The sequence below is a fragment of the Schistocerca piceifrons genome, chromosome 2 (genome assembly GCF_021461385.2).
Source record: "Schistocerca piceifrons isolate TAMUIC-IGC-003096 chromosome 2, iqSchPice1.1, whole genome shotgun sequence".
NCBI classification, from domain to species: Eukaryota; Metazoa; Arthropoda; class Insecta; order Orthoptera; family Acrididae; genus Schistocerca; species Schistocerca piceifrons.
Window position 1 is genome coordinate 705,668,459 of NC_060139.1, and position 576,716 is coordinate 706,245,174.

The 576,716-nt window shown below is 42.7% G+C and overlaps 2 protein-coding genes across 2 annotated transcripts in view; one reads left to right on the forward strand and one right to left on the reverse strand.

The window, feature by feature from the left end:
- Positions 1-2,016: 2,016 nt before the first annotated feature.
- LOC124775766 (uncharacterized protein C1683.06c-like) lies at positions 2,017-229,130 on the reverse strand. Its single transcript, XM_047250598.1, has 8 exons — positions 229,108-229,130; positions 180,662-180,754; positions 68,417-68,527; positions 56,924-57,122; positions 42,468-42,651; positions 33,771-33,887; positions 14,943-15,100; positions 2,017-2,361 (listed from the first exon to the last, which is right to left on the reverse strand). Exons 1-8 carry the CDS (start codon positions 229,128-229,130, stop codon positions 2,017-2,019), a joined length of 1,230 nt encoding a protein of 409 aa, XP_047106554.1.
- Positions 229,131-351,686: 122,556 nt separating this feature from the next.
- The window catches only part of LOC124775767 (rho guanine nucleotide exchange factor 12), a 1,141,602-nt gene continuing 916,572 nt past the window's right edge, over positions 351,687-576,716 (forward strand). Inside the window, exons 1-4 of the mRNA XM_047250599.1 lie at positions 351,687-351,980; positions 472,961-473,169; positions 535,056-535,105; positions 550,286-550,343. Of these exons, the coding sequence (XP_047106555.1) occupies positions 351,949-351,980; positions 472,961-473,169; positions 535,056-535,105; positions 550,286-550,343 (349 nt within the window). The 5' untranslated portion in view covers positions 351,687-351,948. The remainder of the gene's footprint in view (positions 351,981-472,960; positions 473,170-535,055; positions 535,106-550,285; positions 550,344-576,716) is intronic.

A 576,716-nucleotide genomic window follows, 5' to 3' on the forward strand; every position in this document is an offset into this window, starting at 1 on the left:
TTACGTAGTGTGTAAACTTAGGGACCAATGACCTCAGCAGTTTGGTCGCATAAGACCTTACTACCACTACCAACTATCTTGATTTCCAAATAGAGAATTTCTTGCTGTCTCAGTTATTTATTTATTTAGTTAGTTAGTTAGTTACGTGTTCCATTGATCAATGGCATGGAAAAACTGTTATGATGAGGAACGTGTCAAATGCACAAGAAATGCGCACAGGTAACAAGGTTTTTTTTTATGTTATAGTGTTATACCTAAACATTTCTATTATCTATCCCATTCCCTTAAGTGGCACAAAATGCATATATTGTATCTCCAGATTTATTTACTCATATTCAAGAGTTCATCTATGGTATAGAAGGAGTTGTCAAGGAGGTATGATTTCAATATATTTTTGAAACTATTACTACTGTCTGTCAGACATGTTATTTCATCCGGTAATTTATCAAAAAAATTTCTAGCAGCACATTTTACCCCTTTCTGTGCCAAAGATGGGTTAAGTAAAAGATAGTGTATGTCTTTCTTTTTTCTGGTATTGTAATCATGAATGTCGGTGTTGATTTTAAACTGGTCCATGTTGCTGAGAAAAAATTTCATTACTGACTAAATGTACTGTGAAGCAGTTGTAAGAATTCATAACCTTTTAAACAGATGCCTACAAGATGTGCGACTATGGACCCCACACATTATTCTAACTACTTTCTTTTGAGCAGTGAATACCTTTTGCCTAATTGTTGAGTTGCCCCAGAATATTATTCTGTATGACATCAAAGAGTGGAAGTATGCAAAGTATGTTAGCTTACTAATTTCTACATCCTCAAAATTGGCAATTATTCTGATTGCAAAAGTTGGTGGACCTAGTCGCTTTAGGAGGTCCAAAATATGAATTTTCCAATTAAGATTCTCATCTATTTGTACACATCAGTCTATCCATTCTTTCAATCAAGTTTTACCATACATTTCGTTTGTTCCCAGTTAGTTCAGAATCTGTTCATTAGTTATCCAATTTATTCATCCAGTCTTCAGCAGTTTTCTGTAGTGTCACATTTCGAAATTTTCTATTCTCTTCTTGTCTGAATGCTTATCGTTTATATTTCATTTCCATTCCAGGCTACACTCTAGAATGATACATTGAGAAGGTCTTGCTAACACATAATTACATCCGCCTGTTAGCAGATTTCCTTTTTGGAACACTTTCCTTGCTATTGCCAGTTTACATTTTACTTCCTCTCTTCTTTGGCCATGGTTTACTTTGCTACCCAAACAGCAGAGAGGGAGATGCATGAAAAGCTACTGCTCTATGCATAACGTTTAAATTTATTACTTTGCCGCTACTAACTCCATTCGCAATAGATTTTGCAGACAGCGTCCACATCTGTCGCTGAATGTTCCTACCAAATTGTATCACATTACGACACATAGTTCAGGAGGTATGATGTCATATACATTAAGCACAAGGCCAGATGCTGCATGGATGGGCATGGATGCACAATTGTTAATAAATACGTAGGCAACACCGGGTTTCTCTTCTCGTGTTTCAGTAAAAATATAATACACTATAATCCTATCTCACTCCTTTCTGAACTACTGCTATCCTTTAATGTGCTTCGACTCTTAGAACTGCGGTTTGGTTTGCATACATTTTATTCAGATAATGCACAGTCTCGGCTTTTCTCTTTATTGAATATTAGTTTCTTGTGAAACACACAGATGTATCTATAAATACAATAAACCTGTAATGCCTTTAAAATAGATTTTTGTAATAAATAATCAATGTGTTAAATCCACCTGTTGCCATATGCAGTCACATCTACTCTGTTTACTGTTTTAAGGTAGTAGTATTCCAGGTTGTTGAGCCTTTACTTTCTTAATACACAATGAAATGCAGCATTACAGCTCATAACCTCACCAGCAATCAACCAGTTTGAAACGCCGACCGTGTTGCAAGTGCCTTCACTGTTTGTTGTCCTCGTATGTAACTTGTCGTTTATGAAAACAGATCGACAGCCGCGGCCGCTACGTGAGAGTTTCAGGCCGAGGTGAGAGTGTCTGCAGGAGCAAGCGCTTGTAGAGGTCGACGTCGAAGCGCTGCACGATGCGCACGTTCCTGGGGCTGAGCTCCCGGCTGTAGTCCACGAAGGCAGCGCCCCTGGCGAGCGCGCCCGACACCTCGACGGCGAGGCGGTAGCGGCCGCTGGCGGTGACGAGCGCCGGCCGCAGCAGCACGGCCGCCGCCACGGGGTCGCCGCTCAGCCACGGCGCCTCGTCCGACGCCTCCGCCGCCAGCTGCGCGCGTTCCGCCCTGTTCAGCAGCGACACGCGCTCACCGCCCACCGCTCCCAGCACACTCTTACGCCAGCCCTGCCAACGACCGAGCAAAATGTTCACTCTGTTACAATAGGGCACCGGGAATAGCTGCAAATTTTTTTAGATTTTTTTTTTCGAGAAAATTGTAGCGCTATTTTTATATGATTACTTCGTAATATGGCACCAGTACTGTACAGGATGCTTAGAAGTCTTTGCATCAGACGTGTGTGGGTGACAGATCACATAAAGGGGAACAACGTTTCCTAGACACTACAGTTGCAAAACTACTGTAGACTATCATAAGTCAGCGTAGACTACGGAAGTTTTCCTAGTAGCTTTTGTCAGTTCAGATCGTAACTGCATTACCTGTACGTTAGGTGTGTTGCATACCTATGGGGCGGTATCTCATTTAGATCACTTTGTCTGCACATGTGGTCAGTGCCCCCAGAAACCAGCAGCAGTGAAACAGTGAGGATATTTAAAGAGCTGCATTATTTAAAGAATATTTTTGTTCTACATAGCTATTCTGCTGTCTGTTCCTTAAAAATAAACAGTTTTTATATCAAAATTGAAACTTTCAGTATTCAATTCTAGTTTTATTCGAAAACTAAAGAAAAATACAGATTTATCTTATAGCACTAGAAAACGCATTTTTTCTTCAAAAGAGGTAGAATAAAAAAAACTGCAAAACAAAAACATATCACACATTTCTTCAGCACTTTGTCGAGCTTATATAAAATGTGTTTCTGTTATTCATAAACAACTTATTATTGTAGGAAACTCCTGCCTTTGATCGCTGATAAAGAACGTTCTATTGTCTTATATGTTTGTGTGTGAAAGCTGTACTTGCATCAACATTGGTAAAATCTCGTCATCTCAGGAGCGACGAATTCAATAAAAGAACGCCTACCGTCGGCAGGAAGTGTCGTGAGCGTTTTGTCTCTATTAGAGTTGCACTCTACCAAAACTACGGTTCGGTATTTTTGGTACAGTTCATAAATGTGGAAGTAAATAGTAGGATTACCTGTACTATTACATAAATTTACGTACTGTTACATAAATGCGTGGAAGTTAGGTGATCAACTAATTTTTATTACTTATAAAAAGCAAATTATATTTTTTAAGAATATAAACTACTCAATCGACTAACACACAACTTTATGCAGTTCTAATTATGTGCAGAACAAACAAACAAACAAAAAAGAAGCCGTCGGCTCCCAGTTTATTCATTTATGTTTTTTTCCCTACCAATACTATACTTAATCCTACCATTTACTTCGTCATTTATGTACGGTATCAAAACTAGTCTAACATAGCAAAACGTTCGCTGACACTTCCTGGCGACGTTCTGGGACGACGAGATTTTACCGAACTAGCAGCGTCTACTAATTAGGTGTACTGCATCTGCCTAGTACATGCTCCAGTAAATTGACAAAGTGATTTTCAACGAGAAAAAATTAAGAATGAGTGTCGCTAAGTGGAGAAAGATATTTTACAAACTCGGTTTGTCCCTTCCGCGCAGGGCAGGTGACTGGATTATGACAACATACACTGCGTAGCACCAATGCAGAATGCCTGCGCCCTGTGCCCTCAGGGGGATCACCAGTTGCAAAAGACATCTAGTGTCAGCGAATATTTTGTCTCTAAAAAAAAATTGTTTCCCATGACATGATCCACCATCCCCAGACTTCTGATGCAAGGACTTCGAGACACCCTCTCTATTCATCACATTTCCTGTTTCCTTTTGTTCTGCTATCAGAAATATCAAACACTTGATTCATTACGTCACAATGCATGTATAATTTTACAAGAAGCATTATAATTTAAATAAATTAGGTAGCAAATCCATTAATTTTCTTCACTTAATACTTGTGTCACGTCCTTGATTCTAAGAGAGAATGACAATTTGGCTGACTGAACCTACACGCAGAGTAATTGTAATCCCTTCGTGTTACGTGGGAATCGAACCTGGCTTCTCTACATGTCAAATACACTGTCATATGTCGGTTTTTATGTGTGGGGATTGGAGGAGCTCACATAGGACCAAACATAGCCAACAGGGTCGCCAGGGAACTACAATTAAAGTGTTACACTGTGAAACACCAATCTCATATTTATATAACTTACTTTGTTAATAATATAAAAGGGTATTAATTAGTGAAACTTTTATTACATTCGGAACTGTTATCCATCATCAGCACCAGTACGATGGGTGATCCCAGGGTGCGGATAATTCTTATATTCAGTAAAAATTAAAAAACAGCCTTGATCATATAACATATTTATTTAAAAATGCCGACCCGCTTCAATTTATTTTATACCAACATCAGACCATACTCCAACCGTGGCAGTCAGAGATGGCGACACAAAGCAGGAACTGCATGTGACACCCATGTTTCGTACATAAGAATCCTCCTCCATATCACGGTCTCCGCCTGCCATGTTTGTAGAATGGTCTAATGAAGGCCTGAAACAGATCACCATTTTTAAATAAATTTATTTATGTGGTGAAGACGGGTTTCTAAGTTTTGTTACATGTTGTTTGTAGATCACGGCTTTTCCATGTATGATTACAAAAATAACTCTTGTATTCGTTACGACATGGAAATAAACAGTCCTTAAATATCATCGTGAAGAATTTCTAACCAGAGAAAAAAACCATAGAAGATTACATTATTTCCGTTAAAGAGAATGGCAGCGTTGTAGAAGACTGTTCATGTATAGCAAATATTTTTAATAATTACTTGCTAAAAATAGGATAGAAAATTGGTGCAATTACCTAGGAAGAAAAAGGAAAGAAGTACGCCGAAGAAGCAGAGCAGAGGACTTTAGTGAAATTAAAATTAATTTCACCTCACCTTCTGAAATGACGAAGATCACCATGACTCCAGAAAGTAAAAGTTCAAAAGGGGTAGATGAAAGCTCCAATGAAACAGAAAACAGTTGTGGCCCTATAATACAGCGACAGAATTATTTATTGCATCACCAATTCTTACTTCATAACTTCGTGTTTGGCGGCTGTTTGCTTCAGGTTACAGCAGTCCACTGTTGTTAAATCATCGGTTACATATTATTGCGTTAATTGTTTCATTTTCTTTCACATCTTTCCAACAATATGCAGCTCCTTGTTGTCACTTACAATGAAGCAGTGTTCATACAGTCATTTTGTGCTGACACATTGAAGTGAAAAGATGGGTGGGGCAGTCGAATTAACGCCAAAGTATTACTTATTTCCATGTATATCAGTTTGTCTCAACACAAGAGAGATATCCTCTAAGATAGGTTTTGGTCAGGTCACAATTTAGAGGGTACTAAAAAATATAGGGCGAAAGGGGATGTTGATCATGAGAAAGGAAGAGGCAGAAGAAGGGCGTCTACAGTCGAACAAGATAGGTTGTTGAAAAGATTTTCTCTAGTGGATCGTCACCTGTCATCAACTGAACGCGTCACCTGTCATCAACTAAACGAAAGCGAGAGTTGGGAGAAATTTATGACGTCTCAGCATCCAACAGAACTGTTAGAAACAGACTGCTGGAAGCCGGATTCGATGCCTGTTTACCTAGAAAGGAGTCTTTACTGAAAAAAGCAATGCGACTACAGCAGCTGAAATGGGCATAACAACATGTGACATGGACGCCTGAGTTGTGGAACAGAGTAATGCCTTCAGATGAGTAAAAACTATAGTCTGGATGTCTCTGATGGCAAAGTGCCCGTGCATCGCAGAGTGGGTGAAGAGCTTTTGCCTTCGTATATAACATAAACAGTCAAACATCCAGCAGGACAGATGTTCTGGGGATGCAGTTCTACCCACGGAGTAGTTCGTTGGACTTCATAAATGGCAGCTTACGACCACAGTAGGAGACCTGTTTGGAGATTTTTCCAGTTGCATTTTCCAGGATTAGACTGCTCCTTGCCACAGAGCTTTGAAGGCAAGATCTGTGAACAACGTTTGTATCAAGCATGAAGCAGATATAGGATGTCAAATTAAACACCTTTCAGCCGTCAATTTTCAGCCTTCTTTTATTTGCCAGCCAGTTTCGACGTTTATTACGCCGTCGTCGCAGGTGATGGTTGATGGTGGAAGTGGCCACTGTAGCAAATATCTACTAATACCAGTATTGCTGGCCCCTGCTTCGGTCACAAGCGATGTAGATTATTCCTACACGTCAATCAGGGCCTGAAGATGCCGTAATAAACGCTGAAACTGGTTGTCAAATAAAAGAAGGCTCAAAACTGACTGCTGAAAGGTGTTTAATTTGACATCCTATATCGACCAGCCGAGTCCCGCAACCATCGCTAAAAAGATGAACATGCAGAAACATGAAGCAGTTATTGTTCCAACTTAATTATTACGCATTTCTACATGTAAGATAAAAACTTTCTATAGACAAAATGGAGTTTTCAATTTTATAATGACCTGGAAATAGCCCCAGCTTCAATCCCATTGAGAACTGTTGGAAAGTTAATAGCAAACACTATCGCTAAAAGGAAGTCTACTGGAAACTCTTGTGCATGTGTGGTTTCATGAACTGAGTTAGGAATACATTAAAAGTTAATTCCCTCTATGCATATATGGTGCAAAGTGGTGATTAAGGCACAAGGAGAATCGACCAAATATTAAATGGCAAAAGTGGATTCAGATGAGGTAACTGTGTGTGTACAACCACTAAGAACTATCAGTATTATGTCGTAAAATTAATATTCAGTGTTTCTTTTGAGATTAACTATCGTAGTTCAGAAGAAGAAACAAATCAGATGATATATGCAGTTTCTTCAGGAAGTGCAAAAACGTAAATAACTACTCATTTTACAGAAATAAATCAAGAGAATAAAATAAAATTTATAGAAATTATTGTGTATACTTGTTTGCTATAGAAACAGAGAGAAATCAAGCCAGTTTAACTAATATATTCAACAATTACAATAAAAGTATTAAGTTGTAGAAATGGATGCAATAAAATATTCTATTGCTGTATGTAATGCTCTTAGACACTTACGTATTACTTCAATGTCATCCGCCCCCGTAACGTTGCGGTAGCGTTACTGCCTACCTCGCAGCATGCCCAGGTTCGATTCCTGGCAGGGGCCTGGGTGTTTTGCGTCCTTAATCAGCATTGACTCGCAAGTCGCAGAAGTGGCGTCCACTAAAAACCCATTGCAATACGGCGGCCGAACTCCCCCGAATGGGGCTTCCCGGCCAACAATGCTATACGATCATTTCCATTACTTCATTGTCATGGTCTTCTACATCTACATCTACATTTATACTCCGCAAGCCACCCAACGGTGTGTGGCGGATGGCATTTTACGTGCCACTGTCATTACCTCCCTTTCCTGCTCCAGCCGTGTATGCTTCGCGGGAAGAACTAATGCCGGAAAGCCTCCATGCGCGCTCGAATCTCTCTAATTTTACATTCGTGATCTCCTCGGGAGGTATAAGTTGAGGGAAGCAATATATTCGGTACCTCATCCAGAAACGCACCCTCTCGAAACCTGGACAGCAAGCTACACCGCGATGCAGAGCGCGTCTCTTGCAGAGTCTGCCACTTGAGTTTGCTAAACATCTCCGTGACGCTATCACGCTTACCAAATAACCCTGTGACGAAACGCGCCGCTCTTCTTTGGATCTTCTCTATCTCCTGTGTCAACCTGACCTGGTACGGATCCCACACTGATGAACAGTACTCAAGTATAGTTCGAACGAGTATTTTGTAAGCCACCTCCTTTGTTGATGGACTACATTTTCTAAGGACTCTCCCAATGAATCTCAACCCGGCACCTGCCTTACCAACAATTAATTTTATATGATCATTCCACTTCAAATCGTTCCGCAAGCATACTCCCAGATATTTTACAGAAGTAACTGCTGCCAGTGTTTGTTCCGCTATCATATAATCATACAATAAAGGATCCTTCTTTCTATGTATTCGCAATACATTACATTTGTCTATGTTAAGGGTCAGTTGCCACTCCCTGCACCAAGTGCCTATCCGCTGCAGATCTTCCTGCATTTCGCTCCAATTTTCTAATGCTGCAACTTCTCTGTATACTACAGCATCATCCGCGAAAAGCCGCATGGAACTTCCGGCACTATCTACTAGGTCATTTACATATATTGCAAAAAGCAATGGTCCCATAACGCTCCCCTGAGGCACGCCAGAGGTTACTTTAACGTCTGTAGACGTCCCTCCATTGACAACAACATGCTGTGTTCTGTTTGCTAAAAACTCTTCAATCCAGCCACACAGCTGGTCAGATATTCCGTAGGTTCTTACTTTGTTTATCAGGCGACAGTGCGGTACTGTATCGAACGCCTTCCGGAGGTCAAGGAAAATGGCGTCTACCTGGGAGCCTGTATCTAATATTTTCTGGGTCTCATGAACAAATAAAGCGAGTTGGGTCTCACACGATCGGTGTTTCCGGAATCCATGTTGATTCCTACAGAGTAGATTCTGGGTTTCCAGAAATGGCATGATACGCTAGCAAAAAACATGTTCTAAAATTCTGCAACAGATTGATGTCAGAGATAGATGCCCATAGTTTTGGGCATTGCTCGACAACCCTTCTTGAAAACTGGAACTACCTGTGCTCTTTTCCAATCATTTGGAACCTTCCGTTCCTCTAGAGACTTGCGGTTCACGTCTGTTAGAAGGGGGCAAGTTCTTTCGAGTACTCTGTGTAGAATCGATTTGGTATCCCAACAGGTCCAGTGGACTTTCCTATGTTGAGCGATTTCAGTTCCTTTTCTATTCCTTGGACACTTATTTCGATGTCAGCCATTTTTTCGTTTGTGCGAGAATTTAGAGAAGGAACTGCAGTGCGGTCTTCCTCTGTGAAACAGCTTTGGAAAAAGGTGTTTAGTATTTCAGCTTTACGCTTGTCAACCTCTGTTTCAATGCCATTAGCATCCCAGAGTGTCTGGATATGCTGTTTCGATCCACTTACTGATTTAACATAAGACCAGAACTTCCTAGGATTTTCTGTCAAGTCGGTACATAGAATTTTACTTTCGAATTCACTGAACGCTTCACGCATAGCCCTCCTTACGCTAACTTGACATCGTTTAGCTTCTGTTTGTCTGAGAGGTTTTGGCTGCGTTTAAATTTGCAGTGAAGCTCTCTTTGCTTTCGCAGTAGTTTCCTAACTTTTTTGTTGAACCAGGGTGGGTTTTTCCCGTCCCTCAGTTTTACTCGGCACGTACCTGTCTAAAACGCATTTTACGATTGCCTTGAACTTTTTCCATAAACACTCAACATTGTCAGTGTCGGAACAGAAATTTTCGTTTTGATCTGTTAGGCAGTCTGAAAGCTGCCTCCTATTACTCTTGCTAAACAGATAAATCTTATCCCTTTTTTTATATTCCTATTTACTTCCATATTCAGGGATGCTGCAACTGATTCCCTGTTCTGCGCTTTCAGAGTCAAAATGTTCGGGTCTGTTTGTTATCAGTAGGTCCAAGATGTTATCTCCACGAGTCGGTTCTCTGTTTAATTGCTCGAGGTAATTTTCGGATAATGCACTTAGTATAATGTCATTCGATGTTCAGTCCCTACCACTCGTCCTAAACATCCGAATGTCCCAGTCTATATCTGGTAAATTGAAATCTCCACCTAAGACTATAACATGCTGAGGAAATTTATGTGAAATGTATTCCAGATTTTCTCTCAGTTGTTCTGCCACTAATGCTGCGGAGTCGGGAGGTCGGTAAAAGGAGCCAATTATTAACCCAGCTCGGTTGTTGAGTATAACCTCCACCCATAATAATTCTAAGGACTATCGACTTCTATTTCACTACAAGATAAACTACTACTAGCAGCGACAAACACGCCACCACCGGTTGCATGCAATCTATCCTTTCTAAACACCGTCTGTGCCTTTGTAAAAATTTCGGCAGAATTTATCTTTGGCTTCAGCCAGCTTTCCGTACCTATAACGATTTCAGCTTCGGTGCTTTCTATCAGCGCTTGAAATTCCGGTACTTTATCAATGCTGCTTCGACAGTTTACAATTACAATACCGATTGCTGCTTGTTCCCCGCAAGTCCTGACTTTGCCCCGCACCCTTTGAGGCTGTTGCCCTTTCTGCACTTGCCCGAGGCCATCTAACCTAAAAAACCGCCCAGTCCACGTCACACAACCCCTGCTACCCGTGTAGCCGCTTGCTGCGTGTAGCGGACTCCTGACCTATCCAGCGGAACCCGAAACCCCACCACCCTATGGCGCAAGTCGAGGAATCTGCAGCCCACACGGTCGCAGAACCGTCTCAGCCTCTGATTCAGACCCTCGACTCGGCTCTGTACCAAAGGTCCGCAGTCAGTCCTGTCGACGATGCTGCAGATGGTGAGCTCTGCTTTCATCCCGCTAGCGAGACTAGCAGTCTCCACCAAATCAGATAGCCGCCGGAAGCTAGAGAGGATTTCCTCCGATGCATAGCGACACACATCATTGGTGCCGACAGATTTAAATGGGCCATTGTTAGGGCTCTGTCTCGATAACTGCCGCCCAATGTCACTCCTTACATCGATTTGTAAACTTTTTGAGAAGGTAATGTGTTCCTGGGTTGTCACGGACCTATTTAGTAATAAGACACTTAGCCAGTTACAATTTCGATGTCAAAAGGGCCACTATACTGAGACAGATATTTGTATAGTTCATTGAGCACACATTAATATCATCAAATAATAAAATAAGACCAGTAGGGATTTCCAGTCACTTTCATTGTATCGATCATAATATCCAATTACAGAAGTTACGTTTTTATGGAAAACGTAGTTCAGCACATGCCTGGTTTAGTTCTTTAAGAAATAGTATTCAGAAAACTGCCTTAGGCTGCTCGGCTTATACAAAAGGGAAAGCCATATCATCTGCATACGGAAAAATTACAGTGAGAGTCCCACAGGGTTAGATCATTGGTTCATTACTGTTCTTTATTACTGAATCTAAAGGTAGAATTAGTCCTCTTTACGTATGGCACAAGCATTATTGTGAAGCTGAGCAAAGAAGCATCAACGGAAAGACTAGTAAATGACGTATGTTATAAAGTTGCTTTCTGCACAAGTGAACTAGCTTTAAACTTTGAAAAAACGCAGCTCATTCGACTTTGTACTGTCAAAAATATCCCACTGCATATTAACCTAGTATAGCAACAAGAAATAAATAAGAGGTAGAAAGTTCTAAGTTCTTAGCTAAGTGCATATTGCTGAGTACTTAAACTGAAAAGACCTACCGAAATAATTGAGATCGACTACCTTTGCCATAAAAGTAATTGTGAACTTTGGGAATATAGAATTAGTAAGTTAACACATTCTGCATATTGTGATTCACTAATGTCTAATCAGATAACATTATGGGGTGTTTCCTCGCTTTGGCGAAAAGTATTCACTGCGTGAAACATAGTAATGAGAGACTTGTGTGAGGTTTTTCACAGGTACTTCTTGAAAGAATAGTTTAAGAAGCTGGGAATATTTCAAACAGTTATATTCACAACACTAGAAGGCAAAATCATCTGTATTACTCTTTAATGAATCCAACTTGGACACAGAAAGAGATGAAACATGCAACCGTAAAGCTATTTGACAATCTATCCATAGAGTAATTCGTGAATAGAAACAATTAGTTGTTAAATGACCAGCATGTAACTATATATATATACCTGTATATATATATGAGTGTGTGTGTGTTCTATATTTGTTGTGTTGGCGCATTCCATGTCATAACATTTATGGTGAATGTTATCTATCGAATATGTAACTAACTGCCTGAAACACACACTGCATATTACTGAAGATACTGACTGAAAGCTGATATGAAAAGATATGTCTTCCCATTGTATCCCAGACATGTTTATATGACATGTGTGTGATAAATCAGGGGTATATCAAGCCAGTCATGGACCTGTGTATTCCCCAAGACGTTTTTGGTGTATATTGCTGTGTGGTCTCTTGCATTATCGTGCTGGAAAATTTTATTTTGTTCCCTGGTCATCATTTGTATGAGTACAGGGTTTACCACGCCTGTCAAATACTTCGAGCATTCGCCACCCTTCAATAATTACCAAATCATTTCTGTTGTAATATCCAAAATCTCCTAATACCAAGATTCTGGGAGTTGGTAAGGCATATATCTGGAGAATCTCTGCTTCTAGTGACTTCCCACCAGGTCATCTATGGACAGGTTGGTTGCTGGTCAGACCACTACAAATAAAATCGAAACTCATTGCTCTCCCAGTTGACTGACTCTACACCAAGCCTGTCTGTGTTTGTGCTACGGTGTCAGTAGTAGAGGATGCATAGCAAATCGAGGTCTCAGTCCTGCTTTCAGTAATCTGCTGCAACTGTGGTACAGATGATCAGCAAGTGCAGTACGATAGTTTAAGAGTTTCGAGTGGTTTCCATTTTTGTATTATATTTAATTTTCACGAATTACTGAAAAACTTGAAGGGAATGTTGAAGTACAGTTGTATTCAACTTGCTGTAGCTATGTGGAAATACGACTTGAATTAGATTTCAGGTGGCGGATGTTGAAATAGTAAACAATAATAAATAAATAATAAATTTGTACCCAACAGTTCGTGTTAACACGCTGCCTGTGACATCTGTCCGGATTTCAGTTGCTGACTTCCGTCAGTTCGTCAGAACCATTCGAACAATCCTACCATGTTCTCGTGGTGTAGCCCTAATGGAACGATCCACGCCTTCTCTTCTTGACACACTATTGTTCTGAGTCCATCTAGCCTCTCCGCAGTCCAGTGCTTACATAAAGAAACTGTATTACTACACAATACTCGTCTTAATCGACTTTTACGTAACGCGTGGCACAAATCATTTTACATAGCTGCCAACAAGAAAATGCACATTGCATTTGTATGGCAGCTGGACCAAAATTGTTGCAAGAATGGCACCTCATAACAATTAAGGCACTCTACAAAATTTGTCCACATTTAGGAGATATTTTCCTGGCCATCAGTCAGTCCTCATATTACGCGTGAGTCTTACATCGTGCGTCGCTAAGCCAGTGTCACTTGTGATGCGAACCGGCTTAACTACGATGTCCAGCGCGCAACAACAGTTCCGGATCACTGAGTGAATTCAGCAGTGGGTGCCGGTGCCATAATGTGCGCATAAGCACTCTGAGACAAAAAAAAAAGACGCACCACGAAGGAGTTATTCGAATGAAACGGAATTCGACAGATGTGACGTACATGTATAGACAAACAAAAAAGTACAGTTTCAGAAAAATAGGATGATATATTCAGGATAAAGAGATGCGCAAACTGAGCAAGTCAATAATGCGCTGGTCCACCTCTAGCCCTTATGTAAGCAGTTATTTAGCATGGCACTGATTGACAGAGCCATTTTTGATGTTCCCCTGAGGGATATCGTACAAATTCTCGCCTTGTATGGGCGGGAATTATCTTGCTGAAATGTAAGCCCAGAGTGGCTTGTCATCAAGGGCAACATAATGGTGCGTAAAATGTCGTCGAGGTGCCGCTGTACTGTAAGGGTGCCGCAGATGACAACCAAAGTAGTTCTGCTATGAAATGAAATTGGAGACGCCCCAGACAGTGGTCGGATCCTAGCCTGAATGTCGCCTGTCATACGGCCCGACAACCAGTAGTGATGGTCTGGGATACCATGCATTTCGTAGCTGAACCACTTTGGTTGCCATCTGCGGCGCCCTTATAGCACAGAAGTATGTCAACGATATTCTACGCTCCGTTTTGTTGACCTTAATGAAAAGCCGTCCTGGACTGATATTTCAGCAAGATAACGCCCGCCCGCACACAGCAAGAGTATCTACTGGTTGTTTTCGTTCTTGCCAAACCCGACCATGGCCATCAGTGTCGCGGAATCTCTCCCCAGATCAGAATTATGCGCAGGCCTATCGAAACATTTCGAGATTTTGACGATCTAATGCACCAGTTGGACAATATGGCACGATATCCCTCAGGTGAAGATTCAACAACTTCATCAGTCGACGCCAAGCCGAGTAACTGCTTGCATAGGGGTCAGAGGTGGACCAACGCATTATTGACTTCTCAGTTTGTGAAGCTCTTTCTCTTGAATAAATCGTCAAATTTTTCTGAAATTGTAATCTTAAGTTTGTCTGTACATGTGCATCACATCTACCGAATTCCGTCCCATTCGGTTAACTCCGCCGTTGTGCGTTGTTATTTTTATTTATTTGTCTTAGAGTGTACCTGGGCTGTCCCAAAGGCGGGATGACCACGCGCTATAGATTCATCCAACTGCGTTTTACACTTCTCTTACAGTTCTTTTATTTTGATTACAATATGAGCAGATACTACCTCGTCCTGATAATGCCAATGAGGAAGCCACAGGTAACAGCAAGTGATATAGGAAAAGATGGTCCATAAAACCCTAACTGGACATTCTTTCTACAATTCTTACTTCTTCTTTTTACAAAATAGATAAAGCTGATATTGCCGTCGTGCACACTGAATACTTGTGCAGTGTACAATACGGTAATCATTTATTTCCATTCCCATAAATAAGGATAACTTCGTTCTGTACATTATATTTTCAGGATATGTTTTTCAACAAATTCATATGATGTTTCCTATTTTGAGGAAGCTTTAACAAAAGTCTGTCGCTCGAAATATCGGCAGGTACTCACCATCGTTATGTGATTTCTGGAAAAAATTGTCTCCCAGGGGACTAACGTTATCGGTTTCTTTTCTGCGCTGGACGTGTTGTAAGTGTCGAAAATGAAACTCGCAGCCTCGGGGTCCATGTAAAAATTAAACTCAACTCCTGGCTTCACATTTCCAATCCCTGAATGAACGAATAAATAAATAAAGGCTAATTATTATATTCAAGGTGTTTAACCTATCAAAACAAACAATAGTAGTCTAGGAATGATATACAGAACCTTAGTGTGAGCATGACAAAACTGAAAACATGTTAGAAAGCTGGAAATCCACACATAACACGTACACCATAAAACTACTAACAATACAGTTCAAATATCTCTCGTCTTTTCACTTACCAATCCGTTCACAGTATTTCTTTGCCCAAGTCATAAGTAGTGAAAGACTGTCTATCAATTTCCCCACAGTTATATTTAATAAGAAATTAAGTATAAAAATTATGTTTCCCTTGCATCTTTCTCACCAAAATTAGTTTAAGTTCTGCAGTTGTACTAAGCAAATTGTTGTATGGTACTTTACCAATTTCTAATGTAAACGTGGTTGTGACACGGTTAAGAAATACACCATTAGTATAGGGCATTTCCAAAAGTTTTATTCAACTATGTAGCACCAGCATTTCACATTATTCAGCAACAACCTTGCGAAGCTGTTATACACTAGGGATAAGTCAAATGAAGTAGCACAGTTTTAAATAGTCTGACCTTTTATTTGGAAAGGCGGAGGTTCTAATCCTCGTCCAGCCATCCTGGTTTAGATTTCCGGGATTTCCCTAAATTACTTCGGGCAAATGCCAGGACGGTTCCTACTTTCAGACCATTGTCGACTATCTGACCGCTCCCTGTCAAACTAGACATGTAAGTATGTCAATCACTGTGTATATGAATTATGTTAGTCCTGTTGTTATTAAACTGTAATATCACTACCTGTCGAATTTCCTCGTAAGAATGATTTACGGATGAATAAACTGCTACTACAATGAAGAGCAAAAGAAACTGGTACACCTGCCTAATATCATGTATGGGCCCCGCGAACACGCAGAAGTGCCGCAACACGACGTGGCATGGACTCGACTAATGTCTGAAGTAGTGCTGTAGGTAATCGACGCCGTGAATCCTGCAGGGCTGTCCCTAAATCAATAAGAGTACGAGGGGATGGAGATCTCTTCTAAACAGCACGTTCCAAGGAATCCCAGATATGCTTAATAATGTCCATGTCTGCAGAGTTTGAAGCCAGCGGAAGTGTTTAAACTCAGAAGAGCTTTCCTGGAGACACTCTGTAGCAATTCTGGATGCGTGGGGTGTCGCATTGTCCTGCTGGAATTGCCCAAGTCCGTCGGAACGCACAATGGACACGAATGGATGCAGGTGATCAGACAGGATACTTACGTACGTGTCACCTTTAAGAGTCGTATCTAGACGTATCAGGGGTCCCATGTCACACCAACTGCACACGCCCCATACCATTACAGAGCCTCCATCAGCTTGAAAAGTCCCCTGCTGACATGCAGGGTCCATGAATTCATGAGGTCGTCACCATACCTGTACACGTCGACCCGCCCGATACAATTCGAAACGAGACAATGTCGGTGTTGACGGGCCCAGGCGAGGCGCAAAACTTTGTGCGTGCAGTCATCAAGGGTACACGAGTGGGCCTTCGGCTCCGAAAGCCCATATCGATGGTGTTTCGTTGAATGATACGCACGCTGGAACTTGTTGATGGTCCAGTACTGAAAGCGGCTGTAATCTGCAGAAGGGTTGCACTTCTGCCACGTTGAACGATTCTCTTCAGCCGTCGTTGATCCCGTTCTTGTAGGATCTTTTTTACGGCGGCAGCGACATCGAAGATTTGATGTTTTACCGGATTCCTGATATTCACGGTACTTTCGTGAAATGGTCGTACGGGAAAATTCCCATTTCATCGCTACCTCGGAGATGCTGTGTCCCATCGTTTGTGCGCCGGCTGTAATACCACGTCCAAACTCACTTAAATATTGATAACCTCCCATTGTCCACCCCCGGTAGCTGAGTGGTCATTGCGACAGAATGTCAATCCTAAGGGCCCGGGTTCGATTTCTGGCTGGGTAGGAGATTTTCTCCGCTCAGAGACTGGGTGTTGTGTTGTCCTAATCATCATCGTTTCATCCCCATCGACGCGCAAGTCACCGAAGTGGTGTAAAATCGAAAGACTTGTACCCGGCGAACGGTCTATCCGACGGGAGGGCCTAGACACGCGACATTTACATTTACCTGCCATTTCAGCAACATCAACCGACCGCAGCGCCGTATTCTGCCTGTTTACATATGTCTGTATTTGAACACGCATGGCTATACCAGTGTCTTTGGTGCTTCAGTGTACTATTACTATGACTAGACTATATTTTCTACATGACTGAAGATAGAACTTGAGGTAAACTGTAACTTACACGCAGTATGCCTCATTTATTTTCAAAAGTGCCTTCCGGATTTGCAGACATGTACATACAACAGCGGAGAGCAAAAACTGTGGGCGTACTACACTCTAAAGTGGTGCGATCACATTTAGTGGGGTTGCAGGTCCACAGTGCTTTAGAGAAAGGTTGAACCATCAGGGGAGTATCAGCAGTGTCAAAGGTTGTCAAGAACGTCACGTTTTCGACTGCGAAGCGTGTGGGAATCGATGCCCCAAGGGAAGGAGTGGTTTCATTCACGCCCTTTATGTGGCCTTTTCGTGTCGATTTTGGGCGACGGTGTGTCTGCAATGTTTTCCTCGGCCACCCATACCAAAACCACGTGATTTCATCACTGGACATCACGGTTCAGACCTCCATCGCAGAGGCGTCGAAGGAAGGGGTGAAATGTGGGTAAGAGGGGGTGTGCTGATCTTCCCATCGTATGACACGTCCACGGTGGCGTTGGACAGAATTGTGGTGAAATTTAGACGCAATTACGGAGCAAGGTTTAGGGCAACATTGAGCAAAACTTCAAACTTTGGTGTCGCAATGGTAAACAGTTAGTGGTTTCGAAAATGTGATCCTTTAATTATGGTGCCCATTGGATATCAGGGTGTCCCAGAAATGTTGCAACAAACTTTGAGGAATTGTAGAAGGTGTCTTGAGGAACAAATCAAGGGTAGAAACCCGTGTCCACAAACGCCATCCGGCGCCACTACAGAGCATCGAAGTTATAGGAGCCAGTGCCTGCCACTAGGTGGTTCCTTTCAAAGGGCACGGCCGACTTCCTCCCCGTCCTTTCCTAATCCGATGAGACCGATGACCTCGCTGTCTGGTCTCCTTCCCCGAAACAACCAACCAACCTGCCACTAGGTCACCCCTATGGCAGCAAATGTGACTTTGTGCTCTGATGGACCGAAGGCGGGAACGTCTCGTAGTGTTGTTTGTTACTCGGTGATTGCCACTGACTGCCACGATCGCTAGTGGAGAAGATGTAGCAAGCTGCTGCGTAGACGGACCTTGTGTCCTACGAATATTGCTTTGGTGGATGATGGCCTTGGATACAGATTTCCACCTGCAGCTCATTTTTCTTCGTATACGGAAAAACAATGGAAATTTTATATGCTTCCAGGAGAAAAATAATCTGCAGAGGGAAACCCGTGTCCAAAACCGTCGTCCACCGAGACAATAGAGCATCACATTCTACGGAGACAAGATCTTTCTACGCAGCAGCTAGCCCCATCTTCTACAGTGGCTACTGTGGCAATCTGTCGCGATCAGAGAACGAGAAACAATATTGCGAGAAGTTCTTCCTACGAAAACTTCACTATACAAGTTACATTTGCTGCCGAAGGGGTGGGCTAGTAGCAAGCACCGGTGCCTCTAAATTCGACTCTCTGTAGCGTCGTTGGATGACATTCCCAGACACGGTTTTCTAGCCTCGATTTCTTCCTCAAGACATCCTCTACAACCCCTAGTAGTTTGTGCAACATCTATGGGACACTCTGTATTGAATATGTTGTCTTGTGAGGAACGTTTTTGAAACTCTCTGTATTTCAAACTACTCTGCTGACGGCAGGCAAGATTAGATGAACTTGTAACGTCCGAATGGGACGGAGCAGTGTAGAAGGCACTGCATTCGAATTCTAGAGGTGCAAGTTTCGGATTCCTGTCTGCCCATACTGATTAATTTTTCTATGATTTCCTCAAACGCTTCGGGCTAATATTGAGATATTTCACTCAACAAAATGACACTAATGACCTAAATGTCAACTGGACATTAATCACAAGACTTTCTTCATTTTCTGTCTGTGATGTCAGGTGCCACTGAGAATACCGAACTGGAGTAAACGTTTATAGCGATGAGGAACTTCAAGTATTGTCTGCAGTCCGAGGAAACCATGCCAAAGAACATCACATGTTCATGTAGAAGCTTAGAAACGTATCTTCAACCAGACTGCCACCTATTCCTAGTGATATCTAGCGAGAGCAGCTGATAGGGCCATCGCCTTGGTTAGGCTCTAGGCTTGTAAAGGTAAAACTTTATTTCGTCTTACGCTGTCTTCTTATGCCACAGATCTAATGATGGGGTAACCCGAAACGCGTCACAAAAAGTTAAAAATAAATAAAAATCTATGGCGTCCAAGAGAAGTGTATAATCACTTGTGAAGCTGCTCATTACCACTTTAACTCGGTTCATTGAGTCTCTGCTTGGCTACATCGAGCCGATAATAGGAACTGGTAAAGTGCAGGTTATCTGTGATCAGTTATCGTTATCTTAGACACAAACAAGGCTCTGAAGGCATTGTACCGGCTCGTGTCTTTGACGAACGGTATTTTGTTGCATCAGCAACTGATTACTGCCATCACACTCAACAGAATAGTTGTCAGATGAAGCTATTGAAATGAAATGTCGTGTGGCTAGGGCCTCTCGTCGGGTAGACCGTTCGCCTGGTGCAGGTCTTTTGAGTTGACGCCACTTCGGCGACCTGCGCGTCGATGGGGATGAAATGATGATGGTTAGGACAACACAACACCCAGTCCCTGAGCGGAGAAAATCTCCGACCCAGCCGGGAATCGAACCCAGGCCCTGAGGATTGACAGTCTGTCACGCTGACCACTCAGCTACCGGGGCGGACAGATGAAGCTATTAAAAGCTGCTTTGGGGACCTTAATAGAATCTGCGAGCTGTGAAAATGACTTTAATTCTGTCCGGTAATCGACCTGTGTGAGATGGAAGGATTTCCAAACTGGTTTGGTTACAGTTCCACATAATTAAAAATTCCCGGCTACGACGTATGTCAGATGAAACGGGTCTGTTGTGTCCCACATACACTAATCACAGATCGTAAGGGGCTGTTGTAACGCCATCGTTGAATAACATGGCAAACACTGGTAATCTTCGTTCATTATGCGATTGATAAACACAATCTAATGACTCTTCCGTTGCGTTTTCACTATTGATTCTTATTTATTTAACCAAAGAAATGTTGTCTTTTTCGCCTATTCAGGCGCTCTGCTTTTAACGTACACATGACCGGTACTGTTTCAAGTCTATATGACCACACTCAATTCATTTGCAAAGGGCGAGGAAACAGTAGTGCTCCATTGCTGCACAGAGATCATCAACATAAAGTATTTGTCTTGTTAAGACATATCCGTCTTCAAGGGTCTCATAACTATTATTTCCACCCTTTTTCTGGTCTTCCTTTACTGCAACCCCTATGGACTTGTAATTATACATTAGTTTTGGCTTCCTATTAATGGATATTCTTTCAACAGTATTTAGCAAATTTATTTGAAGTGCTTCATTTTCTTGCAGTATATCTTTATTTTGGATGTAATCGTCTATTGTGTATCCAAAAATCGAGCGCAGAAACTCCATTCCGCTGCCTGGAATCTTCGTTATAGTTTTTTATGTTAGTGTCCAACACACCGCGCTATAAAGCATTGCAAGCACTGCTATGGTGTAAGTAGGCTGTTTATGTTTTCTTATAGGCAACGTTACGTAGCGCTCTGTAGGAAAATCACTGGCTGTGCTGTGTGCAGTCTGTGGCTAGTTTGCATTGTTGTCTGCCGTTGTAGTGTTGGGCAGCGGCAGCTGGATGTGAACAGCGCGTAGCGTTGCGCAGTTGGAGTTGAGCCGCCAGCAGTGGTGGATTTGGGGAGAGAGATGGCGGAGTTTTGAAATTTGTAAGACTGGATGTCATGAACTGCTATGTATATTATGAGTTTTCAACACTATTAAGGTAAATACATTGTTTGTTCTCTATTAAAATCTTTCATTTGCTAACTATGCCTATCAGTAGTTAGTGCCTTCCGTAGTTTGAATCTTTTATTTAGCTGGCAATAGTGGCGCTCGCTGTATTGCAGTAGTTCGAGTAACGAAGATTTTTGTGAGGTAAGTGATTTGTGAAAGGTATAGGTTAATGTTAGTCAGGGCCATTCTTTTGTAGGGATTATTGAGAGTCAGATTGCGTTGCGCTAAAAATATTGGCTGGTTCAAATGGCTCTGAGCACTATGGGACTTAACATCTGTGGTCATCAGTCCCCTAGAACTTAGAACTACTTAAACCTAACTAACCTAAGGACATCACACACATCCATGCCCGAGGCAGGATTCGAACCTGCGACCTTAGCGGTAACGCGGTTCCAGACTGAAGCGCCTAGAACCGCACGGCCACACCGGCCGGCCTAAAAATATTGTGTGTCAGTTTAAGCACAGCCACGTATATAATTTTTCAAAAGGGGTCGTTTCATATGTCGACCCTTAGCCGAGAATACCTCACTGGAATCTTCTGATTTTTTCTTGTAGTTTGTGTAATTAGTGTAGCTTTTGTTTATTGCTAGCGCGTAATTATAGAGAGAATTTCCTTTGTAGTTGTAGTTTTTCATTGTTGTACAGTAAAACAGTTGTGGCATGCATGTAGATTTGCAGCAAGTATTTCGCAGTGCGCTTGCAATTAACTAGATATTATTTTCATTGCTATGTTAATGTGTGCTCTTATTTTTGTTCTTCAAATTGTGTTTTTCTGTGTTGTCGTGTGAAATATTGTGACAATAATGGCGTGTGAAAAACGTAATACTAGGCTCCAAAGTAAACAGAGAAATGACAGTGAAGACGAAAGCAGTTTGTTAGCGCCGCCGAGTAATGAATTAACTAATGTTCAAAGTAGTAATTTGGTAATTGTGCATAGGGAAATGGAGCGGGCTGCAAATAATGGTGTAGGCAGTGAAACAATTAGTGAACAGGGAAGCATTATCGATCGATCGGTCGGCAATAGCTCGCCTCAGGAATCCGAAATGACAGGACACAATTTTGCAAATACTGCAGATTCAGGTTTTGCGTCCTCACCATTTTCTCAAATAAGTCAAGACACATTTTCTGCTTGTCAAAATGTGAATGTTGCCGGTGCAAATGCACTGCCGAAAAGCGTAGAGGAACAGATTCCAGACACTAATGCATTGTTACTACAGCTAATGCAACAAATGGAACAAAATCAGAGACAAACACAGCAAAAGCTTCAAAAGTTAGACACAATGGAACAACACGAGAGACAAACACAGCAACAGTTAGACGCAATGGAACAAAATCTTCACACCACGCTTGAACAAACACGTGAAGATTTAACTACTGAGTTACATAAAATCGAATCGAAATGTCAAAAAGTCTGTAACGACGTAAAAACACAAATTTGTGAGCATTTTCAACCTATTTTTTCGCGGCATGAAAATGCATTACAGAATCACGAAGCAGCCATAAAAGAACTGCAAATTATTGTTCATGAAAATCATGAGACCTTGCAAGCTAAAATTGACTCAGTTGCATCTACCGATTCGGTTACACAACTTGCAAAAACTCAGGAAAGCTTAAAGGACACAGTAGAAAGACACATGCAGGAAATTAGTTCATTATCAGGGAAAGTAGTTGAACTTTCGGATCAGCTAAATAATTTATCTACGAAGGTAGATGATAATCTGAATGACACAAAACCGGTAGTCTTTAATGACACAGAAGAGTGCGAACAAATTAGGAAATTCAAACAAAATCAGAATCAAATTAATACGCAACACCAAAGAGAAATCCGGGAAGTACAAGATCAGCTGACACAAGTAATACAAAAATTACATATTTCAGAGGACACTCGCGCTCCAACACGGGAAGAGGGACTTAGAAATACGGAACAACCACAAAATAATAACACAGGCCACTTCGGAAATTATGAAAGAAATTGGCAAGGCACACCGAATTTTGAGATGGAACCGCCGAAACGACGTAACAATGACTGACATGTGACACGCCGGCATGATGATTTTGACTATAAGCTGTTCATTACTACACGTAAATTCAAAACATTTAAGAATTCTGGCAACAACATTCATCCACAAGCATGGCTCCATCAATTCTCTCATTGTTTTTTTCCCAACTGGTCATTAGAGCACAGATTAGAATTTATGTGTGGCTACTTAGAGAATGAACCAGCTGTAAGAATGCAATCGGTCATTCACGATTGTCACAGTGAAGGAGAATTTTACCATGCCTTCCTCTCAGCATATTGGTCTCAAGCTACACAAGACCGAGTAAAACATTACATCACAATGATGAAACATTTCGAACAATCTGAATTTTCCAGTCTTGTGAAATATTTTGAAGACATGTTGCACAAGAATCAGTACCTGTCAAACCCATACAGCCCCTTAGAACTCATCCGCATTTGCTTAATCAAATTACCTGAACATTTACGACATATTATTTTGGCAGGACGTTGCAAAGACGACATTGAAGCTTTTCAGGGACTCTTACAAGAATTAGAAATTGACACTGATAATCGCGGAACGTGAAAACAGGAACACAACAATTACAGGTCACATCCGTCGCAATTCCGTGATGAAAGAAATAATAACTGGACACGACAAGGCTATTCTCACAACACAAATCGTGACCAAAACAGACACCACCTGTATGACAACCGTTGGCAGAGTAGTAATAACTACAGGGAAAGATCACCTCTCCGCGGTAATGACTATCACAGAGACAATCAGAGAAACAGACAATATGGGATCCAAAATAAATATTATCAAGGGAAACAGAATAACTTTAGATGCAACGGACCAGCGCGCACTTACGATTCAGGGAGAAGTTCTCCACCACGTGACCGACAAGAAAGAAACTATGGAATCTACCGACATGACGACAGACGATATGATTGTAACGACAGACCTGAATTGCATCAGAACTGGCGGGATTCAAACAGAGCAGGGCCCTCTCGACAAGGTGAATTTGTAGAAATTAGGTCTCCAAATCCCAATAACGACGCGCGCCAACAAAGAGACAATAGGCAATGACTCATACCGCTGGCAGCCACGAAACGTACTTCTGAAACTGACGACGCAGCTGCTGTAGCTAGTAATTACGTAAAAATGGAAGACATTAGGGACATCTTACTCCAGGAACACGACGTAAAACATAACAACATTGCATATCCTGTGATTCACATTATAGTAAATGACGTAAAATTTACGGCAGTACTTGACTCTGGCAGTCCCATTTCAGTAATTAGTGAAACAGCCTTTAGCAAATGTAACAAATCGAACGATTGCCCCACACTTCTGTTATGTAAGATTAAATTACAAGGTGCAATCTTTGGAAAAAGTGTAGATGTACGCCAACAAACCAACTTAGAATTCTTTTGTCAAAGCCACAGCTTCTCTATGAACTTTCTCATTGTTCCATTATTGTCGTCGGAAATTATATTGGGAGTAGACTTTTTGAATGAATACAAAGCAATCTTAAGCTTTCACGATGCTGAAATAAGTTTAGAAAAAGAAGGTAAGTCAGTAGCTTTGAAATTTGAAGACTGGCTCTCAAACCATGACGAAGAAATTAATCGGCTTTACCTCCTGTTAGACAACAGTTCGGAATTTTCGACGGAACTTGACACTAACAATCACTCTGCAAGTACTGACAGGGATGATATCGACGGCGCATTTGATACTAATGAGTTAATTCAGAATAAAATTCAAACAATTGAGAATTGTAATGGCACTGATAGGGAGGACCTTTTTGAGATTTTACTAGCACATTCCACAGTTTTTATTCACAAAACAAGAACAATCAAGGGATTTCAATACCAATATCGTGTTCGTGAGCATACTAAATTTTGTGTTAGACCATACGTAATTCCGGCGCATTATAGGGACCGTGTTAGAACAGAAGTACAATCTATGCTTGACGAGGGCATTATTGAGCCTGCAGTAAGCTCATACAACAATCCATTACATGTTGCTGAGAAGAAAAATGGATCGATCAGGCTTGTCTTAGATTCGAGACAAATCAATACTACCATCATTCCTGAAACAGACAGACCGCAAACGTTGGAAGAACTTCTTCAAAATTTTAATGGTGTAAAAGTGTTGTCTTCCATTGATCTCAGATACAGCTTTTATCAGATCGAACTTCATCCAGAATGTAGAATATACACAGCTTTCCTTTGTTTCGGCGTTTGTTATCAGTTTCGGAAACTTCCTTTTGGTTTGAACATTTCTTCGGCAGCATTCATTCGCGGGCTACATTCCATATTACCTGAGTTCTTAAAACGTCACATCACTTTATATGTGGACGATATTCTAATAGCAGAAGCTTCATAGGAACAACATAATCGCATCCTCAACAGCGTGTTACTTATTTTTGCAGAATCTGGAATTACAGTTAACTTGGAAAAGTCTGAATTCGGTAGGTCAAAGGTGAGGTTTTTGGCACATATTATTTCTTTTGAAGGCATTCAGCCGGATCCTGAAAAGTTAGAAGCAATCAGAGCCATTCCAGTTCCATCCACAAAAAGACAAGTCCGCAGTTTTCTAGGTCTCGTAAATTTTTACCGTCGTTTTCTGAATATGCAAATTCTAGCAACACCAAAACTTTGTTCTCTCACTGGAAAAAATACTATTTGGAACTTGGACGAACAAGCACAGTTGGAATTCAATTCTTTGAAAGAATCGCTACTTAACGCGCCAATACTAGCTCATCCAGATCTGTCACAAGATTTCTGCCTTAGCACGGATTCTTCTAAAGTCGGTCTTGGTGCCCATTTATTTCAAGAAGCCATAGAAAATGACACTACTGTTCAGAAAACCATTGCTTTTGCTAGCCGAGTGCTAACAAAATCTGAAAAAAATTATTCCGTTACTGAATTAGAAGCTTTAGCTATCGTTTGGGCATTTAACAAATTCCGTTTCTTTCTTTCTGGTAAGCACGTAAAAGTATACAGTGATCATCGTGCATTACAATTTCTTATGTCTTCAAAATTAAATCATGACAGGTTAAAACGTTGGGCATTGTTTCTGCAAGAATTCCGCTTCACAATAGTCTACATTCCCGCCAAGGAGAACATTGTTGCGTACGCACTGTCACGCGCACCGGCTGGGCTTGAGAAAAGTAACACAGAAGGCAACCTCGAGAAAAATTTCAGTATTCTTTACATTCAGAAAGTCGCCTTTGAAAACTTCATCACAACATCTTTAAAGGACATTGTTCATGAGCAAGATAAAGATCCGATTTGGAAAGACATCAAGAGCAAATGGCATGAAAAGACACACACACAGATTCGGCATTATTACCTGGTTAGAAACAACATAGTCTTCAAACGCTGCACTGTTGATGACAAGCTATGGGTACTTTGCATTCCAGACGATTTTGTTAATAAGCTCATTTGGTACATTCATTTCAGCTACGCACATTTTGGTCCACGAAAATGTTATCATATTCTTCGAACGACTTGTTATTATAACAATATGGAAAAGAGAATTCGAAGAGTCTTGTGTATTTGTAAACTTTGTCAAAAGGCGAAACCATCTACTGTCTCACATCATGCTCCGTTGTTTCCTATTATTCCTTCTAAATTAAAACGACTTGCTGCTGTTGATCTCTTGGGACCACTTGTCAGAACATCTAATGGATTTTCGTACGTTCTAGTCGCTGTTGAACTTACTTCAAAATTTGTTTCTTTCACTCCGTTACGTAAAGCCACTGGACGGTCTGTATCCAATGCCTTTGTTAAAAATTTCTTACTTGAAGTTGGCCACGTTGCTAAAGTCATTTCAGATAACGGACCACAATTCAGATCTGCTGTTTGGTCACGCGTGCTTCGGAATCATAAAATCAAACCTGTTTTTATTTCATTGTACTCACCACATTGTAACCCGTCTGAACGGATTATGAAAGAAATCAATAAGCTTTGCAGACTTTATTGTCACAGTACGCATCAGCATTGGGACAGATATTTACACTTGTTTCAAAACGTGCTGAATGAAATGCCACACGACTCCACTGCTTTACCACTTACTCTTGTACTAAAGAATGAAGAACCACCGAACAAAATCAGAGAGCTTGTACCTTTCTCGAATACATGTAAACTTCGACACAAAGACATAATTGATTTGGCTATTATAAATATAAAATCTGCAGCAGACAAAAGGAGAAAACTACACGGTAAAGCAAATGCAAAGAAATTATATATTGGTCAGAAAGTTCTCATTAAAGCTCATTCATTGTCACATAAGAAGAAACACTTGAGTCACAAATTCTTTCTAGTTTACAATGGACCTTACAGAATCCGACGTATAACACATGATAATTGCATTGAAGTTGAAACTCTGCATACTAGGAAGAGTAAAGGTTTACACCACATTTCACATGTAAAACCGCTTATTGAAAGATAATCTGCTTTTTAACTTAGTCTTTGCCATAAAACTTTTCACTTCACATTTCTAGTATGCTTTGTCAGACTTAAGAAGCTGTTAACATGCAACAATGTTTGAAGTTAAATATCCAGTCTAGAACCTAGGGAACATTTTTAAACAGAAATTACGAATGCATTGTGATGGTGAACAGACGACACAGTGTTATTGTGTGTGTACATTCTTGCTTGTTAGTTGCACGATTACGTAACGACTATAAGACTTACATACTTAGAACATATACTGGTACTGCTAATGAGATTTTAATGCAACATTTTGGTTTACTTGAAAATACATTCTGGATTTAAAGTACTTTCTGTGAGATACCAGATGACACAGTGGTTAGTTTATGTGACAGCTACACGATTTTATCACGATGCTACTAATGAGTGACAATTTACAATGTTGTTTTTGCGGTGTATCTGTTTTATATCTGCACGGGTTTTCTGAATTCTTCTGGAAAGTAAAACATGTTTTAGTAGTAACTTTTGTGGTACAGCTACAATGAGACAGCCTATTTCGTAGCACAACAATACATTACATTATAGTACTTTCTTCATCACGGCAATAAGCATAATAACTATGATATCTATACGCAAAGCATCTCACTTTTGTTTATGATGAGGTGAGTACATTGACTTCAGCAGAACTTTGCTTACAGAGGACGATAACTACGATTTTTCAACAGAATTATCTTACAGCAAGACGCACATTTAGCGCTACAGGACATGCATTTCAGTGATTAATTTTGTACTTAAAACATTTATTTTTAAAGATTTTTGAATTACAAAGAAAGTTTTCCGTGATACATTTCATTCCATTGCTGTAATCTGTAACACCTGAGGGTATAATTACATTAATCCTCAGGGGGGTACACGCTTACTTCGTGTACCATGTATTTGGCAAGCACAAGGAACCCTAGCTAATATGTTATTTGCTTATACAACTTTACACATCGGTACCATATTTCTCTAACACACAAATTACACAGCTATCTGATCATTTAACCGAGAGATAAACATTTTTTTTACTACATCAGTGACACATGTTTACGCAATTACACAGTTGGGTAACTTCACACTTACGAAATTGTATTTTGTCTGTACTTTGTGAACTGTTCATATTTTTTTGGAACCATTGTGATACTATGAGAGCTTTGAATTATGTATTTGGTAAGGGAGCATTATTTTAAAGTATGTTTGAGGTAGATGACACTATTGAAACGAGCAGAGAATTTTTTTAGGTTTTGACATTATTGCAGAAAGCTATGACGTTTTTAGATTTGACTGAGGTGTTATGATGTTATTTTTACGATGAAGATGTGTATTATGATTTTGAGGTATGTTTATGATCAATAAGATGATGCTACCATATATGAGGAATTTGATTATGCTATGTATTTATTATGATGAAATATTGAAGAAGTGTCGACGAATAATGAGTAGTGGTTAGGGACTTGTGTAAAAGGATGTTGGAAACAAAGAATCGTACTTTAAGAGTTATGAAATGTGTGTAAATGCGCAAATGTATCACAATGCCGGCGAATATTTTTTGGACACTGTTATATTTATAGGATTTTGTTTCTACAGATTTGCAACGCAAATTCTCGAACTGTGAAATTTTTATATGAGACTATCACAGTAGTGCAAACTGGTGTCGTAAATATTTCGGTAAGAAAGCCAAGTGACCTTGACGTCATGCGTCTTGAGCGGCCAGCTGTGTCAGACGCCTGGAGAAAAAGCCATTAGTGTGGGACTTTTCAGAGGCACAGGTGAAAAAAAAAGGGAGGCCATTATCGTCGCTGTTGACATTCCTTTGTAGAAAGCATCGCAAATACGACACGCTCAAACTTGAAAACATATGATTATATGGTGGAGCTCTTAATTTATGATATTTACTAAAATGCCTAATGAAACGATGAGAAACATTTCACGGCTATTGTCTTGCTAGTTGAGAGAAATGCCATATGGCTTGCTTTATGTATTTATTTACTCATTTTGTTTAATATCTAGTTTCCAGCTGCACTGCAGCATTGGTTAAAATAGAATTTTATAGATGTACTAATATCACTATTTTCTGTCTACAGACCCAAGAAAGAATACATTTATGATGTACTTTCTTAGAAAAGAGAGCACAAATAGACATTTCCCTTCACAGGAACTGCATAAATAATTTTTTAAACGATTTGGTAACTTGTCTGCTACAGTAACTTATCGTGATGCATCACTCTAGTATTAAGATGTGACATAGGTATTAGACATGGCCATCTTTAGTGTAATATTTTTTCTGACTGAGCTTTGTCATGTTTAGATATAAGTTATTGCATTTGCTGCTGCTGTTTACCAGGCATAATGTTACTGAATTTGACTTTGTATTACGCTGTTAAGCCAGTTTTACTATGGATTTATTTTTCTTGTTTGCTGCTTAGTGCCTTATATTAGTCATAATATTGCAATTGATTTGCCAATGTGCATTTTTTTGTCATTGCTGTTTGTGTTAATTGTTTCGTGCTGCTGCATTGCCTCGTCCCATAGTTTAGCATCTGAGCTCAGTAGATTTAAGTTAGCTTAAGATGGGGTGGGCCATATAAGAGAACAAGTTGTGATGAATTGGAAGAAATGCATTCAGAAGCTATAAGAAAATGGTTTGGCCAAAACAATATTTTGAAAGAGGATATGAACCAAAAATGTAGGGTTTAGGGACAACAGGTTTAGGTACGATTTTCTTGGAAATAAATGATGAGGTAAGACAATGGAAAATAAATAATGAGGTAAGGAATGTGTAAACATATAAATACAGAAAGCATGCTTGGATCGAATTTTTTTGGTGGAAACAAATGTTGAAATAAGAGGAAAGATATATGGAATGAAGTTTTGGGGTGGACTGCAGTACCAAATGTCACACTGAAAACAAACCCTGTCCTGTATTTTTGTGTTATTACACTATGTGAATTTGTGTTTTTCCTGTCTTAATGTGTTTAGCTAATAAGAGTTATGTTGTAGAATTTTTCTGATAATATGTTATTTTCTTTGTAAAGATGTTTAGACATTGTTTATTCTGTTCTGTTTTGATGCTCATGTGTGAAGTTGATGTTTCAAAAGTTATTCTGATCTTTTATGTATTTACTTATGTCATAATTCCTGTAACACTGATGTATATGTCTATTTCTATTCTTTTGTAAATCCTGTATTACTACAAATGTTATCTGTATTATTATGTTTTTAATGATGTATTTTGTACCTTTGTTATTGTATTCTTATGTTATAAAATTGTAATTGACACCAGTTCACCAAATTAAGTAACTTGTGAATTACATTTCACTGCACACGTTTCTGTTGGTCATAGTATATATGTGAGAAGTAGGGACTGTTAGTGTTTGCACGTGCGTTAATAATTCAGCAAGGGACTGGAAACAGCATTGCTGGTTCTAAGGACAATTTCAAAAACTTTGTGAGTGCACAAGTGGTGGTTTATGGACTTGCTATATTGTCCGCAAGACTCTTCGATGGTGATTGTGCACCTGCACAGTTGCAACACATCGCTGCTGGCCGTCTCTACAAGGACTACAGTGGGTCTGCATCTTTGTTGGCCCACCATTACCATTATTTCTACCAGGACTGCAGTGGGTCTGCACCTCTGGTGGCCCACCAATACCGTAATCTCTACCAGGACTACAGTGGGTCTACTCTGTGATGACCTATGTACCAATATTCTTCAAAACTTCGACTGACTCTGCGGTGGGTTTGCTCTGTTGTGGCCCATTACCTGTCTGCATGTCAAGAGTCAGCACCGTCTTTTCGTTGGAAGGACAACACTACTTCTTCAAGTCTGCATGGAAATCCACTACTTCCGTGTGCATTTTCTTCTACTGCTCAGACTTTGAGAAAAACACTGCTATTTTACTATGATGAACGATCAGGACTGTCTTTATGGACTGTGAGAAAATTTTAGCTTTTGACCAACATTGTATCAATAAGTGTGTGCATTTGATATCTTTGTTATTGTAATTGTGAAAAATTTTATCAAATAATTATTGGCCACTGCCCAAAACAATTTGTAAAATTTTTTGTGGGGAGCATGGGGGCTATGTAAGTAGACTGTTTATGTTTCCTTATTGGCAACATTATGTAGCGCTCTGTAGGAAAATCACTGGCTGTGCTGTGTGATGTCTGTGGCTAGTTTGCATTGTTGTCTGCCATTGTAGTGTTGGGCAGTGGCAGCTGGATGTGAACAGCGCGTAGCGTTGCGCAGTTGGAGGTGAGCCGCCAGCAGTGGTGGATTTGGGGAGAGAGATGGCGGAGTTTTGAAATTTGTAAGACTGGATGTCATGAACTGCTATATATATATTATGAGTTTTCAACACTATTAAGGTAAATACATTGTTTGTTCTCTATGTGAACAGCGCGTAGCGTTGCGCAGTTGGAGGTGAGCCGCCAGCAGTGGTGGATTTGGGGAGAGAGATGGCGGAGTTTTGAAATTTGTAAGACTGGATGTCATGAACTGCTATATATATATTATGAGTTTTCAACACTATTAAGGTAAATACATTGTTTGTTCTCTATTAAAATCTTTCATTTGCTAACTATGCCTATCAGTAGTTAGTGCCTTCCGTAGTTTGAATGTTTTACTTAGCTGGCAGTAGTGGCGCTCGCTGTATTGCAGTAGTTTGCGTAACGAAGATTTTTGTGAGGTAAGTGATTTGTGAAAGGTATAGGTTAATGTTAGTCAGGGCCATTCTTTTGTAGGGATTATTGAAAGTCATATTGCGTTGCGCTAAAAATATTGTGTGTCAGTTTAAGCACAGTCACGTATATAATTTTTCAAAAGGGGACGTTTCAATGGTTCTGGAAAATTTTTTAAATAGCTCTGGCTTCTCCATCTAAGATTGTTTTAATTCTCCCGCATAAACTGGAGAATCATTTAATTTTGAAGCCAATGTCACTGGTTTTGTATAAAGAAAGCATATCTAAGGTATTTGAAAACATTGGCCAGTTCCACAGGTTTGTGTCTTATTATGAGCCAAGTGTTTAACCGTACATGCTAGTATCTTAGTTTTACATACATATTTTTTTTAAGATATCTTATTTTACTATAACTTTTGCACTTAAAGAGAGACACATATAATACCTGCAGTTTGGACCTGATTTAAATTTGATGCTGATGCATAGTGACACAGACACAGTACAACATGCACGGTTGTAAACTGGAGATCGACAGTAGAGAGCATCTTGTTATACTACGAGGAGCATTTAATAAGTACTGCAACACATTTTATACAGGATTGCAATGCACCATGTTATTCCTTACCCATTTGGCTACTAAGGCCAGTTTTTTCAACATAATCTCCGTTGAATACGAGGGCCTTACGCCACCTTACTGGGAAGACCTGTATGCTCGCATGGTACCACTCTACTGGCCGACGTCGGAGTCAACGTCTTGTTGCATCCATAACTTCCACATCATCCACGTACTATTTCCCGTGGAATGCATCCTTCATTGAGCCAAACAGATGGAAGTCGGAAGCTGCGACATCCGAGCTGTAGGGTGGATGAGGGACAAAGCTCAATGAAGTTTTGTGAGAAGCCCTCGGGTGTGTAGACTTGTGTGAGGCCTTCCGTTGTCATGGAGAAGGAGAAGTTCGTTTGTATTTTTGTGATGATGAACACGCTGAAGCTGTCTCTTCAATTTCGTGAGGGTGTGTGCTGCCGACGGCACACGGGAGACAGCATGAGTTTGGGCGACCTTGTTGCGAGGATGACAGGCGCCACGCCTCGCTCAACGACTCACCGTGCTTTTGTTTACTGCCAGGTCTCCTTAGACATTCTGCAAGCGGCTATGAATATCTGCGATGCTCTGCTTTTTCACCAAATGAAGCTCAATGACTACTCTCTGTTTGGAACTCACCTCCGTTACGGACGCTGTTTTCCAGGCTATATAGAGCGCCGCCACTTATCGGAACTTCGTGAAACTACAGGGACTGAAGTGGAATAATCCACAACGTCCCACAGAAAATTCTGCATTTTTTCAACCGATATTTACCGGGACAAAAAAAAAATGTTCTGCATTACCTATTGAACGACCCTCGTATATTTCCTGGAAGTATATCGATACGAGTAGGATGTTTCCTCACCTTCCACACTGCCCCCGAGCACGACGATATGCTTGAGATTGTACAAGAAGTCTGGGTCCTCCTGCACGGCCAGAGCTATGTTAGTCAGCGGGCCCAGGCACAGCAGCGACAGCTTCCCTGCAAACAAAATTAACTTAAAAATACGGCGCTCATGTGATCACGTCTTACGCATAAAAATGAGGGAGGATATTTAAAGAGACACACATGAACGCTGATCAAAATCTTTGGCAAAAATTTTTGGGTCTAAAATGCAAATATCTGCGGAAATTGTGACAACGTCTCAAAGTTAGTTCTCACACATTCTGAAACGGCATAGAGCGATAACAGAGTTGTTACTCGGAGTATATAACACATTTTATAAAGGCAGTGCAGTAAAACACTCATTTATGTACCTGTACGGCACCTTGAGCTAGGAGTGGCATTCGTGTTTCCAGTATTTCTTTATTTAATGATTGTTCATATTCCCCCTGCTTGAAGCGGGCTGGCAGCGACAGAGTTGCCGCTCTGCAGCAGTTACAGTATACAGGGCGGTCAGACGCAGTGTGAAAAGCTTGTAAGGGTGATGCAGGATAATTTGCGCTAAGAAACAATTGTTAAGGGAAAAAAATCGTTACGCTTCGCCGTTTCCGAGTTATCAGCGTTGAAATTAGCCAACCAGGCCATTGCGCGCGCAAATTCAAGCGTCCCCCCAGAGACAGTGTCGCCAAACGTGTTCTTCGAGGACAGCAGAGTCCTCTACCAGCCCAGGAAACTAGTAGAAGTATACGCACTCAGCGTCATGGAAAACTGCGAGTCGACAGAGTATTTATTTGTGCAAAATGAAACAGCTGGTTGATAAGAAAGGACAGCCGCCATTGTAATTGTGTAGTCTGCGAGGCGAAGAGACGTTTCATTGCATCTTTCAATGTATTTTCCTTCTGTTGGCATTTTGTGAGGTGGACGTACTATGACGAAGGTACTGCGATCGCCGAGACGTGCTGTACAAACTCAACAAGTCCTGTCTGTCATTTCGCGAATTTTTAGGAAATGGCAGAAAAAGGAGCAGTCAGAAATGCAGGGAAAAATATTTCTTTTTGTGAATGTAAAATGATGATACCAAGTATGCTTTATTTTTATGATATTCTTTTATTGACGGATGACTATTATGAGGGCATAGGCCATATAATGGAACAGAAAATTACCGATTCCTTCAAAATGCAACTCTCCAACATATGAAGTTTTACGAAAAATAAATAGCACTTCATTGGCGGAATTGAAAACAAACTTGTATGTCCCTTGATAGAACTTGGTTTACCTAATAGCCTCCCTAAATATTTTTCCAGAAGGTACTGATTCCGTTCTGTAGGAAAATAAATTGATATAAAGGCAAATAAAAATTAAAATCTATTGTGATAGACGTAATTTACAGGAAAGAACTTAAGAAAGTGTTGAATTTGTGCTGGATATCGTTCCATACATTCTGTAGTTTTTGGTTTATTCGAAAATTCCTACCAGAATATGAGAGCGGCAAGAGTAAGGTCTATCTTGCTAAAGAAGCACATGTATTATTCACAGTGTAAGATGTCGTGGTCTCCTGACCTTCATTGCTTACATATTCCGCCCTCACAATCATATTCCGCACATCAAGACGCTTCATTCGAACCCAAACTCGATAAGATAAAGTCAATGTTGTATGAATTCATGTAAACGATATGCAAGTAACAAGCAAGCGCACCGTGGTTGAAATTCTCGAGTCTGGTGTACACACATACATTCCAGACATGACGGTCACAAAAGCTTTTAGTTCGGGAGAGAAACTGCACAACGGGACGCCGGTCCCTTCAGAGGACGACCCAACCTATGTCGGCCAGTGACTGCCTGTGTAGCTGACAGCGTGGGCCCGAGTGAAAGGGGGGAACAACCCCATATTCAGCTTAAAAGCAAATTCCGCTACATTATGTGGGAGCGGCCAGCCTACACATTCTTTACACATAGCACGCAGTTTCAGAGATTTTCACAGGGAGACAGCAAACGCCAAACGCCAATGCTACAGGTTTCCGGATTGGTCGCCTTAAACGAAACGTCATTCTCCCGTTTTAGAAGAGCAATGCTGATTGGCAGACAATATTTCTGACGCCTTGAGGAAGGAATAATGGAAGAGGCTGAAAGATATACCCCTTCACGTCTGGCGTGGAGAGGCGCCATTCCGTTGTCACTCTTGGAGCGAGGAACAAGTCTCTCCTCAGTACTTCACTGGGAGAGCACCTCTGTCGAGAGCGAATCGAAGTGCTACTCTGTATTGAGTCCCTGCAATTAAGCGTTGTTCACTGTGTTGGCCGACACACTTATTGTGCGGTGTGAATGGACAGAGTTATAGTTAAACGCCTGCAAGCGAATTTTTGAGCGGCATCGCGGTGGACTGGTTATCTGCTGGTGTACCACGCCAATAGTTAGACTGGGGGCGAATAGGAATCCCTGACTTCATTAAGGCATAGGGAGAGTTCGATTGGCGAAGGTCAATCCAGGTAGAACGAGAGTTATCTTATTTGTCAGCAGCAAGCGGCGCAGACAGCAGTCATTGCAGCTTACAGTATTGTGCACTACAGCTATTGCGAGCCCCATATTTCCTCCACTACAGTACACTTCACTGCATTTCACACTTGACAGCCTCGACCGTACCTAGCAACATTCTAAAGGATAATCATTCAAGTTGAGTAGGCGCACCTCTCAGCCATTCTGCCAAGTCAACAACCACCTTAAACTTCGTATAGAAATTTTATTAGCGAATCCTATCCTTGAGAGGTAACTTCACATTCCGAAAAGAACCAGGATATAACTTGTTCAATTCATAACTAAAAGTGCCATTGTGATTTTTCAGAATTTTTGCAAATAAGTAATAACTTTCGTTAGTTTCATGTATTTCTTACACTAACTAGCACTACTCCAGTACCCAAGTATCCCCCTAGTTACGTAAGAAATTTTGTGAATTTTTATGTCATTTCCTTACAGCAGACGACTCCAGAAGATATTTGTTGCTGAAAGTTTTTCATGCGTTTCTCTTTAGAGCGTTAGGAGCGTCTGTCTGACTTCTGTAGTAGTGTGGGGGTGGAAATTGCATCTTGCAGGAGCCACAGGGTAAAGGGTACATCTCAGATTAATCCGTTGCGCAAAATAACAGATCAACCCCACACCTCAGAACAGTTCATTGAACGTTTTAAACAGTGTATTTCGCAGCCATATAAAATAGATGTTCAAGGAAAAAATTGATGCGATGTAATGTAACAGGGTAACGAACTTTCGCCGCAGTCACTGCTTACCGAATATGCGTAATTCGGTAACCGAAACCAGAATGAAATTGTCAATCCCTACGTGGCCATTCATTTAAAAAAGTTAGAAAAGTTGTTTTCGTTCTGTTTACAGCACTTTGCACTTCATGTCTCTAACGGAATGACCATAACTCAAATGCAAAAGCAAAAGAGGAGACAACATTAACTGCAACTAAAGTTATCGCTAACAAATTACGCCGCGCCCACCGTATTAGAATAAAAATATATGCAATTTTCTGCTCCCTTTTTTTACCATGGTTGTTGGTGTATAGAGACGATCCCAACAAGCGCTAGAAGTGCACATTTCGCCAACATGGAGCACATTATAGACGCAGTTTAACATGGCTGAACAGGGAAAGCTGTTGATTCTTTGATGAAACAACCAGCTCGAAATTTATCTCAGAAGATTTGTTGAAAACACCGGGAACCTATATCGAAATTGTCCGACTACAGTTTGGGACCGGCTCCTGTGGACTCCACTGCAGTTGTTACAAATGTCCAAGTTGGAAAAAAACTGGTTAGTAATTTCGTAGAGAACACATTTAAAAAATATGCTGCCTTTCGCCTGCAGTAACACTGTCCAATAGCTCTAAACCAAGATAGTAGCATACAGCATCATCGCGGTTAGTTCCCCGAATTGCAGTAATCTTCCTGCAGACTTCAGTACGTTGTATCCATCCTCCGGCTGTTCTATGTTTTTAATGCGAGTCTCAGAACAATGGTCTTGTTATGTCAGCAGTGTGGCCGTTGTGACTTAAGCTTCAGTGTCGCTCACGGCAGTTCGGTGTACTGGCCATATGCTTTAGAAGAAGAGGCTGTCAGTAAAGCCATCAAGCGAGCTAATGAGTTCTTCACCAGTGACGGCTTAGTATAGCGCCATTAATAGGCGCAAAGATATTTCCGGGAAGCATCAGTACATATCCCGGCAGCAGTTAGTACTTGTGAGTGTATCTATGAATGATACAGCTGCTATACAACGTCGTGGTATGACTGTGGACGGAATGACAAACACAGTGGACGGCCACACACCTAAGTGCCGCTCATTAGGACCTGTTTAGCATCCTGCAACTGACTATTGCAAAACTGCTGTGCATTAAAAAAATTATAGGTGGCGACAATAGCTGCTACTGAATTTCGCATAGCAAATAGCCAACCTCCATCAGCAGCAGCAGCCGGAGAGGAGGGTATAATCTTGCCTCCTTTAGGATTACAACCCGATGTAACAACAGTGTGCGAGAGCCAAACCTTCCCAAACCACACAGACTTATTAAAAAATTCTCGAGAAAATCGATTTCGAAGTTCCCCGAGGGACTTGAATTCACAGTTTCCGGAGCTGTGTGGCTCTTTTGGTAGCGCTCGAGACTGGTAACCGCTGGTTCGAGTAACGCAGACAACAAGTGGAGTTAACATTGTCTGTAGAGACGCGCTCTGTCGTACCGCATTTCTGGTCAACACACATGCTATTTTCATAAAAACTTATGATTAGATACGTGTTAATTACCACAGATTAGATGACGTAGGTATCCGAAATGAACGAAAATCTAACGATTACCAGATTCGAGGGCTACCGGCGGAGCCTTGCCACAGTGGTAACACTGGTTCTCGTCATATTACTAAAGTTAATCACTCTCGGGATTGGCTAGCACTTACATGGGTCACCCTCCAGGTCTGCCGAGCGCTGCTGGAAAGCGGGTTGTACCCAGCACTAGTGAGGCCAATCGAGGAGCTACCTGATTGAGAAATAGCAGAGAAGGTCACGAAAGCTGACAACGGCCGGCAGAGCGGCGTGCTGACCACATGTCCCTCCATATCAGCTTCCAGTGACGCCTATCGGCTGTGGATGACACGGGGAGCGGTGGTGAGCCAGACTCAGTGAGCAGAGATTACCCTATGGGGTTTTATTGTTCAGATTTGCAGGATTTGTTTGGACCTTTCGAAGCCTATTCGGGTGGAGTATTGAGAGTTAGTGAATTAAAGTCGCTCGAGGAACTTCTCAGTCGATTTTCTACAGAACTTTTGAAAATTGCATGGAACGGCTTTCTATCACTGATATTTGAGTCCCGAACTTCAAGTATCATAAATATGAAAAATTACAAAAATCCGATTGCCCTGTTGTCCCCCTGTAAATCTTTGGATTCGCATTACGAAAGGTCGGCGTTCAAATCAATGTCGAGCCATCCGGATTTAGGTTTTCCGGAGTTTCCCTAAACTGCTTAGGGCAAATGCTGGGATGGTTCCTTTGAGAACGATATACCGCTTTCCTTCACTATTCTTCCTCAATCCGGGGAAGTATTCCGCCTATAATGACCTAGTCGTCAACGGGGCGTTAAGCCCTAATCTTCGAAATCAATATCAAAAATTACAAGAATCCGATTGCGTATGGTTCCCTTGCTAAACACTGTGCCACCTCGCTCTGAAAAGCTATCGGAAGCTTGATTTGGGTCTTGAGTTGTTAAGGAACTGTCCTCTAGCTATTACTGAGTTTGACTTTAAGAAATCGGAGGTGCGGTTGTGACCAACGGAGCCGTGATTGTGGATGGGATAGGGAAGAAAAGTACTGTAGCTGCTGCTAGGAAGGACAGATTACCGCACAGGTCTCTGTCTCAGAAGCACGAGTTGAGTAAGTCACCCTGGGACATGATACGTAGTGTATGGACATGAAGATACGGTGCTGTACATTCCTCGGGGAGCGGTGGTGAGCCAGACTCAGTGAGCAGAGATTACCCTATGGGGTTTTATTGTTCAGATTTGCAGGATTTGTTTGGTTTCAGTACGTCTTTTAGGAATCTGAGGAGGGTTTAGTATTCAAGTATATGGTAAAAGAGGCGAGAAAGAGAGCATCGTCTGGTTCGAATGGCTCTGAGCACTATGAGAGTTAACAACTCAGGTCATCAGTCCCCTAGAACTTAGAACTACTTAAACCTAACTAACCTAAGGGCATCACACACATCCATGCCCAAGGCAGGATTCGAACCTGCGACCTTAGCAGTCGCGCGGTTCCGGACTGAAGCGCCTAGAATCGCTCGGCCACCGAGGCCGGCAGCATCGTCTGACTGAGAACATGAGGTGGTGAGACTAATTCCCCATAACGTGTAGGTGGTGACAGAATTTAGCAGGAGCAGAAATCCAAAAATCGTTGCTAAAGGTAACGAGAGGCTAGAAGGGCTTTTGTGGATGTACACTGATCAGCCAAAACATTGTGACCACTGTCCACCACGACACTGGATGCTGCCTGGTGGTGTTGCGGGCACGTGAGGCGGTAACAAAAGTATGTATGCGGAGCAGACAGGGACGGGGGATCCCCCTAGCGAAGATATGGGCTGCAAATGTGGAAATCCACTTTGGCAAAAGGCAGATTATTATTACGCAGAGTCTGTGAACGAGTATCTCGAAAACGGCGAAGCTGGTCGAATGTTCACGTGCTACTGTCGTGAGCATCTACTGAAAGAGGTAGAAGGACAGTGAAACTACCACTAGGCACTAAATAGAAGTCCACGACCCTTCAAACAACGTGGGGTTAGGAGGCTTGTCTGCTCTGTAAAGCAGGATAGATGCTGATCTGTGATAGCTCTGCCGAAAGAGCACAACCTGGTGCACGCACAAGTGTTTCGGAGCAGACCATTCATCGTACATTGTTGAACATGGAGCTCCGCGGCAGACCACTCCCACGTGTTCACATGTTAAGCCAACGACATCATCAATGACGATTGCAGTGGGCACAAGACCACTGGGAGTGAACCGTCGATCGATGGAAACGTGTCGGCTCTTCGGGTGAATCACATTTTTGTTACACTAGGTCCATGTCCGTCTCCATAAATGTCGTTATCGAGATGAACGGCGGCTCGAAACGTGCAGCGCGCCACGGACGCAGGCTGGGGGGAGCTGTATTATGCTGTGGGAAACATTGTCCTGCGCTTTCATGGAACCACCTGCATCCCTTCATGCTTGATGTCTTCCCCGATGGCGATGTCATCTTTCAGCAGTATGGTTGTCCATGTCTCGGAGCCAGAACCGTACTACAGTGGTTTGAGAAGCATTATTGTGAACTCACGTTAATGTCTCGGCGACAAAATTCGCCTAATGTAAATCCTATGGAACCCATCTCATTATCGGGCGCCATCACCGCGTACGCAAATCAGCGGCCCGTTATTTAAGCGATTTACGAGGCGTATTCGGGAAGTAAGGTCCAATTAGGCGCGAAATGGAAACCACTGTGAAAATCCGATGTGTAGGGCAGTGTCTGTAATGTGCCTGTCGACCGCTTCACGTCGCTCTTTTTAGTTCAGAGCGCAAAGTAATCACATAGAAATACCGAAAAGAACAGTGTTCCAGCCAAGTATGTTGGTGTCGTAAGCGATTTCGCCTGAAGCTATGCAGCTCACATAACATAAATGTCATGTTTTTCTGTCTTCAGTGAAGACGCTTCTGCAGCGTTTTCGGTGGGAAATGCTTGATCAATCACAACACAGTCCTTAATTGGCTCCCTCCGTTTTTCATCTCTGCTCACATGAACCGCCGGCTAGAAAGACAACATTGTGACACAAACAACGAAAGCAGACCAGGGTAGAGAATTGGCGGAAAACACAGGCGGCTGCTTTCTGTGACGAGGGTACTGGAAAGTTTGTACAACGCCACGACAAACGTCTAAGTCGGAGCGGCGACTGTTTAGAGAGGTTGATGGGAGGCGTTGCTAAGTGTTGCGAACAAAAAATATTGGATTTTCACTGCGGTTTTCATTTCGCGACCGATCAGACCATACTTTCCGAACAGCTCTCGTACATGACCTGTGCGTAGACCTCTAATTCTACATACCTCCACAAACATATCAGCAAACTGGTGGATCCTTGATACGCAGAATCAGTTATGTATTTCGTTTCAAATATTTCAAACAAGATATTAAATAGATGGCTATAATGTTTTGGCTCATCAGTGTAGGTGGCAGTGGAAGATCCTAACTCCCATTTTCTGTCTGTTAATAGTTTTAATCCGTTGTGGATTTCGTGCTGGACAGTCAGTAAACGGAACTTCACGTTATTTTGCAGTCGACCCATATTTTTGCATGGAATAGTCGCGTATGGTAATGTGAAGTCGGGGTGATTGAATTCACCCTATGATAAATAACACGGTTTACGGGACAAGAGTTGACTGTTAAGTGCAGGAGATGCTAGCAGGACATGCAGTTACCACAATGGATCTTTGAAAATGCCGAAGGGTTGTGTGGAGGTCAAGCAAACTGGTGTCGTTAGCATAATGGAGCCAGTGGACGGCAGGGGGGAAGAGCGGCTGTGTTTGGAAAGTGTTACAGGAGGTATTGCTACTGGTGTGTGTGTGTGTGTGTGTGTGTGTGTGTGTGTGTGTGTAGGTGCTGAGCATGATATGGAGAGTGCAATACCAGGCTCCTTGGCAGCCATCTGGACGAGCGCGTCGGAAGCGTTGAGGCCGCGCACGTAGCGGTCGGGGTCCGGCGAGGCATCTTCGTCTAGCTGCAGGTCGCCGAAGCCGTCCGCGCCGAAGTAGGGGGCGGTAGGCGGCGGCGGCAATCCCAGGGGTCGCTCCGCCCCCGCGTAAACAGCCACCTGCAGCAACGACAGCTCCTCTCACGTAAACCGCTGGTGGAAGAACACTGCTGACCATTAAAATTGCAACACCATGAAGGTGGTATGCAACAACCGTCAAATAAGCATGATCTGTCCTACATGCTCGGATATACAATCGATAGTACGAGGATCATCCAGAAAGTAATGCACCGCTTTCTTTTTCTTAGCCGAAAACAATGCTACGAATGCGAAACGTTACGTACGTATTATTTAAAGCCTCCTGGGTGAGTGCGCCAAGTTTCCGTCTCTTCCGACAGCTAGCGGAACTACATGACAGTTTCAAAATGGCGTCTATGAGTTGTGTATTTACAAGGAACGTGCCGTCATTGAATTTCTCACTGCAGAGAAAGAAACTGTGGGGAATATGAACAAAGGCTTGTGCAAAGTCTATGGAGCATCTGCTGTCGAGAGGAGTGCAGGTAGTCGCTGGCACAGAGGATGAGGTCATCAGAAGGAGGTTCGGCGGAGCTCCACTATTTGCAGTGGTCAGGGAGACCATCCACGGCTGTCACTCCTGACATGTTGCAGCGAGCTGATGTCATTCGCGAGGACAGACGCATTACGACTTGGCAGTTGGCACTGCATCTGTCAATCAGCTCTTTGATATTCAAAAGTGCGTGCAAGATGGGTCCCGCGGTGTCTAACGATGAATCACAAAGCGCACAGAAAAAACATTTGTTTTGGTTTGTTGCAGCGTTCTGAAGCTGACGGGGAGGCCTTCTTGTCTCGGATTGTGACAGTTAATGAAACCTGAGTTCACAATTTCCGGTAGGGTCATGATCACCGTGTTCTGGGACTATAAAGGTCTGACGCTCATTGATGTGATGCCAAGAGGCGGTACCATTAATTCAGAAGCATATGTCAACACATTAACAAAACTCAAGACGCTCTCCAGGCGACCTCCGAGCCAAAGCAACCCAGGAGATGTTTTGGTGCAACATGGTAACGCTCGGTCCCTGGCCCCACACAAGTCTGAGGACTTCTGAATACATCGCAAAACAGAGTTGGACAGCGTTACCCTATCCAGCTTACAGCCGTGACCTAGCCCCGTCGCACTTCCACTGGTTTGGGGCATTAAAGGATGCCATTCGTGGAAAACATTTTGAGGACGATAAGGAGGTGATTCACACAGTGAAACACTGTCTCCGCCACCAGGACAAGGATTTGTACCGACACGACATACACGCCCTTGTTTCGCGCTGGAGGAAGGCTATAGAACGGGATGGAGATTACGTGGAAAAATAGGGTGTGTGGATAAAACATCATTCTTTCTTGTGTGTAATTCTCATTATGTTCAATAAAGAACTTTTAAAGAAAAAAATGCGATGCATTACTTTCTGGGCAACCCTCGAATTTCGCACTACCGCAACAATTAGATAGATCTAAGGCCATCTACGCATAACCGTATATGGACGTTTGTTGTTGTGAGCTTACTGCTGAGCCACAGACATGTCCCTGTCGATGTCAGAAAGAGCTGTACCGGGTGACTTTACGGACAATCAGCTCACTCCACATAGAATCGTGTGCATTTAATTACACGTATTGATTCACAGATAACTTAATAAGTTTAGCTCATTAAACATGGGTGGCTCTAGCATATGTGAAGCATGTGTGTGATAAGTCACAAGATAGTAAACCTATGGAGTTTCATTAACCCGCTAAATGAAACAATGGTCACTATAAAACCCTGTTCATTATAATTTGCGGTGTACTTCAAGTTAAACACACGTATATAAAGACATCAAATCGCTAAGTGTTAATACAGGCTTACAACGAAATTAAAGTAACAACATCTTGACAAGGTCGGGTAATGAAGTTGAGGTGAATACGTTTAAGTCGACACACCGGACCTCGACACTAATCCGCCGGGTGGATTCGTGTCAGGGACTGTCTCGCCTTCCCACTCCGGAAGCAGCGCCTTAGACCGCGCGGCTAGCCGTGAATATGTAATCGATTGGTTCAGGAGGGATCTCAGCAGGCCCGTCGATTAGCGTTTGAGAGGAGAGCAACTCTCTCCTTGCAGGACCGTTTGGTCATGTCATGTAGCTTGTATCAGGAAACTGACTTCTTTACAGCAAGACAAGTATCATCGGTGGCAGTCTGACGACGTCGGAGCACCACGAACTGTCAGCATAGCGACCACTGTTACGGGATCCCTTGACAGAGCCTCAGAGAGAGGCCTACCGCCGGCCGCGGTGGTCTCGCGCTTCTAGGCGCGCAGTCCAGAACCGTGCGACTGCTACGGTCGCAGGTTCGAATCCTGCCTCGGGCTTGGATGTGTCTGATGTCCTTAGGTTAGTTAGGTTTAAGTAGTTCTAAGTTCTAGGGGACTGATGACCACAGCAGTTGAGTCCCATAGTGCTCAGAGCCATTTGAAGAGGCCTACCAACAGCGTTGCGCCCAAGGACAACATTTGATACAGTTGCCGTAACACGCTGACTTTTCAGACAAGTCCCGGTACTGTACACAGCATTTAGATAGAAGTATCGGTGTATGAAGGCCCTGAGGACAATGAACGTTACCAAGTTACATTCGTCTCGTCATACGGATCCAGTATCTGGAGTAATGGTACGAATCGCCATTGAGTATGCAACACGATCACATTTGGTTTGCATAGCCGGTAAATTGGACAGCAGACATAACATTTCTGACTTGTTCAGCCTAGTGGCTGTGACGTGAGGGATGTCATCTTTCCTCGCAAGAGCGCATATTGCCTGTGCTTCCTTGACCTATCTGGTTACGGAGGATGTTGGCCTCGACAGTGCATCCTCCAGACCTGTTGTCGATTGAAACTACTGGTGCTGTGTAGCAATAGGCTACCGCGTCACCATTCGCCGGCCAGTAAGATTGAAGAACAGGTACATAACTGAAGCAGCATGACATAACGACCTCGTGCCTGTCATCTAAGTTTATTTCGACTCGATGGCCCACCGCGTTAGAGCCGTTCCTGCTGTCAGACATGAAGGTTCTGTGTATTCAATTTCGCACACTGTGTCCCCCGAAATCGCCTACGAATGTAGTCCTGTAGTCTTTGGACACGTGTCCGAAAGAACAGACGACACCATATTGATCCAACAGCCACTATAAACTAAGGCGCAAAGGAATTTCAGACACTGGCAGCGAGTGGGCATTGATTTAAATCAATGGGGAAAGTTGAAAATTTGTGCTGGACAGAGATTCGAATCGAGATAACCTGCTTACTAGGAAGATGCACTGACCACTACGCCATCCGGTCACAGTGGTCATCACAACTGCACGAACTTCTCTAGCACGGCTCCTGTCTGAGCCAAATTCTCGACTTATCCGCACAGTACTAATGTAGTGCCGCTTGCTCATTATCCTCGTTACTCACGTCCTTTCGCCGATGTTGAGAATTTCGATCTGACTGGAGGCGTGTTGAGGCAGTCCGTGTAGTTGCAAAAACCACTGTGTCCGGACGGGTCAGTAGTCAGTGCAACTGCTTAGTGAGCAGGGACCTGAGTTCGAATCCTGGTCTAGAACAAATTTTGACCTTTCGCTACTGATTGAAATCAATGCCCACTCGCAGCCAATGTCTGTAATTCCTTTGAGTAAAATTTAGTTATTTAATATCCTTCTTGGTGTGCAGTTGTAATAGCCAGTAGAGTAATAACGAAGCCCACGATCATGTCTCTTTGGCAACGCACTGTTGACCGACAGCTGTTAAGTGTACATTGTCCGCCAGCGTAGTTATCGGTTGGAAGTACGGAGAGGCCAGTAATTAAATTCCACCCCCCCCCCTCCCGCCCGAAGCTAATATCTGCTGCCGGCCGGAGTGGCCGAGCGTTTCTAGGCGCTACAGTCTGGAACCGCGCGACCGCTACGGTCGCAGGTTCGAATCCTGCCTCGGGCATGGATGTGTGTGATGTCCTTAGGTTAGGTAGGGTTAAGTAGTTCTAAGTTCTAGGGGACTGATGACCTCAGAAGTTAAGTCCCATAGTGCTCAGAGCCATTTGAACCATTTAATATCTGCTTTCCCAACCTGGGGCCACAACCACTCTCCAAGAACTTCCCCAGTTTGCGAAGTACTTGGGGATTTCTTCGTTATCTGGTCCACGGCCTGCACCACATTACTTGAAACGTATGTTCAGCTCAAGCACTTTATCGGCTAATTGTTTCTCTGTTTACCGCAGCACAAAATAGCGTCTGGTGGCAGGTAAAATGCTTCATATGAAATCGGAATATCTTTGAAAACTGACTTAACTCCGGTGAATTTTCTTTTAGCTCTCGTTATGACACTCGCGTATCGCAGTGAAAAGTGTATAAATACACTGCTGGCCACCGTAAATGCAACACCAAGAAAGACAAGAGGTAGCACAACAAGATTTATTTTGTAGACAACATGTTGACCAAGTATCAAATGATTACGTTTACAGACGTCTGTGACATGTGGTTCCTGCCAGAATCAGTAGCCAGAGTAGCCGCCATTTTTGGAGATCACCGCTACCACACGTCTCGGCATTGAGTCAAAGAGACGGTGGATGTGTTCCTGGGGTACAGCAGCCCAAGCAGCTTCCACACGTTGCCAAAGATCATCTGGTGTGGCAGCTGGGGATGTAATCTGGGTCACTCGTTGAGCAACCATGGACCACATGTTTTCTATCGGCGAAAGATCCGGAGAGCGAGCCGGCCAGGGAAGCAATTCAATCTGGTTATTGACGAAGAACCTTTGGACAATGCGTGCCACGTGTGGTCGCGCATTATGCTGCTGAAATATGGCTGTGGCCGAGCCCTGAAGGTAAGGAAGGACAACTGGCTCCAGCACCTCGGATATGTAGCGCCGGCTATTTAAAGTACCGGCACTGCGTACTAGAGGCGTGCGAGAGTAATATCCAATACCGCCCCATACCATAATACCCGGTGCAAGACCAGTGTGGCGGTGCATAACGCAGCTGTCCAGCATCCTCTCTCCACGGTGTCTCCACACTCGAATCCGACCATCGTGGTGCTGCAGACAGAAGCGTGCCTCGTCAGTAAAGACAACGTCATTCCATTCTGCCGTCCACATCCGTCTGTCATCACACCATTGGCGACGGAGACGTCTGTGGTTCTGCGTCAATGGTAGACGAAGCAATGGACGTCTTGCGGACAGACCACCCTGCTGTAAACGGCGTCGAATGGTACGCGCAGACACTGGATGATGCGTTACAGACGCAATGTGCTGTGCTATGGTTCGGGATGTCACTGAGCGATCCGTCACTGCCATGTGCACAATTTGCCTATCAGCATGTGCAGTGGTGCACCGAGGTGAATGCGATCGACCACGTCGGTCCGTCGTACCCTCCTGCATCCAACGGTCACATATCCGCATTACAGTTGTTTGGTTTCGTCCAACACGACTAGCGATTTCGCTGTATGATAATCCACAATCTCGGTAAGCCACTATCCTTCCTCTGTCGAACTCGGATACTTGATCAAAAGATGTTCGCTGTTGTCTACGAGGCATAACTGATCGTCTTGTGAAACAACCACAAGGTAAACACACGTGCCGAACGTACACTCGTCGAAATCGTCAAGCCTTAAATGGCGCTATGAGGTGGCGCCACAGGCGCGCGTGATGTGCGTCTGCGCTGAAATTCAAATCAGTTGCATATCTCATCGCTGCAAACCCATGGTGTAAATTTCACTTGATTCGGATGCTTCCTTCAGGGTGTTGCATTTACGGTGGCCAGCAGTGTATTTACAGCCACCAAGTGCTCCGTGTAAGTAAAAATCTTTGCCGTAGCTGGTAACAATGTATGTAATCTCATTTTATACATTTTGTCTTGTGATCGTGATGTCCCCTCACAACTTATTTAAGAACAGTCCGTAATTTAGTCACATTAGGTTGAGTGAATAAAACTACACCGTAACAGGCAACTCAGTAAACAAGCAGTCAACAGTTGTGGGGATTGGTAAATCAACCGCTCTCTCATGAGCAATTGATCTTAAATATATCGTTTTTGATAGTTCTTTAAATGAAGCTGCAGACTTTGCAGGTGTCATTTGAATCATTTTCCATTTCTTTATGACATCCATTAATTCTTCTGTAAGAGCCACTCAAACGAGCGACGGATGGCTACTTATATCGTCTACTGCCGCTCTCCTACGACAAACGAGTGATTTAGGAAACAATTTCAAGCATTATTTCGAAAGCCATTCCGTCTAACTTCTGCCATGGAACATTAACTGCTATGTTTAGCAGCAGTTGCTGCTGTTCTCTGTATGTATACTACGATCTGAGAAAAAAATTCGAGTACAGAAATTTGTTAACTTTTTGATGGATCTTTTATCTTGGGAACTGTAAGCTATATTATAGAATACATTAGATTTTTCACGGATGACAAGTGTGTTGTGTATATCTTTCCAGTCTGTATTTCGCAAATACGTCTTACAGCCGTGAATTCCTTTCTACAAGTAGATACACATTGGCTTTGAAATCTACATCTGCACTGATACTATGCAAATCACACTTAAGTGCCTGGCAGAGGGTTTATCGAACCACCTCTACGTATAGACCTGTATCAATACTGATACTGCTGGTTTTCACAACTCTTGTAAATTGTACGAAGGATAGATAGAGGATGTGAAGCAACTAGAGACTTATGTATAGCTGTAGAACTGGTATGTCCTAAACATTTAAATTAAAATGTGCACTTAGTATTACGTCATTCTGTTGATAAGTTAAAAACGACAATGCATCTAAATACATCACACTTAAGTCAAAATCAACAGATGAAGCCAAGCATGTTGAGACTAATACTATGAACATCCCATGAATTTTTTGTTCTAGAACACAAGACACAAAATGCAGCTCACTGTGAACTCTTAAGAATATCGTTTTGTTTAGATTTGTATTCAATCTTAATACAAGGGGCAATTCCGCCGTCAGCTTCACTTTTCACAGTGGTCTGTGTTCTCAGAATAACTATAAATTCGAACGTTAGGACCTGTTTCAAATCGGCATAGCAAAGCGAAACAAAACTACACAAGCATGCTTAAAAACTAGTGATGTGAGTCGCAGCCACTCAGCAAAAGTGTCACACGTCACACGTCACATGTGATTTATCAGATGAATTAGTAATTACGAGTGATCAGCGATCGATCACTACAATTTGATATTTTCCGTCACACATGCGATCTACACACAGATCACTTGATCTGTAGATGGACTGCTGCGATCGATCGGCCGTCTGAGACCACTATAAGCAAACTCATCCGATAAAATACTAGTCAACCCCTAAAAGAGCCAAGAAATTTGTTAACAGAATGTGCCCGACATTACATCTACACTCCTGGAAATGGAAAAAAGAACACATTGACACCGGTGTGTCAGACCCACCATACTTGCTCCGGACACTGCGAGAGGGCTGTACAAGCAATGATCACACGCACGGCACAGTGGACACACCAGGAACCGCGGTGTTGGCCGTCGAATGGCGCTAGCTGCGCAGCATTTGTGCACCGCCGCCGTCAGTGTCAGCCAGTTAGCCGTGGCATACGGAGCTCCATTGCAGTCTTTAACACTGGTAGCATGCCGCGACAGCGTGGACGTGAACCGTATGTGCAGTTGACGGACTTTGAGCGAGGGCGTATAGTGGGCATGCGGGAGGCCGGGTGGACGTACCGCTGAATTGCTCAACACGTGGGGCGTGAGGTCTCCACAGTACATCGATGTTGTCGCCAGTGGTCGGCAGAAGGTGCACGTGCCCGTCGACCTGGGACCGGACCGCAGCGACGCACGGATGCACGCCAAGACCGTAGGATCCTACGCAGTGCCGTAGGGGACCGCACCGCCACTTCCCAGCAAATTAGGGACACTGTTGCTCCTGGGGTATCGGCGAGGACTATTCGCAACCGTCTCCATGAAGCTGGGCTACGGTCCCGCACACCGTTAGGCCGTCTTCCGCTCACGCCCCAACATCGTGCAGCCCGCCTCCAGTGGTGTCGCGACAGGCGTGAATGGAGGGACGAATGGAGACGTGTCGTCTTCAGCGATGAGAGTCGCTTCTGCCTTGGTGCCAATGATGGTCGTATGCGTGTTTGGCGCCGTGCAGGTGAGCGCCACAATCTGGACTGCATACGACCGAGGCACACAGGGCCAACACCCGGCATCATGGTGTGGGGAGCGATCTCCTACACTGGCCGTACACCACTGGTGATCGTCGAGGGGACACTGAATAGTGCACGGTACATCCAAACCGTCATCGAACCCATCGTTCTACCATTCCTAGACCGGCAAGGGAACTTGCTGTTCCAACAGGACAATGCACGTCCGCATGTATCCCGTGCCACCCAACGTGCTCTAGAAGGTGTAAGTCAACTACCCTGGCCAGCAAGATCTCTGGATCTGTCCCCCATTGAGCATGTTTGGGACTGGATGAAGCGTCGTCTCACGCGGTCTGCACGTCCAGCACGAACGCTGGTCCAACTGAGGCGCCAGGTGGAAATGGCATGGCAAGCCGTTCCACAGGACTACATCCAGCATCTCTACGATCGTCTCCATGGGAGAATAGCAGCCTGCATTGCTGCGAAAGGTGGATATACACTGTACTAGTGCCGACATTGTGCATGCTCTGTTGCCTGTGTCTATGTGCCTGTGGTTCTGTCAGTGTGATCATGTGATGTATCTGACCCCAGGAATGTGTCAATAAAGTTTCCCCTTCCTGGGACAATGAATTCACGGTGTTCTTATTTCAATTTCCAGGAGTGTACATTTTTCTCGTGTGTTTTACTACAAAAGACAAAATCAAAGTCTTATTATTCCTCCATTTTACCCAGAGTCACAAGATGTACTCAGGCGTGTCAGCTCCGTTGAACAACTAGCAAGAGGATATCTTGACACTGTGTCTCGGACAGTATATCACAACCACCAGCCGCATATGTGTTGGACCGCTGTGACAGTAGCCTTACGTGGTGGGTGCTGTCAGTAGATAAATCTTCAGTTTACAAGGGCCGTTCATTAAGTAGAACAACACAATTCTTTATTCGGCCAGTTTCGGTTGAAAAATGTCCGATATGCCGTGGGACATCGTGGAATATTCGCGCTTCAGCTCGTGTAGTTCCATCGAGTTCCTACGGGCGCTGGCGCTGCAATTAGCCTTCAAAATGGCGTCTGTAACGGAGGTGCGTTCCAAGCAGAGAGCTGTCACTGAGTTTCCTTTTATGGAAAACCAGAACGTCGTAGATATTCACAGGCGCTTGCAGAATGTTTACGGAGACCTGGCAGTGAACAAAAGCACGGCGAGTCGTTGGGCGAGGCGTCTGTCATCATCGCAATAAGGTGGCACAAACCTGTCCGATCTCCCGCATGCCGGCTGGCCACACACCGCTGTGACTCTGGCAATGTCGGAACGCACGGACACCCTCATTCGAGGTGACAGACGGATACAATCAGACACCTCTCTGCACAACTGGACGTCTGTGTTAGCAGTGCTGAGACACTCGTCCACGAGTCTGAGTACTGAAAGGTGTGTCTGCCTGCTGGGTTCCTCGCCGCTTAAAAAAAGACCACAATGATGAACGATAGACCATCTGTGCGGAATTGCTTGCGCGTTACCAAGCCGATCGTGACAATTTTTTGTCGAACATCGTCACAGGTGATATAACGTGGGTTAATCACTTCGAACCGGATCAAAACAGCAATCCTCCGAAGAATAAGTTCAGAGCCGCACCCTCAGCCTGTGAAGTCACGGCGGCGGTCTTCTGGGATTCTGAAGAGGTTATTCTGTTTGATGTCCTCCCTCATTCTGCAACGATCAACTCTGAAGTCTATTGTGCTACCATCAGGAAACTGAAGAAACGATTTCAGCGTGTTCGTCGCCACAAAAATGCAAATGAACTTCTCCATGACGACGTAGGATCTCAGACAATTCTGCGCACTCAAGAGAAGCTCACAAAATTCCATTGAACTGTTCGTCTTCATGCACTGTAGAGCCCGGATCTCGCCCCCTCCCTTTTCCATCTGTTTGGTGCAATGAAGGATGCACTCTGCGGGAAGAATTACTTGAATGATCGGGGGCTTACTGATGCAGCAAGACGTTGCCTCCGACGTCGACCAGTAGAGTGGTAGAATCAGGCATATAGGTCCTCCCAGCAAGATGGCGTAAGGCCGTCGCACTGGACGAAGATTATGTTGAAGAATATGGTTGTGTAGCCTAAACAGTGGGGAATAATATCGCGTATCGGAATCCTGAATAAAATTAGCTTGAAACTTCCTGGCAGATTAAAACTGTGTGCCGGACCGAGACTCGAACTCGGGATCTTTGCCTTTCGCGGGCAAGTGCTCTACCACTGAGCTACCCAAGCACGACCCACGCCCTGTTCCCACAGCTTCACTTCTGCCAGTACCTCGTCTCCCAGGAGAGCTTCTGTAAAGTTTGGAATGTAGGAGACGAGGTACTGGCAGAAGTGAAGGTATGAGGACGGGGTGTGAGTGGTGCTTGGGTAGCTCAGGTGGTAGAGCACTTGCCCGCGAAAGGCAAAGGTCGCGATTTCGAGTCTCGGTCCCGCACAAAGTCTTAATCTGCCAGGAAGTTTCATATCAGCGCACACTCCGCTGCAGAGTGAAAATCTCATTCTGGAAAATTAGCTTGCTTACAGAAAAAGAAATGTGTCGTGTAACCTACTGAACGCCCGCCGCAGTTACCTTCTCATACTGTTATTATCGACATCTTTGAAAAAACATCCCCTATCTGGAACGTGGCTATGTTATTTCAAGAGTAAAATTTTATTGTCGCTATCTAACGACGTTACCTTTCAGTAGTGAAAAAGGCAAGTCTAAAATTACCGACATCTTCGAAAAAAAACACGCCCTAACCGAAACCTGGCTAAATTATTTCACAAGTGAAATTTCATAGTCGCTATTTAATGACGCTCCCTTGTAACGGAGGACAAGACAATGCTCTTTGTTGTTGTTGTTGTGGTCTTCAGTCCTGAGACTGGTTTGATGCAGCTCTCCATGCTACTCTATCCTGTGCAAGCTTTTTCATCTCCCAGTACCTACTGCAACCTACATCCTTCTGAATCTGCTTAGTGTATTCATCTCTTGGTCTCCCTCTACGATTTTTACCCTCCACGCTGCCCTCCAATACTAAATTGGTGATCCCTTGATGCCTCAGAACATGTCCTACCAACCGATCCCTTCTTCTGGTCAAGTTGTGCCACAAACTTTTCTTCTCCCCAATCCTATTCAATACTTCCTCATTAGTTATGTGATCTACCCATCTAATCTTCAGCATTCTTCTGTAGCACCACATTTCGAAAGCTTCTATTCTCTTCTTGTCCAAACTATTTATCGTCCATGTTTCACTTCCATACATGGCTACACTCCATACGAATACTTTCAGAGATGACTTCGTGACACTTAAATCAATACTGGATGTTAACAAATTTCTCTTCTTCAGAAACGCTTTCCTTGCCATTGCCAGCCTACATTTTATATCCTCTCTACTTCGACCATCATCAGTTATTTTGCTCCCCAAATAGCAAAACTCCTTTACTACTTTAAGTGTCTCATTTCCTAATCTAATTCCCTCAGCATCACCCGACTTAATTAGACTACATTCCATTATCCTTGTTTTGCTTTTGTTGATGTTCATCTTATATCCTCCTTTCAAGACACTGTCCATTCCATTCAACTGCTCTTCCAAGTCCTTTGCTGTCTCTGACAGAATTACAATGTCATCGGCGAACCTCAAAGTTTTTATTTCTTCTCCATGAATTTTCCTTTACTGCTTGCTCAATATACAGATTGAACAACATCGGGGAGAGGCTACAACCCTGTCTTACTCCCTTCCCAACCACTGCTTCCCTTTCATGTCCCTCGACTCTTATAACTGCCATCTGGTTTCTGTACAAATTGTAAATAGCCTTTCGCTCCCTGTATTTTACCCCTGCCACCTTTAGAATTTGAAAGAGAGTATTCCAGTCAACATTGTCAAAAGCTTTCTCTAAGTCTACAAATGCTAGAAACGTAGGTTTGCCTTTCCTTAATCTTTCTTCTAAGATAAGTCGTAAGGTCAGTATTGCCTTACGTGTTCCAGTGTTTCTACGGAATCCAAACTGATTTTCCCCGAGGTCGGCTTCTACTAGTTTTTCCATTCGTCTGTAAAGAATTCGTGTTAGTATTTTGCAGCTGTGACTTATTAAGCTGATAGTTCGGTAATTTTCACATCTGTCAACACCTGCTTTCTTTGGGATTGGAATTATTATATTCTTCTTGAAGTCTGAGGGTATTTCGCCTGTTTCATACATCTTGCTCACCAGATGGTAGAGTTTTGTCAGGACTGGCTCTCCCACGGCCGTCAGTAGTTCCAATGGAATATTGTTTACTCCGGGGGCCTTGTTTCGACTCAGGTCTTTCAGTGCTCTGTCAAACTCTTCACGCAGTATCATATCTCCCATTTCATCTTCATCTACATCCTCTTCCATTTCCATAATATTGTCCTCAAGTACATCGCCCTTGTATAGACCCTCTATATACTCCTTCCTCCTTTCTGCTTTCCCTTCTTTGCTTAGAACTGGGTTTCCATCTGAGCTCTTGATATTCATACAAGTCGTTCTCTTATCTCCAAAGGTCTCTTTAATTTTCCTGTGGGCGGTATATATCTTACCCCTAGTGAGATAGGCCTCTACATCCTTACATTTGTCCTCTAGCCATCCCTGCTTAGCCATTTTGCACTTCCTGTCGATCTCATTTTTGAGACGTTTGTATTCCTTTTTGCCTGTTTCACTTACTGCATTTTTATATTTTCTCCTTTCATCAATTAAATTCAGTATTTCTTCTGTTACCCAAGGATTTCTACTAGCCCTCGTCTTTTTACCTACTTGATCCTCTGCTGCCTTCACTACTTCATCCCTCAAAGCTACCCATTCTTCTTCTACTGTATTTATTTCCCCGTCAATTGCTCCCTTATGCTCTCCCTGAATCTCTGTACAACCTCTGGTTCTTTTAGTTTATCCAGGTCCCATCTCCTTAAATTCCCACCTTTTTGCAGTTTCTTCAGTTTTAATCTACAGGTCATAACCAATAGATTGTGGTCAGAGTCCACATCTGCCCCTGGAAATGTCTTACAATTTAAAACCTGGTTCCTAAATCTCTGTCTTACCATTATATAATCTATCTGATACCTTTTAGTATCTCCAGGGTTCTTCCATGTATACAACCTTCTTTCATGATTCTTAAACCAAGTGTTAGTTATGATTATGTTGTGCTCTGTGCAAAATTCTACAAGGCGGCTTCCTCTTTCGTTTCTGTCCCCCAATCCATATTCACCTACTATGTTTCCTTCTCTCCCTTTTCCTACACTCGAATTCCAGTCACCCATGACTATTAAATTTTCGTCTCCCTTCACAATCTGAATAATTTCTTTTATTTCATCATACATTTCTTCAATTTCTTCGTCATCTGCAGAGCTAGTTGGCATATAAACTTGTACTACTGTAGTAGGTGTGGGCTTCGTATCTATCTTGGCCACAATAATGCGTTCACTATGCTGTTTGTAGTAGCTTACCCGCATTCCTATTTTCCTATTCATTATTAAACCTACTCCTGCATTACCCCTATTTGATTGTGTATTTATAACCCTGTAGTCACCTGACCAGAAGTCTTGTTCCTCCTGCCACCGAACTTCACTAATTCCCACTATATCTAACTTTAACCTATCCATTTCCCTTTTTAAATTTTCTAACCTACCTGCCCGATTAAGGGATCTGACATTCCACGCTCCGATCCGTAGAACGCCAGTTTTCTTTCTCCTGATAACGACATCCTCTTGAGTAGTCCCCGCCCGGAGATCCGAATGGGGGACTATTTTACCTCCGGAATATTTTACCCAAGAGGACGCCATCATCATGTAATCATACAGTAAAGCTGCATGCCCTCGGGAAAAATTACGGCTGTAGTTTCCCCTTGCTTTCAGCCGTTCGCAGTACCAGCACAGCAAGGCCGTTTTGGTTATTGTTACAAGGCCAGATCAGTCAATCATCCAGACTGTTGCCCTTGCAACTACTGAAAAGGCTGCTGCCCCTCTTCAGGAACCACACGTTTGTCTGGCCTCTCAACAGATACCCCTCCGTTGTGGTTGCACCTACGGTACTGCTATCTGTATCGCTGAGGCACGCAAGCCTCCCCACCAACGGCAAGGTCCATGGTTCTTATTATCTACATTTTTGAAAAAACGCGCCCTAACTGGAACCTGGCTAAGTTATTTCGCGAGTGAAATTTGACAGTAGTGAAGAAGGCGGTACTGACGTCGAGCCTGTGGGCGGCGCGCAGCGTGGTGAGCACGTTGCGGCAGACTTGCCGGACGGCGGCGTTGCCGTGGACGCAGGTGACCGCCTCCAGCGACACGCCCGGGGTGGCCAGCGCCAGCAGCAGCGCCGCCGCGTCGTCGACGCCCGCGTCGGTGTCGACCAGCAGGCGCACCGCCTCCCCGCGTTGCAGCTGCCGCCTGCCGACAGAGCACACCCACCACCGTAAACCAGCCCACTGTACAAAATGCCACGTGTAATGCAGTGACGTGACAAAAGGGGTGGGATAGCGTTATGCACATGGTATAAAAGGGCAGTGCATTAGCTGAACTGTCATATGAACTCAGATGATTCATGTGAAAAGATCCAAAATGAGATTTTCACTCTGTAGCGGAGTGTTCAAAAATGGCTCTGAGCACTATGCGACTTAACATCTGTGGTCATCAGGCCCCTAGAACTTAGAACTACCTAAACCTAACTAACCTAAAGACATCACACACATCCATGCCCGAGGCAGGATTCGAACCTGCGACCGTAGTGGTCACGCGGTTCCAGACTGTAGCGCCTAGAACCGCTCGGCCACCCCGGCCGGCTGTAGCGGAGTCTGCGCTGATATGAAACTTCCTGACAGATTAAAAGTGTGTGCCGGACCGAGACTCGAACTCGGGAAACGAGGTACTGGCGGAAGTAAAGCTGTGAGGACGGGGCGTGAGTCGTGCTTAGATAGCTCAGTTCGTAGAACACTTGCTCGCGGAAGGCAAAGGTCCCCCGAGTGCGAGTCTCGGTCCTGCACACAGTTTTAATCTACGAGGAACTTTCATGTGAAAATGGGTCTGACGTGATTATGGCTGCACGACGGGAATTGGCCGACATTGAACACGGATTACGAAATCGTTACGGACTTCAGTTTCCCAAGATTCCCAGTGTCACGAGCGTTCAGAGAATACCAGATTTCAGGCATTGCTTCTCGCAAAGGACAAGGCTGACGGGGATCACCTCACGACCGAAAGCGTTTGTGTGCACTTCTCGGTGCTAACAGTCAAGCAACACTGCGTGAGATAATCGCAGAAATCAATCTGACGTACGCCAAATGTATCTGTTACGACGATGCCCTGAAATGTGGCGTTAATAGGCTATGGCAACAGGCTACCGGTGCAAGTGCTTTTGCTAACAGCATGACATCGCGCACAGTGACTCTGTTAGGCTCTGTAAGTAGGCTGTTTAGGTTCTTATATTGGTAACGCCATGTAGCGCTCTGTATGAAAATCACTGGCTGTGCTGTGTGCAGTCTGTGGCTGGTTTGCATTCTTGTTTGCTATTGTAGTGTTGGACAGTTGGCTGTTAAACAGCGCGTAGCGTTGCGCAGTTGGAGGTGAGCCGCCAGCAGTGGTGGATGTGGGAAGAGAAATGGCGGAGTTTTGAGAGCGGATGATCTGGATGTGTGTCCATCAGAGACAGTAAATTTGTAAGACTGGATGTCATGAACTGATATATATATATATATATATATATATATATATATATATATATATATATATATATATATATATAATGGCTTTTGAACACTATTAAGGTAAATACATTGTTTGTTCTCTATCAAAATCTTTCATTTGCTAACTATGCCTATCAGTAGTTAGTGCCTTCAGTAGTTAGAATCTTTTATTTAGCTGGCAGTAGTGGCGCTCGCTGTATTGCAGTAGTTCGAGTAACGAAGATTTTTGTGAGGTAAGTGATTCATGAAAGGTATAGGTTATTGTTAGTCAGGACCATTCTTTTGTAGGGATTTTTCAAAGTCAGATTACGTTGCGCTAAAATATTGTGTGTCAGTTTAGTGTTGATCAGAATAGGTAAAGAGCGAAATGTCTGAGTACGTTCAGTTCTGCTCAGCTGTTTGAAAATCAAATAATGTAAGAGGTTTATCGGCACAGTAATTCAATAATTTTTCTAAGGGGACGTTTCATAGCCCTCCATCGGACCACTTGGACCCTAGACCGCCGGAAATCCTTGGCCGGCTCTGACGAGTTCAGATTTCAGTTTTAAAACCTGATGGCAGAGCTCGAATTTGACGGAGACCCCACAAAGTCATGGACCTAAGTTGCCAAAAAGGCCTGTGTAAGCTGGTGGTGGCTTCATAATAGTGTGGACTGTGTTTACATGGGATTGTCCGGGTAATCTGGTCCAACTGAACCGATCATTGACTAGAAATGGTTATGTTCGGCTACGTGAAGACCATTTGCAGCCATTCACGGACTTCATGTTACCAGACAACGATGGTATTTTTATGGATAACAATGCGCCAATTATTTGCGATTGGTTTCAAAAACATTCTCGACAATTCGAGCGAATGATTTAGACACGCCGGCCGCTGTGGCCGAGCGGTTCTTGGCGCTTCAGTCCGCAACCGCGCTGCTGCTACGGTCCCAGGTTTGAATCCTGCCTCGGGCATGGATGTGTGTGATGTACTTAGGTTAGTTAGGTTTAAGTAGTTCTAAGTCTAGGAGACTGATGACCTCAGATGTTAAGTCCCACAGTGCATAGAGCCATTTGAACCATTTTTTTGATTTCGACATCCAGATCGGCCAACATGAATTTCATTGAACATTTATAGAACATAATCGAGAGGTAAGTTCGTGCACAAAATCCTGCACTCGCGACACTTTCGCAATTATGGGCGGCTATAGAGACAGCATGGTTTAGTGTGTCTGCAGGGGACTTCCAACGACTTGTTTAGTCCATGAAACGTCGAGTTGCTGCACTACGCCGGGCATAAGGAGGTCCGACACTGACGTTAGGAGGTATCGCATGACTTTTTTGACATCAGTGGTATTACCAAACAGAAAATTTGTTTGATAGAATGGGTGTGTCCTACAGTTTTAGAGAATAGCCGCTATATGCTAGTCTATGCGTCTGATCAGTTTTGAAGTGGCCCTAGAGTTTTTCCCTTGGTAATGCAAGACGCAAGCAAAGCAGGGCAATGCGCAACCGCTAGGCGTAGTGCCAACAAGGAAGCACTGCTCATGTTACATGTAATGCGGTCACAAGATGGAGGTAATTGCTACACACTGAAAGAGGTGGGTTCCAAGAGGACAGTACAGCAGAATGATATGAAGAGAGAGAGAGTAGGATGCTGTCATCAAGTTGATCACACAGAACAAAATGAAAAGCTGTAAGGCGGGCATATGATCACTTATTCAGAGTACCGACACTACAGTATACGTCCACCACTGCTCATCAAAGCCGATGAGATACCTTTCAGCTACAGCCAAAGCAGGACAAATGAAGTAATGATCGCCTCGCAGTAGCAACGCGCGCGGCAGTGGCTCGATCTACTTGTAGTCAGTTCACAGTGTATCAGCCCAAGGGTAGGACCGTGGCCACAGTTTTTGAGCTTGGAACAGCGAATCCTGCCAGGAGGACATTGCCACTGCAAGCCGCAGTGGTGCCTTTTGAGTCAAGACTGATGGGAAGCTGTGGGCGACATTCGCCGCGAGGCCTGCTGGAGGGTACCTGGTGGGGCCAGGGAGCAGCAGCAATCTTCATTGGGGAGGGCTGTGCCGCTGCCGCCACCAGCATACCATTCCTGTAGACATAGTCCAGTTCTGCGGTAGAGCTACCAACGTTTTACCATGGTTTTGAGTGAGATTACCAACATTTGACCACAATTTTAAGGGAGGTTTAACGGAGCTTTTGCCACAATAAATTTCAGCTGCACAACTTCGTCACATTTTAATTGCAAAGGGTGACAACAGAAATATCAATATAAATAAACTAGCAAATTTTGCTTACATATACTGTATTACGTCATACAGTATAATATTTTGGGCTAACTCCACAAACCTAGAGGAAGTTTATAGAGTGCAAAAGCGTGTAATAAGACTCATTTGTGGTGTAAATTCAAAAATCAGCATTAAACTCAAGTATTCTAAATATGTTTCTTATATTATATTTCCTCACGTGTTCCATAGCTAGAGGATCCCTTCATTTTCGGTTCTATAGAATCAAAAATGAATCTAATCTAAGCATAACAATTTATTCGTTCATTGCATATACTGCACAAATATAATGGCTATAAAATTTAACAAATTTGCATATATATTACGTGTACCCGATAAGTATTTGTTTATAGAAGCTGCAGAACTCTGCAGTTCCTTATCTTCCAGTGCAAATTTAAAAATTCTCTGTAGTTACAATCAAAATTGATTTCAATCAGTTAATCAGTTCTAAGCTGCTACCGTTTCTCTGATCAGTGCACTTATTGTTCATTAGAGAAAAAACTGCCGCACGGGATTAGCCGAGAGGTTTACGGTGCTGCAGTCGCGGACTGTGCGGCTGGTCCCGGCAGAGGTTCGGGACTTCCCTTGGGCATGGGTGTGTGTGTTTGTCCTTAGCATAATTTAGGTTAAGTGGTGAGTAAACTTAGGGACTGATGACCTTAGCAGTTAAGTCCCATAAGATTTCACACACATTTGAACACATTTTTTAGAGAAAAAACCGCTTTCGAAACTTTTGAAATGTTGTTGCGTTGTGTGAATCAATTGCCGGCCGATGTGGCCGAGCGGTTCTAGGCGCTTTAGTCTGGAACCGCGCGACCGCTACGGTCGCAGGTTCGAATCCTGCCTCGGGCATGGATGTGTGTGATGTCCTTAGGTTAGTTAGGTTTAAGTAGTTCTAAGGGACTGATGACCTCAGATGTTAAGTCCCATAGTGCTCAGAGCCATTTGTGAATCAGTTTAGAAATAAATAACGTAACGAACGTGTTTAAACATGACCGTCTCTATAATTCTCTTTCGCGAGTCCTTATTACTTCCGTGTCTTATATGTACCACAGTCGATTGGTACGAGGCGAGCACATCCGTGGTTTGCCAGTATTGACCGAGAAACAAGTAAACATTCCCCCTCTGACAACGCCTCTAGGCACGTAGGTTCTGTCATTTTATCTTAGCTCCTCGCATTCCCTTGAGAAAAAGCGTCTTCTTCGCTTAGATATACACTAAAGACTCGAAAAAACTGGTACACATGCCTAATATCATGTAGGGCTCCCGCGATCTCGCAGAAGTGCCGCAACACAACGTAGCATGGACTCGAGTGAAGCCTGAAGTAGTGCTGAAGGGAACTGACACTACTAACCCTGGAGGACTGTCCATAAATCCGTAAGAGTACGAGGGGTGGAGATCTCTGCCGAACAGCGCGTAGCAAGGCAACCCAGATATGCTCAATAATGTTCATGTCTGGGGAGTCTGGTGGCCAGCGGAAGTGTTTAAGAGTCTTTCTGGAGCCAATCTGTAGCAATTCTGGACCTGAGGGGTATCGAATTGTCCTGCTGGAACTGCCCAAGTCCGTGGGAATGCACAATGGACAGGAATGGATATAGGCGATCAGACAGGATGCTTACGTGTCACCTGTCAGAGTCGTATCTAGACGATTCAGGGTCCCGTATAACTCCAACCGCACACGCCCCACACCATTACAGAGCCTCCAGCACCCTTAACAGTCCCCTGCTGACATGCAGGGTCCATGGACTCATGAGGTTGTCTCCATACCTGTACACGTCCATCTATTCGATGCAATTTGAAACGAGGCTCGTCTGGCCAGGCAACATGTTTCCAGTCATAAACAGTCCAATGTCGGTATTGACAGGTCCAGGCGAGGCGTAAAGCCTTGTGTCGTGCAGTCAAGAAGGGTACACGGGTGGGCCTTCTGCTCCAAAAGCCCATATCGATGATGTTTCGTTGAATGGTTCGCACGCTAACACTTGTTGATGGCCCAGAATTGAAATTCCATCAGTTTTTGCACTTCTGTCACGTTGAACGATTCTCTTCCGTCGTCGTTGATCCCGTTGTTGCAAGATCTTTTTCCGACCGCAGCAACGTCGGAGATTTGATGTTTTACCGGATTCCTGATATTCACGGTACACTCGTGAAATGATCGTACGGGAAAATCCCCACTTCATCACTACCTCGGAGATGCTGTGCCTCATCGCTTGTGTGCCGATTGTAACACCACGTTCAAACACACTTAAATCTTGATGACCTGTCATTGTAGCAACAGTAACCGACCTAACAACTGCGCCAGACATGTGTTGTCTTATATAGGCGTTGCCGACCACAGCGCCGTCTTCTGCCTGTTTACATAGCTCTGTGTTTGAATACGCATTGCTCTACCAGTTTCTTTGGCGCTTCAGTGTATGTCAACTGTAGTATCGATTATTACACGAAAACTCTTCGGCATGTATCGTCATGAAACTTGAACTGTCGATAGTAGTTCGTGGGATTAGTTTTTACAACTACAAATATAGAAGAAACAGGCGGTCAATAAGGCAGGTGGGACAATTAAAAATATACACTACTGGCCATTAACATCGCTACACCAAGAAGAAATGCAGATGATAAACGGGTATTCATTGGACAAATATATTATACTAGAACTGACATGTGATTACATTTTCACGCAATTTGGGTGCATAGATCCTGAGAAATCAGTACCCAGAACAACCACCTCTGGCCGTAATAACGGCCTTGATACGCCAGGGCATTGAGTCAAACACACCTTGGATGGGGTGTACAGCTACAGCTGCCCATGCAGCTTCAACATTATACCACAGTTCACCAAGAGTAGTGACTGGCGTATTCTGACGAGCCAGACGTTTTCAATTGGTGAGAGATCTGGAGAATGTGCTGGCCAGGGCAGGAGTCGAACATTTTCTGTATCGAGAAAGGCCCGTACAGGACTTGCAACATGTGATCGTGCATTATCCTGCTGAAATGTAGGGTTTCACAGGGATCGAATGAAGGGTAGAGCCACGGGTCGTAACATATCTGAAATGTAACGTCCACTGTTCAAAGTGCCGTCAATGCGAACAAGAGGTGACCGAGACGTGTAAACAATGGCACCCCATACCATCGCGCCGGGTGATACGCCAATATGGCGACGACGAATACACGCTTCCAATATGCGTTCACCGTGATGTCGCCAAACACGGATGCGACCATCATGATGGTGTAAACAGTACCTGGATTCATCCGAAAAAATGACGTTTTGCCATTCGTGCACCCAGGCTCGTCGTTGAGTTCACCATCACAGGCGCTCCTGCCTATGATGCAGCGTCAAGGGTAACCGCAGCCGTGGTCTCCGAGCTGATAGTCCATGCTGCTGCAAACGTCGTCGAACTGTTCGTGCAGTTGGTTGTCGTCTTGCAAACGTCCCCATCTGTTGACTCACGGATCGAGACGTGGCTTGCACGATCCGTTACAGACATGCGGATAAGATGCCTGTCATTTCGACTGCTAGTGATACGAGGCCGTCGGGATCCAGCACGCCGTTCCGTATTACCCTCCTGAGCCCACCGATTCCATATTCTGCTAACAGCCATCGGATCTCGACGAACGCGAACAGCAATGTCGCGATACGATAAACAGCAGTCGCGATAGGCCACAATCCGACCTTTATCAAAGTCGGAAACGTGATGGCACGCATTTCTCCTCCTTACACGGGGCATCACAACAACGTTTGACCAGGCAACGCCGGTCAACTGCTGTTTGTGTATGAGAAATCGGTTGGAAACGTTGCTCATGTCAGCACGTTGTAGGTGTCACCACCGGCGCCAACCTTGTGTGAATGCTCTGAAAAGCTAATGATTTGCATATCACAGCATCTTCTTCCTGTCGGTTAAATTTCGCGTCTATAGCGCGTCACCTTCGTGGTGTAGCAATTTTAATGGCCAGTAGTGTATTACTATAATACTGGAATCCTGGGAAATAGGGGAGAGCTGGTCACTCTAGCTGCGGACCCTACTCCTGTAGGAGGCCGCTCTATGACCCAGCTCAATGTCGCACACTCCGTGCAGGGTCAGTGGGTGCTTACAGGGGCTCGCGAGAGCGTTCTGGTAACCCACTGCCCTGCGCTGCTAACGCCAGAGGCAGCGCAGACAATACTAGCCGAGCTGCGGCCAACTTGCCGCGACGTCGCCGGGTGCAGAGTACGCGGCCCAACAACTGCAACGGCCGGCGTGGCTCGTGAGCTGCTGCCCGGTGCCACTGCTGGCAGCCGTGAGTGGAGACACGGTGCTCTGCGGAACAATACGTGCTTGTTTCTGAATGACGTTTTATGAGCCACACTGAGACACGGCTCACCCATGCTCGAGGGGGTACGGTCCGCCCTGACCGTGACGTCGACGAACCAGTACCGTCACCTAACGCACCGTCCGGTGTCTGAACGATCACAGTTTACTGCTCAGTTTGTATGAATCAAAATGGAGCCCGTCAACAATAGGCGTCATGTGTACTACAGTTTGGTAAGAGTGATACAGGGATTACAGTCCCGCGTGAGTTTCATCGACGTTTAGGGACACATCCACCAAAATCATTCGTTTTTTTGCATCTTCAACTTGAAGAGAAAGGATTTTTATGCAAAGGTAAGAGTTCAGGTCGACTCTGCGCTCCCCATGCAACGGGAGGAAGCATTTGGCAAACTTCTATGCTGCGTCTGCAGATTTTTATCACGTTTAGTTTTCAGTGATGACGCTACATTTCATATCAACGGTAAAGTAAACCGAAGAAACGTGCACATCTTGGGACTTCTCAACCTTCATGGTATTGTTGAGCACAAAAAGAGATTCGCCGAAAGTGATCGATTATTGTGCCATATTTTATAAAAAATGTTTAGGGCCTTTCTTTCGATGAAAAGACAGTGACTGGAATATCTTCGAATGCTGCTGGCTTGGCTTTTACCACAGTTTGGTGAGGACTCTAATGACTTCATATTCAAAAAGGGTGGGGCTCGGCAGTACTGGCACAACACTGTTCGCCAGTTCCTCAGTGACACACTACCTTAACGCTGGATAGGGCGCATGGGACCCCGAGACGCATGAGTCAAGGAGCACAAATGCACCTATGCTGACGGACGCATGCAAATTGGCCATTCGACTGATTAGAAGAGGAAATTGAAGAGAAGCCACTGGAAGGTCAATATGAGGTGGACACTTGACTGAAATGCGAGAAACACGGAGCCTGTTACAACTGTGCCGTTACAGTTTTGGTGCAAATCTGTATCTACATATAAAACACTTGTGTGTGTACGTACTCACGGGCTCCGTGGCCACCTACTGCCACCAATTTTTGCTTGCGGTGGTAGAGAGCCCTTGGTCTCACGCTGTTAGTAAGGGTGTGTGATCGCGGCGGGTGGCAATCGGTGAGTCTTACGAGCCAAAATCCGCGAAACATGGAGCAATAAATACTCTTAGGAAAAGCTATATACTCTGTGACTTATAAACTTTACCGTAAATGGAAAATGCGTGTATTGTTTGATTCGTCCGATATAATACCATGTTTACGTGGTTTCACACTTTAATAACGACGTGTAACATCAAATAGATCAGTTTTTAATCTCTCAGCGCGTTTTCGTCAGTTACACTTTACCCACGATCAACAGAGATACAAAGAAAAATATCCAGATAGGACTGGCCCCGTGGCGTTACCCGCGCTTAGATATGTCTGCGTAAAGTATTGCTAATGTCAGTATGGATGGAACAGCGTGAGGACTGTATACGCGAGTATAATACTATAAAGTTCAAAATCCACACGCGATAGCTTTTTATAATAGAACTAAGCGTTCCGCAAAACGCGTTATATTGAGGTATTTGCCAATCACAATCACCCACTTGCACCAACCACAGAATGCATGAAATACGTTGACGACTCTATCACCAATACATTGCGTCGTTAATGAAACAATAGAAGCATACTGACATATACGGTAAAGACCGTGAGTCATATATTATTTAGATTTACCTAAGAAACCGCAAGTCCGCTACGGTCGCAGGTTCGAATCCTGCCTCGGGCATGGATGTTTGTGATGTCCTTAGGTTAGTTAGGTTTAACTAGTTCTAAGTTCTAGGGGACTAATGACCTCAGCAGTTGAGTCCCATAGTGCTCAGAGCCATTTGAACCATTTACCTAAGAGAATTTATTACTCCATGTTTCGCGGTTTTTTGCCCATCACACTCACCCACCGCCACGCACCGCGACTCAACTACCTTACTAACAGTGCAACTGCGATAATATCCCTTAAGGAGGGATGTTGATGAAATTGACCGAAAATGCAAATTTTCGATTTATTTTTTATTTGTTGGTACAACTCATGGACAATAAGTTCTCAAAATTTCAGTGTTGAAACCACATCTGAAGTGCCTGAAAATTAATTAAAAGTATGACGCGACCTCCCTGCCACGCCAAGCTCGGAGGGATAACAACCCCTACATTCACAAAGAGAGGCTTCAAAATTGTATACTGGATCTTGTCAAGCCCACTTACAGGTTTCTGGCCGATCCTGCACTTCTCAAAAAGTGTGTTCATGACAAAACTCAAAATCCAAATGAGTCTCTAAATTCACTCATATGGAAACGATGCCCTAAAAACACATTTGCATCTGCTACAGTTGTCAGAATTGCAACTTATGATGCAGTTATTGTATTTAATGATAGGAACGTCGGGAGGATGAAGGTATTAGAAAAAATGGGGTTCAAGATAGGTAATTTTACTCAAGAAATCCTGAGAAAAATAGATTTACAGCGCGTCTCTGCAGCTGAAAAGTCAGTTGAAGACCTGGAAAAGGAAAGAAGACAGACAACGAGAAACCTGAAGAGAAGCCTTGAAGGGAAAGACGACCCAGAGTACAAATGTGGTGCCTTCTGAAGAAGTGAGATAAAGAAAAAAGTTATGTTGAACTTTAAATTGCGTTTCCTGAAAAGTTTGTTTTTTAATGTTTATGTACCTTTTCGTCAGATACTATGAATGCTAGAATTATGAAATTTTGTATACATATTTCTGTAAACCTAATAAACGTTGTCTCAAGAGCAAATTTTGAAATTCTAATTGCAAGCTGAGATATGGGGCAAAGTGCTTGGAATTTTGCATTATTTCATAATTTTACTTTTGGAATTATAATTAAAAAATTACGAAAATTCTCCTATTTGACCTATTCCAAAAACCTCATGAGAGAACCTTACAACATATAAAGAGATGAAACACAGATATTTTTCTAGAAATCTCTTGAATACTTTCTGAGAAAAAGGAACATACATTATTTTTTGAAAATAAAACTTCAAACTTCATTCAAAAAAAGTTGAATATATATAATCAAAGGATTTTTTATGTAAATGTGTTACTTTCAGGTAAAGCGTGGTACAAAATTTCATTGCCATATCTCCAAAACTGTGGATTGGTGCATTTTTGAAATAGTGCGTATTTTCCATGAGATACTCGTCTGTATGTACCTCCTATGCAGAATGGTACTCATGCCTTCTCCTATGACATACATTCTGACCTTGGCCTTGCCGAGTCTCTCACCTAGTTACTATAATTTTACCGCCAGACCATGGAAGACAATAACTGTTCACGGCAGTAACAAGATGAGTAATTGAAGATTCAAGACAGGTACATGATACAACGTGGCATTACATGTAGTATGAGAGCAGTAAGTAGAGTGAATAAATACCAACCTGTCAGCGGCGTCGGCGGGTCGCTGTTGGGACGGCGGGTAGAGCAGCAGCACCGACACCAGCGCCGCCAGCAGCAGCGCGGCGCCCAGCAGAAGCAGCCACAGGGACCACCTGCGCACGCGAGCGTCGCCTGGTTACATCTTTACTTGCAAATCTCGAGATTGCTCTACAATAACTTTATAGAGGTAACTGAGAAATGTCGACTTTTTGTAACAGCTGGTGTGCTGCTTCTCTACTCCATCCTGCTACCGTAACGGCAGCGCAAGTAAAAGTTCAATTATTAGCTATAAAGAAGCTTTGAAAAAGCTGAGATGTTGTAGGAAACAAGCTGTAATGCAGACGCTGCTACAATCCTGCACGCGGCAGACTTATCAAAACCCACAACTTCCATCCACTGAATTGGAACTGCAATGATACTGCTTTTCTACCCTCTGTTCTAGTTTTCATCTTGGTCCTAGCAGCTTCCTTCCTACTCTAAACACTGACTCCCGAAAACAGATCTATATCCAGACCTATATCGCAGAAGAGCTTCTGTGAAGTTTGGAAGGTAGGAGACGAGGTACTGGCAGAGCTGAAGCTTTGAGGACGGGTCGTGAGTCGTGCTTGGGTAGCTCACTTGATAGAGCACTTGTCCGCGAAAGGCAAAGTTCCCGAGTTCGAGTCTCGGTCCGGCTCACAGTTTTAATCTGTCAGGAAGTTTGAGACCTATATCCCCCAGAGTATAATTATAGGACGAACCTGATACGTTAATGAGCTGAAACATCATGACTACTGAATATCGCGAGACTGAATACTGTGTGCCGGCGTCGCATGGACGTGGCGCAGTAAGGAAAGTATGTAAGCGGAACAGAGACGAATGCCAAATGGTTCAAATGGCTCTGAGCACTATGCGACTTAACTTCTGAGGTCATCACTCGCCCAGAACTTAGAACTAATTAAACCTAACTAACCTAAGGACATCACACACATCCACGCCCGAGGCAGGATTCGAACCTGCGACCGTAGCGGTCACGCGGTTCCAGACTGAAGCGCCTTTAACCGCACGGCCACACCGGCCGGCCAGACGAATGCCAAATTATTTTAGGGAGTGTACGGGGCCGGCCTGGGTGGCCGAGCGGTTCTAGGCGCTAAAGTCTGGAACCGTGCGACCGACACGGTCGCAGGTTCGAATCCTGCCTCGGGCATGGATGTGTGTGTGATGTCCTTAGGTTCGTTAGGTTTAAGTAATTCTAAGTTCTAGGGGACTGATGACCTCAGCACTTAAGTCCCATAGTGCTCGGAGCCATTTGAACCATTTGACTGTACGGGCCACAAATGGGAAACTCCACGGTCATAGCCGAGTCTCTCAAAGTGCAGACTGTGACGGCCCGGCGTCATCTCGGAAGCGGCGAAACTGGTCCGCTGTTCGCGGCTACTATCGTGAGCATCTATGAAAAGTGGTAGAACTTTGCGACGGGTTAAAAGTTTTTGGGTGCCGTCAAGGACTTGTTTCAACATACTAACTTAGCTACTGGCAGGTATTAAATAAGTGATGAATGGTTATAAATGTATGTATGTTCTATAATTAAATTCTCTATGTGTGCAACTAATGTAGAAAAGCGAGTTTTCGAGCGCACTTGACAGAACGATCGAGTTGCGGCAAAGAGTCTGCTCGCGCCGGCAGCATCAGCCACCAACTGTCCGACCCAGAAATATCGTCACATAGAACTGGCCGCTATTCAATGAGACGAAGGCCGCCGAAGGATTTACCTTTAATTGTTAAAAGCAATGGAATTATGAAGTGTTGTCTGAACTGGTTCCCCTTTGGTTTTTGGTATTTAGAAGTTCAGTTCTGATTTGAGTCTTGCTTGTGAGAATATCGCCAAGATGTTTTATTGAATTATTGAGTTAGTATTCGGTCGGTGTTGTAGATCAAAACTCAGTGTGACCTAGTTGTTAGACGTGTTTTGCAGTGCATATGATTCAATTTATATTGCTCTGCGAGAGAAAGTAGAGTAAGTTAAACTGATTGATTTGAGTTTATTTTGGAGTCGTAGCGCTGGAGAGATTTTTGCTACGATCGTATATGTGGAGGAATTGGTTAAATGGCGCTGCAATAGCTTGGATTCAGTTTGTTTAAGAAGTAACGGCCTAGCGTGCTGTTGTGAACTACGCTCTAATTGCGTGCTGTTGTAAAGATGCACTCTAATTTCGGTGAAACTGTATTCCGTATTTGGAGAAGTTGATGTTTGAAGGTATTAGGCAGTCATTGGACTGGACTTAGAGTACGATTCGTGGTATTCCTGGTGCGCACAAGACTCTAGAAGTGTTTGTGGTTCAAGTTTGTGGTTGCTGTATTCACCCACGCCCTAAGATAATTGAGCGGTTGCGGTATTTGTATGATTTTGGACGCCCACTCTAAGGTAACTGAGCGTTGAGAGATTTATGTTGGTGTAAATTTTGAGTGGCGTAATAGTTGTGAACTTGTGTACCATTGAGTTCAAGTCTCAGATGATGTTTTATACAGTCAGGAACCAGGATCTGCACGACTTATGTATAAGAGGACAGAATTAATGTTGCCGGTGAATTTTGAGACACTAATCTTTGAAGACAGCCTTCGTAACCTAGCGGAACCAATTAATATTATTCGACGATATTCACTTTCATTGTTGGGTAGGGTGATGAGCAGAAAAATGTAAATTAGGGGCTGTTAGAGGGAAGGCGGTTGCCAACACCTGAAGTCGAGGAGCCTTGATTGCTACATTAAAGTTAGCACAAAAATGGTGGTGGCTCCTATGATTTTTTTTCTTTTTTGTTTATTTTCCCATTCCGATTTATTGGGGCTCAGATTTTTTTTTAATGTCGCTCGTTCACATGGAAGTTGTAAGTGAAATACTAATTTGATTCTAATAGAGAAAAGTCAGATTTAATTCTGAGTTCGGAGTCTAATTTTACAGTGGAAAGGATTGAATCCCCACTGAAAGATACGCAAGTGGCGTAAATAGCAAAGAGCTGCATTGATGTAAAGCAGTTAAAAGTCAGTCTTGAGAAGATAAGTCAGTTATCCAAGGTCAAAGAGATAGACGCATAGAATCGCTGTCTTTTGAGATTTTATTACGATTTAAAATCAGTAATTAGAGAAAAAGGACTTAATTAGTTATCATTTAAGAAAAGGCAAAGGTTTAACCTCCTTTAGTCACTTAAATGTTCTTTCAAGGATTTAAAGAGAAAGAAATAAGAAAAAGAGACAGTAAGAAATAACGTTTACAGATCGTAAATAACCAGCGATAGCTATACTTACTGCGGGCTATAAAGTTATTCGCTGTCATTAAGAGGTCTTAAACATTTAAATTATTAATAATGTGCCATAGTCGGAGCAAGTTACGGGTTATAATGAATGCAATTTTACTGATAATTGTTGAACTGTTGTTGTCAATACCAGACTGAACGAGCGTATTTATGTTTCAGATAACGTGCTGTCTGCACAAGATTAATCAGATCCTAATAACTGTAACGAGAAGTACCGATAATAAAGTGTGTTGACAGTCCACCACCTCAACGCATTGGAATACTACTGATGAGTAGTACTGACAGAGAGTGTGCGATGTAGGAGGGGCATGTAACCTGGGTACTTCTGTTATAGTCGTATGTGTAGTTTGTGCATGGTTTCTATTACATTCACACGATTAAACAACTTGGACTAAAATTTAACGAATTATATCAGTAATAAGTCGAGGTGTGTCTAATCTTGAAGGCAGGGCTATTGTCAGTATACAGGTTAGAGTCACGTCTCGCCACGTCACCCTGTATAGATCAAAGTGGCACAAGACAGTACAACTTCGAGCAGGCGATAAGGTGCTAGACGTCTTCGCCTCAGCGGAGAACGCGGAGATCGGAGGCTTGCCTTCTCTGTAAGGTAGGATAGTCGGCGATCTTTGCCAGATCTGACGACAGAGTACAATGACGAGGCGACTTGCGAGCTTTAGTTAGTACGTAAATCCGGCCCGCGAGTCACGAAGGTTGCCCATGTCTGCTTAGAGCATCAAAGATTGTCAGTTTAGCGACAACTGTTGTTTCTTCACATGAAGAGGCAAGTGAGAGGCGTGCCAACAACAGCACTTGACGCTGGAGTGCCGCCGAGTAGATTTTTCAGACCAGTCCTGGTTCTGGGTGTAGCTCCACTATGGACGTCTCTGTGTGTGGAAGCTCCGAGGGGAGTGAACGTTGCCAGATTCAAGTTGTCACACCACGTGGCGCCATCTTATGGGGTTCTATTGGGTGCACAAAACGATCACCTGTGTTTCGTATTGTCGGAAATTTAGACAGAAGGCTTTAAATATCCGACATGTTTAGACCAGTGGCTGTGTCTTATCTTTGAGGTCTCCGTGACTTTATATTTCAACAAGATAATCCATTATCATATTCTGACCGTCCGTTCTGTCCCGCGAAGATGCGATTCTATTGACTGTGTTAATCTGTGAGCTGTTTTGGACCCACCTCGCACACACATTTCTGAAACCAAATGTTACTGCAATGAATTCATCCAGAAGATATATGGAGATTTCTGGAAACAGTGTGTTTATCTCGTCCAGAGCCGATCGGCGGTCACCACTAATCATTTCTTCGATCTTGTTCACCACCTCATGACTCACGATTGAGGGACGCCCACTCCTTTCTTTCTGATGAACATTCGTTCTGCACCTCTAAGTTCACACTACCTGTATTAGTGCGGTTCATCATACAAGCAACATAAACAGTTCTGACATCGATAAAAATCTAGAATGGTGCTTTTCCGTTTTCAGGAAAAACCAGATGGCGCTCCTCACCTGGCAGTTACCGGGATTCGTAACAGATACGGTAATTCCCACACTGCACTATACAACAAGAGCTTTCAGCTGACTGAGAGAAACGAACGTACGTTTACTACCAACACCTTGGTCTTGAACGCAGTGCTGCCAACTTTGTTGAAAAAAAACTGAGTCTCGGTACTCTCACTGTTTTGATGTGCTGCGTAAATACGGGAGCACATATACAGTACAATGATGACGTCCCATACTCCTTGACACAGCGTAGGGGACGATGCGTGAGACCCGCACAGCCATACTTGGCAAAGTCCTAGGTGGTTTGCCATTGCCTTCCTCCGACCGCAAAGGGGATAAATGATGATTATGAAGACGACTCAACAACACCCAGTCAAATGGTTCAAATGGCTCTGAGCACTATGGGACTTAACATCTGGGGTCATCAGTCCCCTAGAACTTAGAACTCCTTAAACCTAACTAACCTAAGGACATCACACACATCCATGCCCGAGGCAGGAATCGAGCCTGCGACCGCAGCGGCCGCGCGGTTCCAGACTGAAGCGCCTAGAACCGCTAGGCCACATCGGCCTGCAACGCCCAGTCATCTCGAGGCAGGTGAAAATCCCTGACCCCGCCGGAAATCGAACCCGGGACCCCGTGCTCGGGAAGCGAGAACGCTACCGCGAGACCACGAGCTGCAGATATACAGTATAGTACCCAAAGTGGTTTCCGACGAAGTTAGGCGCCTCTGAAGGTTCTCACTCGAACTGAGTCGTCAATACTTATGTATAATGTAATTTAAAACCGCCACCGCGTTTTTCTGTCTGTATGTGAAGACTAATCTCAGGTGCTATGGAATGATTTTATTACGCTTTTCAATAACAGACACTATGTTTCACAAGAAACAGCTACGTCAGACAAGTGCGGCCATAGACTAGTTGGTGCTATCGGTGCAAAGCAGCTACTGGTCGCTAGTTCAACTATCATTATATATGAGATGGAAACCACTTGCCCTAGAACAACAAAGATTAGTGTACAGAAAAATACTGACAAGACACTGTCTCGCAACACAGCGTCATGGAGAGTACATCGCTTCAGGCACTGAACAGAGATTCTCAGTTTGATACGGCTTAGAATTTTATAACTGTGGATTTAAAACAAGTTTACGTGACACATTAGTAAGGAAAATTCTCACCATTAACGCAGAAATTGCATTTTTGGGGGCAAAGTGAATAAATTATTGCCCACAAGTTAGGCAGATCTGCCTTTGCAGATCTTGGGAATTCACGTAGAACCTATGTTTGGGCTTGCGCCCCATCTATGTGTAGCCATATCCTAACCAGAGCGTCACCTCGCTAGGCGTACTAGTGTAATGCGGAAACCAAAGATGTAAAATACTGTAAGTAATTACCAACGAAATTGTAGTAACTCCGAGACCACCTTTCATAAAAAGGTGTCAGATGCAATGGTACAACTGGAAAAGCACGAAGGAGGAGATTAGTGTTTAACGTCCCGTCGATAACGAGGCTGTTAGAGACGGAGCACAAGCTCCGATTAGGGAAGGATGGGGAAGGAAATCGTCGGTGGTCTTTCGAAGGAACCATGCCGGAATTTACCTGAAGCTATTCAGGGAAATCAAGGGAAACCTAAATCAGGATGGACATTCGGTGGTTTGGCCCGTCGTCCTCCCGAATGCGAGTCTAGTGGAAAACAACAGGGCACAAGGCTTCTACAGACAGACATTAAAGTCAAACGCCTTTTCTCTGTAACGTTAATGATGCCTGCGCGCGTGATGCGCCGTTTATTATTTAAATAAATACTTATTGCCGACGGCAGCTTACACCTTGCGATCCAACAACCTCCCAACAGCCTCACTCTTCTCTCTTAAAAAAAACTTGGGTGTCGTCTTTTGTTATTGCAACACCACTTTCAGAAATGAATTTCACTGGTTCCTAACCACAAATAATCTTTCGCGTTATTTTATTTTGATGTCAGATTTGGGATGGTTGCAGCCATATAAGTTACAAACCGATTAAAATATCCCTGTTAATGTGATTCTAAACGCTGAAAACGTAAATATATGGTTATTTATTCGTGCCATTGTGTGAGACGAATGTATACTTACTCATACAGGAAGGGGAATAGACACCTGACAACGACGGGGCATGCTGTGAATGATGTCATCAGTCTCATGTTGAGGCAATAACGCCCATTCTTCCTGTGGAGCTGCTCACAGTCTTGGAGAGTGGATGTGGATGCTGACGTCTCCCTAGTGCATCCCAGACATGCTCTACGTGATTCAAACCCGGAGAGCGAGCAGGTTACGCCATGCGTGCAATATCTTCCGTTTCCAAGAAAACATCAAACACCATTGGTCTATGAGGCCGAGTATTATCGTCCGTCAATACAAAGTCTGGGCCCACAGGACCTCGCAACAACCGCAAATGGGATCCCAAGATCTCGTCACGATACCTCACATCAGTTAAACCTTGCCGATTCACCCGTACAGTTTCATGAAGAGGGATACGAGTGGTAAACATAATCCCTGCCCATACCATTAGGGATCCTCCTCGATATCGTTATCTTTCCAAAATGTTTGGTTCCCGAAATCGCGTTCCACGTTCCCTTCAGATGTGAATCTATCGAGAACCACTCTCCAGACTAAATCGGGACTCATCTGTGAAAACAACATTGGCCCACTGTTCGACCATCTAGGTGGCATGTTGCTGACTCGACTCTAGACGTTCCCTTTTGTGAAGACGCGTCAGAGGTAGACATACAGCAAGTCTCTGACAATAGAGGCCTCTCTGCCGAAGCCTTCTGCACACCGTTTACATGCCGGTTGCCGTGCAGTACCAGGGCGGTACTGTCATGCTCTTACAGTCAAATAATGGTCCTCTCTTCTTCAGCCACATGTGGTCGGCCATGCCCTGGTCTCTGGGATACAGTTTCGGCCTCAAACTGTCGCCATATCCGAGAAAGAACAGAACTATTCTTAAGCCATCGGTCCACATCAGTTTGCGACTCTCCTGCTTCCTTTCTTTCCATGGCCCTCCAGCGCAGAGTACCTGGTAGCCATCTTCTCTATGCCAAACTGCACCGACTGTCACTGTGTACACAGCGACTGTGGATGTGGGGTACCCGGCAAACACTACCTCGTTTCATAGGTGCCCTGACGTCATCATTGGCATGGTTGCCCGTTGGCCGGAATGCCATCTTCCGTGCAGAGCACGATCGTACGGACATCTCGTTGACAGTTTGTATGATTATATCGTGAATTAGTCACAGGACGGAAAATAGCGGTTTGTTGTTTTAATTTCAGACACCATTGTAATTACAGCTTGCATCTGTAAATTGTGGTATCTTCAAGTTTCATCGTTAACCCTCCACTCCACTGCGTATTTCCACATAGAATTAGTTCACGCCTGGAGATAGGCAACGCGATGAACAGATATGCGAAGCGGGCTGCCGTTCGCGAAAAATTCGTGTCAGTGAACTGCACGCAGATACTGGCATTTGCAGTGTGACAAACGGAGTCCATATCGAGCGTCTATGATAACTTGGAAAGATGCTCTGTCCACTGAAGTGTATCTGTTTTCTGTGTGTCTTGTAGCTTTTGCGCAGTTAGCATCTCAAACCCTGGAGGTATTTATGAATAACCCATGACACCCGCCTCGGCGTGACATACATTTTTCTTATTGTTGCTGCTGACTACGACATTAACTGAATTAACCATACATTAATGCCTTTCACTCCAAAAAAATTGATCGTGAAGGAGGTAAACGAGACATAGCGCGTTCTTCTCCCCTTATGCAATACAAGCCCAAACTCGATGTTGATGCGGCGCTAAACTCAACCCTACTTTTTTCTTTTTTCCTTTCTTTCCAGGGTATAGTTAGAAAGAGAAATAATTCTCTTTTAAACTCAAGCTACAATCCCGAAGTCTATTAAAGGTGTAGCTAATTACAGCTAGTACCAGAAATCTGCTTGTTTTGTTGGAGGATGACGAGTACGGAATTATTAACACTGGAGAACTGGTTTCAAGTAATTAAGTAAAATGGGAAGGACGATTCTAGAGCGAATCGTTGGCATGCAGTACCTTATAGGAAAGGTGTTTTCTCGTTTTCACGAAAGAACCAGAAAGGTCGATGATATATTTCGGACTTCTAACCGAGCTGAAGGCCCCATTCTTAGCACTTACTGGCATACAAACCTCAAATCATACAGTCACTCAGTCGCGCCGAGAAAAACTTAGAAATCTCGTGTAAAAAGCTTTGCTCTGTGTTCCGACGATTACTTCTCCAATTTTCAGACACGGGCCTCCCAAGAAGCGTCATGAAAGTACCTATACGAAATATCACAACCTGTAGTAAATACTTCTCTGTCGTTTTATGCATGTAGAAATAGACTACTGTTATTCGACATGATCAAAGCTGCTATAGCACACATGCTCTTGAAAGCGGAAACGAAATATCTCGATGGGAGGGGGTATGGTACTGAACTAAGTGGCTCAATTAGGACAACGTCATTCTTATTCGCCAGCAGTGGACCTAATCTCCTCCCATCCATCCTCGTTTCGATTTCCTGTGGTCTGAAAGGGCTCTGACGAATGTAGTGGTAGTTCCTTCAACAACGCCACGGCCTGCTTTCTCCCTCATCCTTCAACAACTGAGGGTATTCTCCATTCATAGTGGCCCCAAAGTCCTTCGTAGTCTTTTGTGAAGCCTAATCTGTGGTCAGTTCGCTGCGTTATTGTCAGCAGTTCCACCAACAAATCGGTCATTTCTTTGCTGAAGGAATCATCCTGGCATTCGCCTTGAGTGACTTAGAGAAACCAAATTAACATAGTTCACAACCGCCGGATGAGTACTTCAAACCCGCTCTTCCAAAATATGGCTGCAGTGCCAGTGCGCCTACTCTGTTGATCGTACTCTACATCTACATCTACATCCATACTCCGCAAGCCACCTGACGGTGTGTGGCGGAGGGTACCCTGAGTACCTCTATCGGTTCTCCCTTCTATACAAGTCTCGTATTGTTCGTGGAAAGAAGGATTGTCGGTATGCTTCTGTGTGGGCTCTAATCTCTCTAATTTTATCCTCATGGTCTCTTCGCGAGATATACGTAGTAGGGAGCAATATACTGCTTGACTCTTCGGTGAAGGTATGTTCTCGAAACTTTAACAAAAGCCCGTACCGAGCTACTTAGCGTCTCTCCTGCAGAGTCTTCCACTGGAGTTTATCTATCATCTCCGTAACGCTTTCGCGATTACTAAATGATCCTGTAACGAAGCGCGCTGCTCTCCGTTGGACCTTCTCTATCTCTTCTATCAACCCTACCTGGTACGGATCCCACACTGCTGAGCAGTATTCAAGCAGTGGGCGAACAATCGTACTGTAACCTACTTCCTTTGTTTTCGGATTGCATTTCCTTAGGATTCTTCCAATGAATCTCAGTATGGCATCTGCTTCACCGACGATCAACTTTATACGATCATTCCATTTTAAATCACTCCTAATGCGTACTCCCAGATAATTTATGGAATTAACTGCTTCAAGTTGCTGACCTGCTATTTTGTAGCTAAATGATAAGGGATCTATCTTTCTATGTATTCGCAGCACATTACACTTCTCTACATTGAGATTCAATTGCCATTCCCTGCACCATGCGTTAATTCGCTGCAGATCCTCCTGCATTTCAGTACAATTTCCCATTGTTACAACCTCTCGATACACCACAGCATCATCTGCAAGAAGCCTCAGTGAACTTCCAATGTCATCCACCAGGGCATTTATGTATATTGTGAATAGCAACAGTCGTATGGCACTTCCCTGCGGCACACCTGAAATCACTCTTACTTCGGAAGACTTCTCTCCATTGAGAATGACATGCTGCGTTCTGTTATCTAGGAACTCCTCAATCCAATCACACAATTGGTCTGATAGTCCATATGCTCTTACTTCGTTCATTAAACGACTGTGGGGATCTGAATCGAACGCCTTGCGGAAGTCAAGAAACACGGCATCTACCTGTGAACCCGCGTCTATGGCCCTGTGAGCGCGACCTGGGTTTCACACGACCGTCTTTTTCGAAACCCATGCTGATTCCTACAGAGTAGATTTCTAGCCTCCAGAAAAGTCATTATACTCGAACATAATACGTGTTCCAAAATTCTATAACTGATCGACGTTAGAGATATAGGTCTATAGTTCTGCACATCTGTTCGACGTCCCTTCTTGAAAACGGGGATGACCTGTGCCCTTTTCTAATCCTTTGGAACGCTACGCTCTTCTAGAGACCTACTGTACACCGGTGCAAGAAGGGGGGCAAGTTCCTTCGCGTACTCTGTGTAAAATCGAACTGGTATCCCATCAGGTCCAGCGGCCTTTCCTCTTTTGAGCGATTTTAATTGTTTCTCTATCCCTCTGTCCTCTATTTCGATATCTACCATTTTGTCATCTGTGCGACAATCTAGAGAAGGAACTACAGTGCACTCTTCCTCTGTGAAACAGCTTTGGAAAAAGACATTTAGTATTTCGGCCTTTAGTCTGTCATCCTCTGTTTCAGTACCAATTTGTTCACAGAGTGTCTGGACATTTTGTTTTGATCCACCTACCGCTTTGACATAAGACCAAAATTTCTTAGGATTTTCTGCCAAGTTAGTACATAGAACTTTACTTTCGAATTCATTGGACGCCTCTCGCATAGCCCTCATCACACTACATTTCACTTCACGTAATTTTTGTTTGTCTGCAAGGCTTTGGCTATGTTTATGTTTGCTGTGAAGTTACCTTTGCTTCCGCAGCAGTTTTCTAACTCGGTTGTTGTACCACGGTGGCTCTTTTCCATCTCTTACTATCTTGCTTGGCACATAATCATCTAACGCATATTGTACGATGGTTTTGAACTTTGTCCACTGATCCTCAACACTATCTGTACTTGAGACAAAACTTTTGTGTTGAGCAGTCAGTTACTCTGTAATCTGCTTTATGTCACTTTTGCTAAACAGAAAAATTTTCCTACCTTTTTTAATATTTCTATTTACGGCTGAAATCATCGATGCCGTAACCGCTTTATGACCGCTGATTCCCTGTTCTGCGTTAACTGTTTCAAATAGTTCGGGTCTGTTTGTCACCAGAAGGTCTAATATGTTATCGCCACGAGTCGGTTCTCTGTTTAACTGCTCAAGGTAGTTTTCAGATACTCTGTGTGTAATATTATTACAGTTGAATCTCGGAAGCTTGCCATAGCAATCGTAGTAATCGAATGATATCTGCGTGCGAGTTTTGAATGTTCGTCAGCCCTCTTTTTCTTCCTCGCTCCATTTTTTCAATATAAAAGTAATTTTACCTGAGAAAATCCTCCATTTTGTCTGAGAAAATCCATCATTATGTTTTGGAGAGTAAAGAGTACAGATGTATGCAGGACTAGCGCTTATCTACTATGTGATCAAAAGTATCCGGACAACTTGGGTGAAAATGACTGACAAGTTCGTGGCCCCCTCCATCGGTAATACTGGAATTCAATATGGCGCTGGCCCACCCTTACCCTTGATGATAGCTTCCACTCTCGCAGGCATACGTTCAGTCAGGTGCTGGAAGGTTTCTTGAGGAATGGCAGCCCATTCTTCAGGGAGTGCTGCACTGAGGAGAGGTATCGATGTCGGTCGGTGAGACCTGGCACGAAGTCAGCGTACTAAACCATTCCAAAGGTATTCCATAGGATTCAGGTCAGGACTCCGTGCAGGCCAGTCCATTACTGGGATGTTATTGTCGTCTAACCACTCCGCCACAGGCCGTGCATTATGAACAGGTGCTCGATCGTGTTGAAAGATGAAATCGCCATCCCCGTATTGCTCTTCAACAGGGGTAAGCAAGAACGTGCTTCAAACATCAATGTAGGCTTGTGCTGAGATAGTGCCACGCTAAACAACAAGGGGTGCAAGCCACCTCCATGGAAGACATGACCACACCATAACACCACCGCCTCCGAATTTTACAGTTGGCACTACACAGGCTGGCAGATGACGTTCACCGGGCATTCGCCATACCCACGCGCCCTGCCATCGGATCGCCACATTGTGTACCTTGATTCGTCACTCCATACAACGTTTTTTCACTGTTCAATAGTCCAATGTTTACGCTCCTTACACAAAGCAAGGTGTCGTTTGGTATTTACCAGCGTGATGTGTGGCCTACGAGCAGCCGCTCGACGATGAAATCCAAGTTTTCTCACCTCCCACCTAACTGTCATAGTACTTGCGGTGGATCCTGATGCAGTTTGGAATTCCTATGTGATGGTCTGGATAGATGTCTGCCTATTACACATTACGACCCTCTCCATCTGTGGGCGGTCTCTGCCAGTCAACAGAGGAGGTCGGCCTGTATGCTTTTATGCTGTACGTGTCCCTTCACATTTCCACTTCACTATCACATCGGAAACAGTGGACCTAGGGATGTTTAGGGGTGTGGAAAACTCGCGTACAGACGTATGGCACAAATGACACCCAGTCACCTGACCACGTTCGAAGTCCGTGAGTTTCACAGAGCCCTCCATTCTGCTCTCTCACGATGTTTAATTACTACTGAGGTCGCTGATATGGAGTACCTGGCAGTAGGTGGCAGCACAATGCACGTAATATGAAAAACGTATGTTTTTGGGGGTGTCTGGATACTTTTGATCACATAGTGTATATGCCTTATTCTAATGCACACTGAACAAATGAATTACTCATATTCGTCGTTGAGCTAAACAAATTAATTATGATTTTGTAATCTGACTGACCTGATTCAATATAATAATGTAGATACAGTATTCTCTGTTTCATGTGGATCTTGAGAATACTAGTGTATGTTTCTGACGTTAAAACCAATTTAGACGATGAAAGCTAATTCCTCGATGATTCATCTAATTATATTTACGAGCGTGCATCTTCCCGAGATTTCCATAAATATTATTTTTATTTTAACTTACTACGTAATCATTTACACTTCATTTTTGTCAGTCATCTGGAAGTAGAGACAAATATTTGCACTACACATGCGTCACTTACGGTAGAGTCGGCAGAAGAAGACCTGTCAGGTTTCAAACGGAAAGCGCAAACGGCTTCAGGCTGTGATAACCCTGAGACGTTTCCATAGACACGTATACAAAATCGCGTTACGTAATTGTTTGAGGTAGATAAGCGAAACAACGTCTCCAAGTCCACTTGGTAGACTACGTTTTGAAAAATAATAATAGCTAGCACACAAATTGTTGACACCTGATGATTAAAGTGATATCAGCTCATAGACGAATCTATATGAAACACGACTGTATAGAAGTTGTGACCGACCACATTAACAATCGCCTTCCTACTGAAATCAACTATGAACCAAACGCTAAGTTGGCGAAGGAGCAGCTGTCTTATTTTCCTGGTTTTCTTGTTACTTGCAGTCCTTGCAATCCTTGTGTGTGTGTGGGTGTGCGTTCGAGGGAGATAGAGAGAGTATCGAAAATGCACGCATCACTCGAGGCTTCTCGGCGCACAAGGTCCGGGCCTGCTCGCCTTGTGCCTAAATATCCAAACCCTGTTCGTGCTGGGAAATCAGTGGAGGCTGATTATTGCTTATCGCATTTCACACTTTTACATCAACTGAGTGTCTCGGGGTTTTAGTACCTCTGGATCACGGGGGCGATTCCCGGCCGGGTTGGGGATTTTCTTTGCCCGGGCACTGGGTGTTTGTGTTGTTCTCATCATTTCATCATCAGCATTCGTGACAGTGGTTAGACTGGAATGTGAAAAACTTGGACTGTGTGAAAATCAGGACTTTGTACGGGCGATGATGACCGCACTGTTGAGCGCCCCCAAACCAAACATCATCATCATCATCACCATCGACGTTTCAACAGCAGTTCTGCAGAGGAGCACCACAGGCATCTAAAGGATGATTCAAAAGATTGCTCAAAAATTGAAGGAGCTCCGGTGGAGTCGGAATACAACGAATTTGAGATAGGAATTTACGATGGTGGGAGCAGTGCTGAGCCAGTAAAAGCTTTGGAATGTCAGAAACAATAAGGAAAATCAATGTGTACGCGCCGTAAGTTCCGCAGAGGTAATGTGCCGTTTGTTCAACAGTGTTGTATATTGCGGAATGTTTCCAAAATAAAGACCACCACATTCCATACAGGCATAATATTTTCGTAGAAAATTCTGGCACACGGTACATCTACATCTACATCTACATCCATACTCCGCAAGCCACCTGACGGTGTGTGGCGGAGGGTACTTTGAGTACCTCTATCGGTTCTCCCTTCTATACAAGTCTCGTATTGTTCGTGGAAAGAAGGATTGTCGGTATGCTTCTGTGTGGGCTCTAATCTCTCTGATTTTATCCTCATGGTCTCTTCGCGAGATATACGTAGGAGGGAGCAATATACTGCTTGACTCTTTGGTGAAGGTATGTTCTCGAAACTTTAACTAAAGCCCGTACGGAGCTACTGAGCGTCTCTCCTGCAGAGTCTTCCACTGGAGTTTATCTATAATCTCCGTAACGCATTCGCGATTACTAAATGATCCTGTAACGAAGCGCGCTGCTCTCCGTTGGATCTTCTCTATCTCTTCTATCAACCCTATCTGGTACGGGTCCCACACTGCTGAACAGTATTCAAGCAGTGTGCGAACAAGCGTACTGTAACCTACTTCCTTTGTTTTCGGATTGCATTTCCTTAGGTTCTTCCAATGAATCTCAGTCTGGCATCTGCTTCACCGACGATCAACTTTATACGATCATTCCATTTTAAATCACTCCTAATGCGTACTCCCAGATAATTTATGGAATTAACTGCTTCAAGTTGCTGACCTGCTATTTTGTAGCTAAATGATAAGGGATCTATCTTTCTATGTATTCGCAGCACATTACACTTCTCTACATTGAGATTCAATTGCCATTCCCTGCACCATGCGTCAATTCGCTGCAGATCCTCCTGCATTTCAGTACAATTTTCCATTGTTACGACCTCTCGATACACCACAGCATCATCTGCAAAAAGCCTCAGTGAACTTCCGATGTCATCCACAAGGTCATTTATGTACATTGTGAATAGCAACGGTCCTACGACACTCCCCTGCGGCACACCCGAAATCACTCTCACTTCGGAAGACTTCTCTCCATTGAGAATGACATGCTGCGTTCTGTTACCTAGGAACTCTTCAATACAATCACACAATTGGTCTGATAGTTCATATGCTCTTACTTTGTTCATTAAACGACTGTGGGGAACTGTATCTAACGTCTTGCGGAAGTCAAGAAACGCGGCATCTACCTGGGAACCTGTGTCTATCGGCTCTCTGAGTCTCGTGGACGAATAGCGCGAGCTGGGTTTCACACGACCGTCTTTTTCGAAGCCCATGCTGATTCCTACAGAGTAGATTTCTAGCCTCCAGAAAAGTCATTATACTCGAACATAATACGTGTTCCAAAATTCTATAACTGATCGACGTTAGAGATATAGGTCTATAGTTCTGCACATCTGTTCGACGTCCCTTCTTGAAAACGGGGATGACCTGTGCCCTTTTCTAATCCTTTGGAACGCTACGCTCTTCTAGAGACCTACTGTACACCGGTGCAAGAAGGGGGGCAAGTTCCTTCGCGTACTCTGTGTAAAATCGAACTGGTATCCCATCAGGTCCAGCGGCCTTTCCTCTTTTGAGCGATTTTAATTGTTTCTCTATCCCTCTGTCCTCTATTTCGATATCTACCATTTTGTCATCTGTGCGACAATCTAGAGAAGGAACTACAGTGCACTCTTCCTCTGTGAAACAGCTTTGGAAAAAGACATTTAGTATTTCGGCCTTTAGTCTGTCATCCTCTGTTTCAGTACCAATTTGTTCACAGAGTGTCTGGACATTTTGTTTTGATCCACCTACCGCTTTGACATAAGACCAAAATTTCTTAGGATTTTCTGCCAAGTTAGTACATAGAACTTTACTTTCGAATTCATTGGACGCCTCTCGCATAGCCCTCATCACACTACATTTCACTTCACGTAATTTTTGTTTGTCTGCAAGGCTTTGGCTATGTTTATGTTTGCTGTGAAGTTACCTTTGCTTCCGCAGCAGTTTTCTAACTCGGTTGTTGTACCACGGTGGCTCTTTTCCATCTCTTACTATCTTGCTTGGCACATACTCATCTAACGCATATTGTACGATGGTTTTGAACTTTGTCCACTGATCCTCAACACTATCTGTACTTGAGACAAAACTTTTGTGTTGAGCCGTCAGTTACTCTGTAATCTGCTTTTTGTTACTTTTGCTAAACAGAAAAATCTTCCTACCTTTTTAATATTTCTATTTACGGCTGAAATCATCGATGCAGTAACCGCTTTATGATCGCTGATTCCCTGTTCTGCGTTAATTGTTTCAAATAGTTCGCGTCTGTTTGTCACCGGAAGGTCTAATATGTTATCGCGACATCACACATTCCGTACCAAGTACACCAGACATCGAACGAACATGGGGCGTCAAATCAGGAGAGCGAGGAGGCCATGCAATTGGACCTCCCCTTTCGATCGAAAAAATGGGATGTGAACAACTGAGTATCTCACTTACATGCACAAAAAAGTGTTGCATCAGACATTCCGTACACAGAACGGTACATTTTCTCTGCTGAACCCAAGGCGCGTGTGCACTGTTTGTCCTTGATGTCACTGACATTCCAAGCTTCCACTGTTTCGGGATTATTGTCTAGACCATACGTTCCTGTTAGATAGTTGTATTTCGACTCCTATAACAGATCCTTCAGTCCGTGTGCAATCTTGTGAGTCGCACTGTATATAGCACCAGAGTGCCGCCTCACTACGACAGGAGATAACGCTGCTATTTGCTCGTTTCGTCGCTCGCCAACTTCACCGCTTAACTGCGACTCATTTTATTTCTGTTTCCGTGTGACTATTCCCTACCGGATGGCATGCAGATAATGTATGGCTCTACAAGTATGTTCTTATCTGGTGACTTTGCTGCGACGCACAGTAGATAGCAGGACGAGAAAAACCGGCACTGTCTAATTGGGGAAGTTTCTTAGTCCAAAGTCATCAGTGGCGGAGATTCCTGAAGTACATACATGCTGCAACTCGGCCGTCATGCAGGCTGAGCATAAAGTCTTCCTATGATTGCAAAATAATATTTTTAAGTAGCTACGCTAGATGCAGCTATGCGTTTTGTTGAAAATGGAAGTTCTTGTGGTACGCTTCTAAATGTGCTCCCACAGCATTTGATTTTTTTCTCTTTCTTGTTGCAGGTAGCGTAATTTAGGAATGCTGTTGTCACAATGGTCTCTGTATAGGAGAAAGCGCAATGTGTTTTATGGTTTCAGAAAACACGATTTCCTATTACAGTTAAGCGACAGTTCTACAAGAGACTGGCAGTGTTGGCGACACGGCAAGAAGCGGTAGACGCGGAGTGAAAAACGAAGCTGTTCGTACCGTGTGCACGGCATTTCATAGCAGTCCGCGGAAATCGACGCGTCGTGTTCCCAAAGGAACGGGCATATCTTAGAGCACTGTGGTGAACATTTTACACAAACGGCTAGATCCCTGTGTATACAAAGTACAGCTGTTACAAGCAGCCAGATGGTAGGTACAGAGGTGCTGATTTTGCTGAGAGCGTGCTAAAACGAATCTATACAGACTATGACGCCCTTAACTCTTAATATACTAAACCTATGTCGCCAACGTTGTTTACCAAGCTGCGGTCTTTGGGGACCCCTTCCTTTTTTTCTTAATTTCTCAACACAGTAGTGTAGATGGCTACTCAGATTAGGTTCTCTGTATATATATTTAAATTAAATGAGCATTGTTGACATGTTGCTTTATCGTCAAACCAGGTAAACTGAAAAGTGTGCCCAAATCGATTCCGTGGCACGGCAACAACAAAAACTGCACGACGAAAATTTTCGTCTGTTGTCCGCAGTGCAGAAATTGATTCCTTTCGGCACTGAACACTCCAGTAATCAGTATCACACCAAAAAAATGCACTCAGTTCTACATCTGTCCAAATTCTCTTTTTGTTCAAGCGGCATTTGCACTATAATGCTGAAAATGCTGAACGACACGTTATGCTTCAGCATTAATGAAGGCACTCTAAATTTTATATTAAGGATAATGTGTTCAGTTCACCAGTTCATGATGTGCAAACTCTTGCTGCACGAATACCAGATGCTGTACAGGCGGTGACGGAATAGATGTTGGCAAAGACACTGAGAGAAAGTAAGTGCCACCTAGATGTTCTACACACAATAGACAGGGCACTTGTGGAAGTGTATCCACAAACATCTTAAGGAACTGAGCCATCACATGGAACAAACTGCGTAGTTGTATCTAGTATGGCTCCTTAGGAACACTTTTTTTTTTGTACTCAGCGAATAACTCTGTTCTCATTGTGTTCGTCAGTGTCGTAAAATGAAGCAACATTTTTTTTTCAGCTTACAGTATGAGAGGATTCGTCAGAAACGTCCCGGCACAGATTGAATAATACGTTATGTTTATCATACAGGCAAGAAGAATTAAATACTCCTATTATTCCTCTTTTGCAGGTTTCTAAGAAATATATTTCACCTCACTACATGAGGTTCTACCGAGGTCCACAAAGAAGTAAAAGCGGTAACTGTTTGTTCAACTTTGTTAGGAGATGTGTAGTGTTTCCTGGCAGCATATTTATGTTATCTTAATAGTCATATTATTTACAAGTGCAGGATTGCGATTTAGCACTTATGTTTATGTGTCCTTTGTTTTCTGTCCATCCGTACGTCTTCTGTCAACTACAAGTCACAGTTTTGCATCCCACTGCACATAACCATGCTGCTACAGCCTGGCTGCGCACCACATGACCTGATCGCTTACAAAAGCTTCGCTGAACAGTTCGCTTAAATAAATTAACGGAAAAGAGAGAAGATTAAAAGAAAAGAAAAGAAGGATAAACTGAAAAGTATTAAAATATCCCTAGTCCAGTATTTACCGAGCAAAGTTGTGAGGGATGAAAAAGCCCACCGTGGATCAGTAACCACGTAAGAAAGATCCTAAGAAAGCAATAATGTTTCATCATAGATTTAAACGTACTCAGAGCCTAAATCAGAAACAAAAAATCAACGAAGTATTAGGAAAGCAATGCGCCAAGCATTCAATGAATCCGAAAGTAAAATTTTGTCAACTGATGTGACAAAATATCCAATGAAGCTTTGGTCGTACGTTAAGTCAGTAAGCAGGTCGATATCACGTATTCGGGTACTCAGTGACCAGACTGGCAACGGAAGATGCTGAATTCGGTCTACCAAATGATAGATGTTGACTGCGAATCATAAAATCACCGAGAATCGCTCAAAAAAGGAAAGATATCTGTCCAGGATGGAGATACCTGTGACATTAAGTGAAAAAACTTGTTACCCTTTTAGAAGCAGTCTGTCGTAGGTCGCTAGAGGAAAAAACGTACCAAGCAATTTCCCGTTTGCAAGAAGGATCTTCGAGCACATGCATGTAACTGTAGGTCTATATCGATGACGTCAGTATGTTGTAGAAGTATGGAATATGTTTTATACTGACGCATTAGCTACTCCAGTAGACGCTTTGCTGTGGCTCTAATTAAACGGAAAAGAAAGAAAAGAGAAAAGACATGTTTCCAACATTGTCTGTCTCCTCCTCCTTCTCTTTCTCTCTGTCCGTCACCTCTGACCCGTTCTCTCTGTCCATCTTCCCTCCCCCCCCCCCCCCCCTCACTCCATTTCCGCTGCCAACTCTCTCCGTCCATCTCCTTCTTTGCACTTCCTATGTGCGTTTCCATTTCCTCTCACGCCTTTGTCCACCTCCTCTTCCCCCGCCCCCTCTACCCCCTCTGATCTTGAGCCTTGTTTATTATTATGGCAAATTCAGATCCTGTAACATCATTGTAATCACTTGCTGATAAGCTATAAGCACAACTTTCTTGTTCGCTAACAACACTTCACTATTGTGTGTGTGTGTGTGTGTGTGTGTGTGTGTGTGTGTGTGTATTACATATATGTATGAGGGGATGTATTTAGTCATATCTCTGCACTGAACTATTTCACAGTTGATACGTGACTCACAGTAGGTCACACAGATTACTTCTCGTCTCACTTAGTGAATAAAAATTTCAATTTGTAATCATACTCCTCTAAGAAACAACTTAAAGCTCCCACTTACAACACAACCATTGAGGTGAGCACCAAAATATTTTCGAATTCATGTTCAGACAGCCGGGAATTAGAACACTGTGGGCCAGTGTTACTTTCATAACGTAAATAAGCACATCGGACAAAAACACTATAATCACCTCCAGGTGACATGACGCTAATACAAATTGTAGTGGGACGCGAAATTGAAGCGTCACCCATCCGCCAGTGTCAGCCCAGTTTGCAGGTGAATATAAATTTAATTTAGGGTTTTGTTTATGTATTTTTGTAATATTTGTAATGGTTGTGAAGTATCTAAAGTTTGTATTTATTTTTATGTTTCATGTACGGAGAGGGCGGCGCAACGAACGGAGACAGCATCTTCACTGCCGGGACCAGAGAGAAAATTGCTGGCCACTATACGTCGCGGGTCGACAGCCAAAGAGCAACAGAAGATCCTGAAACCGAGTTGTTGCCTCGTGCTTCTAAAAACTGGAAAAATAAGAATTTGTAATGTTTCTACAACAATGACGTCATAGAAAGTATAATCATGTTGTAAATGTTCAGTCCTATCTTGTCAAGGCTCAGGTTCACGTCTATATGTAGGAAGATAATAAACTAGTGGATGCTACTAAAGTTTAAATACGTGTTCCGAGAATTTATTTATGAAGAATTATGTTAATGAATTACTAATTTATTTGACAAGATTATTAATTTTGACAACGTTCATCGCGAGTTTGAGTCTTGAAAGTTTATTCAATGTGGTTCTAATATTTATTAAAGCAGATAACATCTAAATTGAAAAAGTTTGCGCAAACCAATTGGACTGAGTGACGTAATTCTGCGCATACGACTCAATTGATGATGTTTTAATTACAGTTTCGTTCAAGAACCATTCAGAGACAATTTAAAAGAATTTAAATAATTTTGAAGTGTGTTGTAACTGACGTAGGTGACGAAGTCTGCACATGGTCATATGTCAAAAGAAAATCATTTATACAAAACTTACGTCGTTACACTACACCATGGCGATCTTAAAAACAGGACTTGTGTGCAACTAAGACACACAGGTACGAAACAAAACATCAAGAGTCCTTCGGAAGTCAACGCGAGTTTTCGTGGAGCCTTCACCAGCCAGCGGCGACTTCGCGGGTGTGGGCATCTGACGGAGCGCAGCCAAGCAGTACGATCACGCAGTTATTCCACGAGAAGGCGCATCTGTTGGGCAGCAGCTGAACGCTGCAAACCCCGACAACCTTTTTCTCCCTAAACTAACAGGTCCAGTACGTCAGCTGGGGGGCGTTCCTTCGGCTGGTATTAGAGGTGTTGCTGAGGGCTTCGCCTGTCTACGGTGGGGCCGGGCGTGGTTGCAGCCAGTGACGTCTCCGGTGTTCGACTCAGCATCCTGCCGGTTGCGGAAGCGAGGTCGCAGCATCTCAGCGGCTGCATCGACGGCTGTTACCCCTGCAGCCCACAGCAGCACACTGATCACCGAGAACTACAAACTACAATATTAGTGTCCGGTGAGTCTGTTTTAAGTTGGAAGTGGAGTGTTGTACATAGGGAGTGTGCTTTTAATAGGATTGTTGATTATAAGTCTGCGTGTGTAGCTAGTTAATATCTTACAATAATGTCGGGAAGTGAAATGTCAGACGAAGAGCAATCTGTGTCCGATAGGAGCATGAGAACCCTTTTTAGGGCGATCGCTAAATTAAAACAATCTAACGAAGAATCTACTGCTAGATTAAAAGAGGAACTAAAACAGGAATTAAAACAGTCTAACGAAGAATCTACTGCTAGATTAAAAGAGGAGCTAACAAAATCTACAGACAGGTTACAGGAGCACCTTAATGAAACCAGTCGAGAATTAAGTGATAAAATAGAGGCTTCTAAAGTTGAAATGCAGGAAAAACTAGTAGGTCTTAGTAATAAGATTGCTGATAATTGTAAAAGGTTAGAAGAACATATCCAGGAATCGCGTGAGGAAAAAGCTCGCATGCGAAATGATATCACTGACTTAACCAAGAGACTAGATAATGTCAATGTCTTAGTTGTAAATAAAATAGAGAAAAATAACGATAAGTTACGAGATGAATTTTCTATGCAAACAGAAACTGTTCGTAGAGAATTATTAGAATCTATTAAAGAGGTTTCTACCAAACCTGTAGAGATTTCTTCAATAAATAAAGTAGAATTAGAGACATTAACTCATCGAGAAGAAAAGAATCATACTGAAATAGAAAACATGAAATTTTTAATTACCGAAATATGCAGTAACCTTGAGACTGCCAAAGATAATAACATTGACGAAGGTACAGAGCGTTCACATCGTGAACACAGTGAAGAATCGATATTAGCTAACCGCGTATCCAATACAGAAATGCGAATAGAGGAAACTACTAAACGGTTATCAGAATTAGATAATAATGAAAACATTTCAAGTAGTAGAAGTAATAACGTAATCAGAGACAACAGTCGCACCGTGTTTGCTAGCTCGGACGACAACAACACAAATAAAGAAATCACGGCAAGCAAATCCGACGCAACTCCGTCCCTGCAATCTAAACAAAACCCAACTATGTCTCTCGCGGAATGTTGGGATGATATAACGACAAATTCAAATGTAGCAAGTCGATTTCCTGTATTCAAACCAGGAGGCGAACTTCATCCTATAATCTTCATAAAAGATTTTGAAACTTCATTATCTCCTAAGTGGAGTAATGAAAAACGGATTCAATTTGTAATAGGACATTTAGAAGCAGAAGCTGCGGAATGGGCAGTACGGCATAGAACTGAATTTAGGGACTGGGATGATTTTGTTAAGCAGTTTAAACAAAATTATTGGTCAAGAGGAAAACAACAACACCTAACTTTAGAGTTGTTAGACCCTCCTCAATATGCTAAACGGTGGGGAGGTTATAGGAATTATTTCGAATGGCATTTAAACCGTGCTAAATTAATTGAAGAACCAATTATTGAAAGTCATCTAATACGAGTCCTAATTAGTAGGTTACCGTATTATGTAAAGCAAAGAATGATAGAAAGGGAATGGTCACAACCTTGCGAATTATTAGGATATTTAGAACAGTTAGATATACTTAATAGAGAACGGGAAGACGAGAAATTTAGATTTGGTAGAAATGACAATCCTCGAAATAATAATAATTCAGAACCACGAAAATTTAACAACAACAATCATAGCCGGTTTTGTTATATAAAACGTCAGTCTACAGATAAGGAGAGCCAACACAATCGTGGTAATAACTCTAAAATGCGGAAATTACACAATAACGATAACGAGATAAATCATCCTCAAGTAATTAATGAAGGTCAAGTTGTAGGTGACGTTTTCATAGAAAGTTCGGAAAACTAGTAAAGTCCTTTAGTACGGGTCGACTAAAGAGAACTGTTAGTCAAAATTATACAAGACCCAATTGCAATTTATCATTAAGCTGCCAAAAGGAAGGTGATTGGCAACAAGATTTACTTCAGGAAGACAATCAGATAAGGGAGAATATAACTTATAAACTCGTTATTAAAGGTTTATTAAAGATACCGAAGTAAATATTATGATCGATTCGGGTAGCGAAGTAAGTGTTTTATATAAAGAATTATTTCAACTTAAAAGAAAATATTGGAATTTCCCAACCTTACCTGTAACTGGGGTGAAAATTATAGGAGTTACTGGTAAAAGAAGTTAAAATATTACTGAGGAAGTTTATTTAACTTTTGAAATTTCTAAACAATTAATTGCTCACTCTGTACTTGTCGTAGCCAACTTAAATGTGGCCATAATTTTAGTTATAGATTGGCTGTGTAAATATAAAACTATATTAGATTTTAAAAACTCTTCCTTAACCATCCATAAGGAGGCATGTGCTTTTAAAGTGAGGTTTTCTAATAATCAAGTACCCGACAATTGCTACGAATCCTTACAGATTAAGTACACACAGACCATGGACCTATTAACAGATTCTAGTGATCTTGAACATGAAGTATACCAATGTGAGGCTAGTAATAGTATCGAAACCGAAGTGAAAGAAAAATGTTATTCTACGAATTGTCTATCCGAACAAGAAAAGGAAGAGTTGGAATCTTTATTTAGAATTTAGAGCCGTCTTCTCAGATGAACCGGGGAGAATCAAAGATTACATTTTCGCCGGCCGGAGTGGCCATGCGGTTCTAGGCGCTACAGTCTGGAGCCGAGCGACCGCTGCGGTCGCAGGTTCGAATCCTGCCTCGGGCATGGATATGTGTGATGTCCTTAGGTTAGTTAGGTTTCATTAGTTCTAAGTTCTAGGCGACTGATAACCTCAGAAGTTAAGTCGCATAGTGCTCAGAGCCATTTGAACCATTTGAAAGATTACGTTTGTAAACTTAAGATTAAAGATCAAAAACCATTCTTTAAGAAACCTTATCCTATTCCAGTACAATTCAAAGAACCGGCTAGTAGAGAAATAAGTAAGATGCTAGAACAAAATATTATAGAACGATCATGTAGTGCTTTTAACAGTCCTTTGTGGGTAGTTAAGAAAGCTACTGGTGTGGTAGGACTGGTTCTGGATGCTCGTGAATTAAACAAAATTATAGAGATGGAAAGAGACAGACCTACTCCTATGGAGGACGTACTTCTTAAGATTGCTGGTTCTCGTTGTATGAGTACAATGGATTTAACTGCTGGCTACCATCAAGTAATATTACACCCGGATTCACGGCAATATACGGCTTTTCTTTTTGAAGGCAGATCATATCAGTTCCAAGTTTTACCTTTTGGACTTAATATATCAGTGTCAACTTTCATTAGGGCATTAGATTCTGCTTTGGGTCAGCAATTATTACAAAAGATTATTTTATATGTAGATGATATTTTGGTAGTCACTAAAACGTGGGAAGAACACGTAACGATATTACGGGAATTGTTTGACCGTTTAATTGACAGAGGAATTACTTTAAAATTATCTAAGTCTTACTTCGGAAAGGAGGAAGTGAGATTTTTGGGGCATATAGTGGACAGTAAAGGTATTAGGCCAGACCCAGCACGTACTGAAGCTATTGCTCGATGCCCGAGTCCTAGAAATCGGAAACAACTGAAATCATTCTTAGGAATGGTAGGATTTCTGAGACGATTTCTTCCAGGGCAGGATATTGTTAATCCTAAATTACTGGATTTATTAAAAGAGAAATCAGTATGGCTCTGGGGAAAAGAGGAAGAGGAAGTTTTTAATAAAATAAAAGGAGCGTTAACAGAAGCCAAAATGTTATACCATCCAGATTTCAATCAGGACTTTTGTATGTGTACGGATGCCTCTGATTATGGTGTGTCTTGCGTAATATTCCAAGGTGATCTGACCAATGAAAAGGGATTATATCAGCCTATTGGATTCGTTAGTATAACTTTAAATAAACATGAAGGAAATTATTTTGTAACCGAGAAGGAAGCTCTCGCAGTAGTATGGGATTTTCAAAGATTTAGAGGATTATTAATTGGAAGAAAAACAATTGTATATGCTGATCATCAGGCGTTAACCTTCTTGAAAAATTGTCGGTTACTTCACCGTAGATTATTACGTTGGGTATTATGCTTGCAAGAATTTCAGTACGAAATTAGGTATATAAAAGGATCTCAAAATGTAGTTTCGGATGCTTTGTCGAGACTTCCAGTAGGAATGGAGAATATTAACATTGCAGAAGAACCAGGAACAAATTACCATGTTTATTTCCTTTTAACTCAGGAGAACGAACGTAAGGTTAAACGGATAGTAACTGCTATTAGATGCAATCAAAGAAATGACGATCAATATAGGGAACTTATACAAAGAACGACGTAAAGTAAATAGTACTATTAGTTATTGTGAGAAGCTTATTAGTGATATACATTTTGGAAAGAATAACTCTAGTAAATGAATAAAACAGAAACTAACCTATCACAATTTGAATGCTCTGTCCTAATGTAACAACGTTAAAGAACGTACTAAATTATTATTTACTAGCAACTATTAAATGAAAAGGAGTAATCTCCATATATTCGGTTGTGAATTACCATAATAGCACAATTAAAAGTAAATGGCAAATAGTCACAACAACATTGTCATAAAAGGATTGAATCTATCTAAGAGCAAGGACTTTAGATTACGGAAAATGTGAGAAAAATGTATAATATTAACATTCAAATATTGTATATAGAAGAAGTTTTATTTTCGGTTAAAACCTGACAAACTGAGCTTGTGGGTGGGGTATGTAGTGGGACGCGAAATTGAAGCGTCACCCATCCACCAGAGTCAGCCCAGTTTGCAGGTGAATATAAATTTAATTTAGGGTTTTGTTTATGTATTTTTGTAATATTTGTAATGGTCGTGAAGTATCTAAAGTTTGTATTTATTTTTATGTTTCATGTACGGAGAGGGCGGCGCAACGAACGGAGACAGCATCTTCACTGCCGGGACCAGAGAGAAAATTGCTGGCCACTATACGTCGCGGGTCGACAGCCAAAGAGCAACAGAAGATCCTGAAACCGAGTTGTTGCCTCGTGCTTCTAAAAACTGGAAAAATAAGAATTTGTAATGTTTCTATAACAATGACGTCATAGAAAGTTTAATCATGTTGTAAATGTTCATTCCTATCTTGTCAAAGCTCAGGTTCACGTCTATATGTAGGAAGATAATAAACTAGTGGATGCTACTAAAGTTTAAATACGTGTTCCGAGAATTTATTTATGAAGAATTATGTTAATGAATTACTAATTTATTTGACAAGATTATTAATTTTGACAACGTTCATCGCGAGTTTGAGTCTTGAAAGTTTATACAACGTGGTTCTAATATTTATTAAAGTAGATAACTTGCGCTAATATAATTTCTGAGAAGAAACAAACGACATCTAAATTGAAAAAGTTTGCGCAAATCAATTGGACTGAGTGACGTAATTCTGCGCATACGACTCAAATGATGATGCTTTAATTACAGTTTCGTTCAAGAACCATTCAGAGACAATTTAAAAAGAATTTCAATAATTTTGAAGTGTGTTGTAACTGGCGTAGGTGACGAAGTCTGCACATGGTCATATGTCAAAAGAAAATCATTTATACAAAACTTACGTCGTTACACTACAAAATACCGCATCTAGTCTTAATAACGGCATCAACTCGAGGAAGAAGGGGGTCTACAAGTTTCTTAACATTTACCCTAATTAGTTGAAACCATTCATTGATGATTTGATCCCAAAGAGCTGGCAAATTGCGTCGAAAATTGACTGCTGTGTTTCACTTGCTGTTCCAAATAGTCCCAGAGGTTTTCTGTGGCATTAAGATGGCTAAATTATGGGCTAGTCGAGGTGCAATAGGGAACCTGAATGTTTGTGAAATCAGGAATCTATATGTGCAGCCCTCTGAACACAACTGTCGTCAACCTGGAAAACGAAAGTGTCCACAACGTACTCATCAAGAAGATGTAGAAGAAATGGCAACACTTGGTCACCGACAACGTTCAAATAAACCTCCGCCTTGAACTACACCTACGACTCGTCGGCCCACACTAAAAGTCTCCAGTCAGCTACCATCCACTTTCCATATTGCTGCGCCAACTGAAAAAGTGCAGCTTTTTGTGCCGCTGGAGCCACCACCTTTCGTGATTTGATGATGATGATGATGATAAGGTCCCATACTCCGAGGAGCGTAGGGGACGATGCGGGAGGCCCGCACCGCCTACTAGGCAAGGTCCTAGCGGAGGTGGTTTCCCATTGCGTTCCTCCGACCGTAATGGGGATAAATGATGATGATGAAGACGACACAACAACACCCAGTCACTCGAGGCAGGGAAAATCCCTGACCTCGACGGGAATCGGACCCGGGACCCCGTGCGTGGAAACGCTACCGCAAAAGTACCCTGCTCCAAATATTCAGTAAATGCAGTTCCCTTCGCAACGTTCGCTTGGAAACTGGTCGAGATGGAGCCGCATTCACTGACAGCAGTAATTCCTGTCGGGATGCAAAGCGACTGTCACTGACAGGGCGTTACCCTTGTCCCTGGTCCCTATCGGACTACTGGTCTGCGGCCGTGTACACGGCTGCGCGAGTTTCAACATCCCTGGTAGAGGAGTTGGACAGCAATAAATCCGGCAATTTTATTCACACTGTGGTCTCGGGCACGTAGGAACACGATAGCTTCCTTCTGCCATTATGTCATGCATCCTACTCGACTCCCCTTGCGGATTTCATTGAATGCAACTGACTGAGGTGTACAAACCACTTCACTGTCGTGAATTACGTCATCGTTGTAGCTTCACTAATATTTTGTCTGGTGACCATATCAAACACGTACATACCCCTTCATTGTTGGGTTAGTGACACTCTTGCACTGAAACAGTCGCTAAAAAGGGGTTTTGATTAATCACCTATTTTGTTTGTGTTAGAGACGAACAGTGCTTCACAAGAATAAGAGACACACCCAAAGGTGTGTGAGTAAAGAAATTACTACGACAATCCCGATCGTAAATAACCACACAGTTCATTTTTCTACTGCATACCGCAAAACAGTCGAGATTTTAGAGGGTTCCTAGAGAAAGATAAACTGAGACGGAAACCTGTATTCGAAAACATCATCTACCGAGGCAACAGAGCATCACATTCGTGGGAGACAAGGTCTTTCTACGCAGCAACTAGGTCCATCTTCTCCACTGGTGATCATAGCAATCAGTCATGATCATTGTGTAACAAACAACATTGCGTTCCGCCTACTGTCCGTTAGTGTGCAACGCCACGTTTGCTGCTGAAGGGATGGCCTGGTGGCAGGCGCCGGCGCCTATAACTTCGGCGCCCTGTAGCTCGTTAGATGAAGTTTCTGGAGATGGGTTCCTATCCTCAATTTGTTCCTCAAGACACATTCTAAAACCTCTCGATGTTTGTCGCAACATATCTAGGACTTCTTGTATAAGTGGCTGATAATGAAATCTCTGGGTTTGTAGTATTTTTTCTAATATTCTAATAAGTCAATGTCGAAACTATTTTACAGTAACCATGGTATTTAAAAGAAAGTACCTGCTCTATTATTTCTCACCTGCTAAATATTTTTGCCTTTTCCAATCAGCCATTTTCCAAGCAGCCATAGTTTTCGATGTGTTCTCGATATTAACAAGTTATAGGCTGTTACTGTTAGGACGTGGTCAACTACAATCGAAACCATCTCCCACCAAGACAACAGAGCATCGCATTTATAGGAGACAAAGCCTGTCTCACAACAGATAGCTCCATCTTCTCCACTCGCGACCGTGGCAATCAGTCGTGATCACTGAATAACAAACAACATTGTGAGACGTTCTGCCTTTGATCCATCAGCGTACAAAGTCACAATGCTGCCGAACGGGTGGCCTAATGGCAGGCGCTGGCTACTTCGATGCTCTGTAGCATTGTTGGACGTTTCTGACGTGGGTTCCTATCCTCGATTTGTTCCTAACGACATACTCCACAATCCGTCGAAGTTTGTCGCAATATTTCTGGGACACACTGTAGAAAGATATGAGGAAAGACCTTAAAACTGTTAAATGAAACATCAGCTCTAAAGCCACTTTTTTGTTCTTTCTTTTATTATTTATTTCAAAAGTTAGATGAGTATTAAAACAGAAAGAGATGAGAAGAACGAAAACAGCAAAAACGGTTTTATGCTGCACATTATAAGTTGCTGCTGGATGCTGCGAGAGATAAAATTAGAACCGATAGTATCTGAGGTGAGTTGAAAACAAGGAAGATGGAAGGAAGATAACGGTTTAACGTCCAGTCGACATCGAGATCCTTAAAGACGGAGCCTAAGCTCGGACTGTTTCAAGGATGAGGAAAGAAACCGCCGTGACGTTTCAAAGGAACCGTCCCAGCATTTTCCTGGAACTAAACAGGGAAATCACGAAAATTTAAATCTGTACGGTCGCGCAGATATGAATCGTCTTCCTCCTGAATGAGTTAAGCACAAAGGTCTAGATAAATGTTTCTCACCAAAGAAATAGGAGATGTTGACAGGCTCCAGGCGAGTTGGATTCCACAGTTCGTTAGTTACGGAGAGGGATTATACTCAGTCTTGTGCAGAATAAGCAGAAGAAGATGATTTTTTGTTATTGTAACGTGTCTTTCTGATACGTCCGCCAAGTTCTATGCGTGTGACGGAATTTTCGGCATGCTTGTCAGCACACATGATGGCCAGTAACATAGCAGAGTTTGCTCGTGCGTTGTTGGCTCATCTGAGCTGTGCTGTTCAACGAGACATTAAAAACGAATCAAAAAGCACAAACATAGAGACAGACAGAGAGAGACAAAATTCCTACTACCAAGACAGCCTGAAAGAAAACGAGTCAAAAATGTGTTATCTGTAAACTTGTCTAAGCTGCTCGTCCGTTTCGCTATTTTTTTTATTTTTTATTTTTTATTTTCTTGTAAGCGCAGCTCTGTACTTAGTAGTAGACACTTCACGTCACGCCCGAAACGTTCGCCGTTGCCAAACTGCCATAATAATTGGTCAGTTTACTTCCAATTCCTTGTCCGGCTTTCTTTCTTGATGTGTTTGGATCTTGAATCCTGTGTCTGACCCTTTTATTTCATGTTTCATCACACATGATAACCATACAAAAAACGCACGCAACGATGCAAACGAAATTCACACGTTTCATACACAGCTTTAACTAAACGCTGCTGGATCCTTCCGCACAAGACGCGATTCAGCCTCAGATATTCAGTTATTATTCACAGAGATAGGCTTACATGAGATACACTCCACACGACATTGTGTGAAGCTGAATTTTTGAAGACTGCAATTCATCGTTGCGTCTGGCTCATTAGGATCATAAATACGAGTATAATAACCTAACTAAAAGAAGTTGCGTAGCGCAGTTGTTAGCACATAAACCTGCCGTGCGTAAAGTCGTACGTTCGTATCTCGTCAAATGCAGCGAATTTTTTTTCCAAATCTAATCAGAAGAATTTGATCATTATTTTTATTCTATTAATTGATTTAAACGTCATTTATAGTTATTAGAATGCTACTCACCGGAGAGGAAGAAACATTTTGCGCTGGGAACGCAGCTAACGCCTGCTAGCACCCGCATGTAGCCAACAACGGTGAAGACAACAGGTGTTTCAGCGAGATCCGATGTTGGTGTGGCGGCACGGACGAGACGGTGCGTCTGGAATACGGGCGCCTCAGTGGCCCCGATAAGGATCAGCACGCGCGCTGCCTGTGACAACCCGCCAGAGGTGACACCGGTCCCACTGTTATGTAACAGCCGCTAGCAAGCCTAGCGACCCGTCTGCAGAGACAACAGCGGCGCGTGGTGGGAACCGCAGCGTTCAACCCAACCTCACAGCACTAATAGACCGGCTTTTCTTGTCACGGAGGAGGAATGGACAGTGTCTTGATAGGAGAATATAAGATGAACATCAACAAAAGCAAAACGAGGATAATGGAATGTAGTCGAGTTAACTCGGGTGATGCTGAGGGAATTAGATTAGGTTCAGATGGTTCAAATGGCTCTAAGCACTATGGGACTTAACATCCGAGGTCATCAGTGTGGTGTTACCGCCAGACACCACACTTGCTAGGTGGTAGCCTTTAAATAGGCCGCGGTCCGTTAGCATACGTCGGACCCGCGTGTCGCCCCTATCAGTGATTGCAGACCGAGCACCGTCACACGGCAGGTCTAGAGAGACTTCCTAGCACTCGCCCCAGTTGTACAGCCGACTTTGCTAGCGATGGTTCACTGACAAAATAAGCTCTCATTTGCCGAGACGATAGTTAGCATAGCCTTCAGCTACGTCATTTGCTACGACCTAGCAAGGCGCCATTACCAGTTACTATGGATGCTGTAAAACATGTACCGTCAAGAGCGATGTTCACCAATTATGGATTAAAGTTAAGTATTCCAGCAGCTACGTACGTTTTTTGTTAGTCTCATTTCCTTGACCTGTTCCAGACCTCACGCCAGCCTGCGTGAGTTAAAGCCCGTGCCTTTCGGCTTCCTCTCATAGTGGGTTGGCTGTCTTGCCAATCCACAACATTTTGGCGACGAGGTTTTCCGCGTTCTTATCGATATTGCCCTGATTTACTTGTGTCATGGCTTCGCCACCAGCTCCAGATGTACCGTCCGAATTTTATCGCTTACAGAATCAGCAGACGCAGGCCTTACTGGATGCCCTTGGACAGCTTGTCCAGGGTCAACGTGCAATGCAAACCGATGCGGCAGCCGCCGCTCCACCGCTCACGCAGCCACCACACGTAGTTGCACCAACTTTTCGTCCTTTTGATGCTGCACTGGAAAGCTGGACGGAGTGGTCACGCCAATTTGGATTCCATCTCGCCGCCTACAGAATTCAAGGTAACGAGCGGCAGCCTTTTTTGTTAGCATCCGTCGGGGTGCAAACGTACCGTGTGATAGTCAAATTATTTCCCTGACGCGACGTAGCAACTCTGTCCTACGACGAAATTTTGTCTGCATTAGATGCATATTTCAAAGAATCAGTCAATGTAGTTGCGAAAGGTATACCTTCTTTCGTACAAAACGTACGGCAGGTCAGACTAATCGGGAGTGGGTTGCAACCTTGCAAGGCCTTACTAGAGATTGTGCTTTTGAGTGTCAATGTGGTCTCCCTTATTCAGATACTATGGTATGTGATGCAATTGCACCGAACGTTTCTGATGTTCGTATATGGGAACAGATTTTGAAACTAATCAATCCCTCCCTTCAACAAGTGATGGATATATTGGATCGGCAGGACACACTTGACTTTGCTCAGGAATCATCTGAAACTTTGCCACCCATGTGTCAGGTTAACCGGCCCGCCGGACGAGCTCCATGGAACAGTAAACAGTCCTCGCGCCCGGCCACGCCAAAGCCGCCTGGCTCTCAGCCACGTGTCCCGCGCCGGCAAGCAAATGCAGTGAAATCATGCCCGCGGTGTACTACTAGACATTCACGTGAGAATTGCCCGTCACGCCAAGCTATTTGCTTTTTCTGTAATAAAAAAGGACATGTTCAGAGTGTTTGCCAGAAAAAGCTCAGATAAGACACTCACAACCATTCCAGGCCCTTTGCTTCGCGCCGGAATCGGAATCGAACCAAGGATACTCCGGCTCGTGAAACTTCGCCCATGGAAATTCATGTAGTTCATTCCACTCCGCCCAGTGCCACTCTCCCTAACAGTGACTGTGATCGTCCCACAAAAAGTGTGCGTCGACATCGCCGGAAATGCCGTCAAGTCGCACGTGATTTTGTACCAGTGTCGGTTCACGTTGCACGAGACAGTCGCTCTTTTCGTCAACAGGACAATAAACTTTTTGTAGACTTGGACATTAACGGCAAAGTGATACGATTCCAGCTCGATACCGGAGCTGCAGTTTTACTGATCAATCAAGACATGTACAAACAGCTAAGCACACCTCCGTTGCGTGCCGCAAATGTTAAGTTAAGTAGTTATTCAGGACAAGCGATCCCTGTGTTAGGACAGTGCAGCCTTCTTGCAACATACAAAGGACAAACAAATCTTGTGTCATTTTACATCTTTCGTTCTTCTTCTGCAGTGAACTTGATTTGGTTTAGATTTATTTCAGTTGTTTAACTTGTTTATAGTAAATCAGGTCCTATCAGTGAACCAGACTGTGCCTTCCGACAGTGTTTCTCGTCTCTGTGAGGAATTTGCAGACATTTTTGCACTGGGCCTCAGTTGCGCTAAGAACTATAAAGCACATTTGGAACTGAAAGTAAACGCGCAACCGAAATTTTTCAGAGCGCGCAATGTTCCCCACGCATTGCGTGATGAGGTCACAAAAACATTATACGATTTGGAATCACAAGGTGTGATTTAACGTGTGCAGGCTTCTCTCTGGGCATCTCCCTTAGTAATTTTGCCAAAACTTTCCGGAAAATTGAGACTTTGTGTGGACTTCAAGGCAACAGTGAATCCACAACTAGTGACTGCAACTTTTCCTTTACCCCGCCCGGAAGATCTTTTTGACAAACTGTGCCCGGGTAAATATTTTTCGAAGTTGGACCTAGCAGATGCGTATTTGCAAATACCGATGGACGAAGACTCCCAGCACGTTTTGGTGGTTAACACGCATCTAGGTTTGCATCGATTCAACCGACTGCCATTCGGGTGTGCATCCGCCCCTGCATTGTTTCAGCAATATCTGCAAACTGTTTGTGCGTCGGTCCCTACTGCAGCAAACTATCTGGATGATATTGTGATCTCCGGAAAGACGGAAGAACATTTAGCCAATCTCAGAACATTATTTCAGGTATTGCGACAAAATGGTCTTCGCTTGCGGAAGGACAAATGTGTGTTTTTTGCTCGTGACTTACCCTATCTGGGACATGTACTCAATGCCCAAGGCATACATCCCAGTCCCGAGCACCTCCGTGCCATACAAGACTTGCCTTCGCCGCAGAATTTGAAGCAGCTACAGAGTGTGCTGGGAAAAATAAATTACTATAACAAATATATGCCACATGCCTCTTCCATTTCAGCTCCGCTTCATCGCTTACGCCGTAAAGGTGTTCCGTTCGTCTGGATGACGGAATGCGAACGCGCCTTTCGCCAGTTGAAATCTGCGTTGCTTTCCAATACTTGCCTTACGCCATTCGATCCCCGGAAGCCCCTTTTGTTGATGGTGGATGCATCGGATTTCGGGATCGGTGCTGTGCTTGCGCACAAAGATGGTTCGCACGATCGCCCTATTGCCTTTGCGTCCAAATTGCTCTCGTCTGCGCAAAGAAATTATTCACAGATCGAGAAAGAAGCATTGGCTCTCGTATTTGGTGTTGCAAGGTTTCATGATTTCTTGTATGGTCGTCACTTTACCATCATCACAGACCACAAACCTTTGACATCGCTTTTTCATCCGACCAAGCCTGTACCTCCACGTACAGCGCAGAAATTCATTCGCTGGTCTATTTTCCTCTCGCAGTACCGCTACGATATCTTGTATCGGTCCACTGCTAAGCACGGAAACGCCGATGCGTTGTGCCGTTTGCCTGTTGCTGAGGATAGAGCATTCGATTCCTCCAAACTTGCTTGCATGTTCATTGATTCGGAAACCGATGACGTGGTCGAATCGTTTCAGATTGATTTTCGTCGTGTAGCTACAGCACAGCTGCCGACCCTGTCCTTGCTACCGTTCTGCGTTTCGTTGCTACTCAATGGCCCTTGTCAAAGTCACGGATCGGGGATCCGTTGGTTCGCCGATTTTTTGCTCACAAGGAGAGACTTTTTGTACGACGTGGTGTTTTGCTGTTGCGTTCAGATAATGATCAGTCCAGGGTCGTGGTCCCACGTTCGTTACAGTCCTCTGTCTTACGGCTTCTCCACCAAGGACATTGGGGTATAGTGAGAACGAAACAACTTGCTCGTCAGTACTATACTTGGTTCGGAATCGATGCTGCGATTACGAATATGTGCTCTTCTTGCATGGTGTGTGTCGAACAACAATCAGCAACACCGCGGAAATTTTTTGCATGGCCAAAAGCCACTTCCCCTTGGCAAAGATTACACATAGATTTTGCTGGTCCATTCTGGAATGCTCGATGGTTGGTCGTGGTAGATTCATTCAGTAATTTTCCTTTTGTTGTCAGGATGTCTACCACGACGTCATCTGCCACCATCCAAGCGTTATCTGCTATCTTTGCATTGAAGGTCTTCCACAGACCATTGTTTCCGACAATGGCCCACAATTCATGTCCGCAGAATTTCAGTCATTCTGCAAGGCCAATGGTATTCAACATCTGACGTCCGCGCCGTTTTCGCCACAGTCAAACGGTGCCGCTGAACGATTGGTCAGGACTTTCAAGTCACAGATGTTGAAGTTGAAAGAGTCACATTCTCGGGAGGACGCGTTATTGCTCTTTTTGTCCTCGTATCGCTCTCAGCCCCGAGATGGTCGCTCGCCGGCTGAGTTGCTCCACGGTCGACCTCATCGAACCTTGATGTCTTTGCTACATCCGCCGCCTCAGGTTCCTGTGCAGCGGCAGACACCTGCTTTTGCCCCAGGCGCCGTTGTCTACTACCGCAACTATCGAGGTTCACGGCGTTGGCTCGAAGGGCGCATTCTTCGCTGCCTCGGCCGCGCTATGTATCTGGTTTTGGGGGCCTCTGGTGAGGTGCGTCGGCATCTCAATCAGCTGCGCCTCTGTCGTCGCACGGGATCTGCCACTCCCCGTCTGCTTTCAGCGACGGTGCCGTCCGGTCAGCGCCCTGGGGACCCATCTACTGGCTCGCCTCAGCCCCAGGTGTTACCGACGCTGCCTTCCATTTTGCCCCATGGCGACGCGCCGCCGCCGCCGCCTGTTCTCCCGCCGGCGACGCCCGCCGTGGACGCGTCGCTGCAACCGCCGGACGCCTCCCTGGGTCACGCGCCACCGATCGCTTCCCGTGACCAGTTGTCCTCCGACATGGAACTCTTGCCCGCTCCGGACCATATGTCGTCTTCGCCCGTCGGGTGCCCCGGCCCGATGGAGGTCGCCCCGTCGGCCCCTCCTGTCTCTCTACGGGCGCATACACCGCATGTTGACGTGCACCCTGGAGCAGGTTTTTAGGCGTTTCCTAGCTCCCCTCGGTCCGAATGGCAGGGTGCGGGTGGCACAGCCTCGCCTGTTGTTAGGCTCCCCACCTCATCGCATACGTCAACATGGGGTCCTTCCCCCGGCGGGCGGAAGCCTTATGCCACAACCGTCCGCCGATTTGCGGGGGAGGAATGTGGTGTCACTGCCAGACACCACACTTGCTAGGTGGTAGCCTTTAAATCGGCCGCGGTCCGTTAGTATACGTCGGACCTGCGTGTCGCCACTATCAGTGATTGCAGACCGAGCGCCGCCACACGGCAGGTCTAGAGAGACTTCCTAGCACTCGTCCCAGTTGTACAGCCGACTTTGCTAGCGATGGTTCACTGACAAAATACGCTCTCATTTGCCGAGACGATAGTTAGCTTAGCCTTCAGCTACGTCATTTGCTACGACCTAGCAAGGCGCCATTACCAGTTACTATTGATGCTGTAAAACATGTACCGTCAGGAGCGATGTTCACCAATTAAGGATTAAAGTTAAGTATTCCAGCAGCTACGTACGTTTTTTGTTAGTCTCATTTCCTTGACCTGTTCCAGACCTCACGCCAGCCTGCGTGAGCTAAAACGCGTGCCTTTCGGCTTCCTCTCCTAGTGGGTTGGCTCTCTTGCCAATCCACAACAATCAGTCCCCTAGAACTTAGAACTACTTAAACCTAACTAACCTAAGGACATCACACACATCAATGCCCGAGGCAGGATTCGAACCTGCCACCGTAGCGGTCACGCGGCTCCAGACTGAAGTGCCTAGAACCGCACGGCCACAGCGGCCGGCTAGGAAATGAGACCCTTAAAGTATTAAAGTAGTTTAGCTATTTCGGGAGCAAAATTACTGATGATGGTCGAAGTACAGAGGATATAAAATGTAGACTGCCATTGGCAAGGAAAGCGTTTCTGAAGAAGAGAAATTTGTTAACATAGAGTACAGATTTAAGTGTCAGGAAGTCGTTTCTGAAAGTATTTGTATGGAGTGTAGCCATGTATGGAAGTGAAACATGGACGATAAATAGTTTAGGCAAAAAGAGAATAGAAGCTTTCGAAATGTGGTGCTACAGAAGAATGCTGAAGATCAGATGGGTAGATCACATAACTAATGAAGAGGTATTGAATAGAATTGGGGAGACGAGGAGTTTGTGGCACAACTTGACAAGAAGAAGGGACCGGTTGGTAGGACATGTTCTGAGGCATCAAGGGATCACAAATTTAGCATTGGAGGGCAGCGTGGAGGGTAAAAATCGTAGAGGGAGACCAAGAGATGAATACACTAAGTAGATTCAGAAGGATGTAGGTTGCAGTAGTTACTCAGAGATGAAGAAACTTGCACAGGGTAGAGTAGCATGGAGAGCTGCATCAAACCAGCCTTAGTACTTAAGACCACAACAGCAACAACGAGGAGGGAGTTAGACTCAACTTCACTGCTTAGAAGTAGGGAAGAGACAAAACGACCAGTTAAAAGTGATACCGTTATTTTAGTTCTGAATAACCAGTGTTTTTCGGTATTTGTTTGGTCTTAATTATAACAAATGGTTCAAATGGCTCTGAGCACTATGGGACTTACCATCTGAGGTCATCAGTCGCCTAGAACTTAGAACTACTTAAACCTAACTAACCTAAGGATATCATACACATCCTTGCCCGATGCAGGATTCGAACCTGCGACCGTAGCAGCCGCGCGGTTCCGGACTGAAGCGCCTAGAACCGCTCGGCCACAGCGGCAGGCTCTTGATTGTAACAGGTTGTATTATTTTTTACAAAGAACCACATAAAGAAACAGAATATCAATTTGTCAAAGCAGTAGAGCTAATGTTTTTGGTTTTTAAATACAACTTCTTTTAAAACAAGTAATCCTGATTCGTACAATTTCCATTGGTTTGAAATACTGGGTTATTATATAAAATAAAAAGAGCGTCACTGCTATTTTAATAATAAGATTGAGAGTTAAAAAGAGCAAAACAAACACACACACACACACACACACACACACACACACACACACACACATGTGACGTAAGAATCGGTACAGCATTGCTGAGAGAGTAATGAACCTAGTGATACTTTCGTTTGTTGGGAACAGAGTAAAAGGACTGTGTCAGATTTGTCGTCTGTAGCCCTTCGATATTTATCGATTGTAGAAAGTTCAGTGTTTTCTGAAAGACTGATATCCGTCTTTGAATGATATTGTTTCTGATGAAAGGAGTTGACATACACATCAACACATCATAGAATAAGTATTTATGCATAGACAGGACAATAAATATTGTTCATTACAGTAATTCATTATTGTTATTTTAACTATTGTTATATAAATATTCCTGGTAAAGGATGTTTTACTACTATTTAAAATGTTTGTTTGAATTTTTTGAATGAGCATTTTTAGTCTTATCAGAAAACACAATCGTATTCATATTCTTGTTAAAAAGGAAATAAATATATTTGGCTACAAACCTGGTTTCTCGTTCGAAACAATTACAGAAAAAAAGCGCCACAAATTTTGCAACAGCTTATTATCTGTCCTGCCATTACTATGAAATAACAAAAAAGAAATGAAATTAAAGCAACAGTAATAAATTAAAAACTTAACAGTTCCTTTGAGAGGTGGCATGAACCTCCTCTCATATTTCTATCTTACGATTCTCCTCTCTAATTGCATGCGGTGGAAAGTTGCTATTCCTTCACACGCGGACTTCCCACGTAGCGTCTCTCGTCACCCGGGTGGTCCAGTGACAGGCGGGCTCGGTCTGACTTTGAAAGGATAAGCCGACAGGTGTGAGGGGGTCGAGTGAATGCTTTCCAGACGCCGACATTGTCAAGAGGCACACCCACAGGGCCAGAAGTAGCGGCTGGGCTAGAGGTTCCGTTACTTCGCAGAAACGTAGCGAAAACACTTTCTGGCGGGCTACCAGCGAGGCGTGGGAATGACTTGTGTACCCAGGCAGCTGTGGCGGGAAAATTCCAGCGCTTTCTGCAAAATAGTAACTGTGATTGGCTTGCTCAGGGCATAGCTCTGTGACGTAGCAAGATCGGCGCAGAAATTGGCGCCAAGAATCTCCATTGGTGGAATGGTAGCGTTCCGGCAATGGAGTGGAATTTTCCGCCGGTTTTCGAGTTGCTGATTGGAACGTTTAACCACGGCCACTGTCGTGGGGGCGGGAATGTTTTGTGTTCGGTTTTGTACGGGTGCTCTGGTGGGTAGTTGGCTCTCGCCTTTCGGTCGAGGACGTCGAAGCAACCAGCCAACGGCTCCGGTACGGCAGATCGTGTCCTGGGAGTCAAGAAGTCGGTTTGGTAATGTATGTCCGCAGCACCGGCAGATAGGGATTTTCCTAGGTGACAATCAGAGCTCAGCAGAGCGCGCCTGTTCGTCTTTTTCTAACTTTGTTCTGTCTTGGGTAGCAGCAATTAATGTTGGGTTGGCTATGTGTTTTCTCTAAGAATTGAGTTGCTAGGAATTGGCTGCACATATCACTTCGTCATAATCCTCACAATCTAGTTTAGGGACAACTTCACATTCACAGCGTTTGTTTAAGTATCCAATTAGAGCCAATTTGATGTATTGTTAATGTTTCATGTGTTGTTGTTTATTATTTTGTGTTTAGTCTTAATAAATCATATTGTTATTTTGGACAGAACTTTCATTCTGTTAATAGGTAGAGCAACCACATCATTCCTCACTATGTTAATGAAACCTTCGCTTAATTAACTTATTTATCAAATTAAATTATTGCAGGTGCCAAACTCTCTTCTACTCCACTGGCAGGGTTGATTAGAGTCAGTTCGCGTATTTTTTTTTTTTTATCCTTGTGCAACAGCAAAAGTTGGAGTTAGAATAGGGGGGGCTTAGAGCATCATGTACATATGTAGATTCTAGAAGAATTGAGTGTTAAATACACTGCTAGCCCCGGCACCTCGCACCTTCATAATTTAGAGTAAAAACAGAAAGTAGTTGATCTGCTGCCTGCATCTATATAATATGCCTTTATCTGCTTGTGGCCCCTGAAATCTGACAACACGAAAAACTGAGTTCTCCAACATTATAGTTTGCACACTTTAGCACTGACTGTTCGTAACGCCCAAATAAATATTGGTGTGATACTCGATTACAAGACAGTTTTCGAGCACAGTTTCAGAAAATTAGAATCAATAGGAGAATACTGGTGATTTTTAGTACTATTCAGCCTCTTATTATTTTTCGACAAAAGCGGCGACCTTTAAATACTCGAAGTTTTCTTTTATTTACCTGTTTTATTTGTTATTTTCATTCTACATATATTGAAACATATAGTGCCAATGTCTGAGTGAGTCTTATAATTTTTAAACCTTTGTTCGATAACAATGTTTATTATTAGGAATAATAACAATAACGAACCGAAAATCTGTTTTTTCCACAACCAATTATTTTGCGTAATTTCAACAGCCAGGTTCAACTGGAGATGAAAAACTCGCGGTATAAGGGAAAAATGGTTGTCCCAGCGATAACCGCCATCCCTACGTAGTAGCTCCCACGCGGACGCAGCAGCTCCTCCACATGGGCCGGTCGTTACGAGTCCCCAACTTCACAGTCGAAGGCACCGATGGCTGCATATTCCTCTCATGGATACATCTATCAATAGGAAACGATGAAAACACAACGATAATCTTTTCGATTCGCACGAGCAGTCCGTATACAGCCATTGGAGCTACCTGTATGAGCATTATCCAGAAGCAAAAAACTAAAGGCAACAAACCAGTTCTATGTAGTGTAACACTAAAATTATGTTAACACAACAGACAGAAAGTTTGTCAGCCCTTTGAGACATCGCACTAATACCTCTATCCCCGATAACAGCCTCAATTCGGAGAGGCATATACACTACTGGCCATTAAAATTGCTACACCAAGAAGAAACGAAGATGATAAACGGGTATTCATTGGACAAATATATTATACTAGAACTGACATGTGATTACATTATCACACAATTTGGTTGCATAGATCCTGAGAAATCAGTACCCAGAACAACCACCTCTGGCCGCAATAACGGCCTTGATACGCCTGGGCATTGAGTCAAACAGAGCTTGGATGGCGGGTACAGGTACAGCTACCTGCCCATGCAGCTTCAACACGATACCACAGTTCATCAAGAGTAGTGACTGGCGTATTGTGACGAGCCAGTTGCTCGGCCACCATTAACCAGACGATGTCAATTGGTGAGAGTTCTGGAGAATGTGTTGGCCAGGGCAGGAGTCGAACATTTTCTGTGTCCAAAAAGGCCCGTACACGACCTGCAACATGCGGTCGTGCATTATCCTGCTGAAATGTAGGGTCTCGCAGGGATCGAATGAAGGGTAGAGGCACGTGTCGTAACACATCTGAAATGTAACTTCCACTGTTCAAAGTGCCGTCAATGCGAACAAGAGGTGACCGAGACGTGTAACCAACGGCACCGCATACCATCACGCCGGGTTATGCGCCAGTATGGCGATGACGAATACACGCTTCCAATGTGCGTTCATCACGATGTCACCAAACACGGATGCGACCATCATGATGCTGTAAACAGAAGCTGGATTCATCCGAAAGAATGACGTTTTGCCATTCGTGCACCCAAGTTGGTCGTTGAGTACACCCTCACAGGCACTCCTGTCTGTGATGCAGCGTCAAGGGTAACCGCAGCCATGGTCTCCGAGCTGATCGTCCATGCTGCTGCAAACTTCGTCGATATGTTCGTGCAGATGGTTGTTGTCTTGCAAACGTGCCCATCTGTTGACTCAGGGATGGAGACGTGGCTGCACGATCCGTTACAGCCATGCGGATAAGATGCCTGTCATCTCGACTGCTAGTGATATGAGGCCGTTGGGATCCAGCACACCGTTCCGTATTACCCTCCTGAACCCACCGATTCCATATTCTGCTAACAGTCATTGGATCTCGACCAACGCGAGCAGCAATATCGCGATACGATAAACCGCCATCGCGATAGGCTACAATCAGAGTCGGAAACGTGATGGTACGCATTTCTCCTCCTTACACGAGGCATCACAACAACGTTTCACCAGGCTACGCCGGTGAACTGCTGTTTGTGTATGAGAAATTGGTTGGAAACTTTCCACATGCCAGCACGTTGTAGGTGTCGCTACCGGTGCCAACCTTGTGTGAATGCTCTGAAAAGCTAATCATTTGCATTTCACAGCATCTTCTTCCTGTCGGTTAAATTTCGCGTCTGTACCACGTCATCTTCGTGGTGTAGCAATTTTAATGGCCAGTAGTGTAATGCACAAGTTTCCCCAGGTATGCCACATCCCGCGCAAGCCACTCATTACTAACAAGGGAACCTCCCCATCGCACCCCCTTCAGATTTAGTTATAAGTTACACAGTGGATAGGCCTTGAAAAACTGAACACAGATCAATCGAGAAAACAGGAAGAAGTTGTGTGGAACTATGAAAAAAATAAGCAAAATATACAAACTGAGTAGTCCAATTGAAATATATATAACATCAAGGCGCGTCTGAACTGAGGAGCGCTGTGGTCCTGTGGTTAGCGTGGGCAGCTGTAGAATGAAAGGTCCTTGGTTCAAGTATACCCATGAGTGAAAATTTTACTTTCTTTATTTTCGCAAAGTTATGATGTGTCCGGTCGTTCATTGACGTCTCTGTTCACTGTAATAAGTTTAGTGTCTGTGTTTTGCGACCGAACCGCAAAACCGTGCGATTAGTAGACGAAAGGACGTGCCTCTCCAATGGGAACCGAAAACATTTGCCGGCCGGTGTGGCCGTGCGGTTGTAAGCGCATCAGTTTGAAACCGCGTGACCGCTACGGTCGCAGGTTCGAATCTTGCCTCGGGCATGGATGTGTGTGATGTCCTTAGGTTAGTTAGGTTTAAGTAGTTCTGAGTTCTAGGGGACTGATGACCTCAGTAGTTAAGTCCCATAGTGCTCAGAGCCATTTGAACCATTTGAACCGAAAACATTTGATCGCAAGGTCATAGGTCAACCGATTCCTCCACAGGAAAACACGTCTGATATATTCTATACGAAACTGGTGACGGCATGTGCGTCACATGACAGATAATAATTGTCTGAAAACAAAATATTAATCTTTTCTCTCGAGGGAAGACTTGAACCAAGGACCTCGCGTTCCACAGCTGCTCACGCTAACCACGGGACCACGGCACTCCTGAGTCCACATTATCCTTGATGTTGCATATCTTGCACATGGACTACTCAGTTTGTATATTTTGCTTATTTTTTTCATAGTTCCACACAACTTCTTCCTGTTTTCTCGACTGATCTGTGTTCAGTTTTTCAAGGCCTATCCACTGTGCTAACTTATAACTAAATCTGAGGGGGGTGCGATGGGCAGGTTCCCTTGTAAGCAGATCCCGTAGCGCTATCAAACTGATGGGATGTAAACAGTCTGCGCCATACACCGAAAAAATTGGCAAATTTAATTCAAGCTGTGGTCACGGGCAAATAGAAATACGGTAGCTTCTTTCTGCAGTTTCGGCGCTGACTCCATACAACAGACTGTCATATACACATCATCCCGCTGCTATGACATACGTCGCTTGGAGGGTTGCACGGCGCCCTGGTACCAGTTCTACACCGCACAGCGCTCCAAAGCGAACAGTGTGCCCTGTGAAGGAGTTGCTAATACCTTCTGATGCAGTGGAACAAATGAAGAACGTGATTCGCTCGACTGAACAATCAATACTCGATAATATTCCAGCAAGTAACAACGAATAACTCATAAAAAACGTCAAAAGTATTTCTTAATCCAAGAACGTGTCTAACTACAGATTCACTAGTCTTCGGATTTGTGCTTATTACAGAATAACTCCGTTAACACGAACCCGAAGGTGTCGAAAAATCAAGAGTTTGCGTTAAAAAATTCGTGTTAAGTGAAAAACACAAATTTTAATACGTATACATGTACAGTAGAACAGAATGCATAATACACTTGAGCATCGATCACTATACATTACTGTAGACTTATAACACTATAAAGTGACTGTAAAACTGTAAGTACTCACAAATTACACTATTTTATCGGAAAAAGTCAAGCTTAGTTCGCTGACTTTTACGGAAACGGAAATATCTTCTAATTTCACAACCAATTATAACTATAACGTCCGTAGATCCAGCAGTGACGTCGTACGTTGAAGCAAATCGTTATAAATTGTCCAAGGCTGTAAACATTTCCTGACGGATAGGTGGAATAGTATCTATATTGTCTTCCTCCTCCTCACTTTCTTCTGATGACCTTCTTGCATCTCGGTCACACCTTCTGGCGTATCAGATGCCACAGAAGCACGTATGTCAACACTTGGTAGCGAATATTCTTCTAAGCGTGAAAAAGCAAATTTGAATCGCCTGATCAGTGTAGTTCCAATATCTCAAGGTGAAAGTTTAACACCATTTAATGGAACTGTTGACGGCGATGAAATGTGTGGAGGTAGTGTTGGTGTTGAGGCTGCATCGACCATAAAGACGGGGCCTTGTGCTGGCACATGTAAACTCACGAGACCTCTTATACACATCGCACTACCAGCCGTCATAAGTGTAAAACGATGGTACGGCAGAAAACAATGTCAAACAACATTTATCTGAGAAAACAGCGTTTTACATTGAAAGGGTACAGTACTACCCGACATTGAAAATAGGTACAACATACTTCATTATTTTTGTCAGAAGAACACATTTTTTTTGTAAAATAACTCAATTTCAATTAATACAGCGAAGCCGGATACCAGTGTGGGAAAGAATGACAATTTATTTATTTAATTGATCACATGTGCACTCCCACAAAGTAAATCCCTACATCCAGTTTGGTGAGATCTGTGAAATGAATGAATGTATGGTCGTCTGCTAACCGCAGATAGTGAATGTGAATATATGATCATCTTTGAGTCGATCCTTTGGCCACCTTTGGTGGGACCAAAGAGATGTAATTTACCAGAGCTTTGAGCGCCTGAAATGTGGCTGACCAATACGGTAAGAAGGTGCTCCCCCCACTTCGACAGAGGGCGAGAGCACCTCGAGAACGGCCATATTTCAGCACTCTGCCGCTGGATCTTGTGCTGTTAAGACCTGTTTTAGTTGTGCTTCGTTATGATGAAAGAGTGGAGACATGGTATGCATGTGGAATATTTAAGAGTAGTTTGAGATATTAATTTCTCTATTTCAGGAACTTTTGTGGGGAGAATTAAATGTCAGGCAGGTAATATTAAAGGGATTGTAGTAATCTTCAGAAGTGACCAACGGTCACAATGAAACCACGTGTAGCAATAAGTTGAAATACTTCCGTGTGCTTAAGTTAAGCTGAATTACTAGCGTGTGTACAATAAGATGAAATATTTAAGAAATAGCGTGTGTACCATAAGTTGAAATATTTAAGAAATGGCGTGTGCAGGACTTGAAATTAGAGACGAGTACTTCCACGTGGTGAGTACTGTGTGAGTCTCAAACTGTGTATGAGACAAAAGATAAAGAGAAGTACTCGTCCATGGTATCAGTTGAGGACTCGCGTGTGAGCTTAATATTAAATTGTGTGATATGATTCCGTGTGACGCTAGATTTAAACTCTGAGAGAGAATCAAGGTGAGTCGGCCGTCTATCCAGCAACGCCACTTGGCTTGCATTGCACAGGAAGACGTGCATATATCTCCAGAGTTCACAGTAGGAAAGTAGAATTACAAAGTGGGGCAGTGTCGTGTGAAACTGGGATAAATATTAATTGAAGTGGGAAAGCTGAAAGTGATAGTGTTGTGACTATTTAGTGTTTTATATTTCTTATTGCAGTGTGATGTATGTCATGTAATTTGGGTATGTGTGGTTTGCATGGGAGAGTAGCAAGGCAGTTTCAAAAGATTAGTGGGTTATGCTTGTTCCTTCTGTATCGCTCGATCTGGAGGAAAGTTTAGTGATGATGATTGTGAGAGTCGAAGTGTGAGGTATAATAAAAGATCCACCATCCTATCCAGAAAGTGCACTGTAGCGTTAAAAGTAATTACGAGACCATAATATAGAGATTCACTATTGTAAAGCCATGCCCACTGGGCGGAATTTCTCATGTGTTATTGTTGTAGGTTGTAGAATTTGTGTGTTTAGGTTAGAGAATTTATTGGAATAAATAAGATAGTGAAAAGAAAAAGATTGGTGGACTTTTCCATTGAATTGTATGTTGTCATAATGTCCCGAATTTATAATGCGTGCGCCACTCATATTCAGTGCGGTGGCCACGTGTTGATAAAAGCCGTTAAATAAAAGACAAAAAGAAAATGTGGTATTGCCAGTGCGTAGTGAACAGTCAGAGTTCTGTAAATCATTGATAATCAGATGTGCGTTTCCGTTGCGTATTAATTATATAGGAGGATAATTTGTAACTAAATTGTGAGTACGAGAGTTCATGTTACTCGATAAATTAAGAACGAATCCACTCGCTTGGCAGACCACTCATCTTGCAGGCCTGACTACTTGATGCCACAGTATGAGCAAGGCATGTGGGTGCCTCTCATAATTTCGACCCTGCCAGGATATTTTTTGTTGCCAGGATATATATTTTTCTTCCAGGATAAATTTTGCCAGGATATTTTGTTGCTAGGATGATTTGGCCAGGATATATTTTGCCAGGATTTTTTTTCCAGGATATTTTGCCAGGATATTTTGCTGTTAGGGTTTGCTGTTAAGATTTTTTTTATGGAATGTATTCTGATAGCACTAAGAAGTAAAATTTTTTTGTTCTGTTTGCAATTTCTTTCTGGATTGGTGAGGATCTTTTATTTTTTTATGAAATTAATTGCTATTTCGTCCAAGGCTGGAAGATCGTTGTATAATTCTTTTTGCGTAATGTCCGTAGTAACTAGGTCGCAGTCGAAAAGTGTAGTCACCATGGAGAATAGCGATTCTGCGGTGAACGTAGCAGTGCAGCAGGAAGTAGCTGTTGACCATGGGTTAACGAGCGAGGAAGACAAACACTCGGAAGGGGTTGAATTGTCCAGTGGACCGCAGCTGGGTGATCCTTTATGCGGTGGGCTTTGTTCACAATCGGGGGCTTTTCCCGACGACGCGGGCGAGCCGGGACTACGTCAGGTATGCAGTGAAAGTGCAGCTACCCTTAGCGAAGCTACGGTTTCACAGGCGAACGAGGTGAGCGCGTCGAAAGTAGCAAATGACAATGTGCTACTGCAGTTTTTACAGAGGATGGATAGAGACAATAAGGAGAGAGATAGGGAGAATAAGGAAAGATTGGAAGCGATAGACAGGGATAATAGGGAAAGATTGCAAGCGATGGATAAAGATAATAAGGAAAGATTGGAGGCAATGGATAAGGGAAATAAAGAGGCAATGCGGAAGCTACTCTCAGTTATCGATGAGCGTCTGTCCGTAGTTAATAATCGGTTAGACGAGGGGGAGAAGAATCTGGGTGTTTTGAAGCAAGTATGTGACGCCGTGAAAGAAAAAGCCAATAATTTGGAGGGACGAATAAGTGCAATAGAGAGCGATATTACAGAACGTAGGGACGTGTTGCCGGATGAGCGAATCAAAGAGATAGTGGAGGACTTACTTGCAGATAAGCAAGGAGCATTAGACAGCGTGGAAGCTCAAGTCACCCGGCAGGAAGTGGCGCTAAATAAATACAGGGATGAAGTTGCGGAGGTAGTGGTCAGAATAAATACGATTAGCGCAGATGTAGAAAAGATCAGTATGAGAGGCGAAACAGGCTCTGACAGTACGCAGCGAGAGGTTTATGCCGACCAGGAGGAGATACAATCACTATTACAGTTTAAAGAGGCACAATTAGAAACAAATAGGAAACATAGGGAAGAACTAGCACAGTTGCAATTAGCGTGCAGAAGCGAAGGTGAAACACCACCAGGTAGATTGCAGAGGGAGAGTGAGATAAATTCAAAAAACGAAAATAGGCAGAAAGAGGAAGACGAACTCAGAGAGTTAGAAGAACGGTTGTGCCGGATAAAACAGGTGGCAAACCCAACTGGGTATAGTCCAAGGTCGGAAAACATAAATGCGGAAGAAGAATGTAGGAGGCACTTCGTGTCGGTACAAACGTACACTAGTTTTCCGGATCCTGATAATTACCAACGTCCATGCCTGTGGCTGTCTCAATTTCAAGATTCATTACCTTCATCGTGGGGACCGCTCCTCAAAATGAAGTTTGTGTGTAACCATTTGAGGGACGAGGCTAGAGCGAAAATGCAGGAAGTTATTAAAGACTGTAGTAGCTACAAGATGTTTTGTGACAAGTTTTTAAATGAATTCTGGTCGAAAAGTAAGCAGGACCAGGTTAAGCAAAGCATATTGATGATGCCAAATTGTAACGAAGGTGGTATAAGAGATCCAGTGTCGTGCTATCAGGAAATGCTGAGACGAAACAGGTATTTGGATGTGCCATACGAAACTGGGGAGCTCATTAGGATCTGTATAACGAAGTTGCCAGTGAGATTGCGCAGAGATATAGTGATAGCAGGCAGAGGCTTGAACGATTCTGCGTCATTTCAGCACTTCTTACAGGAACTGGGTAATGAGAGCAACATTGTGAACGGCGACATGACTCATAGGTCAGACAGAGTTGAGGATAGGAACGGTAGAAACTATCAGAATGACAGGAGAGCATGGAATGAGAGGAATGACGGAAATGGAAGATGGCGAGAAAATAGGGGGCAGAATTCATGGGGAAATCGACCAGCAAACCGGGAAAATAGAAGATGGGACAGAGATGGAAGAAGAAGGGAAAATGAAAATGATGGGCGAAGAGAGGATAGGCAGTTATTGGGTTCACGACAGGACAATCATTGTCACAATGACGGAGGGACAAGAAGGTGACTACTTGATAGACGGGTACAAACCAGGACTATTAATGATGTAAATATTAGGTATATCGTTTACGGAAAACTAAGGGAGAATCTGTTAGAGGAGGTAGGAGATGTGGGGAGTGAAGTCCACCCAATAATTAGCGTAGAAATAAATAATATAATCGTACCTTGTGTCATCGACACAGGTAGTGTAATGAGTGTTTTGAGGGAAGATGTGTTTAAGTGTTGTAGTCTTACAAAACCATGGCCAACGTTGCCATTGCAAAGGACAACAGTGAGAGGGGCAATTACAGGAAAGGGAATTGAGGTGAAGTTACAAGCGCAGGTAGACTTTGTGTGCCAGGCGAAGAGGTTTAGTACAGTGTTCATGATTGTGTCGTCTCTAACTGTTGAAGGGATATTAGGCGTTAATTTTTTGAACCAATATAAAGCAGTCGTTAACATGAGAAATGGTTCGATGGAGTTGAAACGAGATTCGGAGGAAATTACGTTAAGATTCGACGATTGCTTACATGGTAAAGATAACGCACACTTAGCATTATGTCTGGCGGTAAAGTCCGGTAGACAGGCACAGAATACGGCGTTCGAACAAGAGAAGAAGGAAATTCATAAATGTTTGGGGGAGGAGATCAGGGAGAAAATCTGGCATTTACGAGGGACCACGGTCTACGGGGAATTGCAGAAAATTTTATACGAGAATAGAAAGGTATTTAAACATGCTGCGGGTACAATAAGAAATTTTGTGTATAGATTCAAGGTTAAGCCACATAAACAGTTTAGGGCCCAAGTGTACCCGATACCTGTTGTGTACAAAGAAAGAGTGGAAGCTGAGATCGAAAGCATGCTACAACAAGGGATTATCGAACCAGCATCCAGTCCGTACAACAGCCCTTTAGTTTGTGTTGAAAAAAAGGATGGGTCAATTAGATTAGTTTTGGACGCAAGAAGGATTAATAAGATAATAGAGCCAGAGACAGATCGGCCGCTGACACTTGACGAATTGCTGCAAAAGTTCCACGGGATCAGAGTTCTCAGCTCAGTTGATTTGAGAATGAGTTTCTGGCAGGTGGAGTTAGATAGGGGGTGTAGAAAATACACTGCTTTCTTGTGCTACGGGAAATCGTATCAATTCCGGAAACTACCATTTGGGTTAAATGTATCATCCGCGGCATTTATCAGAGCGCTAAATACTGTCATTCCTAATGAAATAAAAGACAAGGTAACACAGTACGTGGATGATGTCCTGATAGCAGAAAGAAACTGGGAAGACCACAATAGAACGTTAGGCATATTGCTCGGTGCACTGGAGAGACATGGGGTGACCGTGAATTTGGGAAAGTCAGAATTTGGACGAAAAGAAATCGAGTTTCTAGGTCACATCGTGACACCAGAGAGAATAAGACCAAATCCAGACAAACTCGAAGCAATCAGAGATTTTCCGGTGCCAAGAACAAAACGTCAGCTACGGGGTTATTTAGGATTAATCAATTTTTACAGGAGGTTCATTAAGATTGGGGGTGCAGCGACACCCAGACTATGTCAGCTGACTGGAAAGAAAACGGTATGGAATTGGGACCCCGTCGCGCAGGAAGAATATGAGGCGTTAAAGAAGGCACTGCTATCGGCACCTCTTCTCGGGCATCCAGACCTAGGGAAAGAGTTTTGTATGGCCACGGACAGTTCCCGTAGTGGACTTGGGGTGACATTGTTCCAAGAGCAAGAGCAAGGAGGAGAAGTAATACAACAACCTATTGCATTTGCGAGCCGAGTGCTTAGCAAAGCTGAGAGAAATTACACGGTAACTGAGCTTGAAGCTTTGGCGATAGTATGGGGTTTTAGTAAGTTTAGATACTATTTGTATGGAAGGCATACTAAAATCTATACTGACCACAAGTCACTACAGTTTCTGATGTCGGCCAAACTTAACCATAGACGACTCGCTAGGTGGGCACTCTATTTACAGGAGTTTCAGTTTTCGGTCATGTATATTCCTGGGCCACAGAATATAGTGGCAGATGCGTTGTCAAGGAACCCAGTAGGTCATGGTCAATGCTTTGATGAGGAGATAAACGAGAACAGATATGATATATTGTATATGCAGGGCGTGCCGTTCGAGAAATACATAGGGGCGGTACTCACAAATATCGCGAAAGAGCAGGATAAAGACGCGTCATGGAGAATGGTGAAGGACAGAGTTAGAGCGAACTTAGATGCCAATACAGCGCGCTTTTATACAATTCAGAACAGGGTCCTTTTCTACCGTAGAAATCCGAACACACAGGACTGGGTGTTGTGTATACCAAATGAAATAATCAACAAGTTGATCTGGTACACTCACCTGAGTTACGGGCATTACGGGGCAAGGAAATGCTGCAAGAAGTTAAGGGAATCAGTTTATTTCATTAGTATGGAGAGGAGGATCAAGAACGTGCTTGGTAGTTGCAAATTGTGCCAGAAGGCAAAATCGTTAACTATCTCATGCAAAGCACCGCTTTTTCCGCTAGTGCCAGGTAGATTGAGGGAATTCGGAGCAACAGATTTGTTTGGCCCGCTACCTAAGTCAGTGCAGGGATATAGATATGTTTTAGTAGCAGCGGAATTGGTGCCAAAGTATGTGACTTTTACCGCCTTGAAACGTGCGACGGGAAGGACAGTGGCAGCAGCGATCGTTAAAAACTTTTTGCGAGAAGTAGGAACTGTAGAAAAGTTCATAGCTGACAATGGACCGCAATATAGATCCAGACAATGGCTAACCACACTGAAGAGAAGAAGGATAAAACCGGTGTTCATATCCCGATACCATGCTGCAAGTAACCCCAGTGAAAGAGTGGTAAAAGAACTGGGAAAATTGTGTAAGATCTATTGCCATAGGCAACACAGAAGTTGGAGTATTTTTCTCAAAGATTTTCAGGACATCCTCAATGAGCTACCACATGGAGCAACTGGTTTATCACCAATTACGGTACTAAAGAATGAACCACCACCAGATCGAGTCAGGGAGCTGGTAGATTTTCCGCGATCAGGAAAGCAGAGGCACACAGAAATTGTCAAGGTTGCGATAGAGCGTATTAAGAAAGCAGCTAAGGATAGGCAGGAGAAGCAGAAAGGAAAGAGCCGTAAGATCGAATTGGCAGTAGGAGACAAGGTTCTAATTAAAACTCATCGATTATCAAAGAAGCACAGATTCCTAACTAGCAAATTCTTTACTGTGTATAGTGGACCATTCAGAGTGAGGCGGATTGTCCATGAAAATGCTGTACTGATTGAGACGATCAAGGGAAAACAATCTCGTGGGCTTCATCACATTTCTAACATCAAATTATGGAAAAGTTAAGGATAGATCTAAAGTAGGCAATTTATGGTAGATAGTCAGTGTATTTATTTGTGGTGTGTAACGTTGTGCAGGGTCAAAATCGAACATAAGAATTTTCAGGCGGGATGTCAGGAAGTATGACGGAATAGACTGGTCGAATGAGTCATGAACAGGAGTCGATAGAGTGGTGTATGTACGTATTTTTTGTCATATGAATAAGAATCAAGCAGAAACGACGTGATGATTAATGAGTGGATAAAGATGGTAGATAGAGAAGCGACGTGATAAATAGTAGTAGATAAAGGTGATATTTAAGGAGAGAAGCGACGTGAAGCAGTGTGATTAATAAAGAAAGATTCGACGTGATGAAACAGTGGTAAATAAAGGTGAGTAGAATTAATAATGTGGAGATGTCTTAGATGTATGTTACAGAGAGACCTGTGTATGCTGCAATAGAGATTGATGCCAATGGCGAAGGAAGACCAGGAAATGGACGGACGGAGAGCCGAAATACGAATGAAGAGATGAGGACAACTGCACAATGTGAAAGGACATAAAGGGAGTATGAGATCCAGATGGTGAACGTTGTGGAATACTGACGTAAGATGTAATATAAGTGTAGATCTAATTCTTAGCATAACATTTGCGATTTGGCAAAAATAATATTTGTTGTTGTTGTTGTTGAAGCCTGGTACCAGTATAACTAATCAAAACGGTACCAATAATGTGTACAGTTATTTTGCAGGAGGAATAATTTGTGTATTTTTTGTTCTTAGATGAAATGTCGCAATTCTAAAGTGATATTCAGCAGGAGGAATAATCGGTAAAGCGAATGCAGAGATAAGCCGATGGAGAGAGGTTCCAGAGTGAAAGGACGAATTCGGAGACTGGAAAGCTATCTCCGAAACAGCTTCATGTGTTATGTGGTTGAGTATAAGGGAGCAAAGGTATGGTATGTTGTCGTGAGTGTGATGGTGTTATGAGTATAAGGGAGCAAAGGTATGGTATGTTGTCGTGAGTGTGGTGGTGTTAAGGTTAGCTGACTTCTAGACCTATTCTGTTAGTGTATTAATGGATTGAATGAGAAGGAAAATGTGATGTCTGGTGAGTGAGAGTCGTAGAGTAGTGTGATCAATGCGCACACTCCTGTAAAGGGGATGCTACCGATCTGTAACTAAAACATTATTGTGTATTGTTTGATTTGGATGAACCTCGATGGCAGGTCAGGATTTGACATCATGTGGATGGTTCATACATGTCCTAGAAATGTTGTTATATATAATAAAATGTAAAATGTATAAAGAGATACTAATTTCAGTCTGTCACAAACACAAAGGTGCATTGTATGTTGTAGATTTAGAGTCACCAGTTTCTAAAATGTTTATTGTGTTAGGATGTTAAAGTAGTTTAATATTTAATAACCCGTGGTAGGTAATTGTGAGCTGTATAGATTATTTCTTTTTTTTTGTTAGAACACTTTCAAGTGGTATTAATTTCAATCTGTCACAAGCACAAAGGTGCATTGTATGTTGTAGATTTAGTCATCAGTTTCTAAAATGTTTGTTGTGTTAGGATGTTAAAGTAGTTTACTATTTAATAACATGTGGTAAGTAATTGAGAGCTGTGTAGATTATTTCTTATTTTTTTTGTTAGAACACTTTCGAGGGGTATTAATTTCAGTCTGTCACAAGCACAAAGGTTCATTGCATATTGTAGTTTTAGAGTCAACAGTTTCTAATATTTTCACTGTGATAGGATGTTAGAGTAGTCTACTATTTTATATTGTAATTGTTGAGTTGTATAGATTGTTTATTATTCCTTTCTTTTTTTTTTTACACTTTCATCTTTTGTATGAGGGACGACATGTACAATCAATAGCACAAGTATGGGCTGTATATAGAAAAGGGATAAATGTTGATGTTGTATGTGTAGAAAACTAGGGTGTATAGTTTTATGTTTTTTAGAACAAAGATTCTTTTATTACCAATGTATCTAATAGATCATACATGTAATCAAAGAGTATTTAAATATATCCTTTTGTCTGTAATGTTGCGAGATGCACGGAACGGTCTGACTGATTGGGTGTCGTAACGCCCATACCGCTAGCGGGCCGAGCTGACGTAGCCATGGCGACGGGCGACAGAGCCGCGGCACTCCCCACTCCACTGCCGGTCGAGGTACACTCCACGCGCCCGCTACAGCAGGTCAACGGCCTGGGGCGACACGCACGTACCACTGGCCATTCATAAGTTCCGCCACCCTTACGACTGGGGAAAGTATCCCGCGGAGGCAACAGCGGGTGGCTTCTTCTGCTCAACGGCGCGCGCAGCGGCGCCACGGCAGAAAGGACGACGCGCGGCAGAGCCCGGCGGGCATTTGTTACCAGCAACTATTAACTAGTACTGGACTGTGGAGCCGTGAAACAAGATGACTGCGACTTTCCATAAGGTGGAAAGTGAAGGACTGGTGTTTCCACGTTGTGAGTGGTGGAAAAGATTTTGTCTTTAGCAGACAGGACGATCGTTTTGCTTTGCCTTGACCACTGAATGGTGGGATCCATAAACTTTTGGCAGTGACTTGTTAAGTGTGCTTTGTGAATTGCATGTGGGACGCTTGGTATTCTTGAAGAGGACAGTTGTCGTTTGGTGACTAATTATTGTATGAACGCAAGAAACTAGAGTGGGACATTGACATTTGCGTCTGTAGTAGGAGACATTTCTTGAATTGGTGCGGGAATAAGTGCTGTTTGATGGAACTTACGACTTTTAATTACACCATGAACTGAAAGGACAGAACCGTGGGTAATAGTAGTTGTAGGGCCATTTCTGGACGACCAGATCCGTGTGGATGGTACGCTGAGAGTGACTATGACATTTGTGTTTAATGTGAGATACAGTTTACTGTTCAGTGCGTGTTCAAAATGCCGATTTGAGTGACTTAAAGACTTTCGTCCAGGTAACGATGGGAGAGCTTTGACACCGAGACAGTGTTTCTAGGAAAACTATCAGCAACCTTTTAGACCCCAAGAAAATCGCAGAATGAAATGATTCCGTGTGACTCGCAAGATAGGCAATAATGTATTTGTACTTGTAATTGTGTAAATTTTTTTATATGTTTCATTCCTGAAGAGACAGCAAGTGTAATTGTATTTCATTAACATTTGTGTTTAGAATAGTTAGTGTTTTTTTGTTTGTTTGTTCTGGGTTATCAAGTTCACGTAGCATGTTTATTAGAATATTTGGTACAATGATGCTTTAATTATTAGCCAGTGGCGTAATACTAACGTAGCGGCTCTTGTAGCATTGATCAGTAAGGTTGTCACAGGGGACAAGAGTTTGCATTGCACAACAAATATCGGAATTAACTGATGCATTTTGATGTCGTGGACAGTAATGATCTTGTTGGTGTGTTGACTGAAGCCACTTATTTTATTATCACAGTGGTGATATTTCACATTAAAGTGTAACGAAGGCTAGTCGAAATGCAAGTTCTTGTCGTCTAAATATGTAACAATAGAGAAATGAGCAGTAGAGTAAGATACGAGAGCTACTGGTGGATTCAAGCACTTATTGCTAACTATTTATTGAGTGTATTGATATGGAGCCTGACTTCTACGTGTAACTAGTGTACGAAATTTTTTTCTTTTGTTGATTTTGTTTTGTATTTAGACTTTGCCGTGGAAAGATTATTACAACGCAATTTATGATGTCAGGTTACTTGTTCTGTGTTTGGACGGTGAGCTACTTAAAATTTCATGAGTACAATTGGTATTTTTTTTTATTTGTCATAGAATTAGCGAAGTTTGGATTACTCATAACAATAACGAAGTTCCCAGTAACTAAGCAAATTTTTATCTCAACATTATTTTTAATTTGTGTGATGTAATGTTTTAGTTGTCATGTGGATTGTGGCAAACTTGTATGTGTACGTTACTCCGGATTGTGGAGAGTACAATAATGGAACAATTGTGTCAATACTTTGGTAAAGTAACAGCATTTGGTCGTCTATTTGAGGTCACCAGGGGCTAAGGTCTCCTCCTGGTTACTTTGATGACTTGCTACGTTTGTTCGAATACAGTTTTCTTAAAAAAATGTTCGGAACTACCCTCGCATTGCAAGGATAGTACCGTGCCATTTTTTTCTGCATGGGTAGCCGGTGGTGAAAGGGTACAGTACCACCCGACATTGAAAATAGGTACAACATACTTCATTATTTTTGCAGAAGAACACATTTTTTTTGTAAAATAACTCAATTTCAATTAATACAGCGAAGCCGAATACCAGTGTGGGAAAGAATGACAATTTATTTATTTAATTGATCACATGTGCACTCCCACAAAGTAAATCCCTACATCCAGTTTGGTGAGATCTGTGAAATGAATGAATGTATGGTCGTCTGCTAACCGCAGATAGTGAATGTGAATATATGATCATCTTTGAGTCGATCCTTTGGCCACCTTTGGTGGGACCAAAGAGATGTAATTTACCAGAGCTTTGAGCGCCTGAAATGTGGCTGACCAATACGGTAAGAAGGTGCTCCCCCCACTTCGACAGAGGGCGAGAGCACCTCGAGAACGGCCATATTTCAGCATTCTGCCGCTGGATCTTGTGCTGTAAGACCTGTTTTAGTTGTGCTTCGTTATGATGAAAGAGTGGAGACATGGTATGCATGTGGAATATTTAAGAGTAGTTTGAGATATTAATTTCTCTATTTCAGGAACTTTTGTGGGGAGAATTAAATGTCAGGCAGGTAATATTAAAGGGATTGTAGTAATCTTCAGAAGTGACCAACGGTCACAATGAAACCACGTGTAGCAATAAGTTGAAATACTTCCGTGTGCTTAAGTTAAGCTGAATTACTAGCGTGTGTACAATAAGATGAAATATTTAAGAAATAGCGTGTGTACCATAAGTTGAAATATTTAAGAAATGGCGTGTGCAGGACTTGAAATTAGAGACGAGTACTTCCACGTGGTGAGTACTGTGTGAGTCTCAAACTGTGTATGAGACAAAAGATAAAGAGAAGTACTCGTCCATGGTATCAGTTGAGGACTCGCGTGTGAGCTTAATATTAAATTGTGTGATATGATTCCGTGTGACGCTAGATTTAAACTCTGAGAGAGAATCAAGGTGAGTCGGCCGTCTATCCAGCAACGCCACTTGGCTTGCATTGCACAGGAAGACGTGCATATATCTCCAGAGTTCACAGTAGGAAAGTAGAATTACAAAGTGGGGCAGTGTCGTGTGAAACTGGGATAAATATTAATTGAAGTGGGAAAGCTGAAAGTGATAGTGTTGTGACTATTTAGTGTTTTATATTTCTTATTGCAGTGTGATGTATGTCATGTAATTTGGGTATGTGTGGTTTGCATGGGAGAGTAGCAAGGCAGTTTCAAAAGATTAGTGGGTTATGCTTGTTCCTTCTGTATCGCTCGATCTGGAGGAAAGTTTAGTGATGATGATTGTGAGAGTCGAAGTGTGAGGTATAATAAAAGATCCACCATCCTATCCAGAAAGTGCACTGTAGCGTTAAAAGTAATTACGAGACCATAATATAGAGATTCACTATTGTAAAGCCATGCCCACTGGGCGGAATTTCTCATGTGTTATTGTTGTAGGTTGTAGAATTTGTGTGTTTAGGTTAGAGAATTTATTGGAATAAATAAGATAGTGAAAAGAAAAAGATTGGTGGACTTTTCCATTGAATTGTATGTTGTCATAATGTCCCGAATTTATAATGCGTGCGCCACTCATATTCAGTGCGGTGGCCACGTGTTGATAAAAGCCGTTAAATAAAAGACAAAAAGAAAATGTGGTATTGCCAGTGCGTAGTGAACAGTCAGAGTTCTGTAAATCATTGATAGTCAGATGTGCGTTTCCGTTGCGTATTAATTATATAGGAGGATAATTTGTAACTAAATTGTGAGTACGAGAGTTCATGTTACTCGATAAATTAAGAACGAATCCACTCGCTTGGCAGACCACTCATCTTGCAGGCCTGACTGCTTGATGCCACAGTATGAGCAAGGCATGTGGGTGCCTCTCAACATCCTTAACCGAGTGGACGCAGTGCCACTCCGGCATATTTTGGAAGAGGGGGTTAGAGGGGTTTTCAGTTGCCTTTCGTGGTCAAATACTACGGCGCAATCTGCTGGCTTGGCTAGCATAAGCATTTACGTTCAAGCACGCGTTTCCAGTGGTGTTTTCATATTTTTGTCCTACCCCTGTTCAAAAAATGGTTCAAATGGCTCTGAGCACTATGGGACTTAACATCTGTAGTCATCAGTCCCCTAGAACTTAGAACTACTTAAACCTAACTAACCTAAGGACATCACACACATCAATGCCCGAGGCGGGATTCGAACCTGCGACCGTAGGGGTCTCGCGGTTCCAGACTGAAGCGCCTAGAACCGCACGGCCACACCGGCCGGCTGTCCTACCCCTGTATCCGGTGCAAAGGATACTTGTTCCAACAAATCTCATATCAAACTCCTTAGCACATCGACTTGTTCTAGAACAGCTGCGCGGAGTGGTCACGCGGTTTGAGGCGCCATGTCCCGGACTGCGCAGCCCCTCACGGCGTTGGGACAAAGCATCGAGTGACATTATACTGAGTGCACTATCCGAAAATTACCTCGAGCAATTAAACAGAGAACCGACTCGTGGAGATAACATCTTGGACCTACTGATAACAAACAGACCCGAACTTTTCGACTCTGTATGTGCAGAACAGGGAATCAGTGATCATAAGGCCGTTGCAGCATCCCTGAATATGGAAGTTAATAGGAATATAAAAAAAGGGAGGAAGGTTTATCTGTTTAGCAAGAGTAATAGAAGGTAGATTTTAGACTACCTAACAGATCAAAACGAAAATTTCTGTTCCGACACTGACAATGTTGAGTGTTTATGGAAAAAGTTCAAGACAATCGTAAAATGCGTTTTAGACAGGTACGTGCCGAGTACAACTGTGAGGGACGGGAAAAACCCACCGTGGTACAACAACAAAGTTAGGAAACTACTGCGAAAGCAAAGAGAGCTTCACTCCAAGTTTAAACGCAGCCTAAACCTCTCAGACAAACAGAAGCTAAACGATGCCAAAGTTAGCGTAAGGAGGGCTATGCGTGAAGCGTTCAGTGAATTCGAAAGTAAAATTCTATGTACCAACTTGACAGAAAATCCTAGAAAGTTCTGGTCTTACATTAAATCAGTAAGTGGCTCGAAACAGCATATCCAGACACTCCGGGATGATGATGGCATTGAAACAGAGGATGACACGCGTAAAGCTGAAATACTAAACACCTTTTTCCATAGCTGTTTCACAGTGGAAGACCGCACTGCAGTTCCTTCTCTAAATCCTCGCACAAACGAAAAAATGGCTGACATCGAAATAAGTGTCCAAGGAATAGAAAAGCAACTGGAATCACTCAACAGAGGAAAGTCCGCTGGACCTGACGGGATACAAATTCGATTCTACACAGAGTACGCGAAAGAACTTGCCCCCCTTCTAACAGCCGTGTACCGCAAGTCTCTAGAGGAACGGAAGGTTCCAAATGATTGGAAAAGAGCACAGGTAGTCCCAGTCTTCAAGAAGGGTCATCGAGCAGATGCGCAAAACTGTAGACCTATATCTCTGACGTCGATCTGTTGTAGAATTTTAGAACATGTTTTTTGCTCGAGTATCATGTCGTTTTTGGAAACTCAGAATCTACTATGTAGGAATCAACATGGATTCCGGAAACAGCGATCGTGTGAGACCCAACTCGCTTTATTTGTTCATGAGACCCAGAAAATATTAGATACAGGCTCCCAGGTAGATGCTATTTTTCTTGACTTCCGGAAGGCGTTAGATACAGTTCCGCACTGTCGTCTGATAAACAAAGTAAGAGCCTACGGAATATCAGACCAGCTGTGTTGTTGGATTGAAGAGTCTTTAGCAAACAGAACACAGCATGTTGTTATCAATGGAGAGACGTCTACAGACAAAGTAACCTCTGGCGTGCCACAGGGGAGTGTTATGGGACCATTGCTTTTCACAATATATATAAATGACCTAGTAGATAGTGTCGGAAGTTCCATGCAGCTTTTCGCTGATGATGCTGTAGTATACAGAGAAGTTGCAGCATTAGAAAATTGTAGCGAAATGCAGGAAGATCTGCAGCGGATAGGCACTTTGTGCAGGGAGTGGCAACTGACCCTTAACATAGACAAATGTAATGTATTGCGAATACATAGAAAGAAGGATCCTTTATTGTATGATTATATGATAGCGGAACAAACACTGGTAGCAGTTACTTCTGTAAAATATCTGGGAGTATGCGTGCGGAACGATTTGAAGTAGAATGATCATATAAAATTAATTGTTGGTAAGGCGGGTACCAGGTTGAGATTCATTGGGAGAGTCCTTAGAAAATGTAGTCCATCAACAAAGGAGGTGGCTTACAAAACACTTGTTCGACCTATACTTGAGTATTGCTCATCAGTGTGGGATCCGTACCAGGTCGGGTTGACGGAGGAGATAGAGAAGAAACAAAGAAGAGCGGCGCGTTTCATCACAGGGTTATTTGGTAACTGTGATAGCGTTAGAGAGATGTTTAGCAAACTCAAGTGGCAGACTCTGCAAGAGAGGCGCTGTGCATCGAGGTGTAGCTTGCTCGCCAGGTTTCGAGAAGGTGCGTTTCTGGATGAGGTATCGAATAAATTGCTTCCCCCTACTTATACCTCTCGAGAAGATCACGAATGTAAAATTAGAGAGATTAGAGCGCGCACGGAGGCTTTCAGACAGTCGTTCTTCCCGCGAACCATACGCGACTGGAACAGGAAAGGGAGGTAATGACAGTGGCACGTAAAGTGCCCTCCGCCACACACCATTGGGTGGCTAGTGGAGTATAAATGTAGATGTAGATGTAGAATCCTCATTTCAGTGCAAATGTTCTCTTTACGGATGAGGCGTCATTCCAACGTGATCAAATTGTAAATTTTAACAATCAACATGTGTGGGCTGACGAGAATCCGCACGCAATTGTGCAATCACGTCATCAAAAAATGGTTCAAATGGCTCTGAGCACTATGGGACTTATCATCTATGGTCATCAGTCCCCTAGAACTTAGAACTACTTAAACCTAACTAACCTAAGGACATCACACAACATCCAGTCATCACGAGGCAGAGAAAATCCCTGACCCCGCCGGGAATCGAACCCGGGCGCGGGAAGCGAGAACGCTTCCGCACGACCACGAGGTGCGGACAATCACGTCATCAACACACATTTTCTGTGAACGTTTGGGCAGGCATTGTTGGTGAAGTCTTGATTGGGTCCCATGTTCTTCCACCTACGCTCAATGGAGCACGTTATCATGATTTCATACGGGATACTCTTACCTGTGCTGCTAGAACATGTGCCTTTACAAGTACGACACAACATGTGGTTCATGCACGATGGAGCTCCTGCACATTTCAGTCGAAGTGTTCGTACGCTTCTCAACAACAGATTCTGTGACCGATGGATTGGTAGAGGCGGACCAATTCCATGGCCTCCACGCTCTCCTGACCTCAACCCTCTTGACTTTCATTCATGGGGGCATTTGAAATCTCTTGTCTACGCAACCCCGGTACCAAATGTAGAGACTCTTCGTGTTCGTATTGTGGACGGCTGTGATACAATACGCCATTCTCCAGGACTGCATCAGCGCATCAGGGATTCCATGCGACGGAGGGTGGATTCATGTATCCTCGCTAACGCAGGACGTTTTGAACATTTCCTGTAACAAAGTGTTTGAAGTCATTACGCTGGTACGTTCTGTTGCTGTGTGCTTCCATTCCATGATTAATGTGATTTGAAGAGAAGTAATAAAATGAGCTCTAACATGGAAAGTAAGCGTTTCCGGACACATGTCCACATAACATATTTTCTTTCTTTGTGTGTGAGGAATGTTTCCTGAAAGTTTGGCCGTACCTTTTTGTAACACCCTGTACAGTAATCACAAAACCCAGCGTCAAGGAAGAAATCGGTTTCGACAAAAAACATTTTAGCAGCATAAGTCATGAGTCGGACAAGAGACACGAGATTACTAATAATGGTATGAATTGCTACGTGCCACGCTCTGTGAAGACACCTGCAGAGAACTTAAGAATTGCGGAAAGCGGTTTAAAGAGGAATTACGACGGTACAGAGGAGCTCTTCTGTTGGAATCTAATAAAGATAAGAAACAGAAACGAGTACTGACTTAGACGACCCCAGCCAGTATCGTAAAACTTTCACGTGACCACGTCTGCCAATGTAGGCGGGTCAGTAACTCCGTCGTGAAAGAGGACATGCAGAAGGGCGGCGAGGGGGAAATCAATCTCACATATGGTAACACTGACCCACACTGCAGTAGATACGGTCAAGGTGGTTTGGTAACCGACAAGTAAATCAGTGCTTTTCTATCTGGTGTGCACTCCCCAGTTTCCTCCTCTGTCCTACATCTACGTCAATACTTCACACCTCACGGTGTGTGGCGGTGGGTGCTTGCGTTTCCACCATCTTCTCGCTCCTTTGTGTTCCATACACTAAAGGTGCGTAGGAAGTAATATGTTGTCCGAATTTTTTTGGAACGTAAGTTCTCGAGATTTCAGTAGTGAACATCTCCGCGATGCACAGCACCTCTCTTGTAGCGTCTGCCACTAGAGATTGTTCAGAATCTCCGTACCGTACCGTTCTCCCGTTGAGTAAACGTACCGTGACGAAACGCGCCGCTCTTTGTTGGATCTTCCCTACCTCTTCTATTAATCCTTCTTGGTAAGGACCCCAGACTGATGAACATTACTCAAGAATCGAACAAGTGCTTCAGAAAACACATCTTTTGTGGATGAGTTACATTTTCTTAAGATTCTTCCAATGAACCTCAATCTGGCATCTGCTTTTCCCACTATTTGTTTTATGTAGTCACTCTACTTCAGGCCGCTTCACACCGTTAGCCGAAGGTATTTATGGTGCTTACTGTTTCCAGTGATTTTTCGTCTATAGTACGAGGGCTGGAACTTAAATAGTGGCAACTATTTATTCACAACCGATACAAAAAAGTTATATGTTTGCACCTGTTACTGTCCTTCAAAGTAGTCACCAGCGTTGTATAGAATCCGTTGCCAGCCATGTGGAAGGCGTAGTATACCGTTAGCAGAGCCTGTTCTGTTGCTGGTGCGCATGGACCGGTCTAAAGTTATGGTGATTCTCGTGTACGACTGTGATGGTGTTATCCTAACACGGAAGACCGTCAATGCACAGTATTACTGCTCGTTTTTGGAGCATCACATGCGACCAGCTTTGCGAGAGAAGCGGCAACACTTTCTACGCAACCCACCCATCATTTTGCAGGACAATGCGCGGGCGCATACAGCGCAAGCTGTGGCTGCTTTTCGGTCGCTGGGAGTGGGAAGTACTGTACCATCCACCATACTCCCCGGACTTAAGTCATTGTGACTTTGATTTGATTCCGAAGATGAAGGAACCACTTCGTGGCATTCGCTTCAGAACTGTTCCAGAGATTCGACAAACAGTAGACCGTTCTACTCGCACCATCAACAGAAAAGGCTCCGCTGGCAACGGGTTCTACACAACGCTGGTGATTGCTTTGAAGGACAGTAACAGGTGCAAACATATAACTTTTTTGTATCGGTTGTGAATAAATAGTTGCCACTATTTAAGTTCCAGCCCTCGTATATTCGAATGTCAGTAGATCTCTTCGGCTAACTATGCGCACTATGTTACAATTTATTAAAGTTGTCAGTCCTGTACTAGTCGTCGATCGTCTGCAGGTCTTCTGATGTTGCAGCCGTCTTACAGTTAACATCACAGTTTGCAAATTGCCTGACGGATCCACTAGATTAGTAATATAACTTGTATAAGGGGCTCTCAAGTGAAAGCCGAACACGCGCCGCAACGGGACCATGGAATTGTTTCATAGATAAGTAATCACCACACGCGTTAAGACGTTTATCCCAATAGGAGACGAGACTATCAATTCTTGTTTCGTACACAGCTGTCGTCCGCTTATCGGCCGCTGACGGATGCACGACCGCAACCGTCCGACTGAAACCGACGTCCACGCATGTCTTTTTCAGGTCGTCAAGGATGTGAAAATCACACGGTCAAAGATCAAGGCTGTATGAAGGATTGTGCAGTGTTTCCCAACCAAATGGCTGAAGCGTAGCCTTCGTCCGATTGGCATCGTGTGGGCGTGCGTTATCGTGCAACAGGATGCTTCCGTCCGACAGCATTCCGGCAGCCCGAGTGCAAAAGTCAAACCCAAAAGTGGAAACATCACACATCTCCCTCACGCTAAAGAAATTCAAAGCAGTTCACACAAGTTCCGGTAAGGTCATGATGACCTTCCTCTTCGACTGCAGGGCCCCTCTGCTCATCGAGTTCCTCGAGCGTGGAATCACAATCAATGTCAACGCTGTGAAGACACTTCGCAGAAACTGCGATGCGCAATAAAGTCAGAAGGCCCCGGAATACTGACGGACGAAAACATCCTGTCACACGATAACGGCCGCCCCCACGCTGCCAATCGGACGAAAAAATTGTTCAAATGGCTCTGATCACTATGGGACTCAACTGCTGAGGTCATTAGTCCCCTAGAACTTAGAACTAGTTAAACCTAACTAACCTAAGGACATCACAAACATCCATGCCCGAGGCAGGATTCGAACCTGCGACCGTAGCGGTCTTGCGGTTCCAGACTGCAGCGCCTTTAACCGCACGGCCACTTCGGCCGGCGTCAATCGGACGAAGGCTGCGTTTCAGCGATTTGGTTGGGAAACACTGCAACACCTTCTTTACATCCCATATCTTTCACGGTGCGATTTTCACATCTTTAGCGACCTGAAGAAAGACATGCGTGGACGTCTGTTTCATTCGGACGATGAGGTACAAGAATAGTTGCTGCCGTGGATCCGTCAGCGGCCGACCGCGTTCTGCGAAAGAAGAATTAATCTTCTCGTCTCCCACAGGGATATATGCCTTATCCCGTGTGGTGATTATTTTTGCAGGAACGATTCCATGGACATGTTGTGTCTGGTGTTAGGTTTCCATTTGACTACCCGTCATAAACACTAACAAACAGCCCTGTAACACTCTCTTGGAGTACTGCCTAAATTACCCTTAAATTCGTCAATTTTTTTCTGTTAAGAACGACCTTTACATTCTATCTGCAAGATACTCCTGTATCCAATCACAAATTTGGTTCGGTTCTCAACATGCTGTTATTTTGTTCACTAAACAACAACAAAAAATGGTTCAAATTACTCTAAGCACTATGGGACGTAACATCTGAGGTCATCAGTCCCCTAGACGTAAAACTACTTAAACCTAACTAACCTAAGGACATCACACACATCCATGCCCGAGGCGGGATTCGAACCTGCGACCGTAGCAGCAGCACGGTTCCGGACTGAAGCGCCTAGAACCGCTCGGCCACAACGGCCGGTCACGAAACAACAGTGCGTAACTGTAGCGACTGCCTCCCAGAAATCAAGAAAGAGGGCACTGATCTGAGTGTCTTTTTCTTCGCCCCCTGTATCTCATGAACGTAGAGAGCGAACTTTCTCAAGATCTTTGTGGAATCCATGTTGATTTTTATATGGGAGATTTTCGTTCTGAGTAAATGTCACGATTAGTGAGCACGAAATATGTTCCAGAATTTTACAACAGATTGACAACAGCGATGGAGACCTATAATTACGAGCGTCTGTCCAACGGTCTCTCTTGAACATGGAAATGACCTGCGCTTTTTTCCAATCGCTGTATGCAGGTACCCTTCGTTGCTCCAGTGGTCTAAGATAAACTGCTGGTAGAAGGGGAACAAGTTCTTTCGCCCAATCTCTGTAGAACCTGACAGTATCTCATCCGGTGCAGTTGGCTTCCCACTGTAAATAAAAAAAAAAAGGATGGAAGATTACGGTTCAATGTACCATCGACAACAAGGCCATTAGAAACGGAGCAGAATGGGGAAGGAAACCGGCCGTGCCCTTTCAAAGGAACGATCAGGGAATTTACCTGGAGCGATTTACGGAAATCACGAAAATCCTAAATCAAGGCGGTGGGACGCGGATTCGAACAGTCGTCCTCCCGAATGCGAGTCCAGTGTGCTGAGCCCTGCGCCATTTCGATACGTGGCTTTACATTGCTGAGCATTTTCAGATAATTTCTTGTTCCACTATCGCTTATCTCAATATCTGCCATTTCTGAATTCGTGTGATGATGAGGAACCGTATTGCTGTCTTCCACGGTTAAACAGTTTCGCGAGTCAAGAAGGAATGGAAGTTGCAGTGCCCCTGTGAGTCATTAGTGTTAATTTTCCTCACGGCCCTCCCGTGATTCGGCTCGTGACTATTCCATTTCACTGGAAATTTGACTGACTCCTCGCACCCCGAGTTTCAGCTCCCGATGCCAGTCGCAGCACCACGGCGTCCTGTTGATGAATCAGTATCTTCTGGGCAGAAGCTCTCCATTATATGTAAACGCTTTATAACATTGTGTAACCCAACACACGTATCACACGGAGAAGCAGCTACGAATACGCACAGTTTTGCAAAGCCTCAATATCTACATCTACATCACTACTCTGCAATTCAGCCCCCCCCCCCCCCCCCCACCCCGGCTAGACACGCGGTCTAACGCACTGCTTCCCGAGCGGGAAGGCGTGCCGGTCCCCAGCACGAATCCGCCCTGCGGATGGGGGCCGAACCGCACAATATCCCTTGGTTCGGTGTGGGGCGGCTGTGGGGTGGTTGGACTGCTGTGGCCTGTTGTGGGGTTGTGAACAACTGAAGGCTACAGCGGGACAAAGCCTCTCCATCGTCTCTAGGTCCTCAGTTCACTATACACACATACACACACTCTGAAATTCACACTTAAAAGCCTGGCAGAGGGTTTTTCGAATCACCGTTAGACTATTTCTCTGACGTTCCACTCTCTAGTGTGTGTGGTTTGAGGTTTTCGGGCGTTAAACAGCGTGGTCATCAGCGCCCAAACGCATAGAAACAGGAACACATGCGGTGAAGGGACGAAGACGGACAGCGAACAAGGAGAACGGCTAAAAGACACAGACCTGACGCAGTTCCAAATCCTCACATACAGGGGCAAAACAAGAGGAGAAGAAACGCACTAAAAAAGGAAAGGAAACACAAGGAAAAGAGAACAAAAATCGAAGTGAAACCAGTAGGTAATCGTGACTGGCGGACCTCTTACCTAAAACCTGGGTGAGCCAGTCACCCAGCAGCACATTAAAATCCTCTCCCTAAAATCCGAGGCAACAAATTGGACAGGACACAAAACCGTAAGACCTTAACCACAGTCGTTGCGTCGTCTTGCAAAATAGAGGGCAAATCCGGTGGCAAGGAAACCACCGCCCTCTGGTCAGAGAATAAAAGACAGTCAAGTAAAATGTGCGGGCAGTAATCTGGACGCCACAAGCACTGCAGATTGGGGGGTCCTCCCGCCGGAGTAAAAAACCATGCGTTAAGGGACTGTGCCCGATGCAGAGGCGAGTGAGAAGAACCTCATCCCGCCTACATGACTGGTAGGACGTACGCCATGGCCGCGTGGAGGCCTTGACCTGACGCAGCTTATTTTCACCGACTGCCAGCCACTCCTCTTCCCATTGACGCATAACACGAAAACGCAAAAGGGAGGTAACAGCATGGAGGGGGACGGCACATTCAACAACGTGAGGGAGGGAACATGCATCTTTGACAGCCACATCCGCCAGTTCGTTTCCCCTAATACCCACGTGCCCCGGCACCCAGCAGAAAGAAACCTCCTTCCCCTGCCGTTGCAGGTGGAGTAGGGCATCATGGATGTTCTGGACGACCGTATCCACTGGGTACAAGTGTTGCATGGTCTGAAGGGCACTCAGGGAATCAGAACAGATGAGAAACTTAAGACTGGGAACACATCTCATCTGCTCCAATGCCCGCAAGATCGCAAACAATTCGGCATCGAGGATGGTAAACGCCGCAGGAAGCCGTAACTTGATGACTCGATCAGGGGAAACAACAGCACAACCAACAGAGTCCCCCTGTTTAGAGCCATCCGTAAATACTGGTACATGGTCGAGATGCTGGTTTAAAATATCGTAAAATAAGGAGGTAAAAACAAATGCAGGAGTGCAGCTCCTCCGGTACTCTGACAAGTCTAAAATTAAGTCTCACTTTTGTTCTTAAAAATTGTGAAAGACAATACTAAATGGTATTATGTATGACATTTTGTAATCACATAACTATGATGAACAATTTCTGTGAATGCAGTTGAGAACGTGAAAGCGAACCGGCTAAACTCTTACGAGACAGCGGGAGCAGCGAGGAGGAGGACTAGTTGTAAACAGGCGGGATCCCAGCAGGACGCACTGTCCACCGGACCACTTCGGTAGCGCGGTCGACAGCAAAAGAAGGATACGGGGCAAACACTTTCCCTTGCACCCGGAGCTAATGACCGGCCGCACCAGTGGGACCCTTCGTGGAGACGATGACCTGAGATGGCCGAGCGGTCCACCGTGCGGACATCCATCTGCTGGCAACACACCAACGCACGCGACCGTGACGAGACGGCCGTGGTGAAACGACAAAAGACAGGGGATAAAGGGGCGTGGAGCCTTTTGACAGGTACTGTCCAGAGAAACTTGCAGACATCAACGACGACTATCAACATTTCTTGGGGGAAGTCCATTGTCAAGCGACAGTAAATCATGGTTCGATGTTCTCTGGTCGCTAAGGGTGGCACAAAGAAGAGCCATTAAGTGTCATCCTTGCCCAGGAATATCAAACCGGCGAGCCAATTGAGGATCACTCAAGAATGTAACAACACAAGGGGCGTGGAGCCTTTTGAAACGGACTGTCCAGAGAAACTGGCAGACTTCAACGACGGCCATCAACATTTCCTGGCGGATGCCCACTGTCAAGAGACAGTAAATCATGGTTCGATGTTCCCTGGTAGCTAAGGGTGGCACTAAGAACACTAAGAAGAGCCATTAAGTGTCATCCTTGCCCAGGAATATCAACCTGGCGCGTCAAACGAGGATACCGCACGAATTTGACAACACAAACATGGAACCAAATCGAGATGTACGTGACACGGGCCACTAAGAGAAACTTCATGAGAGGACAGAGACGGCGGGATTGCACGCAACAGATGGACAAAAATCCTTACTGACAGCTGCGGCGACGAGCCCCCCTTATATTGTGCCTCGGAACAGTGGAACTACTGGGTGTGCCAGTCAACAGTGATTATACAGTTCTTAGTCCAATGAAATTACGTGTGTTTCTTCTTATAAACTGACTTATTTCTTTTTATTTAAATTCTCTTTTTTTATATATATATATATATAATCACTGGTTGTCGTAAGATGACTATTAAAAGATTATAATTAATGTTAGTCTGGTTGGGAATTTGGTAAGCTAGACTGGATACCTGGTGAAACAGTTGCTCAGTAATGCAAGCTTAACTTCCCCAGATAGCTCACAGCTTTTAACCCGCTTTTATTGTCTTGAATATCACCACCGCTTTCAGAACAACTTAATGCATCAACATTACAAGAGGACAAACAAGCGTAGTGTTGACAGTCTCTTTAGCAGACCTATTGAATTTTCTGAGTGTTCTGCCAATAAAACGTAATTTTCAGTTTTTGCTCCTCACAATATTATTTATGTGATAGTTCTAACTTAAGTTGTTCGTAATTGTAATTCCTAGGTATTGACAACCTCTAAATTTGTGCGATTTGTCGAGTAATCGAAATTTAACGGATTTGTTTTTGTACTCATGTGGATGATGTTACACTTTTCGTCACTGAGAGACAATTGCCGCTTTGCGCGCCATTCAAATATCGCGTCTAAGTTATTTTGCAATTGGTTTTTATCGTTTGATGACTTTACTACACGGTAAAAGGCAGCATCATCTCCAAACAATCTAAGAGGGCTGCTCAGATTATCTCCTGAATCTTTTATTTAGACTAGGAATAGCAGACAGCCTAGAACACTTCCTTGGAGAACGCTGGGTATCACTTCTGTTTTACTCGATGACTTTCTGTCGGTTACTACGAACTGTGATTCTCTGACAGGAAATTTCGGATCCAGTCCCACAGATGAAACAATATTCCATTATATTCTTTAATTAAACGACGCGATAGTTTTTTTAAAGTACTACTACGGTTCATATTATACGAAAAAGTAATCACTTTTTTGATATAACAGACGTGCCGCGACTTTTAGGAATTGAAAAAGACCCTGTTATACCTAACTACGAAGTTGTCGATGCACCCAATCCGCCAGAATAACACCAAACACATAATACTACATCAACGTATTATATACTCGGTAATCCATTGTGTACTGCTTAGCGGAGGGTACATCTTATCAGTTATGTTGACTTCCTTTCCTATTACATTAACGTATTAAGCGAGGGAAAAGTGATTGCCTGTATGCCATTATAAGCTCCCTATTTTTTCCTAACGATGCCTACAGGAGATATACGACATTGGCGCCACATTTTCTAAAAACTACTTCGTCGTTCTTCCAGGGATTTCCATTTAAACTCCCCGATCATTTCTGTTACACTTTGATATGGGCTATATCGACCTGTTGCTATCCTAGCAGTGCCTCTCTGAACTCGTTCTGTGCCCACTTGATGAGGACTCCCAAACATTGGTACAATCAGAATCGGTCGCGCTAGTCTTGGAAGTGATCTCCTTTTCAGATGCATTGCGTTTTCCAAGGAACCTACTAACAAATATAGGGTTATTTCGTGATGATGTTACAAACTTCAGTTCTTAAGGCATGCATTTTAGAGTGCATCTTTACTGGACTGGACATAGTACCACCTATGAAAGTTGCGTACCCTAAAATCTTAGCAACAGCGGTACCGGTGTATGTAGTCCACTGTCAGAGGTATCAGAACGATTTTCGCTTATAAACTTGGTCATTTCCAGGCCAGGATACCTTACATCACATTGATACATTCCCCCTTCTCCGCTATTCCTGTAAGTTTGTAACATCGTCACTGAATCACCCTGTATAATTCTTCCAATTGCCTTCCTAATACTGATTTTACCTCCCAATGTACATCGCTTCTTAGTGTTACCAGTAAAATACTTACACGGTGTGACTTCCTCAAGACATTCACCAGTAATCGGATTACGACATTGTCGTGTCCCTTCTCCTTCTTAAAAGAGTTACCTTACGTTTATCCCTATTTAAAGGCAACTGCCGTTCAACAACAAATGCAAAATAGAAACATTTTAAGAGATGATCCCGGATAATAAGCTGTCAAAAATGAAATTGATAGATCTGACGTGAAACCTCACAGGGCATAAGACCCCTACGATAACTAAGTTTGATAAAGAACGACATACGGGTAATCGATAAGTAAGTCAAGAGTTGAACGATGCACAAATCAATCCTGTGACCAATTGTAGTTAAAACAGCTAGCGAAATCGATTCCATCACATGAATAAAGAAGTAATGCTGGACGGCAGAGGTCTGACCCCATGAAACTGAGGAAAATTGCATGAATATCTTGGGGCTGTAAAAATAATCCGATGAAACGGGCCTTCAAAGTTAAGCAACCACTTCAGATTGAAGAAAGGTTCTTTAAAGCAATTCCAGAGTCGTTTATGGACAGTACAAACATCATGTCAGAGAGTATACTCCTTCAAATTGGTTACAATAAGAATGAAAACTGTTATGTCGTGGCTGAATACTTTAAGAACATTCTTAACAGTATTCCATCGAAGATAGATTTCTGCTAATAAAAAACAATAAAATAACCTTAGTCACTCCCGGCTTCAGAGGAAGAAGTTAGTGAACGCCGAAGTCGACTTGAAAACAGCAAAGCAGCTAAAGCGTTCTTTATTTTAGCTGACTGTTGATGTGTGCTGGTAACAGTGCAGTGAAAAAGCTCGGTGAAATAACACCTGAAAAAGCAGGATTTACCACCTCAGTGGATCTCAGCCTTGACATCCCCCAGTCATTCAGTAAACCCCAAAAGATATACAATCCGAAATAAAATTTAGAGGTGAGATACATATATAGCGAACCTATTAGGAGGAATAACTATAAAATTTTCCGTATGGTTCCTGTCTAGTTTTCAGGTACAGCTGGTATTGATTTTGGACCCCGATACTCCGCTTGCTATGAGTTCGTTTACCGACTGTCCTTTTTGTTTTGAAGTTCAAGTTGTGAAGCTGTGCTTGACATAACTGAATTTTTCAACAGTGATTTTGATTTGTTGGTCAATTCTTCTGGATCGTTTCAGCATGCCCCACGTACTTCCAAATAACGAGAGTGCTGATAAGATACTTGCGTAGGAGTTTTGTGTTGGAAACGCTGCTGCTGTTTGTAGAGAATACGCTAGGTGATTTCCTAAACGCAGATCTCCAAGTTGAAAAATTTTTATTCAGGTTTTCACAAAACCTCGTGAGTCTGGTGCAGTAACCAGCAGTCACATCACATCCTAACCTACAAATGAACAGTGTGTGGATGAAGTAGAAACCGTTATTCAAATGGTATAACTTATTCTTTCAGTAAGCACACGCAAAATTTCTACACGTACCCATGTATCGTTGGGCCTTCATGGCCTGTTCGAGCGAAGTTTAGTTTTTTTGATCATGTTTAATATACAAGAATATGTACGGCTCTATCTTTATTATTTATAAGGGACTCGACGCCTTCGAGAAGGAGATGAAGGTAGACGACTGGAATTTTGTCGTTGGCTAGTTGAAAATCAGCGAGTAATCCCATTAATACTGTTTACTGATGAAGCCAGTTTCACGCGTGACGGTGTCAGTAACATTCCATTTGTAACTCGCGTTTGTGGCCCGATGAGAACCCACATGCCTTTGTTGTGTCTCCTCCGTTATCTACATATTGTTGGAAACTACCTTCCAGAATTACTGGAAGAGATTCTTTGGGCTACAAGGATAGGTATGAACTTCCAAGGTGACAGGGACCATATACGTTCTATTCGTCAGATGATACATAAGCTAAACCTAACACAGAGATTGGATCGGAAGAAATTGTCTCGTTTCTTGGTCATCAAGGTCTCCACATCCTTTCGTTTTAGATTTTTGGTAGTTCGGGTGGTTGAAATGTTTGATTAAGTCTGTCGTCCTTTGTTGTTTGATACTGCGTAGATATCAGTAGGCAATAGCATTGGAGGCCGTAATTGGTCATGGTTTAGAATAGAAAGAAAAGTGCAACTGGTGCTGAAATTTTCTTCAAAACTTTACCACAGTTTCAGTACCGTCACTAAGATGTTCCACATGCTGGACAAGAAACTATACAGCAGTAACTGTCGACTGTCTAGAAACAGCGACAGTCCGTGTCAATTGCTGAGTAGGCAAGCAGCCAAAACAAGATTCCGTCATTTGAGAAAACCAAGTACTGTGTTAACTTCAAACCGCCTGGTACAGAGGTATTACTGAAACAGGGAAAAGTCAGGGGAACGATGAAAATTAAATATCTCCACGAGTGAACGGAACCTAACTTCTCAGGTGAAGCAATTCTATATGCGAAAATTCCTAATGCACAACTAGTCTATAGATTGACACAAAACACGTTCAACAACAAAAAATACTTATTGCTTAAAGTGAAACTGAAACACTGCAATACAGTCAACCACTGTGAAATCTTTTTCGTCACGGAGAGCTTGTCACTTAAGAGAAAAGAGTTGAGCGATAAAATTGAAGTAAGAGGAAGGCTAATTCTTATAAAGACGTAAGGCCCACTGCTGAAGAAGGGAAAAACCGTTGGTTTATCTGCCGGTAAAACAACAAATGTCTTTACCACCAGGCGCTGATTCACTTAGATACCAGGAAGAGTTTAAGATGAACTGTGAATAGCGTCCATAGTTTTCAGAAACATCAATCGAAGGAGAAAAACGGCTTCAGGACGAAAGAAAGGAAGGAGCAGCATCGGCAGAAATAACACTATTGGGCAAAGATCATCGTTCAATGGTTGAACAAAAGTGGTCCAAGGCAGATCTTCTTGAAGGAGAAAAGCATTTGCCGGACAATTTCTTGTTTCTCCCCTGGTGCCATTTTTCACTTAGTTTACGATAGAAATCATGCAAAGCTGAGTAAAAAATCGCAGTGAACTGTATTACAAAATAAGACAAGAAAGCAGAAGTTACAAACAAAATACTTTATTCTCATTCAAAGCAATCTCTTTTGTATTCTTCTTGGTGATGGAAAACCCATGAGGTCAAGATCGCTCATGAAATCTTCTTTTTTTGATGGCTTACTAGCTTCGGCTAAGAATCTAACCATCTTTACATTATAAAACATTCTTGATTAATGTTGGTACCATTGCGGCTTACACATCTTTAAATCTTTCTTAAAATGACAACATCCATACATGACATGATTAAAAACAGCTTTTCATCGTTCGTGGCCAATGTAACTCATAAAAGGTCATAAAACAAAGGCATTACGCAGTTACAACTTTGTAACTGACACTATCAGTAATTCATCATTTCGTTACCTCATAAAACAAAGACATCACATGCAACGCCTTTGTTTTATGACCATTACTCAATTACACTGGCCACGAACTATGAAAAGCTGTTTTTAATTGTGCCATATATGGATGTTGACATTTTAAGAAAGATTTTAACGATGTGTGAAGCCGTAATGCTATCAACAATAATCAAGAATGTTTTACGATCTGAAGATGGTTCGATTGTTAGCCAATACTAGTAATCCGTCCAGATAGGAAGATTTCACGTGCGATTTTGAGTTCATGGGTTTTCAATACCTAAATAAATTTTAAAAAGTTATAAAAGATCGCATATCTCCTGACTGACTTTGTCAACAAACTCGACAATTCTTTAGGCCATACTACGCTTTCAGTAATACTTATAGAGTTGCAGGTTTCTCTTCAAACTGATCAAAGCATTGACGTGACGCGTCGTTGGATGTGGCGCACACAGCTGTGCACTTCGATGATGACAGTTTACTACCACCTCTGGATATAGACGGCAGTGTGAGACATCGTATCCACTGATGGATGTTTACAGATGGACTGAACATCGATTGCACGTGTCAATTGGCTACTGAGCATTTTCCACCCGATTTGCCATCTCCTCGTCAGTCAATCCGCAATTCACGAAGTAAGATGAAATCTTGAAGGTACTGACAAAGCCGTTACTAACGACCAGTTTCTCGGAGAGCCTCCAACTTTGTCACATCACCTGTCGCACTTACACTTTGCTATGTCTTGTGATGGTCCACCCAAACGTGCAGTACCATTAACCAGTCGTAAACACTTTCTATAGGTGCAGCTTATATTATTTGCACTTGCAACAGCTACGCGCCTTGTTCCTTGACTTGGCATTCGATACAGTTCCGCACTATAGCTTAGTGAACAAAATACTAATTTATCGAATATCAGATGAGCTTTACGACTGCACTCAGGGACTTCTAAGAGACAGAATTCAGCAAGTCGTTCTTAACGGAATGATATGACCACATGTAAACTGCTTCGTGAATACGCCAGGGGAGCACTAAACGACCGTTACTGTTCACTGTACGCATATAAATTGTGATGTGGCGGTATCTGCACAGACGTCCGATGTCACCTTTCATTTCGTTCAGTGACAAACAGACTTTGTAAAGTAACACGTAAATGAATCCCGAAAAAACAAGAGCATGCAGCAGTTTGAACAGAAGAACGTATCACCCAGAAGACGAAATTATTGAAAGAGTATTGCATTTAATGAATTTTATCCATAGTGGATGCTGTCGAAATCCGTGACTGTTCCTTTATGGGGTTGTAGAAAAATATCCGCTACCAGTCACAATAAAAGGATGTCTGACAACAGTGTGGCTCAAAACAGTTCTAGCTGTCATTTTTAATTTGTAATAGCTTTGAGTAATTTCATATATATAACAACATTGTACTTCCTAGATCCAAGTTCTCCGTCAAAAATGTGGATCAAAAAATTTAATAATGTGTGTCAAGAAACGTCGCAGTCTATAATAGCTTTTTAAATTTCTATATATGCAGCATCTTTGCACTTCCTGTGGTTAAGTTCTTTGACCAGAACGTACAAGTTTCTGTGTGAGCAACATCTTTACATCTGCTACATCTAAGTTCTTTGACCACAGCCCACATCTTTGTGTATGTAAACATAGTGTATTTCACGAGTGCACATCATAATAGTGTAGTATGAAGCTATACTTGGTAAAACTGATGTATGGACGTGAAAAAGACCATAAGTGTGTAACTAAGTGGCAAAAGCATCACCACAGCATAACTGTAATAATGGTGCTTCATCTTTTTGTAAGTAGAGATATATTTTCGTCAAATGCTGCCTTACCACTTACAATTGTCCCACTTGTATCTGTGTAGTCACCAGCAAACAATTTTTCTTGTATTTATACAGTGATCTCCAACAGTACAAACATGTACATGAATGTATAAACACCTGAACATGGGCGCAAGCCCGAAACAGGTCGTGTGACAAATAAACAACCTGACTGGTAGCGGATATTTTTCTACAACCCCAAAATAGCATATTATTGGATGCCCTGTTTCGACATACTGTCCATCACTGTTGCAAGTTGCTTCACGTTACATTTACACTGACATGCCGGTTTGTAGTGATCTTCATACTACTGGAAATAGTATATACAATTTGAAACGACCTGCAACACTTATGGACAATATTTTAAAGCATAAGATCCGAAGATGACAACATAGCTCTGACTAAACCGCTCATCTAATACAATACTTATACAGCGACCTTCGTTTGTGTATGGCCCGCCACGAATCCCTCTCCTGCGCCAACCTCTTCATCTAAGAGTAGCCATTACAACCTACGTCCCCATTTATTTGCTGGATGTATTCCAATCTGTCTTCGTCTACTGTTTTTGTCATCTACAGCTCCCTCTATTACCGTGGAAGTCAGTCCCTGATGTCTTACCAGATGTCCTATCAGCCTGTCCCTTCTCCTAGACAGTGTCTTCCACATATTCCTTTCCCCTCCCATTCTGCGAAGAACCTGCTCATTCCTTACCTTATCAGTCCACCTAATTATCAACATTCGTCTGTAGCACCACATCACAAATGCTTCGATTCTCTTCTGTTCGTGTTTTCCCACAGTCCATGTTTCCCTACATACAATACTTTACTCCAAACGGACATTCTCAGAAATATCTTCCTCAAATTAAGGTCTATGTTTGAAACTAGTAGATTTTTCTTGGCCAGAAATGCCCTTTTTGCCAGTGTTAGTGTGCTTGTGATGTCCTCCTTGCTCGGTCCGTCGTTGTTTATTTTGCTGCCTAGGAAGCAGAATTCCTTAACTTCATCTACTTCGGGACCATCAATCCTGATGTTAAGTTTCTTGCTGTTCTCATTTCTTCAGTTTATACCTATACAAATTAGTATGTTCTGAGCCCCAAATTGATTAGCTATGGTAAGGGTGCAATGAGCTGGCCGCCACCCACCAAGTACTGATCGTCAAAAGTGGGTACCATTCAGAACACATCGTGTCGACTGTCTTCTGTTTCAGGTTGCTGCCACCCTCAGCAACTCCAAAGTTGTGAGTGACACTGTAACTGCCTGACGAAGTGGTGTTGTGTTCTCTGTGCGAGTGGATGATTAGCTGATTAGTAACGGTAACTATATTTATATTTAAGTGCATTACGCAACGAGGGACACACCACAAATGTTTACTAGATGTTTTGAATGTCATCTTTCTTCTACTCATTGTATTGTATTAAAACAGCCTTAATTTAATTTCATATTGCTTACTGCAAATATGTATGGCATTTGAAGATAACCATCTCTGTATAGCCCATTCATGAATTCATGTTCCTTCCATTTCAAATTTACTCAATCGTAACCGATCTGTACGAGGCACATATGTTCTTGGGATGACAGCACTGGAAGAAAAACAATAAAACATTTCCCCTATCACAGCCATCATCCCAGAGTGGCGGAGGAAATTACCCCTTTGCCCCTGAAGTTCGTAGCCAACTTTACATGGCTCACGGCGGAATTCACCAACGTCAGTTACAATTGAGCACATCGTAGGACATTACTGTCACTGTAAGTATTTTTGTTTGCAATAAAATGACACTATTAAGTAGCTCTTAACGTTAGCTGACGTTTTTGGATTCGATTATGAGTTGTTAGGTGCATGTTATGAGAATCGAGGGCTGCACGAACATTTGATTCAGGCCGCATGCGGACTGCGGACCGCAGTTTGACGGTCATGGCCCTAGAGCGACGCCAAGTTGCATGTAGTTGGGGACGAGAGGAAGTTGGGACTGAACACCATGAGTGAACAATGGTGAGTGAGGTAGAATTATATGAAGGGCAAGGGAGTTTGAACAGTTTTGAGACAGATTACTGGTGGCGGAAGGTAGCGTTCAACATTGAATATAAAAGTACGCGAACAAGGTTATTTTTGACAAATACAACACAGTGAAGACGTGTGATGCAACAGGTAAAATCGTAACAATGTATGGTAAGAGTTTTTATCGTAACATAACAGAGGAAATAAGTGACATGGCAAAGTAAATCAGTCTAGGTCTCTCCTATTTCAGTAAATCATTTGCCGACAAATTTACCTCGAGAATGGTTTGGCACACTCCATCGCAGCAAATCTCATCTTAAGATAACAAAGAACAACACTTTATTGCATAGCTCTTCAGACGATTCAGAAGAATGAACTGGAAATGCCAGTGTTCTTTGTATGCGGCATAATCCCTACATAACTTCTCTTGTAGTCAGATTCCATTCATAAATGCAGTCAGATTCAATAACATGTAAATCCATTTGCTTATAAACACTAATATTTAACAGGCAGATAAAAAACTGGTAGAAGCCGAGCACGGGGAAGATCAATTTGGATTCCGTGGAAATGCTGGAACACGCGAGGTAATACTGACCCTACGACGTATCTTAGAAGATAGATTAAGGAAAGGCAAACCTACGTTTCTAGCATTTGTAGACTTAGAGAAAGCTTTTGACAACATTAACTGGAATACTCTCTTTGAAATACTGAAGGTGGCAGGGGTCAAATACAGGGAGCGAACCGGCCTTGGTGGCCGAGCGGTTCTAGGCGCTACAGTCTGGAACAGCGCGATCGCTACGGTCGCAGATTCGAATCCTGCCTCGGGCATGGATGTGTGTGATGTCCTTAGGTTAGTTAGGTTTACGTAGTTCTAAGTTCTAGGGGACTGATGACCTCAGAAGTTAAGTCCCATAGTGCTCAGAGCCATTTGAACCATTTTGAACAGGGAGCGAAAGGCAATTTACAGTTTGTACAGACACCAGAAGGCAGTTATAAGAGTCGAGGGGCATGAAAGGGAAGCAGTGGTTTGGAAGGGAATGAGACAGGGTTGTAGCCTATCCACGACGTTATTCAATCTGTATATTTTACCGAGTTGCAGATGTTCACGGTACACCCGTGAAATGGTCGTACGGGAAAATCCCCGCTTCATCGCTACCTCGGAATGCAGTGTCCCATGGCTCGTGCGCCGACTATAACACCAGGTTCAAACTCACTTAAATCTTGATAATGTGCCATTGTAGCTGCAGTAACCGAACTAACAACTGGGGCAGACACTTGTCTTGTACAGGCGTTTCCGACCGCAGCGCCATATTCTGCCTCCTTACATATCTCTGTATTTGAATACGCATGCCTATACAAGTTTCTTTGGCGCTTCATTGTAGGAGCAAAAACTCGTTACTATTCGATTACACTACAGGCAACAAGTCGTTAGAAATTTTTTTTTTTTTGGTCATCAGTCTACTGACTGGTTTGATGCGGCCCGCCACGAATTCCTTTCCTGTGCTAACCTCTTCATCTCAGAGTAGCACTTGCAACCTACGTCCTCAATTATTTGCTTGACGTATTCCAATCTCTGTCTTCCTCTACGGTTTTTGCCCTCTACAGCTCCCTCTAGTACCATGGAAGTCATTCCCTCATGTCTTAGCAGATGTCCTATCATCCTGTCCCTTCTCCTTATCAGTGTTTTCCTCATATTCCTTTCCTCTCCGATTCTGCGTAGAACCTCCTCATTCCTTACCTTATCAGTCTACCTCATTTTCAACATTCGTCTATAGCACCACATCTCAAATGCTTCGATTCTCTTCTTTTCCGGTTTTCCCACAGTCCATGTTTCACTACCATACAATGCTGTACTCCAGACGTACGCCCTCAGAAATTTCTTCCTCAAATTAAGGCCGGTATTTGATATTAGTAGACTTCTCTTGGCCAGAAATGCCTTTTTTGCCATAGCGAGTCTGCTTTTGATGTCCTCCTTGCTCCGTCCGTCATTGGTTATTTTACTGCTTAGGTAGCAGAATTCCTTAACTTCATTGACTTCGTGACCATCAATCCTGATGTTAAGTTTCTCGCTGTTCTCATTTCTACTACTTCTCATTACCTTCGTCTTTCTCCGATTTACTCTCAAACCATACTGTGTACTCATTAGACTGTTCATTCCGTTCAGCAGATCATTTAATTCTTCTTCACTTTCACTCAGGATAGCAATGTCATCAGCGAATCGTATCATTGATATCCTTTCACCTTGTATTTTAATTCTACTCCTGAACCTTTCTTTTATTTCCATCATTGCTTCCTCGATGTACAGATTGAAGAGTAGGGGCGAAAGGCTACAGCTTTGTCTTACACCCTTCTTAATACGAGCACTTCGTTGGTTGTTGTACATATATTGTATATGACCAGTCTCTCCCTATAGCTTACCCCTACTTTTTTCAGAATCTCGAACAGCTTGCACCATTTTATATTGTCGAACGCTTTTTCCAGGTCGACAAATCCTATGAAAGTGTCTTGATTTTTCTTTAGCCTTGCTTCCATTATTAGCCGTAACGTCAGAATTGCCTTTCTCGTCCCTTTACTTTTCCTAAAGCCAAACTGATCGTCACCTAGCGCATTCTCAATTTTCTTTTCCATTCTTCTGTATATTATTCTTGTAAGCAGCTTCGATGCATGAGCTGTTAAGCTGATTGTGCGATAATTCTCGCACTTGTCAGCTCTTGCCATCTTCGGAATTGTGTGGATGATGCTTTTCCGAAAGTCAGATGGTATGTCGCCAGACTCATATATTCTACACACCAACGTGAATAGTCGTTTTGTTGCCACTTCTCCAAATGATTTTAGAAATTCTGATGGAATGTTATCTATCCCTTCTGCCTCATTTGACCGTAAAAAAAATTCTCCAAAGCTCTTTTAAATTCCGATTCTAATACTGGATCCCCTATCTCTTCTAAATCGACTCCTGTTTCTTCTTCTATCACATCAGACAAATCTTCACCCTCATAGAGGCTTTCAATGTATTCTTTCCACCTATCTGCTCTTTCCTCTGCATTTAACAGTGGAATTCCCGTTGCACTCTTAACGTTACCACCGTTGCTTTTAATGTCACCAAAGGTTGTTTTGACTTTCCTGTATGCTGAGTCTGTCCTGCCGACAATCATATCTTTTTCGATGTCTTCACATTTTTCCTGCAGCCATTTCTTCTTAGCTTCCCTGCACTTCCTATTTATTTCATTCCTCAGCGACTTGTACTTCTGTATTCCTGATTTTCCCGGAACATGTTTGTACTTCCTCCTTTCATCAATCAACTGAAGTATTTCTTCTGTTACCCATGGTTTCTTCGCAGCTACCTTCTTTGTACCTATGTTTTCCTTCCCAACTTCTGTGATGGCCCTTTTTAGAGATGTCCATTCCTCTTCAACTGTACTGCCTACTGCGCTATTCCTTATTGCTGTATCTATAGCGTTAGAGAACTTCAAACGTATCTCGTCATTCCTTAGTACTTCCGTATCCCACTTCTTTGCGTATTGATTCTTCCTGACTAATGTCTTGAACTTCAGCCTACTCTTCATCACTACTATATTGTGATCTGAGTCTATATCTGCTCCTGGGTACGCCTTACAATCCAGTATCTGATTTCGGAATCTCTGTCTGACCATGATGTAATCTAATTGAAATCTTCCCGTATCTCCCAGCCTTTTCCAAGTATACCTCCTCCTCTTGTGATTCTTGAACAGGGTATTCGCTATTACTAGCTGAAACTTGCTACAGAACTCAATTAGTCTTTCTCCTCTTTCATTCCTTGTCCCAAGCCCATATTCTCCTGTAACCTTTTCTTCTTCTCCTTCCCCTACAACTGCATTCCAGTCGCCCATGACTATTAGATTTTCGTCCCCCTTTACATACTGCATTATCCTTTCAATATCCTCATACACTTTCTCTATCTGTTCATCTTCAGCTTGCGACGTCGGCATGTATACCTGAACTATCGTTGTCGGTGTTGGTCTGCTGTCGATTCTGATTAGAACAACCCGGTCACTGAACTGTTCACAGTAACACACCCTCTGCCCTACCTTCCTATTCATAACGAATCCTACACCTGTTATACCATTTTTTGCTGCTGTTGATATTACCCGATACTCATCTGACCAGAAATCCTTGTCTTCCTTCCACTTCACTTCAGTGACCCCTACTATATCTAGACTGAGCCTTTGCATTTCCCTTTTCAGATTTTCTAAGTTCCCTACCACGTTCAAGCTTCTGACATTCCACGCCCCGAATCGTAGAACGTTATCCTTTCGTTGATTATTCAATCTTTTTCTCATGGTAACCTCCCCCTTGGCAGTTCCCTCCCGGAGATCCGAATGGGGGACTATTCCGGAATCTTTTGGCAATGGAGACATCATCATGACACTTCTTCAATTACAGGCCACATGTCCTGTGGATACACGTTACGTGTCTTTAATGCAGTGGTTTCCATTGCCTTCTGCATCCTCATGTCGTTGATCATTGCTGATTCTTCCGCCTTTAGGGGCAATTTCCCACCCCTAGGACAAGAGAGTGCCCTGAACCTCTATCCGCTCCTCTGCCCTCTTTGACAAGGCCGTTGGCAGAATGAGGCTGACTTCTTATGCCGGAAGTCTTCGGCCGCCAATGCTGATTATTTATCAAAATTTAGGCAGTGGCGGGGATCGAACCCGGGACAGAAGACGTTTTGATCATGAATCAAAGACGCTACCCCTAGACCATGGGTAACGAGAAACATTAAGAACCGTAAATATCTAGGACTGATCTGAAGTGCAAGGACAACAACAAATTAGTTATAGCAAATGCAGATGCCAGGCTAACGCTCATCGTAAGAATCCTATGGAAATGTAGGCCTAGTTCATTCATGAAAGAAGCACTTACAAAACCCTTGTGTTGTCCGTCAGTGGAACCCTAACCACGTAAGATTAAAAGAAGAGATGGAGAACCCCCCAATGAAGGGCGTTTCGTCACAGGTTGCTTTAGCAACAGTGAGAGTGTAGCACAGATGCTCAAAAAACTCCTCTGGATGATGCTACAAGATAGGTGGCGTGCTTTACAAAGCTAAAATTTTGAGGTCGTACTTTCAACAACAGTTAAGCAACATATTACCTTCTCCCACACATCTTTCGCAAAATGACGACGATAGCAAAATCAGAGCAGTCAGAGCTTGTTGTGCTTACTGACTGTCGTTCTGCTAACACACCATCCACTACTGGAACAGAAAAGTGGGAAAAGGGGGTGGTACCAGTAGCTCTCTCCACCGGACACCATGACGTAGCTTGCGGAGTGTACGTGTAATGCCCGTTGCTGAAAAGAAGGCACGTTGCTATCGTGTGTACGTTGTAACGTGCTCTAGGACACAATTGTACTGAAGCGGTGGGGAACTGCTTGGGGAATAATAAGGGCTAGCATCATTAAAAAATTGTGTACACTTCAGCAACAGTTTATTATCAAAACAATTAAATTCTTTACAATTACAAAATAAACAGTTTAATAATGGGAGCGTTCGTGACTAATGGATAAAGCGGTTGAAACCAAGGCTCCTCACAGCGATAAACACAATTCTTGAAACGCACGACTGCAAGACGATAAATAAAAAAAGGAAACCAACTAAGATCGCCGCACGTTGACCAGCCCAAAATCAAATTGCCAGACCAATTTAAAGTACTAAGCAGTTTCAGAAAGAATTATTAACTGCCATACGGAGTTATCTATTAAGATTAAGTCAAGAACATCAACTGATCAAACCACTTAGCAACTGCAAAAAACGCCTTGATGCCTACCACGGTGAAGCCAAAATAACTTAAAATACTTAAATTTTTGATACACATTTCATTACGGAACATGATGCACGGCTATAAAGACTAGTGTATGGTAACACTGCCTAATCTCAAGTGAACAGAATTTCACTGGAAACACCATTTAAGACACATTCAGCATAACTGAATCAACGACCAGCGGTCATGCAGATAAGCTTTACAGTCGATGATGGTGCACAATAAATTACATGAAATTTGGTTGAAATACAAGAAATCCATTAGTAACTATTTTAGGGAATCTTAAACTTACGTCTGAACACGCTTCCGCGGGCAAGCAGGTTATCAGACTTATAAACACAGTGAATTTCACGGTGTAATGGCCAATCTAAGTGAAATTTCTTTATTTAAATGTGTGAATCTGTACTTAAATTGCTGAATGACTGAGAAGATAAAACTTCTACGTTATTTTATTCTGAAACAGCTGAGTAAAATTGAACGTACTGAGCCTACTTTCTCTTTACTTTTTCTTATCACGTCAACACTGACCCACAATATTCTAGAGCAAAGCAATCCGACTGCTCAAAAAAAAAAAAAAAAAAAGGATAACCTGACTTCAGATAATTAATTCAAAAAAATGGGCCTGACTAAAAAGACAGCCTAACAATAACTTATACATTTCATTAAGCACTTACCTCACAAAAATCTTCATTACGCGAACTACTGCAATACAGCGAGCGTCAATACTGCTAGCTAAATAAAAGATTCTAACTGATAAAGCCACTAACTACTAATAGGGATGTTGTTAGCAAAGGAAAGATTTTGTTGCAAACCAAATAATGTATTTCTAACCTTAATAATATGACATCCAATACAAAATATATAATCATGAACAATTTTCAATCTCCAAGTCGGATACATCCAGATCATTAGTCATCGCCAACACTTCAGACTACCCTCCATCAATGCTAACTTCTCACATCTAACATCCATCACTGCTGGCTGTTCACCTCCAACTGCCCAACAGTACTTCCATCACTGCTGCCGACTAACTTCCAACTGCACAACACTACTGGCGATTAACTTCAAAAAATGGCTCTGAGCACTATGGGACTTGAGGTCATCACTTCCCTAGAACTTAGAACTACTTATACCTAACTAACCAAAGGCCATCACACACATCAATGCCCGAGGCAGGATTCGAACCAGCGACCGTAGCAGTCGCGCGGTTCCGCTCTGAAGCGCCTAGAACCGCTCGGCCACCGCGGCCGACGATTAACTTCCAACGAGTCCAACCAGCCACAGAGTCTCTTACGAAAGTGCAGTCAGAGTTCCAATGCAAAGCGCTACACAGCGCTGCCAACACAGAAGCAGCGCTCTTACATAAGCACTAGGTACAAGGCGTGAAATTCGTGAGAGTTTCACGGCCTTTGCCTAGAATATACAGCGTGACACAAAAGACCGAATCGAACTAATACAAAAGGTCGCCTCTAGACAGTATTGCTTATATTTGCTGAAACGGGATTTAGAAGAAACCAGTCGTATTAAATTACAAGGGTAATTAATTATAATTATAAACGCCCACTTATCAGTACCATACACAAATGAAATATGGAACACCAAGGTAAGGCAAATGTTTAATCTCAGGAGCAAACAACAGCGGTAGCCGACCAAATACACAGAAGAAACCAGCTAAACCCAGCGGGCAGAAACGGCAAATAAACAAATCAAAAGCTAATTGCTAAGCAGATGGATAGTTTGGAAAAGTAGTTAGTAACAAGTAATCTGGTTTTACTAGAATGAGCTCGCCAACTGCCTTACCAAAGTAGATACCTTTTCCACAGACGTATGAGGAAATTATGTTAGAAAACGATTATGCCACAAGACCAATTAAAGCATACAATGAGGTTTTTTCCGGTTTCACTCCTTGATTTAACAAATAATGAATGCCTAATAAATGGCTAATCTGTATTGTAACACACACACATAAGGAAAATTAAACACTTTTCTAATAAAATACAAAACACCAAAGAATAAAACAAGTCTAGTAAGCACTGAAAGCGTTAATACGGCAAACAAGTGGGTCACAGTCAACTTGGACAGAAAGTGCGTTAAAACTATTATAATAAAATACAGAATACCAATGAATAAAGCAAAGCTGGTAAACACTGAATAGGTAATACGCCAGAGAAGTAACTTACAGTTAACTATACAGAAAAAACAAAAAGGATGGGCTTGCATACAAAAGCAACCAAGCCACGCTACCAAGCAACATGGGGTGTAGGCAGCACGAACCAAATCATAATTCATGTTTGCCACAATTTGCGTATACGCATCCAGAAAATTGGCTAAACACAACGTGGTAGAAAAATACAAATGAGCACCTTCGCTTACAACAGAAAATCGGAGGAACGGCCACAAATACTAGACTGGAAAGGAACCGTGATGCAGAGGGTCACACATCAGATAAGAACAAGATTGCTGCCCATTACAACAGGCCTCACCATATAGCCCACGCAACGGTTCTCCGAGCAGGCTCGCTTCCTCCAATGATAGAAGAGCTGTTAGTTAAAGTCCAACCCGCGTGGTGGTGCCACTAGTAAGACTCTAGAGGCCAAGCCACCGTCTTCCAGTTACGTTCGGCCCAACATGGTGTTCACACGTGCTAGGTAAACCCAGACCTCCAACTCTCCACACTGCTGCAAGTAAGTCATTCCTCCCTGGCTTGCCGAGCTCGCCTCTGTATCACCGTCCGCCGCTGCTCGTGCGCCCCCTTGCTGTTATGCGTGCTCCAGTATACCAACAACAGAGCAGACACATAACAGGATAGGTACAATGGGTTAGTGAATGCTAAGGATGTCACGCACACACAGCACAAGTACATACCACTCTGAAAACAATTTCACGAATGCAGTTAGGTGAATTATGTTACTGACTTGGTGAAGTTCGAATGACGAAAACCACACTGCCTGAAAAAAAAGTGAAGTACCCAGAAGAGACGGTCGAATGTTAATGTAACTTCACAAACGTACACACCGTCAGTAGATATGTAAATGACTGTGGCTGCAGTTCTCTGTGGCAAGTTCGACCGGCCGCCAGAGTGCGTTTATGTTTGCTAGAAGTGTTCCTAGCAGGCTTGGTAGAGTCTATAAGAGGTCCAAACGAGGCCATATGTTGAGCGGTCACTGTGAAGGAGACAGAGGTGCCAAGTACGCGTGTGAGATGGCATCATCAGCACAAGACAGAGTTTTTAAGGGGCACAGAGTTTGCAAGGGGCCTCATTGTGGGTCTCCATTTGGCCGACTGTTCGAATTGTGCAATATCCAATACTGGACTGCTTGCTAAAGTGGAGGCAGCATTACTGCACGTCGAGGCTCCAGTCGACCATGTCTGATCAACACAAGATAGGATCATTATATTGCGCACAAACCACTTCGCAATCCTTTACATTGGCGCCTGCCATCCGAGAACATGTGATGGACTCTCTGCAACATTATGTGCCACCCTTAACCAATGGTGGGAGACTACTGCAGCTGGACAAGGGATTTACTGCCGATGTATAGGCTACCGTTAACACCACGACACGAACAGATGCATTTGGAATGGTATAGTAGCAAGGAAGAGTGAACTGGTGATCAATGGCACCTCATTGTGTTCAGCGATGGAACACAGCTCTGCATCCCCGGATAACCATTGTCGATGTGTATGGCGGTGACCTGGGGAGAGGTCCTATTATTCCAGTTTCGGAGAGGCGCCACGGTGTACTCCTGGTGTAATTACGTGGGGAACTACCGGGTATGACATCGGGTCACGGTTGGTAGTGATTGAGAGAACTACGACGGCATTACTGTACGTCACTGACATCCGCGTCCTTATGTGTTACCTCTCATGCACCAGTACTGTCGTGCCATTCTTCTACATGGCAATGCTCTTCCACACACGTGTCTCTATGAACTGTCTCCCCAGCCGACTCAGTGGATGCATTCAGGTCAGAGGGGATACAATATCATAGTGATAATTGAACTCATACTGCCGAGTTCTTTGTAAATGTGACTTATGTAATCCAAAACAAATTCAAATGTGCAAATGTGTGTGAAATCTTATAGGACTTAACTGCTAAGGTCATCAGTCCCTAAACTTACACACTACTTAACCTAAATTATCCTAAGGACAAACACACACACCCATGCCCGAGGGAGGACTCGAACCTCCGCCGGGACCAGCCGCACAGTCCATGACTGTAGCGCCCTAGACCGCTCGGCTAATCCCGCGCGGCAGTAATCCCGAATATAACATCACATACTCTCTCAACCCGTGAAGTTTTTTTATCAGCCAGTGTATTTTCCAGAAGAGCGTATATAAGTACACTGCACGAAAAAGTTGTCACCTGCACGAGACATCCCGGTAATACCGTGCAATATCGCCTCTAGCGCGGATAGTGAGGTCATTTCGATGAAGCAAAGAGTGTACAAGTTTTTTCAGGTGCGCTTTATCGAGCTGAAGTCACTCATTGATGATTAGATCCTGCAGAATGCCAAATTGCAGAGATGTTGATTACCATTTTCATTCGCTGCTACAAAAGTGTCAGACATTTTCTAGAAGTAATATCGGATTAATTAGCTGTGCAGTCGAGGCGAGAAAGGGTTCCTCGGCGTTCGTTAGACAGGGAACGTAACAGTACAGCCTTGTGAACATAGCTGTTGTCATCTTGGAAGGCGACACTGTCGACTGCATGCTTATCATGAAGATAAAGAAGAAAGAGCAACATTAGGTCACTGGTAGTGTACACGATAACCTGAACGAGGGGATCCAAATGGTGGTACAAACTACACCCTACACACTGAAGCATCTCCGGCCTGAACCATACCGTCCATTCTCTGTGGGTTGGGTCGTGCACCATTTGAAATGAGATAACACACGTCTTTTCGGGTCACATTACACGCCAGCAATCAGCTACAGTCGAGTTGCTGTGTTGTATGGCCCACTGAGGATGTGGGGCTAATTTTTAGCTGTGATCACCGGACTTTTATTAGGTACCCGACTTGAAATGTCCATTGCAAGTAGTTCCGCTCGAAGTGTTAACTCGGAAACTGTTTCAGATGGACCAGCAGCCAGCGACAGCGGCAACTCCTGTCTGGTTTGAAACCGACTGTCATTGACAAAACGTGACTGAACCGTCAATTAGGGCGGTTCACAAACAACAACCCAAGTACACATGTTATTCCAAAACGTTATCGTGGAAGTAGGAGCCAGGAGGTGCTGGTGAAGTAACACACACTGCTAAAGATACCTTTTTATTTTAAAGACTTTCTCCATAATAAATTTTTAAGTCTGGCATTAAAAAAATTTCAAAAACAATTTCCAATAGCTGGCAAATTTTCTTTATGGAAAGGGGATTGCAAGGTATGACGTTAACAACTTCTCAATAATAAAATTTTAAACTTGACATATATATATATATATATATATATATATATATATATATATATATATATATATATAAGACAACAGTAAAAAAACTCTTTTAAAAAATAGTTCTATGTAAAGGATATTGCAAGGTCTGACGTTAACAATAACAAGATTTTAAACTTGTTATATCAATAAGAGAACAATTCCAAAAAAAGCTTTAAGTAGGTAGCTTGTACTAAGCAAAATAGTTGTCTCTCGCCAGTTACATAACTTATATGTGTTACAAGATAAATGTGAATAAGCCAGCACTCAAACCTTCACATTAAAGGCAGCTCCCCAAAAAAATTTCCTTGGCTCGGTGAGGGAGTGACACGTGTAAGGGGGCCCAAATCACAATAGGCGGAATAGTTACTGGTGGTTTACAGGGCCATAGCAGATCAGCCCCAAAACTTCCATTACAAGCCGCCACCTCCCCGAGCTACTCAAAATCAGAAGATGTAGCAAGGGCGGTGCCTGCACAGACTCCGAACCAAAGAGACCCGCGACACCGACCCCAAATCACCCAATCGAGGTGTGAATGAAAACGGCCCGACCAAGAAGCCATTACCATATTCCCGCGTGCAGGCAAACGAAAAAGCACATGGCGAGCAGTTTACGACCCCCAACAGCAGGGCCCCGCTCGCGCCACCACCTTTGTCGGTCACAGTCCAGTACGTACTCCTCGATCGTCACGCCAGAGGGCGGTAGCGATCCAAACAGCACGCCAAACCGAAAGCGCCACTGCAAACACTAGACGCGAAGCGAAAGCACTCCGCCTGGCGCGCTTTCCGAAGAGCCGGACACAACTACGACTCAGTGACGTGCGCCTCCGTTCCATGTCGCTCACCATCTTTTAGCGACCAATGTTCTTACGCCGTGAGCGATACACCAGTCCTCGTAGACACGTAGGGCGGTCTGCATTGACACACAAACAAATAGGCAATTTCATCCATCCACGATGTGGTCTTGGGCACGTGCAAATGCGATAGTCCCTGTCTGACATTCTCCCACGCCCCCACGTCCGTCCGGGTTGCTGCGCTGATTACATACAGCCGACCAGCACATTCAGACCACTCCACTGTCGTGACCTGTGCCAGCGGTGGAGGGTCACACCAGCGCCTAGGACCCAGTCAACGTCATCTACAGCGTTCAAAAGCGACAAATCTCTGGTGAGCTTATCTCTCAAAACTTCATCTGTAATTATGTCAAAATCACTTTGCCCGAAAACGCTCTGGCTTCCCTTCTTCGTGACACACGTATCTCCAGTCCTCTCCCCCGTTTATACTGGTATGCTCCATGACGAGGCATCAAAAAATGTACACTAATGGCCATTAAAATTGCTACACCAAGAAGAAATGCAGATGATAAACGGGTATTCATTGGACAAATATATTATACCAGAACTGACATGTGATTACATTTTCACGCAATTTGGGTGCATAGATCCTGAGAAATTAGTACCCTGAACAACCACCTCTGGCCGTAATAACAGCCTCGATACGCCTGGGCATTGAGTCAAACAGAGCTTGGATGGCGTGTACAGGTACAGCTGCCCATGCAGTTTCAACACGATACCACAGTTCATCAAGAGTAGTGACTGGCGTATTGTGACGAGCCAGTTGCTCGGCCACCATTGACCAGACGTTATCAATTGGTGAGAGATGTGGAGCATGTGCTGGCCAGGGCAGCAGTCGAACATTTTCTGTATCCAGAAAGGCCGGTACAGGACCTGCAACATACGATCGTGCATTATCCTCCTGAAATGTAGGGTTTCCCAGGGATCGAATGAAGGTTAGAGCCACGAGTCGTAACACATCTGAAATGTAACGTCCACTGTTCAAAGTGCCGTCAATGCGAACAAGAGGTGACCGAGACGTGTAACCAATGGTACCCCATACCATCACGCCGGGTAATACGCCAGTATGGCGATGACGAATTCACGCTTCCAATGTGCGTTCACCGCGATGTCGCCAAACACGCATCCGACCATCACGATGCTGTAAACAGAGCCTGGATTCATCCGAAAAAATGACGTTTTGCCATTCGTGCACCCAGGTTCGTCGTTGAGTACACTATCGCAAGCGCTCCTGTCTGTCATGCAGCACCAAGGGTAACCGCAGCCACGTTCTCCGAGATGATAGTCCACGCTGCTGCAAACGTCGTCGAACTGTTCGTGCAGATGGTTGTTGTCTTGCAAACGTCTCCATCTGTGACTCAGGGATCGAGACGTGGCTGCACGATCCGTTAGAGCCATGCGGATAAGATGCCTGTCATCTCGACTACTAGCGATACGAGGCAGTGGGCATCCAGCACGGCGTTCCGTCTTACCCTCCTGAACCCACCGATTCCATATTCTGCTAACAGTCATTGAATCTCGACCAACGCGAGCAGCAGTGTCGCGATACGATAAACTGCAATCGCGATAGGCTGCAATCCGACCTTTATCAAAGTCGGAAACGTGATGGTACGCATTCCTCCTTACACGAGGCATCACAACAACGTTTCACCAGGCAACGCCGGTCAACTGCTGTTTGTGTATGAGAAATCGGTTGGAAACTTTCCTCATGCCAGCACGTTGTCGGTGTCGCCACCGGCGCCAACCTTGTGTGAATGCACACAGCATCTTCTTCCTGTCGGTTAAATTTCGCGTCTGTAGCGCGTCATCTTCGCGGTGTAGCAATTTTAATGGCCAGTAGTGTATAAAACCTTGTGATGACTGTATTTGCTACATTGTGCGATGCTCACTAATGACGCAAAGTGTAATGAAGAACTAATGAGCTGCGAGAGAGCCGGTGTGCCAGACAGTGCGGACCCCGCGCCCCCGGCCGTGGCCTGTAAACGAGCGCCGTATCGAGTGTCCGCCCGTCGCGGCCGTCTGGCTCATTGTTTGCAGAACAGCTGCCAACGTGAGGCTAGGCCACGCATTAACTGCTACTTGCCGCTAACTGGTTTAGCCGTACGGCTCCAGTCAGTCGCATTCCAGAGGGACAAAGAGCTGCGCCCGCCCTCGGCAAGGATCCGCCATTCGTTGGCAGTGACGTCCTGCGCTCGCCTCAGTATAAGACAGCTGATCAAAAGTATTCGTGTAACACTGTGTGATGTGTATATGACCACTACATGACACGAGAGGTGGACCAACCAATACATACTCAAAGACAAAAAATCGGTGCACAACGAAGGAATTATCCGAATGGGACGCAAATCGGTAGATGTGACGTACATGTACAGACAGGCAAATTATCACAATTTCAGAAATACTGTATGATTTATTTAAGAGAAAGAGCTTCAAAAATAGAATATATCAATAATGTGTTGGTCCACGTGTGGCCCTTATTCCGGTGCACTGCTGGCCATTAAAATTGCTACACCACGAAGATGACGTGCTACAGACGCGAAATTTAACCGACAGGAAGAATATGCTGTGATATGCAAATGATTAGCTTTTCAGAGTATTCCCATAAGATTGCCGCCGGTGGCGACACCTACAACGTGCTTACGTGAGGAAAGTTTCCAACAGATTTCTCATACACAAACAGCAGTTGACTGGCGTTGTCTGGTGAAACGTTATTGTGGTGCCCCGTGAAAGGAGGAGAAATGCGTACCATCACGTTTCCGACTTTGATAAAGGTCGGATTGTAGCCTATCGCGATTGCAGTTTATCGTATCGCGACACTGCTGCTCGCGTTGGTCGAGATTCAAAGACTGTTAGCAGAATATGTCTTACCTCGTGAATTGTAGCAATATTTGCTGCCTTATCTCAAGTAGGATAGTTCAGCTGCTGATGGTCTCCTCACTACAGTGTACAGACCTCGAAAGACGAGGCCCACGAGTTTGTTCTTGTAATGAAAGGGAGTGGGGAGGGGGAACTTTAGTCCTATTCTTCCAGGGGTTTCTCGCCTTTTTCAGGCCTTGCTATTGGTCGTGATCAGTTGGATGGTGACTTTGGATGTACCACATACAGTTGCTTCAGGTGTGTGTACAGGGTGCATGTCTTTGAGGGAAAGGGGGGGGGGGGGGGAGGTGTGATCTTGAAGATAACAAGCCGAGTTGCCTCAAGTATAAACTGACACATTGGAACTCTTATTTTATCTTATCAGTGACCTTGAAATTTGTACTCCTACCTGCCTTGCTGTCCCACAAATGTGACCATGTTGTATTTCCTTCCAGCCATCCAGATGGAATGAGATCATTGTCACTCATTTTTACATGGGACACAGCCCTATGACGTAAGGGTTCTTTCTCTGGCGAGAGGACCTTCCAACGTGCGGTGTTTGTGGTGTACAGATCAAAGTGCGTCATATTTTAGCAGATTGTGTTTTGTTCTCAAACCAGAGGACAGCAGCTCATTTATGCACAGATTTGCCCTCTATTTCAACAGACCATCACACGAATGTGGTACTATATTTAATGTTTTCTGAACTGTTCCTTAAAATTTTAAGGTGCCATTTTTTAAATGTGTTACCAGAATCACAGACTCAATCCTGTTTTTATAATCAGGCAGCCAATCACACCTCACTGTGTATTTATTTTACCTCTTCTCTTGTATTACTTGTGTGTTAATTACCACTGTCAACACATTTTACCGATTTTACGTTGTCATCTTAAGGGATGTAAGCTAGTGTGATTGCGCAGGTGACCATGAGAGAGGTTGGGATTGAGTAAGAGTAATTCTGTCGGACTTACACTCCTTGTTTTACGACCTTTTTAGCCTTTTAATAACATTCGTTCTCACTAATTTTCGTATGGGCGCGTTTGATAGCGTCCCATATGCATTCCATCTGTTTCAGAGCAGGCGAACTTGGTGACCCAGACATCAAAGTTAGTTCACAATAACGCCCCTAAAACGAATTTAACACGATTCTGACATTGTAACATGGAGAGTTATACTGCTGGAAGATGTCACCGCAGTCGGGCATCAGCCGTGAAGGGATGCAGGTTGCCATCAGTAACGTTCATGTAGTCTACAACAGTCATGACGCTGTCAATTACTGCAACAGCTCTCATAAAAGCAAAAATGAGTGACCTCACAGCTTAATACTGCCTTCATCGGACTGTGTCCCTGGCGTGGAACACATTTCGAACAGCCGTTCGCTTGGATGACGGCGTATCCGAACACGAACATCAATATGCAACACAAAAATCACTCATTCGATCAGCCATCACTTTTCCATTGACCCACGCTCAATTTTCGATGATTCCAAGCCCACTTAAACAGTCATTTGGTCAACGTGGAATACATAGGAACCCCACGTGCAACAATGTGCTTTGAACACTGTGCTCCGGAACACTTGCGCCTGCACCGGCAGCGTAGGCCTACTCTGCCGTCAGTTCGCCCACAGATCACCGCCTATCCTGCTTTACAGAGCAGGCAAGCCCCGGACCTCTACGTTCTGTGATGCGATTCAGACGTCCAGTATCTTGTACCTTGTCGTCGTTTTATCATTCTTCAAGCACTTTCCATAGATGCTAACGACAGTAGCATGCTAACAGCCTACCAGCTTTGCCATTTCCGAGATGCTCGTGCCCAGTTAATGAGCCATAACATCTGCCGTCAAAGTCGCTTATGTCAGTGTGTTTCCCCATTTGGGGCCGGTATCATCTTTAGAATGACTCCTAGCTCGTATCTGCTCTTCTTATATGCTTTCCGCAATGCTCCTTGTGCGCACGACGCTGCCATGCGGGGTTCGGTGTCACGGTCGACAGTGGTCATAATCTTTGTGTCATCTGCGTATAATCCCAGACGCCTATCATATGATACTAGCACAGTTAATAGTCGCTTTTTAACACCCACACGTATACAAAAGTAAACTGAAGAAAAAGCAAGTGAAACATTTAAGGACCTCAGCGTACGCACCCGCACGTAAACGTGCGCTCACCGATAGATCTGTACCTAAAGATTGGAAAATTGCGCAGGTCGCACCAGTGTTTAAGAAGGGTAGTAGGAGTAATCCATCGAACTACAGACCTATATCATTGACGTCGGTTTGCAGTAGGGTTTTGGAGCATATACTGTATTCAAACATTATGAATCACCTCGAAGGGAACGATCTATTGATACGTAATCAGCGTGGTTTCAGAAAACATCGTTCTTGTGTAACGCAGCTAGCTCTTTATTCGCACGAAGTAATGGCCGCTATCGACAGGGGATCTCAAGTTGATTCCGTATTTCTGGATTTCTGGAAAGCTTTTGACACCGTTCGTAACCTCCCCCTCACTTATCGACCTTAATGACAGTGAAAAATTAAACCGCGTGTACCTAATGGAAATTTGGGAAAAGCAATCGTCACCGAAGTTAATTTGTCGGTAAAGAGGGAGGAAAGGGTTACATCTAAATGAAAGGAAAAATGCAAATGAAACTGGTGGAAATTAATTTTGAAAAGGGGTAAAGTTAATAAAGAAAGTAAATGTGCGGCCGTTACGTTAACAATTAACTAGCGGTAATTAGATATTTGAGATTTGGGGGAAATTACGGTCGCCAGTCCTAAGGACAATTACTATAGTAACTGAAAAAGAAAGGTTATTACACATATAATTAGCACTAGAAGCGTGGCAACTGAAGGTTGACACGTGTAGTGTGAAAACTGAAAGTTTGTCGGAAGTAATAAATTTCGCTACACTCTGACTTAATTTAGCAAAAGAATTAATAAAACCGGAAAATCGAAAGTTAATTTAGTGACTGAAGTTAATAGTGAGCTTTCTTTCTGAAGCACATCGAAATTCAGTAAAATACGGTTAGTCTTGGACTACCTCAACAATCATTTCAAAAGCTACTTGAATCTACGCAATTTAGAAATAAGAGATTTAACTTTGATCTTGAATTAAATGATTCTGAACAATTAACAATAGTAAAATTTAGTACGTACCAAGCTGAGCTGCGGTCACAGGTAAGCTAAAATACGGTAACAAAACTCGCACTCTTAATTTGTGACTGTTTAATCTAAATATTGTAGCCAGCTATGAATACCTTAACTGAACTTTGAAATTAAAGCAGTGAAATCGAATGATGCTGCCGTTTGAATTTCAACGACATTCGGGTTCATTCCGGAAAAGGAAGGGACCCTGCTTGGTAATGCAATTGGGACAATGAGCAACAAAGGTTCATGCTACGTTGCTGTAATTTAGTTATGAAAATGGAACAGTTTGAAAAGCTGAGGTCTGCCATACAGTTCTAAAACTTTACGCGCTTCCAGTCTTCCTTGTTGGTTGATTGGAGGTTTGAAGCCGTCGATCGAGGAGGTGGCGACAGTCACTCATTGTCGGCCGTCGCTGTTGCAGAAGCTGGATGTTGGCGCGCCTTCTTCTCGACACGGTCACCTGGCGAAACGGGCTCTTGATGTGCGCCAGCTGATGCTTCCCGTTCGCGACACCGTGTCAGAGACTATCATAGCAAGTCGAGCGCAATTACATGCTGCCCAACCCCGAAAGCGCGGCAACTCGCGGGAGCGTCACACAACACACCTGCTCCACTGCACCACCCCAGCCAGACTCCCCTCTGCTCTGCCCGCGCTCCACGCGGTAGAGTTAACACTACCAAAGATCCTAAACACTTGGGTTCTCCACACGACCTATCGATGTGTTCGTTCGATAGCATAGTTTTCCCTAGGCCAGACCCAGCGTATAAATACAAATAATATTCACAAAACAAACCAATTATAAATCGACATAAATGCATAAATATATACAAATAGTAAAACAATTACAATATATAAAGACACAGAAATGTCATATCTTCGGGTGACAAAATAAGGAAAAATCTATAGTACAATAGATGGAAATAGAAGGATATGCATTTCCGGCGTTACACGTTCCTCACAAGCGACTTCTAATCAAGCTGCGGGCCTATGGGGTATCGTCTCAGTTGTGCGACTGGATTCGTGATTTCCTGTCAGGAAGTTCGCAGTTCGTAGTAATAGACGGCAAATCATTGAGCAAAACTGAAGTGATATCAGGTGTCCCCCAGGGAAGCGTCCTGGGACCTCTGCTGTTCTTGATCTATATAAAATGATCTGGGTGACAATCTGAACAGTTCTCTTAGGTTGTTCGCAGATGATGCTGTAATTTACCGTCTAGTAAGGTCATCCGAACACCAGTATCAGTTGCAAAGCGATTTAGAAAAGATTGCTGTATGGTGTGGCAGTTGACGCTAAATAACGAAAAGTGTGAGGTGATCCACATGAGTTCGAAAAGAAATCCGTTGGAATTCGATTACTCGATAAATAGTACAATCCTCAAGGCTGTCAATTCAACTAAGTACCTGGGTGTTAAAATTACGAACAACTTCAGTTGGAAAGACCACATAGATAATATTGTGGGGAAGGCGAGCCAAAGGTTGCGTTTTATTAGCAGGACACTTAGAAGATGCAACAAGTCCACTAAAGAGACAGCTTACACTACACTCGTTCGTCCTCTGTTAGAATATTGCTGCGCGGTGTGGGATCCTTACATGGTGGGATTGACGGAGGACATCGAAAGGGTGCAAAAAAGGGCAGCTCGTTTTTTATTATCACGTAATAGGGGAGAGAATGTGGCAGATATGATACGCGAGTTGGGATGGAAGTCATTAAAGCAAAGACGTTTTTCGTCGCGGCGAGATCTATTTACGAAATTTCAGTCGCCAACTTTCTCTTCCGAATGCGAAAATATTTTGTTGAGCCCAACCTACATAGGTAGGATGATTATCAAACTAAAATAAGAGAAATCAGAGCTCGAACAGAAAGGTTTAGGTGTTCGTTTTTCCCGCGCGCTGTTCGGGAGTGGAATGGCAGAGAGATAGTATGATTGTGGTTCGATGAACCCTCTGCCAAGCACTTAAATGTGAATTGCAGAGTAGTCATGTAGATGTAGATGTAGATGTCAATGCCACGGTTTCGTTCGCTGTTATGTGTAAGATATCGCTTTACGCTGAGCGGAGACGACATGGAAGATATCGATTTATTTGAACAATTCTCACTATCCCTGACTCAAATCTATCTTTTAATGTGTTTCAGTGTTTACTATACAACAACAGTCTCACAGAAGAAATAAATACAACGGATTGAGAGGTGCCGCGCTAGTGCTGTCACTAGCAAGTACGATATTATTTCTAAGATACTCGTCAAAGTTTCCAGTAAATGGGCAAAGAAAGACGACTTCTATTCTCCGGTCACTTTCGTTTAAATGTAAAAGCACAGAGTTAGGGTTCGACGTTGAAGATGAAACAGCTGGAGCGCCTATAAACTCATACAATTGTTGAAAACTTCCTGAAAAATCAAAACTGAGCTCCCGATCGAGACTCGAATCCTGGACCATCGTCATTTACCGGCTTCATTCACAGGCGACACGAGGAAATAATGTTGTGAGTATTAATGGTACAACATACCCAATAAGTGAAGTCTGTAGTCTCGTGGTACGTACCGTCACTGCATCGTAAGTGGAGGTGGTGGCTTCGACTACCGAATCTTAAAGTGGAGGTTGTGGCTACGATTGCCGCATCTGAAAGTGGAGGTGGTGGCTTCTACTGCCGCCTTGCAGAGGTGTGAGAGTTTTAAATAATGAGCCGTTACTGTGTGTCTGGCATCGCTAGCTGCTGAAACAATGACAGAAACCGTACGCAGTAACTCCCGCTTAGCGTTTCTCTATTGCTCGTTGAGCAACCCTCCGTCTTTTTTTTAATTTTTTTATTTCTTTTTTTAATGAATTTTGATTTTCCCAAAAGCATTCCAAGCTAGTCAGCGAGCGAGCATGGACAATAGTAAGACATTGGTCTCCTACCAAGGATGATGACTGTTTGTGTTCCCATACCGGTTTAGAATTTCCATCATTTTCCTGTATCGATTAAGGCAAATACCGGCATGGTTTCTTTGTAAGGACAGGGCCCATTTGCTTCTCCAACCTTCTGTAAACGAAGTCTTTGCTCTGGTCGTCGATCGGACGTTAAACGCTTATCTTCTTTCACTCCTAGCCAGTTCCACACTTTGGTTTCTTTCCTTTGCTATCTACTCACTCCTTCGTTTCAACTGTCCCAAATATCAGTACTAGTCAACTGGTTTTATGGTCTAGTAGCTAATTTGCTGTTATTTGTGCTGTTTGTCGATTCTACATTATTTTAGTCGTATTGTAATTTCTTTTTAGACATACTTTAAGAGTTTCTCTACTAACTCATAATTTACGATGCTGCGCTCAAGAAACACCGATTTCCCACGAACATTGTGTGAGCACTGTGAATACGAACGCATTGTAACTGGCTTTGTTACTCTCAGTCATCCACTGGCTACGCATAGATGGCACCGTATAACTTCGCAGCGGGGTGTTTTGTCACCAGATGGTACATACATAGCAGGTTACACGAGAACTGTGACCTCCCGTACGTCACCAGACAACACGTCTCATTTCTCTTTTTTTTCTGTCGCGAATGAAGGAAGACTTACATATGAAATTTCATTAAGAGTTGCTAGTGGCTACGCTGATTTTTGGTTGTGAAAATTGGTCTCTAAAAAAGAAAGAACAGAGAGCTATTGAACCAGAGGAAATGAAATACGCGATAAAAACAGTTGGATATACCTTAGAAAAGAAATACTAAACGTCAACATCGGATAGCAAGTAAATACATTTAATATAAATGAAAAGAAACAAGACAAAAAAAACTAGTATGAGCATCTTTTACGAATAAGAGGCAAAAGGCCGCAAAAAAAAGGCATTGTTCTGTTGGTCAGAAAGATATTGGACGCTCAAGGAAGACCGGGAGGGCAACCTTGGAATTCGTATTTGAGGTTTAGGGACAGTGTGATCCTGTATATATATATGACAATGTGAACAAGGGAAAACTTTTATGCAAGCTTAGTCAGTTCCCTTTTATAAAATATTTACGGGTTTCTCTGCTATAATTTAGACAAAACGATAGTAATATTTTAGTCACTGGAATGACTTCATTGCTTACAAGCAAAATCCTGTATTTCTTAAAATAAATGGAAGTGAATTAATGTAAGTGGTCCATTATATTCAGATAGCTACATTTACTAGGAAAAACTTCTTTTTTTGGGAAATTTACAAATCATTTCCAGATAATGGGTTAATTTCTCTTATTTTTATCGCGACCATTAACCGTAAAGTAGCTTGCAAACGACTTACGGATTGCAAGAAACGCGGTAAAGGCAGAATTACGACAATACAGAGTAAACGAACAATTTCTGAAAGATTGTAAAGATAAGGAGAAAAAAGATTGGCGGCTTACACCGGCAGCAATGTGAAGTATTCTGGCTGCGGTTTACAGTGTACATCAAGGCATAACTGAACTAGTGAAAAGTGTTGATTTGGATAAACTGTCCCTTCGTAGAGTGGGACAGTGACCCTGGAGTTGTCAGACCTTGTGCCGGCCGTTTGAATCACATTCGCCCGCAGGGTGGACAAGACATGAAGTCTACATACATTTACCGCACTAGGCAAGTGGCACGTGGGATGTCAAGTAGAGACACTACGCCAAGAGTCTAAAGGAGTTCCTCATTCGCGTAAAGGCGCTTCTGCGTGGATCAAGTGCTTAGTTCAACATGCCTAGATAACGTCCCCGTCAGTAAGCTCACTTGTAATGAAAGACTGACCAACTGTTGTCCGACACGATATCCGTCTATCAGATACAACAGATAATCAACCATGCCACCTAGGGCCACGCCCTCGCTATACACTATCTAACTAAAAGTATGTGGACACCTGTTAGTGGACATTAACATGGGGTGCTTCCACCCTTCTGCTTTACGACGGCTTCAACTCTACTGGGGACAGTCAATGAGCTGCCTGAATGTCTCGGGGGGGGGGGGGGGGGGGGGGCGGGGGGATGGCAGTCCATTCTTCCTCAATAGCTGAAACCACAGAAACCGGGGTCTCTAGCAAAGTCGACGTTTTGACTCATCCCAAACACGCTCCACTGGCTTCAGGTTGAGACTCTAGACAAGGCAGTCCGTTTGAGTAAAATTACTGTGCTGCCTAATAGATGCCGATTTATGGCAAGGTCCATTGCCATGCTGATACAACACTCATCGTTTTCGAACTGTTCCTCTATTAAACGTGGTACACAAGCTGTAAAATGTGTTCATATACTTCCACATTTAGAGTTTTCGTAAGCACAATAATAGACCCACACCTTAAGGACAAAAAAACACTCCCATACCGTAACACCACGTCCTCCGTAAGCCACTGTGGCACTAGACCAGGTGGTAGGTAACGTTCTCCAAGTATTCGCCGAATTCAAACTCTTCCATCAGACTGCCACAGATCAAGCGTGATTCGTCATAATGCATCACTCGTTTCCAGTCATCGACTGACCATTGGCGCCACTCCTCATGCCACGAGTGTCGCTTGGTACTGGCTGCAGAAACGTGTGTCCAACGAGAAACTGGTGAACCAGCGCACCGTCATTGTGCTACCTGGACTGCTGGTAGTACTTTGCAGCTGAGAAGTGATTTCTTCCGCTGATTTGAGATGAGTTTTGAGAACCACCCTCCGTGATCCTCGACGCGTCGCAGTACGTCAGAACGTGAGATATACCTGGTTTTGGAGTAACTGTGGAAGTTTCTTCGCGTTTCCACTTGATAATCGCATCACGAGCAGTTGCTTGGGCATCTTTGGAAGGCGTCCCTGATGGATGTGTTAGTCAGCTGACATCCAATGACTAATTCACGTTCGAAATCACTGAGCTCTCCTGACGAACAGATTCTGTTGTTACTGCTTCTTTGCTGATAACGCAGTATTCCCCGCCTCCTTTTACACTGGTGGTTCCGCCTCTCGTGACATGTAGTGGTCAGTTCCACAGTACATACGGGCGTCTGAATATTTTTAATCAAATAGTGTGGAATACAAAAGTCCCTGTGGTGCCAGAGCGCCTCTAGTGGCCTTCCATCACTGAATACAGAGATTAGCATGAGCGCCGGTAAAACGTCGCTAGACTTCGAACAAGGAAAAAGTTCTCTTGTACTAATTAGTTACGACACATATCGAGACATTCCTATGGCAGGCGCACGAGTGCTTGTATCAGAGGCCGTAGAGCTTCTCTTCCTGGCAGATAATCGATGGAGACATTGATGCTATACTCTGTAAATCATGTTTTTGAAGGAAAAAATGAATCTTTGGTATTTTTGCCTTCGTATCTATGTCAAAATATTACAGGCCGATTTTGTAGCACTGGTACTTCATACGTCTAAAACACGTCAATAAATCACAGTTCGATTTGATGCAACGTCCGTTTGCCAAGCACAACAGAAGTTGTTCAAATAGTTCAAATGGCTCTGAGCACTATGGGACTTAACATCTGAGGTCATCAGTCCCTTAGATCTTAGAACTACCTAAACCTAACTAAGCTAAGGACATCACACACATCCATGCCCGAGGCAGGATTCGGACCTGTAGTGCCTAAAACCGCTCGGCCACATCACCGGCAACAACAGAAGTTGTGCCTCAAATCTAGAACAGCAGCATATGAAATGGGAGTCCAAATGCTATCCACAGGATTCGACCAGGACGCAGAGTGGAAACGTGAGTGTCAAGCTACAAGAACCCGAAACCACGAACTTGTAGACAATCCAACAGTTCCAGTTCCAGGCTTCCACCAACCAAGGGAGGTGTGGGTGCAGTTAAACAGATATCGGACTGAAGAGGGTAGGTGCAAATACAACATGCATAAGTGGGGCTTTTCAAGTGACACTGTGTATGTGACTGTGGTGACACCCCAACAATGAGCCACATTGTGAATGACTGTCCAATCAGACGCTTCCCTGGTGGCACTGAGAAGCTCCATCAAGCATCCCACGAGGCACTCCGCTGGATCGAGTCCATCAACATCCGAGTGAAGTCTGAGCCGTTTTAAAACTTGTGTACTACATATAATTTCACATGTTCATTTTTATATATATTTCTTTGTTTTGCTAAATGTGTATTACGTAATTGATGCATACGATAATAATAATAATAATAATAATAATAACAGAAGAACCAGAACTTCGAGATGTAAATTAAAAGCATACAACTATTCCCCGTAAACGAAGCTAGAAACACAACAGGACGTGGCTTTACTGAAGGAACTACCCCAGCATTCACCTGAAATGATTTAAGGAATCCGCGGAAAGATTACATGACGATGCCGGATGGAGGTGTGAATCTTGCTCCTCTTGAATACGAGGTCAATGTAACGTTTGCACGGCAATAGTTCGCTCCTAAACTTGTCTGTACTGGGTTCCTGTACGGTGCTTAGAGGAACCTTTCTGGGACTAACCGTGGCGAATGTTTTGAGATTCAGAACTTGGTTCGTACGTCAAAGAAATGCTGCTTAGGAGTAGCAGAGGTGCTAGTGCGTACGGCGGGATACGTAGACGAATACTTTCTGTTTGAGTCCAGCTGTCTCGGTTTAGTACTGTTATCAGTCTTGTCCTGCCAGGAGAGTTAAGATGACGACATTGCAATAATGTGCCGTCAAGCGGAATGAGGAACGGTCAAGGCTTGACAGGTGCCGGGCTTCCCGGCGGGCAGGTCTGAAAAGAGGAGCGAGTGGCGGAAGAGTGCACGACGCGGCGTGACAGAGGAACGGTTGCGCAAGGCGCGCGCCGCGCCGGCCTTTGGGAGGCCGATAGGTAGACTTCCCGCGCCCACGCAGCGCCTGCGCGGAATGCCGATAGCGACTGCTTCCACTTCGCCTCCTCCGTGCCCGCGCACACCTCTCTGCGCGCATCCGTGTGTGCCGAGACGTACCGTAAGACAGAGCTAGACTCAAGGCAGAACTCGACACCGGTGCAGCGTTCGCTGTGCTGGTTGCTGCCCTCTGGAAGCTGCTGACGCAAGAAACAACTTCACTTTTTCAGATACCCCGCTCACCAACGTTTCTATCTCTCGTTAGTATTTCATTCCACATCCATGACATTCGGACTTCGTAAAGTAGTATCTTTATTGGATAGTGCGCTCTAACAAATACAATCCCTAAGCCGCCTTGGAAACTCGAATTTCTGTAATTTTCTCTTCCAGGTCATTAAGCGAGCCAACAATTAATTAATGAAACTGTGACCATACGAAGTTTCAAATGAAATTTATTGCTTGACTCAGAAGTTCGGTTGGGGAGGACGCAGCACGTTACCTTGGATGGAGAGTCATCAACGAGAGTACAAGTAGTTTCAGATGTGACCCACGGAGGAGAGTTCGACTTCTTGCTGATCATGCTGTACACTCAAAATCTACAGCGACAGGTAATTGATTACTCAGCAATTAACACTTAAGAGATTGCAAGAAGGTTCATCGAACCACCTTCAGATCGTTCTACTCATTTCTCTCTGTGTAGGTGGGCGTCCCAACAAAATATTTCCCCCTACTTATGACTTGGCAGACAGCATTAACAATACTCTCAACCTATCTGCATATTGCCTATAATAAAATACTATCTGAAAAAAACTGGACAATTATCCAGACGCAAAGATTTCAAAGTGATGCTAAGATCAGCAACTTGCTTTAAATGTTTAGAAATGATGAACTGCGCACTTAATAAAGAAACTTGAACATACGACCACGGCATTAGTGTGTCACAGCTGGAATCAGTCAATTCAACAACTTGCGGGGATATGAAACAGAGTGACTGAGGGAGATGGCGCAGTGGTTAGCAGACTGGACATGCATCGGAGAGGACGACGGTTCAAATTCGCGTCCGCCCATCGAGATTTAGATTTTCCGTGATTTCCCTAAATCGCTGCAGGCCAATGCCGGAATGGTTGCTCTGGAAAGAGCACGGCAGCCTCGCTTCCTCATCCTGTCCTAATCTGAGCTTGTGCCCCGTCTCTAATCACGGCGCTGTCGTCGGGACGTTGACCTATAATCCCAGTTTCCTTTTCCTATTTTAAAATAGAATGGTCTAATAGGATAATTCATAACTGTCTTCGCTGCTTTGCTAGAATACCATACCGGGAAAATGCAGCCTACCAAAGAGATTGCTTACGAGACACTTGTCTGAGACATCCTTCAATATTGTTCAAGTGCGTCGGACCCATACCAATAGTGGATACTGAACATCCGCAAACGAGAACAGGACGAAAGGTCACAAATTAGACTCGAGGAATGACAGCACGGAAATGTCGAAAACCATGAACTGGTAAACACTGGAAGAAAGCCGTCAATAGTCCCGCGGAAGCATATTTAAGAGATACTTAAGAATCAGTATTAACAATAAGAGAAGAAACTAGGACTACATAAGCGGCTGTCAAATGAAAATGAGACACACAGGAAAAAAGGAAGTACAATGTTTATTATTTGAAAAGTAATCGCCATAACTGTTAATAAGTCTATCCAACTGTGAAACAAGATGGTCGATACCTTCATGGGAAAATGTTTCCGGTTGCATAAGAAACCATGATTGTATCTAGGTGTCCATCTCCTCATCCGAAGCAAACTGACGGACACGAATGCTTTTCTTCAGGGCCCAAAAACATAGAAATCGCATGAGGAGAGATCGGGATTACGGAGAACGTGTAAGGGAGAAACTTCTGCAGCGTAATCGAAACAGCAAGAGGGCAAGCCCGATTTGTTTTGGACAAAGAGGCCTGCTACAGTCATGGTTCCTAGGCAAACGCAAACATTTTTCTAAGAAGGTATTGACCGTCTTCTACCAAAGTGACATAAATATATTAATAGTTATAGCGATTACTTCTGAAGTAATAAATAGCTTATTTACTTATTTTCATTCGTCTCGTTTTCATTTTACTACCTTTTATACACTCTAAGACAAAAAAGACGCACCACGAAGAAATTATCCGAATTAGACGGAACTTGAGAGATATGATGTACATATACAGACAAACAAATGATAAAAATTTCAGAAAAATCAGATGATTTATTCAAGAGAAAGAGCTTCACAAATTGAGCTAGTCAGTAACAAGTTGATCTGGTTCTGGCCTTTCTCCAAGCTATTATTCTGCTTGGCACTGATTGATAGAGTTGTTTCTGAGGGGTATCGTGCCAGATTTTGCGAAACTGGGGAGAGATCTGGCGACCTTTCTGGCTAAATTAAGGTTTGACAACCATGGATACAAGCAGTAGGAACTGCGGGCGGGCACTATCTTGCTGAAATGTAAGCACAGGACTGCTCACCATGAAGGACAACAAAAGGGGACGTAGAATTCTGTCGACATACCGCTGTGCTGTAATAGTGCCGCGGCTGACAACCAAAGTGATTCTGCTATTCAAACAAATGCCACACCAGCCCGTCGCTCCTGGGTGTCGTGTCGCACCCCACCGCTCTCGGGGCCGTCTCCATACACGTCTTTACTGATCATCGCAGTTCAGTTCGAAGCGGTGCTCAGCAATGAACACGAATTCTACTCTAGTCAGTGAGATCTGCGTGCTTTCAAATTAAATTATCAGTGGTGTGGCCCTCAACTATGTACCCTCTGACTCAGAGTTGAAATATTAAAGTTTTGGCTGGCTTCGTTGTCTTATTATTTATGAACAAATGCATAGCTCGCGAGATAGTCACTTCTAAACGCATACTACCTCTTTACTGCAGAAGCCACGGAAATCTCACAAGTGCACAAGTCGACACTACGAAATATTTCTATCTCCCGCGACCGTGCGTCCGTCGCGCCGTACTGTCCAGGACTCTCCCGTGCCCTCTCCTGCACTCCCCAGAACTCCTCTGTCCCCTCTCGAAATGATGCTCCTCCCCCACCTCCATACAGTCTCTCCACGTTTCCTTTTGGAACGTTCGCTGTGATTGGCTAGAACGATCCCGCCCTGTCTCCAAGCCAACGCACGTTCACAAACATAATGAAACACATTCGAAATTCTGGATTTACATTTAAATAACTTGAAATTAAATAATATTCCTACGGCTGGACCATAAACACACTCTAACACACATTATTCAATACACAAACAAATTAAATAAACATATATCAAAGGAATAGCAACAAAAGGTAGGCCAGTAGCCTAATGTCTCTGTGCTTTCTAAAACACAGTAAATAATTGATCAGTTTCTTCATGAATAGTTTATATCGGATATAAACAAAGACATAGATGAATATATATGTTTGTAAGCATGCTGCTACCGTTTTTTCGTGTAACTGTGGGGTACTTAGGGCCTGACGCGATCGATAGTAATCGGCCACTTTGAGCTCCAATAACTCATGTACTATTCAAGTTACATGCCTGTAGTATATACCAATTTAGGTTTACACTAATAGCTTCATGAAGGCACATCGATCGACAAAATCGGTTGAACCGTTTAGATTTTGGAAATTTGTTGCTGGGTGTTACTTGTATAAATTATTGTCAGATACTAAACTTTAAACTAATAAAGATATTGAAAATCTGATTACACCATCAGAATCGTCGTGCAAATAATGGTAATGTAAATTTTTGTTTTTGATGTATCATGATTCCTCTGGCTGCTATGAATTCCTATATGATCTGTGAAACGTCTGCCATTAAGGTTTCACAAAGTCCACCATCTTTGCCACTCCCGGCATGTCTCCTTCATCAAGACAGCGTCACCATAGAATTACTAGCCATGCAGTCCCTGATCCGCAGCTAACGTTCGGCACCATACGGCCGCCAACGAGCCGCGGCCCGCCGAGAGGCCCCAGCCAGATTCCAGACCGAAAATGTGTCTGGAGACGTCCCGGACAGCGGTGGCATATCAACCTGACTGTCACTCGCCATACGGCTCGACAACCAGAAGTGATAACCTGGGGTCCCAATTCTTTACATAGTAAGACCACTTTGGTTGCCATCCATCTACTGTATTCAGTGGCCTGTTCTGTTGCGATTTATGGAAAGTCATCCTGAGCTTACATTACACCAAAATTATGCCCACCCGCACACTGTTTCTATTCGTGCTTGCCTAAACTTACCTTGGCCACCAAGGTCGCCAGATCTTTCCCAAATTGAGAACTTTTGAAGTATTATGGACAGGGCCCTCCAACATATCGGAATTTTGACCATATAATGCACCAGTTGGACAGAATTTGGCACTATATGCTCAGGAGGATATCCAATAAGGGTGACAAGAAACACTTAAATGGTTATGAGCCAACTTCCTTACTGACAACTTTCTCCAAAACAATTCGAAAAACTAATGTACTCAAGGCTAATCCTACGTATAAGTAGAAACAATTTATTTAGCATATCACAGTTTGCATTCCAGAAGAGTTCCTTGACTAAGAATGTCATTTATACATTCGCTCACCAAATATTACAAACCTTAAATAATAAAATATCACCACTTAGTATTTTTTGTGATCTTTCCAAGGCGTTTGATAGAGTAGATCATGTTACTCTCTCAGAAAACTTAACTTTTATGTAGTTGACGGCTTTCCACACACTAGTTTAAATCATACTTACCAAATGCAAAATGTTGTCCTGAATAATTCAAACAACGCTGGACTGGGGAGAAATCACAAAAAGAGTCCCACAGGGCTCAACTTTTGGGTCCACTCCTATTCCTTGTATATGTGAATGACCTGCTTAACACTGAACAGGCAGAGTTGGTATTTTTTACGGACGACACTATCGTTACAATAAGGAAAGCAACAGAATAGACTGTAAATGATGGTTTTCGCAGAATTATTGAGTGGTTCTCTGAAAATGGACTCTACAAAGATTTTGAGAACTATATTCAGTTCTGTACAACAAATATAATCATACCAATAATTATTGCACATGGACACGAGTTCGTAAAAATACGGTAAATAGCTTAGAATGCTTCAAATTTTTGGCTGTACACATTGATGGAAGCTTGAACCAGACAATTAAATTCAGCTACTTTTGCTCGTCTACGATTGTTAGTCTTGGGCTGGTTTTGGAAACAAACGAATCAATTTTCTGACATTGTTTGCATATTTCCACTCGAGGCTTTAGGTATGTTAATTCTACTATGGCAATACATGAACTCGCCAATCCATCACTATTTGAGAACAGTGATATTCATACCTACAACACTAGCTATCATTGGCTCAGAAAGGAGTCTAACAAACAGCAACAACATTTTTGTCGATTGCTCAATAACATAAAATGTCTGACAGGTAATAAGCATGTTTTAAATCTAACCTAAAATTCTTCTTTTGATCAGACGAATTTTTTTTAAAACAGGCTGCCTGTACAAACAAAAAAGAACTTGTTTTTAATTGTAGTTTCGTGAGCAAAGCTAAAAATTAACGTGCTCATACCCCGTAAACTGATTCGTTCCACATCATCTCGACAAAAGGATTGCTCTAATGATCTATGGAACATGTAATTGACTAACTATCTAAATAACTAACTTGTATCCGTGGTTGCCAAACCTTAACATAGCCAGAAACGTCGCCAGATCTATCCCTAATTGAGAATATTTGGAACATTTTGGGCAGACCCCTCCAACCATCTCGGGATTTTGACGATCTAACGCGCTATTTGGCAAAATCTGGCACGATCCCCCTCAGGAACAACTCTGTCAGTCAGTGCGGTTTTGGGGCGGCGAGAACACACCGAGGATGAAGAAAATTAAACACCACGTGTGGTCAACCACAAAAAGTACAGATCATGCTGGGCACGATCATGAGTATAACTGAGGAATTTGCTATTTTATGGTGACTTGTTGTATTTAATAGATTGAGGGAGGTGGATTTTCTCACATGTCTCTAAAATTGGTTTGAAAGTTGATGCACAGACACGCGAAACTGAAATGCCGCACCGAGAAGACAGTGCAGCGCTCTTCACAGGATTTTGTGTGTGCCCAAGTGTGGTGAGGTGTTGGTATGGAGCCACGTCGGAAGTGGCTTCACCATATAAGAAGTCCCACAATTGCCAACGAAATCGTAGAGGAAAAAGACGGTGAGGAGGAAAATTGTTCTTCTTCTCTACCTAAAAGCTTTACGGCCTGGAACATTGTCGTGATGCACTAGACAGTCCGAACGTCACAGTGCAGGTTATCCTTTTTGTATAGCAACTCGCTTAAACGTTTTTGCACCTGAAGATAGTTTTTCTGGTTAATATGGTAACTAGGGGAACAAAATCATGGTGATATGGTCTTTCATGCTGAAAAACCTAACCAAAATTGTTTTAACGTTGATTCTCACCTGTTTTGCTTCCTTTGGTCGTGGTGAAGAAGCAGTCTTCCACTGGCTCGACTGTAGATCGTCACACACATAACGTTTTCGTCGCTTGTTTCCCTAGTTGAAAAAATAACGTGATGTTAATAAGATGTTCTATCACGCCCGTAGCTACGAAATCGCTGAACACGTAAAACGGCAATTAGAAGAAAAAAAAAGCTCAGACGTAACTGACGCTTCCATACGTCTGACCGTTGGTTTACTGATTGAAAATAGTAGATAAACATTGTGGGAGACACCATCACTCCAACTCTTCTTCCAATAAGAAACGAATATAAATCATCCACCCTGATACGTCACAACATTAAGAACAAGGCAAGACCCCAACCACGACTTTCTCCCTGAAGTAGTGTGGGAAGGTGAGGCTTGGGAAGGACGGAAAGAACACTTCGTTACACCCATTCCTACCGGAAGGGAAGATGAACAAAAGTGCTATATTATAGAAAGGAGGACGTACATGGATTGGACAAAAAGACTGTAACATCACGAGAAATGCATGCTTGATAATAAATGCAGATGTTAGCCAGGGCTTAAGATAAAACTAAAACTAAACTCCGTCCGAACAGGCCAAGGAAGGCCCAACGGTACCGGCCGCCGTGTCATCCTGAGCCCACAGGCATCACTGGATGCGGATATGAAGGGTCATGTGGTCAGCACACCGCTCTCCCGGCCGTATGTCAGATTACGTTACCGGAGCCACCACTTCTCAATCAAGCAGCTCCTCAGTTTTCCTCAAGGGCTGAGAGTACCCCGCTTGCCATGAGCGCTCGGCAAACCGGAAGGTCACCCATCCAAAAGTGCTAGGCCAACCCGACAGCGCATAACTTCGGTGATCCGACGGAAACCGGTGTTACCACTACGGCAAGGCCGTTAAGCCTTAAGATGGCGCTGTTGTATTTGACCGAACGGCACCTGTGCAATGTCCTCAATGCGTTGCAAGTGTCGGCCGTTGTGAGAACGAGGTTCTGTGGTGCATTATGTCTGAGCTAAGAAAATTCGAGCATGTGCAAATTGTTGGTGCTCATACGGTGGATGCTTCCGTGACCAAGGAGGTCGAAGTATTTGGTGTTTGAAGAGGCACCTTGTCCAATCTTATCGCATACAGAGAAAGCGGAAGACATCATACAATAAGCCACAACGCGGACAAAAGTGTGTGTCGGGTGATCGTGACAGACGGTCATTGAAGAGGACAGCTGCAAAATCATTGCGGAACTGAATGTCGCACTCGGGAATTCTGTCAGCGACAAAACAACGAAGGGAGCTCCATAAGTAAATCACTGCAGTGCAACCTGGAATCCCGAAACCACACATCAGTGACGGAAACGCCTGTAACAGGAAAACGTGGTACCGAAGCCATAAAACCTCGATTTTGGCACAATGGAAGAATGTTATTTTTGCTGTATGAGTCTTGGTTCACACTGTTTCCATCGTGTGGCCTTTTGCGTTACAAGAGTGAAACATGGCTGGCGTTTGGTGCTGTTTTGGGCAGCTATATTGCGGTATTCCACAGGCTTCATAGTTGCTCTGTAAGGTAGCTTTATTGCCAAGGACTGTGTGACCATAATGGTTCATTAGGTCCATTCGATAGGAAAATGTTTGTTCCCCAGTGATGACGCTGTGTTGCAAGAAGACAGGGTTCCTGTTCACACATTTCGGATCGTCCGAGACTGGTTTTCTGAGCTCGAGGATAAAATGTCGCATCTCTCCTGGCCACCAAACTCACCTATCTATCGATCGCTTGAGCCTTGTCCCGCAGTTACGCAGGGTCAGCCATGGTTAATCAGATTTGGCATGTTAATGTTTAAGGGATGGCCGGATGCCCTTCCTGCCGCCATCCTGTACCCCCTGGGACGGAATTAGTGTACCCCAGCTGTCTGCGTCGAGCGTAATCCATGGAATAGGGCGAAAGTATTCAGATGTCTGCGAGCCGTTTAACTGAGGCGGAACATGGGGACCAGCCCGGTATTTATCTAACGGGATGTGGAAAACCGCCTAACTACCATATCCAGGCTGGGCGGCACCCATCGGCCCTCGTCGTTTATCCGCCGGGCGGATTCGATCCGAGGCCGGCGCGCCTACCCGAGTCCAGGAAGCAGCGCGTTAGCGCACTCGGCTACCCTGGCGGGTTGGCGATCACACTTACCACCATCTCAATATTATTGAGCCTTTGTGGTCTACTTTGGAGAGAAGGGTGCGTGATGGTGATTTACTTCCTTCAGCTTTACCTGAGCTCAGCTCTTTTTTCAGGAAGAGTCTACATCTACATATATACTCCGCTAGCCACCAAGCAGTGTGTGGCGGAGGGCACAATTCGCGCCGTCATATCCCCCCCCCCCCCCCCTGTTCCACTCGCGGATCGCGCGAGGGAGAACCGACAGTCTGAACGCCTCAGTACGAGCTCTAATTTCTCTTATCTTTGAATGGTGATCATTGAGCGATTTGAAACTTGATGGTAATAATATATGTTATAATAATATATGGTATCAGATTCCTTTGAAAATCGTGCACGACCTGTATTTATCCATTCCGCGACGACTGGAAGCTGTTCTGAACGCCAGCGTGTTGCCTACACGGTATTAGCCATGATAATATGTTGTGTTTTTTATATTTCCGTGTTTTTGTCCACCCCCTGTGTACTGATGACCTGGAACATTATGACCACTGCCCACTTCGAGAGTGAATGTTGCTTTCTGACGTTGGGGCCATTTGATGCAGTAATGAAAGTTTGTAAGCCGAGTAGAGAAGAATGGGGAATCACTATAGCGTCGATGAAAATAAGGAAATCCGTTAACAAAATGCCTTATTGTTATGGCCCGGCGCCTGGGAACAAAAACCTTAAAAACACCGAAGCTGATCGTCTGTTCTCATACTACAGTCGTCAATATCTTCGGGAAGGGGTTGATGGACGGTGAAGCGACGAGTAGTTGACAAGGTGTTAGACGACTGCTCCTCAACACAGAACCAAGAGGTCGGAGTGCTGCCCACTCTGCGGAGCAGGTCGGTGATTTGTGGCAGACTGACGACAGAGTACAGGCACAAGTATTTCTAAGTATACCGTCCAGGGCGCATTGTTGAACGTAGGGTGTTCTCTTGTCGACATAACGACATCGTCAATTACGACTGTAGTAGGCACGGGGTCATCGAGAATGGATCATGAATCAACGGAGACTTACGACCTGGTCGGGTGAATCACGTTTCTTGTTACACAAGATCGATGGTCGTGTTCGGGTACGCAGTGATCCAGGCGATCGGCTGCTCGAAACACGCACAGAGGCACGGATGCAGGCTGGGGAGGGGGACGCTACGGGGAACATTGACCTGGTATTACGTTGGGTTTTCCTATTAAATTCAATTTTTTTATTACATAGCGGTAGCCTACACACCGTGGAGGCTAAGCTTTGTGGATCCTGTCGGAAATGAGTGTCAGAATGAGGCGTAGCGCTTCGTACCGCGCCTGTGTTAACTAATAAGACAGTAGCTGGCGGACAGTTTCAGACAGTGGGTCATGGTTGTCGCATGACGGACCTGCCCCGATCCAGTAGCCAGCTGCGATCAGTTACGACTGTGGCCGAAAGTGGTCAGTTTCTTACGGATTATGAAATTATCAAGTAGTTAAAACATACTTTGGAAACAGAACTGTAGTTATTGTGGTTATTATGACTGTCATTAAGTAACGCTAATTTGTTTATTAATGTGAAAAATGGGGTGGATGGGAAGTAATATAATAAATGAATATCATCATGTCTACCAACTGAGTACACGTTAAAGTGAGAACTCTGAGAGTACAGAGAAAGTGAATTATACGCTCTGAAGAATTTTGTAATGTACAACTAGCCGGTTTGTGGGTTGGGAAAATAAGTAACATTTTGCGATAATTCTGTTAGTTAAACAGGGAGTTACACTACTGGCCATTGAAATTGCTGCACTACGAATATGACGCGCTACAGACGCGAAATTTAACCGACAGGAAGAAGAGGCTGTGATACACAATTGATTAGCTATTCAGAGCATTCACACAAGGTTGGTGCCGGTGGCGACATCTACAACGTGCTGACATGAGGAAAGTTTCCAACCGATTTCTCACACACAAACAGCAGTTGACCGCCGTTGCCTGATGAAACGTTGTTGTGATGCCTCGTGTAAGGAGGGGAAATGTGTACCATCACGTTTTCCACTTTGATAAAGGTCTATCGCGATTACGGTTTATCGTATTGCGACATAGTTGCTCGCGTTGGTCGAGATCCAATGACTGTTAGCAGAATATGGAATCGGTGGTTTCAGGAGGGTAATACGGAACGCCGTGCTGGATGCCAACGGCCTCGTATCACTAGCAGTCGATATGGCAGGCATCTTATCCGCATGGCTGTAACGGATCGTGCAGCCACGTCCCGATCCGTGCGTCAACAGATGGGGACGTTTGCAAGACAACAACCATCTGCACGAACAGTTGACGACGTTTGCAGCAGCTCGGAGACCGTGGCTGCGGTTACCCTTGACGACGCTGCATCACAGACAGCAGTGCCTGCGATGATGTACTCAACGACGAACCTGGGTGCACGAATGGCAAAACGTCATTTTTTCGGATGAATCCAGCTTATGTTTACAGCATTATGATGGTCGCATACGTGTTTGGCGACATCGCGGTGAACGCACATTGGAAGGGTGTATTCGTCATCGCCATACTGGCGTATCACCCGGCCTGATGGTATAGGGTGCCATTGGTTACAAGTCTCGGTCACCTCTTGTTCGCATTGACGGCACTTTGAACAGTGTACGTTACATTTCAGATGTGTTATGACCCGTGGCACATTCTCCAGATCTCTCACCAATTGAAAACGTCTGGTCAATGGTGGCCGAGCAACTGGCTCGTCGCAATACGCCAGTCACTACTCTTGATGAACTGTGGTATCGTGTTGAAGCTGCATGGGCAGCTGTACCTGTACGCGTCATCCAAGCTCTGTTTGACTCAATGCCCAGGCGTATCAAGGCCGTTATTACGGCCAGAGGTGGTTGTTCTGGGTACTGATTTCTCAGGATCTATGCACCCAAATTACGTGAAACTGTAATCACATGTTAGTTCTAGTATAATATATTTGTCCAATGAATACCCGTTTGTCATCTGCGTTTCTTCTTTGTGTAGCAATTTTAATGGCCAGTAATGTATTTTGGTAATTGGGTATCTTCTAAACTTGTTCATTTAGTAAATTCTTCAAAACAGCCATTGTGATTGGTCAAATGTAAATGACGCGGGATTGCACAGTTCAATACTAATATCGAACAGGGTGTGATGTGTATCAGCGAATCAGAGGACAGTATGTTGCGCGTATTTTGTGGGCTAAATAATTGCTGTATGAAGTCTAAAGAGTCAGTTCGAAACTCAGGCATCATCATGTTTGGATGCGGATATAAGGATTTCTGAACAGAAGTGATAATTTTGCAGAATAATGATTAAAACTTGACCGTGCAGTGCCGCAGAGTGGAGGCGAACGAGTGAGAAAAACGATAACGTGAAATTCCGATTTGTGACTTATGAGTAACCAAAATCCGCATGGCATGTTATACAGACTGTGATCGCAAACCGAACAGTCGTAATGGTTACATTGTGTGATTTTTGAGCGAGCATTATGTCACAGATAATCCGTTTGGTAATCCTCTTGGTAACGGAATCGTTAAATTACAATAAGCTGGCTATTATGAATGACTGTCATTGCCTATGGGTGTTGAACTATAATTTAAGATTACCACGAGTTTGGCAGTGCCTTTGTATCAAATAAGTTCCAATATATGAAAGTTTTCACTCACAAACTACATCATATTATATGCGCCCTCCCCCCCCCCAAAAAAACATGTTTTAAACAATAACTATTACCCAATCACTTCACAACTGCCGTTTTGCGTGGGAGCGCTGTGAGGTGCTTCCGTACTCTGCTATTCGTTGTTCTGAAGGACGCCTCAGCGGACTAGTAGCGCATAATGAAAATGTACTATCGTTCCTGAACTGTACTTGCTGTACGGCAGCGGATAAAACAAACTTAAAACTGCATTATGTTCACACATTCTTCGGTCGAAAGACAATAGAAACGAATGCAAGGAAAATAACTTCACTTTTGTTGCTGTTGTGGTCTTCAGTCCAGAAACTGGTTTGATGCAACTCTCCATGCTACTCTATCTTGTGCAAGCTTCTTCATCTCCCAGTACCTGCTGCAACCTACATACTTCTGAATCTGTTTAGTGTATTCATCTCTTAGTCTCCCTCTACCATTTTTACCCTCCACGCTACCCTCCAGTACTAAACTGGTGATCCCTTGCTGCCTCAGAATATGTCCTACCAACCGATACCTTCTTCTAGTCAAGTTGTGCCACAAATTTCTCTTCTCCCCAACTCTATTCAATACCTCCTCATTAGTTATGTGATCTACCCATCTAATCTTCAGCATTCTTCTGTAACACCACATTTCGAAAGCTTCTACTCTCTTCTTATCTAAACTATTTTGTCGTCCATGTTTCACTTCCATACATGGCTACACTCCATACAAATACTTTAAGAAACGACTTCCTGACACTTAAATCTACACTCGATGTTAACAGATTTCCCTTCTTCAGAAACGCTTTCCTTGTCATTGCCAGTCCACATTTTATATCCTCTCTACTTCGACCCTCTTCAGTTATTTTGCCCGCCAAGTAGCAAAACTGATTTAATACTTTAAGCGTCCCATTTCCTAATCTAATTCCCTCTGCATCGCCCGATTTAATTCAACTACATTCCATTGTCCTCGTTTTGCTTTAGTTGATGTTCATCTTATATCCTCCTTTCAAGACACTGTCCATTCCGTTCACCTGCTCTTCCATATCCTTTACTGTCTCTGACAGAATTACAATGTCATCGGCAAACCTCAAAGTTTTTATTACTTCTCCATAGAGTTTAAATCCTGCTCCGAATTTTTCTTTTGTTTCGTTTACTTCTTGCTCAATATACAGATTGAATAACATCAGGAATATGCTACAACCCTGTCTCAATCCCTTCCGAAACACTGCTTCCCTTTCATTCCCCTGTATTTTAGCCCTGCCACCTTCAGGATTTGAAAGAGAGTATTCCAGTCAACATTGTCAAAAGCTTTTTCTAAATCTACAAATGCTGGAAACGTAGGTTTGCCTTTCCTAATCTATTTTCTAAGATAAGTCGTAGGGTCAGTATTGCCTCACGTGTTCCAATATTTCTACGGAATCCAAACTGATCTTCCCCAAGGTAGGTTTCTACAAGTTTTTCCATTCGTCTGTAAAGAATTCGTGTTAGCATTTTGCAGCCGTGGCTTATTAAGCTGATAGGTAATTTTCACATCTGTCAACACCTGCTTTCTTTGGGTTTGGAATTATTATATTCTTCTTGAAGTCTGAGGGTATTTCGCCTGTCTCATACACCTTGCTCACGAGGTGGTAGAGTTTGTCAGGGCTGGTTCTCCCAAGGCTATCAGTAGTTCTAATGGAATATTGTCTACTCCCGGGGCCTTGTTTCGACTTGGGCCTTTCAGTGCTCTGTCAAACTCTTCACGCAGTATCATATCTCCCATTTCATCTTCATCTACATCCTCTTCCATTTCCATAATATTGTCCTTAAGAACATAGCCCTTGTATATACCCTCTATATACTACTTCCACCTTCGTGCTTTCCCTTCTTTGCATAGAACTGGGTTTCCTTTCGTGCTTTCCCTTCTTTGCTTAGAACTGGGTTTCCATCTGAGCTCTTGATATTCCTGCAAGTGGTTCTCTTTTCTCAAAAGGTATCTTTAATTTTCTTGTACGCAGTATCTATCTTACCCCTAGTGATATTCGCCTCTACATCCTTACATTTGTCCTCTAGCCATCCCTGCTTAGCCATTATGCACTTCCTGTCGATCTCATTTTTGAGACATTTGTATTCCTTTGTGCCTGCTTCATTGACTGCATTTTTGTATTTTCTGCTTTCATCAGTTAAATTCAATATCTGTTCTGTTACCCAAGGATTTCTATTGCCCTCGTCTTTTTACCTCCCTGATCCTCTGCTGCCTTCACTATTTCATCTCTCCAAGCTACCCATTGCTCTTCTACTGTATTTCTTTCCCCCATTATTGTTAATCGTTCCCTAATGCTCTCCCTGAATCTCTCTACAACCTCTGGTTCTGTCACTTTATCCAGGTCCCATCTCCTTAAACCCCATCTTTTTGCAGTTTCTTCAGTTTTAATCTACAGATCATAACCAATAGATTGTGGTCAGAGTCTACATCCGCCCCTGGAAATATCTTACAATTTAAAACCTGGTTCCTAAATCTCTGTCTTAACATTATATAATCTATCTGAAACCTTCCAGTATCTCCAGGCTTCTTCCATGTATACAACCTTCTTTCATGATTCTTGAACGAAGTGTTGGTTATGATTAAGTTATGCTGTGTGCAAAATTCTACCAGGCGGCTTCCTCTTTCATTCCTTACCCCCATTCCATATTCACCAACTATAATTCCTTCTCTTTCTTTTCCTACTATCGAGTTCCAGTCACCCATGACAATTAAATTTTAGTCCCCCTTCACTATCTGAATAATTTCTTTTATCTCATCATACATTTCATCAATCTCTTCGTCATCTGCGGAGCTAGTTGGCATATAAACTCGTACTACTGTGGTAGGCGTGTGCTTCGTGTCTATCGTGGCGACAATAATGCGTGCACTATGCTGTTTGTAGTAGCTTACCCGCATTCCTATTTTTTTTATTCATTATTAAACCCGCTCCTGCATTATCCCTATTTTGATTTTGTATTTATAACTCTACATTCACCTGACCAGAAGTCTTGTTCCTCCTGCCACCGAACTTCACTAATTCCCACTATATCTAACTTTAAACTATCCATTTCCCTTTTTAAATTTTCTAACCTACCTGCTCGACTAAGGGATCTGACATTCCACGCTCCGACCCGTAGAACGCCAGTTTTCTTTCTCCTGATAACGACGTCCTCCTGAGTAGTCCCCGCCCGGAGATCTGAATGGGGGACTATTTTACCTCCGAAATATTTTACCCAAGAGGACGCCATCATCATTTAACCATACAGTAAAGCTGCATGCCCTCGGGAAAAATGACGGCTGTAATTTCCCCTTACTTTCAGCCGTTCGTAGTACCAGCACAGCAAGGCCGTTTTGGTTAGTGTTACAAGGCCAGATCAGTCAATCATCCAGACTGTTGCTCCTGCAACTACTGAAAAGGCTGCTGCCCCTCTTCAGGAACCACACGTCTGTCTAGCCTCTCAACAGATACCCCTCCGTTGTGGTTGCACCTACGGTACGGCTATCTGTATCGCTGAGGCACGCAAGCCTCCCCACCAACGGCAAGGTCCATGGTTCATGGGGAGAGAACTTTTCTTTTATGGCCTAAAAATTCAGCAGAGCGTGTAGGAGACAACGGATTTTTGTTATACATTCACTTTTAACACGTTCTTTTACATGAAACCGTTGAAAAAGGAAAATAAAAAAGTTGTGTTACGATCTAAAAATTGAAGCGAACGTGTCATACATTAGAAATTAATACGTACTTTTACAGAGATGCGTTCAAAGTTAAAATTAAAGTGTCGTTTTATGATCTAATAACTTGAATGTGTAGCCGATAAAAAAAAAAGCTGTTCGGTATTAATAAGTGAATCTACACGAAAACGTAAGAAATGAAAATGAAACTAATAACTACATACAGACGAACTAATAACTAAATACAGACGAACAAACACAGAACTGGATTTTCTGCTACATAATTGTTCAGACTAGTGTGGAAAAATCAAATTTGTTTTATAATCTAATAGCTGACGTGTAAAGCTGTAGGGTCTGTATAGCTAGATGCTGCATAATAAGTGTTCACAATACCTTCAATCCATGTAAGGACTGAACAATTTTGTACTGCCGCTACTACTCTCACCATAGCTCTTTATAACGGTATTAGCAAAGTTTTTACGTATTTATTGACAGAACTGAACTACGTTATTTATTAACACTTTTCCATCTGAGTGTACTCTCCGATAACGTATATTTCCGGGATTACTATACATTGCAGCTACTACAGGATTAGTGTGAATTGACTACAGCGCCGAGCGGCCTGGATCATTCGGGTATTGTTTAGTATTGCCGGACGCCTTCGGTCACGTTTGCACGTAGACGAGGTTTAGTTCCGCGTTTGGTTAAAACAGAAGGAAACGTTCAACAGGTTTATCATTCTCGTTTACATATCTTAAAATGTAAGGTAGTTGATCTATATGCGAAATGTCCACAGTAGAAGGTGCAGTGCCAGAAATATCATCCGTACTACTTGAACTCGAAATCGAACCAGCAACATTTTTTGCAAAAAATTTACCTACTCTGCCAAGCGTTTTTAGAACACTGTCTTCTCGTTCTTCGATAAGTTCCGAAATGCCGCCCCACTTAATTTTCCACGTTTGCTTTTATACTGTTATTCATGTTAAGCCACTTACAAAATTGTCAACCAACATTCAACAAAAGACAAAACATTGTAAAAGGAAAGAAAGAAAGACTGTATACATTTCTAATCTTACTACACCGCACACGAGCACAAAGCTTTTTACTTTAAACACGGCACATGAGCACAAAGATTCTTCCTTTTAAACACGGTGCGGTGAACTGACGAACTCGGATTACTCGACGTAACTGTGCTCTGAAGGAACGACAATGCAAAATAATTTAATTTCATTGTCGCCAGTTTCTCTGTTGTCAGTGAACAGTAGAAGCACACCTGCCGGCTGGAATTCGTCACGTAAAGAAAACGGGACAGTCCCTTTTTTGGCTTTTGTTTCCCGCGTTGCCGGAATTTTAGCTGGGACACAAATATGTTCTGAATATTCTTGACAATGTCTTTCTAATTTAAAAAGCAAATAATTTTTGCAATTTCTTGCAGTGAGGTGTGCTGGATCTTATCCCACTTATTCTTATAACATTTTAGCGATTTCTGTGGGCAGAGAAGACAAGCTACAAAGTTTAAGTAGTCTTGTTGCCACTTGATGTGGTGTGTTGTCATTTGTGTGAACACCACTGCTATATCTACATTCAAATGCACTTTTGTTCCAATAGAAAATAAAAATAGCCTTTCCTCGTACAAGAAAAGCTTAATTAAGAAGTTCAATATAAAATTTGTAGCGCCACATACTGTTTGATTGCACAGAGTGGGAACTTTGATATCGTGCAGGCTGCAGTACAATAAATGAGACAAACGAATGTTAGTTTCTTCTTCTTTTTTCGCCAAAAAAAGTAACTAAGTAAATAAATAAATAAAATTTTTAAACTGTCGTGAAGTGTATTTCACACATTATTAGGTATTCTGCATATGCTCTTTGCGTATAAACATGTGTTTAAAAACGTAAAACATTCCCAGTATCAACATATATTGAAGACCATAGGGCTGGCTCTGAGCACTATGCGACTTAACTTCTGAGGTCATCAGTCGCCTAGAACTTAGAACTAATTAAACCTAACTAATCTAAGGACATCACACACATCCATGCCCGAGGCAGGATTCGAACCTGCGACCGTAGCGGTCGCTCGGTTCCAGACTGTTGCGCCTAGAACCGCACGGCCACTCCGGCCCGCGAAGACCATAGGGCTTTGACATTAATTACAGTAATGGGGGGTTGACTTGATTCTTTCCCGTAATTTCTACAAGAAATTTAAGTAGAGTCGTGTTAACATACTGAGACCCACACATGTTACAGTATTTAAGAAACTGCCGATTAGTTTTATCACAGCTTTTGAGGGGTTCTGGTATTTTCAATGGGGAAAATATGATAGGGTTAAGAAGAAGCCGGCAACATTCTCGGAATAATAATAATGTTTCAAACATTGTATTGTAGATTGCCGTCCTGACAGGTTACTTCAAAATATTTTGAACAATCATGAAGACGATACCAGACAGAAACCCAATGTTAAATTTCCATTCAGTCACCAAGTAAACTATGTATATTTCCAAGCTTCTAGTGTCGAATTTCGTTCTTAAGGCTTATTTAAACTAGCAAGTTGTTTGTCGTTTGCAAGCGCAGTTATTTTAAACCGTAAAAGGTTAAAATGAGTACAGAGAAAAAAACGTCGGCCCCCTTAAGGTGCCGCTCCTAGTCCCGTGTCTAGCGGGCCTATATGTAAATCCGCCACTGGTTGCACTACGGCTTTTCCAGTAGAGCAACATCATTTGTCTTCAGTAGAGAGGGCGTGCGGATCGCAGTGCAAACGAAGAAATCATCGCAATGCGAGCGAACATTATTTCTGTAGGAAGAGCGAACACAGTAATCGCGACATTGCAAGGCAAAAGGTACATATCACTACCATTGCAAATATTTTTTGATAAGTTACAGGAACAAGTCAGGGACCCAAGTACTGGTTATTATAAGGAGAGATCAAAAATTTTCCGTTCTAAGGCCGCACAGTTCAGAATCGGTATTCCAGTCAGGCAAAATCGCTCTGAGCATTGAGACAACTATGCCACCAATGCAAGAGGTTGACGATACCAGTTTAAGAAAACACTGTGTACTGCTGCGTGAAGAAGTCCATAACTACCTCCTGCACATCCTCGTCTGACAGGAATCGTTGGCACTTCAAAGGCTTAATGGACCGGAGGCGTGATATTCGCATAGGGAGGGAACAGGTTTATAGGACAGGTGATCGAGTGTCTTCCACTTGAAAAGGTTCGTAATGGATGAGGCTGGCCTCCCAGACTGAGCGCCGTCTTGAGTAGAATCGCGACCAGCACGTAACTTGGCGCACCATTCCACAACGGTGGGTTTCGACAGGTGTGCTGCCCCATACACATTCTTCATCTCCGATGGATGGATGTCAGTGTTTGTCCTTCGGTAGCCAAGAAAAGAACAATAGCACGTTGGTCCTGTTTAGACGCATTTAGTAATAACGTCCTCATAATTCGAGCTTCTGCCTGTACGACATGTGCGTTGGAAAAATACGAATGCCACACTGATTTCTTGCTTACAAGCCGGTACTTATATACCAACATCGGAGTAGCGCTACGTTGCATATACGCTTCAGCAACGTCGTCAAACGGAAACTTTTTGATCGCCCTCTTACATTAAAGATTGCCGGCTAATTTTCTTCTTAATCGTTGACGCAGATGCATCACATACGTGCCAGCGATATCATTGTGCCCGGCAGCAACAATATCCAGTTCGCTGGGTTCTTGTTATTAAATTACTCACACCAGCAATACACATGTGACTTTGCTGTATGGAACAATTTCTCTTAAAAATAAATCCACTGCTCCTGGAAAAAAGAATCTGACTGGCTTTTTCCTAGAAGTTGTTACTAATACTTCAATGACAGTGATTCTTCTGTTAGAATGCGAAATATATTTGGACATTCTTTACCAGAGATTAATGTTTTATGAATCGTCATCTTGCTCTTAATTAATAAAAATTTTGTGAATGTAAAGACACGTATTTGGATTTTCAAACTTTTTTCCAACACTCTTGTATTCCTTAAAATGAAAGCAGTTCATAGTGAGCAAATTTAATTCTTATCTTTAGTATTTAATCCTACGTAGGCTCGAACTGAAAATAATATTAAATTCTTTTTTTTATCTCCAATGAAACTATCAGGCAGCCAAAAAGATAAGTATCAACCAAAATTGCTTAAGTAATCGATGTAAAAAATGTTCATGGTTGCTATCCACTTATTAAAAATTAAACTTTTCCACTTTACACACAAAACACGTTTATTGCTTGTTTCACCTACAGCCTCGGTGTAGCACTCTGAGCCTTGAAATAATCCTGTTTCTACTTTAACCTATTGCTTTCTCTCGTAGCTACACTACAAAATAATTACAACAAAAATGATCTCTAACTGAAGGCGTCACTACTCTCCTTGAAAAAACAAAAAAAAAGAAAGAAAGAAAGAAAAGAAATTCCACTGTCTACTCTAATCTAATTCCCAGAATACTACACAAATTAATCATCTCAAATGCTGCCCATTCAAGCTTGAAATAGACGAAGCGTTGTAGATCGCCATACCTTACTGTGAAATGCTATGAATGTGCGAGTCTTCGCTGAATACGTCTTCTCTAGACCTCAGACACTAAGGAACTCTGTCAACTTTTAACAAGACCAAATAGAACAACGCTTCAATCCCCTTACAACAATCCGTGCCACGATTACAACGAATGTGCCACACGTGGCCAAGTTAATTTATGATTAATATAATATTCTGGGCCAACTTCGCTTCTCTCTGGAGCTAAGGCGGCTGGTTACTTTTCTGCCCGCCGGATACTGCCTCTTCTGTACTTGAACATCTCGTGGCTCCCATCACTCCCACGCCATGTCACTGCATATGCCAATGAAACAGATAGCAATATCTACATTAAACACTCACCATTACTATAAATAATAGTTACTCTTTTTTTTATATACTTTTAGATGTGTAATGTTTTTGCCACGAACTGCCTACATTAGTGGTCTCCCTCCCAAGAAATTGTTACGTTACGTAAATGGTGCTTTACACTTCATGGGATCTTAGTTAATAATCGAGATCAGCATGGTAGCTGTGGACCACACGAACGTTATTACGAATCACCTGCAGCCCTCCATCTTGATATCATCCCCGACGGCGATGGCATTTGCCATTACGCGAGAATCGTGTTGTAGTCGTTTACGGGGTATGACAGTGAACGCACGTTGATGCCTTGCCCACAAAATTTGCCTGGCCTGAGCCCGATGGAACACATCGGGAACGCTGTCAACCACCATCTCCGCGCTCACAAAGCATCAAGCCGTAATTTACGGGGGTTGCGTGACCTGCGTACAGACATCTGATGCCAGGGACCTCCGGAAACCTATGAAGGATTTGTCTAATCTATATCACGCATAGTCATTGCTATATTGCTTTCCAAACGTGGACCAACAAGAAATTAAGCAGGTGGTCGTAATGTTTAGCTCGTCACCGTGAACTCTGACGGCTCTACCACAGTGTTTCCGGAGCTATGCCTCACCGTTGCCAGTAAAAGAAACAAAAATCTTTCTTTAATAGAAACAACCCTGTCGGAACACAATTCCTGACAGTAGAAGAGTTATGGAAAATGTCAACATTTCTTGTATTCATTTCTTTTTGTATTCAGAGATACAGGGTGACAATTATTGAACTATACGAAATAAAATCGTCATTACTTCTGAACGGTTTGCGTTATGACGTTCAAACTGCGATACTGGCCACGGGGCATGATGAGAATTACTATGCGCACACATGGTATGGTTTAGCGACGAATCCCACTTTCATTTGGATACGTTCGTGAATAAGAAAACTGGCGCCTTTGGGGGACTGAGAATCCGCATTTCGCTATCGAGAAGTCTCTTCACCCTCAACGGGTGACTGTGTAGTGTGCAATGTCCATTCATGGAATAATCGGTGCGATATTCCCTGATCGCACGGTGACTACCGAACGGTACGTGAAGGTTTGGGAAGATGATTTCATCCCCACTGTCCAAAGTGACCTTAATTTCGATAAGTTGTGGTTCATGCAAGACCGAGCTCGACCCCATCGAAGCGGGAGAGTGATGTCCTGGAGCAACACTTTGGGAATCGCATTCTGGCTCAGGGGTACCCAGAGGCCACTGGAATGGGCCTCGACTGGCCGCCATATTCTCCGGATGTGAACACATGCGACTCCTTTCTGTGGGACTGTATTAAAGACATATCTGTAGTGACGTTTACATGTTGAATAAAGTGTGTGCACCCCCGTAGTTTGTAACTAATTTACAGTTTTTTTCATCTAGTTCAATAATTGTCACCATGTATGATTTCAAAGAGAGCAGGTGCAATCATGTCTCCCTACTAGAAACAAAAAGCTACAGACGCTCCAGAACAAAAATCTCTACCCAAGTGCTGTATTTAGAATAGGAAGTTGGACTTACACCTTTTTATATATTGTTAAAGCAGCAGATCGTTATATACTCTGATTTTTTAAGCGGTGTACTTTGTTTCATCGTATTGCTGTAAGTTTTCTGAGCTGTAGAGTAGCCGGCCGCTGAGGCCGAGCGGCTTGTAGGCGCTTCAGTCCGGACCGCGCTGCTGCTACGGTCGCAAGTTCGAATCCTGCCTCGGGCATGGATGTGTATGATGTCGTTAGGTTAGTTAGGTTTAAGTAGTTCTAAGTCTAGGGGACTGATGACCTCAGATGTTAAGTCCCATAGTGCTTAGAGCCATTTGAACCATTTTTGAGCTGTAGAGTGCAAGATCTTCTGAGAGAGTCTGAAAAAGAAAACAGCGCTGTTGATCAGAAAGTTAATCGTGCACTGGACGTCGTAGAGAACTGTATTTGCTATTTGTGAAGACGATGACTGTCAAGTGAATCTGGATACAGATGACACGGAAGCAGTGAGAGAAAAGAGACATTGTAGGCTGCGGATCCATGTTATGTTCATCGTCTTGCAGTTCAGTAATTTGGAATATTCGAATGTCACACTCAGTGGAAATTGTATAATGTGGGAATTCGACATCATTATTATTAAATTGTCTTTAGCTACAAACCTGAGAACATTTGAAAATAATATTCGCACTGAAGTAGTGTGGAAAATTCCATAGAGTCAGTACGAGTGGCGCTTTTTAATTTTTCACAAAACCATAGAAATTAAAAGATTTTTATACAAATCGTTTTATTGTTTCTCAAAATTTTTCGCTTTAAGTTTATGCAGTACACTTAATTCCTCAAAATTGGCCTTGTCGTTTTGAAAGGGTTCGATGCCTTATGTAAATGATTAAGCTCGCTGTCCACGAAGATAACGTAATAAACAGTAACGGATAGGCGATATTTCAGGCGAACGTGGGCAACGAGACTTTAATTCATTGTTTTCCTCTATCCAATAACCAACTACCACGTAAATTGAAGGTGGAGTGGGGGGAGGGAGGAGAGAGAAAGGAAAGGGAAGGAATTCATGGTGTCAGCTGCATCGGGACTTTATGTGGAGTCAGTGGCGACGAGTGAAAATGTGTGCCGGACCGGGATCCGTACCCGGCGTCCCCTGCTTACTAGACACTTGCGTTAATCACTGCGCAACCCGGACACAGAGCTTATCGCAGTTGCGTAGGTTCGGACATGTCTGAAAGCAGAGACTCAACGCATTCAGATAACTGATTCGCCTCGATAGCCTAGGAATCCAAAGCGTTCTGTGCGAATGCTCAATCACGTCCGACCTCCTCCGGAGATCTCAAAGTAGCGAGCGAGGATGACACGGACAGGGATTGCGGATAGATGGCGCTAGGTGGGAATGTGGGTCGGTCGGGAGGCGTACTGACATAGTCCGCGCAATTGTGTAACGAAGTGCTCAAAACATTTGACACAGGAAATGTAAACAACACTGTAATAGCAGGCTAAAATATATTCGCAAGAGCTGGCAACTAGGCGCCAGTAAACTGTTTGGATGTTCCAAAAAAACCGAGAAACCAACGAAAGTGCTTCGTTGGCGAAAGTCTTCCGAGAAAATATTCACGTGTCTCTTTAGTTGCACTGAACGTGTGTCGACCACTACTTTTGAGAACAGAAGTACTGAATGTTATACAACAATTCGTTTACCACAAGTCTTCAATGAGATCATGAAAAACAACCGAATACATGACATCATTACTTATCATGACAGAGCCAGCTGTCACACAGCACGTCCTACAATCGGTTATTTATATGAATGCGTGGTGACCTGTCCGAAAGAACAGACACAACGCGGAATCCGCAGCTGTGATACGTATCATGTAAACTGAAGATGGAGGGCGGGGGGAGGGGAGCGTGGAAAAAGGAAAGGAGTTTGTCAGCTGAAACGAGACTCTATGCGAAGTCAAGGGCGATGAGTGAAAATGTGTGCCGGACCAGGATTTGAAGCCGGAATCCCCTGTTTATTAAGTACTTGAGTTAACCACTGCGTCAAACACTGTCCTGTTCTGCCACTAAACTGCATCTCACGTGACATAATCTTTTTTCTGTTTTCATGCTTAATATTTATGTCAAATACTGCATTGTCTTTTGAATAAATATCATCTCACATCTGGCTCATCAGTAAATCCTATAATCCACTAATGCTTATGCCAAAATACTCTACTACCTCTTAATCAGTATATTACAGCGGGGAACGAGAAAGGAAGAAACTCAAACAAAAAGTCTCTACATATAAAATTTATTACTTTCCAAAGAAAGTTAGATGCACACTTGGATGAATATGCACATTTACATACAACAAGGAATATTTACTACTAAAGTTTAAAATGTGCAATGTTTTTCATACATTTCATGTCTCTTTCTTTCAAACTTTTTCACGCTACAAAAATACTCTAGTACCCTTACAACCAGTTTGTTACACCGAAACATAATTGCTTTTTATGCTATCGTACGCAGTGGAAACGTGTGAATTTAATACACATTCTATTTCACCTTCAGCAATTTTTAGAATATCATCTATTGTAAACTGTTGGGTGTTACATTTTGAGACAATATTTGAGATATCTCCAGCAGCTAAACACGTTTTGGCAGCTGTGTCTGCTTTAATAAAATCAAAACAGACTAATTGCATAAAACCTGAAATATATATATCCTTACTGTAATACAAATAACTTGGTATGAGGTGCAACCACAGCAGTGATGATACATTTGAAATGATGAAAACCGTAACAGTGGCCTCAAAATGACTTATTAATCACGTGTAGTTTCATCAGATTATAGTAATATCCTCAGGTAGCAAACTGTTGACCTAAAGAAGATACAAAAACCAGAATTAGAACTACATCAAAACAGGAACTGCCGAATTAATGTACTGTTGCTTAGTAAGTGCAGTATGTCGACTTTTAAATGCATAATGTCCTTAAAATCACCTTATAGGTAAATAAAAGTAGTCTCCTATTTTCCTGCACAAAATTGCCGTCAGGTACCCACTGAAACTAGAGAAAGATGGAACCCTAGAAACAAAACTTGTTGAATACGAACTGGCATCATAGAACGTGGAAAAGAGCCCCCAACGTAATCGACCTTACCGGACATATGTGGTACGTCCTTTCGGCCAGCACCACTACTTCTATCATAGACTGAATAAGCAGGCCCCGTCCTGGGAAGAAAGCACAACAGCGCATGTGCAGATACAGGCGAACCGACACAGCGGCCCAGGGACACAAACAAATGCGAAAAGTATTGGCAAAGTGCCAAACTAAACCGATGTATAAATGTAGGTAAGCACTGGAGGATATGGAAACTAATGTACGCAACGAAAAACCGAAATAGCTGGTCTTAACAACATTACAGTTAACAAGAAGATATTACAGTGAAGTAACACAGTACCTCAACAAAATGCAAATTTTTAAGCCACATAGGGAGGATGGAACGATGCCACAAAGGGCATAGGAAGAGGGTAACTTACTTATTATGTGCCATGCCCCCTCCCCCTCCCCTGTCATGAATGTGTGTTTTGTGTAGTCAGTCAAATTTTGCCAACGTGGAATTGTGACTTAATTCTAACTGCTCGTTAAGGGTAAACTCGGGAATAGTTTTAAGGCATCTCATTATTTCCACTTCTACAACATTAAGCAAAAGAACATCAGGTTCTTTATGTAATTATCTTAGTTTTTGGAAACGTTAGTAATAGTGTCCCTCACGGTACAGGTGTCGCTGAATACCGTTTTCGAGTTCGTCTTATCAAAATTTTCTTTAAGCCTAACATTAAAAAATCTCCCTGTCTGACTAACATATGAGTATTTTAATGGTCAACAGCCACAATGGATACTATAAAGACCTGTACCATTAGGGGGTTGATCCCTACGACTCTTAGTGTCTAACGGAGTCACCAAGATTCTTAGGTAGAAAAAAAAGTGGGTGTATAACACATTTTTTACACTTAGTGCTTTGCCAACTCCTTCAGATATTCTACCCAGATACAGGATACTACGGTATCTCCCATTAATTTAGCACTCATTCCAGCGCTAAAGCGAAACACCGATCCGAAATGGTCAGAGTGGCCCCACTACCAGACTTATTCATTCTTTTCTTAATGTTTCCTCTATTATTTTTATTAATAAAATCCTCGTTGTAACCATTGGTACAGACAACGTACTGAATGACTTTTAATTCTCTATCAAAGGCTTCATGGCTAAGTGGTACACTATGCTGCATGTCGAGTAACCGCCAGAAGGCAACTATCTTACAAAAACGAAAACAGTTCAGATCATTGTGAATGATCATGTCAGTAGTGGCTTGTTTCCTCTATCATCGTACCTAATGTAACAAACAAATCAAGTTGAGGGATTTTCTCTTGATTACGATCTCACATGGTGAACGGAATACAGGAATGTTGCATATTTAGAGCACACCATATTCCTTGGTACCCCAACAGAGCGAGAATAAGAGATCCACGTAGATGTTCCAGATCACTATTTTACTGCTAGACTAAGGAAGTTGTGTCTTAATCAGATGTTGAAAATTAGTCATAAAAATATCAGCTAGACAATACGCTAGAGCTACTCTCATAACAAGACCCTGTTGTGTTCGTAACGTACGTCAGCAAATCTAAAATAATTCTAATCAAGAACTGTATCCAATAACTATACTACATCATTTATTCCATCAGTTGATCTGCCACTATGTGTGTGCGAAGGTTCAGTGCAACAAAGTTAAAAATCTCGTCCTTTGGAGTACTAGTATACATATTCCTAATGTCAAGAGACACAATATGGGTTCCAAGTGGAAACTTGATTTCATCCATTATTGTGATAAGATGGTCCGTATTCCTAAAATTATGAATAACGGGATGTAAATAATATTGATTCAGATATTTACCTAAAATTTTTTTCAGTACCATATTCCAGTTCACTATATGCATTAACAATAGACCTCACCAGTCTATTTGGTTTATGGATCTTTCAGGTAGCTCTAAGTGTAGCTGCACTAGAATTCGTAGGAAAGAGTGACTTCTTCACAAATGTAGCTGTTCCCTTTCCGCAAGTTTGGGCTGGCTACATAAAACACATGAGTGACAGAAGGGATGTGACTCATAATAAGTAAGTTACCCTCTTCCTATGCCCTTTGTGGCGTTGTTGCCAACCTCCTTCTGTGCCTCAACATTGTGCTTGTTATTGTGATACTGTGTTACGTTACTGTAACATCTTCTTGTTCACTTTAATGATGTTGAGACCAGTTATTACGTTGTTTTGTTGTGTACAGAGGTTTCGCTATCTTCCAGTGCTTACTCACATTTATGGAACGGTTTACTTAGCACTTTGCCATTGCTTTTCGCATTCGTTAGTGGCTTTGGACCCGCTGTGTCGGTACCCCTGATTCTGTACATGCACTGCTGTGCGGTTTTGCTAGGACAGAACCTCCTTATCCAATCTGTGTTGCACTAGTGGTGCTGGTCACTGTACCACTTATGTCCGGTGAGCTTGTTTACATTGGGGGTTTTCTTCCGCGTTCTATGATGCCAGTTCTTATTCAACAACATTTGCTTCTAGTGTTACTTTCTCTAGTTTCAGTGATTATTTTTTCGTGACGGTTATATACTATATGTTTCCAGTTTTCTACCGGAAGATACAGGACTTTTGCTATTTACCTTTGCGGAGATTTTAAGAACATTATTTGTTGAAAGGTTCGTATATCTCACTTGGAAATCAACAGTATATTAATTCGGTAGTTCCTGTTTTAAGGCAGCTCTAATAACGATTTTTGCACCTTCTTCAGGTCAACAGTTTGCTAGCAGAAGGTCTTTATAATATCATGAAACTAAATGTGATTAATAAATCATTTTGACGTAGCTGTTGGCGGTTTCATTCTTAATGTAATAATCAACCGTTTATTGTATTGAAACAGAACCACTTCAGCATAACAGATGTATTCATAATCATACACTTGAAAAGCAACGAAGTTTTCAGCATCTCTAAAGCATTCCTTCTGAAGCACCAGTATTATTTTCAAATTCAATTCTTAAAAAGTTCTTAGATCAGAACCAAACGCTATGACTCTTGTATGAGTGAACTAAGCACTCTTGCGAATTAAACATAGAGCCACAACAGTATTCCTTGAGAGGGCAAACATCAACTGCTGTGAGTGCTCAACCCGTTTTTAACACCCGTCGAACCGCTGTGGCGTACCCATGCACGTGCTGCAGGATCTACATGCTCGCCCAACTGCTGTGGACGCTGCGGGAGGTGGTTTCGGCGACTCTGTGCCCGAGCGCGATCTTCGCTGTCCAGCGATCGGCAAGCAGACATCGCCTGTGATAACACCGGCGGCCCGTGACCTCATTGTGTCTGCGTGTCTCGACCTGTCGAGAAGCTAGATTTATCAAAAGGTCTGCATATTACCCTGGATCGTGGTCGGCTCAGTTTGGCAGGTATGAAATGGAAATCGAGTAATGTGTTTCAGCTCGCTAAGAACCAGTGGTGTGTCACAGAGCACAAGTTACTGATTTCCTATCGACTTCGTTATAGACAAGTTTAAAAGTGACTGGTTTTTTTATTTGTACAAACGTTTTCTAATTAACTTACGTTTCTGTTTGAATAACAGTAACTGTGTTTCTTCCAGGGGCGTCTGTGGTAATTGATAGCCATCCTTATTGCTAGAAAACTCACTAGTAGTGGATAACACATCATTCGAAAATCACAAAAGGAGACGTTATACATGGGTCACAAAATTTCAGTTGGTCTACAGTCTCATACAAAAAAGGTTTAGGACCTATCTGAAGAATGCCAAAGCTTACCCAGGAGCAGGCATAAACTTAGACCACCACCCCGTAGTGGGAGAAATACAAGAAAAATTGAAGAAAGTGTGGAGAGGTAAAGCAAAAGTAAGATTAAACTTGGACATACTCAAGAATTTTGGTAACGCTTCAGAGTTGAAAGGTTTAAGAAAGAAAGTGTGAATGACAAACGCATAAAAATGAGGGAAGGACTCATGGACTCTGCCAAATAGGTATTAGGAATTAAAGTGTCCAAAAATATCAGGAAATAATGGATAACGGAAAACATATTCAAAAAGACAGATGAAAGCAGAAAGTAGAAAAATATGGAAGATGACGAAGACAAAAAGAGATACAAGGAACTGAATAATGAATTAAGAAGAGAAACTAAAGTAGCAAGAGAAAGGTGGATAAAAGGGAAATGCGAGGAAACAGAGGAAATGCAGAGAGAGGGAAAATGTGAAATGATGTACAGACCAGCTGTGGAGATGTTTTTGAAAGTAAAAGAAGGAACACTAAAATGGAAATAGAAAGAGTGGATGGTACATTAGCTGAAGAACTACAGGAAGTTCTGAGCAGAATGCAAGAATGTAAGACGGATCAATTACCAAATGAAAACAAGCTGGAAGAGGAGGAATGTGTACGGAGTTCCTCTTTATTGAGATATATGACAAAGGAGAATGGGCTGATGATTTTCTTGCAACGGTAAGGATACCAAATGAAAAGAGAAATACCAAAAAAACAAGAGCATAGAACTGTCAGCCTAATTTGTCGTGCAGCTTAAGTATTGCTGAGAATGCTGAATAGAAGGCTGTATGGCAAATTGGATAGATGGATTGGGGAGAAACAGCTCGGATTCAGAAGAGGAAAAGGGATATGAGATGCCATTCGTCTGTTAGGAATCATAGGGGAAACATATATTGATAAAGGTAGAGAAATTTGTGCTGGTTTTAATTGATTTTGAGAAAGTTTTTACAATCGAATAAGTTGATGGATATTTTGAAAAGGAAAGGAGTATATTGGAAGAAAATACGATGAGATCAATACAGCAAAAACAAAGAGTACGGTGATCGACAAAGGAAGGAGATTGCCACATGTTAAGATGGGATAAGTTGTTATTAGCCACGGAAGAGCATGTAAACATCTTGAAAGTACGATTACTGAAGACATGAGATGCCATCAAAAGGTGATAACACGCACTGCTACAGCGAAGGAAGTATTCTATAGAAAGAGAATAATATTATGACGCATACGAGATAAAGGTCTGAGGAAAAGACTTTACGAGTGTTCTGTCTGGAGTGTGGCACTCTATGGGGCAGAAACATGGACACTGAGACAAGAGAATGAGAATAGGCTAGAAGCATTTGAGATGTCGATGTGTGTGTGGAGGGGGGGGGGGGGGGGCAATGGAGAGGATAAGCTTGTTGGGAAGAGTAAGTAACGAAAGAGATTTGAAAAGTTTGGTGGGAGAAGATGGCTGCTGCAGGTTATGAGAGAAAGGAACAAGAACTGGATGCGACATTCGATGAGACGAAAGCTCCTAGCAGACGCTTTGGAAGGTCTAGTTCGTGGAAGGAGATTGAGAGGAAGGGGGAGATACAAGATGATAGACGACAAAAGTAAGTGGAAATTTCGCAGACCTGAAGAGGATGGCAGAATGGAGTGTTACCATGTGGAAACCTGTCTTTGAGCAAAACACTGATGATGATGATCCTTATTGCTAATGTTTTGAATACTGTGTATTTTAGGTGACCTCACTTAGAGTGAATAGAGTGAACAATGTTTCCTCAATCTTTAGTGATTACTTTTTGGAACAGATATTGTGCAAGAATCAATCTATGTTTAAAATCATATGTGTTGTTTTAAGGAAATGTTTTCTTGATGGTAAATGGCGTCATACAGCTGAGATCTCTAGTGCATATTCTTCTTTTTCTGCCACTGGCAGCTGGGTGCAGTTAACATCTTAAAAATTTTCTAAACTTCTGTGCAAACCATGCTATCCTGTATTTTTTAATGGATGCATATTATGGTTATTGTAAACTGTGTTAATGAACGTCACATGCTAACTGGAGAACTCCTGAAGATAGAGGTGGATATTGTATGACAGACACAGTCCCTTTGACTGTTCAGAGATGTCTCTAAACCCGGCCAACGATGTGAACAATAATGCATGAGCAGCGCCTATTAGACGGAGGGGTTCCGACAGCCGATCAGTTCTAGTAATTCCACCAGGAAGGAAGTACACGACTCGTGTTCTCGGTAGTTCAATCATGCCTAGACGGTCAATACCGCGGTTCGATAGCGTCCGCATTGTCACTCTGTGACAGGAAGGGCTCTCAACAAAGAAAGTGTCCAGGCGTCTCGGAGTGAACCAAAGCGATGTTGTTCGGACATAGAGGAGATACAGAGAGACAGGAACTGTCGATGACATGCCTCGCTCAGGCCGCCCAAGGGCTACTACTGCAGTGTATGACCGCTACCTACGGATTATGGCCGGCCGAAGTGGCCGTGCGGTTAAAGGCGCTGCAGTCTGGAACCGCAAGACCGCTACGGTCGCAGGTTCGAATCCTGCCTCGGGCATGGATGTTTGTGATGTCCTTAGGTTAGTTAGGTTTAACTAGTTCTCAGTTCTAGGGGACTAATGACCTCAGCAGTTGAGTCCCATAGTGCTCAGAGCCATTTGAACCATTTTTTTACGGATTATGGTTCGGAGGAACTCTGACACCAAGGCCACCATGTTGAATAATGCTTTTCGTGCAGCCACAGGACATCGTGTTACGACTCAAACTGTGCCCAATAGACTGCATGATGCGCAGCATCACTCCCGACGTGCATGGCGAGCTCCATCTTTGCAACCACGACACCGTGCAACGTGATACAGATGGGCCCAACAACGTGCCGAATGGACCTCTCAGGATTGGCATCACGTTCTCTTCACCGATGAGTGTCGCATATGCCTTCAACCAGACAATCGTCGGAGGCCTGATTGGAGGCAACACGGTCAGGCTGAACGCCTTAGACACACTGTCCAGCGAGTGCAACAAGGTGGAGGTTCCCTGCTGTTTTGGGGTGGCAATATGTGGGGCCGACGTATGCCGCTGTTGGTCATGGAAGGCGTCGTAATGGCTGTACGATACGTGAATGCTATCCTCCGACCGATAGTGCAACCATATTGGCAGCATATTGGCAAGGCATTCGTCTTCATAGACGACAATTCGTGCCTCCATCGTGCACATCCTGTGACGACATCGCTCGACTAGAGTAGCCAGCATGTTCTCCAGGCATGAACCCTATCGCACAAGCTGTTTAAAAGGGCTGTTTATGGACGACGTGACCCACCAACCACTCTGAGGGATCCACGCCGAATCGCCGTTGAGGAGTGGGACAATCTAGACCAACAGTGCCTTGATGAACTTGTGGATAGTATGCCACGATGAATACAGGCACGCATCAATGCAAGAGGACGTGCTACTGGGTATTAGAGGTACCGGTTTTTAAAGCGGTATGGTGGTACAACATGCAATGTATGGTTTTCATGAGCAATAAAAAGGGCGGAAATGATGTTTATGTCGATCTCTATTCTAATTTTCTGTACAGGTTCCGGAACTCTCGGAACCGAAGCGATGCAAAACTTTTTTTGATGTGTGTACATATTTTCTTGGTGAGTCAGGCATTGTTGACGAGTCCCAACAAACAAGAATACTTAGTCAGTGACTCACTACCTTCGCAATCTCCAAGCATGTTACATATCACCTTCTCTATATAACAGTACGTGTTCTTTTCTCAGAATAAACTGAGGCTTGCAGAAATGCGTAGTTGGCGAGCTGAGACTTGCTGCTGCCTAACTGCTCTCCACAACCTGCATACTATCGCCGTTATGGAGCAGTTACGCATTTTGTGATACACTTTTAATAAGAGTATTCAGTTTATTTTCAAAAAGCGTCTTAACCTTTGGAGCATTCACATGCATCCGCAAAACTCTCACATCATGTGACACTTAGCTTGTAATATTAGCCAAGAGCCAAATAAAACGAAGAAGCTTGTAGAAACATCGAGCATCCAGCAGATCGTTCACTAATTTATGCAAATCTTTATTGGAACGTAAAACTTCGAAGAGCAAGTGTAAGAATAAGAAAAGAGTTTTGGTTGTTGTACCAGACTTTATTGTATTCAAAAGTCTCCATGCGAATAGACTTCGCTGTACCGATGTTGAGAAATGGCTTTCTAGTATGTGAAACTGAAAGTCGTGAATTTTATTTCAATAATGAACTCCAGCAAGATGTGTAGGTCTTTGTGTCATCTTGTCAATTAACCATGAGTCATTTGTTTAGTAGTCTCCAGAAGGCTATGTTTCTAAATTGTCACGACTTATCACGGTCTAATTCTAGGCATTAAAAAGGACAGCTATCAGCAGATATCTGAAATAACATGCAGCGTGACAACACACACTGCATAGATAACCTGCTCCCGCAACAATGACACCCCAAAACAGCAGGGAACCTCTACCTTGCTACACTCGCTGACAGTACGTCTAAGGCGTTCAGCCTGACCGGGTTGACTGCAAACACGTCTCCGGCGATTGTCTTAAGACGTTCTGCCTACTGTATCTGCTCTGGGATGCAGTTCACAATTTTTCGATCGAATAAGGAATCATCTGAATATCAAAGACATGCCACATTCGTTCTGCAAGAAATTTCGATCGAATAGGCAAATTGGACTCTGTGCATATGAGAGAGAATCGCTGGCATTGGGTTGCTGAGCTAATAATTGTGAAGTAAGAAGTTACTAAACATTCGTGGTTTGATTTGTAACGTGTGGGGATAAATATCAATGCATAACGACTGCTCTATCAGATTTTTTAAATTTTTTGCAGCTGTATTAATTTCAATTAACAAAAAATTGCTCGTGGACGATGGAAAGCTATCAATGTCATCGATGTGTAGGAGAGCTCAGATTTTAAATGGTGGAGCAGATACAGATTATCAGCAATACAGAAACTGCTAGATTAGAGCATAAACACAATGTACTAGATCGTCAAACACAGTGTTTGATTGTTATGATTATAGTCTGCAAATAAGTAGTTATTCGATAGTTCATAAGATATTTCTCGATCCATTTGTTGGGTAGAGAGTTTCTCCATACATCTTCAGACCCATTAATGTAAATATATCGTGCTCTTTCGTATGGTGCAGAGTCTATAGTACACCGAGAATTATCAAAGTAAATAATGGCGATATCGCAAAAAAGCAGTTCATTGCACGTCTTGGAACATATGGAAATTTCATCAGAAACCTTACTAGCAGCACAGTACAAAAGATTATCGTCTTCTGCTGTTACACAGTGGAAATTACATGGCACTTTGATGAAGTAGCATACTAAACAATAATACCCATTCGTATGGTGAGATATCTTTGACCCCTTTGATTTCAGTGAGTACTCTCTGTCTATCTTTCCATCTCTGCCTCGTCATTAAATTTCATCTAACTTATTTAAGTATATGCACAATTTTTCCGCATCTTCCTCATCATTATTATATATTAGAGAGGCAATGAAAGGCAAACAAACAAATATAATATAAAAAAATAATTTTACTATAAAAAATGTTCACACTGAACTTCCAAATTTTATGCTTCACACCCAGTGCAAACATAAGACTTTAATCTTCCTCCTCAACGCTTCCAGAACATCATCCATTGCAAACAGTAAATTGTTACAATTTGAGTAAATATTTGAGACGCCTATATCAGACAATATGCCTTAATAAAATGGAAACTGTACTGGACTGCATTTTATGACCCGACTACATACAATATGAATAAGATATCCTTAATCTAACAATCAACCAGGTAGTTATACTGATACAGAAACAGTTCAGTGTAATACATTCATACTCAACATAAGCTTCAAAATCCGCAAAGTATTCGGAATCTGCAAGTTACTCTTCCATTGATAGACCGCGTCGTCCAGTCGTGAACTTAATCAGAACCGTCTTCTTCGCCTTCTTTTCTTCTTCTCCTTTTTCATTATCCTAATCATCATCATCATCTTCCTCATCATCATCATCCTCTTTTCTCCTTCTCCACCTTAATATACTTTTTAACGTCTTGGTCTAGGTCTGTCTTCTTCTTTTGCAATAGTTGTCCAATTTCTGTAGCCGTTTAGAAACGGGTCTTATAGAAGCTGAAGTGCATGTATCTTGAATTCCACCTTCTCCTCTGATAAAACCTCACGAAATTTTCTGTATCCAACTGTAGGCACAACGGGACTGTTATCTGAAACCGAGAATAGTATAATATCTCCATTAAGTGATGGCAAGAGACTATATAAATACTGTATTTAAAATATTGATTCACTGTGTTTGTGGTAGATGATTGGTAATTAATTCCCTATAAAATATTCACTCAAGGACGTCATATAAAATGTTTTCTTCGCTGTAGAATTAAGTATAACAATAAATATTACTACTACCAGCACAATCGGTTTTCATTTTTCAACAGAATCCATATAGCCTCACGAAATCTATTCAACATTTACTAGAGGCCTTTTCAAGTGAAGAACCAGTTATTACTTCTGCTTTTTGGATACATATTTCTTTTGGCGTTGTGCCTCTGTCTGCCTTCTTTTTGTAATTTTCCATGTTACCTCTACAAGGAAAAAAGCAGGTCATTGCTGCTAATAAACTGTAACAATTAACCCATGCATTTCATACTCGGTGGAATATGACATGCTTGGAGACTGCATCAGTGTGCATGCGCAAGTGTCACTGAACAGCTTGAGAACTGTTTTGACAAGTTGCAACAAGCAAAACCAAGTTGAGCACCGTCATTTAAAGACTTATTGAAAACTGTTTTCCCTCTATAGTAAATACTATGATGTTGTTGCCTCATAGTTCAAGCATTACAGAGAGATAGAGGGAATGTATTGCGTATAAATCAGAGATGAGTCAGGAGTGGAAATATTCTTCATAATATTGTTCACCAGCTGAGTCAGCAAATGTTTGATGGGGAGAGGATTCCCCAGCAACTTTTTGTCTCATGTGGGAATTACTGTAATTGTTACAGTTTTTCTGTAACATGTCTTAACTATTACAGTTGTTATAGTTTTGGTGTAACGTGTGTTAACTGTTACAGTTTTTGTTGTGGTTTGAGATAGTTCGTTACAATTGAGAAATATGAAGAAGAAGAAGAAGAAGAAGATGGAGAAGATGATGATGATGATGATGGTGGTGGTGGTGGTAGTGGTGGTGGTGGTGGTGATGGTGGTGGAAGTGGTGGTGATGTTGAAGGAAAGAATGAGGAAGATGCAGTTCAGACTGGAAGATGGTCAGCAACAAATCACTAGCAGATATCGATCTGAATGACTTGGTAGAGCAATTAGTTTTCTTGCTAGCTTCGAAAGCGGTTGGCAAAAATTCACATGATAATGAAATACTAGTTACTGATGAGAAACTTCAAGAAGAATCAATTATTGCTCGAAAGTTTACGTTGCCTGTTGAAAATAAACCGAATGTTGTTATTAAAAGTGTAACATAAAATATATAACCGTTCTGTAACAATGATCATGCAGAAGTGGTGTAAACCAGTTAGGCATCAGCAAGTTTCATCTCTACAGCTACGTATTCTTGCAAGCCTCAACTTGTTCTAAGAAAAGTGCACATCATTTTTGTCCAGTCGATGGTATCATAAAATGCTTGGAGACTGCGACATTATTGACTCACTGATAAAGAACTACTTCTTGTCGGAACCTGTCGACAATAGCTGACTCAGCAGTAGAATATGTATAAATAAGAGGTGACTGCTGGTCATTCGTGCTTCTGTTGCTGGAGCCGCTGCTGCTGACCTCTGTACATGCATAATCGAAATAGAAAAAAATTAAGTCAGACATGCACTAATAAGAGTAAATAAGAATTTTGCTTTTAATTACTTGCTGTAGTTCAAGAATTGACGGATTCTTCTGCCTCCATGTTACAGAACGTGAAGCATCTGGATGGTGGTGGGTAGGCAATAGACAACAAAAATTGTCAGCGTTGGAAGCAGGTGAGCGGTACCCAGTCTTGCGTGCAAGAAGAGTCAGTTCCAAATCTGGAGAGGCAGTGCTGCTCTGTCTGAAGGACTGACAGCTGTATCTACCACCAACACTCTCCGATGTCACCAAACATGAACATAACTTTCTCAACAGTGGCACCTTGTGCATGATATATTGTAGAAGATTGAACAAGAGGGACATAGCTGATTTCGAAAATAGTGGTACTAATTAACGTTTGTGCATAGTAGAAAAGAGTGTACATAAAATCAGATGCTGTTGATAAGGTATCACGCAATGGAACTATAAGAGAAATTAATGTTCGCTCTCTCAATTAAGACTGTTGTGACTCTGTTTTTGATTTGCTATAGTACTTAGTTTTCTCACACGAAAGTGAGTGGATTTGGTTCCGACCTAAAAGGTTTCTCAAAAGTGAACATGAAAATAGCACAGACGCTCCAGTGGGAGCGCCTTACAGATTCTGAACTCTTTGTCGCTTTCGAAGTGTGCGAGACGTATGAACGTATTTACTACATTGAAGTGAGTCTGTTTGAATATAACACATTGGTTGATTGTTACATTAAGGATACATCACTCGTATTGAAGCTTCCTGGCAGATTAAAACTGTGTGCCGGACCGAGACTCGCACTCGTGTTCTTTGCCTTTCGCGGGCAAGTGCTCTACCCTTTTTTTGTTGATCGTTAGCTTAGGTTGTTGTGGACGTCACATGGCATCCGTTAAAGTTCGTTTGTTGATCCTTTCACTCAGTTTTTTATAACAGAGGCCAACCAGCTCTCTGACCGAACACACTGAGCTACCGTGCCGGCACCATCTGAGCTACCAAAGCACGACTCACGACCCGTCCTCACAATTTTACTTCTGCCAGTACCTTGCCTCCTACCTTCCCGACTTCACAGAAGTTCTCCTGCGAAACTTGCAGGACTAGCACTACTGGAAGAAAGGATATTGCGGAGACATAGCTTAGCCATTCCGGAAACATCCCCCAGGCTGTGTCTAAGCCATGTCTCCGCAATATCCTTTCTTCCAGTAGTGCTAGTCCAGCAAGTTTCCTAGAAGAACTTCAGTGAAGTTCGGAAGGTAGAAGGCGTGGTACTGGCGGAAGTAAAATTGTGAGGACTGGTCGTGAGTCGTGCTTGGGTAGCTCAGATGATGCCGGCACGATAATTCAGCGTGTTCCGTCAGGGGGTTCGCTGTCCTCTGTAATAAAAAAAAATGAGTTAACGGATCAACAACGAACTGAAACGAGTGTCTTGCGACGTCCGCCCCTAGCAGATACAACGAACAAAAACGAACGAAATGAGATTTAAAATTTAAGAAAGATGGTAGAGCACTTGCCCGCGAAAGGCAAAGGTCCAGAGTTCGAGTCTCACTCCGGCACACAATGTTAATCTGACAGGAAGTTTCAAAACCAGCGCACACTCCGCTGCAGAGTGAAAATTTCATCCTGGATCACTCATATTGCATCTCTTTTGCCCATTAAATTCCGTTCAATGTTGTTGTTGTGGTCTTCAGTCCTGAGACTGGTTTGATGCAGCTCTCCATGCGACTCTATCCTGTGCAAGGTTCTTCATCTCCCAGTACCTACTGCAGCCTACATTCTTCTGAATCTGCTTAGTGTATTCATCTCTTGGTCTCCCTCTACGATTTTTACCCTCCACGCTGCCCTCCAATACTAAATTGGTGATCCCTCGATGTCTCAGAACATGTCCTACCAACCGATCCCTTCTCCTAGTCAAGTTGTGCCACAAGCTCCTCTTCTCCCCAATTCTATTCAATACCTCCTCATCAGTTATGTGATCTACCCATCTAATCTTCAGCATTCTTCTGTAGCACCACATTTCGAAAGCTTCTACTCTCTTCTTGTCTAAACTATTTTGTCGTACATGTTTCACTTCCATACATGGCTACACTCCATACAAATACTTTTAGAAACGACTTCCGGACACTTAAATCAATACTCGATGTTAACAGATTTCCCTTCTTCAGAAACGCTTTCCTTGCCATTGCCAGTCCACAATTTATATCCTCTCTACTTCGACCCTCTTCAGTTATTTTGCTCCCCAAAACTGATTTACTACTTTAAGCGTCCCATTTCCAAATCTAATTCCCTCTACATCACCCGATTTAATTCAGCTACATTCCATTGTCCTCGTTTTGCTTTTGTTGATGTTCATCTTATATCCTCGTTTCAAGACACTGTCCATTCCGTTCACCTGCTCTTCCAGATCCTTTACTGTCTCTGACAGAATTACAATGTCATCGGCGAACATCAAAGTTTTTATTTCTTCTTCATGCATTTTAATTCCTACTCCGAACTTTTCTTTTGTTTCCTTTATTGCTTGCTCAATATACAGATTGAATAACACCGGGGATAGGCTACAACCCTGTCTCACTCCCTTCCCAACCACTGCTTCCCTTTCATACCCCTCGACTCTCATAACTGCCATCTGCTTTCTGTACAAATTGTAAATAGCCTTTCGCTCCCTATATTTTATCCCTGCCACCTTCAGAATTTGAAAGAGAGTATTCCAATCAACATTGTCAAAAGCTTTCTCTAAGTCTACAAATGCTAGAAACGTAGGTTTGCCTTTCCTTAATCTGTCTCGTAAGATAAGTCGTAGGGTGTTCCAACATTTCTACGGAATCCAAACTGATCATCCCCGAGGTCGGCTTCTATCAGTTTTTCCATTCGTCTGTAAAGAATTCGCGTTAGTATTTTGCAGCTATGACTTATTAAACTGATAGTTCGGTAATTTTCACATCTGTCAACACCTGCTTTCTTTGGGATTGGAATTATTATATTCTTCTTGAAGTCTGAGGGTATTTCGCCTGTCTCATACATCTTGCTCACCAGATGGTAGAGTTTTGTCAGGACTGGCTCTCCCAAGGGTGTCAGTAGTTCCAATGGAATGTTGTCTACTCCGGGGGCCTTGTTTCGACTCAGGTCTTTCAGTGTTCTGTCAAACTCTTCACGCAGTATCATATCTCCCATTTCATCTTCATCTACATCCTCTTCCATTTCCAGAATAGTGTCCTCAAGTACATCGCCCTTGTATAGACCCTCTATATACTCCTTCCACCTTTCTGCTTTCCCTTCTTTGGTTAAAACTGGGTTTGCATCTGAGCTCTTGATATTCATACACGTGATTCTCTTTTCTCCAAAGGTCTCTTTAATTTTCCTATACGCAGTATCTATCTTACCCCTAGTGAGATAAGCCTCTACATCCTTACATTTGTCCTCTAGCCATCCCTGCTTAGCCATTTTTCACTTCCTGTCGATCTCATTTTTGAGACGTTTGTATTCCTTTTTGCCTGCTTCATTTACTGCATTTTTATATTTTCTCCTTTCATCAATTAAATTCAGTATTTCTTCTGTTACCCAAGGGTTTCTACTAGCCCTCGTTTTTTTACCTATTTGATCCTCAGCTGCCTTCACTGTTTTATCCCTCAAAGTTACCCATTCTTCTTCTACTGTATTTCTTTCCTCCATTCCTGTCAGTTGTTCCCTTATGCTCCCCCTCAAACTCTGTACAACCTCTGGTTTTTTCAGTTTATCCAGGTCCCATCTCCTTAAATTCCCACCTTTTTGCAGTTTCTTCAGTTTTAATCTACAGTTCATAACCAATAGATTGTGGTCGGGGTCCACATCTGCCCCTGGAAATGTCTTACAATTTAAAACCTGGTTCCTAAATCTCTGTCTTACCATTATATAATCTATCTGATACCTCTTACTATCTCCAGGGTTCTTCCATGTATACAATCTTCTTCCATGATTCTTAAACCAAGTGTTAGCTATGATTAAGTTATGCTCTGCGCAAAATTCTACCAGACGGCTTCCTCTTTCATTTCTTAGCCCCAATCCATGTTCACCTACTATGTTTCCTTCTCTCCCTTTTCCTACGCTTGAATTCCAGTCACCCTTGACTATTAAATTTTCGTCTCCCCTCACTATTTGAATAATTTCTTTTATCTCCTCATACATTTCATCAATTTCTTCGTCATCTGCAGAGCTAGTTGGCATATAAACTTGTACTACTGTAGTAGGCGTGGGCTTTGTGTCTATCTTTGCCACAATAATGCGTTCACTATGCTGTTTGTAGTAGCTTACCCGTACTCCTATTTTTTTATTCATTATTAAACCTACTCCTGCATTACCCCTATTTGATTTTGTATTTATAACTCTGTATTCACCTGACCAGAAGTCTTGTTCCTCCTGCCACCGAACTTCTCTAATTCCCACTATATCTAACTTTAACCTATCCATTTCCCTTTTTAAATTATCTAACCTACCTGCCCGATTAAGGGATCTGACATTCCACGCTCCGATCCGTAGAATGCCAGTTTTCTTTCTCCTGATAACAACGTCCTCCTGAGTAGTCCCCCCCCCCCCCCCCGGAAATCCGAATGGGGGACTATTTTACCTCCGGAATATTTTACCCAAGAGGACGCCAGCATCATTTAATCATACAGCAAAGCTGCATGCCCTCAGGAAAAATTACGGCTGTAGTTTCCCCTTGCTTTCAGCCGTTCGCAGTACCACAATAGCAAGGCTATTTTGGTTAGTGTTGCAGGGCCAGACCAGTAACTCATCCAGACTGTTGCCTCTGCAACTACTGAAAAGGCTGCTGCCCCTCTTCAGGAACCACACGTCTGTCTGGCCTCTCAACAGATACCCCTCCGTTGTGGTTGTACCTACGGTACGGCTATCTGTATCGATGAGGCACGCAAGCCCCCCCACCAACGCCAAGGTCCGTGGTTCATGGGGGGATATTGCGTATCTTTTGCCCATTAAATTCCGTTCAATGTCGTTTCGATATTATTAGACAGATACAGCTGTTGAAATTTGGTTAGCTGGTGGAGACACCTTTAATATTCACTCAAATTGTAACAACCTACTGTGTACTACAGACGATGTTCTCAAAAATGCTAAAGATCAGTTAACATGTGTATTAAATTCATATGATAGCATGAAAATCGATTCTGCTTCAGAATAACAAACTGATTGTAAGGATACTATAGTATTTTTGCAGTGTGAAAAAAGGTAAAAAGAATTAAATTTGTGAAAAACATTATACCATTTAAACTCTGAATACTCGTTGTATATGTAAGTGTGAACAGCTATCCAAGTGTGTACGTAACTTTGTTTGGAAAATCTGATTTGAGGTGAAACTTATTGGAAAGAGAGTACAGTATTTTACATAAACATTAAGTATGAAAACAGAGAGAGCATTTCGCAATATGAGATGCAATTTACTGGCATAATAGTACAATATTTGACATATATTCGTTTGTGTATGTGTGTGTGTGTTTAAATTTACCACCCACTGCCTTTTTTAATATTTTCTTAAACTTTCTGGATTTTTTAAATTTCCCTTTCACTCTTGATGATGTCATAGAAAAGAAGGAGATTGGCTTGAGACATCATCGAAAAGTTGTCGTGGGTTGATGACGTCATTGAAAGGTCAGTAATATCATGTCAAGGTCATTGACTTAGGTCAGATGAAGTCACAAATGTAAACAAAGCGGACCAAAGCCATACGAATTCAGTGATCTTAAATTTTTGCCATATGATCTCTAATCTACACGTTATGGCTGGTGCTGTGCTTGTCTACAGAGTGGTTACGTTTGGGATATACGAGTAGACTGAGGCTTTGATGGCTGCTGCTGCTCTTTCCTGCTTATGTGTACCGAAAGATGACGATGTCTGCAATGTAATTCCTAGGTTTTTGTATTTCCCTACTATATGCAATGGTTCATTGTTTAGGGTTATACTTTGATGATGGTTTTCGTTCTTTCCTGAAGGTCCGCCGAACTGTCGTCTCTTGGTTTACTTTTAGGTGATTTTCCTTTGCCCGAGTTTCTAATCTCTGTAGTGCCTTCCGTACGTGCTCTCTTACTGCTGAGCCTGTCACCAGGTCGTCTGCGTACAAAATCACTGCTTTTTAAGTCTTCCTCTGTTACGTTTGTCATATCCGCTGTGTAGGTGTAGAGCAGCGTTGCACTCATAAAGTCTCCTCGGAGAACGTCATTTGTCTATATAATTTTCTTTGAAATTTCGAGATTATTGATCGATCGGATCATATTTAGTTGAAATCATGCCTCGTTTGTTCTCACTAGAAGACTGCATGGCACTTTTCTGTTTCGTGTTTCAGTGTGTCAGCTATCTGATCGATTAAGTATTTCACTGCCTGTACCGTGCTCCTGCCCTTCATAAAGCCAAATTGTCATCCCGAAAGTTTCCGTCGACCACGTCGAATAACTTTTTTTGGGTATTTTCGTAAATACTTCGAAAGAAGCGTACGAGCTGCTTTCGAACTTCGATAAAATTGTACTGAATCCGTAGGAAACAGATCTTTCTCAAAACAAAATATTAGTGCAAAATCGAAGGTAGATCCTACTGCCGTCTTCGAGATTCCTAAGGATGCGTCTGTGTCACGAGAAGTCCTGTCACAATGCTGCTGACGACATCCATCTTTGTGGACAACTGATTGGATCGACCTCCAGAAATTCACCGTTAACGGAAGCAAGACCACAGCGAAATTCTGCAACTGTGAACAGTCTTCTCTGAAAATGATTAACTACGAACAATTGCACGAAGCGATTCGAAGTACTGTTGTTGAGGTATGCTTTACACACTTGTAAAATATAATTCAACGAACTTTTAAATGAAATGTGAATTATTTCACAACACCGCTTCTTCAAATACTCATTGCAACAAACTACTGGACCAGTTTCTGAGCCGTAATTGTTTTAAGAAAAATAAATGACAGATCTCAAAAACGATAGTGACGAGACATTTGAATAGCCACATCTAGAGACCTTTTGTAAAAGCTTAAGCAAGCCCTCGCAGGTATGAAAACATTTGTTGCGGAGCTCCTGGTGCAAGAGCGAATCGTGTTTCCCGACAATACAAGAACGATAACCGTGCTTCCCCGATTTATGTGCCACAGTTTCCGTTCCAGAATTATGCATGACGTATAGTCTCCGCAGATAAACGTGCGACAACAGGACGTCCAACAGTTTTGAGCAAACAAAGACGTGATTTTTACGTACTGTTGACATTGAGGGGGCAAGTGATTGATGATGATGACTTCGTGACAAGGTACACGATGATGACATAATCATCGAATAGAGACGGAGGAGTAGCTAAGTTTTATAAGAAGCAGGGAACAAATCGATCGAGACTTTGTGGAAGGAACCATCCCTGCATTTGCTACAACCAGTTTTTGTGCAAGCTTCAGATGCGACGACACGACATAAACGCTCACAGCAATATTTCTTCGGAGGCGACTTGTTGCATGTGATTATGCTTGAGCAGCCACGGCGTTTCGGTCTTACACTCTTGCGACCTCGTGCGTCATGTCTTCCTGCGCCTGTTTGTCCACGGACGTAACACAAAGGGAGGCGGAAGGCAAAAAATGACACCGGTGTAGTCAGCACTGTGCTAGTTCCTGTCCAACGATTCTTCTTCAGAAGGTGCTGACAAATGACTCAGTCCTGCAGTGTTATTTTCACAATGTGCCGCTCATCTTCGTTTTTTTCTCTCGCCTTCTCTCTCTCTCTCTCTCTCTCTCTCTCTCTCTCTCTCTGTCCGTCCGGTTCCATTGTACATCCATTACATCTGATTTCGCGAAGCAGTTTCTACTTTGGATAGTGCCATGAGACTGAGCATTGGTGCTCATTTTTAGAAGCTCGAATTTCTGTAGTTTTTTGCTATGTTGTCATTATACGGGCCAACACTAATACTGTCAAATGGCTATATCAAACGCTAGTCGTGACAGGATTGAAAATTTCTTGATCGAGAGAATGCAGCACGTAACGATGGATAGAGAGTCATCAGCAGATGTATAAGCAGCTTCAGCTGTGAGTCAGGGAAGTGTATTGGGCACCTTGATGTTCACGTTGTACATTGATTATTTATTTGACGACAGTAATAGCAACATCATACCGTTTTGAGATGAAGTTTTCTCTAACGATGTTCACATGAGAAAAGCTGCCCAGCATTTCGTCAGATACTGTTAAGATTTCAACGTAGAACAACAGTCAGCAGATACCTTTAAATGTCATTAACATAAAGTTATGCATTGCACGAAACGTAGAAAAGTAGTATAGAGCAGGTCAATATCGATGAGTCACAATTGGAGTCACTCAGCTCATACAATCAGCGTGGTGTAACAATTAGTTGCAATATGAAATGGTATACACTGTCAATCGTACGTAAAGCGGGTGGCAGGCTTCGTTAATCGGTAGGATACCGTACTTTTAACAGCTACATCTCCCTCCTCTACCGCTCCACCCCTCAACCACCGCCCCACCACCGCAGGCCTACTATATAAAAGAGCTTTGCACATACCAGAAATGACTGCTAAAAGAAAGGTTGCAGCGACATGCAGTTATCAGCGTTGTTGAAACCTGAAAAATGTGGGGCATCCACAGTGTAATGTGTTGCCTTTCTTTAACTCGGATTGAAATTGTTCCAAAAATGTTTAATACTTCACAGAATAGTATTATTTTGTATTGTTATCTTGTTACGTAATGTTTTTGTAATATTTAGGCTTAGAGTGTCTGTTAACATGTTTATCTTAGGTAATAACAGTAATGAGACAACACTGAACTATCTTGCGGTCTTTTAGTTTATATTTTTCCGCATATGTAACCTTTTTACAGACGAATGGAAAAACTGGTAGAAGCCGACGTCGGGGAAGATCAGTTTCGATTCCGTAGAAATGTTGGAACACGGGAGGCAATACTGACCCTACGACTTATCTTAAAAAATATATTAACGAAAGGCAAACCTACGTTTCTAGCATTTGTAGACGTAGAGAAAGCTTTTGACAATGTTGACTGGAATGCTCTCTTTCAAATTCTGAAGGTGGTAGGGCTAAAATACAGGGAGCGAAAGGCTATTTACAATTTGTACAGAAAACGGATGGCAGTTCTAAGAGTCGTGGAGCATGAAAGAGAAGCAGTGGTTGGGAAGGGAGTGAGACAGGGTTGTAGCCTATCTCCGATGTTATTCAATCTGTATATTGAGCAAGCAGTAAAGGAAACAAAAGAAAAATTCAGAGTAGGAATTAAAATACATGGAGAAGAAATAAAAACTTTGAGGTTCGCCGATGACATTGTAATTCTGTCAGAGACAGCGAAGGACCTGGAAGAGCAGCTGAACGGAATGGACAGTGTCTTGAAAGGAGGATATAAGATGAACATTATCAAAAGCAAAACGAGGATAATGGAATGTAGTCGAATTAAATCTGGTGATTCTAAGGGAATTAGATTAGGAAATGAGACACTTAAAGTAGTAAAGGAGTTTTGCTATTTGGGGAGCCAAATAACTGATGAATGTCGAAGTAGAGAGGATATAATATGTAGAGTGGCAATGGCAAGGGAAGCGTTTCTGAAAAAGAGAAATTTGTTAACATCGAGTATAGATATAAGTGTCAGGAAGTCGTTTCTGAAAGTATTTGTGTGGATTGTAGCCTTGTATGGAAGTGAAACGTGGACGATAAATAGTTTAGACAAGAAGAGAATAGAAGCTTTCGAAATGTGGTGCTACAAAAGAATGCTTAAGATTAGATGGGTAGGTCACGTAGCTAATGAGGGAGAAGAGAAATTTGTGGCACAACTTGATTAGAAGAAGGGATCGCTTGGTAGGACATATTTTGAGGCATCAAGGGATCGTCAATTTAGTACTGGAGGGCAGCGTGGAGGGTAAAAATCGTAGAGGGAGACCAAGAGATGAATACATTGAACAGATTCAGAAGGATGTGGGTTGCAGTAGGTACTGGGAGATGAAGAAAATTGCACATGATAGAGTAGCATGGAGGGCTGCATCAAACCAGTCTCTGGACTGATGACCACAACAACAACATGTAACCTTATCTCGTTAGTAACCGGACAAAAATTAGTCACACTGGGGAGAGCTGTACCATCGCGTCCAGCCTTCATACTGGCCTCAGTTCAGCGGGAGAGAGAGTCACTGTGTTTATGCAGGTACACCAGACCTGACTTAAGTCACACAGTGATGTATTCGTCAAAAAAAATGGAAGTTATGCGTGCAGCCTAGTCAACACGGCTGTTGTCATCCTGGAAGACGTGACTGTCCACAGTATACTCATCATAACTTTATAGAAGAAAGGAAAACACTTGATCACCAAGAATACTGAAACACCGCCAAATTAAGACAAAACCCCTTCCGGCCGGATCTGAAGCCTGCACACACTGGTGATGAAATGCCTCATTGTGTTGACGGGGCACTCGACGCCTTGTATCGTTTCAAAAAAGGCATATTGGAGAATCTTCGGACTATATTACAAGTCTACAGTCAGTTACTGTCAAGTTTGTATCTTGTCTGGTGCACTGAAGACATGCAATTTTGTGTGCCGCTGTGAGCAATGGCGACTGGCGAGGTATCCGACTCCAAATGTCTATTGTATGCAATTACCTTCGCAACGGACTCTGGGAAACTGGTTGAGACAGATGTGCCTTCACTCCAACTGCCTTGAATCCCATTGTTAACAAGTCGTGACACTCGTCTGCGGTTTCGCTCAGTTTACGACCAGTGTTCTTATGCTTTGTTACATGGCTGTGACTGGTACACCATTCTTTGTAGACACATGGACAGTCCGCTTTGATACAACAAAAGGCCGGAGAACTTGATTCACGGTGTGTTGGTGGGCACGTCCAAACACGGCATATCCTTTCTGCCACGGCAGAATTCGTTAATCGGCCACGTCTGCACGTCGATCCATCTTACCGCGTTGATTACATACAACCCAGTGGTACACATTCACTTCTTCACTGCCATGATTTATATGACCGATGGAGGGTTAGGTGACCACATGTTACCAGTACTGCACCGTGTGCAGCGGTCCAAAGCGACCTGCACCCTTCTAAGAGGACCAGTCGTCACTAGCGCGGACAAGTACGCACAGACGTTTGTCTTCGGCTGGTTTTAAACCCTAACAGCCACGCTCTGACCAACTTTCTTATTACTGAAGTAACGAGGCTATGGCCAACATTGTGCTTAGTTACACAGTCGTTGCTATGAACCGTATATTTTGTCGTTTTTTTAGTGTTTTCATGCTTTGATACGAGGGAGGATCGGAAAGTAATGGACAATAATTTTTCCTCCCGTGGTACTGCCGCTGGAATGTTGAAATGTCACGGCGATATGTTGTATTAAACCGGGGACCCAGAAACGATGGGGAGGCTTCGTCCCGCGGTAGCCCGCAGTGGTTCACAACCCCCCAAAAGATCATAGGAGTCCAACCACCACAATGCCGCCCGACACCGCACCCAGGGTTATTGTGAGGTTCGACCCCCAGTGAATCGCCCCTCCCACCCCCCCCCACCCCCCCCCCTGGATCGTCTAATACCAGACGAGTGTAGCCCCAAATGTTTGCGCGGTAGAAAAATTATGACGTACGCGTGTGTGGAAACGGTGTTCGCGCAGAAATCGCCGACACAGTGTAACTGAGGAGGAATAAAGGGAACCAGCTCGCATTCGCTTTGGTAGATGAAAAACCGCCTTAAAAACCATCCACAGGCTGGCCGGCACACCGGACCTCGACACTAATCCGCCGGGCGGTTCGTGCCGGGGACCGGCACGCCTTCCCCCTCGGGAAGCAGTGCGTTAGACCGCGCGACTAGCCGGGCGGGCGACGACGATATAGTTACACTACTGGCCATTTAAATTGTTACACCACGAAGATGACGTGCTACGGACGCGAAATTTAACCGACAGGAAGAAGATGCTGTGATATGTAAATGATTAGCTTATCAGAGCATTCACACAACGTTGGCGCCGGTAGCGACACCTACAACGTGCTGACACGAGGAAAGTTTCCAACCGATTTCTCATACACAAACAGCAGTTGACCGGCTTTGCGTGGTGAAACGTTGTTGTGATGCCTCGTGTACGGAGGAGAAATGCGTACCATCGCGTTTCCGACTCTGATAAAGGTCGGATTGTAGCCTATCGCGATTGCGGTTTATCGTATCACGACATTGCTGTGTGTTGGTCGACCATTCAATGGCTGCTAGCAGAATATGGAATCGGTGGGTTCAGGAGGGTAATACGGCACGCCGTGCTGGATCCCAACGGCCTCGTATCACTAGCAGTCGAGATGACAGGCATCTTATCCGCATGGCTCTAACGGATCGTGCAGCCACGTCTCGATCCCTGAGTCAACAGTTGGGGACATTTGCAAGACAACAACCATCTGCACGAACAGTTCGACGACGTTTGCAGCAGCATGGACTATCAGCTCGTAGACGGTGGCTGCGGTTACCCTTGACGCTGCATCACAGATGGTGTACTCAACGACGAACCTGGGTGCACGAATGGCAAAACGTTATTTTTTCGGATGAATCCAGGTTCTGTTTACAGCATCATGATGGTCGCATCCGTGTTTGGCGACATCGCGGTGAACGTACAATGGAATCGTGTATTAGTCATCGCCATACTGGCGTATCACCCGGCGTGATGGTATGGGGTGCCATTGGTTACACGTCTCGGTCACCTCTTGTTCGCATTGACGGCACTTTGAACAGTGCACGTTACATTTCAGATGTGTTACAACCCGCGGCTCTACCCTTGATTCGATTCCTGCGAAACCCTACATTTCAGGAGGAGAATGCACGACCGCATGTTGCAGGTCCTGTACGGGCCTTTCTGGATACAGAAAATGTTCGACTGCTGCTCTGGCGAGTACATGCTCCACATCTCTCACCAATTGATAACGTCTGGTCAATGGTGGCCGAGCAACTGGCTCTTCACAATAGGCCAGTCACTAATCTTGATGAACTGTGGTATCGTGTTGAAGCTGCATGGGCAGCTGTACCTGTACACGCCATCCAAGCTCTGTTTGACTCAATGCCCAGGCGTATCAAGGCCGTTATTGCGGCCAGGGGTGGTTGTTCCGGGTTCTGATTTCTCAGGATCTATGCACCGAAACTACGTGAAAATGTGATCACATGTCAGTTCTAGTATAATATATTTGTCTAATGAATACCCGTTTATCATCTGCATTTCTTCTTGGTGTAGCAATTGTAATGGCCAATAGTGTAGAAGTTTGCGCTACAGAGGGTGTTTTGTTTTCATGTGCACCTCTAGCGAGAGGGCGGGAAATATGAAACAAACATGGTGCGCATGTTACTGTTGTTAACTTGTGACGAGGAGTGAAGTGTAGTTCGATATTTGTGAGCCAAAGGGGATAAATGGAGCGAGATTCACAGGTACATGCGTGGTGTGTAAGTGGAGGACTGTACGTACTGCAGCAGTGTCTCCAGTGGTGTGCATTCTTGCGAGAGGGCCGTGTGAACCGGTAACAGCTGCAATGCCGCAGAATGGCGGAGCCACTGAAGCAGCAATTTTGAACGACCGGCGTGTGCAGCTGCGAACCCTATCGCAGCAGTTCAACATTTCCTACGGTGCGGTGTACAATATTGTTCATGACACCGTGAAATTTCGTAAAGTTCGTGCTCGCTGGGTGCCTCAGAGCGTAACAGACAACCACGAGGGCCAACGAATGATGACGAGTTTGCCGCAGAAGCTAATTCTTATTCAGAATGTGTTTTAATACTTAACTGCATCAGCCCACATATTTATATTAATAATCACTGTACTGCCGGTTTCATTTCTAAGCCTGTTCTGGGAGAGACGCAACATTTCGACGTGGCACCGATGCGCCGTTGACGTGACGTTCTTACTAATTTTCAATATCTCTTTTCTCTTACCGTACAACCTGAAACTTAAGTCATTCGAAGAGGTCTGAGAATTTTAACTAAATATACCGCTTAGAGCGATTATCGGAAAGTGTAATGCAATTTACATTTTCAAAATTACCATCTTTAGTTGCGCGGCTCTCGACACCAATCGGGGAGTATTACAACATACATTATTTCCGTGGTTCGGCATTTACTTAGTGAGCGGAGATGGAAGCCAACTTACGAGGTGTTTGTCAAAGGCAGGGAGAAAGAGGTCGAGCGGTTAAAGGCGCTACAGTCTGGAACCGCGCGACCGCTACGGTCGCAGGTTCCAATCCTGCCTCGGTCATGGATGTTTGTGATGTCCTTAGGTTAGTTAGGCTTAAGTAGTTCTAAGTTCTAGGGGACTTATGACCACAGCAGTTGAGTCCCATAGTGCTCAGAGCCATTTGAACCATTTGAGAAAGAGGTGCTGCCTAAAATATCAACACCCAGAAACAGATGAACGAAGCTGAAGAGATATGTCACTATCTTCTGTAATATTATGAGATTCTCTTCTAAAATGTTGATCCAGTTAATTTGAGATATGTTCACCCAATGTAGAGGACAGCTATACACTGAAACCCCGAAGATACTCGTATGGGCACGCATATACAAATACAGAAATATGTAAACAGGCAGAATACGGCGCTGCGGTAGGCAACGCCTATATAAGACAACAATTTTCTGGCGCAGTTGTTACATCGGTTACTGCTGCTACAATGGCAGGTTATCAAGATTTAAGTGAGTCTCAGCGTGATGTTAATAGTCGGCGCACGAGCGATAAGACACAGCATCTCCGAGGTAGCGATGAAGTGGAGATTTTCCCGTATGACCATTTCAAGAGTGTATCGTGAATATCAGGAAACCGGTAAAACATCAAATTTCCGACATCGCTGCGGCCAGGAAAAGATCCTGCAAGAATGGGACCAACGAAGACTGAAGAGAAAAGTTCAACGTGACAGAAGTCCAACCCTTCCGCAAACTGCTTCAGCTTTCAATGCTGCGCCATCAACAAGTGTCAGCGTACAAACCATTCAGCGAAACATCATCGGTATGGGCTTGTGGAACAGAAGGCCGACTTGTACCCTTGATGACTCCACGACACAAAGCTTTACGCCTTGTCTGGACCCGTCAACACCGATATTGGACTGTTGATGACTGGAAACATGTTACTTGGTCGGACGAGTCCCGTTCCAAATTGTAACGAGCGGATGGACGTGTACGGGTATGGAGACAACCTCATGAATCCATGGACCCTACATGTCAGCAGGGTACTGTCCAAGCTGGCGGAGGCTCTGTAATAGTGTGGGGCGTGTGCAGTTGGAGTGATAAGGGACCCCTGATACGTCTAGGTACGATTTTGACACGTGACAAGTAAGTAAGCATCCTGTCTGATCACCTGCATCCATTTATGTCCATGGTGCATTCTGACAGACTTGGTCAATTCCAGCAGGACAATGCGACACCCCACACGTCCAGAATTGCTACAGAGTGGCTCCAGGAACACTCTTCTGAGTTTAAACACTTCCGTTGGCCACCAAACTCCCCAGCATATCTGGGATGTCTTGCAATGTGCTTTTCAGAAGAGATCTCCACCCCTTTGTACTCTCAAAAATTTATGGACGGCCCTGCAAGATTCATAGTGTCAGTGTCCTCCAGCACTGCATCAGACACTAGTCGAGTCCATGCCACGTCATGTTGCGGCACTTCTGCGCGCTTGCGGGGGCCCTACAGGATATTAGGCAGATGTACCACGTTCTTCGGCTCTACAATGACCAACGCAACAGAGAAGAGTTCTTTAAAAGGCAGTTACGTCATTTCGTAGCTTGAAGACTATAGAGCTCTCTTACAGCCCTCGATCCTCCGCAAACGGAAACGAAGTCTCACGGCGAGAGTTAGTGGCGCTGCGTAGCAGATCCAAAGCATCAGAAACTACGAGAAGGCGACCGTACGAAATAGACAGGTAAAAATGAGGAGCAGCATCAGGGTGACAGATCATTGAAATGCGACACGTTTTCTGGGATAATTAGCCATCACAAGCCTTTACCGTCACGTTTTACCATCGACGAAGGGGACAGAAAGTGAACAAAATGATACTGCGCCCTCTGCCATACACCACAGACTTCCTAAGAGTAGTTGTAGATGTAGCTGTCCTACCAGCAAAGGCGAGGCTTGCCAGGCGTCCTCTGACTTCAGCTCCCTTACCTTCGAGAATATCGGTTGCAAAATTATACGATTCATTTGGTAGTAAGTTTAAAACATCACGAGATAACATGTTAAAAAAAGTGTCTCTCTTTGTCGTCCGGTCAACAATGCGATTTTTTCAGTTATCAGTGAATCTTTATCTCTGCCACTGCTGTTGTCGATGGTATCGCCGGTCAATATAGCTCTTTTCCTCTGTCGTTGAATATTTGAAATGCAGTCATAAACTTATTTTCGCTCCGGAAGAATTTACCATGAAAGCCTTGACCAAGACATCATTCATTCATAAACCGAGGGAAAGAGATGGTAACTCTTTGCTGCTTCTTCGATCACTTCATGAAGTTGTAATATTAAAATGTGTTACCAGGATACAATCACGATTTAGTGCCCTCCTTCCCGTCACTCACAGTGAGCAGAAAAACGGGAAACTTTATTTAGCTGCTAAGAAACTATTTTTTTCTATTTTAATATAATGAAAGGAAAATGCCTACATCATACCGCTTTCAAGAAAATATTGAAGAAAGTGTTGTGGTATCATCGACTGTAGGGAATGAAAGGAGGGTGAGTAAAGGTGGGGCCGGCCGGAGTGGCCGTGCGGTTCTAGGCGCTACAGTCTGGAACGGAGCGACCGCTACGGTCGCAGGTTCGAATTCTGCCTCGGGCATGGATGTGTCTGATGTCCTTAGGTTAGTCAGGTTTAATTAGTTCTAAGTTCTAGGCGACTGATGTCCTCAGAAGTTAAGTCGCAGAGTGCTCAGAGGTGGGAATGGGGGTGGGAGGAGGAACGTAAGATAATCAGCGTAGATTCGCATTAACAACGTCTGGTAGAGTTCTGCTGTTTTCGCTGTTTGACCGATTAGGCAGCTCTTCTGAATGTTATTTGTGTGGTCGACTACTATCAGAGACCATGAAATACTTCCGAACGGGAAAAATTGAAGAAATAAGGACAGACTTGTTTCTGTTCTGAGTGATTAACTACGTGGACGCAAAAACGAAAGATATATGCGTAATATAGACAAAGCGCCATTTATGTACTCCATATTTATGAATGATTAATTTACTACCGAATCCAAGGCAGAAGAATATCGTTTTTATGGGTTCTATAGAGTGCCCTAAGGCAAACTGTAAATATTCAGGGATGTGACAGAACAATCATTCGAAGCAAAAAATTGTAGTAAAGCTTCGAGCACTTGCTCATCTTCCGTACTGTGAAACACACATTTTCTACTGAAAAAGTGCTCAAAGGTCGTAAGGAATGGGTTTTAGAGCCCAAGTTTACTAGCCTGTTTTGCTTCGAATTATCGCTCCTGTCAAATCCTTGAATAGTGACCATTACTCCTGGGACTTTGTATACCTGACGCGGCTGTAAGTTATTAGCTGAATGAAAGAGAATTTTCAGTTGCCATTTTTTTACGACGAATGTTTAATCTCCAGCCAATCCTAAGATAGGTATATTGAAGTACGCTGTACGTTCACACCAAAAATTGAACGCAATAACTTTTTCTCACTTTTGACGGGTATCAGTTAATAGGATGAGACCCACGATTTTGTATATACCGGGAATTCTATAAAAAGTATTGCTACCGGTAGAGACATCGGATGTGCCTCAGGTAACTCTCGCCGAGCCCGGACCTTTTAATTTCGTGAAGCAGACTCTGCACTGCGCGCGCCGCGGCCACAAATAAGGTAGGAGGCGGGAAGCGCCGGTACTTACCTGGGTCCGCAGTGGCTGTCCATCTCCAGACGGGGCTCCAGTTTGAGACGGGCCGGGCAGATGCAGATGCAAAAAGCCGTCTGGCCGACGCCGCGGCGACGTGCGCGCGCCTAGCGGCCATCGTGGGCATTGTCCGCGTCTGCAGCCGGGTCAGTGGCGCGCTGTGGGCGAAACTGGCGCAGCCGCTGATTCAGTTCCCGGCTGCTGCGACTGGGGATGGCAAAAACTGACCGGTTAAAACCGATTCCGGTATTTTAATTCTGAATAACAGGTGTATTTTAGAATTTTTTGGTCTCGATTATAGCATGTTTCTTTTTCCATTTTTTAAATAATAAAGAGATGAAAACTGGCTCAGCAATTTTCCATAGCATCAGTGCTACTTTTTTTGTTTTTAAATAAAACTTTTTTTTAGAAACGAGTTATGTTTGTTTGCAAAATTCCCAGTGTTTTGAAATAGTGGATTATTACAGAAATTGGAAAAAGAAATCAGCACTGCTATCAAAACAACGCCTACAGTTAGAAACTTGTAACAAACAAATGACAGGAATCGGTACAACATTGCAGAATCAATAAGGTATTTGTTGCCGTGTGCGTAGCCTATTACACTGTACGCGTGTATGTACAGTGTGGCCCCACCAGGTCTATGCGCTAGTTTCTCGCTGTCGTCCTCGGACGTCAGTTGCATTGCAGAATGGTTCCACCCCTAGTCTGGAAGTGTTTTACGTGGTGCGATAGCAGTGAAGAAAACAGGAGGAGGCCCAACAGACTTGCGACGTCATATAAGGAGAAAGCATCCACAATGTGCCTTGATAGAGAAGGTGTATTTGACTGCTATACCTGTAATTTTATTGACGAGCTAAACCTTAATTTTGTGGTTGCTTAAGGGCGAAAAACGTATACCACACAAAAGTGATAACACAGGGGAGTCATCAACTTGTGAGTTTTCGCCCACGCCGTCGCCGCGCCCGCCTCCTTCACCTTCATAATCTTTGCTGAAGACAATGAGACCGATTTCTGCCGCTGCCTCAACCCTATATCGATCGACGTCACTTTCTCCATCTTCGTCAGAAGTTTTAAATCTTTATTCGAAGTCTAGGTTCGTAACACCAATTTAAAAAAAAAACGAAATTCGGTTATTTCAGAAAGCGGTTACTTTGAGCGATTAAACTTGAGACGAAAAGAACTGGTGTTGCTGAAAACCGGTGACGTCAGCAATAACCGCCATCCCTAGCTGGGACTCGGCGAACTATGTTATGTAAAACGATAATGTAGCACATGAACAAAAATGTTAATTTCTTGTGTTTTCTGATGTCTTCTCGGGTCGACACCTGCCTGTTAGTCACTGTACTTTGACGACGGGCCGTGTCGTCATCGATGGACGCATTCACATTAACATCTTCACTTTGTAAATTACTCTAAAGGGAATGGCTGAGAGAGCTTTTGATCGCCTACGTGCCCATGTCCAGTGGTGGTAAGTTCCCTTAGGCCTCGCGGCTACCCCGAACCCCACGCAGCTACGTGCCGATGTGTGCGTTGTCATTTATCCAGTGTCACCCAGAAACAATGGTCAACATTTAGGGACATGACAGAAACGATAATTCGAAGCAAAAAAGTACAGTAAACATGGTCTCTAAAATCCATACGTTAAGAGATACGAGCACTTCTTGATCTTCGGTACTGCCAAACAGATCTCTTCTCCTGAAGGCTGTTTGCTGGTGGTGGGTAGTGTTTAACGTCCCATCGACAACGAGGTCATTAGAGACGGAGCGCAAGCTCGGGTTAGGGAAGGATTGGGAAGGAGATCGGCCGTGCCCTTTCAAAGGAACCATCCCGGCATTTGCCTGAAACGATTTAGGGAAATCACGGAAAACCTAAATCAGGATGGCTGGAGACGGGATTGAACCGTCGTCCTCCCGAATGCGAGTCCAGTGTGCTAACCACTGCGCCACTTCGCTCGGTGGCTGTTTGCTCTCCATATTTTGAGAGGCGATAGTGTGGACCGAAACAAGAAAAAATGTTTATGAGCACTTGTTCCTTTTGCCGGCCGCGGTGACCGAGCGGCTCTAGACTCTTCAGTCCGGAACCGCACGACTACTACGATCGCAGGTTCGAATCCTGCCTCGGGCATGGATGTGTGTGATGTCCTTAGGTTAGTTAGGCTTAAGTAGTACTAAGTTCTAGGGGACTGATGACCTCAGATGTTAAGTCCCATAGTGCTCAGAGCCATTTTTGAACTTGTTCCTTTTCGCTAGTGTGAAACACATGTCTTCTACCGTATGCAAGTCTTAACGTATTCATTTTAGAGCCCATATCTACTTCACTTTTTTGCTTCGAATTATAGTTCCTGTCATATCGTTGAATATCGACCATTCCTTCAGGGACACCTTTTATTTATCGTATCCATGGAAGCGGTAAGTAGCAAGCTTAGTAATAACTATGAATCCTTCTCAAAACAGGGTCACGGACTTTAACTAGTTTCTCGTATTTATTCTGGCGTCTGCTCGTTATGATTTTTCAGCTTTTATTACTTACTCTACGAGGCAAACGAGTCTGCGACTATTTGCTCTTCCCTTCTTTGTGTGCCCCTGATCTTTCTTATTAGGCTGACCTGATGCAGATGCCACACATTTGGGCGTTAATCCGGTGTAGGCCGTAAGGTGTTGTGCAAGCACCCCCATTTCCGGACAAATTGCTGTTTTGCAGCGTTCTACAACTGATAGAGAGTGTGTCATTCACTTACCTACAACTGAGTCTTTTACTTTTCGTAAAGTGCACAACTTTACATGGCTATATGCAGCACTGGAACAAGGGCTACGTGATTTGCCAGCACTATTGCTACACTCACATAATGGCGAGAGATCTACCTGAAAATTCTAGAAAGTTCAGGTACTGCAGATGACGAAAGAATCAAAACTTTCCATCCAGTTTCTCGTAGAACAGTCTAATGTCAAAGCCGAACACAACAGTCTAAACACAGAAATATTAATATCCGAATTTGAAAAATGCTATTACTCATGAAGGCACCGCTGCTATAACATGTTTCACTGTTGCAAAATCACAGAAATGAGATGTACTAATATTAGAACTCCTGGCACTGGTAAATATTTATGGCTCAAGGGCGGCAGACACCATTCCTTTAGGACAGGGGTGGGCAAATAACTGCCCACGTGCCACATGCGGGCCGCTAAGGGTTTTTGTGTGGCCCGCCAAGACAGTCAGGAAAACCTGTGTTGAACCGCCTTTCCTTCTCGTGCGCGACTGCGTATCTTCAGTAGGATAGCCACGTCAATACCCATGCACTGTGTCGACAGTACTGGCGCAAACGAAGTTGATACTCAGCGCGGTGGCTGATGGGGGCGAACCTACAGGCATTTGCAGTTTACGCTCGCTCCCATCAGCCACCGCTTCGAGTATCAAGATGATCTGGGTCAACCGTAAGATGAACAGCGCTTTTACGGTTGATCTGGTTTATTTCCATGTTATCTGTGCAACAGTAAATATATAAAGGTCTCTTAAAACGATTAAATGCTAGAGAATATAGAATGCATGATAAAAAATGAATCTTTTCTGGGATACAAACTTAAATAATGAATGCAAACATTTTAAAAGATGCGGCCCTCCGCTAACCTCCACTTCCAAAAAGTGGCCCCGAGCTACGGCAATTACCCGTTCCTACCCTAGGAAATTCCTATTCTACATTGTTTAGGTTGCACAATTGGCTAATTCCCTAGCTCACACACCGTTAGTCCAGAAAGTTCCGAAACTGGTTTTATTCCTGGCGTATACTGACGTCAGCGCAATAGCTACGGTGACAGCTTGAAGTAACAGTAATGAATGACGGATGTGCATCCTACCAGCCATTTGAGAGCACGCACTGTTGAATAGTGGGCGTGCGGCCGTTGTGCCACAAATCGCAGTGGAGCAACAACTCTAAATCAAGAGCTCCAGACACTGCGGAAATATTTTGAAGTAGATATATCTGTGTGGAAAGTTTGTCCCGCACACCTTGACTCCAGAACAAAAACAACCTCTGGATGTCTGCCGCGACGTGACCGAAATGCAAAATGAAGACAGTTCATTTCTGGAAAAAAATCAACACAGGTGACCAGACTTGGTGTTATCAATACCAGTCTAGCCCAAAACGACAAACTGCAAGAATTCACACGAAGGTTCAACGCTCTGATGACATAATCGACATTCAAGCCAATGTTACGGGTGAGTTGAACAACATCCCACACAATCACAGTTTCACATCATGTCTTGTGCATTGAACTCAAGAAGGTGGAGACTATGTAGAACATCTGAAGCACTGAAAAACCAGCATCTTAACGTTTCTAAATTTTTTATTAACCCAGTCCTGAATCTTTTTGGACTGACGGGGTGTAATTAAGATGGAATAGTTTTTTACTGTGGCACCTGAAAGAGCCGTCTCAGAGAAGTATAATGGCACAATACATGAGGAACTTGATCAAATAATAAGATAACAACACCGCAAACCACTGTCCCCCCGCCATGAAAAGAGGTCCCACAAGCGTCTTCTTTTCCAATTCCGCAGAAAATTTCCGTTCCTTGGAAATATGAAGTGTATCGTAGGACGTCGAAACCGTTTACCGTTACTTATTTCACGTTACTACTTACCGTATTATAGACAAAGCGAACAGTAAACTCGGCCGTAGCGAGAACTAACTTAAATTACGTGACTAGGTACAGTTCAGAATAATGCGGGTCGTTACCTCGCAGCGCACGAACGGAAGCGATCACGGAAAGTGCCTTTGCGGGCAACCGCGATGGCTTTAATTTATTGACGAGCGACAGCTACAATTATCCTGCACAACCCACCTTACGGTGTGTAGCGGAGGTTCCAATGATTGATCCCTCCTTCCCTATTCCGTATACGAATGGTGTGTCGTAAGAATGACTGTCGGTGAAACTCCATATTAGCTCTAATTTCTCGAATTTCTCGAGGCGTCTGTGGAAGGAAGTAATACGTTGCCTGACTCTTTGCGAAACGTAATCTCTCGGAATTTCAGCAATAAACCTTTCCTTGATAGACTTACATCGAGGACATCTCTCTGGAAAGCTATCGAAAGATTAGACGTTTCTGGGGAAGAAAGGGATTGGCAGGCACACTCGCGAAGTAAAACCCCGCAGAATAGATCTCTTATTGCTGACGTGACCATACAAGTTCCTGGTTTTGACCTCCCAAGAGGACTGTGGACACGATTAAACATAATAAGGACTAAAGAAGCCCTCCAGTGACTGAGTAATCAGCAGTGTGTTATAGGACTGCAGTGCGTGTAGTATATATCTTACCTCATTAATGGACTTCCGCTTTCTTTTTTTAAAATAATTCCTTTAGATTCATGGTTTTTATGCTTTTCAGTTCATTTGTGCTATATGTTTGCAAAGTGTGTAGTGAATATTTTCATATGTGCTTAACATTTTTTCTCGTATGTTGTTTGGTTCATTATGCTGTTTTCTTTCTTTGTGATGTATTACTTCCCATTAGGCAAAACTGTATAATTTTTATTTTGTAAATTGTTTTCGTCATGCGAACGAATATTCATGGTGGTCGGAAATAGCCTGAAAAGCTGTTACGGATGTCGCAGGACAGGTTGTGCTGAGAAGCAATTACTAAGGAAAAAAATCAACACGTTGCGCCGTTTTCGAGTTAATTAGCACTGCAATTAGCTAATCAGGCCGTTGCGCGCGCGGATTCAAGCGACCAGCCAGAGACGGTGTTGCTAAACGTGTTATTCGTGTGGTTTCCTTAAATCGAACAAGTGAGCGAGGGCAAAACTGGACGTGGGACGATAGTAAGGATCGAAGCAGGGCCAGAGGCTGAGCAGTCTCGTGCGCTACCATCTGCGCTATGACGACGACTGACACTACTTGTATATGGCGGGCCGCGTGAATCTGTGCGCGCAACGGCCTGAATCTCTAACTGCAACGTTAATTAACTCGGAAACGGCGCAAGGTTTCGAATTTTTAGCCTCTCTTGTGGCGTCTGTCACTGCAGTTCGCTGAGCGTCTCTAATCGATCGCCGGACGAAAGACACCGCTCTTCGTTGGATCTTCTCTATCTCTCCTGTTTATCCAACGTGACAAGGATCCCAGACTGAAGAGTAATATTCAAGAAGGAGAAAGGGGTGACGGTGCTACGGAGAAGGTGACGGAACGTGCCAGCAAAATAAAGACGATTAACGAGGGACGCGATGCTGAGTGGAGCGCGATGCAAGTGGTCAATCCAAGGGAGAAGAATCGAGCTAAACAATTCAGGATGTGGCTAAATATGCCCTTGGGCAGTAATTTCTGCGATGCGCAGTACAAAGAAATACCAACTTTGTACTCAATAGCACAGAACTGAACTTAACGACTAGCAATGGAGCTCTGAGAAAAATTGCTCTGCATGTGGGATTTGCTTTTAAAAGGTGCCAGGACACTAAGGTCACCACGTGTGAACGAGACGACGTAGGTCAAACAAGAAACACTGCATTAGATTTTTACGAAAACACAAAGCACCAGCATTAAAGCGGTCAGATGTTTATCCAGGCGATCCCAGTCTCATACTCATTAAATTGTGAATATATATTTTCGCAGTGATAATTTGCGAGTATTGTCAAACAAAAATGTCGGTGAATGTCTTGTTATCGTACAGTGCAGAGTCGTGGTGCAGCAGTAGAGACGTGTAGCGAATGACTGCGCTGCATCTGAATGCAATAAAATGATCGCGCGGATGAAATCAGAGAAATTAGAGTTGATACGGAGGTTTAACCACAATGGTTCTCTTTAAGAGCCATCCACGAGTGGAAAGGGTAGAAAAATAAAAGTATCAGAAGTACCCTCCGCCACACACAGTAAAATAGCTTGAGGGATATGTACTTGAGTGTACACTGTTAACTACCTCTCCTCCTTGCATCTCACACGTAAACACAACAGCGCTGCCACATTGAACAGGCCTTCAACACGCTTTGCCCGGAAGTACATACACTCTAGTAAAACTTAAAACTCCGCCCACAAGTCTTGGTGGGCAAAATGGTTCCGACCGACCGCCGTGTCATCCTATGCTAAGGACGTCATTGGATGCAGCACAGAGGACGTGGAATGAGCACATCGCACTCCGGATCGTCGTCGGTTTTCGTGACCTCGAACTGCGATTACTCGGTCAGGCTGCTCCTCGTTTGGCATGACGAGGGGGACTGCACCCTGTTCCAGTTCTCTGACCAACTAAAAATCCTCTGCAGTACCGGGTGTTGAACCCGGATCCTCTGGATGGCAGTCAGCCGCGTTGACCACTCAGTTACGGAGGGGTACAGTACGAGTACACATTCTTACACGACAAGTTATTACTGTGTGATGTGGTATACAAGGTATGACGAATGCACGTGGAGGTAAAGCTACGTGGCTTTTTACTCTAGCTCTGGAATCTTTTTTTATTCACCGATATATTGTAGGAACTACTGCTTTGTGCTTGATCTTTAGGGTTCCTTGCATCAGTCGGTGAAAACAGATCCTTATAGGTTCTCTTTCTTATCCGTCCGCCCGTCCGACTGTTAAAAGCCCTTTTTCACAGGAAGGGTAGACGTATAAAGTTGAAATTTATTTCCATACTGAGATCTATTGTCCGTTGGTGGTGTCAAAAAAACCGAAGCTTCTAACAAGTACGAGGTGCATTCAAGTTCTAAGGCCTCTGATTTTTTTCTCCAGACTGGAAAGAGATAGAAACATGTGCATTGTTTTAAAATGAGGCCGCGTTCATTGTCAATACGTCCCAGAGATGGCAGCACCGTACGGCAGATGGAATTTTACCGACAGCGGCGAGAATGAGAACTGTTTTAAATACTTAAAATGGCGACGTTTTCCTTACTTGAACAGCGTGCAATCATTCGTTTTCTGAATTTGCGTGGTGTGAAACCAATTGAAATTCATCAACATTTGAAGGAGACGTGTGGTGATGGAGTTACGGATGTGTCGAAAGTGCGTTCGTGGGTGCGACAGTTTAATGAAGGCAGAACATCATGTGACAACAAACCGAAACAACCTCGGGCTCGCACAAGCCGGTCTGACGACATGAACGAGAAAGTGGAGAGAATTGTTTTGGGGGATCGCCGAATGACTGTTGAATAGATCGCCTCCAGAGTTAGCATTTCTGTGGGTTCTGTGCACACAATCCTGCATGGCGACCTGAAAATACGAAAAGTGTCATCCAGGTGGGCGACCCAGATGCTGACGGACGACCATATGGCTGCCCGTGTGGCACGTTGCCAAGCAATGTTGACGCACAACGACAGCATGAATGGGACTTTCTTTTCGTCGGTTGTGACGATGGATGAGACGTGGATGCCATTTTTAAATCCAGAAACAAAGCGCCAGTCAGCTCAATGGAAGCACACAGATTCACCGCCACCAAAAAAATTTCGGGTAACCGCCAGTGCTGAAAAAATGATGGTCTCCATGTTCTGGGACAGCGAGGGCGTAATCCTTACCCACTGCGTTCCAAAGGGCACTACGGTAACAGGTGCATCCTACGAAAATGTTTTGAAGAACAAATTCCTTCCTGCACTGCAACAAAAACGTCCGGGAAGGGCTGCGCGTGTGCTGTTTCACCAAGACAACACACCCGCACATCGAGCTAACGTTACGCAACAGTTTCTTCGTGATAACAGCTTTGAAGTGATTCCTCATGCTCCAACTCACCTGACCTGGCTCCTAGTGACTTTTGGCTTTTTCCAACAATGAAAGACACTCTCCGTGACCGCACATTCACCAGCCGTGCTGCTATTGCCTCAGCGATTTTCCAGTGGTCAAAACAGACTCCTAATGAAGCCTTCGCCGCTGCCATGGAATCATGGCGTCAGCGTTGTGAAAAATGTGTACGTCTGCAGGGCGATTACGTCGAGAAGTAACGCCAGTTTCATCGATTTCGGGTGAGTAGTTAATTAGAAAAAAAATCGGAGGCCTTAGAACTTGAATGCACCTCGTAAGTCACTGATGCCAAAAAATACGGCCATCTATGTCACATTTTTTGATACTCGCAAACTCACTTATCAGAATCTGTAGGGTACTTCCCATTGATCTACAACGATGAAATTTGTCAAAAAGGAAGGTTTCACAGTAGTACCAAAAGAAAAAATTCGAAAACTGTAAACTAGTAGTTATATCACGAGAATTTTTTTGCGATTTCTTATCTTATTCTGTCTGTTCGCCTATCTCTGAAGACCCCTTTTTCTCTGAAACGGGTACACGTATCAAATTGAAATTTATGTCACATACTAAGGTGTATAGGCCCTTGGCGGCATAATAAATGTAAACTTCCTAAGTCAATGCAACCAAAAACTACGGCCACATGGGTCTCATATTTGATACTCGCAAACTCACTCATCAAAATATATATGGTACTTTCCCTTGGCTTGCAGTCATGAAGTTTCGGAAGAAACGAGGTTTCACAATACAAGTAAAGGAAAATATCCGGAAACAGTTAATTTATAATTATATCATAGAAAAAAATTTTCTTTTGTCATTTGTTATTGGCATCAAACTTGAAATTAAAACAGGCTGGCTGGGTCGCAATGGTAAAAGTCTATCATCAGGCAAGGAATGACTATTGCTGATACGACGCGTTTCGGAATTTATAGATCATCAGATATTTAGGAGCGATTACTGCACGTAGATATGGCGTGTCACGTTGTGTGTGAAGAGAACATTCGCAGTCTAGTCTGCCATATCAACGTATAATAATCGCCCCTGGATATCTGATGATGGATAAATTCCAAAACGCGTCATATGAGCAATAAAGTCATTCCTTGTCTGATGTTCGACTTTCACTATTGCGACCCAGTATGCCTGAATGCAGAATTGCTGATTATATAATAATGGTCGCCTGGCCGCTGTATGATTTTGTGTCACGTTTATATTATTAAAATTAAAACATTCCTGGGACTGATAGCTTGCTTGTATCAAAGCCGACAACAGGCAAAAATGGTCGAGATCCTTGATTCCTGGAGTGGATGGACTGTCTACATACATAATTAAGTTTGTACAGAATCATCAGTGCGCGAGTCCTACCCGCAACTGGCCAATTTTTTAAGAGACAAATATTTTTTTAAACGGCGAGTTTTTACGCTTAAGTCTTTTTGCGAAATGCTTAGAAAGAAAGAATAAGAAATTTAAATGAAATGAAGAGGTTTTATTTTCCTTCATAGAATGAACATATACTGTTTGGAAAACCTCTTCAGTGCTGCTAAACAATAAGGATTTATATTTAACCATTTTAGCGCTGAGTATGGCAGAACTCAACAACAGCGGATAATAAACCTCAAGGGTCACACTTCGAAACATTCCTATCTGTACTCCACAACAGAGCACAAAATATTTCAAGGTAAAAATTAGAGGAACTGCCGAATCCTACACGATATGTTGTCCCCTTACTTTGCTGGAGTGGCACAAGAATTAAAGAGAGAGTTGCGTTACTGTATGCGAAGACACTACCCGGAGGAACAGCGCCGTTTTGATTGCGCTGTATCGTTTTGCCCTCTGGCGAGTCGCGAACTGTTAACCCAGACGACCGACGCAGTTTCATCAGTGAAGGGCGTGGAGCATGAACAACCATTTTCTTCGTAGCGGGCTGTTTAGGTTGGCCACTAATCAGCGCTGACGTACATAGAAGCTCCACGGCTTCCTAAATAGCTGTTTGACGTCACTGATGGAGAAGGGCGAAATTCGCTGACAGCTTGTTAGTGCGACCTAACCGAACGTCTGACAGCGCCAACGCTCGAGGTCACCTGGAGAACGTATTTCCCAATCGCTGGTTCAGTGGAGACGGTGCCATTCGGTGACTGGCGCGTGGCGCGGTTATCAGATCTCACTCTATTCGATTTTCTTCTTACGGGGGCACGCAATATCACTAGCGAACAAAACTCCAGTTGAAACGGAGGAGGAACTGCTTGCTAGGGTATTAAGTGGCAGTCCCTTTGTTCCACAGATACCGCCATTCTCTGAAAGGTAAAGCAACATTCACGCGCCGTTTTAATTTAGTTTGATGTTCCTAGTCGTCGCTTTCAACGGCTGCAAAGTTTTGTGCATTGTTTCTAGGTATAAAACGAGCATCATGATACGTGTGTAGTGATGCGGTGTCCTTGCCTATAACGGAATACCAAGAGGTATGGTGATGGAATTCTGAGGTTAAAAAAGCAGTTTTAAAGAAGAAAAAGGCATTTAGATAGTGGATTAAACGAAGGACACCAAAAGCAAGGGAAGAATATGCACTGATAAAGAGAAAGACACAAAAAAAGTGTTATAGGGGAACAGAGAAAGTGGATGGAGACACTGACCACGATGATGGAGTAGAAAAGCAAAGGAAATGAAATATAGAAAGTTATTGTATGGAATTATCAGAAACAAGAGAAGAGAAATGGCACAGAATTTAAAGATCATTTATACAGATGGAAATGTGGAGGAGGACCATAAACAGCTGTGCAGGACATATACTGATGTTTTGTTGAACTCAGATGAAACAGTAGTGGAAAACAGAGATACAGAGGAGACAGAAGGTATACTGGAAGTAGAGAGAGATCTAGTGTGGATAGAAGTGGAGGAAGCATTGAAAAACGTGAAATGAGGATTGACACAGCGATGGATAAACAAGTGTGGAAATTTTCACACCAACATAAGAGATGGGAACACTGTTGTCGTATAGAGCTATGAGAGCTGTATGGAAAGAGATGAGAAATCCGTAAATCTGGAAGAAGGGAATAACTGCAGCTGTCTTCAAGGGGGAAAGCCGAAAAGATGTAAAAAGAAAATATAGGGGCTTAAATCGTATGTGCCACTGTGCAGAAATCTTTGAGAAGAATCTGGAGAGATAAATTTGAAGAACTTTGCAGAAGTAGTTGAGAGGAGAAAGGTATTGCTTCACGCAGGGAAGGTCGACAGTAGATATATTTGCGATGAGACAGTTGCAGGAATACCACTATGAGTGTGGGAGACATCTATTTACTGTCTTCCTGAATTTAGAAAAAGCATATGACTCTGCATCGAGAATAAAGTTTGGGAAACACTAAAAGGAAATGGGTAGGGTAACAGACTGTACCGAGAATAAAAGAATTGTACCGGGAAGTGTAAGTTACATGAGAGAAGAGGAAGAGAGAACAGGATATCTGACGCAAAGGAACGATCTGAAACAAGGAAGTGTTACAGCTCAGATACTTTTCATTGTGATGATGGGTAATATAATGAAATAAGTGGTAAAGAGGGACAGGGGAAAATATGGCACAGATGTGGTTGCTAATGATTTCATTGTGTGGAAGAGCAACGAGGGGGAATGCAGTTACATGTGTGGGAACATGTCGTGCAGGAATATGGCGTAAAGTTTAATGCAAAGCAGTGCGAGGTGGAAGAAGAAAAGATAGACCTACAATAAAATGGCACTGGGTGAGGAGCAGCAGTGAGGGGTAAAAGCTTTAAGTATGTGTGGAATATAACTCATTAAAGTCAAAGAAATGACAAACAGATAAGTGAAAGCACAATACAAGCTAATAGCTTTTTTGAGAAGCGTGAGGGAAATGATACAGAAAAAAAGAAGTCCCCTAAAGTAAGAAGCGATATGCCAAACAAATTGTATATCAGTTATGTCGTATCCTGCAGTTACATTGTACAACTTTATTTATTTGTTTTATTTTTATTCCTTACGATCGCTGTATTGTTGTCACGTTATTTTGGAACATATTGTTACATTAAGGAGATATTCATTAAATATAACGACTGGTAACGATGGACCTGATGATCTAATTGTTTCAGATGTTACTTTGAAATTAGTAATAGCGGCCCAAGATTGGTTTTGATCGAGCCATTCTGGAAGATCATTCAAAGCCCTAATCAGCGTCATTAGACCTGTTTAAAATTCTAAGTCATTCTAACGGAAACAATCTATCCCATATTTCGTTTATTCTAATAACAATCTTAGATTATTTATTTCTAATGTACTTATAAATTTGCTATCTTTAAACTAAATCAGACTGTAATTTTTACATTAATTAGCAGTCTATAATGCAAAAACGATCTACGACAATTTTTCGCAGCTTATTCCATTACTACTAGCATATTACTATCCGCAGACTAAAGTGTTTTCATAACAGTGCAGTAATTTACCAACTAACGAGTCAGTCCTTCTTTAATTATTATCGCAGTTACATACAACCTGAAGCATAGGTAGGCTGATGAACCATAGCATTATGATCACTCAATACCGAAAGGTTGATTAGGGAGTGGAAGCGTTAAGAAAACGTATAACCAGAGCAGAGACGAATGGGTCGCAGACGTGGATCGTGGCCCTTTTGGACAGCCAGATTACTAGTAGCATATAAAAATTGGCACACAAAATAACAAGAAAAACAAGCAGTTCAGAGATAACGACCACCACATGAATTAGCAGGCAATACCTTCGGATAAAATCCTCTACCCTACGGACAAATAGGTTGAAACTATTCAGAAGAAGCCGACAGTGGATAGCTTGCCAAGCGATGGGTGTTGTATTAAGCTGCGGGGCGCATTTTCCTGGGCTTCCACGAGACCTGTGATAGTAATTGAAGGCACCAATACAGCAGTGGACCACGTGAACATTGTTGCCGACAACACGCCGCCCTTCAAGCTTGCTGTCTTCTTGCAACAGGATAAGTGTCCATATCACAAGGCCAGAATCCCGCTACAGTGGTTTCAGGAGCGTGATAGCGAACTCACGCTGATGTCTTGGCCACCAAATTCACCTGATCTGAACCCGATGGAAACATCTGGGACGCTGTCGGGCGCGAGCTCCGCGCCCAAAAATAAGCCTGTAATCTTCGGGAGTTGCGTGACATGGGCTTCCACATCCGGTACCGGTACCTCCGGAACCTAACAAGGACTTAATCGAATCCGTACTACGCAAAAGCGCTGCTGCACTGCGTACCAAAGATGGACTAACAAACCATTATGCATGTGGTCATAACGGTTTGGTTTATTAGTGTAGAGAAACGAACAGCGCGCACTAGCTCTGTGTGTTACGTGCAGTCGTGGTTGAACCGTCAATCAAAGCTGGCGAGACTGAATCGTTAAACAAATAGGGTGAATGAAATTTCAGAGCACACACACTGGTGCCGTTCGTTATGAACGTCATGAATGACTTTTATTTACTTCGCTTATCAACTGATCGTCTTAATACAGTAGTCGCAGATTAAATCTTTCAGCTCCTGAAAATACACTGCGGGAAAAAAATGCAACATCCTCAGGGACAAGGTCATTTTATTCACAAGTGAGGTGACAGGTAGTTCTTCATTGTACAAGTATATGATAAATTCAGATCAAATGAAACGCACATGTCACAGCAAACGGTACCCAAACAGTCGCTTCAATACACGGTGTGCCCCTCTCTGGCGGCAACGCAGGCGTGTATCCTCGCAAGCAGACCATCATAAAAGTACCGAATGGTATTCTGTGATTGACTGTCCCAAGCATCTTGCGTCTTTAGTTACAGCTCAGAAATGAATCTTGCATGTCCTGGAGAACGAGTAAGTTGCCGCTTCATCATGTCCCTAACGTGTTCGGTCTTGCTGGCCATGCAGTTACGTCGCACCAGCCCTATGTAGACCTGCACTGTTGTGCTGAAAAAGCGCATCACCTTCATGTCGAAGAAATGGCAGTGGCATGGGTATAACAGCCTGTGCAATGTAGTGGGCCCTGGTTGTTTTACCCTGCAGAAACACCAAATGTGACCTTGAGCTGTATTTGACGGCTCCAACTCCATGAAGCCTGGCGGGAGACTTGTGTGTCGTGAGCGAAAGGATTCAGAAATAGGCGGCTCACTAGGTCTACGCTGTACATGTAAACGATCATCATTCGAATACAGACAGGACCTGCCCTCATCACTGAAGACAACAGAGTGCCATTCCACTCACCAGTCAACTCTTTCACAACACCAGAATAGCCGTGCTTGGCAGTGTAGTAGTGTCGGTGGTAGCCTGGCCAAAGGCGCAAATGCTCTTACTACTACTGCTAATCCTGCTGCGAGCAGACGGTTCGCAGTCATCCCTGATGACACGTGTGCACGGATTCCGTCCCTGGACGATGTTCGGTCAACCACCGCGGCTCGCACAATGCGTCGATCTCGACGTCCAGAAGTTGGTCTACAGGTGTGGGAATGTTCCACAGACCACTACGGAAAGCAGCGGCACACCACTGGTATATTGTGCCTAACATGTGCAGTAATTCGTCGTCCATCCAGTTTTCCACATGCCTACAATGCCCTTCAAATGGCAGAAGCTGTTCAACAAGAGAACATATTCGTCGGTGGGGCTTGGTTGTACTCCACAATGTTGCAAACACTGCTCACCCTAAACCGAGCACAGATACTGCCTGCAGAGTCAAAACGGAGGATGCACAGACATGCCTGCTGAGCGCCATCTGATCATCGATGAACGTGACAGATGAATGGTTAACTCTACAACCCTTCAGTAGAAACGTATTATACCCAGGTGCCACTGAACGCATGCCTTGAGGTTTTGCATTTTTTCCCCGTAGTATATTTACCATGGCATTATACGATCGACATTAGATTTTGAAACCACATTGTACTGTAGGGCTCTGAATTATATTCTAAACAAAATGGACAATCTGCAAGAGGTCTGGCTAGCATTTGCGCTCCAGTGTGCTGAGGGTCTGGGTTCCCCCACCACTGCGCCCTTACGACCAGGTGTGTGAGTGAGACGGTTAGATGCCGAATTCTGCACGTACTGGAAACCTAAGAAGACTGTCTACAACTCATTGCGACTACTTCTAACACGAGAATATTGCAGTATACTTCTTTAGGCAGGATTTATAAGTATCGTTTATTTTCAGCGTTTTATATTTTTCCAAAACAACGACTTTATAACTTCATTAAATAAGAACATTAGATTGTGCTAATACAATGAGCATAACTATAAAAAGCTTTTCATACAGGCATTTAGCATAACGTTGTGTATACATATTTCGATTTCAAAATATGGAATATATCCGAAATTATGGTTCCTAATACAGTCAGACACGTGGTGATACGCAGGTTAAAATCGGTTAAAGCCGAACGTTGGTGGGACTTCGTCAGTTTCATAAAGGACAAAAAGAAGTTCACACACCTTCGTTGAACCAAACATGAAATAACTTAGCGGCGTGTCTGTGCAATCGCAGATTTTGCTCTTTGAGTAACGTTTTATAAAAGTCTCGTAAACTACTGGATTGGACAAACAGGTCGTTGAGCCGGGTGCCACATAGTACGTGTTTCAGTTCAAGTAGAAAGTAATGAGGTGCTCAGCAACCAAAACAGAGAACGACCTCAAAAATAACTCGAAATCAGTCTTCAGTCGTGTAAACTATTGAAATTTCGTTGAGAACTCATCATGAAATATTTCAAATACTGGGGCGTAGTTAGACATGCCTGGTCCACATATGTCTGTCACGAGTTACGGGAAATGTTCCATTTCATGAACTTTAAGATGATATTTCCACTGGATTAATTTTTGTTTGATACCGTCAGTTTTGTTCGCCATATCTGTTACCAAATGATTCTCCACTTGCATTAAGAGACTTAATCAATTCAAGTAATTACTAATGTCGACGATAAAAGATTTTGTCACTACTCTACTTACCCTTAATTCAGTTTTTCCGTTAGCCATCATTCATTCTCCTTCGCCAGAAGACAAGTGTACCATAACGTTGTCATATCCTGTTTATTGATGGCTTTGTAATGACGTTCCAAAGAGAGTTTTTCGAGCTCAGTATAGTGCGATGACATATTAAGCAGTTTCCTTGGCCTTCTGACTACACTCCTGCTCATAAATTAAGGATAACTGCAGAATGTCGTGCCACACAATGTGGCACTACACAAAACTGGCGCTAATAGCATAGGCACGTAGGGAACACACACGACACAGATCTGTAAGTTCACGGTATTGGTGATAAGTTGAGAAAACCGTCCCGAAACACATGTGCTACAAAACGCCACTGTTTCCTGCGCATGTACCCCGACATCAATATAGAATATGATTACTATTCACACGTACACAGGCCGCACAACGGGTTGGAATACACTGGATCAGGTAGTAAAGCAGCAGTTGGGGTATAGCCTCCCATTCTTGCACCAGTGCCTGTCGGAGCTCCTGAAGTGTCCTGGGGGTTTGAAGATGTGCAGCGATACGTCTACCGAGAGCATCCCAGACGTGCTCGATGGGTCTTATGTCTGGAGAACAGGCAGGCCACTCCATTCGCCTGATATATTCTGTTTCAAGGCACTTCTACACAATGGCAGCTCGGTGGGGCCGTGCGTTATCATCCATCAGGAGGAAGGTGGTACTCACTGAACCCCTGAAAAGGCGGACATACTGGTGCAAAATGACGTCCCGATACACCTGACTTGTTACAGGTCCTGTGTCAAAGACATGCAGGGGTGTACGTGCACCAATCGTAATCCCACCCGACACCATCAAACCACGACCTCCATACAGGTCCCTTTCAAGGACATTAAGAGATTGGTATCTGGTTCCTGGTTCACGCCAGATGAAAACCCGGCGAGAATCACTATTCAGAGTATACCTGGACTTGTCCGTGAACATAACCTGGGACCACTGTTCCAATGACAATTTACTGTGTTCTTGACACCAGGCTTTACGGGCTCACCTGTGACCAGGGTCAGTGGAATGCACATTGCAGGTCTCCGAGCGTTCTCCAGTGGCTGCGGTAAGGTCCCAAACAAGACTACCTGCAGTACTCCGTGGCCGTCTGCGGGCACTGATGATGAGATATCGGTCTTCTTGTGGTGTTGTTCACTGTGGACGTCCCGTACTGTAGCGCCTGGACACGTTTCCTGTCTGCTGGCATCGTTGCCATAATCTTGAGATCACACTATGTGGCACATGGAGGGCCCGTGCTACGACCTGCTGTGTTTGACCAGCCTCCAGTCGCCCTAGTATTCTACCCCTCATAACGTCGTTCTTTGAGTCATTTTCAACACACAGTCACCATTAGCACATCTGAAAACATCCGCAAACTTACTCGCTGCACTGTACTCTGGCATGCACCAACACACCTCTGCGTATGTAGACTGCTGCCAGCGCCACCGTGCGACGACCGCAGGTAAAATGCACCGCATGGTCATACCCCGAGGTGATTTAAGCCCGCAAACCGCCCACCAGAGCGTTGTTTCACCATGTATCAGCATTATCCTTACTTTATGGGCATGAGTGTATACATAAAGTAAAGCAATTCCCATTCCGCACTGAATAATGTGGCTTCTCTTCTTTCTTTGGACACGTGCGTAGGAGCCACAGTATTCCTAATGCAGAACATAAATGTAATTTAAAGCAAGTAGTATTGCTAGAGACGTTGTTGTGTGTCACAGGACGGCTGTCTTGATGTAGCGGTGTCTGGCTCCAACTATGCCTGTTCCTTTTCTATCTCACCCCTCATCACCATTCGCCGCAGTACTCGAAACGCTAGGCAGGGCCGTGGTCGCGACCGCAGAGCACGCTTTGGCCATGTCTGACCTGGAATACCGTCTCACAAGATCTTGCCTAGGGGGGCACTGTTCTCTTGGTGGAGGCAGAACTAGATGACGCTTCTTCTCAGGTGGAAACTATTTAATCAGAAGTTCGTACCTAGCTGTGCCTCGATCACAGACCACCCACTCATCCAGAAGGTCCACAATATCATCGAGAGCAACGTACGTCTAGAACAAATACTAAATGATCCCACTCATCTTGAACGAACCTCTATATTCTAAGCTAACCTCGGAATATGAAGTACTCAACTTATAGGCTAAAATTTTCTGTCAGTCTGTCCATATCACCGGTTAAAATCTCTCATCTCATCACATTCGCCTGGCCGATATCTCTCGACTTTTTTTCTGCAGATTGTTTCAAAACAACACAAGGTAAGGACCTCATGCTTGAAATTTTGTTATAGATGATCAGGTTTGGAAATGTTCAATCTTTCGCCAGAAGTAACTTTGTTGCAGAACTCCTTGTAATCATAGAATCCCTTCGATAGATGCAGCTAGAAGGTTCGATGACATTTTATCGTCACTGATTCCCGAAGTGCCTTGTACTTAACAGAACATCAAAAATTGAGGTCAAAAATTAACGGCCATGCATTGAACATACTTAAGTTTCTACATAAATACGAGCGCAAACACAAATATGTACAATTACTTTTGATCAAGGGGACACTCCAGCATTACACAGACTACGATAGAAGCTCCATTGACGAAGCAATCTGTGATAGAAGCCCACCCCCTATTATACTATATTACCTCACACTGCCTTCATCTCTACACTGACAAATAAAATCCTACGCGAACGGGAATAGGTATGGCTGTCTTCGCCAATTCTACAATGACTCGCATTACGTTGGAACCCGAAAGTCACACGTCACATCTGAACTGAGAAATCTATTCAGATCAAACTGCGGATCTAGAGCAAGTGACACTGGGACGTCCAAGATTAGAAAGTTAACAGGATGGTTCTTAGACGGTATTAATTACGGAAAAAAGAAGAGTATATAGTTTGTTGTTATAATTAAAGTGCAGTTACTTAAAGAGGTCCAGTGTGGGCCGTAATTAGCATATGGCAACGAAACTTACTGTATATTATAATGCTTTAATACGGAACCGATAAACGCTGAAAAAATGTAGTTCCAATTTTGACCATTAGGTTCAAATCTAGAACAATGAGTGCAAGAAATACATGCAGAAATGTTTCCGTATGTAATGGATTACGAATGGGCCGTCGCCATAAAAAGTCAAATAAGTGAGAAAGGTATCATATTGATTTTATTGAAATGAAATTATAATATGGCATTGTTGGCCGGGAAGGAGAGTTCAGCCGCCATATTGCAAATCCTTTTCAGTTGACGCCACATCGGCGACTTGCGAGTCAATGATGATGAAGGACAAACAACACCCGGTCTCTTGCCAGGAATCGAACCCGGGCCTCCTGCGTAGTAGGCGGTAACGCTACCGCTACGCTACGGAGGTAGACATTGATTTTATTATCAACCGCCACTTACACAATTTTTTCAGTGCGAGCACCGGAGACGTCGACGAGATGCTGCATAGCACCATATTTGCACCTGGTGGCCAAAATTGGAACCAATTTTTTTTCTAGCGTAAATCGGGTCTGCATTAACGCATTGGCATCTCTACCAAATTTCGCTGCCATAAGACAATTACAGCACACAATGGACCACCGTGAGTAGCTGCATTTAATTGCCATCACATGGTATTACATCTTGTAGCATCCACAACTGCTAGCATGAAACATAATTTACTATCCATGCACCCCAGAAAGGCAATTAAATGTCAAGCAAATTTTATAAAAATAATTTGACCCACGCAGTACAGACAGGAACTGGGAATACAACGTTAAATCAGATTAATAATATCTGTAAAATAATAATAGCAATTTTTATACGCCTTTTTTCTTTTCATTATTCTCCACGACTCGCACGAAACGTTTGACAATAACTGTGCGACATCTGATCTTCTATAACGCCAAATATTCTCGTAATTATTTAAATCAGTCTTAATTACTTTCAGCTAGGTCAACTTAATTATGAAGTTCGATACAATAGCGACTATAGGCCATTTGCGAGCGTTTGTCTCTAAAGAAAAAACTGGAGACTCTAAAAAATGGATGCACATCGTCTTCCTCTACGGAAAGGAAAACTTAAGGAAGTACGCAGAAATGTACCATCAAGCACAAAAATATCCAAAAACCTGAATTGCGTACCGCCTGATTTGCATGCAGCCCACATAACGTAACTGTCTTGAAGGTCCTCTGATCACTTCTCAGTACAAAAAGGTTACCACAAGTGACCACTAGAGGACAATGCTCTTTATGGCAATAACTCCTGGTGTAAACAAATACCCCATACTACAAATATCTTGAAATACCTTATTAGAGGTGAGACAGTCCTTAACACTCGTAAACTGAAATTTTTACAATAAGTGATATTTCTAAAATGTTACCACTCTCGTTACTATCTGAGACGACTAACTCCATCACATAAATATTTCCGTTACTCTTACTCAAAATTAAATTTGTCTGCGAATAAGAGATCTTTCAAGACTGTTCGAAATAAAAATCTTATGATAATTTGAAGTATTCTTGCTCTCTAAGAGGTTTTCCAAACACCTATTAAGCCTCATTTGCTTGGAGGGCAGTTTTGTACAACTTGGTTAATGAACTAATTAGTTAGAAAAAACATGAGTAACAGCATCAAGAGGTCTATCATTTCCATCAACAACGTGTCATTAGAAATTTCACTGTATTCATGATCGCACGTGGATCTAAGTGCAGTAAGAAAGTCACCTATCGATAATATTATACAACACAAAGTGGTATTAAAAATCTATGTTATTCACGAGCAGCTTGTTGCACATGTGTTTGAACTTTGAAGAAATGACGGACGATTTTTACTGGATCTGAATATAAACCCAGCACCTATGGGCAACGCAAGTAAACAAAGCTGTTGTATCTGACCGACATTCGAACACAGAACTGATTTTCATTCCTGACTACGCTTGAAGACACGCGATACACCTCGTTTGTAACTAGTATCAGTTAGTAAATCTGAACTTGAAATTACATGCCGAAAATGTTTGTACTGGACTAGTACTCCTGTACAGCAACTATTGTCCCTGTTAACTAATCACGAAATGGAAATCTGGAAATTTGTAGTAAGGTCTTATGGGACCAAACTACTTAGGTCATCGGTCCCTAAGCCTACACACAACTTAATCTAACTTAAACTAACTTACGCTAAGTACAACACACACACCCACGCCCGAGGGAGGACTCGAACCTCCGGCGGATGGAGCCGCACGGACCGTGACAAGGCGCACAGACCGTGCGGCTACCTCGCGCGGCTAATGACGAAAGATGTTAAATATAGTCTGACTCTCAAGTAGCTTCAGGTGACGTTAAGTTTTTTAGTGGTGGGGATTCGAACCCGAAATCTGATCGGATTGTAAAGTAAGCACATTCAGTTGTCACATATCGAATTTTTTCAGCAGTGGCGAGCTGTCTGCAACTGAAATGAGGAAATAAATGAATCATTTCTGGCTCCCTGGGGTTTGAGCCCAGCATCTACTGCCATTGTTTTGTAGCCATAAATGTACATTAAATATGTGTTTCTTTCACCTGTAGCGAGATGTGCGCAACGAAGAGTTCAGTGTTGACTGGGAATAGAATACCCTACATATCTTCTTTGACTACACACGAAGAGATGTTAACCATCGAATTCTTTATCAGCATCAGCTAGGAGTGGTATATTTGAACTTTAAATGATGTGACGAAAAGCTCTGTGTCTCACTAGTCGTCGAAACAGTCACATATCTTTATTACTGTCAATGAATGGAGAGGCATTAACAATCAAAATTATTTCCACCAGCAGTTAGGTATGTACGTGATAGAGCTTGAAAAGACATGATGAAAACGTTTGTGCCGGACCACGATTCGAACCCTGACATACACTTACATGGACACATTGAAGAGTTTTGAGGAGTTTGAAATCTTGAGCAAACAATGAACTGATGACACTGTATCGTCAGGAAGGGATCAAATCCTGCGAATGGTAAGATCCAAGTTCGAATCCCAGTCCAGAACCAATATATTCAACATTTCAAGCTCAAATAAGAGATGAAATATGTGACTAGTGACCTTACATGGCGTTTGTGTCTTTTACTAAAATAAAACCACTTGTGTAAAAAAAGGTTATTGGTGACAGATATTTTACACGCCGCCTCTTCCGCTTCTGTCGTGGCTCAACCCCACCTCTAGGGACCTCATGTTTAATGTGGTTCTACACTTTGCAGAACCATAGGTGATCTGGATTTGTGTGGCCAATTAAAAACTGTCGCCTCAAGTGGGATACACCAGCCTAGGATCTCTGTGCCAGGCCGCCGAATTCCACTGGTGACAGAGCCACGATTATGTCGTAATGCTTGTGCTTGTGCGCCATTCTAGATCAGTATTCTGGCTCCCAGACTCGGTGGAGCGGATTACAGCCTATTCAGTAGATCCATTTCCTTGTCCGAATCGCCATTAATTACCTGCCTTTGCTATACAATGCGTACATTCGACTTGATTTGAAAATTACTGAAATAAAATCACATAACGAACATCTACACAAACTGCCAACACTGCAAGATGCGGAAGTTCCCAAGGAAGTGTTGCCTTCCGTTTAGCTACTTTTCTGCACAACCTCCGCTTGGTAAATTTCGCTCAGTGCAGAAGAAGAAGCTGTCGGCGACTGCTGCGCAAACACTTTCTCCACGTACGCGCACACGTTAATTACTCTACCACGCAAACGTTTAGGATTGCACTCGTCTGGTATGAGACGCTGCCCCCCCCCCCTCCCCCGGGCGGTGAGAGGGGGCATCAGTGGGGCCGAAGCCTCACAGTCGTTTCTACAGGGTGTTTCAAAAATGACCGGTATATTTGAAACGGCAATAAAAACTAAACGAGCAGCGATAGAAATACACCGTTTGTTGCAATATGCTTGGGACAACAGTGCATTTTCAGGCGGACAAACTTTCGAAATTACAGTAGTTACAATTTCCAACAACAGATGGCGCTGCAAGTGATGTGAAAGATATAGAAGACAACGCAGTCTGTGGGTGCGCCATTCTTTACGTCGTCTTTCTGCTGTAAGCGTGTGCTGTTCACAACGTGCAAGTGTGCTGTAGACAACATGGTTTATTCCTTAGAACAGAGGATTTTTCTGGTGTTGGAATTCCACCGCCTAGAACACAGTGTTGTTGCAACAAGACGAAGTTTCCAACGGAGGTTTAATGTAACCAAAGAACCGAAAAGCGATACAATAAAGGATCTGTTTGAAAAATTTCAACGGACTGGGAACGTGACGGATGAACGTGCTGGAAAGGTAGGGCGACCGCGTACGGCAACCACAGAGGGCAACGCGCAGCTAGAGCAGCAGGTGATCCAGCAGCGGCCTCGGGTTTCCGTTCGCCGTGTTGCAGCTGCGGTCCAAATGACGCCAACGTCCACGTATCGTCTCATGCGCCAGAGTTTACACCTCTATCCATACAAAATTCAAACGCGGCAACCCCTCAGCGCCGCTACCATTGCTGCACGAGAGACATTCGCTAACGATATAGTGCACAGGATTGATGACGGCGATATGCATGTGGGCAGCATTTGGTTTACTGAAGAAGCTTATTTTTACCTGGACGGCTTCGTCAATAAACAGAACTGGCGCATATGGGGAACCGAAAAGCCCCATGTTGCAGTCCCATCGTCCCTGGTCCCTGGTCTGGGCCGCCATTTCTTCCAAAGGAATCATTGGCCCATTTTTCAGATCCGAAACGATTACTGCATCACGCTATCTGGACATTCTTCGTGAATTTGTGGCGGTACAAACTGCCTTAGACGACACTGCGAACACCTCGTGGTTTATGCAAGATGGTGCCCGGCCACATCGCACGGCCGACGTCTTTAATTTCCTGAATGAATATTTCGATGATCGTGTGATTGCTTTGGGCTATCCGAAACATACAGGAGGTGGCGTGGATTGGCCTCCCTATTCGCCAGACATGAACCCCTGTGACTTCTTTCTGTGGGGACACTTGAAAGACCAGGTGTACCGCCAGAATCCAGAAACAATTGAACAGCTGAAGCAGTACATCTCATCTGCATGTGAAGCCATTCCGCCAGACACGTTGTCAAAGGTTTCGGGTAATTTCATTCAGAGACTACGCCATATTATTGCTACGCATGATGGATATGTGGAAAATGTCGTACTATAGAGTTTCCCAGACCGCAGCGCCATCTGTTGTTGAAAATTGTAACTACTGTAATTTCGAAAGTTTGTCTGCCTGAAAATGTACTGTTGTCCCAAGCATATTGCAACAAACGGTGTATTTCTATCGCTGCTCGTTTCGTTTGTATTGCCGTTTCAAATATACCGGTCATTTTTGAAACACCCTGTAGGTCCCCAGTTCAACACAAAACTGGTACAATAACTGTGTTTCGTTGCACTGCCGACAGGTGCTGGGTTTAAATACAGATCTGGTACAAAATCGGTCGTAATGATCTATACAGTTCAAACACATGCACAAGTAGCTGCTTATGTGTAACTTAGAAGGGACTGCTTCAAACCGATATCTCGAAACATACCCCGAAATTTTCTTACAGGAAGAATACACCAAGGAAAAACATTTTAACTGCTAAGGTGCATTGCAAGTATTTTTTTTTTTTTTAAATTAGAGTCCCCCAGTTTTGCCGCACGAAGAACCGCTTATAACAGCAGTTTGTACAGCCGTTCCTGTCTAGCGCGTGGACACAGCCACAACAGAACGTAGGCTGTGTAGCGCGAAATCGAAAGTGCACTTAAACGATACGATAAATGTCCGAAATGATCAATTTTTTGAATAACTTGCAGTTCATATTGACATGTAGACTGTTGCAGATGTAATTGTTACACAAGTTACTAGTAGAGGAGCCGGCGGCAGTGGCCGAGCGGTTCTAGGCGCTTCAGTCTGGAACCGCGCGACCGCTAAGGTCTCAGGTTCGAATCCTGCCTCGGGCATGGATGTGATTGATGTACTTAGGTTAGTTAAGTTTAAGTAGTTCAAAGTTCTAGGGGACTGATGATCTCAGATGTTAAGTCCCATAGTGCTCAGAGCCAGTAGAGGAAACAAAATCAGTGCAGTGTATGATGTTTCGTTACAGACTGCTTCCATTAATCGTGGCTTTTCATTTGTTGGTGTGAAGTGTTTATAACAATTCCTGAAGCACAAGTTCTTCTGATAATTTTTGAATAATATATCTTTTACTGACAGTGAAACAGTCCCTTATTTATTACCTGTAGTAGTCGCAAAAATGCAAAGTGTCTATTGGACGACGAAAACAAACTTTTTACGTTCAACAGGCACACCTGATAAAAGTAAAATTAATGCTTTCAGGCACTTCACAGAAATTGTTGGTTTTGTTTAGACGGGATTAGGATGGAGAAAGAAATGGTCGTCGCCGTTGTTCTGCATATTATGCTACGTACTTGATCAAATACGAAGAACGCGATGATGCAAACTGACAAAGCACAAATGACTGAAATTTAACAATACTGTTCCGCTGATAAACCTGAAATGACAAAAATGTATAGGAAATTGTACTATCCGACAATTTTCTGAGTCCAACAGAATTGTTTTCTGCAACTGGTAAGAGGACGTTTCGGACGTAATATTTAAAATTATCCTCTGTTTTTCCAGATTTTGATAAGACAATTATATTTTTGCAACTGAAAAGCCCTATTTTTAACTTTTGGCTCTAATTTGCCTTGAGGTTACTGAAGACAGACACAAAGCTGCGGAAACAGTAATCCATTGATATCACCACTGGCATTGTTGTGTACGAATACATCGATTGCACAACCGATTCTGTCTTTTCTCGCTTGGAATAATAGGTGCTGTTTGCACGAAGTTCTTGCTCGAAACTTGACAGCATTTTGCGGGATAACAAGAAGCTACGAATTTATCAGTAATACTAACTATTAATGACATCTCATCTACAAGTTTAATTGGAGTAAACTTTGTAATTTTGCGACTTTCTTTTCCTTATAATTTGCTGAATCTGTTTAACCTGGTCGAAGAACCCTGGAAATCAGTAACGTTCTTCTCACTTCCGATTCAGAAGCCCCAGTCTCGTAGATTTCCCCTGTTGATGGTGCATTGACTCTCACGAGCAGCTCTAAACCTTCCGAACAGTTTTTCTTTCGCACTTTTGTAAGTTTCATTTTGGTGCCTATGTCGCATTGTGTGTAAATCTGACTGCATCCTTCACTGGGCCTAACGGACGGAAGACCCGGGCTGTAGGGTGGATGGGGCAGAACAGTCCAATGAAGTTTTGTGAGCTCCTCACGGATGTGCAAACTAGTGCGCGGCCTTACAGGTGTGCAGCGAGGTGTTTGATGGTGATCTGTCGATCACCTCGAATGGGAGTGGGAGTGTCCGCGCGTTCCAACAGTGCAGGATTCACAGCTGTGTGCGGCCAGCCGGTTCGTGAGAGATCGGACAGGTTATCGTGACTTGTTGCGATGATGACAGACGCCTTGCCCAACGACACACCGTTCCTTTGTTCACTACCAGGTCTCTGTAGAGATTCTGCATGCGCCTACGAATATCTGCGATACTCTGGTTTTCCACCTAAAGAAATTCAATGAGAGCTCTCTGCGTGGATTGCACCTCCGTTACAGACGCCATTTTGTAGGCTACGTACAGCGCCACCACCTGTCTGAACTTCATAAAACTATATGGACTGAAGCGGAAATATTCCACGATGTCCCACAAAAAATTTCGCATTTTTTTTTTCAACCGAAATTCGCCGAGAAGAATAATATGTTGCATCATTTATTGAACGCCCCATGCATTTCTCGGCCGTTCCACTCTCGGTTAGCACATGGGAAAAATGAACTCCTAAATCCTTCCAAGCAAGCTCTGATTTATTTCGTTTTATTATGATGGTTGTTTCTCGCTATGTAAGTGCAAGTCAACAAGATATTTTGGCTTTTGGAGGAGAAAATTGGTGACTGGAATTCTGTAAAATGATCTCGTCGCAACGTAACATGCCTATGTTTTAATGGTTGCCATCACAAAACGAGCTATCCCTCCTTTGAATATTTTCGATGTCCTCCGTCAATCCCATCTGATAAGGATCCCAAACCACGCAGCAGTACTCCAGCAGACGACGGAATAGCACAGTGTAGGCAGTCTCTTTAGTAGATTAGCTGCATGTTCTAAGTTTACTGTTAATAAAATGCACATATCCGTATCTATGGAGTGGTGGAGGGGAGGGGAGGGGAGGGGGGGGAGCAAACCGGGGTATTTGCCGCGGGCGGTAATTTCAGGGAGCGCCAAATTCATATTCTTGAAGACAAAAATCTTGTTTCACAAAGCACCTAGCATCCAGCGCACGTTGGTCTATCGATTATTTATATGATTTTGAAACGCATTCCAGTTGGTATTTGAACATTTTTGAACGAATCCTAAGTTGATTTTTGAATGCGTGCATACTAAACGAGATGTTTCTGTCAGGTGAATCCCCGTCGCATCTAGAAATAAAAACTTTCCTACAGACACAAGGCGATGGGGATACACGAGCTGAGCCGAATAAACCCGAACACGTGACTGCCAATCGCTGTTTGTTTATGTGGTTGACTGGGTGTGCGAATGATCAGCGTTGTTATAATTATCAGTGAAATCCATAGATTCAGATTACCACGGTGGAAATGAAGGACTAACAGGGGTAATAGGTAAGAAAGATTACATATCATCTTCTCGGTGTATCCAAGAAAATGAAATTTTGACAGAAATTTTTTTGCCAGGGCGCTACACTACCAGTTGCACAGTCCCCGGTTAGCAGATGCTTTAAAAAGTTCCATTCTCGAAATAGGGCGGAAAACGCTTGAACGAATACGTAATAACGCTTAACCGGAGCATAAACGCGCGATAACTGAACCTGTAATTCTGGCAAGGTAAGTGAAGTTAACTGGAGAATAAGTTCTGACAGTGGCAGGAATCGTTACAGAATTAATGATGACAAGATTGTTTGTTAGAATGAGGAGGAGAAGACACGGGGACATCACACAAATTATAAGGTAAGAATATGACGATTCCAAATGTATATAAAGATTTCGCACTACTACTTTTCGATCTCATGCTTGAGTAAGGGGAGCATATGAATAAAATGTGAAAGTATTTCCTAACATAAAACTTTTTGCTTGTAGTAGGCCCAAAAGGAATTTGATATTGGTACTTCGTGAATTATGTTCTGTCGTGTTATTTATGTAAATGAGATACAAAAAATAACCATTTGTGCCAAACAGTCTCTCTTATTTGGCGTGTTTTACAATTGCTGCAATATTAGAAAGGCCTATTTCGTTTTATCTAGTAGACAATGATAAAACAGGCATAATCGAATCGAGAAACCACGCCAGTCTTGAGGTATCAACAGCTTTTTCAGTATTAGACAACAACATTTTGATTTTTCATGTAGCAAAGCGTTTGACGAACTTTGATGAATTAATAGATTATTTCGCAGAAAGGAAAGCACGCCATGTGAAGCTGTAGCAAGATTAGAGAGAGAAAAATTCTGAGATGTAAGCATTGAAGAGATGTGTACTGTCTTGCTTGTCTCTTGCCCCTACAGGTTTTATGTTTCCTATATTTAATTTTGTCACACAAAAGAGGAAGTTATTAGTTAGTAGGCTATAAAAAGTGCAAATTTTCTGAAGAGTTCTTATGCTCCCGGTCACAAATAATCTCACCCGGTATTAATAGTGAGGGTTTTTTTAAGGGGGGGGGGGGCAGGGGTAGAATGTCAAACCGGCCGACTGGGAGCAGGAGAGGCACCACACGACATTTTAATTTCCACTGTCCTGAGTATAGGTTTGATGGCCTCCATTACAAAATTAACACTTACAGTGACATGCGATAGAAGAATGCTGTGTGAAGAGGCGTAGTGCTACACATTGGCACACTTAAGACCGAATAACATTCTCACATTTCCTCGAACATCTGTCTTACATATCAAACTCTTCAGAAACTTGTGTGCCACAAAATGAAAATATTTTTGAAAAATCAGTTTTATTTTAAATCTCAAACTCTAAATTCAAACTCTAAACCCTCGAGGGGGAGGGGGGTGCCATTATTAGGTTTTTGTCCCGGTTCGGAAATATCGTAGACCCAGGGCTGAAAATGCACTCTTTGGTCCGCCTTGCCTGCAACATATCCAATGTGATCCTCCAATTTCAGTTGTTCGTAATTGTAATTCCTGGATGTTTAGCTGAAATGACACTCTTTAAATTTGTATTATATGTCGTGTAACCGAAATTCAAGAGATTCTTTAATTCATGAGGAGGACCACACACTTTTTATTGTTCAGGATCAATTACCACTTGGCACCCTACACACATCGTGCCGAAACAATTTTGTAATTCGTATTAATCTTCTGATGACTTTACTAGACGGTAAAAGTCAATACTATCTGCAAACAAGTTAAGTGAGCTATTCACACCACCTCCTAAATTGTTTATAGAGATTAGAAACAACACCTCTGTTGTTTCTAATCTTACTTGGGAAACGCTAAATATCACTTGAGTTTCACTTTGGTTTATGTTCATCTTGTACCCTCTCTTCAAGGCAATGACCTTTCCATTCTATTACTCTTTCAAGTTTTCTGTCGCCTCCGGCAAAATTACAGTGTCACCAGCAAATCTCAGTTTTAGTTTCTACTTCCTAAACTTGAATTCTCTTTCCAAATTTGTTCTTGTTTTACTTCAGAGGTTTCTCAGCGTACAAACTGATCAACACTGGGGATAGGTCACAACCTTTTATCGCTTCTTTCTCCATTACTACTACTACTACTACTACTACTACTATCACTTAACAGCAGTTCATACCTTCCGGCACTTATAGCTACTGTTTAGTTTCTGGAAAGCTGTAATTAACCTTTTGCTCTCTATATTTTATCCCCGCTACCTTCAGATTTTCAAAGAGTGTGTTTCAGGCAAAGAGGTATGCAAATCGAAAGGGGGGTTAATTAATTAATGTCATTTTTTGCTGATTATTTTTGATTATATAAAGCAATATTTTTTGTTTTCTTTCTTTGTTTCTACTTCTGGTTTTTGGTTTTTAATTTTCATTCTCAACCCGACATTATTAATTTATGAGTGGAAATATGTTTTCTGAATATTTTCTACTTGTGTTTTGTAATTCGTTAGGTATGCTTGTTTAATCGTATGAGGATGTACATTCAGGTCATTAAGTCTAGAATGGTGGCATCCATAATACACTCTAATTCAAAATAAACGAAGCACCACAAAGCAATTATCCGAATGCGGCGGAAGTTGGTAGATGTGATGCACATGTACAGACAAACAAATGATTACAATTTCAGAAAAAGTGGATGATTTATTTATGAAAGAGATCTTCAAATTGAGCACCTCTGGCCCTTATGCAAATTCGGCTTGGTATTGATTGATAGATTTGTTGGATGTCCTCCGAGGGATATCGTTCCAAATTCTGTCCAACTAGTGCGTTAGGACATGAATATACCAAGCTGACTGGAGGACCATGCCTATAATGCTCCAAATGCTCTCAATTGGGGAGAGATCCAGCGACCTTCCTGGCTAAGGTATGATTTGGCAAACACGAATGCAAGCAGTATAACATCTTGCTGAAATGTAAGCCCAGGATGGCTTGCCACGAATGGCAACGAATATCGCCGACGTACTGCTGTGCTGTAAGGGTGCCGTGGATGACGAACAAAGGGGTGTCCTCCTATGAAATGAAATGGCACTTAACACCATCTCTCCAGGCTGTTGGGTCGTATGGCACGCGACAGTCAAGTCGATATCTGACTGCTGGCCAGGGCGTCTCAGGCACATCTCCAGTGGTCACTGGGGCTCAGATCGTTGCGGGGCTTTTCACTGAAGACAATTCTACTCCGCTCAGTGAGATTCCAGGCCAAAGACATCTCTGGAGATGCTCTGGACAGTAGTGGGATACCAACCTGACTGCCACCCGCCACACAACCTGACTGCCACCCGCCACACAACGGTATGCCATTTCTTTTCGTAACAGGACTCCTTTGGTTGCCATTCGCGGTACCCTTGCAGCCTAACGGTATGTCGATGATATTCTACGCCCCGTTTCATTGCCCTTCATGGCAAGATGTCTTGGGCTTACGTTTCACCAGAAAATGCCCACCTGCACACAGTGAAAGTTTGTACTGCTTGTCTTCGTGCTTGCCCAAACGCACCTTGGATAACAAGGTCGCCAGATCTCTCCCCAGTTGAGAATATTTGGAGCTTTAGTAATAGTAGTAGTAGTAGTAGCAGCAGTAGCATTACTCATCTGTAGATCTCTTTTTACAAGGATATAGAACATTTCAAAGTATTTAAAAGTTTAGACCAATTTAAAGTAAGCTAATTCATACAAACATACATTTACAGACTTCTAGTTAGAGACAATCATTAGATTTACTCCTAGTATACAATACTTCTTTTACAAATAATTTATTAAATAATGTAATGCCGCACTGTTCACTCATATCTCACTATCAGCCACTACACACAATATACACACATTGTTTCATGACACTTCACACACTGTACACACAAACACACACACACACACACACACACACACACACACACACTGGTGATCTCTGGGCCATTTTCTGTACCGCAACTTCCCATTTGTTATCCTGAAAAACTGAGTCAGCATCCCCCTATAATGATGAGATGTTGAGCTCAGATAGAGGAAGAGCTGTTAGTACTGTGCTATGCATAGCTTGGAGGTAAGTTTTTCTAGAAAATGAAAAAAGAAGGAAAAAACATAGTGTGAAGGTGTTATGTGGAATGTTGGACGTTTTATAATCATTATTATTGTTTATTTGTATAAAATTTTTTTTACCGAATCTGTTTTATCTAAGTAATCCTTCAATGTATAAAATGTATTGCATAACAGGTACATTTTAGCTGCCTTTTTAAATAAGTGTATTTTTGCAATTTCTTTAATCTCTTTTGGTAATTTATTGTACAGTTTTAGTCCTTGGTAGAAAGTGCTGTTTTGAGTTTTATGTTCATTTTTTCTTGTTAAATGTAAGTTGAGTCCAGCTCTTGCAAACTATTCGGCAGCAAACTACTAACAAGGACCACAAAACTCCACATTTACAAGACAGTTGTGCGAACGGTATTAATGGATGTGTCTGAAGCATGAACGTTGAGCAAGAAGGTGGAGACAAAAATTACCACCTTCGAAAACGAGGTGTTAAGAAAAATCTTCGGGCTTGCGTAAGGAAATGGAATTTTTAGAAGAAGAAAAACACAGAAATTCATGTGCTGTTTAATGAACTAGACGTAACAGCTGCAATAAAGAGTAGAACAGTTTAATGGCTGGGATATGTAATAAGAAGATAAGAAATGATTATGAAGGCAGTGCTTAGAAGGGAAGTGGTAAGGGAAGACCCCTTGGCAGACGAAAACTGTAGTGAATGGATGGAACCACGAAAGATCTGGAGGCCCTAAGAGCCCACGAGCACATGGCCAGTGATAGGCACCAGTGGAAGGGGCTGACGAATGAGGCAATGAACCAACATTGGTTTGTGTGGCCAACTTACTAGTAAGTATCAGATATTTAAGATACAAGACCATTAGTGTTCGTCCATCCAATGAAATTGTTTGGTTGTGACATGTCTTCAGATTTGACAAACTTACGAGATTTGCCAAATCTACTCGTAGTACATCAAAAACAAAAATTTTAGAATCTTGCCCCCTCTTGGATAAATTTATGGGGAGACCCAATGTTCCAGTCAACACTGTTAATAAACGTAGGATTGTCTTTCCTTAGTCTCAGTCATAGGGTCACTACCTCCTCGTGTGATACGATAAATATCAGGCGGTTATAATTAAAGTGCAGCTACTCACGGAGGTCCTGTGTGGCTGTAATTATCATATGGCAGCGAAACTTGGCAGATATACTAATGCAGAATTGATTTACAATAGAAAAAAATTAGTTCTAATTTTGGCCACCAGGTGCAAAACTGGCTGTGTACAGCATCTCGTTGACATCTTCCTTGCTTGTATCGAACTGTGCAAACAGCAGTTAATAATAAAATCAACATTATGGCTTTCTCACTTGTTTGACCTTTTCTGCTCATGTCCCATACCTAATTCATTACATCTGGAAACATTTCTATACATCTTTCTTGTATTCACAGCGCCAGTTTTGAATCTGTTGCCCAAAATTGGAAATAATTTTTTTCCAACGTAAATTGGTTCCACATTGACGCATAAGAAATCCATCAACTTTCACTGAATGCGATAATTACAGCCCACACTGGACCTCTGTGAGAAGCTGGACTTAAATTACAACCACCCGGTACTTAAAACTGTGTGGTGATCATGAATGTAAGTGATGAGAAGAAAAAGTTTTAAGACTTTTTTCAGATAAATTCCCTCAAACTATTCCCCTATTTTATTTATAGTCTAATGAAGCTTATTTCCCTGATAACTCTCGTGACATGCAAGCGCTATCCGAATATCTGGACAGAAACATGAATTATGGCTCTCACGGAGCGCGAGTTATCGATGCAGCATGCGTTGACGTGAGCAAGGTGAGACCTCAGCGTGAGGACGGAAGTTCCCGTAGCGTCTAGTAAACAGGCAGGCAGCCATGAGAATAATTCGGGGACGTGAACGAAGCAGTGACGCGGCGCGCGGCCTTGTGGGAATCCCTTGGGTAGCGGATAAGAGACGCCGTGGGCCCGCGGCGCGCGCCAGCCATGCCGCCGGCTCTGCTGCTGACTCTGCTGGTGCTGACTGCGCTGCTGCCGCCGCCGACATCCGCGCTGCCGCAGGACGAGCGCTGCCGCGCCTGCTCGCAGGTCAGCGCCAGGTTCTGCTGCCGCTTCTTCGCACTCTGCTGCGCAGGTGTGTGCGTGTGCTCAGCGCAGCCGACTAGCGTACAGTTGCGTTGTAAAGGCCCCCGCACGCTATCAAACGATTTGTCAAACTGTACTGTTTGCCAAACACTTGCAGTTCGGTGTTTCGTTAAGCATAGATCGTGTTTGCGAGACATTTTGAGTGATAGAAAGTTTTAGAAGGTGGCAGAAGTTGCCTGTGTCATGATTCGCCCCATATGTTCAGTGAAAATTGGTTTATTAAAATTTATCTCACTGTGTCTTGAGTTTAGAACCTATGTAAACTACGATCAGTGATAATAACATAGTAGCACTGACAATTGCCAAAATGGTACCGTTGTCACATATTTCCCAGCCATATAGACCCATTACGCAGGTAGGGGTTATGAATAAAATCAATATTTTAGACATAACATACAAGTGGGAGTGCAATAAAATAAAAGAAATCGAAGTTCTCCGGTACTTCAGCGGACGATGTGGGCTTTATGTTCCCACGTTGTGGTATTTAAATGAAATGTCATTAAAGGAGCAAGTAGGAGAGAACGAGTTTTCTCACACTTGCGTCTTCTTTTTCAATGTGAAGGCGAAGTAATTCCAAACAAGTTATTAAACAGTTACAGTTTTTCTATCTCATTTTAAACCAATCCCTAGAAGGTGTTTCTTAAGTAAGTTTTCGACAGCAGTTTTTTTAAGAACTTTGTGTCATGCCGGTCAGTCTTGCTGTGATTTCAGTCAAAACTAGAACGGGTAGGTATAGTAACTAAACGTAGCTTTATGACATTTAGAGAGAGCCTATGTAGGCGCTCTAATGACATTCAACGCCGTGTGACATCTGTTGACTTCGTTCTAAGAACCGTGTGTCACGCTCTTGCGTATTGACTGTACTAATAATTTCGACTGTCGTCAATAGCAGTATCAGCTGCTTGCAGCAACTGAAACAACCGTTATAACATTGACGCCCCTGTGCCAATCTGTTGCTGAAGTTTGTTTTTGTAGTTTATGTACGACGTACGTCAATAATATGCATCAAAATACTCGCCGGGGCTTGCCCATAACGTAATAAAGGTTTTCAGAATTTACTTAACAGTTTTAGTCTTTATCGAAAGGCGCAGTAAATATGGCACGAACGTAAGAATTAGGTTATATTACAAGGCAATATCTTAGCAACAACCTTCATTTTGTTACACAAGTATTTGGCATTCATATTAGGTGCCTTCGCCAACTCAGAACCAAATAATCACCTAGACCTCAGGCCATGCTAGAGATCAATCTGTGACCACAACCAAGATTTCAGGAGGGGACCAATACCACTCAATCTTTATCAATAACGACACGGCACAACATTTTGGGATGTGGGACCGTTTTAACAATGGTAGAATGGAAATTTCATTATCACTCACAGTGTATTTCTCATTTATCTATCGCCCCTTTCAATCGCATAATGTCTTCAGTGGCACACCGATCAGATTCTCAGTTTCATACTTATGTCATCATCAGTTATCACTATGAGTTCCTCAAGAGATGACTTCTTTAATTGGATGGATAAAAAATCTACTCACTAAGACAAGGGGAAGGAAGAAGGGTGCAGGGAAAGGACTGGAGAGCTCTGGGAAAAGGGGTAGATTTTTGGGGAACTCACCCAGAACTGCAGGTCTGGAGAGACTTACCGTACGGGATGAGAAGGAAACACATAACAGAGTGTTTCACAAACAAATAAGAAATAATGATTCGCTTCTCCAGCAAAATGAATGAAGGCACATGAGGAAACACTGAAACACATGTGAAGAAATGGCCTTGTAGTCTCTGTCCTGTCCAAGTATCGCCACCCTCTGTAAGATGGCTGACTACGGCTGCACTGTCAAGGTGAAATGTGACAAAGCATGGCAGCATTGGACTTGGCATAGTGGAGGGGAGGTGGCTGGATGATGGACACAACCAGGAGCTGGCACTTCTACCAATGAACCGTAAGTGTGTGCTGTAGCATGAAACCATTATCCTTGTCAATCATGGCAGATGAGGGAATAGTACTGAGAACCCACATGAACAAAAAGTGTCACATTTATCATAAAACCGTTATTCTAGTCACAAATTTCTGTACACTTAGCCAAGTGGTGTGCTAGGCAGTAATTGCTGTCCAGCTTCTGAGGATGCAAGTCCATATGTAAATGCATCTGAAATGTTCTTCTGTAATGATTCGTAACAGGGGCCCACTATGACGATGTCCAGGATAATCAGTAGTGGTGATAGCAGGCAGGTGCCTTGATGTGTAGTGACAAGATACCGCAAGGCTGTGAGCTGTTGGGCTGTCAAAGTGCAGGTCAAGGGAAGCGAGGTCTTCGAGAGCAGCTGACATATGGCCAGCAGCAATCATGGCAAAGGTGCAAGATGAGAGATTGGCCCTCAGGAACAGCTGATGGATGTCCGGCTACTGTGATCCCAGTGATTGCATGTCACAGCACGGTCTTCCTCAGGAACAGCTGATGGATGTCCGGCTACTGTGATCCCAGTGATTGCATGTCACAGCACGGTCTGATAGATAGTGGCAGCAACAGGCATTGTGTTCCAAGTATAGGCTTGAGGCTGGCTAATAGTTGGTCTGGAGCTGGGACCTGAACTGCTGATGAGGAGGTGAGTGGCACCTAAGTTCATGTCAGCAGAGGAATACAAGAGCAGTGTCACGTGGATAAGCGACAATGTGGATGTCAGTAAGTGCCTGCGGCCCACGAAGCATACGCGTGAGTGTGTTTGCTGAATATGCAGGGCCCCTGCCATGTGGAACATGGGGTAAAATGTTTTGGGTTTAGCTTCGACTAGCAGCCATTTGTACAGCCATTCGGACATCAGTCTTACTGTTGTTATCTTATAGTATATTAAACAAGGTTTGAATGATGAATTGGAGTTGGTACCAAGGCAAATTGTGTGAATCAATTAATCGTTTTGAAAAGATGTTAATTCGGCTGAAATTATTGCTCAGCTAATGGCACCATTTGTATGTGCAGTGTTTGGATTTTCCATGCAAATAAATGCAAAAAAACATATATTTCTGGGAGGTTTTTAAAGTGTGCCATTTCTATACTTTAAACCTGTATGAACCAGTTCAAACTTTGCATTAAGGTAGATTAATGGATAAAGTCAAAACCAAATTTTCTTTATCCAATAATTTTTATTTGTTGTTTAGATATGATGGTTTAAAGTCAAGGTAAATGTAGCATATAAAATTTATTGTTACATGAACTGAATGTATGGAAATGGTATAAAGTGATTCAAATAAATTAAAAATGGTAACTCACATTCAAAATTCTAGCTTAATTTAGGTTTTGCCTGCAAAAACATGCTTTTTGTGAGGTTTTCTTTACCTGCACCACTAATATGTTTCAAACTTGGTCAAATCAGTTCAAATTTTGTACAAAGGTAGACAAATACATTAATTAATGATCGTCCTGTTACTTTGTGGAAGCTTTCTCCACTGCCACATTATAAGCAACGTTGTTTGAAAGACAATAAAAGTACCTGTTCTGAGCAATCATCAAAAATCTATATCGATTGCCAAGCTATGACAGTCTGTTGTCAAAACTATGGTAGAGTAAAAGTAGAGAACCAGAACGAAAGATACTTCTATCATAGAACAAAAAAAAGATGAATATGTCCTCGGCAGAGCTAGGAATGTAAAAGAGGGGAGCTAGCTTTTCTGCTTGTTTGGCAGCTTCAACGATATTTAAATCAAAACATCTTGACATATTCATACTTTTTTTCAAGTTAACCCTACTTCACCACTGCGATAAGATCTCTTAGCTGCAAGGTGATGTCACACCTGCATGTCACAATTTATAGATTAAAGTCCCTGATCCTGTGTCCAAAATCCAGAAGATTCACCAGGCGTAGTGAACAATATATATCATATGGCTTAAGAGCACACATGCAATAGCTAAAAAAACTTTTTCTTGGGGAGATAAAATTTCTGGGAGTGGAATTTGTTCTGGGGAGGGGAAATTACACCATGTGTCATGTTACTTTAATTGATATGATGTGGGTACTAATACTAACAAGTAAAGCAGCCCAATTATGTCAACATGTTTCGATTTAAATGTCTTTGAAGCTACCAGATACGTCAAAAATCTACTGCTCTTCTTTTACATTTCCACCCCCCCCCCCCCCCCCCCCAGGATATATATGCCTTTTTTGTGCTGAGATGGGAGAATTTTTCATTCTGGTAATATAAAATGCACAAGGATGGAACTTATAAAGGCAGACACTGTATGCAGTGTTAACAGAGACCAGTTTCAACAACAAAACTACTTTGGAGATTATTTCTGAAATTTAGTTATTCCTACCAGTGAATGTGTGTCTGTCAAAGAATGGAGTTCTGTGCCTGATATTACTATAACATTTGTAAAAGTAATACCTATTTTGAAAAGCATAAATCAGCACATAACCAGTCATTTGATATGCATCACATTCCTCCCAACATTTCTAAAAATAGATTTATGTACTTGGCATATAGCAGCATAACCACCCTTCTTTGGCAGTACAGCATCTCATTTATAATCTCTATGCTGTAAATGATAATAGAAAAATTTCTGTTTGACCTCAGTTATTACTGAATGTTTGAAGTTAGTTATATCATCTTTGTACAGCTCATAAAGTTCACCAAATGGCACCAGGTGTGTAGTTTTAGAAAACTGAACATGCGGTTAAATCTATTTAGATAGACTAGATGGATTCATTAGGATATTGTGGTAGGTGGAGCTCTGAATGCAGATTTTCATGTAATAACACACAAACATAGTGTCATTGGACTGAAAAACCTACTATCACAGAGCAATTTACACTACATCAATAATGGTCCCATAAAAAATTAAGCATGTCTTGTCAAAATTTTTGTCTATTTAAAACTATAGAAGAAGCACAGTGTTTTCATTTTCTGATCATAATTCTTTGTCCATAAATTATACAAGTTGTTTCCCTCTTAATACAAGTAATGTAGGCCTAACTCAAAAGTTGTAATCACAAGACTTGGCACTGAGGTCAAGTTTTGTAAGACCCCTTCCTGACAGATAATGGTTTGGCCACTGTTATGGTGACACAGATTATACTTTAAGGAGTGATTTGTCACCAAAGACAATATTTGACGGATTACTAAAAGCATTTTTGACACAATTTAATGACAGTATGCCCCTAAAGAAGTGCAAAGTAACTGACAAAGGCATCACAACCAAGGGTACATACGGAACAAATCCATGGTATGGTAAACAACTGACTAATCCAAAAAAAAAACACTTATGTTGCTGCACAATATATGTAATAGTTTGTGATTGATCATGCTGCTTTAGTCTATCTTAAATTTAGGGACGAGTATAAATTACCATTGTGGAAGCCAAAAAGTCACACAGTCTTAGTATGGTACCAGTAGATTTGGAAATCCATCAATAAGTGTCACATTGAATGGAAACTAATAAACAGTGTTGCTAAAGATGCAAGAAGCAAGCAAATTAATTGCTGTTTTTAAAAATTCAGAAATTCTTATTATTAAATTAGGTGAAGAAGTCTGAAGACATCAAACGTGATATTAGTTCATCAGAGTTACTTTCAGAAAATGTTTATGGATCATCATTAACACATAGAAGTGTGTTTACTCTCTCTGTGGTCTCACCCTGTTCTGTCATGACTGTAGTAAAGCATTTGAAATCATCAACATATGACATATCCTGCAACATACAGATGAAAGCAATAAATTGTAGTGCGTACCATTTAACATATTGTATAAACAAATGTATATCTGAAGGACGTATTCCTGATGAGCTTAAACTGTCTAGAGAAGTTCCATAGCATGAAAAGGAAGATAAATACTCTCTTTCAAGTTATGGGCCAGTTTCCATAGTCCCAGTTTTTTCTAGGGAATTAGAATGTATAATTTTCCAACTATTAGCTCTTTATTTTAAAAATTTACAAATAATTAGTGGGTCACAATATGGTTTTAGCAAAAACATGACAACTGTTGATTCTATAGATTCTGTAGTGAAATGCTTCCTTTGTGTGTTAGGTGACAAAGGCTTTGTTCAAGTCACTTTTTGCCTTTGGTTATGTAGAGCATACACCAGTTCTAGAAAAAAATGGACTTCTGTGTCATTAGAGATAACAGCCTTATACTACACCCATGCTCATAATTAAAGATAATGCTGATACATGGTGAAACAACACACTGGTGGGTGGTTGGCGGGTTTAAATCACCTCGGGGTATAACCATGCGGTGCATTTGACCTGTGGTCGTCATACGGTGGCAATGGCAGCAGTCTACATACGCATGTCAGAGTACAGAGCAGCGAGTAAGTGTGCAAACGTTTTCAGATGGGCTAATGGTGACTGTGTGTTGAAAATGGCTCAAAGAACACATACTGATGACATTATGAGGGGTAGAATATAGGGTGACTGGAGGCTGGTCAAACACAGCAGGTCGTAGCACAGGCCCTCCGTGTGCCACAAAATGTGATCTCAAGATTATGGCAACGATTCTAGCAGACAGGAAACGTGTCCAGGCGCTACAGTACAGGATGTCCACAGTGTACAACACCACAAGAAGACGGCCACAGAGTATTGCAGGTAGCCTAGCTCAGGACCTTCCCGCAGCCACTGGAACAGTTGTCTCCAGACACACAGTCTACAAATGATTGAACAGACATGTTTTATTCACCCGTAGACCTACAAGGTGCATTCCACTGACCCCTTGTCACAGAAGAGCCCATAAAGCCAGGTGTCAAGAACACAGTACATGGTCATAGGAACAGTGGTTGCAGGTTATGTTCACGGATATGTCCAGATATAGTCTGAACAGTGATTCTCACCGAGTTTTCATCTGGCGTGAACCAGGAACCAGATAACAACCCCTTAATGTCCTTGAAAGGGACCTGTATGGAGGTCGTGGTTTGATGGTGTGGGGTGGGATTATGATTGATGCAAGTACACCACTGCATGTCTTTGACAGGGGAACTGTAACAGGTCATGTGTATCAGGACATCATTTGCACCAGTATGTCTGCCTTTTCAGGGGTGCAGTGTGTCCCACCTTCCTCCTGATAGATGATAACGCACGGCCCTACCAAGATACCATCGTGGAGGATTACCTTGAAACAGAAGATATCAGGCAAATGGAGTGGCCTGCCTGTTCTCCAGACCTAAACCCCATCAAGAACATCTGGGATGCTCTCGGGTGACATATCACTGCACATCTTCAAACTCCTAGGGCACTTCAGGAACTCCGACAGGCGCTCGTGTAAGAATGGGAGGTTATACCCCAGCAGCTGTTCAACCACCTGATCCAGAGTATGCCAACTTGATGTGCAGCCTGTGCACGCATGCATGGTGATCATATCCCATATTGATGATGGGGTACATGCGCATGAAACAGTGGCATTTTGTAGAACATGTGTTTCGGGATGGTTTCTCAACTTATCACCAATACTGTGGACTTACAGATCTGTGTCATGTGTGTTCCCTATGTGCCTATGCTATTGGCACCAGTTTTGTGTAGTGCTACATTGTGTGGCACCACATTCTGCAATTATCCTTAATTTATGAGCATGAGTGTATTAAATTCATATTTATGGAGCCACATGCAAGTTGTCTTCATTGACAAAGAAATGGCCAGTATAGAACAAGTTAAGGTAGGTGTTCCACAGGGATATGTATTGGGCTAATTCTTGTTCCTAATATTGACTAATAACCTGCCAACACTTATTAATTCCAGTACCATCTATATGCAGATGATACAACTTTTTTCACAGTTGCAATAATTCAGTAGCCTCAAAACTTGTGTTGCAGAGACAACATCTCAAGTGTCCTATTGGTGCTAAACAAACAGATTCTTGTTAAATGAAAACAAAAGTCAGCAAATGGTTTTTAGCCTGAAAAACAAGCTTCCATCCAGTTATCCAAACTATGTTAAATTTTCCTGGGTATATTTAGATGAAAAATTATCTTGGAGTCAACATGTAAAATACATTAGTTATGGTAAGTTGTCCAGAGTAATTTATTTGTTAAGACAATTTATAGATTGCGTACGGTACCTGAAATGTATGTTAGAACATCTTGATTTTCATTTTTACAAAGCATAACATCATGTGGTACTATTTTATGGGAAAACTCTAATTGTGTGCATGAGACCTTAGTATTACAGAAGAAAGCTATTATAGTAATTACAGGTTCTTCGTGTAAGTCACACTGCAAACTTTGTTTTGTGAACAAAAAATCATGACAGTAATAAAATTATATTTATACTATCTTATTAATTTATACAAAGAAGAAGTTTCCACAAGCAAAATATGGAGAAAATGTACATTTGTACAACATGAGAAGCAACAGCTGCATTTATATTTGATACCACAGACAAAAAATCAGTTAACAGTTATTAAATAATGGGGCAGAGATTATTTAATAAGCTTTCAGACACTGCACAAGCTTTATCAGAACAATGATTCAAATAAACAATGCATGATCATTAGTTGCCCACCCATTCTATGATGTAAAGAAATTTATAATTTGTAACATAATACTTTAATGTCCAAAAAATATTTCTGTACTCTAACAATGTATTGACATCTATGAAATAGGCTGTTATGCACATTTGTTCTGTGAACCTTCTTATAAATGGATCAACTTAGTTTACCCAGAAGCACACTATTAATCCGAGAGATCACAACCTTCTTTTTTCCAAGCATGTGACACACTTCATTGTTCTAGTGATAAATCATAATTGAACTCAGTAAATAATCTAACTGGCATCTTTCGAGATCTAGTGTCCTTTCCTTATCAACTGACTTGAGCTGTATCTTATTTAATTCTCATTTATTTTGATATCTGCCTACATCTACATTTATACTCCGCAAGCCACCCAACGGTGTGTGGCGGAGGGAACTTTACGTGCCACTGTCATTACCTCCCTTTTCTGTTCCAGTCGCATATGGTTCGCGTGAAGAACGACTGTCTGAAAGCCTCCGTGCGCGCTCTAATCTCTCTAATTTTACATTCGTGATGTCCTCGGGAGGTATAAGTAGGGGGAAGCAATATATTCGATACCTCATCCAGAAACGCACCCTCTCGAAACCTGGCGAGCAAGCTACACTGCGATGCAGAACACCTCTCTTGCAGAGTCTGCCACTTGAGTTTGCTAAACATCTCCGTAACGCTATCACAGTTACCAAATAACCCTGTGATGAAACGCGCCGCTCTTCTTTGTTTCTTCTCTATCTCCTCCGTCAACCCGACCTGGTACGGATCCCACACTGATGAGCAATACTCAAGTATAGGTCGAACAAGTGTTTTGTAAGCCACCTCCTTTGTTGATGGACTACATTTTCTAAGGACTCTCCCAATGAATCTCAACCTGGTACCCGCCTTACCAACAATTAATTTTATATGATCATTCCACTTCAAATCGTTCCGCACGCATACTCCCAGATATTTTACAGAAGTAACTGCTACCAGTGTTTGTTCCGCTATCATATAATCATACAATAAAGGATCCTTCTTTCTATGTATTCGCAATACATTACATTTGTCTATGTTAAGGGTCAGTTGCCACTCCCTGCACCAAGTGCCTATCCGCTGCAGATCTTCCTGCATTTCGCTACAATTTTCTAATGCTGCAACTTCTCTGTATACTACAGCATCATCAGCGAAAAGCCGCATGGAACTTCCGACACTATCTACTAGGTCATTTATATATATTGTGAAAAGCAATGGTCCCATAACACTCCCCTGTGGCACGCCTAAGGTTACTTTGTCTGTAGACGTCTCTCCATTGATAACAACATGCTGTGTTCTGTTTGCTAAAGACTCTTCAATCCAGCCACACAGCTGGTCTGATATTCCGTAGGCTCTTACTTTGTTTATCAGGCGACAGTGCGGAACTGTATCGAACGCCTTCCAGAAGTCAAGGAAAATAGCATCTACCTGGGAGCCTGTATCTAATATTTTCTGGGTCTCATGAACAAATAAAGTGAGTTGGGTCTCACACAATCGCTGTTTCCGAAATCGATGTTGATTCCTACAGAGTAGATTCTGGGTTTCCAGAAGCGACATGATACGCTAGCAAAAAACATGTTCTAAAATTCTACAACAGTCGACGTCACAGATATAGGTCTATAGTTTTGTACATCTGCTCGACGACCCTTCTTGAAGACTGGGACTACCTGTGCTCTTTTCCAATCTTTTGGAACCTTCCGTTCCTCTAGAGACTTGTGGTACACGGCTGTTAGAAGGGGGACAAGCTCTTTCGCGTACTCTGTGTAGAATCGAATTGGTATCCCGTCAGCTCCAGTGGACCTTCCTCTGTTGAGTGATTCCAGTTGCTTTTCTATTCCTTGGACACTTATTTCGATGTCAGCCATTTTTTCGTTTGTGCGAGGATTTAGAGAAGGAACTGCAGTGCGGTCTTCCTCTGTGAAACAGCTTTGGAAAAAGGTGTTTAGCATTTCAGCTTTACGCGTGTCATCCTCTGTTTCAATGCCATCATCATCCCGGAGTGTCTGGATATGCTGTTTCGAGCCACTTACTGATTTAACGTAAGACCAGAACTTCCTAGGATTTTCTGTCAAGTTGGTACATAGAATTTTACTTTCGAATTCACTGAACGCTTCACGCATAGCCCTCCTTACGCTAACTTTGGCATCGTTTAGCTTCTGTTTGTCTGAGAGGTTTAGGCTGCGTTTAAACTTGGAGTGAAGCTCTCTTTGCTTTTGAAGTAGCTTCCTAACTTTGTTGTTGAACCACGGTGGGTTTTTCCCGTCCCTCACAGTTTTACTCAGCACGTACCTGTCTAAAACACATTTTACGATTGCCTTGAGCTTTTTCCATAAACACTCAACATTGTCAGTGTCAGAACAGAAATTTTCGTTTTGATCTGTTAGGTAGTCTGAAATCTGTCTTTTTTTACTCTTGCTAAACAGATAAACCTTCCTCCCTTTTTTTATATTCCTATTAACTTCCATATTCAGGGATGCTACAACGGCCTTATGATCACTGATTCCCTGTTCTGCACTTACAGAGTCGAAAAGTTCGGGTCTGTTTGTTATCAGTAGGTCCAAGATGTTATCTCCACGAGTCGGTTCTCTGTTTAATTGCTCGAGGTAATTTTCGGATAGTGCACTCAGTATAATGTCACTCGATGCTCTGTCCCTATCACCCGTCCTAAACATCTGAGTGTCCCAGTCTATATCTGGTAAATTGAAATCTCCACCTAAGATTATAACATGCTGAGAAAATTTATGTGAAATGTATTCCAAATTTTCTCTCAGTTGTTCTGTCATTTTTGTATCTTTGATGGATGTAGGAGTTGCTTTCAGATTTTATTTAGAAGACAAGTTCAGTAATTCAGCCTTCATGTTGTTATCTTTCCATTGTTGTTATCACATATAAAATCATCTGTCATGATTTTTGTAGCATATTGAGCGGAGAACATATGGTTGTTGTCCTTCTTCTTGTTTTGACTTTCTTCAGCTTTTGTTTGTGAGCAAGGATTTGGTTTCATTTAAATCCATCATGCTTCCAAATTTATGAAATAATTTTTACATAGCTGTCCTCCTTCTTGTTTTGAATTTGTTCAGTTTTCATTTGTGAGCAAAGATTTGCTTTCATTTAAATCCGTCATGCAGCTATTGGTGTGTTCATATTAACTTTCTAATTTTGTTATTGAATAGTTGTGGATTGTACCCACCTGCTGCTTTCTTCTACCACATAAACTTATATAGGATTCGGCTTAACAGTGTTTGTGAAGAGCAGGAGTGTCCACTTAACCAGCCGCTGAAAAAGGAGAAATTTGATCATGGGTATCCACCAAAAGTTTACTAATAAAGTTGAATATCTAGCTACTTTCAGCAGAATAAAAATTGGAAACAGGAAGTCAAAAAAGGAAAAGTACAGATGGACCAGAAGGTTGGATAGCAAGGATGGGAAAGGAAAATGGCCTTGTCCTATTTAAAGGAACAATTTTGTAATTTACCTTAATCAGTTCAGGGAAAATAAAGGAAGCTACACTGGGATAGTCCACAATAATTTTAAGGAAATGAAAGAATATATACATAGTTCCTAAAAGGAAGAAAAAGTCTTTGAAGAACCATTATCAGAGTGACCCAAGCAATGGGAAATTATGAGGACATAGCAGTGGACTAACAGTCAAGTTTAAAAGTTAAGAGTGTGCCTGATAATGAACTGTTGGTAGTCAAGGGGGCAAGAATAAGACCCAAACTAAAAACAAATAAGCTGGAAAGAAATAACAAGCTGAATTCTTAGTTATGACATATTTAATGTTTTCCAGTTTTGAGCTAGTTCTTATTTGTAATGTGGAGACTGTAATGGCAACCCCTGTTTTCTGTGTTGACTGCACTCTGACCTCATATCAAGAATGTACATCACCTTAATATTGTAATTTCCCTAGTATAAATTTGTGAGTGGTATGACAAGAAGGACTGGAAACTTCACAGTAAGAGCTTTACTTCAGTTAAGTTTACCAAAATGTCATAAATAACAACAACAGCAAGAATAATAATAATAATAATTTTATTGCCATTAGACCCTTGTAGCAATAGACCACACAACATGCTTAGCACAACGGATAATTTAAAGGAATCAACATGGTTTCAAAAACATTATTATATGACACTCATCTCATTGAGAACTTCCTACCAAACGGTGCAGTACTTAGGGAGAGGTGGAGGCATTGTCAGAAATAAAACTAGCATCCAGTGTACCTCAAGTTTATGTTGTAGGACTACATTATGATTAACTGATTTAAATGACACAGTCAAATAACATCTACAGCTTCATGAGGCTGTCTGTAAATGATGCGGTACTACACACGGAGATGACATTGTTAACAGTTTGTTTGAAAATGAATCAAAACTCGCAGATGATCAATACTTGGCGCAAATATTAGGGGTTGACCCTCAACATAAATAAATGTAATGTAATATGAGCAAATAGACTACATTATGATTAACTGATTTAAATGACACAGTCAAATAACATCTACAGCTTCATGAGGCTGTCTGTAAATGATGCGGTACTACACACGGAGATGACATTGTTAACAGTTTGTTTGAAAATGAATCAAAACTCGCAGATGATCAATACTTGGCGCAAATATTGGGGGTTGACCCTCAACATAAATAAATGTAATGTAATATGAGCAAATAGACTACATTATGATTAACTGATTTAAATGACACAGTCAAATAACACCTACAGCTTCATGAGGCTGTCTGTAAATGATGCGGTACTACACACGGAGATGACATTGTTAACAGTTTGTTTGAAAATGAATCAAAACTCGCAGATGATCAATACTTGGCGCAAATATTGGGGGTTGACCCTCAACATAAATAAATGTAATGTAATATGAGCAAATAGACAAAAATATGTGCAATAAGCAATGAGTCACTAGATTCAGTCAAAGACTTATAGAACCTATAACTGTGTGTAGCAAGTTATGGCAGAAAACCTACGTAAATCTTGCTGTGGGACAGGAAACTATTAGACTCGGATTTATTGGAAGAACCATAAGTGTGTTTGAGATCCCCACCAGGTCAAATTAAAGAAAGACATTGAAACAATGCAGAAGCAGGTTTCTAGATTATTTACCAGTGGTTTCAGTCAACATGCAAGTATTAACAGAGATGATTCAGAAACTCAAATGGGAATCCCTGGAGGAGGGGGGGGGGGGGGGGGGGAGAGGCAGTAGTCTCTCTGAGGAACACTGTTGAGAAAATTCAGAAAACCGGCATTTGATGCTGACAGCAGAACAATTCTACTTCCACCAAAGTACATTTCACATAAGGACCATGAAGATATCAGAAATTAAGCCTCTTATGGAGACATATAGACAGTTGTTTTTCCCTTGCTCTATTTGCAAACGCTATAGGAAAGGAAATAACTAGCAGTGTGTAAGGTACCCTCCATCGCATGCCATATGGTGGATTGCTGAGTATGTATGTGGATGTAGATAAGTTATGTGAAAGAGGTTTCTTACAGATACATTAAGTAACTAATTAACAATTATTGTTCAACAGTTTATAATAATTACCAAATTGGATTAATGAAAGAGAGATTCAAAGAAAAGCTTTGCATTTTATTGTGCATTTGTGTAGACAGCATCAAAATGTCACATAAATGTATAGAAACTGCTGTGGTAGACGGTTAAAAAAGTTATTATGCGTCTTGTCTGGTTTTTTTTTATTTATTGAACCGGCTGGTACAATCCGAATTCGAGGACTGGTTGAAAAGGGAATGCTATCAGGGATCCAAATCTACAAAAAGGAAAGGGGACGAACTGTGACTTTTTTTTTATATAACAGCATATATTGAGATATAGGTTATTACCTCTCTGCGTAATACTGTTCCTGATTGTGTGGAGTATGTTAATTTAGTGTGCCTGGAAAATATTTGTCCCTTATGTATTGTGTTGGTTCAGTTTAAAGTCAAACTATGATGATAACGAGGTCTATTCAGAAAACTCTGGAACTTTGTCCACAAATTTTTTCTACGCTTACCTTTCACTTTCATACCTTTCACTTTCATAACTCCAAGCATGAGCTCCTTCGAAATACTCATCTCCACAACTGATACACGGCTCCCAATACCATTTCCTCTTCCAGAAGCAGTGTTGTATGCCTCTTGTTGGCACAGAGGCCAGTTCTTGAGAGTACACAGGATGAGATAGCATAGCGATTTCATTTTTTGTGCAATAGTCATGCACCAACGAGGATGATCTTGCAGGTGTGTTACCATGATGCAGTAGCCATGAATTGTTGCGCCACACTTCAGGCCATTTCTTTCTCATAGTGTTTGATGTCATGATGTAACTGAAATGTTACACTCTTCTGCAGTCTCTCAGACAGTCAGTTTTTGACTGCCATGCTCAATTTTGTTGATTTTCTAGACATAAGCTTCATCGATGAATGTTGAAGGGTGTCCTGAATGAGGGTCATCTTTAACTTCCGTTTGGCCATTTTTAAACCATGTGAACCATTCATAACTCCAAGTATGGCTTAAGCATTCATCATCATGCAAAATTTAACGCAGACATGTTGCTCCTCTAACACTATCTTTTCAAAATTCATAAAAAGTGTGACGCAATGTTCTACTCAATACAGCACTGACAATAACTAACAGATATACAGCAATAAAACTTCTGGCAGTTACACACTAATCATAGGTGATTCTAGGCCCTAATGAAGCAAGTTAATGGAAATATTGGATAGGAATGCGAATGGAGAATTTGACTGAGTTCAGTGACATATGTCAAAATCAATTTTATTACACAAGTAAGGTTCCGTGTACACAAGCCACCAAAGACAACATATGACTCTTCTCATACGTGTAATCAGGTGGAGGGATTCCCTTAATAGTCTTTGTAACATTTAATTCGGTTTCCATAAAATATTTATTGGAGTTCCATTGGCCATTTTATCAATAATTAGCCTCAAAAATATACGAAGTAAGATTATCAGGCCACATGCCTTAGAACAAACATAACATACAAAAAAAAAATTATTAACCACTATGCTTCATCCTGTCTAGTACAGGGATTTATCATAACAGACAAGACATGATATCGGGAAGCTATAATCGTCATATTTAGACTTTAAGCTGAACCAGTACAATACTTGAGAAACAAATACCTTCCAGGCACATTAAAGTAAGATACTCCAAACAATCAGAACAGGATTACGCAGAGAGGTAACAACCCATACCCCAGTAAATGCCAGCACATTAAAAAAAAGTCATAGTTCCTTCCCTTTCCTTTTTGTAGGTTTGGATTCCTGGTGGCACTCCCCTTTCATCCAGTCCTTGAATATGTATCTTACCAGCATGTTCAATTTTTTTAAAAAAAAAGAAGAAGAAGAAGAAGAAGAAAACAGGTTGCACGTGCAACAGGATACAACAAGGCACACGCAACCTTATTCTCGTTCATTACTAAGCACCCTCAAAACCAGTCTGCCATGAGGTAATTCAAGTCCCACAAAAAACAAATCAGTCATCCATAAGCAGCACAATATAGATGAATGAACAGAATACAGGTCAGATGATAATGTTGCCTGAACACAGTACCTCACTGCATCATCCAGAAGCAATCTTTGCATCCAGCCAGCAGGTCATACTGTTGAACAACATTCCGGTGCACCACTTGCTCATGCACAACACAACTCCAGCACTCTTCTACACCTGCTGCTCACTTCCTCCTCATGCCACTCTTCACCCCCTAATGTTCCATGACCCCAAGAGAGGTTGCCTCACTACTGGAGGAAAGCATGAGCAACCTAGGTTGCCAGTGCCAACCTAACCACATTATACAGTACATGGAACAGTTTAATGTCTGGTTTAGTATCTTGTCATCTGCTACACATTCAGTGTACTGCTAATAACTGAAGTCTTTATAAACTATGTATTATTTAGCTTTCACTTACTCTCTAATTCATTAAATTGATAACTTCTGATTTGAATCAAAAGTAATAAATTAAACTCAATGGCAAAAGTATTAAAAAAATTTTAGAGGAAAATATGCTTTTATTTTGCTATGCTCAGAAATTCACATCTGCAGCCAGGGTCAGTTAAAAGCACAAGGAACACAAGCCATCACTTGGAGTGGCGAGCTGAGAGGTGTGACAAAGGTGCCACAACCATAAGATTTCTGTACAGAACGTATCACAACTAGTAGCGTCTTATTGGAGAGTCAAGCTGAGAGGAGCACCAGGGACACAGAAATGCATGATTTTTATATAGTACATATCACAATTAATAGAAAAAACTGATACAGGTGCAAGTGTACAATTAGGAAGAAAGGGGCTGGGTGGAAATTGATAAGTTGCTTTTGTGGGAAAGTGTTCTCAAACCAGCCCTGTCTGCAGCTCTGAAAATTCTCAAATCTCGAATTTCGAATATAATCAGATTTGTAATATAATCAGACAGGAAATACTAGAATTTATTGACTGTTCTGGAGCCATTGTCTTAAATTTATGTTATGCAGAGAAGTAAAGTTACTCTGTCAACCATTTCATATGCAGTATGCATAAAAACTCTCACTTCGGTTAAATAACTGGGAATGGAGTTGAACAAATAGCTTTAACTACAAGGATACATTTCCAAACATACAATAATAATTTGTAGAAAACTGATGGGGTGATATATCTTTGCTTTACTTCAAAGGAAATGCCAGTCCAAAATGTCTGAAGTGTCACTTGTAACAATATAGTGTGTGCAACCTATTAAGAATAAAGCCAACAGAAACTGAGTGTAGGGGGCCAAAACAATATAGCACTAAACTGAAGTATCAAGATCAGTGGCCAAACCAATACCAAAAAGAAAACTAAAGCTAATAAAGTAAAAGTAGTAATGGTATTACAATTAACTTAATTAGAATAAGTATTGCTAGTAGTTTTTCATGAAGTGAAGTAAACATAGCAGCAGTAATGCTATGACCTTCTAGTCATAGTAGTAGTAGTGGTGTGGTGGTAGTAGTAGTAGTAGTAGTAGTAGTAGTAGTAGTAGTATAATATCTACAGCCCTTTTTTCTGAGCAACTTACAATTTTGAGCCTGAAATTAATTATGTAGGCTATCATAAATATTTATTCCTAATGTGGGTTGTGTGTACACCAAAGTACACCTGAAAAAAGAAAAAAATGTGTAAATCAAGTCTTGGTTGGGTGTGAAAACTGACCAACTTTTATCAATAATTCATAAAAAAAATCCTGTGAGTTTGAACTGTGGAATACCAAACTTTTTAAAGGATACTGTTTGGTTTCCAGAGCTGTTAAAGTTTCCTGACCACGGAACAATCATTTGAGTAACATTGGACGTAATGTATGGTGGAAAACATTCTGTGTTTTATCCCCTATATTATACAGTAATGAACTAGGTAATGTGACTGAAACTTACTGTAGATTCATGTACGATGTAACAAGTATATATGTGTGAAACTTCCGAAATTGTTAATAATAACAACTGTAAGTTACTATCAGCTGTTGTATGACAAATAAATATAAAAAACTAAGAACTGCATCAAAATGTTAAAGAAGTAGCTGTAGAATTAAAAGAAATATAGCACAATTAATACGAAAAATGCTGTAAATTTAGATTGAACCTGAATGAAGAATGGAAATATACCAAACTGGGAATGTCACATTAACCTCTTTACTAACTTTAAGTTTGAACTCCATCAGTCCATATTCATTCTCTAGAAATAGGCCAACAATGAATCATAAGTGAGTGGCTGTTGTACAGCTGTCGTCTGGGCACTGGGTCACTGATTAATGTGTCTTCAGTAAACAGTGCAGTTTTTAATATTTTATTGTATTTCATAGATCATTTGTGAAAGTTTAAACAGGTGGGCTCTACAGAATGTGATGTGGGAAAGGGTGTTTCAGCTACTTAAGTGGTTTAAATTATTTGTCATAACAAATAGTTGATTATACTGTTTTACATTCTCATCAATCTCATTGGTTTTATTATTCTGTAAATTAGGCATCTTTGATATAGTATCAGAACTGGGTGTGCTATAAATTACTGTCTTTTGTGATGTTGAAATATGAGCTGTTACTATTTACTAAGATTTGAGCCAAAGTATAAAATGAAACCGATATTCATGTGAATATGCACCAGAATGCACTAGGCATAACACACAACAAGTCAAGGCATTTTTTCTTCTTTACTTAATATGCATTTAATAGTGCTTTCTACAAATTAGATGCACTGTGGTCTCCCCATTATTTCTAAACTAATACTACTACCAGTAGACAAAATTAATAAATCACATTTTTTGTTAGTGAGTGTCTCGATAACATGAATAATGTTTTAATAATTGTTAGCATAGTTGTGGCCACAGCAGGAAAACAGTGTACCACTTCAGTCATAAGTATTGATTTGCATGTTGCAGAGATGCCACAGTGCAGACCAAATCCATTGCCTAGTGACAAGACAAACAGTACCAGCGGTGGAAGAATACCTTGCCCAGTGAGTGTTCGATCATCACGAAAAATGCAATCTGCAATAATAACTGAAAAGTGATCCAGTGGAAACTTCCCATCAGTGCCTTCTATTGTGCACACCTATTCAGATGTGACAACTTAAAGAATGGAAATAAGCTTCAAAACAGCTGAATATTTTTAGTAAATATAGAGTATTCATTTTGAGTGCCTAGCAAAGTATTTTTCAAGCACGCACAATGTACAGCCTTAGTGATGTAACTGAAAACTTAGTCTTGATGTATGATTACACAAGAAAAAGATTTCAAATAAGCGGTAATGTGTATATAGTGTATTCACAATTGATACTGAACCAGTGACAAACAGCAAAGTCTGTACATTTTTTTAACAGTCAAACATTGTTTTTATGCACTAGCATGTTCTACAGTTTTCAGTCTGAAGGCTGGTGTGAAGCAGCTCTGCATACTCCTCTCAAGTTTTTATGCTCCTCATCCCCCCCCCCCCCCACCATCAAATTAACTCCTCCTTGATATCTTGGGATGTGTCCTACCAATCAGTCCCTATTTTGGACTCTATTCAGTCCTCTTTATTAGTTACTCAATCTTCCCGTTTAATTTTCAGCATTCTCCTGTAACATTTCAAAGGCATCTGCACAGTTTATTGTCCACACTTCACTTCCATGCAAGGGTACACTCCATACAAATACTTTCAGAAAAGTCTTTCACACACTTTACATTAGATATTAACATTTCTGCATTTTGTATTGCATTAACATTTATTAGCATACATAGTATAATTACAATTTTGAGTTCTAAAAGACTGAATCATTTTTCTAGTATATAACTGATCATATTTAAGCGCTCATATTAATGTAAAAATAGTTGTATATATAGAAGTGTAAAAGTTACTATATAAGATACAGTGTTCCTGTAGAGCAAGGGTGACCTTGTTTCTTAGATTCCAAAATCTTGTATAAATATCTGACTGTAAGACTACTGTTTGCTACATAATATCGGGATAGACCATATTTCCAGATAAAATTGTATAATTACACAATAAAATTCATGTAAAAGAAATGAAATGTATGTATCTAATGCAAAAAAACTGAATTTCATAGGAAACAAGTATTGTAATGAATTCTGTTAAATAATTCAGTTTTTAAGAATATTATGTTTGTTTAGCAGGTTATAGTGTATTTACAAAACATATGATAGTAGTGGTTTTACATGTGTATAACCATGAAAGGGGAAACAATACTAACTTGTCATATGTAATGATATTTTATGATGAAGAAGGTTTACATTTATTTCAGATATAATTTTACCAGCAATACACATTTTTCAGTCACAATATTTTATTTTTCTGATTAAGTCCAATGTATTTTGAAGCTACCTCCTCATTTTTAAGAATGTCTTCAGTTTATTACTTCCATGTAGTTATAAAATGTTTGTTTTACACATTAGTGGAAAAATTCAGTATTGTGAAAAAGACAGATTGCTACTCACCATATAGAGGAGATGTTAAGTTGCAGACAGGCACAACAAAAAGACTGCCAAAAGGCTTTATGTGTAAAACACACATGCATTCACACAAACCAAACTCACTCAGAGATGACTACTGTCTCTGGCCACTGAGACTGGACTGTGTACAACACCTGATGGAAGAAGCAATCAATCCGTGGGTGGTGAAGATAATGAGAAAGTGATAAATTTAAACTAGATGAACGGAAGTTACATTTGTTCAGTTTGAAGAGGCTAGGGCAAGGAGTTTGGTAACTGTCTCTGGCAGGCAATGACCTGATTGGCTAACTTCTGCGCTAATTAAACCAGAAATGGCAAAACATATCATTTTTTTGTTAACAGTTATTTCTCAGCACAATGTAAACTGCAACATCCTTACCAGCTTTTCAGGGTGTTTCAGACCACCCACATTCAGATGAGTGATAGGCAGTGCATCTGTCACACTCATGTATGGATGCTAGAACCTCTCTCCTGTTCCACAGGACAGTTTATCCAGGGCTTGTCATACAGCTCAAAAAATTGCACAGACTTCATAATAGTGAGAGGAGCACCTATCATATCTATGTGGGTGATTGCAACAAAAAGAATATAGGACATAAACTGATCAGCAAAGCAGTATATAGAGCAGGAGAGCCACTGACACAAAACAAATATGAAAATAAAAAACAGTGACTTATAAATGTTGTTTTCTTGATAGAGAGTTACGGAAGTCAGATGATTTACTATAGGGCCTTGTTACCCCTTACTCAGAAATCATCAGCATATTTAAACATGTTGTTAATCAGTAGCAAACTACACAACATTATACAAAGTTCAGCATTTCAAAATTTAGAAATTAAATGAAGAATTCAGATAAAGAGATACACTGTAATTTTATGTAAGTTACTACAAAAGGGATATTTTTAGCGCAATGTATCTGCAACAGTAGCAAATCGATAAAATGTGTTCCATGCATCTTCAAGTGTCACAAATAATATTACCAGCTGAAACATTGTTGCTTATCATGACTAGTAATGCCAATATGATCCATCCCTAAGACACATTCGAAGTAGCAAATTTCCAGAGAGTTGTATGTCAGACCAAATTAAAACCTAGTCTTTGACAGACAGTCCTTTCACCAAATGAGCTATCCAGGCAGAACTCACAACACACCTTCTCAGCTTAAGTTCTGCCATTACTTTCCTCCTAGTTTCCAAACTTCAGGGAATCTGTCTTGCATACTCTGCTGCACCTGCACTCAGAGCAGAAAGTTACTTCCGTATCTATTGTTGACTGCCCACTCAAGATAATCTGATTAGTCCACCAAAAAAATTTTAATCCTGTCACCAATCTGATAATGGATCCTGCTTGAATACATTCTTTTAGTAGTTATCTATGTGGTAGCAGATATGAAGTATTCTGAAAGTCAACATGTACAGAATTTCTTCATTTGACTTCTGGATCTCACATTGAAGAGTTTTGGACTGCCTTTACATGATCATTGGTTTTAGAACCCATGCTAGGTTATTCTGCATACGTATCCCAGGATTTTGTTTCAGACACAGGGCAATACTTTTGTAGAGCTCTGCAGTAACCATTGTTCTCCTGCAAGACAAATGTGTTTAGCTAACATTTCTCTGTCAGCAGTTCTGTACTTTAGTTTTAATGACCAAGCATCACCTGAATGCAAACCAAAATACTATGATGTATTTCTTACCAGAACTAAATTAGTCTAGCTCCTGTTTAAGATGTCACAAAATTATGTGTTAATCCACTTTTTACTCATTTCCCTGGCCATATTTACGCACAAGTGTTCTTGCATCTCAGCTCAGTTTCCATCTCAGTGTGATTAAATATCTTGCCTATTGCACCATTACCATTTTCACTTATACTACTACTACTTCTACTACTACTACTACTACTACTACTACTACTACTACAACCACCACCACCATGACTACTGTTGTTGTCATATAACACATGGACGTGCTTCTTTAAAAATCTATAAAATGGCAATCTTTTTAGAACTTTGCAGCAGTAGATAACTGTGAAGAATATACCTAGCGGCATTATCAGATATTTATCAAAGGACTATGTTGTTAATATGGGTCTACAGAGATGGCTTTTATCTGATAGTGGGTCACAGTTCATCATTCACAAGTTCAGAGAGTTCTCAAACAATAGTGGTGTTAAACAAGTACTCATCTCTAAAGCACTTCTCTCAGAGTATCCCAGAGGAAAGAGTTATGAAGGAATTAGTGATTGTGTTCCACATACTGTGCTAATAAATGTACAGAAAATACAGAGTTTGACACAGATTTTCAAGAAATACTAAATGCACTGCTGCACGTTAATACTGTAGTGACAACCTCTCTGGAAGTTATAAGGAACAAAGATTATGGGATTCCTATGTCAACTATATTTTGTAATACCATCTTTAGTTTCATGAAAAGTGCCATCTTATCTCTCTTTTCTTTCCTTTTTTCACATCTATTGGACATGATGTTATACTAAAGTGTTTATGAAAATTCTATACATTCCCAAATTATTTTATAACGTATTGAAATATTATATGGATCTTTCATTGTAAAGATTTTTGGCCATAAAAAGTAATTATCCTATAGATTTCACTTTAAATGAACTACAACAAATACCACATCGATTGAATAGCTTGCCAAATGTAATTTACATAATACAGTATAAGCCGATATAATGCACTTGTCGAGGAATATCCTGTACTCCCATGTTATAGCGTACCTGTGGTATGTCGAGAGTGAGCCATATAATGACAAACTATGGATAAAAAGCTAGGAAAACATGTAAAGCAATATTCGAAATACTGTACCACAAAGTGTTTAAAGAACATTAGATGTAAAGCATTTCAGAAACTTATCAAATATGGTACAGCAATTTGACAAACTTCACTCAAATGTCGACCAAACAATAAAATGAATTTCAATACAGTATAAAGTACACTATCAAATACAATACGATAATTTACAGCACTGCCTGCAAAATACAGTATGTCATTATTCTACTGTTTTAAAGAAGCCAGTTAGCTTTCTTTGACAGGTTATTTCACACAGTTTCTTTAGTGCATATTGTTTGATGCATATCTGATGCAACAACTCAGTTCAGTTTGGTTCACTTTCTTGCTCCATCCACATAACTACTTCATTTATATTATCGAATATGTCATGTGTACTGGGATCATCATCTATACTTTACTGTTCAGCTTCATCACCCACATCCTTGACTGTTTCACTACTCCACGTCTATATCTATACTGTGCAAACCACCGTGAGGTCACGGCAGAGGGTACATCCCTTTGTAGCAGTTATTAGGGTTTCTTCATGTTCCATTCATGTATGGAGTTCAGGAATAATGATTGTTTGAATGCCTCTGTGTGTGCAGTAATTAATCTAATCTTATCCTCACAAGCCCTGTGTGAGCAATACATAGGATTGTAGTATATTCCTAGAGCAATAATTTAAGGCCAGTTCTTTAAACTTTATTAATAGATTTTCTTGAGATAGTTTATGTCTTTCAAGAGTCATCCAGTTTAGTTCCTTCAGTATCTCTGTGACACTCTCCCACGGATTAAACAAACTTGTGACCATTTGTGCTGCCCTTTCCTGTTTACAACAACGAAAATAATCAATTATTGACAATCAAATGTAAATGAATAGATAAAAAATCTACTCACCAAGTGGTGGCAGGAAGACACACACACAAAATTGTTTAACTTTTACAAGCTTTTGGAGCCAGTGGCTCCTCCTTCTGGCAGAAGAGTTGAAGGGGAAGAAGGATGAAGGAAAAGGACTGGAGAGGTTTAGGGTAAGGGATACAGTTCAGAAACGTCACACAGAACCCAGGATCAGGGAAGACTCACTAGCCGGGATGAGAAGGAAAGACAGATTGTTGGGGACTGCACTGGACAAGATTTGTAAACCTGAGAGCTTAAAGGTGGAAGACAGGGCAATATGCAAGACAGAGATTACTACTAAGACATTGAGCACAAGTTAATAAGACTGAAAAACCAATACCATCCAAAGAAACATGAGGGGCAGATAACAGCAGGATTTTTGTAGAAGGAAAGAAGTCTTGCATATCACCCTGTCTTCCATCTTTAAGCTCTCAGGTTTTCAAATCTCATGCAGTGCAGTCCCCAACAATGTCTTTCCTTCTCATCATGCCCAGAAAGTCTCCACTGATGTGGGGTTCTGGGTGACTTTTCTGAATTGTACCCCTTTCCCTAAACCTCCCCAGTCGTTTCCCTTGACCCCTCTTCCTGCCCCTTCAACTTTTCTGCCAGAAGAAGGAGCCACTGACTCCAAAAGCTTGTAAAATTTAAACCTTTTTGTGTCTTTGTTCTCCTGCCGCCACTTGGTGAGTAGATTTTTTTATCTATCTATTTACATTTCCTTCTCTATATACATGCAATATCTCCTGTTAGTCCTATCCAGTATGGGTCCCACACACTTGAGCAATATTTTAGAACCAGTCGCACAAGTGATTTGTAAGCAGTCTCCTTTGTAGATTGATTGCACTTCCCACGTTTTCTACCAATAAACCGAAGTCTACCACCTGCTTTACCCACGATTGAACCTATGTGATCATCCTATTTCTTATCCCTACAAAGTGTTACACCCAGGTATTTTTATGAGTTAGCCAATTTCAGCTGTGACTCATTGATATTATAGTCATAGGGTACTATCTTTTTTATTTCTTGCAGTGCATAATTTTACATTTCTGAACATTTCAAGCAAGTTGCCAATCTCTCCAACACTTTGAGATCTTGTCAAGATCTGACTGAATATTTATGCAGTTTTCTTTTGGACAGAACTTCATTATAGATAACTGCATCATCTGCAAACAGCATGATTTTACTCTTAATCTGTCTGCAAGGTAATTAATGTATAACATGGACAGCACTCTCAACACACTTCCCTGGGTTACACCTCAATTTACTTCTACATCTGACGATGACTCTCCATCCAAGATAACATGCTACATCCTCCCTGCCAAAAAATCCTCAGTCCAGTCACAAATTTCACTTGATACCCCATATGATTGTATTTGACAATAAGCATAGGTGTGGTACTGAGTCAAATGCTTTTCAGATACCAAGAAATGTAGCATCTACCTGACTCCCTTGATCAAAAGCTTTCAGTATGTGCGAGTTGGATTTCACATGACTGATGTTTTCAAAATCTATGCTGGATGGCATTGAGGAGGTCATTCTGTTCAAGATACCTCATTATGTTTGAGCTCAGAGTATGTTCTAAGATTCTACAACAAATCAATATCAAGGATATTGGATGGTAGCTTTGCGGATCACTTCTGCTACCCTTCTTATAGACAGGTGTGATGTGTACCTTTTTCCAAGAACTGAGTGCAGTTTTTTGTTTGAGGGATCTACGACAGATTACAGTTAGGAGAGGAGCTAACTCAGCCACAAATTAAGTATAGAATCTGACAGGGATTCCATCAGGCCTTGGAGCTTTGTTCAAGTTTAACTCTCATATCAAGCAGCACCAATAATGTCCATGGAATCTATGATGTCCAAAATCAGTTTTTCAAGATCAATATTGCACTGTAGAACATCACACACAGACCATATGTCACTACTGTTGAAATATACTGGGTGATCAAAAAGTCAGTATAAATTTGAAACCTAAATAAATCATGGAATAATGTAGATCGAGAGGTACAAATTGACACACTTGCTGGGAATGACATGGGGTTTTATTAGAACCAAAAAAATACAAAAGCTCAAAAAATGTCTGACAGATGGTGCTTCATCTGATAAGAATAGCAATAATTAGCATAACAAAGTAAGACAAAGCAAAGATGATGTTCTTTACAGGAAATGCTCAATATGTCCACCATCATTCCTCAACAGTAGCTGTAGTCGAGGAATAATGTTGTGAACAGCACTGTAAAGCATGTCCAGAGTTATGGTGAGGCATAGGCGTCGGATGTTGTCTTTCAGCATCCCTAGAGATGTCGGTCAATCACGATACACTTGCGACTTCAGGTAACCCCAAAGCCAATAATCGCATGGACTGAGGTCTGGGGACCTGGGAGGCCAAGCATGACGAAAGTTGCGGTTGAGCACACAATCATCACCAAATGACGCACGCAAGAGATCTTTCACACGTCTAGCAATATGGGGTGGAGCGTCATCCTCCATAAACATCATATGTTCTCGAACTTCGAAATCATTCTCACCACAGCTGCATTTGTCAACAGACCTTTACCCATTCAAATCCCCTTCCTATGGCAATAGGATCATAATGCTGAACTAGCACATTCCCCTTTCTGATAATACAGCTTCACTAAAAGCACCTTTTCAGGTAACGTCAACATGCTGCGACTGCTGGCGCATCTGATTCTCTCTCTCAATACAGCTCCTTTGCTGTCCAGTGCCACCTGTCGGAAATTTTGTGAACTTTGTTTTTTTTTTTTTTTTGTTCTAATAAAACCCCATGTCATTCCAAGCATGTGTGTCAATTTTTACCTCTCTATCTACATTATTCTGTGGTTTATTAAGTTTTCAAATTTATACTGACTTTTTGATCACTCGGTATATCACTACAGCATCCAACTGTTATATTTTCTTCAGTGGAACACTTGTTCCAGCAATTGCCAGACCAGGCCCAGTGAATATGCAACACTCTTTAAGATTTACAGATTCCAAGAACATTCCCATGTGATTTCTCACTGATGGTACAAACTCTTCTTGAACCAGTTAGTGAAAGTGTCACATGTCATCCAATCATTCTTTTAATGCCTGTAAGTGAATTGTAGTGATGACATTTTTACATGTTTGAAACATCTCAGGCTACTTTTACATTTACAAGGAGGTTTCAGCTTATGGGAGCTTGATTTATTTGTGGCAAAGAGAAAGGTTATTTTGTCTTGATTTGTTTTCAAACCCTGATTTTCTGCATCAAGAGTTCTGGTTGGAAGCAATTGATAATAAAGTGCTGTTTCATCACAGTTATGCACCTGATGACCCTTTAAATTTTCATGCATCATTACTTTGTGTAAAACTTCAGAAAACTGTGAAGCAGATTCACTGTTGAAAGACCTTGCTCCTCACTCAAAGTCTTCAGTAAATCCCATGGTGACACTTCCACCGTGAAAACGATCAATTGGAAGCTATAAAATCTTTGTTGCTTTCTAAATCAAAGTGAAATTTTTCAATTTGGGCTGTAGTAATAATCTGGAAAGTGGCACACCTTCACTTCTCTTTATTAAAAACTGCCCTTAAAGGCATTTGTCAAGTTGTCTTTTCCTAGGTAGTCCTTTTTCTGAGCATTCCCACATCACTTTCAACTTTGGAAGTTTATTCTCTTGTTTCACCATCCCCTGATTGTCCCTTCAGGTACACCACACTATCAAAAAATAAACTTGCTTACTTTCACCATTCTCCATATGATCAATAATTTTTATTTTATCACAGAATACACATTCCATTCCTCTGACATCGTAACAAGCACACAGAAATCTAGATATTGAATAAGTAACTTACTATCCACATGAAGGCTGTGCTCATTTCAATTATTGCCAGGTGCTGTTGCATAGCCACTTTTTTGACTGCATAACATAGTTAACCGGGAGATGTGTATTAAAAGCTTATGTCCAGTAACAGTCTTTATATGCTGATAAGACAAACCAAAAGCTGAGTTTCATTAGATCCCTCTATCCTCTATTTTGGTTATCATTTAGAGCACTTGGAGGTTGCAGCAATAAATTACACTGCAAGAAGGCTACAAGGATACTGTAATAAGATTTTTTTTTTCAAGTTTATAAAATATACTGAGAGTGCTAAAACCATTCATAAATGATATTTTATTTTGGGGGACATACTTTATGCCATGTTATATCCAAATCCACAGTATATCGGATCATAATGTATCGGGCTTTTACTGTATGTCATGGAAATTTATTGATCAGTAAACAGAAAGTTGTTATTATGTTGCAAAACTAAATTAAATTTTTCATAAATAATTCACTGTTTTGTAAAAGCTAAATATATGTTGTGCTTTACAAATGGCATTGTCCAGAAACCCAAAATTTATGTTTTGAACTTTATAAAATAACTTTTACCGTCATTTTATTCCTTTGATTTTTGCAAGAATGAAAAGAATTTTACATAAAATTATTAACAACACATAACCTGGTTATTGTATCACTCTCTACTCTGAGGCATAGAAATTTCCAGAAGCTGCTGGAAACAATATTGTTTTATATATATCATGAGATTCATGCCAAAGTGCACACTTCAATCCAGACGCCTCTTGTTAGCAGTCAGTGTGTGTCAGTCAGACTGTTTTCATACTGTGCATATACAATGTCTTTTGTTACTATGCGAAACTGCACTTGTAAGTTTTTCTCTTTTGTGCTAAAACTGTGTGCTTTGTTATGTGACCTATGCTGCTTGTTAACAGTCTTGTGAGGATAAAACATCGAAACAAAATACGTTAAAATTAAAAGTCAACTGTATGCTTCAGTCTTATACAACCAAAAACCCAGATGAAATGTAATTTAATCAATTTACCGGACACAGTCCCCCAGAAACTGATGCCAAACATAAGAAAAGCACTCATATAACAGTTGTCTCTTGGAAAATTGAAAAGAAAATGTGATAATAGTGATGTTCACTAGCATGAAATACTAGTAGCATATCCAAGAGGGTTGTCTCAAAAGTCCTAGGAAAAAAGCAGTCAGAGAACCATTGTTAAAATTATTGTCATAGCTCCTTGAGAATCATTGAGACCAACCGATGAGTGAGACTCAACAATGGCTGCAGAATTAAAAGTCAGGGATCATGATGTAGGCACCACTGAGTCCAGCTATACTGTAAATGAGTTGGTGAGCATAAGGAGTCACAAAGGAGAGCTAAAATTAATAATTAAGTGAACACATTTTTTCATCTACTTGGAGGTTCATAGCAGATAAAAAGGATTTTGCATGCTCAAGTAGTAGTTGTTAAAGATCCCAAATCAAAGAGGGAATTTTGAATGTGTCCTGTTGAACAGAATAAGTCTTGTTTTACAGACGTACAAGAAGCACCAGTCACTACTAACAATCTGGTAACAAAGAATTGTTCACAAAAATGCCTTCTTATTTTTGTACATCACATATAGGTTTCAGGATTAAGATTTCTGGGTAGATATTTTATATTAATGTATATCACTGAAATAATATTAATATATGTCTTTTACTGACAGTAGGTTAAGGTTTTGGGGTTAGTCCGATGGCGAAGGCAGGTAATGATGATGTTCAATTGGTGCAATATAATGACGAAATAGTTTTCCTCTAATATACAGGACTAAGAAATTTACCAGATGTGGCATTTACCCAGTTCTTGAAAGAGTGCCAACACTATCAATACTATTGCTTTGGAGGGAAAATGTGAGACTGGTTCTCACATTTGGAGTTGGTGTATGCTTTTACACTGAGGTGACAAAATTCTTTGGACACCTCCTAATCTCATGTCAGACTTCCTTTTCCCCAGTGCAGTGCAATAACTTCATGTGGCAAGGACTCAAAAAATTGTTGAAAGTCCTCTGCAGAAATATTTTGAGCCATGCTGCCTCTACAGCCATCCACTATTGCAAAAGTGTTGCTGGTGTAGAATTTTGTACACAAACTTACCTCTTTATTATGTGCCATAAATGTTCCATGAGATTAATTTCAGGCAATTTGTGTGTCACAATATCATTTGCTGAAAGTGTCCAGAATGTTCTACAAGCCAATCACAAACAATTGTGGCCCAGTAATATGACACATTTTCATCCATAAAATTTACATCATTGTTTGGGAACATAAAGTCCTTGAATGGCTGCAAATGGCAACCAGGTGACAAAATTCTTCGGACACCTCCTAACATCATGACAGACTTCCTTTTCCCCAGTGCAGTGCAACAACTTCATGTGGCAAGGACTCAAAAAATTGTTGAAAGTCCTCTGCATTTCAGTTGGACCAGAGGACCCAGTCCGTTACATGTAAACACAGCCCACACCATTATGGAGTCACCACCAGCTTGCATAGTATCTTGTTGACAACTTGGACCCATGGCTTTGTGTGATCTGCACTACACTTGAACACCACCATTAGCTCTTACCAACTGAAATGGGGACTCATCTGACCAGGCCATCGTTCTCCAATTGTCTAGGATCCAGCCGATATGGTCACGAGACAAACAGAAGTGCTGCAGGTGATGTCGTGCTGTTAGCAAAGGCACTCATGTCAGTCATCTGCAGACACAGTCCATTAACGCCATAATTCACTGCACTATCCTAATTGTTATGTTCCTCATATGTCCCACACTGATTTATGCTGCTACTTCATGCAGTTTTGCTTGTCTGTTAGCATTGACAGCTCTATGCATACACCACTGCTCTCGATCATTAAGCGAAGGCTGTCGGTTACTGCGTTGTCTGTGGTGAGAGGTAATGCCTGGAATTCGGTATACTTGACACACTCTTGATGCTGTAGATTTCAAAATACTGAATTCCCTAACGATTTCCAAAATGAAATGTCCCATTTGTCCAACTCCAACTACTATTCCGTGTTCAGAGTCTGTTAATTCCTGTCATGTGGCCATAAATTTTTTCACATCAGTCACCATTACAAATTACAGTTTTGCCAATGAAAGTGTCCTTTTATACTTTGTGTATGTGATACTACTACCATCTGTACATGGGCATATTGCTATCTGATATCTTTCAGCACCTCAGTCTTTGTACCTTTCCCTATGATCTGCCATACATGGACAGGACTATTAATTTTTACTGAAGTATCAAGCAATTGCTCAGAAAAGAATTCCTGTGCCTGTTTGTATTTACTTCATTAGGGGGCAGCCTGAGATCTGTTTCCTGACTGAATAAGTTACAATATCACCTACTGTTTTTGAGCTATTGCCCTATGTGACAATATTTGTCGAGAAACTCAGCCTAAGTTTAATAAACAACAAGTAATTTTTTTTATATTACCATCATTTGAAGGCAATAATATAAGTATTGAAACCACTATATCTGTGACTTACACTGTTGCAAGTGTGTTTTAGTTTACTCTTGACAGAGCAAAATAACACCTAGTTGACCATTGCCATGAATGATGAAAATATAGTAACATAGGGAACTAAATAACCATTCATAAACCTTTGAGAATTGCTGAGTATAGTTTAAAAGCTAACCAATAAGCTGGATGTAAAAACAGAAATTAAGAAAGTATTGGTTTGGCAAATAGTAAATATAAATATGGCAATATGGATCATTTTGGTGAGTACAATGTCTGTCAAGTTTGTTTCCATCCTCACTCAAAATCTAGCAGAGTTGTCCGATTGCAATCAGTACACACAGTGCAGTTATAAAAAAAATGAAAATAGCTCAATGAGAAACAATACTATGGCTCCATTGAGCAATTAATGATACCTGAAGTTGCTAAGATTTTTCATGGTACTTGAATATAAAGTTGCACTAATAAGTAGTACATGACATTACATAATTTATATTATGCACATAGTTGTTAATGGGATAACTGTCCAAACAGGTAACATGTTTTACAGTATGGTGTGATAAACATACAGCTGTTGATGCATCCAGCACTGATTAATAAATGTAGAATCATACCTAGATCATAAAGTATGGGCAGTGAAAATCAGGACAATGATTTTTTTATTGTATGAGAACATGAAATGAACCTATGGAAGAGAGTAGGCAATATGCTTAGTCTATGATGATGTTTAGTGTAATGTTGGTCAATGATGAATGAACTTTAACAAAATAAGTCAATTAAAAGCAGACTGCTTAATTACCCAAAACAGGTATTTAGCCTGAGTAAGTTGCCCCTTTCCAGCTTGCCCCATCAGTTCCTTATTTCCTTGCCTAAAAACTATGTTTTTCTATCAGTCATACTGTAATTTGAGCTTACTGAAGATATGCGCTGGAGAACAAATATGCCTACTTGTAATGAGGATTAATGGCTTTTCAAAGCCTAAGTAAACATCATCATCATCGTCATCAAACTGACGATCGAGGACCCTGTAGATCATGCGCTAACCTCACAATGCTCCTCCATAGATGGCGATCTTGTGCACTTTGGATCCAGTTGTCACGGACTTCTAGTCGGCAAAGGTCTTTCTGTAGGTCATCCTCCCATCGCTTCCTGGGTCTTCTGACTGGACGGGCACCATCAGGTCTTCCCAGAAGTAGGGCTTTTGCCCGAGAGGTGTCTGGTCTCCTAGCAATGTGGCCTGCCAAGCTTATTCTCCGCACTTTCAGTTTTTGAACGATGTGTGGTTGCCTCATCAGCTCATACAATTCTTGTTTTTTTCTATGTCTCCACGAGCTCCCTTCCTGGACAGGTTCAAAGATCCTTCTCATAATTTTTCTTTCAAAGTCCAGCAAGTTTTCTTCATCCTTCTTTGTTGTGCTTAGGGCTTCTGTCCCATACAACAATACTGGCACTAACACAGCATTGTATGCTTGAAGTTTGGTCTTAATTGACAGATTCTTGGATGACAGTTTCTGCTTTAGACTGAAATAAGTTTTAGACCCGTTCACAATATGTTGGTTTATTTCCTGTTTTAAATTATTTTTCCTGTTGAACCATTAACAAGGTATTTAAAATCTTCCACTTTAGCAAATTTCCATATCCCTACCTGTAATGGGATGTCATTAGGGGCTTCTCTTGATACCTCCATTACCTCGGTCTTTCCTGCATTAATCTATAACCTGATCTTACTTGCATTTTGCGCTAGGTCTTCTGCAGTTTCTGCCATCTCTTTCTCTGATTCGCTTGAAATGCATCGTCGTCTGCATAACCCAATAAATCTGTCCTACCATTTAGCGTCACCCCTTTGTTTTCTCTTTTCATTTCTCAGATTGCTTTCTCTAGGAGCCGATTAAATAACAGTGGTGAAATAACATCACCTTGTCTCACACCTATTCTGATACGGAATTCCTCGGACAGCTCCCCTTGGTATTTGACTTTGGCTATGTCTCCACTGTGCACACCTTGAACATATTTATTAACTTCATTGGTATACCAAGCTCTCTCAGGATGTTGTACATACTTAATCTGTGGATACTGTCATAAGCCTTCGAGACGTCCATGAACATCACCAGAAATCGTTTCCCAGATTTGCCTCATGGTGAAAATTTGATCGATGGTCGATTATCCTTCCTGGAAGCCTGCCTGGTACTCTCCTATAATATCTTTTGCAAATGGCTTAAGTTTTTCAAGTATTATTAAAGACAGAACTTTATAAGATACACTTAGGAGAGAAATGCCCCTGTAGTTGTTACAATTCCTATTACTGTTCTTTTTATGCAATGGGATAATGACAGCTGATTTCCATTCCTCTGGGATTTCCTCTTTTTCCCATATTTCTTTTATGAGATTGTATAGCTTTTCCTGAAGTGTTTCTCCTCCTGCCTTCAACATCTCTGCCGTTATCCTATCCTCTCCTGGTGCCTTATTATTTTTTAGTTTCCTCATTGCTCTTTCTACATCTTGCTGGGTCACTTGAAGTAAACAAGGAAGAAAATCTAAGAAGAATAAAATTTGCTGAGTTATGATTTTTTGTGATTTGTGCACTCAACAGTATGGTTATTGGAAAGTTACATGCAGGGAAATCAGGAAATTCAGTTCTTCAGAAAAATGGTGATCACAACTGTTTTGCGCATATATTTATTGGGTTGGCAAATCTCAAAAAGATAATTTGTAGGCAGGCACATTTAACTAATGACATGTTTACCCTGATATTTATCACATAATTATCAAGAAGCTATACAAGATGCCAAAGCAAGAATGGCACTATTCTATGAGATGATGATTTCCACCACTAAACAGTTAATATCAACAAGAATTAAGAACATATTTCTTAGTTAAGTGATAATGATGTTGCAAATTCTCCTAGTATATTTCCAGAATGTCACAAAAATGCATTGTTTTCTTCTTCATGTTTTGCAAATCACTAGATGCATTGATATGTTGCTTGATGAACATGTTGCTTGGTGAAAATGTAGTTCGTTATAGCATTCATCCAGCACTGTTAAGAACAATCTATACATCTAGGTCGTTGGAACGCAGAAATATCATGACTGATCAACTCATTATAAAAATAGTATTCATGAGAGATAGTTCATCATATGAATCCTACAATACAGAGTACCTCCATCATGCAAGGTACATATTCAACTGAGTATATAATGGAATTTCTGTTAATAGCACAAGTATTGGACTAGATGTCTGGCTTCTAATGTTCAAATATCTTTATTTTCCAAAACCCAGAAATGAAGATATGGACACGTACCTCACATATGTAACTCATAAATTCATATCTCTAATAATCATAAACTCATAACTCCAGTAAGTCCAGCAGCAAAGGCTGATGCGAGAGGACACATGTTTAGTGGTTGCAACAACAGTAGTAGCCTGGTACAGACTAATTTAGTTCAGTCTGTGACTTTTTCATGTACTTCTCTGAAGAAGTGAACTCTACTTGTGCATTTTACTGTGTAGACAAGTGTTTCGCAAATTACTCCGAGAATTTGTTTTTGCATAAATCGTAGTGAGAAGCTGATTCCTCTTGTAATTTTCAGCTAACAGAAGTGCCACATCATATCTTTATATTTAAATCTCATGTTAGTAAACAGCATATAGTTTAGATCAGAGCAATGTAGTTTGCATATTTATTTCCTGCAGTGACTTTTAGATAAACAGAGTTTCTAGTAAAAAGTAACTGTTGATACATCCATTTTCAGTAGAGAAATTTACATCTGTTTTAAGAGCTTGCAGATCTTATGGTCAGAGTACTGTGAGAATGCTACAGAGCACATTTTATTGTTTGTTTATTCTTGTTAATATATTTTGCATTCATGCCAACCTCGGTATAACCACAATCAGGTAATTATATCTTTTTCGCAGTCTGCTAGTAATTTCTAAGTTAATCTTGATTGCTTTGTTTGTCTTTTTTGAGATCTTGTATCAATTTCTTACACAGTACAATATGGCTAGGGACTGAGCATGTTGTGGCTGCTGTCTGTAAGTAGCTGGATGTCGTGCTGGGCACAGTCAACAGCCTTCTGGCTAATGTTCAAAGCAGCTCTGATATTGGAGCCCCAATGACAAGACCTGCAACATCTTTGGTGCTGTTGGAATCCCCTGGTGATGTGGTTGACACTGTCTTCTGATAAACAACATCTGAACGGTCTGTTCTCACTCAAGCGTAAGTGGCGGATAGTGGTGGGTTCGCGTGCCATTGGGCAAAAGTCGAGAGAGGGAACAGGCCACACGGCTGGCTCCTTATGCCTTGGCAACAGATATGAGGTGCTACCCAATGTTGATAATATTTCTGAGCCAGCACAGGATGCCCCTCATGATGGACACAGTCTGGACAACTGCAGATGGTGGTATGCTAGTCATTTGGAGTTCAGATGCCTCTCATGATGGACACAGTCTGGACAACTGCAGATGGTGGTATGCTAGTCATTTGGAGTTCAGACATTAGGCAGTGAGGTGCCCCTCAGGAAAATAGCACACAAGACAGGAATGAATGCCAGTGTACACTCGGTATGTTTGCCAGGGGGCCTTGTCAGTAACATGAAGAAGTCCCTGCTGGGGGCTATCGAGCACACTGGGCACAACCAGCTGCAAATAGTGGCATACATTGGCAAGATCGATACCTGCCACTTGGGTTCTGAGGCTGGCCTTGGGTCTTTTTGGTGGATGGCTGACTTGGTGAAGGCAACTGGCATCACATGTTGGGAGCAGGCTAAGCTATCCAGGGTCAACTGTGGTCCTCTAGTTTGAAACAGAGTGAAAGGTCTAAAGTAGAGGTTCAGATGTGAATTTATTGACATCCAGTGTTGGATGGAGAATTGTAGAGTTCCTCTTAATAGATCAGGCATGCACTACACAAAGGAAGTGGCTACTGGGGTAGCAGAGTACATGTGGCATGCGCATTGGGTGGAGATCGGATACGGAAAAGTTTAATATGATATTAGTAAACTGCAGGAGCTTCCAAGGAAGGGTTCCAGAATTAGTATCACTTATTGAAGGTTATAATTTCCAGTTAGTATTAGGAATAGAAAGTTGGTTGGAACCAGAAGTGAATATCAACAAAATCCTCATTTCAAATTGGGATATTTATTTTAAGGCTAGATTAGTCACCAATGGTGGTGCTAAGGGACTCAGAAGTACCTAGCAAGGTTATCATGAATCCTGAGCATTAATTACTTTAGGTGAAGTTAAGCATCAAAGGTCAGCCAAAATTGGTAATTGGATACTTTTATAGACTGCCTGCAGTGTTAGAAGGATCAAATAATAAATGGAGCAAATGCAATTCAGTTCTGTTGAGGCACTGTGATGCTTCTTGTCCTGTTAAAACAAAAACAGTTCCCAATAAATTGGAAGAAAGAGTCATGATAAAACTACCAGCTAGATTAGTCAAACTCAAACAGAATATCCATGACCTCTATCTACATACAAGGCACCAGTGGTTCACATTTTCAAATAAAGATATACCACTTCTGAGCAAAGTTTCAAACTAGAGCTCCCCAATTTAGGAAACAAGTCCACAAGGAAACAGCAGCACAGTCAGCAAATATAAACTATACCTTATATAAACATGTATCAAAGGGGGAAGCAAGCACTACAGATTAATATCATTTATTCCCATATTTAGTACGATTTTTGAGTCAGTGAAGCTGGCACAGCTTAGTGTCTTTTTAACTAAAAACTCCTCAAAGAAATCGGACATGGATTTTGAAATATCACAACATGTGTCACAGAGCATTTGCACAAAGTCAATATCTATCTATATGGAGGGAAGAATACTACGGGCATATTTTTAGATCTCACAAAGGCCTTTGATTTGCTCAACCACATTCCGCTCTCGCAGAAACTGTGGACATACAATATCAGACGCAAATCACTTGAAGTCCTGTTTACATGCCTAGAAAACTGCAAACAATGCACAAATATAAATTATCAAGATGGAGTGCAAAAAAATCAACATTTAGCCAATGACTGAAACAGTAATGTAGGGTGTGCCACAGGGATTGATACTGGCCCCATTTCTTTTTCTTATATGTGTAAACGATATTGTACAATCTTGTAATTCCCATGTAATCATGTATGCTGATGACATGTATCTAAGGTTTCATGGTGATTATGAAAAGGGAATAACACTTTTAAACACATGACATTAGAAGTGACAAAATTATTTTGTAAACAGGGACGAAAAGTCTATACAACAAAATTACAATAACTGGAGTTCAAAGAAGACAACTAGTGCCACAGAGGTGTAGGAAATATTTGTGGAATTTTGTATACAGACAATAAAGACTGTAAATTCCTTTGTCTGCACTTGCAAAGTTAGCTTTCTATGCAGGAAAATAAGCAGTGCATTGTACATAATTAGCCACTTGTCCAACATACTATACAATGAAAAACTGAAAACAGTATACTATACAACAGTAATCCCACTTATAAACTATAAGGGAAGATGCACTGTTGATGTACACTTGAACAGAGTACAGATGCTACAAGAGAGAAGTGTTAGGTTGAAAAAAAAATTAAGATCTTTTTTGCAAATGAATTTCTTTCTTCACTGAAAGGATTCTAAGCTGCTTACATTCCCTGCTCTAGACTATGCAACAAAATTTTACTTGACAGCAAAATCTGGAAATTATTATCAGATGTCAATTTTTTGTAAACAGTGAAAGACCAATACAACCAGAGCATAAAATAATTTGTGTTGAATAATAAAAATTACAAGTTAGAAGTAGATTAATTTTTTTTGCAAACATGTAAAAAGCTTTTACCTAACTGAGCAGAACATGCCTTATCAAACACTAAATAAGATATGTATTAAAATATGTACACAAATATGATGTGTATTAACCTTGTACATAATATGACACATCGAGCAACATGACACAGTGGTTTGCACACTGGACTCGCATTCGGGAGGATGATGGTTCAAACCCACATCCAGGCAACCTGATTTAGGTTTCCCATGTAAATCATTTCATGTAAATGCCAGGATGGTTTCTGTAAAAAGGGCACAGCCAACTTCCTTCCTCATCTTCCCCTAATGTGATGGGACCAATGACCTCACTATTCGGTCCCCTCCCCCGAATTAACCAACCAACCATAATATCACATTTGTAACAGTAATCATTAAATGACTACACATAGAAAGAAATGTAAATAAAATAAAATGTATTGACATTTCTGTTCTATGATGAGATATGAAACTTAAATGAAAAAACCATCCAAAAATTGAGAGTTGGCCAATGTGCAATGGAAGGAAGCATTTTCAGACTAATAAGAAAAAAGAAATGAAAGAAATGCTGATGAAAATGATAGGAGATATAAATAGGCTGCACATATTTGGATGCATAACACTAAAGACATGATGGACAGAGAAATGTAGAAGAGCCTTAAGTCTGGCAGTGAACAAAATGTAGCTGATAAGAATTACTACCACTGGTTTAAAAGCTTACTGAATGTCTTCCTGAAGGTTACTCAATAACAATTCACAGAAGCTTCACCGGTATGTTGCACGCTGTGAATAGTGGTATTTCTTAAAGAACTTAAGGATTACCAAACAATAAAAAATAATTCATTACATTGAGCTGGTTGTCTTACGTTTGTTTAAGATTTCCAAATTCACATCATCACAAGTCACCAAAAAATTTTATCTGCTGGCCATTGCTGCTACTTTCTCTCCTCATTATTCCATTATTCGTAGTAAGTAGAGTGGGAGGTACTGTGTACCTCTAGACCTTAACATGCAAAATAGGGCAATTCTGCCACGGCAGTTATGTTTTAGACCTTCAGGGCACATTCCATAATTTACATATTTTGGGACCTACTTTAAATTACCATTTCCAAAATATTGCCTTCTCCTTGAAATTTTTCTTTTTGGGTTCTTACTTGGTGGTGCACAACATAAGCAGCCATATTGGGCTGCAAAATATCCATTTCTTCATCATACTCAACTTATTCTTGAATCAAAAATTTCATTAAATGTCATCACAAATGGACACTAGATGGTGCCAAATCTCATGGACAAGATGGTCATTCTAACAATTAGTCTTCATTCATTCAAGCATTGTTTTCTGTACATCCCATTATGAACAAGAGCTTTCAGGGATGTGGAATGAGTCAACTTGTACCTTAACAGACAGAAATAATCACTGTGGATTACTTCTGTAAAATGTGCTAACAACAGATTATGACTAGTGCTAATTTATTCAGGCTTTTACTTATGGAATTACCGTAGGATTACATTATATGTAGCCACTGCTCCTTCTCCTATACTACTCACCTGCTATCTCAATTTAACTCTTCAAGCAAAGCATTTATATAGCTTCAGACACAATGCTACTATTAGCTGTCTATAAATCAGCAAAGTAAAGCTCTATATAATACATACTTACATGGAACCTACATCCTTGAGTATAAATATTCTGAAAAATTGTTGAAACAATGGCTAATGAGAAATTCTTTTAATTTGTTTTTTAATGTTTGGGAACTTGCAGTTTCCTGCATGATGCTCACTGGCGGTCTATTGTAGAATTCTGCTCAGAGTATAAAACTCCATTCAGAACCCTGGAAAAGGAGACAGAGTTTACATTCCATCTACCTTTAGTATTGTGCAGAGTTTATTCTAAATTCACTCTAGTAGCTATTGTTGTTACTGTTGTTGCAGTCTTCAGTCTGAAGACTGGTTTGATGCAGTTCTCTGCACTAGTCTACCGTGTATGAGCCTCTTCATCTCTGAATAACTGCTGCAGCTTGCTTACTACATTCGTGCCTAGTTCTTCCTCCACAGTTTTTACCCCACCCTCCCCTCCCAAACACCTCTATCCATTATCTAATTGACTGTTCCTTGATGTCTCAGGATGTGTCCTACCAACTGATTCCGTCTTTCAGTCAAGTTATTTCATGAATTTCTCTTTTCCTCAATTCATTTCAGTACCTCCTCTTTAGTTATCAGTCTACCCATCTAATTTCCAGCATTCTTCTGTAACACCATATTTTAAAAGCTTCTATTATTGTCATGTCCAAAGTGCTTACTGTCCACATTTCACCTTTGACAAGATCACAAAGTAGACAAATACCTGCAGGAAAGATTTTCTAATTATTAACTTTATAAATTATGGTAGTTCAAAACAAAAACACTTCTAGCATGCTGCACACTAGGTTTTTTTCATTTAACTTATGCATTTCACCTTTGTTACAAGGCATCTTTAGTGGTGTCACATCAGCACCTAATCCATTATTTTTAAGCCAAACAGCCTTCTCTCAGGTGTCAAATTGGTTGCAAGTTTGTACTTTTCTTTTTGGTCAATGTTTTGAACATACAGAAGTTTAACTGCCATTTTATGTGTGACACACAGTTAAATTGCTATACGTCAAAAACAAGGACCAAAAGGAAAAATGCAAACCTGCAACCAGTCTGTGACCTGAGAGAAAGCTGTTTTGCTTAAAAATAATGAATTAGATGCTTTGTGAGTAAGGTGAAATGCGGCTGGGTGCACAAGATAATAAAAAACTTAAGTGTGCAGCATGCAAAATGTGGTTTTCATTTGAACTACTGTAATTTATATACAGCTGCTTTAAAAATGGCCAGCACAAGAAACTTATATTTACACTTTTTGTTAACGAATTCCTCTTTTTTAGAAACATTTACATTGCTACAGCCAGTCTACATTTTTTAGCCTTTCTACTTCGGCCATCTTCAGTTTTTTGCTCCCAAAAACAAAACTCATCAACTACTTTTCGTGTTTCATTTTCTAATTCTATAATACCATCAGTACTACACCTGATTGAACAGAATTGCATTCCATAACTCTTGCTTAGCTTTTGTTGATGTTTGTCTTATTTTATAAGGCACAATCAATTTTGTTCAACTGCTCTTCCAAGTCCTTTGTCATCTCTGACCAAGTTACAATGTCATCAACAAACCTCAAAGTTTGTATTTCTTCTCCCCAAACTGTACTTCCCTTTCCAAGTTTCTCCCTGGTCTTCTTTACTGTTTCCTCAATGTACAGATTGAATAATGCAGGGAATAGGCTACAACCCTGTCTCTCTCCTACTTCAAACCCTGCTTCCCTTTTGTGTCCTTTGACTCTAATGATTTCAGTTTGATTTCTTTACATACCATGTATTTTATCATTGCTACCTTCCAAATTTCAGTATATTCTCCAGTCTACTTATGCTATTAAACACAAATACTGGTAGTGGGAATATATTTTGGCAAGTAAATGTAAGAGTCCCTAGACCCTTGAAGAGGATTTTGCAAGAAGTTCAGTTATCAAGTTAAGATAGTATTCTAATTTCATCCTGTAGTAGACAAAGTACGCTATCAATCATGGTCTTAAGTTAACCTAATGAGATTTTAATTGCAAATAAGACAGAATGTGCTTTTGGTTAACTTATCCACATACTGATGCCACCTCAGTCTTTTATTAATCTGAAAATCCCAGGACATTACACATGTAGCTACATTGATCTCTATTTTTGGTACTTGTAAGTCATTTTGGTTTGTTTGGAAATACATAATACCAGTTTTTATATGACTACTATAACTGCCAAGCTGTTGGCTGTGTACAATTTGTAAGACTGTTCCATTATTCTCTGAGCTCTGTGTTGCATGGATGTATTTGAAATCTATATCAACATACTTGTGCCATCACCGAGTTTTTGAAGAAGGCTCTAGTCATTTGTGTAGATGAGGAAGGGGAACTGACCAAGCTCTGAACCATGGAGCACACCACATTCTATGGTTTCTCACCCTGAATTCCTGTTGTATGACTTGACAATGTGACACACTGTTTTCTAGTCTTGAGATAAGACAACATTCATGCAAGTGGAAATTATGTAATATGTATTGCGTTCTCTGTAGAGAAGCCTTTACAGAGGCCAAATTGGGCTGTTATCAAATAGTCATTATTAAAATGATGGTTCAGAATTCTGTTGTAAGCTACTTTCTCAAACATTCTCGAGAATGCAGTAAAGAAGAAGACATATCTGTAATTAGAGCTTAGTTTCATAACTAAATTTAAAGGGAGCAAAGAAGGAAAAACATTGAGAAAAACAGAAAAAGACATTAAGACCAAACATAAAAACCTATGAGTGTGAGTGTGTGTGTGTGTGTGTGTGTGTGTGTGTGTGTGTGTGTGTGTGTGTGTTTGGAGTGTGAGTGAGTGTGTGTGTGTGTGTGTGTGTGTGTGTGAGAGAGAGAGAGAGAGAGAGAGAGAGAGAGAGCTGGAAAGAGAAATAAAAGGAGGAGGATAACACGGTCAAAGAATTATGCTCAGCAAAATATAAGATTTACAAGTATCAAACCATCCTAATAGCCTACATAACAATTGAAGTTAAATTAACATTAACAATCTCAGTCACATAAAGTAAATACAAGACAAGAGTATTGAAGAAGGCTAAAGGATATGTGACAACTGTAACAGGCAATACTTTCCTCAAATGATAAACTTTTTGATATTTTTCGTCAGTATTGTATCCTTTTCGATGATGATAGTGAGATACAGTCTGATCAGTCTGATGATGGCCTTGTAAGTTGAAAACAGGATAATGAAATACATTCTATCTGTGCTTTTCTAAAGTCGTTCTACCAAGCAGTGATGGCAGAATTAATTAACATAAATACTGTATTCATACTGTTGCAAGACTACTTTTGAGGAAAAAATTACATTTCTCAACTACTGTGTGTCTTTAATAAATTCTTCTCATTTTATCTCCTAAAAATTTTCCCTGTGTTGTGTAACACAGTCTACATTGCCAATTCTCTGAAATTTTATTTTTCTCTTCTTAAATAAATCTGATTATGGAAGATGCTTTACTGCTGTCATTTGAAATTCATTGTCAGATAAACCATTTATTAAGGGACTCACATCTATGTCATGAAAGGCATTTGGATTTAGATACAAATTATGAATTTCTGTGGCATATGTCCTACTATTCTTGTTGAAAATGTTACTATGGTGATCCAACAAAAGCTCAACATCAACAACTCAAGGTGCCCTTGATCAGAACTATCTGACAATCAATATTGCAACTTCCGTGTATCATCACTTCCCAATTACACCTATTAAGTCTTATCATTATTCCCCCTGACTTCTTTGTGAAGCTTAAAACATCACCTGTTTGGGGCCTATAGACTGCTATTTTATGTTTTCAAGTCAATTACTGAACTACAACACCCAAAGAGCTGTTTGATGCAGTACTAATTGAGTTTGATGCCCTGGATCATCATTCCAATTTTCTTTTTAATTTAAAGCCACTACCTCTTTATATGATTACTCCTACAGTAAAGTGGATGTATCCATCTACATGCATAGTTCAGTTTCTGTGGCTTCCAAAATATGTTCTTTTATGCATACATGTCTGTAGAAATATCTTTAATTTCCTCTGTTGATATGCTGTGTTTGAGGGGTGACGTATCATTCACACACATGTACGATTGTCCACTCTGTTGGACAACTGTTGAAGCACTGCATTTATACATAAAACAGAATGGTTAATCCATGGTTGGCAACATCACTCTAAGGGTGGCACAGTATTCACATTTGTGTGAGGAACATTCTCAGTGATGTGCCTGATGTCATCCTCAACTGCATGGTTGAGGTTACAGTCTGAACTGTTCTCAGTGTTCTCAATATCACAATATAATATTCTTTACCTGAATGTTTCCTCAACAAATGTAAATCACAAGTGACATCAATATGCTCTGCACTTATCTTTAAAATACTTATTACCTGGTATTCAGTAACCGCAAAATTCTGTGTTTGTTCAAATATTCGTCTCCATTATTACTCCCCTGAAGAAGGACCTCGTTGACATTTCCAACACCTGACTACAGCTTAACTTTTTTCCCTGTCTTGATAGAATGTTTTCTGACTCCTTGGGCTGTCTTCACAGTTTTGTTCACATTCTTCAGAGCAGTGAAGTTGAAGTTGTTGGCAATGTCTGGACTAAAGCTAGCACTGTGCGGCATCTCTTGAACCTCTTGCTAGATCTATGCCCACATCTATATTCTGCAAAAGAGTATTAAGTGCTAGGCACAGAATGCTTCACATTGTAGCATGTATTGGGCTTGTTCTGCTTCCATTAACTTAGGGAGTGTGGGAAGAATGATTGCTTGAATAAATCTGTGGGCGCTGTAGCTAGCCTAATCGTGCCTTCATGACCCCTGTGTGATACATAGGGTATTGTTGTATATTCTTAGATTTCTCATTTTAAGCTGATTCTGGAAACTCTGAACGTACATTTTCACAGGATAATTTGTGTCTATCTTCGAGTGTCTGCCAGTTCAGTTTTTTCAGCATCTCTGTGACACTCTTTCATGTGTCACATAAGTCTGTGACTATTCATGCACCTCCTTATTTATAAATATTCTTTGTTAGGCCCACTTGTTATGGATCTCACACACTTGAGCAATATTTAGGTTGGTTGTATGAGTATTTTATAAACTACTTCTTCTTTCTTCTTTTGTGTCTCTACAGCTCACTGTGAGCCACGGCCTCTTCAAGAATCTTCCGCCGTGTATCTTGGCCTGTTGCTAGTGGCCTCCAATTTCTATAAGATATTTTCCATAGATCCTCAATAACTCCATCCTCCTGTCTGATTCTAGCCTGACCGTTCCCTCCCAGTATTACTGGATTTCCTTGTAACACCCCTTTAGGTACTTCCGCATCAATCATTCTTGCTACATGCTGAGCCCACCTCAATTTGGCATATGAAATTATGCATTCTATATAATGGAAGGAAACATTCCACGTGGGAAAAATTATATATAAAAACAAAGATGAGGTGACTTACCGAACAAAAGCGCTGGCAGGTCGATAGACACACAAACAAACACAAACATACACACAAAATTCAAGCTTTCGCAACAAACTGTTGCCTCATCAGGAAAGAGGGAAGGAGAGGGGAAGACGAAAGGAAGTGGGTTTTAAGGGAGAGGGTAAGGAGTCATTCCAATCCCGGGAGCGGAAAGACTTACCTTAGGGGGAAAAAAGGACAGGTATACACTCGCACACACGCACATATCCATCCACACATACAGACACAAGCTTGTGTCTGTATGTGTGGATGGATATGTGCGTGTGTGCGAGTGTATACCTGTCCTTTTTTCCCCCTAAGGTAAGTCTTTCCGCTCCCGGGATTGGAATGACTCCTTACCCTCTCCCTTAAAACCCACTTCCTTTCGTCTTCCCCTCTCCTTCCCTCTTTCCTGATGAGGCAACAGTTTGTTGCGAAAGCTTGAATTTTGTGTGTATGTTTGTGTTTGTTTGTGTGTCTATCAACCTGCCAGCGCTTTTGTTCGGTAAGTCACCTCATCTTTGTTTTTATATATTATGCATTCTCCAACATTTCTGCTCTCCTGGTGCTGTTCTCTAATTTCAACTGATTCTAAAGCTGCTATACCATATTTAAACACACTGGGGTGTGTCTCTTGCACTGCATTGGAGATCCTAGCTGTCACTCACACACCAACTAGAAAATGATCTGAATCTACAGCATGAATCAGCTGCCTCTACTTCTGGGTTTTATGCAGCCGGCAATGTCTTCAGACACCACATGCAAGAGTTTCATATTCTATCATTTTCTATGCACAAACTATTAGTCTTACAGAACAAATGAACAGGACCATTTGGCAGTAAATTTAATGTAGTTAAATTTTTACTGGGATACGTTTTTGCTGGAAACCACAGTTTTTAAGGTATTCAAGAAAAATGCATTTGAAGTCCACTTTTGCATGTTTCCTTGATTAGTTCAAGAACTACAATCTTTAGAGAAAGCACATCCCACTACAGAAGGGTCCTGTTGCTGTTTTTTTTTTTTTTTTTTTTTTTTTTTTTTTTTTTTTTTTTTTTTTTTTTTTTTTTATAGGACTAATAGTTTGCACATAGTAAGTGAGGGAATGCGAAAATGTTGTGTGTGGTATTTGATGGCATTGCAGGTTGCATAAAACCCAGCGGTAGGTGTAGCTAAATCACCATGTATATTTGGGCCTCTAAGGCTCCTCGCATGCAGTAGTTCTAGTTTGTTGTGTCTTGCATCTGTCACCATGTGGTCAAACTGATTTATTATGTTTCCGTCTGATAAAGACCATGTTCATTTGTGTATGTGGGAACAGTGTTGACAACACCACCATATTTCTAGAGCCTGTCTTGTTCCATCATTACTGCTTATGATATGTTAGCTGTGAAGTTCAGTTAATGGTCTAAAGATCTGTTCCATCCCCACTTGAGCATTTAGGTCATCAGCTATTATTTTACTGTTGTGTCCTGGACAGCCAGCATATGTCTTTACAAAAATTCAATATAATACTTTTCTCTCTTCCTCCCTGGATTCTTTAGCTCATGCATGGACATTAATACAGGGTAAATGAAGAATTTCCACTTTATCTGACTTGATAATCTTGGGCTAGTAGGTGTAAACCCAATTACCAAATATTTTAGTCGGTTGAGGTCTATGGTCCAGGTCTTTGTTCTAATTTTTGTCTATAAGGCCTCTCCTTCTTTCCTCTGGTTACACCTACAGTCAAGTAACACTAACTTGTATCAATCTAAGCGGACTTGCGCAGTTTCTGTGACATTCAAATGATGTTCTGTTATGTAACAAATACCTATAGAAATAACTTTAGATTTTTTTTTAAATTTCCTATGTTGCTGTGCTGTGTGTGGTGCAACTGTGTGAGGGGTGACATATCACTTACACACATGTGTGATCATTCCATTCCATTGTGCTGAACAATTCTTGAAACACTGCATTTACACATTCAACAGAATGCTTAACCCAGGGTTTGTCATGTCACCCCAAATGTAACATGATATTCACATTTGTGTGAAGGTTACAGTTTGAACTGTTCCCAGCACTCCCAATAACCGTAATATGACATTCCTTGCTAGAATCTTTCCTCAAAGAGCCTAAATCACAGGTGACATAAATATGCTCTGCACTTACCTTTAAAATACTCGTTACCCAGTATTTACCACCCACAAAATTCTGTACTAGTTCAGACATTCCTCTCCATTATTACTGCCCTGAAGAAGGACCTACTTGATCTTTCCAACATTCTGACTACAGCTAAACATATTTTGCATTTTTCCCTTGTGCTGTTAGAACGTTTTCTAACTCCTTGGGCTATTCTGGCAGTTTCTGGTGACTAGAGGGAGCAGTGTGGTCTGGTGTGCCAGACTCACACTCCCACTTTATTATTGAGCTTACATGGAGTTGTTTTGCCAATCTCCTTTTCAGGATAACCGGCTGCGATTGTCTGCCCAACTTCTTCTCCAAAGATAAGATGCTGTTTTAGAGAAATTTTTTATGCTCTTAAAATAGCTCCGTACACTCAGGATACTTTTAAACCAATCTCACTATATTTTTCACGTCCACAAACAAGACACCATATAAATGATTCAGTTTTTGTAAGTCTGACATGTACTCTTACATACTTTATAACAAATACGATATAGAAAGCTCTAACAAGTCCACCATCCGTATCTCACAAGAGTAAGTGAATAAATACATGTCTTTTCTTTTCTTTAACAACATTCAACTGTTCTCAGTAATGACTGACATAGCACTGTCACGGAGTACAGCATGTTTGCTCCTTGTGCTGGGCGTGTAACTTCTGAGGAGAGTGCTGCGACTAACTGCCTGCACTGATCAAATGGTTCAAATGGCTCTGAGCACTATGGGAATTAACATCTGAGGTCATCAGTCCTCTAGAGTTAGAACTACTTAAACCTAACTAACATAAGGACATCACACACATCCATGCCCGAGGCAGGATTTGAACCTGCGACCGTAACAGCTGCGCGGTTCCGGACTGAAGCGCTTAGAACCGCTCGGCCACAACGGCCAGCTCCGCGCTGATCAACCATCCGCTACACACCAGTCCTGCACACACATAATCGTGGCTCAGTAGACAGTTCCACTTTCACACACCCATCTGTGAAACAATGCATGTTCGAGATGGTGGAAATACGAGTGTCTCTAGAATTTACCCCAAAATTCCCGAGGCACCACACTGTCTTCACAATTTTGTTCATATTCTACTGAGCAGTGAAGTTGTTGGAAATGTCTAAACCAAAGCTAACAGATCTGTAGCATCTCCTCAACCTCTTGCTAGATCTACGTCTGCATCTACATTCTGCAAACTAGGGTGAAGTGTTAGGCAGAAAGTAATTCTCACTGTAGCATTTATTAGGGTTTCTTTCATTTCCATTCACATAGGGAGTATGGAAAGAATGATTGCTTCAACACCTCTGTGGATGCTGTAATTAGTCTAATCTTGTCTTCATGGCCCCTACTGAAGTGATATGTAGGAGTCTTAGATATCTCACTTAAAGGTGATCCTGGGAACTTTCAAAATAGGCTTCCACACGATAGTTTGTGTCTACTTACAATTGTCTGCTAGTTTGGTTTTTCCAGCATTTCCAAGATGCTCTCTGATGCGTGAAATAAATCCATGACCATTCCTGTTCCCCTTTTCTATAGATATCCCTTGTCGGTTTTGCATCTCATACACTTGAGCAATATTTGGGGTGAGTAGCATATTCTACCAGTGAACTGAAAACTGAAACCTGATTTACCTACTACTGAGCCTATGTGATCATTCTACTTCATTTCTTTATCATTATTACACACAGAGTAGATTCATAGTCCACTCATCTACCCTGTTCTGAACTTTACTGATGCCAATTGCAGCGTACTACAGACAAATGAACTTGCTGTTTTAAGATCAGCAGCTCTTCTTTTGTAATTCTGTGGCGAAAAGTGCACTGTAACAAGTGTCATCTTTGCTTGTGCAATCAGTAATTAAGGAAGGAGATAGGACTATAATTAGAGATCAGTTGTTTATCCCCAATTTTATATATGAGTGTTGCTACTGCATACTTAAAGCTTTGAGGGAATACACTTTGATTCATTAATTGATTTCTAGACTACTACTTTAAAATGTACAATAATTATGGGTAATATTTTGTCTGGTTCAAAATTCTCAAGAAATATCTATTGCTATGAGTGTTTCGCACTCTTGGTGAGTTTTCATCTATGGTTGTAGTTTTGTGACAATCTTCACATGGATCACCTTCAAAAATGTATGGCAAATTTGAGTTCAGCTGACTGTTTTTTAACTGCTGGAAATGGTTATAAACCACATAAAACAAAACATTCTAGGGCAACATAGAATTTCAATCTATCCTACTGAACAAAACAAACAGCATGATTCTTTTAAGAAGCCTTATTAACCAAATCTGTCTGAAACCTGTCTACAGACAACTGACTTAAGATGCGTCCACACAATGCCTTTTTTCTGTTCAATTTCGTACCTCAATTTCCAACACTCAACAAGCGTGACTTCCTGTTAATGGAGACCAAAGTACATTGCTTCCCATCTTCAGTTTCATTTTATTATCTTCCAGTAAATCATGTACATGATGTAGGAACTGTCACAAGTGTAATTAATATGCAAAGTACATGTAATACAAACATAACAACAGAATATCACTTATATATAGCTATTTTCAATGCATTTTTTAGAGTACAACATTTGTCATGAACGTATACATAAATGTTAAGACAGTAATTTTACATACATTCAAACTACTCATCTATGTCATAAAAACTTTTACTTAAAAGTTAATTTTTAAGTTTAGTCTTAAATTTTACTTCACCTGTTATTTCCTTCATGTACACTGGCACAGCATTGTAAAGTTTTATTCCAAAATAACTTACAAACTTTTGCATTTGCGTTATCCTTACTCTTCCTACAGGTAAATTTTGCAATTGCGAGTATTATAATTGTGGCAGTCCTCAATGGTACGTAAATTGTTCAGTTGGGCTCTTGTACATAAAATGCTTTTAAATATATGCAGTGATGTTATTGTGAGGATTTGTAATTGTTTGAAGAGGGGCCCACAGTGGGTTCTTGGAGAATTGTGTGTTATAATTTGAATAGCTCTTTTCTGTTGTTTGAAGATATCTATTAAGCATGATTTAGTTTTATCCCAGAATACTATGCCATAAGACAAAACAGACTGAAGTAAGCAAAATACACTAGTCCAGCACACTCTATGGTGCATATTCTAGATATTATCCTCAAGGCAAAACAAGCTGAATTGAGCCTGTGGGATAAATACTTGATATGGTCTTTCCAGCTTAAGTTTTGATCAATGTTCATGCCCAGAAACTTTGTGCATTGCACATTTTCTATCTCTTTGTCACTCAGTTTTAACTGGAGGTCATTTCCTTGGGTTGCTTTTCCATACTGTATATAATTTGTTTCACTTAAGTTCAGTGTTAACTTGTTTGCATTAAACCACTGCTGAACATATTTCAGGACTCTGTCTGTTGTGGCAGATAGTGATTTTTTATCTTCACTTATAATTACGCTCGTGTTATCTGCGAGCAACATAATTTTGGTAGCAATATTTGGATTCTTTATGTCATTTATATAAAGCAAGAATAATAAGGGACCAAGAATATTGCCCCGTGGGACGCCTTGATTTTCTGTTTATTATGATCTGAGATGATTTGTGCAACCAAATTGAAGGTAAGATTCAAACCATTTCCACACAACTCCTCTTACTCCTATTGCCTCCATATTTTTTTAACAGAATTTGGTGATTTACTGTAGCAAAGGCTTTTGACAGATCTAAGTTAATTCCCATTACACATTTTTTATTGTCAAGATTCCTGACAAACCCCTCCAGATAGGCATGGATGGCTGATTCTGTGCTGTGGCCTGAATGGAAGCCATGTCGATTGAATTTCGTATGCATCTAAGTAATCTGAGTCTGATTTTCATTAATGTCTCTAAAATTTCGGAAAATGACTGTTGAAGAGAAATTGGTCTGTAGTTTTCTACCTTTTATGGATCTCCTTTTTAAACAGAGGTCTAATCTGTAAGATTTTCAACCCCTGTGGGAACACCCCTTCGCTGAATGACAAATTGACGTGGGAATATTTGCGCAGCACGCAACAGGCATCTGGGCACATGTGTGTTTCATTGTGTAGTGTGTTGTGATGGTGCTGTGGGACTGATGTGCAATAACGCCTGTTGCCTCCAAAGGTACCACACGTAAAATTTATAATTGTATTACAGAAACAGAAAAGTCATGTGGAATGCCGCATCTAAAAAATGGTTCAAATGGCTCTGAGCACTATGGGACTTAACTTCTGAGGTCAACAGAACTACTTAAACCTAACTAACCTAAGGACATCACACACATCCATGCCCGAGGCAGGATTCGAACCTGCGACCGTGGCGGTCGCGCGGTTCCGGACTGTAGCGCGTAGAACCGCTCGGCCACTCCAGTAGCGCGCCTCTAAAGATTATTTGAATATAAATTGGAGATGTGATGCCCTGTGCATCAAGTATGAGATAAAAAGACTCCGATCAAATCACTATAAAAATAAAATACTTCCCTAAGTTTCAAAGTGGGAAAACAGAGAAGAATAAGCCACAAATGTATGAAAAGTGTACATGAAAACAGTGGGCGTATATTCATGCTATGGCGACTTAGTAGCACAACAACTAAAGAGCCTCACTTCTGAACAAAAGAAATGGGATCTGTGTAGTTCCTCAGCAAACTACTGTAAACAGAAATGGAGCACACTGATGATGCAAAAAATATAAAACTGGAACACAACCTCCGTTCTAGTGGACTCTGATGTTTACGAAATTCTCAAATTTGTCGAGTCCAATGATGTTAAGCTACATATAGTGATCTTTGGTGATTAAAGTTTTGTAAACGCCTTTTTTATAAAATAAAATATAAATGACGCATTGAAAGTTAATTAACCTCCACATAACGACTAAGAATATCCCTTAAATATTTCTCAGTTTCAGGACTAGCTTTGTTTTGAAATGTGAAATAAATAATTCAAAACTGGTACTTAAGTTCCCGTTTAATATCTAAGGACATATTATTACCAGCCTTATCGCTGCAGTTTCCCAAGCAGAAAATCTAAAATTGCGCTGCTACCTCGTTCTGAAATTGGCAAACAATACGTTTGTATAGCTTGTACCTCTGTTATTTAGATACCTGTACTTCTTGACATACAGTTGCTTTTGCGTTTTGTTTTTCTGCCGCGTTTTCACCGCAATAAACAAAGCACACGCTCCCTAACAATGAAAGTAATCCACAGCAGACTGCTTGCACAATTAAGTATCACATGTGAACACGAGAAGGCCTTTCCGTAGACTTACAAGTGTTCCTTCCACAAAGTTTGTTCGTACCCTTTTAGTTCCGCGCGTCTGCGACTGCGCACGATGGGGCAGGCATCCAGTGGATTAAATGTTGTGCAACATGTACCAGCATAAGAGAACCAAAATATCATTCCAAACTTGTTGACAACTAACCAGCGGTACCGAATCATCTTGTAAAGGGCACGTAGAAATCCGTCACTGATTACTACGTTTATGGTGTCATTTCGAAGCAGAATGTCAGTCTGCCGTGTTTGATACCCATTCCCGTTACGGCAGTCGGTATGCTACACTTGCAGAAATGTTCGAGTTCTATTTTGCACATGAAGATCTGCTGACATTCCGTCTCACCCCGCCTGAACCTTCTCCTACAGAAATAGGGTCATGTCGCAAGGAACATGTCGCCTCGAACGTCAGTGGAGCACAAAGCATCCTTTTAGAAACAGCCTTATATACATATGCAGCTGTATACATTAGTAGATCTCAGACAAATACAGAAATCCTGGCTAATGGGCACGTAAAATCTGTAATTCATGGCGACGCTTCTTTAACTCAGCTACACTGTTTTCCCAATTAGGTCAAAAAATCCGTTGTAGAAGCCAGAGCAAACGGCTTTAGGGTCCAAATATTGATCTTTTATTGTGCTAACTTGTGCAACAACTACGCTCTCACAACTTTAGTAACATATTTAGGATGGACAAAACGTTAATTGAAAATTATGGCATCAACTTTGTTCGCAGTAAAATGTTCGGTAATTATTGCTAAAATGTTAACATTAACAGTTACAGTAAGTCATTGCCATCGATAGATGTGTATAAATATTCACAAATGTTTCGTACAAAGCTAAAGAAACAAGTGCATCCACATATTTGAAATTAACATTACATCTTGAGAAAAAAGCATTACAGGTAAGGAAGATTATAATCGAATATACTACAGTGTTGCAGTGGGGGACAAAATTTATTTGGGGCCCACACCCAGCAACATATGTTCAAAAAATGGTTCAAATGGCTCTGAGCACTATGAAACTTAACATCTGAGATAATCAGTCCCCTAGAACTTAGAACTACTTAAACCTAACTAATCTAAGGACATCACACACATCCATGCCCACCGCAGGATTCGAACCTGCGACCGTAGCGGTCGCGCGGTTCCAGACTGAAGCGCCTAGAACCGCTCGGCCACACCGGCCGGCACATATGTCGTGGTGCAAATCTTCATAAATTTTTTTGACAAATATTAAGTGAACAGCCATTTAGTTAAGTGGTGTTACATTGTTTCACCCATTGTAAAAAGCTTACTCACAATACGTTTGTTTGCATGTCTATTACAGACGCAGCTATTAACATCTGTTACTATAGGTAACTCAGCTCAAGACGGGTAACCTATAGCAACAGAAGCTTGCTCACAATTCAAATTATTTGAGTAATAAGCAGGGATGACATCCGTCCCGATATATCATATAGGGACCGCCACAGTTCTGGACTTTCTTGTCCCAACATGAGTCAATTTTGTCCCAGTTTTGCAAAATGCTGTTACAAGCTTGGTTCAAATACTGAAGTAACGTCATCTGTTAGCATAACATATAAATGCAGTCTCCGTTTTATTAATGTCAACAAGTTTATGTTCACAAAGTCGTCTTGCAGATAGCGTTGCAGGTTGCGTATCCCGTATCGACGATGCGAGCACGTTCTAGCTGAGGCGCCATCGTTGTAGAAAATAGAAACGAGCAGTTCTCATTTGAATAGCGATCTGATAAGACGGTTCTTTCTAAACGTAATACGAACAACTAGTGGAAGTTAATAATGTTTGAATGTTTACTGCAGGTATGTGGGGCGTGAAATGCATAGTGACTTCTACTTCGATGACTAACGTTTTACTGTCAACTGTTCGCCGTCTATTAAACGTATCTTATCAACGCTTACGAAAAGGCCTAAGGATGGAGAGTGAAAGTGGCACTTTTCGGATGATTACACAAGAGTGGTCTTTTGTCAAGAAAGAACGTACGTATCAGGTAGCGTTACGTGAGATTTGTAGCTGATTCATTTCAATAACTCGCGGAGGAAAGGCAGATGTGAGGCAACACATTTCGTCGAAGAATCATACAAAAAGATTCGCGGTAGCATCGACATCAAAGCCTATTTCTACATTCTTGATTAAAGAAGATGCCCAGAAATAATTTATCTTTGCTGCTGCAGAACTAATAACAACTTATAAAGTTATCAAGCATCGTCAGTCCTTCAGTTCTCTTGGCTGTGCCGTAAAACTGAATGCCGCAGTGTATCCTGACTCCAAAGTCGCCGCAAAGCAGTCTACAGCCAGGACCAAAGCTACAGCGAATGTTAAAAATATTCTTGCACCACACACCGTGTCCGAATGCATAAAACAGTTGCAAGTAGTTGAATTTTACGGCATAGGCACCGACGCATCGAACCACAAGGCTGAAAAGAAATCTCCAAAGTTGTTCAGTACTTCAATGAAACTTTTTAGAAGCTAAGCGTGACTCGGAAGAATGGAGTTCAAGGTGCTCCGTGGAAGAAAGCTGGATTTACTTTCGTAAGGAAACCGAAAATTATGAAAACCAATGCCAACTGCTAAAATTGTGCGAGTATTTTTTTTCTACTCCCGCACACAACGTGTCTGTGGAAAAAGTATTTTCGCTGATGTCGGCCGAGTGGACTGATAAAATAGCCGACTGCTGCCAGGGACAGTGAAATCAATCTTACAGTGCCAGTTTAACTACAAGCTGACTTGCATTGAGTTCTATAAATAGCTAATAGGGAAAAAAAGACTTGCCGAAAAAGGTGAAACCTTCCGAATAATATGGTGTATCATCTACTTCTACCGCAACGAGTTCCATTTAATTGCGTTCTAAACGAAAAGTAATTATATTACATAAATTTTTTTACTTCATTTCTACACCCGCACCTCAGAGTGTCCCAACGAGATCCCAGCTAGATATGGCAACCATAGTAATGCGGTCCCTGGAAGCTCGATATTACTGTACAATAATATTGTGCAATATTATTAAAGTTTTGCCTGGACTGCTCAGAAAACAGTGCTGTATATAATAATGTGTAGCACCGTGTCTGGTTCGAAATTTTGGGCGATCAAGTTGTTGCTGTGATAACACTTTCTTTCAAGCAGAAGATGTGCGAGAAACTGGGGTGTAACGGGCATCAAAAATTAATTCACGAAAACTTATTGAGAGAACTGAGGCTGAATGAGTTGGTAGTCCAACATTTCATACACTACTATTATGGATGCTCCCACGTTTGTTCTTAAAGAATTATTTTTTAAAAAAAGATCTTCCCTCATAGCTGTAGAGTACCACTCTCTGTATTTGGTGAACAGTAACTTGTAAGAATCATTCTCAGTTTTCATGTTTTTCTATTCATGTGGCATGATTTGTGTATTGCGATGCATTCTGATATGAATTATCTGTCTTGTTTTTAACTCATTTTACTAAATAAACACAACAACATACACGAAGAAACCAGGAGACTGTACTGCATTGAAGAACGTGACTGGGATTGGCCTTGTGAATGCTGCCTACAGACGGCACATTTCTCAGGTAGCGCTCTTTACGGTAGGTACTTAAGAAGTTTTTAATCTGTTCAGTATTATTGCACAACCTCTCACTCTGACCCACGCACATTCAATATCACTGCACAATCAGTAACACTGAGTTATAATATTACCATCCAGAGACCGTTTAAGATAACTCAGATACAATGAAGTTTTCAGTATTCACTTTTTCATTTTTGTTACTGGTATATAATCCGTAACCTACACTTTATCGAAATAATAGTTTTGAAAACTACGAAACTAGGGTGATATTATATTTAGGACAAAAGAAATTGTTTACAAGGGTATTAATGAAAGGAAATGCACTAGGTTTATTATTTTTTATTAGGAATAATTCAATTAACAATAAACTGAGCTACATATGATTACATAAAAGTGTGTTGAAGCCATATAGTACAACAGGACGTGATTTAATTGGAAACGAAACTTACTCGACAAGAAAATGAACCTTTTGTAATTAAGCCATGGTTCCCAATCCGAAGATCAGAAAAATTTTGCACAGGCATTTGGTCTCACATGGCAAGTGAACAAACCTTGATGCGTACAGTGAAGAGCATTGTTGATTTAAGGCATGGTAGAGGATTAGCAGATAGCTCTCTCTAGCCAGATGGATTGCTTCGATGACTGCAACGTTTGACATCATTGACCGAGCTGAACATTTTTGTGATGTTTCATTTGCAACGACAGAGCAACATGTGGATGCTAAGAAATGCATGAATACAAAGGAATGAAGCAGGTGTAAAAAAAGTTGTACGACTGTTTCCTGTTCATGAGCATGTATTCTCCATTAGCATTGGGATAGCAATGAAAAGAACAGTTGCCACAAGCTGATGAACTTGGCAATCTAGGAATTTCAAAGAATATTGCTAGTAACGTTGACAGTGTGAAACTTCAAAGAAGAAATGGAATTCCGCCTCTAAAAGTGTATGATGTCTGAAATCACAGTGTAGGACAAGCTTATTGCTATCATTCTCGAAACGATTTTTCGTAGCATTGCGTTCCACAAAAATTCGAATGAAGAGCTTTAGCACTTTTTTGAGTACCAGTTGGTCCCGTATCCTGTGTCTTTGTTCGGCGATGTTGGTTTGCGGAAAACAAAAAAATCTGTGTTTTACAAATTGTTTGATACCAGTAATGATCCAACTGGCTTCAAAGAGACAGAGTTCATTGCAGATGGAGGATTTCTGTTGCTTACAGTGTCATGGGAAGTAAAATAACTATTTTCTCCTATAATTACAAAGTATGTAGATTACAGCCCGCCCGGTTGGCCGAGAGGTCTAACGCACGGCTTTCCGGAATGGGAAGGAGCGCCTGGTCCCCGGCACTAATCCGCCCGGCGGACTTGTGTCGAGGTCCGGTGAGCCGGCCAGCCTGTGGATGGTTTTTAGGCGGTTTTCCATCTGCCTCGGCGAATGCGGGCTGGTTCCCCTTATTCCGCCTCAGCTACACTATGTCGGCGATTGCTGCGCAAACAAGTTCTTCAAGTACGCGTACACCACCATTGCTCTACACGCAGATATAGGGGTTACACTTGTCTGGTGTGAGACGTTCGCTGGGAAGGGGTCCACTGGGGGCCGAACCGCACAATAACCCTGGGTTCGGAGGGGTGAAGAGGACTGCGGTAGTCGTCGTGGGGTTGTGGTCGGCTGCGGCGCGGACGGAGCCTCTCTGCCGTTTCTAGGTCCCCGGTTAACATACAATACAATACAGTGTAGATTACATCAAGCGTTGGTTAGTGGATACCCTCATGTGACAGGAGCACGAGATTAGCTGAGTGTCTGCGCAAAGCCACCAAAAGAACTGCACCAACTCTCACGTTTAATGAAACAAGGTCAGTAACCACTGCAAAAGATTTGTTTCTGTCGAACGAACAAAATAAATAGCCCCAGTTTCTTTACTGATTGTGCAACTTGAGGATGAGCATTTCAGTATTAAGCAAGCTGTTGAGGACGCTGATACTTTTAATTGTAGCTACTGCTGTTGACTTTGCTTAGCACTCTGCCGGCACTGTTATCGCTGGGGAGGACCCCAACTTTCTTGTGACTCTGACCGCAGCAGCCTCATTGTGCGCTACCATTTCAATGAAGTCAGCAAAAAGCAGACAAGGTGATGTAGTCCACAGTTCTTTAAATATAAAATTGCCTCAGCTACCGAAAGACAAAATTCTGTTCTTACGTGCCTTCAGTGGCAGCGGCACGATTTCGTCGTTTTTCGGCAAAGGAAAATTGAAACTCCTCAAGACACCGGAGCCGAAAAGCAACTTACAGATAACAGTAAAGGGATATTCAACAATTCCAGTGCCCAATTGATGAGGCTAGACAGAAGTTTATGGCACCTCTGTGGTGTGGAGACAAAACAAAGCCATTAAATGCGCTTCGCTATCAAATGTATTAAAAATATGTATCAATAAATCATTCAGCTTCGCCTCTTTGTTTCTTACAGAAGCAGCTGCTGGGCAGGATTCACTGAGGATATATTTACATGTGCGAACATGGAAAAACAACCCACTGGATCCACAGCAGTAGAGCTGGAAAGCTTCAAAATTCTTTGTTTTATTGTATTACTTTAAAGCAGTTATATATAGTCATGTGTAACCCAGTATGTTGTTACTTGAATTAAGTTTCTTTATTCTCAACAAAACAATAACAAACCTGTCGTATTTCTTTTCACTGCTGGCCCCAGTCTACATTTTTTTCTTTTTTATTTAACATTATTCTGTGAATTTCATGGTTTTTAAAATTATTATCTCGATTATATGCAGGTTAGGGATTATGTACCAGTAATAAAAGTAAACAAAGTGAGAACTGAAAACTTTACTGAATGAAAGGGGGGAAGCTGATGTTGGTCGTTAATCATATGATTTATTTATAATTGAATAATAGCGATACTTAATTGGCACCTAGGTTTTTTGTCACTTTCTTTGACTTTTTGAGAACGTAATTTGATGCTCTACAACTTGTTTCCTATAAAATGTTGCGTCAGATTGGCTAGTTCTCAGATGCTGCACGTTTTATAGCGACGAAAGGGATGGCTTTCGAAAAGTGTGAAAAATTACCGTTTTCTGGCGAAGCTTTTCTAGAAGAAAATTTAATCAAATAGCAAAGTTTTGGTACTCATTCGATTCAGAATTTAATGCTCTACATTACTGGTAAAACTGGCTTATTAGGTTAAACGCTGGCTCGAATTGTCTGCCTTGATCTGTGGTTATTGCGGCGAGGCAGCCGAAACGGGAAATCCAAAGACTGACGAATGTTTCTGCTGTGGTTTCAGCAGTGACATGATGCGTTTGTTGGCTCCGGTATTTGAATAAAAGGACAGAATTTGTGAAAATCAACTTATGAAATGAGTACAGTTTTTTTCTGATTGAGCAGCGCTCACTGCTGATGATGGCGTGCATTCTTCGTATTGCATATGATGCCGTTGTTGTGGTCTTCAGTCTGGAGACTGGTTTGATGCAGCTCTCCATGCTACTCTATCCCGTACGAGTCTCTTCATCTCCGAACAACTACTGCAACCTACATCTTTCTTAATCTGCTTAGTGTATTCGTCTCTTGGTCTCCCAACACTTCCCTCCAGTACTAAGGTGGTGATCCCTTGATATCTCAGAATGTGTTCTACCATCCGATCATGTCTTTTGGTGTAGTTGTGTCACAAATTTCTTTTTTCTATTCAGTAACTCCTCATTAGCCGCATGATATACCCTCTAGTCTCCATCATTCCTCTGTAGCACCACATTTCGAATGATTCTATTCTCTTTTATCACCCATCTTTCACTTCTACGCATGGCTACACTCCAGACAAATACCTTCAGAAAAGACTTCCTAATGCTTAAATCTACATTTGACGTTAGCAAATTCCTGTTTTTCCGAAATGCATCTGATACGTATGTAAAAAGAATTAATTGATTTCAAAATAAAATTGACTTCTGAAGCTTTTACTATTTCCAAGTCCTAGTAATTTAACATCACCATCAGTTCTGTGGGGCGTGTGTTTGACAGAAACGAGAGCAGCAGATTCACAGTCCGGACACAGTGGTGAGATATGTAATTTGTATCTGCTCAGAATCATCGTAAGTCACTGTTAAATGATCCGCAGATAGCCTCAGGGATGCGCTTTGCTTATGACAGGATGAAATCAATGGCTGTACGCAAACTGAATTCGGCACATTGCGTCTCTCTACGATGATCTGCTGAGCTCGAGGTTCCAGCTAGCTTTTCTGGAACAAATATTAAAAGTTCATAAATTATGTAGGCTACCATTTAATAATTGCGGGGAGTATATTTCGTCTTAAATGAAACATAAACATAGCCCGTCTGAAACGAACTTAATTATAAATCAAAACTAATTCTACTGCAGAGGGACTTACATAAAATTGTCTGCTCAGGTCGATGGAGACGAGAGATAAGCTTCGCTCCTCGCTTACATTTTGTTAAAAAGCATTTAAAAATATAATTTCTCCGATTCGCTTCAGCCACATTCTGATTTTTTTGATATAGTTGACCTGAATTTCGCGGTTCATACAAGTTTTATTACATTTTTTCCTTAAATAAAGAGTTCACATTCGCACAAGAAAATCATTTTTACATTTAAAAAAGATGACTTTCTTCAAATAGTACTTCAGATGTCCAGAATTGGCATAATCTAGCCTGTGGCTCTGTCGATCGCTCAAAGCATATACCGATGACAATTTGAATGGGCGAGGTGTCCAATGAGATCTAAATGGACGTGCTGAAAACTGCTCTTGGCGACAGAAAAACAGGCGTGTTGTGGTTGTGCAAGCCGTCCTGTTTTAGGGCGTTGTCAGGCAGTACATGCTTGCGTCCGGTGTCTGACAAGCTTCGTTATAGGTCGGATCCCACGGTGTGATAGCCTGTGTAATGTATCGAAGGTGGCTCGCCTCATGGTGAATGGTGCTAGTAGACGAAGGTGGCTTTATGAGACTTGAATTGGAGAGCCAGGATCATCGCAACGTTCAGTGTGAAATTCCATTATGATGTCGTGTAGGAATTCGCATAACTGTGCATCCTGAAGTTGGGCTGCTTAAGTTTTTCAAAATCGGTATCCGCTGGGAGAGCACTGATCCATGAAAGGAAATGAGCTACGATATTGTCTGACGTCTGTTGTAAATTCCGCGATGTAGGCCAACTGTATACTGCCAACAGTTTCCTGCCATAGGCTGACCGCTTCTGCTGGGAGTCCGTCAACTTTTTTGGAAAGAAACATACTGTCCGTTACATGCCTGCTACTGACTATTGTAGAATAGCACTAATTGCAAAACGCTCGCATTACAGATGATCGTCAGATGGACAGGTGTTATGAATGTGCCAGCTTTGTAGCCTGAGAAAGACAGTCTTTTAATTTTTTCCACTGCTTGTTGTATCTGCGGAACCCAGTTAAATTTCTATTTACCTGTGGTGTGCTTGCCTGCTAACGGGTCTGTAAGAGGCGCCTAGATAATTTAACATAACGAGAAATCTACGTGATTCGTGAAAGGTCTTTGGCTGCGATAGGTTGGGTTGGTTGGGGAAGGAGACCAGACAGCGAGGTCATCGGTCTCATCGGATTAGGGAAGGACGGGGAAGGAAGTCGGCCGTGCCCTTTCAAAGGAACCATCTGGGCATTTGCCTGGAGCGATTTAGGGAAATCACTCAAAACCTAAATCAGGGTGGCCGGACGCGGGATTGAACCGTCGTCCTCCCGAATTCGAGTCCAGTGTGCTAGCCACTGCGCCACCTCGCTCGGTCGCGATAGGTGACAAATGAATTCGGCGGGTTGTCGTGTAGGCTCTATACCGTCACAGCAAACAAAATGGCCGAGGAAGGTAAACTGAGATTGTCTCAGCTGAAACTTAATGTCGTCGACAACGACGTCGAGATTGTGTAAAGCATTGAAAACTAGTTTGAGATGTTCGTCGTGTTCCCCCTGGGAAGGAGAGAAGACTAAAATACAATATCACGCAAGCAGATGAAGCAGAAGCGAAATTTGAAAAGAGCATTGTCTGTGAATCTTTGCTAAGTCTACACTGCAAAATTAGGGGGTTGCGTGTTCATATCTCGTCTGGGTCACCAATATGGAGAAGACGTAAGTCAAAATATTTCTGAGACATAAATTTACAAAAGAGTGTTTAGTGTTTCAAGAACACGAAAGGACTATAAACCGTTTATTGGTGTGATGTACGCTGTTCGACTGCCGGAGAAATACTCTTATGGTATATCAATGTTAACAATTATTAATTTCAAGTGTAATTACTAGTGCAGAAACCAACGGTTCGCTGATTTGATTGAGTGTCTGTTTGAACCATACTGTTGGCTGAATGGGCAACGGAATAAATTAGTAACTGAATTTTACAACATTTTTTGAAAGTGACTAGAGAAAATAATTTTCGTTTATTTAACATATTCCTTCTGAAATGAGGCGAGTCTGTTGACATTCACGAAATTGACTATATACAGTTTTATTATATCAAGTATCAGAAGAAGCTGTGGTGATGACGGGACAACACAAGATCGGACAATCATAAAAGAAGACGAAGTAAATAGTCCAGAATTCAAATCGAGAACAGCTGCCAACATGAATAACGTAGAAGTAAATATCCTCGGAGTAGTGAAGCAACTTAAATCACTTAATAAAAGCATGTCTTCTGGTCCAGACTGTATACCAATTAGGTTCCTTTCGGAGTATGCTGATGCATTAGCTCCATACTTAACAATCATATACAACCGTTCGCTCGTCAAAAGATCCGTACCCAAAGACTGGAAATATTCAAGAAAGGTAGTAGGAGTAATCCACTAAATTACAGGCCCATGCCGTTGACGTCGATATGCATGAGGATTTTAGAACATATATTGTGTTCCAATATTATGAATTACCCGGTGTATTGACACACAGTCAACATGGGTTTAGAAAACCTCGTTCCTGTAAAATACAACTGGCTCTTTATTGACTTGAAGTGTTGAGTGCTATTGACAAGGGACTTCAGATCGCCTCCGTATTTCTGGATTTCCGGGATGCTTTTGACACGATACCACACAAGCGGCTCGTAATGAAATTGCGTGCTTATGGAATATCGTCTCAGTTATGTGACTGGATTTGTGATTTCCTGTCAGAGAGGTCACAGTTCGTAGTAATTGACTGAAAGTCATCGAGTAAAACAGAAGTGATTTCTGGCGTTCCCCAAGGTAGTGTTATAGGCCCTTTGCTGTTCCTTATCTATATAAACGATTTGGGAGACAATCTGAGCAGCCGTCTTCGGTTGTTTACAGATGATGCTGTCGTTTATCGACTAATAAAGTCATCAGAAGATGAAAGCAAACTGCAAAACGATTTAGAAAATATATCTGAATGGTGCGAAAAGTGGCAGTTGACCCTAAATAACGAAAAGTGTGAGGTCATCCACATGAGTGCTAAAAAGAACTCGTTAAACTTCGGTTACACGATAAATCAGTCTAATCTAAAAGCCGTAAATTCAACTAAATACCTAGGTATCCCCCCCCCCCGATGAACCATGGACCTTGCCGTTGGTGGGGAGGCTTGCGTGCCTCAACGATACAGATAGCCGTACCATAGGTGCAACCATAACGGTGGGGCATCTGTTGAGAGGCCAGACAAACGTGTGGTTCCTAAAGAGGGGCAGCAGCCTTTCCAGTAGTTGCAGGGGCAACAGTCTGGATGATTGACTGATTTGGCCTTGTAACATTAACCAAAATGGCCTTGCTGTTCTGGTGCTGCGAACGGCTGAAAGCAAGGGGAAACTACAGCCTTAATTTTTCCCGAGCGCATGCATCTTTACTGTATGATTAAATGATGATGGCGTCCTCTTGGGTAAAATATTCCGGAGGTAAAATAGTCCCCCATTCGGATCTCCGGGCGGGGACTACTCAGGAGGACGTCGTTATCAGGAGAAAGAAAACTGGCGTTCTACGGATCGGAGCGTGGAATGTCAGATCCCTTAATCGGGCAGGTAGGTTAGAAAATTTAAAAAGGGAAATGGGTAGGTTAAAGTTAGATATAGTTGGAATTAGTGAAGTTCGGTGGCAGGAGGAACAAGACTTTTGGTCAGGTGATTACAGGGTTATAAATACAAAATCAAATAGGGGTAATGCAGGACTAGGTTCAATAATGAATAAAAAAATAGGTGTACGGGTAAGCTACTACAAACAGCATAGTGAACGCATTATTGTGGCCAAGATAGACACGAAGCCCACACCTACTACAGTAGTACAAGTTTATATGCCAACTAGCTCTGCAGATGACGAAGAAATTGATGAAATGTATGATGAGATAAAAGAAATTATTCAGGTAGTGAAGGGAGACGAAAATTTAATAGTCATGGGTGACTGGAATTCATCAGTAGGAAAAGGGAGAGAAGGAAACATAGTAGGTGAATATGGATTGGGGCTAAGAAATGAAAGAGGAAGCCGCCTGGTAGAATTTTGCGCAGAGCATAACTTAATCATAGCTAATACTTGGTTTAAGAATCATAAAAGAAGGTTGTATACAAGGAAGAACCCTGGAGATACTAAAAGGTATCAGATAGATCATATAATGGTAATACAGAGATTTAGGAACCAGGTTTTAAATTGTAAGACATTTCCAGGGGCAGATGTGGACTCTGACCACAATCTATTGGTTATGAACTGTAGATTAAAACTGAAGAAACTGCAAAAAGGTGGGAATTTAAGGAGATGGGATCTGGATAAACTGAAAGAACCAGAGATTGTAGAGAGTTTCAGGGAGAGCATGAGGGAACAATTGACAGCAATGGGGGAAAGAAATACAGTAGAAGAAGAATGGGTAGCTTTGAGGGATGAAATAGTGAAGGCAGCAGAGGATCAAATAGGTAAAAAGACGAGGGCTAGTAGAAACCCTTGGGTAACAGAAGAAATATTGAATTTAATTGATGAAAGGAGAAAATATAAAAATGCAGTAAATGAAGCAGGCAAAAAGGAATACAAACGTCTCAAAAATGAGATGGACAGGAAGTGCAAAATGGCTAAGCAGGGATGGCTAGAGGGCAAATGTAAGGATGTAGAGGCTTATCTCACTAGGGGTAAGATAGATACTGCCTACAGGAAAATTAAAGAGACCTTTGGAGAAAGGAGAACCACTTGCATGAATATCAAGAGCTTTTATGGAAACCCAATTCTAAGCAAAGAAGGGAAAGCAGAAAGGTGGAAGGAGTATATAGAGGGTCTATTCAAGGGCGATGTACTTGAGGACAATATTATGGAAATGGAAGAGGATGTAGATGAAGATGAAATGGGAGATATGATATTGCGTGAAGAGTTTGACAGAGCATTGAAAGACCTGAGTCGAAACAAGGCCCCCGGAGTAGACAACATTCCATTAGAACTACTGACGGCCTTGGGGGAGCCAGTCCTGACAAAACTCTACCATCTGGTGAGCAAGATGTATGAGACAGGCGAAATACCCTCAGACTTCAAGAAGAATATAATAATCCCAATCCCAAAGAAAGCAGGTGTTGACATGTGAAAATTACCGAACTATAAGTTTAATAAGTTACAGCTGCAAAATACTAACGCGAATTCTTTACAGACGAATGGAAAAACTGATAGAAGCCTTCCTCGGGGAAGATCAGCTTGGATTCCGTAGAAATGTTGGAACACGTGAGGCAATACTGACCCTACGACTTATCTTAGAAGAAAGATTAAGGAAAGTCAAACCTACGTTTCTAGCATTTGTAGATTTAGAGAAAGCTTTTGACAATGTTGATTGGAATACTCTCTTTCAAATTCTGAAGGTGGCTGGGATAAAATACAGAGAGCGAAAGGCTATTTACAATTTGTACAGAAACCAGATGGCAGTTATAAGAGTCGAGGGGTATGAAAGGGAAGCAGTGGTTGGGAAGGGAGTGAGACAGGGTTGTAGCCTCTCCCCGATGTTATTCAATCTGTATATTGAGCAAGCAATAAAGGAAACAAAAGAAAAGTTCGGAGTAGGTATTAAAATCCATGGAGAAGAAATAAAAACTTTGAGGTTCGCCGATGATATTCTAATTCTGTCAGAGACAGCAAAGAACTTGGAAGAGCAGTTGAACGGAATGGACAGTGTCTTGATAGGAGGGTATAAGATGAACATCAACAAAAGCAAAACAAGGATAATGGAATATAGTCGAATTAAGCCGGGTGATGATGAGGGAATTAGATTAGGAAATGAGACACTTAAAGTAGTAAAGGAGTTTTGTTATTTGGGGAGCAAAATAACTGATGATGGTCGAAGTACAGAGGATATGAAATGTAGACTGGCAATGGGAAGGAAAGCGTTTCTGAAGAAGAGAAATTTGTTAACATCGAGTATTGATTTAAGTGTCAAAAAAAATGGTTCAAATGGCTCTGAGCACTATGGGACTTAACTGCCGTGGTCATCAGTCCCCTAGAACTTAGAACTACTTAAACCTAACCAACCTAAGGACATCACACACATCCACGCCCGAGGCAGGAGTCGAACCTGCGACCGTAGCGGTCACGCGGTTCCAGACTGTAGCGCCTAGACCGCACGGCCCCTCCGGCCGGCGATTTAAGTGTCAGGAAGTCGTTTCTGAAAGTATTTGTATGGAGTGTAGCCATGTATGGAAGTGAAACGTGGACAATAAATAGCTTAGACAAGAAGAGAATAGAAGCTTTCGAAATGTGGTGCTACAGAAGAATGCTGCAGATTAGATGGGTTGATCACATAACTAATGAGGAGGTATTGAATAGAATTGGGGAGAAGAGGAGCTTGTGGCACAACTTGACTAGAAGAAGGGATCGGTTGGTAGGACATGTTCTGTGACATCGAGGGATCACCAGTTTAGTATTGGAGGGCACTGTGGCGGGTAAAAGTCGTAGATGGAGACCAAGAGATGAATACACTAAACAGATTCAGAAGGATGTAGGTTGCAGTAGGTACTGGGAGATGAAGAAGCTTGCACAGGATAGAGTAGCATGGAGAGCTGTATCAAACCAGTCTCAGGACTGAAGACCACAACAACAACAACCTAGGTATTACAATTACGAACAACTTAAATTGGAAGGAACACACAGAAAATGTTGTGGGAGAAGGCTATCCAAAGACTGCGTTTTATTGTCAGGACACTTAGAAAACGTAACAGATCTACAAAGGAGACTGCCTACGCTACGCTTGGCCGTCCGCTTTTAGAATACCGCTGCGCGGTGTGGGATCCTTACCAGACAGGACTGGCGGAGTGCATCGAAAAAGTTCAAAGAAGGGCAGCTCGTTTTGTATTATCGGAAAATATGGGTGAGAGTGTCACAGAAATAATACAAGACTTGGGCTGGACATCACTAAAAGAAAGGCGTTTTTCGTTGTGATGGAATCTTCTCACGAAGTCCCAATCACCAACTTTCTCCTTCGAATGCGAAAATATTTTGTTGACACCGACCCTACATAGGGAGGAACGATCACCACGATAAAATAAGGGAAATCAGAGCTCGTACGGAAAGATATAGGTGTTCATTCTTTCCGCGCGCTATACGAGATTGGAATAATAGAGAATTGTCTGCCAGGCACTTAACTGTGATTTGCAGAGTATCCATGTAGATGTAGATGCAGATGTAGAACACCATAAAGCTATATTCTTCATCAACGTTTTACGTTCACATGGGACAAGTGGTCGTAAAAAGATCCTAAGTGACAGGGACTGTATACGAGTGTCCCGCGTTCTCAGTGACAATTGGTTTCCATCTCGACAGGATTTGTTGCGGCCAGTAAATGCAGGTCCAAATCAACCAGTTTCCTCGCGAGGGAATCGCATACACTGAGGTGAGAAAACTCATGAGACAGCGATCTGCACATGTGCAGATGGCGGTAGTATCGCATACACAGGATATGAAAGGAAAGTGCATTGGCGGAACTGTCATTTGTACTCAGGTGATTCATCTGAACATGTTGCCCTCGCGATTACGGCCGCACGACGTGACTTAAGACTCTGAACGCGGAATGGTAGTTGTATCTAGACGCATGGGACATAGCATTTCGTAAATAGTTAGGGAATTCAGTATTCTGAGATTCACATTGTCAAGAGTGTGCCGGGACTATCAATTTTCATTCATTACCCCTCACCATGGACAACGCAGTGGTCGACGGTCCTCTAACAACCGCAGACAAGCAACACTGCGTGAAATAGCCACACAAATCAATGTGGGACGTACGAACGTATCCTTTAGGATAGAGCGGCGAAATTTGGCGTTTATGGGCTACGGCTGCGAACGACCGACGCGAGTGCCGTTGCTAACAGCACGACATTGTCTACAGCGCCTCTCGTGGACTCGTGACCATATCGGTTGGACCCTAGACGATTGGAAAATTGTGGCGTGGTCAGGCGAATCCCAATTTCAAATGGTATATGCTGGTGGTAGGGTTCGAGTGTGATGCAGACCCCCACGAAGCTATGGACCCAAGTGGTCAACAAGGCACTGTGCAAGATGGTGGTGGCTCCATAATGGTGTTGGCAGCATTCACATTGAATGGATTGGGTCCCTGATCCAACTGAACCGATCAATGACTGGTTATGTTCGGCTACCTGGAGACCACTTGCAGCCAAGTGAAATTTTTATGGATGGCAGTGCGCCAAGTCACCAGGCCACAACAGTTCGCGATTGGTTTGCAGAACATTCTGGATCGCTGGAGTGAATGATCTGGCCACCCAGATTCCCTGTCGAACATTTATGGGACATAATCGACAGGTCAGTTCGTGCACAAAGTCCTGCACCGCGAACACTTTCGCAATTATGGACGGCTGTAGAGGTAGCATGGCTTAGCATTTCTTCAGCAGACTTCCAACGACTTGTTGATGCCATGCCACGTCGAGTTGCTGCACTACGCCAGCTAGTTGGAGGTCCGGCACGATATTAGAAGGTGTCCCGTGACTTTCTCCATCTCAGTGTTCTTTGGATGTTTCGTGTCGCATGCCTCACAAAAGCCCATTCCTGACGAGAACTGCATGTATTGAATAGACAAAAAAAAAAGAACACACAGAAACTGAACATTAGCTGACTGGAGTCGTATAGTGTGGTTGGACGAGTCACGATTTTGAATCTACGTCTCGCTGTGGGGAAGAGCTGTCACTTCCGTTTGTAAGGGAAGCCAAAGAAATTCACAAACGTGGCAGTAGATTCAGCAAGGAAAAGTAACGCCTCACGGCAAACGGACCCTGGATTCCCGCGCTACAGGGAACGACTATTGCAGGAAGCAAGGAATGAACCACAGCGGTAATGACTAGAGAAAGGCGCTCAGGTAGGATAAGGTAAGTTAATATGACAACATTTTCAACAAGTTATATTGCTTTATTGGAGCAAAAAAATGTAAATGGTTGTAATTGATGTATGAAGTAGCTATATATGTAAGCCACATTTTATAAACGTATTACACTGTTCTTATTACTAGCACTGTTCATAATTGTTGATAAATATGAATTGCTGAATACTCAGGAAAGTAACTTCGCAACAGGAAAGGTAATTCTGCAGCAGTAAGAAGTTATCGTCACAGTACAAAGTTTCATTCATCCTGTTGGAACAATTTCAGAAGTGGAATATTCACATCAGTTGTCACACATGTTGCCAGCTTCCTTTGCCAGTTGTTTTTGGCAGTCGTGATGGTGCGGTGCTAAGCAAAAGAAGTATTTTGTCCACGATACACATGCTTTCTTCACATCAGGTAAGTAAGTCATCAGACAGACACCTCAGATCCAATCGTCATCTTTACTGTTGCCTAGACGTTGTTGTTTGGCTGAATTGGATGCAAATTTCAGGGCATTATTTATAGTTGTGGATCTTGATGTTGGTGGACTGGAATGTTGGTTACTTTCACCTACATAGAGACATTTAGCCAATGAATTCCTTCTCCTCGTGTTCTGTTGCGGTGTTCATTTCTTAACATCCAACTTCATGAAAAAGTCCCTGATGACATTCTCACTGTCCACTGATGCACGGTACGCCGATAGATCCTCCGGAACCTTTAGACTCAAACCATAACGTTATTTGAATTTCGTCCACCACCGGTTACCAGTAGACTGTTTTGTACGGTAAAACATGTGCTCTCTTCCTCGGCTTGAAGCTAAATCATACGCGGATTTCCTGACTTGTATCACGATTGATCCAAAACCCGACTATCGCATCTCAGCAATGTAGTTGGCAACACAATGATCTGTTACAGCTGATGAAGCTAATGGCCTGCCCTGTTTTTCCGTCTGTGGATATTCATTGTCTTCATAGTCGAACAAAACTTTTTGATAGTGTTGTAGGGGACGTCATGTAGTATTGATGTTTTATATACACTCTTCTGGCCGTCTGTTACGACGTTACTGTAGTTGTGTGTGTGACTGTTCGATTCTAAGACACGCCATACGCTTACTGAACGTTCCGGATGATCAAAAATATTTTCGTTGGTTGTTTGTTAGTCTTACATTTAACTCTCACAAACATGAGCCCCGCCATTTTTTTCTAGTACACAGCGACGCATCTCGAGCATACTTTTATCGTTACACTGGGTAGTTATAATTCATGTCCAGCTACTCACGGAAATCCACTGTAGACTGTAATTATCGTGTGGCAGCGAAACTTGGTAGATATGCTGATGTGCTAATGCGGAAACAATTTGCGCTGAAAAAAGTAATTAGTTCCAGTTTTGGCCACCAGGTGCAAATCTGGCCAGTACACTGTTTGTATGTTGGTATGAAATCCACGCTGCCATTTGACAAGCCATAACGTGCGTGAACAATGTGACTTTAGGGAAAGACAGTGTTCTTTTAGTGAAACTGATTTATGTGAACGGCAGCAATTACAGTGTTGCAGTGAGAGACAATCGCCGACGTAAAAGTCTGAGGAGAGGCCCAACGACTTTAAATGATTTAAAGAAGATCATAATGAAATTCGAAAACGCGGGCGAGCTTGGTGAAGCACCTGGAAGAGGAAGGCGTTCTGTCCCGGTGGATGATATTGACGAGCTTGCTGTTGATACAACTGACTATTCAGCGCGTGCCCCGGGTACTGCTACTGCTCGCGCAGTATCAAGAGAATTGTTCATCCCATGGTCAACAGTACGGAAAAGTTTTGCGCTCTATTTTTCACTGGTACCCATACAAGGTCCAGACGGAGCAGCAGCTGAAATCTCATGTTCCTTAACAACATTCTGAATTTGCTCTTCGGCTTCCGGCACTGATCGAAGTTGATGACATGTGGCCGGGAAATATTCTACGGAATGGCTAGGGACATGTTACACATCAGGATGCAGTGAATACGCAGAACTGCCGAATTTGGCGTACTGTTAAACCCCGTGTTGTGCACCAAGAGCCATTGCATTCGCCGTTTCTGACTGTTTGAGGGGACTTGATCACGCTGCTTCGCGAATACAGCATCCCGTCGACGTCTCTGATGCTCATATTGAACGAACTGTGTAAGCGGTTGTTAATAATACAGTCAACATTATATCTGTGTCACTTGTTTGACCTTTCTGCCAGATTTGCACCTGATGGCCAAAATCTGAACTATTTATTTTCCAGCGTAAATCTGTAGCGCATTAACGCATCAGAATAAGTTTAATTGCCATTCGATAATTTATTTATTTATTTATTTATTTATTGTTCCGTGGGACCAAATTAAGAGAAGTCTCCATGGTCATGGAACGAGTCAATACATGAAATTATAACGCGATATCAGAAACAGATAAAATGAAATATAAAAATACACATTCAGGTGACAAGTCGTAAGTTTAAATACAGAAAATCAGCAATGTAACACTGGAATTTGTTTAATTTTTTAGCTCTTCCAGGAGCTCCTCGACAGAATAGGAGTGAGCCATGAAGAAACTCTTCAGTTTAGACTTAAAAGAGTTTGGGCTACTGCTAAGATTTTTGAGTTCTTGTGGTAGCTTATTGAAAATGGATGCAGCAGAATACTGCACTTCTTTCTGCACAAGAGTCAAGGAAGTGCATTCTACAAGCAGATTGGATTTCTGCCTAGTATTAACTGAGTGAAAGCTGCTAACTCTTGGGAATATGATAATATTGCTAACAACAAACGACATTAAAGAAAATATATACTGTGAGGGCAATGTCAGAATTCCCAGACTATTGAATAGGGGTCGACAAGAGATTCTCGAACTTACACCACATATAGCTCGAACAGCCCGTTTTTGAGCCAAAAATACCCTTTTTGAATCAGAAGAATTACCCCAAAAAATAATACCATACGACATAAGCGTATGAAAATATGAGAAGTAGACTACTTTTCGTGTTGAAGTGTCACTTATTTCAGATACTGTTCTAATGGTAAATAAAGCAGCATTTAGTTTCTGAACAAGATCCTGGACATGGGCTTTCCACAACAGCTTACTATCTATCCGAACGCTTAGGAACTTGAACTGTTCCGTCTCGCTTATAATATGCCCATTCTGTCTGATCAAAATATCGGTTCTTGTTGAATTGTGAGTTAGAAACTGTAAAAACTGAGCCTTACTGTGATTTAGCATCAAATTATTTTCCACAAGCGACGAACTTATTTCATGAACTACATTATTTGATACTGTTTCAACATTACACACAAGATCCTTCACTATCAAGCTGGTGTCATCAGCAAACAGAAATATTTTTAAATCACCTGTAATACTAGAAGGCATATCATTTATATAAATAAGAAACAACAGTGGCCCCAGCACCGACCCTTGGGGAACGCCCCACTTAACAGTGCCCCATTGGGACTGAATATCACTACCACTCTCAATATTGCGGAGCATTACCTTCTGCTTTCTGTTCTTGAAGTAAGAGGCGAACCAATTGTAAGCTACTCCCCTTACTCCAAAATGGTCCAACTTCTGCAGTAATAATTTGTGTGTCAACACAGTCAAAAGCCTTCGTTAAATCAAAGAATACATCTAGCGTTCGCAACCTTCTATTTAATCCGTCCAAAACCTCACAGAGAAAAGAGAATATAGAGAATATGGACCTCTGTGAGTAGCTTCATTGGCCGGCCGCGGTGGTCTCGCGGTTCTAGGCGCTCAGTCCGGAACTGCGCGACTGCTACGGTCGCAGGTTCGAATCCTGCCTCGGGCATGGATGTGTGTGGTGTTCTTAGGTTAGTTATGTTTAAGTAGTTCTAAGTTCTAGGGGACTGATGACTATAGATGTTAAGTCCCATAGTGCTCAGAGTCATTTGAACCATTTTTGAGTAGCTTCATTTTAATTATAAGCACGCAGTATTACATGCTTACAGATTCCTTATTTCACGTGTTGACCGTTGGTTTTAGTCTCGGGGTCTTCGGCTGACGTGTCTGTTTATGATATTGCTGACGTTTCGCCAGCAGGAGTCAAGATTCATCGTCAATTGCTGGTGGCGGACAGGAGGATGAATCTTTGACAATATTAGGGGAGACCGTGGCGCATTTACGAGGATTTCTTTTCAGGACTTTTTAAATTTATTTGGTTAGCTTTATCGCATTTAAAGCTGTAACACGGTTATTAAAGTATAACTTGGCATATATACTTCTAACTACGTTTCGCCAGCAGGAGTCAAGATTCATCGTCAATTGCTGGTGGCGGACTGGAGGATGAATCTTTGACAATATTAGGGGAGACCGTGGCGCATTTACGAGGATTTCTTTTCAGGACTTTTTAAATTTATTTGGTTAGCTTTATCGCATTTAAAGCTGTAACACGGTTATTAAAGTATAACTTGGCATATATACTTCTAACTCAATATTACATTTGAGAGTACAAGATAATTTTGTATAGGGTAAAGTGGAATGCGTAAACGGGCCCCGGATATTGGACAGGCTTATGCATCTATAGGGGCACGTTTACGCATATCATAGAACACAATATGATTAAACAAAACACACTACTACAGTTTTCAAAATTGTCAATAAACATAATTACAGGCTTATTCACTTACAACAATTAACATGGTAAAATACAAAAATTTTACTGGCAGGAAACAAAATTTTTTGATGAACTTCTTCCACCTGTTAGCATAATAAGGATTACATAGATTTCTGATGTCAATTAAAAGCTTATTCATGATCATTGTCCGAGTTGCAATTTATGCACACAACAAAAATGTGTTTCCTGTGACACAATCGTCGTGAGACCACCTTTTACCCATAAGGCATTAGATCATTTTTTTATTTCTTTTTGGCTGGTTTTATCGCTTCAAGCAGTAAATGCAATTGCAGTTTTCATCCTCTACATCAGACTGCACGAGACTATAAGAGAAACGAAGAAGTACTGGACGGGACATTCGCTGAGATGGGAGTTCCTGCTAACAGACACTTTGGAAGGACTAGTTTGTGAGGGGCGATTGGGAGGAAGGAGGAGTTACATGACGACAGCCGACGTAAAGGGAAATAGAAATTAGGTAGCCTCTAAGAGGATGCCAGAAGACAGAAGAACAATTAGAGTCCCCATTTGAAGATCTGTCTTTTGGCTCTTTGGACAGAACACTAATGACAACATCAGATGTAGGCCTATTCACATATTACCTTGTTCTTGCTGTAATCAGTTTCTTATCTTAACAGGCCTTACTCTCATAGAATTACTTCTTTCTGCTTGAGATTCAATACGTTCAAATACCATTTTAGTACTTTAATCTTTTATTCTGTCGTGCCTTCATTTTTTTTAGATTGGGTTACCAACTGCTGTTGTCTTAAACTTTCCTTGACTGGGTATCAGCTAGGACGGCAATGCAAAGCAGTGCGTAAACTTTGCCAGAAGTCCTTCAGGTGCGGTTGTTAATTTTATGTAAAAATGTGAAAGTGAGACTTCTCCCTGTCATACGTGAATTAATCACCCTCCAAATAATGAAATAGGAGTCCTACGACTACTAGATGAGAAAAGAATTGCAATTACTGTACTTGGATTCATTCTGATAAAGCTATGCACAAACAATTGACAAACAATGACAATACATTATAAAAACATCTTGGCATATCTAACAAAGGCGTTGGAGGGAATGTTCTGATAATTGTACAAGTTCAAATGGTTCAAATGGCTCTGAGCACTATGGGACTTAACTTCTAAGGTCATCAGTCCCCTAGAACTTAGAACTACTTAAACCTAACTAACCTAAGGACATCACGCGCATCCATGCCCGAGGCAGGATTCGAACCTGCGACCGTAGCGGTCGCGCGGTTCCAGACTGTAGCGCCTAGAACCGCTCGGCCACCCTGGCCGGCAATTGTACAAGTGAATTTATTACAGTTGTGAGGTGCCCAGTGATGGTTGTGATGTTAATTGAAAGGCAGGTAGTAGAAGGGAATACGTCGTACCTAGGGCCAGATTGCGCGTAGCAAACTTCCCTAATGTGCTGCTGTCCATGAAAGTTGTCACGCTCAAATTATTTTTGGCACCAATAGCTGCCTAAAACCCGAAGTAGAAAACTGTGATATTTAGCGAGTTGTTCATCGGAAGGACAGATTAGACGCAATAGAAGGGGAGCATTCATTGGAGTTGCCAAATATGTCTCCGTTGAAGATGAAATTGTGTGTGGCAGTGAAGCTATCTTGTCACGATAAAAGGTCTAGGTGAAACTAAGTTAATTATTGGATGTTTTTACCGGCCACTTGATTCTCTGTGACATTTCTACAGTCATTGAAAGGAAGTCAGCGGTCTGTGGCGCGTGGATACAGATCATGCAGCGCTAGTTGGAGGCGACTTTAACCTACCAAGTGCAGACTGGGACGTCTATGGACTCACTGTGGAGGACGCAGACAGAAAGTCTTGCGAAGTGCTTTTGAACACGTTTTCAGAAAACTGTCTTGAGCAGCTAGTTCGGCAGCCCAGAGGCAATGGAAATGTCTTACACTTTGTGGTTACAAACAGGCCGGACCTTGTCGATGGCGTCAGTATAGAGAAGGGGATTACTCTATCAAAAAGAGCAGATAAACAATCGTTAGCATCTCACTTAGACAATAAATTGACATCATTAGTTCCAGTATGATGGACATTGACACTCAGCCCTTGTGAGGCAAACTGAGGAGCTACTTGACTGAGAAGTAGCGGCTCCGGTCTCGTTAACTGACATACGGCCGGGAGAGCGGTGTGCTGACCACATGCCCCTCCATATTCGCATCCAGTGTAGACTGAGGATGACACGGCGGCCGGTCGGTACCGCTGGGCCTTCCGAATCCTGTTCGGACGGAGTTCAGTTTAGTTTTATGATGGACATGGAGGAATTATGGGCAAAGTTTAAACAGATTGTAAATCGTGCTCTGGACAAGTACGTGTCTGGTAAATAGATTAAGGACGGAGAAGATCCACCGTGGTTTAGCAATGAAATTCGGAAAAAGCTGAGGAAGCAAAAGTGTTGCACTCCCAGTTCAAAAGAGAACGCGCAAATGAGGATAGGCAAAAGTTTGTAGACTTGTACGTCTACGAAAAGATCTATCCGCGAAGCATACAGAAGTTATCACCGTCATACCTTAGCAAAAGATCTGGCCGAGAACTCGAGAAAACTCTGGTCCTATGAAAATCGCTAAGCGGATCTACGGTTTCCATCCAGTCATTCATTGACCAGTCTGGTGTGGCAGTTGAAGATAGTAAAAAGAAAGCCGAAGTTTTAAATTCCGCTTTTAAGAAATAGTTCATGTAGGAGAATGTTCGAATGTTCATGTACGAACATGCCGTTGTTTCACCAGCGGACAGAGTCCCGTATGGATGGCATAGTACTAAGCGTCCCTGTCGTAGAGAAACACTGAAAGAGTTCGGTTTTACAAAGAGTACTCTACGAAATTCGCTCCTTGCATAGTTTGCATTTATCGCGAATCCTTGTCCTGCGCAAAGTCCCAAGCCTCGCGATAAAAGCGATATCCTTAACATCGGTTAGCTGCAGAATTCTAGAACATATACTTAGTTCGAATACAATAAATCTCCTAGAGACCGAAAAACTTATTTCCACGAATCAGCACGGTTCTAGAAGCGTCACTTGTATGAAACTCAGCTTTCCCTTTTCTCACATGATATATTGCGAACTATTTCCGAAAAGCATTTGACACGGTACCCCATGCAGTCTGTTAACGAAGGTACGAGCAGATATGTGAGTAGCTCGAAGACTTCTTAAGTGATAGATCTCAGTACGTTGCCCTCGACGGCGAGCGTTTACCACACACAACGGTATTGTCAGGAGTGCTCCAGGGAAGTGTGACAGAACCACTATAATTTTCTTTATGCATAAAAGATATGGCAAACAGGGTGAGCAGCAATCTGCGGTTGTTTGCTGATGGTGCTGTGGTGTACGGGAATGTGCCGAATATGAATAGTCTGGGATGATAAAAGATGACTCAGACAAAATTTCTATTTGGGGTGATGAATGGCATCTGCCTTGTGGAGTATGTAGATAGAGATATAGATGTAGAGTTGAAAGCAGAACTCTTCATGGAAGTAAAAGTGCAAGTCTTCAAGTGAAGCTTATTGAAATGGCCAAAAGTTTAAGAAATGACTCTAGTTTCCTTAAACAATGTCTCGCAGTTGCGGCTCGATTTCAATACAGTGTTGTAGATGGATGGACGCTGAAGCGGCTACAGATTCAGTCATTGGGGCGCCATGATCCTTGTCAACGGCAAAGTGCAAACCAGCCCGGGTCCCTACATCAGCGCCGGCAGTGGTGGCCGAGCGGTTCTGGGCGCTACAGTCGAGAACCGCGCGACCGCTACGGTCGCAAGTTCGAATCCTGCCCCGGGCATGGATGTGTGTGATGTCCTTAGGTTAGTTAGGTTCAAGTAGTTCTAAGTTTTAGGGGACTGATGACCTCAGAAGTTGAGTCCCATAGTGCTCAGAGCCATTTGAACCATTTTTTTTTTTAATCCTACATCAGCTCTGGCGCCAGAGTGCCAGTGGCGTATCTCGGCAACCGTTGCTGGAGAAGACCCAGATCTAGCCGTTAAAGATGAAGTTTCCAATTATGTGACTTCTGATCGGGTGCTCTCTACCAGGAAACCTCCTATTGCCTCATTTCACATCTCCTACTGTATTCAGACGGCTGTGATTCGTGTCTTCCGAGTGCTAACCAACTAAATTGTCCCTGAGAATATGCTAGTCCCCCTTCCCTGGTCAAAGATCTCTTCGATTAACAAGTAATGTGCTTTCTAACATTTTACACTGCAAAAAGTCATCTCACTCTGTCTCTGCCTCGCTCTTGACCAATGAGGCCGTTCTCGATGGCACGGCTGAAGTTCTCTGTCTAACGTCTTATTTATTTATCAATCTCTGTGATTCATGTATCGAGTAAATATTTGGTTTTTGTTAAGCCAACACGTCCAGCGGCATCTGACGCTTTCAGACGCCAAAAATTGCAGGTCCTCATTCCATTTTCTATATGTCTTTCTGTGGCATCAGGTGCTTTCACCAGAGAACAACATAGCTTTCTATTTTGATGCACAATAGTGCCTTCTGCTAAAACGTAATTTCGATAGAATTGCGGTGTTCACAAGATGATTCCCAACCGTTTTTATGCGCGAAGTGCATATGCATAATGCACTAACCTATATCCATCGATGCTGTAATTCGCGATTGTACGAAAATGACATTAATCGGAATCAAATGGTGTTCAGCTTGCAGAGATAGCTTGTATCTCAGAGAAGGAAGACAGAAGAGCGAAACAACGCAAAAAAGGGTGGTCGTACGAAAAATGTTATTACATGGTGCAGAAGGAGAATTTCACTCACTAGAAGGAGCTCAAGGAAGAGGAACCTCCATCTTACAAATATTTTAGAAAGTCGAAGTAACAGTTTTTCTTCATTTGCTACGTCACAACCGCCACGCAGAACTGCTGAAAGGAACACGGTATTACCCTGTGGAAAATTGGTTTGTTTAAGTTTAGTTGCCAGTTTAATGCTAATTTTTGTGCAATAGTCATAGTCCCTCAATACATTTCCCTTCAATATTTGTATGTTTACTTTACATCTTGTATTGGCTTTCGATAGTTCAAGTGCGCAAGCAGTGAAGGGAACAAAAGAAAAATTCGGAGTAGGTATTAAAATCCATGGAGAAGAAATAAAAACTTTGAGGTTCGCCGATGACATTCTAATTCTGTCAGAGACAGCAAAGGACTTGGAAGAGCAGTTGAACGGAATGGATAGTGTCTTGAAAGGAGGATATAAGATGAACATCAACAAAAGCAAAACGAGGATAATGGAATGTAGTCAAATTAAATCGAGTTATGCTGAGGGGATTAGATTAGGAAATGAGACACTTACAGTAGTAAAGGAGTTTTGCTATTTAGGGAGTAAAATAACTGATGATGGTCGAAGTAGAGAGGATATAAAATGTAGACTGGCAATGGCAAGGAAAGCGTTTCTGAAGAAGAGAAATTTGTTAACATCGAGTATAGATTTAAGTGTCAGGAAGCCGTTTCTGAAAGTATTTGTATGGAGTGTAGCCATGTATGTAAGTGAAACGTGGACGATAAATAGCTTAGACAAGAAGAGAATAGAAGCTTTCGAAATGTGGTGCTACAGAAGAATGCTGCAGATTAGATGGGTTGATCACATAACTAATGAGGAGGTATTGAATAGAATTGGGGAGAAGAGGAGCTTGTGGCACAACTTGACTAGAAGAAGGGATCGGTTGGTAGGACATGTTCTGAGACATCGAGGGATCACCAATTTAGTATTGGAGGGCAGCGTGGAGGGTAAAAATCGTAGAGGGAGACCAAGAGATGAATACACTAAGCAGATTCAAAAGGATGTAGGTTGCAGTAGGTACCGGGAAATGAAGAAGCTTTCACAGGATAGAGTAGCATGGAGAGCTGCATCAAACCAGTCTCAGGACTGAATACCACAACAACAAACAGTTCAAGTGCTTGCTTCTACTAGGGTTAGCTACCAAAACCACATAAATGTTGACCATTGATGCTTGCAGAACTGTTACACACACAATCCACACAGCCACTTAGCAATAAATAAGCCTGCCATAAACATATATTTAAACATATGACTCTAATACATTAATTGATGTGGTTTTTGCAAAAAAAAGCATGTAGGCACTGTTACAGTGTCTGAAGGTTTCAATCCATTTCTTTATCAAACATTACAAGTACCTGACGACATACAAATAAATTCCATTTATTAATCAATCTGATTCTAACCACAGTACTGTTCTCACTTCAGGTTGCAGCAGTCCGTTTCATTGTAACGTATGAAATACGGTGCCAGCATGGATATAAATCCACTTTGTAAATGCAGTACAGGACAAGGAATTTAGTACAGTTCACACTGCTGCCACATTCCTTCGATTAATGTTTCGTCATTCATTATACAATCATAAATTTTAACAAAAGAAATAACGAAACGAAACAATTTTTAACAAAAACTACAAAGACAATAACAACTGATATCAACCACTAAACGCACGAAAAAACGAGTATGGCTGTGTATCGGGAGAAAATGAGCTGGTGTCATGTGATCAACAACGATGATGGCGTCAGACGTCAAAACTTTCTTCCCGAAAAACGTTCACGATACCGTGACGTGACGTGACTTGACGTGACGGCCAGTGTGTATTTGCCTTTAGAGTGCGGGGAAAGCTCTGAACTCCACATTCTGTGACGGAACGCTGACGTCCAATACCGCATCGCTACTCGTGGTTTCACCGTCCTTCAACCACGTTCCACAGACGCTCTTAAGACTGTAGCAGGCGAGCAACTGACCATGTTAGCGATTGCTTGTTCCCAGGTGCCGGGCCCTAACGAGATGCCCTTCACAAAGGCGCTTATTGGATGGTTTTCTCTCTTTTATGACCCTTATAGTCGCCTGAATGATTCCTTATTCGTTCCTGCTCCGTTTATACAGGGTGGGCAGAAACAGTCTGATAAGCTTGTGAGAGTGTGACAGAGGAGGTTGGGCTGAGAAATAGCTATTAACAAAAATTCGATCACATTGCGCTGTTTCCGAGGAAGTTCGCCAATCAAGTCGTTACGCGCGCTTATTCAAGCAGCCTGCCAGAGACATTGTCGCTTAACTTGTTGTTCATTTATTTTCCTCAACCCGAACAAATGTTGCTTTTGCTCACCTAATTTAAATTTGTCACTACCGAAAAAGCCTCATATTAATTGGTAATGAGCATTTCAACAAGTGGCAACTCACGGACCTACAGATGTCTGTAAATTACCGCATTTAGCCTGTGTAAGTTCTTTAATTTTCACGTGCAATGACCTGACTGGCAAACTTCAGTGCTAAATAACTCGTAAATAGCACAACGTATCCAAAAATTTTTCTTAACGACCATTTTTCAGCACAACCTCTCCTGCAACACCCTTACAAGTTTTTTTGAGCTTGCCACCCTTTATATTTTCCTTACGTCTCATGTGTCCGCGCCGTCACCAGGCGGCATTCAGTTTCGCAGTGGGCAGTGGTCTTAACGTTTTAGTTCATCAGTGTATATTATCAATAAATCGAAAGGAAAATTGTGTAAATTAAAAATGGTTGATGACCTTTAGTACTCAGGGAACCGTAAACAGCGACAGGCTGCACAGCATAATAAATTAACTGAAGGGTAAGGTGAGCTCGAGTGTTTTTAGTAAACTTAGTAGGGTTGTCAAAACTAAATCTCCGTAAATGTCCTGACTGAGTAACTGACTCATCATCGTTCAGCCCAAACCGCTAAGGATAAAAGCTTTAAATTTTGAGAGCGTGTTAACCTAGTTCTTTAGGCACCGTTCAAAAAGTGATTTTTCGAACTTCCACACCTAAGTGGGTGAAATAGGGAACGAATATTTTAAAAATATGTCGCCAATAAGAAAATTTGAAGCTAGAACTAAAACAATTGGTATTTGGTTTCTCGGTCAGAGATAAAAGAAATGCGTGAAGAAATGCGTGTTTCATCAGTTTTGGAAATTTAACCCCTTTGGAGGTGAAATAATGGGTCGAAGATCTTTTTGGAAACAAATTATTATTAAAGAATTACTAAAGCATTTGGAAAGCTACAGCTATGGAAATTGGTATTTGACTTCTCGGTCTGAAATAAAAAATGTGTCAGTGGTTTTGGAAATTTAAGGGATGAAAAGGCTATTTGGAAATATGTTAATATTAAGGCAATTCTGAAGATAGAACTACAAAAATTGGTATTTGGTTCCTCAATCATAAATTAAAAAAAAACGTGTTTCAGCATTTTTGGAGATTCAACCACTTAGAGGGTACAACGATAGGTGGAAGTTTTTCTGTTATCAAAGAACTAGTAATGCATTTTGAAGCTACACCTCTGAAAATTGGTATTTGACTGCTCGGTTAGAAATTTAAAAAATATGAAAGTTTTTAAGAAAGTATTTCGTTATATCTAAACATTTTCGAAGCTAAATGTATGAAAATTTTTCACCTCTTGGTTAGAAATAAAGAAATATGTTAGGGAATGAAAGTTTCTATAGAAGTATCACCACAAAATCTCAAAAGCCACGATTTAAAAAAACTTCCGACTTCAGCTACCGAAAACCCTTTTTGGTTTTTGGTTAGAAGTACAGTACATTCGCAAAAGACCATGTATCCGTGGTCATAATTAGCCTGAATAGTTTAGAAGATGTTGCAATTTGTGAACAACACAAACATTCCACGACACAAAAACAAAACAAAAAAGATCTGTGCACGCCACGCCATACTGACTACGCAAGCGAAGCGGCGGGCGCTAAGTTAGTTTCCCATATATTTGAAACGAAAATGTATGTACAGGCACCGGGTTTCAGTAAGCTTGGTTTAATATCCTGGTGGATGGTAAAGAGACCGAGATAGCTGTTTGCTGGGTTTCAAAAACGAAAAGGCGACGACTATGACCTAGAGTAAGGCGACTAAAAGGCATTAGAAACACACAGGAATAGCATGGGTACGTGTTGCCGAAGGCTGTAATGCACAGTTAAATGTTGTGGAGGACTTCATCCTACAGTTGCTGTCAAATCGCTGATGATGGTATTTGAACTATTACGACAGTAAAAGGATTCATTGGCGTCATCTCCTTCTGGGTAACACATCATTTAATGGTTGCAATACAAGTCACTTATCTTCTGGACAATTACTTCCACTGTGTTGATTTTTTCAGTCACGTACAGATTTTTAGAATTAATATTTTGCTAGATTGAGATTACTGTGACATAAATTTGTTCTACATGAAGTAGCACTAGTGTAAATGGCAAGAGAAGTACAGAGTGTCCCACTCACACCTCCCTAATTTCAAGAACCCAGGAGAGAAAAACCACAGTGGATACGACATTGAAAAATGCACAACATTGAAGAGCATCTCAAAGAATTTATATTGCCGCATCAGAAGTGCCCTATATCGTCGCCAGAGTGCCGCATGGTCGCATGAAGTGAAAATGGTGACTCCACAGCAGTGCACGCAAGCTGTAATGTGATTTGTAAAAACAAAATCTTGCTGTTCTGAAACATTCTGGCGGTGCACGTTAAGGAATTTCAGGAGAGACAGTGGAGGACATCAGGCAAACGTTTCTCAGAAGCCCACGTAACTCAATCCACCAACCATCTAGGCATCTTGATGTACCACGATCAGCATAGCATCGTGTAGTTCACCAGCGTCTTTGTGTGTGTGCTTACAAAGTGCAAATTCTGCTACATCTGACGCCGAACGGCACATCACGCCGACAACAATTTGTTGCGGATATGCTGCAGCATATTGATGTGGATGCCAGCTTCCTGGAAAGATGTTATTCTCAGATGAGGCAACCTTTCATTTATCAGGAAGGGTTAATAGGCATAATGTTCGGGTTTGGGTTTCGCAAAATCCGCACGTTGTGATTGAACAAATTCGTGATAGCCCTAAACTAAATCTCTGGTGCGGGCTAATGCACGACAGGATTGTTGGGCCTTTGATCTTAGCGGAAGAAATAGTGAATGGGTCAGTGTATATGCAAATGTTGGAGTAGTTTGTGTATCCTCAGATGCAAGACTTGCAACCCAACATCATTTTTCAACAAGATGGAGCTCCACCGCATTGGTCAACGGCTGTTCGCAAGTCCCTGGATAGGAAATTTCCCAATCGTTGGATCTGACGCGGAGGACCCACTGCCTGGCCACCACATTCACCCGACATTAACGCTGCTTGATTTCTTCATGTGGGGATTCATGAAGGGCCGCGTGTATGCGACCAAAGTGGACGATGTTCCTATGTTGCGACTTCGTATCACAAATGCGATTGCAACAATAACAGAGGAAATGTTGCAAACAACTTTGCAAGAAATTGAATGTAGACTCGGTATTCTTGGTGCTACAAATGGTTTACACGTAGAGGTATATTGATGATAAATAAATAAATTCTTTGAAAAGCTCTACAGTGTGGTGCATTTTTCATTGTCGTATCTACTGCGATTTTTTTTGGGTCTTTGAAATCAGGGAGGTTTGGGTAGGACACCCTGTATTCTTTTTTACACAGACAACTGGGTTAATACATTCGCCATAATACGTATACGCCGCAGTCTGACATACACTCCTGGAAATGGAAAAAAGAACACATTGACACCGGTGTGCCAGACCCACCATACTTGCTCCGGACACTGCGAGAGGGCTGTACAAGCAATGATCACACGCACGGCACACCGGACACACCAGGAACCGCGGTGTTGGCCGTCGAATGGCGCTAGCTGCGCAGCATTTGTGCACCGCCGCCGTCAGTGTCAGCCAGTTTGCCGTGGCATACGGAGCTCCATCGCAGTCTTTAACACTGGTAGCATGCCGCGACAGCGTGGACGTGAACCGCATGTGCAGTTGACGGACTTTGAGCGAGGGCGTATAGTGGGCATGCGGGAGGCCGGGTGGACGTACCGCCGAATTGCTCAACACGTGGGGCGTGAGGTCTCCACAGTACATCGATGTTGTCGCCAGTGGTCGGCGGAAGGTGCACGTGCCCGTCGACCTGGGACCGGACCGCAGCGACGCACGGATGCACGCCAAGACCGTAGGATCCTACGCAGTGCCGTGGGGACCGCACCGCCACTTCCCAGCAAATTAGGGACACTGTTGCTCCTGGGGTATCGGCGAGGACCATTCGCAACCGTCTCCATGAAGCTGGGCTACGGTCCCGCACACCGTTAGGCCGTCTTCCGCTCACGCCCCAACATCGTGCAGCCCGCCTCCAGTGGTGTCGCGACAGGCGTGAATGGAGGGACGAATGGAGACGTGTCGTCTTTAGCGATGAGAGTCGCTTCTGCCTTGGTGCCAATGATGGTCGTATGCGTGTTTGGCGCCGTGCAGGTGAGCGCCACAATCAGGACTGCATACGACCGAGGCACACAGGGCCGACACCCGGCATCATGGTGTGGGGAGCGATCTCTTACACTGGCCGTACACCACTGGTGATCGTCGAGGGGACACTGAATAGTGCACGGTACATCCAAACCGTCATCGAACCCATTGTTCTACCATTCCTAGACCGGCAAGGGAACTTGCTGTTCCAACAGGACAATGCACGTCCGCATGTATCCCGTGCCACCCAACGTGCTCTAGAAGGTGTAAGTCAACTACCCTGGCCAGCAAGATCTCCGGATCTGTCCCCCATTGAGCATGTTTGGGACTGGATGAAGCGTCGTCTCACGCGGTTTGCACGTCCAGCACGAACGCTGGTCCAACTGAGGCGCCAGGTGGAAATGGCATGGCAAGCCGTTCCACAGGACTACATCCAGCATCTCTACGATCGTCTCCATGGGAGAATAGCAGCCTGCATTGCTGCGAAAGGTGGATATACACTATACTAGTGCCGAAATTGTGCATGCTCTGTTGCCTGTGTCTATGTGCCTGTGGTTCTGTCAGTGTGATCATGTGATGTATCTGACACCAGGAATGTGTCAATAAAGTTTCCCCTTCCTGGGACAATGAATTCACGGTGTTCTTATTTCAATTTCCAGGAGTGTATATAAGTTAGACTGTGATATCTACGCCTGATTTCTCTCGAATACACTTCCATAGATTCTACACTTGTTCTTGGTTTCTGCATGACTGGAAAGGGGGTCTACGGTATTCATTCATATTTGCACAAATAACGAACACCTTAATTTTACCTACTTCAGCCAAAACACTTCGATTTAAAACGGTGAATAACGCAAAACAAGAAAATAATGTAACCCGAAACTATTGAAAGTGAGAATATTAGGAAGAATGTGCAGTTAATTTAAAAGCAAAAGTTATAAAGAATCCTTCGAAATCAGAGTCAGATTTGCAAAGTTAGATATTACTACAGGTGGTACCTTTTAGCTCTTCGCTAATGTGCTCTAAAGGAGTAAAAAGTGAATCTTACCTTTCTGTAAAATAAATTCGTGCTGGTCTTTCATTTCATTTGCCGCACGCATCCTTACGGAAGTAGCAATCGGCAGCTTATAGACAAGATAAATTCGCCATGGACTGTAAAAATATCCTTCTACATTTATATTCATAGTGTGTGAACTTTCTTCTAGATTTAAAACCTTCAATTGTCAAATTAGTTTTGTGTCTCGTTCTTATTGTCAAATCGACAGCAGCAGTGAAAGCCTACATTGCATCGCTGTCATACTACTAGAGAATTAATACAATTTATTTATTCATTTATCCTTTGAGCATCATATAGAACAGTATTGTCAGGTATGCAATAAAGATAATGGACAAGTGCGTGTGCGAGTGGATGCGTTCGTTGTTTGTTTCTTTTTTTACCCGAAAGGTCTCGAAAATGGTTCAAATGGCTCTGAGCACCATGGGACTTAACTTCTGAGGTTATCAGTCCCCTAGAACTTAGAACTACTTAAACCTAACTAACCTAAGGACATCACACACATCCATGCCAAGGCAGGATTCGAACCTGCGACCGTAGCGGTCGCGCGGCTCCAGACTGTAGCGCCTAGAACCGCTCGGCCACTCCGTCCGGCCTACAGGTCTCGATGAGTGAGTTTGCGAGAAACGAAATATGTGACATAAATGGCCGTATATTTTGACTGTATTGACTTAGAAGCTTAATTTTTTTTTTACTGCTCCAAGAGACCATGGACCCTAGTATGTAAAATAAATTTCAACTTGATACCTGTATCCATTCCTGAGAAAAATTAATCTTAAAAGTAGGGCACACAGATAGATAGACTGACGAACAACAAAGTAGGGTTTCGTTTTTAACTTCTGAAGAATGGAACCCTAAAAAAGTACGGAAAGTACGGTATTTATAATATGCAAATGAATAAAAATTTAGACAACTGTTTAGTGTAATGCATGTAGGGATGGAAGAGAAACTAAACATATCACTGTGAAATTCCTCTTTTATCACGAGTAAGAATGTTTCCAACTTATAACTGCTCACAGGAGAGCTGTTTAGAATCAATGTTGACTCACAGTTTAATATTTTCCCGAAACTGAAGAATGACGTACTTGTTCGAGAATGATAACACTTAAAAGGATATTCTGTAAAACTTTTGATATTTCATGTGGTTGTAGGACTCTTTTGTGAACAATGAGTTTGAATAATTTGTTTCAACACAGATAAGAAATGTTTTGCGAATGACGTTTCGGATTTGAGTTTCCCGCGTGGTATCAGTCAGTACTGCAGCAGATATAGAAGGCTGTGGGTCTGCGTGATAATACACTGCAAGAAAGTAAACAGAAATGTTATATTTTATTGTCCCGTATAAACTATGACAATACCTCCTAATGGATTTAATTACGCCAACATGAGGATACAGTATAAGAAATATTATAAAAATCTGGTATATACATACTGAGTAGTTACACAAATAAGCTTTGTCAGAGGCACTACATCGTAATGCGGAATGCTCCTCCAACGCCAGAGACCCATACTCAAGATGGCTGTCACTTGTTGGCTGTAGAGTGATGTTCTGCTGATTTCGGTGTATAGAATGTGACGTTTGTGTAGTAACGAGTATTTTTGTTAATATTTATCGGTGACGGATTGATACCAGCTGGTGTTGCGAATATTTGATAGTGTGCAGTGCTTGTACAAGGAAGTGTTAATTGTGTTTCTGTGTAACTGGAAGTTTTCGCATTGCATTTATATGTGGGTGGTTTGATGTGTGTGATGTTGAAGTGACTTGTTTGCTGCCATGGATAATCCAACGTACGGTTTCCCCGAAAGGTAATTCTTGAGCCTACATAATGTAATTTGAAAGTATAAGTTGTGATAGAGCTTTTGATCCACACGGTCTTAGACATCTCTTCATTCATAGGTCGGAACGACTTTCAATGTGACAGCGTTGTTTACATTGTTTGTTTATATCATACAGTCTATAGAATAATTAATCTGTTGTAAGACGGGCGACACAGATGCTGTCTTATCTGTTCCTTTCACGGATGGTCATCTATTCTAATAAAACTACTTCAGAAGATGTATAAATACTGTCGCGTCACTGTTTAAACCTCTAGGCTGTCGCATTTTAATTACTAAGTTTGTACTGTTACCCTCAAACACGAAATAACACATCATTGTATTTTATAACATTCGGAACTATTCCGTAAACCAAAGTTACCGTTCGGCAAGTATTTCGCCTATTTCTTCGCATGACCTTTCGTTTTTTATGTTATATGAAATGCCTTTCACGAAACGAAATAGATCGGCGATCAAGCTGTCTGTCGCTGACATAAAAGTGTGTAAACTTGAGACATTGAACTCTGATATTTCCGTCCATTGGATTTGAGACAGTCATAGAATTTTCTGTTCGTGGTTCCTTTAGGCTTGCCTTGTTTATCAGGGCCCTTATCTCTGCCTGCATTATTTTCTGCTTTCTTGACGTGCGTGCCCCCTTACCTACTAGAAAGCAGTTCATGAGTTACAGATGCGACGATATGTTTACATCTTATCAATGTTTAAAATATTACACTGTAGTGCAGAAGATATATGGTGATAGTCATAGGAGGACAATATAAAAATTATTGAGTGAAGGTGGGAAAGTACACAAACAGAAATTGTCAACTGAAGAACGTTTTATCAGGTTTGTGCATCAAAGCTGCTGCAAGAAATAAGTGTAGGAGAATATATTTCGTATCTTGTCGGTTGACAAATTTCATTAGTTTCAGTACTGCAGGAGCTAAATGTGGGAACTTATGAATCGTTGACCAATGTAGAATATTTTTGTATAACATACAGGTATCTCCTACCCAGAGGAAAACATTGCACAAGAACATGTGGGTCCATATTGTTACGAACACTATGCAGTGTTTATACTGCAATATCTTGAAGTTGAAGAGTGAAATTATTCCCTAGTGAAATATTTTGTTACATGCTAATCCTGTTTGAAATTGAAAATAAAGAAATTAATCAAAGAGAAAATTGTGTTGCCCTAGAAAGCCATGGTTATTTGATTACTTACGTTTTAGCCTACAAGTAAGTGACCTAACTATGTGGAAAGAACTGCCAACTTTTGTGTAGGCCCAAACTATCTTTGTCCTTGACTTTATGTCAATGTAAGGTCAACATGTAATTGTTTCACATCTTAAACATTGTAGAAGTAGGCTGACTGTTGAGGTGCCTTCATGGCACAGGCATCTGCTGAAATGTTTGAAAACATCACCAGGTGGTTGAAGGCAAACAGACGGTAATTGAATTTTGACAAGACTCAATACATAATACTGTGTATTCCTCACAGAACTCTACAAAACAGAGTGTAATTGAATTTTGTCAAGACTCAGTACATAATGCTGTGTATTCCCCTCAGGACTCTACAAGTTATAAAAATAAGCCTCTCACGCTGTGAAGTACAAGAGGTAGAAAGTGTTGAGTTTTTATGTCTACAGACAAGTCCCCACCTCAGTTGGAAAACTCACTACCTAATATTAATGAAGCACCTTGGTTCAGTTATGTTTCAGGTATGCATGAATACTGCTATAAGCAGGTTAAAAACGAAGAAATTAATTTCTAATGAGTCATGTTTTGGGAAAATTCCAGTAAAAGTGATAATATTTTCAGAACACAAAAAGAGTATTAAGAATTATATCAGGTGTTAATTCAAGAATATCTTACAGAGACCTCTTCAAAAAACTGGGTATTTTGACAACTACTTCATGGTACATATATTCATTAATTTCCTTTGTCATTAGCAGCATTTCTCTTTTCACAAAATAGGCCTACAGTGAGAAGGATGCATGTAGCACCAGAAACCAACCACCTCTACAAAGATCACAAGGGGTTAGCATTAGTACAGGAAGAGTTCAGATACATGGCTTCACATGTAGTATACAACCAATCACAACACATTAAATTTTAAGTAGTGAGGTTCAAGATTCATTTAAAGAATTTTCTGTTAAGCAACTCACCCCCCCCCCCCCCCCCCCAGTCGATAGAAGAGTGTCTTCTCAAGAATTCTTAAGTTTAATGTTTTGTGGTAATGTATTATTAGAATTAGCATTGTAATACAATAATGGGTAAAAGTTATGTATTGGAGGCCCCCCCCCTCCCCCCCCCCCCCCCTCCTTTTGCAGTTTACAATATAATGCAGATGTAAACCTTAGGCTTCATTACCAGTGAGTTTGTTACCACAAGCAGATTTTCTGCTTTCGCATTCATTAGCTTCGCCAACTCACAACCAGGTTGTGTCACCTTCCGACCTAACCCAGACTTCGGACAGTGCTACAGATCAGTCTGTCACCACAACCAAGTTTTTAGATAGGTTTCAATATGTAACTTAAAGCCCGGTAATGTTTGTCATTTATTGTTTTGCACTTAAACTAAATTAAATGTACACCCTCGACTCCCTACCCAGAGACCACTCTCTGTGTGATCCATGGAATGTGACTAATATAATTTAACAGTTACAGATTTTTTTCCAAATAATAATCAGTTTGGAAGAAGTTCAGTAAAAAAAAGCTGCATAAGGACACCTATTGTTTTGTTGACTGGGAGTTGGAACTATTGCAGTTCACATCCTATTGTTTTCCCCCTCCAATTCTTTCTTTTTTCAAGCTGTCGCAGAGGCCACTTATGTTGGACAGTTGCCCAGTAGTGATGCTGAAATGTGTTTAGTCTTCAAGCAGATGCAATTCCTCTCAATACAAATGTCAGTTACCTGTAGAAGTAAAGTCATGAGTGACATTATCTGTGAATGGCATGAATTGTGCTCTGTTAGCCCTCCATGACCAGTGAGGCACATGTTTATACAGATGGGGAAGCTTACCTTCAATGCACACTGAGGCATTTTACCATGGATTGTTAATCTGCTGCATTGATTCAGCCTGCGCCTGTCTTGGTTCTAGCCTTTCTTGCTAGAGACTGCAAGTTGGGCTGTATGAGCAGATCCCAGTACACGTGCTGTGCTAACACTACATTTTCTGCAAAATGACGTGAAAAATTTCAGCTGTGCTCACCCAGGTGTGGCACTTCATTTTTGGTGCAGTTGTTTTGCAAATGATGTGGATATGATTTTCTGTTCTGAGCATGAAGGAATTTAAGTTGAATCTGATGAGCCTAGTGCTAAGAGTGCCATGTGAGTATTGTTTATTCAGGGGCTGAAAGAATATGACAAAAGTTTGAGTTAACCCACGTGCAGTGTCTTTTCATTACCACAAAGAAATTATCCATACTTCATTCAGTGTTGATTTTTCCAGTTTATATAAACATCTTTTTCCTTAACAGAGTTGGACGAAAGTTAGCATCTGTTTACAGAAGAGTTATAAATTCGGTAATGCATTGGAGCTTCTTAATTTTTTGTGAAACAGTCTGGAGAAGAAAAGAGTACCATTCCGGCACTCGTTTATCTGTTGAATCGATACACACACAGAGCTTGCCAACACAAGTATGAGGAAGGAATGCATTCACAGCCATCTGTGAAACAAATCTATGGTGACTGGATGTTAAGTTATAAAGAATGAATTGTAACTTGATGGATTGTCATAATGCTGCTTGTAGGTGCTACGACCTGTGTCACAGCTGTTAACAACTTTACCTACTGAAAATTCGCAAATTGCAGGAAGCTGCAGTGTGTAAATGATTAAAAAAGTATTTTTACCATCACACACCCATTAATTTGAAAACTTCTTTCAATTTGGACATTGTGTGACAAGCCTTATGTTGGCTTCCATTTGATGTCAGGAAGTAAAGATTTTGTGTCAAACTGCAGAAAAAGGTGAGAGCACTATAAGAGGTTGCTGGTCAATCAAATTTCACGTGCAGTTGCACTGTAAACCCACAGAAAACAAAAAAGACCAGAATGGTATGGGATGCGAATAACAGGAGAGATGAAAAGGGTTGTAGCCCCCGATTGTGTGCCAGTAGTACAGGCTTCATAGAATAAGTCATTAGAATGGGAAAATAAAAATGTTTGTAATATTTCATATGGTAATATCATGGCTGACTACATTGTGCTTTCACAACGTTCCTCTGGGGTATATTTCAGAATTGTGTAATATGCTTCCTTATTATTTCGGTGATCAAATTAAACCAAAAGCATGTAGGCCTATGTTAAAAAATCTGTGACAGAAATTCAAAAGTACAGGAAGCAACAGATTGGAAAAAATGTTTCTAGTGCAGGAAATAGGCAGGCCAATATATTACTAAAATTTCTTTCAAGATTGATTTTTTAGCTTCCTAGAGTGACGAAATCCTGCATCAAACTGAAGTCATTCTGATTTTTTAGCTTCCTAGAGTGAGGAAATCTTGCATCAAACTGAAGTCATTCACTTTTTAGAAATTAAGAGAGTGGTGCAGCTCATATAAAAGACTCACGTTTGTGGCCCTTTCAGTAATTAAGTATGGCTTTGGTATCCTTCAGATTTAATATGCTGTTGGCAATAGAGAGAAATATGCAATACAAATCAATGTTTTTTATCACTGATGCAGGAAACATACAGCAAATGACGTAAACAACATGGCTACTACAACGTGATATCAGTGGTGATTTTTTTTTTCCCAAATTTGTATCAGTCTATCATCACAACCAATTTTTTTGGTTTCACATTTGTTGGCTTCACCAGCTCACCAGCGAACCGTCACCTTCTAACGTAAACTAGACTTCTTGCAACGCTACAGATCAGTCTGTCGCCACAACCAGGTTTTATTGCTTTCACATTTATTGGCTTCACCAACTAACTACAAAACTGTGAATATACACACCAAAATGTGACACCATAGCAGCCCTTAATGTTACGCTGCTGGTCAAAGCTGAAGACTCACATTGAATATTCTGCTTGACTTGCCTTTGGTTGCTGTGGTACATGTAACCTGGTTTAGAGTGTTTGTTCTTATGTGGTGAAGTTGTCTGGTGATACTTTGTTCTGGTGTAATGGATGTAATTAGCATCATAACAAACAGTAAAGCAGTATATTTTGTTAACATTCCTTAGAAACTAAGTTTCATGCCACTGGCACGTATTTACCTGTTCAAAAGAAACTGCTAGATCTATGCCATACATACATGACTGAAATAATCTTCAAAGATGTAGCGACTATTTAATGTTAGTATTTGGTAGCCTTCAGTTGCAAACTCAGAATTTTTAATGCACATTGAATTCTCCTTTAAGCTGGCTCATCTCTGCTCATTGTTCTCATAATGTAGAAAAAGTTGAGGCATTAGTGAAACACACTTCTTGTTGTCATAAGAGTTCTCATAAATTTCTTGATATGGGCAATTTGATTTAAGTTTTCTGTGGTTTCTATAAATTACCCTAAACAAATTCATGGATAGCATTGACATAAAATCATAGTTGACGGATTTCCTGGGCGTTATGTTATTCTGCTACTTTTATGTTTGTTTTGGTATGTGGTAAGTTACACTTCCCGCTATTAGTTTTTGTAGTCTGTGTGTGTGTGTGTGTGTGTGTGTGTGTGTGTGTGTGTGTGTGTGTGAAAAATTGTTTTCTAGTCTGTTGTGAAATAGGACTAATATTTGTACCCCCTGGTTTCATTAATGAAAAGAGCCATTCATTTTTCAATTGCAAGGTGTGGGACAATATTTTTTGTTTTGTCATAACCAGTATGATTAAAGCAGAGAAGTCTGTTTAGCTAATTTGTAATGTTGATTAGATGACATTTTTCCTTGTTGAATCAACATTGTGGATTGCTGTTGGTGCATTTCACATTTGATACAGTTGGCTTGTCTTGCAGTACATAGTATCTCGGAGAAAATGCCTTCATGTCACCCCTTACCCATTGAGCAAGAGCTAAATAATATTTTTTTTAAAATGGTTATTGCTTGTGAAACACTGTTTATAAGGGAAATATTTATTTTCTGTCTGTGTAGAACTTTGTATGATATTTTTGCATAGGGAGTTGCTTCATAATAGATTTACATATGAATGTCTAACACCACTGTGGAATCAGCTGCTAAACTGTAGTCCAAATTAGTGCGTGAATTTTGCATTCCTTGTAATGCACTTGCTGTTCTCCATACTTGCGAATAAAGTAATTATTGATTGTCCCCATAGACTTGAGTGAATGTGGATTTGTTTGTTAATTAACAGTGGAATTGAGTAACACATGTTACTTGACAATACTACATTGCCTCTGTTTTTAAGAAAATGCTGATAGTCTCATAACAAAAATGACTTTAGTACACGAGCAAGCAACCATTGTTTAATACCTCACTTCTTATGCCATTTATGGTGTGTGCAGAAAATTGACTGATTAATTTATTCAGAACTCATTATCATATGACCTACATCTTGCCCATTTCAGATGTTACAGTGCTCTTTATGTTACTTTCCTATATTTCTCTGACACACATTTTTCTGTAAATGGCATCATGGTTACCATAACCATGTAATTATTGTAGTGACTGTACATACCTCTCTCATCTTGCATAATAAATTGATGTATTACATATAATCATTCATTCGTTTGCATCACAAGCCATAAAATGTACCATTACAGAGAATAAGAGGGGAGGTCCTCTAGATCTGCCCTACACTGCATTAATTTTCTCAGGCAGATTTAACACTGACTAGAAAAGGTGTAATAGTCCTGTTCAGTTCATGCACATTTCATTCCTTGTCTACATTCAGACAGATGATGATATCGGAAATTGTGTGCCCACATGGTTTAATTCTACTTGAAATTTCTTTTAGACATATTGAGACTTTGTGTTGTTGTTAGTCATAAGGCAGTTGTTCCTAGGCCTGGATACTGATTAGATTTTTCTCTATCTGTCTTTCAAGTCGAAATTCTCTAGTGCTTCACCTATCTCTCACAGATGGCCATGGATTTTACATGCAACATATTGATGCATAAGAAGGTAGTAGTTGTTATTTGTCATTCCTGTTTACCTTGGCTGTTTAAATGGTTGTTGTTTCAGCAGTTTCTAAGTGCACCAAGAAAAGAAGCCAAGTGCGTGATGTGGCTTTAATGAAGTACCCCTGATAATTTATTTTTGGCATTCTGTCACTGTTGCTTAATGTACTTGTCCCTGTTAAACAGCATGTATTCAAAAGCTTCTTAAAATATTTATTTCATGGAATAGGCAACTCACCTAGTAATGTATTATAATAATAAATAATATATTTGATATGGACCCGATGTGAACACGAGCATAATGTGTGTGTGTGTGTGTGTGTGTTTAATTTTTTTTACTGTCTCCTCAGTATAGCGAATCAATGTTAAATTAAAAAGTGCTATGCAGTAACGAGTACAAGTTAGGATTTATATTCTTTTCTAGCTAGAGTAAGAGGAGATAGAGGAATGTTCGATCTGAGTCGTCGTCTTTGACCAGTGACACGGAAACATTTTGACAAACGCCGTAAACAATATGGCGACTGTAACGTGGTTCTTTGTATTTATTTTTAACTGGCTAAGGTACAGCTCAGTGTGTCACCACAACCAGTTTGTTTTAGTATCACATTCGTTGGTTTTAGTAACTCTCAAATTATCGCCATCCAACATAACCTCTGGCGAAGCTACAGATCAGTGTACCACCGGAATCAGCCTTTCTTTCCAAATTCGTTGGCTTCGACAACTAATAACAAAGCTGTGCATATGTGCACCGAAAAGTGATGTGACAGCCATTAACATTAATCCACTGGCCAATCCCTACGTCTCTTATCGAACATTCCTTATGACGTTTTTTAGACTCGGTGTTGCGTTTGAAACCTGGTGCATATTACTCGGTAAGAACCGGTCTACACACACCTCCTTTTGCAATGTACCATTCGACCCTTAACTAGATCTGTTGGCGGTAAACGTTAGAATATGTTCTCTGCCATATCTCTACACATACGTAGCTGCAAAAGGAGATCCAGCACTCGGTAGAGACAGCCATCGTGTTTTGCCCTGTAAATCTGTATGATAAATGCTGATTGATGTTTAGTGGGGCATGTGGATACTTAAGTTTGATCTGCTTTAATAGCATATAATTTGCTTCAGGATTTCGTCGCAGCGTATGTTAGCTATATTCCTGAAACGCGACTGTAATGTTTGCAGTGTTCCTCAGTGTGCTGCTAAGGGAATAGGCCACAGAAGCTCGAAAATAGCTACTTCATGCAGAGTGCAAGGAACGGCTCTATTCTTCGGCCGACGTTCTTTTGGCGATTTTTCTTGTTTCACCAGCACGAGTGACTAAACATTTCCACCAATGATACGTGAAGCTTTGACGATGTCAGGACCTCGTGTTGGCGAAACGTCAGAAAAGTCTTCTGACAAACGTCTGCCGAAGAACCCGAGACAGAAACCAATAGGCATTATGTGTAGAAAAAGCATACATTGGAAAAAAATACACACGTTTGTAGATGTGATTGGTCTGTTATCGTCTTCAAAGTGCAGCAGCCATTTTCTAAGCGGTGAATATCTTTCATCGTCGTATTTATCGTTAGCGTGTAATGAGAAAAACGTTGTCTGTGTGTGTGTGTGTGGGGGGGGGGGGGGGGGGGAGATGAGGGAACAAAAGAGAAACAGAAACAAAGACCTCTTTTATTTCCAGATAGGCACTTTATATTGCCACCGTAATCCACTTGGACGTCGGCGAGCAACGCAACCGAACGTCTTGCAGATGGTAATAACAACGTTATATAGCAGAGCGATTTCCAAGGAACTGAAAAACACCAAATTCGCCAGTTGTGCTTGACTCCTGAAGACTAGACCTATCTACATCTGCATGATTACTCTGCTATTCACAATTGTCTGGCAGAGGGTTCAGTGAACCACCTTCAAGCTCTGTCTACCGTTCCACTCTCGAACGGCGTGCGGGAAAAACGAGCACTTAAATTTCTCTGTGCGAGCCCTGATTTATTTTATCGTGATGATAATTTCTCCCTATGTAGGTAGGTGCCAACAGAATGTTTCCGCAATCGGAGGAGAAAACTTGTGATTGAAATTTTATGAGAAGATCCCGTCGCCACGAAAAACGCCTTTGTTTTAATGATTGCAACTCCACGTATCGTGTCTGTGGTACTATCTCCCCTGTTTCGCGATAATACAAAACGAGCTCCCCTTCTTTGAACTTTTTCGATGTCATCCGTCAATCCCACCTGATGCGGATCCCACACCGCACAGCAATACTCTAGGATAGGGCGGACAAGTGTGGTGTAAGCAGTCTCTTTAGTAGATCTGTTGCACCTTCTAATTGTTCTGCCGATGACTCGCAGTCTTTGATTTGCTATACCCCCAACATTTTTAGAGTATACAGTGATGACAAAAGCAAATGTGTAAACTGTAAGAATAAGAGGTGGCAGTTCCAGAAAACGTTGGACATAATGAACAATAAGGAAAACTCCCAATCGTAGAGGTACTGTGGTTGAGGTAGTCTGTTCGAACACGGTGGTGGATGGAATGTTCACTGTTAATATTTGGCCGGTAGGGCGAGTCATGAAGTTCTTGCTGACCAGACTTTGCACCAATCCCCCGGATTAAATTTTAACACTCCTTACGGAGTGAGGGTATGTGACACTGTTGAATGTGATCCGTCTGTCGGGTGGGAACGTTAAGCTCGAGTGTCTCCTCCGTGGTATCTGAGACTAGTAGGTTATGTGCTTGCACGGCTTTTACGCTCTCTTTTTTTCTTCACCCAAAACAACACAAACTCTGAACCCTACTACAAGCACACATCAGTCATACACGCAAACGACGCTTTATAATAGGTCGGAGAGAAGGCCCAAAACAACACAAACTCTGAACCCTACTACAAGCACACATCAGTCATACACGCAAACGACGCTTTATAATAGGTCGGAGAGAAGGCAGCTGCCAACTACCTCCAGTGTGACTTTCACGGGGACGATAAAACGGAAACAATCCCCCCCCCCGACCATGACTTTTCAATGTTCGCAAACTTCCTCCAATAGTTCAGCACTTGATGCATCAAACAGCGTCATTAGAGATAAAATTTATGTAGAGGAAGAACTTTTGCAAAAGGTGAAAGATCCGTTCTTTATGGTTCACATTTTCTCTTTCATATTTGTGTTTTGTTGAAATTTATCACAGACTTCAAGATGAGCGCAGCATACACACTGCCGTCGTTCGTTTATGGATAGGTCGTCAGTGGTGCCCCGTGTGGATTACACTCTCTTCTGGCACTAGCAGATATTTAAAGGGTTGTAAGAGATTTGCTTCAGCCCAAAATATTTTCAGTTGGCAGTGCTGCACACCTTCGATGAATATAAAAAAACTGCATCACGAGAACCAGACTGATTGGAGACCAGGCAGTGTGTTCCCGTAACAGCAAAGCTCGCAGCCCCTGAAATATTGTGCACAAAATGTAAACTCGCAAGAACACCCGGAAGTGCATCATTAATTAGTCACGCCGAGAAAACCTGAGAGATAACAAATACATAATTACTGCGTTAGCCTACAATATGTGTCACTAACGCATGCATTCATTAACTTACACCGTTTTCTGTTAGTAAGTGCACGAATTGATAGTCCTTTGCATTTATCAGCATATTCTGTCACCAAAGGCGTAACATAAATTGTAAAAGTGGCAAATGCTGCAACTTATAATAATTGCAAACCTGACACCAATGAATCTTCGTGTGGGCTGAAGTGCTATCGGTGACCTGAAGACGGTCGCTGGACCGAAACTGATATACACATTATTGCAGCAGCCTTTGGTGCCGATCTTTAAATGGGATCAATTCGTCATCAGAGAACTCTTATCAGTATGCTCTCCGACCACTGTGACTATTCAGCAACAGCTGCACGAACTTGATTTGCATCAACAAAATTTTTCCTTTAACATCTTCTCATACTGACAAATGTATCCTGCTGTCTCGTTGTCTAGCGTGAAGTATTGAGAGAAGGCACAGCGCCATGGGCTAACGGAAGAGGGCTTGAGCTGAGGTGACTTGATGTATTGAGGGTGGTGTTTTGAGAGATAGTAGTATGTACCAAAGCAAGAAAAATATGTTCAGTAAACATGGGCTCTAAAATGCATACCTTAAGAGCTATGAGTTCTTATTCAGTAGAAGATATGTGTTCCGCAATAGCGAAGATGAACAGGTGCTCACAGCCCTTCAGGTGCGCATGTTTAGGACCCTTGTTTACTGGACATAATTGTCTTGCTTTTGGTCAATACTACCATCTCTTAAAATGTGGAATACTTTTTTAACACCACGTATATCGTAGTGTTGTGACGACAGCGTGTAAATTTGAGAAATGCTCGTCAGCGGCGTATACTCTCGAGTACTTAGCTAAAGTGAAATATAAAGGTGGAAGATTTCATTATGGTCCCATTTCTCATAAAGCGGATTGAATATCTTTAAATCAAAGCGGCAGTGTTGTAGACAAGCATACAAGGGCATTCTGACCGCTTTCCTACTGTCTGCAATAGCAGAATGTTTATCGGACTAAGTAAGACAGTATGACGAACCGGGACGCGAATCCGAGTCGTTGCCTTTCACAGTTTATGCGCTACCAACTGAGACTACTGATATGAGTAAGCGTTGATAAATGTGCTATCTACCAGAATATCAGTATCGGAAGTATCGATTGGTCTCAAAGTAAACGATTACTTTACACAATTAATCAGCACTGTCTGTGTGGTATACAGAAAACACGTGCAGTTGTAAAATATATATCAGCTTTCCGCAAGGTACACCAGTAATAATAAGTATTAGCTAGAAGAGACGAGAATATCTTCTTAAATAAACAGTGCATATAAGCTGAAGAGAATAACAGAATAGGGAAGACAAGGAATCTTAACAAGAAAATCAGAGACATCAAAGTAAAATTCCAGGCGAAAATTTGATTGATAAAAGACAGAAATGGTACAGCTCTAACATTAAGGAAAGACGGGGAGAATATGTAGAAGTTATATAGAAGAAAGAACCGCATAGCGATGATAATGAACTTAGGTAATTTTAAAGTCAGAGAGAGATATTTCGGAGTTTGAAGTCAAAAGGACCCTAGAATATATTGCTAGAAACAGGGCTAATGGACATGATAGAAATGCAGAAGAATTGTTCAAAGTAGTTGGAAAGAAAACAGTGAAAGTGTTGATTTCAATGTCAGAAAATATGGCGAACCCACCAGTGACCAAAAAACTGGAAAAGCTCAGTCAGTATTCATCCCGATTTCAAAGAAGGGAAATTCTAAAAGATGCTCAAATTATCGAACAACCGCTTTTATCCCACATCCTGGAAAAGTCATCCTTAAAATCTTTCCAAATAGACTTTTACAGTACATAGACCGAGAACTACCGACAGAACAAACTGAAGTTCGTGAAGGAAAAGGGACCAGAGATAACGTTACCGATATCCGATGGATTACACAGAAGTCAAAAAAATTCCAGAAAGATGTATGTCTCTGTTCATTGATTATGCTAAAGCATTTCATTATGTCGACCACAATAAATTACGGAAAATACTAAAAAATATGGGAGTACCAGATCACCTCATTTTCCTCATACGGAATTGATACTTCAAGAAGCCTTGACGAGAGCAGTATTTATCGTAACTAAATGGGTCTAGATTCAGAAAGTGGTACAGCAAGGCTGCGTATTGTCACCTTATTTATTCGATATGTATGCAGAGCAGATCATGAGGAATGCCGGATTCGATGAAGAAACCGGAATTAAAATAGCTGCGGTGAATATGAATAACCTTAGACATGCAGTTCATATCACACTGATGTCAGACGGAACGAGGTGGCGCAGTGATTAGCACACTAGACTCGCATCGGGACGACGACGGTTCAAACGCGCGTCCGGCCATCCTGATTTAGCTTGTCCGTGATTTCCCTAAATCTCTTCAGGCACGTGCCGGAATGGTTCTTTTGAAAGGGGACGGCCGACTTCCTTCCCCATCCATCCCTAACCCAGTGGGACCGATGACCACTTTGTTTGGTCCCATATTCCCAACCAACCAACGAACCAACTGATGGCAGAGGGTGAAGTTAGACTCTCGATGAAGGTGAAAGAAGAAAGTGCAAATGCTGGTCTAATGCAGAATGTCAAGGAAATTAAAATTACGCCAACTACACCTATCACTTCGTGACATACAGAAAGCGAAACAATGGAGGTAGTTTCTGTATTCACTTATCTCAGCTCCCAGATTTTTGCTGATGGTGACTGCGGCCGCGAAACCAAGAGACGCTTGTTACTTGGCACAAAGGCAATGTGCAACCCTGACAATGTTTTAAGGAGTAGAGACAGAACTTGAGCAACAGAGTAGGCGCTATCGCCTTTCCAGTTGTGATGTGAGGGCGTGAAAACTGGATCGCAAGAGGGGATAAACGGCACAGAATGGACTCCTCTGAATTGCGGGTTTAGAGGAAACCCATTTGAGCTCCATAGACGGAAAAGAACGAATAGGCCAGTATTATAGCAACTAAAAGGAGATTTCTCCTGGTCTTATACTGAATCAAAAGTTGACCTACTTTGGGCACATCATGAGAAGCCGTGATTCACTGGAAAATACATTAATGCTGGGCGAGATCGAAGGCACAAGAAGAGAGCGGAAAAGGATGAGAAGGATCGGTGGCATCACAGTACTTATAGATTCCAATCTAGTAAGTCTGTGGAAGGTTGTGCAGGGCTGAAGAAATTGGCGTGATTTAGTTCATGGAGTCATGGAGAGTCAGAATCCGACCAAACGATTAGAAAAAGAGAGATCCACTATCCAGAAAAAATGTTCGAGTGTTGATGTTAAACTCGAGTTGGTTCTTGCAAAGATAGCATAATTTCCATATTTTGCCTTGTAATCAAAATTAGTGATTTTCACTGTTTAATTGTGCGTCTCGTTTCCTCTGTGCTTGACTACGGATCCAAAGGTCTTGGGTTCGATCCCCAATCAGTCTTAAGATTTTTATGTAACTTACCACTTCTTTCACCTCTGATAATATTTGCTAACGTGAAAAAATGCCAGGTAACACCGTGTTTCCAAGTCCGCATTTACTGAATGGGTAAATCCAAAGGTTAGAGGAAGGCAACAGCATAGCACCCCCAACAGAACCTAGTAAAACACTGTGGTGTTTAAACCAACGTTCAGGTTGGTGACAGATGTATCTCTCTGGTAGCCTACAGGTAAAACCTTATTGTAAATGAGTAGTACTGTCTTCTAGAAAAACTTTTAATGATCCACTGTACTAATAGCAGATATGGGTAGCATAAAACTTACGTGAAAGCCTGTATTTTGTTTTCGGTTGGAATATTTGCCCTTTACTCCTTTCATTTTTGTTTTATATTATACTCTAGTTTATATACCTAACTCCAGCTTCTTTACACAGTTTTAACTTGTCAAAACTTCGTCGCAACACCCATCCTGCTGATGAGTAAGAACGGGTGTTCTCATACGTAGAATTCGAAAGTAGACATTCCTTTGAGTGCAGATGGTGTGGTTTAGGAGGAAGTTATTTCGCTTCACATGTCCCACATGTAATCCAGCTGTGTTTGTGTCCGAAAATTTGACAAATTTCCAAATGACAGCTTCGATTCAACAGCAGACTGTCACCGCTCCCTGAAATTCTAGCGCAGAATGAGATAGCATTGCTGAAGAAACGTTTCTCCTTATAGTCACCAATATAATCTTTCGAGTTACACGCTTTTATAAAGCCGAAGGTTGTGAACAGATATTAAACACAATTACATCAGATGTTATTTTAACTTCTGTCATAAAAATCCTATCCCTTGTGTCGTCTTTACAATTGTGCAAATCCCTTGACCATAACTGTGTGGCTATGACAAGGTGGCAGGGGTAAAATACAGGGAGCGCAAGGCTATTTACAATTTGTACAGAAACCAGATGGCAGTTACATGGGTCGAGGGGCATGAAAGGGAAGCAGTGGTTGGCAAGGGAGTGAGACAGGGTTGTAGCCTCTCCCCGATGTTATTCAATCTGTATATTGAGCAAACAGTAAAGGAAACAAAAGAAAAATTCGAAGTAGGTATTAAAATTCATGGAGAAGAAATAAAAACTTTCAGGTTCGCCGATGACATTGTAATTCTATCAGAGACAGCAAAGGACTTGGAAGAGCAGTTGAACGGAATGGACAGTGTCTTGAAAGGAGGATATAAGATGAACATCAACAAAAGCAAAACGAGAATTATGGAATGTAGTGGAATTAAGTCGGGTGATGCTGAGGGAATTAGATTAGGAAATGAGACACTTAAAGTAGTAAAGGACTTTTGCTATTTGGGGAGCAAAATAACTGATGATGGTCGAAGTAGAGAAGATATAAAATGTAGACTGGCAATGGCAAGGAAAGCGTTTCTGAAGAAGAGAAATTTGTTAACATCGAGTATAGATTTGAGTGTCAGGAAGTCGTTTCTGAAAGTATTTGTATGGAGTGTAGCCATGTATGGAAGTGAAACGTGGACAATAAGTAGTTTGGACAAGAAGAGAATAGAAGCTTTCGAAATGTGGTGCTACAGAAGAATGCTGGAGATTAGATGGGTAGATCACATAACTAATGATGAAGTATTGAATAGAATTGGGGAGGAGTATGTGGCACAACTTGACAAAAAGAAGGGACCGGTTAGTAGGACATGTTCTGAGGCATCAGGGGATCACAAATTTAGCATTGGAGGGCAGCGTGGAGGGTAAAAATCGTAGAGGGAGACCAAGAGATGAATACACTAAGCAGATTCTGAAGGATGTGGGTTGCAGTAAGTACTGGGAGATGAAGAAGCTTGCACAGGATAGGGTAGCATGGAGAGCTGCATCAAACCAGTCTCAGGACTGAAGACCACAACAACAACAACGTGACAAACTGCTAGATATCTCTGTTGTGCCTATGCATGAGTTGTTATATCGTCATGAATCGTAAATAGATGCTGTGCAGGAGCTCTGTAGGCTGTTGCGAACGAAACTGCCAATGATTCGTCAAACGCTGTACATGCAACGAAGGGATCGAGATTAAGCTTTAATGTCTCGTCGGCGATGAGGTTAGTGGAGGCGGAGCAGAACGAATTGTACACATAATGGGGAGAAAATCGACCGTCTTCTTTTCAAAGGAACTGCCGTAGTGTATGTAGACGTAAATCTGGGTTGCCTGATGGACCACCTAGCTCGACTACTATATCTAGTGAACGATGGTTAGATATAAGTAATCAAGAACTTTCGTTTGAATCGCAAATTTTTCGTGCTGTGTGTCAACTCCTAGTCGTTGCATCGCGCAGCAGTTTCCCGAAAGATTGATTGATAATGCGAGGAAAGTTATCTTCTGTTATTGCGATGCCGAAGTACCGACAGACAGTTGGTAGCTATATCGCAACATTTAAATTTATTTCTTGAATTTTTAAAAATCAGACTGCATATATTAACTCCAGTAACACCCTTGCTGCGACAGTGCAAGAGCATCCAAAAACAGCAATCCACGCCCGGGGTCGACTGCTGGAATCCATTCGCAGCGAAAAACAAGATCCGTCACGCATTCAATCGTGATTTAGTACCGATATGAAACACACTCGTTTACTGATTAGGACACCGGCGCTATTAATATTCAGTATTTATGGTATGTAAGTAAAATAAGAAAGTCACGAGGAAAATGGAAAAATAAACGACGTGTTACGATGATATTTGCTTTGTCGTTTGTGTCCAGTTTTTGAAATATATTGGAGTGTTATTTATCGCCCTTCAAATGGAAGATTGTGTTGGAGTTTTGAATATGGTGTAAATTTTGTAGATAGTAATAAAACTGTCATTCGCGCGAATAAGAAAATTGAGTGCATTGGTTTCCGGGTAAGCCAAGAAGTAGTATATCGTACCCAGTCACAGTGGAGTGCCGACTGGAGAAAATAGAACTTCATTCTTCTCTGACCTTTGCAATCGAGCGGAAATTGCTTGTGTTGGTGTCGTCTTCAGTGTTATTGTAAGGGCCATAAATACAGGAAGAAACTTGTTTTTTTTCTGCATTTAGAGACTGCCAGTTTGAGGCAAGTCGGCTTTCCCGAAAAGACATCCGTCATGGTACTCCGTTCAAATAGAGTACCCCGTGATAATTCACGTCAGAGAGCTTACTTTGTCGTAGGTGAGAAAATGGAGTCAGTCAGTCACAGCGTAACAATTACCTTCTATTAAAAGGCCTAAAAATAAACGAAAGCGCAAGTAAAACGAAATAGAATTTCATCTTCTGTGCATCTTTCCCTCTTTGGAAAGGATCTTAGTCAACTAGAAGCTATAGAGGCAGAAGTAGATGTGACCTATAAGATACGAAAGAGGTAACAGACACATCGAGCAAAACCAAAGCGTTAAAATAGGGATGGACAGACGTTTTTTGATAAGACGACACGGAATTAGGTTATACTTATCGCAGAATGAACGTCTCGAGCAGCAAGAAAGAGGTAACAAACACGAAAATGGCGACCCTTACGAAGTCACCTCTCATTGTTGCATTTCTGGGGTTCAGATTGAGAAACTGGGAATGGTGAGGTAATAAAGCAATGTGTTGGGCGAATTTGATTCAACATTTGTAACCACTATTGCTGAACTTCAGAGGGGAAGACTTCATTGAGGGATTTTGCGTTTGGGAAGCTCACTACTTTGTCATCAAGACAAAAGTAGACCAAGACCTACAAGGTTCTTTTGCACATAATACTGATTTCTCTGGTCTGACTCGCTCGTCTCCCTACACACATCCAGCTGTGTTCGGAAAATATCCTCAGTTAGTGAATTTGATTGATGGCTTCATTATTTCCAGGCCACCATGCTGCTAAAATCCCTTAAGACATCGATGTACCACCGCAAACAATTCTGTGGAATATGTTACTGACCAGTTTATGATTTGCGTTCGTGATAAAAGTAGTTTAATATAAATGTTTGATGATCTCTGTGCCGTAATATATTTTTAAGTCAGTACCTGTAACCAGAACCAGAAGGACGATAGATCTTGTAGAGGCAGTAATATTTTCGTCAAGTGACATTTTGCAGTTTTCAACCCAGTTTGGAGCATACGGCCACAAGATTTTACCAGCTCATCCGATCTACTAAGTACTTAAATTCTAACGTCGTCACTGTCAGTTGGATTCATTTGTCTTTTACATGTTTCATTCCATTTTAAATGTGAAGTTTTTCAACTTGTTATAATCTCACCATCGAAACCAACAGTATATCAAGTGAAAAGAGTAATAGACCCGAAACATTGTGTTATTTGTGCGTTACGTATCCGTCGCAGGATTCAAAAAGCAGTCCATTCTGAACGCAGTAAAATTAACACGGCGCTTACTGGAACATTGTAAGTATGCAATTTACAGCATTCGAAATTTAGTGCGTACAACTGGCATTTGCTCTGGCTAGCTGGCGCCTCGTTCCGAGTAGGCGGCATCAAAAGACCGAAGTCAGTCGGTGGCCGCGAGGCTGCGGCAGTCTTTTCAGACTGACTGCAATTCAGTGCAGATCGTTACGATCCTACGACCTTACTCTCCTTGGCCATACCTTGGGGAGGAAACAAAACCAAACGACTTGCAGACACTTATTCCTCTCCTGTCCTGGTTTGCACCCGAACAGATGCAGGGTCTTTTCTCTCTACGAAGCCAATGTTCTTTGTGGAGGATACAGATAACGCATTTGGCGAACTTTCTTCCCTTAGTGAGTTACGAAGTGGTTCCATCTCAATTAAGACGGCAAATCATACCCAGGTCCTGGCAGTACTCTCTCGTAAAAACTATGTGATACAATTGCGGCCATAACAGCCCATAAGACCCTAAACATGGTGCAGGGTTTAATTTTCCATCAGGATTTAATGCTGCAGACGAATGAAGAACTTCGTGAACATTAGGAGAAGCGAGGGATCCACTTCGTACGTCAGGCACGTCGAGACAAGTTTGACACCGGAGAATTCATCCTCGCTTCACGAGGAGGTCAAAATGGTGATTCACCACTGACATGTGAAGCCGTGTTTCCCACCCCCGATGCGGTGCTTTAGACGTCAGTGCTTCGGGCATATGTCTTCCCGGTGTACAGTTTGCAGAGACTGTAGCCGGCCACTTACCAAACATTCACCGTGTGCACTATCACATGTTGTGTCAGTTGTGCGAACGACCACTCTTCCCGATCCCGATTAGTGCCATCCTAATTCAGGAACGCAAAGTGCAGGAACTGAAGCTCTGCGATTGCCTGTCATATTTTGAAGCTCTGAAAAGACTATCGTTAATATCCCGTCTGCTTGACACGGACTTCAGCCAATTCTATGGCTAAGTCGTCCGCAGTACCTTGCGTAGCCGGCCAGAGTGGCTGAGCGGTTAAAGGCGCTACAGTCTGGAACCGCACGGCCGCTACGGTCGCAGGTTCGAATCCTGCCTCGAGCATGGATGTGTGTGATGTCCTTCGGTTAGTTAGGTTTAAGTAGTTCTAAGTTCTAGGGGACTTATGACCACAGCAGTTGAGTCCCATAGTGCTCAGAGCCATTTGAACCATTTTTTACCTTGCGTATTTACTCCCTCGACGTCGACCTCCGGTAGTCGCACAAGTAAACAAGCCCATGGGGGCTATAGGTCTTCCCCTCTCATGGTTCCTGCGGCACCAGCTACATCCATACTCCCCTAGCTACGTTACGGTGTGTGGCTCTAATTTTACCATCATGGTCTTCTCGTGAGCTGTGTGCAGGAAGAATTAATACACACTTATTGGCTGACTCTACCAAAACGTAAGTTCTCAGAACATTAATAGTTGACCCGATGCAATGGAGAACGCCTGTCTTGCAGCGTCTGCCACTGCAGTTGGATGGACATCTCGTGACGCTGTCGCGTTTACTAAATGAACCTGTAATGAAACATGCTGCTCATCTTCGGGTCTTCTCTATTTCCTCTATCGGTACCGTCTGGTACGGATCCCAGCCTGAAGAATAGTATTCAAGTATTAGACAAATGTGGGTTTTATAAGCTACCTCCTTTGTGGGTGGGCTAAATATTCTTAGGAGTTTACCAGTGAATCTTAATATGCCATTTACCTTACCTGCGACTGATTTTACGTGATCGTTCCATTTGAAATCGCTCTGCGCGAATAATCCTAGTTATTTTATGGATGTAATAACTGCGTCGAGTGATTGCTCAGCAGTCCTGTACTCATTCATTTATGGGTCTTTTTGCGTACTACGCGCAGTGCGTTACATTTGTTAATTTTGAGGGTCAATTGCCACTCCTTGCATCAAGCGTCGATCCTCTGCGGGTCTTCCGGCATTGCACAACAGTTTTCTAGCGTTGCGACTTCTCTGTATAAAACAGCGTCCTCATCATAAACTTTCGACTTGAGGTACATCCGAAGTTACCTTTATGTCTGAAGATTTCTTTTCGTTGAGAATGACGTCCTGGGCTCTGTTTGCTAGATGCTCTTCAATCCAATCAAACAGATTTACTGATGTTCTGTACGCTCTAATTTTGTTCATTAGACGACAGTGTGGAACTATATCGAACGCCTTCCGCAAATCAAGGAACACAGCATCAACCTGGGCGTCTGTATTGGTGTTTTATGAGCCTCGTGGACGAACAGGTCGAACTGGGTTTCACACGATCGTTGTTTTCGAAACCCATGTTGATTCGTACAGAGGTGAGTTTCGCTCTCATGAAATGCCATAATAATCGAGGATGAAACATATTCCAAAATAGTACAACAGACCGAATTGAGAGGATTTAGGCTTATAGTTTTGTGCGTATGTTCGACGGGCCTTCTTGGCACCGGGAATGGCTTGCGCTTTTTCAATCAGTAGAACTCGTACAGCAACGTACGGTACACTGCAGCTAGAAGAGGGGCACGTTCTTTCGCGTACTCTATAGTAGAATCGAATTGGTATCTCATCACGTCCAGTAGCCTTTCCTCTGTTGAGCGATATTCCGTGCTTTTCTATCGCATGATAAATTATTGTGATATGTCATTTTTACGTTCGTGCGACGATCTGTAGAAGGTCCTACCGTGCGATCTTTCTCAGTCAAACAGTTTTGAAGAAAAAAAGGTTTCGTATCTCAGCTTTCTCTGTGCCATCGTTCTTTTTGATGCCTTTATCGTCGCAAAATGCTTGGGCAGTTTCTTCGATCCGTTTACCAATTTAACATAAGACCAAAACTACTTGGATTATCTGTCAAGTCGGTAGATAGAATTTTGCTTTTGCATTCATTGAACGCTTCACGCATGGCTTTCCTAACGCAAAGTTTGGCTTCATTCAGTTTTTTTTTTTGTATGTGAGGTGGTTGGCTACGTTTAAATTTACAGCGAAGCTCGCTTTGCCTTCGTATCAGCTTTCGAACACGGCTCTCTAAACACGACGGGTCTTTTCCATTCCTCACAACTTAACTCGGCAAGCATGTGTCTGAAGCCTTTTGTACAATGCTCTTGAACTTTGTTCATTGATGCTCAAGCATTGTTAATACTGGAGCTGAAATTTTCAATTAGACATGTCGGGTAATCGGAAATGCTCCTTGTCGCTCTAGCTAAACGGATCATCTTCCTGCCTTTCCTTGTGTTTCCATTTATAGCCTTATTCAGTGACGCTGTAACGGCCTTACGATCGCTGTCTACGTTTACGGAGTCGAAAATTTCGGTTTTGTTTGTCACCAGCAGATGTTACTGGTGAAAATAATGTTCGAATAAGGCATTTAGAAAAAATTTCACGTGATTCCTTGTCCCTATTACTCGCCCTATTCAGCAGGGTCCCACTCTACAGCTGGTAAGTTGAAACCTCCACTTAAGACTATAACATAACCAGGAAATTTACACGAATTATTCACAAATCTTTCCCTCAGATATTCCACCACTACTGCTTCCGGGGACAGGGGATCTATAAGAGCATCCGATGACCATGTTTGATCCACCTTTAACACTTATCTTTACTCGCTTAGTACTAACCTCACTAGATGGTGGCGGTGGTGGTAAGTTCTCTGGGACCAAACTGCTGAGGTCATCGGTCCCTAGGCTTACACACTACTTACTCTAACTTAAACTAACTTACGGTAAGGACAACACACACACACCCATGCCCGAGGGAGGAATCGAACCCCCGACGCGGGAGGGACGCCTCAGACCGCGCGCCTCGCTAGATATTATCGCATTGTTTACGGCTGTAAACACGTTTCCACTCCGGCGTTCAGCCTTTCTTTGCGGTATACATTCCAATTGGAATTTAGAATTTCGTTACTGTTAACGTCTAGTTTCAGCCAACTTTCTGCCCTCAGTAGTATGTAGGCATTTCTAATCAAGACTTGTTCTGAGACCTTTCCATAGACGCTCTTGCAGTTGACTAGAACTATATTTCTCTTTCTCCGAACTGCCATGACGAATGCTACTTTCTTTAATTAATGGGGCCGGCCAGTGTGGCCGAGCGGTTCTTGGCGCTTCAGTACGGTCGCAGGTTCGAATCCTGCCTCGGGCATGGATGTGTGTGATGTCCTTAGGTTAGTTAGGTTTAAGTAGTTCTAAGTTCTAGGGGACTGGTGACCTCAGATGATAAGTCCCATAGTGCTCAGAGCCATTTGAACCATAATTAATGGGGATAGTGTTCGTCCCTGTCCGAAATTAAGATTAGGACACTTCGTATCGGGTGTGTGGTGGGATTTCTCTGTCGTAAAAAAACCACATGTGTACGCCTTATGTGCTCCTCTACCCTAGTAGCCGCTTCCTGCTTGTAGTCCACAGCTGACCTATTAAGAGGAGGTCCTTTCTCCAGCTGCCAGCGAAGGTCGAGAAATCCGTATCCAGTATCGTCACAGAATCATGCGAGACTTTGGTGTACCCTTTCCATTCGGCTCCATACCAGAGGACCGTGATCTGTTCTGGGAACGATGCAGCTTCTACCGCGCGAACGAGACGAGCTGTCTTCAGCAAAGCTGCTAGCCACCTGTAGGAGCTACATCCAACCAAACCAGTCTTCGGACTGAAGACCCCAGTAGTAAGAAGCAAAGCTATCGAGACCAGAAACACAAGATTCTCTGATAAGTATTTCAAACGTGTATCTGATGCATGTTCTCATTTCAGTCAGTTCTTTGAACAACTGCAATACGTCGTGTACCGTAACAAGTAGTCTACAGTCGTAAGTTGAGAATGAAGGCAAGAGCGTCAGAGTTGGAACAGTGAGACGTAGAGCTGTAGGCTCATACTGCCGTGCCAGCATCGCCAAGGTCACTGCATGCTGCTCCTTTTCCGAGAACCGAGCAGCTTGTTTCGCATCCACATTCACGCCGTCACTTGCTACCGGTGCGCAGCTGTGAGCGGGTGCAGGTGCGCGTGGCAAGGCGCCGAGAGGAGCAACAAAGCCGGCCTCACAGCGGAGCGCGGCAGGGCAGGGCCGCCCCGTGCTCTGCAGGTTATTGTTCTTGGCGAGCGCGGCGCCGCGCTGAGCGCGTCGCCAGCCGGACGCACGGGCAGGAAGTACTGGACGCACTGCGTGACGCCGCCTGCGTACACCGCGGTAGCGGCTATCCGCCCGTGTTCACCACACACAGCTGCAGGGCAAACGCGGAAGTTCGCAGCATTCCGTTGCCTGCCACGAAAGTTTTTATGTAGGAGGAACAGTCAACAGAAATTGATGAGTATTATAAGTGGCGATAAAAAAGTTTCCGTTCGATGGCGCTACTGCATCATTATGCGACTCCGATGCTAGTATATAAGCACCGACATGTAAGCAATGTATTAGTGTGGCATTCCTGTCCTTTCGACGTACGTGTGGTGATTGCGGAAACGTGAACTATGGCGACGTTGTTACCAAATGTACTCAAGCGGGACCAACGTGCTGTCATTCTTTTCGTGTCTGCCGACGGACAAACAGCGGTAGACATCTATTGGAGAATGGAGAATGTGTTCGGGGCGGCAAATCTGTTGTAAACCACCATCGTGGAATTGAATGGTGCACCAAGTTCCGTTCTGGTCGCCGGTTCGACACAAGAAGCCGGTCGATCTGAGTGGCCAGCCGCATCCGTTACGGACAAGAAGTAGTAATCTGCAGATGATGCAGTTATGGCGGACCGGCGCGTATCCATTCGTGCGCTAGCAAAGAATCTCAACAACAACTTCGGTAGCGTGCAACATACAAGTATTACCTGGCAAAAGTTAGGCTACCGCAAGGTCTGTAGCCATTGTCAACCCTCGGTGTTGAATCACGAACGAAAAGCAAAGCAGATGGCTGTTTGCCTAAAGCATTTGATACATTTCAGTGTTGAAGACAACACTCTTCTTTAGCGCATTGTAGCAGGCGACGAAAGTTGGTGACCACCACAGGCATCTGGAGTCGACAGCTACGACAATGCTGTGTTGTCGTTCATCGTCCCGCAGTCCCAAGAAGTTCCAGATTCTGCTGGAAAGGCGATGCTCGCCCTGTTCTTTGATTGCCGGGGCCCATTGCTTATTGATTTCAAGGAACCTGGTGTCTGCATCACTGGGGAACGGTTCTGCGCAACACTGGAGAAATTGCAGCGTGCAGTTACGATGAAACGGCCGGTAAAAATGCGAAAAGTCGTGGTACTGCTTCATAATAAAGCATGTCCCCGCATGGCAAAAGCCGTAACGCCAAAGTTATTCCAACACTAGCGGGAGACACTACTTGAGCAACCGCCATATAGGCCTAATTTCTTCCCTTGCGAGCCGGCCGTTGTGGCCGTGCGGTTCTAGGCGCTTCAGTCCGGAACCGCGCTAATGCTACGGTCGCAGGTTCGAATCGTGCCTCGGGCATGGATGTGTGTGATGTCCTTAGGTTAGTTAGGTTTAAGTAGTTCTAAGTCTAGAAGACATGACATCAGATGTTAAGTCCCATAGTGCTCAGAGCCATTTGAACCATTCCCTTGCGATTACCACGCCGTGGGTTCCTTAAAAAGGCCTTAAAGGGTGGACGATTCTGTCGGACGAGGATGTGCGGCAGGCACTTACGGATTTCCTCATGCAGCAGGACACGGTATTTTGCCAAATGGGGTACCTTCAACCTGGTGTGTCGGTGGGTGCTCACGGCAGTTTTGCCTAATTCTGAAAAGCACGGCCTTCGAACGGAAACTTTTTTATTGCTTTTACAGAAGTCGGGTAAAACATGTGAAACCTCAGTTATGAACAATGCTAGCCATTAAATTGGAAATTTGTGGTAAGGTCTTATGTGACCAAACTGCTTAGGTCATTGGTCCCTAAGCTTACGCACTACTTAATCTAACTTAAACTAACGTACGATAAGGACAACGCAAACACTCATGCCCGAGGGAGGACTCGAACCGACGACGGGGGGAGCCGCGTGGACCGCGACAAGGCACCTTAGATCGCACGGCTACCCCGCACGGTGCTAACCATTAAAATCGCAACATAATGAAGACGGCACGCAACAGACACCAACTTGTCACGAACTATACTAAAACATAGGCTATTCAAATGATCAGCATTTTAGCGGAACCGCACAAAGTAGACAGGACTAACGCCATCTACATTCTGTGAACAAGGAAAAAATACCTAGCAGGTTTCTGATTCAGAAATTACATTTGAATGGTGGTGATTCTCGTGAAAGTCATGTTATGTATCCTGTGAAGAGGAGTAGGAGGAGAAACGTCTACCAATACGTGTCGCAGTTCGATAGCAGTAGAATCGTACACTCTCGAGACTGCGAATATGGAACGCAAGGGTTGAAAAAAACCAAACCCGACGTAATACTCAAAAGATTGTAAATGATCAAACAACGAGACTAACGCCGGAGAGGACAGAAAAGACGGCAATCGAAAGTGACCTCTTGTCGAAAATTTCAGATTTAAAGCTTTTGTAATTTTTACGTTCAGCATTAAATTGCGAACAATCTGTTAAAAAAAGCTATAAATTTGAGTTATGCCAGGTTGAATGTTGATCATGGAAAACAAGTGTTTTGAGATAATGCGTTTTAAAGCTTCACTTTATTATCATTGTGTAATTTGACATATTTAAGAAAGAAATTCTACATTTGTTTTGCCCTTAAAATGTTCTTTGTCATACGGTGGAGACTTTTTTCAGTTAGCATTAAGTGGTTAACCCCTACAGACCTATAGCACATGATAGTGTACAAAAATTGAAAACAAAATAAATTGGACGCACGTTGAGAAAAGTTAGCGTACCCTGCACTGTTTTGTTTGGCAAAATCTTGATATTTTTCACTCTGTGTCATGCCCTCACTTAGACCAGATTTTGATTTTGAAGCCGTTAATGGGCCCAATACCGCATAAAATATTGAATTTACAAATCACCAAAAAATACATTACTGGGATCAAATATTTTATATTGGCTAAAGAATTTGACTTTCTACTTCTGAAATACTTGTGTCTGAAGGGGTTCAAGATCGTTCACAAACAGCGTTTTCACTTCTTCTTCTTTAGTTCTGGAATATCTGGCTGCTCAGGTTCGTCCTCAGGATATCGTTGTCACTGACTCGAGGTTCTGGTTCAGGAGAGGGATTGTCTTTTTACTCTTCTTTGTAGTAGGTCCTGATGTTCTCACAAAGATAATCTTTTCGTCATCTTTTCATTCCTCCTGGAATTACTGTACCAGGAAACATGACGGATTCATTTTCTTTGGGAAAGATGCGGTGCGAAAATTCATTTGCATCAATGCCTATTTTGCAGTGCACATTACCTTTGTAGCTAACGATGAACTCGAGATCGATATATTTAGCTATGTTAGGTACTTTGTTAGCATTACTGTTCTTCAAGACATTTAGCTAGTCATATGTATTCACAGCAACGTCACCTTTTCATTTCTAGCTGCAACAGCAGAGTTAACTTGTGTTGCTATAGTAACTTCAGCTGGCATTTTAGGTCTGCCGCCGGCAAATTGGTAAAATTTATGGGCATTTATAACTCTCGTTTAAAAGGGACTACTTCCATTGTTTGGTATTATTGTATTCACAAAACATTCTTGTTTTATGCAAAGCTACTTTGAGTTCCTTAAAATGTTTATAAAATGTGGGAGGTACTTTCTTGTGAACCATTGCATGCACGGCTGCGAGATTTAGAAAATTGGCCCCCTGTCGGGCCAATGTTATTTCTCCATATCGACAAGAAGTCCTTTATTGAGAAGACTGACATCGATTGCTTTTAATTATGTTATTCAGTGCAGTTGGAATAAAAAAAAATCTCAAATCGATACGAGTGTTAACAAAATAAGGTAAATTACTACAGTATACAAAAAAGAAAAATAAATCTTTTAGAACGGTCCAACGTTTTTGCTTGTGCTGAAAACTTTACCTCTGCTGTCGCAGAAGTCCCTTTTCGCTTTCCGTCTGCTCTGCCGTGCAGTATAGTACGGCCCCGTCACGTATCGTGAGTCCAGGAATGGGCTTGTGTGCACCAAGGCAGGTATCCACATTTACAGTGGACAGACGCCTGGAGCACCACGGGCCGGCAGTACGGCGACCGTTGTTGCTGCTTCTCATGATGCGGCAGCAGAGAGGAAAACACCTCATATAGGAATGGCACCACGTCTTCTTTTCAGACGAGTCTCGGTTCTGCTTGCAACAACACGACCGACGTAGCCGCATGTGGAACCTCTGAGGACAACAAGTGTTGCCAGATAATCGCCGTTGTCTTACGGGTTCGGCACTTGACTTGATAGTATGGGATGCCATTGGGTCACAACACGACCGCCTCTGGTACTAGTACCTGGTAATTTCGACAGCAGCCATTACAGTTCTGACGTTTTTCGTTAAGAAATGTATAGTGCTGCAAGTCAGATTGAAATTAGGCCAGAAACTTCAGTGTCAAACGCAGGAATGCTTGGAAAATGTTTATGCGGACGACACTTTCAGAAGTAAGCGATATCAGACGAAAATGCAGTAACTGAAATATGCACTTCAATATCTTTATAAACGAAAACTTTTTTTAAAATCAGTAAGGAAAGTAAAATTGTAAATACGTTTGCTTCCATACCACTGACGGTGTTGTGCATGAGTAAGACGAAACGCTAACGATAATATAAATAAGCGAATTTTAGTAGGGCCTGTTTGGAAAGACGGATTTGAAGTTACAAGACATCAGTTACCATTGTTCTTCTAGATCCAGCGGGTAGAACAAACCATTTGAAACTCTTCTTTAAATTGTTTCACCTAGTTTATTTAGTACCTAGCAGGAATTTTTAGCTCTTTACAAAGCGCAGAACGTTGAGTGGCAAGATGTTCCGTCAGGATTATAAAGAGAGAATAATTTCTTTACACGAGGTCGCTACTATTTAATGATTCCAACTGTTCCAATACAAAAGCTGATCACTCACTACTGTCACATTGCAAAACCAAAATGTGCTTGAGTGTCGCGACTGTACGTTTTAGACTGAGGCAAAACTGCAAGCACTCTTTTAGTTTTGCAAGTGTGAGGAAGCTCGTTATGGGCAACAAGATTGCACATAGCACTTCAACACACGATCATTGTATTTGCTTTACTGGCACCTGCTTCATGTCTGTAAGGATTACCCGAAAATGAGTAATTGACAGTGTCAGTCTGGCACTAGTGATTTATGTCTCTCTCTTGTACTGACGTGTTATATAAAGCCATTCCGTCATAATCAAAGCGGGAGATGAGCCAGCAGACTGAAACTAATTGTGAGGCCAGCGCAAACATGTTGGACGGCGTCCGAGAAAATGGCTTACCGCTTCCTGAAGGTCAGGCGCGCATTACAAGGTAGACGGTATTCGTCCTCTCTTGTCACGTGTGTAGACGTACGCATTTCTGGCATTTTCGTATAGTTGGTTGTAAGCGTCTTACCATAGTTTCGCGCGTTTGGCAGCTGCTGAAGCGTATGATTATGTTCGTGTTCCCAGCCTCTCAAAACTCTTACGTCTGTTTTCAGTTCGAATAGGGAATAGCTTGAAAGCTTTGCAGATCCCATGTTGTGGCGATGTAACAAGTTTGGAAAGTCTGTAAGATACGCAGTTACATTTGCCAGAAGTAGGTAATCTAAGACACGGTATTTATCTTTGTTTCTATTGAAATCACATCCACTCAGCGAGCACAGCTTAATTTTTTTTAGCACTATGGGACTTAACTGCTGTGGTCATCAGTCCCCTAGAGCGTAGAACTACTTAAACCTAACTAACCTAAGGACATCACACACATCTATGCCCGATGCAGGATTCGAACCTGCGACCGTAGCGGTCACGCGGTTCCGGACTGAAGCGCCTAGAACCGCACGGCCACACCGGCCGGCCACAACTTAACTGTTCAAGACGCATCCATGAAGTAATTGTATTATATGGATAATTTGTGCTAATATTTTAGTGCCAAGAGGCGATAGACATACGTTAACACCATACTCAGAACCGACATACACAATATCTGATCAGAAGTATCCGGATAATCCCATGTAATACGGAATTGACCGCTAGGTGTCACGAGAGAGAGACACGACAGTGTAAAAGGAGACGGGGAGAACTGTGTTGTCAGTAGAGAAGTCGTAACAGTAGAATGGGTCGGTCAAGAGATCCTAGTGGCTTCGAACGTGGACAAATAATTGGGTGTCTCCTGAGTAACAAATCAATCAGGGACATTTCAGGCCTTCTGAAGCTGCCCAAGTACCCCGTGAGTGACTGCGAAATAGAAACAGGAAGGAACATCCACAGATAAACCAAGACCAGGCTGACCTCATGTACTGGCGGACGGGTACCGACGAGCATGGCGGATGGTGATTGTAGAAAACCATATGAAATCAGCGGAAGGAATCGCTCGTGACGTCCAAACCGCCAATGCTAAATTGCACTTGATGTTGTGTAAAGAACGACGGCATTGGACAGTGGATAACCGGAAACGTATGATTCCGATTTGGAGTGATGAATCTCGCTGTATAACTGTGACAATCCCATCTAAGGGATTGGGTTTGGCGAATGGCTGTAGAACGTCATCTGCTATCATGTGTAGTGCCAAAAGTGACGTCTTGGTGTCACGGTGCGGTCGTGGTATCAGCATGAAATTGCACCCTGCCCCAAAACAACATTCGTGTGCGCAATAACATTCCTGAAATCGATTGGCCTGCCCAGAGTCCCGACCAGAACTCAGTGCAACATCATTGGGATGAGTTAGAAGGTCAACATAACCCCAGCCTCCAGCATCACTGCCTTCCCTGGTTTCGGCTATTGAGTAATAAGGGGCTGCCATTTTTCCAGAGAGATCTCATTGCGTCTCCAGCAGAGTTCAAGCCGCACTAAAGGCGGAAGGTGCACGTACCGCTTTTTTTGCTATCGTTTGTGAAGTACAAACTGCATAATCAACAAATGGAAATCGATCATTGACATCAGTATTGGTTGACCAGAAGTTGGCCACGTCGAGTGCATTCGGTGTCGCCCTCATCAGGTGTCTAATGGTGCATGTGGCTGGAGATAAAAAAACACTGTGGTAGATGATTGTTGGTCTGTACAGCGCCACAAATGTAGAAAAGCTGATTCCACAGGAGGGTCCAACTTCTGCAGGTTGGTCTTGCATCTCTTGGTACTAGAGCATAGTCTGTCGAGAGACTTCCATACTGTCCATTTCTTCGAATGACCAGGAGGGCGCTCTTGCTTCGGAACCATCCAATTCTCCAAATGCTATTTCCCTCGCCATTCCTTGCATGATCAGATAGTGTATTCCCGGAGAACGGCTAGAATATGCGACCTTCACTTAACGAGGCAGTAACAGTAGCTGGAGACCACGCGCGTCGCTAAGACGATGAATGACATGAGGTTTAATGATTGCCAAATTTTAATGTTCCCCTACATTACATACATTCCTAAAGGTGAGACCGGTTTGTCCCATCAAATCATCTTGAGATCTGTAGAGATACGAAAAATAAAATTACCAATCAAGATAAGATACATAGTGCTGCTATTATGCCAAATGTGCCAAAACACACTTAAATGTGTTGGCTGCAGGAGTAATCCGCTTTGGTAATATAAGCCCGCATTACGAATGCTACGCTTTTATTACATCTCTCTATTCCGTAGGATACATGTTGCCTATAGAAAGTGCAGGCTACTCGTGCAGCCGACCTAATCACGTGTGTTCTGAAATATTTGGTTTCAGATATGGTGTAATAACAGCGTTGAGTATCTTCCTCTGTTTTTCGGTGTTTTTATTTTGTCTTTATTACAGATCCGCAGACGGTTCGATACATGCGAAATCGATCGCAATACAAAGGATATACGCAACAGAGAATGTAAGGCAGTGTAGCACACTATCGATAAATTCAATTAGGTTCAAGCTGAATGGCTTTGTTGCGGGAGGATGGGGGGTCAGATCTACATCCGGATATCCTAATATATGTTTTTCGTGGTTTCCCTAAATTACTTCAGGCAAACGCCAGGATGGATCCTACTATAAGACCAGCCTTGCCAAACTAGGCTTATATGTATGTATTTGCATATATAAACATGAGTAATGTTTTTTGAAATGCCATGACATGTTTAATGTCCTATTAAAGATAATCCATGGGTGAATAAACAACCTTCACCGCCACAATTTGAATGATAGAGACTACAGCATGGGGAAGTGAGAAGCATCATCGTTAATCCAAATAGATGATGTGGTCCTAAAATGCCCTTATAAAATTAAATGGTTTATATAAAGATAATAGCAAACAAAAACGCTGTCGCAGTAAACCGAAAACTTGTTAGAAATAAACACTTGTAAGTGGAACAAAAATGCGATTGTTTTTCAACCTTTAATATGAAATTGTTTTACCAAGATGTGACGGAAGAATCCATAAATACGATTAACTCGTTTTGCGCATTACTATTTCGTGAGCTATGCAGTTCAAAGAGAAACGAGAATACTTGAAAATTCGTTCATTCTCTGTTAAATATAACGATTGTAAACATATGTGTCAAGTCATGAAAATTTGGTAACAAAATATCAGAGGCCAGAAATTTTGGTTCTGGAGGTACCCCTTCTACAAGACAACTACAAATGTTTTAGACGATCCCTTTCCGATGTTTGCGCGTTTGTGCCATCCGCAGGGTTTTAAGGATAAAAAAAAGCGAGATTCAAGAAGCAAGGAATTTGGAATGAGTTGAAGCGGTGATCAAATCACTGACTGCGTAGAGGTCTAACTTGATCGAAAGAAGCTACTTTCATAAATGTTACTCTCTGCTATTAGGCAGTAAAGTTGCTAGAAACCTGAAATAGTCCGCACCTCGAAGTAAACATGGACGAAGGAAAAGTGAAAGTGTTGAATAGTGATATTGGAGAAGACTGACAGGGTCTTAAAACGTATTTGTTCTGCCAGTAAGAAGTCAACGTGTTAAAGAACCTCCTAAAAGAAGTGGCAACATTTTAATACGCATTTGGAAACATACGATTAATTATTTTCCCGCGGACGGAAGACGATAAAAAGTGGCTTGTGGACGCCAGATTTTAATGTGGGACGCAGAATGCCGAACTTGAGTCACCACACTAGCCTAACATATACTTACCTTAATCCAGAGAGAGTTACGATGGAACGACCACATAAATCTCTTTGAGAAGGCTGCTAAAGGCAAAGATTAATTGGAAGTATTCTTAGAAACTATATATAACTCATCTATGAAGCATGTCAATTACCAGCTGTTGCCCCACCCATTTTCGAGTATTGTTCCTTCAAACGAGAGAGAGAGAGAGAGAGAGAGAGAGAGAGAGAGAGAGAGAGAGAGAGAGCTTCAAATAAAAACCGTTCTATTCATCATTTGTTTATTTAGTCAGGGCGGGTGTGTCCCAGATACGCTTAACAAGTCCCGTGGGAGATGCTAAAACAAAGGCATTGTGTAATACCGAGAAAAGCATACGCACTGTACCATTACATTAAAAATTAGAGAAATTCGGATTTATAAAGATGCTGCCGTTCTTCCTACGCGTCACCGGGAAATGGAATAGTATTACGGAGGAGTGGGATGCTGATATTTTGTACACTTTGTATTTTTTTCTGCAAGATACATATTTTAATGTATAAAATGAATATCGAAAATAGTGCTAAATTCTTGAGACTCGAATACGTCATATAAAAGAAGAAAGGCTTAGAGTGTCAACGTGAGTTCGGAAATGCTCACTTTCCGGGTGCTAGAGAATGTGGCATGGTATGTTAATAATTGAAGCAACAATTTATTGCTGTCGTTATTTGTGGATGGAGAAAAGTGTTCGAAGTGCCTATTCTCCTCTTGAATACAGGCTTCGTTTCACCGTTGGAGTTAGTGGAGGGAGTTCTGAAAACGCTGTAACACATCTGACTTAATGCTTCCATAATTCGTACAAGAAGATACACTTCATGATTAATAGGACTTAGTGACCAGTGAGAATTTTTGCAGCTAAGATGGGGTGTTGAAATATTTTTCTTTCGTCTGTGATCGGTTTCGACAGTCTAGCGGTTATCTTCGGATCTTCTGGAAATAATATTACATCGCTCCCAACAACACGTGTAAATTATATAATAGAATTTAGTTGAATCTCAAACAACACATAAAACCACAGACAGATATTCTCCAGATTTAAATTGGACCAGTAGCCCAAAGAATCGGTAAATACATTAAGAAAAGCTTTGCGTCACCCCCGTTGCCAGACGTCCTGAAGATAGAAGTTGACTGTGTGTATTGTATCACAGACACAGTCCCTTAGACTGTTCAGAGATGTCACTAAAACCGCACAAAGATATAAACAACCATGCATGAGCAGCGCCTATTAGACGGAGGGGATCCGACTGCCGGTCAGTTTGTCATTCCACTAAGAAGGAGGTACATGACTAGAATTGTCTGTAGTTCAACCATGCCTAGACGGTCAATATCTCGGTTCGATCGCTTCCGCATTGTTACTTCGTGCCAGGAAGGGTTCTCAACAAGGGAAGTGTCCAGGCGTCTCGGAATGAACCAAAGCGATGGAGCGAGGAGATATAGAGAGACAGGAACTGTCGATGACATGCCGCGCTCAGATCGCCCAAGCGCTACTACTGCAGTGGATGACCGCTACCTACGGATTATGGATCGGAGGAATCCTGACAGCAACGCCAACATCTTGAATAACACTTTTCGTGCAGCCACAGGACGTCATGTTACGACTCAAATTGTACGCAATAGGCTGCATGATGTGCAACTTCACTCCGGACGTCCATGGCGAGGTCCATCTTTGCAACCACGACACCATGCAGCGTGTTACATATGGGCCCAACAACATGCCGAATGGACCGCTCAGGATTTGCTCACGTTCTCTTCACCGATGAGTGTCGCATATGCCTTCAACCAGACAATCGTCGGAGACGTGTTTGAAGGCAACCCGGTCAGGCTGAACGTCTTAGACACACTGTCCAGCGAGTGCAGCAAAGTGGAGGTTCCCTGCTGTTTCGGGGTGGCATTATGTGGGGTCGACGTACGCCGCTAGTGGTCATGGAAGGCACCGTAAAGGTTGTACGATACGTGAATGCCATCTTCCGACCGATAGTGCAACCATATCGGCACTATACTGGCATTCGTCTTCATGGACGACAATTCTCGCCCCCGTAGTGCACATCTTGTGAATGACTTCCTTCAGGATAACGACATCGCTCGACTAGAGTAGCCAACATTTTCTCCAGACATGAACCCTATCGAACATGCCTGGGATAGATTGAGAAGGGCTGTTTATGGACGACGTGACCCACCAACCACTCCGAGGGATCTACGCCGAATCGCCATTGAGGAGTGGGACAATCTAGTTCAACAGTGCCTTGATGAACTTGTGGATGGTATGCCACGAAGAATACAGGCATGCATCAATGATCAATGCAAGAGGACGTGCTACTAGGTATTAGGGGTACCGGTGAGCATGCAATGTAGATCATCGCTTCTGAAAGTCTTTCTGTATGGTGGCACAACAAGCAATGCGTGGTTTTCATGAGCAAAAAAAAGGGGGGAAATGATGTTTATGTTGATCTCTATTCCAATTTTCTGTACAGGTTCTGAAACTCTCGGAACCGAGGTGATGCAAAACTTTTTTTTGATTATTTAGCTATGCGCTGACACGGCTAACGTGTGTTCACGGTGGTATGGAGCATGCAAACCGGAATGTGCAGGAGCGTGGATGAAATATGAGGAGATTCAGTAAGTCATGCAACACCTTTGTTTTCTGAAAGCAGGTTGGTTTTATTCGGGATTCAAGTTCACCATATTACTCCCCACCCTTTCGGCTACAAAACCTTAATTTTCGACATAACCTCTGTTCAGTGCGGCGGCCTTAGACCATCTTATTGGGAGGGGCTGTATGCCCACATGTTACCACTCCACTGGTAGACGTGGGAGCCAACGTCTTGTTGCATCAGTAACCTCCCCATCATCCACGTACTGCTTCCCGCGGAGTGTATCCTTCATTAAGCCAAAGAAATGGAAGTGGGAAGGTACGAGATCCGGGCTCTAGGATGGATGAGAAAGAGCAGTTTCGTGAGCTTCCCTCGGATGCGCAGAATTGTGTGCGGCCCTGGGTTGTCATGGAGAAGGAGGAGCTCACTTGCATTTTTGTGGCGACGAACACGCTGAAGTCGTTTTGATCGTTGCACCACAAGGGAGGACGTCAAACATAATAAACCCCTTCAGAGTCCCAGGAGACCGTTGACATGACTTTACCGGCAGAGGATGCAGTTTTGAACTTTTTCTTCGGAGCCATGGTAGTGTGGCGCCACTCCATGTATTGCCTTTTTGTTTCCAGTTCGAAATAATGAACCCATGTTCCCTCGCCTGTGACGATGTTCGATCAAAAATATTCACGGTCAGGCTCGTATCGTACAAACAATTCAGCACAGATGGTCCATCCTTGCTCTTTATGGTGTTCTGTTAGGCGGCGAGGAAGCCAGTGGCCACACACCTTTGAGTACCTCAACTAGGGGACGAGTGTTAGCAGTACCAGCAGAGACGTACAGTTGTGCAGCGAGGCGTTTGATTGTAATATGTCGATCGTCTCGAATGAGAGTGGCCGGACTTTTTACCATTACAGGAGTCACAGGTGTGCGCGGCCGGCCCGCACGCGGTAGATCGCACAGGGCTGCGCGACATCGTTGCTATAGTGACAGACGCCTCTCCCAGTGACTCATCGTGCTTTTGTTCACTGCAGAGTCTCCGCAGACATTCTTCAAGTGCCTATGAGTATCTGCGATGCTCTGGTTTTCCGCCAAACGAAACACGACAGCTATCAGCTTGGAACGCACCTTAGGTACAGACACCGTTTTGAAGGCTACGTATAGCGCCGCTACCTATCGGAACTTCATAAGAGGTGGAAGTGAGAATATTCCACGATATCCCACAGCAGATTCCGCGTTTTTTCAACCGAAATTGGCCAAGAAAAAATGTGTTACACTACTTACTGAACGCCCTTTTACGTCGCTCGACAGACTGCTAGCTGTATGTTTTTCAGGTACTCTTGTAAGTTGTTACTGTAGTTTATAAAATTTCAGGAAACGTCTTAACACACAAGGACATGCCATAACCAAGGCTAAACATGTTTAGTCCTGTATTTATATATAAAAACTCTGTCACTTGTTATTGCTCAGCATTTTTTATACTCCCTGTATAAGTGCACTGAGAGGGGTAGAAACAGCTCACAATTGCGAGAACCGTTGGAAACGAGTTGAAAGATCGATGTTTTTCAGAAGAGAAGGGTGCAATGGAACTTGAACAGGAAGCAGATGAAAGCGTACCTTCTAGACGTGCTCGTTACAGACTGGAAACGTAATCGTGGTGCCGGAATTTCCGCTTAGTGGTTAACTGTGTACGTCACATAATGAAAACTGGCTGATGAGTCAGTAGGGAGGACTTCGGAGCGCGCAGTCGTTACGGGAGGAAGAACAGCCCGCGGCCGGCCGGCAGGCAGCGGGGCAGCGCCCTACCCGAACGCCTTCCGGAACGCGCTCAGCTGGGCGCCGCGGTCAGATCAACAGGTTGCGGCCTCGGCCGTCGCCGCCGCCGCTCGGCTGCTCTCTTATCGGACGCGGCGCGCGCGACCGACTTCCGCGCCGCCCCTCAGTAAGGACGCCACTCTTCCCGGAAAGGACCAGGAGGTAGCGTTGTTCTTTCATCTCGTCGGCCACACGCCAGACGCGCCTATTTGCTTGGACAGGTCGTGGGCTCATACAACGGTTTTTTCACGCCGTTATCTGGATATTCATTTCCACCATTTGACCACAACACGAAACCTGAGATGTAAAGCCCTCATGTGGGAGCGACCTTCTATTCAAAATCAACAACTCATTGTGGGTTCGCGTCACGTGTTTGCATGTAAGTTTGCAGCCAACTACGTCGCAAGTGGCGTAGTAATGTCGATGACCAGTTAACTATGCTGAGTGTGGAGAATTAACATAAACCGGAATGTTCATGCTTAGAGACAGTGGACTGTAGCGTCGACTGCTAACTTCGGAAGTTCGCCATTGTCGCCGAGCTTACTCGTATTATAGTAATGGATTTTGAGCTTTTCTATTTATTTAGTATTTGTTTCGATGTTTGGTTTGTTTTCTTGACCCATTGCAAAGGCTACATCAGGGTCCGGTGCTTTTCCTACTACTGCTCTCCTAAAGAGAGACGAAATTTTTGAAACAGAAAGGTATCGAGTGGTTATAATTGAAGTGCAGCTACTCACGGAGGTCCATGTGGCCTGTAATTATCGTGTGGCAGCGAAACTTGGTAGACTAGTGCGTTAATGCGGAACCGATTAGTGTTGGAAAAAATAGTTCCAATTTTGGCCACCAGGTGCAAATCTGGCGCTGTACAGAATCTCGTCGACTTATCTTATACACATATTGAACAAATTGTGTAAGTGGCGGTTAATAATAAAATCAGCATTATGCCTTCATCATTTGTTTGACCTTCTTTTTGCCCACGTCCTGCTCCTAATCCATTACATATTTATACATTACTACACCTCTTTCTTACGTTTACAGCGGCAGATTTGCACCTAATGGTCAAAATTGTAACTAATTTTGTTCCAGCGTTAGTCGGTTCCTCATTAACGCATTAGAGTATTGCAGCCCATACTAGATCTCTTGAGTAGGTGCACTTTAACCAAAACCATCCCGTTATTTACGCTTAACAAAAGGTCTACACTGGACATAAATAAGAATGTAAGTAGATAATGAATTGTTTTAATGAAAATTTTCCAGTAGCGAAAAAGTCAGATTTCTTGAACGAGAAAAATAATTTGCCGACGTTATTTTGATACTTAAAAACGAGATTAGATACAAATCATAAAATAAAAATGCGCTATTTACTGCCTTCTAAATGTTTCATGTGTTTGTATGTATATATTTTCTCGAGGAAATAAATGTAGAAGTGTTGAAATGTTTGGATGACACTTTGCCTATGCGTTTAGTTCTCATGAGTTTGTTTAATTTACCGTACTACCTTTTTAAACAACACCCACCATGAATTTTAATTTGTTGATTAAAAACTCTGTTCTCATTGCTTGCCCTTACATTTTGGTACTATATTTAGATTTTTTCCTAAAAAGAATGGTGTCTCGTGACCTCACTCTCACCGATCAGACGCCAAACTGCACAGTAAGCAGCTCTCAGGACGCGGAAGTTGGCGTTGACAAGTAACCGAAAAGGTCCACTCGTGACAGGCGAGATTAAGTACAGGAATGAAACGCGAGGGGTGTGCTGCTGTAGACTCACTTGTCGCGAATAGTCCATTGAGACAAAGTCTCTCGTGTGGAATGGGCTGAAAGGCTGTTTTTACACGAGCTACTTTCTGGTAAAAGCCTTCTATCCGAGGTGAGTGCGCATCACGTGACAGCGTGTAAATCAGCCGCCAAACACATATAGATAGAGGGTCAGTGATGTCAATGAAAAACTGACACAACGAAGTGTGGAATTCTAAAATCCGGAGTATGCTGCAGACTGCGCCTGTGCAGGAACAGTCGTTTATACCGTCGTCTGCTAACATCGGAACTTAACCATTTCTCACCGCTCACATTCATGTAATAGTGATAGGTTTTTGTTTTATTAGTCTCTGTTTTATTGTTTGTTTAGTTTCCGTGCCAAATTACAGCACGAGAACTTGCGTTCCCCTCAAGACAGACAAAATGACTGAATAAAAGAATGAAAAAAATTAAGTTTCAGAATACCCGGACAATGAAGAAGAAACATAAACAGATAAAATAAGTTTTTAATTGATTTCTGAGGCTACCTATCACTGTTTTGCGTCCGTGACCGTGGTATGTGACACACACACACACACACACACACACACACACACACACACACACACACACACACACACACGAGAGGGGAGAGAGAGAGAGAGAGAGAGAGAGAGAGAGAGAGAGAGAGAGAGAGAGACTCCCGCGTTCTGCGTGTTTTCTCAATTCACCCTGTTGTTTCGACACGAAGTCCTTTATAGCACTAATATGTTTCTCGTACCTTGGTGGTGGATATTTAATTTTCTTTTTCCTCCTTTTGGCGCGTTTCGCGCTTGGCAACATCAGATGTTACTGGATATACAAAATCCTATCAGCTATAAAAATTCTTCCTTAACATCGGTGGCCCAATTTCAGTACCTGAAGGTAAGGAAAATGTTGCAAATTGTCTGCATACTTTGTATCCATTAATATCTGATGATTCTGAGCGCGAAACACGTCATAAGGAATAAAAAAATAAAGAGAAATATCGGCCACCAAGATATGAGTAATTTATTAGTATTGTGTTGTTCTTCGCCTTCCTAGTTAAGCCTGGACATCTTGTTGAGCATATCTTAGGTATCTCAGACCCTACTCGATATCCCATTTCTTGCCGCACCCAACTATGTCGGATATATTCGTACTCAGTTGGCCATTAACAGCATCTTTACTGGCAAAGACGTGCACAGGTTGGCTAATTCATTTCCTCTGATGAGATACACAGAAAGTTAAACGTGATGTAGTCAACAAATTTTTTACTCGCCGATGACTTCGTTCACCATGTTGCAGGAGTTTCGTTCCTGGGCAGAAATAGCCAAATAAGCCCAAATTCGCTAACCAGAATGACGCCTGTTGTTTGGTTACCGATTCTACGTGCTTTTTTAGGTGGTGTTACACACTAAACGCCTATTGTTGCCTCGCATTTGTCGTAAACATACTTACAACCAAGAGAAAATCTCGTTTTATTCTTGGCCCTTGGGGTAACGAGTCCGATGAAGTAGGCCAAAAGCAGAAGTGGATTGGCCTATTAGTACATTTTGCAATTGCTCTAACAGGGGGAGGTAACGACGTTAGGATCACGAATTTACTTCACACTTTGTACACTTTAAGTAGTACATTATAACAACATAATGTGCAAGTAATAAGTCGTACTACGTAGGAGATTTCAAGAAAGTCGCAAGAGAAATTCGAAACGTGAATGATGCACCGGGGTAGTGTCGGTCATGTGATTAGCGTTCAAGCTCCGTAATCGGAGTATCGCTAGACCGAGTCCCTCTCATGTTTTTTATTTATTTATATTTATTTCAGTTCTAGTAGTATTATTTCATACATTCGTATTTGAAAGGTAATACGATGAAAAGATATGTGTATTTGCACGAACTTCTGTTGAGTTTCCATTTTTATTTGACTGTTTACTAATTTTTATTATTACAACAAATATTGTACGACTTTTATTTCTATAGACAAGTTAAAAACTTGGTCAAGCGCCTTCAAACGTGCTCATATTGTATTGGTAACGAACGAGAAATTGCTTCTCGTGAAGATGCCGTTAAAATACATTCAATCGTATATTAAATTTTGGGCACCGATGTTTACGAAAACGTTGCTCTACGCATGGCTACCTGTCCTTGTTCTTGTATTGTTCTTATAGTTAACTTCTGGTACAAGGTAAGTGAAACCATACGCGACGTCAGACTGTTACGAACGACTGTCAGTTCTGAATCCAACAAGTGCTACCGTGGCCTCAAAAAATACCTGAAATATAAGTCGCTGTTATCATGTATAAAGTTCTAGTAAGGCCGGTGCTGAAACACGGACGTTAATAAAATACTCGTATGATGATTGGCAGCTGACCATATTTGAAAAAAAGATCTTGAGACAAATTCTTGGGACAATGGAAGGAAATAGCGTCTGGAGTAGGAGATTCAGCTGTAAATTACAACATACATCAAAAAAAGTTTTGCATCACCCCAGTTCCCAGAACTCCTGAAGATAGAAGTTGACTGTGGATATTGTATTACAAACACAGTCCCTTTGACTGTTCAGAGATATCACTAAAACCGCCCAAAGATGTAAACAACGATGCATAAGCAGCGCCTATTAGACGGAGGGGTCCGACTTCCGATCAGTTTGTCATTCCACTAGGAAGGAGGTACACGGCTCGTGTTGGCTGTAGTTCAACCATACCTAGACAATCAGTACCTCGGTTCGATCGCGTCCGCATTGTTATTTCGTGCCAGGAAGGGCTCTTAACAAGTGAAGTGTCCAGGAGTCTCGGAGTGAACCAAAGCGATGTTGTTCGCACATGGCGAAGATACAGAGAGGCTGGAACTGTCCATGACATGGCTCACTCAGGCCGCGCAAGGGCTATTACTGCAGTGTATGAGCGCTACCTACGGATTATGGATCGGAGGAACCCTGACAGCAACGCCACCATGTTGAATAATGCTCTTCGTGCAGCCACTGCACGTCATGTTACGACTCAAATTGTGCAGAATGGGCGCATGATGCGCAACTTCACTCCCGACGTCCATGGCGAGGTCCATCTTTGCAACCACAACACCATGCAGCGCGTTACAAATGTGCCCAACAACACACCGAATGGACCACTCAGGATTGGCATCACGTTTTCTTCACCGACGAGTGTCGCATATGCCTTCAACCAGACAATTGTCGGAGACGTGTTTGAAGGCAACCCGGTCAGGCTGAACGCCGTAGACACACTGTCCAGCGAGTGCAGCAAAGTGGAGGTTTCCTGCTGTTTTGGGGTGGCATTATGTGGGGCCGACGTACGCCGCTGGTGGTCATGGCAGGCGCCGCAACGCCTGTACGATACGTGAATGCCATCTTCCGACCGATAGTGCAACCATATCGGCAGCATATTGGTGAGGCATTCGTCTTCATGGACGACAATTCGCGCCCCCATCGTGCACATCTTGTGAATGACTTCCTTTAGGACAGCGACATCGCTCGACTAGAGTGGCCAGCATTTTCTCCAGACATTAACCCTATCGAACATGCCTGGGATAGATTGAAAAGGGCCGTTTATGGACGACCTGACCCCCCTAACCACTCCGAGGGATCTACGCCGAATCGCCATTGAGGAGTGGGACAATCTGGACCAACAGTGCCTTGATAAACTTGTGGATAGTATGTCACGACGAATACAGGCATGCATCAATGCAAGAGGACGTGCTACTGGGTATTACAGGTACCGGTGTGTACAGCAATCTGTACTACCGCGTCTGAAGGTCTCGCTGTATGGTGGCACAACATGCAATGAGCAATAAAAAGGGTGGAAATGATGTTTATGTTGATCTCTATTGCAACTTTCTTTACAGGTTCTGAAACTCTCGGAACCGAGGTGATCCAAAACTTTATTTGATATGTGTAATTTGTATACGGAACCAGATATTGTCAGCTACATTAAAATTAAAAGGCTGGAATGGGCAGGACATGTACTGAGAGCTAACGACATTATGATGATGGTGATGATGATGATGACCGGCGCGGTGCCTGAAGGAAGCAGGAGAGTAAGATCAATGCTAAGGTGGGAGGTAGGTGTCAGAAATGACATAAGGAAAATTGCAGGAGTTCGACACTAAACAGGAAGAATGGAATAATCTTCTACAAAAGGCCAAGGCTCAGAGAGGGCTGTTGCGCCACTAATAATAATAAAAATAATAATAGTAATAGTTAATGGATTGCATCCAAATTTTGGGCGGAAGAGAAACTTTTCAAAATGTCGGCGAAATTTGTTTTTCCTTAAGAAACTCTGAAGATTTATTGTTTATGCGGGAAATTTGCATTCATTCAACGTTTTCCAGTCTGTATGGACACTGTCATCCTGCAGTTAGTAATGTCGAAAGCCCATCCGACGATTAATTCTACATAAGCCCCCATATTCTGGCATATTGTAATTTATTGTATTACAGAATAAAGTTATTTAGCCTAGAACTTTATTCGTTCTTGTTTGACTTGGGCGTTCCAAGCCTGCCCCTCATCTTTGAAACCTTTGTCTGCAGATCGAAGCGTCCAGGCGCAAAGCATTTCTCGGCACTTAGCCGATTGGGAAATCACGACAGGCATACATTTTCAGGAAAACATTATGCGTTTGGTCGTTTACTCGTCAATAATTACAAACCTAATATTTGTTGTGATTGTAAAACTTAGCAGACAATCAAATAACTTTGTAAATTGAGTAAAAATTCGTGGAAGCAAACGTGTCTTTTCATCGTATTATCATGCAAATGTAATACGTACGAAATAATATGGATAGGGCTGAAAAAATTTAATAAAAAAGAGCAGTCCACTTATTTCGGAGCTTGAACGGTAACCATATGACTGCTGCCATCTCGCGTTCACTGGGTCACAACGCTACGGTACATCACAGACGCATAAAACTTCTCTTCCGATCTTCTCAAAATCGCCTAAGTAGTACGCCTTACTACTTGCACATTATGTTGTCCTATTGAACCACTAAAAGTGTACAAAGTTTGAAGTAAATCCGTGATCCGAAAGTCGTGAATTCCCTTTGTGAATAAGAAAGAAGCGCTGAAATGGTACACCCACAACCTACCACTTTTCCCACTCTGAGCGCAGGTAGCATGTTACATATCTCAAGTGTGGAGTACAACCCAAGGAGCCGATATCCCCGTGTTGCTATTCTTCAGTGCATAAGGCCTGTACGACATTTTATGTTTTTTCATCCTTTTTTTCTCGTCGAGGTGGGAACATTGTATAAGCCTACCATCCACTGCTAATAAATGTATCATTTCTTAGAATGGCATACTGTATCTATTGTGTCACTTAATGGAGGGCTGTTTGATGCCAGTGTTCAGTGGTGACAGAAAGTAATCTCTACCTTTCGGATTCTATATTGTTGTTGCTGTTGTTGTTCTTGTTGTGGAAAAAAATTGTGGTAAGGCTCTGTGGGTCCAAGTTACTGAGGTCATCGGTCCCTAGGCTTACACACTACTTAATCTAACTTCAAATAACTTACGTAAGGGACAACACACACACCCATGGCGTGTCAAGGCGCCTCAGACAGCGCGGCCTGCTGTTGTTGTTGTTGTTGTTGTTGTTGTTGTGGTGGTGGTGGTGGTGGTGGTGGTCTGTCCAAAGGATGGTCTGATGCATGTGTCCTTGCTATTCTATCATGTGCAAGCTTCTTCATTTCTGCAAAACTACTGCAGCCTACATCAGTGTGAAATCTGAGTACTGTACTCATGTCTTGGTTCCCGATCCCTTCTTTTAGTCAAATTATGCCATATTTCTCCCCTGTTCGATTCAGTACCCTCCTCATTTGTTATTCGATCTAATCTTCAGCTTCTGCACTAAATGCACAGAACTGCATCACACAAGGTGTTATTATCTGGAATGCTTATGACATGTTTACAAAAGTTCTGATAAACGTCCCTTTGAAAGAGACAATTCTAGTGCTTGAAATGTGCACGCGATGCTTAAAAGTAACAGTCACTACTAAGGACATACTGACGTCTATACATGCCGTGCCATTTCCCGATCGCGCGGAAGTGGTCGAAGCGCGTCCGGGATGGAATATCCTACTTGGACTCTGTGACAAGTCACGAGAACAAAACTGCGCTTCATAGCCAGCTATGCAATGGTTATGAGTCCGGGAGAGTACGATCCAACGGCGGCGGGAGAGTATTGAAGGTGACTTCGATGTTGTTACTACGAGGAATCCGTAACCTTCCATTACAGGCATATTGCCGAAGATGAAAATCGAGTGCTCTTCCGGGAAGTTGGAAATGCAGTCCTTACTGAACTACTGCTTGTTAATGTTTGCCTCGTTAGGTTAAGCCGAAACACCTACTTACAATAAGTGTTGTACTGATAGTATTTCGTTATTAACAATAAAAGTTTGTCGATATCGCCGAGCGGTTCTAGGCGCTTCATTCTGGAATTGCGCGACGGCTACGTTCGCAGGTTCGAATCCTGCCTCGGGCATGGATGTGTGTGATGTCCTTAGGTTAGTTCGGTGTAAGTAATTCAAAGTTCTAGGGGACTGATGACCTCAGATGTTGAGTCTCATAGTGCTCAGAGCCATTTGAACAATAAAAGTCGGCGCTCAGCAATGGAGGAATGCGGAAATAAGATCATATACTAATATGCTAACTAGAATCTTGGCCACAAGCTTAATCGCTGCGGAGGTTACGCTTTTCTGTGGTGAGTAGTGTAAAAAGCCCTTTATTCCTGTATTGTTTAGACCGAGGTTGCCTTTTTAAACTTAAACAAGCTTTTTGCGACGACTCTGTTAATTTCCCTAAACCTGCTAGAAACGCGGCCCTCTTACGCCACACTTGTAGATGCAGCAATCCTCGCCCCGAAGGTCTGTGTGAATTCCTCAGTGCTTTAGCAGGCCTGATGTTGTTCGAGGTGATTATGTCCTTGCCTCCCTGGTGTCTTCTCAGCTGACTTACTCTGCCACTTAATTGGGGGGCAAACAACGCCCTAATCTGGCATTTTTAAAAATTACAAACATTGTTATAAGTATCGGAAAAATTCAAACACCGATTGGAAATCAGGTCTGGCCCTTTCGATTTGTAGTCTGATACATAACCAATAGTTTTTGCCATATTTTATTTAGTAAATAACGTAGTTTGCACAGTCACATCACAATAACTTCGATAAACCTATTTCATTAATTTTGTACACTGTAAAAAATTTACACTTCAGCATTCACTGTTAACGTTGTGTGAGAAATGTAGGTCTGTCTTGAATGAGCTCTATAGTGACTGCTTCGTATGCAACGTCCTAAAATGTACACAGAAGTTTCAGCGTTTCCTATTTAGACAAACAGTTCGAAACGAAAGTATAATTCCAGACCAGAATTGGAGATAACTTGACTATACTACTGACCAGATTTCCTAGTATTTGAGACGCACGTTGGTATCACTTCGTTGAGTGGTATGCAACCGAGTCACCGAACTGTGCACCGGGAACGATTTCAGTTGTTCACCGTCAGCATAACCTCACTGCCGTTATGGGGCACTTCAGTAGCGCGTCGAGACAAAGTTGAGCAGCGAACGCCTTTCGGTTGGATAACTGTCGTTAATAGTAGGCGCGTACATGTTTGACTAGTTAGCTCGTGTTGGACTGCAGGCATGGAAGCGCGGGGTCGCAGTGAGGCGGTCCGGCGCGCCTTCGGCGTGAGCCCGCGAACGGGGCCAAGGACACGGGCCAAGTCGCACCGGGCCGGCGCGGATTCCGGACGCACCTCAGTCGCCGCGCCTTCCCGTGGCCGGCACAGCACACGGACACAGGCGGCAGTGCGCCTGGCTGCGCTCCCCCCCCCCCCCCCCCCCCGGCCTCCTCCCACAACCTCCGATTTGTGCTACTGTGGTGCAAACTGAGATTAAAGCTTCCACTTCAGTTACGGTACTCAACGTGACCTATGGCAATTACAGCACATCCGGAATGGTTTGCATCTACATCCATACTCTACAGTCCGCTGTGAAGTGTATTGCACAGGCTACTTCTCATTGCACCAGTTGTTAGGGCTTCATCCCGTTCCACTCACTTATGCAGCGGGGGAAAAATGACTGTTTAAATAACTCTGTAAAGTCGGAAAGTAATCTAATTTTTTTTATCACAATACTTCAGATTGGTTTATTTGTTTGGGGTACAAAGGGATCAGACTACAGGGTCATCAGTCCCATTTTTCTCATGCAAACAAGTCTCAAGGTAAAACAATTTCCAAAAGGAGTTGGGGAAAATAAAAGGGCGTAAAATTAACGGGGAACCACACCGAAAGAGAAAACGAAATAAGCAAACGAAAATGGGAAAAGGTACACTAAAATGAAAGGTAGAAGAACGTATTGAAATCATACAACAGATGGCCTGGGCTGGCTGATCACAAGAATAAAAAAGTATGAGCCAGCCACTCTACAACACACTAAAATCTCCAGCCCGAAAGAGAAGGCGGGATGAACACACCTAGAGAAAAGACGAACACCAAGGAAAACAAAATGTAAAGAAAGAGTGACGAAGAAAAGAGAGGGTGTGGGCCTGGGAGAGAAGAACAGATGGCCACCCTTAGATTGTATGATTAAAAAAACCCTCACGAATAAAACATAAAACAGCCGTTGAGGCGTTGTCGCCCAACACAGCAGGTAGGATGCTGGAAAGGTTAAAAGTTGGCCGCAGAGCGTCTGAAATTGGGCAGTCCAACAAGATGTGGGCAACAGTCATACGGCAGCCACAGCGACACCGAGCTGGGTCCTCGCACGGAGGAGGTGACTACGTGTTAGCCAAGTATGGCCGACGCGGAGCCGGCAAAGGACGGCAAAGTCCCTGCGAGTGGCTCGCATGGATGATCGCCACATATACGTTGTCTCCTTGATAACACGGAGTTTATTTTGTGTACTGAGGGTGTGCCATTCAGTATCCCAGATCGCGTAAACTTAACGTTGGAAAACCGATCGGAGATCAGTCTCCGGCAGGCCGATATGCAGAGTTGGTTTACCGGTAGCCTGTTTGGTCAGGCTGTCAGCAAGTTTATTGCCCAATGTCCCGACATTTCCTGTGGTCCAAATTAAGGTCACTGAACGTCCACTGTTGCCCAGGGCATAAACAGACTCCTGGATAGTCATTACCAAAGGATGGCGAGGGGAGCACTGGTCGAGAGCTTGTAGGCTGCTTACGGACTCACTACTGATGACGAAGGACTCATCGGCGTAGGAGCGGATATGCTCAAGGTTGCGATAGATGGCTAACAACTCTGCAGTGAAAATACTGCAGCCATTCAGCAAGGAGCGCTTTTTAATATGTCCAACGTGAACGTAAACGAATCCAACAATACCGTCGACTATTGGTCCATCGGTGGAGACTATTTCTGAGCCCTGGAACTCGCGAAGAAGAGGGAAAAATTGCCGGCGGAGGGCCTCATGTGGAACTGAGCCTTTTGGGCCTTGCGATAAGTCCAGCTGAAGCTATGGCCGACGCATGGACCATGTAAGTGTACACGTAAGTAGACGCACAGGAAAGGTGCTAGAGATGAGGCATCGAATTCAGTAAGAAGCGACCGGACACGAGCGGCAAGGAGATTCCCAGTTCTGGGCCGCCGTTGCGGGGGATGGATCGCCGTGTTAGGGTAAAGGAGACGGCAATTTGGATAGCGAGGCGAACTATGAATGTGGGCGGTATAATTTCCAAGCAGTAGTTGCCGCTGGAGCCGCAGTGGAGGAACGCCAGCTTCCACGAGGCGGCTATTCACCGGGCTCGTTCGGAAGGCTCCCGTCGCAAGCGGAAGTCCACAGTGGTGGATGGGGTATAGCAGACGCAGTGCGGGGGGGGGGGGGGGGATGCGGAACCTTGAGGGAGCGATACGTGGGGCGGAGATGGTATATTCCTGGAGTAATCGTTTACAGTTGATTTTTGAAACTTTGGAATTAGGCTTTTCTCGGGATAGTCTGCGTCTACCTCCAAGAGACCTTACAGTTCAGTTTCTTTAGCATCTCTGCGACGCAGAAATGTGTGAAAATTCTTGTTGGGCTTCTCTGTATGCTTGTACGGTCAATATGCCAGCTAATTCTGTTTGGAACGGGTCCCACATATTCGAGCAATATTTTAATATGGGCCGTGTAATCTGTAAGCAGTCTGCTTTGTAGCAGTCTGCATTTCTGTAGTATACTAACGGTAAAACGAATTCTGTTAGCTGATTTACCCACGATGAAGACATACGTGATCATTCCATTTCATATCCATGCAAATAGTTGCACCCAGATATTTGTATGAGTTGATCGATTACAACTGTGGCTTGTTGTTATATGAGACATATTTTGTGAAGTTCATGATTTTACATTTCTGTACATTTAAAGCACGTTACCAATCTTTGCATCACTTCGAAATCTTATCGAGATCTGACATGAATAATTGTACAGATTTTTTCTTTCAGACAGTATTTCACTGTAGGTCGCTGCATCATCTGCAAAAAAGTCTGAGATTACTAGTAACATTGTCTACAAGGTCATTAATATGCAACATCAATACCAGGAGTACCAACACACTTCCTTGCGGAACACCTGTGGTTTCTTCTACATATGTCGATTACTCCCGATCCAAGATAAAATACCATGTCCTCCCTAGCAAGTAATACGCAGTCCTGTCACAGATTTCGCTTGATACCCCTCATGACCGTGCTTGTGGCAAAAAGCGTAGGTGTTGTACTGCGCTCAATGCTCTTAATAAATCCTGAAGTACTGCATGTACCTGCTGCTGATGTTTTCGCTACGGGGGAGAAAAATCTTTTTTGTCTGCCACAGAGATAGCGGCGATACCAGCGAAATTCTGTTACTGCTTTGTTGATATATGTTCTGCAATAACATCAGTCAATTGTCAACCACCCGTTTTGCGGAATCGTTTTATTTGTATGACTTTGTAAAGTTGTCATGTTACGCTTACCGGAAAAGTATTATTCAGCCCCTTAAAACAGCATAGTGGTCGCTTTGGAGCATTGTGCTTGCTCTATAACTGTGTTCAAGCTATCAGAATACAGCTGTACTGAGATTGCACCAGATTCATTTGTTCCATTGATCGACAAGATTCGTATTCGTGATTGTGTCATTACGTTAATATTAAAATGGGTTTATTTTCTAATAAGCACGATTTCTCTAAGTTGTTCGCTAATTTACGAGCGTATTAGGAAATTCATGGTATACTATTCTCTGTTTCCTGCGGAGGGCGACGAAAAACACTCCAACTTCCCGATATTCTTATTTCCTGCGTTGGTTAGTGATGCCTTTTGCATGTTTTTGCTTCTGTTCTTACGGGCTATAACTAGACACAGGAAATGAAACTCACTCTGCACGTTATTGAAATTCCAACGCGAGACTATTAAGTACGTTATGAATTATTCGAATGTTTTTTCATGTTGCGTGACAAATTGCTAATTAAAAGGGTGGAAAACACTCTTAAATACTACGAAACATAGCTCGATTGTTTATGTTTTATCTGTATTCCTGGCATTCCATGAGGACCCATGTTATCAGACTGTGAGGATTTTCTGTCGGAGAACATTCTCTGTCGGAGAACATTCTTGCGTAGTTAATTTTGTGGCTATTAAGAATAATGTATTTTAGTGAAATCGAGAAGCGTCTAACATTCTCCACGTTACGCACTGCGGTATTAAGCGTAGGAAGAAGAATTTGGAAGTAACCCGAACGAGCCGCCGCCATGTCGGTAAACACGTCTGGGGCACGAGTTTCCCCGTAGGCTGGGAGCGTGGAGTCTTGAGTCGGCTGTGCGTCACTGTGACGTACCCAGTGAGAAGGCGTTTCTCTTACTCAAACAGCTTCCAAGTACCCTAGCGAAACGAGAGTTCGAGGGTTTCCCGTTTCACCCGTGACCCGTTTAAGTATGAATTGCATCTTCTAACACGGCGGAAACAGTCTCCTAAAAAAATAAAAGGGATTGTATCTATAAAACTTTAGCTCAAGTCTCAGAAAGAGCGCTTTAATTTTCTGCACGAGTCACAACTTCAAGCAAATATCGACGGTGATCTAGTCTTTGGGACAATGACTCATGGTGACGGAAAGGGTGGGGGTGGGGGGACAGAATTCCTGGGGAATCATATAACACGGCGCCAAACTATCACGTCTCAATCCCTCTATATTCTTCCGTGGACAGTTGCGGAGCTGACACTCTGGTACGAACTGCAGAGGTGTTGAAGCTATGAAGAAGCACGATTGCCTTGTGTGAATACGTAGTCAAAATCAGAAATGCGGAAACGGTAGGAAATAAGCCGTGCCCTTTTAGAAGGAACCGTTTTGGCATTAATATAAAGAGATTTAAGGAAACCGTGCATAACCTAATAGATCATTAGCCACAGCGCCAGCCGGCCTTTCCGCTTCTGGGATAGCGCCGCTACAACGAAAAGCAAAGATTAGGTTCCCATGTCGCGCATCGATATGGGTTTCAGATGCGCCGTTACAGAGATTTAATTAAATTTGTGTAAATTATTACCAACAACTATTTGACATCCTTTGCCGGATAAAAGACTCCTCTAGACTTTTCCATGTATTGTAGTCTACACGCATCCAGAATATCGTGTACATACTTCCCATTTTGTCGCCGTATAGATGTCTTTTCTTATATCTTGGAGTGCAGCGAATTACTTTCTTCGCCCATCTACCATTGATTATCCTTGCTGCTTGTCCCATCCACCTTCTTTTCATTGTCATTACAGTCTTTTTAGGTCTTAAAATCCACTTTGAACCATTTATTAGATTTCTATGTCTCCTAGCTATTCCAAACGTGCATGTTTGCTAATAGAGCAACCCACAGTTTTTTAATCGTTTCCCATGAAAAGTCTAGATGTCGCTGCCAGAATTCAAAGCTACTAGTACTTACTGACTGCAAACAACCGTTTCAAACACACGCGAGACTTAATTTTGTCTACTCTATTTAATTTACCAAAAGTAGGTCAGACTACTTTTTATTGTTCTGTTTATTTTTATCTTGTTCATCCAGTCGTTGTGTACAGCTGCCTATAGTTCAAAAACTTGTCAATTGAATTTGAGGCCTCGTTGTTACCTTGTTGTATTTTCTTTTGCACGTGTTTGTTGTTCAGAAATCTAGTCTTAATATAAATTACTTTTAGCCCTTCTATTAAACCTGTTCAATTCGTTGTAGATTTTTATCTGCATTAGAGGGACACAGAATACACAGCGTCATCACGATAACGAAAGTGGCTCATACCCAAACTTCCAGATGTCAGACACTCAGATCGGTACCAAACGTTGTATGTAGATAGAGTACCAACCGAAACAACGAATTAGTTCGTGTTATATGCTGTCGTCCAGTAGGATATGTGTAAACGGTAATTGAAAGTAACACCAGAAGTACGGAGCACCGGGAAAGCGTGTCTGTAATAATGTTGTGGATCTCGCGTAGGTGAATTGCTAGAGCGTGAGGTCGTCGTACCAAAGGTCCCGCATGCAAACCTCATTGATGGCAACTAGTTTTAAATATCTACGCTTGAAACTGTTAGAGGGGAGAACATTTTCCTGGTTTGTGTAAGGTCTTTTCGGAGTTTGTAGCAATGTTCTTTGGGCAGTCTGTTTCCGCTTCGTTAGTTGAAAGTAGCAAACATATAGAATACATTTGTACAGACAGGTGTGGTGTTGTGTCGGACATGTGCGGCAGAACAGACACCACTCGTGATGAAACAGCTACTGCTTTTGTTGTTTCACAGAATAAACATAAGCAGTTGGAACAGTACAAATAAAGAAACAGTTGCGTCACACGTGCGGAAGTATAGATAGTTACATGCAACACTTTCACGCTTAACACAGTAAAAAAAAAGAATCGTCATCATTGGGGGTATGAACCCAGGACGGCGATCTATTGACTTCCCAGTGGAAGCTATACGTGTACGTTACTCACTGTTAGGCTTTTCATGGGCTCCGTAGCTGTGGTGTTACTTTAATTAATGTTTACGCCCGTTCTGCTGGACGACAGCACATAGTACGATCTACATCGGAGTTCTGGTTGATACTCTATCAGCACACGTTTTATACCGATCTGAGTATTTGACATCTGGAGGTTTGCGTGTCAGATATCTTCGGTACCTTTGTTTACCCAGTTTAGCAGCCTGAAAACTTTCCTAAGAATGCTTCAGAATTGTTTTGCTGATACAGAGTCTTTCTGAATAACTCCTATTTCAGTTCTGCATTTCCAATATTCTGATGAAATTTTATGAAAGCAGTGGCGTTGATGCATGTATTACTCAGCATCGTATTGACTCAATGCTTTGTCTTACTATTACATAATTCATAGTTTCAACAAACACAGCCTATATTAAGGAAAAAATTCACTCAGATGTGAGCCTGCATTTAGTACTCTGTGAATCATGCGAAGTGCGGCAAAAGTAACTTTTGTCCATCATGTGTTAGTGATCGTTAGCGTTCCAGCGAGCGAAGTATTGCATTGGTTAAGACGCTGGACACACATTCGGGAGGACCAGGGCTGTTCCTGTTTAAGTCTTGTATGGTTTTGTAAGTCACTTAAGGCGAATACAGGTATGGTTCCTCCAAAAAATACCTGCTGTCTTCCAAACTGAGTTATTGACCTCGTTTTTGACGAAATGTTAAACGCAAATCTTCCTTTCTGTTAACGTTTTGTCTGCCGATGAAACATGTGCAGATGGGTGTGACCTGTGCTCTCATCCATTCACTGTGAACAGTATTTGAAGAAAGTAGCAAGTTCGGCCGCGAGTCGCAAAATGTCCATGGTGATAGTTGAGCTCTATGTTATTAACAGTATTACGACACAACAATGTGATCAAAAGTATCCAGACAGCCTTTGAAAGGCACAGTGTGTAACGTCAGCTATCCGTCTTGGGGTATGTGGTGCAGACACAATGCGTAAACGTGGCAGATTCGTTTTCTCTCCGATTCAGTAATTGGAGAGAAGTCAGTTTGCTCTCTGATTCTGTCAGTGGAGAGAAGTTTATAAGGTCTTGGTCGGTTAGTGTCGCCACAAGTAGCAACCGAGATAGTGACAGATAAATAAAGAATTTAAAGAATTCTTTCTGACTTAAGTTTTCCGTTCCACTCAGAACTAGCGAGCCAGGGTCTGTTCTAGAAACAGTTACACAAATTTGCTCGAGAACCTATGAGTGAGAATGGTCTTTCTCATTCTGCCTGACAGTCACTGGAGTGTGTCGTGCATTATTTGTTCTGCTTTGGATCTGTATACTCAGCTGGTTACCTCCGATGCTGTCGGTAGTTGCTGCGTTGGCCTGTTCAACGAGTTCTGTATTAGACAAAATCTGTGAAAGCTTATTGCATTGCTACTTTCACCTTGCACCTTTCTCCTTGTTGTCGTCATTTGTCCGAAGACTGATTTGATGCAGCTCTCAGTGGCAATTCATCCTGCGCAAGACTCTTCATCTCTGCACAATTATTGCAGCATACGTCTATTTAAATCTGCTTACTGTAGTGTAGCTTTGGTCGCTCCTCCCCCGTACTTCCATGTATTAACAAACTGACTATTCATTGAGACCTCAGGCTATCTCCTTTTAATCTACCGTTTTTTCTCCACAGTTCGGCCTACTACCCATCCAATCTCCCGTGACATCACATTTCAAAACCTTCTGTTTTCATATTGTCTGCGCTATTTATCGTCAATTTTACACGCGCATATAAGGCTATACTCCAGACTTTCAGGAAGGACTTTCTAACATTTTCCTTAGGAGCGTCATTATTTTCCGCACGTTGTTACTGCCACAGCCTAATACATTCAATATTTTCTGCTCATCTTTTAGTGTGCCTCGTGATATTTTCGGCTTTCCAACTCTATAAATTTATTTCACAGCCTCGGATGTACTATTTCAGACTGCACTTGTCCGTAAACATTTCGAGCTATTCCGACTTCCACGTGTGGACTGTGCAAAACTGTTCTCTCGATCTCCGGCTGGCGCACCACTCAGGCGGGCGAATCGTACAACAATCATTAGGATTCTGATCAGGAATCAGCGCCACTTGGTAGGGGTAGTACTAGATGTTTCTTTGAATCTCAGATCCGCTATTCGTCAGCATCCTCCTCCAGCCCACACCGACTGCAGTCACCTCCCATCCATTCGATAGCCGCGGAATTCATAAGCATCTTGGTGTGCATGAGGCAGGTTTGAAGGGTTTCCGTTGCCGCAAATGACGTCTCTAACGTTGACATTATGATTTTCATTGTCTGTTGCCTATGAGGTTCCGGTGCGTGGTAAATTTATTAACTCTGTGAGACGGCAATGTAAAAGAGACCGGAATAATTGTGGAGGAATTTTCAAAAATTACATGTCTACCCGAGCATGCATCGTTTCACAATTCAGAGAACCGGATTAAGTCTGACTTAATTACTGGTTACAGAAACAAGTGCTTACCGCGCTATGCTTTCTGGGCGGGCTGTACTCACAACGACACAACGATGAGCAACGCCGGGAAAGGTTAATGAAATACTCAGACTAATTGGACGCCAAGAAGGCATACGACCGTATTCTCAACATCATAAAAAAGTAAGGCGTTGTAGCGTAGCCGGCTGTCTAGGCAATCTGATGTCGCGTGTTGCTGCACCAGTATTTTATTACTAGTTATCCTGTGGAAATCAGTTTCCGTATTGCCACGTGTCGACTATGTTTTCACAGATCCAGGAACTTGCACAACAGAAAATCATTTTGGTTAAGTTGTGTGGGGGCATACTCGTGTTGACGAGCAACTTGCTAATTTCTACAGTTACATTTTATTTTTCTATTACATATCCCTTATTCATATACGGATGCGCCTTCACGTCCACTCTTCAATTTTTATCTGCCGGTACTCTAGGCATGTTAGAACGCCCACTTGGGACTCTTAGTAGTAGTATGTTTTGACTTCCTCTGTTGTTATGTGAAGTTTAGATCTTCCCCAAGATGTTATACATTTAGATTTGCCCTGGTTTCCCCTTACCTCACTGCGTGCATGACTGATGTTTCCTCCAATTCTAGTGCAAATGAGCTAGTGCTTCGTACGTAACGATATCGACTTTCAGATTTGTTTTCTGGGATTTACGTGTTTTATTTCTGGCAAACGCTTGGGTATGTAGGATGTCGCTGGAGGAATGGTCAGTATTCAGGAATATGACAGGAACGATCATTCGAAGCAAAAAATGAAAAGCTATGAGCACTTGTTTATCTTCGGTACTGTGAAAAACCTCTCTTTTACTGAACAAGTGCTCATAGCTCTTAAGGTAGGCGGTTTAGAGCTCTAGTTGACTTGAATTTTTTGCTTCGAATGAGCATTTCTGTCATACCCATGAATATTGACAATTCGTTCTGGAACACCGTGTATAATGAAATGCAGAGTTCAACCGTAATTGAGAGCCTATGTTACGCCTCAGGTCTGTTAGGCGCGTCTTGCTTAACAGGCTCAGTCACATCCAATAGGATCGTAAATAATATATCACCAAGACATTACCGTGTACTAGACGTCTTTATATTTTATATGAAGCTGGCTCCGGAAGCATGAAGGTAACTGAATTAAGAAAAGAGAAATAGAGAACTGACGTGGCTCCCTATTTGTTACAAAATGCCCCAGGCATGTTAAATACCCGCCTCAAGATACTTTAAGGGCTACTGAAATATTTTACGTTGCCGTTCTTATTATGTTAGGAGTAACTTCGCTTGTAATTTGAACGTCGCCATGAAGAGGATCATTTCAGTGTTTAACACAATGCTATGTGTGTAGCCGCTTTTGGTGTGTAGTACAGCCGTCAGAGCACGTCATCAAAATCTGATGATGCTAAAATTGTTGAAATTGAACTAAATGATAGACGCACAACTGTCTGGAGCAGTTTTGAATAAATTTAGCATTCGGGATGACAACAGTTCAATCCCGCGTCCAGCCATCCTGATTTAGGTTTTCCGTGATTTCCCTAAATCGCTCCAGGCAAATGCTGGGATGGTTCCCTTGAAAGGGCACGGCCGACTTCCTTCCTCGTCCTTACCTACTCCGATGACCTCGCTGTTTGGTCTCCTCCTCCAAGCAACCCAATCCGCGAGTGTGACCTTGGAAAAGTTGAAACAGCCGTATGATGAACAGTCCTTATCCAGAGCACAGGGTTTTCGCTGGCACAATTTTTGGAAGGCTGAGAACACGTTGATGATGAACCTCTCTCAGGGAGACCTTCCACTTCAAAAATCAACGATAACTCTTGAGAAATCAGACTGACGTTTAGCAAGAAGGATGATGGGTGGCATGTTAAACTTAAAACAGTCTCACGCTATATAACATTTTGACCGAAGATTCGCACATGCAGAGGGTTTGTGCCAAAATTGTGTCGAAAAACCTCACAACAGAGCAGAAGCACAATTGAAGAAACGTGTGACGTTCTTGAGAGGAATGCCAATTATCACGAATGGTTCAGTCATCTGATCACAGGTGATGAACCCTAGATTTATGAATACGATCCTGAGACAACGCGGCAAAGTGAAGAGCGGCACACTGAGACATCTCCTCGATCGAAAAAAAAAAAATCTCGAATGAGCAAATCAAAGATCTATACAATGCTGATTTGCTTTTATGACAGTAGGGGTATCGTGCATAAAGAATTTGTTCCTCCAGGACAAACTGTCAACCACGTGTCTTACAAAAACACGTCATCGTAGGTCTCAGCTAAAGATTGAATCGTGTGAGACCGAACATAGCAAACAAATGGATGCTGCATCATGACAACTTCCCATATCAAACAGCCACTTCCATCGCGGAATTATTGACCTCAAAAGGCATTCCTGTCGTGCCACAGCCCCACTGTTTATCTGATCTGAGTCCTTGTGGGTTTTTTTCTTTTTCCCGAAATTGAATAATGTCTTAAAAGGTCGTCGTTTTGGGACTCTGGAGAACATTCAAAGGCATGTTAAAGGCACTACTTAAGCGCTGCTACCAAGACTGGGAACAACGACTCCGCCGGTGTACAGCTGCCAAAGGGAACTACTTTGAAGGGGACAGTATTGTTGTTTGAAAAAAATAAAAACTTTTGTAGACAAAAAATCAGTGTCATTATTTTTGTCACACACTTCGTACATGAATTAAGTATCAGCTTTAGCCTAACGACGAACGTAAAGCATTCTGACTAGGGCATATTTTTGCATATGGAGGGGGAGAGGAGAGGGGCGGGATGCAGGTTTATGTCTCTTCGGAAATGATTAGTCTCCATAGACCTCGCAGCTTCCCATGACAGAGGTGTTTGCATTAGCAGGCTTCTCTTCTGATAACTATCAACAAATGTAGTTATATCGTATGTAGGAACTGTAGGGCACTTGTTCCATCCGAACCGAATGACATTCCATTGTTTTCTGGGAAGAGACATTATTCGATATCCGTTGTAGCATCAAGGCCCTTGTCCGAACAGTGGAAGGCATTAGAGATGCGGCACGGGAGGCAGAGGACACGTGTGCTGAAATACCAGCGCCACGTGACCCGCCGCCGCCGCTGTTGCCAGCTTCTGATTGTCGCGACTCGCGAGCGAAGGTGAGGCAGGGGCCCGCGGCCGCGGCGCGCCGGCTGACGTGAGTGCGTGATGTCATCGCACTGTGCCCATTGGCACGGGCTCGCCAGGGCCGGACCCTGCTAGCCTATCCTAGCCTACCTACACTCCGCGCCACTACACACTGGGACCTCGGCCGCACTCCAGCTTTCACATGTCCAGATCTTTGCACCATTATACGTAAACTACACTGCTTGACAATAAAAATGAAGCACCCAGGAGGGGACGAGGAAACTAAACTTCACGGGTTGTTAGGGTATGTGATATTTTAAGCATTGCAAAATGGAGGTAGATTTGTAGCGCAATCGGAAGTATGAGCGTACTTATCAGTATGACATCGCACCCCTTTTTGTTTGGACAGATCCACTGATTCGGTTGGAAATTACGTCATAAAGCCGTTGTATCCTCTCTTGAGACAAGCTGGCCAACAACTGTTGGAAATGGCCCTGAAGGACTTGGATACTGGCACTAGGACAGAGTCGATATCTGAGCCGATCCCACACGTTCTATCGGTGACAGAGGTAGGAATCTTGCTGGCCAGGGGAAGACCTCAACATCCTGTGGACCTCTCATAGAGACACGTGTCATGAGTTGACGAGCATTTCCTGTTGAAAACTGGCATCACTGTACTGTGGTGAGGTACACTATGTGATCAAAAGTATCCGGACACCTGGCTGAAAATGACTTAAAAGTTCGTGGCGCCCTCCATCGGTAATGCTGGAATTCAATATGGTGCTGGCCCACCCTTAGCCTTGATGACAGCTTCCACTGTCGCAGACATACGTTCAATCAGGTGCTGGAAGGCTTTTTTTTCTTTTTTGGGGGGGAATGGCAGCCCATTCTTCACGGAGTGCTGCACTGAGTAGCGGTATCGATGTCGATCGGTGAGGCCTGAGACGGAGTCGGCGTTCCAAAACATCCCAAAGGTGTCCTATAGAATTCAGGTCAGGACTCTGTGCAGGCCAGTCCATTACAGGGATATTATTGTCGTGTAAGCACTCCGCCACAGGCCGTGCATTATGAACAGGTACTCGATAAAACGCAATGACAATCCCCGAATTGCTCTTCAACATTTGGAAGCAAGTAGGTGCTTAAAACAGCAAGGGGGTGCAAGCCCCTTCCATGAAAAACACGACCACACCATAACATCACCTCCTCCTAATTTAACTGTTGGCACTACACAAGCTGGCAGATAATGTTCACCGGGCATTCGCCATACCCATACCCATACCCATACCCATACCTTGCCTTCGAGTCGCCACGTTGTGTACCGTGATTCGTCACTACACACTGTTCAATGTTTACGCTTCTTATACCAAGCGAGGCGTCGTTTGGCATTTACCGGCGATATGTGTGGCTTATGAACAGCCTCTCGACCATGAAATCCAAGTTTCCTCACCTCCCCCGTAACTGCCATAGTACTTGCAGTAGATCCTGATTCAGTTTGGAATTCCTGTGTGATGGTCTGGATAGATGTCTGCGCATTACACATTACGACCCTCTTCAACTGTCGGCGGTCGCTGTCAGTCAACAGACGAGGTCGGCCCGTGCGCTTTTGTGCTGTACGTGTCCCTTCACGTTTCCGCTTCACTATCACATCGGAAGCAGTGGACCTAGGGATGTTTCGGAGTGTGGAAATCTCGCGTGCAGACGTACGACACAAGTGACACCCAATCACCTGACCACATTCGAAGTCCGTGAGTTTCGCGGAACGCCCTATTCTGCTATCATGATGTCTAATGACATGACATGACTGATATGGAGTACCTGGTAGTAGGTGGCAGCACAATGCACCTAATATGAAAACATATGTTTTGTGATGTTGTCCGGATACTTTTGATCACATAGTGTAGGTATCATTAGGACATACAATGTCGTACCGTTGTGCCGTCAGAGTTTCTTCTGTCATTACCAGTCATGGCCTGAAGCCACACTGGATGGCTCCCCACACCACGACGCCAGAAGTAGCACCACTGTGTCTCTCCAAAACATTGGAAAAATGGGACTTCCCCCCAGGTCGCCGTCATACTCGCCGACTATGGTCATCGGGAGCAGTGCAAACCGCGATCCATCTATGAATATAATGCCTCCATCAGCTTCCCTGCACAACTCCAAACGCAGCCGTTTGTGTTGTGTTAACAGCCTACGCATCGGATGGTAATTCCCTAGTCCGGCTGCTGCTGGTCTCTCTCCAGTCTCGCGAGATGACACAGAACGTTGCATGAAGTCCGTTACTTGTTCTCGGATGGCAGGCGCTAATGTGGTTACGACGTGCTTAGTGCACAGTGCGACGATTCTCCCTTGTATTGGTCAGACTTGGTCGACCGGAACCTAGACGATGAGTACACCTGTCGTCATATGTGGCATCTTTGTGCCCTTGTAACTGATCACTAAGTATCTGAAGCTGTCCACGGATTTTATATATCCCACGAGCCCTGGTAACAATGCTAAATACGAACAACTAAAATTCATTTTGTTGGCCGTTTTAACTGGCACAGAGAATTGCAACTCTGAACCATTTACATACTAACCGTTGGTCTGTACAACGACCAAGTGACAGTAACGTTCGACCAAGTCTAACTTTGTCAGGCAGTGTATAAACATCCCTCCATATTCGGCGAAGGCCTAGAGTACAGAAGCTATACTGCAGGTTCAAAAGTCGAAGGACCTGAAAGGGATCCAGTGTGAGACAGGTCTGCAGCCTATCTCAATGTACTTTGAGCAAGCTGTGAAGGAAGCAAATGAGAAATTTGGAAAGGAAATTGTCAGCTAGAAGAGATGAAACCTTTGATCTTTGCCGCTGTCATTGTAATTCTGTCAGAGATGGCAAATGACTTGCATGACCAGTTAAACGTAAGGGACATTCTCTTGAACAGAGGTTATAAGATGAATTAAGAAGTAAAAAAGGGTAATGCAGTGTAATAGAATTAAATCAGGTGATACTGGAATAATTCGTTTTGGCAATAAAACATTAAAAGTAGTAGACGAATTTTTATTTTTAGGCAGCAAATAATTAACGATAGTTGAAGAGGGAGGATATAGAATGTAGCAATCTACATTCTATATCCTCCCTCTTCAATAGCAAAAAGAGATTTTCTAAGGAAGAAAAGTTTGTTAACATTGACTGTAAAGTTAAATGGTATGAAATATTTTCGAAAGTATTTGTCAGGAGTATAGTCTTATATCGAAGTGAGACGTAGCCGATAAACTATACAGGAAGAGACAAAAATAAGTGTTTAAAACGTGATGTTACAGAAGAAAGTTGAAGATGAATTGGGTAGATAGAGTAATTGGGTTACTAATAAAGGGACTTTCAACTCAATTCGGGAGAAAAGAGCTTTTATGGCATAATTTGATCAAACGAATGGGTAGGTTGGCAGGACACTGCTTGAGAATTCAGCGAACATTTCATTTGGTAATTGGGGAGACCAAGGCTTGAATACAGTGAGGAGATTCATGTAGTTGCAGTAGTTACATAGACATGAAAAGACTTGGAGAGTGTAGTGTGTCAATGGTAAAGACTGCGAACCACGTTTTGGGCCTCAGACCACAACAAGAACGAGATACACAGGTCCCGTTGTTTCCGAGAAGCCGTGGTTAAATTGTCCGGTATTTTGTCAGATTAGACGAGTGAATCAATTGGGCAGCCTGTTTTAAGTCCTTAAGGGATTGTTATCGACGGTGAGATTTGTTTCTTTTTATTAGTGTATATTGGATGAGTGAATATAAAGCCAAATCCTACCACACTTTCAGATAGTAAATAAAACATTATCAGACGAGTAATGATAGACTCTGTGACATCAGCATACGGAAAAATCTGAAGTGGAAAATTATTTGAGAGAACTTCAAAGATCCCTCGTATCCTTTGCAACGCGATTTATACAAAGATGGAACTAGGTAAGTACATTTTTTTTTTTAAATCATTGTTTTTTGGAAATGTTCCTCAACTGACAATCGATTATTATTCATCACTGCAGAGTGACAAAGTTTCACCATCTTCGTGTGATCACTGTTTCATTACACCTTGCGAAAATAGGTTAATGGTTTGGATCTGCGAACACATGCGCCACATTTACTCTACAGAATGAATGAGAAACTAATGGTAAAGTTGGATTTTGATTGCCGGCCGGTGTGACCGTGCGGTTCTAGGCGCTTCAGCCTGGAACCGCGTGACCGCTACGGTCGCAGGTTCGAATCCTGCGTCGGGCATGGATGTATGTGATGTCCTTAGGTTAGTTAGGTTTAAGTAGTTCTAAGTTCTAGGGGACTGATGACTACAGATGTTAAGTCCCATAGTTTTCAGAGCCATTTGAACCATTTTTTTGGATTTTGATTGGTCTACTGTACGTCGTCCTTATGTGGAAGACTGACGCACTTCTTATGAAATGCGTAGTGCATACGGTGATTTTCAAATTCCTCCAGAATTTTTATATTAACGGTGAAGTCACGGACGTACTAAAACGTCTTGCGTGTGCAAGCCACGTAGAAGAAGAAACTATCGATATTCTGCCTATTTGTCTATCTCCTTTGATAGTAACTTGAAAACAACGACAATAATTAACTAGTTCTCCATCGTATAACAGAAATGATAGCTGAATTAAATGACAATATCGTTGCGTTGAGTATACAGACCCCTGTAACCTCTATCGTTGTTTCCCTTTCTATACTACTCATATACGGTGAGGCACCAAGTTGTCCACAATCGTGTTGAAGCTAAGCTCTTTAAGAAGAGAAACTCGGAAAACGGGCGCTATTCACTCAAGAAGCAACTTGACTCACTCTGCGTGCTACCCGGGCAGAATTGAATCCCATTCTGAAACTTCGGATGGAATGGATCCGTTCGCACCAGTAGAGCCTCGCTGCGGCGCTAGAGGAAACGAAGCCGTGGACGTTTTGCGAAGGGAGGTAGTTCGTAGAGGGGGTAAGAAGCACGATACAGTACTGCATGGAGATGTCCGTGCTGCACGACTGTCCACTCGAACTAAGTTTAATATTAAGTTACATTCCTCTTACTAACATAACCCACACAGCCATAGAAGCCATGTGGGTAAGCGTTTTCTTCCCTGCATGAAACGTGAAAGATTCATAGGGCATCATCATCTATTTAATATTGTTAATGTCACACCCACATGTACGGGTTACTGAGATAAACATCAACCGCATCACCGTCTTCTGTCCTCTCCATTCCAAGGAAAGAAATTTACATCGAAGTGATTTGTGACGAAATCTTCGGTAAAGAATGACATTCAGACATTCATTATGTATGGTCGCTAAAATCGAACGAAATGCAGCGTTCGGCTTTCTTACACGCTGGTGGACAGTATGAAACTTAAGTTGCACACGATTGTTGTTCTTCCATCATGGTGGAGGATGTACAGCTATAGCTGCTGGTGATGATGTGTACTTACTTTATTTATTTAATACGATCTTTGGTGCACACAGTATCTCGACACTGTGGGGTGGGAACTCAAGGTGTTAGGTAATGTGCCTCTATACCGTCAGCTAGGGACGTAAACAGATTTGAATTGCATATGCGTGTCCGCCTGGTTTTTTGCAAGTGCGGGTATCTATTTAATCACGCAGTTGTACCGATAATGAAGCGTACTAGCTCTGAAGTAGATCACATATAAAATTATTGCGTTAGTGAATACGGCTGAACGAAAAGTTTTATTTTTATCTGCAAACAAATTTGGTTTAGCAAGTCACTGTGTCACTAATTATTCGGATGGCTTCTTGTTTTTATTTTATGTACTGGAACATGAATTTCTGAGGATTAATTATACTCAGAATATGTATGTGTTTACAGCTAGCTGATAAAGTATGTAAGACACTTCCATACGCGTTTGTTGGCCTTGAAGGTCGTGTGTTGAAGTCACACTCTGCAGCCATTTAGTACGCACTTGAACTCTTCCCGTCTTGTCGTTCAAGGCCTTTCTTACAGTCGCTTCCAGGGTCTGCAAGCAAACTTCGGACATCCCCAACATCACAGCTTTTTGCCACGTGAGCCACTTGCTCTGCCCTACGAAGTCTTCTCAGCTTCATTTTCGAATAAAGCGCAGTTCATCTTTCTTCAGACTTCCTTTCCTCTCAATTGGGCGAACGATAGTCATAGTCTCACTTCCATATGAGCGGCTGTTTAATATTATTGTATTGGACCTGTTTATTTTAATTACCCTTAAGGTCATGTTGATATAAGTTCAGCTGCATTAACTAATTTTTTCTTCGCGTTTAATCCTTGTATTTGTTGAACCAGATACTTAGATGGCCAAAGTTCTCTACCCTACGCAATCTCCAACCGTCAGCTTTGATGGGGTTGCTCTGTACACTGTACAGCCCCTCTGGAAATTCGGGAAACGTTGACAGTTCTATGACTTTATACACTTGTAGAACGCTATGGTGTGTGAGGGGATGACTGAAGTCACTTCCAACTGTTGTAGGCGCTGTGAGCGCTGTACTTGGCTGTTGCCGTGCCTGCTAGTAGGGGGGCGACCAAAGCCGTCGTCATGTTGGCCACGGAATTCAACGTGTAGCGCGGTGGTATCGTTCCCACCGTGCTGCTGAACGCTCAGAAACGATTCGCATTGTGCGTACGGTACGTGTGCCTCGCCGCGATGTACGCGACCGCAACGCGCTCCAGCCGTCCAGTGGCTACTCGCGGCTTTACAGTACACAGGAGTTCTCGAAATGGAGAAGCGTTATTTCTGAAGTAATTGCCATAGCTGTTAATACATTTACCTCACTCTGAGACAAGACGGTCAATGTCTTCCGGGAACCATGAAGCCTTTACACGTCCAGCCTACAGTCCCGATTTCTCCCCGCGCAATTTTTTCCAAATTTTTGGAATCCTGAATAAAGACATTTGTGTCCGTCGTTCGGGCGAAGAGACGGACATCTGGGTACAGTCATAGCTCCGTAGCGCGAAAATGTTTCAGTGAAGGCATTGATCGCCTTGTCCCACAGTGGAATAAATTTATTAACAGTTATGTCGCTTACTTTTGAAATAATGAACAATGTGCTTCCTTTTTAGGGTTCTGTACATCAATCCGTGAAAACTGAACCCTCGTTTTCCATCCTTCTCGTTTTCATTTGACTTCCCAGAATAACAAGATGGTCCCAGAACAATTTAGAAAACGCGAGATAGATATTTTTTCCCCATTTGAGCGAGATACGAACTAGTTACAAACTGCACACACGACTTCATTACTCCGAGTCTCTATTAATTACAGTACGCTAAACTCCCGTAACATACTACCATGTCATGTATGTTACCGTCTCCTGAAGGCTTTAATCACTCACATGTTACAACTGACATAGCAAATCATACGAAGAATAACAGTGTATCGATGCCTTGAAACGGCATACTTTCATAACATTCAAGTTATAGTACAAAAATTCTTCAAGCACGAAAATGATGTTTATTGTCATTTTCTTGCAACAAATTTACCAATAACGACGGGTTTTCGAGGTATCCTTAGTGCGCTGATGCATTGAAATGGCTTTTATTTATAGGTCGTAACCCAGAAAAAATTGGCTACGCCTGAAGTCTAATTTGGCGTCACCCAAGTCAGTACTGAACAAAGAGATGGCCTGTATGTGCCGTATGTTGCGTTCTGTCACCCCATTGGCTTACGTTCAGATGCCCTTGATTTTGTTCGGCACCTTCGCAAAGACTCCACAACTTGGTTTTTCCGCGCTGTGAGGTCAGAAACTAGCCACTCTCAACGATGAAAATCAAATGTACGGTCCGTGTGGTACGCCGACTTAGCAAGTGTGATACCACCCTTACAGGTCATGACACTTGCTTAGCTTGTTCCGTAGCCTCATGGTCGTGTCACCAGACGAGGTGCCTCAGTGGTAAGACTATGAACTCGTTTTCAAGAAGATGACGGCTCAGATCCCCGCCCGTCCATCCAGATATAGGTTTTCCGTTATTTCCGTAAATCGCTTAAGGTGAATGCAGGAGTGATTCCGTTGAAAGTGCACGGCCACTTTGCATCCTCATTCCGAGCTCGTGCGCCGTCGCTATTGACCTCGTCATCGTCGGGACGTCCGAGCCTATCTTGCTTCCTTCTCGAAGGTAGTGTCGGCTGTTGGCCACAGCCGCTGCGGCGACCGCGTGGCCGACCAGCTTCGTGCCGCCGGCGGCGCGCTCAGATGCGATCTGCCGCAATTAGCATATCCAGAGGGCCGCAGTTTCCGGCGTACACCTACACCGCGCGCGGACACAGCGATGCCTGCGATAAGGGCGACGGCCGGAGAAACTGCACCGGGCAGTCTCGCGTTGCGTCACCCACTCGTTATGCCAGCCAGCGTTACGCTAGCCGCAGGATGCTGGGCTGTTTTCCTGTTGCTCAAACTGCTTCCCCACGAGCTCTGCTCGTTCCGGCCTGGTGCAACAAAGCTCTCGGGTGACTCCTCTCATCGGTGTTGGCATTCTGTGTCCATGCCGAGGCCTCCTTGTGCAGCGCGGTAGCTTTGTTGGCAGAGTTGCCAGGGTGAAGACGTGTAAGAGTAGAGAAGTGTCACGCACCGCTCGGCGCTGCCAGCACCAGTTTCGAGAGAGCTGAACTGGCGACGCCTGCGGCGTGAAAATGCGAGCGAGGTCAACTTTCTTGAACGAAGCGGAGATGTCATATGCACCAGCACAATCCGTCCAACGCAATATAGTACATGGCACCATGCAGAACACGACTAGGTCAAAGCTTAGTGACAGCTGTCGTCGGTGGAAAAGCCACTGCTTCGTTTTGTTGGCCAGACTGTAAATAAAGAAGTAGGCTAAACCTACCTGTCTTCATGATTTTAAGAATTGTAAATGTAAAAGCGAAACAACTATTCAGTCTAGACATTGTATATTTTACCTGCAAGGAGACCAATAAACTGCTCTACTAACCCATCACAAAGAACATTTAAGAAAAAAGAAACTGTTGAAGTTGTAAAATGTAGTAAACAAAGTTGGCATGCTATATATTTAAATCCGGAGGTATCCTTAAAACAGCATCCAAAATTGTGCTTAACGCAAATTACTTCGAGCAGCTAATTCATGAGCCCACCCGAATAGCAAACAGTTGGGAAAACATACTTGATCTCTTAGTAATAAATAATCCAAACGGGTACAGGCATTAGTGAACACAGGGTTGTCGTTGCGAGATCGAATATTGTGACCTCCAAATCCTCCAAAAATAAACGAAAAATATACCTATTCAAAAACGCAGATAAAAATTCGCGTGACACCTTCCTGAGAGACAATCTCCACTCCTTCCAAATTATCAATGTAAGTGTAGATCAGCTGTGACTTTAATTCAGAGAACCAGTATTGATAGCAATTGGGAGATTTATAGCAAATAAATCAAATAACGACGGAATTCGTCACCATTGGTAAAAAAGGGGTCAGAACACAGCTAGATAAAGAGTGGAAAAAAGAGCATGCCAAATTTAAGCGAACGCAAAATCTCCGAGATTGGCTATCTTTTACAGAAATTAGAAATTTTGCGCGGATTTCTATGTAAGATGTTTATAATAGTTTTCACAATGATACTGTCTCGAAACCTGGTAGAAAATCCAAAGAGATTCTGTTCGTAAGAAAGTATGCTAGCAGCAAGAGAAAATCAATGCCTTCTCTGTGCGATATAAATGGATATACTATCAACGACTGTGCTGCCAAAGCAGAGTTACTAAACACAGCCTTCCGAAATTCCTTCACCAAAGAAGACGAAGTAAATATTCCAGAATTCGAATCAAGAACAGTAGCCGACATGTGTAATCAAGAACAGTAACCGACATGTGTAACGTAGAAGTAGATACATTCGGAGTAGTGAAGCAACTTAAATCACTTAATAAACGCAAGTCTTGCGGTCCAGACTGTGTATCAGTTGGGTTCCTTACAGAGTATGCTGATGCATTAGCTCCATACTTAACAATCATATTAGATTATCCGGTTAACTTTCAGGCTGCACCTAATTTCTTGCATTTGGAATATGAAATTAACGTAGAGTTCACATGTACCGCCAAACGGTCTACCCATTTTGCCAGTGGTCACATTGTCGTTCTCACCATCACTGCGGTCTACATCGTCTCTTAAAATACACCATGAAAGGAGAAATGTTTAGCTGCTTTGTGTACCGACCACTTTTCTTCCAAAACTTTCTGAAGCGCCGCACGAAAGTCATCCGTTGAATATGCTTACATTGTCTTGCTCACATAGCTCATTTTTGGGTTGTCCGTCGCACATTTGCTTGGAGATGGAGTCATTGCTTCTGAATCGGACACAAAACTTGGGAGTTGTCATTTCCCTAAGCGAATGAGTCATTTATATGTTATTTAAATGCAACTAATGGTGGCTAATATAAGTACGTTACATTGGTGATACAACTATATATAAGTGTCTGACTAATTATTTGAACGACTTACGTTAATGAGCTTGTATTACTGGATCAGTGGAGCAAACTACGTATTTCCCTCCACACAAACAATGTAGCGTTTATTCCTGGCCAGAATGTGTTTCTCGTGTGAAGACATTCTTGCCATTTTTCCAGGACAGTTGGCACTATGTGTAGAAGGAGTACCTTACTTAAGGACAAAGAATGTGTCTCCTATCAAGAAATAAATTATGTCACTGACTTAGGTAGGTTTGCCCTATTGGATGCTATTAAATTATGTCATTGACTTAGGTAGGTTTGCCCTATTGGATGCTATTACGTACATCACTGTTTAAGAGGAAAACCGCGTCTGCGGTTTCACTTGTTGCCTGGAGGCGTTTCGTCTGCAATACCACTATGTCAGTTTCGTGTCGGTTCACAAAAAAAATGCAATTTTGCCATGAATATTGTATCATGCTGCACTAAGTTCTATCTGTAAAAATTTTGCGTCGGTGTAAGAGATGAAATTAAAGTAAGCGATGCGATGTAACACTACCTAAAAATAGTAGCTAGATAGTAACAAAAAATAATCTCCCGTAATTACTCGATGCGCCAGATGCGGTAAAAATCGGAGCTACCTTGACATGTTAAAGTATATTTCCTAAATTCTTCTATCAATTTTTGCAAAAACTACAACTTAATGTTCTCCATAGTTTCTCTAACCAGCTCACACGAACGCTGCAATGGCCATGGAACTATGCCTCGTCCTTCCGTAGCCAACCCGAGCTATCTCTGCAGAGTCAAGCATATTTTTTATGCATTAGAGAATAATGGAATGTAGTCGAATTAAGTCGGGTGATGCTGAAGGAATTAGATTAGGAAAATGAGACACTTATAGTAGTAAAGGAGTTTTCGTATTTGGAGAGCAAAATAACTGATGATGGTCGAAGTAGAGAGGATATAAAATGTAGACTGACAATGGCAAGGAAAGCGTTTCTGAAGAAGAGAAATTTGTTAACATCGAGTATAGATTTAAGTGTCAGGAAGCCGTTTCTGAAAGTATTTGTATGGAGTGTAGCCATGTATGGAAGTGAAACATGGACGATAAATAGTTTGGACAAGAAGAGAATAGAAGCTTTCGAAATGTGGTGCCACAGAAGCATGCTCAAGATTAGATGGGTAGATCACATAACGAATGATGAAGTATTGAATAGAATTGGGGAGAAGAGGAGTTTGTGGCACAACTTGACAAAAAGAAGGGACCGGTTAGTAGGACATGTTCTGAGGCATCAAGGGATCACAAATGTAACATTGGAGGGCAGCGTGGAGGGTAAAAATCGCAGAGGGAGACCAAGAAATGAATACACTAAGCAGATTCAGAAGGATGCAGGTTGCAGTAAGTACTGGGAGATGAAGAAGCTTGCACAGGATAGGGTAGCATGGAGAGCTGCATCAAACCAGTCTCAGGACTGAAGACCACAACAACAACAGACGCAAGAAGCTTTGGTAAACTCAGACTACGCATTCCATGCCGACTGATGCGCGAGTCCCATAACACTGTTAAGACGGCAGCTGTGGATATTCCAACTGATTCTGAGAAACTAAACGGCCAACTCAAATTTTCAGCCGCTCCGTACTAGATGCGGTACCCAAAATCAAGTCAGGGAAATAACGTGATGGCCCCGATATCCTTTCTCTGTCCTTGTCTAATCCGAGCTTGTGTTTAGTCTATAATGACCTCAGTGTCAACCATACCTTAAATCCTAATCTTCAACTTCTCTTAAAAAACTGATGTTGTCGAACATATGGGAATTAAATGGGAAAACACTGATAAACCTAATAACCTTTAGTAGACTAAGGATAAGTAATTCCTGTTTCCGAAACAAGAAATTTCACAAATTTACCTGGACAAGTACAGGCTTGCAATCTGTTATGGACCACGTAATTGTCAATAATAAACTTTGAAGGTAAGGTCCTCAGCGGTGCGATCGACTGTTTGAAACTGTGTATACGGTGATGTGGGTTACGATCCCATGTATCACACACTGCAGCTATTCACCCTGGTGGACCCTCGTTTGTTTGTAATTCACGATTAAAAAAGTTGGGAATTTTGTGTGACTCTCAGTAGCGATTAAAAAGTTGGATTATATAGTCTAGTTGTGTGGTGTAATGGATAGGACTAAAGATCCACATCCAGAAGGTTCGAATCCTGGCAGATGCTGTAAGTTTTTTATTCTAAAATTTTTCTCTATATGTCTTTGATCATAATTTTTATTCAATTAATTGATTTAAATGTAATGTTTAATTCCATTCCTTTCTCACTTCATTTTAGTCATATTATCAACTTCTTCATTTGGTCTCATTTTTCTTCCTATCATTCTTTCTCCACGTGGAATATTTGTTCATGTGTTGTTAATTAATTTTATGTATTAATTTCGATTTAATTTCTTTTATCACCCTGTCTTTTGGCCACATTATTGCGTTCATTATATCTATTTCTCGTTTTGGTCGAATTTCGTTTTACTTATAAACCAGTCTTCCATTCAAATTTTAATCTGCGTTACTTCGTCCATAGTGCATCAGATATTTATGTTACGTTTTAAATGTTTGCATGACGATTACTGTGAAAAAAATTGCATGTCTGGTAACAAAACTACATTTTTCATACCATTGCACAAACGTAAACAGATAATTTCGTCTTTTGTTTTTTAACTGATAGATCGAAGTTTTCAAGTAGTGAATACTGTAATAGATAAATTCATATTTGCAGAAATTCGGATTGGAGAAAGAATGACATAAAGAAAAACATGAAAGACTTCATACGATGATTAGAACGATGTGACAAAGGAATAGAATTAAAAAAATTACATATTGACCAATTAATTGAATAAAAACAATGGTAGAAGTAGTTTCGATAATGATTTAAAATTAAAAAAAAGTTGTACACGTGCTTGCAAAGCTGTTCTCCTATCCGTTACACCAGACAACCAGGCATAAAACGCAACTTTTTTAACGCTACTAAGTATCACACAAAATTTCGAATTTATTTTTCGTCAGTTACTCGCAAACGATTGCCCACCAGGATGAATGGCTGCAGTGTGTGAAATCTGGGATCTTAACTTACATTGCCGTATAGGTGGTTTCAATTGTTAATCACACATTTTTAATATCTAGACGCAACTATAAAAGACTGTGAGATCAATATAGAACATTTTATAAATAGCAATATAGTGTTAAACGTAAATTTATTTGCTGATGATATGGTCATCCTTGCAGGCTACGAGACTGACGTACCGTTGGCCAAGCTTCAACTTTTCAACTGATTTTTAAGTTATAACTTAGAGTAAATCTCGAATATGGCGGTCCATTCAGATATTGTAATTGACAATAGTAGACTGGACCAGGTTAGCAAATTTATTTAGGATGCTTGATTTCCTATAAGGAAGATAATCCGAGAAACACATTAAATGAATTCCAATTGGTCAACAGTACGTTTACTATATATAGAACGCTTCCTAGCTAAACAACGAAACAAATGGTATTTCATAATTCATGGCTGTCGGAATTAAGCTTGAAAAAGAAGGAAGAATGGTGCTTTGGAAAGAGCGGAAATGTACTTCCCAAAAAGAACGGCTGGATCTACACTTGGTGATAAAATACGAAACAAAAATGTTACACAGGTATGAAACATATGTAACATAGAATAAAGACTATAAATGGGACGTTTTAACATGTACCCTCTTCCAAATACTATTCAGGGATCATACAGCTATGAGGATTTGATTGCAGCGCAGACCTGGAAAGCGCCTTGAAACTCCAAAAGGCATTTATAATCACATGTGGGCACTATAACGAAAAAGTAAACTTCCGCAATGCGAGATAGTGACATTACAAGACTGTAATTGTAGCGGAATAACTTCTTGCATTAGAGATCATAATTGATGGAGGGTATTCTGTCGTTGAAAAAAATTGAAAATTTTTTGAAAAATGTATGGTCCCCCCCCCCCCCCAAAAAAAAAAATAGAATCTGGACGAAGAGGAGAACATCTGACCTCACGCAAATTGGTAAGCTCGCCAACACAGTGCGCAAGAGGTTGTGAAATCCTATTGCCGTACTTACAGAATGAGCAACGATAAATCTACCAAAAGGCTACTCAACGGTATTGATTGGTAGGTTAAAATCAGCTGATTAGAAGAAGCTAGCGAGTATAAACGGCACATGAATTTCACTGAATAAAACTATCAGTCGTCTAGCATTTGGAACATTAGTAACGAACAGCAGATGCACTGAGAAGCCCAAGAAAAGACTGGCAAGAAATGGCCAAAACTTCAGAAAAAGTTTAAATTCGCTCTTTAAGTGGACAAAAGGAAGGAAGATTTAAAGAAAGAAGAAAAGATATATGAATAAAAGCGCGACTGGTACGAGCACCACATACGAATGCTCTACAAACAGACTGGTCAGAGAGATGTTGGAAGCCTTTGAATGTGATGAACTTGAATTCTGTTTGAACGGAATGGACTGCTTAGTCATCTGTGAAGATGTGTTGACAACGGCGGCGACGGCGTGATGATGATGATGATGATGATGTCAAACAAAACCTACAGTTGCTTCTACTGAATGTTTCATAAATAAGCTTTTGAGAGAGGCGGCCAGTGAAAGTAAGCAGTTTCTTCAAAAGGACGAAACACGCGGAAACCGGTAGTTCTTCAGAGCGCGCAAGCGGGCGTGTGTCAGTAAGCCGTGGGAGACCCTCTCTGAGACTCGGCACACAATGTCCGCCATAATTAGCGCCACACTTGTTTGCATCGCAGTTCGTATTACGGGCACTCGTACTAGTGACGCCTTTCCAGTGCGGGAACATCATCGAGACTGGCTATTCCACAGCATGAATACAGACATTTTAAGAACTGAATGTGCATTTTGTTTATTTGCTCTGAAGTTTAGAAACTGGCGACCTTCACATTTTACAGGGATACAGCATATATTGGGGTGACATGAACTCTGATGGCAGTATTTTGAGATTTTCAATAAGATAATTGCTCCGTTATGAGCAAGCTAGTAAAATAAGTGGCAGGAGAAAGTATCTACGCTCCCACTTCTTAGCGAAAATACACTCCTGGAAATTGAAATAACAACACCGTGAATTCATTGTCCCAGGAAGGGGAAACTTTATTGACACATTCCTGGGGTCAGATACATCACATGATCACACTGACAGAACCACAGGCACATAGACACAGGCAACAGAGCATGCACAATGTCGGCACTAGTACAGTGTATATCCATCTTTCGCAGCAATGCAGGCTGCTATTCTCCCATGGAGACGACCGTAGAGATGCTGGATGTAGTCCTGTGGAACGGCTTGCCATGCCATTTCCACCTGGCGCCTCAGTTGGACCAGCGTTCGTGCTGGACGTGCAGACCGCGTGAGACGACGCTTCATCCAGTCCCAAACATGCTCAATGGGGGACAGATCCGGAGATCTTGCTGGCCAGGGTAGTTGACTTACACCTTCTAGAGCACGTTGGGTGGCACGGGATACATGCGGACGTGCATTGTCCTGTTGGAACAGCAAGTTCCCTTGCCGGTCTAGGAATGGTAGAACGATGGGTTCGATGACGGTTTGGATGTACCGTGCACTATTCAGTGTCCCCTCGACGATCACCAGTGGTGTACGGCCAGTGTAGGAGATCGCTCCCCACACCATGATGCCGGGTGTTGGCCCTGTGTGCCTCGGTCGTATGCAGTCCTGATTGTGGCGCTCACCTGCACGGCGCCAAACACGCATACGACCCTCCTTGGCACCAAGGCAGAAGCGACTCTCATCGCTGAAGACGACACGTCTCCATTCGCCCCTCCATTCACGCCTGTTGCGACACCACTGGAGGCGGGCTGCACGATGTTGGGGCGTGAGCGGAAGACGGCCTAACGGTGTGCGGGACCGTAGCCCAGCTTCATGGAGACGGTTGCGAATGGTCCTTGCCGATACCCCAGGAGCAACAGTGTCCCTAATTTGCTGGGAAGTGGCGGTGCGGTCCCCTACGGCACTGCGTAGGATCCTACGGTCTTGGCGTGCATCCGTGCGTCGCTGCGGTCCGGTCCCAGGTCGACGGGCACGTGCACCTTCCGCCGACCACTGGCGACAACATCGATATACTGTGGAGACCTCACGCCCCACGTGTTGAGCAATTCGGCGGTACGTCCACCCGGCCTCCCGCATGCCCACTATACGCCCTCGCTCAAAGTCGTCAACTGCACATACGGTTCACGTCCACGCTGTCGCGGCATGCTACCAGTGTTAAAGACTGCGATGGAGCTCCGTATGCCACGGCAAACTGGCTGACACTTGACGGCGGCGGTGCACAAATGCTGCGCAGCTAGCGCCATTCGACGGCCAACACCGCGGTTCCTGGTGTGTCCGCTGTGCCGTGCGTGTGATCATTGCTTGTACAGCCCTCTCGCAGTGTCCGGAGCAAGTATGGTGGGTCTGACACACCGGTGTCAATGTGTTCTTTTTTCCATTTCCAGGAGTGTAGTTGGAAACTTATATCCCGAAGTGTGTACTGAAGTAGAAAAACAAAAGCGAAATGTGTGAGGAAAGACGAAAAACTGAGCAGGTGGCTGACATATGACCGGGAGGGGGAGAGGGAGTTTGTGGTAAACGTTGACGTCGTGGCGGTCGAGGTTCTATTCCCGCGAGCTTCCGCACCTTCCACCTCAGAATACCACGCAGTGTGTGAACTGCTGACTCATAGAGCACTTAGGTGCAAAAGTGGTCCAGGGTCGGGGAGGTAAGTGGTTACGTGAGATTGCCGAGTGTTCAATGAATAAAAGGTATAAAAGTAGCGCGTTGCAATGTAAGTAGACGTTTTTCGTTTGATGAACTGCGTTTATTTTCTTAAACTTTTTGAAAGCGCTATAAACACACCATTGCATGTTCCTTACGTATCTTTCGAAATATCGCAGTAGCCCGCAACTCTTTCGTGTGCAATCACTTAAGAGCAGGCAGTCAAATGGTTGCCGGACGAACGCAGAGCTGGAAGCACTTCTGGGTTCAGACGATTTGTGCCCTGAAATGCTCAACAGCAAGGACAGGCAAGTTTAGTGGCTAGCTGCATTCTGTTTGATAGCAAGAGTTATGCTTGTAGAACGTTTCCAAGTTTACAGTTGCTGACAACGTCCTACTATCGATTGAATGCGTAAAGAGGAGGACAGCATGGTATTTACTGTTTTATGGTTCCTAAAGTAAGTAGGTATGACATTTGGAAAAACGCCTGTTTTGAATGGTTCCTGATTGTTACAGTCCAAGGCAATGCCTGGAGAAGAGCAGTTTGTACGTTCCGTGAGTAACTGAAATGTTGGGGCGGATGAGTGCGGTGGGGACGAGGGAGCGTAATCATTTGGAAGTTCAAGCAAATAGATATTCGTTACAAGCGTCCTTCTTGGTGATGCAACTTTAATATCCAGAAGTGCATATTCCGACGTTTTCTAAGATGGACTGTCCGTCAAAACCTCACTTTGACTGTTCAGCACTGGGCTGAGCGACGTGACATTGCGTTGACGTACTTCTAGTGCGAAAACAATCATCAGACGGTGCCGTTACACTGCAAAACGTCCAGGGTGAATTGGCATTTTTTGTTGGCGTGTTCCACTCTGTCCACGTGCTCTCGAGCGGTGTCCTGTAAACAGGCCGGTGAGATTTGCGCTCAGATAAATTCCACTAATCCCTCTGAACTCGGCAACTTCCCTGCAGGAAGGAGAGCCGAGGGCTCTTTCGTGGTATTTTACCTGAAAATAAATATTGACGGAGAGAACTGGAGTGCCGAAATTTTTACTTAGATCGGATCTTCAGAAACTACAATGAAAACATAAAAGCCAAATTATAAACTCAAAATTTAAAAATGGTACTCTTCTACTCGACAAAGCATACTTTAAAATAAAATGTGGCTCATACACATGGATCAATATGAAACGAACACAAAATACGTTGTCGTAGTAACGAAAAGGCCAGGGGTACGTACGTATACATGGTGTCCCAGGACGAATGGTCATTTAGGGATATGACAGAAACGACTATTTGCAGCAAAAAAATTCGTACGGACTTTTGCCAATTCCGAATTGTTTCCGATGTAGAAGACGTTTAATGTATATTGTTATTTATTTTCTGCATTATTCAATATAGTGTCACGTGTACGCATGTACAACAGTAGTAAACATATTCATTCATATGTACGCTTTATCGTACACGTCACATTACAACTGTTGTTGCAGTTCACAGTAAATGTTCGAATATACCACCGTCAACTTCATTGCATTTTTGCACTCCTGGGAGAACATGTTCTTCTGCTTGTCTCATTGTCTCCGCGCGTTGCGTGATAAGGGCAACAGCGTCCGTGATGCGACCAAGCAGTTCATCTACCGTATTCGTCTTTCGTTTGTACAACTCAGACTTCATTTAACCCCCTCAAACGATTGAAAGCAACGAGGAAGAGGTTGGGTGGGTAAGAGACATACGTGCGCGCCACTAGCTCTAAAACAAATGTAAGTTGAAATGTGTTCTATCTCGGAAACCATTCGGAGTAGCTCATATGTCCATGAAGTTTCTTGCTTCAAAGGAGCGTTCCTGTCATTTCCCTGAATGTTGACCATTACTCCTGGGACACCCCGTATTGGTGACATGAACTACTGTACATAGTTCTTCTCCCACTCCAAGTGCTACAACCTCGCGACCTCAGTATGTGACTTAAAATATGGAAACAATTTTCTTTATACTAATAATTGTGGACATCATTGTCAGTATGGCAAAGGGTGTCCCTTCTAAGAGTTGTCAAGTGCGTTTTCTCTGGTGTTTCGACGAATGTTTGCAATTTCGATTTTGCAATGTGTAGCTGGAGTCAGCCCAAACAAATATTTCTCACCACGTCTTTAATGCAATGCCGAGTGTCGACAGAAAGCGTCGGTTTCTTTCCCGCCACAAACAAAATTATTTTTGAACCGGAATTTCTCGTGCCCGTTCGATGGAGCAGTACCATATTAGTCAAGTGCGTTATTAGTGTTGTCAGTATATATTAACAGCGACAATACAACACGAGGAGTAATCAGTACTGTAAGAGGGACTGAGCTGCGCTGCTGCATGGCGGAATGTAGTCAACGCGCGCCAGGGCGGTGCTATCGCTTTTGGAGTACTGGTTATTCGCCGTGTTAAAATTGATACTGTTAACTCTTTGAGGGGTCGGGTAAACGCCATAAAAATTCACAGAGGGGCATGAACCATTATTTATGTATTTCAAATGAGATCCACTTGTAACACTTCAGTTTTATTACCGTGATAGGTTTTCTATAGTAAGTTTGTATAAATTCATCCCAACATCAAAATATTAGCATTAAATGTGGTTACCGCAGATAACCAGCACCCCATTACAGTATACAAGTTCGATAGTTGCTGATTCAACTTTGGTATAACTTCCTTTTAATTTTCGTGGTATCTCTTGAAATAATTCTTATGTGCTCTCAGGTAGAAAGGTACTTTGCACACTAACACGCCCACGCAGTTCGGACCAGGGTTTTTCTCGAACTGCAAACTGCACATCTTCTAGATGGTGACTGAACAGGCCGACGTTCACTGCTTTCGTGGCGAATACTTTCGTATACTTACAGCTTTTGTCGCTTGATCTGAGATGATAAATTATGTTTTTATGCAGATAATGAAGCAGCAGTCACTGAAACTGTATTTGGAGCCAACAAATCGATAACATTCTTCCTCTCTTGCTCTTTTTAGGCGAGAAATACTAGATGGGGAAGAAGAGCGGTGGTTAACTTCTCTGACCACACAGAAATCCGTTTCTGAAGTACAGGAAATTCAATCGAATAAATAGTAATATTACTTGTAGATTTAAGGAAGGTCAACACATAGATATAAACAATCACTACCAAGAATAGCCCTATAAAGAAGAGCTACAGATAGAAATGCACACTTCCACGAATACCACCAACAATGCATGACATATCAGCTCGCGTCGTAAACACGCGCAAAAGTGTTGCACTGTGATTCTCGTGCTGTCTAATGGAACTTCAGTCAACAATTAGTTGGGTAGTTGAGAGAACTACTGCCCCTGAGCAGTAAACAGAAAAATGTGTGGTTAGCCACAGTGACCACCACCCTTTTAAAGCGTCTACGTATGTGGTAAGAGTTCATATACATCGATAAAACATATATCGCATTAGATTGATATAGGACCGCTCTGTCGAATGGTACGCAAAATTGCGATTTAAAGTTCATTTTTTTGTATGGGGAAAGAAACCGACGCTTTCCGTCGTCGCTGGGTATCGTATAAAGCACGTGATGAGGAATATTTGTTTGGGCTGGCTGGAGCTACACATTACAAAAAAAGAAGTCGCAAAGAACTGTCGAAGCAGCGGAGAAAATGCCCCTGACGACTGTAAGCAGGGACACCTGGTGTATTATTTAAGATATACTTTAGAAGGCAGAGTATTGTTTACGGAATAAAAAACAAACAAAAATTGTAAGGAGACAATTCAGAGTCTTAAGTAGTTCTAAGCGTGCGTCATCCGTAACTCTACATTGACGCTCGTTTGAACTAAGCACTATATAGTCTTTGAACTTAAACATTTTTCTGCGATACATTGACTTATGTTTTGACCAGCGCCAAATCATTGTCACGTGTACTTTACTGGGCTTGCCGTGGATGGTCGTCGATACTTCCTTATCGAAGAGAACACCAAGAAAGTTGTAGGTCACACTAAGGGTGAGAGTTCAGGTTTTCATCCACTGGAGTGGACGAAGTGCAGGATAGAGAACGTTTCCGGTGGACGACGACTCTCTGGGTGTAGATAGGCCGTGACTCACAGAGCAGGTAGTTCCCAGGAATACTAGGAACAAAGTTTACAGATTTACTCGTATGTGAGTCTCGTGCAACTCTCTACTGTCGCGTATTGATAGCGTCCAGACGGGTTGGGAAGCGCTCGCTCGCGGCCGTGACCTGCCCCTAGCCCGCGACACCTCCAGCGTGGGTGCTCCGCAGCGGGTGGCGTTGTCTGGCAGCCCTCGCCGGCCGCCTCTCCTCGCCTCGCGTCGCCGTTCTAATTTCCCCGATTAACGCCAATAAACAGCGGCCGGCGAACCGGCGCGGCGGCGACTGCGGCGTCGTGCGAGCCAGGCCGAGGCGGGGCGTCCAGTCGGCGCGGCGCCCGCGCGCCCCACAAAACCTCAACCCCCGCCCCCTGACTATATATAGCGCGCGCCCGGCCTATTTATAAGAGTGCCTCGTTTCCGTACGTAACAAGCGCACGCCTCTGTGCACCGGCCGCAGAAAATAACTGCGCCACCCACCGCCGCGATGCGCGCCTACGCGCTTCTATGGCCATGCTCTTCGGCGCATCGTCCCGAATTACCTTACGACGTCCCTGGCGGTGCTACTACTCTTCAGCATATCGATGACAGTTCCGTACTCAATTGTGTAGTGAAATTTGTAACATAAGAACGGAGTTATTTAGAATCTCGAACATTACTTTATTTACGACGCAAAGGAATTACGGACATCGGCTTCGAGTGGGCATTGATTTAAATCAACAGGGAAAGTTGAAAAATTTGTACCTGACCGGGTCTCCTGCACACTAGGGAGAAGCCATCCGGACACGGTGGTCATCGCAACCGAACTGACTATCGTAACACGCCTCCCGGCAAACTTAAATTCTCATCTTATCCACACACTACAGGTGTAGTGCTCCTTGCCCATTATTCTCATTACTCGCGGCGTTGCGCCGATTCCCGTAAGAGTTCGAGACTGGTGTGCATCTGCACGGAAGGGATCATTAGCCGTCCTCATCTGAATTATGTATTTGTGATGCATCTCTTCAGTGCAGATGCAGACCAGGTTCGAACTCTTACTGGACTCTGCTAAATGCCGCGAGTTATGAGTTAAGTTGATAATTTCGGTCTGACGGGAGACGTGTTAAGGTAGTTCGTGCAGTTACGATGAACACTGCGTGCAGATAGATGGCTTAGTGGTCGGAGTACATGCCTAGTAAGCAAGAGACCCTGGGTCGAATCCGGCTGCGGCACAAATTTTTAACTTTCCCCATTGATTAAAATCAATACCCACTCGCAGCCAGTGTCTGTAATTACTTTGTGTCGTAATTCTTAGCGGCTGCTAGATCAAAATGGCGTCAGGTCTTTCGGAGAGGTCCCCCCTGAAAGCTCTGTCTTTTAGTGTTATCGGCTGTAGTTAATAGTTGTCAGTAAGTAATTGCGATTTGCCCATTTCAGTGAGCATCTCTCGCATTTGCAGCCTACAGCGTACAAACTGTCGTAGTACTGAATCGTTATACGCCCCTTTGAAGTGGAAATAAACTTGGCGATGTCTCTAAAGCGTTGTCTTATTCGCGTTTTCGAATAATTGCGCTGTAGTTGTCGTATTATAAACGCTATTAAAGTAATAAAATAAACCACCGAAAAAGTGTACCTCTGTGACGTGAGAGGTAGGCAGATTGACCATTCGATCTCCAAGACGCTTATGGACATTCGACTGTCCCCCATTCGAAGTGTCACTCCATTGAAGACGCCAAAGAGTATGGTGAATGATGTAGGTTATGCGAGGGACGTTCCGAAAGTTTCTTCATTGTTTTTGAAAGAGAAGATAGTACACCAGGTGGCACACCCGTTGCTGTTTCAACGACGAATGGGACGTCGCCGGAGGAGGAATTACGCATGCGCAGAGCGCCGAATGCTCGACGTTATTCGAGTACACTTCACGATTGCAGACGGACGTTTAGTGACAACGAGGTCGCCAGTGGACATGCGTGCTGTTATCCAGTGTGAATGGTCACGCGCGAAAGGGAAATGAGTTACTGTTCGGAACCATCACAACAATTAGACTTGGGTGCACTATTTTACCCCAGAAACCAGGGCCCCTCAATGATGTGGAAGCATTCCAATTCACCAGTGAGGAAAAATTTCAAAATGTCACCCTCCGCAGGAAAAGTTATGATCACAGTGTTCTCGGAGGCGAAAGGTGTGATTTTCCTTTATATCCTCCAGCAAGAGACCATCAGTGCGTCTCTCTGCTGCAACACACACACACACACACACACACACACACACACACACACAATTCGGGTCCGCCATTCGACGAGAGAGACCAGGGCTCTTGAGTGAAGCTGTCGTGCTCATGTATGACAACGCAAAACGTCACACAGTAAGGCTCACACAGCATGTGATGTGATTCGCCGCTTCAGATGGAAGAAATTGGATCACATGGCCTACAGTCTCGATCTTGTCCCATCGAACTTCCACTTGTTCCGTATGTTGAAGGCCACACTCTCGTGACATCATTTCGAAACCACTGCCTAGGTGGAGTAGGTTGTGCGACAATTCCTTGCATTGCAGGTCACAGAGTTTTACCAGAGTGGTTTCTTCAAAATGATTGCACGTTACGACAAATGTCTCATTGTCGGTGGCAATCATGTCGAAAAATAATGCAAGGTCTATGGTTCATGAGAGCATGGTGTGTGTGTGTGTGTGTGTGTGTGTGTTTTTTTTTTTTTTTTTTCTTCCAATAAGTTTCCGTGTGAAAACGGCGAAGAAACTTACTTTCGGAACGTCCTTTATATGCACATTACAGACATCTTCCATCTTCCACAGAAAATGTTTACACACTCACATGCACAAAAGGCCAGGCCTTTTTGTTCTTTATTCTATTGTTTTCCTTCCGTAAAGAGGAGAAAAATATTGGCTGTAATATGTAATAATCAGTGTTCCATTTACTTCGAATAAAACTGGAGTGTGGGCAGCTACTTTTTTTCTCTGAATCACAAAAAAGTACAGTGCTGCACTCCACTTCCGGTATATACTTCGCGTTGTCAGGCTGCACTAAATGTTTGTCGCCGTAGAGGACACGTAAGATTATTCGGAACCATTGACAAGCTGTGTGAGCTAACGCGACATAAGAATTTTATGTACAAGTAATCAATAGAGTATTCAGTAGTATAACGTGACTGTTAATTTTCTTCGTAGTGTATGATTATATAAGTTTCACTTTAGTTTTAGGCTTTCGGAAGGCAGTCTAGTGATCCTTTAACTAGAGCGCAGACGGTAAGCAATAAGTCGCTTGGTCAGATGAATAATGGATCAGTTACAGTGAAATGCTGATATGAGAAGGGTCCTAAACAAGTCATATTAGTTAGTAGATACTGGCTGCAAAAAGCAGTTTACCAGTTAGCTGTACAGGTAGATTGATTTACCTCCTTATACAGATCACTTAATGTTAATTGGTATGAAATGCAGCTAGACAATTACTTTCAAGTATAAGTCAAATAATGTAATGTCAACACTTTCAGCTTTACCAGAAGGGCCATGCCATCCATTCATAGGATGTGCAAATACACACATTCATTATCATGTTGCAGAATTTCAAAGACCTTAGTACTACGTTCGGTCAGTTTCAGCGCCATCGACTGTTTGGTGAGAAGGTCACAGCATCCTGCATTTAAAAATACTAAGGCGCTACTGAGCAGCTTTTGAAACGATACATATAAAATTAAGAGCCCACAAGTATTCAGTCCGATGTCGAGGCGACGCTAAAGGAGAAACTGCACCTCATCGAACTAGATAATGTCCAGTACGAGATTAGCTACCTGAGAGGGGGACTAAGAACGTGATACTTATAAGACCAATCAGTAACCGAACCTGTTCATGATATATAGGAAAAATTTTATATTCTGCACCTTGCTCTGAACTCTTATAGCGAACCGAGCAAGGCGTAGGTATTCAAACCTCCTTTCTGCGTTAAGAATTAGACGTTACGTGAAACAGAATTTTAAGTGGAGCTCTTGAAATAGGCCTTGTGCAGCTGCTCAGTTTCATGTGTCTTCTGGCGTCACACTAAATGACTTCAGTGAATGTGTGCCTACAGATGTGACTGTGTTTCCTTCTAAAACTGTACGAATATATAAACGGATCGTATATGTTTCTCTCATTCTTACTTCTCCTATTAGCTAAGCAGACGGAAATTGCTCCATTCAGCACTACAAAGACTCTGATCGCTGGAAGAGTGTTGGCAACACTGTATATCCCCTCTGGACCGTATCTATAGGGTTATTCCGTCGCCTGTATGTTCGTGTCGTGTAATGTGGTCATTAACGATACTTGAATGAACAGGAGGAGAAAAGGCTTGAGCTGTGTAGTTACGCTATTTCAGTATGTGATGGCGCCATACAGCTAGAGCCAGTCGGAGCGTACAAAATACCGTCATAGTGAGCTAACTTCAGAAATAAAACTGTTGCGTGGTGTGCGAGGAATGCTGTTCGATGAGTGTGTTACCTAACTTCACAGTCTGTCGTTCTGTTTCATCAGTGAAGCGAGAAAACTACACGGTAGATTGTGTTTAGCTATTTTAACGGGAAACCGTTGGAAGCGGACTTTCTCTACCAGGTTTGACTCGAATCGTATGGTAAATGGTTTGAATCTGCTTTACCAATAGAGAAAGCGGCTACTCTCCACTGCTTTAGAATTACAGCTCATATATAGCGATTTTTTAAGCTTCTTAAGGGTTTAGAAAGTTGATGAGGCAGCAAATACGCCACGCGTAGCAGAAAAGTTTGTATTTGGAGATGCCTAACCTCTCCTCGCTTATGCCATAACAGATCGCGCGGCTTAGTTGGATATTTGTTGCTTACGGTGTCATAATAACGGGTGTCGTTCACGCGGGAAAAGTAATCTTTCTTCCTCTGATTTCCTAAACATGCATCGATTGAGAAGGTAACGCAGACATTTCATTCGAAATTACAAACAGCACTTGCAGACAGAAAGTCTTGCTTGATGCAGTCGGAAACTGGTTGCCTTTGAGAGAGCGAACAAATATATTGACAAGAATTGTTACCGAGGTCACTGAGCTTGCGGAAGGAACTTTTTTTCAGTTGGCATTTTGCCATATAGCCGTACTAACAAATCATTTATCTTTTGAAAGTTTCATATACCATCGACTGTTTTTAGTTGGTACACAGTTCAGACATGGTATGTCGTTATTTCTGCCATTTAATGATATCTCTGTGGTGAAACACACACACACACACACACACACACACACACACACACACAGAGAGAGAGAGAGAGAGAGAGAGAGAGAGAGAGAGAGGGAGAGAGAGAGAGAGAGAGCGGGGGGTTGGGGGGGGGGGGTTAGCGGGGTCACTATAAAGGAGCAAAACGCACAAAACATGCCTCAACTGGGACTAGAAATCGTGTCTTCTTCATGTTTAAGGATCGACGGTATCCCTGCAGAAGAGCAGTTGCCGAGAGACTTAGCAAAGACAATAAGAAGGTCGAGCAAGGAAAGCTCGCTTATTCAACACAAACATGTTCCCGGGAAATCACGCTATTGTATCTGATGCAGGTGCCGAGTACCCAAGATCACAGTCTGGACACGGAAAGTTACTTTGCAGTGGTTGAAAACATCCCTGATTCGCTGTCGCATTTACAAGAAGACTTGAGTTTTCAACATTATTGTGCCACTTCACATGTTCATGAGCACTTCTGAGTTAACCACCGTACCACGTTATTGAGAATGGTCGCTGATGACCTCCATGTTTTAGTGCTCAGCAATTTTTAATCCATCCAATATGTACAAATTTATCGTAATGTCGAACTCCATGGTAGCTAAAATCGGTTCTCATCATGATTTCCCATCCGCACATTTTTTTCTCAGATGATTGTACGGTAGCCTCTCCCTATCTTTCTTTTTTCTTCTTGTTTAGTTGCATCGAATATCGTCAGCCTTCATTCTCCGTAAGCAGCAAGTGCGAGACAGAATAGCGCATCCGTTTCCTGTTACCGTGGCTGACTCGTTTCACGCCTATGGCAGGAATCTGATTGCATAATGGACGCACTCAAAATGTGTGCACATTTGGAGCATCCGAACATTGTGTACGAAAGTTGCTTACTGGATTGAACGTTTCTGTTTTGCCTGTCATAAATATCCCACTGTGAACTTCCCATTCTGTGGAAAGGTGTAACGGCGATGGTTTAATAAGCGAGATTTGGGGTCTATCAGTCGTACTACTATGCTAAAATACATCTTTACTTGAACTAGATCCCGGAATCCGAAAGTTCTCCGATCCTGGCGGATGACTGTAAGTCAGTTCTTGGAGGGAAGTCTGACCATTCGAGGAACGAAAATTATGTTCCACGAAGTTCTTCGCTCTCTTCACTTCTGTAGCTCTGGTACACGGATTCCTAGAGATTAGACATGTGAAATGCTGCTGCCTTTTTCATAGTTTCTCAGTCCCTGATTCTATCCTGGAATCTCGCGGACCTTTTGTTAAGCTAACAGCTCTCAGTGAGCGGTGCTAATGGAGTTGGGGCTTTCTGCGGAACCCCGATGCAGTGGACACACGCTGTCACTAGCCCCTCTGCCCACAGAGATAAGCTGACGCGATAACGAAGGCGGATGGACAAGCAGAGCAGGTGTCTGCCCTCTGCGCGTCTGTAGCACGTGTTGTACGGCCTGGGCAACACTTTTAGTGGCGGATGATACTCAGGTTCTGCTGATCAAACTTTCACACACAACGAAGATCTCCAGAAGATGATGAGCATGGCTGCTGTCGAAACGTTGTGGTATGTCAACGCTTCCACTCTGCTGGAAACCCGTGAGCTTTTCGTCGGCTATAGGTATACGCCGGAAAGTCTGCATTCATAAATTTTGTTTGGTGTGTTATATGGAGAAAAATCCCAAGAGACGAGAGGAACCGACTTACGTTTTGGAATAAGAATTAATAGAAGAAAGCTTATCACTGTATAAATTTACGGCAGTGAATCAAAAAATTAGCTGAGAATGAAGGAAAAAAATATTGCAACGTGTTGCTATTATTTCTATAGTAACGACATAGAACGGACTAATGCAAAAGCGTTTACACGAGTTCACTGTAGCACAATTTTCTCTTAGCAAAAACAATGAAGAAATATATCACAGACTGACATCTTTGAAGTAGAAAACTTTTGCTGTATTTAAATCAATTTATAAGAGGATGAAATTTTAGAGCACTTTGTTCCGTCGATAGTAATCAGTTATTGGAGATGGAAAATTACCTAAATTCCATTGGATAAAGATAGGCAAAGGAATTACGGTTAAATCCATTTGAGAAATGGGATTTGAAAGAGAGAAAAAGTTGGGGTCATCAGTCAGATAGGTCGGACGGGCTCATAGTTGTAGAACTTGCCATAACAAATGTTACAGACAATCTCCGACGCATTTCTGCTTTAAAATAATTAGTTTACTACTAGTCTTACAAGATTTTAATTTGGATTATTATGTTCCTTTTTATTTCTTTTACGTTTTACAGTGTAGAATTGTTTTCTTTTAGTAATAATCTAGAGCAAGCATTAAGTCGCTGCTAGCTCCCGAAGTAAAAAGACAACTTCTCTCAAGCTCTAATCACGCATCCAGAGAAGTGATTCTTGTCTGTTCGTCCTGTCCATACTTCTGAGTGAAATAAGTATTTGCATAATTTTTTAACAAAAGTTCTTTTCACTTCACCAGGCGGTCGTTTTCATTCCTCAAGCTGTGCGGCCTTTATTTGATAGCAAATAGCGTTAATAATAATCTCTTATTTGAGAATGGCACGAGGAACGTAAAATGATCGATATTTGTGGCTAATGGAGCCGGACTCCAAAAGTAAGACTCTTCCGGTGCGACCATTTAGAATAATCTTTGCAATTAGTCATCGAAACCTAGCAATAGGTCTCTTGATTCTTGTCAAAACTGATGCAAAAAAGAGATGTTCTCCAGATATGTTTTAGAAACGTAGAACTCATAGCGTTATTTTTTCCAACATACATTTTGATAGAGGTAATAACTTTTAATATTCTGTCGAAACATAATAAAAGTGATCTTGAAGAGGAATTTAGTAGTTTAGTAAATTCAAAGCAGGGAAAACGGAAATGGCCGATCAGTTGACTAAAGATCTGTACAGCAGCTCCATATCCTGCCAAGGCAAGCTACAACAGCGCCATAAAACCAGAGTGTCAATATGTAACTGAATGTGTAGGTTCTATTAAGCCAGGAGAGACTCAAAACAATACAAGAGAAAGGAACCTTCTGACAGAAATATTAGGACAATCAAAAAGAGTATTAAACAAATGACGATTTGTACTTAACCCTTTTAGACCTGAATTTTTTCCAAAGGCTGAAATTTTTTCTGGTAATGGTATTAGGTGATCTTTTAATGATTTTGATACAAGGTTTATACAGAAGTATGTATCTGTTTTCAAAATATACTCTGTACACGTGGCTTCATTTTATGGACTAAAATAACTAATTATTAAATATTCTCTGTTGTAATAAATAAAATTATTATTCAATAATTTCCACGCAAAATAACAGTAATAATATCCAATTACACAATGGAATACAGCGAATCAACTACAATTGTACTGCTACGTTGATGTGTCCACCAAGATGGCAGCACTTGCGCATAATGAAAGGGTTAAACATTCACAAATGTGTACTTCACGTTTCCATTGGGGAAAAATGCTTCTGTTGCAGATAATACACCGTAGCCAGAGGGCCTGAAAGGGTTGACATAAGAGCAATTAATTGTAACCCTCCCTAAAGGAAAGATGCTCTTTGCTTGACATCTGACTCTAATAAATAAAATAGGCCTGTGACAGAAAAACTTCGAACACGTAACTAGAAAAAGGCCGAGACATCAACGTGAGTTCACTATAATGCTCCGCAAACCACTGTAGTACGATTCTGACTCCGAGAGACGGACAACCATACCGCTGAAAGACGACATCGCCATCGGGGAAGATATGAAGCATGAAGGCATGCAGGTGGTTCGTTGCTGTCAGCCCGTCTTCGATTACTACTACAGGCCTCATGCAAGCGCAGAAGAATGCCTCCCTTAGTATAATATAGCTCCGACCAGCGTGCGTCCGTGGCGCGCTGCATGTTTCGAGCCGCCGTTCACCTCGATGGCGGCGTTTGTGGAGACGATCATCGACCTAGTGCAGGAAAAATGTGATTCGCCCGAAAAGCTGAGACGTTTCCATTGATCAACGGTCGAATCCCGATGGTACCGTGTCCACTACAGTCGTAATAGACGATGTCATGTTAACATGAGAACTCGTAGGGGTGGTCAGCTGCGGAGCTCCCAAGTTCAACAATGTACGATGGACGGCGTGCTCCGAAACGCTTTTGCGTGCACCAGCATTGTGCTCTTTCGGCAGAGATGCCACAGATCATTATTTATCATACTTTACAGACTAGACAAACCTCCGAACTCCACGTTCTGTGAAGAGTCGTGGATGTCCAACCATTTAGCGTCTAGTGGTAGTTTCTTTGTCCTCCTACCGCATTCCGTAGATGCTCACAACAGTAGCAGGTGAACATTCGATCAGCTTCACCGTTTTCGAGACACTCGTTCACAGGCTCTGCGTAATAATAAATTGGCATTTGTCGAAGTCGCTTATCTTAATTGATTTCCCCATTTGCATACCTTCCGTAGGTTTATCCCCCGTCCGTGTCTGCTGCGCTTACATACTTTTGTAAACGCGACGCCACCAGGCGGCATCCAACGTCGTGGAGGGCAGTGGTCATAATGTTATTGTTTGTCAGTGTATAGAGACTGAAGTCGCCGACCATCGCGCCAGCGACGTGTGCGTGTCACTCACTTGTGCCAGATAGATTTAAAAATGTGAGTAATGCTCAAAAAGATACAACATTGTAAAGCAGTCTTCATCAGCGTTCAAGATATCTCCATACCAAATGCCATCGGAATCGGTTCAGCGGTAGAGTCGTGAAAATTTAACCGAGTCAGTTACTTTCGCAATTAATAATACTGGTATTAATATGGATTAAACCCTCTGAGAACAGAATAAGAATGGTACTGATTACGTCGAATCAAACTGCGTAGAACATGTCAACCAATAAAAGCATTTCACAGGTATGACAAACTTCAAATGTGAAAGGGAAAAATATCCTTTTCAGAGAGTAAATGTTATTCCTTAATTTGCGTAATGTTCTTCAAATAAATAAATATATTTCACTACTCTCTTTGTGAAGTAGCCTGTCTTCTTCATCATCAGGGTTCAGGCTATCTCACACCAAATTTCATGGATATTGGTTCAGCGATTTAGATATGAAAACGTAACAGAAAGAGTTACTTCGGCGTTTATAATATTAGTACGGAAGTACTGATTGCCATGGAGTAAACACGTTGAGGATTGTATAAGCATTGTATTCTGGCTGTTACCAACGGCAGCGCTCGTGTATCAGTAAAATGTAATGAAATATGCTTACAGCTTTATTGGTGTTCGAGAGCTTGGTGCAAGCCTTTTTATTTCACGCCAGTTCGGTGACTTGTTCGTCAGTGATAGTAAAATGATGAGGAGGACAATGTACATATCCAGGCGCGAGCAGAAAAAAAGCTCACCTGGGCGGGTATTAAACCCGGGAAGCGACGAACTTGCAAGTAATATGAACGCTAACTGCACGACCACGAGCTCTATTTGGAAAACTGTATATGTAATAAAGGACTTGTAAAAACACGTAGAGTGTTGTATAAACATTTTTTCATTACGTTGAATCGTATTATGTAGAGCATATCAAACAATAAAAGCATTTTAACTAATATGATAGAAATTCAACATTCGAAGAGTAAATAGCTTCCTCAGGGAGCAATTACAGTTCCATATTTCACGTTATATGCTCCAAATCAATAAATATGTTGTACTACACATTTTCTAAAGTAGCCTGTTATCTTTCTCAGCGTTCAAGGTATCTTTATAACAAATTTTATCAAAATCTGTTGAGCGTTTAAATCGCGAAAGCGTACCAGACAGTTACTTTCGCATTTGTAATATTACTGTGGATAATAATAATAATAATAATAATAATAATAATAATGTGTATATTTCCTCAGGCTGCACTGTATGTTCTTTGAAAAAACTAAAAATATCATTTTATGGAAAGGATAAACAAGGTTATTTTGCAGAACACGTGAAGAGATGGCCAGATAAAGGTCGCAAATACATTCCGAAGTCCACCGGTTAATCATGTCTTAGTGAACTCCATAGCAAACAAACAATTATACGTAACATACCGATGAAATAGGGATTACAAAACGTAGTCGTTGCGGATGCACCTTTTAAATAAAAAACCAAGCTAAGCTGGTAGAAGTTCTTATCAAGTGTACGCTGGAGCTGACTTTTCAGTTCCCGTTCTTTTCCCGCCTTTCTGCAGCCTACTAGAAATTTCTAGGCACTGAGGCGCTGTATCGAAGACGTTTTATGTACTTCCGGTGGTGTGTTGGGATAGAAGCAGTGTAACACGGCAAAACATCAGAAAATAAATGTCAGCACTGTTAACTCCGTGAGACGATTGTACCATGTGTAGAGGTTATTCGTTTACAGAACCGTAAATTATGGACGGAATTCTTATGAAATAGTGCAAACTAGAAATTAATTTTCATGAACATTTAGCGAAGTTAAAAGTGTGGAGGAATCAGTTTTTCACTTGCGCGACTGGAAGAGCGGTGTTTGTTGACTGATACGAGTAACAGAACGAAAAGCCAGTCTTTTTTGTATCGTTTAATGACATAGGATACTTTGTTTATCTGTGTTTCGCAAAGCGACATTAGTCACATTTAGAAACGATAAATGTAGCCGCATGAAATTCTGAAAATATTTTATGTTGTTGTTCAGCAGCTTCGGAAAAATTGAACGTTTTCGACAAATACTGCATAAAAGTTTATTTATTCGTAAATAAGCCGGACCAATGCTGTGACAGATGGCTAGCGTCAGCAACGAAGAATAGTATTGTGAAACCATGTACATTTTATTTTATTGTATACCTAACGCACCTCTTGTTGCCATTGTCATCAGTCGTAAGACTGGATGCAACTGGTCTATCATGTGCAAACCTTTTTATCTTTATATCACTGTTGCAACCCACATCCAGTTAAACTTACTTGTTGTATCTATGCGTAGATCTCTCTAAAAAAAAAAAAAATCTCCGCTCCCCAATTCCTCCACTTCCTCTTATTACCAAATTGATAATTCCTTGCTGCCTCAGGATGTCGTATTAATAAGTCCCTTCCTTTACTCAAGTAGTATCATATATAATAAGTCCCTTCCTTTACTCAAGTAGTATCATATATTTATTTTTCCCCAGTTCGATTCTGGAGCTCATGTGAAGTTTTTCGATCTACCCATCTCATCCTCAGCATTTTTCTGTAGCACCGCTTTCAATAATTTATATTCTCTTCACGTCTGAACTGCTTATCGTCCACGTTTCACTTCCTCTCAAGTCTACACTCCAGGCAAATACCTTCGGAAAAGACTTTGTAACACACAAATTAATAGTCGATGTTAGCAAATTCATCTTTTGCAGAATGATTTTGTTCCTATTCCCAGTCTGCATTTTACTTGCTGCCTATTCGGGCATGTTGTATACGCATTTCAAGACACTATACATTTCCTCAACTGCTCTTCCACGTTTTTGCTGTCCTTACACTTTGAAAAGTTTTGAGTGAAACGATGAATTTCGTAGGTAGTACGCAAGAATATTTTCTGTCATATTGCGTGTTCCTCGAGGAATTTTTACGACGTTACTGTCCATCATTTAGTACTCTGGACTAACATCTAACCAAATGTATTCGTCTGCCGACCATTTCTTCGTGATTAGCTTTTCGGAGCGAGCATTTAGTTGTAGGTTATTATGTAGCTAAAGGCCACTTACATTCAGTCGTTCGCCGTTCTACTTATCTGTATTGTTTAGAGTATGTTTTCAAGTGCCTTTCACTTATCGATTGAAGATGCCGACGGAGCTACATTCCTCATTACCATTTTATCGAAAACGTTATTCATCTTACTCCCTTTCCAGCTGCTACAGCGATGCCACCTCTAAGCCATAACGTTCTGCGACAAAGCGTTCTTGATTCAGGCTGCCAGCGTTCCTTTGTTACAAAACTCGTTAGACTCGTGTTTCTGAAAAAAAAAAGATTACGCAGCAATGCGAAAATTGCTGTTTCAAAGGAATAGTGATAAAACCATTACTTGGGACTCCTTAGCATCCGAAACAGCGCGATGTTTAGCGATAGCTGAAGCGTAGGATTCGCATTCGGGAGGGTCAGGGTTTGAATCCTCACCTGGGCAAACCTAGCTTAGGTTTTCCATTGTTTCCCTTCACCACGTAAGTCGGATGTCGAGATGGCTCTTTCGAAAACGCCACGACCGATTACCTTCCTTGTTTTTACACAGATGTGTGCTCCATCTCCATCCACCTCGTTTTCGACGGTGCGCTAAAACTCATTCTTGTTTCCCTGCCGTGTCCTATAGGATACCCCTGAACTACAGGTTTAAAACCCAACAGGTCTCAACCACACTTCGTCTGACACTGCAAAATAATCGGAGTCTGATGATGTTACGGTTAAATTTTTCTATGGCGCAGTTCAGTATTTGGATAATTTTATCCGTTCAGAATCCAATATAGCCCTATGTAATGTAGTACAGCGCTGGTATTATCATAATTTGCTGATATTCACGAGTATGCTTATCGTTTTGCTATCAAATGGCGATTTTACTTATGATCAAACTAATAAAAGCAATTTCCAGATATATACGAAGCACGATGTTGGCATTATGAGAAAACAACACATAGTGAATGAAACGAAACGGTTCACCGAAAGCCCCTCTAGTGGCAGCAGAAGAATTTGCCATTTGAGGAAAGGCGCGTCACATGATGTACCCAGATAGTAACTGAAAAGAAACATGCTATTTATACAGCTTGAGTGTATGACAGGAAACTCAGCGCAGTAATGGAAAAAAGTATCATGTTTTGCTTTACCTACTGGAAGAAGGTTTCAATGACAAAGTTTCCAAATGTTGTAAACTGATTATACACATTATTTGGAAGAAAGTTTTAGTATTGTAGTTGCTCATTGCAGAGTTCATTCTAAATTCAGTCTTGTTGTTACTGTGGTGGTAGTGGTCTTCAGCCTGAAGACTAGTTTGTTACAGTTCTCCTGGATAGTCTATTCTATGCAAGCCTCGTCATCCCTAAAACAACTACTGCAACCTACATCCACTTGAATCTGCTGATTGCATTCAAGTCTTGGTGCATTGGTCTGTCACTAGAATTGTTACTTGTTCCATTTTCCACTATTACCAAAGTAACCATTCCTCGATACACCAGGGCGTTTCCTATCAGTCTGTTCCCGCTTTTAGGCAAGTTTTGCCGTAGACATATTTTACCGTGATCCTGTTCAGTACCTTTTTCATTTATTATCTATAATCTTCAGCATTACTTACTTGCGAAGCAAATTCCGGAAAAAAAGCAGATCGTGGTTTACGGCTAGTGAGCTGACCCTTAATGCAGTGAAACGTAATACATCCAGTTTCTACTTCGAGTAACCGTCTTTCAGAGACGTCCGATTAACGGAGCTGAGACTGTGGATGATGGTCAGCCATCGATGAAGGCACATATTCACTAGCTCCTGTTAAATCTGAATGCAGCTGTGTGCTGTCAGCACCAGTTGTACGCTAAAACTGGTTTACTAGTAATAGATTCATATTTTCGTCTCATGAGACAATATTTAGTACCCCTCACTTCAGATAGCAAATTTATGTTAGCACAAACCAGAGTAATATGTATCATGTTTCGTCGTTTGGGTTGATGCGGATCTTAACGTTAACCTATCCTGTGATAGTAACATCTCTGCATGTTACATCACGAATCTCACGCGCGCGCGCGCGCGCGCGCGCGCGTGTGTGTGTGTGTGTGTGTGTGTGTGTGTGTGTGTGTGTGTGTGTGCGTGCGCGTGCGTGCGTGTTTCGAGCAAGGGACTGACAGTGCAGTTCACCCCCTCCCATATGAGATTTCTGGTCGGCAACATGTACTTAGTTAAAAGGAACGACGACAACCATGCAGTGATCGTAAGAGAAACGAACGATCTGTGTGTAATGGGCGCGTGCTCGAAGAAGGCCACATTATCAATAGGCCTTGGTGATAGTTAAGTATGGTTACTGGCAAACAGCATATTTTTAAATGTACACTGAAATTAACAGGGTAGATGAGAGTATCATTCGTAAAGAATGCTAAACTACACAGTCTAGTCACATTAATGTGCCACTGCCTATGTTCTACGTCAGTGTGTAACAACCACTCACAGACGGCAGGTGACAGCACGAGCAGTGAAGGGTATATAAAGCATGTCGGAGGAGCGCGAAAAACAGTGCAGTCGTTGTCGTAATGCGGAAAACGAGCGATTTATCTGACTTCCAAAGGGGCGTCATCATTGGCTTTCGAGCCAGGGGTGGAAGCACTTCCGAAACGGCTAAGTTAGTAAGCTGTTCGCGTGTTGTTGTGGTTAAGGTATACCTTCCATGGCACAATGGCCCTATTCAAAAGGGGCAACGAGCACTGAGGTAACTGTGGTGCTCCACGGACCACAGATAACGAGGGTGAACGACGGCTGCGGAGATGTGTACGAGCGAATAGGCGTATAACTGTTGAGCAGTTGACCACCCAGATGAACTAAGGGGTATCAATAGTGTCCCCTCAAAGACTGTTCAGCGAACGTTACTGTTGCTGAGTACAGGCTTCCGCAGCAGGCGCCAGGTACATGCAGCCATGCAAACTGCTGTTCATCGGCGACGAAGGCTGTGAATTTGCACTCCAGTATCGCAACTGGACGTCCACTGAGTGGTCGACAGGTGGCCATTTCAGATGTCAGGTGGTCGTTGAGTTGTACGTGGTGAAGCGTCTGAAGGCAAACATCTTCGAACAAGTGTCGAGAGGATCCAGGCCGGAGGCGGAAGCGTTTCGGTCTGGGGAATGTTTTCGTGGCATTCCCTGGGTGATATCGTCATTCTGGGAGGCACAATGGATCAACATAAGTATGCAGCAATCCTTGGGGACAACATCCACCGCAACATGCTGTTCGTTTTTCCTCGGCACGACGTCATCTACCAGCAGGACAATTCACTGTATCACACTGCTTGCATTATAAATACGTGGTTCGAAGAGCACCGGGATAAGTTTACCGTACTCCCCTGGCCACCAGACTTCCCGGAGAATCTGCAGGACCATCTCGATCGGGCTGTTCACACCTTGGACCCTCCACCGAGAAACAGCGCAACTGGCCACGGCACTGGAGTCGCCATGGCTCCACATCCCTGTCCGTACCTTCCAAAACCTCAGTACTCTTCGTACCGTCTCGCAGCGGTCCGTGCTTCAAAATACGGTTATTCAGGCTTTTGTCCGGTGGTCACATTAATATCACTGGACAGCGTATGTGGAAGAAATGGCTCTGTTCACGTAGAAAAAATACAGACTAAATTACGTGATCCAGATTTTCCGCTTTGGTTTTCGTGCTTTTCCCAAAATATTTGAGGCGAATGCCGGAATGGTTATTGCTAAAGACCGTGGTCACCACACCTCCGTTTCGAAATACATGATTTTTCTAACGTTGAAGTCTAACGTTGTGTGTTTATACTAGTAAGTATTATTATTACTTCCATATAATTGTGGTTTCCTGGGTTCATTTCAGTACGGAATTCCATTAGTTACAATTTTATCAGTAACCCCCGACTCATTAAAGATTCGAGCTCCTATCTATAAAACAGCGTCAAACTTCTGATTATTTTATATATGAGTTAAGGTGTTAAATATTTGACTCTAAGCTGATAAGCAAGAAAAGTTTAGAAATTGTATATTTGTGTATAGAATTCGTTGGAAGTCGCGAAGTACTCTTATTCATAAATATTGTATGAACGTAGTCTGGCTAGTTTGCGCACCATGAGTTAACGCGCCCTTAAGACACACACACAGTTTTGAACTGTTGCACTTGTTTTATTTTGTTAAACTTTTAATATAGGATTATACCTCTTAATGAGTAGAATGTGACAGCATTTTAAATTTTTATATTTGGTCAGTAATTTTCAAATACTGAATGTAGTTGGATAGGCAGGCTGCAACTGGAGCCATGAACTGGTTTAGTCGTTTAGCAATATAGATTATCCCAGTATTTTTCATTTGATATGTTCGGGATATGAGAAGACGAATTGTATCACCTAGTACCAATGATATACTGATCCACCGTACACAAATAAGCAAATAAACTGCCGGGAGGCAACAGGCGTGCAAGTGAAATACGAGCTATAAAATATGGGAGCATTGTGATGCAAGTTAATATGCATTTTGTTGTGTGGGAGTAAATTTACTCATTCCTTCATCACACAGCAAGTATTGTGTGGTGCGGAGTAAGGGGGGGGGGGTGTCGCAGCTTAACAGCATAGGTAATTACTTCGTTCTGCAAATTTTATTTATGGACAAAGAAAGGTGAATATTGCGGCCAGGATCTATTACAGTAAGAAGTATCCCGCCGTTCCCATAGAATGTTGTAGATCAACCATGAAAAACCAAAATCTGGATGTCTAGATCAATTAACTAATCCATCTTACGATATCATAGTCTTTCACGGCAAGTTTAAATAATACAACAAGAAAGTGACACTCATGTAAACGTTGCGTCCATTTCGACGAAAACATGAGGCGTACACATTAAATCCAGCATACATGCTTCACCACATTTCGGTGTGCGCATCTCATTTTCATTGTTGATATTTTGTTATATTGTATATATTTCCTTTATATTCGTCTTTGCTTATAAGGAAAGTGCCGAGCAAGGTGGCGCTGTGGTTAACACACTGGACTCACATTCGGGAGGACGACGGTTCAAACCCGCGTCCGGCCATTTTAGGTTTTCCATGATATCTATAAATCGCTTCAGGCAAATGCCGGGATGGTTCCTTCGAAAGGGCGCGGCCGACTTCCTTTCATAATCCGATGGGACCGATGACGTCGCTGTTTGGTCCCCGCCTCCAAATCAACCAGCCAACCAATAAGAAAGTAATATGGTGGGAATAAGATTTAGTTCCCCGTCTCTGACTAAGCCATTACAGACGGAGTGCAAGATTTGATTGGACACAAATGGGAAGAAAATCGGCCATCTCCTTCTCTGGGGAAGTACCCCTGTATTTTCCTTATCCGATATAGGAAAACTACGGAAAACCTAACTCTGGGTGGATTGATGAAGATCCGAACACTGTCCCTCCCCAATTCCAGTTCACTGGCTTCAGCACTGCGCAGCCTAGCACGGTAATGTGAGGTTAGTACCTTAAGCAGTGCCATTCTTGTTTGTTTCGTCCAGACTCACACGTTCAGCGCTGCGTTACTGTTTTCTATTTCTTAATTCCATTTAGAGTTTATTGCCTGTGGCTGTATGCGCTAGGCGGTACAAGCGCTATTTTCGCAAGATTTTTCATCTGTGATTTTAACTGCTGTGATAACACTGTAATACAGTTTATTACACTGTTATTACAAAGTAAATATATTAAGTAATATTCCTAATACTTCACGAATGCGGCAGATTTACAATTAAATATAAATCTGTTAACAGCGTATTGCTTGAGCAACGTTAAGTAACTTATACTTACCTGTTTTTTGGCCTCATCACCACCACCACTACCGGAACGGGTTGCTTCTTATGTGACACGTACTTTGATAATTTTTGTTACTGGTTTTTCTCCAACTGGATCTCTTGTTTCTCCGTTACCCTCGTTGCTTCGGATGGTAAAATACAGGTCGTCTTTGGAAGGATACATACTAATGAAGGTTGTCAGCACCACGATTGAGTACCAGTAGCAAGCAAACTAAGGATACCGCAGTCTTAGTATTTGCTGCAGGCGGGTTGTTAGCTGGAGCCCGAGACTTGTTTTCGTCCCGCCCATTTGCGTCATTCCTGTGCTTTTGAGCCCAGAAAGTTTCGCCTTGACAGCTACTTCCTGCACTAACAGACGCTTCTCAACTGATGCCCGTCAGACACACAGTACGAGCTTGTTCGTCCAGTTTTCCACTTTCATCGTACTCAGATGGAATAGGGTTTCCTCCAATCCCTTTTAAATGTCTGTAGAGACAAAGACAGCTATTAGTGAACGTGGAGACTGTTTCAGTAGGCATGGTGCTGTTACAGATTTTATGTCCTCTGTTCCCTCTAACCTGAGATATGGCTCACAAAGCAAGGCATAAGTTTTCCAAGTTCAACCCCTGCTGTAATACGCAGTTATTAGATACCGTGGAGTCCATGTTAAACTGTAGGACGTTCTCTTAACTCGGTGGTGGCACATATTCACAGGTCGGAAAAGGGAAAGAACACACCATTTCTAACATGTTTGTACGTGCTACTTTCTCAACGAGGACTTACGCACATACATTCAGAGTTTTGTTATACTGTTAAACAGCAAGTACAGGAAGCAGAGGGCGTGAAATAAAATTCTTTTGTGGTAGGTCGTAAACTGTTGGTGATACTTGGTGCGTTTCATCCGGCTGCTCGTTTGTCGAGACTAGCGATCTGGAGAATATTGTGGTGTTCCTACTTGCTCTGCGGGCGCGTTTGATCTCCTTGCAGTCACAGAAGTTTATCCAGCGTCGTACCTCAAAGATAATTCTGCTAGGAAAAGCGCTCCGTGTAATGAAAAACATTTACTAATGAGCCAAAACATTATGACCACTGCCCGCCGCGACGTACAAAGCCGCCTGAGCGTGGCAGGCACGTAACGCGGTAAAGTATCTAAACGGAGCAGAGCGAGTGGGGAATCATTCTGGTGATGATAAGGGCCGCTAAAAAGAAACCCACGGACGTAAACAACTTTAACAAAGGGGGGATTGTTCTTCATGGCTCTTTCGGTAAGTTTTTCACTGTTTCTCATCATATTCTCCGTTATTTGATTAGTAGATTTCGAAGTTTAAATTCTATTATTCTCACAGCATCTTATTCGAGAGCAGAAGTAAATAGTGTATTAGAAGGATTTGGACCTGACGATGGTTCCAAAGGGTGTGAAATGCGTCGTGTGATTTAATAAAACACGGAATATTGTAACTGAATGTGTTATTATTCTTACTTCCTGTGTAATGAACACAGTCACCTCCACATCTGCAAAATATGTATAAAACTCTCAGGGGCTCAGAATTCGCTTACTGGGTACGGGCTTGACGATCCCGAAGGTTCCTGAAGTAGGGACTGGTAAGTGCTGCCAGTGCTCTGTCACCGTGAGCTCTGGACATGCTTCAGTGACCACCTTGCGGCGCGGCTGTGGAACAATGTTTGTCACAGGGACCGGTGATCTTGGCTTGACCGCCCGGATCGGGAGGATGGTACAACTTGAATCTCGCTATCCGCCGATGACATGCACGGCTGTTGAGGTGGAATAGTCGTTGTCGGGCAACGGAGATCTTGGCGCACCTCATTTGTACAAGGCTTACCTAGGCATGCGGGGCTCTGTCTAGGAGGACTGTTATTTCCCTAGCTGATCGTAAGACCGAAATGAAACCCTCGAAAATATGCAGACTAGCTATAGCAAGGAAAGCATTTGTGAAAAGGAGAAATTTCTTATATCAAACCAGTCTTCGTTCAGGAGTGGTTTCATTCTGTTTTACGGATATGCTAGTGAGCTTGGCCAGTGAATTGCAAGATCGCTGTCTAAATCACTGGCTGATTCCCTTGCATTTCAGTACAGTGTATACTACAGACATGGCTAGCATATAGACAAGAGAGCAAATATCCGCTGCCGCTGGGTAGTGCTGCGGTCGCAAATTACGCCGAGGAGCACATTGCGTGTGGTGTACCACTTTATTTTTGCGCGTGCACGTTCACCGTTGGAAACCACGTACTTTGGCGTGCTTTTCGTTGAGAAACTCGTCCCGTGTGACGTCGGCAGGAAAGTGCTATATGGCAAAAGAAGAAGTAGGAAGTTAATGTGCTGCGCGCAGTGCAAGCTTGCCCGCGGATGAGAATGGATTAGCGCGTCTCGAGTTGCGACTGGTTCTGTATTCGCCGACGGCAAGGCCGGCACGTGGCGCGCCGGCGGCGGCTGCGGCTGCAGGGACCTGCTGGTGTCCGCTGCAGATGCAGCCTCTGGTCACAGAAGGCAGCTGGCGCGGCTCCAGGCGATCGATGCTGCGCTGCGGCGCGCGTGTCGCAGCCGCGGCGTGCGCCTTCCCCCTGTCTGCGGTGCCGGGAGCCACACGCGTCCAAAAAAGTTCTGCATCGTCTGAAGGAAAGTTTTGCGTCACCTGTCCATACCATCAACTGATTCCGTCTTGACCTATGCTGAGGTTATTCGAAACACCTGCTTCATTGATCTGTCTAAACATATAAACAATTTTGTGTGTACTCCCATCTGTCCTAAGCATACGCATTTCATTGGTTGTCGGAGAGGCAGTTTCATATGAATCCTCATCCAGAAAACGGTGTAGGGCTTCCGTAAACAATGCGTGCATGCCAAGTAGAATAATATCAGCGTTTAATGGCATGCGAATTGTGACGAGGCGATAGCAGTGGACCAGAGTGATGTATTATGGATGTGGAAACGTTTTCGACATGTAATGCCCGTTACTTTCTCAAATTAAAAAAAAATGGCTCAAATGGCTCTGAGAACTATGGGACTTATCATCTGTGGTCATCAGTCCCCTAGAACTTAGAACTACTTAAACCTAACTAACCTAAGGACAGCACACAACACCCAGTCATCACGAGGCAGAGAAAATCCCTGACCCCGCCGGGAATCGAACCCGGGAACCCGGACGCGGGAAGCGAGAACGCTACCGCACGACCACGAGCTGCGGACGTTACTTTCTCACTACATGTCACTATAGGGCAGTGGTTCCCAATCTTTCTGAGACCATTATCTTTGAGTGAAATCAGATCTGAACTGCTAACATTCTCCCTCCCCTCAACACTATGAACATCAGCACCTAACTAAGGTTTAGGATGAAAAACAATTCATTTCGAACACTTCTATCTATAAAATGATGAAAAGTAAATGATGAAACTTCGTGGAAGATTAAAACTATGTGCCTGACTGAGACTCAAACTCGGGACCTTTGCTTTTCGCCGGCAATTGTTGTACCGACTGAGCTACCCAAGCACTGCTCATGGCCCGTCCTCAGCACCTCATCTCCTACCTTCAGAACTTCACGGAAGTTGTTCTGCGAAACTTAAAAGACTAACACTCCTAGACTTGCAGGTTTCGCAGAAGAGCTGTGAATTTTGAAAAGATGGAGACGAGCTACTGGCGGAATTAAAGGTATGAAGACGGTTCGTGAGTCGTGCTTTTCGTAGCTCAGTCGGTAGAGCACTTTCCCACGAAAGGCATAGATCGTGAGTTCGAGTCTCGGTTCGGCACACAGTTTTGATCTGCCGGGAAGCTTTATATCAGCGCACACTCCGCTGCATAGTGAAAATTTCATTCTGGAAGACAAATGATATTTATTTTTTTAGTTTTTTTTAAACCACAAACTAATGAGTTATTTGGCAGTGTTTGTTTCTAACAACGTTTCTTTATAGAATAATGATGCAATTCTGATTGCGTCTTAAGTGCTGTCTACAAATCCTTGTCAGAAAAGAAAGCTAACCATGCACATTGAGGGAAGGCACTCGTTACAAAATATGCTTGCTCTACGCTGCTCTTCTCCCTAGCGACACTTGCTTCACCCACCAGTATACAGCTGAAGTGCAGCTCGTGCTGTTTGGAAGCCGTTCTTTCATTATAATCAACGAAGTCAAAATGCGTGTACTTAATGTCCGTACATAAATAATTTGATTGCTGGACCGCTTATTTCTGAAGTAGTAGAAGTTGGAAGACTTTAGGCTGCCAAAGGTTTGTGGTTGGCCAGTGCCTCTAATAACACTCGCAATAATAATAATAATAATAATAAATACAGTGTACGCTTTACAGGAATGTGCACTGGTGTCCAAAAGTTAAGCATAATCACGACAAGAAAATGAGAAGTGGGAAAAGTGAGCAACCACCCAACATCACTGTAAATGTTTACCTGCGAACTCTACTTGTTCGCTCTGTATAGAAAAGGAGTAATACTCGACCAAGGTATTATTATATTTCGCCGTTGCGGACAAGAAGTACAGTTTCGGTAAACAAGTACAGTGGTGAATACAGAAACTACCCCTGCTGTGAGTAGCTGCTTAACCGAAAGGTAAACACAAACAGTGCATGTGACCACTCATGTCTGAGTACTGTCCGTTCATAGTGAACAGAGCGTAGCCTCTTGGTGAAGTTGTCAACGTAATGCCGCAAAAGACGCAATGTGGAGCTTATTGTGTAGGGGAGGCCGCTTCGAAGCAGGCCAGACGCAGACCGAATTCTCAGTATCCTCGGATGTGCGACTAAGTGTCATTTCGAGGCTTTGGCGACGGTTTCGATACACAGGAGACGTTCGTCGTACGCCAGTACATGGTCGATCAAGAATAACCACTCAACAGTAGGACCGATATCTGGCAGTAACTGCCAAACGAAATCGGAGTATACCTGCAAGACAATTCGCTGCAGGGTTTACAGCTGCCTCACGACTTTCTGTTTCTCAACAAACTGTGTGTTGGAGGCTCACAACAGAAGGATTGTCTGCTAGATGTCTCGCAGTTGGCATCACGCATGCTGTAACCCAGAGACGGGCCCTTGATTGTAGATTCGACAACATCAAAATTGGATAGTGAATGAATGGAGGAATGTGCTCTTCACAGATGATTCTCACTTCAGCTTACGAAATGATTCTCGTCGCCTATTACTCTGGAGAGAGCCTGGTAGCTTATACAACCCCAGGAAAATCATGAAAAGAGACCTGTTTGGTGGTGATGACCCCATGGTGTGGGCAGGCATCATTTTCAGTGGCCGTACAGAGCTGTATATCTTCGTTGGTGGTCGGAGGAATACTGTAAACGTTCGGTGGTAACTTCCTCTTAATCGACGGTGTCGCCCGTTGGCGTCGTGCTGCTCTGATGGATGGATTTCTTGAAGGTGAAGATATCTGTCGCATGGAATGCCCAGCAAAGTCCCCGGATCTGACCTGTAGAACATACCTGGGATGCATTAGGGAGGCGAATTCCAACACGTCAGCCTCCACCAAGGAAACTTCCAGACTTCTGCACCGCCCTTGCTGAGGAATTGGATCGAGTCTGCCAAGAGAGCTCGTGAACCATCTCTTAGAGAGCATTCCACGTAGCTGTGCAACATGTATGGGTTTGAGGGGCAACCATATCTCGTATTAACAGCTTCTTTTGTTCTGGAAGATGCTTCCCAGTTGTGCTATATTCTTACAAATGTGAATCTTTGCTATCATAACTTTTCTGACGTTATGTTTCAGGCACTGTTGTATGCCAAATGTCTTGTGATTAAGATGTAGCTTGTTCAGTAATCCTTCCGACATTCTGCTAAGACAGTATGTCCTCTTTTCGCGATTACGGTTAACTTTTGGATACTAGTGTGGTAGTCATTGCATAGTTACTGTTCTGTTGTTGTCAGTTTGATATCTGGTCGACTGCGGGAAATGCCTGGAAGTCAGAGAGGGGAGGATTTTCATGAGATATTTAAACATATGTGATGTATGAGTCTCAATTTTACCGTCGTAGATGCATGGTGCAAAGTATATGTGTAGTGGGTGGATTCTGTGAGGACGATGATTTTCATATAGTCGTTTCACAACCTGTAACATCCATCACTTTGTGTCACACATTAATGCTAGCATTTTAAAAAATTTAATTATTAGTGACTTATGTAATAAGTGTTTCAGTCTTAGAAGTAGTGATAACAAAACGACCTAAAACATTAATTCACTTTTTGGCAGAAACAACATCGAATCCTTTTGTCTTTATCCCTCAAAAAATTGCATTATATCCCCCATGCCGTAGTTTGCCACCATATTGGGAACCACTGCTCTAGGGCATCACTTGCGGTAGACTTTTATTTGAAAGGTTTTTATTTTGGGTGTATATCTGTCTCGAAACCTATGGCAGTTTCAGTAACTCTCCATTTCAAAGTTACGGCGTAGTAAATGTCTTTCTTGCATATTTCCATTTCTTTCCGCTTGAACAGAGCGTACTTTGGTTTTATTGCTCACAAGAAACTTCAAAATCTGATGTGCGAAATTCCTCGGGATCATTATAAGGATGTGTCGTATCCAGAGAACACGGCCCTTCTTTTCGTGATAATGTCCAAGATCCTCTCTATATGGGTTCATCGTTTTTCGTTCGTTCATCTTCTGTATTGACCATCTCATAAACCCCGTTTCAATTATGCCACTGGCGGGCAACGCAAGGACTCAATGACCCAGAGAGAGAGAGAGAGAGAGAGAGAGAGAGAGAGAGAGAGCAGTGCGATGCGAGCCGTTCCTTTCATGATCCAAACACCCCCCCCCCCCCTTCCCCATTTTCCAACACTCTTTCACTTTCGAGGGAAGGTAGCAGTCATAGCAATTGCAATGTCTTCCATTCATTTTCAGCAGATAAGACATTTGCTTGAGTTTTACTCTCACTTACATAACTGGAAGTAAATAGTCATTTGCAATAATAATGTTAATGTTTTTCTCTTACAATTTTCCGGTGTGGAAATTTAACTGTGCGCCATTGTAACACAGTAGCAGTGCACGTAGTGAGTAACTGGAAAAAGCACGAATTTCAACGTAGGAATTGAGGAACAGTGTACCAAAATTAGAAGTTTTGTATCAGCAATGGAGGTCACAGCAAAAGTATGCTGGAAGGTCATTGGGGATTTACAAGATAAAGAAAGATAGAAAAAACGAATGCTAATTCTTTAAAGATAATTGCAATTTAAGAAGAAAGCCATTTTTTGATCAACCAACGACTGACATGGTGGTCACGGTTCATGTATTGATTCGATCACCAGTTATCTGTGAAAGAGAGCTTTTGAGCGAGCGAATGCAGCCGCGAAGAGGCGAGAGTTAAAGTTAAGTGAAAAGGGGCTTCAGCAATTCAGTAAGTTTTGTACTTACACATAAGCTTTAGTTTTTCGATAAGTAACTAACTAACTAACTTTCAGCCTGCAGGAACTCGACCAGGCTGTCACTGTTATTGTGAGGGCCAACAGTTAGCACGTGTCCAATCAAATTGCACGAAACAGACTTCACAACGCTTGTCTGTATTGTGCACGGCGGGAGAGGCCCGGTTCTTAAACCCAGACATCATATTGAACGGTAATAACGACACAGAGCTCACCGAGAATCGACTGTGGAAAATTAACTCTAAGCTCTCTTCACAAATGACTGCTGTATATGTCTAATATCATCGTCAACGTGTATGGAGAGAATGCGGTAATGCTGCAAGCGACACCCCCAGACACAGTGTGAGTTGAGTACGATGAGGTAACGGATCAGTGGTGTTCTGGGATGGCTTCATGAGAGAGCGTCAGACGCCTTAGTTGTCCATGCAGAGCGAACTCAGCGCTCCACAATACAGGGACGGTATCCTCCAACACACGATTGAACCCTTTCATCCGTATTTCGGGGAAGAATTCATGTTTATTGATTGGCTCCTCCCGAATCCATCGTGAAGGCATTGTCAGCTGTTTCATCAGTCGTGCCGGTTTTGCCGGACTGAATTAGGCTGCATGTTTCTCAGATATGAATATCATGATACGCAAGCGCTCAATTGAAAAGAGTTGGGCGAGCACGTTCTGACAAACCACGAAATGTGCGGGAGCTACACAAGATTGCCACCGAAGAATGAAGTGAGTGAGACCAACAATGGGTAAATTAACTCGCGCCCAGAATGCCACGTAGGATGTGGGCTCGCATTCATGTAAGGGGACATGCTACTCTCTGTTTAATGAGTTTGTTAACAGTGAGCTTATCTTAGAGAAAAACTGTTTCTGCTAGTTAGATTATAGGAGAAGTGATTTTTTTATTTTGGTTCTGAATAAATTTGATGCGTTACTTTTAAATGATCGATTCACCATTGTACAGAATGTTAAACAACTTCCGTTTGGCGGGTGATGGGTAACTTCTTTAACGTATTTACAGCCGAACACCAAAGGCTGCGTCAGTCTGTACCACATTACTGCCATGCCTGTTAGTTGAATGTTTATCCACCCACACGTCACATGTGTAGTAAGCGTATCGGACAAAAAAAGTTACCGCACAGGAGACATCCCGGTAATATCGTGTAACACAGCCTCCAGCCTTGATAATGGTCTCAATTCAGCGAGGAAGAGCGTTCACAAATTTCTTCAGGCTTGCCATATCCAGCTGAAGCCGCTCCCTGATGTTTGAATCACGTGGAGCTACCAAATCGCGGGAGTGTTGACTCCTGTGTTCCATTAGTGATAGAAATGGTCCCAAACATTTGCTGTGGAATCAAGAGTGGGTGATTTAATGAACCAGTTGAGGTGCCATGGTGTGCTTGAATATGCGTGAAACCAGGGCCGTGTATGTGCAGCGCTGTGTATACGTCTGTTATCATCTTGGGAGACAGGAGTGTCCCAGCATATTCACCATGACGACGTAGAAGAGACAATATTTGGTCACCAGGAATGTTGAAATAAACGTCCTTTTTTTTCCACGGTAATCTGAATGAGTGCGCTCAAGTCATGGTAAAGCGTCCACAAAACATCACAGAACCATCAACTACACCCTCCACAACTGCAGATTAAGCGCCTCATTGGGCCAATGGTGGAAGCGACGCTCCTCATCACTTGAAAGGAGGCCACATCACGATTCATCGGACCATACTACCAGTTAACTACTGTCCAGATTATGTGTTATTTGGTCCAATGAAGGCGTGCGTGAGCCGTGAGCAATGGTCTTTTCCGAAGTAAATGACACTAAATGTCCCTTGAATTCGGTTCCCTTCGCCGTGTTCCTCGGAAACTGGATTAGATGGACCTATCTTCTCCGACAGCGGCACTTCCTGCTGCGTTTGAAACCGACTGTCACTGACAAGGACGCTGGTTTTACGCCGCGTTGTATGGTTGCGAGTGATACATATCATTCTTTGGAGAAACGTTGGTCAGTCCGGGATGATACAGCAACAAATCAGCAACTTCATTCACGCTGCAAACACGATGAGTGCTTTCTGCCATTCTGTAATGTATCCACGTTGGCCCATCTTAATGCACCGATTCCTTACAAGCGACTGTCGCATGCGCAGCACTTAACTGGCATGAATTTGGTCAGCGGAGGTTCACATGGGCGCCTGGTATCAGTTCTACACCATTTAAAGCCCTCTAAATTGACCAATGAGTTATTTTAAGGGGGTAACGAATATTTAACCGGGAGAACTTATTAGGGATGTAGAGGAAATTCAAATAATTCATTTATGCGGTAAACAAAACATCACCGTCTAACTTCGAGTGCTTGTAGGGGGTGTCATGGGCAACCAGTTGAGGAATGGATGCCATGTCTGGAAGTGCCATACAACGCCGCTGTCGAAATTAATGCGGCTAACGCCTGCTGCTGGGCCGTCCCTCCAGCAGCTAACGTGAATTTTTACAATGACGGACCCCAAGCAGAGCTCCTCACAGTGGTCTTCACGACATTCAGTATGTTACATGACGTCATACGCGTCCAGACCTGTCAGGACAGCTGTATAGAGCATAGAAACTCAAGTTTGCTGCCAAAGTGGTGATCAGCGACAGGCATCGTCCCTGCGTAACTTTTCTGACATTAAACCTTATACTTAATTTGTTTCTCAAGACGCCCTCCGCAACCCGTCGAAATTTGTCGGTGTCGTTTTGTTACATATTGAATACAGATCACAGCATATGCACTAAAGGAAAAAAAATCTCAGCGCCAAAAAATAATTCATGCAGAGTATGAAATTTCGGGAGTACGTTTATCTAGGTAACATGTGTAAGTGATTAAAATTGTAAGCTCACAAGTTATGCAAGTGCAAGTTCAGCCATTGTAAATGCAGTAATAATCGGTGTAACCGAAAGAACTTTAAACGCAAGCATGCAAACGTGCATGCATTGTGTTGTACAGGTGCTGGATGTCAGATTGCGGGATGGAGTTCCACCCGTGTTGCACTTGATCGGTCAATATAAGGACGGTTAATGCTGTTTGTGGATGACGCTGGAATAGTTGTCCGATGATGTACCATTTGTTCTCAGTTTGAGACAGATCTGGTGACTGAGCGGGTCAAAGCAACATGTCGATACTGTAGAGCACGTTGCGTTAAAACAGCGATATATGGGAGAGCGTTATCCTGCTGGGAAACATCCCCTGGAATGCTGTTCTTGAATGGCAGCACAACAGGTCGAATAACCAGATTGACAAACAAGTTTGCAGTCAAAGGGCGTGGGATAACTACGAGTGTGTTCCTGCTGTCATACGAAATCGCACCCCAGACCAGAACTCCATGTGTAGGTCCAGTGTGTGTAGCACGCTGACAGGATGATTGCAGGTCCTCAACTGGCCTCCACCTAACCAATACACGGCCATCACTGGCACCGAGGTAGAGCCAGCTTTCATCAGAAAACACAACAGACCTCCACCCTGCCCTCCAATGAGCTCTCGCTAGACAATGCTGAAGTAGCAAATGGCGGTTGTTTGGGGCCAGTGTAATACGCGCTACAGGGCATGAGGCCCGGAGCTGTTCTTGAAGTAACCGACTTGTAACAGTTCTTTGTGTACCAGCTGCTGCTCAAATTGGTGCTGCAGATAAAGAACGATGCAGCACAGCCATACGCTGTAAAATAAGATCTTTCCTCTCGGTAATTCCAGGTGACCGTCCGGAGTTCGATCTTTTTTCGACCGTACATTTTCGTGACCAGTGCTGCCAGCAGTCATGTACAGTGGTTCCATTCCTGCCAGGTCTTTCTGGAGTATCGCAGAAAAAACATCCAGTTTATCGCAGCCCTGTTACACGACCTCGTTCAAACTCATTGAGGTGTTGATAATGGCGTCTTTGTCGCCTTCATGGCGTTCTTCACTAGCGTCAACTCACCACGTCCAGTCTCAAAGGTAACTGACGATCACGACCGTTACAGTTATACTTAAAGCAAATCTGATTTGCATCTTCATAGTGGCGCTACTAACACCACTCTTAAGTGCCTGATGCGAAATTTTAATAGACACTTTTCAGATGCAGAAACACGCCTATCAACTTTTGTTCATGTCGCGCAATTCCGTCTTGTTGCAATTTTTTTTCAGCCACTATAATTACTTACAGTTTTAATTTCACAATTATTTATACGTTCTGTATAATACTTTTTTTGTTCATACGCTATATGATTAAAATGCCTAGAGACGTCAAGTATTGCGTAGGCTCGATGTAAAAAATCGTATGAAATCAGCGGAATCACATGAGTTCCAAAGTGCAACCAGCAGTCCAGCTAACACAGGTGCTGTGCATATGAATTTAAGAAGAATGCGGTACAGTGGCCGAGTAGCTCCTAACAAGCCATTCATAGTCAGCGCTAAAGTGTGCTTGATGCTGCATAAAAAACGACGCCACTGGATGAGTGAAAACGAGTGATGTGGAGAGATGAATCACCCCTGTGGTAATCCGATGGAAGGGTTTGGGTTTGGCAAATTCCTGAAGAACGTCTAATGCGAACAGTAAAAGGCGGAGGAGGTGGTGGTAAGGTATGGGAGTGCTTCTCCTTATTGGAGTGTGTTAACTCTATGGCGGTTAAAGAACGCTAAATGCAGATGGATATGAATACATCTCACGACTGTTTGCATCAGCATGAGGATGCAGCCTGTCATAAAAGCAGAATCTCTGAGGCAGTGATTTGTAGACATTTTACTTCTCCTCAGACACACGCAGACATCTGTTTGAAAATATGCTCAGCAGAGTTCAAGCCGTAATAAGGCGAATGATGAACACTCCCCATATTAATGTTCGCTAATAGGTGTCCTAATACTTTTGATCACCCAATATACACTCGTAAACAAGTTAGCGGATAATGCCAGAATTAACGTTCTCCATGTCTCTGATTCACTGATAGGATGCGTGCTTATTGTACTCCCGCGTAAGATTTTCGGGAAAATGCATTATACTGGAAAGCATATATTTATAATTACAGTTGTATTCTATTATTAATTCATGTCAGTTTTTTTCCGTAGCCACACTTTGTTTTAATTAAATAATCCTTGCCGATATAGTGTATATTATGTAAGAGATTTTTTTTGGTGGGTAAGTGCCAGACTGCAAATCCAAAGGTCTGCTGTTGAAACCGTAACCGCTGCTGGTATTTTTTTTTATTTTTCGCCTACTGATAGCTTCTGTCAGTTATCAATTCCGTAACGTATTGAACTAACATCAACAGCTCTCTCTCTTGTTTTCACGAAAGTCAAACCACGCTGCAATCTTGTCGCCCTGTTTTGCAGTCTTTTGTTTAATATCCTATCGGTAACAGCGTCGTTAAAATAGTGTAACCTGCGTGACAGTATTTATTTCAGTGGAAATCATTAGTTAGAAATCATATAAAGTGCTATATTGCAATTATGATGCATACATCAACAAAAGCAAAACGAAGAAAATGGAATGTTATCGAATTAAGTCGGGTGATACTGAGGGAATCATATTAGGAAATGAGACACTTAAAGTAGTTTGCTATTTGGGGACCAAAATAACTGATGATGTCGAAGTAGAGAGTATATAAAACGTAGACTAGCAATGGCAAGGAAAGCGTTTCTGAAGAAGAGACATTTGTTAACGTCGAGTATAGATTTAAGAGTCAGGAAGTCGTTTCTGAAAGTATTTGTATGGAGTGTAGCCATGTATGGAAGTGAAACGTGGACGATAAATAGTTTGGACAAGAAGAGAATAGAAGCTTTCGAAATGTGGTGCTGCAGAAGAATGCTGAAGATTAGGTGGGTAGATCACGTAACTAATGAGGAGGTATTGAATAGAATTGGGGAGAAGAGTTTGTGGCACAACTTGACTAGAAGAAGGGATCGCTTGGTAGGACATGTTCTAAGGCATCAAGGGATCACCAATTTAGTATTGGAGGGCAGCGTGGAGGATAAAAATCGTAGAGGGTGACCAAGAGATGAATACATTAAGCAGATTCGGAAGGATGTAGGTTGCAGTAGGTACTGGGAGATGAAGAGGCTTGCACAGGATAGAGTAGCATGGAGAGCTGCATCAAACAACTCTCGTGACTGAAGACCACAACAACAACAACCACCACAACAACAAGTGTAAATTGAGCCTTATACATTTAGTCTACATTTCAACGTGGTTCGAAAGTGCATTGTTATTCATTGTTATTGGACTCTCATCTGCGACTAATGCTTGTACATTAGTTTCATGTAGAGTCTGCGGTTCACTCTTAAGACGTTCCACAGAGGGTACTTTCTGTTACCTACCTACAAGTTACGCAACGCTAAGTGGTCTCGAAGTAGCGATCTGTCTTTCGCATTTAATCATTTCATTGATATCTAATCCATTACGAGGGATAAAATACTAGGTCAGATAATAAACGATAAAAAATTCACCACAGGCTTATAGAACGAACGATCCCGTCTTATGTCCGAAGACACAAGAAAACTGAGGCCGGATGGCCGACAGGGGATTCGTGCCCCACTCATCCTCAGTACGTGTCCATTTTTATGATGCGGTGTTACGCGATCTTTCTTGGGATCCCGCGTTGGCATAATATCGTAATTTCCGCAATCCATCGAAGTATTGACTATTTATCAGCGTCGTAATAGGCCTAGTTGTGCAACAAACGATGTGCGCTGCATTTGTTCTGTTCTGATTCAGAGATTCTCACACTGAAGAATATTAATAAACTGCTTTAGGCGCGTAGTCTACAACATATCATCGGTGAATTCATTAAATTTGTTACTTTTTCGGTCAATTCTGTCATCAATGGGGATTAAAAAATTTCCTACTAAACTTTCTAGCGTTTCATTTGTACAGAAGTTACACTGCAGTTTTCCTCTTGCAAATACTGTCCATAAACCAAAAAAATAAGCTTGTTGCTCATAAGTCAACATCCATCGACTACTCTTTTGATTTCCATTTTCTCTTAATAGATCACAATTTCTAAACTGATTCAATTGTGTGTTCAGATTCAAATTGTCGGTATAGACAACGTCATCGACCATTATTTTAATCGCATTAGCCTTTCGTTATTGTTGCTATTGATGAATCAACGGCGAAGAATTTTGCATTCTCTGCCGATGTCTTCCTGCATGATAATTGAAATAAATATTTAATTAAAATAAAACACTTAACACACTATCTACAGATACACTTTTAGTTGAAATTATATATACAATAGATACATAAATAACTTGCACTACATTAAGTTTCAACTGCTGTTTGAAAAGCTCTGTATGTGTTGTAATCTCCAGTACCGGGAGCAGCCTGTGATTAGGCACCATCTCATCAGCAATTCTAAGTCATACTAAACAATAACTGAACATGAATAGAAATCAATTATTTCAGTTTATTAATTAAATAGTAATGTCCAATGATGGCGCAGTCGGCAGAAGTCGATCCTTCTGAGATTGCAGACTTGCACCGCGCTTTGATATAAACAGCCATCTCCGTGGACCGCCTTTGATTATACGCGGGATACAAATTGCTCGGCAGCAGCCTCATCAAGTGGACAAAAAATGTAAGAAAACAAAGCGAGAAGTTGGTTCTTGCGTTTCACAGATACTAATAAAAGTATATACGAGGTTTGCCCAGAAAGTAATGCACCGCATTTTTTTTCTCAGCCGAAAACAATGCTACGAATTTGAAACGGTACGTATATATTATTTTAAGTCCCCTGAGTGAGCAAGTCGTTTGCGTCACTTCCGGCAGATAGCGTAGCTGCAGGACAGAGTCAAAATGTCGTCTGTAGGTGATGTATGTTACAAGCTGAGGCTGACGAGAAAGGGGCCTCGGTTACAAGTAACGTGCCGTTATTGTATTTCTCACTGCAGAGAAAGAAACTGTGGGGAATATTCACAAACGCTTGTGCAAAATCTTTGGAGCATCTGCTGTCAACAGAAGTACAGTTAGCCGCTGGGTATGGAGGGTGAGCCGGCCATGGTGGCCGAGCGGTTCTAGGCACTTCAGTCGGGAACCGCGCAACCGCTATGGTCGCAGGTTCGAATCCTGCCTCGGGCATGGATGTGTGTGATGTCCTTAGGTTCGTTAGGTCTAAGTAGTTCTAAGTTCTAGGGGACTGATGACCTCAGATGTTGAGTCCCACAGTGCTCAGGGCCATTTGAATCATGGAGGGTGAAGCTATTAGAAGGCGGTTCGGCGGAGCTCCACGATTTGCAGCGGTCGGGGAGACCATCTGACATATTGCAGCGGGCTGGTGTCATTCACGAGGACAGACGCATTACGACTCGGCAGTTGGTGTTGCGTCTGTCAATGAACAAAGGAAGTTCACACAGTGAAGCACTGGGTCCGCCACCAGACGAGGGTTGGTACTGACAGGGCGTACACGCCCTTGTTACGCGCTGGAGGAAGGCCATAGAACGGGATGGAGATTACATGGCAAAATAAGGTGTGTTGATAAAACACTACTCTTTCGTGTGTGTAATTTTCATTATGTTCAATAAAGAATTATTGAAGAAAAAATGCGGTGCATTACTATCTGGGCAATTCTCATAATACATACAATTTTTTCTCATCACCCAGTGTCGTTGAAGAAATTTGAGTGCCTACGTCGACATTTTGTGGACCACAATAAGTATATTTTTTATGTGACTTCATAATTTTTGTTCTTGTTTACCCAGTATTTTTTTTTATGCGTACATTACATCTTTGCAGTACACAATCATTAACAACACATTATTAAAATCTACGTGAATACCAGAAGCGGAAGTCCGCTTTATGAATCAGCAACGTTACTCCGATGCCAAATGAGTGGTACCTGAAGAAGACATGATTCTGTGCTACATAATGTACGTACAACATACTTCAGGTTCCGCTCTCGAATGCACCAGTTGTTGTTCGCTTACCATTCCACGAGTGCCGCAGCGCTGTCAACTAGTCAGTTAACGAAGATAAGTGTTTCCTGCACGCTTGTTATCAGTTTCCGTTGTCTACTTCCCAGTACAAGACAATTTAAAACAAGCAAAAAGAAAAAAAAGGCAGCTATATTACCATGTAGTAATACTTGTGATTCGAATTAAGCAGAGGCCTAATATGAAGCTAAAAAAGCTTTTCGCGTGGTAGACTTCTTTTTAATGTCAACAGACGTGTCTTTCGTAACCGAATAAATTTATCGGTGCATTATGCTGTGTTACGAATTTTTTTTAAAAAAAACTGTCTCTTTTTAGAAATGTAGCGACAGATTCAAAAAATATGTGGCGTCACACTGAGGAACCAGTGTAGGCCCTAGGCACCGGAGTAGTGGGGAGACTTCGGTTATCAGAATGATGCTCTCTTATCATTAAAATTTTTCGTCGAGTTGTGGATCATAAATAGTTCGGCAAAGTGATTTTAATTTTAAGACTGTAAACTTGAGAAGAGAAAGCAAGAGCTCGCGAGAGAAAACGCAAATTGCGCAAGAGAGACGGTACCGTATATAAGGAGATGGTGGGAGGGTGTGCGCTCGTGGAGCAATCGACTGTATTGTGCTAGCGGTTTCCGCCAAATTAAAAAGGTTAGAAATCTGATATTTCTTCCTGACAGATTTCTTCACATCTGCTCTTCCATTTCACGTGAATTCACCAGACTGTAATTGATGTGCGGATATTTATCATCAGGTATGCATTTTTTGTAAGAAGTTCACGTTGCGAAACTTTAATGAAATAAAGAATCTATTTTAAAGGTGCTGAAGGGCTAGGTTACCCTTAACAGCGACTTTTTTCTGCCCCACTGTGAAAGTTATTGTTCGTGGTATTCGAAATGTAATGCGTTAACAGTTGTTCATAAGACTGGAACGTACATCCAAAAACAGCACAACAAAACCCAACTTTTTCATAAACGAAGTCATTTTTCCTGCGCCAGCTTGTATTTGTTACGTGTAGCAATTATTTATTTCGTGGCCAATGGTTCATATAAAGAGAGAACCTTACGTTGGAGAAAAGACGACATGTGAGAAATTTAATATTGATCCAAGCATAAAAGAGCCTGGTTGCCATTTTCTAATATTTATTTGACGTGGGAATTTCAGAAATGCTACATCGATTCAGTTGGCGTTTCACTGAAAATATGAGCAGGATTAGAGTCATGCTGAAAAAGAGTTGAAATCGCTGTTAAAAATGTTTGGTTCTGTTTGAAATTTTCTGAATTGACTCAGCTGTAACACTACCCTCTTTTTACATATAATCTCTTCTCTTTGACAGGAAGAAAGCTCGTCACGCTTATCACACGGGATAGCGAAAAGGATACCACACTATATCAATCAATCGTTAGCAAAGTTCTCTAACGTACTTTGAGTTCAAACGTAGCCAATGCTTTCACAAATGACGTATTAAAAGCCATGGTTAGAAGTTACTAGCAGGTTTCAGTGTTTCTAGATTGTCAATCATCTTGCAGGCTCTTAATACAGCGACACCTACTTCTTATCTGGCAGACCGTTGCAACTAGGATGCCTCATGCAACGTGGTCACACGCCATCATGCCTGTAATGTTGTTATCTTCCGGGATATTGAAAGAACTCTGATTTTAATACGGAACAAGGTAGTCTTTTTAACGACTATCGATTGATCTAGAAAAGTATACAGCTATATTTCGCTCGTGAATTGTCAGAGTGAACATTTTCAGAAAGACAACAGTAAATCTTCCTCACCGTGGACACCATGTCATCCATCTGTCCGACCCGCGCTGCACGGTGTTGACAAGTCAGTGGATGTAAAATAGCGCGGTTCCGCCATCCTTGCCCTCACATTCAGCACATTTCCCGTCTAGTTATACGTGTAACTGAATGTGTTCGTAACCATCATTCTGCTCTGATTCGCTTTTAAAGGGATTTCGAAAGTTCTTAAAAAATCTGCATCGTTTCAAGAATGAGATTTTCACTCTGCAGCGGAGTGTTTGCTGATATGAAGCTTCCTGGCAGATTAAAACTGTGTGCCGGACCGAGACTCGAACTCGGGATCCTTTTTTACATCGTTTCATTTTTTAAATCTGTGATTTTATCACTATAGTAGCACATTCAAAATATACCCATTTCTGTGCTGTCTGTCGTTAAAGAACTTAAAATTCCGTATCTCGAACAGTTCGTAATACAACACACTGTCTATCATCATAATGCGTGATTGTTATTCTTATTATTTGTAATCATCTAATTTTGATTAGAAATTTTAAAAAAGGCTTGTGTGACAGTCTCATAACATGGGCGTTGTTGACATATTACGTAATTTTTCTGAGGGCAGTTTATCGCTTTAGCTTTCTAATTAGTCTTCTACTTGTTATCGGGCTTTTATATTGGGAGTTCACAAAGTCGTAATGGTAATTTAAAGTATGATAGGGCTAAATATAGTTTCAGTAAAACAGTCATTACGATTCAGAGCATATCATCAGATGTGGTCTCGCAGTTTTTATTGGTCTAAAAAAGTTAAATTTACTTTCCATGCTTCCGCTTTCTCTACGAGCGTGTAAACCTTGTAACCGGGGTTACATTGGACAGGTCAGAGATTAAGCGGTGCCGTACTCAGAATAACCAGTAACACTTGAGCTGTAAGAGTGGAAAAGTTACTTTTCCTGGATCTCTGTTCTACGGGGAGGCCGTACCCGTACATTCAGAGTTTCCTTTTCGCCGGTTTTTTATGAAAGCCGCGGTACGCATCTCATGACTCGCCGTTCGCGCTGTCTTGTTCCTCGGCAGAAAACTGAAGAATTCGAAACGTATGGGCGTGAACGACACACGAACCGGTCTGTCCGACCCACGCTGTTTCCTGTATCCTCGCAGTCGCAGTCGAACTGTCGGTATGTATCGACTGCCGACTTGTGCTGATCTGTGCACTGCTTCCCCTAGCAAGCTTTATCCATAATCGTCGAACAAGATCTAATCGGAACTTATGTTAAACGGCGAAGAACCGAAAATTCTTGCTGATATCAACATCGCAAACGTCAGACGTGCTGATTCAGCCAAGCAAAGGGGAACTAGCGGAGCACGAATTGGAAACCAAACACCGCCCTCTTAGTCCAGCTTGTTGCTGTTGCTGTGTGTAGCATATGTAGGTGACTAGTGTTGAGAAATGATTAACACTGTAGCACTAACGTTTTGCATTGTGAAATAACTTCTCTGTACTTGATTATAAACAGACAAGCACTGAACAACACAGTCAAAACGAACAAGGTTACGCTGTTGCTAACAGAATAGCCCCTTATTCGCGATGATGAAGGCCCTAATCCCTGTTGATTTAGTTTTACTGTGGTTTCAATAAATGTTTCAGGCAAATGCCGGCATCTTTCGTACTTTACAGCCGCGGCTGTTTCCTGCCCATTCTTGTTCAAGTATACCTGTAAGTATGTAAACACATATATATAATGTGTGTGTGTTTTTTTTCTCAATCTGTAACACTATAATATGCCCGGTACCGATGTAAAACTGATCCAATGATGAATAGAACTCACCTACTACAGGGTCGTCTTCGGCAACTAGGAGTGATGGATTGTTTCATGTTCCCCCTCCCCTCCCGGGTTCCTGCTCGGGTTTGTAGAGATTCCGCCGGGCGTTACGTGTGTGCAAGCCTACACTCCAAGTGAAAAATGTCAGCGAAGCGCCTCAAGTGCTGGACGTGCCGTTAGACGGCGACTAAGAGCCGTTTAGTAGCCTTCTTAAGGATTCAGCTGTCTGAGGTTCGCGTCTACACCACGTCTGTTGTGGAGCAGCGAAGCGCGGACGAGGGAAACAGTACCTCTCTGGCGGAACTGAGAACGACGACGTGCGAAAAGAAGTAGTCTACTGAAGTATAATGTGTGACAAACAAGACCATTTGCGCACCGTAAACCACTCTAAATACTCTGTAAGGAGACGGTGCCTTAAAGAGAAGCGCACGAATTGCGATGAAATTTTTGCAACAAGCATAAAAACTTGCTAATTAGGTAACATAAGTCCTCACAGTTACTAAGTTGCCCATAAGTTCCGCACTTACCCGTTATCGAGTCGCCTCTTTTAGATTTTTTTTTATTTTGCAGGTTACGATTAAATTGGACGACACTGAATACCTGTTCTGTGTTCTGTGGCGTGCGTTGACTGTAATATACCATAGACGCCCTCCGGGTTGCCATTCATCATGGCGACGGTAGGAACTGTTTAGATCCTCTCCAGAGTGTTCCACTATATATTGTCGGTTGTATAAAACAAGGAAGACCTTAAGATGGCACTCAGTCCTCCTACTCTGTGTTATTAGGAAGCTTTCTCTCGATCACTGTACATGCCGTTGTAAATTAATTGTTGTTCATTTTCATCCATTTGGAGAGCTCGTAAATTTTTGAGCGGGCTGCCACGAATGTTTACGCCACGTCAGACTTATGAACGCACGTAAGGACGCAGTTGCTTGCTATACAGTTACGCTGCAACTTCGGCGAATATTGAAAGCGTGGGGAGGACATGCCATTGCACGCGTCGCGACCACATCTTCATAAGGTGCCAAGCGTTCTTGGTATCACTTCCTCATAGCTTCTTTTTAGGGTCCCGTTCCTTAACCAGGTTCCGTTCCTCAACCAGGAAAAACGGAACCCTTACAGGTTCACTTTGTTGTCCGTCTCTCTGTCTGTCCGTCCAATTGTTAAAAACCCTATTTCCCAAGAAGGGGTTGGCGTATTAAGTTGAAATTTGTAGAACATATTAACGTCTACAGTCTCTTGGCGGTGTAAAAAATGGAAGCGTCTAAGTCTGTGCATTCTGAAGATACAGCCATTTATGTCACATATTTTGATACTAGAAAACTCACTTATCAAAACCTACGGGATATTTCCCGTTAACATATAGAATCATGAAATTCGACAAGAATCAATGTTTCACGGTGTAAGTAAAGGAAAAAAATAGAAAATTCTTAATTTGTAATTATGTCGCACAAAAAATATTTCTTTTTTCGTTTGTTATCCGACGTCGAACTAAAAATGAATACATTCTCGGAAGTCTTGGAATCCCTGAATCCAGTACTTCATATGTGCCACTGGCAAAAATCGTCAAGATTCTCGATACCTGGAATAGATGAATTTTCTATAGAATTTACAATATTCGTACGGAACGCTCAGTGCACGAGTCCTATACGCACTTGCTCTCTCCCTCTCCTTCTTCACTCCCCCCCCCCCTCTCTCTCTTTTTCTTTTTAATAAATCCAACAAGGTCATGTATTTTTTCATTACATTCGCTGTAACTAACCTTACGATCTAAAGCAGTGTTTTCCGGGCGGGAAGGCGTGCCGGTTTCCAGTACGAATTCGCCCAGCTGATTAATGTCGAAGGTCCGGTATGCAGGCCAGCCTGTGGACGGTTTTTAGGGCGGTTTTCGATCTGCCTCGGCAAGTGCGGCCTGGTTCCCCTTATTCTGCCTCAGTTACACTACGTCGGCGATTGCTGCGCACTTTTTCCACGTACGCGTACACCATCATTACTCTACCACGCAAAAGTTGGTGTTACACTCGTCTGGTGTGAGTCGTTCCCGGGGGTGTGGGGGGATTCACTGGGGGGCCGAACCGCACAGTAACCCTGGGTTCGGTGTGGCGCGGTGGTGGGGTGAGTGGACTGCTGTAGCCTGTTGTGGGGTTGTGAACCACGGAGGGCTACGGCGGGTACGAAGCCTCTCCGTCGTTTCTAGGTCCCCAGTTCCATACAATACAATACAACCTTACGATGCAAAATACATAAAGTTGTCGATAATTACAATACTACAAGGAATTGTAGTCCAGGACGTTGACATATAGGAAGCTAAGTTTGAAATCAAGCTAAAGAGCTTATTTTAATTCCCTTTAATCCCAATGCTTCATGGCATAGATTCATCCGTAGATTACCAATTTCAGTGTGTCGTAACATCTTCAGATCTGATTGCCAGTTTGTCTTCACAAATTTTGAAGGTGGTTATCATAGGCCGAATTCGGTAATCGATGTGTGCACTTTTGGGCTCAAATACTGGGATTAAGGGGAATTAAAATCGACATTCCATTGATCTCTGTTTCTCTTCAAAAATGGTTCAAATGGTTCTGAGCACTATGGGACTTCTGACGTCATCAGTCCCCTAGAACTTAGAACTACTTAAACCTAACCAGCCTAAGGACATCACACAACACCCAGTCATCACGAGGCAGAGAAAATCCCTGACCTCGCCAGGAATCGAACCCGGGAACCCGGGCGTGGTGTTTCTCTTCGTTGCTTCGATATTGCAACTGAAAAAATTTTTACAAATTTTTCCTTCCAACTCTTCTATTACTTAGAAATGATTTATTTAAATAATTTAGTTATTGTAGTAAATAATGTGTTCTGTCACATATATTCATGTGTTTTTACACATAGGAGGTCCTAAATGGACTCGTACCATTCTTCTGTGATGCGTCGTACAAGTGCTCGGGACAACATGTATATGCTGATGCAAGAGAGTGACGTGGCGTGGTGGTGTTGCAGGGCAGGGGGCGTGTCGCCGGGGCTGAGCAACGGCCCCTCGCTCCGGCGCGCGCAGCTCGGCCGACCCGGCAGCGGAGGGGGCGGCGGGGGCGGTGGGGGCGACTGCCCGCCGCACACCGTTACCATAATCGTCACCAAGGACGACAACAACAGCTACGGCATGAAGATCTCCGGCGACAAGCCCGTCTACGTCCAGTCCGTCAACGAAGGTCAGTACCCGCTGCGGCGCCGGCTCATAACATACACTAGGCGAGCGTTACTAGGGCCGCAGCCTGACTGACAGACACAACATCTCATCATGTTTACCACTGGAAATTGGACATTAATCGTTTCGTGGGGTAGCGTTTCGCGCTGCTGTAGCATAAGGATCTACCACTTACGAGTCGCAACCAATGCACGATAGGCACCTCACCTTTTCGTCATTGTGTAATGTAAAAACTGTAAGAAATGTGCGCGAACCTATTTTGACTTGTGATCAAAAGTGTCCCAGAGTAGCGCATGGAGAAAATAAGATGTGTTCCGAGCCGCAGGTAGTCTGTGGTGGTTGTGGCGCAGCACAGCACAACACTTCCACTGAGCACCCCGCCTTGCAGTTTTCAGTGGAGTCACCACAGGCAGAATACATTCGTGAAACGGTCTGATAACACGGCGAATGTGGTGTAAGTTAATTATAATTTCGTGGGACTTTTGGCTCGTTTTGTATATCATATTGTAAGGAATGGTTTTGTATGATGCTCGGTTTGAGATGCTCCTTTAGCTCGTGCCGCAGAAATTCTGCAACCTTCCGCGTAATGGCTCTTGAGGCCTCGCGCAGAATATTTGAGGTCACGGGCAGAATCCACGCACTGTCTGGTGTTGTGTGTCGCAAATTATGCGACTTACTGCTCTACGGATTTAATAGGAAACGTTTATTGGAAGAATCCGATTAATTCTGTTACTAGTATATACGTAAAATCAAGCTCGCTTTGTCTCGCGAGACAGGGTTGAACTTTGTCACTACTCCAAAGTTATGCTGTAGATATGTAACTGCTCTCAGAAATATTTCGAGATCCGACTATCGGACTGACATACGTACACCAGTAACACGCCATGCACCGCCTCCAAGTGGCTCCTGACAACTCCCGCCGATAACCACAACAACAAAACATGAAAGCAGTTGTAAGTCAATAAGGACAGAGTCATATAAAAACACGACTGACAACGGAAAGGAATATAACTTACTGGCTTCAGGGCAAACCTTGCCAAGCTTGTCTCGTTAGCTTAACGCCACCATGCAGCTAGCTACTTGGATCCGCAACCTCACTGAGATCTCTGCCGATAATGTCTCTTCACTCTCGCTAAACGACAACACTCGCCTAGAAAACAGGAATGACTCAACCTGAAAACCACGCCCGCACATGGGACCGCACTTTCGGATTCTGTCAATGTTCTCTCCTGCAAGAAATAACTCGACTGATCACGAAGGATCATCTACTGTTCATTTCAGAAACATGCTCGAGAACAGAGGGCAAACGACACTACCTACACGGCTATCGCGAAGGGCAGGCGGCCAGATCTTCGATTTCTGAAGCTTCCAGAGCGCTTCACGAAGCACTAAGACTTTCAAATTTGGGCCTTCGAGTCAATCATATTCAGGAGCAGAATGTAGGCATTTTTATTGGCCGTTTCCTGCTCCCGCTTGTAGCACTTCTCATAAGGGGCTCCTTCCCGCCCGAAGTTTCAGGAGTTTCTCTGCAGCGGGTGTCGGAAAACTCCGTCCGTCACGGGAAAATTACTCGCAGTGAAATCAGCCAGATCGCCACCGACCACCACTCATTTAGTATGATTCCATCATCTTAAGGCCGGACGAAATCTCAGTTTCCCTTGCAACCGAAAACTGTCTCTTGCCTACAAAATTGCGGCGACCATCACTCATTTAGGATGATTCCATCGTCTTAAGGCCGTACGAAATCTCAGTTTCCCTTGCAACCGAAAACTGTCCCTTGTCTACAAAATAGCGGAGATGACTAGCACAGAGTCGCAGCCAGGAAATTATGTGTTGAAAGCTTATAATATTTTAGTATAGTGTCAAGCTGTTCCACTGTAGATCGATATCGTTTGCTGCATAATAAATAAAAAAAAGATTTAGCACTGAAGAAGTAGATTGGTTCAAATGGCTCTGAGCACTATGCGACTTAACTTCTGAGGTCATCAGTCGCCTAGAACTTAGAACTAATTAAACCTAACTAACCTAACGACATGACACACATCCATGCCAGATGCAGGATTCGAACCTGCGACCGTAGCGGTCGCTCGGTTCGAGACTGTAGCGCCTAGAACCGCACGGCCTCTCCGGCCGGCGAAGAAGTAGACTTGTCCCTGTATGCAGTGGTAAGAATGCGTGGGCATGTAAGGTGGAGCGATAGTTCTGGATAAAGCAAACGGCAGTATACGAGCAAACAGTAGTTTTCCTACGAAAGAAAATATTCACAAAACGCTTGTGCGACCTGTGTTGGAGTGCTGCTCAAGTGTGTGGAGTACATATTGGCACTTCGTACAGAGGAGTCAATGGTTACAATCGCGTGTATTTCGCGGGACAGTCACTCGCGGGAAGCCGTCAAATAACTGCGGAAAATCCCGGGAACAGTTTTTCAAGACAATAAAACAGCTTTGACAAACACAAACAAACAGTCCTTCTTCCCATAATATATCCTTTAATGTAATGGTAAGTGAACCGTTTATAGGGCGAATATGAAATCTCCCAACCAGCCTCCGCTACTGCACTCACTAATGCACGTTTCTGCGGTGGCGCGCGAGTTAGTGATTATCCGGTTTCAATCGCGGTCGTGAAAAATTTTCGCTTCCAGTGCTTGGTCGGCAAGAGGAGGAGGGATGGTGGTCTCTTATCACCCGTCTTTGCACCAATGTCACGCATTAAGTTCCTAACCTCTCCGCAAGTCTCATGATTGACGGCATGTGACGCGGTTGATGGTGATCCGTACGTCGTATCTGGACATAGGTTCTTCGGCCCCTTCGGTGTCATTCGAGAGGAGTAGGCCATGTGACGGCACCGCGTTTATCCTCTCCTTTCGCTTCATTAATAACAGTACAAACCTGGGACTACACTGTACAAACACTTACGACAGTCATCCACACTACGCATAGACATGTGACACTTCACACCAGGTCGGAGGAAGGTAATAGGAAACGGTCTACACTACGACACTGCACAGGACGGCGATGCAGTATTCCTGCGTCTGCTCCCCAATACTCATTTCCTTGAGTGTGGGACTCTTTATGTTACGAAATCATCAATGAAGTTTGACACGTTGTTCATCGAGATTTGCTGGGTGATTAAGATAAAAATTCTATGGCCTCTGTGTCGATTTACGATACATCAGTAGGTTTGGTATCTTTTTTTGTGTTTGAGTCGCTACAGTTACATACCGGTACCCTATTTTATAAATGTGGGAGTGCTCCTTGATGTTAATATGTTCCTACTGCGTAAAATCCTTTCTTGCAGTGATTTAGAAGAGCCATATTATATGTATTATTGCCTGACCAACCCGCCGTTTCCCGGATATTCATTTTGTCACCTTTCTGTTAGAAACGGAAACAAGAAATGAACTGTGTTAGTAGAACAATATCGAAAAAAAAATTTCATTTCCATGTATTCGAGAAAAAATCCTTCGAAAACCCCTTTGAAATTACGAAACAGTTGTAACAAAGAACTGTGCATAATGTACATATATATAAGTACAGCTGCTTTGCGTGTCTGTAACACGATTTTGTAAACGTCTGTATGGTAACGCTTCTTCATAGGTCTATAGGCGGCTATCGTGTTCGGCTACAGCCGTTTGCGTTTCGCAGTTTAAAGCTGTCAAAAGCGCTGGCGGGTGTTAGGGATTTCCTTCAGTTGAATCGACTTTAGAAGTGTTGTAGTACTAAAGAATAAATGTATTAAAACTTCATGTACGATGCACCATTTTTCAGGCATAGCAGTGTCTACGACGTCACATATCCTGAGCTTTGTTTGGTTGTATGATATAATTTTGTAGGTGTATTTATCGGCATATCTGGATACTGTTTGCGAAATGAATTGTGAATAGAGTTAGGCAGCAGAGAAATGATAAAAGTAAACATCGTTCATTATGCGGCAGTTTTCACGCATCGCACTGTTTATGACGCCGTATCCCCTGAACCATGACAGGTAGTTGGTTGTTACCCCCACAGCGATCGTGTGTTGGTGGAACTCGGTCCAGTGGTTTAACAGGAGATGTGGAAAACACACACACACACACACACACACACACACATTTTTGTAATATGTATGGGTTCATGAAGAGTCAGTGTCGTCTCTGTTATGTAGCCTTTCTTACGTAAAGGGTTGTCATTTCTCAATGAGCTATGGAATGAGTTCAGTAGTTAGTTATATCATGGAGTGGGAGCACTCTTATTTGGACGTTAATTGTTCAGACACCGTATTTCTAAAATTTTAGTTCAGCTTTTAGGACTGCAGCTGCATACTGTGGTGTGGTGGTATTTCCGGACTGTGCTGTGGGTTGTTGATGTGGCGCATGCCTGCTGGCACCTGCGGATATGCAGCGCGGAGTGTATAACGGGCCCTGGGAACCGGCCAGTGAATCCGTAATGTGCTTGGGTGGGCGCACCCGCGTGGGAGTGGCGCGATGCCGGCCGCATCCCAACTGACCGCTCGCTGCCCCGCATGACGGGGCGGGCCAGTTTTTGGCAGGCTGCGCCATTTAAACTGTGGCCATCGCCATCATTTTTTGTCTCTGACACTGCTACCGGTTGGACTTCTTCAGTACATCCTGACAAGCACAGTGAACCCACGTTTGGCCGCACTAGGTGGGACCGTAAGTCATACGGATAATCGGGCGAGTCAGAAAAAAACGCACGAAACGGGTTAAAAGCTTTAAACATACACCTTATATTTATTGTCACATAAAACCACAATTGACATCTTGAAAAAAATAATAAAAGACGTGAGCCTTGGATGTGTCTAAAGTTGAGTAACTGTAGGATCATAACAAGATGACTTAAACAAAATTTCCACTAGTTGTGATGAATGGAAGCTGGCTTTAAATGTAGAAAAATATAATTTCATGCAGATTATTTTCGGATACAGCTTTAATAGTGTCCAGCTCCACACAGTCACGCCTTTTAAATGCCTGGGCGTAACGTTGCAAAGCGATATGAAATGGAACGAGCATGGGAGGATTGAGGTAGTGAAGGCGAATCGTCGACTTCGGTTTAGTGGGAGAATTTTAGGAAGGCGTGTTTCATCTGTAAAGGAGACCGCATATGGGACGCTAGTACGCCTTATTCCCTGTCGGATTAAACGAAGACATTGGAGAAATTCATATTTGTTTCAGACAGGTTCGAACAACGCCCAAGTTTTATGGAGATGCTTCGGAAACTGAAAGGGGAATGCCTGGAGGGAAGGCGATGGCCTTTGCCAGGAATACTATTGAGAATATTTAGAGATGCGGCGGTAGTTTCCCCTTGCTTTCAGCCGTTCGCAGTAGCAGCACAGGAAGGTCGTTTCGGTTGATGTTACAAGGCCAGATCAGTCAATCGTCCAGACTGTTGCCCCTGCAACTACTGACAAGGCTGCTGCTGCTGCTGCTCTTATTCAGGAACCACACATTTGTCTGGCCTCTCAACAGATACCCCTTTGTAGGTACAAACAAGGCAATACTGACCCAACGACTTTTCTTAGAAGGTAGGTGAAGGAAAGGCAAACCTATGTTTATAGTATTTGTAGACTTCGAGCAAGCTTTTGACAATGCTGACTGGGACACGATATGGCTATCTGCATCACTGAGGCACGGAAGCCTCTTCTCCAACGGCAAGGTCCATAGTTTGTAGGAGGTATAAGTCAATGAAATGTGGACGAGACGTGAAGATCACTAAGGTTTTAGTTACATAGAATACATGGCATCTTGATATCCATTGCCAAAACATTCGACAAAGTACATTTTACTCCCCCCTCCCTCTCTCTCTCTCTCTCTCTCTCTCTCTCTCTCTCTCTCTCTCTCTCTCACACACACACACACACACACACACACACACACACACACACACACACGCTTCTAGGCGGCCGTAACAAACAACAGTAAGACACCCCTACTAACCTCCCTCTTCCTCTCCCTCTCCCCCTCCCATCAGAAGTCTGGTGTGCAAAGAAATGGGTAACAGAACCTAGATCAACGGCGCCGCAGCCTTTGTCACTGTTACGTCTGCTGTAAGAATATGCCGATATCATCGTAGGCGTCTTCCTTTCATTTTGTGTACTATTGGTGCTACTCAATATAGCTTCAATTGTGACATGATCTTGTAGCGTTAGTCCAGATGCCAAACTGAGCATCTTTTCTTCCTTGAGAGCAAGTTGTTTCACTTTTTTTTTTTAAGGCCAGCACGCATCAGAAGCGCAACGAAATATAGTAGCATTTTTTACATCTAACTACATAATGTAACCTTATGAAAGATGAGCAAAATCGGTGAACTCCTGGGTGTATGTTTCACTTGTAAGCCGAAATATTTTCGCAAGTATGCAGGTGGTGCAAAAGGATTTTTTGAGCAGTTTATGTATCCTCCAGCGCAGAGCGTACGGTGGCTTGCGGAATAAAAATGTACATTTAAATACAGTGATGTATAAATGTTGTATATTGATGTATAAATGTTGTATATTGCTTTGTTGTCGGTAGTGGACGTAATGCGAAACAAAAACTGATTTGGTTCTGTCAGGTACAGTCATAGGAAACAAAAATAAAGAAACTTGCTAAACATAAGCAAAAACAAAACCTTGTAAAATATTCAACTGCAAACGTTACAGTTTCTTCCCACTGTCATCTTGCGTAAAACATTGTTTCTATACTATCTGGTCCTCTTCGTACGTGGAGACAGTCTGGTATACGGTTGGACACACTTCTCATCAAATTGTCTATTTCGTCCCCAGCGACCTGTATGATGCCCTGTAAGGTCTTTGGTGGGACAGATCTAGGCCATTTTATCCGACTGATTCTGTGCTCCGCTGACAAGGTGTTCACTAGACTGTGACGATGTAGGCGTGCGTTGTCATTCCTCAGCATGTATCTCGCCCCGATATGTTCACCGAATGGAGCAATAGTGCGTGCAAGGGTATCGTTTCTATACTTCACACCAGTCGTCCTCCCATATATTGACACAAGGGGTGCCCTGCGACCTACATGATTCTACCCCAAAACATGACTGAACCGCTTTGATGAGGGTGGCGGATTAAGATAATTTAGGAATGTAAACGTTGTCCTCGTTGCCTCCACACACGAATATCAGTATTGTCAGGGTGGAGACTGATGTGAGGCTCGTCAGAAAAGAACGTTGTCTCTCACTGCTGCTCCCTCCACAAATAGTAGTGTCGTACTCATGCGACACGAGCCCGACTCCACACCCGATTTAGAGGAGGAGCGTCGAGACGTCTTCTGGCACTTAATCCCTGCTCATGGAACCTATTTCGTATCGTCTGTGTCGACACCTGCACTCCTGTAGTTGTTCGGAGCTGCCGCCGTAGACTGTATGGTTTCTGCTTGCTGTTATACGGAGGTACCGGTCCTGAAGTTTTTCTTCCGCTGTCATTTCTGTGAGGAGCCTCCATTGACCCTGTCGCCAGAAGCTTATTTCAGATTCTACACACATCACTTTGACTCAGAGCGACATTCCCTGCTGTATTCACCAGTCTCATTTCCTACACGTTATTGTTTTCCGAACCATACTGAAGCAACACAACTCCCGTAATGACACACAGCACCAGTACTGCAATTTTTACAGATGACACTGTTGCCACAGACTGTGCAAGTACTCCACCCTCACGGTATAAAACGGATTGTTTCCGCTGTATTGACACTACAGATAAACCAATGTATTGACATCACAACGTGTTTCTGGGTGAGAACGTTCAATATTAAAGTTTCGGCAGTATGGAACATTTATTTTTGACCGTTGTAGTTTGGATGCTTTTGAACCATTGTACAGCTTCGGAGTCGACGTTTGTGTAGGTCGGGCGCTTGGCGTAATAAACTTCCGCCGTGCAATTTAAATTGGGCGTAGGCCAGAAGTAGTGAGACAGGAGCGGCAGAGCAGCGTGTGGTGTCTGTGGCGGCGTGGCGCTTTGACGCGTGAGGTCATTGCGGCCGGCTGGCTGGTAGCCTGGCGCTGCGCCTCGCCCTGCCGACTGCTGGGCCGCGCCGCGATAGGCCGGCTCTTCTCGGGTTGCGGAACGTGCCGCGCGTCTCCTCTCTCTCTCTCTCTCTCTCTCTCGTTCTGCAGCACAGCCAAGTAAAATACTGCGCTCGCACTGTGCCGTTGCATGTTGTTCACTTGCGACATAGAGTGTAGTCTGATAATTTCGGTAAATTTCTATTGAAGAATTTAACATTTGTGCTGCGCTTGCATGTTTGTTAAGCTTCATTAGTCCAAGCATTTCAACAATGTACAGCGCACAGTTTATCGTTGACAGCCGTCTGAATTGGTCACTCTGAAGCAGAGCTTCATGCTGTTTTTAAGCATTTTCACTTGAAAGGTTGGACTGCAACGCAAATCAAAACAAAATTGGATGAAGTTCACGCGGACTCTGCACCAACATTGAAGACAATTTACGTTTGTGTTAATGAGTTTAAATGTGGTCCAGATAAGGACAGAAGAAGAAGAAGAAGAGCGCTCAGGCCGTCCAATTGAGGTGACTGCCTAGGTGATATCGACAAAATCCCCGATGTGATAATGTAAGTCCGTCAAATGAAAATTCGTGAGATTGCAGAGACTGTAGTCATCTCAAACTTGAGCGATTGCCTAATACACTGCAGGAAGAACTGGCTATGAAGAAGCTGTGGGAGAAGTGAGTGCTGCGATTACTCAGTCGACCATAAGCCCATCCGAAACAATATTTCTATACGATATGTGGCGACGTTTTATCGCAATCCGCAAGACTTTTTGGACGATTTGTGACTGATGATGAAACCTAATCCCATCATTACACACCAGACTGGAAACGGCAGTCATAACAGTGGACAAATGCTGCTGGAAAGACACCAGAGAAGGCAAAGGCTATTTCGTCTCCTTGTAAAGTGATGGTCACTGTTTTTTGAGGTTTCCAAGGAGTAATCATCATAAATTACTTGGAGAAAGACAGAGACATAACAGTACCCTATTACGTTTCATTGTTGGATTGTTTGAAACTTGAGTTGGCTGGAAGAAGACCAAGATCGGCACGCAAAAAAGTGTTCTTTCAATAGGATACTGCACCACTCCACACATAAGCGATAATAATGGCGACAATGCGTTAATTGGGATTTGAACTGGTGCTTCATCCACCGTATTCACCAAACTTACCCCCATGTAACTTCTGCCTATTCCCTAACATGAAACTTTGGCTTGCTGGGAAGAAAGTATCACCAAATGAGGAAGTGATGGTTGCAGCCAACGAGTATTTTGCGCAGTTTGACAGAACCTGTTTATCCGATGGGACGAGAAAGCTGGAGGATCGTTGGACCAAGTGTATATTCGTGAAAGGAGACTGTGTCGAGAAGTAAGGTGAACTGTCTAAGAAACAAACATTTTTTCTTGCTTTTTTGCCAGATCTATCAGAGCATCCTCGTAAGTACACTGCACATGTGAGCCTGTGTATACTCACGCACATACACTAGGCTTTCATGGTGACGTCGGTTCCGACCAAGGTCTCCGTCAGGTTTCCCTTGTTTGTAAGGCAAATGTCGCAGCTGGAAAACCCCTCCCAAATTCCCACAAAGATTGTTGCATGGACAGCACTTTCCTCGTATAGTTTGATTTATATTACTTTACGTGTGACGTCTAATCTACAAAACTGTGACATGATCGCGACTACTACTCGCTGCAGAACCTCCCATAGCGGTCCGCTCATACTGACCGTAGAAACCTACTTTAAAGTTTCCATTTCGTCACAAAAAAAGTAAAAATCTGAAATTTACTTATGGTACACATGTATGTAGTATCAAAACATACGAAAAATCAGTTCTCAGTTATTATTAGGGCCACAGACATGCTACTTCTTGAAATATGCGAAATTCCCGCCCATGGAAAAGTTTCGTATTTCAGAACTGGCAATGACAGTGCTTCGCGCAGCGGAAGTGAGAACGCGGAGGAATCCGACAACACTAATCTCCCTCCCGCTGGTTTGATGGCGGCGGCAGCAGACCACCAGCCTGCTAGCTGTACAATACGAACTACTCCGAATCTGTCTATATACAGAGTGGTCAGAAACTGTCTGAAAACCTTGTAAGAGTGTTGCACGTTAGATTTTGCTGAGAAATAATTCAAATGTTCAAATGTGTGTGAAATCTTATGGGACTTAACTGCTAAGGTCATCAGTCCCTAAGCTTACACACTACTTAACCTAAATTATCTTAAGGACAAACACACACACACACACACACACACACACACACACACACACACACACACACACACACACAAGGGAGGACTCGAACCTCCGCCGGGACTAGCCGCACAGTCCATGACTGCAGCGCCCCAGACCGCTCGGCTAATCCCTCGCAGCAGAAATAATTGTTAAGAAAAAATTCAATAAGCAGAAGTTAGCCAATCAGGCCGCTTTGCGTGCAGATTCAAGTGGCCGGCCAAGACGACGTCGTTTGGTTCCCTAAAACCGAACAAGATAGCGATACAAAAACTGGACATGGGACTGTAGTACGGATCGAAGCTGAGCCAAAGTCTGAACTGTCTCGTGCAGTATCATCCATGTTGTGAGAATAACTGACACTACTTGCATCTGGCAGGCCGCTTGAATTTGCGCGCCCTACGTCCTGATCGGCTAATTTCAGTGCTAATAAACTATGAAACAGTGCAGTATATCGAATTTCTTTTGTAACTAAACAATTCGATTCTGTTTGAGTCACGAAACTAAATTATTTTCAAAAGATCATTACTATTGTGACAGTTTTGAAAGACTCTTATGTTGTTTATGCAGGGGGATTTTTTTCGACCGTGTACGTACTGTAAGGATTGATCGACTAGAGGATACGGAACAAATAAGGTCTAATGATCTTACGTCCAGAAATGCATGGTTTCCATGCTAGAGGCCATTTATTCAATCATACATTCTGACAGAGACTGCGGTGGTCTAATAAGCGCTGTACCATGCAGCCACAGTTACAGTATGTGTTGAAAATTGTTTCCATCTGCCTCAACGTATGCATGTACGCGCTGTGGCAACTTCTGTCTCACACGTTCACATCGGCCAGACTACATTCGAACGGTGTCAAAGGCAGCATGAATACGCTTCTCCAGTGTCTCCACATCTGGAATGGGCTCTATATACACGATACACTTGAGATGGCCGTATAACCAGAAATCGCGCGGGTTGAGATCCGGTGAACGAGCAGGCCGTGCAACTTGACCCCCCTCGCACGACCCATCGACCAGGGAAGACACGATTGAGATGCGTCCGGACGTTAACGGCGAAGTGGGCTGGAGCACCAACATGTAGCAGCCACATAACCCTACGAATCATCAGTGGCACTTCTTCCAGTAGGGGAGGCATAGTCACCCGCTAGAAACGCCGATAGTTAAGGCCTGTTAGGCCACGTGGAAAGAAGACTGGTCCCGAAATACGGTCTCCAATTATCCCGGCCCACACATTCCGGCTGCACCGATGCTGATGATTCTCTGTCACCATATCATAAACGTTCTGCATACTATCCCGCAGATGACGGTCGTGAAAGCTGAAGGTACCACTCCGAGTAAAGGTGGCCTCATCTGTGAATAGGATGGATGACGCAAATCCTGGAATAGTGGTTGCCTGGTGAAGAAGCCAGTGATAGAACTGCTCCTGGTGTGGAAAGCCTGTCACTGGTAAGCCCTGCACACGCTGTAAGTGATAAGGGTAGTAACAGTTGTCATGGGGAATGTTCCACACGGTCGTCCGGCTTACTCTGAGCTTGCCGGCCAACTGCGTGATATTGACACGGCGGTCGCCTTCCATAGTGTTAATCACATTTTCCTCCAAGTCTGGTGCCCGAACATTTCGGGTACGTCCTTCATGATTTCCTGCTTCCTGGAATGACCCTGTCTCACACAAACGGCGAAACACTGTTGCAAACACTGAATGCTGTGATAGTTGTCGGCGGGGATAGGTCTCCTGGTACAACCTTGCTGCTCGCCGCCCGTTACCATTTTGCCTTTCCGTAAGTAAACTCCACTTCGGCAAGCTCTCGATTCGAATACGGAACCATTGTGTACAACGCTGTATCACATCCGCTAAAAGGTGTTTCAGTAAGAGAACTGAATCGGACACAACATTACCAATTACTGTGGCAGGATAGGTCGCTAGGACATGAAGTATGAGGAGCAGTACCTTCCTGTAGGAGGAAACCATGCATACTGTAACTGTGGGTGCATGGTACAACGCGTATTAGACCGCAGGCTCTGTAACAAAATACTATAATTCAATAAATGTTCTCTAGCATGGAACCCATGCATTTCCGGACTTAAGTTCATTAGATATTTTTATTCTGTATTCTCTCATCGATCAGTCACTAGAGTTTGTACACGGTGGAAAAAAATCACCCTGCATAAGTTCTCAATAATTACTTTTTTTCAATTTGTAGAATTAATGTGGTGGAGGTTACACTTTCCTTAAAAGTCCACCCATTACACACATAAGAGGTTGTGCTTTGTCCCGTACATCAATGATGATAAAAGTGAGACATATGCGTAACAAATACCAAATATCTCAAAAAATGTCGTCTCCAAGTTGTAGATAGTACCTGCAGTAGTCCAGAAATTGCTTCAGTATTCTCTTCGAAACAAATAAATGAATTAATTGAGAGCACGACACAACAGTAACTACATAAGGGCTACTGCAGTGCTGTACACAGCTTTTTTATTATTACTCGTATTATTTTTATTGGAGTGGTTAGGAACAAAGCATTAACAAGCTGTAGCCGTCCAATTTCCGCCATTTCAGAATTAAGAAGTGCAGCAATAAAGTGATTTACGGGCAGTAAGTATAGCGCACACGTCTGAACTTGTTTTATTTTAAATGGGGTTGCAGTGTGGAGATCAACCAAGTGCCGCAGTGGAGTGGAGTAATGCAGGGGAAGCATGTTTTGTAACAAGTGTGTACTCTCACTGTGGATAGTTAGCTTTCTTTTCTGAGAAGGAGTTGTGGGTTGCACTTGCAATGCACCACGAATTCCTTCGTCATTCTCTCTCTCTCTGTCTGTCTGTCTTTCATCATTTTAAAAGTAAAAGTACCTAAAGACGGGAAAATTGCTCAAGTCACACCAATCCTCAAAAAGGGAAGTAGGAGTAATCCGCTGAATTACAGGCCTATATCACTAACGTCGATTTGCAGTAGGGTTTTAGAACACATACTTTTTTCGAACACTATGAAGTACCTCGAAGAAAACGATTTATTGACATATAGTCAGCACGGATTCAGAAAATATCCTTCTTGTGAAACACAACTGGCTCTTTATACTCATGAAGTAATAAGTGCTATCGACAGGGGATGTCAAATTGATTCCATATTTTTAGATTTCCAGAAGGCTTTCGACACCGTTACTCACAAGCGTCTTCTAATCAAACTGCGTGCCTACGGAGTGTCGCCTCAGTTGTGCGACTGGATTCGTTGTTTCCTGTCAGAAAGGTCACCGTTCGTAGTAACAGACGGAAAGTCATCGAGTAAAACAGAAGTAATATCCGGCGTTCCCCAAGGAAGTGTTACAGGCCCTCTATTGTTCCTGATCTATATTAACGACATAGGAGACAATCTGAGTAGCCGTCTCAGATTGTTTGCAGATGATGCTGTCATTTACCGTCTTGTAAAGTCATCAGAAGATCAAAACGACTTGCAAAATGATTTAGATAAGATATCTGTATGGTGCGAAAAGTGGCAGTTGACCCTGAATAAAGAAAAGTGTGAAGTTATTCACATGAGTACTAAAAGAAATCAGCTAAATTTCGATTACGCGATAAGTCACACAAATCTGAAGGCTGTAAATTCAACTAAATACTTAGGAATTACAATTACAAATAACCTAAATTGGAACGATCAGATAGATAATGTTGTGGGTAGAGCAAACCAAAGACTGCGATTCATTGGCAGAACACTTAGAAGGTGCAACAGGTCTACTAAAGAGACTAATTACACAACGCTTGTCCGCCCTATTTTGGAGTACTGCTGTGCGGTGTGGGATCCGCATCAGGTGGGACTGACTGATGACATCGAAAAAGTACAAAGAAGGGCAACTCGTTTTGTACTATTGCGAAATAGGGGACATAGTGTCACAGATATGATACGTGAATTGGAGTGGCAATCATTAAAACAAGCGTTTTTCGTTGCGACGGGATCTTCTCATGAAATTCCAATCACTTACTTTCCCCTCCGATTGCGAAAACAATCTGTTGGCACCCACCTACATAGCGAAAAATTATCATCACGATAAAATAAGAGAAATCAGGGCTCCCACAGAAAAATTTAAGTGCTCGTTTTTCCCGCGTGTCGTCCGAAAGTGGAACGGTAGAAAGACAGCTTGAAGGTGGTGCATTGAACCCTCTACCAGGCACTTTATTGCGAATAGCAGAGTAATCACGTAAATGTAGATGAGAAGGGTTCCAAGAAAGTCTTTTATTGTACAGCTTAGGTGCTAAAGTTGGTGACAATGTGGGGAAGATGGGGGTTGGGAATCACTGGTCTAGTCCGTTGTTCGTTTTATCAGCATGTTTTAACAGGGACAGTAAAACTTGAAGAATAACCAGTACTCCAGCAGCGGCAGCACCGCTGTGGTCCGCACTGACTGCTGCCGCCAAGCATGCAGCGCTACTAACAAGGGAAACTCCCCATCGCACTCTCCTCAGATTTAGTGGTACGATCGTCCAGTTTATAGCCCTTAAAAATTGGACACATATCAAGCATGAAAACAGGAAGAAGGCGTACGGAACAGTGAAAAGTGAAGCAAAATAGAAACAATTAACGGTCCAAGCTGAAGATGGACAGCATCGATTGAATTTAAAGAGCCACGGCGTAGTGGTTATGTAGTCACGGTGTTGGACTGCGACGGGGGAGATAGGTGTTCGAATCTCTCTCGTGCCCCACCATTTTTCCTCCACACAAAATTATAAATTACCTGTCCGGGCATTGATTTCTCTGTTCACTGTATTCAGATTTGTGTGTGTGTCGTGATGTAACGTCTTTTTGCAACAGCGAGGTGTAAGAAAGGGACCCCCAGACGTACGTACCTCCTATTTCTTCTACATAAGTATCCCATGTTATGGCTTTAGCGTTCCGTTTTGAAAGTTTTCACTCTTGAATTTCTTTGTTATAACATAATTTAGGTCCTTCTATTTGTTGTTTTTTATTTATGTGATAGGTCTATGTGGCATCTCGCCTGCTCTCATTATTCATCACTTTTTCTTGCGGCGGTAATATATTCTTATGATCTGAATTCTATAACCAAAATATTGTATTGTATTGCATAAAACTGGGGACATAGAAACGGTGGAGAGGCTCCATCCTGCCGTAACCCTCAGTGGTTCACAACCCCGCAACAGGCCACAGCAGTCCAACCATCCCACTGCCCCCCCCCCCCCCCCCAATCGAACCCAGGGTTATTGTGCGGTCACCGCAATAACTGCGGAACAGCTTAAAGTAACAACTGTAAACAACAGAGGCGCAGTCGACCATTCAGTTGTGAGCACGTAGTGTTAAGTAGTGGACGTGAGGACGTAGTGTGTCAACGTTGATGTGTTACAAATCGCAATGGAACAACATCTCAAAATCAAGTGCTCAAGACATTCTCCGAATATTTTGAAGAAGAGGAAAGTGTGTGGAAAGTTTGTCCCGCACACCTCGACTCCCGAACAAAAACGACGACGCCGGGACACCTTGTTTGAAAATCAAAACCCAAACAATTCTTTTCGCGAAAAAAATCAGCAGAGATGACGAGACTTGATGTTATCAATACGAAGCTACCACATAACCAAAACGTGCAGAAAGTCACATGAAGGGCCAGTGCTTTGGTGACATAACCGACATTCAAGTCAGTGTGGCGCGTCCCAAAGAAAGACTTCTCCGGCAATTTCACATGGTTGCATGAACGTTCTATGCGTTGCCTTCAAGTGCGGGGAGACTATGTAGAACACTGAAGCATTGAAACCACCATCGTAACTCGTCGTTTCTTTTTCTTAAATCCAGTCTCGAAGCTTTGTGGCCTGTGAGGGTAGTTCACATTTTTCTCGGGGATTGTTGGGACTGCAGATATCCATAGAACGCTGTCGTTATTGACTTGGCTGCGTTCATTGACAACTTTATGTAACTGTGCATAGTAGCATTGTATACCAGTCATTAGTCGTTTGCAGCCTCACACTGCGCGAAGTGCCAAGCTACATTGTAAATATGGTACACAGTTTTGAAACAGCTTGGTAAATTAGTGTACCGGACAATTATTCACATGCGTTTTCCCTGCAGTGCTCTTTCGGGCTGTGGTTTTAAGTTACAACTCTCGACCCACCCATCAGCTTGAATTCTGCTAGTTGCTGTCATATAGAAGGCCGCAATAGGCAAAGTTTCGGGCTCGATTCCCGGCCCGGTACAGTCTTCCAGGAAGCCCAGCACAGGTGAAAACTGGGGTCGGTGATCCTTTTTACAAGGGCACACCAAATTTCCTAAATGCACGACTTCACATGAGTTAATAACCTCTCTTCGAGAACTACCCACATATATAGCCTCTGAATATCTGGAACCAGGCTGTTATAGAGATTTTTTTTTAATGTTACTTGAACTATTTGTGAAATCCCGCGACTGAAATTAGTGTTACTTGAAATATTTGTAAAATCCCGCGACTGAAATTAGTAGTTTGTTTTGTCAGCAATACAAATACAGATAGAGGTGGAGCCCCTCCACGCCCACACCGGCATGATGGCCAACACAAAAGGTCTACTGCCATCTCTGCATAAGGGTTAGTATTCACTAAAGTGAGGTGTCGCAGGATGTGGGTACTGCGATGTTTGCGTACGTCTGGTTAGGATTAACCATTAATACGCGCTCATCTGGAGATTCTTCTTCTTCATGTGCCGTCTCCTCTAAGAAGGTTGGCTGTCATCATGGCAATTTCTGATCTTGATTTGGCTGATCTAAGGAGTTCTGACGTTGAACAGTTGTACCAATTTTTTAAATTGTCAATCCAGGATGTCCGTCTTCTACCCCTCGTTCTCTTCCCACAAATTTTCCCTTCTAGTATTATTTGCAATATTTTGTAATTTACTCCCCTAATAACATGGCCTAAATATTGTAGCTTCCTTACTTTAATAATTTTAATTAATTCTTTTTCCTTTCCCATTCTTCTTAGGACATCTTGATTAGTAATCCTCGACACCCAACTAATTCTAAGTATTCTTCTATATGCCCACATTTCAAAAGCTTCTAAACTGTTCATGTCCTTCTTTTTCAATGTCCACGCTTCCATTCCGTATAATAATTTTGAGAATACATAGCATCTTAGCAACCTCATTTTTGTGTTTAAACAAATGTCTCTCGAACAGAATGCATTTTTCATCTTATTAAAGATACTTCTGGCCTGTCCTATTCTCGATTTAATTTCTTCTGAGCTTTCAATCTCCTCATTTACAATTGTTCCGAGATATTTAAATTTAAGATATTTAAATTTACGTACTTGATCGACTCTTTCCCTATTGATTGTAAGATTTTCTTGTTGGTGTGTTTTAGATATCACCATGAACTTAGTCTTGCTTACGTTAAGAGTCAAGCCAAATTCTTCACTTTTTTCTGCGACTTTGTCAAGAAGTAATTGTAGATCTTTGAGGTTTCCAGCTAGTAGTGCAGTGTCATCAGCAAACCTAACATTGTTAATGTTTAGCCCATTCACTTTAATGCCAGCTATTTCATCTGATAGAGCTGCCTGGATTATGTCTTCTGAATACATATTAAACAATAAGGGTGAGAGAACGCAACCTTGTCTCACACCCCTCTTTATTTCTATATCATTCGATAACTCATTTTCTACCTTCACGGTTGCGGTTTGATTGTAGTAGAGGTTATATATAATGCGGATGTCTTTCTTATCAAGTGTTTTCTTTTCTAACAATTCTATGAGATGATCATGACGAACTTTGTCAAATGCTTTATTATAATCCAGGAAGCACACATATAGTGGCTGGTTAACCTCCATACATCGTTGCGCTAATATATTAAAAGCAAACAATGCTTCTCTTGTACCGAGGGAACTTCTAAAACCGAATTGTGTTTCACTTATACCTCCTTCTACTTTTTTGTATATTCGTTGGTGTATAACTTTTAGAAATATTTTTAAGGTGTGACTCATTAAGCTTATTGTACGGTGATCATTACAAGTTTTGGCATTAGCCTTTTTGGGTAATGTAACAAAGGTAGATGTCAACCAATCCCTAGGAATAATTCCCGAATTATAAATATCATTAAACAATTGTACAAATATATCTATATGGTCTATTCCTATGAGTTTCAGGATGTCATTTGGTATCTTATCCGGTCCAGGGGCTTTTCCTGTCTTTGATTTGTTGATAACATGTAATATTTCTTCTTTCGATATGCTTGGTCCTCGTTCTCCGATCATGTTATCATAAAATTTTTGATCTTTTCTTGTATCTTCAAATAGTTCTTTGACATATTCTGTCCACCTGTCCAGTTTACCTTTAACATCAGGAATTATTTTGCCATTTTTATCTAACAATAAACTTGTACTTTTCTTTTTATTAAGTCCAGCTAAATCTTTAACTTTTTTGTGTAAGTTGAAACTATCATGTCTTGTTTCATAACTCTCAATTTCAGAGCATTGTTCCTTGTACCATTCTTCTTTTGCTCGCCGTGTTTCTTTTCGTATTTCTGCATGTAATCTTTTATACTCGCTTTCATCTCTATTTTTAAGTATTCTTCTTTGTTCCATCAATTGTAATATCTTCTCTGTCATCCACTTCTTTTTCATGTTGTCGTGTTTGGTCGCCATTGTGTTTTTACATGCATTATTTAATGTGTCTTTTATAAGTTCCCATTTGCCATCAATGTCTTCTGTTTGATTATTCTTTATCCTAACTAATTCCTTATTAATCTCTTCAGAAGTCTTTTGTTTAGTCAAGGGGTCTCTTAGAATAGTTGTATTTATATAGTCCTTCTTTTGTTTCTTTTGTATGGCTTTCAGTTTCACATGGAACTTTGCTACTAAAAGGTTATGATCAGAAAATATATCAGCTCCTGGATATGTTTTCACACCATGAATAGAATTTTTGTACCTCTTGTTTATAAGTATGAAATCAATTTGATTTCTGCAAACTTCTTCATTACAGTCTCTTGGTGATTTCCAAGTATAAAGTCTTCGTTTAGGGAGTTGCCTCGTTAGCGTAGCAGGGGATACCACGTGCCGGAGAGGTTGACATTTGTGTGGGAGAGGCTATTGGTGACGCACCCCACATTTTACCCCCTCATCTGGAGATAGATTGGTCGAAATCTGACGAAGGGTAGCGGTTTGAAGGGCAGAGGAAAAAAAGTGCCAAAGCAAGAGCCAAGGGAAAAAAACCTCTGTGAAAGTTAGGTCGGGCGGCAAGAGCAGTAGCGGTTGTCTTGCTGCCTGCGATAGGTTGTGCAAGGATAGGCTTTGTTAGTAGTGAGTATCATGCATGTCGATACCTTGACGATGTGCGTTTGTGCTGCTCGGCGGCTGGCGCTGGGTGCTGGTACAGAGTCCTCGTTCAGCGTCCTGCAACCTGCAACAGTTAGGTTTGTTATCGGTCTTGTGTCCGATAGGTCGTATACCGGAGGCACAGTGTGAGGGAGTGTTGGCAGATTGTTCGTGCGTAAGTGGGCGAGCTCGTCGGTGTCCCTGCTGTGGCCTGTTGGTCGGCTCTAATAGCAGCTGGTAGTTGCCAGTCAGTATTGCTGATATGCAGGGGCTTACCGGCGTTTGTCGCTGTTTGCGTATGTTAGTTTAACATAGGTGGTTATGCCCTAGCTAGCAGTGTCTTTGGCCGCTTGTGTTTCCACCTGTGGTTGTGATCGTAGTTTCCCAGAGTGAGGATGAAAGGATTGTTCGAGTGTCTCGAGTTCCTGTATAGTCGGGTGGCGTGTTTCTTGAATACTTCCTTGAGGGTATCAAGGCGGTATTCATGGTGAAGATCCACGGTGCGTGTGTAGCGTGGAGGATTGCTGATGATTCGTAGCACCTTGTTCTGTATGATCTGCAGGCGGCGCAGTCGTGTGGGAGCTGCATATCCCCAGACGGGAGCTGCGTACGTCATCAGAGGTCTAATCAGTGTCATGTATAAGGACCTCGACACCCTCCTATTCAGTGTGCTTTCCTTGTTGAGCATTGGGTAGAGCTGTTTGAGCCTCGCGTGCGCTCGGTTGGCAAGGTATTCGATGTGGTCCCCCCATGTAAGTTTCCGGTCCAGCCGGACACCAAGGTATCTGACTTTCTCTCGGAAACGTATTGGGCGTGTATGTAGTGTTATCGGTCTACAGTGTTGGTGTTTGCGCAGTAGTTTCGGTGTGCGTGTGAACAGAACTGCTTCGCACTTGTCGACGTTTACTTTAATACGCCATCGCTCCAGCCAGGCTCAGCTGTTCTGAGTGCTGTCTGTATTCGTGAGTTGATGTTCGACGGTTTCCAGTCTTGCGCGAGGATGGCTGTGTCATCCGCGTAGACGGCTAACGTCGTGTTTCGTGTCGCTGGGAAGTCATTAATGTACAGGTTAAACAAGATGGGCCCTAGGATGCTTCCTTGGGGTACTCCAGCTTGGATACCGTGTTGTGTTGATTGTTTATCCTGCACGTTAGTGTTGAAACATCTGTTCGTGTGATATGAGTGTATGAGACGTACGAGTCCGTCCGGGAAACCATTGTGCCAGAGACGATCGAAAGCCTTTTCGATGTCTAGGAACACGGCCCCTGTGGCTTTGTTCATGTTGTAGCCGTGTGTTATATGTTCGACTTCGCGGAGGAGTTGTTGTGTTGTCGAGTGGTGATTCCTAAAGCCGAATTGCTCCGGTCTTAGGGTGTCGTTGGCGATGCAATGCCTAGTGATACGTTTTAGTATTACCTTCTCGACAATCTTGCTGAGCGAGCACAACAGACTGATAGGTCGGTAATTTTGTGGGAGGGAGTGGTCTTTCCCTGGCTTCCTGAACATCAGGACCTTGGCCGCCCTCCAAAAGTCAGGGAAGTGTTGGTGTGTCAGGATGGCATTCGTTAAGTGTGTGAGGTATTCTACGGCTTTATCCGTGAACTTCTGGAGGACACGGTTTTGAATGCCATCAGGCCCAGGGGCTTTTCTAGCGTTGGTGTGCTTGATAGCCCATGTGACTTCATTTGTGCTAGTACGTCTTATTTCGTTGCGCGAGGGCTGGGCTACAAGTCGTGTAACCTCCTGGTCCGTTTCAAGTGTGAATGCTGGGTCTGAAGGAACCAGATTCGGCATGAAAGACGCTGCAAGTGTTGTGGCCATAAGCTCTGCCTTCTCCGTCGCGGAGTAGGCTGGGCCGTCTGGTCCTTGTAACGTGGGAATGTAATGTTTCTTCCTGGTGAAGTGTCTGGCCAGCTGCCACACGCCAGGACGTGTGGTATCCAGCCCAGCGAGTTTCTGTCCCCATTGTTCGTTTCTGAATGTTTGAATTTTATTCCGTATTATGCCCTGGAGTCTGTTGACGTGCAGTTTATAGAACGGGCGCCTGGTACGCTGCCAGTATCTCCTGAGGCGGTTCCTCATTGAGATAAGGCCCAGGATTTCCTGGGGCAGGGCCGTCGAGTGTTGTCTTGGTGTTGTGAATGGAATGGCGTCAGTCATTGCGTCTTGGACGGCAGTTGTGAGAGCCTCCACAGCCTCATGGATTTGCTGTGTGTTGTTAATTTCATGGGTGTCAGGAATGCGACTATCAAGCGTTTCCTTGAACAGTGTCCAATTCGCACGCTTGTAGTTAAGCATCCTGCGTGGTTCGATGTCCTGCAGTGTCTCTTCCATGTGCAGTATTACAGGCATGTGGTCTGAGTCCAGATCGTTTTCAACCGTTAGGTTGAGTGTGCATGTGATGCCCTTTATGAGGGCTATGTCTAACACGTCTGGCCTATGTCGGGCCTGTGTAGGCACTAACGTGGGAACGTCCGGTCCAAGTATAATGTAGTTTCGGCCTAGTGCGTGTTCGTACAGTTTCTTGCCGTTGGAGGTTCGTATTCGTGAGTTCCAATCAGGGTGTTTTGCGTTGAGGTCTCCAGCGGCTATTACCCGCGGTGCTATGTTGAGTACTGTGCTGATATCGCGTGTTACTACGTTTTTAGAAGGATTGTATAGCGATACCAGTGTGATGTTGGCTCCGTTGAACTTGACCCTGACGGCCGTAGCCTCTAGTCTTTCAAGTGCTGGGAGCTCGATGTTCGTGTGGTCTATGTCTCTGTGTATGATGATTGCCGTGCCGCCTCCCCTCCTGCCATCCGCTCGGTCGGTACTATAGACGCAATAACCTGGGAAGTTTAGTTGTTTGAGGCGTAAGCAGTGTTTCGTTCACAAGAGCGATTCGGGTACCCTTTCGCTCCATGAACGCGGCCATCTCGGCTTTTTTGCTTGCGATCCCGTTGGCATTCCAAAACAGGATCTGTGTGATTGTGTTTAAGTCTGCGTTTCGGGGCTGGTGTGGTGTATTATCCATGTAGTAGTGTAAAAAGCGGTGTGATAGTGGCTTGGAAGCTAGTCCAGTTGAGCGTACCCGACATGAACTGCATGAAGAGTTGTGAGACACACCCCATAATCTTCGTGACTATTTCGGTGGTCGTGCGTCCGGGGAATAATGTTTCCATTATTCTCTGGAATGTTGTCGTAATGTTGGTCATGTCGGCCTGCGAGTTATTGGTCGTGTTAGCGGCCGCTTGTTCCAGTGTTGGCGTTTGGTGAGGGCTGGCCTGCGAGTCGGTTGTTCGTGTGGCAGTTGTGGGCGCCTGTGTATTCTCTGTGGTGAGTGGGTGTGTAATGTGGGTTGTTGAGTTGGTGTCCGGGATGTATTCGTGGGTGTTGGTGTTCTGCTGCCTGTGTGCTTGTTGTGGTGTGGTCGTGTTCCTCGTGCTGCGGCTGTTTCTCCTTCTCCTCCTCCTCTGGCGCTGTAGTTGTCCCTGTGTAGGTGCGTTTTCTGTAGCCTGTGGTGGGCTGCAGTTCGCAATCTCAGGGGGTAGGGTGGTGGTGTTGCTTGTTTCGTGTGGTGTGCCCGGTGCGGGTGTGGTGTCAGGTGTTGTGCTTGTCTGTTGTGTGTCTGTTGCTGGGGGTGTTTGCTGAGCGTGTTCTGAGCTCTGGGGCTCCTCTGACCGTCCCGCGCTGCTGGGGCTGCCAGCGACCACTCCAGCGAAGGATATTCCATTTCTTACTGGGCGCGGGGGCGGTTTTGGAACTGTGATGGCGGTAGGTTTCGCATGTTTCGCGATTTTGCGCCTCAGAGCTGCTTTGTAAGCAATGCACCCTCTGTAGTTTGCCGGATGGGCAGCACCACAGTTGGCGCACTTGCGAGGTGCTGTATGGAGGAGTTTGCAGCGTTGGGTTGTGTGACCGCCAGCGCAAATGCGGCAGCGGGGTGCGAGACCGCATCTGATACTCGCGTGCGCATAGCGCTGGCAGTTGTGGCATTGTTGGGGGGTGCGCGGCGTGTTGTAAATTTCTACATTTACGACCATGTGAAGAAATAGCTTTAACTTCAGCAGGTCGCGGGATTTGGCCGTGTCGGCCAACTCCGCCATGTAGTTATGAGACGGTCTCGCTGTGCCGAACTCTGACATTCGGTTTACCCGAATGCACTCCCACCCGAGAGCAGAGAGTTCATTGTGTACTGTGTCGGTCGGGGTTCGTGAGTCTATCCCCTTTATCACGTACTGCTGTGTTTTTTCCAGGACTGTCCTGTACGTGAAGTGTTCTACCTTCCTTTCTTTGAGAAAGTCCAGTAGATTTGTGTAGTCTGCCTTGTTCGCCACGTACAGTGCGGCTTGCTCCCCGGTGAGCTTAGAGTAGTATGTTGTGGGGCTGTGCTGATTGTTAAATTCCTTGTTTAGGAGACTTAGGTCTCCGTAGTTGTGAATGATGACCGGTGGGAAGCCAGTCGCGGTGTTGTTTGTGTTCTGCGTAGCTGCTTGTACATTTGTGGTTGCTGCAGTCGCAGGGTTGTTTGTGTTGGTCCCTGTGTTGTTATTGTTGTTTGTTCGCGATGTAGATGGTGTTGGCAGCAGCGCTCGGCCGTTGCCTCGTGAGTTTGTGGGCTCACTTGTTTGCGTATTTGGCAGCTGTTTGCGCCTTGGGCCGACCTGCTGCCACGGCCCGTCTTCATCTGTGTTTGTTGTGTCCTCTGTCGGCTCTGGATCCGGTTCCGTCGGTGCCTGGGCCGCCAGAGGTGAAATAGGGGGCATGTCCTTCTGTTGTTCAGCAGGTGCCTGTGTGTGTGGTGTGGGTGTTTCTGTTTGTGTGTTTTCACTGCCCATCAGCTCTGCGATCAGCTCCAGCTGTTCCGCGATCTGTTTGTCCTTCAAGGCAACCTGCTCTTGGAAGGTGGACAGTGGGACGGAAATGATGGCGGGAGTAGCCGGCATTACCGCCTCTTGTGCTGCAGCTTTGCTGCGGGTGAGTGGTGGGGAAGCACAGGAAAGATCGGACATCTTTGCTGTTTCGGGAGTATTTATTTATTTGGATAGGGAAGGATGGATGCACGACAATTTTGCTCTTTTTCAAGAAGCGACAATATTTGCTTTTTAGCGAAAGCGCTGTGTATCGTGTTCCTACAGAAGAGGGGTGTCCCTACGACCTATCTGCGCGGAGTGCAATGCGCGGCGCAAGAGAGCGAGGGTTGAAGAGAGCGGCCTACAGTGCGCGGGGTTATCCGACGTGAACGGGCCCCTGACACTGAGATTACCCTACCAAAGAACGGGAGAGTCCCGCTGGGGAGATTGCAGATGTCATTCTTGATTTTTATATACTGTTGTTGACTGTGGGGGCGTTTCGTGAAATAATTTCAATTTTCAGCTTTTATTCAAGAAGTATTGCATACTTATATGCCTGTCATAGGAGAACCAGAGTACCTTTGAGGTAACAAAATGTGCAAATGAGATAATTTCAGTGTAACAGATTGCAGCAGTCCGTGGAAACCCCTTTCGTTGACGGGAGCTGGTGCCAGAATGATGCGGGAAAGAGGCAGATAAACCGTGACTAGTCTCTTTACTTGAACTATTCGTGTCTCAGCATCTTCCGTGGACCTGTAGTATATACAGGGTGTTTAAAAAATGACCGGTATATTTGAAACGGCAATAAAAACTAAACGAGCAGCGATAGAAATACACCGTTTGTTGCAATATGCTTGGGACAACAGTACATTTTCAGGCGGACAAACGTTCGAAATTACAGTAGTTACAATTTTCAACAACAGATGGCGCTGCAAGTGATTTGAAAGATATAGAAGACAACGCAGTCTGTGGGTGCGCCATTCTGTACGTCGTCTGTCTGCTGTAAGCGTGTGCTGTTCACAACGTGCAAGTGTGCAGTGGACAACATGGTTTATTCCTTAGAACAGAGGATTTTTCTGGTGTTGGAATTCCACCGCCTAGAACACAGTGTTGTTGCAACAAGACGAAGTTTTCAACGGAGGTTTAATGTAACCAAAGGAGCGAAAAGCGATACAATAAAGGATCTGTTTGAAAAATTTCAACGGACTGGGAACGTGACGGATGAATGTGCTGGAAAGGTAGGGCGACCGCGTACGGCAACCACAGAGGGCAACGCGCAGGTAGTGCAGCAGGTGATCCAACAGCGGCCTCGGGTTTCCGTTCGCCGTTTTGCAGCTGCGGTCCAAATGACGCCAACGTCCACGTATCGTCTCATGCGCCAGAGTTTACACCTCTATCCATACAAAATTCAAACGCGGCAACCCCTCAGCGCCGCTACCATTGCTGCACGAGAGACGTTCGCTAACGATATAGTGCACAGGATTGATGACGGCGATATGCATGTGGGCAGCAATTGATTTACTGACGAAGCTTATTTTTACCTGGACGGCTTCGTCAATAAACAGAACTGGCGCATATGGGGAACCGAAAAGCCCCATGTTGCAGTCCCATCGTCCCTGCATCCTCAAAAAGTACTGGTCTGGGCCGCCATTTCTTCCAAAGGAATCATTGGCCCATTTTTCAGATCCGAAACGATTACTGCATCACGCTATCTGGACATTCTTCGTGAATTTGTGGCGGTACAAACTGCCTTAGACGAGACTGCGAACACCTCGTGGTTTATGCAAGATGGTGCCCGGCCACATCGCACGGCCGACGTCTTTAATTTCCCGAATGAATATTTCGATGATCGTGTGATTGCTTTGGGCTATCCGAAACATACAGGAGGCGGCGTGAATTGGCCTCCCTATTCGCCAGACATGAACCCCTGTGACTTCTTTCTGTGGGGACACGTGAAAGACCAGGTGTACCGCCAGAATCCAGAAACAATTGAACAGCTGAAGCAGTACATCTCATCTGCATGTGAAGCCATTCCGCCAGACACGTTGTCAAAGGTTTCGGGTAATTTCATTCAGAGACTACACCATATTATTGCTACGTATGGTGGATATGTGGAAAATATCGTAGTATAGAGTTTCCCAGACCGCAGCGCCATCTGTTGTTGACAATTGTAACTACTGGAATTTCGAAAGTTTGTCTGCCTGAAAATGTACTGTTGTCCCAAGCATATTGCAACAAACGGTGTATTTCTATCGCTGCTCGTTTAGTTTGTATTGCCGTTTCAAATATACCGGTCATTTTTGAAACACACTGTAGCTTGCCTTGGCGTAACAGTACTCAGCGTGCAAAACTCACGTAGATTTGTGTTGCTGGTCGTTGTCTTCCCGGTTTCAGATCATAACCATCGCCGACTATGTCGTCGTGATTCATTTGCTATGACAGGTGGTCGTTATTACGAGAGAAATTACGATATATATTTGACATTCTTGTCATATTGAGTACGTAAGTATTTATTTTTCCTGTCACGACGATGCCACATCTCCTAATATAGGTATTTTCAAAAAGTTCAAGAAACCAACAAAATGAACGAAACTGTCACGTTACTAAGAAACTACTTGTCGTAACGCAATAAAGTACGATTGATTGCCGTTGTTGAGCTGTAACATTACGGTGTGATCAGCTTAACATGTATTTCATTCCGGCGAAAAGTAATATGTACAAAACGTAAAACAAAAGAATTGGAACTGATGATAGAAATTTTTATTCTTAATACAGATGCTCACTTACCGGACGCTACCTTCGAAGTAGGGTCCATTTGAGTCTACACCATCGGCCCTTAAAATTTCAAAACCATGGAGATAAATGCAGCAGACGTCAAATCGGCATGATGCGGACTATAGCCTTGGGTATGCAAATCATTAGTGCTTGAGCGCAACCTGGAGTAACGGTATATACATTCTGAGTTTAAAGAAACACAGATAACACGCAATAGGTTCGCCATTCCGAAATTGCATTTCATTGTTGGTTGTTTGCGAGTAGATGCATGTTAGGCATTGTGTTGGGAAGAGTAACGTCTACCAGCCGACGTCTAAATTCGGCAGCGGCAGAATCATGGCGCATCGATATTGGTGTTTATCGATCCCTGTCGTTGCTCGCGTTGGTCGACATTCCACAACAGCCTTGCAAATACGGAATCCATACATTCAGGAGGGTCAAATTCAGTGCCATGCAGAATGATGGTACACTTCATATTGTCCGTCATACACCATGCGGTGGCTTGTGGTGTTGTTCTGTTATCCATGTGCTTGGTTGTTAATGCCCTGTTAGTAGTGATCGTAACCTAAATGAAAACGACAACAATAACAATAATTGACTCTAAATATCGACAGTAAGTTTTTTGGTGCTTCATACCGTTCACGACAGAGGAACGAGAAAATAAAAGCCTTCTATTACGTTGACAGTATTGCATATAATGTAATTATGTCTAAAGAGATCTTACGTCGGGAGCGTCGATGCTGGAATAGTAAGAAAAATGTCCGTGTAAATAAAAGAGGTTGTCAGAGAGATACGAATATAGTTCGGAGCGCAACAGGTCAGGCATAACACTCGATGACGAGGGGCGCTGTGTGTCGCTTCGTAGTCGGCTGGGTCGGCTGTGTGATGGCATCTGGGCTGGAAGCGCGCCTGCCATTCCACCTGTTGAGTGGGCAATCGACAGGAAATCAGCGGCGCCGCTCGCGACCTGCACCGCCTCGCCATCTCTGGGCGGCGTGCGGAACTAATGGCGCAGCCTCGCCGTTGACAGCGTCCTCTCCCCCCCTCCAACCCCTCCCGTCGCTTCGCTGTGCGATAAGTGGCGTCCGATCACGCGAGGTACTCGCAGGAAACCACTGAGCCGCTCCGCGTCCAACAGCCGACTGTTTGTTTTTCGCGATAGCGACACATTATCGGCTGCGAGCGCTTCCGTTACAGGAAGGATTCAATGGATTTTGCGAAACGGCGCCAGCCCCTCACCTGCTGTTTGCTGTGGACTGAAAGACTTTCTTTTACTTTTTCCTGTACAGGATGCCCTTTGATAAGCCTGGAAGCACTGTACTTGCGAAAGAAGCTTCTGTGCTGCGGATGAATATAATATCTAGGTTCTAGTCTGCAGACTGTAAAATTGGTGAAAAACAGTGTAGATGGCAATGGTTATTTTGTTTAAAATGACCTGTTTCGGCCTAATCCTAGGCCATCTTCAGAATATCACTGTGAAGGACAGAAATGGTGCTAGTTACATAAACAAGTCAGTGACTTAAAGTACAGTAATTATGCTTATTAAAGGCAAAGAGTCGTTACGCATCAGCTGAAGCTGACGATGTGCAGAAAAGTCAGTAGACTTCAGTCGCTGAAACTGCTGCTGTTGGCTAGGTAGCATCGCGTTATATAGATCAGGCGAGGGTGTGTTTGTTTGTGCTGTACAACATCAACGATTTACTTGAACTACGTATCATTTGAAGATACAGTTTATGTAAAAGTGAATAATTATAAATAAAGTAGTGCCTATAGGACAGAACAGATGGTTAATAAGATCATTTAAAAATTATTAATATGACAGACGTCGTCGTCAGTGATACTGAAACAAATTTTTTATGGACAACCCATATATATATATATATATATATATATATATATATATATATATATATACACATTAAAGTAATTTATTATAAACTTTATGTAGACGACACTGTACTGTTATAGGATGGCTCTAAAGAAGAAATTAATAGTGTCATGAATTCTTTAAATGATTTGCATCCAGAATTGAAGGTCACCCGTTGAGCATGAATAAGAAGGGACCATCAATCTTTTAGACTTAACTATTTCCAATAACAATGGTAAACATGTATTTGATGTTTTTAGGAAACCAACTACGACTGATGTCATCATAATACCAATTTGTTTCACCCCACAAAACTTAAGAAAGCTTTTTCCTCATCAATGCTGAACAGGATAGTTAAACTGCCGTTATCTGCAGAACAGGTGCAAAAAGAATTATTGATTCTAAAATAAATTGCGTTCAGCAATGACTGTGATCCATGTGTCATTGACAATAAGTTTCAGAAAATCAGTTAAAACAGCCACAATCACCCACGAAACAAGTTTTTACAAAAATAACGTACATGGGAACGATATCTGAGAGAATAAACAAACTATTTAGAAAACTTGGTATAACTCTCGCCTTTTCGACCACAAATATGCTTTTGAATAAACTCAAGCATGTGATTGGAAATACTATTAATCGCCATTATAGTTCAGGAGTTTAGAATTTAACTTGCAGTGGCTGACAAAATATATATTGGTCAAACTGGGCATACTTTCACACCACGTTTCAACGAACATATTCCGGGTACAGCACGTAATAAATCAGGCTTTGGACAACATTTGTATTGTAATAATCATTCAGAAGGAGATGTCATTCATAACCTCTAAATTCTGCATGCTATTCCAAAAGGTTTACTCCTGAACGTCCTGGAAGAATTAGAAATCTTTGTACATTTTAAAAATAATTCGTCAACCCTGTTGAATGAACAGGTGGACTTCCGAGAAAAAGGTTCCTTCGAGTTATTTGAAGATGTCTTTTAAATAGATGACTGCTTTTCTCTTTTACCTTAACCAGTGGCATTTTCATTTTGTAAACCAAAATCTCGTAACAGATAGCTGTGTATAATTATGTTATTGTGTATTTATTAACGAAATGTTGCCGTGAGTGACTACTCTAGAATTTTTCTAGTTTTAACTGACCATGCGCTCTTTTATCACCAGTTTTTATACGCTGACGTAATTTCTCGAGAAATAACGGTTTATGGGTTTCAAATACATTTTTTTGTGAAAAAATAGTTCCGTATTAAACAAGATGACCAGCATTCCAGTTTTATTATATGATAAGATTTTATATTTTGACGTAATTTCATCACAATTACTGATTATTGACTTCCAAGTAATATTGCTCTTCTGTAAAACAAGTCTGTATTACGAGTATGATTAGCTTTTTGCCGGAAACTTGTAGCAAAAATTGTACTGGCGTCCCTTCAGAAGACACCATCCTGATTATCTGTGACAGCTGCGGTCGACTTCAGTCGTTATGGTAACACATGGCGTCCATGATATACATAATTATTTGATATTTGCTGGCCATCTTACTACGACATCTCCATGGCAACGACGTCCGTATATCAGGTTCAGGCCAGAAGAGTGCGCCAATGCCAAACTAAATTTCGAATTATTCAGAACACAGTGTAGTTGCTGTATAATTATCATAGATGATAATTATTTTACATTAATCCATTTATTTATTCCATACACACATTCTGTTGATTAAATAGCAGATGCTATGGATACATTACGCCCGTTAAATAAATTATTTCCGCCTGATAGTACTGCAAGAGGTAAGAGAAGTCATTTTTAAATAATCTTATTATAATTACTCTCAATTTTTAGTCATCTGTTCTGTCCTGTAGGCACTACTTTTTTTGTAATTATACACTTTGAGGTAAACTGTATCTTCAAATGATACGTAATTTACGTAAATCGTCCCTTCGTTGGCTGACGTTGTCGTCATACACCACAAACACGCCTTCACCAGATTTAGATAACGCGGTGCAGCGTAGCCAGCAGCAGCAGTTTCAGCAAACGAGGTCTGCTGACTGTAATGGACATCGCCAGCTTCAGCTGATGGGTAACGACTCTTCGATTTTAATAAGTATAAATTATTTTATTTTAAGTCACTGACTTCTTTGTGTAACTAGCACGATCTGTACCCTTCACAGTGCTATTCTGAAGAGGGCCCAAGACTAGGCCGAAACCGGTCATTTTAAATAAAATAACCATTGCGATCGAGGCTGTATTTCACTAGTTTTATATAGCTTACAAGATCGCTGTTCTCCGAAAATGTTACAAAAAGTTTCTCCGTACGCAGATTATTTTGCCTTTTGCTCTATTCAGTATAGATAAATCTTTCAGACGCAACACGCCAATCTTGACGACCTTCAGAGAGAGAGAGAGAGAGAGAGAGAGAGAGAGGAGGGGATAACAGGAACAGACTGTTCACAGAAATGAAGAACACAGGAAGATAAAATTTCCGAAGCTCTCGTAGCCACTTTTTGACGGATTATCTGTTGATTTTCATCTTGGGATTTCTGCCGACCTTTGTTTACTGATTTTCTGACGTTTCGCCACGGTGGCTACCAGCAATGGAGGGTGAATTTTTGACCATTAAAGTCGTGCTCGCGAAACATCAGAAAAATCACTAAACAAGCGTCGGCCGAAAATCCGAGACGAAAGCCAACAGACATTACGTTAGTATAGAAATAACCTTGATGAAAAAAAAGTTATGCAGCTCTGCAGGAATCATAATTCTGTCACAGGGGAGGATGACAGAAATATGTCTTTTTTTCCCCAACTATAATTTAATTTATACCTGATGTGGCCGCTGTTGTGATCTTCAGTAAGGAGGATGATGTAGCTGTCCGCGTTAGTCTATCCAGTGCAAGCCTCATCATCTCTGTATAGCTATTGCAATCTACATCATTTGAACCTTTTTTCTGAATTCATTCCGTGATGTCGTCTACAATTGTTACTTCCCACACTTCCCTCCAACATCACATTGACAATTCCGCTTCAGAACGTGATCCCTTCTCATAGTAAAGTTGTACCATAAATTTCCTTTCTTACCAAACCGCTTCAGTACGTCCTCATCTCCTCATGAGTTACGCGATCTACCCATCTGATATTCAGCATTTTTCGCAACGGCACATCTCAGAAGCTTTTGTCATCTTCGCTTCTACACTGCATACCATCCACTGCCGTACGGAGCTGCACTCCAGACAAATACCTTCAGAAAATACTTCCTAATGCTTAACTTTATGTTAAACGTTAACAAATGCCTCTTTTTTAAAAGTCATTTCTTTCCTATAGCCAGTTTTCATTTTATGTCTTCTCTGCTTCGGCCACCGTCAGTTATTTTGCTGCCTGAATGACAAAACACATCTGTTACCTTTAGTGCTTCATTTCCTGTTCTAATTCCGTCAGCGTCGCCTGATTTAATTCGGTTACATTCCATTATTATTGTTTTGCTTTTGTTGATGTTCATCTTATATCCTCCTTTCAAGACACTGCCCATTCCGTTCAGCTGCACTTTGCCGTCTCTGACAGCATTACAATGTCGTCGACATTTCATCATCTTGTCCAAACTTCTTGAATTCGTTTATTGCGTGTTCAGTGTACAGATTAACATCGGGGATAGGCTACAACTCTGTCTCATTCCCTTTTCAACTAGGGCTATCCTCTGATGTCCTTTAAGTCTTACAACTGCAGTCTGGTTTTTGCTCCCTGTGTTTTATCCCTTGTACCTTCAGATATAGATCGTAACTTCCGCCTTAAAAAAGAAAGTACCGATAATGATCAGCTCAGTCAGTTTCGCGCAGCGTGTAGACTGCAAGAAAGTCACGATGGCGAAAGCAAGAAACTTCTGGAAATTGGTGAACGTTTCGCCCTCACGGCCAATGGATTATTTTGATATTCCTCTTGACATGCGACACTGTAGATATTGTGTGTTTCAATACAGACTTTCTGACTGTCTGGTGATATCGTAAACTGTAGATCAGACCCCCCCCCCCCTCCCCCGTCCCTCTGTTTCTGCTCTTCTTGCCTGCCAAACAAATACGTCGATGAACATTTTTGTTTGAGGATTCGAAACGGCTAACTCGTGAGCAAATGACAAAGCACAACCGTTTGTTGCCCTACCATGGTCACGGAAGGGATTCCTAACGTTACGTTTTCCACCAAATGCTGTCCTGGGAACTAATGCAAGGGGTAGTCATGAAGCATTAGTTATCGCCTCGAAAAAGTAATGTTTTTTTTTTTGCACTTTCTGCATTAGGCCAATTGTGGCCTGTTACGGTTCCCACCCCCACCCCCCCGCTTTCTCTTTTCCCTTTAAATCCAGAGTTCGTTATAATATGTTGTATAGAAAAAAGCAAAAGGAAAGCTGAAGTTCTAAACACCGCGTTTAAGAAACCATTCGCGCAGGAGGATAGTGCAGATATACCAGACTCCCTTAGGGAGTACAAATAGGTATCTCTGACGTCTAGAAGTAATTCAAAGAGTTGGAGAAGAAAAAAATCGCCAGTTCAGCTTTACGGACAATTCTCTACGACATTGTCACTTTACATAGCTTGCATTTATCGCGAATATCTCGCTCAGCACGAAGTCCCCAGAGACTGGAAAAAGCACAGGTGACTGCCGTGTATAAAAAGGGTAAAAATACCGACCTGCGACATTGCAGAACAATTTTACCAACGTTGCTCAGCTACAGAAGTCTTGAGCATGTTGTAAGTTCGAATATATTAATTTTCCTTGAGACAGGAGAGCTTTTGTCCTCAACTCGGCGCGGATTTAGAAAGCATCGTTCATACGACTCAGCTTGACTGTTTCTCGCACGATAGCCTGCGAATGGTGAATAAAGGGCAATAGATGTATTTAATATTCCCAGATTTTCCGAAAACCATTGACACAGTGCCCCACTGATATGTATGTGGCTCGAAGGCTTTTCAAATAATAGAAACAGGAACGTTGTCCTGAATGGCGAGTGTTCATCAGAGACTAGGACAGCATCAGGAGTGCCCCAGGGAAGTGCGATAGGGTCGCTCCTGTTTCCTATGCAGCACTATCAGAATTTTGACTGGATGGAAGGAATTCGTGTAGTCGCAAATTTCTGTAATGGTGTAGGAAGGAGTGTCGTGAACAGCGTACGAAAAATCGTGACCGATGGAGTGCGAACGTTTGGGTGCCGGGGGGGGGGGGGGGGAGGAGCTTTTCAAGGATACTCTTCCAGTACAAGATTAAACTACGTTCTACGTTCAAGATCGAGCATGTGCTTTTCAATTCTGTATACCCCACTACGTAAGAAGAAGCAGCTATAGGGTGCTTCACAAAGTTCGTACCGGCATCCTGTACAGCAGCTGTATTGTTCTTCCGAGAAAGGGAGCTCACGTTTATGTTTACAGACGGATTATATTCATCAGCGGAGATACAATACTGCGTGAAGAGTTTGACAGAGCACTGAAAGACCTGAGTCGAAACAAGGCCCCGGGAGTAGACAACATTCCATTAGAACTACTGACAGCCCTGGGAGAGCCAGTCCTGACGAAACTCTACCATCTGGTGAGCAAGATGTATGAAACAGGCGAAATACCCTCAGACTTCAAGAAGAATATAATAATTCCAATCCCAAAGAAAGCAGGTGTTGACAGATGTGAAAATTACCGAACTATCAGTCTAATAACTCACGGCTGCAAAATACTAACGCGGATTCTTTACAGACGAATGGAAAAACTAGTAGAACCCGACCTCGGGGAAGATCAGTTTGGATTCCGTAGAAATGTTGGGTCACGTGAGGCAATACTGACCCTACAACTTATCTTAGAAGCTAGATTAAGGAAAGGCAAACCTACGTTTCTAGCATTTGTAGACTTAGAGAAAGCTTTTGACAATGTTGACTGGAATACGCTCTTTCAAATTCTGAAGTTGGCAGGGGTAAAATACAGGGAGCGAAAGGCTATTCACAATTTGTACAGAAACCAGATGGCAGTTATAAGAGTCGAGGGGTATGAAAGGGAAGCAGTGGTTGGGAAGGGAGTGAGACAGGGTTGTAGCCTCTCCCCGATGCTATTCAATCTGTATATTGAGCAAGCAGTGAAGGAAACAAAAGAAAAATTCGGAGTAGGTATTAAAATCCATGGAGAAGAAATAAAAACCTTGAGGTTCGCCGATGACATTGTAATTCTGTCAGAGAAAGCAAAGGACTTGGAAGAGCAGTTGAACGGAATGGATAGTGTCTTGAAAGGAGGGTATAAGATGAACATCAACAAAAGCAAAACGAGGATAATGGAATGTAGTCGAATTAGGTCGGGTGATGCTGAGGGAATTAGATTAGGAAATGAAACACTTAAAGTAGTAAAGGAGTTTTGCTATTTGGGGAGCAAAATAATTGATAATGATCGAAGTATAGAAGATATAAAATGTAGACTGGCAATGGCAAGGAAAGCGTTTCTGAAGAAGAGAAATTTGTTAACATCGAGTATAGATCTAAGTATCAGGAAGTCATTTCTGGAAGTATTTGTATGGAGTGTTGCCATGTATGGAAGTGAAACATGGACGATAAATAGTTTGGACAATAAGAGAATAGAAGCTTTTGAAATGTGGTGCTACAGAAGAATGCTGAAGATTAGATGGGTGGATCACATAACTAATGAGGAAGTATTGAATAGGATTGGGGAGAAGAGAAGTTTGTGGCACAACTTGACTAGAAGAAGGGATCGGTTGGTAGGACATTTTCTGTGGCATCAAGGGATCACCAATTTAGTGTTGGAGGGCAGCGTGGAGGGTAAAAATCGTAGAGGGAGACCAAGAGATGAATACACTAAGCAGATTCAGAAGGATGTAGGTTGTAGTAGGTACTGGGAGATGAAGAAGCTTGCACAGGATAGGGTAGCATGGAGAGCTGCATCAAACCAGTCTCAGGACTGAAGACCACAACAACAACAACAACAACATATTCATCAGCATTTCCTCTCTATTTCTCTTACTTGTGTATACAAAACCAGTTCAACGAGCCCGTGTTTATATAGCAGAGTTATTTTCACTTCATTAAGTGAGTACTAAATTGCAGTTGTTAAAGCGAACTTATAATTAAAATACGTTGCAATAAACAATGGCTGAGAAGTGTATAACTCAGTGCATAACTCAGAAACCTTTGTAGTGTTGATGGGGAAGAGATTGGATGGGTGTGTTGATGGGAAAGGGATTGTATTGGTAAATGTGGCACATGCCTGAAGGACACCGTTTTTGGCTCGCTGCACTAACTGTGTATCAAGCCAAAGAAAGGCAAACTGATAGAAAACCATTGTCTCTCACTATGTGGAAATCCCACAAACGGTGTGCGAGCACTGTGGGATGTAGATACTATGACATATGGATAGCCGAAGTTGTGAAGGCTACCGCTTACGATAAGCGGAAAATCATGGTTTGAGTCCCGGTCCGGAACAAATTTTCACATGTCTATAGTCACCCATACAGCGGATGTAATATCGTATTCGCAATTTGTGAATACGTTTTATACTTTTGAGGTGGCTTAGATAGTCTGCTTTTGCGACTAATTGCGGAAAGATCCTACATACCAACATACTCCTACACCTTCCGTAAGAACTACGAAGACAAGATAAAAGAAATTTGGGCTCGTATGGAGACGTGTACACTATTTGCTGAAAAGTATCTGGATAACTATTAATGGACATTAATACGTGGTGTGTCCACCCTTCGCCTTCATAACGGCTTCAACTCTGTCGTGGACACTTTCTACATCTACATCCATACTCCGCAAGCCACCTGACGGTGTGTGGCGGAGGGTACCCGGAGTACCTCTATCGGTTCTCCCTTCTATTCCAGTCTCGTATTGTTCGTGGAAAGAAGGATTGTCGGTATGCTTCTGTGTGGGCTCTAATCTCTCTGATTTTATCCTCATGGTCTCTTCGCGAGATATACGCAGGAGGGAGCAATATACTGCTTGACTCTTCGGTGAAGGTATGTTCTCGAAACTTTAACAAAAGCCCGTACCGAGCTCCTGAGCGTCTCTCCTGCGGAGTCTTCCACTGGAGTTTATCTATCATCTCCGTAACGCTTTCGCGATGACTAAATGATCCTGTAACGAAGCGCGCTGCTCTCCTTTGGATCTTCTCTATCTCTTCTATCAACCCTATCTGGTACGGATCCCACACTGCTGAGCAGTATTCAAGCAGTGGGCGAACAAGCGTACTGTAACCTACTTCCTTTGTTTTCGGATTGCATTTCCTTAGGATTCTTCCAATGAATCTCAGTCTGGCATCTGCTTTACCGACGATCAACTTTATATGATCACTCCATTTTAAATCACTCCTAATGCGTACTTCCAGATAATTTATGGAATTAACTGCTTCCAGTTGCTGACCTGCTATTTTGTAGCTAAATGATAAGGGATCTATCTTTCTGTGTATTCGCAGCACATTACACTTGTCTACATTGAGATTCAATTGCCATTCCCTGCACCATGCGTCAGTTCTCTGCAGATCCTCCTGCATTTCAGTACAATTTTCCATTGTTACAACCTCTCGATACACCACAGCATCATCTGCAAAAAGCCTCAGTGAAATTCCGATGTCATCCACAAGGTCATTTACGTATATTGTGAATAGCAACGGTCCTATGACACTCCCCTGCAGCACACCTGAAATCACTCTTACTTCGGAAGACTTCTCTCCATTGAGAATGACATGCTGCGTTCTGTTATCTAGGAACTCGTCAATCCAATCACACAATTGGTCTGATAGTCCATATGCTCTTACTTTGTTAATTAAACGACTGTGGGGAACTGTATCGAACGCCTTGCGGAAGTCAAGAGACACGGCATCTACCTGTGAGCCCGTGTCTATGGCCCTCTGAGTCTCGTGGACGAATAGCGCGAGCTGGGTTTCACACGACCGTCTTTTTCGAAACCCATGCTGATTCCTACAGAGTAGATTTCTAGTCTCCAGAAAAGTCATTATACTCGAACATAATACGTGTTCCAAAATTCTACAACTGATCGACGTTAGAGATATAGGTCTATAGTTCTGCACATCTGTTCGACGTCCCTTCTTGAAAACGGGGATGACCTGTGCCCTTTCCCAATCCTTTGGAACGCTACGCTCTTCTAGAGACCTACGGTACACCGCCGCAAGAAAGGGGTCAAGTTCCTTCGCGTACTCTGTGTAAAATCGAACTGGTATCCCATCAGGTCCAGCGGCCTTTCCTCTTTTGAGTGATTTTAATTGTTTCTCTACCCCTCTGTCGTCTATTTCGATATCTACCATTTTGTCATCTGTGCGACAATCTGGGGAAGGAACTATAGTGCAGTCTTCCTCTGTGAAACAGCTTTGGAAAAAGGCGTTTAGTATTTCGCCCTTTAGTCTGTCATCCTCTGTTTCAGTAACATTTTGGTCACAGAGTGTCTGGACATTTTGTTTTGATCCACCTACCGCTTTGACATAAGACCAAAATTTCTTAGGATTTTCTGCCAAGTCAGTACATAGAACTTTACTTTCGAATTCATGGAACGCCTCGCGCATAGCCCTCCTCACACTACATTTCGCTTCGCGTAATTTTTGTTTGTCTGCAAGGCTTTGGCTATGTTTGTGTTTGCTGTGAAGTTCCCTTTGCTTCCGCAGCAGTTTTCTAACTCGGTTGTTGTACCACGGTGGCTCTTTTCCATCTCTTACGATCTTGCTTGGCACATACTCATCTAACGCATATTGTACGATGGTTTTGAACTTTGTCCACTGATCCTCAACACTATCTGTACTTGAGACAAAACTTTTGTGTTGAGCCGTCAGGTACTCTGTAACCTGCTTTTTGTCACTTTTGCTAAACAGAAAAATCTTCCTACCTTTTTTAATATTTCTATTTACGGCTGAAATCATCGATGCCGTAACCGCTTTATGATCGGTGATTCCCTGTTCTGCGTTAACTGTTTCAGATAGTTCGGGTCTGTTTGTCACCAGAAGGTCTAATATGTTATCGCCACGAGTCGGTTCTCTGTTTAACTGCTCAAGGTAGTTTTCAGATAAAGCACTTAAAAAAATTTCACTGGATTCTTTGTCCCTGCCTTCCGTTATGAACGTCTGAGTCTCCCAGTCTATATCCGGCAAATTAAAATCTCCACCCAGAACTATAACATGGTGGGAAAATCTACTCGAAATATTTTCCAAATTATCCTTCAGGTGCTCAGCCACAACAGCTGCTGAGCCAGGGGGCCTATAGAGACATCCAATTACCATGTCTGAGCCTGCTTTAACCGTGACCTTCACCCAAATCATTTCACATTCCGGATCTCCGTCAATTTCCTTCGATACTATTGCACTTCTTATCGCTATAAACACGCCTCCCCCTTCACTGTCCAGCCTGTCTCTGCGGTTTACATTCCAATCTGAGTTTAGGATTTCATTACTGTTTACGTCTGGTTTCAGCCAATTTTCTGTCCCTAGTACTATATGGGCGTTGTGACCGTTTATTAATGAGAGCAGTTCTGGGACCTTTCTATAGACGCTCCTGCAGTTTACTATTAGCACATTAATATTGTTATTCCCTGTTGCATTTTGCCTACTCCTACCTAGCCGCGTCCCAGGAAGCGTCTTGTCGGGCCTAGGGAGGGAATTCTCTAACCTGAAAAACCCCCATGTGCACTCCACACGTACTCCGCTACCCTTGTAGCCGCTTCCGGCGTGTAGTGCACGCCTGACCTATTCAGGGGGACCCTACATTTCTCCACCCGATAGCGGAGGTCGAGAAATTTGCACCCCAGATCTCCGCAGAATCGTCTGAGCCTCTGGTTTAAGCCTTCCACTCGGCTCCAAACCATAGGACCGCGATCGGTTCTGGGAACGATACTACAAATAGTTAGCTCTGATTCCACCCCGCGAGCGAGGCTTTCCGCCTTCACCAATTCCGCCAGCCGTCTGTACGAACTGAGGATGACCTCTGAACCCAGATGGCAGGAGTCATTGGTGCCGACATGAGCAACAATTTGCAGTCGGGTGCACCCAGTGCTCTCTATCGCCGCCAGTAGGGCCTCCTCCACATCTCGGATGAAACCCCCCGGCAAGCAGACAGAGTGAACACTGGCCTTCTTCCCCGACCTTTCCGCTATATCCCTAAGGGGCTCCATCACCCGCCTAACGTTGGAGCTCCCAATAACTAATAAACCCCTCCCCCCGTGTGCTTGCTCGGACCTTGCTGAAGGAGCGGCCACATGTCCACTCACAGGCAGAGCGGGCGATGCCACACGGCCAGCCTCCACATTTACCCTCCGCCTCGTGCGCCGCGAACGCCGCTGAACCCGCCACTCCCTTTGGGGAGAGGGTGGCCCAACCGCGCCCGGTACCCGCGAAGATGTCTCGACAGCAGGGACAGTGGGGTGAAGCATGTAACACCTGGGGTGTACCTTGCGACGCACCAGACTCCCCACTGCCGCTACACTCCGAGGCAGCAGCCTGAAGACGGCTGACCGCGGCCATCAACACGTTCAGCTGTTCGCGAACAGTGGCCAGTTTCTCCTGCGTCCGTACGCAGCAGTCACACATGCTGTCCATCTTAAGAAATCAATTTACTGTAGAGTGTTAATCAACTTTTAATTAGACTGCTAATTCACTAAAGGCTGCTGATTATTGACTAAACTGTGATAGCTAGCCGCTTCTTGTAGAAAACAATGAAAATAGCACTACCTGTCTCTGGACTGTATTGAAAACAAACACTAGCACTACTGGCACTATGGTTGACTAAAGGGACTCTGACTGTATTCAAAACAAACACGAAGTCTATGGAACACTACTACTAGCACTCGACAATTAAAGCTTCCTAAAAGCAAAAACACACGGAAGAAGAAGCGACAAGTAAGAAAAATACAGTTAATACTTAAATTAAGGTAGCTCGCTGCACAGCAGACGTGAAGCAGACGGCGGTTAGGACTCACTTTCAGTGAGGTATCCGAAGAATGGCTGCCCATTATTCCGGAAGATGTGAAACAAGAGAAGATAGTATCGTTGGACAATGGGATCTGGAGGAAGTAGACGTTCTAAATCATTCGGAAGGTGTTCTATTGGGTTAACGTCCGGACTCTGAGCACACCAGTCCATTTCCGGGATATTGTCCACAAACCATGGCCTCACAGGTGGTGCTTTATGACTCAGTATACAGTGCTGTAAAATCTGTTCATTTCCTTCTGCATTTAGTGTTTTCGTAAGCGTAATAAGGTGATCTCACCCGAACCACGAGAAACACCACCCTACCGTAACTCCACCTTCTCTGTACGTATTGGCAGGTAATATTTCTCAGGCATTAGCGAAACAAAACCCTTCCGTCGGATTACCACAATGTATAGCGTGCTTCATCTCTCCATATCAACCGTTTCCAGTCCTCCACTGCCCAGTACCGTCGCCCTTTGCACCATCTAAAGCGTCGCTTAGCGCTGGCTACAGGGATATGGGGCTTCTGAGAAGTTAGTCGACCATTGAGCCCCATTCTTTTTTGACTCCCTACGCACAGACATTGTGTTAGTTGGATTACTGGTAGCTCTTGGGAACTCACGAGATATTTCTTCCTCCGATTTCATGCGATTTCTTACAAGTACTCACCGCACTGCTCGACGATCCTTGTCCGTTAGTACACGAAGTCTGCCTTTTCTTGGTTTAGCTGTTGTTGTTTATTCGCGTTTCTACTTCGCAGTCATAACACCAACAGCGTGCCTAGGGAGCTTTAGAACGGTTGAAACGTCCCTGGTCGATTTGTTACTCAGGTGACACACAATGACTAGTCTACGTTCGAAGTCACTGAGCTCTCCTTCCCGACTTACTATGTTGCTACCGCGTCCCTACTGCAACATAGTACTCTCCGCCTTCTTTTATACTGGCATGTCCGCCCCCTCTTGACATCAAGTGGTCACTTCTGCCTTTCATAGTGGTATCCGGATACTTCTGATCAGATAGTGTAGACAGTGGATTTCTTCCCTCGCTCCACTTGTGAGTGGAACAGGGAAGGGGTGACTAGCAGTGCTGCAAGGTGCCCTCCACCATGCACGGTATAGTAGCTATCGAAGTATGTATGTGGACGCTGTTATAGATGTTAATACAGGTGTAGAGGAAGAAATTAAAAATGATTTCCACAGAGAAACTACGCAGTAGTAAACGCAAAATAAATGAGCATTTTGATAACAACCAGCGCATTAGAATGTCATCGTGCAGCATATCGAACATCCTTAGGCGTTCTGGTTCGAGATTGGAAGCTGTGTCAAGAAAGCATTTGAAAGACTCTTCGTAATCGTGTTTTTGCCATGTGGAAGAGAATTATGTAACGTCAGCATATTTACAGCTCCATCTTCCCTTGCGTCCCTGGAAGATTCACCAAAGTCGTAAACGATGAGTAATAATGGATTTATAATAAATGCAGGTTAACTCCTGAGAGCCCGCAGCCCACCGGACGTTGGCTGGAGTGAGGAAGCAGGCTTCTGACGTTTGAGCTAAGTGCAGCTATTGACGTGGTACAAACGTACCGTCTGTTTTACATTTTATGCGAGTCTTTTGCCATTTTGGGCGTTCTGTATTAATGTTGGGCCATGCCTCTTTAGGCAATTTGTAGTTTTAGTGTGTTCCGAAGAAGGCGTGGTTATCCGCGCCGAAACCTAGGTCAACATCCGGTTTCAATTTGCAATCGAGGCGGAGTCTTTATAATCATTAAATCTTTCAATAAATTTGTGACTGTAGAACCCGATATGAATAAACCTATTATCAGAAGCAATTTCGTTTGTTTCCCATTTTTGGAAAGTATTTTAATTTTTATCATTTTTTTTCTTAACGAGGAGGGATTTCAATCCACCGAAACAGACATGTTTCTTTGTTTTTGCAACCTTGCGTCTATAACAGAAAAAAAGGAAAAGCAGCTTACAATGTGGTAGAACACAGCCATTTTTCCTTTGATCCTCACTTGAAGTGAATAAGACAGAGAGACGCTGATAATGGTACATGGTAGTCACACTTTCTGCATGTGCCCGTCAGTCCACTCAGTTCCCTGTGGTTGCAGCCGAATGTTAGGATAGTTGCCTCAGCAAGGCCACAGCCGACTGATTCCACCGTGGCGGCCAAGCTTAGTCGTGGCCGTGTGCGCCTACTGACCTCGGCGTGGACGGGACGGTAAACAGTAGCGGCAGCAGCCTCCACAGAAATAGCGGCGCCGCTCTGCGCTGTGAGGCAGACCACTGGGCAGTGGCGGGCGTGCCGTGCGTCAGCGACGCAGTGACCTGTAGGCCGGCCGGCCGCTTCCTGTGCGGCGCAGCAGTTCTGTCATTGCTCACAGAGCACACTAACGAGCGACTGAATTACACACGCCTACCCAGTAGCGCGTTCCAACCCCTCTAGCACTCGGGAGAGCGAAGAAGTATCGTGGCAGGGACTCAGCGAAGTACCAAGAGCGTTGAGGAGCCGTCCTGATCCGTGGATGTTTCTGGTAGCACTACCTTCTTCTCCATTCCCTATTCCATTCAAGAATGGTACGCGGAAAGAATAACTGTTGTTACCTCCATACAACTCTTAACTTTACTGATTTTCTCGTTGTAGTGGCTTCGCAAGAAAGTAATAGGTTGCCCAACTCTTCTTGTAACATACACTCCCGAAATTTCAACAGTGAAACTCTCCCTGATGCTTAGAGTCTCTCTTGTAGCGTGTGCAACTGTAGTTCGTTGATAATCTCCGTAAGGCTATCGTCCCGACCAACCCGACCCATTAAAAAACGTCCCGCTCTTCTTGGATTCTGTGTACACTACTGGCCATTAAAATTGCTACACCAAGAAGAAATGCAGATGATGAACGGGTATTCATTGGACAGATATATTATACTAAAACTGACATGTGATTACATTTTCACGCAATTTGGGTGCATAGATCCTGAGAAATCAGTACCCAGAACAACCACCTCTGGCCGTAATAACAGCCTTCATTCGCCTGGGCATTGAGTCAAACAGAGCTTGGATGGCGTGTACAGGTACAGCTGCGCATGCAGCTTCAACATGATATTACAGTTCATCAAGAGTAGTGACTGGCGTATTGTGACGAGCCAGTTGCTCGGCCACCATTGACCAGACGTTTTCAGTTGGTGGGAGATCTGGAGAATGTGCTGGCCAGGGCAACAGTCGAACATTTCCTGTATCCAGAAAAGCCCGTACAGGACTTGCAACATGCGGTCGTGCACTATCCTGCTGAAACGTAGGGTTTCGCAGGGATCGAATTAAGGGTAGAGCCACGCGTCGTAACACATCTGAAATGTAACGACCACTGTTCAAAGTGCAGTGAATGCCAACAAGCGGTGACCGACACGTAAACATCACGCCGGGTGATACGCCAGTATGGCGATGACGAATACACGCTTCCAATGTGCGTTCACCGCGATGTCGCCAAACACGGATGCGTCCATCATGATGCTGTAAACAGAACCTGGATTCATCCGAAAAAATGACGTTTTGCCATTCGTGCACCCAGGTTCGTCGTTGAGTACACCATTGCACTCGCTCCTGTCTGTGATGCAGCGTCAAGGGTAACCGCAGCCATGGTCTCCGAGCTGGTAGTCCAAGCTGCTGCAAACGTCGTGGAACTGTTCGTGCAGATGGTTGTTGTGTTGCAAACGTCCCCATCTGTTGACTCACGGATCGAGACGTGGCTGCACGATCCGTTACAGCCATGCGAATAAGATGCCTGTCATCTCGACTGCTAGTGATACGAGGCCGTTGGGATCCAGCACGGCGTTCCGTATTACCCTCGTGAACCCACCGATTCCATATTCTGCTAAGTCTTTGGATCTCGACCAACGCGAGCAGCAATGCCGCGATACGATAAACCGCAATCGCGATAGGCTACAATGCGACCTTTATCAAAGTCGGAAACGTGGTGGTACGCATTTCTTCTCCTTACACGGGGCATCACAACAACGTTTCACCAGGCAACGCCGGTCAACTGCTGTTTGTGTACGAGAAATCGGTTGGAAACTTTCCTCATGTCAGCACGTTGTAGGTGTCGCCACCGTCGCCAACCTTGTGTGAATGCTCTGAAAAGCTAATCATATGCATATCACAGCATCTTCTTCCTGTCGGTTAAATTTCGTGGCTGTAGCACGTTATCTTCGTGGTGTAGCAATATAATGGCCAGTAGTGTATCTCTTCTATTGATCCAACCTCGTAAGAATCCAACTTTATAAACATAACTGTTTCATATGCTCATTCAATTTGAGTTCCCTCTGGATGTTCACTCCTAGGTATTTTATGACAGGTACTGTTTCTAGTGATTTGTCGTCTGATTTGTATCTTTTTACCTGTTTATGTGCAATATTTTATGTATATTTACGTTGAGGGTCAGCTACCAGTACCTCCTCTGCATTCCCACTACAATTTTCTGGCATTGCAACCTTTCTGCAGACAACAACATTGTCCGCAAATAACCTCGCGTAACCTCCAGTGCTGTCCCTGGATCGGCCTCTCTGTCCACCGTTATAGTCGACGGCAGCTCCTTATCATCATCACGTTGTTTTCGACGGCACTGTCTGTGGTAGCGGCCGGTTTGCCCGGGATTGAGATACTCTTGATGCACACACTCCACGGTGGCACGTGAAAAGTCCAGTGCTTGCAGGACCTTGGAGTGTCTCTTGCATCTGACTTCCACAGTCTGGCTACGGTCAAAGGAGCTGATACCATTCGTCTTGCCCATCCTGCATTGATTGAATCGCTGGTGGCCAGTACAGGGGCGGAAGACAACGCAGTTACGTGACGCGCTTAAGACCAGCTCTTCCAGTACCAATTCAGGCTGGCAAATGTTGTCTCAGTGGTGTGACATAAAAGAAATAATGGTGCAGATACAAATTTTTGACCAGTGATTGTCTTCAAAGTAAAGTTTGACCACGTGCGCACACATTTTGTCTACATTTATTCCTCCCACTGCACCAAAAAATTTCTGTTAATTATGTTTCATGAGGCTTTGCAGGAGTTACACTTGTTTTGTTTTCTGGCGGAGTGCAGAAATATTGCGGTACTAAACTACGCGTCCACTGTCACGGAGTTGATCGTTGGTAATGAAAGTAGATTCTGACTTGATAAGATAACGAAAGGCATTCAACGCTTCGACACTGTTCCACATCTTCAGCTACTAACGAAGCCCTAATGTCATTTGTCATAATCGCTTTTGGAAACCCTGTAGCTGTGTCATTCCACATTTAAATAATGAAACACTGCAGCAGTTAGATATTTTTCCCATGCTTCGCATGACTCATTACGAGAATTTATTCCCATTGTCAGATGTAAATATTATATGTGATGATTGCTTGTGTGATGTTCTCCCTCTCTTGCTCAGCAGTCCACTATTTTTGGTGGTTTTATTAAAATCGAAAAATTGGACAAAACATCTTGTGATACTTTTTGTGTGCTAATGTTAGAAAATAGCATTTTTGTGTCTACTTACACATACTGTGCCTGCTTCGTTGTACAGACTTACTTAACTTTTTCGTGTCCGGAAACCAGTTCACAGTTTTTCAGGCCAGTATAGGGCCACGTCCGTGGCTTCTTTCTTGTCCAGCCATAAATCGTCGGGATTGCACCTATAAGGGCAGTTTGGGCAGGTGAGCAAATGCTCCGTATCCTGCACAGTGCCCTAGTCACGCTTATCACCCGTGGTTCCAAGACCCCTCCTAATCATATTTGTCTTCACGCCCCCCCCTCCCCCCCCCCCCCCCTCCCCCCGTGTCATTCGGTTCAGTGTCCTCCATGTCTTCCAGTTTGTTCTGAATCCGCTGGGCACTTCCTGTGCAGGTGGGTAATCAGCTGGTGGTTCTTCTATTATCGTGGCTAAGAACCTTTTACGGGATTCCAGTCGCCCGGATTTACACTCACTGCCAAAAAGAGGATGCCGATCGCCAATAGTTTGTCTGAGCCTCTCTGTGAATTCATGTGATGTTCTCCGGAGTTGGGAGTCGCAATCCCGGCAGCTTTATATAGTTTTGGTAGGGAAGCAGGTTTCATGCATCCCGTTGTCAATCGACATGTTTCATTAAGACTTGATGTCGACCTTCTTTGTATGGTTTGATCTGGACCATACTGGGCAGGCATATTGGGCTGTAGAGAAGCATAAGGCTTTTGCGTTGATTCTTAATGTGGAAGGTTTAGCACCCCATTTGCTGGTAGTTAGTTTCCTCACAATATTATTTCTGCCAGTTACCGTTTGTCGCGTCTTTTCGCTGTGGTACCTGTATGTCAGAGATTTGTCGAGCACCACGCACAGGTAAGTTGGTTTGTCGGTATGGTCCAGTGGGGTATTATTCCAAGAGACGTTAAGTTTACGGTTAGCTTGCCAGGATCGAAGGTGGAAGGCGCTGACTTGTGTTTTGGACTGGTATGGCTTAAGAAAGTTGTTTTTATAATACTCTGACATTTCTCTTAAGAACTTTCTCCAGCTTTTGTTCTACATCCTCAAAGGTCCTCTCCTGTGCTGTAATTGCCAGGTCATCCGCATACAAAAAATGTTTTGTATGCTTAGGCATCGGTTAGTCGTTGGTGTACAGATTAAGTAGGGATGGCGCCAAAACGCTTCCTTGGGCCAGATCATTTTTCTGGTTTCTCCATCTGCTCTTTTCCCCATTGAGAACAACATAAAATTGTCTATTTTGTAATAGGGACTAGATAATCTTAACAAATTGATAGTCTCTTGGTTCATGATAGAGTTTCTGGAGCAGCAGCCTGTGGTTAATTGTATCATATGCAGAGCTAAGGTCGACCGGGGCTGCCTTGTTATCTTTTTATTTTCGTATCCTTCCTCTGTGTGTTCCGTTAAGCACAAAATTTGGCTAGTACATGATTTTACAGGTCTATAACAAGCGTGTTGAGGAATAAGTTCCATCTCAGTAGAGTCTGTCATACGATTTAAAATAAGTCTCTTATACAGTTTGTAAAGATAACACGGGAGAGATATTGGGCGATAGTTCTTTGGTGAATCAGGTGCCTTCCCTGGTTTCAAGAGTGCCACTATCCTTGCCTTCCTCCACAACTTGGGGATCTTACGTGTTTCGCGACATTGATTGGAAAGTCGCAAGATCCAATTTTCTGTGCCCGGTCTAAAGCGTTTGATCTGCTCCGTGCACATGTCATCCAACCTAGTTGCTTTGCCGCTTTTCATATTGCTGAGACCCTTGTTGAATTTCTTCATTGTAAAGGGTGTTAAAAACCTATTAGTTTCTGATTCTAAAGTCCTGTTAATTTTTACTTTCTGTTGTTTTGTGTTAGTCTTTCCATTCTGGAGCAGCTGATGAGCCACTTGATTAGGTGTTAGCGCGTCAGACAGTTTGGGACCATTTGGGTCTCCATCAAATTTTTGAATGAGATTCCAGGCTATTTTGCGCTATGTGTCATATCCATCCTCTCCAGGGCCTCCATCTATTTTTCCGAGCTTCACTTAGCATTTCCATCAAAGTCGTACCACATGCTGTTGTTTCTTGATTAAAGGGGTCCTTTTGGTTTAATTCCTCGTTCTTGGCTAGGAGATGCCTGGAGTCATGTGTACTGCTATCGGCAGCCTCGTGATATATGTTGTCTGGAGATTCTCCGTAGCATTTGCACAAATGCCTGGCAGTTCTCTAGGATTGGGCCGCGGTTTACTATGGCTTTATCCAGTTCCTCTACGAAAGTTTCTCAATTGGCCCTTTTAAAATTAAATCATCTGCGAAACGTTAGTGGTCTTGACTGCTGTATGGAGCTGTATCCCTACTGATCTATGCTGTGTTCGAGGTATAGGTCGATATACTACTTTAGTACAGTAGTCTTTTATGTTTGAGCTGGGAATGCAGTTGTCGGGCTTATATCTACGTTTCCATATTGTGCTTGTGAAGGAGGGGGGAGCTTTTGGACCATGGAAGATACTGAGGTTTCTTGTTTCTATCCATTCCTCCAACAGGTGTCCGTTCTCGATAACGGCCGATCCTCCTACCACCGGAAATCTTGGAAGAAGGTAATAAATAGGCACTTCTCGTTGTACAGAAATTTACACACACGTAAACTATCACTCACACTCCAGAATGAAATTTTCACCCTGCAGCGGAGTGTGCGCTGACATGAGACTTCATGGGAGACTAAAACTGTGTGCTGGACCGAGATGAACTCGGGACGTTTGCCTTTCGCGGGCAATTGCTCTACCGAGTGAGCTACCCAACCACGACTCACGATCCGTCCTCACAGCTTCAATTCTGCCAATACTTCGTCTGCTACCTTCCAAACTTCACAGAAGCTCTTCTGCAAACACTCCGCGCACACTCCGCTACAGCGTGAAAATCTCATTCTGGAAACTTCCCCCAGGCTGTCGCTGAGCCATGTCTCCGCAATATCCATTCTTCCAAGAGTGCTAGTTCTGCAAGTTTCGCAGAAGAGCTTCTGTGAAGCTTGGACGGTAGGAGGCTAGATACTGGCAGAATTGAAGCTGTGAGGGCGGGTCGTGAGTTGTGCTTGGGTAGCTCAGTTGGTGTACACTTGCCCGCGAAAGGCAAGGGTCCCGAGTTCAGGTCTCGGTCCCGCACACGGTAAGTTTTATATCACCCACATTGTCTGTTTGCGAACTCATAATATGAATACGTTCAAAAACTCTTAAAAGTTTTCCCAGAAAACAGTGGATACAAAATTAAAGCTCAGTTAAAGAAATTACATTTCTTACTGATAGAATATGAAAAGAAATTCGTCACGTGTGTGAACTAGAATATGAAAAGAAATTCGTCACGTGTGTGAACCATGAAGCCCCCATATTAAGATACCAGATTAAGCCATGCACAGAAGGATGTCAAATCAGACCAGTAGTTAACAGTGTGAACTGCACTCCTTGGAGACTGTCTCACTAGCTCAGCTCCTAAAAAAGTATTTCATGTGTGAAACAACGTATACTGCAAAGAACGATACCTCACTACGCACTGAAATGAGGGAAATAAATATTCCAGATGGTGTTCGTTTTGTATCACTAGACACCACACACCTATGCTTCAATATCCCCTGTTGTAGAAGCCATTGCAGTAATGAAGAACAATTTACTAAAACACAAAAAGTTTTGACGAGCTGAAACCAATGAATGTAATTGGTTACACAGACAAGAAAATAAATTTCACAGAAAGTAACTGCATTAATTTCCTAGATTTGTTCATAGTAAATCACAACAGGCACAATTTGAAGATTTACATAAAAAAGACAACTTCCAACGCTACAATTCCTGCCACACCATGTCACCCAGATATAGCTCCACACTAAACGATGCAATTAGGCAATATTAAGCATATTAAGCAAAATGAAGAAACAAATAGCAAAAAACAAAAAGAAATTCTTGTAACTTTGGCAGGAATTAATAGTACAACCAAATGTGTGGTCGGCATGTCTTATATAGCTAACATTTTTCAAAAAATAGCATACTTACTTTGGTCATATGAAATGATAGTAGTTCTCTCCACAAACAACAAACTACAACAAATTATTGGACACATTAAAGGATAAAAAAAGGTGAATTGTCAGATTCAGGAATACACAAAATGGCTTGTAAAAATAACTTAAGCTGCTACATGGACAGACTGGCGGGAGCTTTCATACTAGATACGCTGAACACATCAACTATTACACACACAACGAATTGACAAAATGGGTCATAGCAGCACAGACAAAAAAAGGACACCTATTCACAAACATAAAGAAGACCGTAAGATACTCCATCACTTCCAGAAGTCACGTACAATGGATTTAGTGGAGGAGCTGGAATTTTTTGTGTACCACAAAAAGCAAGGGAGAAAATTTTTCAAACGCAATCGAGATAGTGAATCGGTTAATTTCTTCAAATATTTTTTCCACATATAGTGATTATAACGAAAACGTTTCCCAGTACAAAATTAAACTACGTTACATTTCCTACAGTAATGGTTCTATCAGTTTTCTCTCTAGCACGAATAGATTCCCTGTTGCAGGAAGTGGAAAAATGCCGGGTTATTAAAAATATTGTTTTAACGGCACAAAACCGCTTAGCTCTAAATGAAATGGATTAAAAACAGATATTAAATGTGTGTACCACGTCTAAGTGCAGAGGAGCCGTATTGCGGGATTAATGGTGTTCCACGTTAGTAATAAGGTGGGGCGAGGGGTGTGTGGGATAGAAACGCGGGGAAGGTATGTCCCTGAAAGTGTGTTCTAACGGTGTCCTCCTACATTGGTCTGCAAATTAAGGATCGAGCAAGTGATTTGTCACTCTGTCTGCATCATAAGAAGCAAGATCAGGTTGTTTCACAGTTTGTACTGGCATCCTGTACAGCACGCCTTTTGAATCACAGGCTATGCAGTGCGCAAACATGCATGGGTGTGTTTATTTTCCATAAAGTTCATTAAACTTATTGGAATACACATGTGACTTACCAATAATGCTAACACAAGAAACGCATTGGACACAATCTACGTAAATCTTTGTACGCTGTTTTACACTGCCAGAGAGAAACTGATTCTTGTCATCCGGTACGACAGTCGTAGCGTTCTTCAAGGAAAGGCAACTCCTCCCCGCTGCGAGCACTGATCGCTTTTTAGTTCACAGTCGGACTATACCTTCCCAGTATTTTCTGTCTAGTTCTTTTATGGGACTAAACCAAATAACCTTACAGAGAAAATGTTTCTATAGTGCAGTTCGTTTAAGTTTATTCTGTGGGAACTTAGTTGCTGTTGTCAAGTGAGCTTTTATGTAAAGTACGTTGCTGTAAACAGTGGCTGAGAAATCTATCATTTGTAAGTGTGATAATGTCAGAGACCTTCGTGGTGTTGATGGGAAAGGGATTGGATTTGTAAATATGACAGCTACCTACTGTCTGTCGTTGACAGCGTATTGTAAAGCCGTGTAACTGTGTTGTAGTCCCTTGGTGGCGAGTTAATGAATAACCAGAAAGTTACTACATTTCCCTCGCCATTATTTTTGTAACTATCAGACCGCATAAACGTCTTTCACTGAGAAATAGCTGGCACCTATAGAATGGGCTGCACTGAATGGAGTCACCACACATCCACAGTATATCGTCCAAGATGGGTGTGAGTGAGTCTGATGGAATATGACTGATCATGTTCAGTTATAAAACATCGATCTGCTGTGATGCACTGACTTGCGTTGAAATATCGGAAGTTCCTAAACACCTCGATGACCTACTTCTGTTCTAGACGGACATAAGTTAAACCTCTGGGCCTCAGATGCTGAGTGAACTCGGCTGGTTTGATGTATTTGATACCCCTCATACTGTGAAAAGTGTTCCAGAGAGTGATTGTAGAGACAGTGAAATCGATATTTTCTAATGAGTATGTGACTATGTTACCCTTGGGACAGGCTCGTCAGTGTAGTAGAAAGCTGACAGCTGGAAAGTAATTCCACTGTACAAGCACAAGCTCAGTGAAGTTGTTTTGTGTGCTCACATAAGAGAACTGGACAGGAAATGGTGGGGAGTCTGTAAACAGAAAAGCGAGCGCACTCGGGGGGGGGGGGGGGGGGGGGGGGGGGCGTTCCCTTTCCCGGAAGAACAAGGCAGCTGCTTTACAGGACTACTAAGGATCAATTTCCCCTCTAACAGTGTCAGAGATTTACGTAGCTTGTGTCCATATGCGTGTTGCATTACTAGCAACTCATACCTGCCCAGCAAGTAGTGTTAACTCCCCCGCCCCCTTCGTGGCATCTCTGCACACTGCGTCGCCAGTGATTCAAAAGGCGCACTGTGTAGGGTTGGTATAACCTTGTCAGACGGCCTTTAGTAGCTTCTTGTGATGTAGTGGGGTAGATAGAGTCAGGAGTAATCTGCTCGATCTCCAGTTTGCAGACGTTTGAAGGAGGGCACCGCAAGAACACGATCAGGCGACCTACGTCCCCACGCGCTTCTACCCTCCAGCTACTCCCAGAACAAATTTTATCCCTTAATGCGTCTCTTACGCGCTTAGACGTGGTACAGACGTTTAGTATTTGTTTCTAACCACTTCATTTAAAGCTAAACAATTGGGTATCTTTAAAACAATATTTTTTTGTAATTGCGATTTTTCCATCCGCTGCAACGTTGAATCTGTTACTCCCACAGAAAAAAATGAATAGGAACGATGTTGTAAGGAGTTTAGAGTAGTTTACTTTTGTACTAGGTAACATTTTCCGGTCGTTCTGGCCGAGCGGTTCTAGGTGCTTCAGTCCGGAACCGCGCTGCTGCTACGGTCGCAGGTTCGAATCCTGCCTCGGGAATGGATGTGTGTGCTGTCCTTGGGTTAGTTAGGTTTAATTAGTTCTAAGTCTAGGGGACTGAAGACCTCAGATGTTAAGTCCCATAGTGCTTAGAACCATTTGAACCATTTGGTAACATTTTCTCTAGGAGCTATGGTTTCCAAGTTACTCAAGAAGAACATAAAACAATGTTCTTCAAACTCCACCTTCCCCCCTTCTAACGCCCACACCCCACCGGAGGGGACTTTTAGTATGTTATTCATGACACTGTCTCCTACCACATTCCTGCGACTACAGGAGTGTTTTCCTCTGTTAGACCGTTTTCGTCTTCGTTGACTGGGCTAAACAGTGTGTTTGTTACCGTTTGCATGTATGTGTGAATTTCTGCATAAAGACGGGGCCTCAGTACTTGTCGGTAAAGAAACGAAAATACTGTTATGTGACATTAGGATGTGCAAAAATCACAAGATCTATTTTGTCATATTTTCCGATTGCTGCAGTACCACAAACAGAGGATTACACGGCAAGAGAGGCAGAATAACACACATGAAAATATCATATAAAATATTTGATCTTGATAATGAGATTTCGAGACGCGTCATGCTAAGCATGAAAAAGTACGTAATTCGTGCGGTGTTTCACTATTTAATTCGTACTAACGAGGTAAGACCTTACGTAGTATATTCGTAAATATGTGGTTGGGTCGAAGAATTTTTGACCAACAGAAGCGAGTACGTTATACTGGACGGCGAATATTCCGCAGAAACGAAAGTAACGTCGGGTATGCCCCAAGGAAGCGCAACAGGACTACCAAAACGACGTACAAGACAGGGTTAAGACAGTAAGACAGTTCGCTGATGATATTGTAAAAGGGAAAGTATCGTCTTTGGACGATCGCAAATAGTTACAAAAAGACGTGGGCAAAATTTTCGCTTGGTTTTATGTACGGCAGCTCTCTAAACGGACATAGATGTAAGGTAACGCCTGTAACAAAGAGAATTAACCTAGTAGTCTCTGATTACTAGACTGGTAGTGAACATTTAGAGCATATCATGGGGAGCAGTAAGAAACAATACCAAATGGGACGGTCATGTAAAATCGGTATTAGTATTAGGGCTCTCGAATTGAGAAAAGAGATGTTAGGGTGCCTGCAGAAGCAATAGACAATCATTTTTCGCTCACCCAGTACGGAAATGGAACAGAAAAGAAAACTGTTGGAAGGATGCTGGAAAAATGCATTTCATCTGTGAAGGAAAAACACATACAAGATACGTGTGCCACCAATTCAAGAGCATTGTTCCATTTTTTTGAGTCACTGTCAAGTAGGCTAGGCATGACAGCAGGAGTTTAACGAATTCAGAGACGCGCTGTTAGGGTCGTAACCGAATAATACATTCGACAGTGTAACAAAAATGTTCAAGGAACTTGGGTTGGAATCCGTACCAGGGAGGTGGCGTACTTCTCGCGAAAGGCTGTCGGGTAAATTCAAAGAATCTACATTGGGAGAAGACCGTAGGACCTTTATGCTCCAACTATCGTATATCTCGCGTTGGGATCACAAGGCTGAGCTCAGAAATATTACGGCATACACAGAGACATATCGAAAGTCATTTTCCCCTCGATTAGTACCAGAATGAAATGGACACCGAAGTGGAAAATACTGGTACCATGTACCGTCTGCCATTCTCTGCACAATGCCTTGTTTGGAGTACTTGTGTAGATAGGTAGTTGCAGATGCAGAAGCACGTCACAACTTAAGGACGCACTGTAACATCTAACAAACAGTTGCTCTCTAATGCACCACGAAAAATAATTACTCGAACAGTCGCATACATCTGTGTACAGGTAGTAAGTGACATTATGTCCAGTGAAATAGCCCGATCTGGCGTGCTACAACATTGTGTCCAACAGCCTGTTGCATTAGTTGCCCGAGGCTGCCTTTGCCTCGCGCTACTAGATACTTGACACTACGGACAGATAGATTACAACTTTCACAGAGATACGACACGTTTGTCTTGACACCCGAGAGCACACGCTGATGTAAGTTACGGTGGACGTTCGTGGCAGGCGCAACCATTGGTCTGGTTATCCGGCGTTAGAAGGATGAGGCGAGAAAATACGTTGACGAATACGCCGTAAGGGAATTCGGAAACTGCGTATAGTAGGAGATAAACGGTAAGACATCATAGTCACCTCTTACTTGTTCCTCGCCTGAAACCTGTGAGGGGCAGCATTCAAAATTCATAGCACCTAGGTAGATCGTACAACTTACTTTCTAAATCACGATTTGCGGATCGGTTTTTCTCCTGGTGCGGTAGTAAGGAGGTAGCGGCAAAGTCTTGAAATTCCTTTTTTCGTCGGTTTCAAGACCCCCCCCCTCTCTCCCCGCCCTCCACGTTGTTCTACGAACAATGACTAATAAACAAAATGAAGAGAACGTACGCCAAGTTAGTTGAGTACTGTTTTTGTAACCAAGGAAGTAAAAAAGAGTATTAAAGTATCGTTCCATAAATGAAATACGTAACTTGATATGCAAACTGGTGAGTTCTCTTTCGGACTTGAAACCCAGACAAGTATCTCATCAGGCCGACGTCAAAGTGACACCGACACCAGGGTTTTCCGCCGACATCGTCCGATTTTTCAAATCAGTACACCACTCAGTGCAAACTATCTCAACGGCCGAACGTACAGTCTTCGGTCGACGCTCGGTGGAATTCAGATTAGTTTATTTCCTTCGGACGAATCGGCCGACATTCCCACACCCAAAACATGGATTTTTGAGTACAAGAAAGGATTTGTTTGTGGCCTGTCTCGGAGAGTATGGTCTGAAATCTCTATTTTATTCCAAACCATAAGTTTAGAACAACTTAAAATTTTATTAGTAATTTATTGAACTTTATTTTACATGTGGATGTTCTGTGGCTGTATAGCCATTTCAGTTTCATGCCTATACTTAATGTAGCCTGTCATCTGCCACACAAGCAAAATCTGATCGGAAGGTTTAGGCCTAGATTATAAACTCAAAAAAGTATTTGTCCAAGTACAAAGGTCAGGTAAGTTGAACTTAATGCTTAAGTTAGTGTAATCAATTTTTTGGGTAGTGATAGATTGGCATTAGCTGTTTGTGGATTGCTATTACTGCTTCCTGGTGTTTTTATCCCAGTAGGATGGTGATTTTGTTGCATGCGGTGGTTTGCAAATGTATCAGATTATCATATTGTAAAATTTATGTTTGTCTTTTACACATATGCTGAACGACAGTCATTGAAGATTAATTGACAAATGTCGGTTCTGCTGAATTTATTTTAAGTTGCACAGAAAGATTGCAATCTTGCCTCTCGTTGTCACCACGAATCATGTCGAGTATGTAATACACAGTTTCTCTCATCATCTGATGTATTCGTAAAAATTGCTAGTTATTCCAGTAACTGAAGAGAGAGTGTACAGTATTCGCCACGGTCTTTTTGAGTCATACAGGTTAGAATAGATTCTAATCTCCTTGGTCTCACCAAGCAATGACGAAGGAGATCGGATACATTGTGGCGAAGCAGACAGCCGAAGTTGTGGGGCGACCTCTGGCAACGCCATCTGGCGCCCGTGCTGGTGCAACTGTGAACGCAGCCTGTGGGCCAAAGTGTCAATAGAGTGCGCTGTGGGGCAGCTTTTTAGTAGCTACACTGAAAACGATGTTGCAGTGCACAGAATTTCCGAAGTAACCCACGAAACAGTGTACAACACTTCTCGTCCTTGCAAATTTACATCGTAAGCTACGGTCACATAATTATATCATTCCATCGCATCCCACACCTGATCAGAAGAGAATAAATTGTTTTTACCAGTGTATTACTACAGTGGAAACGTCGTTGTATCACTGTGTGGTACACATGCTATCTTATTGCATCATAGCTATTGATATGTTTACGACCAAATTACGTCGAGGTGGTACACAAAAAATTCGTGACCTACCGTTGTGCAATCCTGTGTCATCAACTGATCATGAACAATAAATTCTGGGACTGCAGGCAATAATACCTGATGTCTGTAACGTTTACGACTCAGTGCTACATTGCAGCTCTGTCCTGAGCCATTCCATTTCCCATTCCGTCCGCCATTGCCATTACCAGTGAGGTGGGACTCCTAAAATAAAAGCAAAACATCGCCTCACAATGTTCATTTACAGTTTCCGTGACGCAGAAGCGGGAGAAGCCAGCAGCGCGAAGAATGACTCGCTTGTAGTGCAGATCAGGGTCACTGCGATTGCTAGTGAAGTCTGCATATTTGGTGCAGGACCAGTAAGACGACTTAGAGAGCCTGAGTGCGTCGCCACCTGATATTGGCGTTTGCAGACAAATGTTCTGTCCATCTAACTAGTCTAAGCATAATAAATCCCCCCTCCCCAGAAAAACGTGTAATACGATTAATATACACGATAACGAGATAAACCTAATAGGAAATAAAAAAACCTCCATAAAGCCCAAATACCACACAACGAGTTTCATTCCAGTGTCATATAGTATCAATCTAGTACAGAGTATCCCCCGTGATATTAAACCTCTAATAAAGCGTGCTGTCAAAAAAAAAAGGAAACATTTGGAAAATAAATGAAAGTCTATGGAGAAGAAATAAAAACTAAGCTGAAGGTAGCAGAGGTAAAATAAAGGGAGTGAAAGATAATTTACAAATTTCGCAAAAACCAGACTGCAGGGCACGAAAGGGAAGCCATAGTTCAGAAGGGAGTGGCACAGGGTCGTAGACTATTCCCGATGTTATTCAATCTGTAAGTTGAACAAACAGTAAAGGAATTCAAAGAGAACTTTGGGTAGGGAATCAATCTTCAGGACATTCTAGTATTCTCAGAGACGGTAAAGGACTTGGAAGATCAGTTTAATGGAATGGATAGTGTATTTATATGAGGTTACAAAGTGAACATCAATAAAAGTCGAACAAAATTATTGGTATGTAATGGAATTAAATCGGGCTATGCTGAGGGGATTAGATTAGGAAAAGAAGCACCAAAATTAGGACATTAGTTTTGCTGTTTCGGTAGCAAAATAACGGACGATGGCCGGAGTGTATATAAAACGCAGACTGGCTATAGCATGAAAAGCATTTCACTAAAAGCGAAATTTGTTAACATTTAAGATTAATTTAAGTTTTAAATAAAGGGATTTGTCCGTAGTGTAGACTTGTACCGAAGGAAAAGAGGACGATAACCAGTTCAGTCAGGAGTAAATTGAAGTTTTTGAGATGTGGTGCTACATAAAAATACCAAAGATTTGACGGGTAGAACGAGTAATTGAAGATATATTGAATCGAACTGGGGAAAAGAGAAATTTATGGCGTGCATGCGCGCGTGTGTCGGGGGGGGGCGGCAGGATAGCGTGGGAGGCCAAGAAAAGTAGATTCAAGTGGATGTAGATTGCAGTAGTTATTGACGATGAAGAGGCTTTCACATGATACGCTAGCGTGGAGAGCAGCATCAAACCGGTCCTGTGACTTTAGGCCACCACAACAAAAAATATATGGTAATTCAGCGTCATTAGCTAGTATATAAAGTAGAATTTCAGGTCTGTTGTAGCTTCCTTGTTCCTTTCACAACACTGCGCTCTTCCAGTCGGGCAAGAAGATCGTAGAAGCTGCAGATGGAAACAGTTTGTTTCACTGCCCACCATTAATCTCAGATGTCCAAAGGATTTTGTAGGTTATTTAGACTACTCCATATCCAGTTCTTACTCTATACGTTCTCAGTGGAGGACAGTTACGAGGCTTGTGCTTGCCAGGTTCTAATGACTCTATCATACTGTTTCCTATCGTAAACTATAGCGTTCTTTGATCGTCGTATGTTACGAGCTTTTAGTTCCGCCTGCAAAGCAGCGTGATGTTGGCAACACTTTGGCTCTCTTTTGCAACTTAAAATTTTCAACTCGCAATTAAATCAACAATATAAACACTTTGAACCCAGCTTTTTCCTAAGCTACATACTCTTTAATATAATTAACAGCATTTGCACCTCTTTGAATATTTACTAGACAATCTTACTTCCTCCGAATCCTTTAGGGGTTGCGAAGCAAAGTTACGAATTTCACTTCTTACCTTTCACTGTCGTTCTGATAGATGACATTTTACATTAAAGCGCAGTGACACCGTACACCACTACGTCTGAATCAATACTGAGTCACCTTGGGAAACAGCCTTTTTCAAAATAATGTACCACTTGTTATAAAATGTGCATACAACCTGAAGATAGGAATCGTGGGAAATCCAACTTGTTTGTTCGACTTAGAACAGTTTGTGAATTTAATATTTTATGAATATTGTTAACTTTGTTGTGCCAGAATGAAATTTACAGCCCTTAAATCACTTCGTGTTTAGGTATTACTCGAACAAAATCGTTAACAAAACTCAAATAAATACCGGTCTGTAGTTATGTTACTTTAATCTTGAATATTGAGTAAATGAATGTATGTCAATAAAAGTCAGGCAGAGACGGATACAGTGCGATTCATCAAACTTGAGAGGTTCTTTTTCTTACATTAACACACAACACTGCCATTGCTTTAAATGGTGAAACTTTCCAATCAGAAACTAGCATCTTAAGGTTTAAAACAAATGATGAAACAGGTTCATGGAGTGAAACGTGTACAATTGTCAATTTTGACAGTATATTAAATCGAAACACTACTCACAGATGTCGAATTAATATGAGTCTAGCCCCCACACACGTTACTAAGGAATAAATTGTCTGTAACTTGCCGTGGCTATTGCAGTGCAGAAGAGGACTTGGTGCGGAGGTACTCCTTGCACATTCTTCGCGTCCCTTATAGCTTGAGTAGATCGAAGTATGATAATGACTACCCTTCACCAGCATACTTGAAATAATATGGTGAAACATTTGCCTCACCCGATATGGTGAAACATTTGCATCCGCGGTAACGATACAGTAGAGACGAAGTTTATTTCCAGAATTCTATTTATTACTTGTTGCCTTCAATACTGTCCCAAAGTTGGCACAAATATTCCCTGTGATGCAGAGCGCTCCACAACGTGACCTTCCTCTGTCATTGCCAACAGGCTACTTTTTCCAGCCAGAAATAAGGCGTTCCAAAAACGGAAAACGCCACGTCACACCTGCCATCGTTCTCTGCGCTTTCCACCGGGGCAGCATGCTGTGCAGTACTTCTCGTAGAAAAGGTGTTTCCAGAACGGAACGACAAGGGGAACGGCTTCGCGGTTCTCAGCTCTAATGGTTGCTTCTGTTCCAGTGCAGAATGCTACTCATGCCGTAGCCATTATTTAAAGTACCCTTACGGATAGCTCAGAGCATTTATTTACATTTCGTGTTCATTTAGATATTTAAGGCTAGAACAGTAATTAAATACCCAATTTATAATACTCTTATGGTTTCACAAGGTATATAGATTACATCTCTCTTTCTCTATGAGTATCATTACATTTTCATTACTTAATCAAATTATAGTTTTATAACACACTGTGAACCATATGAAGCAACTCTGTTCTATGATGAAGTAAGCTGACGAACAGCTCGGGCAGAATAATATGTAAGGCGACGAGTTGAATCGAACACCGACCAGAATGAAATGCACATCTATTTGACGCTGTAGGAAATGCAAAGAATGGCGTGTATGAGTTCCGTGTGTATAATAACCCATTCAGCGTCTCAAAAACGGCGTGCTGTTACAGCGGGCTATAGCTACACGTGGAGATTTCCAGTGTTCTTCCCCGTTTGTCGCTGCCTGATAGACTGTGAAGTGTCGGTCTGCTTGTCAACGTCGCAAATGTGCGTTCACTGACGCTAATCAGAATCTGCTCTCATCGCTAAAAGCAACTTAGCGCCGTTCATCCCTCTTGTTGCATATTTCGATGCCCCATCAAAGCTGCACAGTAATAAGGTGTGAGAGGAAGCCTAGCGAATGCCATCCTTGCTCGTAGCTCAGCTTCCAGCACACAAATCCAGATGGTCCTTCTCGACACTTAGTGTAAAATATTGATGATAGTTTGTGGTAGTGTAAAATACTGATTATAGTTTGTGGTAGGGTCGCCGTTCAGTCAACAACGGCTGCTTGACTGGTGTGGTAATTGGTATGTGAATCTGCGATCCGATTCCGTTATCAACTAGGACGATGGTCACGTGGAAGCTCCTTAAGCCACCGACACCCAACGTCAATAAACAGCTGATATATTAGGTCCATCGTGTCGAGCAGTTCTACGGTACGTTGATCCAGCCTCCAGCAGGCTCACAACACATGTCTGAAATTCAGTTAATTTGACGAATTTCGAAAGCGTTGTGGTGAATCTACAGTATTTACTGATCCATTACAATCTTGTAAAAATAAGATTATTTCCTCTGTTAGTCGATCGCAATTGTTTGCTGAGGCATTTTATGTTCAGTGCAGGGTTACTACTGTGTATAGCATGGCTCTTGAAACCAGTCACCACTGCTTCTATACGCGTGCTCCACGCAAATCTAGTGTCTATGCCTGACATCTGTGGAGATGTTCATTTTTAATATTCAACTACTTTATGTATCTGTACCATGCCATTAACACGCAGTCTTTGCGTTGATAATCCCACATGTCGTGTGCATCTCTTTTTCAACATGACTTTCTACAATACGACAGTTGTGCGCAGTACTGACTGCCTTCTGATGTAACTCCCTGCTTTCTGTCCACAGGTGGCGCCGCCGAGAGGGCCGGCCTGAACGCTGGAGATACCATCGTGAAGGTATGTGCAGCAGCGTCTTAACTAAATCGCCTGGTTGTTGCTGAACATGTGTTCGACAATGTACCTCTGTTACTGAGAAATTGAGTCAACGAAGGGTTCCCGGCAGTTTACATTCTCTTGTTACGCGTTTGATTTGTAACAAAATGGACAGCGACCACATCCCAATCGTATGCTGCACAAATCAACAGTGTAGTCAAAATAAAACTGACTCGGAATATGTTTTTAAGAAGTCACTCAACAACGTGACTAAGTTAATGTACAGCAAAACTACTCTTTATAGAGGGTGCTCAAAATGGCACTTTTGACATCGTATGCAGCTCTGTGCGCGATTTGTCAAACTGTTGGGTACGCTTTTGCCAGAGGCATGGCAGTAATAGCATTTTCCGGCCAATGCACAGATGAGCCAATATATTATTACCACCTGCTTAAAGCCGGCCGCGGTGGTCTCGCGGTTAAGGCGCTCGGTCCGGAACCGCGCAACTGCTACGGTCGCAGGTTCGAATCCTGCCTCGGGCATGGATGTGTGTGATGTCCTTAGGTTAGTTAGGTTTAAGTAGTTCTAAGTTCTATGGGACTGATGACCACAGATGTTAAGTCTCATAGTGCTCAGAGCCATTTGAACCATTTTGAACCTGCTTTAAACCGTGTTTTCCCTTTTTTGGAACATAATATAGCAGCAATTCTACGCGGCGTGGGGTCGACAGATGTTTCGTAGGTTTCCATAGTTGGGTGGCTCCAGATGTCTACGCACAGATCACGCGAGTCCCATAATTTACGGGACCGTGTTTTCTGAGCGAGGAGCTGACGCCCAATAGCGTCCCAGAGGTGTTCGCTGGAGTCACATCTTCCAGATCTGGTTGCCAAGGCATCGACGTGAATTCACTATCGTGCTTCGCACAACACAGTAGCACGATTCTGGCTTTTTGCCACCAACACTTGTCCTGCTGGAAGATTCCATCTCCGCCGGAGAAGACATCAAGCACGAACGAATGCAGGTGGTGCGCAGTTATGTTCACATAGTCCACACTTGGCTTGGTGCCTTCGATTGCTATGACAGATCCAGTGGAATCTTAGGTCAGTGTCCACCATTGTATAATACTGCCCCCCATCGGCCTGGGTCCCCGTAGCGGTTTTTGTTTCGAGCAACCATTCGTTCAGAAGACGGTGTATCCGGACACGAGCAGCCACCTGGCGTAACAAGAAACGTGATTCATTCGAGTAGACGATATGTTTCCATTGATCCACGGTCCAATCTCGATGTTTCCGTGCCCACTGCAGTCGTAAATGACCATGTCGTTGGGTCTACGTGGGAAGGGGGTGGTTTGCTGCGGAGCCCAGTGTTCAAAAATGTACAGTGAACGGTGTGCTCCGAAACACTTGTGACTGACTGCATCAGCATTGTACGCTGTCGTCAGAGCTGCCACACTTCGCCGCCTATCTTGCTTTACAGACCAGGCAGGGGGTTGGGTTGTTTGGAGAAGGAGACCAGACAGCGAGGTCATCGGTCTCATCGGATTAGGGAAGGATGGGAAAGGAAGTCGGCCGTGCCCTTTCAAAGGAACCATCCCGGCATTTGCCTGGAGCGATTTAGGGAAATCACGGATAACCTAAATCAGGATGGCCGGACGCGGGATTGAACCGTCGTCCTCCCGAATGCGAGTCCAGTGTCTAACCACTGCGCCACCTCGCTCGGTGCAGACCAGGCAGGGCTCCGTCCTTCGCGTACTGCGATAAGGCGTGGACATCCACTTGTGGTTTTACAACCCTTCAACCACTTTCCATAGATGTTGACGACAGTAGCACATGAACAGCCGACCAGATTCGCCGTTCCAAGATGCTCGTTCCCAGGTACCGGACCGTAACAATCGGTCCTTTGTAAGAGTCTCGTATTCAGTGGATTTCCGCGTATGCGGCCCTTATTGTCGCCAGAATGATTCCCCATTCGTCTGTACTCCGCTTATAAACTTTCCTTACCGCGACACGCGCCCGCTACGCCACCAGGTGGCATTCAGTCTCGCTGTGGGCACTGTTAATAATATTAATGCTCATCAGAGTATTTTGGCCATCCTGTGCTTCCGTCAGTACAGTATGGAGGCCTAACCAAATGGCAACATTTCATGCTTAGGTCCAGGAAAGAAGTCAACGGCCTTGGTACAGTGGTAACATAGGTTCCCGTCAGATCACCTATGTTAGGGGCTGTCGGGCTTGGCTATCAACTGGATGGGCGATTTTCCGGGACTGCCGAGCGCTGCTGGCAAGCACGGTGCACTCAGCCCTTGAAAGGCGAATTTAGGAGCTACTTGGTTGAGAAGTAGCGGCTCTGGTTACGAAATCCGCCGGCAGAGCGGATCGCTGACCACATTCCCCTCCGTATCCACATTAGCGACGCCTAACGGCTGAAGTTCACAGGGCGGTCGGTCGGTAACGTCGGGCCTTTCGAGGCCTGTTCGAATGGCGTTCAGTCCAAGAAAGAAACAGGAACGAGGGAGGCGCCGTTCGAAACTGATCTGCACTTTTTTTCGTCAGTTCGTAGTCACTTTGGCAACAGTTATCTACACCTGCAATCTATGTGAACAACAGTCAATTTGGATTCTAGCACTGTTTGACTTTAATCTGATCTCGTATGCACATTATCGCTTCTTTAAATCAACACATTTGTGCACTGAAATTCATAGACAGGTTAATTGTTCCTCGAATATCTTTTCTCCAAGTGAAGTATAATTCTGAGCAACAAAAGCCGTAAACTTTTTGCAAAGTTAACTTCTTCTTCTAGTCTTGTAGACTCTCTTAAATTTCTGTCTAATAACACATTTTTGGGCATCGTCAGTGGAATATTTATTTATATTACCTCACTTTATCGTCTTTGGAGTAAATACCCGAATTCCACTCCCGACGAAATCATGCCCCTCCTTTCGTAATTTGCGCTTCAAATGCGCACTCAGTTGTAACATTTCTCAAGGACGTATCATCGCTCTCTACGTCGGCGCTGTCCCTCTTTTCTTCAGAGCGTCATCAGTGAACCTGATTGCTTCATTAGCATACTGTCTCACTTGTCCACGTCGACATTTGCTGCTATACCTTTCCCCAATTGCACTACGAGGCTACTATGCACCATATTTTGAACTGTAAAATTACTGTACTCTAAGTGACCATGTTAGCTCCCACTGCGACTGCGACTACAGTTGGCTTTCGTAGTAATAACAGAACTGCCTGGTGTAACAGTATTTCAGTAACTGCTACAAACCTATTACAAGGTTTGTTTAGTGGTTAGAGCGACGTTTGCGGCTCTGAAGTGTGGTTAGCAGCTTAAACGTCGGTTTTGAAAATTTTTATGGCTTCATACGATAATGTCACAACACCAACTCATTTCTGGTATTTAGAAAACTGCGTTTCACTTATCACCCCATTATATCCTCATATTACAAGGCTAATATTGAGGCATGAAATTTCCCGCTACGAGAAATTACTTTACATATTCGTAGAATTTAAAAGCACAGTCATTCATGAATTTTATAGCTGCCACGGAAGAAGAGTTGAGGAACAAAGGAAGCTGAACACGGGCGATAGTGGATGTGCAAATGGAGCTGCACGTTCTTTGAATGAATATGCCATTCGATTAGGCAATGGAACACTTAAACTACCCTGTTTTGACTGTTCACCTGAAAGATGTTACGAGACGCAGCTTGACTGCAAAGCTATTACAGTCTGCTGACTTGAATAGAGTGAATTTCGGTCTGTGCTTCTGCGGATATCAGCATAAAAAGGAATGCGCAGCCACACATTGATTACCGTACTTGTTTTTTATTCGGTAGGAGCTGGTTTCACAATGCGGTCCCCCTGGTGGTGTGCGTCGCCGCTGTTTATTACATGCAGCCTCAAACGGGTAATGGAATACCCGATTTCTTCACGTGTCTTCAAATTGTATTCAGGAGGACTGGTATTTCGCTTCGCCGTAGACAACATACTTTCATGGTGAGATTACTCAAAGTGCTCATTTCTACAAAAACGTTCAGAAAGCGTATCCAGCGATTAGACGGCACAGAGTGCCGTTTTTGGGGAAGAAGAAGAGTAGAATTTTCTGGAGACGCGTTCCTGAGAAGAAATCTGTTTTGGAAATGAAAGAGAGACTTTAAAAGCGTTACAGAGTGAGTACAAACTCGATTGGACACGGGTGAAGAGGAACTCGTTGGTGGCTGTTTTAAGGAACCGTCCAAAAATCTCCTAGAGTGTTTTACTGGAACCGCAGGAAGTTTACAGTGTGACTGGTGGATAGGAATTCTTATTCTGCTTCTCTAAAATATGAGTAGTATGAACAGCGTCCGTATCAGTAATATTGCAGAATTCAGCTGATTGTGTAAATGCGAGGTACGCTCCCGAAATACGTTTTCCGTAATGGAGTTTATTTATCCTGAAAAGCCAAAGTAATGTGTTGTGTATCTGCCATTTTGAGGGTCCCCTAGTGTTCCCAACACGCTATTCGAATATTCTGCATCTCTGTGATTGGACGTGGAATAATAGTCGCCATTTTAACCGACTCGAAACTCGATCACAGATAACGCGCCTGTAAACCTTTCACCTCTTGCGTCGCCACCTTCCATTTAATGACCTGCGTGGAATCAAATACAAATAGAATAGTCTTACGATGAAACCTCCTGACAAATTAAAACTGCGTGCCGGATATGGACTCGGTCCCTTTGTCTTCCGCAAGCAATGTTCCTGCCGACTGAGCGATCTAGGCACGACTCAGGACCCACCCTCGCAGCTTATTTCCGCCAGCGTACGTCTCCTACTTTCCAAACTTCGCAGATATTTTCTACCATACCTCGAGGTACGTGGGTCGTGCTTCGATAGCACAGTCGTTAGAGCATCTGCCCGCAAAAGGTAAATGCCCTGGGTTCGAGTCCCGATCCAGCACACAATTTTAAACAACCGGAAGTTTCAGGTCAGCGTACGTATTACTGCAGGGTGAAAATTCAACCTGAAAAGTATTAATAATGCATTCGCATCATTGACTGGCGCTGGTATACTGCTGTCCTTTCACCGTTCTTAAGCTCGAGATTTGTTGTTTAGCAAGTTTTTCTACCTGTACACCATTCTCAGAGCGTTTCCCGAGCAACGGAAAGGCACACGATTTCACAAGAACGCAGGAAAATCAATGCTGTTGGTGTATTCATTAGACGGCATTAGTAATCGGTAGCAATCTGATCTTCCTCTCTTCTCAATATGTGCTTGAACCTTCTGGCACCGTACTACAGGTATATGCTTAACAAGGAAAGGATGGAATACTTACTAATTTGTAAATGTTGCCAAGCGCGGAGTTAGCTTTCACCACAACTTTCACTCTGTTCGGACAACCTTGCAGCAACATGACCTTTTTTTACGGACTTCACTTCATCACAGTCACATGGGAGCACAAATTTAGTAACATGTCAGTTCCACTGAAATAGTTGATTAAGTCGCCTGCAGATGGCGTGGCGTGAGGTGAAACTGGAAGCAAATGCTTGAGGTGTAGATTTGCGTTCAAGATGGTGCTAACGGTGGTGGTACTACACAGTGTCTCTCGATTGCAGTGCGTAGCTTACAAGGAACCCCTTGAATGCGATGTCGCAAGTTCAGAGTTTAGTAAGGGTCACTTGAAACTGTTTTGTTAACAGTTATGATAGGACAAATGTTAGCTCCTATTGTGCTTTAGGAGGGCGACAAGAAGTGAATGTCCGGGAGGTACACAGATCAACCTTCTATGGCCATGTATGTATTACACTTTCCAAAGTGGACATCGTCGACATTCAAGAAATGTTCGGAACAAACCATTAACTTGCACCATCAGCATCGAATGAAAAATGGCACGCCACAGTGATAGCAAAGGTTTGCACCATCAAGATCGAAGGCGAACTCCACGGAAGTCACAAACCGTGCAAGACGTTCAGCTCAGTACCCCCTCTTAAAGAATGCGCATAGAATCGTATTGGTGTAAAGGAGTGATGAGAACTCATGGAATGTGACGGCACGCTACCGAATGCGAAACAGTCTGTCATGGAACTTACCCCGAAATGGCCACCCGTTAAGGCGTAGCTGCAGTTAATGCGATAATGTGTTTTATAGACTCGGAAAAGACAAACCTCTATTGGCTAAATTTGTCCAGTGGTTCCAGGTAGTATGAATTGTAATGCCACACGCTTTTCAGGAGGGATAGTTTGTTCTAAAGGAGCATGATTTTTGTTCGCAGACTAGGAATAAAGCAAAAGCAAGTTATTTTGACCAGCTATTGGCTAAAAGCAGTGCTCATACCATAGTTGTTCTCTTTCGCCCATATTCCCACTCTTGCTTGCTGCGACGTAAGTATTCCCTACTGCTCTTGCAAGATCACGCACACGAGAAAGAATCGTAGGGGGCAGAGCATCTCCAACTTCTCGCATGACAATGACTAACTTTCCAGCTAATTTACACTCCAGGTCAACAGTCGGCATAATTGCATATGAATGCGTTAAGGCATCGTGTTCGTTGATCTTGATACAGTTCTGTTGGTATCTCTTTCAGGATCCCTTTCATGTGGATTTCCTCTTCAAACCCTGATTGCTCGGTTTTGAAAATAGTTTCTTACTGAACGATGTGATAAGTTTGTTTATCTCATGTACAAATTTTCCGCAGTTTACAGTGCCTCGTCAAGTTGACATTGTGTTTCAAATTTCATTACCTTACGTCTTACAATTCTGTAGCACAGTTTGAAGTTATGCGGCCATCCACTGCTCCCTTTTAATCCCTGTAATCCACGTCGCGAAAATATCATGTGCATAGTGGTAGTAGGTCACTAACATGTACATCCTGTAAAGTGTATCGAGCATGTTCGACATGCGCAAACACCAGTTTTTGTAACAAGTGTGCCGTGTCGTCCCTAGAATATCTGTAGTACTTCAAATGCGTTAACATGGTCATACTGTTGCGGACTTACTTGAAATCTGGTCATAATTATTTTTGTACTGTACTGTGGATAGTCTTCCAGATGCGTAATTACGTTTAGTACCTGTTCCAGGGGCAACGATTGGCCTTTACTACGTTTCACTAGAGACAGGATTTGTAGCTCCCTGTCCGACAAGGATGATGACCTACAGGGCTCAACATGGCTCCCATTCTACGATGGTCGTAAACCCATCTAATCGACATTGTTAATCATGAGATATCTAACAACGCGAGCAGCATCTCGCGGAACGATGAACTGCAGTCCCGATAGCCAACGATCCTGTCGAATTTAGGCACGTGTTAATACATTTATCCAGCTTACACGAGACATCACACAGTATTCACACAAATAACCAACGTTCAAATACGATTTCTGAATGGAAAAACCTTCGTGTAGCCATTCCTTAACCTACATTCAGAATGTAAATTGCCTTACTCTAGCTACTTCGTGCGTTTGCTCTGAAATGCTAATTATTTCCAAGTCCAAGCATGTAGTGCGCTTCATTCCAATTTGCAGTTCGGTGCATGTCACATTCTTGGTGTTGCAGTTTTAATGACGAGCAGTGAATTTTGGGTACAGTAACAGAACAAGGTTACCGTCATCATCGGTTTCGCGTATACATTGCCTACTTTCAGAACCCATATATTGTTAGTATACGGCGAAATTCAAACTTTATCTTTTCCATCTTCTCCTTGGTGGCCCACTCTGCGGAACCATGAAGGCTAGTACCTGTACAAAGATTTTGGCAAACATTCATCGCTCATCCGTTCTATATATTTCCAATTTTGACGCTGTACTAACAACCAAACGTCCAGATTCAGTCTGTCAGATCGGTACCAAAATGAGCACGAGAGCAATTCGGAAAACAAGGTCCGATTGGTCACGAAATGGAAACAATATTGGAAATCCTTTGAAGCTTTGCACCGCTGTGTTGATCAGTGTCTCTAGTATGCCCGTCGAATGAGTCAGTTAGGCTCTTCGCAGTTCTCAGCGCACAGTGAGCGCACAAAGAACTGTCATGCACTTACTTCTTCAGTACAGTTCTCGGCCACACACTGCAGAGGCAATGAGGACGTTCCGTCAACGCTATCGCTGGGAAGCGTTTGATGACCCACGATACAGCCAGAATTTGGCTCCCTCTGATTTTCATCTCTGCTCGAATGAACCGCTGACTACGAAGGGAACATATTGGCACAGACAACAAGCTGCAGTCAGGTCTAGAAGATTGTCGGAAAGTACAAGAGGCTGCTTTCTATGACGAGGGCAAGGAAACTTGGTACAACGCCACGACACATGTCTAAGTCGGGGCGGCGACTACATGGAGAAGTAGCTGGAAGATATAGCAAGCTGTTGCAAATAAAACATACTGTGGTTCCCATTTCACGGTCGATCGGACCTTACTTTCGGAGTAGTCGTCGTATATCGATATAGTATCAACCAAAAGACCAACATAGCTTCTGCTGTGTGCTGTCAGCCAGGAGAGCGTGCGTAAACGGTAAGTAGTAACACAAGACCTAAGGAGCATAGGAACAGCATAACGGTGAGCGCCTGTCGTGTAGAGCTCCCGTAGGGAAGTTGGTAGAGCGTTAGTTTGTCGTACCAACGGTCCCGAGCTCGAGACCTGGTCATGCTGTTCAGTTTTACGCTACTGCCACTACTGCAGCTGACAGTTCTGTTCTACGATATGAATCCGAACAGTGCTTTTACATGTCAGGAACGTGTTGTTCCATATAAAAGTTTCACACGTACTACAGTCCAAAGACTGACACGAACAGAGCTTGAACCCGGGAGCCTTGATATGACAGCCTAACGCTCTGCCGACTTCCACAAGGTAGCTCTGCAAGACAGGCGCTCAGAGTTACGCTTCCTCTGTCCTCCTTAGGTGAGGTGTTTCTTACTGCTTACCGTTTACGGAGTCCGACACCGGTAGCTGAGTGGTCAGCGCGACAGAATGTCCATGTTAAGGGCCCGCGTTCGATTCCCGGCTAGGTCGGAGATTTTCTCCGCTCAGAGACTGGGCGTTGTGTTGTCCTAATCATCATCATTTCATCCCCACCGACGCGCAAGTCGCCGAAGTGGCGTCAAATCGAAAGACTTGCACCCGGCGAACGGTCTACCCGACGGGAGGCCCTAGTCACACGACATTTACATTTACCGTTTACGCAATTTCTCCTGTACGACAGCACATAGTACAAATTATATCGGAGTTTTGGTTGATACTCCGTCCTTATACACTCCTGGAAATGGAAAAAAGAACACATTGACACCGGTGTGTCAGACCCACCATACTTGCTCCGGACACTGCGAGAGGACTGTACAAGCAATGATCACACGCACGGCACACCGGACACACCAGGAACCGCGGTGTTGGCCGTCGAATGGCGCTAGCTGCGCAGCATTTGTGCACCGCCGCCGTCAGTGTCAGCCAGTTTGCCGTGGCATACGGAGCTCCATCGCAGTCTTTAACACTGGTAGCATGCCGCGACAGCGTGGACGTGAACCGTATGTGCAGCTGACGGACTTTGAGCGAGGGCGTATAGTGGGCATGCGGGAGGCCGGGTGGACGTACCGCCGAATTGCTCAACACGTGGGGCGTGAGGTCTCCACAGTACATCGATGTTGTCGCCAGTGGTCGGCGGAAGGTGCACGTGCCCGTCGACCTGGGACCGGACCGCAGCGACGCACGGATGCACGCCAAGACCGTAGGATCCTACGAAGTGCCGTAGGGGACCGCACCGCCACTTTCCAGCAAATTAGGGACACTGTTGCTCCTGGGGTATCGGCGAGGACCATTCGCAACCGTCTCCATGAAGCTGGGCTACGGTCCCGCACACCGTTAGGCCGTCTTCCGCTCACGCCCCAACATCGCGCAGCCCGCCTCCAGTGGTGTCGCGACAGGCGTGAATGGAGGGACGAATGGAGACGTGTCGTCTTCAGCGATGAGAGTCGCTTCTGCCTTGGTGCCAATGATGGTCGTATGCGTGTTTGGCACCGTGCAGGTGAGCGCCACAATCAGGACTGCATACGACCGAGGCACACAGGGCCAACACCCGGCATCATGGTGTGGGGAGCGATCTCCTACACTGGCTGTACACCACTGGTGATCGTCGAGGGGACACTGAATGGTGCACGGTACATCCAAACCGTCATCGAACCCATCGTTCTACCATTCCTAGACCGGCAAGGGAACTTGCTGTTCCAACAGGACAATGCACGTCCGCATGTATCCCGTGCCACCCAACGTGCTCTAGAAGGTGTAAGTCAACTACCCTGGCCAGCAAGATCTCCGGATCTGTCCCCCATTGAGCATGTTTGGGACTGGATGAAGCGTCGTCTCACGCGGTCTGCACGTCCAGCACGAACGCTGGTCCAACTGAGGCGCCAGGTGGAAATGGCATGGCAAGCCGTTCCACAGGACTACATCCAGCATCTCTACGATCGTCTCCATGGAAGAATAGCAGCCTGCATTGCTGCGAAAGGTGGATATACACTGTACTAGTGCCGACATTGTGCATGCTCTGTTGCCTGTGTCTATGTGCCTGTGGTTCTGTCAGTGTGATCATGTGATGTATCTGACCCCAGGAATGTGTCAATAAAGTTTCCCCTTCCTGGGACAATGAGTTCATGGTGTTCTTATTTCAATTTCCAGGAGTGTACATCGTTTGGTATCGATCTGACTGACTGACATCTGGTGGTTTAGGTGTAAGATTTTGTCATTTATCTCGTAAACGCTGAGCGTCTGGCGTAAATCTTCATTTCTTTCGCTGTCTCTCTTTACCACCCCACAACTGTCTGAAAAAAATCTCTTTTAGATGTTTGTTCTTATCAATGAAGACCCACGCTTCACACCTACACTGACGTGCTGGTGACGTGATACTCTTGTGGAACTTCTTTTTCCTTCATGTTGTACACGTACCTTGTTAATACCTTGTTAAAGGTTTCAATTTTCCTTGCAATGTTGTTATTGAGAAGGCGATAGTGTGCAACCAAAGACAGTAAACAGGCTGATACGTTCAACAGATTTGTTATTAGCATTCCATTTGCAGCGGACTTGAGGTAACCAACAAATGCCGTAGATTGTTTTTATGTAGATAAATTTCAGAGTTTACTCTTCCATTGCTTTATTCAGTTGAAACAGAGCTCGCTGTAATATGCCTTCAGAATTTGAGACTATTGTCTGATCGTCGACGAACAAAAGCGTCGTGTCAAAGATGTCGAGACTTATGTCACTGTCAAAACCCGTATTTAGACGTCTCGTTTTCCATTCTCGAATGGCGAGATAAATGTAGAAGTTAAATTAGCGGGAAAGAACAGCCGTGTTGTACACTCCTATTAATGTTTTCTGAAATGAGTCGTCTTGACCCGTTTTCCCCTAAAATAAATAAAAATAAATGTATGACATGTCAGTCACTTCTCCGTAGGTAGATATTTCTTCAAATTGCTGAAATCAAACTCCTATTCGCAATTAGTTTATTAAAATTCGCGACCAGTTTTGACTTTGCAGGGTTCATCAGAGGTTTTTAAAGATTATAATACAAGGAAATGGAGTTGTTAAATGTACGAAAAGAGCGAAAAAATTATCCGACACTAGACACGTAGTAAATACGTATCACAAAATCAGGGGAAGTATATTTGAAGATGAAGTAAACGTTAACAATTTTCGGATCTAGTGGCGCTTGTAAAATGACAGTTACAGAAAGTTAAAAGTTCTTTTTTGTATATATGGTGTTTTTTGTTTATATTTTTCGTTTTTAGAACTGATGATGGCTGCAAAGCCGAAATCGGTCATGAATTTTAATAAACTAATAGGTGACGAACACTTTGATTTCTATCATTCAATACGTTATAAAGGTCACACGTCTACTCCATAGGTCCAAGCGGCCTCATTTCGGGATGTCTTTCGTTTTCTCCAGACATGTCAAGAACCTCCTGGATGAACAAATAGGACAGCATCCACAGTACCTGACTGACTTTGTTGTCTCAGGGCTTTGAGACCGTCTACGTCACGAACCTTACCCAGGCTGTCTAGCAGCCGTTATCGAGGCTCGTAGCAGGTTCACCCGCTATAAATGTCCTGTGTTGTGACCTAGCAAGTGGAAGTCAGCAGCAACTAGCTCCGACAAGAAGCACACCAGATTTAGATATGGTCAGTTAGAGGTTCTCAGATTTGTGCTTTTCTAAGGGCGTCCATTGAACAAACCGAAAAAGCCACTAGCTTAAAGTGGTGCTTAAATTAAGTAGAAACTCGAAGTTGCGAGGTGGAGGTGAGCGTACATGAATGTGACACTGTTAATTAGTGAACTAAATCCATGGATTTGAAGGGTGCTTTTGCCATTCTTACAGCTAGGCTCGTTGTCCGACAAACGTTACGTTGATACTGCACGACTGACGATAGAGAAATTGTAGCAAGCGCCATGTCACAGATACGGAAATGTAAACATAAGCGCTGCGGGTGTGTGAAGTACTGTTATCAGCCTACGAGCGGCAGGACTCGCCCGCCCTACAGATCACTGCCGCTCCGTTACTTCGTCTTCCGGAGAGCAACAGTGTGTGTGAAAGTGTGAAGGAGTCTGATACCGAAATACGAATGGGACGGAGTGTTCAAGCAAGCATGTGTACACAAACCTGGCACCTGGACGGCAGAGAAGCGCCAGTGCGTGACTCACGAGCACTTCGGCGCCGCCGAGCTGATGACGGATACTGCTGTTGCTAAATCATGCGCAAGTCATACGCTCGGCGTTTTTATTCGCCTGTAGCCCCAAAACCACTTCTCAAAACAGAGCGGAAGCGTCACTGCACTTTCTGTATTAAAAGAAAATTGAGACAAGAATCACGCAACCGAGTTACGAATGCAAAACGCTATTTCAAGTTGTAGAGACAACGTACTTAGTGTTCACGATAACTAGCGCTAACTGAACAGGAAAACTGTACCTAACATGTGTCATTGCGGCGTTTCGGGAGTCTTACGAACACACAGTGTACATCGATATATCCATTTACGAACATTGAGAGGATGAATTTCTGTTGTAATATGTTTCAGATGTCGAGTTAGCGATGTCTTGGCAAACCACTCTGTGGCTAATATGTTTCAGATGTCGAGTTAGCGATGTCTTGGCAAACCACTCTGTGGCTGACAGAGACTAGTGTAGCACGGTGTGTTATTTCAGTGTGACCACGTTTTGGACGTGAGGGGCTTCTATCTTGACTGACATGAATAACACAAATAAAGATGAATAACATCTTAAAGACACTGTACTCCTCTGCATGTAGCAGTTTTCCTTAGTAATAGCAATAGCTCTTTATATATATATATATATATATGAGGACAATATGATGGGGACCCATAAACTGTTATATTTTCACTAAACAAGGTTCTTTGATTATTGTAAAAGTGAAAACTATCTCTAAAAGCTAGTCATTCACTTAAATTACTTTGCAAGATAATGAAGTGCAACAGTAGGAGTAATTCAGGGTGGGTACCAAAACTACACTATCTTTGAAAATGTGCGTAACTTCACTTTCAACAGTACTACCGCAAATCGGTTCATCAAAGATTTATATGTACTTGTACTTTAAACACCTGTGAAGCAGGTATTCTTGGCAATAATACATACTCCTTCTTGCGCTGTAATCCTACAAAACCATATTTTATAATAAACTAAGTATACTTTAGCAAAAGCCTATCCACTTAACTTTTATGGTTTAGCTTTTAAATAATTAAGGTTTTCACTTTTCTATTGATTGATCTTTGAATTTTTGTACTTCAGTTTCGTACCTTAACAATTTCACTTGGAGTAGTTCATAAACAAAGCATCCAAATTTTACTCTTACTTTAACTTTTGCTATTCCTCTGACTTTAGACAAAAAATCACTTTCAAACACATGAATGCCAGAATTGTTCATTTAAATCAGGATACTCGGTTTTAGTAGCGCTTAGGTTCGCGATCAGGATTGAAGTTATGGTTTCGAACACGAATGACGTTTTATGTGATTATTATTGAAACACACACAGATTAGCTGGTCCATGTCAATATACATTACATAACTGAATGTATGAAGTCTGTGAAGCAGTGGCGAAGATTAGTGGCACGCGAAACGGCGGCTAACTGTACTCACGGCCTTGATGTGCGAATGATCTATAAAACATCTTGGCGTCGGATTTTCAACATATTAGAACCATTCCATTATTCCGTGAAAACTAAATAATAGCCAGATCCACATCCGAGACAAATCCCTTCTAATGCAACTTCCAATTGCCTCTCTTAACACCGTCGAAGTATACCGAGCTAAGGCTAGCCACACAATGCGTGCCGTTCACACAAAGGAGCCTTTCAGTTCGACCGCCAAACCCGCCCTTTACATCGCGCCATTCCACTTTCGCTGCGGAGGGACTTCCCTACAGCGTTTACATGTTACAAATACAAGTGCCCTAAGCATGAACCAGCTTTTAACAAACATACTTCTTTCATAAACATATTCATATTACAATAATTTAAAATTCAACATATTCTTTTGCTTTTTTCATATATAAATTACAAAACTCTAATTTTCTTGCAATACATCAAGGAGTTCAAACAACACAGAATGTACACTTCATAAATTGCAGATATGCAGTTACTTTAAATAAACCTACTCTTAATCGATATAAGTGTTACCGACTCCATTATGGTTCATTGTTGGATCGTTTGACACTTGAGCTGCCAAGGTTGGCACGCAAAAAAGTGCTCTTTCACCAGGATAATGCACCATCCCACACATCAGGGATAGCGATGGCGAAAGAGCATGAATTGGGCTTTGAATTTGTTCCTCATCCACCCTATTTACCAGACTCAGCTCCAAGTGACTTCTGCCTGTTCCCTAACTTGCAAGTTTGGCTTGCTGGAAGAAGGTTTCACCAAATGAGGAAGTGTGAGTTGCAGTCAACGAGTATTTTACAGAGTATTTTACAGAGAATTTTACAGAGAATCTATTTTTCCGATGGGATGAAAAAGCTGAAGGATCCTTGGACCAAGTGTATATCCCTCAAAGGACACCTCCCGCCGGAGGCGACACTGTTTTAGAAGTAAACTAAGTCATGGGTATATTTTTACTGTCTTCAAAGATTGGCATCTGAAAACAGTCTGTTTGCGAGCAGTCTTCTGGAGGTTTGGTGATGAACAATTCGTATGAAACGTAGATTAAGTAATCTTAAACATGTCCGATGACGATGCACTGTTTTCCAGGTGAACGGTGTCAACGTGATGCAGTCGACGCATGTACAGGTTGTGGAGCTCATCAGATGTAAGTACATACAAGTTAGTTCTTTAGCGTGCAGATGCAAGTCGATGTGCTAGCGGAATTTGATTTTCGCTAACTGTTGGTGATTCTCACGTGCATGTGCAAAGAAATTACTAACCTACATGAGATAAATGTGCGGCTTTTTCCCCCTCTCTCATTCACGAATGGTGTATGGGAAGAAATAATCTCGGAAGGTACGCTCTCTGGCTTTTAATAGCAATTTTATCCGATATGTACCACGTCTCTCTAGCAGCGCCTGCTGTTGGAGTTTGTCGAGCATCCCCTAAACGCTTTCGCCCTAACTAAAGTAACCCGTACGGAAGGTTAACTAAAGTAACTCGTACGGGAGGTGCCGCTCTTCATAGAATATTCTCTGCCTTCTCTGTTCATCCAAACTGGTAAGAATCTAAGAATCCTGGATTACCGAGCAGTGTGAAAGAATAGATGGAACGAGAATTTCTTCAGGAAAGATTATATTCTAGTAAGATTCATGCAATTAGCTATAGATTACAGCGATCCATCGCCAGTAGTGTAATCGCAGTAGGGCATCTCTTCACCTGTCTGTGTACAACACGTTACATTTAGCTACATTCAGAGTCAGTGCCAGTTTCTACATCGCTCGTCCATCGTCTGCATTTCGCTACATTCTGTAAACGACGACATCGACTTAATACAGTCCTACAGAGCTTCCGATGCTAGCCACTAGATCTTTTATAATATACAGATATATCATAATTAACCGCTAGAACTGACACTAGTGAAAGTATATTATAAGCAAATACACTGCGCAACACAATTAAAGGATCTGTTCTTCGTAAACAGCATAATTGTTTTTCTTTGTGATTTAGAAATTTGAAATTGGACACACAGGTGCCTACAGCCTTCCTGTGTTGTGGTGAAAAAGACTGGCGCCCTGCGACGTCGCACTCGTGCTTGGCTACGTTTCAAATTGCATAAGAATCGACACACGCGGAAAAATCAGGCTGGAGTTCAGGCAGTTCATATGAGATGAAAGGTGGGTTAATGATGTCGCACTGGAACCAAATTTCACTAAAATTCTACCAAACGCCACCGTAGAATTGTCACACAATGAGAAGGTTGTCGCACCCTGTCTTACCCACATTTCACCCCTCCTTTCGACGCTTCTGCGATGGAGGTCAGAACCGCGTCGCCCAGCAGTGAAATCATGAGGTCTTCTTATGGGTTGCCGAGGAAAGGAATTCATTGTCACCGCCGCTCAGAATCGACCCGAAAAAGCCTCAGGGGGTGGCGCAATGGCGTCAGTGAACTCGTTCCTTCCCCTGAGGAGCTGATTCTCACACGGTTCAACCCTACTGTAAGGATGTCATGGGCCAGCAACCCCATTGAACGCGATCACATTTCTTTTAGAGTGCAGTGCGACCACAATTTTTGGTCTGCTATACAGTGTGGACCTGCTAGGGACCGTTGAAAACCATGCTACAAAATTTGGATGTGATCCCAGACAGCGAAGGGTGCTTACTCTTTTTGAGCCCATGTGTTTTGGGCCCTCCAATGACGTGATCAAGGTGGGATGCGACATTGACACGTAATCAGTAAAACGGCAAAAGGTCCCTCTAAAGCCTTCCAGAGTGGCAGCACTTTCTGTACCTTCCGCCCAAGTTTGTTGAGCACTTCAAAAATGTACCTGTACAGAGAAAATCCTTTACGAGAGCCCCTGGCGCCTGCAGACAGGCAACCATTTATTACCCCTCCGATCCTGCATGCCTAGTAGAAGGCGCCTAGGCCTCCATCGCGAGTTTTCCCTTTCAACAGATACATTTTTAACATGCTCAACAAGGATGCGTGGCTGGCACCGAGGGTATTGTGGAAGTGAGGGATCTTAGAGAAAGCCTTTGCCTTTCTGTTCACGCATATCTCGATGTCGCACCCGTGTGTAATCACGTCTCAGGAGAGTGCGAAATAGAAGCATAAGCACGCATTGCTGCTTTTGATGGCGTTCAAATTTCATCATATGGTTTTGAACGGTCCCAAGTGGTTTCACACTGTACGCCAGAGCAGAAACTGTATTCAGTCTGCACTATAAAGGCGTGTGAACATATTCAGTTAAGTTGCTGATCCACAGTGTCCTTACAGAAGGGCTGAATCTTCTGGGTGGTGTCATCAGTATCAAAGATCGTCGAGAACGACGTCCTCTTTCTCGTCACACTGCGAACATTAATTTTCGGCCGCGAATTGTGTGGGAATCAACGCCCCAAGAAAGGGGTAGCTTCACTGACGCCCTTTACGCCATCCTTGAGGCCTTTTTGTTTCGATTTTGCGCGGCTGTGTGTCTGAAATGTTTCGCTCGGCCACCCATAAGGAAACCGCATGAATTCAACTGTGGGCGTCGCGATTCTGAACGCGGTCAGAGAGGCGTCAAAAGAAGGGGTGAAATGTTGGTAAGGGGGGATTTGACGACCTTTCCATCACGTGACACTTCTGGGATGGCGTTGGGCAGAATTGTGGTGAAAATTGGTGCGAATGGGACAGCATTAATCCACCTTACACTTCACGTGAACTTCTGGGTTGTGGCCTTCTTTTCGCATATGTCGACACCTTGCTGTCCACACCTTGCTATTTGAAGCGTCGCCGAATCCGAGGGTGGCGTTGCAGGGCGCGGGCTTCTGCACCGTTACGGAGGAAGATTGTAGGCACCTGTCAGTCAAATTTCAATACGGGAAGCAATTATGTGGTTTTGTAAAAGTGATTCTTCGGTTGTGTTGCAGAGTGTAGTTCTAGTTAATGTTGAAACTTACTGGCAGATTTAAACTGTGTGAAGGACCACGTCTGGAACGCACGACCTCTGCCTTTCGAAGGCAAATGCCCTACCATTTTCCGCGAAAGGCAAAGGTCGGGGGTTCGAGTCTCGGTCGGCGTAGAGTTTTCATCTGCCAAGAAGTTTGGTATCAGCTCACACTCTGCTACAAAGTAAAAATTTCATTCTAGTATATATATGTCTAGGAACGAGACATTTACGACATAACTGCGAAAGTGTGGTTACGAGCCGCCACTGACATCAGTATGAAATATTGTCGTAGTTAGTACAAATGTATTTGGGGGGGAGGGGGGCCTTTTGATGAAGTCCCCATCTGACACGGCTCAAATTTCACTCATGACACACACGCAATATTACTACAGTACATTACACTTTACAATTTAATATACACTTGTAACTATTAGAGGAGATCTTACACATGTCGTCAACGCATTAGGATGCAATACTGCCCAAGTTTCTGCAGTGAGTGAGGAAGTATTTCAAACATTCTCGGGTGATATCGTAGACTTAACAGTTCGCTGCTCCATTTCTTCAACCGCGTCAGTGGGAGTGTTGCACACTTCAAAAACCCAGAGGATTGAGGACAGGTGATTTTTGGAGGCCAAGGTGCAGCCTGTGATCGACCCTTCATGTTCTATGTAGGTGCATTAAATGTTGCCTTGCATCAGCAGCAAAATGGGCCGGTGCCCCATAACGCACGCACCACCTTTCCTCAGGTTGCGCAAGGGGAACATTCTCGATCAATCCTGGAACATCTTTCCTCAGAAACCGTAGTTTACTTGAAAGATTGTGTGAACCAAAGAGATGATCTCCTGGTACGCCGGACTAAACATTTAATGAGAAACGTGGCTGATCTGGTGACTCGTGAACAGCATGACGGCTGAGCGCAATTAGAGGGGAATTTAACCGAAAAGTTTGTATTTCAAATAAATTGGCATTAAGTATCAGTTACCTCAGCCCGCCCGGCTAGCCGTGTAGTCTAACACACTGCTTCCCAAACGGGAACGGGAAGGCGTGCCGGTCTCCGGCACGAATCCGCCCGATGGATTAGTGTCGAGGTCCGGTGTGCCGGCCAGGCTGTGGATGGTTTTTAAGGCGGTTTTCCATCTCTCTCAGCGAATGCGGGCTGGTTCCCCTTATTCCGCCTCAGTTATACTATGTCGGTGATTGCTGCGCAAACACTTTCTCCGCGTACGCGTACACCATAATTACTCTGCCAGACAAACATAGGGGTTACACTCGTCTGGAAGGAGACGTTCCGGGGGGGGGGGGGGGGTGTCCACTGGGGGGGCCGAACCGCACAGTAACCCTGGGTGAGTGGACTGCAGTAGCGTGTTGTGAACCACTGAGGGCTCCCGCGGGGACGAAGCCTCTCCGTCGTTTCTAGGTCCCCAGTTCAATACATACATACATCTCGCAAACGGCTCTTTTGCGGTTCCATCTTACTAGAATGTTTGCCCTTCTATTGTAGTATACTTTCACCTGCGACAGTTTTCTCTATTAAGTGTGGTGTACTTTGTGTATTTTAAGCAGTATCCGCCGGACAACACTCACGTGGGAGACCGAGTTCCGCTCGGAGAAAGGTATGGAGAGCCTTTCGTCATATACTTGAATACACAAAGTTACGGGCACCCGGAGGCCGGCGAGTTCCTATGCCGCTGGTAGTAGGGAAACCCTCTGCTTTATGTTTCTCCTGGTTTTCCCGGAAGAGCGCGCCCCAAGACGGGAGGCAGTAAATCAGGCGCTTGAGGTGCGGTCCGTTAACCGGCGCCTTAGAAGCGGCTGTTTGATGTGACCTCCGGGGCCTTTTGTACGGCGGTTTATGTGCTTACGTTTGCACACGTGCGCGTGTGTGTCCGCTGCGTCCACGAGAGGCCGGCGCGCGTGTCTCGCACCGACCGCCTTGTGCTCTCTTGCCGTAACGTTGACGTATTGTGTGAAAAGTAGCGTCAGCTCGGTAATGAGCCGAGACGACTCTGCACGGCTTCTGTAACACACTGTTGTCATCGTAACAGTGCGTATGACAGTGTCGAACTGAACATTTGGGGGCTCGCGTCGAATAGTATACGCCGTTTCTTTACAATTTCTGTACACACTGTAACGCAAACCATCGCTGCCATATCAAAAAAGAAAAAAATGTTATTTTGGGTAAGAGTAATTATCGTAAGAAAACCAAAATAATTGCAGTAAGGTTATTTTTAAATAAAGAGTTGTGATGCAGACCACACCAAAGTTGTCGAATTATGTATTCCTCTCCTCAACTACCCCAGTTTCACTTGTCGAGGTCTTCCGTCTGAAGACTGGTTTGATGCATCTCTCCACGCTAACGTATCCTGTTCAGGTCCCCTTTTTTCGGGTGACGTCATCTTCTTGAATAGTCCCTGCTCGAATATTCGAATGGAGGAAAATTTTACATCGGAAATAACACATTCAAGAGGATCTACGCCATCGGGAAACATAATGGCTTTAGTTTTCAGTTGCTTTTAAACGTGCCGCCCGACCAAAACAGAAAGGCCGTGTCGGCTTATGTTTCACGCCCAAAACACTAATAATCCAGATTGTTCCCTATTACTATGTGGAAAGGAAGCTGTTGCCTCCAACGTAATATTTGTTACCGTCTGAGGGTAGTTTTTCTCTACGTAAAACTCATCAAACCCGACACAGATACGTTGATTTCCGCTGCATTTTACAAAATGCAAATAAATAAAAGTTAAGTTACGAACCACTTGCCGTCGTTTACTCCGGGCGATCATGATTTGTACTGCAAGAATTACTGCAGGTCACTCGGAAGCGAGCAAATCGCCATGCATCAGTGTCGCAGGGGTTGGCAGCGTACAGGGGCTACTCGTGGCAGCACAGTACGAACGACGACGCTGTCGGTGCGGACTCTGCGATGAAGTGGGCTCGGACACACAGATAGCGACGATATCGACGTGAGATAGTTCCTTCAAATCCTCAGTTTACTTTCGGCAAAACGACAGTCCTAGAGTGACTAAAGTACTTCTTGAACAATACCGTTACAACAGAGTGCTTTATTCAAATTAATTCGCACACTATGTAAAGGCATTGCCGTTAAACGAACAAGATTTAACAAAAAGTAATAGTAATTATATAGCTAAGCGATAAAGTAATCACGCCACGAATCACACCCGCTCTAAGATTTGCGATCGTTCATTATATTGTGAAGTCCCGAGGGATTCTATAACTAGCACTAAACACTCTCGAAAAAAAAATTGTGAGATTATTTCGTTGAAAATGGTACAGAGACCCTGATGATGTGAAACAATAACGAAAAATTGTAAGTATATTAAAACACTAGAGATGTAAGTGAAACAGTTTTTTCAGAATAACAATTAATACACATTTTAACAGAACCTCAGCATAGTCTGGTTTAAATGCATTGAAATTATAATGTTTTAGTGGCAGGAATACCTCTAAAATTCGGTATCTTGCATTGAAGAATAGATTCTCACAAAGAGATATGACGGAAATTTTTATACTTACTTTGGTTTCGTTAACATTGAAACCAAAGAGCAGTGGGGATGTATGACGAGGATTAGGAAAGTAAATAGCCTTTGTCTTCTTCAAAGGGACTATGCAGCCATTTGCAGTGAACGGAGAATTGGCTGTATCACAGAGTACCTTCCGCCAACCAGCATTTGCACGTACATCTTCAATCCGCAAGCCACCTTCCGGTGGCTATTGTAGTCCCGAATGGTTCGCGGGGAGAGCAGTTGCTGGTAAATTGTATTGTAAGGAATACAGCAACCAGCCATAAGTTTTATCGAAATGATTTTGTTACACCATTACTAGCTTCGGGCCTGAGCCCGTCATCAAATGGTATCATTGACTTCTTGCAATTTTTACGTCTTGTTTCCTAAAATTTAACAAAATTTTTGTGATGACATAGTCTAGCACTTCCAGATCATTAAACATTGTACTTGCTTCCTGAAAAGCCCTCCTTCACGTATTATAAGCCGAGGTTTGGTACTTATAAAAGAAAACCGAACCTCTGGCTTGTAAAATGTGAAGGAGGGCTTGTCAGGAAGTAAGTACAGTGTGTAGAGCATATAGAAGTGTAACACTGTGTAATCACAAAAACTTTGTTAAATTTTAGGATGCAGTTGTTAAATGAAAAATCTTTTGTAAACTATGCATCACAAAATTTTGTTATATTTTAGGAAACAGATGTAAAACTTGCAAGAAGACAACGCTACCATCTGATGATGGACTCAGGCCCGAAACTAGTAACGGTATAAGAAAATCATTTGACAAAACTTGTGGCTGGTCGCAGTGTTTCTTACAGTGTAATTTACGAAAACAGCTGTGATGTTCTCGTACCAAAATGAATAAAACAAAATTGCTGGTAATCCCGCTTGTGGGTTGGAGTCTCTTTATTTTCATAGTCTTATCGCGAGATATAAGTAGGAGGAAGCACTGTATTGGTTGACATTTCTAGGACGTACGCTTTCCGAATTTTAAGAATAAATCACAAGGTGATGCACAACGGGTCTCTTGTGAAGTCTGCCATTGCAGTTGACTGAGCATCTCTGTGACGCTTTTGTGCTTACTAAATGAACTTGTGAAGAAACATGCTGCTTTTCTATGGATCTTCTGTATTTCCTCTGTGAATCCTATTTCTCATTGAAGCAATAGTGACGAGCAGTACTCAAATATCAGTCGAACAATGTTTTGTAAGCTACCTCCTTTGTGGGTGGGAGCCACGAGGGATCTTCCAATGAATCTCTGTGTGTCACCTGCCTTACCCGCTATGAGTGTTATATGGTCGTTCCACTTTAAAACCGCTCCGTACGCAAACTCCTAGTCATTTTATAAATGTGACTGCTTCCAGTGATAGTTCTACAATCGCATAATCGTAAAATAATAGATACTTTTGCCTATTTACGCGGAGTGCGCTAATTTGTTACGTAGAGGGTCAGTTGCCACCCCTACACGAAATGTTGATCCTCTGGGTCTTCCTGCATTTCGCTACAGTTTTCTAGCTTTGCGACGTCTCTGCATATCAGTGTAATAGCACCATCCGCGGAAAGCCTTGAGGAACTTCCGACGTTATCCACTATGTCATTAAATATGTTGTGAAAATTTGTGGTCCTATAATCCTCCCTTGTGGCAGCCCGAAGTTACTTTCAAGTCTGAAGATTTCTCTCCGCGCTAGAAACTCTTCAGTCCGATCACACAGTTGGTCTGATATTCCGAACGCATGAATTTGGCTAAGTAGGCGGTGTGCGGAACTTCCCCGAACGCCTCCCAGAAGTCAAGGAACACGGCATCACCCTGGGCGCCGATATCTTGTGTTTTCTTGTTATCGTAGGCGTTTCACACGATCGTTGTTTCCAAATTCCGTGTTGATTCCTGCCATAATACACGAGGTTAAACACCCCGTGGAATGTAGTTTATGAATGGCAGCACGCACGACAGGTCGAATCACCAGATTGACTTACAAATGTGCAGCCAAGGTGCGTGGAATAACCACGAGAGTGCTCTTGGTGCCATACGAAATGCATCCCAGACTATAACCCCAGGTGTAGGTCCAGAGTGTCTAGCACGCAGACAGGTTGGCTGCAAGACATCAGCTGGCCTCCCCCTAACCAACACACGGCCATGACTGGTGCCGAAGCAGAACCAGCTTTCATTAGAAAACGCAACAGGCCTCCACTCTCCCTTCCCAGGAGCTCTCGTTGACACCACAGAAGTCGCAAATAGTGTTTTGGGGTCAGTAGAATGCTCGCTACAGGGCGTCTGCCTCGAAGCCGTCCATGATGTAACCGAATTGTAACAGTTCGTTGTGTCACTGGGGTGCCAACTGCTGCTCAAATTGGTGCTGCAGATGCAGTACAATGCGCCAGATCCGTACCTCGACTACGATAGTCTTCGCTCCTGGTAATGCTACGTGGCGGTCCGTCACAACCGCTGCTAGCAATCGTGTACAGTGCTACTACGTCTCTGCCAAGTCTTTCTGTATTATCGCAAAAAAAAAAAAACATCCAGCGTCTCGTGGCCCTATTACACGACCTCGTTCAAACTCAGTGAGGTGATGATAAAGGCGTCTTTGTCGTCTTAAAGGCATTCTTGACTAACATAAACTTACCATGTCCAATCTCAAAGGTAACTAACGCTGAAGATCTTCACAGCGTGTATTTAACGCAGTCCTGATTTACCCTCATAGAGGCGCCACTAGCGCCACTGTTATGCGACTGGCGCGAAATTTTAATAGACTTCATCTTTCAGATGTAGAAACGCGCGTACCAACTTTCGTTTATGTCGCACGACTCCTCCGTGTAGCGATTTTGTCCCGTCAGTGTGTATCGCAAGCCGTAAACTAAACTCCGCCCGAACAGGCCATGAAGGCCCAACGGTACCGACCGGTCGCCGTGTCATCCTCAACCACAAGTGTCACTGGATGCGGATATTGAGGGGCATGTAGTCAGCACACCGCTCTCCTGGCCGTATGTCAGTTTACGAGACCGGAACCGCTACTTCTCGATCAAGTAGCTCCTCAGCTATGGCAAGCCCTACCTACTAGAAAAATGATTAAGATGACAGAAAAGCTGTTAAAACGTTATAGAATAACTTTTATGGTACTGCAGAGAATCTTAGAGGACCAAAATTGTAGAGGAGGATAGAGATTAGATTGCACATAAGTGATGGACGAAGTTGGGCGTAGGCGCCACTTGGTGACGAAGAAATTATGTCAGGAGAGAGAATCGTGGCGACGTGCATGAAACCTTCTGGAAGACTGGTGATAATATCACGGATTATATAATCGTGAACTCTCGGACGGGTACTCGTTTCAATTTCTCGTAATAAATGGAAACCCAGAAGTCTTTGCGCGGCTCGTTGTGTTGCCAGTGCAGTGCATCACGGTCAAGCGAATACTGTGTGAGGAGTGAGTAATCCAGGCATGCGCTTAGTAATCGTCACTGGCGAAGGGGGGAGCGAGATTGGAGCTTATTGTAAGCTACCGTCTCGGCAGTGCGCGCCTGCGGCAGGAGGGTTGCGTGCCGTGTCGGTATTTAGACATCAGGCGGATGGGCGGAGCCTCCGTGGCCGCGATCGTTGCGGATAGCCACGGCTCTGTGCCGCGCTGGTAGGGAGGTCTCGCGTGAGCTAGCGCCCGTCCCCAGAGCGCCGTGTACGTGCTGGAAGTAGCCGACACTCTGCCGGTGGCTTAACTTTCTCCCGGTTGGACGCAGTGAGCGCTAGACACATTCTCTCGAGACAGTATGTGTATCGGGTCTCTATTGGAAACAGAATTCCACAGGCAACGTTTTCAGTACGCTGTGGCTTTCAGCAGAAAATGCTTGCGTGCTATTGCATTGCACACCGGAAGAAAAACCCATGGAACGAAGACCTTACATCTCTAACTCCGCCAGACACAGCAGCCTGTAGCAGTTCAGCGTGGAAATTCCCAAGAAAGTGATAGACAAAGCTCTGAAAAATTTGCTAGACTGAGATTATTGGAGGTGTGTTAAGAAATTGTAATTCATCCAAGAAATAACTACCTAACAAAATACTCGCTCGATCAATTTTAGCTTGGTGTTAAGAAGCATTCCACCGACAGCTGATAAAATTGTTGTTTTATTGGTACACAACCTGTGTCGCGGGCTACAGCAGCATCATCAGGTACAACACTGTTCAAAGGCCATACATGTACCCACCGCTCTTAGTCAAGATATACAATTCAGTGAATATGGTGTACATTACTTTGGTGAACGAAGGGTGACAAAGACGTGACCGTTAATTTCTTAAAAATTGCTGCTGGGAGGATCACGTAGTTACAGACCCTTGTTTTAGAATTTGCATGCATTGGTGGAAGGCAGAGCAACCCGGTGTTGGGAGAGTGGAAGCGGTCCGCACAAGCTACATGATCCACCCAGCAGCAATTTTTACGAAATTGACGGATCACGTCTTTGTCACTCAGCGTTCGCCAGTGTAATGCAGACAGTATTCCCTGAATAATATACGAGGGCTATTCAGAAAGTAGGGAACGTTTCCGTCTGATGCCGCTAGGCGCGCGCCGATCGCGTGTATTTTGGTATGTGCGTGCCCGGCAGCTCAGTCGACATCCATCCGTGACAGCGGGAACGTCTCTGCACGTCTGGTTTTTTCAATATTCGAATTTGAAATGTGAACTGCAATCGAAAATCCCACCAGTTGTGAGGTGCGGTCTTTGATACTGTTTTTGTTGGCAAAAAACCTAAAACCTATAGAAATTCATCGTGAACTGTACGAATTGTACGGAAACAACGTAATGAGCGAATGTTCCTTCCGGAAATGGTGCATTCGGTTTAGAAATGGCCGAACCAACGTTCATGATGAGGAGAAGAGTGGACGCCCGAGCATTGTGATTGACGATCTTGTCGCTAAGGTTGATGAAACGATTCGTGAAAACCGTCGCTTCACAATAGCGGAGCTTTCGCTTTCTTTTCCACAAGTTTCACGTACTTATTGATTTTCTCGAACGTGGAGCAACCGTAAATTCTGCCCGCTACTGTCAAACTTTTCACACCCTTAGAAGAGCAGTTCAAAACAAACGCAGAGAAAAGCTGACGTCCAAAAAAATTTTTTTTTTGCACGACAATGCCCGACCTCACACGGCTAACCGCACTAAAGAACTCCTTAATTCGTTCAAATGGGAAGTATTCCCTCATCCGCCCTAGAGCCCCGATCTTGCACCAAGCGACTTCCACTTGTTTCCCAAGATGAAGAAGTACTGGCTTGTAACGCCGCGATTTGATGACTACGCGGAACTCCAGGCCGGCGTGGCTCACTGGCTGAAGTCCGAGGCGGCAGAATTTTACGACGAAGGTCTTTCAAAGCTTGTCCATCGCTATGATAAGTGCCTCTATAAGTTTGGCCCTCGTGTATTGACTAGGAGCGATTGGTACAGCTGTGGCCTTTCAACATTGTTGCACCTGATGATGCTGCTTTAACCGTGAAAACCGGTTGTGTGCCAATAAAACAACAGGGAGCACCTCAAGAAGACTGAGTTACACCACCGAAATAGCGTGCGAGAACGACACGAACAACCGACAGAAGACCCGATTATTTAACACGTCAACATATCACCGGGAAGCCTGAAAGAATTACAACAGTTTTACCAGCTGCCAGAGGATTTCTTCGTAAAATCATGATTTTCAACACATGCGGATGCCCAGAATTTTAGATACTTTGCGATTTTAGATCTTTGATCGTCTGTGTGGGACGCTTGCCAGGTAGGGTTAATAGGCGAAATAGAGAAGATTCAACGAAAAGCGGCTCGCTTCGTCACAGGTTCGTTTAGGTAGCGCAGGAGTCCCTGGTGATGCTCGTCAAATTCCGGTAATAATGGCTGCAAGAGAGACGCTGTCCTATACGGAGAAGTTTTTCCGTTAAAATTCCGAGAGCATAAATTCCAACATGAATCCGGCAACATAACAACTTCCACCTCTTAGTAGGAAACGAAAGACGTCGACGGGAAAATTAGATAGGAGCTCATACGGAGAAGTACAGATTTTGTTTCTTCCATTCGCGAATGGAACAGAAAACAGGTGAAGCGGTAGTATTACCAAAAGTGCCTTCCACGACAAAAACGAGAGGTAGCTTGCGCGTTGTAGGTGTCGTCTGTCATCCTCCTTCAGTATCTTGTAAACTCCAATGCTTAGAGAGACATAACAGTGCTCAGGGTGCTGCCTATACTAATGCACGTGGCACCCAGCAGAGAGTATATCGATAACTGACCGTTTTTAATTCTGCGTCTAAGAATTTTACCATGTCCTGTATTTAAGTATTATTGTCCTGCAGAGCGTGTCCGTCCTTCTCTCGCTGCCCACTGCAACCATTGTTCACGGCGCCTGTTGTGATGGAGCTTACTTTGTTCAGCTTGCGCTCTTCACGCTCATTGCAGACGTTAACATAAATAGTTCATTCTTTCACACTGCAGCTGAAATCGAGAAATCTACATACTCCGTGATCGCTAGTCACTTACATAATGTATTTGTTTTCACGGGTCCAAAAATGGTTCAAATGGCTCTGAGCACTATGGGACTTAACATCTATGGTCATCAGCCCCCTAGAACTTAGAACTACTTAAACCTAACTAACCTAAGGACATCACACAACACCCAGTCATCACGAGGCAGAGAAAATCCCTGACCCCGCCGGGAATCGAACCCGGGAACCCGACCACGAGCTGCGGACTTTCACGGGTTCCTCTCCGATTGAAATAACACTGGGTTAAATTCCGTGGGTACCTTTCTCACTTCGCTCTTATTTATAGTTTCGGCGCTAATACTTCTCGTGATTCCTGCGCGGGAGATCGATTATTTATAGTATTCAATGCAGAACGCGTTAATGAAACATACTTCACTTCCAACTACTATAGTTTATTCGAGTAATAATCCTTAATAATGTATATATAAATATCAAATTTTCCGCCTTGATTGCAGTTTTATCATGCAGGTAACCGTTTTTGTAAAGAGACAATGTCCGCCAGCCAAATAATCATGTTGTCAGCGTCCGATCCCTGTACCAGTAATACAGTCGATACTGTGTCGCAGAGATCTTAATGTATGCGCAGACATGTTGCATGTAGATCTCGGGATCTTCGGCCAACGGTTTTTACGTAATTCACTGCCTGACAAGAAAGTGAAGAACCCAGAAGATTTCATAAACGTACACACTATCAGCAGATATGTAAATTTACAGATTTGCAATTTTCTGTGATTGCGCATTCGTGTTGGTCATGTTTAATGTTGTTACCATACTCTGTTCATCATAAGGATAAATCTGACGTAAACATTACGCCATGTGTTCTTCTGCGTTTGCTTGAATCTCATTGGATTTCATTTCACGTAGAGCAGAAGCCATACTGGGTCAAGTACAGTCAAGTACGATCATAAGGATACGTTTTATGCTGTGTTACACGCACATAGACTGAGCGATAATGCAGGACAACAGCTTTACCGGCAGGTTAAACGTTAACAGCATTGGCCAGCCAGCTGGTCCAAAAAACCTGCAATGATGTTAGCAGTTTGCAGTTCAGACGTAAAAAGAGACGAGCAGAGAAACAATATAGTTTCCAATGTCATTTAGTTTTTAAAGAGAATGAAATAATACTCTGCAGAGCTCCAGCACTACCGCATGCTTCTTAGATTACCAGACGAAAAGCATAAAATGCTCTCGTTCTCACCTGACATAGTATTCTAATTACAAACAAAAGTGATGAAAATTCCTAACTTAGACATAGGATAATTTTTCTGAGCGAGCTATGTGTGATGCAACGGTATACTGCAGGGATTTCACCGTACTGTTGAATACTGGAGCCACTGAATGTATTATTACAATCAGTCGTCTGGTAATCTCTAAGCTCCTTCCTTATGCGAATCCGAGCAACACATTTCAGTTCTGGAACTGTAATCTGCTACGTTCATAACGAGTCAATCAACAACAGAATCTACGAAGCTACCAAGGCGCCAAATTTCCTCCCCTTTTATGACACGACGTCCTATATCTCGCCAAATTCGGCAGTGACGTCTGAAAAAGCTGCGTGCGTTAGTTCCAGTACGTCTGGCAGCTTATCAGTCTTTTTATTTCTGGGGACAAATCCCTTAACTTGGCTACACATCAGTTGTATTGGGTTCCTATTATTTAAGAAATGTTTAAGAAACGAGCCAATTGCCAATAATAAATACAATATATTTCTTGATAAATTGATATCCCTTTTTGAACACTGTTGCACCAAAAAATTACTAAATGTAACATCAAACAGTTTTCAAAGAAACCTTGGACACTACAGGTATTAAAGTGTCTTCATAAAGAAAAAGAAAATTGTATGAGGCAGCAAGAATTAGTAAAGACTCAGAAGTAATTTTACACTATAAAAATTATGTAACATAAGTTGTCAGAAAATCAAAAAATATGTGTATTAGAGATGAAATTAAAAACTCGAGCAATAAAATCAAATCAGTATGGAATGTTTTAGAAGAGAGACAGGAAAATTAACCACTGGTGTATGTAGTATACGTATTGAAGAGAACGACACCATCCTAACCAACAGTACACAAGTAGCTAATGTATTTCACAACGATTTCTTAAGTTTAGGTGAAAAAATTGGTGAGAATAGTTTAAAAGAAAAAGCCAGACAGGTCATGAAAGAGTCAGTTTTGAGAAATCCTAATGAGATTAATTTTCATCTAACAACCTGTTATGAAATAAGGAAAATCATTAAATCTTTGAAAAATAAATGACATCTCTAACAAAATATTAAAACAATGTGGAGCAGTTACAGCTGATATTCTGAGTCACATTTGTAATTCATCACTTATTCAACATGTTTTCCCAGACAGGTTAAAATATGACATTGTCAAGCCTCTCTGCAAAAAAAGGGACACAACAGCTCTCAGTAATTACCGGCCGGGATCCTTGCTCACAGCATTCTCAAAAATTGTCGAGGAAGTACTGTACTCAAGGGTAGTTAGCCATCTCAGCAGTAATGGGATACTTAGTAAATCACAGTTTGGATTTCAAAAATGCTGTTCTACTGAGACAGCCATAAAAGGTTTCACTGCCTACATAATAGTCTTTAAATGGTAAACTGTCACCAATACGAATTTTCTTTGACTTATCCAAAGTGTTTGATCGTGTGAACCATGACGTTGTGTTACAGAAATTACAATTCTATAGTATAAATTGAACAGGATATGAGTGGCGTCAGTCATACCTACAGAACAGGAAGCAAAAAGTTTCTTTACATGGTTTAAGTGATTTAAGGAAGTTTCCCACTTCATCTAACTGGGGTGAAATTACATTAGGCGTCCCACAGGATTCGGTCATGAGTCCCCTTCTGTTCTTGATATATGTCAATGATCTCCCTTCTTATCTGAATCAAGAAGCTAAACTGACACTGTTTGCTGATTATACAAGCATCGTTATTAATACAGTAAAAGAAACTCCAATAGAAAATGATACAAATAATGTCTTTGGAAATGTTATTGATTGGTTTTCTGCGAATAGGCTTGCTCTGAACTTTGAAAAAACACAGTACATCCAGTTTTCTACTGCAAAGAGTACAGTTCCTTCAATAAATATAACACATACTAAGTTTTTGGGTGTACATATAGATGCGAATCTTAATTGGAAAATCATATTTTGGATCTCCTAAAGCGACTAGGTCCGGCAACTTTTGCAACCAGAGTAATTGCTAATTTTGAGGATATAGCAATTAGCTAGCTAACATACTTTTACTCTTCTATGTCATACAGAATAATATTTTAGGATAACTCAACGCTTAGGAAAAAAGTATTCACTGCTCAAAAGAAAGTGTTTCGAAGAATTTGTGGGGCTCATAGTCGCACATCTTCTAGGTATCTCTTTAAAAGGTTAAGAGTTCTTACAACAGCCTCACAGGACATTTACTCAGTAATGAAATTTGTTCTCAACAACATAGACCAGTTTAAAAACAACAGTGACATTCATGATTACAATACCAGAAGAAAGAAAAACTTACACTATCCTCTGATTAACCTCTCTGTGGCACAGAAATGGGTAAAATATGCTGCTGTAAAACGTTTCGATAAATCACCAGATAAAATAAAATGTGTAACAGACAGCAGTAACAGTTGTAAAAATAAATTGAAATCGTATCTCCTTGACAACTCCTCTTATACCATAAATGAATTCTTAAATAGGAATTAATGCAGTAAATATATAGGTAAAATATATGCATTTTGTGCCATTTAAGAGAATGGCGTAGGTAATAGAAATTTAAGCTTCAAATGGCTCTGAGCACTATGGGACTCAACTGCTGAGGTCATTAGTCCCCTAGAACTTAGAACTAGGTAAACCTAACTAAGGACATCACAAACATCCATGCCCGAGGCAGGATTCGAACCTGCGACCGTAGCGGTCTTGCGGTTCCAGACTGCAGCGCCTTTAACCGCATGGCCACTTCGGCCGGCAAATTTAAGCTTAATAAATGATATGTTCATTTATGATGCACTTGACACGTTCCACATCATAACGGTTACCGTGAGATTGAGGGTTCTCAACCGGATCAGTGCGTACACCGAGGACAAAGGTGGTGTAATCTCGTACTGATAAATGGGCCCCGTGCAGTGAAGTTGTTTGTGAATTTGCCTCGAATGTGTTATCACTGCAATAACATCACATATCGTCTCAATTTGTGAAGTTTCAACACGTATCTTCCTTCCCATCTGGATGTTTCACTTTTTGTCAGGTAGAGTGTTTTGACGTTTCGTCATCACAAGTAACTAGTATTGTCAAAGATTCACTCTTCATACCTGCTCTTGTTGGCCACTAGGAGTGGAGGGATAATCTTCGACATTGTAGCCACTGTGCTGACAAAACGCCAGAAAACTCTCTGACCGACCGTCGGCATAAGATCCCGAGACGAGCAGCAAGAAGCAACATTATCGAGAATCCTTATTAAGCGCAATACGAACAGTCCTCGACCCGTGAGAAGATGCGTTATCTTACTAGAATGTCCCCCCATTTGGACTATAAGGAAACAGTGTTGATAAAATCACATAGTCTTCAAGGAGCTCTTCAGTACTTCAACCGCCACCGCTATGTTAGATATCTTTATTCTCACTGTATACAGCGAGAAATACGTATCGCACGTGGAGAAAAAGCAATAACTTCTGCATGAATTCGTCACGGCGATATCTTTTTATAGAAGACAGTCAGCCTTGTAACCATGTCGATTGTGAAGTAACTCATTGTTTTGTGGCTTGTCTTCATCCTCTTCGTTGCATATATGAATCGTGTAGTACATACCAGATTCTCGTAACTGCCACTTCCCTCTATGAATCATTTAGTACAGACAGTCGTCGTCAGCTTTGCGGACAGCGTTTACGAATGACCATTCCACAACATTTGCTACAAAATGCTGATGTGTTCGAACTAGCCTTCTCTTGGTTGAGCTTCGATACTGTAAATAAACGTATTTCCTGACTCAATGTGAGTGAGGCAGCTTTATGATCCTTCACGGCCGAATAGTCTCTCTGTCCTGTCGAACGCTAGTGGCGCGGGTTTGTTGAGATTCTGCGTGCCGTTGAGTATGGCCCTCCAGAAACCCTAGATTCCGTATTCTCATGACAGTCGTGGAATCCCAAACAACTTGACTAGCAGTATCGATAACTCCAGTCTCGACACACTACGAACCTCCCGCTGTGTAATCCCGATCACCTTTCCTACACGAGGCGTAATACGATCTCCTCACAAACACTTAACATTCATAGGCCTATGATATTTCTGTATAAGAAATGCGGTGCGTATAATTTTACCTTATATATACAACGAAGACGTCGTTACTACTACCTATTTTGGCAGCTGCACTGAAATGACAATCTTTTGCGTATCCAAGCATGTGGTACATTCCGTTCCAGTATGAAAAGCATATATAAATTTCGTTTCGCGCTCTAAGGAGCACGTGCAACCATTACTTAGCATTGGTTTTCTTGTTCTTCATATCTTGCCAAAACTTCCTCATCCTTTCGCTTTGAGCCTGTCTTCTTTGTTGCGACCAGGCGTTTTGAAGTTTCAAATTCCTTCCTGTTGGGTTCTTGGGTATTAAGCTATGTGTATTGATTCTCTTCCTGTATGCAGTCCGTGTAGTCGCAAGCTGCTCAATACTAATTTCTTCGATGTTACTTATGGTGTCTGTGGGTCAAGGTATTTTGGACTGTCCGCTTCCGTTGACGATGTGGAAGATTTTATTGATCAAGCGAGAGTCGCTCCGTCGTGCTGTATGACCATTTCGTGCGTCTTTTCCGTGCAATACAAAGCTAGCCAATCAGGTCGTTGCGCGCGCAAATCCAAGTAGCCTGCCAGTGACAGTGTCACCAGACGTAATCTTTGTTCGGTTTACTCAGGTCCTTGAATTTGCACGCGCAACGTCGTGATTGGCTAACATCAGTGCTAGTTTTTCAGTTGAAAGCATGGGCGATTTTTTGCAGCAGCCAGCAACATGAGAGATGGGAACGAGATTAGGTTTCGTACTTTACAAGTAAAACAAGAAGAGTGAGAGGGCTGCATTATGACGTGGAAAGCGGCATATGCTTCTCACATCAGCGAGGCAATGTTCTGATGGTATCACAGAGAAAGTACGTTTCCGCTAAAAATTTGAAGGTCAGAGAAGGTTCACTACAAACAGAAGATGGAAGAGATTGTGTGTTCATTTTCTCTATAGTTGTGGCAAAAAGATAATGAAGCAGTTGGAACTGATACAACTAATTTTGCATGTCACAAAGTAATTACAAAAATTTTGCGGTAGTGCAGTGGCAATGACACACGGCAAAGGAAGAGGGCGAGATTCTTGACATGTGCATTGAAACCGACTACATGTTTATTGCTTACATAGTAACATTTCCGACTATACGGTATTGGGAATTAAGAAATGCATGAAAAAATAGCTCTGCGCCAAACGAACAGAAAGAACTGAGTTATGTGTCTAAAACAATTTTCAATATACCATTGCAACTTCTTAAGAAACTGCTAATGTCGTTTCATAATAATAATTAAATAAATTTTGGTTTGTCTTCTTTCTGTGAATGAAAGTCTCAATTTCTTGTATATACTTATCCTGTGGCCTTTGAACTGGAGGTCGACTTTATATTCTAGAAGTTGTGACCTGTATCTTAGATATGTATGGCTTTGCAGACTCGTGTTAGGTTTCATACCGAAATATGTTTGTGCATTGCATTAAACGTTTCTTGCAGGTGATTTTAAAAATGCTGATTTTGTTAATCTGTACTAGGTTTTGTGATCTGCACCACCAAAAATGTAGCCACCTGCAGCAGGTGCGTTACTTGGCACACTGGCCTCCTTCGCAAATAGTTTCAAAGGAGATTTTGCGATAAGCACTGGGAGAGGTCGTTGAAAGTTGTCAGTATTCACAAATGTCAGGTGCCGGGTTTTACTGTGTGTATACGGCGCCACCCTTGGAGACGTTTGCGTGCTCCCATATAAGTACAGTACTACTAGTTGAGCGCCTAAGTCATTTTTGCGTCACATTTCAGCGCGGCTTGAAATTCTCTGCTGCTTTTAACCCACTGTTGGATAACTGCCACCGGATGACGCATGTACTAACGCGCTAAGCTTTCTGCCTAGTACCACAGTTCATGCGTAAAGCATAAGACGTGATTATACGATGTTGCTCAGGAAACTCAGTGATTGTTCTCTTAAGATTATCACAACTGCGTAACTAAGCTCTGTTCTAAATTACCTTTTATTCATACGCCGCTACCGACTGGACCCGCCACCGTTTGTTAGAGTAGTCCCACTTTGCAGATGGCTTTCCAGTTGTACAGTGATTAGTTGACATTTCTTCAAGGACTCACCCCTGTACTGCTTGTACGTATATTAATTTCACTTTCTAAGACAACATTTACAATGTTTAAAAGCAAAGTTTTGTGTGTATTCATTGTTACCATATGCTGTGATATTCCTTCGTTTCCGTGTATTGCAGTTGATTTCTTTGACAGTTTGTCATATGTGCTACCATATAGAAGTTATTGGTATAATGCTGTATACATGCCAACGACAATAAGACGGAAACGTAGCTCTGAAGTGTGTCCCATCTTTTATCCGCTTCCATGTAGCATACAGGTGACGTTCACACTTCACGAAACTACTATTTCACACTCAAGTTGTCGGTGTGGTCACTCAAGTTATCAGTCAGACAACAACAATATGGGACAAACGTACTGTGCTTTCCGAAAACAGTGTATGCCAGTCCGCAGATAGTTGTACGCCTCACTACCAAAGAGCGTTGAATATTGCTTTTCAGTGCATGTGATCACGAAAAAACAACCTCACGCTCTATCGACACTGTTCTTGAAAGACGGGGCGTAGAAAATTTCAAAACAGGCTGATGCTAGCAGGGTGCGAAAAAGTTGCGGATTTCGATTGCCCAAGCCGTGGTCTGACGCAACTGAATCCGCGACCGTGAACTGACTCATCACCATATTGCGTGGCACAGTTCTGTTCTAAAGTATTAGTCTTGTCATTTGAGAATGGATATTCTGCTGTATAGTGGAGTGCACGATGTAGCGAATCATCCTAGATTATAAAAAAAAACTGTGCGGCAGGTGAAGAACCGAACGGTTGCCTTCAGCGGGTAATGATCCTACTGGCTGAGAAACCCAGCAACGTTGCCTAGTGAAAGATTCGTTTTGCAAAGAGGTATGCTGGGGAGCTTCTGAGGAGGTGGGATACAGGAACTGACTGGTGGAAGCTGTGAGAGCGGCTCGTGAGCCTTGACTGTGTAGCTAGTGATTAACAACATTGCCCGCAAGTACAAGCGTCTGGTTTCGAATCGTAACCCACGGCTCAGTTTCCATTTTCACGTTTCACTATTATTATTATTGTTGTCGTTATTATTGAATATGTCGCTGGGGCCATCTAGGACTACAGTAAGTCTCGTTGCATTTGACAGTAAACTTTGCTTTCTTTGAAGCCTGGATTTGTCGCTGGGGCCATCTAGGACTACAGTAAGTCTCGGTACATTTGACAGTAAACTTTGCTTTCTTTGAAGCCTGGATTTCCTTCCTTCTTTGTGAGTGGGCTTGCTGTCGCACGTCCTTCCAAGGGCATCGCGTCTCCTTTTCGTTTGCTCCTCTCTGTGCAGCTCGTTCATCTTCTTGGTGAACCTGTTGTCCATTCGTTTGAGGTGAGCATGAAATAATAATAGTGACAATAATAGTAATTATCATTATTATTTAGATAGAGTGCTGTAGCAATAGATGATAGGAAAGGCCTGCGAGTATCACACAAATCTTAAATCATTCACATCCAAGAACTGTTTATTTTTGTATGCAATAAAGTACTGTATGTATTTTTTGTACCACGAAATGCCTGCATATAGAATCATACAGCGGTGGATGGACAGTAGTTACCTGGTGACCATACTTTGTTCTGGACCCACAAAATCAGTTGATAGGTTTAAAAACCTGTTTATTAGAGTGATTGCTATATTTAATTGACCGGCGCTATTCATTACACCGTTGTTCCTAAATGGCATATCTGACTTTTACATTAGTTACCAGCCACTGTTCGAACTGTTAAATTATTGTTGCGTCACGATAAGTCGGCTGTATGCGCAACAGGAGAGGCGAAGTTGTTGCGGGATAGGCCAGCTGTCTCATTGTTAGCGTGGTAGTGCACCAGTGTTGGTTATTCAGACTATATTGTCGGCGCCATCTGAGATGAGAACTACGTGCAACCACTTCTTCTGGCCCGGGGTGGTAGCTGCAACTGCGAATCCTAGAAAAGCAACACCAACGTTCAGATGCGTCGTTAGAGCCGCTTTTCCATCGCTCGGAGTATTCTTCACAGATAAGCGATTGCCTCGATGATTTTTTTAGTGTAACCCAGTACAGTCAGTGACTTTTCCTGGATAGGAGGACCGGAACGGGATGGACTCAGCCTTGTGATGCCAATTCAAGAGCAACTTGACCGAATACTAGAGGCTCCAGGCCACGAAAACTGACAACGGCCGGGAGAGCTGTTTGCTGATCCCATGCCCTTCCACACTGACGATGCCGACAGTGAGGATGCTTACATTCCAAAAGTAAAGTTATCGGCAGACTTTGTTTCGCCTGTGACATGGAATCTTACAGTAGCCGATAACTTCTGGGAAAAAATATGGCTTTTCTCATCATTCTCCTTCTTTGTTAATTTCTGTTGCACCAGTTCTAGTTCGCATCGGTTGTTATACTCGGTCATCCTCAGTTAATTACGAAACTAGTATTCGTCCTCGATAAAGTTATTTTCGAAGAAATTTCAAGCTTCTCCTCCCGTTCGGTCATCCAGTTTTTCATGCAAAAATAACCGTTCTCTTCTGTTCGTGTTGTTTACTAATACGGCAAATAATGCAGCGGTCGCAGAGAAAACAAACATCAGGTATTTTATTTTAGCACTGCACGTGATTATAGGTTGCTCTCTGTATGTGCACCACTGACGTCTGAGAAACGCGACTTTTCCCCTTCGCTTTAATGCGCGCTATGTTGCTCGCAGTAAGGAACTTGTAAATGGCAGTAGGCACATTTTACAATCGTCGTTTTGTGAGACATATAGTGGGGCGAGAATGTAAGGACGAGTCTTACATTACACCCTCCTGGTACCTACCACTGGGATTAATATGACCTCAACTTAAATTGTTTGTTTGTTTCCTAAACGTAATGTTTTTAAAAATAGAATGGTGAATGTTACTTTGAACAGCTTTGTAAGAAGTTTCCGGTAGTTCCATTCTGTGTATATGAATTGAAGTTAGAGGTGTGGAGGGACCACGTCTACAGAACAGTTTTAGAAATCTTCGGAAGCAAGTTGAAATTAGTGATCACTATAACAGCACAATCGTTTAATGGAATTATCTAGCTACGTGTGTAGGGATCTGCAGTTCATACCAATGAGGCAGTTTAGCAGGTACGGAAAAAATTTTTCATTCCAAATGTATCTGGCTTGGAGAGCTTTGTGGGTGAATATGTAAAGATTGTTGGTGATTGTACTTTGTATTTTCATAAATAAAGTGATCTGTAGCGTAGCCCACTTGAGGTTAGGTTGGGAGTTTTTTTTTTTGGAATGCGGCCGCGGCAGCGGCCGCCTATGATTTGAAAATACTGATTAGTTAGTGTATCACGCAATGTTGCGTCATCGGCAGCGCCGCGCTTATCGGGCAGAAGATATCGCCGACGGTCAAGGCAAAATGAAAATGGATGTTATATTCGAAATCAGCGCATCAGAATTCACTATATCGACAAAATATTGAAAAATAAAAAAATTTTAAAAAATTTAAAACAATTTTTTTGATGTAAATAATTGACTGGGGCGAAAATAAATATCGTATTCGTAATCAGCGTATCAAATTTGACTATAATCGATCAAATTTTGAAAAAAATTGATAAATTTTTTCCGTACCTGCTAAACTGCATAAGTGCCCCGAAGCTGATAGATAAAATAATTAATAAAATTAGGTATGTCGGTATTTATTTTCTTCGAGATCATAAGAAACACCTGCGACAATGGAAATATTTTTTCAACTTATTTCTATACCCATTCTAAGGGTGTCCTGCAGTAGTTGTTGCTATACTCTTCCTAGCACCACTGGGATCAATACGGCCCCGTAAGCACATTGGAAAATCATATCTCCCTCGTTATGTTCATTAATACACTGGCAATAAATCCGAAGTAAATTACTTGGAGCCTGTACGACCCAGTGCTACTTAGTGAGATAAAAAAATTCATGTAGTGGGAGCATTAAAAGAAGACTCCGATATCTGATTCGCAAACTTGGGTTGGTGTTCATATTCTAGTGTTACAAAGGTTTCGGCATCGATTTTCAAGCTCTGGGATAAACGGCCGGCTATGTGTGAGCAGCGGTCGGAGGATACGAGCGCGACGAGAGTGAGAATGACAGACACGGGCAATATTTGTTGGTGGGTAATACCGTAGTGTAGTGGAGGAGAGCGGCGCTTTTTGTGGGCCGCCAGCTGCCTCTGTCGCGGCTGCTGTTTGTGGCGCGGGCCTCCCATTCACCACGAGCGCCGCAGCGTGCCGCAAAAACACGCCGCGCCACGCAGCTGGCGCCGCACGCGCCACGGCGCTCACTGCAGGCACCGGCTGGACTCTGTTCCCTCAGATCTTTGCTCGCTGTGATCGCGTTGCAGGTAACACACACAACGAGCAATTCCCTTTTCGTATTCTATTTAAAAAATACACCGGCAAAATCCCTAAGTCGAGGAACTTTTTCCTATGTCTGTCTATTCTCAGTCCGTAGCTTTGAAATAAGGTCACGAGTTAATGAGTCCCGAGCTAAATTGCTGCATTTCAAAAGCGGATTACTAATTGTAATCAAAATGAGAAATTAGTGATCACTATAACAGCACACTCCAGAATGAGATTTTCACTGTGCGGCGTAGTGTGTGCTGATACGAACCTTCCTGGCAGATTAAAACTTTGTGCCGGACCTAGACTTGAACTAGGGACTTTTGCCTTTCGCAGGCAAGTGCTCTACCGACTGAGCTACCCAATCACCGCTCACGACCCGTCCACACACCTTTATTTCCGTCAGTACCTCATGTCCTACCTACCAAACTTCACAGAAGCTCGTCTTCGAAACTTGCAGCTTTAGAAATCCTGGAAGAAAGGATATTGCAGAGACTTGGGTTAGCCACAGCTTGAGGGGTGTTTCTAGAATGAGATTTTCACTCTGCAGGAATGTGTGCGCCGATATGGAACTTCATGGCAAATTGAAACTGTGTGCCGGACCGGGACTCCAACCTGGAACCTTTGTCTTGCGCGGGTAACTGCTGTACCGAATGTTAAGGTCCTGACTTCGAGTCGGGCTGTGGCTGTGGCTAAGCCATGTCTCCGCAGTATCCTTTCTTCCAGGAATGCTGGTCCTAAAAGTTTTATAGGAGACCTGTGAATTTTGGAGGGTGGGAGATGAGGTATTGGCAGAAGTGAACCTGTTTTTTACCAATTGTAATGTTTTTAGAGGTATGGGAGATAGAGTGATGCGTATCGTTGTCTTCAGTAATTGTCACGCTGTGGTATTGGTCGATTAATTTAATGTCTCTGTATTTTAATATCTTTTAATATTAAGCCGTCTTTGGCAGGCACATCTTTCATTAGTACCTGTACTGTAGTTCAGATCTGGTGCTACCCTTAATCAACCATGAAGTTTCGTTCTTTGCTAAAAAGTGATGATAACAATGTAATTAAGCGCTAATAAATCGAACTGCCAGACGAAACCGGAAGAAATTGACTTAGAAAAAAACAAAGATTTACCAGTTCCACTTCAAGTATGTAGGAATTAACAGCGTCACAATCAACTATCATGAGTTCGAACAAAAGCTAAGCAAAATGCAAAGTAATGTTTTCCTTCCATTTTCCTTAATGCACTTTGTAATACATGCTGCCCAGCTGACTGCACGTATGGATACAGCGTAAAATCGTATTTACTGAGCCATTAATATACAACAAGGGAAGCTTATAAAGTGCGTAGAAGTCAAAGTGAGACGATGTATTCTCCTGGCCAACAGGGTACTGTTCAGGTCCCTCGTGGTATTTTCAGGATTGTAATCTGTTAGATGAAATATGTTTCTTTGCACACGTACTGGGGAAGGTGGAGCATTGTTAATTCAGGAGGATGGTGCTGTTCAAATCTTCTTTCCGCCATCCAGAATTTGGTCTTCCGTGATATCCTTTAATCATTTAAGGGGAACGCCGGGATGCATCCTTCTAAAAGGACACTGGCCGCGCGGTTAGAGGCGCCAAGTCACGAATCGGGCGGCCACTCCCGCCGGAGGTTCGAGCACTCCCTCGGGCATGGGTGTGTGTGTTGTCTTTACCGTAAGTTAAAGTAGTCTGTAAGTCTAGGGACCGATGACCTCAGCAGTTTGGTCCCATAGGAATTCACACACATTGAACATTTATGAAACGGACATTGATAATTTTCTTTCCAATCCGTTTCCAATCCGAGCTTTAGCATCATCTTCAGTGACCTGGACATCGACAGTACGTTAATCCCTGATCTTTTTTTCCTTTTCCCTTATACA

Excerpts from the sequence above, each read along its gene's own strand:
- LOC124775766 (XM_047250598.1), bottom strand. The coding sequence starts at position 229,130 with ATGGACAGCCACTGCGGACCCAG. Across the intron at positions 42,652-56,923 it reads GCGCCGCCCACAGGCTCGAC|GTGGCTGTTTACGCGGGGGC; the intron begins GTCAGTACCGCC and ends TCGTTGCTGCAG. Across the intron at positions 2,362-14,942 it reads CCAGAAATCACATAACGATG|GGCTGGCGTAAGAGTGTGCT; the intron begins GTGAGTACCTGC and ends GGTCGTTGGCAG.